This window comes from Necator americanus, chromosome I, assembly GCF_031761385.1.
Source record: "Necator americanus strain Aroian chromosome I, whole genome shotgun sequence".
In the NCBI taxonomy this organism is placed as follows: Eukaryota; Metazoa; Nematoda; class Chromadorea; order Rhabditida; family Ancylostomatidae; genus Necator; species Necator americanus.
In genome coordinates this window covers 26,375,661-26,926,400 of record NC_087371.1, presented here as the reverse complement: position 1 = coordinate 26,926,400, position 550,740 = coordinate 26,375,661, and the positions used below count along the sequence as shown (strand labels likewise).

The 550,740-nt window shown below is 41.3% G+C and overlaps 36 protein-coding genes across 60 annotated transcripts; 13 read left to right on the top strand and 23 right to left on the bottom strand.

Moving 5' to 3' along the window:
- Positions 1-14,137: 14,137 nt before the first annotated feature.
- Positions 14,138-27,721, bottom strand: RB195_006960 (uncharacterized protein; the record flags this gene model as incomplete). Of its 3 annotated transcripts, none has more annotated exons than XM_064180335.1 (15): positions 14,138-14,206; positions 17,996-18,090; positions 18,183-18,264; positions 19,356-19,508; positions 19,882-19,958; positions 20,021-20,129; positions 20,188-20,311; positions 20,366-20,444; positions 20,502-20,608; positions 20,779-20,918; positions 21,076-21,144; positions 21,609-21,703; positions 21,897-21,992; positions 26,590-26,680; positions 27,046-27,138. In XM_064180335.1, the coding sequence occupies 15 exons, from the start codon at positions 27,136-27,138 to the stop codon at positions 14,138-14,140; spliced, it is 1,479 nt and encodes a 492-aa protein (XP_064037216.1). The 3 variants fall into 3 exon arrangements, with proteins under 3 accessions (XP_064037216.1, XP_064037217.1, XP_064037215.1); XM_064180337.1 differs by lacking the exons at positions 26,590-26,680; positions 27,046-27,138 and adding exons at positions 22,465-22,525; positions 22,584-22,775; XM_064180336.1 differs by lacking the exons at positions 26,590-26,680; positions 27,046-27,138 and adding an exon at positions 27,712-27,721.
- A 231-nt stretch (positions 27,722-27,952) lies between these two features.
- Positions 27,953-29,171, top strand: RB195_006959 (uncharacterized protein; the record flags this gene model as incomplete). Its single annotated transcript, XM_064180334.1, has 2 exons — positions 27,953-28,135; positions 28,479-29,171. 2 exons carry the CDS (start codon positions 27,953-27,955, stop codon positions 29,169-29,171), a joined length of 876 nt encoding a protein of 291 aa, XP_064037214.1.
- A 218-nt stretch (positions 29,172-29,389) lies between these two features.
- RB195_006958 (uncharacterized protein) lies at positions 29,390-36,157 on the top strand (the record flags this gene model as incomplete). Of its 3 annotated transcripts, none has more annotated exons than XM_064180331.1 (5): positions 29,390-29,596; positions 29,764-30,618; positions 35,092-35,210; positions 35,483-35,630; positions 35,687-36,157. In XM_064180331.1, the coding sequence occupies 5 exons, from the start codon at positions 29,390-29,392 to the stop codon at positions 36,155-36,157; spliced, it is 1,800 nt and encodes a 599-aa protein (XP_064037211.1). The 3 variants fall into 3 exon arrangements, with proteins under 3 accessions (XP_064037211.1, XP_064037213.1, XP_064037212.1); XM_064180332.1 differs by lacking the exons at positions 29,390-29,596; positions 29,764-30,618 and adding exons at positions 33,665-33,804; positions 35,279-35,420 and having other exon boundaries at positions 35,684-36,157; XM_064180333.1 differs by lacking the exons at positions 35,092-35,210; positions 35,483-35,630; positions 35,687-36,157 and having other exon boundaries at positions 29,390-29,692; positions 29,764-30,750.
- Positions 36,158-37,087: 930 nt separating this feature from the next.
- On the bottom strand, positions 37,088-50,975 carry RB195_006957 (uncharacterized protein; the record flags this gene model as incomplete). 2 transcript variants are annotated; one of them, XM_064180329.1, is made up of 9 exons in its annotated part: positions 37,088-37,271; positions 37,329-37,505; positions 38,025-38,114; positions 39,861-39,936; positions 39,998-40,124; positions 43,325-43,510; positions 46,660-46,795; positions 46,861-46,994; positions 50,844-50,975. In XM_064180329.1, the coding sequence occupies 9 exons, from the start codon at positions 50,973-50,975 to the stop codon at positions 37,088-37,090; spliced, it is 1,242 nt and encodes a 413-aa protein (XP_064037209.1). The 2 variants fall into 2 exon arrangements, with proteins under 2 accessions (XP_064037209.1, XP_064037210.1); XM_064180330.1 differs by lacking the exon at positions 50,844-50,975.
- Positions 50,976-87,638: 36,663 nt separating this feature from the next.
- RB195_006956 (uncharacterized protein) lies at positions 87,639-89,081 on the bottom strand (the record flags this gene model as incomplete). Of its 2 annotated transcripts, none has more annotated exons than XM_064180328.1 (3): positions 87,639-87,848; positions 87,899-88,144; positions 88,398-89,081. In XM_064180328.1, 3 exons carry the CDS (start codon positions 89,079-89,081, stop codon positions 87,639-87,641), a joined length of 1,140 nt encoding a protein of 379 aa, XP_064037208.1. The 2 variants fall into 2 exon arrangements, with proteins under 2 accessions (XP_064037208.1, XP_013306135.2); XM_013450681.2 differs by having other exon boundaries at positions 88,536-89,081.
- Positions 89,082-89,111: 30 nt separating this feature from the next.
- RB195_006955 (uncharacterized protein) lies at positions 89,112-90,889 on the top strand (the record flags this gene model as incomplete). Its single annotated transcript, XM_064180327.1, has 2 exons — positions 89,112-89,344; positions 90,157-90,889. 2 exons carry the CDS (start codon positions 89,112-89,114, stop codon positions 90,887-90,889), a joined length of 966 nt encoding a protein of 321 aa, XP_064037206.1.
- On the top strand, positions 90,149-90,889 carry RB195_006954 (uncharacterized protein; the record flags this gene model as incomplete). The annotated part of the gene is made up of 1 exon (XM_064180326.1): positions 90,149-90,889. The coding sequence occupies one exon, from the start codon at positions 90,149-90,151 to the stop codon at positions 90,887-90,889; it is 741 nt and encodes a 246-aa protein (XP_064037207.1).
- Positions 90,890-91,238: 349 nt separating this feature from the next.
- Positions 91,239-91,601, bottom strand: RB195_006953 (uncharacterized protein; the record flags this gene model as incomplete). 2 transcript variants are annotated; one of them, XM_064180324.1, is made up of 1 exon in its annotated part: positions 91,239-91,601. In XM_064180324.1, the coding sequence occupies one exon, from the start codon at positions 91,599-91,601 to the stop codon at positions 91,239-91,241; it is 363 nt and encodes a 120-aa protein (XP_064037204.1). The 2 variants fall into 2 exon arrangements, with proteins under 2 accessions (XP_064037204.1, XP_064037205.1); XM_064180325.1 differs by having other exon boundaries at positions 91,239-91,529.
- A 29,027-nt stretch (positions 91,602-120,628) lies between these two features.
- On the bottom strand, positions 120,629-126,167 carry RB195_006952 (uncharacterized protein; the record flags this gene model as incomplete). The annotated part of the gene is made up of 6 exons (XM_064180323.1): positions 120,629-120,778; positions 120,849-120,941; positions 122,899-122,997; positions 123,054-123,134; positions 125,954-126,055; positions 126,117-126,167. 6 exons carry the CDS (start codon positions 126,165-126,167, stop codon positions 120,629-120,631), a joined length of 576 nt encoding a protein of 191 aa, XP_064037203.1.
- A 4,414-nt stretch (positions 126,168-130,581) lies between these two features.
- Positions 130,582-130,992, bottom strand: RB195_006951 (uncharacterized protein; the record flags this gene model as incomplete). Its single annotated transcript, XM_064180322.1, has 1 exon — positions 130,582-130,992. The coding sequence occupies one exon, from the start codon at positions 130,990-130,992 to the stop codon at positions 130,582-130,584; it is 411 nt and encodes a 136-aa protein (XP_064037202.1).
- A 181-nt stretch (positions 130,993-131,173) lies between these two features.
- RB195_006950 (uncharacterized protein) lies at positions 131,174-131,434 on the bottom strand (the record flags this gene model as incomplete). The annotated part of the gene is made up of 1 exon (XM_064180321.1): positions 131,174-131,434. The coding sequence occupies one exon, from the start codon at positions 131,432-131,434 to the stop codon at positions 131,174-131,176; it is 261 nt and encodes an 86-aa protein (XP_064037201.1).
- A 683-nt stretch (positions 131,435-132,117) lies between these two features.
- Positions 132,118-216,076, bottom strand: RB195_006949 (uncharacterized protein; the record flags this gene model as incomplete). Of its 4 annotated transcripts, XM_064180319.1 has the most annotated exons (72): positions 132,118-132,192; positions 132,247-132,312; positions 132,441-132,558; positions 134,468-134,524; positions 134,578-134,678; positions 136,307-136,460; positions 136,547-136,638; positions 136,688-136,846; positions 136,922-137,091; positions 137,219-137,329; positions 137,383-137,515; positions 137,576-137,731; positions 138,043-138,142; positions 139,573-139,700; positions 142,676-142,768; positions 157,456-157,651; positions 160,880-161,010; positions 161,068-161,187; positions 161,252-161,407; positions 161,469-161,570; positions 161,637-161,801; positions 162,161-162,247; positions 162,414-162,483; positions 162,551-162,721; positions 162,780-162,898; positions 167,019-167,207; positions 167,775-167,853; positions 171,950-172,031; positions 181,470-181,572; positions 185,360-185,446; positions 188,928-189,106; positions 189,247-189,370; positions 189,452-189,511; positions 192,761-192,853; positions 192,905-192,997; positions 198,322-198,399; positions 200,028-200,085; positions 200,139-200,218; positions 200,286-200,451; positions 203,210-203,325; positions 203,432-203,498; positions 204,293-204,381; positions 204,946-205,023; positions 205,076-205,174; positions 205,223-205,376; positions 205,637-205,735; positions 205,793-205,989; positions 206,050-206,127; positions 206,460-206,621; positions 206,685-206,825; positions 206,882-206,932; positions 207,001-207,114; positions 207,207-207,353; positions 207,452-207,567; positions 207,637-207,760; positions 208,714-208,882; positions 208,980-209,064; positions 211,254-211,376; positions 211,453-211,564; positions 212,294-212,425; positions 212,494-212,634; positions 212,689-212,802; positions 213,517-213,597; positions 214,477-214,599; positions 214,655-214,742; positions 214,796-214,899; positions 214,970-215,158; positions 215,235-215,348; positions 215,416-215,526; positions 215,595-215,688; positions 215,765-215,934; positions 216,062-216,076. In XM_064180319.1, 72 exons carry the CDS (start codon positions 216,074-216,076, stop codon positions 132,118-132,120), a joined length of 8,298 nt encoding a protein of 2,765 aa, XP_064037198.1. The 4 variants fall into 4 exon arrangements, with proteins under 4 accessions (XP_064037198.1, XP_064037200.1, XP_064037199.1 ...); XM_064180320.1 differs by lacking the exons at positions 132,118-132,192; positions 132,247-132,312; positions 132,441-132,558; ... (10 more) ...; positions 139,573-139,700; positions 142,676-142,768 and adding an exon at positions 157,299-157,304; XM_013450687.2 differs by lacking the exons at positions 132,118-132,192; positions 132,247-132,312; positions 132,441-132,558; ... (10 more) ...; positions 139,573-139,700; positions 142,676-142,768 and having other exon boundaries at positions 157,438-157,651.
- Positions 216,077-220,495: 4,419 nt separating this feature from the next.
- RB195_006948 (uncharacterized protein) lies at positions 220,496-222,863 on the top strand (the record flags this gene model as incomplete). 2 transcript variants are annotated; one of them, XM_064180316.1, is made up of 4 exons in its annotated part: positions 220,496-220,655; positions 221,091-221,215; positions 221,419-221,511; positions 222,813-222,863. In XM_064180316.1, 4 exons carry the CDS (start codon positions 220,496-220,498, stop codon positions 222,861-222,863), a joined length of 429 nt encoding a protein of 142 aa, XP_064037196.1. The 2 variants fall into 2 exon arrangements, with proteins under 2 accessions (XP_064037196.1, XP_064037197.1); XM_064180317.1 differs by lacking the exon at positions 220,496-220,655 and having other exon boundaries at positions 221,093-221,215.
- Positions 222,864-225,980: 3,117 nt separating this feature from the next.
- Positions 225,981-230,203, bottom strand: RB195_006947 (uncharacterized protein; the record flags this gene model as incomplete). The annotated part of the gene is made up of 3 exons (XM_064180315.1): positions 225,981-227,124; positions 227,351-228,941; positions 230,029-230,203. The coding sequence occupies 3 exons, from the start codon at positions 230,201-230,203 to the stop codon at positions 225,981-225,983; spliced, it is 2,910 nt and encodes a 969-aa protein (XP_064037195.1).
- A 3,177-nt stretch (positions 230,204-233,380) lies between these two features.
- On the bottom strand, positions 233,381-243,241 carry RB195_006946 (uncharacterized protein; the record flags this gene model as incomplete). The annotated part of the gene is made up of 8 exons (XM_064180314.1): positions 233,381-233,466; positions 233,825-233,921; positions 234,298-234,480; positions 239,164-239,256; positions 239,777-239,854; positions 241,349-241,441; positions 242,937-243,095; positions 243,170-243,241. 8 exons carry the CDS (start codon positions 243,239-243,241, stop codon positions 233,381-233,383), a joined length of 861 nt encoding a protein of 286 aa, XP_064037194.1.
- A 3,903-nt stretch (positions 243,242-247,144) lies between these two features.
- RB195_006945 (uncharacterized protein) lies at positions 247,145-247,438 on the bottom strand (the record flags this gene model as incomplete). The annotated part of the gene is made up of 1 exon (XM_064180313.1): positions 247,145-247,438. One exon carries the CDS (start codon positions 247,436-247,438, stop codon positions 247,145-247,147), a length of 294 nt encoding a protein of 97 aa, XP_064037193.1.
- A 4,926-nt stretch (positions 247,439-252,364) lies between these two features.
- Positions 252,365-272,923, bottom strand: RB195_006944 (uncharacterized protein; the record flags this gene model as incomplete). The annotated part of the gene is made up of 15 exons (XM_064180312.1): positions 252,365-252,495; positions 252,559-252,758; positions 253,873-253,984; positions 258,764-258,871; positions 259,102-259,207; positions 260,980-261,101; positions 261,155-261,308; positions 261,372-261,542; positions 262,918-263,094; positions 270,846-270,902; positions 271,004-271,146; positions 271,401-271,476; positions 271,552-271,694; positions 271,991-272,094; positions 272,853-272,923. 15 exons carry the CDS (start codon positions 272,921-272,923, stop codon positions 252,365-252,367), a joined length of 1,875 nt encoding a protein of 624 aa, XP_064037192.1.
- A 10,724-nt stretch (positions 272,924-283,647) lies between these two features.
- RB195_006943 (uncharacterized protein) lies at positions 283,648-308,999 on the top strand (the record flags this gene model as incomplete). 2 transcript variants are annotated; one of them, XM_064180311.1, is made up of 25 exons in its annotated part: positions 283,648-283,728; positions 289,967-290,046; positions 295,826-295,976; positions 296,035-296,148; positions 296,202-296,335; positions 297,693-297,876; positions 298,360-298,437; positions 298,740-298,916; positions 298,972-299,139; positions 299,896-300,045; positions 301,506-301,594; positions 303,127-303,241; positions 303,341-303,445; positions 303,522-303,578; positions 303,664-303,778; positions 303,829-304,016; positions 304,667-304,860; positions 304,915-304,984; positions 305,051-305,062; positions 305,129-305,240; positions 305,323-305,449; positions 305,509-305,598; positions 305,698-305,864; positions 305,916-306,064; positions 308,811-308,999. In XM_064180311.1, 25 exons carry the CDS (start codon positions 283,648-283,650, stop codon positions 308,997-308,999), a joined length of 3,096 nt encoding a protein of 1,031 aa, XP_064037190.1. The 2 variants fall into 2 exon arrangements, with proteins under 2 accessions (XP_064037190.1, XP_064037191.1); XM_064180310.1 differs by having other exon boundaries at positions 305,051-305,240.
- A 2,348-nt stretch (positions 309,000-311,347) lies between these two features.
- On the top strand, positions 311,348-317,672 carry RB195_006942 (uncharacterized protein; the record flags this gene model as incomplete). The annotated part of the gene is made up of 8 exons (XM_013450697.2): positions 311,348-311,460; positions 311,520-311,675; positions 313,245-313,332; positions 313,957-314,061; positions 314,169-314,270; positions 315,719-315,811; positions 317,273-317,393; positions 317,542-317,672. 8 exons carry the CDS (start codon positions 311,348-311,350, stop codon positions 317,670-317,672), a joined length of 909 nt encoding a protein of 302 aa, XP_013306151.2.
- Positions 317,673-324,943: 7,271 nt separating this feature from the next.
- RB195_006941 (uncharacterized protein) lies at positions 324,944-326,396 on the top strand (the record flags this gene model as incomplete). Its single annotated transcript, XM_013450698.2, has 8 exons — positions 324,944-324,996; positions 325,065-325,191; positions 325,244-325,389; positions 325,443-325,536; positions 325,597-325,717; positions 325,772-325,992; positions 326,050-326,206; positions 326,287-326,396. 8 exons carry the CDS (start codon positions 324,944-324,946, stop codon positions 326,394-326,396), a joined length of 1,029 nt encoding a protein of 342 aa, XP_013306152.1.
- Positions 326,397-326,711: 315 nt separating this feature from the next.
- Positions 326,712-334,452, bottom strand: RB195_006940 (uncharacterized protein; the record flags this gene model as incomplete). Of its 2 annotated transcripts, none has more annotated exons than XM_013450699.2 (4): positions 326,712-326,749; positions 327,019-327,118; positions 327,184-327,281; positions 334,440-334,452. In XM_013450699.2, the coding sequence occupies 4 exons, from the start codon at positions 334,450-334,452 to the stop codon at positions 326,712-326,714; spliced, it is 249 nt and encodes an 82-aa protein (XP_013306153.2). The 2 variants fall into 2 exon arrangements, with proteins under 2 accessions (XP_013306153.2, XP_064037189.1); XM_064180308.1 differs by lacking the exon at positions 334,440-334,452 and adding an exon at positions 332,722-332,785.
- Positions 334,453-337,877: 3,425 nt separating this feature from the next.
- RB195_006939 (uncharacterized protein) lies at positions 337,878-338,195 on the bottom strand (the record flags this gene model as incomplete). The annotated part of the gene is made up of 1 exon (XM_064180307.1): positions 337,878-338,195. One exon carries the CDS (start codon positions 338,193-338,195, stop codon positions 337,878-337,880), a length of 318 nt encoding a protein of 105 aa, XP_064037188.1.
- Positions 338,196-338,405: 210 nt separating this feature from the next.
- RB195_006938 (uncharacterized protein) lies at positions 338,406-340,171 on the bottom strand (the record flags this gene model as incomplete). 2 transcript variants are annotated; one of them, XM_064180306.1, is made up of 3 exons in its annotated part: positions 338,406-338,579; positions 338,682-339,461; positions 339,731-340,171. In XM_064180306.1, the coding sequence occupies 3 exons, from the start codon at positions 340,169-340,171 to the stop codon at positions 338,406-338,408; spliced, it is 1,395 nt and encodes a 464-aa protein (XP_064037186.1). The 2 variants fall into 2 exon arrangements, with proteins under 2 accessions (XP_064037186.1, XP_064037187.1); XM_064180305.1 differs by having other exon boundaries at positions 338,682-339,428.
- Positions 340,172-342,799: 2,628 nt separating this feature from the next.
- On the top strand, positions 342,800-347,236 carry RB195_006937 (uncharacterized protein; the record flags this gene model as incomplete). 2 transcript variants are annotated; one of them, XM_064180304.1, is made up of 13 exons in its annotated part: positions 342,800-342,833; positions 342,896-343,111; positions 343,167-343,258; positions 343,311-343,475; positions 344,506-344,664; positions 344,726-344,833; positions 346,429-346,540; positions 346,624-346,702; positions 346,755-346,868; positions 346,927-346,978; positions 347,037-347,120; positions 347,172-347,176; positions 347,230-347,236. In XM_064180304.1, the coding sequence occupies 13 exons, from the start codon at positions 342,800-342,802 to the stop codon at positions 347,234-347,236; spliced, it is 1,227 nt and encodes a 408-aa protein (XP_064037184.1). The 2 variants fall into 2 exon arrangements, with proteins under 2 accessions (XP_064037184.1, XP_064037185.1); XM_064180303.1 differs by lacking the exons at positions 347,172-347,176; positions 347,230-347,236 and having other exon boundaries at positions 347,037-347,141.
- A 3,161-nt stretch (positions 347,237-350,397) lies between these two features.
- RB195_006936 (uncharacterized protein) lies at positions 350,398-356,048 on the top strand (the record flags this gene model as incomplete). The annotated part of the gene is made up of 10 exons (XM_064180302.1): positions 350,398-350,519; positions 350,575-350,746; positions 351,761-351,952; positions 352,017-352,142; positions 352,206-352,390; positions 354,873-355,038; positions 355,137-355,238; positions 355,300-355,490; positions 355,547-355,646; positions 355,950-356,048. The coding sequence occupies 10 exons, from the start codon at positions 350,398-350,400 to the stop codon at positions 356,046-356,048; spliced, it is 1,455 nt and encodes a 484-aa protein (XP_064037183.1).
- Positions 356,049-356,189: 141 nt separating this feature from the next.
- On the bottom strand, positions 356,190-366,152 carry RB195_006935 (uncharacterized protein; the record flags this gene model as incomplete). Its single annotated transcript, XM_064180301.1, has 8 exons — positions 356,190-356,382; positions 359,307-359,410; positions 360,226-360,354; positions 360,571-360,757; positions 360,868-360,986; positions 361,041-361,147; positions 364,406-364,550; positions 365,997-366,152. 8 exons carry the CDS (start codon positions 366,150-366,152, stop codon positions 356,190-356,192), a joined length of 1,140 nt encoding a protein of 379 aa, XP_064037182.1.
- Positions 366,153-366,882: 730 nt separating this feature from the next.
- On the bottom strand, positions 366,883-380,245 carry RB195_006934 (uncharacterized protein; the record flags this gene model as incomplete). Of its 4 annotated transcripts, none has more annotated exons than XM_064180300.1 (8): positions 366,883-366,984; positions 367,043-367,124; positions 367,175-367,299; positions 370,912-371,055; positions 375,666-375,737; positions 375,820-375,863; positions 379,769-379,894; positions 379,961-380,087. In XM_064180300.1, the coding sequence occupies 8 exons, from the start codon at positions 380,085-380,087 to the stop codon at positions 366,883-366,885; spliced, it is 822 nt and encodes a 273-aa protein (XP_064037179.1). The 4 variants fall into 4 exon arrangements, with proteins under 4 accessions (XP_064037179.1, XP_064037180.1, XP_064037181.1 ...); XM_064180299.1 differs by having other exon boundaries at positions 367,196-367,299; XM_064180298.1 differs by lacking the exons at positions 375,820-375,863; positions 379,769-379,894; positions 379,961-380,087.
- Positions 380,246-385,313: 5,068 nt separating this feature from the next.
- On the top strand, positions 385,314-388,858 carry RB195_006933 (uncharacterized protein; the record flags this gene model as incomplete). Its single annotated transcript, XM_064180296.1, has 12 exons — positions 385,314-385,367; positions 385,423-385,483; positions 385,545-385,614; positions 386,137-386,218; positions 386,452-386,541; positions 386,974-387,036; positions 387,127-387,267; positions 387,326-387,412; positions 387,520-387,602; positions 388,315-388,390; positions 388,456-388,640; positions 388,753-388,858. The coding sequence occupies 12 exons, from the start codon at positions 385,314-385,316 to the stop codon at positions 388,856-388,858; spliced, it is 1,098 nt and encodes a 365-aa protein (XP_064037177.1).
- Positions 388,859-394,704: 5,846 nt separating this feature from the next.
- On the top strand, positions 394,705-431,473 carry RB195_006932 (uncharacterized protein; the record flags this gene model as incomplete). Its single annotated transcript, XM_064180295.1, has 47 exons — positions 394,705-394,779; positions 394,836-394,951; positions 395,010-395,085; positions 395,144-395,257; positions 395,310-395,495; positions 395,550-395,726; positions 395,914-396,003; positions 398,657-398,755; positions 398,809-398,910; positions 401,653-401,799; positions 402,930-403,047; positions 403,108-403,262; positions 404,116-404,290; positions 404,346-404,470; positions 404,536-404,662; positions 405,085-405,223; positions 405,276-405,447; positions 406,295-406,402; positions 406,457-406,594; positions 406,652-406,839; positions 407,502-407,622; positions 407,676-407,798; positions 408,371-408,484; positions 408,593-408,670; positions 410,170-410,262; positions 410,349-410,444; positions 410,504-410,644; positions 410,696-410,800; positions 411,122-411,214; positions 411,263-411,367; positions 415,033-415,140; positions 415,205-415,321; positions 415,372-415,469; positions 415,521-415,701; positions 415,800-415,875; positions 416,120-416,203; positions 416,275-416,371; positions 416,424-416,544; positions 416,597-416,728; positions 418,471-418,568; positions 418,628-418,715; positions 419,096-419,190; positions 423,017-423,119; positions 423,176-423,244; positions 423,300-423,420; positions 423,487-423,606; positions 431,337-431,473. The coding sequence occupies 47 exons, from the start codon at positions 394,705-394,707 to the stop codon at positions 431,471-431,473; spliced, it is 5,541 nt and encodes a 1,846-aa protein (XP_064037176.1).
- Positions 431,474-431,776: 303 nt separating this feature from the next.
- Positions 431,777-491,819, bottom strand: RB195_006931 (uncharacterized protein; the record flags this gene model as incomplete). Of its 4 annotated transcripts, XM_064180293.1 has the most annotated exons (52): positions 431,777-431,914; positions 432,452-432,647; positions 432,711-432,910; positions 432,984-433,118; positions 433,245-433,388; positions 433,446-433,886; positions 434,314-435,129; positions 435,214-437,019; positions 437,446-438,261; positions 438,346-440,151; positions 440,566-441,381; positions 441,466-443,271; positions 443,682-444,497; positions 444,582-446,387; positions 446,812-447,627; positions 447,712-449,517; positions 449,945-450,760; positions 450,843-452,648; positions 453,076-453,891; positions 453,976-454,575; positions 455,559-455,888; positions 455,992-456,354; positions 456,409-456,462; positions 456,577-456,963; positions 457,017-457,124; positions 457,185-457,406; positions 457,469-458,317; positions 458,376-458,510; positions 461,272-461,434; positions 461,495-461,637; positions 465,429-465,602; positions 467,107-467,550; positions 467,612-467,668; positions 467,733-467,858; positions 468,152-468,325; positions 468,602-468,709; positions 473,807-473,937; positions 473,993-474,184; positions 474,630-474,757; positions 476,745-476,920; positions 476,981-477,034; positions 477,093-477,282; positions 477,464-477,573; positions 477,657-477,830; positions 478,091-478,138; positions 480,358-480,547; positions 480,651-480,883; positions 485,064-485,158; positions 485,219-485,300; positions 491,035-491,130; positions 491,210-491,271; positions 491,786-491,819. In XM_064180293.1, the coding sequence occupies 52 exons, from the start codon at positions 491,817-491,819 to the stop codon at positions 431,777-431,779; spliced, it is 24,234 nt and encodes an 8,077-aa protein (XP_064037172.1). The 4 variants fall into 4 exon arrangements, with proteins under 4 accessions (XP_064037172.1, XP_064037174.1, XP_064037175.1 ...); XM_064180292.1 differs by lacking the exon at positions 478,091-478,138; XM_064180294.1 differs by lacking the exons at positions 478,091-478,138; positions 491,786-491,819 and adding an exon at positions 491,460-491,517.
- A 20,778-nt stretch (positions 491,820-512,597) lies between these two features.
- On the bottom strand, positions 512,598-515,218 carry RB195_006930 (uncharacterized protein; the record flags this gene model as incomplete). The annotated part of the gene is made up of 2 exons (XM_064180287.1): positions 512,598-512,906; positions 515,159-515,218. 2 exons carry the CDS (start codon positions 515,216-515,218, stop codon positions 512,598-512,600), a joined length of 369 nt encoding a protein of 122 aa, XP_064037171.1.
- Positions 515,219-526,416: 11,198 nt separating this feature from the next.
- On the bottom strand, positions 526,417-526,737 carry RB195_006929 (uncharacterized protein; the record flags this gene model as incomplete). Its single annotated transcript, XM_064180286.1, has 1 exon — positions 526,417-526,737. The coding sequence occupies one exon, from the start codon at positions 526,735-526,737 to the stop codon at positions 526,417-526,419; it is 321 nt and encodes a 106-aa protein (XP_064037170.1).
- A 34-nt stretch (positions 526,738-526,771) lies between these two features.
- Positions 526,772-527,377, bottom strand: RB195_006928 (uncharacterized protein; the record flags this gene model as incomplete). Its single annotated transcript, XM_013450711.2, has 1 exon — positions 526,772-527,377. One exon carries the CDS (start codon positions 527,375-527,377, stop codon positions 526,772-526,774), a length of 606 nt encoding a protein of 201 aa, XP_013306165.2.
- Positions 527,378-527,405: 28 nt separating this feature from the next.
- On the bottom strand, positions 527,406-528,701 carry RB195_006927 (uncharacterized protein; the record flags this gene model as incomplete). Of its 2 annotated transcripts, none has more annotated exons than XM_064180284.1 (1): positions 527,406-528,701. In XM_064180284.1, the coding sequence occupies one exon, from the start codon at positions 528,699-528,701 to the stop codon at positions 527,406-527,408; it is 1,296 nt and encodes a 431-aa protein (XP_064037168.1). The 2 variants fall into 2 exon arrangements, with proteins under 2 accessions (XP_064037168.1, XP_064037169.1); XM_064180285.1 differs by having other exon boundaries at positions 527,406-528,629.
- Positions 528,702-529,748: 1,047 nt separating this feature from the next.
- RB195_006926 (uncharacterized protein) lies at positions 529,749-530,263 on the top strand (the record flags this gene model as incomplete). Its single annotated transcript, XM_064180283.1, has 2 exons — positions 529,749-529,912; positions 529,987-530,263. The coding sequence occupies 2 exons, from the start codon at positions 529,749-529,751 to the stop codon at positions 530,261-530,263; spliced, it is 441 nt and encodes a 146-aa protein (XP_064037167.1).
- A 4,279-nt stretch (positions 530,264-534,542) lies between these two features.
- RB195_006925 (uncharacterized protein) lies at positions 534,543-549,089 on the bottom strand (the record flags this gene model as incomplete). 3 transcript variants are annotated; one of them, XM_064180282.1, is made up of 11 exons in its annotated part: positions 534,543-534,766; positions 536,457-536,517; positions 536,740-536,883; positions 536,936-537,013; positions 537,085-537,202; positions 539,393-539,517; positions 539,589-539,699; positions 539,791-539,987; positions 542,185-542,311; positions 545,176-545,273; positions 549,047-549,089. In XM_064180282.1, the coding sequence occupies 11 exons, from the start codon at positions 549,087-549,089 to the stop codon at positions 534,543-534,545; spliced, it is 1,326 nt and encodes a 441-aa protein (XP_064037164.1). The 3 variants fall into 3 exon arrangements, with proteins under 3 accessions (XP_064037164.1, XP_064037166.1, XP_064037165.1); XM_064180280.1 differs by lacking the exon at positions 534,543-534,766 and having other exon boundaries at positions 536,356-536,517; XM_064180281.1 differs by lacking the exons at positions 536,457-536,517; positions 536,740-536,883; positions 536,936-537,013; ... (5 more) ...; positions 545,176-545,273; positions 549,047-549,089 and adding an exon at positions 534,859-534,970.
- Positions 549,090-550,740: the final 1,651 nt, after the last annotated feature.

The following is a 550,740-nucleotide window of genomic DNA, read 5'->3' as shown; positions in this document are numbered from 1 at the left end:
AAAGTGTACTGTATTACTTTATTCCCAAGCATCTTTCAAATAAGTCGATTTGTGATTGGTGGAACTTTTTTCTAAATGAATGACGAAATTATGCATTTGCGGGATGTAATGCGATACGAATTTCGGAAAGGTTTGAGTGTCGGAATTGCACAAAAATAAAAAATTTCGGGCGTTTATGTAGATCGTGCTCCTGTTTCCGTACAGCTGAAAAAGTGGTTCGGCGGATTTTGAGATGGAGATTTCACTTTGAAAGATCAACCCCGCTCTTCACGATTTTCTGACATTGATGATCCATATTGTGAGTAACTCAATGGAAGAAAATACAGGGATTACAACTGAGGGGAATGCTAAGAGTGAGACAATCCTACAGAACAATGAATGAAATATTCTTGATTTAAAAAAAAAAACTAAAGTTTTTTAAAATTTCACAGAGTTTATCTTTGGGTCAAGCATGATTGGACTTGCTTGACTTAATCGAAGGGCTGATATTATCGCTTGACGAGATTGCCCGCGTCATCGCCAAGGTGTGCCTTGAACGTAGCTCTACCCAACATTCTAAATCTTCTGCGAGAGCTTGTATAGAATCCATCCATTCTTCACTTTTCAGTGTGTCATCCGCCGATATACCACATCGACTTCCGCGTAAAGATCTTCATACTGGCATACTCTGGGCCAAAAGTAGTCAAACAGCCGTCTAAGTAGCTTCCCTTCCGTGCAATCTGGTGTTGCCATGTTTCCGATACTTCTTCGTACTTCAGGATGGAATTGCGGATAGATAAACTCGCAGCTTGACTTCGTTGGTCCTGCGTGTCGATCACAGGCATTTCGTTAAGGATCTGAACGCAAAAGTGGCCTTGGCGCATTTTTGCTGAATATTTTTCTTGTAGTTGCCGTTGTACCCAAGAAACAGAACCCATCAACAGGATCGATCGATTGTCCACCCACGCTGAATCCCATTCAGGGTATCTGTGAGACCCACTTCTGCTGGCATTAATCAGGGCGTAGATGTGGTGTGTAGACTGCAGCTAGCTTCGACACAAGGTTGACAACATGTGTCGTACTGCTTTCTGCGAATATAACAACGGTGTCGAAGAGAAGGGTCCTGCCACTTCCCCTTGTCTTACTCTGGTTACCACCTCGAGCGGTGCTGTTCATCAGGGTGGTGTTCGAACTGCAGCAGTTGTTCGTTGATTCATGTCATTAAATAAACGAAGGAACTTTGCTGGTACTCCATCGGCGCCAAGCGCGTTGAGAAGACTGCCTCGATGTGAAGAGTGAACAGTGGCTCCAAAGTACAGAAAGGCCGATTTCATCGGTTTCGAATGCAGCTTCCAGACATCGATGAACACCTGGTCAATCGTAGATCGGCCAGTACGAAGCAGGCTTGCTCGCTGCTGTTTCGTTTAGTTTTGTTCGTTTTTGTGTTTCGTTTATGTTCAATGAGCCGGTCCAAGATAAAACGCCCGAAAACCTTGTACATAACACGCAGCAAAGAGATTGCTCGATAGTTCCTAGGGTCCGTAGTGAATAAGTTCTTGTGGAGGGAAATAGAGGATTCACCTATCCTCTCGTCGATCCATATTAAACGCATGATTTTCGTCATCTCTCGAATCGCAAACGTAAGGAGATATTTTAGCATCTGGATGCAGAACAAGACCTCCTCGGACTCGGTCGGCGGTTCCCCGTTAACCGCTTATGTGTTAAATGTTAAACCTATGAACGTGTTCGTGTTCAGGTGCTGATAGCGTTTGCCGGTTCAACAAGGTCTTAAAGTTATTCTTCCAAATTGAAAGGGTTGCTTCACCAACAGCCACTCCATTTGCAGTGTTGAGGACGGGGAACATCATTTCTTCTTGCCGCCATACTGTTTCAGTAATACATGGGGTGGACCAGACGGTTACCGTTATCCGACGTGCGTTCCTCTGGATAATACCATTTTCTCAGCAGATTGGAATGTTGTTCAAGTCCCATCCTCGCATTCGTGTCGACTCAGACTTTTGACCATTGATTGGGTATTTTAGACATAAACACATTGAGTTCACCACAGAAATCGTCCTCATTGTTGCCCTTTCTGGTTGTCGTAGGTGTATGGGCGCTTACGATCCAGAGTTTACGTCCTGTGCGATCCTGCAGCCCTACAAATGCGCATTTAGGCGACGTTGAGCCAAATTCCTCGAGCTGGTTGGTACAGTCGTTCCTTGTAGCTGCCGCGCAGCCACCTACATTCCCTCCATCCTACATCACCGCACTAGATAGTGTTGTCTCTGATACTATTGACCGGTGGGCAGATCTATGATGCGTGTTTCCTGCAGCGCAGCAAACGGTACAGAGAGATATCATAAAAGCCTGCACAGGGGTTTCCTGGAGTTCACTCGACACTATTTGGTAGTTCAACGCTATGGAAAGATACATAGTTATCGTCGATGATTCCATGCTGCCTTCAGGCAGTTGACTTTCCAGGTTCCTGTGGTGTGGTGGGCTTTGGTGATGTGTTGGACGACACTGCCTTTTTGCAATGTATGGGAACCTTGCGCCGTATAACAATACAGGTTATATAGCTCAAACGTTGCGTACTCTCGAATGGTGGATTGCGTTTAGTAAAAGTAGGATCGCCACGAGCGGGCAGTAAAAAGGTTGTGTGCGCGGACATGGGTCCATCAGGCACGAACTTATACATTCATCTAATTTCTAATCATCTAATTTGTGTATGTAGTTGTGTATTCTGTATATTTGGTGATAACCATGAAATAAATAATTTGATGGAGACGTAATCATCAGAGGATTCGCACAAATAAAACAAAATTGAGACTTGGCTACAAGAAACAAATGTTCGATGCCGTTATGACATGGATGTGAACGTCAGTGGTGGAAGCTTCCCTTCAGAAAAACTAGAAGAGGTAGATTTTTTAGGAATATCTATAGTATTTATGGTGCGACTGCTATGAGAATTATAGATTTATCGAACTCCATTCCTAATAGTAAGAAAGAAATAAATGCAGAAGCAGGGTCAGAAACAAATTCATTCCGGCACATAAACTATAACACTCCAAAACTACATCTAACTGTGAGAATTTTCGTGTCTTGGGAAGGGAATAGGAACAAGAAAACATTTCTTTTTCTGTCTTCCGAAAGTGGAACAAGGGAAGCATGAACCCTTTCAAAAACACACACAATGTCGGCGGCATCGAACAAGAAAGGGCGGCCGACGTGCAACGAACGCATGCATCCGGAGCTGCAAAAGAAACAGGGCAGCAAATGAGAATCATGTGGTGCATCAGCTGAATGGTATAATTAAGACACATCATCCTGGTGGTGAAACTAGGCTTTATGTTGGAAAAAGAACACTTTTTGCAAAATTGTCTTCTTTCTGCACGAATCGGTGAGGATGTCACGGGCAGATGCAGTGCATCCGTCGATGACACACATTCGAAAACCAAGAAACAGTGTGCAAATCCATGAAACGAGATGTCGTGAGAAGTTTTCAGAAGGACACATCCTCTCTATTGTATTTTTCTCACTACATACATATGTAAGAACTACAAAGAACGTCCACTTGAGAGTCTTCGGAGCACTCTTTCAGGTGCTTATTCTTTCGTAGTTATTCATTTATGCACTTAGCATTGACACAAATCGGAATCTTTCCAAATGTAGCAAGAATTCGTAAGATATAGAATATTCTCGATGAATCTGATTTATTTTGGGTGGAAATAACTTGTGAAAAGTCAAATGAGCAAATGTTTTGATGAAAAACGAGAACAACATCTTATACAAAACAAAACAACATCGAATAGAAAAATTAAACTGGGGAGTCATTGCCACATGGAAAGCTTCTGACCCCGTGAAATAAATGAATATGTTCAATTCGTTTTTTCATAGTTGAAAATCATTGAACTTCCCTAATCACCTTCCCCTTTCACGGATATTATCCGTGTGATATGCCAATAGCGTTATTGTGAAGGTGTAAATAACGAATGTTGGAGAAAATTTGCTTGTTTTCAGGCCACGTATTTCCTAAAACCAAACTTCAAAAGTATATTCAAAATCAACGCTCAGATTATTTTCAAAGTTTTCAAAATTTAATTCTGCTTATTCCTAAGGATTCCGACAGTCTGGGACGGGTTAATCTATCAGAGACAGATTTTGAGACAAAAAATAGAAGAGATGTTTCAGGTCGTGAAACGGAGTTTGAATCTAACCATAACTGAAATCAGGATCGACTAGTGAGGAAGCTGTTTCTCGTGCTCACTTCAAATTTTTCTAGTCCGTTTTTTTTCTCAAAAAAAGAAAAAAAGACACATGCGTAAGCCGTAGGTGTACTAACGGGGATCTCTATTTGTTGAGGTGAGAAAAAAGTTGTGAACAGGTTTTTTCAAGTTTGGAAATGGACACAAAAACAAAAACACTTCCAAAATATGACAAATAAAGTGTGAGAACGGCGTTTTCTCGACTTTTTTGCATTTAATTGAGACAATAAGGCCGTTGACGCTATCTGTGAACTTTTGCCTGGCATGGTATGGAGGACATCGAATAAGGCTTGAAAGACCTGCAAAAAATATTCGAAAAAAAAATAAGAAACATGAAAAAAAAACTGAAAAAAAGAACACGAGAAAACCCAATAAGATGCACCAAAATTTCGTTATCCAAGAAGTAAGTTGTTGCGAAGGATGAGAAGGAAAAATAAATGGTACACTCTTCATCAATTTTCAGTAGTTTCTTTCTCAGAAAAAAAATAGTGGTGAAAAAACTCTCAGCTCGCGACAGTTGGCCAGCCGTTGTGTAATCCATGTTTGAGGTCAAAATTCCCATTTTTTTTAGAGAGCGAACACAAGCGGGCGGCATTCGGGAGTTTCAAGGATTGCTCCTTTTCCATACACAGCGCCAATCTCAATCTCAGCCTCGACGGTTTTGTGTCGATAACACGCAGAGACGAAATGAAGTCAAAAATGTTCTATTTTGTCTATTTGACGTTCGAATACAATCGTTCGAAAAAAAATGATATTCAATAAAATTAACGAATCACTACACCACTGTAGTGCAGGAAATTCTCTATCAGAATGTTTGTAACATTCTGAAAATTGTTCTTTTTTCCATGCATATTTCTAAGTTCAAAAGAAAAAACGTAGACGACTTTTTTCTTAACCCGATATGTGCGCATAAGGCGATGAAATTCCACTGCAGCTGCTGACAAGGAGCTGCAGCTCAAATGGGCAATGAGCTGACGGGATGATTGCGTGACAGCATGGAAAATATGCAGGGAAATTGCTGTTCGATCGTCTTTTAACAGCACAGGAATCAACCACCAACGATGAGGACTAAAGAGGTCGTGTAGTGTTCCGGAAAAGCTGGAGATGTTTTGTAGCGGGTACAACGTTGTCTATGAATGGGCAGCCGCGTTATATTCTCCATCAAACGTCTTTAATATTATAAGAAGTAAATAAATATAAACATAATAAATATTATGGTTATACTCTGGAAAGGGCGAGTGTAGTGTAGCGGTTAGAGGTTCCGCTTCCTGCACGATCGATCGGAGGTTCGCATCCACTCTAGTGCTCAACAAGCCTTTCATCCTTCGAAGTCGATAAATTGGTACCAGAGTTGTCTGGGAGAATAAAATTGCTGAATTGACACATCGGCTAGCCACCGCAAGTCATTGTAAAGGCCAGTTACACGTTCGTGAACCTCAAACGATTCTGAATTGAAGTGAACGTGGGGGCGCATCCCAAGCGGATTGATTAACGCCAGCAACTTTATCCTTTTACTTTACTTTGGAATCTTTTGTTCTTCTACTTAAAAACGTTTAGAAATGCGGGAAGAGAGAAATCTCAGATAGATGTTGTGTATCTTTACATCTTCAATAAAGAATCTGCCTCCAGTCAAGAAAAGCGGTAGCACGTTAGGTGGTACCATGAAAGGCTATACGACATAGGCACATTCAAAAAAAAAATGAGACTTCAATTCAGAATCGCTTGAGATTTGCGAACGCGTGTCCAGCCTATAGAATGACTTGCGAGGGCTAGCTGATGTATCAAGTCATTGTTTTTTATCCTCCCACACAAGCTTGGTACCAATTTATCGACTCTCGATGGATGAGGGGCTTGGCCGGAACTAGGACGGTCTCGAACCATCGATCGATCGTGCGGTCACAGCGGAGCCTCTTACCGTCTGCGCCACACCCAGTCCCACAGGTATACGTATACCTGAAAACCCATATGAGAGTATGAATGCAAGTATGCCCTGCACATATTTCAGCAGAGAATGCGCGGGAATTGATTGATCGACGCGCTTGTCGATAATATCGATTTTTATTACCATTGTGTCCTTCAAAATGACAAGAAAAAACTAGATCTCTTGTACACGTTGATTAAAGACAGTATACCACGAGACTGACGATGTTCAGATTTCTGCACGAGAAAACGTTAGCGATGTAGATCACGAATATGAGCACGACCCGCCTAATTTATTTCCAATTGTCCTGGAAAAAGCATGAGAAACGGCCTTGTCGATCGAATTTTCTTACGAGGCACCCGACGGTGTACCACTGGAGCGAGACATTGCAGCCAGCTCATTGATTGTCCGCTCCTTCGCAGACGCGGCGTGTCACCAGGCACATTGTCAGAAAGTTAGATCGACAAGGCCTTTCCCACGCTGTTTTTCATGACAATCGCAAGTAATTGGGTGTTCTCGTGATCTACACCGTAATCTTATTTTTTCCCAACTTCGTCAGTTTCGTGGTATGCTGCCTTGAACAATGTGATGTCTTTTTCATTGATTTATTGAGCCATAGCAATGACTCAGGTATTGATCTTTATTAACAACTAAGATTTCAGCATTATCGCCTTGTCATAATCACTTTTTAGGCAACGCCTATCCTTATATGCACTTCGGAGCCAAAATCGATAAGAACCACTAGAACAACAGCAACTTACCAGCATTTGAAATAATTTTAAGACGTAAGCGGCCAAACCAAGCTAAGATAAGTATATTGTAATAGCAAGTACACTAAAGTGTAGGTAGTAAGTATATGCATTGACACATTGACAGTTCGGCGCACTTTACTGAACTCTTGGATAACGCAACCTTATCTGCAGGGATTTTTCTTAGTAAGTTGATTAAAGACAAGGAAGCTCCGCAACGTTTTAGTATGTACGTTAACTAAAGACAAAGAAGTTATTTTGCCCCGCAACATCTATGTAATTTATAAAGAGTAGCGTTATATGTTTATATTGCGGTGTCGAGGGAGTGTGTACCTAGTTATTTGCATGGATGCGTGTTCGCCCGTTCAAAAAAACCGCCCAGACTTGTCTCACATAATGTAAATATGCATGTATGGATAAGAATGCAGAAGAATACGTTTAGATGCATTATGGATGCAGCACTATGGATGAATAAAGCAGCCGCAACAATAAAAGTATATTTAACCACTAATGCACTTTTCGCTCCCAGTATACGGTATCGCAGTGACGTCACGAGGCCGTGCTCGCTACCTTCTGATGCCGGCACACCATTCTAATGACCTTTTAAATCGTTATAGAGAGGTGGATAACTACTGACTTGAGCCAACCTCGATGCAATAAATGTGCTTGAATAAAAAAATAAATGTTAGGTATAAATATGTCTTTCGTGACACATAGATAGACGTGCAGTCCCGTCATTAAAGGCATCATCCCACGAATCTGAGGAGGTACGGATTTCAGGTTGAGTATTCGTAAACGGCATAGTAGATCATGGGGGGAGGGGGAGAATGATTCCTAATTGCCATAAAAAACGGCCCGGAAGATACGGCTTCAGGCGTTCTTGCGCGCTATTTTGTACAGGGAGTTCGACTGGAGCGCGCCAGCCTTGTGCGGCACCGAATCTTCCAGACCGTTTTTTACGGCAATTAGGAAGAAATGGACGGAATCACCCTCTTCTCTATAATCTACTATCCCTCATAAGAATACTCCACCTGAAATCTGCGCCACCTCAGATGCCTTAAAGCAGCATGGTTACTGGGTGCAAAAGATCCCTTAGAAAATCTTTTTTTGACGCCATCGTCATCTCGTGTTCGACTTTCTGAAGAGGTTTCGTAGTTCGTTCAAGAAATGTGACCTTTTTTAAGGCTATCCTGGCAATAAGTGTTTCAAAAACTAATACATATTGCACCCTTGTAATGAAGGATAAAATGTGTGGTGGCGATCAATCCGCTTGCGAAGCGCCAACGCGCTTGTCACTTCAATTCAGAATTGTTTGAAGATTGAGTTTAAGGTAACAGGGACTTGCGGAGGCTAACTGATGTATCAAGTCAGTGCTTTTTTTTACCAGACAGCCCAAACATGTCTTGTACCAATTTGTAGGGACCCGAGGGGGATGAAAAGCTTGGTTGACTCCAGGGCGCTTCCGAACCATTGGTTGATCGTGCAGTCACAGCGGAAGCTTTCAGCGGAAGCGCTACACCTCGCCCCTTTCCCACGCCATTTTTAAGACTTTCTCTTTCCTTTCTAAAAGGAAAGAAAACAAGACGATAAACAAAAATGCCCATCAGGAACAAGTGTCTGCAAAATTTTCGTAGTCTTCATGGACTTTTCTGAGCAAAGCTATAACCGCAGAAAAGTTGTTGAAGGTAAGCAATCATTTGTGACAAATCTTGGTATATTGATTGATGGATATTGGTTTAATGGAGTCTAAGACAGGGGTGAGCGGTAGAGGTTCCGCTTCCTGCACTATCGAATCACACTAGTCTCACAAAGCCTTCCCCGGCGATGAATTGGTACCAGACTGCGGGAGGATAAAAACACCCTACACATCGGCTAGCCACCGCAAGTCATTGTACAGGCCAGATACACGTTCTTAAACCTCAAACGATTCTGAATTGAAGTGAACGTGGGGGCGCATCCCAAGCGGATTGATTAATTACATGATTACACGCCAGAAACTTTATCTTTAACTAACTTTAAGAGCGATGCACTCCTTCCAAGTTTCATATGACAGCTATGGTGATAGAAGACAGCAGAATTTGATCGTGTGTGCAACGGTTTCCCTTTGTGAATCATAGAAGGGAACGGTTGCTTTTGAGTGAGCAATATGGTAGTTTCTGTGAAAAGCGATATATGTAGCTCTCTCTCTCTCTCTCTCTCTCTCTCTCTCTCTCTCTCTCTCTCTCTCTCTCTCTCTCTCTCTCTCTCTCTCAAATGCTCTTACGTTTATGCACATTAAAAGAGCTACATAAGAAACTAAGAACTACAAAACCTCTCCTTTTTTTTGTTTTTTTTTTGTTCTTTACATATTGGGCAGAACGAGGTTCTGAAAGCATTCTAAAAAAAATTAATTCGGTTTGTTCCGAATGAATCTTAGGGTTTCCAATAAATCTGTGGGGAAGAAATTTTAGGAAGACACAAGGTAGGAGAGGTGTTTTATATACTAAAGTACAAGTTACATCACAATTATATTAGATCATCACGTAATTAATGCGGTTTTTTAAAATTGCATTAGGAGAATATTTTCTGTCGAAAGCCCCAGTGACATTTTAAAAGACAAATATTGAAAGCTGATTGAAAAAGTTCATTTTGTTTCAACACTGAAAAACGAAGTAATTACAGAATAGCGCATCTATGGAATACCTCAATACATAGTACATACATTCATTTGATTAGCGATTTGTAGCTGCGGAGCCTGCGAACGGAACTATTCCCTCATCCGCATTTCGCTGACAAGAAAGTCAAAATGAGAACGAAGAATTACTGCACATAAACAATTAGAGACTTCAGAAAGTGGTGGAAAATCCTTAAACTCGCCTTCATGAAGTTCTGAAGTCCTTTCTGAAGTCTCTAATTTAACTATCTAAAGTCCTTGTTCGTAAACAAAATGCTTCTCTGAGAGTTATGAAAACGAGAAAGAAACTCTTTAAGAATACATAGGAAAATTCCCGTTTTTCGCGTTTCTATCCTTGATTGGCAGATTTCAAGAATTCTTTTTCTCTTTACTTAAACTCTTTTATGATTGCAATTGTATTTGCAAGCAAAAACAGTGTTTACGAGACGAAGTGCAGCGTTTGTACATATTTTGCATGGTTTTTACTTGGATTTCTCTTACACGAAAAAAAATCGGAAAATTTTTTTGGAAAAATAGTGCCCTTAAAGGCATCGTATCACGATTTTGACGTCGTGGTGCGGAATCCACAGAGGGTTCGGGTAGCAGATTGCGGAACACAGCGCAGTGTTTTCGTTGTGGATTCCGAACAACATCAAAATCTTGATCTTAAAGGAACTTGTCTTGATGTTCTGGCGGTGAACCTCGATTTTACATAAGATCGCTTTCGTTTTACGTAGCTCTATGTATGTGATTTAAACACATTCTCATCTTAATATATATTATTTTAGTATATTATTTATATCATCTATTTTAATATAATAATATTTTCTGTTTCTTATCTCATGACATGTAAGCTGAAACAGATTAGCGAGTAAACCAAACAAGTAAACAATAATGAGCTTAATTCACAAAATAAATTCAATTACTGTAGTATTAGCGTGGAAAAACCAGTGTGACTTCGATGTGATGCAGAACAAATGGCGAGACGCTAATGAGCAGCCAGCCCTCCTCTGCTAAGATATGTTGGAACATCCCATAAATCGAGCTTATACTATTTTTCCTTTATTTTTCAACATTAAGACGGACAAAACGTTTTTAAATCTAAAATATACTTCCTCCTCCTAATTTCTACAATCCTCTTCTAACTTCTTTTTGATCTACAACTCCGCCCTTCCAAAATCCGCTCGTCGGAAAACAATTCTACGACGAGCGGATTGAAAAAGCCGCATTATTTTTGGAATGACCCTATATACATACATATCTCCACGAACTACAGTAATCCTCCTATTCTAGGAGATGACGATCACAAGAGCTTTGGCGCCTTCATTATGTGAACAATGACCACGCAGCAATGGATAGCAGCAAGATATGAATTTATGGAAAAAAAAGAGAAATCTGACGTCTTATGAGAAAGGCGAAATATCTCATGCAAAACCCAGTTCAACTTCTGGACTTTCCAGAGAATATGCATGTTTTTTTTTTCAAGGGATTTGCATCGATTTATTTTCTTTTGAGCAGTTTGATTTTAACGCTTGTAATCGCCACTTTTTTGGTCTTTCTGACATCGTTCACAAATGAAGAGACGACATATTTGGAAGATCTCCTATCTGTACCACATGTCTATCAACAAGCAATAAACAATTAGTCGCTGGCTGCTACGGTACAATGGGAAGAGGTTAAGAGAATGGAGCACAGATGGTGCGGCATATCCAGGGACGTGGATATCCAGAGTGGGCAAGATGTAAAGTAGGGGAACAGTTGCAATTTATTTCGAGCACTAGGTAATGGTAATGAATGGTAATTTTTAATAGTCCCTTTTTTCAATTTAAGAGTGAATCATTGAAATGTTTAAGTGTTCGGAGATACGGCTGAAGCCACAACTTCTCGAAATTTTCTTCTTCAGAGATTACTTTTCTCAATTTTATTGATCAAAACCTTTCATCTAAAGAAGCAAAAAGAGATGTTTTCCTTTTTCGAAATGAACAGATCACTCTGGCCACCGCTATTTTTCCTCATCTTTTGTCTTTTGTATATCCACTGCCTTCTTGTGGGCACTTATGCTGGTAATTACATCACTTCGCAAATGACTTATCCGAAAATAATTTGCGAATGAACAATACTCCTACTCAAATGTTTTCCCTTGTATGGGTATTCTCGCTTTCAACTGTTTTATGCCACTCGAAAAACGAATGGTACATAGGTTTCAGAATTCCAACGAGATAAAATAGCCCGAAGATGTGGATCCTCAACGCCCAACAAAACTGGCACCATCACGCAAATATAAACCACATATAGAAGGATGCTCCTATGTATGGATAGAAATTATCCGAGCACATTGCTAGGAGCTTTGTTCTATTAGAATCTCATCCTAGTCGAGACATCCAGTGGACGATTCCGTAGCTTCTTTAGAGGAGTCCAGGCAGCGCTGCAATACTGATGCAGCGTTCGCGGAGATTTTTTTTTTCATTGAATGGTTTCTCCAAGACAGTTCATAGGCTTTGGAAATAGTTTGCAAGTATTACAGCGAAAATGCGAACTACGTATGAATCCAGCAACTGGAGTCTCAAAGAACAACAGGACATCAGTATCGGAGGGTGAAGAGGGTTGAATTCCCCAGAAAAAAAAAACTCTTTTTGTCCGTACGAATGATGAGATCTGCCTTATGCGGTCTTCACTTCGTTAATGCCATGAGGACAGTGATTTCTTGGTTGGTGAGCTGATATTTCTCTTCCCTTAAAGAGTGATGGCTCCGCATGGCTCCGCTCAGTTTCTCATAATCGTCGCTAAAAACGGCGTAGGAGATGGCGTTCTTTCCTACGAGGTATGCTAGAATGCACCACACCTGCACACGCGTCGTGTTCACGAGCGATCACTCGAAAGCCAATTATACGTTATCACCACCGTATTCAAGTGAAACCAATGGATAGGCTTCTGAGGGCATCGGAGCGTGTACAAGGGTTCGCGTACAAACGTACCTCGTAAGAGCTAAAGCGGTTCCAACGCCGTTTTTCAGGATGACTAGAGGGAATTGAGCGGGGACATGCTGGATCCCATAATCTACAACCCAAATTCAACGGGTTCTCTGGAGTTACTACGTCAACTTCGTAATACGTTGCCTTTAACTGGACATCGCACAATGGATCCAACCTGGCCCTAAACCACTGTGCTCAAATGTCGATGCTAAATTTTTGTCTCCGAGCTCACCAAACCTTAACGCTTCGGAGTTTTCTATTCAAAGAAATTTCTCTATGATTCCCCTAAGGTTCAACTATGCCTAACCCTACTTACGACTCGACTGTTTAAAAAGTGTGAATAATTGTTGCGTAACTTGATTCCGCCCTGACGATGGAAAAGCGACCTGAGCTAGTTTCTAACAATTCAACAACAACAATCAACAACGACTTCACTTTTTTTTTACAGTTATATACTTCACCATTGGAAAGTGTTAGACTATCAGTCAACCAACCATCAAAAATTAAAATCATCGATGACAGTCAGCGAGGAGAAAGGCTCTTGCAAACTGCTTAGAAAATTGCTTCTAACTTTTAATTTATTTTGACCTTTTAGAACTTGTTCATGTCATTTAGATTTATTTCCAGTTTTAATTACCCATTTCCCAACCAGAAGCCGCGCTCTTCTTCCGCCACGCGTTCTATCCAGAGGAAATTTCTTACAACTGCCACTCTTACACCTATGCAAGTTGTGTACTAAGAAAGTTAGACTTTCAGGTGGATTTGATAAAACTTGAATACTCTTTCGAATATGTGAACTTTTAAACAACAAAAACGTTCGAATGTGAAACTCTTATGAATGTTTGGCGCAGTTCTGGTCCCATCAGTTGGCTCATAACTAACCGCAACTTTCAAGACTAAAACTCCTCTTTATGATACATTACAGAACTTCACGAGCATTGCTTCCATTAGAACTAAAACAAACTTCTTCTTCGTCTGAACGAATATTCAAGCAAATCTGAGAAGAAAAAAAGCACGTCCCTTATTTGGGCAGTCGCCCACATAGTCAGCGAGTGCAAAAAAGACACTAAGTGGTGCCACGTGCATGCACATATGCTGAGTGGGCTGCAATTGAAATTTTGCAGCGCGCTCCACATACATATTGGTAATTTCGACGCCGACTACTTTCTTTGTCATGAAAAAAAAGCAACGAGAAGAAAATAAATTGTGAAAACTATTCATAACATTTGTGGTGCTTGCAACATCATTTTCTGAACCTATAAGACCCTGTGTAACAAGTAGTGTCACATCCTAACCAGCAGTTAAATACAGCAAGGAAAAATGACAACTATTCTAAAACGACACTATTAACATGCACCGAGAAATTAAAGATGAAGAATTAGATCGACATTTCTAACTAATAATTTGAGTTCATGTATCTACTTTTTCTACTGAAGAAAGACAACACGAACGGTCTTGAGCAAAGATCAACAAAAACAATATGCCTAGCGAAACTACAAAGGCTGTGAGAATCTAATTGGGCTTTCAAATAATGGGAATGAAAGGAGGGTCGGAAAATATTGAGCAGCATAAGATAAGAATCTATAAGGTTACTTTTGTTATGGTCGTTTTTGCAAGTAGGAAACATCCAGAGCATGGATTTTGAAATGAGCGCACAATTGCCGGACCTGAAAAAAAAGAAGAAAAGATGGAGAGACTATCAAATTCCTTCAGGAGTTTTCATGAAATGATCGGAAACATTTTACATCAAAAATACTCCTTTCGGATGAAATGAACATATACTTCTGAAATATTTTCACCTATAGGAAGCATGCGAAGCTAACAAAAACTGATTTTATATGGACTAAACATAACATTAATCAGCTGTAATTGATGCATATAATCGTTGTCATAAACAGATGTGTGGCAAGATGGTGGAGAAAATGTATGTGAAAAATCATTGTTTCCACATAAATTCAGTAAAACTTGAACATTTTATCAAGTAGATATAGAACTTCTTGGTAGGAAAAGGAAAAATACAGAAGTTTCCTAACGGTGCACAGCCCACTCGGGTTCCCTTTGACTTATGCGCCAGGCTAATTTTAAAGTCTAATTCAGTGACCCGCATCTTCGTAGAACAGTGGCAATCCGGAACGCATCTGCGACTGTGCATGTTGGAAAGCTTCTGTTACACTCCTATCCATATCCGTTAGTGGAGAGATGGCAACATGATCATTTTCGTGGTGTGCTGCCTTTATTTATATCCAAACACATCCTTTTCGAGTTCCCACAGCGTTACGTCTCGATCAAACTGCTTATCAACGCCGAGTGTTCTCAAGTCTTCTTTCCCCACCTCTGTCCAGAACATTCTTTACGACAAAGATGCCTTCAACAGATTGAGCTTAGGAGCATAATGAAGGAAATTTGGGCAATCAATCATACGGTCTTCTTAAGACGTTAGCGAAAGGAGGAGACGGTTCTCTGTGACTACTTCAGAAACCCGGACAAGATATTGATGTTTTCACGTTTCGTCCACCGGATCACCATGTCCACTTCCGCGTAAAATCCATTATTATAGCATAATGTTACAGGTGTCTAACCAGTTTTCTCTCTATGCAGTCAAGCTTCTCCATCACCATTGACGGTGCTGCTCAAGTCTCGGATCTGTACATCATAATAAGCGGAATTATGAGTAGATAGACTTACTACTCGACATCGTTGGCGATGGGGACCGACTAGAAGCGCTTGGACAAGGAGCTGAATGCCGAATTAGCTCTATCGCACTGTAGTGAATAATTTTATCGCAGCTGTAATCGTTACTCAGCATGGAACCCAAATTACAAAACTTATCCATCTTGATGTTGATGGGAAAGTGAGGTGGACGGAACACGACCCTCAAAAATTACGTCCAACCCCCTACTCCCTCTATCCGCGAAAATACTACGAAGAAGGAGCACAGATCAGATCGATCAGATCAGACCATTAGGACTTCAAGGGTCCTATTCTCCGCTAGAACTAATCCTTACAAAAAAAAGGAAAACACGTGAAACAGCATCTTAAAAGCAGTGTATCACAAAATTGGGCAAGTGTAACGCAGCCGGTAAGAGGTTTCACTGTCTGCATGATCGATCGAAGGTTCGAATTCGCACTACTCACCAACCTTTCATCCTTCCGGAATCGAGAAATTGGTACCAGACTTGTCCGGAAGGATAAAAGCACTGACTTGACAACATCGGCTGGCCCCGCTAGTTATTGTATAGGCTAGATTTGTGTTCGTAAACCTCGAAAGATTCTAAATTGAAGTGAACATGGCGGCGCATCCCGAGCGGCTTGATTAACGCCAAACACTTCATCCTTTATATCACAAAATCGACGTAGTGTGGAAAACTGCCAAACAAAAAAAAAAACAAGGTTCTAAGTGTAGAATACCAATATCAGCGCGGCTCCGCTTAGTTTCTCTTAATGGTAAAAAAAACGGCGCGGGAACGTCGTTTGCTCCTACGAGGTACGTTAGAATGTGCCACTTTTGTACATCCTCTGATCCCCTCAGCACTCTATTAATCTGCCTCACTTTAATACGGTCCTGAGAAGAACTCGCTGGCTTTTGACCGCTCGTATGTGGATGCAGCGCGTGCACAGGAGTGACGCAATCCAAAGTGCCTCGCGGGAACAAACGTCTTTTCCCATGCCGTTTTTTAAGACGCGGGGAGGTTGAGTGGGTTCACGCTCATATTCGGAGTCTAAATACAGACATCTATGTTTTCCGTCATGTTCCCACACTACATCAATTTCGCTTCCTTTGAGGATGAACAACTCACTATTGTATAGGTTCCAACAGTTAGTATGTGAATATAATAAATTTTAACCGCCGAAAGTGTTTAAATATGAGCCGATAGGCCGATACGAACCAGAACCTCTGACTCATCCGGTGGCTCCTCGATGACCACGTGACAGTCGTTGCACATGCTCGAGTTCAGGGAGTGATGCTACTTGCTCGTTCCCCAAGGCGCTGAAATCTTCTCTCCAAATTGACAAGCTTCCCTCCCTAACAGCGATCGCATTAGAAGTGTTCCACAAAGGTGAACACCTCTTCATCTTGTCGCTAATGTCTTACTACTCACCGTCTTAGTATAGAATAGTCTTTCTTCGGTTTTTCTTCCTCTCACGCCTTTTCAAACTTTCTCGCTCCTAATTTCCATTCGTTCTCACGACCACATGTCAGATGACGACACGATTTCCTTTTTCCCTCCTTTTTCATCAAGACTTTTCTTGGTCATTCTTCCAATATTTGTCAGCAGAATTTTTCTATTATTAGGACTATTGATATTCATTTGTAGGATTTCTTTCTGCATTCCTTCAGACCTCTTCATCTTCGGTTAGGGTTGAACACTTCGACTTCTTTCCTGAGATCGTATTTTTGAGCTTAAAACTGGCCGGAGGTGGGAATGCAATGCGACATCCCAGACAACTCTAGATTTTCGAACGTCCAACAAAGCGATGCAATTTGTCAGGACGTAATCGAGATGAAAGTTTAAGAATTGCCATTTCTCGTTTGCACTGCTCTTAAAGCGTTAGAGGGGTTGACTCTTTCCCTGTAAGCTTTCCTCTTCAATGCAGAAGCAACTATGATCGTCAGCTCGCAAAGGTTTACCAGTCGACTTTCATTATCCGACTTTTGCTTCGCGGGATAACATCATTTTCTAGGTGCATAGGATTGTTTTTCGAGTCGCAGTTTTGCAATGCAGCATAAAGTAAATTGAGTTCTTCAATAAGCGCCCTTTTACAAGCCTTCAGCTGTTTTCTTAGCTGTGTGAACACTTACGATCTGGACTTTGAGCCCCCTGCGTCTTGCAGTGGTATAAGAGCGCGTTCTGAGGAAGTTGAGCCAAATTGATGTTGATGTCGTTTACCACAGCTACAATGCAGCCCCTATATTCTTCTGAGCATCACAACTGTAAGGATGCTATAGTGCTGGATCCGATGACAGGAAGATGCGACGCGATCTGCGATGCGCGTTTCCTGCAATGTAGCAGACGGTGTGTGAAGGCATCGCAGTAGTCTGGGCAAAGAAACTTGCTGAAGATCACGCGACAGCGACAGGCGGTTCAACATTAGCAAACGGATCTCTATTACCAGTTTCTATGTTCCCCTCAGGAATTTGAAACAACAGGGTATGGGGTCTATGTTTTGATGAGACAACCTTCATTCAAGGTTTGGGAAACAATGACACACACTACATAGCAGTGCAAGTTATATAGCGTATGAGTTCTCAGGCATACACTCACATGTCTCATTGCGTTTAGTTAAAGCAGGGCCTCCACATGCAGATAATGGTAATGAAACTTGTGTAACTTGTATACGCAGCCGCGTTCTGGGCAATCCAGCATTGAAACTTAATTGCGAGCTAGTAAAGCTGCTCCGTACTTCAGTGAATGTCAAGATGAGAAGAAATAAACAGAAAATATAGTTCTACTCACCACGCATACGCCGTAGTGTACGTGAGCTACTACCACAAGCAAACACATCAAACGAAGAATGATCAGTTCCATGCTTGGCATAAAAAATGAGAACCCTAAATAAGAAACATCATGTAGACCAACACAACTTAGTTCTTTTCACTTTTCCAGTAATACGATATATTAATAATGAGTCAGTTAAAATGACCTGCGGATGATGCGTACACTGCTAGAAGTAAGTTCATGACTTCACAGCGGTGGTTCGACATTTGTGCGATTATAAGACGACACTGAAAAAAACAGGATTTCAAAAAAGTTCTATTATATTAAACCACAGCATATCAAATTAATAAGAAGGTCTCGTTAAAGTTTTTTTTTTTTTGATAAGTCCAGAACTTTCTATTCTAGATCGACACCCATGACATGTGGTAGTTGTAGAACATCTCTCATCTCGAACATCTCTAGTAGTAGAACATCTCATCAACGAACAAGCTTCTCCACAAAAGGGGATTTATAGCAGTGCACCCTTTCTTAAGGGCAGCATACCACGAATCTGAGGTGGTGCGGATTTCAGATGGAGTATCCGTATACGGGGTCGTACATCATGGAGACCTGGGTGGTTCCACTCATCTCTCCCTGCATCACTGCAAACAGCCGCCTTCAGAATGCTGTTTTGTACGACGCCATCTATTGCAACGCTCCACCCCTTGCGCCGCCTCCGCCCTGCGATTCGTGGAAAATCAATTCGGACTGCCCCGATAGGCAGTAAAGGCCGCTACAGCTAAGGGTGGCGCGCTGCAATAGAAGGTATCGTGCAAGCTGCTTGCAGTGATACAGGAAAAGATGGGCGGAACCACCCCGGTCTCCATAATCTACGACCCCGTATACGAATACTCCACCTGAAATCCGTACCATCCCAGATCCGTGGTATGCCTTTGAACTCAAAAACGATGCCAATTTCACAAAAGCAGCTTTGGGCCACCATTTTCTACGAATAGCGCCGGGGCAATGTAACGAAGACAGCAGTCCCCAACACCAAGAACGCAAATCAAATCTGAGCGCTGTTTCGCACATAGTAGGTAACTGGAAAAGTAACTAGAAAAGATTGCAAAGAGAGACTATATAAAAAATCCAAATAAAACTTTGTTTCGTAGCCTTTTATTAGCGAAAACTATCTAGAGTAGTGTCGATCATCTGATGAATAGAAACTTCACTTTCCGTTGGTATGAGAGAGTATTAGTCCGACTGGTGAAAACGTTTTCGTTTGCAATCGAATAACAAAGAAACTGACGTACACCTAAGATCTTTGAAAAAAAAAATAGTTGCGGACAAAATTACGTGGGCGTAAGCGCTTCTTCTAATAGAAAATGTGAAAACATACCGCGATATTGCTAAAAACTGTCCCCATTGCGAAGAAGAATATCCGAGGATCTTTCCCGCAAACGTCTGTTGGAGAATATGCAGCCCAGGCTAAGGAAATAGCAAACAGTATGAAAGACGGGATTATAGGACGAGAGGCTTCATAAATAGATGGCTGAAATGCATTCAACTAAACAATGAAGGATTTTCGAAACCTCACGAGCTGATTCACATAAAAAGAAAAAAAGTGCAAAGACCTGACACTGATATCCCTCGTACAATAAAAATAAGAAGAAAATAGAAAGTATTTCCTAGGGTGAGAATAAAATTTTTGTTCCTTTATGTTTTGCTTTCTTTTCTATGTCGTAAACACAGTTGGAATGTTCCAAGTTAAGAACATTTGGAAAAGACCACAAACAGCGTTTAAATCTAATAAGTACAAAAAAGAATAAAGAAACGTTTGTGGTAGTACTACTCCAAGGAATCAGAACAACACTAGTCACTGAACAACAATTCTAAGCAAACAAAGCAAAAATAGTCATCAGAACCTGCTTGAAAGTGTTTTCAACTGCGTATGAGTACCACATATTGTATGCTGACATGATCAACGATCCAACGCAACAAACTGTAAAAACAGAAATTGGAAGGGTACTAATCAATACGGAAGTGAATTTAGCGGTAACTTACAATAAAAAGTGGCTTCGAAGACGACTGCTAGAGTCACTTCACCGAAGACATAGAATTTGTACCATTTGTAACCCACAAAATAAGTAAACAGATAGACAAAGACTAGCGTCTAAAAAGGATTTAATATCTGGATGATCAACTTATTTAGTTAAAACCGAGACACATACATACTGACTTGCATCATATCCCCATGAAAGGAAAAGAATCCCAGTATTGTACTTCTCCCAGTGAGTGACGATGAAAACAATTTGTACGCTTATGAGAACGCTCAGCAAATGTATAGGAGAGACACTTAAAACTGACAATTAAGCAAAACAATAAATTGTTTCGACAATAAAACAGTACCTGTACTCTCCTCTACCAAAAACTGAAAAAATCGTGATTGTAAATGGCACTGTAGACCAAGAATCAAGACCATGATCAACTGAAAGTATTAACATGAAAACAAAGCGACTTTTCAAAATTTGAAGCAAGAACACACATAATTCTCCTGTTGGCCCAGAGGCTCCGATACGTCTTGCTTGCTTGCCGTCAGTCCCATCTAAAGTGTATCCTAGCCACGTACAAATTGCAGCGAACATCCAGAACCTTAGCATAATAAGTGTAGCGGTTAACATCATCGGAGCAGACACGTTGAAAACATCCACTTCGTCGGAGGTCATTCAAAAGAATGCACCCAACAGAAACCGGCACAAAAATGTGCATTAAAAAAAGTTTGATTACTTACCAAAGAAAACACGTAATAACATAGCACTTACCAATCAGGAATAGGCTGCTCCGATCCAACGCTGTTTGCGGTAAGATCATAATCAAGCACGGACTCAACCAGGAAGCATGCCATCACGAGGGACCACCCGAGAAGAGTGAGAACGTTTGGTGCCCATGTTCGAGGATAGAACTGAACCGTATGGACAGGACTGCTGCACACTTACTTCAAAATTTACCAAGTAGCAAAACTGGAGTGCTCTTACTACGTAACCATAACTTACTCATTATCGCTGCACAGTAGTGTTGAAGACTAAAGTTATGAAGATTTCCTTGAAAAATAAACTCACAGTTACGAGCCAATTCCAGAACGGATGCGATATGTATTTAGAAATAGGACTGGTGTCAACACAGGAGTACTGCAAAGAGGAAAAGATAAAGATTATTATAAAGAAAAGAAAAAGCTATAGCGAATTCCAGTACAAGTTAAGTTTTTTTTTTCACTTTAGGGACTTTAACCTGCTGTTGCTCAGTGTTTTGCTTGTCAAGAATTGACGCGAATACATTGTGCACACAACGCAATAGAGAGCAACACACCCATCAATCAAAATGATAAGATCTACCCACGAAGAACCAATCCAGACAAATACTTAAATTTGGACCACGCAACTTATGCATGGATCCAATTCGGACTAAGATATAAAATAGATGACATAATCTAGAAGTAGCAAAAGAACCATAGCTGGAATAGCTTCTATGTTTGGAAATGTACAAGAGTATTCTTCGCGAAGCTCGAAACAAACATGTGGAATGCGCTGCATTGAAATGAAGCGCGCGCAATCAATTCTCGTTTAATATCAATTTACGCTACTGAAACTCATACCTTGTATGAATCAAATCCTTTGAGTTGAGAAGCGGATAAGTATTTCGTCTCGAATAGTCCCATAAGTATCTTCCTTCGTTTCCGTGCAACAAATCCTGAACTAAGAAACATTTGGATGGTTCCTTCCTTCATAAGGGATCTTTTTTTACGAAATAGAAATATTAGTGAGAAGCCATAAAGATCATGCGGTTGACAATTTCCGACTTCAATGTAACAACGAGACAAAAGCACGGGCAAACATATAGCGTGAAGATGATAAGAAGAGAATGTTTGCGACAATAGTTGCACCTTCGGTGACCGTCACCGCGCTGGGTGTTGCCTTCTTGATCTCTGTGCATGTGGCAACATTGGTTACGTCGCTCTTTCCCACTGGTAATTCTTCGCCTGGAAAGAAAGCGTCATTTTCTATGTGTGGCAAACGCGCTACAATGTGATTGGCAGCGCCTCGTGGTCAAAGCTTTGCTTAGGGCAACTTTTTCTATTATCCTTTACCAGCGCGAACAGCCGCATTTGCCGGCTTCTCGTGCTAATAGCACTGTTTTTCTTTAGTATAAACGGGAATGTAGGGAAGCAATATGTGCTTGCAAAACATCTAACAATCAAGTCGTAGAAAAAGTCCATAAATTGTTCGAGACACTTCGGGAGAAGATGTAGCTGGGGAGTGTGGTCCCACATTTTACATTTCACCCCAGTTCGAGAAGTCTGGAAGTTTACTGTGTAAGCACAAGTTAGGATCAGAAAAAAACTAGTTTAGTTGGTTAGAAGTTTGGTTGAAATGTTTCCATTGTCTTGATAGCAAATGAAGGTCGAAACCAATAATATCGACAATAGCTTGAGGGCTTTCTCTGCAACGTACCAATATCCCGCAATCGGCATCTCAAGAACTCCGTGGGCAAGATTTTCTCGCATGCCAGGAACTACAAGCGCTATAATTTGCAACAGGAATTCGAAAAAAAAACTGATGAAATCGACCACCCCAGGAGGACATCGTTTACGGACTACGAGTACTCGTGACCAGCGTCGCCAGCTACACCTAGTTGACAAGTTCCACACAATTTCATATGTTACAAAGACAGAAACTCGATAATCGCTTCCTTGCGGTGTTCCACATTTTCTCTGCAGTGCCAATGCCCCCTCATTGCCGCTTGGAATAGTGCCGCTGAACATTCTGTTGCGTCACCCATTTCAAATGTTGTATCGCAGGTTTAGTCGCGCTTTTTATCTCGATATTCCACCAGTTCAATGTTCCAATGTATAGAAATGCAGGCAGTAAACACGACATTTGTGTCGGAAACACAGACAGATATAGTCGGGTGAAAACGACATGCAGTTGCGTAAGCAGCTCCACTCGAAGGATGCGGTGGAGCTTAGCGGTGGTCAGCATGCGCACTGCCTCAATGTTCTACACATTAAGTACTTCCGTCTTTGGGAAGATATCAAACCTCAGGACTTATTTGATTCAGGACTTATTTGATTGCGGATGGAGTCGACACATGCATGACTCCTCATGGAGATTCTCTGAGACTTTGCTCTTACAACGTGAAAGCTGTATCCACATGTCCTTCCCAGAAGTGTAAAGTGCACCAAATTCCACGTTGATTGCCCTGCAAGAGAACAAAAGCAGGAGCGACGTGCAACGGATGAATGACAGTACACTCGTCATTCGCGCAGAATTGGTTTTGTTACTAACTGTAAAGGTGTGTGTTTTGTTGTGCACCCATCTGTCGTCTCATCAACTGGTACTCACCAACATCAGCAGGTGATGAATTCGAATTAGACGTGCCTATGAGAAGCTGGAGTAAGAGATCCGCAATGAGGAGTTCTTCTACAAATATGTTTTCGAAGACATCAACGCGAAACTAAGAGGAAGAAGAGAGGAACCCACGATCGGAAGATTTGGATTAGGGGACTAAAATGAAAATGGCAGTCGTCCCGCCGGGCTCTTGGCCTCTACACGCCTCTTTCATGCAAATTCTCTTTTCAATAAGAAATGTGGTGGACATGGGAGTTCCCAAGACATCAAAATTGCCAAACTATGAGAGTTTAATGTGGATTTCAGCAGGCCAGTGTCCCGTTACTCTGTACTTGTTTGAAATCTAGTTGCATCAATGTTGCAAGAGTAGATAGGAAGGATCACCTTGCTGAAGGGTGAGATAGCTGACGGACCCTTCTGAGACCGCGACACATGCCTGCTTGATGGGGGGGGAGGGATTTGGAGGAGAAGTTTTGAATCTCATAAAATCCAAATGAGTCCGATATCGTTGTATAGATAATTTCTTCGGGGTCAAATATGGAAATTTTCTCTGTGAGCCATGGAAACCAGTCACTTGTACAAACAGTAAGATTTTTCTCACTCTGGCCTGCTGAAATCCACATTAAACTCTCATAGTTTGGCGATTTCGATGTCGAACTGAACAACTGAAGGTGAAAAAATGGTGTTCCAGAAAAGTAAGTTTCGGAACTGAAACATTTGGCATAGATCGCTGAAAGCTAATAAAAATTTGATTAAACAATGGAATAGAGCAAGTTTGTGTTTGATCTCAAAAAAAAGAGCCGTATTTTCAGAGAAGAACCTGAGGAATCGAAATGTTCCCGGAAAGAAAAAGTCCTCGGATGAAATCCTGCACTGTCTTTTCTAGTTTGTAAAGCAAATCTTTTAATCAACTTGAAATGTGGCACTCCAACCCATTTCTAAAGACCTTAGAACTGCCTAACATACATAGGAAAGGGGTGCCAATATGTTCACCGCGAGGGAACGGTAAAGAGGGTCCCGGCGGATTCTCCGCAAATGCCTCCGAGACATTTCGTGTCCTGTGGACATGCCGGGGGATACGCGAACATATCTCGATGAGGTCATGCTCCAATCGTTGACAGAGACGCAGACAACCGTCTTAGATGTTCTTCTATGCACAGAGACGCAAAGAACTAGACAGTTATAAGGAAACATGTAAAAAAGAATGGTGTAAGTTGTCGAAATTATTGAATAAATTAAAAAGAATGTAGTTAGAAGTATTTATCATTTTGTGTGGTTTTGAAGAAAGAGGACAGGAGCTAGCCTTGTCTAGATTTTACCTTCAGAACAAATTAAAATCTTATCTTATTAACTCTTTTTCTTATAAGATGTCAGAGATACAGAAGGTCCATCTGTCAGGAAATAAATTAGGCTAAAAAAAACCTTGGGACTTACACGATAACGATTACCCTCATTCTCGTTACTTTTCAAAATTGGAGTGTTCCAATTTCAACAAAAATTTTCACATACGTAATTTGAAGCTATTGGATGCATCTTTCTTTCGTATTTCATGTGAAAATTTCTCTCGCTTCTGGTACGGTTACAAATTTGTGAACAGCTCATCTCATATCTCACATCACAAAATCCCAGTGGATGTGTCTGACCCTTCAGAACAATTTGGTAGCTCGTGAATTATAACCTAGCGGGAACTTATATGACCTAACTAAATAACCTGCATAGGTTGTAACCTGAATTATAACCTACGCAGTGATGCAGCGTTTGATGTCTATCTAGCGGTAGGTGAGCAGAGTCAGCGCTATTTAGATAGCTACGAAAATAAATCCCTTCTTCGCACCATCGCTAATTGCTCTGCTGAGGCATGATCGAAAATCCAAGGCACCTCTTTACACGCACTCGTTTGCCGCAATGGATATTTTACGAATACTTAGCCACAAACTTATGTATCTGTATCCGTATCATTTCATTCGCACCAAATGTCACATATCCTCAAGCCGCAATTATCTCATAGTCTGATTCAATATTTTGTAGCCGCTGGTAATTTAGGAAATAAGTGTTCACATAAAACTTTTTCAACGCTCAAATGAGCTCAAATAAGCCAGATAGATAGATCTCGTCATAACGAGTCGATTGATGTCAACATGTAATGATATGAAGCAAAATGAATCTAGTTATGGAGAAAAAACGAAAAAAACGTGGATCCACATTTTCTTTCGTTTTCTGGCGAAGAATTGCCGTGTCCATTGTAGTGGCGATTTCCAAACGGATTCATGAACGTCAGAGACTTTATCCTTTATACTTTGTCAGAAGACAACCACAGCATAGCATAGTGGTGACATTATGAGGAGAGTCGTCGATAGATGAGCTAAAACAACACTAAATTTCCCTTGCTTTCCGTTGCTTCCCAATGGGTGTCAAACGCACTCGAGGGAGTCCACCAACGAGATGGGAGAGGCTTAGGCGGACACAGCCCTTGTAAATAGCTTGCAAATGAGAGACAATAGGCAGATTCGGTTACCTGTCGATGTCGTGCGGATTCCAATTGCCGCTGACCACGAGGGTCTGCGTTAGTTTTAGATTTGATCCTATGGGAACCGGGTGCCGTGCAACTTTTTATTGACGTAATGTCATGTAGGACATCGATAGGAAGAATCTATGAAATGACACGCCCGTCGTTCCTCAGATAGTAGGGCAGCTCACAAAGAGATCAGAGGACAAACCTCAAGTTGTAGGTAACCTTTTCCGTTCCTCTTCTCAATTCAGCTAGTTGTTGCTCCATATCAGTTCTCATGTGCGGTTATTTTGGTCGTATAATTGCCGAAGTTTTGCGAATGTACTATCGCAGTCGTATTTTGGCCAATGCGGAATGAAAACGAATTTAAATCATTAAACTATCCGTCAACTGTCTCTCTAAGCTTTGTGAGCTCAAAAGTAAGTCCGAAGTTGCTCTCGGTTTATAAATACCCAATGTATCATTTAGGGAGGATTACTTTATTCATTACTGTACGAAGGCACACTTTACAGGTAAAGGTTTTCGTAGTTTGGAGTTGGAAGAATACACACATCTTCATGTTTGGTTCTACCGCGGTACTTTGTCAGAAGAACAGAGCTCAGAAAAACTTCGATGACCATGAAAAACCGAATACGATAAATATTCTGCTGCAAGAGTGATACTTTAAAAAAAACTCGTTCAAGGCTATATTTTTCTGCAATCTGCAGAATTTCACTAACCTTCCACGAAAGCATTGTGATTCATTTCTTTCTGTGAAATTTCTTGTGATTCTTCCACATGAATCACTTTTCTATATGTGAAATGAGCAACCTTTATTTTGTCTCGCTTTTGTCGAAAGGATATTTTAGGTCACATTCATATGCATTCCTCGGTTTATTGTGCCGTGTATATAAGCCGCATAGTGCTTGAAATAAATGCTTACGGGCCAAGAGTGAACTCTCAAGAAATATATTTACCAGCCGACCATCTGTTCGTCGAATTTCATGGATGTGCAGGATTCAGAGTGCATAAGCAGCTATCGCATTCATAGACAATGCACTGTGAAGCAAGAGTAGCAGCATACGACCTTCCTAATATTAGAACAAATGCCGAACTGCAAGTTCACGTGCCTCCATGCCGCAGGTCATCTTCGTAAAAAAAACTGGACTGTATGCTGGTAAGAGCGGTACACTTACCAGCAGATCTTCACATTTTCGCAAAGAGTTCTTCAAGAGTGAAATGACTTTCACTACCGTGAGAACGTGATCATTAGCGGCAAAACGGCACATCTTTCAAATGGTGAATGGTGGAGTAATGCATCTTAGCGTGTGACTGAATTTCTGAGCAAGTGATTCTACCGAATTACCCTTGTGTGCTTTTTTAGCAACATAGCACGTTTGTGGCAATATTCTTAAAGAGCTGTTCTGATGATTTCCTATTGCACTGGTTAATACTAGATCCTCCAAGCCCTTTTGTAGCACATTCTCCATACTCGCTTATCGGTTTGCATGTTTTGCCTCCTGATTCTATCCCTCTTTACAAAGAATCAAAGCAAGGAACCAGTGAGGTAAGCACTAACCAGTGTGTTGAGTACGCTTATTGTTTGAATGCTTCCTGTAGGGTGACGAGGTTGAGAGGATAAATCACTGATTGCTTTGATTTTTCCGGCTGCGACGAAGGCGATAACGCCGAAACATTAGCCGCTAGTAAAGATGAATAACAACCTTTGACTGCACCTCACGGAAATCGATGTATTCAACACGCCAAGATTCAAAGACAGTCGAACATAGGCAAAGGTAGTTTACAAGCAGATGAAGGAGATGAAAAGGCAGGGCCTTTGGAGCATTAATAAATGTACCTACCGGTCGACATGATGAAACCCCTCAATTAAATCTCTTCACGTTAAACCAACTTCACCTTATCGTGTGCTCTGTTTATATTTTGTGCACCAACATCGCTCGCTTACGAATAGCTGTTTTAAGCGAATGAAATTACTAAACATCGGATTTTAGGATTTCTAAAGACGATCTGATGGGTTTTGGCGCAGAGGGCGGGGAGAAGAATGACCAGACGAGGTGACAGGATCTCGTGAGAATCGACAAGATGGACGACAGATGGGTGCACAACAAAACCAACACCGCCTACATTTCGCAACGGAACCTTCTCTCCACGAATGACGAGTGTACCGTAGTTCATCTGTCGTACGTCGCTCCTTCTGCACTTGGTCTCCTGCAGAGCAATCACGTGAAATTTGATACGCTCTGCAGCTCCGAGAAGGGCATGCAGGTCAGCGTCAGTGGACACTGTTCTAGCGTTGTAGGTACACAGTCTGAGACAGTCTCCATGGCGAGTCGTGCGTGTGTCTCCTTGGTCCAGAATCAATGAAATTCCTGAGCAACCTGAGATTTGATCGCCTCTCACCGGTCGCCATACCGTCCGACGTCTGAGACGGCAGGGCCCAGTGTGCAGAGTACTGAGGCAGTGTATATGCTGGAGTGGCAAAAAGACTTTTCCCCAAACTAAGCAGCCATGCCACAGCGAGCTTAGCTTTCACCACAGGTCGTCGCCCAACCTATATGGATCAGGGAGCCACCTTGCGACATTTTGCCAAGACGGTGGTGAATCTTAGCAGTATCAACCTATTAGTATCATCAACTGCTACTCACCAACATCAGCAGCTGATGATTCCGAATTGGACGTGTTTTACGAGGAGCTGGAGGAAGTAATCCGCAAAGAGAAGTCCTTCTACAAATTCGTTGTCGGAGACTTCAACGCAAAACTAGCAAAGGCCATAGAAGAGGAATACAGGATTAGAAGATTTGGACTAGGGAACCAGAATGGAAATGGCAATCGTCTCGCTGGACTGTTGTCCGCCGCTCGCCTCTTTTATGGGAACTCTCTTTTCATGAAAAAAGATCATCGTCGGTGGACATGGGAATCGCCCAATGGCGCGACTCGTGCGGAGATCGACCACATACTCACCAACCGGAGGTGGTGTCAACTTGACGTCTCAGTAGTACCATCCTTTTGTAGTGGTCCTGGTCACCGTCTCCTTCGTGCGAAAATACGACTTAGCCACACGATGGAAAAGAAAATCTGCTATCGGCAACGAAGAAGGAAAGCAGTCGTCTGCGACGATTGCGTACTCGAGGACTCCTTGTCCCAAGGTGACTGGCACATCGAGGAGGACCCAAACGTGGACTACAAGATGCTGCTCAGAACATTAGGAACCTGTGCTGAGCATGCGTCAATGCCGCGCACGACAACTTGGATCGAATTTCGAAGACCACCAAGGAATTGTTGGAAAGAAGAAGGGCTTTGAGGCTTGATCCGAATGCATCGCACATTGAGCGATTAGTAGCAAACACTAGCTGCAGAAAAGCGTTGAGGGAGGATCTTTTGAAGTATAGGTAGAAAAAGGATCTGAAAGCAGCACAAAGAAGAACGAGTCTAAAGAAGTGCCGCAGGGATCTCCGTGAATATATTCCGCTAGCAACCTTGCTGAGCGAAGACAGGACTCGCACGTCTTCTCGTCGTGAGATGGAAATCAATACGGAGAGGTTCTACTCGAACCTTTTCCGTTCATCAACTCCTGTGTCAAGCCCGATCATCCCCACTGGTGAAGCTCCACCACGGGTTCTCCCTTCGGAAGTACGAGTCGCTATCAAGAGCATGAAACCTGGCACAGCCCCCGGACCTGATTTTATATCAGCAGACTTTCTTCGGGCTGGTGGCCATCCGCTTCATGTAATCTTACCAGCGCACATGACATCCTACCTTCAGAAAGAAAGGATCCCAGACCAGCGGAAAACCTCGCGAAGCGTTCTTATCCATAAAAAAAAGGTGGCCGAGAGAACCTTCGGAACTACCGTCCGATTTGCTTGTTGAGCGTGTTATACAAAGTACTCACCAAGATCATCACGCGCATATCTAGGACGCTGGATGAAGCCCAGCCTCAAGAACAAGCTGGATTCCGCCAGGGGTTCAGCTGCTTTGATCACATCCAGACCGTGTCGAGGGTCATAGAGGTTTGCCGGGAATACCGTCTGCCTCTTGTTCTAATCTTCGTCGACTATGAGAAAGCCTTTGACAGCGTAGAAACGAATGCAATACTGTCAGCGCTGGTCGACCAAGGTGTGGACGCGTCGTATGTGAGGACATTAGCCAATTGCTACGAACGATGCACAACTAGGATACAGCTTTTCCACCGCCCTCTCACCATACCCATTGGAAAGGGGGTACGACAAGGCGATACTATATCGCCGAAGCTGTTCACGGCTGCATTGCAATGGATAATGAAATCACTATCCTGGGAAGAAAGGGGCATACGTGTTGATGGAAGATTTCTCTCGAACCTCCGTTTCACGGACGACATCGTTCTCTTTTCGAGCAGTACCAATGAAGCAGAAACGATGCTCAACGAATTGAACGAAGCAGGGAAGAGAATAGGACTACGAATAAACAGAAAGAAGACACAGTTCATGAAGAACGCCCACTGCGAGGACGGAGGAGTACAACTTGAAGGCTCCCAAATCGTGGAAACTCCGTCATACGTATATCTCAGACGTTCTATGAACATGGAAAACGACTTGAAGGAAGAACTGAATAGAAGAATGAGAGCAGCATGGGCAGCATTCGCAGCCGTCAGTGAAGCTACGGACCAAATGACGGACCAAGATCTTCGTGTCCATCTGTTCAACTCGACAGTTCTTCCAGCGCTCTGTTACGCAGCGGAGACGTGGGCAGACACCGCTGCCACGTCTAGGAAGGTACTTACTACCCACAGAGCTCTTGAGAGATGTTTTCTGAAGTTTAACCGGCGCACACAACATCTAGCCGGTCTTCGCAGCTCCGACGTAAGAGGAATGTCCCGTCTTCGCGACCCAGCGGAATATGTATAGAAAGCAAAACATAGGTGGGCCGGTCATATCATAAGAATCGACGATAGATGGACTAAAAGAATGCTAGAGTGGATCCCAAGAGATGCTAAACGCCCTCGAGGGAGACCGCCAACGAGATGGTGTGACGTGTTCGCTACACGGATCGACCAGCTGAGAGCTCAGCACGTCCCGTGAAGACGGTTCAACCAAGTATCTAAGTATCTAACGACGATCCCGAACCACCCACTCGCTTACATGCAGCATACCTCTTCCTTCTTCCTGAATTTCGTCTTACATTGTAGAACCTTCTTAAACTGTTTGGCTGATGATTATGGTGTATGTTGTAGAGGGATAAAACTGTGCCTGTGTGATTGATGTATGAAACCATAATTTAACATCGTTGACCATCATTTGTTGTTATGGTTCATTGTTTTATTGTTCATTTATGGTCTCCTTGTTAAGATTTGTTGTCAGATGTCAGATTTATTAAACCTCATGAGAAACCTCATGTTGTAGATGAGAAACAATAAGCAAATTGAATGATATCGTTCTGGTTCTGTAAGCGTTACAATATAGAAGCAATATTAAAATAAGTATAACGTTAGCCACTAGATTCACAGAGGTATCAAAATTTCTCATTACACAATGTAATGAGAAATTTTGATACCTCTGTGAACAATAACTTTGGCATACTCTTTTACTGTACTAGACATGATGCATTTCATAGCAGTAGATAGCCACATGCAGATTTCATAATTCTGAGCCGAGGCCAAGTCGTGTTGCCTGTTAGAAGGGAGGATCGCAGCGGTCGTAATCACGGACTACTTCGGCCGAGTGCTCTTCAGCGTCACATCGGTCAATGTTAGTCAAACGCTTCTTGACGTTAATGAATTCTCCTCTTGTATGTAATTCTCCACAAACGCAATGTATGTAGCCAGCTTCACTACTAACATTCTCTTAGATTTACTTTTGGAGTTCAACTTAGTTCACTCCTCTCTTTCTTTTTTCAGTTCTTCAGGAAGTCTGAACTGCGATGCCTCGTGAAAAACCTTGGGAGGATTTTAATGAAGGTTGCAAGAGAGTTCTCCGAATGATTTTCAAACTACAATGTCGGTGCTGCAGAGCTGTCAATCTATGTGACAACGTTTCATCATGTGACATCTACAACAACTGGCGATGAGCTGAATACAGACTCACTTCAGACTTTGAAAAAAAGGCGTTTCCGAGACCACATCTCCACACTTTCCCATTTGGATTAGTCATCTGTCTCCTATGGGTGGGTAACATCGCCAAATTTGCTTAATTTCAGTCATTCACAAACTTTTTACAGAGGTAATCCTCAACAGTACTGAAAGACAGTAGATGTAAGACAGGTCTGCGAACAAGCAGGAATCAAAAATCCTTTACCACAATAGCCCACATAACACTGTTTCTCAGAAAGACGGCAGGAATACGAGAGCCGACCTTTTTCATCTTCAACAACCAACGCGTTCCTACTCGATGTATGAAGATAATTTGTGAATTATATTGCAACTTCACCACTAAAATTTACTCATTTTACAATAATGCCACAATCGAGGTGAAGAGAACGTTTCGACAGTGTGTAGGATAAGATATTCACAGTATTTTTCGCGAAATACAAACTCGCGCTGGATACGTTGTATTATTGTGTTGCCACCTTGTTGTCTTTATGTTGACATTCTCTTTTCTTATTCGTCCTCAATAAAGCTACTCGTCTTCCGCTGTACGAGAGGCGACCTCTTTCATTTTCAACAACCAACGCGATCCTACTCGATGTATGAAGATAATTTGTGAATTATATTGAATACTGAACGATAAAGGATAAAGGATAAAGTTTCTGGCGTTAATCAATCCGCTTGGGATGCCCCCCCCACGTTCACTTCAATTCAAAATCGTTTGAGGTTTACGAACGTGTATCTTGCCTATACAATGACTTGTGGTGGCTAGCCGATGTGTCAAGTCAGTGTTTTTATCCTCCGAGACAAGTCTGGTACCAATTTATCGACCCCGGAGGGATGAAAGGCTTGGTGAGCACTAGGGCGGATTCGAACCTCCAATCGATCGTGACTACACGATCGTGTACACTGAACGATATCTACAACAATTGGCGATCAGCTGAGTACAACGCGGACAGCTGAAGACCGCGGCTTCCTCTACAAGGATTTCAGCCACGGCTCCAAACCCGCTCGAACTGCTCGTCGAGTCCACAAAACAGCCCCGGCTTTTTGCCAGGCCGAACTGCTAAGTATACACCCACTAAGCCCAGGCGGTCAGCCCGGTCGATCTGCTGTTACTCCCGTAGTGGACACGCCATGCACTGAGCAGCGATTCCAAAATGGATGCTGAAACTCTGCGTACCATTTTGGAAGCCCAAACTAAAGCACATCACCGAATGCTCACCGAGCGTATGGAACGGATAGTCTCCGCTCCAAGTCTAGTCTTTCCAACGCACACGTCGCCACTGCCGGATTTGTCTCGAATTATCTATCGACACGCTTACCTGAGTTCGTATACGGTACGGACAATAGTTGTACATTCGAGGTCCGGTATAATCGCCACGAGGACGTCGTCTCAAAGGACGGTGCTACCTTGGACGATGCAGCGAAGGCTCGACTAATTGTCTTTGAACTAGTCTTCACCGTCACATAAGTCCGTTTCACGAACCACATTCTTCCTAAAAGGGCATGCGACGTTCCCTTAATGGACACCGGGATGCTCTGAAGGAATTGTTCGGGCATAATACATCAGTATTCGCGAGACGCTACGGCATTCTCAGGACACAGCAATATGAGGAAAGTCTCCGCGACTACACCGAATTAGTCAATCAGCGTCACACGTCACACCTGAGCAGGTGAAATGCCTCGTATGGATATGTGGACGTATCACCCTGCAGGATGCTCGTGCCTTTCGCAAGATGGAGGACAACCCTCAAACCACGCTAAAGGAGCTTGCCGCCGATGTTCAGCACTTTCTCAACATTCGTCAGGATGCCGCACTCCTTGAACGACTGACCAAAACTACCGCACGTCGTGGATCTTCAAACGAGTCGAAATCGTAGGCCCCCGCCACCTTGTTTTCGCTGCAGAGCCAATCACTGGTCCAGAGACTGTACATTCGTGAACAAGATATGCCACGACTGCAGACGTTCTTGACACAAGCGACGATTCTGCAAGAATTTCCCGAAGAAGAAGAAGCGGAATCCAAGTAAAAGCATAGATCTGCCAAGGGCGTCACTAGCGCTCCTACTCATCTTGAGCTCTGTAACCCGCATCTATCGTAGAGTACAGATTGATGAGAAGAAAGTACGCATAATACTGGAGTAGACGTAACATTGCTGCGCACGGTAGACTGGACCGTTACTGGTCGACAGAAGCCTCAATCACCCCGTCTGACACTGAAGTCTACCAATCAACAACCGATCAACGTTCGAGAATGCTACGAATGCGACTTCATCATTGATGGTCATCAAGGATATGGTACTCGCCACGTAGCTGTCACGTCGTCGCTGTTGGGCTTTAATTGGATCGCCCAACACGAGCCACTGTTTCGTCACCTGACGGAAGGCTCTATCTGCAACATCTCTTCAAAAAAGCTCAGCGACCTGAATTCTTCTGCGCAGCGCAGAAAAGAAGAAGTTTTCCAGCAGTCTTCGCTCCTGGATTGGGATGTTGTACCAAATCAAAGGCTAAACTCGCTCTGCAGCCTGACTCCCAGCCTACCTTTCTGAAGGGTCGCCCTGTACCCTATGCTGGTATGCCAATGATTTCAACCAAAATCGATCATCAACACACAAGGACGACGCCCCGATCCAGGAATTATCAAAGCTATCCAGAAGATGCCCGCTCAGGAGTCAACTCCGCTCTTTTCTGGGACTCATCAATTTCTACGGGAATTTCGTCAAGAATCTCCACAATCTACGTGCTTCTTTGGACACTCTTACGAAAAAAGATTGTTGTCTACACATAGACACCGGAGTGCCAGTCTTCCTTTGACAAGATTAAGGCAATCCTAAACTCGGATCTCCTGTTGACCCACTTCGACCCAAGTCTCCCGATCATAGTTTCTGCTGATGGTTCCAATTACGGGATTGGAGAGGAACCTCTCACGTCGCTTCGCAGATGGATGTGAGAAGGTTATTTATCACGAAGTCGTTGCCTGACGCGACAACAGAAGAACTACAGCCAGATTGAAAAGGAAGCACTCGCTCTAATTCTCGCCTCGCAGAAGTTTCATCGTTTTACTCATGAACGACATTTCACGCTGAGGGCTGACCACAAACCTCTTTTAGCAATCTTCGGAAGCAAAAAAGGAGTCCCGGTCTACAGTGTCAACCGTCTTCAGGGACGGGCCACGATGTTACTCAACTACACTTTCTCTGTCGAGTACATCAACACAAAGGATTTCGGGCAAGGGGACGCTCTTTTACGTCTCGTCTCGTCACAATCATCTACAGTGGAGGAGTAAGTGATCGCTGCAATAGATGCTGATGTCACTTCCGGGTTCTCAGAGAACTATCGTCGTCTTCCAGTATCCGCCGAATCCATTCGGACTGCTCGTCTTATTCAGCTTGTGATCGGCTATACGAAGTCCGAAAACTGGCTCAAAGCCAACCGCCGTTCTCCTCTGTGGTACTACTACAACCGCGCAAATACCATGACGACAGTCGAAGGGTGTCTGCTAGCTGCATCCTACCTAGTGATTCCAAAATCACTTCGACATCGGACTCTTTCAGGACTACACAAAGCTCATTCATGCCAAAGCAGGACGAAAATGCTTACAAGAAGTTTGGTCTATTGGCCTACGATGGTTTCCGACATCGAAAAACTCGCCAAGATCTGCCAAAGATGTGCATTCGTGGCAAAGGATACGGTCCGACTACAGTAATGACATTCGCCGTGGACTCGAGTTCACGCTGATTTCGCTGGACCGATAGAAGGACGATACTATCTACTTAACGTGGAGGCCTACTCCAAGTGGTCGCAGTTCACATCGTATCAGTTCACTTCATTCTGCCGTTCCCGAGGAATCTTCCACATTCGTACGCCGCCATTCCATCCACAAAGGAACGGACAAGGAGAACGCTTTGTGTAGACCTTCAAAAAAGGACTCGCCAGGTGAAGGATGCCGACTGCAAACGGAACTCGATCTAATGTTACTGTCTAGAGATCTCACAAACGGTGCACGATATGTCAAAATGGAATCTCAATCCAATCGTCGAAATGGAGCACGACGCCGCAGCTTTAAGATCAATGACGCGATTTTTGCCAAGGATTATCGAGTACGTAAACCTACTTGGACTCTGGACTTCATCACACGCCACACAACCTACACTGTTCGCGCTGGAAACGAAGTATGGACTCAGCACGCAAAACCAGTTGCGATCCAGGACCGACACAACGGCGAATAACACTTTCTTGGATGTGTTCGGCCTAGCACTACTCGACTCCGCGAGCAACGACGATAGTGCAACGCTGACTGCCGACTCTTCTCAACGAGGCGTATTTGGATGGAATTTTCACCGTTTTATTCGCGTAGTGCAAACCCACACTGTATACGTAGTATTCTTGTGCTGCCACCCTGTTGGTTTTATGTTGACATTCTCTTTTCGCCTTCGATAAATCTACTCGTCTAAATCTACTCGTAACGACATCTACAGCAGACAGATTGGCATAATCTCACCCAGAATATTCCACTCTTGAGAAAATTGGAATGGGATAACATGGGAGTGATAATTAAGGGTGAGATCTGCTCTAGTAAAGCTTTCTTTTTCCAGTTCGTTTGTTGCGCGTTTTCTCAGGGTTCTCGTCTTCTTCTCGTCAGTGATACACTCTTTGATTGCACTAAAACAACTAAACAAGTAAGTGACTGAAAAAAATACAAATACTCATCTTTCCCATTATTTTCTTAATATCTCTTGTATTTATAAAAGTGTTTTGAAGGCTAGACGAAAATGATTGAATTGCTTTCTGTCTATTTTTTCGACAAAGTTATAATTGTAAACGGAAACAAGCACTTACTCTCGATCATTATTCTAACGTAACGACAATTTTACCCCCACAAAGGTTAGTAGAGTTTTCGCGTAAATTATTCAATCAGGGTCCATTATTTCTCAACAACGTCAAAAAAATGGTGGAATGAAACGACTGAATATCACTGTATTTACTTAAAATGGAAGACACAGTTCTAGTCTCTCTAGTTCCTAGCTATTTTTCCTTTTTTATTGAGAATTTTCATCAACAAATGGTGTTTCCATATTTTACTATACGAGCAAATATTCGAGGAATGTCGTAAAAATAATCTTCTTTATATAAACATAGAATCGAATCATTTGGAATGATCATATCCTTATAGCCGTTTGTGGCGAAAGTGTAGTGGCAGAGGTGGTAATTAAGCATGGTTTCTTGGCAGTACGAAGTGAATGCCCACGACTGGACAAAACCGGCGTCACGGGTTCTTGCGAACCTGGCACCAGCTGTGTTGCACTGGCACTTCTCTTCCTTATCCGTTGGCTTGTGTTGCTCCTAAACAAACGACTCCCTGCTGAACCTGGATTGGTGCCTTAGTACAACCAAACAGACCTGACAACATTAGCAGAACATGAAAGATGCCTATCGGAAGCAGTGTTTCGAGAACAAGTGAGAAGCAACTTGAGTTCTTTCTTCACATCGAACGAGAAATAACCGTAGAGGTACGGGGAAATTGCTGAGTTGAACACAGCAAAGGCATAGATAAACTTCCTGACATCTTTCGGGATCCTGAACAGCATGGAATTACTTAGGTCAGGCATATTTTGACACATGCTTCATTATTATAATAGTGCATCAACTACAGAGAACGACTTTGTGAAGTCTAACAATTCGTGGGAAAAAAATGAAAATTCTTCATTCTCAAGCTGCCACTACACTCTGAGGTTAAAATTGCTCATCAAGCCCTTCTTTATTGTCTTCTAACATAAGTCTGGATGAGGGCAGAAGCAAATAATTGTCATTTATTCGGATGAAATGATGTACGAGAAGCATCTTAGGAAGCTCAACAACAAATAGTTAGTGCTACGGTACTGTCAGCTGCTCGATCCGTATTTAACAATGGAAAAAATGTTCTGAAAGATGCTTCATAGAATAGGCTGGAAATTTTGTTTACATTGGAACATTTGACCAAGTATGTGGATATTAAATGCTATAATGACGGCAGTTTTTATTTAGTCTTCGTTATAATTGTGAGGAAGCTACAGAAAGAAAGGATTTATGAGTCAAAGTAAGGAAATGAGAACGTACCAGTCAGTTTTAGTCAGAAAGTGTAAGAACATCATGATTGCATATGGTGTCCAGCAGCAAATGAATGCAACAACAATCACGAATGTCATCCTAAAGCAGAACATACTGAACGATACTCACTAACATCTTCACTTTTGTGAACCACGATTGTTAGTGAAAGTTGGTGAATGTGTGGTTCGATGGAACCAATTTTTCCTAAGGATTTAAGGAAGTTGTCTTGATCTTTCGGCGTAACCACGACAATAAAACAAAACAAAACGCCAACTTTATGTATTTTCTGTGGAAGACAATGATGTCCTGCATTGACAGAAGAAATGAGCATAACAATATGGAAAAATCCACTTTAATTATTCATCTATTTTGGTGTTCACGCTATGGCACATCAAATGTCGTCAACCATTTAAGTTATTTTAGAACCGTGAGCAAATTTGGAGGAAATGAAATTCGATAACATTGTTTGAGAAAATATGAAGGAGAAAAAAAGGAGTGCATAAGTAAGCGTTTTGTTTGATGCTGAAGCAACGTTTTGTTTGCCTAAAACTTCACAAGTTCCTTCGTAGGTTGACACACCTACAAAAACCATCTTCACGCCAGAATATCAAAGGTGTACGTTCACGAATCATTACGAATACGTTTAGGAGTGAATTTTGCCTAGTTTTCATTTTGGACGGCGGTGAACAACATCATAACAGCATCATAGTAAATTTATCTTCAACTCGACTGTGAAGGTGAAAAAACTGCTTTGAAGAGAGAATTTATGTCAAAAAACATATTTTCTTCTCATTGCAGATACCGTGGCATTTCGGTGCTGTCGGTAACGTCATTCCACTTGAGCTGCACTGACTTTTGTTTGTGAATGGTCGCAGTCTCCAGTGAAGAATTTTAATTTTATGCTTTGTACAAGCTTATACTTTATTCTCTGTATAAAGAAAGGTAAAGTCTCAGTCTCTATCAATCTACCTGGGAATCGCCAGCGCGTTTGACTGCAATTCGTAATAACTGAGGTTTCATGACCCCATATTGGCTTATACAATGACTTGCGGAGGCCAGTCGATGATCAATTCAGTGTTTTTGTGATCCCAGGCAAGTCTGGTACCAACTTATCGGCCACGAAGGGAAGAAAGGCCTGGTTGGCACTAGGGCAGCTTCAAACCATCAATAGATCGTGTAGTAGCTCTTACCGACACACCATCCTATTCTATATATAGACCTCTAAAATCTATTTGACCGGGGAAAGCAGCTCGTGAAAGTGCCTCTTAAAAGCATCACCCCACGAATCGGAGGTGGTATGGAATTCTGGTGGAGTATTCGTATACTTAATCGTAGATTATGGAGAGATAGGTGATTCCGTCCATTTCTCCCTAATTGTCGTAAAAAACGGCCCGGCGGCGCGTGCACAAGGCTGGCGCGCTCCAATCGAGCTCCTTGTTGAAAATAGCGCGGCAGAACGTACGGAGGTCGGATGCTTTTTCCTATAAAACTAACTAACCTATAACTATGAAAAAAACTTCTTAATTTTCCCGATAATCCAGTCTCAGTGTTCTATTCCTCTCTTTTTTGAGGGAGGTCATACCGCTACCATTAATACTTTATCAAGGAATGTCCGTCCATTTCAGTGTCCGTTGAATATGTGAATTGTTTTAGCGCCCACTTTACCTCATTTGACTTTACGTGTGAATTAGTTTTCAGGCTGGTTTTATTTTTTGCTTTGAGAAATATCTCTGGTATTTTGCGAAAAGACCTATCGAGGAAGCGATTAAACAGGTCCCATTAGATAGAACTTAATGGGTCAACATTAAATCAATTCATTATACCAAAAATACCATAGCTAACAACCTCAGTGTTCTACTCCTCGCTCTTTCGAGAGTGTTCACACCGCTTCGTCGTAACAGTGCATCCGAAGCGGCCTCAGCTAAAAAAATAATAGTGAAAATTGCAATTCTAATTTATGAAATAATGAAAATGTGACGCACTTTCTTTTTTCTTAGCAGACGACTCTTCTGAAATCTTCCACAAAATCAGAGAATAGCAGACCACGGTAACAATAAGCGGAAAGAAGTACACTTGTACAATATTAAGAATCGAGAAGTAGAAAACTACCTGAAATAGGGGGAAATAAAACCCAGCAACAAAATGGTGGAAGGTCCGCTATGACTTGATTGGCAGCAAATATCGGAAAAATTGAGTTGACCACTATTCAGATCGATTAACTAAGCCCTCAAAATCCACTTTTTCACTTATATAAGTGACAAATGTAGTATGAATGGTTCTGCGATACCCATGGCATGGGATGCACATTTTTTCCGCCGCTAAGTGATTCCTTCGTAGTAAACAATAGAATAGATTTTTTTGGAGGAGTAATTGCAACGGGTCTCTTGTGAACTGCTGTCTGTCTTCGAATCTCCAGAGTAATGCGACCAAATAACAGGTTGTGCAGGACCTCCGACTTCATGGCTGCACAGGAAACTAAGCTGGATCTGATTCCTTTGCAAAAGATTAAGAGCAGGAAGCGCAACAGCTCTTTATGCTCTTAATCGTTTGCAATAGGCGGTGCATTCGCCATTCCCAAAAAGAGGTTTTTTGAGGGAATGTTGAAGGCTTATGCTTCGTAGTGTATCCGTCTCTTGTCCATCTTATCGATTTCTACAAATTTCTATTCTCTCACGCCAAGTGGGGCTGCGTATACTAGTCTTGTTGTTACCTGGTCGCAGTCGCTCTGTTTATACTAAGTGTAAGCAGGCATTTGAATATAAGCTCGGGCACGTACGAGCTATATAACTTGGATAGCTATATGGCGAAGTTACCTAGGTGGCGAAGTTACCTAGGTGTTGCGAAAAAGTGGTGTTCTCCAGCGCACTGCCGAACCCCAACCCAAATAAGTCAAATACCCAGAGGGGGAGTGGAATGTTTGGTAACAACTTTCCGTTTTGTTGCACTAAACTGCCGGACATTGTTAACCTGAGGTTCTCGGGTCACTGAGTGTCAATAGGCAGCTCACGCGAAGCATCAAGTCTCGCAAAAAAAAACTATAGATAGATAACAATGATGAATGGATGGATCGTGTGTGAGCTCTTGCTGTAGATCGAAAAAGTTAAAGGCAGCATACCACGAATCTGGGGTGGTACGGATTTCAGGTGGAGTATTTGTAAACGGGGTCGTCGGTTATGGAGACAGGGGTGGTTCCAGTCATCTCTCCCTGCATCACTGCAAACAGCCACCTCCAGAATGCTGTTTTGTACGACGCCATCTATTGCAACGCTCCACCCCTTGCGCCGCCTCCGCCCTGCGATTCGTAGAAAATCAATTCGGACTGCTCCGATAGGCAGAAAGGGACGCTACGATGGTGGCGCGCTGCAATGGAAGACATCGTACAAAACAGTATCCTGGAGGCGGCTGCTTGCAGTGATAGTGATTGCAGTGACGCAGGGAAAGATGAGCGGAAGTACCCCGTCTCCATAATCTACGATCCCGTATACGAATACTCCAGCTGAAATCCATACCACCCCAGATTCGTGGTATGCTTTAACCGGAGCTAAATCTAGGATGACACAACTCCACAAAATGCGGGAAACTGCCTCAGGCAATAACATCAGACCACCGATTAACCTAACCTAACCACACTATTATCATTTGTGAAGAACATCTATTCCGATTAAGGAGAGAGACAATTATTTGAAAGTACTCAAATAAAGCAGTATGACTTGACTTGACGACGAAGATAGCTGCCGCTGCTCCTCGTCAGAAAAGTTATGCAGCAAGCTAACAAAAACGATTTTATTTTTCTACCTCAAGAAGATTTTCATTCACCGCCCATACCCCTATCATTCTTAGACGATTTCGTAATACTGGAAAGAACGAAAAAAAAGCGAGGCAAAGATAAGAGGGAAATAAATGTGAAAAGAAAAAAAATATCACTGCGTTGGAGGAGTCCAGCCAACATAAATTTGGATTGTGTTACGGATCAAATCGTGACGTATGAGAATTGTTCTGTGAGGACACAAATCTCTCTCAAGAAAACATTATGCAGAAAGTTGAGAAATAAAAGCTTGCGTTAGTTCCCTATCGAGAAAAATATGTGGTGGATAAAAACTCCTGCAGAAGTATTGCAAAGGCAGCAAGTCCGACGCTTGAGTAGGGGAAGAACAATTTAGTCTTTTCCAGCTTGGATTTCTCCACGTTTAAATGTCTCCGATAAACATGCATGTATCACTGTCCGCTCAACAATAAATTTCTGAATCGGATTCAAATGTCAGCTTCCCGAGATTTAAATTAATGACGGAAACTTAACACGATTTTCACGTTGCGCCACCCTTGTGGACGCACCGCGTCAAAGTGCGAGCGGTCGAAGGTCAATGATGTCGTCATATCAGCCTATTCAGGTAAAACCAATGAATAGGCCGGAGAGTGTAGAGTGCACGTTCTAACGTAGCTCGTAGGAACTAAAGCGATTCCCACGCGGTTTTTTAGGACGACTAGGAGGAATTGAGCGAGACAACGCTTGTTTCCGTAATCAACAACCTGAACTCTGCGTTTCTCCTGAAGTTTCCGTATTACGTCAATTTCATGGTACGCTGCCTTAAAATGGCATCATCGCGGAACGTTCTTTCCTTCACTTACACTGACATTTCTAATTCTAATTTACCGCGTCGGTGCTGTTTCTACTCCACATTCATAAGCACGAAAATTAAACCCACGTCAGTGGAGATTTCGTTGACGAGATTTCTTGAAACACATTGTGTGTACGTTGGGAAGCATGGATGAGTGGCAGTTTTAAAGAGGTAGAACTGAAAGAGAACGTTTTACAGTGTAGTGGAAATGATTCGACCAGCGGAGCAATTACGCGAATGATTTTGTCAGCGATGGGACTCTAGCTACCTCAAATCGGAAACAAACAGAGAAAGAGTCCCGTCGCTAGCAGAACTGCCTGCGCAAATGCACAAGATCATTTTGACCTGGTTGCCACTGGCTGCCTGCAGCAAATGGAATTCTGCCCAAAAAGGGGCTATTTTTCTCGTTCTTTGGAAAAATAGAAATGTTTTGTTACTTGTCGATTTTCAAATAGAAGAAAGAGCCAAGATTGTCGACAAACTTTAATTGTTCTTGCTTCGTTTTGACAACCGACAAATTTGCAATCTTTATTCCAAGACTCAAGGATGGTCGAACTTTTACGCTTCTGTTTTGTTACTCATTTTCAGGTGGACGCGGATCCGTATACTCTATGAACGTAAAGTGTGGGAATATCACTACCAAAATTTTTATTGTTGATCGTGAAGGTGAGTGAATGGAATTGATAAGCGTACCTGAGGAGCGCTGGTGGCGAATGAAGTGATCCAGGCGACGATCACCATTTTCTGTACGCTTTTTCGAGCGCGCATAGCGTACAGAGGGAAGAATATAGAGTAAAATCGATCGAGTGAAATACAGATGAGGATGTTCATCGAGAGTGCGATGCCGAATACGTCGAAGAACTTGCAAGTCCGACATAGCTTAAATGGATCAAGATGCAAACGTTCTTCACAATGTATGACGGGAAAGTATGAACTATGGTCAATTCAAAACGATATGAGACACGGTGCAGTCGCGTAAGCGGCTGCGCTCGAAGCGGCGCGGTGCAGAAAGCGCTTAGGATCGAGGAGTGACCGTCGCGAACTGCAGCGATCAGTGATGCTAGCAAAGGTTGACCTCGTTTCGACTAGGCTATGAATACATTAACATATGTCAGGTAATAGACTACAGTATGATGTAAAAAGGCACGAAAATCCTTTTTTAGCTTCATTCGAAAGGATAAATTGATCTTTCCATCGATTTCGGAGCAATCGCCCAGGTTTATGTATCAATGACATAGAAATGCTTCATTTTTTTTAATAACAGTGCTCTAAAACGTAATTCTCTGTCTTCCTTACACTTTTTGATCCTATTTTTCAGCCAGGTAAACTGTGTAAACTGTAAATTAATATACAAAAACTTTGATACGACACAAATGTTTCACGTCAAAACTTTTAAAAATCTCTCTGAGGAAGAGTTGATAGCATTCGATAAAGTGTGCATCACCTAAAGGGCTTTCCACCAAACCTACCTCTCTTCGATTATCTTTGTGTTGTTTTTGAATCTACAACAGTGAGGGTGAATATCGAAAACCTAATCCATATGAAGAGGGAAAGAATTCCCGAAAACGAACCAAAAGGAGGTAAGAAAGGGAAGAAAGAAGAAATTCAACGTACATAAGAAGTCTGGAAATCGTTACAGTCTTTTTAGTGTCATGCTAGGGAAAGTTTCTTCTACTGACTACTACCCTAAAACATTTTTTTATTCTCTTCAGAATGTAATTCCTTATTTTCTTTACAGTCAAAAACGTGTGAACTAGTAAACGTGTAACAAAATCTTTCTGACGCTCAAACTAGATTACTACAGCACCGTTTAAAATGGCAACTGAAGTAAGACAAGGGGCAGCGGCAAGACGCCTTCTGTTCAACCTCAGGGATCGATGATATCATGCGAAGAACAGTCGTGTCCTGCTGATATTGTTTTAGCACCATCAGGGTACCTCTTAACCGATCTCGAGTACGCCGATAATAGTGTTATATTCGCGGAAAGCAGCGCGAAACTTCAACAAGCTGTCAACCTTGTGTCGAAGCTAGGTGCAGCCTATGGACTACGTCTACGCACTGATAAATGAAAGCAGATGTGGATTACTTCGAGACCTCGAACGGGAATCACGGTGGACGGACTAACGATCGAAGTCGTTGATGAGTTCTGACACCTGGGCTGTATGCTGAAAGACAATGGCAGATATGATAAAGGTATTCAGCAAAGATGCGCTAGAGCCAATTCTGCATTTCAAGTCCTTAACAAAATGCTGTGGTCGACCCCCCATCACCAACGAAGTCAAACTGCGAGTCTACCTATCTGCAATTCCTCCATCATGGTGTACGGATCGGAGACTAGTGCAGCACCAGACTACGGTGATGGAGAGGTTTGAGTGCACGGAAAGGAGGCTGCCTGGCTACTTTTGGCCTAGGGTATGCCACAATGAGGATGTTTGCGCGGAAATCGATGTGGTGTACCGGCGGAACATGAAAGATATCAACATCTTGCATCACCATCTAAAGTGGCTACAGAAAATCGTCTTCGCTACTTTGGTCATATACTGAGAAGACCACCAGATAGTTTTACTCAACAAGTCCTGAGGAGTTCAAGCCGGAAGAGGCCACGTGGCCGAATACGGAACTTCCGGACTGGAGTAGTGAAAGAGGACTAAGGAACACTAGGATTGAATGGGCAGTTCAGGCGAGACGTAAGGTTTTACAGGATCTGAAACAGCGACAAATGGAAATGAATTTTTTTAACTGATTTGCTTGAGCTGTGGCCAAGACTGGTATTGATGTTTATTAACAGCTAACGTTTCGGCGTTTTTGCTTTTATTCTCTCAAGATTTCTCAAGATTTTTTAAATTTATTCTCTAAAGCGCCTTATCACCTACAGAAAGCATCCAAACGGTAGACACACTCAAACTCAAAGCAACACATTTTTTGGTGCTTACTTCATTAGCTAGACTTGGTAACGCAACAGATCATCATGTACCACAACTACGAGTCACAAGGGATTTTTTATAGGGACCTCACGGCCTGCCCCGTAGATCAAAACCCGCATAGGTCTTGATACGGGGATAACTCGTTTGTGATCGCAATGCACTCATCCTTCTTGTTCATTTTTGGACTTTTGGCGGTTATCCAAAAGGCCTCCAGCGTTCTGCGTGCTGTGATTTCGGACTCGTGGGATAATATACGAACTTCTACCTCTACTTCGGAGTTTGGATGACATATTCTACGGTGTGCTCCAAGTGGGGTGAAGGTTTTTGATTTTGCGAGTCCATCTAGATGCTCCTTGACCCTAATACACAATGGGCGTCCCGTTTCCCCTATATAATCGTCACCGCACAACCTGCACGTGATATGATACACTACTCCTGATACCATGCAACCACCCTCTCTGCCATACCGGCAAATCACGCAGCTGGGAGTTGTGCAGAGTCGGTCATAAGGTCACGATTACGCTTTTCCAGCTAGGGAAGACTTAGTACAAAATTTTATCAGAAAACAATTTATTTTTTGATAAAATGCAATACATAGCTATATGCAGCTACTAAATACACAGCTTTTTCGAGATTAAACACACAACTTTACTCTTTTTCATTACTTACTCGCGGATATTTGTATGTAAGTATGATTGCTCGTATAATAAACACCACGCGTTTATAAAAATCTGATGGGGTTTAGTGAATGGGTTACCGCACTAGCTTGCTCATTTTCAGCGTATATCAGGGTTAACTTGTTCAGTTTTCCTTTCCATAGAATGTGAATAGCGAGCATAATTTAAAAAGCAGAGTTGCAGCAGTAATTGAGTTTGCTACTGCTGAGAATTTTCTTAAAAGTATTACAGAAAGAAATAATACATTTAAAGAAGCGAGAAAAATCGAACAAAACATGGAACAATGAAATACGTTAAGAAAAGTTTGTGTGATGGAATGTTTCTTTGAACGTTTAATGATAACAACGGTTACCCTGATATCCTCATAATAATTAGTCAAGGCAAATGAAGATGAAGTGAATTTTTGCAAAAAAAAAGTATAACTCACCACATCGCCGCCATACCAAGCGATCGTGTAATTGTGTAGAATTTCTTTGGGCATGTAAAAAAGAGTGACCATTAGATGAGCGATATTCATCTGCAGCAACAAAGAATGCACCCGCCGCACTTTGATCCATTGATTCCTAAAAGTAGCGATAAAACGTAGCCGCTAGAAGAAAAAAAAGATCCTATTGGCAGAAGGCTGCACCTGCAGAGGATCAAGAACATCGTGAAGTTGCCGATGAAAGCTATGATGAACACTATGATGTAGCAGAGCACTATGGATAATATGGATGATGTGACTGTCAAGTCGGGTGGCGGTATCAGCGAGCAATTCAGCATCTGTAAGCGAAAGAATGAGAAGGATTAAAAACATCAGGAGACGAGGAGAATAACCACAACTAAACAATACAGTTCAATTTTGAATATCAGTTGCCAAAAAAAAAGTGGGTGGTACAATGAAATTAAAGACAGCATATTGCGAAGCTGAAGTTATAGTCTCTGTGGGTGAATGTAGAGTTTGGGGTGTAATGGTCCCGCTCAGATCCCCCTGATCGTCCTGAAAAGCGGTGCGGGAAAGGGCGTTTGTTCCGACGAGGCACGTAAGAACGCACCATCCTTGTGCGCGTTCTGTTTCCACATGCGGTCGAGAATCAATGCGATCAAATCAGCAGTATATTCAAGTAGAAGAAATGACCCGGCTGTTGGTGGAACAGGAGCGTGAACAAGATGCCACGTTCTAGCCTTTCCTCGTAGGAACTAAGACGGTTCCCACGCTGTTTTCCAGGACGATTAGGCTGGATTGAGAAGGTGAGATTAATACGAAGTTAATTTCGTCAGCGTCAACGTTGTCATACTTTCGAAAATGATGAATGAATGATGAATGAAACTGTATTGCTGAAGACAAGAAATTATTAAAGTGAGCTGAGTTCGTTAAGACTCGATAAATATTTGTGAGCTCAGGAAGAAATAGCAAAGAAATGAAAAGCCCTCAGATGCTTAAGTCAGACTCCTTGAAATCGTGTGAGTCTTGAAATCAGAGAAGAGGGCTAGAAAAACCTCTTTCATGCTCTTAAGTGACTTTAGAGTGCAGCAACTGTTCACTTCATCCCAACAATGTGCAACCGAGCACACTGAACTCAGAAGAGCTCAGAATTTAATTATGAACCCTCCTAAAAATTCACATGTCAAACCATTTGCGAGCAGTCAAAATATCGATACCGTTTTTCTTGGGTGACGGTCTTTTTACGTCAAAAAATTTCGTTTTCTTTTCTTTCTGTTCATATTCAGAAGAGAAAAAAAACGAAACTTTCTTTGAAAACAAAAGTAAATTGTCAATACATTTCTAAATTTAATAAAACCTCTAAAAGAAAACCATCTAAAAAAAAGAGTTCATCTTTGAAGTAGAAAAAGGTGAAACAAAGAAAGCGTAGGAAAATTGTTATGCTACACCAGCGATAGTGAATAAATGACAATAAAAAGGAGAGAGCACCCGGAAATCGTGCGGCGCTGAACAGGACCGAGTAAAACGAGTGACAGTTGGCACATTGCCCGTCAATAAATCTACGGAATCTCACCAACAAGCTTGGTTTGGTCCACAATCTTAAAGTGAAGTCGCGATTAAGATCCAGTGATCAGTCCCTTGTTACGAACCATCTTTCCCTTGTTACGACGAAAAACTAAGCATTAGTATGGAATTGAAGCTGCTGACTATGATACCATTAAAGCATATGTCATAAAACTAACTAGTAATGAATCCCTCGCGTCTATGAGTATCCTACCAGGTGGCCGAAGGAACGGGGTGATTTTGGACGTAGTAATGACAGCTCCGAGGATTTGGTAGACGGCTGTGGGTGGCATCCATCCTTCAGTATATAAGTACTTGCTATTCACTAATCATGCGGCAGTGGAGCGGTTCACAGCGTGCATTTGCTGTGAACTCATTTTACAAAAACGGTGATAGTGGAACTACTGCTCAACGGCTCAACCTTCTCATAACTTTTAAATCTTGACTTACAAATACTGCAAAGTATTCGGCGGACGGTTGTTCGATTTAGGTTCAATGCTGCTGCGAGATCCTTGATCACATTGATACTCTAATAGTTCCTCTTTTAGAGCTGACCCTGCCTCCTCAAAATTCTTAATCCATATATCGATGGCGTAACAAATTGGAACGCGAGCATGACGTCCCAATGTTGTTACTGTAATAAATTGAATTCCCGTTGAGCAGCAGTCGCACCATTTTTTTAAAATGACTTCACAGCAAATACACGTTGTGAACAACAGGTCCATAATTTCTAAATGACAAGTAGTTGCCTGGTGAAGGATGCCATCCACCCACACTCTCCCCTCCGTTTACTAATTCCTCATTGTTGCTACTACTACATTAAAAGGACAAAAAGGATAAAGTCACTGGCATATCAACTTGGGATGCGCCAACGCGTTTTACAGGAATTCGTAATCGTTGAGGTTTTGGAACGCGCGTTGGCCTGCACAATGACTAGCGGGCCAGCCGAGGTCAAGTCAGTGTTTTATCCTCGCAGACAAGTCTGGTACCAATTTATCGACCCCGGAGGAATGAAAGGCTTGGTGAGCACTAGGGCGGATTCGAACTCTCGACCGTGTGGCTACAACGGACCTCTAACCGACTGCGCCACACCTGCTCACTACTACATTAACGCGAGGAATTAACGCGTTTCCCTAGAGCACCCTGTGCAAAAAAAAAAGCATAAACAAATTCTCACTATTCTAGTCCAAACCGTACTTTTCGTATTACTGTTTCTAGTTCAAAAGTGCTATCTTACGTTCTCAGAATGAAACGACAGAGAACCATGAAATGCAACGGTTGCCAATAATGGCAGAAAATGTGGTCACAGATTTCATGAGGAAGTTTGGGCGAAATCGTGGTTTCAATAGCTCAATCGAAATGAAAAGCATCTAAATAAGTGCTAACAGCAAGTAATTTCTGGAATTATATCTGCGCAATAGATGAGACCAATTTATCCGTTCCGCTGCAGCTCCTCCTTCGCACTAGTCTATCTTTCCCGCTTTTTTTGCGTATGTTTTTACTGTTACTTGCGCTCTCCTTGGAAGCTGGCCTCCATCATCTCATCTTCGTCTGGATCCTCTGCTTATGCCCTCTTTTTTACGGAGAAAATTGCTTCAGTAATTGCTTTTTCTTTTGCAATTTAATTTCAATCTAGGTTTCATGAGAGCTGAGGTACCAATAAGACGGAGAACTTCATACGTGACACCGATGCGCCAGTGTATATTTCTTAGCATTTTTGTTTACCTATTGTCATGAGCGGTTTTTACGAGCTACTTGAGAAAAGACTGCTTAACTGGTACATCTTCTAGAAGTGCGAAAGTTCGATTTTCCTTGAATCTTGGCATAGAGATTGCAATTTGTTGATAGTCGAATTTGAGCAGCAACGTTAGCCGTTAATAAAGTTTGTTAACAATCTTAGCTGTTGCTCAAATTCGACTATCAACAAAGACTGCTTAACTATTTGGAGTATATTGCAATAATAGCAGAACAGAAGGGGCGGGTGTAGCGCAGTCACTTAGAGGCTCCCTGCACGATCGATCGGTGGTTCGAATCCGCCTTAGTGCTCACCAAGCCTTTCATCCCTCCGGGGTCTAAATTGGTACCAGTCTTCTCTGGGAAGATAAAACAGTGACTTGACACATCGTCGAAATCGATATCTTACCATTTATCCTTTAGCAGAGCCCGTTATTGATTCAAAAGGTAAACCACTGCAAAAACCATTGCCTCGCAATCAATCTGTGACTAGATTTCGGTTTCTGAATCAGACCTTCGTATTCGTGCTTGCTGTGCTTTTACTTTTGCAAGGCATTCTCTATCCTCAAAAAATCGATGCAAAGAGAAATCTTCATCCATTTGGAGCATATCCCCACTAAAGTAAATATTGCGCTTTTGAGTTTCTTGTGAATAAAGCAATCTTTCCTCAGGAATGTATACATAACATACGACTCTGTCATCTCCGCCGTTCTCCAGTTGGTGCTCAATTTGCTCAACTGGGCACTAGTATTACTCCTTTTTGTTCCGATCATATGAGAAAAGTTGATCAGCAGCTTCTTCGCCCCTGGGAGACGCGAAAAGGTCCCTTGCTACGAACTCGATGTAGTAATCTCCTGCTGGCTGAGTATCTTGAAAATCGGCGAACACACCTCTTCAGCGTTACCTGTAGGTGCATGAGCACTTACGATCCCGAGTTTGAATTCTCTGGGACCACACAGTCGTACAATGGCGCATCTAGGCGACATTGAGCCGAATTCCTCCACCAGGTTGTTATCGCCCATCCTAACGGTTGGCACCAGCCTCCTGCACTCTTCTGATCTTTATCATCATAGTATATGTCGTTGTTCTCGATGCTGATGACAGGACGTCAATGATTCGTGCTTCCTGCGATGCAGCAAACGGCTCAGAGAGATATCGTAGCAGTCTGAACAGAGCGGCTTGCTGGAGTTCACTCAATGGCAAGCAGCAGTTCAATGTTACAAAGCGGATGTTTGTTGCCAAAGATTTCACGTCACCTCCAGGCATTTGACCTCCTCACACTGCATGGGAAACCCACCCCACATCAGTCATTAGTGATGGTACCAAGGAAAAAAAAAATTTTTCTTAGCAGTTGAGTGAGAATAAAGAACTGACAGCATAAATAGCTTTTAATAGGACCAAAACCAACATTGTTTGAATCGCTGAATCGTCAGTTCTTGACTTTACGAAGTTCACGTCAATTTCTTCGTCCGAAAATTGCGACCGGTGTTTCATATTTTATCCTAAATCAGACAAAAACACCTAACATACTATCGCGAGCATCATTGCTTACTGACTCATGTGAAACAAATGTCTATACAAGAACTGCTACTGGACAGCACTAGTCCAGCAACCAAAATTTTTGTGAAAATTCACCTTACTTTATACCTGGAATGGTTCTTTGCAAAAACACTTCTTTCCTAGTGCCGTTACACAGTTAAAAGATAAATAATGATTTTTGTTTGTGATTGTTTGTTTGAAAAATGGCATTAAAATGAAGCAGAAACACGTGCATTGAAGATAACTAGCACTTATTGGAGCCCCAATTGTAGACTCGCACATACCAAGGTTTTGAATTTTCAGTATTTCGAGCGGAGAAGCTCTATGAATTTTTAGATAAAACATCGAAAAAAAAAGTGAAAAGTCCTACCGCTGCGCTAAACAACAACATAGTTCTGTAGGGTTTTCATGGCCGCTTCCTGCTCATCGTTTTACAGTCGTGGAATATTTCGGCCAATTTCCAAACAGTGTGAGTGTGGTCAATCAACCTTTTTTGAAACATTGCTAGTTGCTAATATGTCTGCCCCACATATAATGCTCATCTATTCTTGCTAAAAATCACTTTTTTTTTGAGAGAGAGATGGCAGACAGTAATTTGATTGAGTGATAGGAATGATGGGTGGGGAAGTCTCAACTGGGGCTTAGCAAGTGCTCTTTCCCGCCTCTCCATCCTCTGAGAAAGCTGCCGCTTTTCTCTCCTTAACGTCTTCTTTTACCACTTCTCCGCAATCCTTTGCAAGGTCAGTTCACGGTCACCTGAAACTACTTGTGGCTCCACACTGCAATATCAGTTCGAGACAAACTCCTCTCAGTTCGGCAGACAGACTTCTTTTGGTGGCTCTTAGGTATCGCTTTCCTTGGTACGGAAATGAAACTGTTCGAAGAGCCGTTTATATTTCTCGGTCATAATATCCAGTGCGTTATTTCTACAAAACCAGGTTGACAAGTAAAAATAGTTTCAGTTGATTAAATTCTCACCTAGTTAACAAGGTTTTCTATTTTCTCTCTAAAAACGGATTTCTTCCTCAAAAAAGGCAGTTATCCTATCCAGAACTTCAGGATCACAGCGACATCCCACATCCTTCTGTTGATGTCGTGAGACGGATGAGGTTCTCAGAAAGACAGTGTTTCTTCTAACGAACATTACAGAGGCCACACAATGGGATATTGTGCAAGTGGGATCTCCAAGAACCATGCAAAAGAATAGTTCGGGGTCATATTCCAGAGATAAATACTAGTCGTATATCAAGTTGTTGTTACTCGTCTTTAATAGCTGAGCATTACGCTATCGGTAGTGTTTCCTTTCGGGAATGATTTATTGCTTGCATTCGAAGAAACTTGATTGGTTTATTATAGTAACGGCAGCAGATATAACATGTATTTACTTCCTTTCGTTCCGGTGATTTATATCTTATTTCTTTCCTTCTGGACCCGCGTAAACGGGCCTGATTGCCACCTGCTCGCGGTGTCCTTGCTTATAGCAGATTTAATCAGGCATTCGAATAGGATCTGGACACGAGCGATACAATGCGCAATTACATTCCAGAAACTACTATTGCAAGAAGATACTGTCGTCCAACACACTGCCAAAGCCTAACACATAGAGAACCATACCATATTACCACCGGGATCGTGGAATCTTTGGTAACAACTCTTCGTTTCGTTACGCTGAACTGCTGGACATTATCCACCTGAGGAAGTCGGATCACTCGGTGACAGTAGGAAGTTTACGGGAGACACCATGTCTTGAAAACTATGTATGGAACAGTGACGGATGGATGGATTCTCTTGCTGTAGATCAGGAAAATTGTACGGAGCTATGTTCAAGGACGGATGAATGGATTCTGTGCGAGCCTTTGTTGTAGATCAAGAAAATAGTACACAGCTATGTTCAAGGAGGACATGCTTCGAAGAGAATGCGGGAAGAATTGTGTGAGGCATAACACCAGCATCCGATTAAGTCAAATAAGTCACTTTCTTCTTCCTAGAATCATTTTATAACATGACGTGTGAGAGCAGAAGATTTACAGCATCGCGTAAAAAACGACAGAACAACGAAAAGCGATAAAGAAGGATAGTGAAGAAAGTCATAATACATCTACAACTGGATGTTTGGATTAAAAACTTCGCCACATATCTGCCGAAAAGTGCACAGATGTATATTACGAGAGTTGCATGTATAAATTACTTGTGTGACACGTAATAGCTAAATAAATCGAGTGTTTTTTTTAAACTTTCGTGCAACGTATGTTGTCCGAGAGGACTTATTTTAATGAACTGATCCATAAACATCGCTAGTACAGTCCCAGGAGATGCTCACTTCAACTTGGTTCGTTCCCTTAGAGAGCAGAAAGTGGCATGATGCAAATACAAACATACAGTTCGAGAAAATGTGTGAAAAACAAAAGATACTATCTATAAATAGCGTCAAATGTGCTAGTTTTTCTATTCGTAGTATTTTGAACACAGACATTTAAAAACATTCTAAAATCTTAAACAAAAAAAATTCAAAGAGGACGAGAACAGTTTGCTTCCCACAGAGCATTTGGGCACAGAAAAACAAAAAAAAGAAGAAATAATGAAATGTTTGCTGCTTATAACATCATTTCGGATGAGCCAACCCAACACGTTCGAATTCAATGTAGAAACATGTAGAAAACAACACATAAATAAACACAAGTAAATAAATTAAACACATATTTGGCCTTTATAATGATTTGTGGACGCAAAGAGATGCATCAAGCAAGTATTCATTTACTATCAGACAAGTCCGGTACCACTTTATCGTCTTTTGATGCTAGAACGGGAGAAGGATTGGCTTTGAGTGGTTTTGAACCACCGACCACGCAGGAACAATGTAACGTCCTGCCGTTGCGCTAAATCCCCTTCTAACACACTATGTGAGTGAAATAAATTCATGTTACTGTTACATGAGGAATATTTTAACCTCATCTCAATTTATATCAGTTAAACCTATCAATGTAACCGAAATGGGCCATGTCGACAGCTGATCAGCGAGTACGTTGCACTGGGACGTTTCCTAACGATAAATTCTATGATTAATAAAATAACCTATAATAATTAATTTGTGACCTAAGACGGATCCTACTCGCCAACCGCCCAGACTCAGTCGATCTCCCGGACTTCTTTTTACGCGATTTCAGTCCAAACAGAGAAATGCTTGAAATGTGAGCTCGGCTTATTTTGAGTCCAGTTTGAATTTCTGACCTCATAGAGTTTGTTCAAGTGGAATGACGAAGAACTAGAAAAACGAGAGTGATCCTAAAACGTCTACTAACATGCAGCAACAATTTTCAGTTTCAGCTGGTTCAACTACTAATTTTTTTAACGGCGAAATTTTCGTCGAAGGGTAGAATGCATTTTAAAAATTGAACGTTCTGTAAAAAAAAACTGTTGGTGCCCGCTTCTTTTATATTGCAGATTTCTCATTTCTCTGATAAATGTTTTGTTTCGTAGATAATCCGTTCCTTTTGGCTATTCCTATCCTATATTTAATGCATTACAGAAAATACATGCTTGAGTGAATCCAAAGTACGTTCAAGTAGAATGACAGATCTCTTAAAGTAAGTTTGAAGTTCAGTAAAGTAAAGTAAGTTATGATTTTATGGATGGAGCAGAGAGAATAGAAAAAACGTTTTTATCACGAAAAACAGCAACGTTTCTGTTTAGATCTGTTTTTGAGCAAAGCAAGCACTTAACACAATGAGATTGCACGTTCAACATACGTACGGGAATAGTTTGAAAATGAAAAATAAAAGTTCAATGTAGAAAATGAATGCACATCCATTTGTACTCGTTGTACAATACAAATAATTCTAAGATCTGTTGGGATACGCTCACACCTGGAACTCTGCACTTTGCACTGAAATCCAGCGAAACAACGAGGAGTTGTAATTGTGTTGTATTAGAGGACTGTACGATTAAAGGCATCACCCCACGAATCTGAGGTGGTACGGATTTCAGTTGGAGTATTCGGGATAGTAGATTATGGAGAAGGGGTGATTTCGTCCATTTCTTCCTAATTGCCGTAAAAACGGTCCGGAAGATGTGGCGCCGCACAAGGCTGGCGCGCTCCAATCGAACTCGTTGTAGAAAATAGCGCGCAGGAACGCTCGAAGCCGCATCTTCGGGGCGGTTTTTTACGGCAATTAGGAAGAAATTGACAGGATCATCCCTCTCTCCATAATCTACGATCCCGTATACGAATACTCCACCTGAAATCCGTACCACCTCAGATTCGAGGGGTGATGTTTTTAACATCACTACAGTTTTGTGCATTGATATGACAGAGAGTATTTTTTTTTTCAAACAGAGATCGCGAACACTTGAGGAGCCTTCTTAGACTTTGCTCCGAGGGAAGAAGCAAAGCCTTTTCATAATCCTCGAAATATTCTCTAAACCTTCATCATCGTTAGATGCTTAGGTTTTTGCTGAATAGCTATAAACGAGCAACAACTTCTGCATGTTTACCGTTTCTGGAGGGTCATTAATCAGTACGAATGCGTATGGGATGCCCCGTTTACTCTTTTCGTTTTTCAGTTCAGTAAGAGTGAAAAGAAGGAAGAGAGTAAAATGAATCCCATAGTAAATAAAATTTTTGATAATTAAATTGCTACCGAAAGCAAATCCTAACCGGATAAGGCGTTTGATCGGATTAATCACGTTCAATTCCAACCTTTCAGGCTCTGGAGAAGACGATATTGGCGATATTGCCGAAAGGTTAGCCAGGATTAAAGGATTATAACAATCTCGTGTCCGGCTCAATTAAAGAAATCAATTATTGAAACATCAACATGCCGAGGTTCATCGAAAGTCGTACATGGAGATCGAAACAGAAAAGTTCTGAGAGTGTAAGTGACCTCAATTTGAGTTTCTGACAAAGTAGACTTAGGCCATTTGGAATAACGAGGAAGCATAGGAATGAAGGGGACCCACAAATGTTCGTAAACGAGGAGAGCTACCATTTCCAGTGAGGAAACTGAGCCAGTTTAACAAATAGTTTAAATGCCACGGGGGAGAAGTGCAAGGATGCTGTGAGATTCACGTCCTGGGTCCCATCCTTTCATGGATCATTAAAAAAGGAACTAAAAGGGTGAAAATGTTGTGCATTCAAAGATATTAGATATGGAATTTTGTAAGTTTTTCCTTATTTCAACACCATAAAAAAGGATAAAGTCACTGGCGTATCAAACCACTTTAGATCAACAAACGCGTTTTACTGTGATTCGTAACCGTTGAGTTTTTTCGGATTGTTTTTTTTTCGAACTCGTGGTGACCTATACAATGAATGACTTGTCTGGAAGTATTAGCACCATGAAGCGGGAAGAAATCCAATGACGGAGCGTTATGGAATAGAGCACCACCATAGCAATTAATAACGACGCAATCCATCGGCTACAATTCTTACACGCTTCACGAGAGAATGAATCGAAACCTAGTATCTAAGACTACAAAGACAAATCACTTTGCAGAGATTTCAATTAATGATAGTCAGTCAGTCTGTAAAACACAAAACGCAAAACGAAACCATGGATGACTACATTTTGCCGAAAGGAAACGCGCTAAACAGCGATTTTGGGCATGAAAGAGTCAAATAATGTCGTCTGGGGAACTATAATAGGGGATGAGGCGCCGATTCCCCAGAGATGTCAGGCGCCCATTGCTTATCTTCTAAGTACTTTATGATTAATATGTGCATAAGTTCTACTGCTGAGGAGAGTTGGTGAGACTTGAAAAGCGCGCCGGGAATATTAACCGTAGACGAAGAGACGTAGTGAATGATCGCCTGTCAAGCACAGCCGAACGCGCTTTGTGGATGTTCCCCTGGTACGTCCGTCTAATCTAAACCACAGGAAGAGGACAAGGTCTGCAAGGTCTGTGTGAGAAAAAGCGTTAAGACTCGAATAGCTTATACAAAACATCTAAGAACAATTAAAGTAAGACTATTGTTTTTGATGGGAATCGGTTCGGAATGCAATAATCAGAGGCCTTCGGAATAAGGAGGATATGGATTTATCTGGACGTTTCTAAGTTGGTAAAATTCCCAACTGATCCGACTCTGATCAACTTAGAAACAAAAAAACTGATATGCCCAAAGCCTTTTAGCTTACAAAAGTTTTTAAATGTCCACATTGTTTACCACTAATGCAACCCGAACAACAAAAGCAAAAAATCTCCTTCATATAGAGAACGATAAGGCCCAGATCGGAGCAGAGTCAAAGGTACATAGATGGCTGCCTATCCGTCATGGTGCGCCGTTGTTTACAGGTACAGCTGACAGCGGATGCTAGAACTCGCTACAAATGGCCGATTACTGGCTACTGTAACTGATCCTGTGACATCGTGACGGAGAGACCGATCATTGCGGGACCAATAATCCTTTGTACTTTGGCGTCCTTGATTGCGGAGGTGTGAAAGTGACTAACTAAGCTTGGTGAAACTTTGCCTGTTTTTAAGCCTCACATTCTTCAAAGCTAAAATCTGGGAGTGTATATGAAGTCAACACCTCATTCGCTTTCGTATGATATTTTCAACACCTAATTTTGCCCACTTCCAAAAATTCCAACGGTTTGTGACAGCACCGACTTCCAAAATCGGTCCGAAAAAGAAAAGAAAGATAAAATCGACGTAAAAAAAATCCATCGGAGACAGATTTTGGGGTAGAAGTTAGTGGCGGTGTTTTAGCGTTCTGTATCCTTTCGGTGATGAAATCAAAAAGTGTTGAGATCTGCAGCCGATAATATAATTTAATATACGTAATAGTGGAGGTGGTGATTGCAGACTTTGAGGACAGCACGTCGTGCAGGCAAAGAGTGCTGTAGCCATTGAAATGATATATTTCTTATGCGGTGATAGAATAACGATATGTTCTCTTGTCTTGAAACCTCGGCATATTCTGTCTATGTTTTGTGATAGTGGGCCTGCGAGGTTTCTAGATGGAACTCTTTATTTGCCTGACGTCTCGGCTTTTTCGCCGTCTTCAGAGGCCTAAATAGAGGATGAGTGGAGCAATGCTACGTTTATCCCGTCAAGTGTCACACTACCTGGGTCAGTGTTTCGATAATCGTTCAGGGTAGTGAAAACAGAAACCTATAAATTATAACTATAACAGAAACCTTGAAACTAGTCTTACGTGTTGTTCCAACGGACGTGGCTGGAGTTCCATCTAAAAACCTGGCAGGCACACTATCACAAAACATAGAATAACGATAATTTTAAACGTTATCCTACACAACAACGGGCTCAGTCCTTGTGTGTTTGTTTGTTTGTGTGTATGTTTGTTTGTGTCTCTGTGTGTCTGTGTAAAAAAAAATACTTTAGGTGGAGAAGCGGCTTCAACGCCGGCTTGGCTCTTTGTACAGAGAAGAGACCTATGCCGACAGATTAGTGCGCCAACGCAGAATGACAGTGAGATTGATTCCAGAAGGTCAGAGGACGATGAAATATATGAGACGGATCCCATGTCACCGAATTCGTGTGCTGGCACCAGAAAGCGGGAACATAGGGTGGGACAAGTGCCGCGGCTTCAGATTGGTGCACGCTAGAAAGCAGTGGGTGGGATATCACGACGTGGGATATTTACAGCAAAAAATTGGGCTCAGTGAGGGTGCACCTGTACCGCGCAGTAGTACTTCCGAATACGAATTCGTAGAGAACTAGCTGAGACATGAATGAGACATGAATCGTTCAACGGCCGTGACGTCTGCCTGGATAATGTTTCCCCAATTTTGCGCCCCCGTATGTTTATTTTTTCATGGGCTACCACCTTCATATTTGCCTAATTTTTTCCTTAGAAACTAGATACACACATGCAGACAGCTGTTTAAATAGTAGAAGTTTACTAGTAATCTGACACGGATCCCTCACCTTCATCGTAACGACAACAAAGTTCACATCATTTCACTTCCTCACATCATTTTACGTAATTTTTCAGCACATCAGCCTACGTTAACTATTTTAAAAAAGAAGACAAGAAATAGCTCTAGTAATTAATAAATTAATTTAGTAAGGTGATTAATTAATTTAATAAGGTAGTTAATTAACTTAATAAGGTAATTAATTAATTTAATAAGGTTTCTGAACTAGGATGGTGCGAATTGATATAAATGTACGTTTAAATTACGTAAATTTACGTTTCTGAACAAAAAAAAGCTAAAAGAACCGACATTGGCAAGAAAACTATTTCAATTTTGTAGCAGAAATTTGCCGAAAGTCATAGCATTTCAAATTTCTATTGATCACCGAAGAAAAATGGAGGAAGCACCGCAAGAAGTTTGAAGGCAAAGCCTTAGCCAAACGCTCAGATGGATACCTACATAGAAAATTAATTAACTGCGAATATGTGCATTATAGTAACTATGTACATGAATAATGTTTTTCTTCTGACCAATCAATAAAAATCAGTTTCCCGTATTTTGTTGACGACCAGAAGTGGAAAGTAAGTAGTTCAATTTCTGTTTTTTTAAGCCCGAAATAAAAAATTAAAAGGAGTGTGTTAAGAAATTGACGATGTAGTGAAACCGAAGGGAAAACGTAGAGTTTGCGTTGTAGATTATGGGAACGGGCGTGGCTCCACTAATCTCCTCAAATCATCGTAAAAGAACGGCGTGGAAAACAGTGTTCTTTCCTACGAAATCAGTGGCGACGCGTCACCCGTTTTTACGACGCGCCGCGTCCACGAACGAGCGATCGAAAATTCACGAGGTCTCCTCGACAGCTTATTCAAGTAAAATCAGTGAATAGGCTGGCGTTCTAACGTACCTCTTAAGAACTGAAGTGATCCCAACGCCGTTTTTTTAGGACGATTAAAAGAAGATTAGGGCCATAATTATAATTTATAACACGAACTCTACGCTTCCTTAGACTTCGATAAAGGATGAAGTGTCTGGCGTTAATCAATAAGCTTAGGATGCGCCATCGCGTCCACTTAAATTCAGATTCCTTTGGGGTTAACGAACGCGTGTCTGGTCTACACAGTGACTTGTGCGGTAAGCCGATTTGCCAAATCAGTTCTTATATCTTTCCAGACAATTCTGGCACCAGTTTGTTGAGTAAGGAAGGATGAAGGGCTTGGTTCGTGCTAGGCTAGGTTTCGAACCATCGTTCGATCGTGCAGTCACACCGAAACTTCTTACCGACGGCGCCACACCTACCTTATCCCACCATGGTGCGCGTTGATATTTTCTTCGTGGTGGTAATCCACGAAGAAACGATCAGCACGTTGAAAGAAAATACAGATGAAGAAGGTTATGCACGTAGCATTTACATACCGTAGGCCAAACTAAGGTTAAATCAATGTAATCCATAGTGCAATATCCAAAAGTAGATAAGTTTTCTCTCGCTGCATAGTATTAAATAACAAATGAGGCATAGTAACGAGCCCTTCAATAATAGGAATAAGCGGAATTCCTGTAGCTGTCAGTCACAGATGCATAGGTTGAGGTTGAGGAAAGAACGATGATGAACGTCGAAGAAGCGAAAGTAGAAAAAATCAGCTTGTTGAATTAGGGAGACGGAAATTAGAGGGTGAGAAAGTTTGGAGCAAAAAACGTGGATTGCGTCAAAAACAATAAAGGAATTCACTTGATCGTTGTTCGCTGGAATTCTGGACACATACACGTCTTCTATCACCATTCGTTACAAAACGAAACTAAGAAAAGCAAAAAACGCTCTTTTCAACACATTCAAGAAAGAGAGTTTCACGTAGAAAAAGTTTACTAAATGTGGGAGGTGTCTGCTTATAAAATCCCCTTCTCAGCTTACATACACGAATATATTGGCGAGAACAGCAAGGAACCTTCCCTCAACTGCTGCAACTGACAAACAGGAAAGCGATAGTTATCAGATTCAGACTAATATGCCTATTTGGGATTTTCAGGAAGACGTGTGCGACGAAACTGCCCGTGCTGCCCATTCTGGACGACGAAGTTTGTCAAAGGCAAGTCTGAGAGTGTGTTCTACAATCGAGAAGTGCGATAGAATTACTAAAAGAGCAATGTGACTCGGGAGGTGCAGCCACAACCACAACGTCAAAACATTCCTATTCGCTTGGTATTAAAGGAGTGGCATCAATGAGGAACAGGGTAAGCAATGGTAGCCTCCACTGATTAGCTCGTGTGCTCCATGGTTCCACGGAAACAAACAGCAAACTTGGGGTAGCCATGTTAGGAGTTGGAAACTCTGAGAATCCTGCAGGAATGCTCGACTTTTCAACTAGAGGGAACTTACTACTTATTAAAGTTATTGACTCTATTAAGTCTCACGTTAAAGTGAGTCAGCGGTACTTATCATAAGTTCAGATTTGAATTTTTCTAGAATTTTTCGAGAGCTAATTTTCCAGGTTTCTAATTTTTCGAATTATTGACTGACCGCAGGAATGTTCGAACATTCGCACTTTTTCTATGGATTATTTGTGGTGTGCGCAAAACTGGAAGTACGAAAACTCAGCGTTAGCGGAAGATCATCATTTATAAATTATTCTCGAATGATAATAATGATTATTTTTGCAATTCGAGTCTTCACTTTTTAAAATCAAGCAGAAAATAAAACTTTGTAATAAACTTTGTAATAATAAACAATAATAACAATAATAATAACTTTGTAATAATAAACTTCACCAAATCTGAAATGTACTTCCTTTCACCCCTTATAATCCTTTTCCTTTCTTTTTCGCAGATTTTCAGTGTACTTCTTCTAAAATTCCATTCCATTTGCTCATAGTGATTTATGCAAATAAAAAAGACTGAGGTAATAAGTGTTAGGTAATAATAAAATGATAAAATAAATATAAAGAGTATTAGGCAATAATAAGATCCAAATAAAAAATAGCGTTATTTGAGCGGTGTTCAGTTTGGTCCCGAATAAAGTCGTCGTAAGAGTCGCTCGAGAAGTCGCAGCAAAACAACCCTTGCCGATGATATAACGAGTAGGTTGCTTAGTTAACGATCTTCATTCTAGATTATGCGACGAGACGCGACCACTCAACACTACAAATGATTGGACGTGAACTCAGAGGAGACCAACAAATGCCACTTTTGACAGAAAAAGAAACAGCAGTAATCCGAGTGAGCGCTCTTTTCATCTATAGAAAAGACCACGTGAGCACAATTTCGTTGGGAAATTATTCTTTTTTTTCCCCTGGAAATAGCTTAGAATTTTTAAGTGACGTAGACGCGAAACGTTCAACTACAAAGCCGAAACGTCAGGCAAATAAAGGGTTCCATCTAAAATCTGACTTGCAGGCACACTATCACAAAACATAGACATTCAACTACAGTATTTTTTGCAAAGAAAAATCCCAAAAATTGTTGTAAAAGTTCAGAATATTCGACATTCGATGAATATCGGCGTAAAACGATTATACGATGTTGTTAATTAATTTTATATTGTAAAAATATAATTTTGTTGTAAATGTTGTTGTAAAGTTGTGAGCATACAGAGACAATTGTGTTGTTTATGGCATACAATTGATCAAGAATTGCATAAAACAACAAATCACCGAAAAAGAATTAAGAATTAAAAATGTTCCTAGAGAGACATTAAAAAATGCATGATTTATTTTTGTAGCTGAAAATTACGCACTTATAGTACATATATATATATATATATATATATATAATTTTTTATGTATATATATATATATATATATAATATATATATATATATGTATATATATATTTCTAGTACATGCTTATATTCTATATATTTACTACTTTAATGAGAAATCACTTAACGAACTGACTCATGGAAGTTTCCGGTGTTGAGTTCTTCCCAGTACTCAGTTGAACACGTGAATTATTAGATTGATGCAAATAAGTAATGGGGTTTTATTTTAAATTTAAACTCGTGCACAGAAAAAAAAAGAGTTTTGCAATATGTAACAGTTATTTGAAAGAGTATTTCATCCTTTACAAAAGAGTGTTCTTTGTTTTTATGCTGATTTAATTTTGTTAATTTTAAGAACAATATAATAGTTCGCAAATGTTATGACGAAGACATGAAACACCCGGATAGTTGTCTAAAAATCAAATGAACCAAACAGATTGATCAATTCACCTGACGAAACAACTTTTTACACGTATGGGATTGTGGAAACGAAGCTTCATAAAAAGGGTTTCATTACTTGCGCGAGTGCATAGAGGTGTTATAACACATGAGTTCATCGTTGGTCTACTTTGTGCGGTAAATTGCATGCGTGTAAAGAGTTGTGTCGTCGCGCAGATTTATCACTTCACTGCTAATAATTCCTCGATTTTTAATTTTCGTAAGGATTTTTCACGTTTTCGTCGCGATACTCGCCTAGTACGGGATAGGACACACCATCGGGAAAATCTTTAATATTTCTGTAAGCAACAATCTTTATTACTTTCAAAAATCGGAAAAAAATTTCAAAAATAAAAAAAATCGAAATTCAAAAAAAGTAAAACTGGTGCACGAGTGCGACACATATGAAGCTTAGATTTTCGATCGCATAGGTTGTATAAGGTGTGTTACTTTGGAAAAAAAAATAGATGAAGAACGTATTAATGTGACGAGTGCCCAATTTTTAGCCGAGTGTTTGGCTCAGCAGTTCGTTTTAAACTAAGACAGGAGTAAATTAGCGTTAAGTTTTAGTTTTTAGGATCAATTTTTTGGGAAAAGATATAATATAACAAGGAAAAGAGACTCGAATTGAGCAGTGAGTGGAAAAACCAAAAATTCTCACTGGGAGGAGTGCACGTATAGAAAAATACAAAGCAGTTTGCATTCCTAAGACAAATGGAACGGAAAAAGATAAACATTAATGGGATAAGATAAACATTTTGAATGTCTGACGCCGAATCAAAAAAAAAGAAAACCTTGAGAACTGATGCATATGAAGACCTCCCAATACATAGAGCACACAACGTCACATGAAGAAGGGCGGAAATCGCGGACGGAAATCCCATGCTTCAATCCTAATAGTCCTCCACAAGTTATGTTCGTTATGTTTGCGGAAATAGTCGGGATATCTTGCTCAGCTCGAAAATAACTTGAAAAATAAGAACAGTTGGGCGGTTATTTGTAGGCACATGAAACTGAATACGTAGTATAAAGAAAGTTCTGGAAAATAATAATCAGGTAAATTGAATAAGATCCGACTAATTGAATTTCAGTAAGCGGTGTCGGGCAGTTGCAAGATTTGATTCGATGATGTCACTCAGCACTAGCAACCGATCTCCCTGAGAAAATCGCGGAATTTCAGGCAAAGTTTGTCATGGAATCTCTCTAAGGCTCTTCAATGGGCAGCCGAAAAATGGGAGGAACTAAGAATTCCAAAAATTGAGCGCATGGCTTTGCAGCAACACCTGAAATTCCACTGTCACCGACCTTTCAGATCTAATCAACAATCTTGCATGCGTATTAGTCTCAAATAAACGGTCACATGTAAACTGAAATATTCGGTTGATGCATGAGCCCTAACATTTTTGAAATTTAAAGGCATCAAACCACGAATCTGAGGTGGTAGGGATTTCAGGTGTAGCATTCGTATAGATTATGGATTGTAGATTATGAAGAGGTGGGACATTCCGTCCATTTTTTGCTAATTGCCGTAAAAAACGGCCCGAACGATACGGCTTCGGGCGTTCTGACGCACTATTTTCTACAAGGAGTTCGCCGTGTCTTCCGGGCCGTTTTTTACGGCAATTAGGAAGAAATGGACGGAATCACCCCTCTCTCCATAACCTACTATCTCGTATACGAATACTCCACCTGAAATCCGCACCACCTCAGATTCGTGGAGCGATGCTTTTAAACTCGCGCACAGAAAAAAACGAATTTAACATTATGTAACAGTTATTTGGAAGAGCATTTCTTTCTGTAACAAACAATTGTTTTACTTGTTCACAGTGATTTAGTTTTTGTTAATTTTTAGAACAATATAATACTTGGCAAATGAGTGGATGAAGACGTGAAACTCTTCATACGGGTCCGGAAATGAAATGAATCAGGATCACCAAAATGATCACTTCATCTAACGAAACAACTCTTTACACATATGGGATTGAAAAGTGAAGCCTCACCGAGTGTGCCTCATTATTCGTACGAGCAGCATAAAGTTGCTTTAACGCGTAATCACATCTTTAGTCCACTCTATGCGGTTATTTCATTTTTTGCAATTTTTTAGATCACTTTTTTTGGATCTCATACACAGCTTTTGAAAAAAAAACTTCAGTGGTAGAGGGGCTACTCAGAAAGATAAAAATTAAGCTGCTTTAACACAAGTTTCCAGTGATGTCAATTTGCGTAGGTGATCCTTAACGGTCCGGCTAATCTAAAGAAGATGACGTTTGCAGCTGTCCATGATTTTGTTGACTTAGGCTAATTGTACTGCATCTCGGAGGAGAACAAAAATCCTGCTGATCGAAAAGCTCATACAGGGGATGTCCTGAGATCCCGGTTACTGTCTAAGCAAACTTTGAATCATCCAGATGTAGGTCTATTTCTAAAAAGCGTTGCAAAAGCAGTAATATAAGAAAACAAAAGTGTTCTCAAAAAAAAAATTCACAGTCAAGTCACAGAAGAAAAATCCGTAAATTATTGGAAGAAATTCGCATAGCTTGAAACATTGGTGGCGCTCTGAAATTGAACTTCATCGATAGTTGACCATCGAAGAGAGAAATCTACCGATATATAAATTATTTTAAAATTTCTGTTTTATGAGAAGTTAAGAGCAAGCGACGACGGCCGACGGTGCCGCTCCGTCAGTTTTTCAATGATCAAGCACAGCATTATATATTCAATACCACACGATGTCCCTAATCTTATCGTATCGAATTTGGACTCAACTTTTCCCGCCTGCTTGTTTACGACATGGGATCCGAGACTGTCTACGGGAAATATCCGATTGGAAACTTCTACAGTAGCGGCCAAAAATCAACTGACAAACGGTTTTTCGAGGTTTTCTCCTCTGAAAATCGCCGAATCGTCTCCAGAATTGTACCAGAGGTGTCATTTGATATTAGAAACCTTTTCTAAAAAATATGTTTACTTTGCTGTTGAACCGTCGAAAAGAAACATCGAAAAACCATTTGTCAATTGATTTTTGGCCGCTACCGTATATCTTTCATTGGACAAGTTTGAAGTAATTTCTCTTTAGTTGCTGGTTCCACCACACTTACAAGAAATTTCCAATTAAATTAGCTTTGAGGTATCCTGAAGTCCGCTTTTTGACTCTAGGTTAGTTGTATTCTTTATCCTTCATGTATTTATATTATGTATTTATTATATATTATTTATGTATTTATCATTTATCTTTACGACGACATAAGGAGCGATTTTAGGTGGTTCAGGTCTCTAAAATTGAAGTATGGGCTGTGTACTGTGCGAGAAAATTTACAACGAAGGAGCGGGTAAATCAATACTCTGTATTACAGTATGATGACACCTACTCTGAACTGTGAATTTTTCTATAGACGAGGTTGCGGCTCAACTCGTCCTTGCCTCGTGCGGCCAGGACGAGTTACGGTGGGGTGTGGCAGATCAAAAGGTAGAATCGAATACCTCCCAGTGACTATCAATTCCACGGAACAGCCGTTTGCGGATGGCCACCTCTGGTAAGTCTTTTTTCGCTGGAAGTCGGTAATTATCACGCATATCAGGTACACCTGGACTCCTTCTGTGAATGATTCCACATATTTTGACGTCCAGATTGTCTCGGTCGTCTTTAGCACAGAGCAAAGTGAGTTACTACTACTGAAGCTATTTTGCTCGCAGCGTCTCTTCACACGGTTTCGCTAAGAGTTTAGCTAGATGGTTGCGGATTAAATTGGTCGACTTTCCGCACTCAGTGATGCTGAAAACTTCGCAGTCACTGGTGTACGATTTAAGTTCGACTTAAGGCAGCGCGTCAGAAAATGACGTAGTGAGTACTGACGGAAAACATAGAGTTCGAGGCGTAGATTACAAATATGAGCGTGGTCCCACTCAATTTCTCTTAATCGCCCTTAAAAACGGCGTGAGAACGCCTTAGTTAGTACAAGGTACGTTGGAACGCGTCGCCCTTCTACGCGCTCCGGTTCCCACAACAGACTATTCATGGCTTTTACATGAGTAGGTTGTGTAGGAGACTTCATTGATTCTCGATCCCTTGATCGTGATTGCGAAAAAAACAACCTCGAACTTACTTAACTTCGGAACGACCGCCGTTTCCACACTGTTTTTCTTAGGAAGTTTAGGAGAATTGAGCGAGACCAGGCTCATATTCTTAATCTGCACTTTTCTTTACTTTACTTCACCTTTTTTCTTTTTTTTAACCTTTTTTTAACTTTGCTATCAAGTTTCCACACCATGTCGATTTCGTGAAACGCTGCCTTTAAGTTAAATTTGGATGATTTGTTAGGTGAAGTGAAGTGACTTCATGAGAAATTTAGCACGGCTATAGATCAAATGCCATAACGCATCCTGGCCGAGAGCTGCAGAGAAGATTCATTCAACAAAGTGTGAACGTAAAGAAGCGCAATCACGATTCACATTACTTCTAACTAATCTTTCTTTGAAATGAAGGGATTCATAAAGTTCATGTGATCACGTGCTTAAGTCGCAGACTTTTTTCTCTAACTCATTAAACCAATATTTTATACAAGGTAATGTCCAAACTGTTCAATTTAAGAGAACCTAAATTCTGATGAAATTTACTGATCGTGTAGCCCACAAGGCTTCACTCTTCGTTTACTGCTTTAGAAATCTTATCTTCTTCTAAAAAAAAGTACTATCCAGTTCAACATCGCAATTATTCCTCTATATTACTGTTGATTGTGACATGCGTAAATTTTTTTCGAAACTCATCGAGGTATCACGAAGGTACAAGATGCCGCTCTGTCTCACTTTCACCGACTTGGAGAAGGCCTTTGACTCAGTTGAGACGGAAGCAGTCATGGAAGATTTGGACAACCAGGGCGTCCCTAATAAGTATATAAAGGTACTCCGAGGGATCCACAGGGTGATGCAGTCTCACCCAAAGCAGTGTGGTATCATTGGTGAAACCATCGAAAATACACCATATAGTGAACAAATTGAAAAATGGAGTATGTGGACTATCTGAATCATACCCACTGTCTTGCAGTCATTTTGATAGAATTGTCTAAATATTCTACAGTTAGAAGATATTCATGCTTTGTTCCACATTTTGTATACCTTCGACACCGCAGCAATTTGAAAACTTACAAAGCTTTCGTTTTTCTACTAAGAAATCTACATAGAATGCAAACGTGAAATGAGTTGAACGCCATCATACATGATAAAGATTGGGGTGCTACGTCAGATCACGTAAACTGCTAACTACTATTTATGCACTCTGGTATGTAGTTGAAGACACGATCAGCTCTTAAAGGCAGCATACCATGAATCTGGAGTGGTACAGATTTTAGGTGGAGTATCCGTATACGTTGTCGTAGATTATAGAGACCGGGGTGGTTCCGCTCATCTCTCCCTGAATCACTGCAAGCAGCCGGCCCTGAATGCTGTTTTGTACGATGCCTTCTATTGCAGCGGGCCACCCTTGCCCGCGTAGCCTCCCTTACTGCCAATCGGTGCAGTCCGAATTGATTTTCGACGAATCGCAGGGTGGAGGCGGCGCAAGGGGTGGAGCGTTGCAATAGATGGTGTTCTGTACAAATCAGCATTCTGGAGGCAGCTGTTTACAATGATGCAGGGAGAGATGAGCGGAACTACCCCCATCTCCTTAATCTACGACCCTGTATACGGATACTCCACCTGAAATCCGCACCACCTCAGAATCGTGGTATGCTGCCTTTAAGTATTCATGTTCTGTATGAATAAAAGTAAGCTCTTCGCAGTACATCTTGAAGGCGAAATAAGCTCAGTCGAGCGATAGTTAGTACGGCTAACAGAGAATAGAACCGTTGTCCTTAAGGATGGAGAATTAATGAAGGTCAATCAAGCGGAAACAGTTCAAGCAAGGGTTTTGGTTAAAAGGGAAGAGTGCAGCCGTGAATTGGTTCGCGCCAACGTTCATAACAGATTCACAATTGCGCAACGAAAAAACAAGTGAATCCTGTTCAGAAATGGCGCTGTCAGCCTTGATCTTTGAATACTTATCTGAGCACCCATAAACAATTTTCTTTGGGCGAAGAAGAACTCGGCAAAAACCAATGGCACACATAATGTAACTACATATTCCGATACAGACAAGGACATTTTGGTCCTTTAAATAGAATATTCATGGTGCCTCACAAAAGAAATTAAGAAATTGATCTTCACTCCTCGTAAGCTCCACCACAGGCCTTTTTGTCAGACAAATATGGGATCCTAAAAAATTCAAGGGAAGAAAAATAGTGGCACGAAAATGTGCTGAATATGCATGTAGGATGTGATACGTTCGTAGGTTACAAGGCGGGTGAGGAGAAACAAGGGAGCACAACGTAGCTGGGCATTAGAAATGATGGAACCGCTTAAAAAACAGTCAGAAAACATGGAATGCAGCGGTGTCAATGAGGAGGGAGAACGAAGACGGGATAAGCAGTCTAATTCGCTGCTACATGTGAGAATTAATGTATCTCACCAAGGCACATCAGTTCTCGCACACGGTTTTCGGCAAAGAATTCCGAAAAAGAATCGGAGGAAGAAATAAAGCAGTGAACAGCATGAATTCCCTCAGGTTTATCGAACCTTTTGTGTTGGGGCAACGCCACGTTCAATTTTAACTCGAAATTAATTGGAGCTTATAAGAGCGAATGCGACATATAGGCAGACTTACGAAAGCCGATCGATGTATCAAATCAGTGTTTCTATCCTCCCAGCTTGTTTGTTACCAATTTATCGGTCCGAAGGCATGACAAGCTTAATTCACTTGGTGCTATTATGAACTTTCATTCTGGATCATCGACTGCGCAGCCGTAATACTTCACCCCATGCGCAACAGTCGCCCTAGTGGAAGACATGTTTCTGAAAGACTTTGCTCCAGCCCGCCACCATATTGCGTCACACCTCTATAACTATGTACTTCTGAATAGCGGAGAAGATAAAGCGAGAATAGATTCCAGACTGCACACTGTATCTGGACGGAATTCTTCCCTGAACATAAACTAATTCTGTACATAAAAATCATTTACGAGACAAGGATTCCAATATTTGTGTCATTCTCCACAATCGTCTCAGTCCACGACCACATCGACTCCACGGCTTCCTTGCAACTTCTATTATCTGCCAATTTTTTTTTTTTGATAAAACCTCGGAAGATTTGACCGTCTCAAAAACAGGGAAAGTTCTGAAGCATTGATCCTGTAGCGAAACGTTCCTTCTTCTCCTATAAACGTGAAAAGCACCGTGAAGCCATTTTCACGGATTTGATGACTAGGCAGTGTAGAAAACTATATTAGTATATTTGCATAGTTCTGTTTCTAATGGGCTTTCGGCCCTTCGCATGTGCAGAGATGAGATCCGCGTACAATTCTTTTCATGTCACCTGAAGCACCAATGATGTCATCCACCAGAAACACCTAAATAGAAAGTTGTGTCGTCAACTGAAACGTGAGAACTAATGGACTTTAAGAGTAAAGGAGTTCTGACGTGTGTAATAGAACAGGAAGCTGAGAAAAGCCTATGCTTTTCTGAGATAATATACTTCCAAAAAGGGCTGGTGTTCATATGTCCTCAACACTGCCAGTGCTAACGGTCAAACGACTCTACCAATCCTGAACGAACATCTCAACGCTTTGCTGAACCGACGAGCGTCATCGGTCCTTAAACTCGAGCATGTCCAACCACCGAAACAAATAAACAATGCGGTCAGCGCGAAGCCTCCAACCGAGCTGAAGGTTCTTGTCTGTGTCCAGACAATGAGGAATGGTGGGTCAAGAGATCAGAGAGACAATGAAATTGGCGCGGCAGTGTTCCTCCGTTACAGATTCATGGAATGGCGAAGATCATCTGTTTAATATAGATTGACGAAATTATACCGGATTAAAGGCATCACCCCACTGAGTTCACTGGAATCTGAGTTGGTATGGATTTCAGGTGGAGTATTCTTATACGGCACAGTAAAATTTGGAGAGAGGGGTGATTCCGTCCATTTCTTCCTAGTTGCCGTAAAAAAACGGCCCGGAAGATGAGGGACGCACAAGGCTGGCGCGCTCCAGTCGAACTCCTTGTGAAAAATAGTGCGCCAGAACGCCCGAAGCCGTGCCTTCCGGGCCGTTTTTTACGGCAATTAGGAAGAAATTTAACCCCCCCCCCCCTTCCTATCCATAGTCTACTATCCCTTATACTAATACTCCACCTGAAATCCGTACCACCTCCGATTCGTGGAGTGATGCCTTTAATGGAGGGACGCTGCCATAGTCCTATTCCACAAGAAGTTATTCGTCACTGGACCATAGAACTACCGAAGAATATCTTTGTTACGTGTAAAGTACAATATCTAGGAGCAGACCATCCTTGATCGACTACCAAATATCGCGAGGAAACCATCCAATGAGATCCAATAAAGAATAAGCCGGTTTCCGCTTCTGACCGATGTACCATTGATCAGGTGCTTATTGTCAGGAGAGAGATCGAAGTATGCTAGCTTTACTAGAATCCTATGGAATTAGTCTTTCTGGGCTTAAAAGCTGCTTTCCATTCTCTTTATCGAGGTCTTTTTTCGACGCACTTCGCGACGATAGCATTCCAGGAAATTTTCTTCGCCTAGTCGAGGACATAAATCGAAGAACAACTGCCGAACACTGATTCACTTAACTGTTCTATGTGGAGTAAGATAAGCGGCTGTTGCGGAATCCTTCCTACTTAATTTGCCGCCGACGATGTCAACGTTTATATATTATATTATCAGGAAATGTTGAACAGCCTCCCTTTGTGATTCTAGAACCGTTTATTCGTAACTCGGTCAACCTCGAGTACGTAGTAGTAATATTCGCTTCAAACAACGCTAAACTGCAACATTACCTTGGGTCGAATTTAAATCACGCAACACGACTCTCTAGACAGATGTTTGTTTTTCGTGAGACCCTGAGCAGGAATTAAGGTGAACAGACAACCAATTGAGCACGTGGGAGAGCTCCGTTGTCTGGGCTGCAGGGCGAAAACGACGGCAGATAGAGATATTCAGCGAAGATGTTCTGCACTCAAACCTTAAACGAAATGTCTGTAGTTGTCCACCGTCGCCAACAAAGTCAAGCAGCCATTCTATCTATTCGCTCTAGTAGTCGCTTTGTCATGATGTACGGATCGTTAACAGCGCCACTTACGGTGACGGAAAAGCTCGACCACATAGAAGGGAAGCTGTATAGACGGATGATGGAGAAGCTCGACTGCGGGTAAAGAATCTGCTTAGACGCTAGCGCTTGTTTTGAATAAGAGTGTATCACCACGAAGAACTTTACGCAAAGAAAAAGTCGAAGAAGTCAGGAGAACGCCTTGTCCAAGCCGCTTAGAGTTCCCTCCTGGACCCGAACTAAGAAAGCCGACTGGACGTAAGAAAGTTTTGGACTGAAGTGATGAAGAGAGATCTGAAGAGACTTAGCATAAAAAGGCGGTTCAGACGAGACGTACATTTCGCAGGTTATGGAACAGCGACGGATGGACAGATTATACGCGAGGTCTGGCAGAGGAACAGGCTAGGCTCAAACGTGTTCAAGGACGGCTCACTTCGGCGACGATGCTGACAAATCGCCGGACAGGAATCACCACCCGTCCATCTTCTTAATCAAGTAAGTCATCTTTTTTACCACCAAAACAAGAATTTCAAAAAATTTCCTCTATCACTACATTCTTGAAAGCGTTTTCTGAAGCTGCCGACGATTATCGAATATTGCACCATTATCTTGTTCTAATCGTGTTTCAACGCCATTTCCAAAGTCTCAATATTATTGCATTGGGTTTGTGGGATTTTTTTTTCTACTTCAGCGTGGTCTTCAGTGAAAAATATCCATTGGGTACAGATCGAGTGAGTTCAAAAATCTCTTACCTTTGTTATTCAACCCAATAATTGCAATAATTTCCTTGTCTGCTTTTATATTACGGGTACCCATAATTAATCAGTTATTATTAGTGTGGAATATTTGCTTCAGTCCAGTTCCGAGCGCGGATGCATAACGTCGTGTTTTATATGGCAATGTTATAACTCGTGACCATGACTTTTGTGACAATAAAATTTTTATTACATCGATGTAAAATGGTGGACAATCAACTAACTGAAGAACATCCACGTCATTGCATGCTGTTTCATTTTTGATTGGGAGCTAATGCGACGCCTGTGACAAAGAAAATTTGAGATGTGTATGGAGAGGTATTGAAAGTCAGGACGTGCCAACGCTAGTTGAGAAAAATTCCCAGCGATGATTTTGACTTGTCTGATAGCGATCGAAGTGGACGTGCTGTTCAGTTTGATAATGACGCGTTAAAAGTAATGACACTGGTGAAGAGTGAACCCAAATTGAGTATTCAGGAATTAGCAAAGGATCTTCAGGCTGCTTTGTCAACAATCCAAAGACATCTTGCGAAATTGAGAACATTTACAAGCAGAGTATATGGATTCCGCATCTACTGCCAGACCGCAACCAGCAAGATCACTCCAGAAAAAAATAACGCAGCTAAACTGGGAGGTTTAACAAAATTCCCATATTCTCCAGACATAGCACCATCTGATTTTCATTTATTTCTATCGATGAAACATTCCCTAAGAAATAAAAATCTCTAAAATATCTCTAAATCTCTAAAAATCTCTAAATCTCTAAAATGAAGTGCGAGCTCACCTAGAATCACATTTTTTTTAATGGAAACGAAATTTTATGAACAGGAGCATGAAACTCTAAGAGCAAGATGGCAAAAGGTCCTGGACAACGATGGAAATTACATAACCTACTAAAGATAAAAATAAATGTGAGTAAATCCGTTTTTTCGTTACCGCTGAAATAATTAATTACTTGCGGGTACTCGTAATAATAAACCCAAAGGCCTGCACACAGGTAACTTTTTAAGGAACGCTATCTTATGTGAAATGCATTAGGTAGACCAAAAAACGCAAAATTATACAAAATTGCAGTAAAAGTTTTCATATACCTATAGGATTCAAAACAGTACTCTTTAGATATCCTGTAGTTATCAAATCGATCAGTATCAAAGTATCTAAGAAAGAGCAAGAAGCAATCAAAATTAAGTCAATTAAAACAAGGAAGACTACCGCCAATACCATCAATAATGTAGTGGTGGGTGATGGAACAGCGGTCTCCGGCCATCTCCGGAAAATCTATGGATAAATGTGTTAAAAACCAGGTGAGTACCTTGATAGTTAATTGGTTTTAGAATTAGAACAATAAACATGCTATTTTGTATTGAATATTCTGTAAGGATCCTATTATAGATCCTTTTTATTTTTATAAAATGATATTATGATTTAAATGATTTAATAAAATTTGACAATTTTTTTAATGTCTCATAGAGATTCTGTAGAATCCCTGATCTTCGCAAATGTGCAAACGTGGACGCTCAGATCACAGTTGCTGAAAAACGATGGGGAGTGGAAATAACGACGAGAAAAAGTGAAGAAAGAAAATCTTAGGAAGAAACGAAAGCACACTCGCCTTGGACAAACATATTGAACATCCCAAGGGTTCTCTCAAGGGTGGTTGTTGAATAATGACATAGAAAGAACAAAAGAGGATGTGAGTGAAAAAGATGCTGCGGCAAATAAAATGACGGGAAGTGCGAAAAGAGTTTAAAAAGAGAGTAAAAAGGAAAAAAAGAGAAAAATTGGAGTAAGAAAAGAGTTTAAAAAAAGGAGCAGAAGCAATTCCGAGCTAGGTCGGATCAAACAGATTTTAATCAGAATCCATTTTCACACACACCCGGAATTCAATTTACGGACATCTTGAAAAATAAAGCTTCATCTGCGTCCAACAATAAAGAGTTGCATAATCTGTGATATTTATAAAATATTCAGAAGAGATAGAACGCCTCTCCAAATCAGTGACGAATACGGTATTACAGTATCTACGAGTGAAAGAAGTGGTAGTACGACGATAGTGGACGAAACAATAGTATGGTGGCACTATTTTAACATCCCGGAATACGGTAGTTCGTAGTCGATATCAACGGAGGTAGAAAAAGTGCAACTATGTAAGTAGTAAGGAAATTATTTGTCATCTCCGTTTTCATATAATCAATAAATCCTCCACAACCAACACTTCTGATCACGTTAAAGGCAGCATACCACGAATCTGAGGTTGTGTGGACTTCAGGCGGAGGGTGTGGTTCCATCCATTTCTTCCTAATTGCCCTAGAAAACGACCCGAAGAAGATGCGACGCCGCACAAGGCTGGCGCGCTCCAATCGAACTTCTTGTAGAAAATAGTGTGCCAGAACGACCGAAGCTGTATCTCCCGGGCCGTTTTCTACGGCAATTAAGAAGAAATGAACGGAATCACCCTCCTCCCCATAATCTACAACTCCGTATACGAATACTCCATCGGAAATCCGTATTTCCACCCCAGATTCGTGGGGTGATGCCTTTAATTTCTGAACATCCCTGCTGTTCGAGTAATTCGCCGATACGCTCGGTATCCTTGATGTTATTCTCTGAGTTTGAACATCGTCAAAGGCAAAGTCGCAATGAATTTTCAAAAACAGCCTAAGCTTAAGTGATAAGTAAGGTCCAGGACGTTAGTTTGAAAGTAAAAAAGCTAAAAAAAAAGAAAACGCGAAACCACCTATGAATCCAGGCACCATAGGTCCTGGGAGCATCATGAGAGAGTCATGACTCATGAGTTCATTCAGGATTAACTGCTTATATTTGTGGGATTGACGCAATGAAAGATGATTAATGGTGAAATTACTCGACAAAAAATCTACTACACACTTCCGAATAATCAAATACACTCCTTCACTCTATGAGTGTTAAAAATTGCCTCGTAAGGTAGACTGAGGCTTCTGATCCAAGATTTGTATTAGGTGTGGTTTCGTGTTTTCTGTCGGATACCAATCAACTCGGTCTCAAAACGTTGTCAACTACTCAAAGATAACATAGTGAAATATTTTCCTGAGCATTACCTTCACATATTTTATAGAGTGTACTTAAGGTCAGCATTCTGCAATTGTCGGCGACAATTTGCGACGCTTTGTTGAGGGGACACAAATTCGCAAGAGCCGTTGATATGGCTATTCACAAATTTGCACTTCATGGGTGAAGGGAGACAAAAATTTTGTTAAGTGCTGTTCACAATAAAATGAAAAAATTGTATAAGAAGCTTTTCTAGCGGACTAATAATTTTCTAACATTTTCTTCAATGAGTAATTCACTTGAAAACTATAAAAGTCTAGTAACCAGCACTTTCTTCACTTTCTTCACATCGAGACGGAGGAATGAGTGTTGTTCGAAGTTCGGTTCACCGCGCCATGTAGACAGGCATCAACTGCTATTTTTCAAAAAATATCTCAGTCATCTTTTTTCGTCAGGTTCGTGCCACGACTCTTCGAAAAACTCGTACGCAGGGCAAGAACCGCTCTCCTTTTGCAAGAACCTTCTAAGAAAATCTTCTTAGCTGAGCTCGCTGGCTTTGTTCGAATGAGATGGTCATCCGACTGACATCAACTATGACTTCTGCATCAGCTTCGGAACTATTCGAAATTTCATCTAATAAGCAACACTTTTTAATGGTTGTATGCATAGATGCAAATGAGGTACTGCCTTCAAATCTAACTCACTTAATTAGCCCACAATTAAAAAGAACAACTCTTTTTCCTTTTTTCATAGGTTGTTCGTTATTTCAGCACACAGCTGGCATTTCCTATAACCCTATTTTCTATCTTATTAAACTCTCTCGGAGACTATGAGTCCCATAGAGCGCTACGAGCGTTTGACATTACAGTAATATTGCAGTACTTTAGAGGGACAGTACTTTAGAGAAGAAGCTCGCTCACATAAATGGTAGAAGACCCTGATTAACGAGGCATGCTGCTCCCTTACTTATCCTCAGGGCTTTGAAGCTCCTTCTCACTCCCCATGATCCTCAAAGAACCTCTGAGTGGAACACACCGAACTATTGCACTTACAGTAATTTTCATCATTTAGACCAAGTCCATCAAAATAAATACTAGCAATGTTTGTCGTCGATGGAAGCTCTGCTTCACAGAACGTTCAGCAGCGCAGCAAAGGGCAAAAAAAAATGAGACTGGTCTGCAAAATGAGGCTGCAAAAGTGATCAAAGGCACCGCACCGAAATCACGAGATCCTTTCTATTGCAAAGCTCTTGTATTTACGAAGCAAATGCAAAAAAAAAGTTAGTTTTCCCAATTTATCTGTGCTCTATTAGGACAAAAGCAAGGTGAAGTGGATTTGCTTTGTTGTGCTGATTTATTAATGGCCATTTGCAGCATTCTATTGGCAACGAGTTTTTGTAGGAAGCAAAAATTGAATAGAGCTTTTCCACAGGAAAGAAACCATAGTTCCCTAGAATTGAGTAGCGGAAATAGGCCTCAGAATGAGTTCTATGCACATTATATTCTACTTTTAGTAGCCATCGTTGAGCTTCCAAGGAAAAAAAAACAATGGGTTAATCCCAAGCTCATCGAACATTCTGCTGGCGAAGAGTGCACAAAAAATTTATATAAGCAAAAAATAAGTGACATAGAGGTGACAGAGGCAGGAAAATCGGAAACTCTTCATTGGTATTTAATAAAGCTCACCCCGGCAAGAAAAAAGGACTTCAATGGAAATTGATGATATTTTTGTTGAGCAACTCAGTGAGAGGTTTGACTGCACTTGCACGGTTTTTTTGGTTCGAAGCAAAGCTAAAGCGAAAAAAAAAAACTTTCTGCCCTCCGAGATTGATATATTCTTGCTAGATTTGTCCGAGAGATTAAAAACACTGATTTGATACATCGGCTAGTCCCAGTGTGTTGTTGTGCAGGCTAAACACGCGTTCGTAAACCTCAAATGATTCTGAAATCTGAAATGCAAAACTCGAAAGGGGCATCTCAATAGATAGGGGATAGATCAATGCCGAGTATCCCATTTTTGACGTTTATCTATAGATCTATCTGTAGGTCCTAGCACGAATGCGGAAAAAAAGGCTCCACTAATCTGTGCAAAACAAAAATTAAGGATTTTCTCTTTTTGCGAAGATATAAAGTTTAAAGTTTGAAGTTTCTGACGTTAACCAATCCTCTTGGGATGCGCCCCACGTTCGCTTCAATTCAGAATCGTTTGAGGTTTACGAACATGCAAGTTGCCTATACAATGACCTACGGGGAGTAGCAAGATGTGTCAAGTCAGTGTTTCTATCCTCCCAGACAAGTCTGGTACCAATCGACCGACCCCGAAGGGATGAAAGGCTTGGTGAACACTAGGGCGGATTCGAACTTCCAATCGATCGTGCAGAAAGCGCGGAACCTCCAGCCGCTACATCACACCCGCCCCCTTGCGAAGATATCTAAATGCTTAATTTTTAAGCACTTTAGAGTGCTACTTTAAAGGTGTTAAAATTCCGTTTTTTTCTATGATTACAGCAATTCCTGGAAGAATAGAGTGAGATCTATGAAGACAGTGGCTATGTATTGTAACAATTGTAACGATAAATGTCATAAGTATGACATCTATGACGGATGGGCCTATCACTGTGAAACAATCCCGGAGCTTCTTTTACATAAAAACACCTAAACGCTTATATTTGCAGTTACGCCACGTGCAGCTCTATCGCTAGCAGTAGAAAAAGTGTAACATGATATAGGATAAGTACTGCATACACCAATAATATTGGATCCATAAATAATGGAGTCTTTATCGGAGGAGTCCTTTTTGCCGCGGTCAAATGAGTTTTGAATGAGGAGGACATGGCGGAAAAACTATGAGAAAGATGGAATATAATTGTAAAAAAATTAAAAGAAATGTAGGAAATAAAAAAAGAACATATTTTAAATGAAATCCTACTTATGGATAACTGACCCAATACAACTACTTGTTCACTCGCAACACAACCAACCCGAACGCAACGCGCTCATGAATAGCGAAATAGCGGAGAAAAACGAGTTTTTTTTCTAAAAGGCTAGATATTAGTGTCATTAGGTTGGGATTTCATGTGTCAGGATAATATCAATGGGAAATAAACGTCGAATGAACACAACACTATGAGAACAGCTTTCAAAAGGTGTGGTTGAGAGTGGGGGCTCCTCCGAAAAAAAAGGTTCATAGAATAACGAAATGATTAAATAAACGTTACTTGCGCAATGTATCGAATGTACATGTACGTATTTTTGTCGCAAAAAAACGCCCAAGAATAATTGGGTAACATAAAACAGGCGTGTATGTATATATTGAAAGATTTGCATCTTCAACATGGAAAATCCTTTTTCTCATGAGAAATTGAATATTAGCCATGTAAAAGTGTCCAGGAGATGTGGATTTTATCAGGGAAGAGATACACCGTCGGTATCCCAGAATGGAACAATGGATTCGAAATTCTCAACGCCGAAATTGAACACTGCTCTTTTTTTTGTGGAGGTGCAGCACCACATTCATACGCAGAAAATCCTTTGCATTCCCTCTCATTTTCTATGAGGGAAAATTTTTGGAAAACTCAAGAAATTGACGTGTTATTGAATGTACTGCATAATATTCAGCATTTTCCGGATCAAATCCAGCACCCACTTCAAAATACATAAGTGACGCAGAGGAAACATAAACATAGACTGAGGATGCGTTACGGATACGGGGGGAAGTAACGTAATACTACTAATTTTCAGTCTCTGCTTCGGAAATATTGTCTCCAATTACATGCGAGAACCTCGAGACGAATTAATGACGAGCAACACAGCAGGATGTGATGTCATGAAAGGAAGAGAGATGAAGAGATGACGGAAATATACGAGGACAGAGAATAAGTGCAACTCCGAAGAAATTTGTTTTCTTTTTTTCTTCTTCTTCTTCTTTCCAAAACCCAAGCAAAGCTGAGAAATTGCTCTTTGTAGGACGTGAATAAAAATCTTGCAAAATCTTCGTTAAAAATTTTACCAACGGGGAAAATCGAAGCGTGAGAATAAAAATAAGAGCTTTGTGCGCGTTGAATGTCCGCTCATTGGAACCACAAAATGTTTGTTCAGGGGTTTTTTCGAACGAAAACAACTACACGACTGCTTAGAGCGTTTCATACAACTGTAACGGTGCAAATTTCACTTGCAAGCATTTCCAAACATGCTCTTTTCAAGGAATCCAGCAAAAAAAAAACGCGCTCCTTACCGACAACTTTGGAAAATGCAAATAATTGGAAAAGTTTGAGAAAACAGCAATAATATATTTATATTCATTGCATTGTTTAAGGGCTACACAAGGCCATAAGAGAATTCCACCACCACCAATTACGCCCTCCCCCAACCTTTCATTAATTATAGTCCAATAATTTTCAAGCAAATGCGATGTCCTGACGAAGACTTCAAAACCAGGGAAAAAATCGCGAAATCTCATACATTCTCCATTTGAACCGTTGGAAACGAGGGCCGATTTCAATTTTTAATTTCCACCCTCGTGCGGCATTGTTTTTCCCGTTCTTCTTCGGCATGAACTAACCATAACAGGCTTATAGAATAAAATAAATAAGAATTTCCCTTTCCTAAAATAAATTGCGTTATGGCATTATTTGATTTGTGCTTTTGAAAGCCACTAAAGCGGTAGATGACGTAAAATTTCTGCTGCAACAAGAAATTCTTTGAGCGAACGACGCTAGCACCTGTTCCCGTAAAGCGCGAGGAAAAGATAAAAAGGACAGCTGACGAAATAAAGGAAACCCGCTGCCCGTAAAGAAAACATATCCGTATTCAGAGTGTAAGAGAGAAAAGAGACGTAAAAAATACGAAAAGTGAAATGTTATAGGTTCCGTTCACCAACCCCGCTGGTCTGATCAGTTTTTTTTTTCTTTGAAGGTGTTGTGTGGTGTACTTGGAACAATATCGAGGATTGGCGAGGAGAGAGGAGGAGTTTAATGGGACATGCATGGGATCAAAAACTTCGAACCATTTTCAGGCCCTTGAAAAAGGCAAGTTCCTGGAAACATCCGGCTAATAATAAAGTTTCACCTAAACCTCGTTGACGTAACAAGAAAAAAACATAAATATCATTGTAGTTCGAATAAGCAAGCAATAAGACCCCGATCAAGAAAGAAACACGCGTGAATAGCGCCTGGTACCGTAATCACAGATCTGTGCAAGTGCGAGTTTAGCTGCCTGACTGCTCCCGAACACATACTCCAGCAGAATTTTGCCACACCCATCAAAGATGCGAAGTTGCTGGAATGTGGTTCCCTTTCTCCGTTGTCTTTACGGCTTTGTCAATCATCCTACCACAAAATCCATCACTTTCAACTGCAAAACATGTCTTTCTCTTCAAGCGAGCATCAATTTTGCGTAAACAAGTGTGTTTGAAAGAAATAAATGTCTATGATAGTGTCAAATAAAATTTTTGAGTTATATTGAACATATCATCATTTAAGCACCACCTTTCTTTTTCTTTCCAGGCTATCAACTTATATGCCCGACTACTGACTGCTCCAAAAAAGTGTGACACCTTTCCCGTCGTTGAATAATCGTCGTTAGGTAATTCGCATGCACTTCCCACGGCGTTTTTCACGATGATTGAGGGAAACTTGGAGGGGCACGATCGTATTCTCGATCCGATTCTTGACTCCGGACTCTGTGATTTTCATTCCATGCTTCTTGCGATTCTCGCGATAATTTCGTTACCTCTGAGAGGCTAAAATAGATCGTTATGGAGGCGCTAATGAGATAAATTGAGTTGTCGCTCCATTCCCTTCTACTTTCTATGGTAGTTTATTGAAGTACTAATGAAAGAAAACAAAGCTGCTCACAATTTCCTTAGCCCAGCGACTGAAAAAAATTAGGAAAATTCTAAAATTAGAAATAGTTGTGATGAATACGTGAATAAACGTCAGAGAATAAAGTGTGTTGATCAATCCCTTTGGGACGCGCCAACACTTTCCACTTCAACTCAGAATCGTTGGTGATGTATGAACGTGTAATCCACCTGCTCAATGACTTGTGCGGAAGAAGTCATTGTCCTTATTCTCTTAAGTAATACTTGTTATAAATCATCGACGCCAAGGAATGGAGCTCTTTTTTAACCCTGAGCGATGTCAAATTATTGGCCATGCGGACGTAGTTGTGACCTCAAGTCACTGAAACAAACCTACGTCAACTTTTAAATGAAATGCAGCATAGCACGAATGTGATGTGGTGAGGGAACCGACGAGAAAAACCTAGAGATGGGGTAATGTACTAATGTTCATAGTAGGAATTAAAAATTGTTCCCGCGCTATTTTTTTTTAGGATGATTAGAGAGAGGTGAGCGGAACCACCCCGGATCCAGCTATCTGCAGCCCCATCTCTAGCTCTTCCCGCGGGTTCCCTTATCACGTCAGATTCGTGGTATGCTGCCTTTAAGCTCCAGTTCAGCTCTTAATGGATTTCCTCCTTATGTTAACCACTGATATTCGCCGCTGTGTGGTCAAAAGTTGGCGAGAACCAATGTTTTTAGGATTTTCAACTGTCTACACGACCCCGATTTGGTCTGGCTATGGGTATTTTCTAAAGTATCTTAAAGTTGGGACTTATCATTAACTCTAATTGGTAAAGAAGGCCCATGACAACGCTTTACTCGCTTTACTCTCAAAAATTTGCCAGCTTTGTACTAGAAGACCAAAAAATCCTCCAAACGTTGGAAAATTTCGTTATTAGTCTACTGGTGGGACAGGTGTAGCGCAGTCGGTATGAGGTTCCGCTATGTCTGCAGCATAATCGATCGGAGGTTCGAATCCACCTTAGTGCCAACCATGATTATGACCAACCATTTCGTCTCTCCGGTGTCGGTATATTGGTTCCAGACTTGTCTAGGAGCATAAGAACACTGACTTTGCACATCGGCTAATCCCGGAAGTCATTGTAAAGAAGTAAATAAATAAATGAAGATAAATTGGTACCAGACTTGTCTGGGGGGATAAAAAGCTGATCGGGGCATCGGCTAGCTCCCACATGTCACTGTGTAAAGTATACATGTGTTCCTAAACCTCAATAACCTCACACGATTCTGAATTGAAGTGAAAATGGTGGCACAGACACTTTGTCAGTTATCCTTTAAAGGCATTACCCCCGAATCTGAGATGGTAAGGATTTGAGGTGGAGTATTCGTATACGGGAGCGCAGATTATGGAGAGGGGTGTGATTCCGTCCATTTCCTCCTAATTGCCGTAAAAAACGGCCCGGAAGATGCGGCGCGTGCAAAAGGCAGACGCGCTCCAGCCGAACTCCTTGTGGAAAACAGAGCGCCCGAACGCTCGAAGCCGTACCTTCCGGGCCGTTTTCTGCGGCAATTGAGAAGGAACAAACGAAATCTCCCTTCTCTCAATAATCTACGACCGCGTACACGAATACTCCACCTGAAATCCGTACCACCCCAGATTCGTAGGGTGATGCCTTTGATTTATTGATTCACCAATTTTATAGTCCTTATTTTTGCGTTGTGAGAAGAATGTTCTAGAAGTTTCAAGAAGTGTACTTCGATCTGCATAGGTACATCCGAGATACCTTTCCTCATGAGTGAGAAATGGGAGAATTACTCAAATCTCCAGAAGAAAGCCAGATCTAGTGTTGTTTATGAGGCAGCAATAGTGAATACGCCGAATGTCGGTCGCTTTTTTTCTTCTCCCCGCTAAAAGTTTAAACGGGCAGTCAATTGCCGCTAATGGGAACCCAGACGCGATTCCACGATTAACCTAATAGGACTTCAATTTGTTAACTTGTGCACTTCTCGGTACTGTAAATAAGAGATCCTAATGATGGATAGAGGGAGTCGATTCGCAAGCGGGTAAGTAAAGACTTGCCAGGAACTCCAATGCTAACTCCGCTGTAAAAGCCCGCCGTCTTCTTCCCTCAACACTGATTGTTTTCGGCCCCTTTTATTAAAAATAAAAAGTATTGTAAACAATTGAGGATAAAGTGCACGGCGTTGGTCAGTCCCTATAGGGACGCGTTCCACTTCAATTTAGAATTGTTTTCAGGTTGGTGAACAAGTGTGCAGCCTTACACTAGACTTCCGGGCCTGGCCGATGTGTCAAATCAGTGTTTTTATCCTTCCAGACAACTGTGAGAGTAATGCATCGACCTCGACGGGATGAAATGGTTGGTTGGCTCCAGGGCGGATAGGAACTTGCAACTAAATATATTGGTTGATATGTTTGCGAATAGCACTTCGACCCATTTATGAAAATTTGGCCGAAGTATGAAGATATGTAAGCGATACATGTGTACGAAACTGTATGCACAAAATTCACGTCACCATGTTCAGAATCGATTGAAACAAGGATTTTCCATGAAAACAGCGAACTTTGTATGTAGTGATTTTGCATGCAACCAAAAAAAGGTGAGAAGCCTTCACAATAGCGTTGTTCTAAAGCAGGAAGCAAAGTAAAGAAATTGTTGGTTTGTTGTTTAAAGATGTCTTCTACGCTAATGATTCAAAAAAAGTAAATAAAAAAATAAAAATTAAAAAAAAACATTTTCCAGCGAATCAGCAAAATTGAGCAACAAAAAACTATTTCGAGCGATATAGCCACTGTGATATTCATCTTTCCGCGATATATTTGGATAGATTGTGAGACTTCACCTTCGAGTGATGAACTGAAAAATCTCTCACTTAGCTGCTTTCCTCAAGCCCATAGCCCAAGTAGGAACTGTCGTAAAATTGTAAAAGGAACAGAGTCGGTGAGAACCTTCGTTGAAGGCTTCATAGCACGAAATTGACGATGTTGGGATCTTCGCGCAAAAGAAAAATAGAGTTGAAGCTGTAGATCACGAGTATAACCGTGACCACGCCCAATTTCTCCGGAACCCCAGAAAGCGATCCCGAAACGGCTTTCGCCGCTACGAGCGAACGGGAGGAAATCAGTGAAGATCTCTCTTTTATTTTTCTTCTATTCTCTTATTTCTTTTAATAATACCAGTAAATATGCCGCTGAGGGGACCGATGCGTACATAAAGGTGGCGCGTTATAAGGTGCATCAGCGGAAAATTCGGTCGGAAAGGACGTTTCCCACACCTTTTTTCAGGATGACTAAAGAGAATTAAGCGTTGCCCGCTCATACTTCTGATCTACACCCCTTACCCTGTCTTTTTGTGAAGAGATCCCAACATTGTCAATTTTGCGGTGTGTTGCCTTTGAGTAAAATCGATGTTAGCAAAGTAGAGAAGCTTAGTTCTAATCCATGACAGCGCGTTGTACTTTCAGTTTCGTAAAAAAATGTCTTCTTCGGGCATTTCAAACGGCTGATATACGAAGAGCTTAGTTCCGAACTTTTTTTTGGAGAACGAAAAAAAATCGGAACGTGGACATAATTCAAGGAAATTCGGTGTGCTAAATTTTGTGACCTCTGCTCACTGATCAAGAAAAACCAAGACCTATACCAAAAATAGATATCTAGTTTTATAACAAAAAAAAACACATCAAAAAGCATAAATTTCTTAGTCAAGTCGAGCTTTTACGTTTAAAAAAATTCCACAATCTTTTCAAGAACAAGGGATAAATTTGTTTCTCAAACGCTATTTTTTTCTGTTCCTTATGCAAGTCCAATGATATGTATTGAAGTGATAAGCGTATGTGAACCGTGACATAACCATAAGAAGAAAATTTTCTAGGCGTTCTGATAAATATCAGTTGATTAATTTTTAGTTAATGCGCGACAATTTTAAAATATTACTGAGGAGGAATGCGCTTGAAAATTTATGGTCGTACCCTGCAGAAATTTTTCTACTTCTAATATATAATAATTGAAGGTTCTTAGAAAAAAAATGTTGTTCCTCATGCGGTGATCGTTCGAGTCTAGTTCGTGGCAGGACCTACTCAACCAAATCCAGATCAAGCTCCCTTCACAGTTCCACATTGTTTAGTTTAAGGTCTCTCTAAAAAGCGCCATGGTCTTGGTGGACCGTGAAAAACTACAGTAAGGTAGCGAAAAAAGGTGCTAGTTCATTTCGTTTCATTGTTTACCTTGTCAGAGATGCCCTTGAAAAACTGCAAATAAATCCAGGATCGATAACAACTACAAGAGGAGGTGAGGGTGTGAAGAAAAACGATGTGTGTGTGTATGTGTGTGTGTGTGTGTGCTTGGTGTGATGAATGAGCAATTAGGCGCGTAATGAGACACTTAGTCCAAGTCGACTAACGAGGAGGAGATATACAACTTCGTTTTACCGTACTCATACGTAAGTAGTAAGTAATCATCTCATTTTTCGTATACTATCGGGTATCTGCCCACATATTACGCATCAAGTTGTGTACATCACAGCAATACTACATATTTGAAATCGAAGAGAGTTCACAAAGGGAAAGGGAAACAAAAAGTTCACAATGGGAAACAAAATAAAAAAAAATGAAAGTGCACATAAGTAGTTCATCAATGAAGAAATAAGCGATAAACAATAAATAAGCTAAATAAGTAAACAAGTAGTTTCTTTTTCAAAATTTTTGTAAAGAACTTAAATTTTGGTCTAGCGGAAAACCAAGGATTTTCGCTCTGATTTCCCGCAATTCGATTCTCGTTTAAAGGCATCACCTCACGAATCTGAGGTGGTGCAGATTTCAGGTGGAGTATTCGTATACGGGATGGGAGACTATGGAGAGGGGGGTGATTCCGTCCATACCTTCCTAATTGCCGTAAAAAACGGCCCGGAAGACGCGGCGCCGCACAAGAGTGGCGCGCTCCAGTCGTACTCCTTGTGGAAAAAAGTGCGCTAGAACGCCCGAAGCCGTATCGTCCGGGCCATTTTTTACGGCAATTAGGATGAAATGGACGGAATCGCTCTCCTCCCCATAATCTACTATGCCGTATACGAATACTCCACCTGAAATCCGCACCAGCTCAGATTCGTGTAGTTATGCCTTTATGTCTTCGCTATATTTCGCTAAATTAGATTCGTCCAGAGTAAATATATTGCCACTTTTTTCTACTTATTTCAGTTTTTAAAAGAAGAATGATCAACTTTGTGTTATCTAACCAGCGAATCTTTGGCCTCCCACGGGGCCTCACTCCTGAAACGTCGAGCTTCAGTGCGGTTTTGGCCACAGAATCTTCCTCTCGCCGCAAGACGTGACCGAACTATCTCAGTCGAGCCTCCTTCATCTTCTCAGTTATCGGGACGACGCCGAAGATGGAGCGCACAGTGTCGTTGGATAGTGTTTCTCTTTTAGCGTTACACCTATTGTCCACCTTAACATCCGCATCTCCATAGCGTGTAACACTCTTTCCAAGGCTTTCGTCGTCGGCCAGCATTCGCATCCGTAAAGGGCAACAGGACGCACAACCGTGCTGTAGATCGTCGACTTCAGTCAAACAGGGACTTTCTTGTCGCACAGTACCCCTGTTGCCATTTTCCATTTCATCCATGCCGCATTAACACGTGCTCGACCTTCTTGATCAATGTCGCCTGTGGAAGTCACTTTGGATCCAAGGTACTTGAAACAGTTCACCTTGTTTAATTCGGTACCATCGACACGAATTGAACCATCCTCTATCCTTGGTCCGCACTCCATGTACTCAGTTTTTGATGTGTTGAGGCGCAATCCATATTTCTGTAGCTGATCCTTCCAAGACTGTACTTGTTTCTGAAGATCATCTCGAGACTATGACGCGAGCATGACATCGTCGGCAAAGAGTAGAGTCCACGGATGCTGCTTCTGGATTTCCTTCGTTATCGTGTCCATGCACAGCACGAACAGCAGGGGTGAGAGGGATGGACCCTGATGAACCCCTACTTGTACAGGGAATGGCCTGCTTGGATAGCATCTATAGTGCTGCACAAAACCGCACTAGTTGAGTGAAACGCTGACAAATTTTCTTCAGACGAGTCTTTTGTACCTTGGGCTTACCTAGAGTCGTCTTTCCCAGAGTGTTCTCCGCGGTCAAGCGTATAACGCTGGAAGTAGACGACCACATTTCCTCCACACTACGAGTAGGGTGGAAAACTGTAGATGGAGCCACGGACGCGAAAAATACCTCCTTTCGATTCTTCAGATTCCACCATTTGATGCGCTGTGTTTCAATTCTTGGATGTCTCTTCGTTGCACGGGAGATTTTCAAGTCCATAACGAGCAGATGGTGTTGGGCAGCGACATGGTCTGTAGGGATGACTTTTGAATCCTGCAGAAGTCGGCGATCTCGTCGACGTAACATCCAGAAATCTATTTGTGTTTCACGACCGCCGCTGGTGTACGTGATCGAATGCGATGTTCTTTTCCGATACTGCGTGTTAGCAATGATCAAGTCACTTGCAACAGCATACTCCGGGATTCGCAACCCGTTGTCGCTGCGAGCTCCATAGCCGCATCCACCATGACAACTTTCGAACCCGTCTTTCCGAGAACCGACATGTCCGTTGAAGTCTCCTTCGATTAGAAGTACTTCCTCGCCTTCCAGGGATTGGGCGTACTGCTCCAGATCTTCCCAAAAACACGCCTTCTCTTCTTTACTAGAGCCCACCTGTGGCGCATAAGCAGAGACGACTCGCAATTCCACTTCTCCTGTGTCTAATTTTACAGCCATCAGGAAATCCGATAGTCTAATCTCACGCCAATGCAACGCTCTGGCCTACGTGAGATACGCGAACTCTCAACACGTGGCGAGATAAAGGTCACAATCAGCGATGAAGGAGGAGAGTTTGTGGTCATATCACGTGAACTAGACATGGCTATCACTCGAAAACATCTGGATGACGCTACACTCTACCACTTTTCGTCACATGAAGAGTTCATAAAACAGAGTCGCCGTCTCAATAGAGTTTGGGTAGAGATTGGAAAGGCTGCGGGGTTACATAAAACAATGATCACAAAGCTGAAATACGAAATTCCTACTTGCCCAGTTTTATACCTGCTAATAAAAACACACAAACTCTCTTCCTTTGCTTTCCTTTCAGAAGACCCGGATGTGTTCAAAGTACGTCCTATCATAAGCAACGTAGGTGGCCCCACGGACAGAATATCTTGGCTTTTGAACGCTATACTTGCACCATTGCTCAGAAAAAGAATGTGTCATCGATGTCTTTCGATCTTTCGATGTCACATCGCTTTATACAAATGTTTCCAACGGCGCTGCAATGTAAGCTGTGTTCGAGCTACTCGTAGAACATCGGGACACCTTAGACTTGCACGGGTTTTCCATAAGGCAAATTATGACGCTCCTGGATGAATGCTTAAAGTGCTCCATTTTTCGTTGGGCCGGCATCTACTATAGACAGGTCAGAGGATTGGCCATGGGACAAAGACTAGCTCCCACACTAGCCATTGCATTCATGTCCAAAATAGAACAACCCATTCTGGAACGGAAACCTTTCCTGTATTGCCGTTATATTGATGACTGTTGCATTATATGCCCCACTCAAGACGAGATGGACACTTGTTTCGAGCTTCTAAACCAACAGTCCCCTTACATACGGTTCACAAGGGAGAAACCCAAAGAAAATTGGCTGTCCTTCCTCAATGTAGAAATACAGTGGTCCAATGGTGAATGGAAGACACGATGGTTCCGAAAACCTAGCAGCAAAAACATTTTAGTTCATTGTCTTTCCGCTCACCCTTGGAAAACTAACAAATCTGGTGGATGTGGTTAAAAACATGTTTAGGACAGCCGTAAGGGCGACATCAGATGTCCAGGAGCGGATCGATGCGATCAACCTAGCGCAACGCATCGCGAATTCTAACGGTTACATTGGTAATGTAGCACGTAGGCCAGATCTTGGTGCGCAGCAAGAATATGCCACACGGGTTGAGTCGAATAAGATCAATTTCTGCCTGCCCTTCATAACCGACGACCTGAGTAAAGCTATACGGGCTAGTCTGGTGAAATGCGGTCTCGAGGACCAAGTGAGAGTTGTGGAAATACCTCCAACAAATCTCAAAAAACAACTAGTTCGAAACAGAATGTACGACCGCTTCTGTCTCACTCCAGACTGTGTAATATGCCCATTCGGGAAGGAAGAGGACTTCATGGTCTCTGGTGTAGTCTATCTAATTTCGTGCAAAACATGTGGGGACCAATACATTGGCGAAACAGGGCGCCCCCTTTGTATTCGCATTAAAGAACATCTAAGGGGGATGAAACAATCGAATGCAGCAACTCCCCTCGGAGTTCACCGCAGACAATGTCATGAAAACGTTCCTTTCTGCGTAGCTGTCACAATTCTATCGTACGAACCCGAAATTATAGCTCGCAGAACTTTAGAAGCGTTTTGGATAAATGCAAAAGGTCCAAAAATGAATAGAAAGGAAGAGTGCTTAGCCGTGACCAACGAGCTGGCTCTGTATCAAGACCTTTGCGGGTTTGATCTACGGGGTCATATGCGGGTCGCATCCTAATTAGTATCAGCGGAGCGATAGCACCACACGGATATCCGCTAACATCACGGCAACGCGGCTACTAAGGCACAACGATTTGGGCTTTTTTGGTTTTTGTTTCCGGGTGTAATATCCTAGGGGATGATGACTTGTTCTGGATGAGGCATTTGAGAGGATATATTGCAAATGTTTTTACTTTCCAGGCTCTGACGAAGGCGACAACGCCGAAACGTTAGCCGTAATAAATTTTGTTAACAATCTTGGCTGTTGCTTAAATTCGACTATCAACAAGTTGCAATCTCTATGCCAAGATTCAAGGAAAGTCGAACTTTCGCAATCCGATAGTCGATCAACTGCTGTGACGCTGTTTCTAAACGACTCGTTCAATATGATACCAACGCCACTGCGATTTGATGTGCCGTGGTAGATGAGCTTGCATCCATCGCCTAAGTTTCTTGACTTGGAGCCTTTCCAGCGAGTACACGTACACGTCCTGTACACGGCATATGTCAACACGGCGTTTTCTGAGACTGTCTGCCAGTTCACGACTTCTTCCAGTAAGCGTCCCAACGTTACGTGTTGCCAAACGCACTGGTTGTTGCTGGCGATGGCGGAATAGCTTCTTTGGCCGGCTCCGTCCTCTAGCCGGTAGCCCTCGCATATTTGCCACATTGTCCGGGCGAGGACAATGCGCGTCGCTTCTGGGGGACGCCCTAGCTTCTGAAGAACACATAGTAGACATTAGCAGTATGACGCGACGGGGGGTGTTGTCCTCGGTCGGCTTGTCGCACTAGCAAGCTAGCAGCCTGGCACCGGAATCGTCGTACTACCTTCTCACTTAGCTAGCCTGTAGCCTTGGCCCAAGGACCGGGCTACTAGCCGGACACCTTTGTGGCATGGTTGAACCTGCCGAGACGAAGCCACCATAGCTGCCCGACGGCCAGCGCCATCGCCGCGCCGCTTTGAGGCGTGAGGTAGGATTTGCAGCAGTGTTCTACGAAAATTCTTTCATAATAATCATACAAAGGTCAACTACACATATGTATGCATCAGATAGATTTATGACTAATTATAAAAGGATAAAGGATAAAGTCACTGGCGTATCAATCCAATTGGGATGCGCCAACGCTTACTTTTACTGGAATTCGTCATCGATGAGGTTTTGGAACGCGTGTTGGCCCATACAATGACTTGCCGGGGCCAGCCGATGATCAAGTCTCTGTTTTTATCCTCCCAGACAAGTCTGGTACCAATTTATCGACCTTGGGGGGATGAAGGGTTTGGTGAGCACCAGGGCGGATTCGAACCCTCGACCGTGTGGCTACAACGGGCCTCTAACCGACTGCGCCACACCCGCCCCTGACTAAATATACTTCCACAAAAAATAAACCACTTTCAATTAAGGCGGTGGACATTCAGAAAATCAGCATCATTTCATTGAGTACCTGTCGATAATTTTCGACAAAATAATCGTTTGCTACTTTAGAATTTTGTTCCATGAATTCCACAGAAAAATCTACGCAGAATTCCGCATTTTTGTTGTAATTTCCAGAAGGCGTCCGAATTTTTATTGACGTGCAACTGTTTGTTGTTAGGAAACGTCTGAGATACATACTTCTTGGAAAAGTTACAAAAAAAGAAAAAAAACTACAATCTTTCCGCCTTCTTCACTAAGTAACATCTCGGATACAGAAACAGAACTTTTTAATACACTACTTGTAATTCAGAAATTGATAGATCAAAAAGGTTTTTGATCTTCAAAATCAACGAGATTTTAAAGGGACAAAATGTATTTCCTGAAAATTCCGCGGAATAATTAGCTTTCCCAAAGTGGTGAAAAATTCAAAACGAGAATCTGCTCCATTTCTTAAAAAGAATTTCTGTAATAGGACTGAATGTTGTATCGAAAATATAAAAAAAACGGAATTCCAAAAAGGTAGTGTTAATTTTGCGCGATTTGCTTGAATATAGAAAATTGAGTTGGGCATTCCCACTTTTTATGAATAGAGATTGTTTTCAGAGTTTGACCCTTTCACGTCAAGTCAATGATTGATTTTGATTCAGTATTAAGATGGAGGGCAGCGACGAGGCGAGGAGGACCGTCTCACCAACTGACTGATGGAACGTTCACGTAGAAGAAAGAAGGAACTTCGTTTAGGAATCATTCGAGAGGACTGACCGCAACGTTTGCTTTGCCAGGGGCGCCAGTAACCCTGTCAAAACCAGCTATCCAGCATCAAGTTGAATACGTAATTTTAAATGATTTCCTTGAGCTAAGATGAGGGGCGGCTGTAGCGCAGTCGGAGAGAGGTTCCGTCGTCCACACAACCGATCGGAAGTTCGAATCCGCCCTAGCGCTCACCAAGCCTTTCATCCCTCCGGGGTCGGTAAATTGGTACCAGACTTGTCTGGGAGGATAAAATTACTGATTTGAAACATCGGCTATCCATCGAAAGTAATTGTGTAGGCCAGTTACACTTTCGTAAACCTCAAACGATTCCGAATTGAAGTGAACGTGGTGGCGCATCCCAAGCGGATTGATTTACGCCAAACACTGTATCCTTTATCCTTTATAACCAAGATGTGTTGATGTTGGTGTTGATCTTTCGTTTACAGTTATTCATTATATTTATATATTTATTGTTTTATTTCATTTTATTTGTTTTTTATTAATATTTTACTATATTTGTTTATTTATAACGTTATTGACTTCGTCAGAGCCTGGAAAATTCGAAAGGTTCAAGAACAATCTAGCGCTTGCATTACCCCAATATGAACAAGCTTGGAGTAGTGCAACAATTAGATGGGACCCGAGTTTTGGTATCATAAAATTATTGTGATATAATTGGTACTGCTAGTACTGGCAGTTGGACTAAATGCAAAAATGAGGTCCGGCAGAGATCGAACACTTCATTGCTCACATATGGAGCAACTATACCCTACTGTCAATATTAGAACTCGCTTAATAAATAAAAAAAGATTGATGCACTCTGCTTCAAATATCTCCAATTGCAAACCAATACTTTTACAGGAATAAAAAGGATTGGGTGTTGCATTTCAACAGCAAAAACGTCTTTACAGCGCGTTTTTCCATTTCATGTAATAGGACCTAGTACTACGTAAGCTCTAGAACAATTTTTGTGGGTGGCGCACTTGTTAGCATTATTTTAAAAAAAAAAGCAGCAATAACTGTGCAGCTCTACAGTATTGCTCTACACCTTAAAATCCGCGTGGAATGCGCCAACACGTTCAATTTAAAGGCAGCATACCACGAATCCACGAAGTGGTGGGAAAATCCGCGGGGAAAGCGAAAGATAGGGTTGTAGACTGCAGGACCTCCCCTCCCCTTAATCTTCCTAAAAAAAAAACGGCGTGTGAATTGCTTTAGTTCCTACGAGGAAGGTTAGAACCCTACTCTATGTATACGTTCTATAGTCGGGTCAAAACGACATGAAACACGGACATTTGCGCACGCGGCTGCGCTCAAAGCGGAGCGGTGGAGCGTAGCGGGTTGGGAACGTGTGAGGATCCACGCTACCGCCACACACCTCTGCTGTTCGCCATGGTCCCACCTCGATTCCAATCGCTGTCTCCACCGCACTGCTTCCGAGCGCGGCCGCTTGCGCAACGGTCCGTGTTTCATGTCGTTTTGACCCAACTATAGTCTGCTCAGCAATCTATTCATTAATTTCATTCGTATAAGTAGTCCAGGAGAACTCACTAGCTTTCAACCGCTCCGCAGCTGGTACAAGGGTCTCGCATTGCGGCTTTAGCGTCGTGAAAAACGGGGTCCTTCACGTCGTTTTTTTTACAGAGATTCGGGAGAGGTGAGCGGAACCACCCTGATCCCACAATCTACAACCCTATCGCTAGCTTGTCCGACGGTTTCCCTCACTACGTCAGATTCGTGGTATGCTACCTCCAATACAGAACAGTTTGACGTTTACGAACGCGTGTTGGTCTAACAGTAACTTGCAGAGGTAACCGATGGCCAAGCAAGGGTTTCGTCCTGAAAGACACCAAGACATGTCTGGTACCAATGCTTCTTAGATGTATGTTTGTATATGAAAAAAAGTACGAAAATACGAAATAAAATTCGAAATTCCACAATCAGAATGTGGCGATAAACGATAAACGATGCGGTAAAATGGGGTGGGACATGTCCCATTGCGTCGGATTGGTTCGCCGCCGCCAAAAACCGTTATGATGGGGAAGGAGTTGTTCCATGGCGTCGAATTGATCCCCTGCGGTGCAGTAATGCAGTAAAAACTTCAAGTGAATTTGTCAAGGACTGAACGAAACGTTGTGAACTATTCTATGCCTAGTGTGTTGCGTTTCACCCTTGTTTACTGTCTATGTCTGCACGTCTATTCTCACCGCATACTCGCCTCATTATGTTGGTGCCATCCTCTCTTCAGGAATTGGAAACGCGAATGCAAGCGGCCGCTTAAAGGCAGCTTACCACGAATCTGGGGTGATACGGATTTCAGGTGAAGTATCCGTATACGGGGTCGTAGATTATGGAGACAGGGGTGGTTCCGCTCATTTCTCGTTGAATCACTGCGAGCAGACGGCCCCTGAATGCTGTTTTGTACGATGCCTTCTATTGCAGCGCGCCATCCTTGCACGCGTAGCGTCCCTTACTGCCTATCGGGGCAGTCCGAATTGGATTTTCGACGAATCGCAGGGCGGAGGCGGTGGAAGGGGTGGAGCGTTGCATTAGATGGCGTCGTACAAAACAGCATTCTGGAGGCGGCTGTTCACAGTGATGGAGGGAGAGATGAGCGGAACCACCCCGGTCTCCATAATCTACGATCCCGTACACGTATACTCCACCTGAAATCCGCACCACCTCGGATTCGTGGTATTCCTTTAAAGGAAAAAAAATTGTATTCATTGATATGTTTTCTTCTAGTGCTACTAATAATAAGTTAGATGCCTGTTTCGTTCATGATGATGACGTTCATGTCTTTTCACGCAAATTACTACTGTGCGCTAATTACTGACTTGTGAGAGAAGAAAGACTCAGCTTTCGAATTATATTTCCAAATTGTAACGATGCCGAGGGCAGGTGTGGCGCATTCGTTTAGAGGTCCTTTGTAGCCGCACTGTCGAGGGATCAAAAACGCCCTCGTGCAAGCCAAGCCTTTCACAACTCCGGGGTCGATAAACTGGCACCAGACGTGTCTGGAAGGATAAAAATACTGACTTGATCGTCGGCTGGCCCCCGCAAATCATTACGAAGCCTAAAACGCGTTCCAAAACCTCAACGATTTCGAATTGCACTAGAACGAGTTGACGGATCCTAAGTGGATTGATACGCCAATGACGTTATTCGTTTTTATTGTTACGACATCGAATGAATATTTATGGGGTGGAAAATTAAGGTTGAGTGCTCTAAAACTAGTAGACTACTATTTAGAGAACTATGAAATCATCATTTCATGAATTTTCCTAAATTTCTGAAAAAAGGACGGAAGAATCGTCATTAGAGAAAACTCAAATTCATTTTTATGGAAGATGTCACCACATTTAATTTCTACTGATCAGTGGAAACGGACGAAACGTCCACCACAAGAAGTCTGATGTCCAGCGTTAGCCAGACGTTCAGATTGGTATATTTATAATCCAAACAACTCCGAATTAATACGGCATAGCGTTTTCAACATCTGCGCAGTTTTTGCACTTCAAACCCAGTTTGTAACATCAGTTGAAGCGCTGGGACGGTTATAGCGCAGTAGGTAAAAGGTTCAGCTGCGACTGCACAGTCGATGGTGCTTTACTTTAACCAAAGCGTTCGTCATTCAGGATATCTGAAATTTTCGGAGAAAATTTGTAACAGACAGAACACAAACACTAAATTTATACATCGGCTAGCTCCGTAATTCGCTGAATAGGCCAGACACATGGCCAAACTCTGAATAGTTCAATAACGTTGGCGGCACATCACCAACTTGATCGATTCACATGAATCCTACAGGAAAATCGGATAACAGACACGAGAAAGGCATACATGGAGAGGAGATGACAAGGAAAGAGGTGGAAAACTTCGAGACGCGCAGAACGTACGAATGCGAAATGTGCTGAAATACGAGATTTTCCGATACTTGACACTTCGGAACATCTTTTATTACAATCGCATTTTTACTGAGCACTACAAAGAGGTGTGCTGTATTCGAGGACTACGGCAATGCACTAAACTTCCTCTCTGAAGCTTCGAAAATGTTAGAACTTACATATTTTATGCAGATTTCTTCAATAAATGCATTTATTAGATCTCTTTACCTTGAACTTGCCATAAAGCAACGCATCATATTTGTCGACACAGCTTCTAATGATCCACTGTTTTTAAGGCTTATGTAACTGATTATGGATAAGTGGTTTCCAATATTCTGAATATCCGTTCATTTTAACAATATTCAATATTTTATTTCCCTTTAATTTATTTATTTAGTTATTTGAAAACATCCAAAGGAGTGTCATAGAGCAGAAACAAGAGGGAACAAAGCTCATAAGAATCTCCTCTAGGTTTTTTTTACAGCAAAATTGGCCTTTTATAGAACATTTTATGGTTGGTGAAGAGGTCATTCTCCTGCAAGAGAAGGTGTGGAATCCTCACGCTAGATTCGTTTCCCAGACCCCAAATACTACAGTAAAACAATGGGTACCAGGGTTTGGGTGACCAACTTAAAGGCATCACCCCCACGAACCTGGGGTGGTGCGGATTCCATGTGCTTTATACCTACACGGGGTCGTAGATTGTGGAGAAGAAGGCGATCCCGCTCATCTCTCCCTGGATCGCTGTAAACAGACGACTTCGGAATGTGGTCCCTTAAGACGTCCTCTATTGTGACGATCCGCGCCACCTTTGCTCCCCGCCTCCGCCTGCGATTCGTTGAAAATCCACTGAACGCTCGGATGGACAATTCATTCCATTCGACGAATCGCAGGCGAGGGCGGGACGCAATGGTGGCGCATTACAATAGAGGACGTCGTAAGAAACAACGTTCTGGGGTCGTACGTTTACACTGATACAGGGAGAGATGAACGAATCACCCTCTTCCCCACAATCTACGTACAGGTATAGCCCACCTAAATTCCGTACCACCCCAAATTCGTGGGGTGATGATTTTATCCCATAACGGATGAGTATGTCAGCAACACTTAGGCGAACAAGTGGAAGGACCACAAGGATATGAGCTCACTACTCCAGCTATTTATGAATGGCTAAGAAACGCTAGTTAAGAATAAGGACAATTATAGGGGCAAACTTGAAAAAGAGCATATCAATGCAGAATCCCAGATAGCTAGTGTCATAAGAGAATAACAGTAAGAAAAAAGAAACTAAAACTGCGAGCTAAAAACACAGATCAAGCCAATGCTCATTGTGTTCGTTTCTAGAGAAGGAACTTGTCGGTGGTCTCTGAAACAATGAAACTTTAGGCCTCGCCCATACCCAGAATAAATAGTAAGGATGTTCAGTTTGGATAGCCCGTTTTTTTTTTTTGAATATCTTCGAGTTTGGCGTAGACATAACTTTAGAAGGAAGTAAATTCATCCAACGTGGAAGTCCGGAGAAAATGGAGTTGGGCACAGTTGACAAGAGTTCTCGAGAGTTCTCGACAGAGTTTAGAGTAATGGAAATTGGGGCTACCTCTTCTCCTGCTTGTTGGTCGAGAAATCCAGTGTTCGTTGCCTTTGGCTTAAAGGCATCACCCCACGAATATGAGGTGGTACGGATTTTAGGTGGAGTATTCGTATACAGGATTGTAGACTATGGAGAGGGAGGTGATTCCGTCCATTTCTTCCTAATTCCCGTAAAAAACGGTCCGGAAGATGCGGCGCGTACACAAGGCTGGCGTGCTCCTTGTAGAAAATAGCGCGCCGGAACGCCCGAAGCCGTATCTTCCGGGGCGCATTGGTGACAAGTAGTTGACTACTTGTCTGTACTCTTTAAATTCAAAGCTTTAAGTCGAAGCTGAAACAAAGGAAGTGTTTGATGGTAACCCAAAGAAGAAAAGGGAAATCATCTACAACAAACCAGCCTTGCAAGAAATTGTTGTACATTTTCCATTTTCCAACTTCTTGATATCCTTCTTCAACAACAGTCTCCCGCCCGGAGTGGCTTATTCAAAATGTGGCAAAACATATGTTTTGTAAAGAAGTATCAGTAGACCAAGGTCCTTTTCGTGCACATTCTTCGACATTATAAAAAGAGACGAAAGCATTTTTTGGTGCCTAAATCAAAACGAGTGGAGATATTGAACGATTTATCGGTTATTTCTATGTATATTGTATTTATTTGTATTTAGATCTTGGATTTGTCCTTGATATTGAATAGTTGTTGAATGTATAAGTCGAAACCCAGAATTACCACTCGTATCCGTTGACGTTAACTGGTCATCCACATTTTAGCCACTTGCTCCTCCTTCGAAGCTTTTTTTCCTGGGAAAAAGCATATAAACTATCGTAATCTATCGTAATGAAGCACAAAGGATCCTAGGGCCAATTACAGAAATGAACTCGAAAGCTTATCCTTTTACTCCCGATAAAAACGATTTCTTACGGGAAAGTTTCGAATTTCTCAGACTCCACACCTGAAAAAGGTGACTCTGACACAATGTCGTTACAAAAAATCTTTCCCAGACATTGAAACACTACCCAAAATAAGGAGGGCATGATCATCTAGGCTGATGGAAAGGATGATCTCGGACTCAACTCGACAGGTATTTAAAGGCATCACCCCACGGAAGATGCGGCGTGTGCACACGGCTGGCGCGCTCCAATCGAACTGGTTGTAGAAAGTTGCGCACCGGAACGCTCGAAGCCGTATCTTCCGGGCCGTTTTTTACGGCAACTAGGAAGAAATGGACGGAATCACCCTTCTTTCCATAATCTACGATCCCGTATAAGAATACTCCACCGAAATCAATACCACCTCAGATTCGTGGGGTGATGCCTTTAAAGGAAGGCAAGTGTTCCGTTTCAGGGTTTTTTTTTGTTACGACTGTGACTTCCGGAAGAAAGCATGGAGGTTTTACGATAAGACAGAAAAAAGCCATCAACAATGAATGAATAATCATTCTGCTTTTCATGAAACTTGGTGTCTAGCTGTTTACTCGGTAATCGTGGCAAAAGGTGATTAGGTGGTCAGTGTGGCAAACCTATACTCTTAATTTCAAATGTAGAACACAATTATAGGAGTGGTACAATTTAATTTTTAAATCTGAATGCATTTATTTCAAAACAAGTTTTCTAAAGGGTTCGTATTATTCTCCCACTAAAATTTGGTGACCTGATGACACCATTAAATCGCAATTCTTTCTGCAGTTCTGCACAGCTGTGTCAAGGTAGGAAACTTCGCTTTTCAAAAATGATAAATAATGCACATGGAAAACGTCAAGATTTTAATATAAGAAAGTGACAATCAACTGACTACCATGCAACAGAGGCAAAATATCAATGCACAGAGGGTTCTGTGCCTGTGTTGCCGCGGTGCCACTGTTCCAGTAGTTTCCAGTGGACTAAATTTTGGAGTTGAATGTCATTATGGGTTATGCTGTGGCTGTCCACAATTTTTTACCTGTGAAAAAAAAAACGAGATCTTGAGCATTTTCTTTCTTTATACTAAAAAACTGCAACAAAGGAACATTTTTTTTTACATGGAAATACAAACGACTTATCGATTAGATGTGACTCCTGGAAAAAACAACAAACATTTGTGTAACTCCGCACAGAGAGAGGTTTGTAATTAATCTCAACATCGCTGATGAGCTCTCAATTCTATTCTGGGACAACTGAGTGGTAACGACTAAAAGCGTGCATATCACGAGATTAATGATGTCAGGATGTGCACGAATGAATAGAGGTTAAGGAGTAATTCACGTGAGTGAGCGTGACCACGCCCAATTTCCCCCATATCCTGGAAAAAAAAGGTATGTGAAAAAATTTTTAGTGATCTGGTCTTCTCGACTAGCGCCGCCACCTTCATTCTAAAAAAAATCGGAGGAATCGGAGGATTTGGCTTTTCTGCGCCGTACCCCCTAACATCCTTCAATCTGAGGCAAATTATGAAGAAAAAGGTGGCATACTGATCAGCATTGTGCTCAGGGTCAAAGGTGTGATGGGATTTTCTCATCCGGGTCCCATAAAAGGAGTGTATCGCAGGGGAGAATGGTCGTAGGTGAGTGAACCGGTGGGAAGTAAGTGGACGCAAGGCAACATAGCATGATAATCAGGACAAAACGTTGCATAGCATTTTACAATTAAATATATTACAAAGTATTATTTTAGGTTCCCTGCACAGGTTAGCAAGATGGAAGCATCAACATTTTATTTTGACTATGCATAACACGTTGACATTGTGACAATGAAACCACGCAGGTTCGACACTCTGCTGAGTCAAATTTTTGCAAGAGAGGAAGAGAGCTGAAAGGACATCGAAAAAATGGATATTTTAATATTACGTAGTTTTTAGTAGTTTGAATGTGGACTAAATGGAATTTAATTATCAAAAAAGCTTAGATTCAATATATTGAAATGGTATTAAGAGAGAACTGCCGCAGCAACGTTTGAGGGAGGCGGAAGAGGTGGGCCGAGAGGGTAGTGTCTCATTACCATGCCTAATCCTACCCTGTACACACTCATACTAACTTGTGGATTCATTGCAATAAAGGTTAAAGGCATCACTCCACGAATCTGTCCATTTCTTCGTAATTCCCGTTAAAAAAAGGCCCGGAAGATACGGCTTCAGGCGTTCTGGCGCACTAATTTCTATAGAGAGTTCGACTGAAGCGCGCCTGCCTTGTGCGGCGCCGCATCTTCCGGGCCGTTTTTTACGGCAATTAGGAAGAAATGGACGGAATCATCCTTCTCTCCATAATCTACTATCCTGTATACGAATACTCCCCCTGAAATCCGCACCACCTCAGATTCGTGGAGTGATGCCTTTAAGTGCAACACACAGCAAATGTCACCCCGTGAAGACGGTTAAGAACTAATATTTTAAGATGGAAAGCGGGCGCACATCCTCCGATAGCGGTGTGAAGGAAGACAGGGGCTGATATTGCAGCTGACAGCCTTCCGGAATGGGCCGGTGATTTTGCACAAGGGGCAACTTTTCCTGCTACGTTTAAAATTAGAATCAGATCACATTTTGTTCGCTCACGTTGGACGACGACGAAATTAACTCAGTTTTATCGCGTCATAAGTTAATAGGAAGAATTGAGCTTCAGCACGCTCAATCCCATCAAGTAATCCATAGAAAGACATGTGCTTTGGTTGTAGAGGTTTCGAAGTGAGCGTGATTGTGAGCCGTAAGCTGCAAGATCCTCACCCCCTCCATTGTTTGGTGGAAGAGGTTACAAAATACAAAATACAGAGGGTTACAAAATTGAGCGATGAGATGAATGGCCTTCCATTTCTGTCAGAAAAACGCATAGAGTCAGCGAATTGAAGAAATCACTAGCTCATAGATATTATCATGTCCCTAAGTGTAAACAATCTTTTTAATACTTAAATTACACGTCGATCAAATTCCTGTTCTTTCCAATGTTGTACAAATGGAATAAAATGAAGCTCAGCATCTGAATTCAGTGTAAATCGTCAACGGATTTTTCTTCTTTGTTCATAGAATCGTTATTGTTCCTGCTTCTTTTAACAATATCAGAAAACTCTGAATCATGGTAGAATGCCACGCTTTAACTATTAAAAAAGATATACACTTCGGAAATATGAATAAAATGCTACCGTACATTACCTGCAATGCTAGGAAAGTAGGCTTCGCTTGCACACTATTACAAAATATAGCTAGAAAAGTATGGTTTTTACCATTTTTTAAAGTCATTTATTATCACTTTATTTTTATTTTAAGTCAATTAAGAGGAAACGGGAAGGAATCACTTTCTAATATCTTCATGAGCAGAAACACACGCAGAATACACGCAGAGATTTGAGAGGAAGACAGATGAATGAGTGTGTAGTTGTTGTATTCCGAAAAAAAGTGCTAAAACAGAATTGCGAATGAAATAGTCAGGAATAGATATCAATAGCTATTTACGGAAAATTCCAGAATGTTCTGGAAAATTCCGCAATTTTACGAATTTTTTAGTAAATGTTTTAAAGCCTGACTGTTTACAGAACACACCCGTGATCACATGGGAGTTCAGATGGAGGACAGAAAAGATTTGAGGAGAACCGACCTCCATCGACTGATTGAGAGTACAAGGTTGAGTCAAAACGACTTGAAGCTTACCGCAATTGCACTTGAAAGCGAGCAGACACGGAGGGACCATTACTTATCTCTGCACTCCAATTGGAACTAATAATGGTCTCGCACGGAGAGCAACAGCTTACGCAAACGCATCAGAGCGTTTTGCTCATTCTGTACCCGGAACTTTCTCCTACACAAGCACCTTTATTCGTACTTTTCTATTCTATTCGTCCTCCAACGAATCTATTCAGCTCTCTACATTTCTTGGAGACAGGCATCTAATTTATTATTAGTAGCACTTGAAGAAAAGATATGAATAATACATATACAATTTTTTTCTTCCTTTAATAGATAGATGTAATTAGTGGTTCAAACGGAGAATAGAACAGTCCGCTCGGGGAATAGAATGCGAAGTGATGTCAATGCCATTTTGTGGCAGAGTGAACCTGGTATGATTTACACGATATTCGTTCTAGCATTGAAATTTCCTATTTTACAAAGCATAATGTTGTTATTAGGCTTGCAACTTATTTCTTTTACACTTTGGAGATGTAGCTCTAAAAATCTGCCACTAACGCCCCTCTATCTGGCTCCTCTACCTCATGAAAGGAGTCGGAACGCTACAAGATGATGTACCCCGCTGGACCGCCACCGTAACCCCATTTAGGCGTCAAGTAAAATGCGGCTGTCTACACATGAGATTTGGCGGCAAGCTGGATAATTACTTCTGAAGACATCGATTCCAGCAGGCAAATGAATCGAATGCGATAACTTGGCACAGTTTAAGCGTGTTTTATTGGGTATTTTTACTCCAGGAGAATTGGTCGAGAGAAGTGATCGCCTCCGCGGGGCAGATCACGTTGTGTTGCTGGTAGAATGTCAAGAGAATCATTCATTGGGAGCTTCTGACACATGGTTGTACCATCAATGCTGAGAAGTACTGCGAGCAACTGAACCGAGTGGCTGCAAAGCTCGGAGGGATACGCAGGAAAGTCCTTCTTGTGCATGATAACGCGCGCCCACACGCCGCGAAGTTGACAGAGTGAAGCTGCGCAGTTTCGACTGGACCATTTCTCCCCATTCGATATAATGCAAGGTCCGGATATTGCCCGTTCGACTACCACCTGTTCCGATCTCTGGCTGATCACCTAGACGGACGCCACTTCGTTAAAATAATGAGCTCAAAACAGAACTTCAGTCATTTTGACTGCAAACCTCCTAACTTCTATGGACAGGGAGAGAATTTACGAACTGCCTAGACGTTTACAACATGTCATCGGTACCGATACGGAGCACTCAAGTGATTGAAAACTAAATGTGAAAGAATGAACAGTTTGCGAATGAAAGATTGCAAAGAGTGAGAGAAATTAGTTCCCACATGTAAGTACGTAACTAAATCGGAAGGCGAAAAAAACAAATAACTTCTCAGTATATGTTTCCCTAAGTAGAACCGCGCAAGAGATTGTTACAATCTTTATTCTCGGCTAACATTCCCGAAGGTTCGGCTCCTTCAAATCCTGAACGGGTGAAATCGAAGAAGAGTCATCATCGAATGAAATTTAAAAACATCTTCTTCGCCAAACAAGGAAAATTCTAAGCTTTCTTTTAAATCTTTAGAGGTAGCGGTATAACTTGTACTATAGAATCAGGATGGAGTTTTCTATTATAGGTAGCAATAGGTACAAAAACAGTGCAATCAGACAAGATTCCCAAAGCTTAGGAAGCGAGTTCTCGCGCAACTGACAAATATTTCCACTTGAGATTCATTTTTTGGCTTCTTGAAAAATATAACGGCGTGGGAACGGCATTTTTGCTCACGAGGTACGTCAGAATGAGTCCCCTGTGCACGCTCCGGTCCCCTCAGCAGCTTATTCAATTGTTTTTTTTTGAATACGTCAGTAAGAAGTCATCATTGACCTTCGACCGCTTGCTTGTGGACGCGATGCGTACACAAAGGTGGTGCGTCGCAACGAACTTCGTAGGGGAGGCAAAACTCCGCTTTTCGTCTTCGGTTTTTTTTTCACCAGGATTAGGGGAGCATGTGCAGAACCATCCCGGGTTCCGTAATTTATAACCCAAACTCTGCGGGTTCCTTTGGGGTTTCTGTACGTCAGCTTCATGATACGGTCCTTTTAAAGGCATCACCCCACGAATCTGAGGTGGTGCAGATTTCAGGTGGAGTATTCGTATACAGGATGGGAGACTACGGAGAGGGGGGTGATTCCGTCATTTCTTGCTAATTGCCGTAAAAAACGGCCCGGAAGATACGGCTTCATTCGTTTTGGCGCACCATTTTGTACAAGAGGTTCGATTGGAGCGCGCCAGTCTTGTGCGGCGCTGCATCTTCCGGGCCGTTTTCTACGGCAACTAGCAAGAAATGGACGGAATCGCCTCCCTCTTCGTAGTCTCCCATCCCGTATACGAATACTCCACCTGAAATCTGCATCACCTCAGATTCGTGGGGTGATGCCTTTAAGTAATGTGGAACTGTAAAAGGAGTTTGATCTGGATTTGCTCCAGCAAGTGCTTCAAGGAGACTTCAGTTATTACATATTCGCTACTGGATGCACTGGAAGTTCTCGGGTGAGAACCTTGCTGCAGGGTATAGGAATCAATTTTCAACAACATTCCTCTCCAATAATATTTTAAAATTATCGCATTAATCAAAACTCCATCAATTTTTATCACAGCGTCTACTTTTAATGGTTCTGTTACTATCCACACATGCTTATCATTTTAGTAGATATCATTCGACGTCTATAAGGAAAATAAAACATTAGCGTTTAGAACAAATTCATTCCTCGCTTTCGAAATGATAGTAGAAGTACGAATGATAAGACGTTTTTTTTTTTGAAAGTAAAAATTTGACTTCTCTGAGAAATGAACGGAACGTGGGCATAGAGGCGCATTCTAACGTAACTAGTAGGAACTAAAGTGCTTCTCATGTCGTTTTTCTACGACGATTAGGGAAAATGAGCGGAACCAGCAATCCATAAACCCATCTCCAGCTTCTTCTGCGGATTCTCTCAACACGTCAGATTCGTATTTAGTATGATGCCTTCAAGCAAAGCTTCTCTTTTTCTCGACTAACTTTGAGTTCTCAAGTGCATTCAGCTAAAATGTCTTCTAAATAGAATATCCTCAATCCGTACAATCAAAGAATAGTGCAGAACTCCTTCGTGCACTTCATTCCTATTATTATTCTATGGCTATTTTATTTGCAGTTTCCGGATAAAGAACAATCTTGAGAACTAAGAATTTTTCAATAGGTTTGAGATGAAAGTTGTTGGAAACTGCAGACAATAAAGATGGCGTCAAAGAAGAATGAAATATTAAATAAAATATTAAAATAAAATATTAAACAAGAATGAAATATTAAAATCTATTACATCTTCACAAGTATGTCTGGTTGTTTCTGATATGAAGAATATATAATGTTGAGGAGATGACCGTTCCATTCCATTCCAGGAAGACTGTGACTTTTTTCGATCCCTTTCTTCGTCCTCATCCTACTCGTGTACAGTATCTTTCGTCAGTCACTCTACTAAGAACTTTTTGAGCAAAAAAAAACTACAGTTTTCCATTTCAAAATTCATTTCAAATGTTGCTCTGTTGACATGGTAACTTACATCATCATATATCACTGGGAAACGAAAAATTCTTGTTTCGTTTTCCTTTAGCCTGTCCATTTCCATTAGATTTTTGAGGATTCCCAGTTAAATTGTTGCATTTTCTCCCAGATTCCTCCATTATATAAAAAAGTAAACGAAATTTCTTCAAATTTCAAAGCATCCCGACGAAACTAGATCTGAAGTTCAATATGTTGCAATCTGCAATTCAGCGAAATGCAACTTCAGTTTGTAGAATTTCAATCTGTTAAAAAAAGTTTCAAATTTAAAACTGCGATTCTCTTTATCGCTTATTTCTGATGTCGTGCGGCGAGGGAGCATTGATGAGTAGATTTCCATTTGGTTGATGTCATTCTTCAATTTCACCAAAGTTCTCATTGTCAGTAGCACTGTTCCCAAGGCAGTGAAAGAAGTAGTACTAAGTTGGCTGTTTATTTTTTTACACACGAGTGCCTTTTACAATTCCATAGATTCCATAAATTGATAACCATCCGTGGATGATCACCGTGAGTTTCGATAAGTGTCCTACCTTCGTGGGTCGGTAACAGTTTCATGAGACTCTGGGCTTTGGAGCCGAGACTCAGTGCACAACTCACAGCAGATTTGAGGCCAGTGAAAAAATTTAAGTTTTTTTTTTTGCTTTACGGATAACTTAACGATGCGAAACAAATGGTTCTTAATAGAGGAACTGATGAAAGCTATGGATAAGATGAGGACGAAGAAAATGATCTATAAAAACACAGTCTTTCCGGAATGGTATGGAATTGGTATCTCCTAACAGTACATTCTCTTTAAGTAAGAAAAAAGCAGACATGCTGGCAAAAATTACGATTAAAATTACGATTGAAATTTCTCTTCTTCGTTGATGTCATCTTCATTGTCAGCAATATTAACAGCTTCCATCTTAAACAATCTTAAAAATTTCTCACTCTCGAGATTGTACTTTGTCAGAGTCTGAAAACGAATCAGCCATAGAATAATAGGAATGGAATGCACGAAAAAATCTGGTATCATTCTTAGATCACGTGGAATGGAGATATTCTAGTGGTGTGTAAAACTTAAGGATGAGATAGATAAAGTAACATATTAACAACTCGGTGGAAATGAATGAAAGCGTGGGAGTATGTTGCCAGAGTTGCCAGAGATCCCCCGGCTATGCACAGAAACGTGGACGTCACATGACTATAGCGTCCTACCACACGAACTTACATATTACCAACCTTGTGGCCAGCATGGGAACATGCTGGAGAGCACGCTTCGCCGTCCGTGGTGATCAGACACCTTACTAGAATCCACGTTCCTCTCCTTGTAAAGTCCACGGGATCATCATATACCACAGTGTAATTACTGTCTCTGAATAAGAGTGATTCCGTCCACTTCTTCCTAATTGCCGTAAAAAACGGCAGGGAAGAGGCGGCTTCGAGCGCTCCAGTGCGCTATTTTCTTCCACGAGTTCGATTGGAGCGCGCCACCCTTGTGCACACGCCGCATCTTCCGCGCCGTTTTCACGCCAATTAGCAAGAAATGGACGGAATCACCCCCTCTCCATAATCTACTATCCCGTATAAGAACACTCCACCTGAAATCCGTACCACCTCAGATTCGTGGGTTGATGCCTTTAAGTTTTGCACACCAGTGTATATAGGAAACATTCCGCCCTATGAAACACCTCTGGTACGTCAATCTCCTAGTTCGTGAGCCAGTGCAAAAAGTAAAGTATAGTCGGGTCGGAACGACATGAAACACGGTGCAATTGCGTAATTGGTTGCGCTCGAGGCGGCGCGGTCGAGACTACGGTAGAAGTCGAGGTGGGACCATCGCGAACTGCAGCAATGAACGATCGTAGAAGGGTGTTCTCCCTATCCTAATCGCTACGCTCCGCCGCACCGTTTCGAGTGCAACCGCCTACGCAACTGCACCGTGTTTCATGTCGTTTTGGTTCTACTAGGTATTTCGGCAAAAAAACTGCCGCAACAACCGCATTTATTCGCACGTATCAAATTATGACGTAGACGCGTTAAGAGGGGGAGATTAATATGCCTCGTTAATCTTCCACATGACCAATGAAGTTTGTCAGGACAAGAACCAAAAGAGGAAAGCGAAAATTTTCACAGACCTACTTATAAGTTCCTTCAAGCTGTTGTAGTTGTTCATTGTAATTATCTTGAATTTATTAAAAACGTGTGAAGAAAAATAAATGAATAAAAATGAACTAAATAAATGATAGATGAAAAATAAGTGAGTAAAAATAAATAAATAAAAATAAAAGAAAATCATAATCATTATGAGTAGTTTTAGCTATTTGTTTCCGACAAAACAAAACTTTCAAAAGGAGAAGCTTGCGGTTTCTATGAGTTGGCTAGGTATGTGGATCAACTTTGCACGGGGCTCATCTGCACTTTCCAAATGCCGTCACATTCCTTCGAGAAGTCAACTTATCAGCATGCTAGTTGCGAAAGTATGGAGAAAATTATGGAAATTGAAGAGGAACAGCGTCCTTTCTGGGAGAGTTTCTACTTCGTTCATGTGTTGTTTTCGAGAAAATACGGGAGCGGAGAGCCAAACTGGGGCTTTTCCGGATTGTCGGTTTTTGAGTAATTATCGGTCAAAAATCGATCTAGCGTTTGACTGATAACAGTTGGTTGGAACTGTTATCAATCAAATGCTGAAGTTGCTTGTCTGCAGGGATCTTGTGACAAAACTGTTGAGTTTTACGATTCAGACTAACGAGGAGACGTCGAATTCCTAGGAACAATGTCAGCGTAATTATTTCGGATAACACGTCCTCTCTCAAGAATGAACACCTCCGGATATTTGAAAGGATGGGCAAGGTAAACCAATTCGAATTGTTTCATATCTCATAGAGGACAAAATTGCTCTTTTTTCTAGTTTTCAGAAATAGTTATCACCTTGTCAATCGTTTTAAAAACAGAGGATTTTAGAACTGGTTACTGTACGAGTAAAAATGGATGACTCGAATGTTCTGGATCTGCTAATCCTAACATATGTCTGTGTTTATGAACAAAGCGTACGAATATATTTGTAAATATAATATACTCAACTTGTATTGTCAATTTTTTTGCACAAATAAAAGTAAAGAAGGGTTCTCTTCGTTAAAGGCATCACCCCACGAATCTGAGGTGGTACGGATTTCAGGTGGAGTATTCGCATTTAGGGACGTAGGTTAAGGAGAGGAGCGTCATTCCATCCATTTTTTCCTAATTGCCGTAAAAAAAACGGCCCAGAAGATGCGGCTTCGAGCGTTCCGGCGCGCTATTTTCTACAACGAGTTCGATTGGTGCGCGCCAGCCGTCTGCACACGCTGCATCTTCCATGGTGTTTTTACGCCAATTAGCAAGAAATGGACGGAATCATCCCCCTCTCCATAATCTACGATCCCGTGTACGAATACTCCACCTGAAATCCGTACCTCCTCAGATTCGTGGGGTGATGCCTTTAATCTCCTACGTCTTACTATTTCTGTATCTAAGAATCATAAAGCTACAGTAGTTTATGGATTAAACTAGATTACTGTTAAACTAGAAATTAAAAAAAAAAAACCCCTTTTTTTTTAAATTATTTTTTGTTTTTTTTCCCCCCAAAAATATTTTTTTCCCGGGGAGAAAGTGTGGGAAAGGGGGGTATTCCTTCAGGAAGACCTCTAACCCACCCCCCCCCCCCCCACACCCACTAACAGATAAAAGAAACCAATTATTGTGATAACTATTTACCAACGGACAAGGGATGGAGGCTGGCTTAGGACGACTTCGAACCAAGGACTGCTAAATCATAGCGTAGCCTCTTGCCAGTACGTTATGCCCAACCTTTTATTAATATCCTTCATTTGCGACGTTAAAAATACACTTTTAGCAGTTACCCTCCTTTATGTTCATAGAAACGTTTAGTTTCTAGGAGTTACTGTATAGCGCCCTAACATGAGAAGAGAGTTTAATGATTTGTATGAAGTACTTCCCTTCCGTGCAGACTGAAGATTTCTTGACGCAAAAATAGCATGAATGTGTTACATAATATAGGTATTAATTTTTTTTCTTTAATGTTTTGCCTGGAGAAAAAATCCGGATAACCGCGCACTTTCAAAGAAGAAGCCACTTTAATATAAACAAAGGAGAAAGAAGAAGAAGAGTAGAAAATGTTAAGTAATGGAATTTCTGGGTACAACAGCAACCATATTCGTTTAAGAGTTGAGAAAGGAAAAAGCAAGATGCAGAATCATCAAAAGTGGCCTCATTGTGAGCGTCCTCAAATATGCTTTGAATTTCAATGAACTTTTTCTTGTGTTTGGCCCTTTGTCGACTGCAACCCTCCGAAATTTTCTGCTACAAGTAAGTTTACAATACAACATACTCTTAATGGATCATACTTCAATTTCATACATATTTGAAGTTAAAACAGATGGCACAAATACTTTGAGACCACTACCAGTTTGAATAGCATCATAACATTTTAAAAATTAGCATCAGCAAAAATGTTTTCGAGAAAAAACATTTAAAATAACTGTTGCATTGACAATAGTTATTTTTAATGTATTATTAGGTTATGGGAGAGCGGGTGTAGTGTAGCGGTTAGAGGTTCCGCTTCCTGCACGATCGATCAGAGGTTCGAATCCGCCCTAGTGCTCACGAAGCCTTTCATCCCTCCGGGATCGATAAGTTGGTACCAGGCTTATCTGGGAGAATAAGAGCACTGACTTGACACATCGGCTAGCCACCGCAAGTCACTGTATGGGCCAGGTACACGTTCGTAAACCTCAAGCGATTCTGAATTGAAGTGAACGTGGTGGCGCATCCCAAGAGGATTGATTAAAGCCAAAAACTTTATCCTTTCATTAGATTATGGAATTTGTTGTGTGCTTTTTTCAAAGTAAAAAATGCGAATGGAAGTTAAAAAAAGCGCATAGAAGTAAAAAAAAAACATTTTTGACATTTTAGAAAACTACATATCGAAAGTGAATTTCTCCCACCACAAGACTGCGTTATTTTGTTTAATGGTTGTTTTTTCTTCTCATTGAAGCGTCGGGCTATGAGACCGCCAACCTTGAGATTGGTTTTGTGTATGGAGAAGAATCATGCTTGAAAACAGCGCTCAGCATTTATCTTCGAGCATCAAAATTCAGAATTTTGAGCTTGAAAATAGACCATTCAACCGTTGATTCAATCGATGCGAATTTTTTTATGTTTTTCCAAAATTTGGGGAGAATTCACTTCTTTTTGTCCTTTTTTCAGGATAAAAAGAAACTGTTGCTAGTTAATCAACAAAAAAAACTGCTACAAATTAATCAACAATGTGGTCTGTTCGTTTTCAACAATTTTCTCCCATCATTTGTTAGCTTTTCGATGCGGCTTAGTTTTTTTTTAAGTTTTTTCTCCTGTGTACTCCTTTTTGATGTTTTTTCAGAATTTATTCTCCTTATTTAAATTTTTTTGAAACCATCATGCTTCGCTCAATGCTCGTCATGCACAACACAAACTGCACAATCAGCGCCAGCGGCTTTATCTATTCGATTAATTTTTTAAAAAATGTGTCAATCTGTGAAAAATGTTCCGTTTTGTTGACTTCACACTCCCCTTTCAAAAAGTATAAAAGCAGTAGAAACAGTAAAATCAAGGATCAGAATAGGAGTGGGAGAGTTCTCCGTTGAATTATATACAAAAATTTTAAAATATCTACTAATATATTATTAAGTTATAATTGCTAATTTCTATGCGCATTTTTCATCAGTAAAAAAAAAACGCTCACGACTCATTTCCTAGTCCGTTGTTTTAGTACTATTAATTGGTGGATGCCGTTGAAATCGGATGTATTAATTCTGTAGCCTTTGTTTGGAAAAAAACCCTCTTCTCTTGATTCAGAAAAATCATTAGTTAATTCGCTCCGCATAAGACCTTCGCTATCACGAGACTCGCCGTCCTAAGTGTTTGCTTTTTTTCGCATAACTGAACATACAGCGAGATTTTGGAAGCAGTACTCATCAATCTTAAAGATAAAAAATAATCTAAGAGAACCACAAAAAAATTGACAACAAAAAATGCTCTCTAATGTGAACTTAAACCTTACTACTTTGTGCTAATATGCTGTGACACAGTTGCAGTTTGAAAAAGAAATTCCCTTACCAAACAAATCTTTCTCTGGAGAACCTGTCTTTTCCGGAAGACTCGAAGATGAATTCCATTTCTGGTATGTTTTTAATGTGGAACACAAAAATCAACGCGCTTGAACAGTCTAGTGCATTTATTGTCTTTAATCCTAGTTTGTACTTTTTTCGAATAGTTTAATGCCGTTGGAGATCAATCATCGATCGACAGAGATCAAAGACTACATGCACATTTTTTTGAAACACTCAGAAGGCAGCTCAGACAATAGCAACAACAGAAATGAAGTGTATAAAGTGAACATTTTCTCAAATTCCTCTCAAAATTTCAAGGTTAGCAAAAATTTAGGTGATTATAGATGTAGGCATTCTTCTAACATGAGGGACGAATGTCTGGCAAATGTAGAAAATCAACGAAGTTTCGAAATGGGGAAAAGATTGCTTTTTTGCCGACGTCCTCGAGAGGAAACAAGGTTGTTTTTACATTCTGAAGTGCAAGTGAAGCGTATGAATGATTAGCGGAAAGCACCATAGGGACACACAGGAAATGTTAGGGACTTTATGTGTCAAGAAAATATCTCCTGAAAAGAGGTGCATCTAAATGTAACTCCGAAAGGTATTGATGATAGCCTGATTTGCGGGGACCGACACCGAGAAATAGTATTAAAACACTGCCCGATTCAACTAAACTAAACCTCGCGCTAGCGCCGGGAGTTTGGGGGGATTTTTCCATAATTTGCTGCAAATACAATTTAATTAAAATAGGAACATTATTTTCTCATTATCCTCTGGAACCCCTACATTAGGTTTTACGTTCACGAAACGTTGATTGTCATGGCATTAGGAGAAGATGAACATCTACCACATAGAATCCATGAGAGAGGTCATAGGTGCACAACTGAATTGTTCACAATTATATTTCTGTCAATTTGCTAGAATAATCTCCGGAAATCCCCACTAAATGAATAAATCACCACTTCTATAATTGAAAGCCCATTGAATAAGTTCTAGTTTTTCTTTGAAATTAACTGTAACTATGCAAAGCTGCAAAGCACAATCCTGGTATCTTCATAACTTTATGGCGGATCCGTACCTGCAAAAACTGTCTTGTTCATCTATTTCCCCCTTCTATTTCTCTTCAAACAGTCCAATCAAAAAGCCGCCTGAGAGCCGATAATAAAATGCTTTAGATCTGTGCTTCTATTGAGCGAAAAAAACTCAGAAGCAAAAAACTCAAACCAAAACATGAATAGTTATGACTAAAAAAAAGTGGAAAATAGTGGAAAAAACAATATTTCAAGAAGAATTCGAGAACAGCGGTCTGGAAACTCGACAAAAAATGACACCGCCAACTGGTGGCTATCCTAATCGTATCTTAGCTTGTTGCAAGTCTAGTCCAATAATATAAAAGAGTGTAATCTTTTTACTATTCGAAAACTAAATACAGACTTCTGTTGGTTTAAATGCACGGCGCTATGTACCTTAGAGGAAGGAACGGAGGAAAGTTAGGAGGTTTTCTATTGGGTTGGGAATTAAGTTGGTATATTATTTCTTTATTTTGGAATAATTCGCTTGGTCTTTCCTAAAGCGTTTATAATGTTTGACGGAGTTTTTCTTATACTGCAAAACTTGCGATAGTTGTTTTTTGCATGATTTAGTTTTTTAAGGGCGGGTATAGTGTAGGGGTTAGAGGTTCCGCTTCCTGGACGATCGTTCGATTGGAGGTTCGAATCTGCCCTAGCGCTCACCAAGCCTTTCATCCCTCCGAGGTCGATAAATTGGTACCAGACTTGTCTGGGAGGATAAAAACTGATTTGACCCGTCGGCTAGCCCCCGCAATTCATTGTATAGGCCAGTTACACGTTCGTAAACCTCAAACGATTCTGAATTGAAGTGAATTGGGGAGCATCCCAAGCGGATTGATTAACGCCAGAAACTTTATCCTTTAAAATTTAGTTTGTATTGTATTGTACCAAGTATTATGTGTTATTACATTGTTTTACTATGCAATAGTTCTTATTTTTTCAGACATTTGCGACATTTACAGAGAAGGTGTCATAGGTGTGCACAGAAATGCTTTGCAAAATCTAAAAACGGTGACCTTGACGACACGACTAACGCAGGAAAAGCTTCTAAATCCAGCAGAAGTTTTTTTTTTAATTTGATCTGTCGAAAATTATAATTTAAATATTGAACTAATCGAAAATGTACTCTCTGTTTTTGTTGCCCCCTCTCAACCATTTTATTTATGTCGTTTCGGGAGGCAACGTTGGTGTCGGAAGTGTTGATTTTCACCTTCTAGATATTCTATTTTTGAGACTGAAAGATATATTTATTAGAAATATAAAACAGTTGCAATAGTTTTGTAGAGCAAAGAGAGTTCTTTCAATTAATAGAAACTTTACCAAAAAAAATCATTATGAAAAAAAAAACACTTGACACAAAACTCTACTATCTCATAAACTAATCTAACAGATTATTTCACGGTGTTTCTTCTAGACGCATCTAATGGGGCTTGCTGCTGCTTTTTGTGCTGGGACGCAAAAAAAGTGAACAAGATCACGATTAGTCGACGATTTCGGGATCCCCATGTGGTAAGAAGAGTCATACACGGGAATTTGAACATTCTGGCCACAGAGGAGGAGTAGGAATAAAATAGAAAATGTTAAAGTGCAGATTTCGGAATATCTAACACTTTCAGAGAATGTTTTTCTTTTTTTCTGCTTGCCATCAGACATTTCAAATCTCTTGCCTCCTGGGAAATGAAATGATAAAAAGATTGCTAAAATCGTTTTGAAAAAAGAGTCCACATTAGCCAGAGGAAGAGGTGGTGGTGGTCCCAGATGTAACCGACGCTGTTTCGCGTGTGTTTCCCTTGCAACGCTTCTTGCACATTCGAGAAAATAATCAAGAGAATTACTATAGCCAGATGTGCATAGGGTGCGTGCATGCCTCGAAACATCAATTCCCTCTCTTGCTACATTGTCAAGATAGTTTGGCCAGATGTTTAGATAACAAACTTCTGTCTCGGCCAACTTAAAGACATAGCCCCACGAATCTGAGGTGGTGCGGATATCAGGTGGAGTATTCTTTTAAGGGCTTGTAGATTATGGAGGGGAGGGTGATTCCGTCCACTTCTTCCTAATTGCCGTAAAAAACAGGCCCGGAAGATACGGCTTCAGGCGTTCTAGCGCACTATTTTCTACAAAGAGTTCGACTGGAGCGCACCAGCATTGTGCACGTGCCGCATCTTCCGGGCCGTTTGTTACGGCAATTAAGAAAAAATGAACGGAATCACCCCCTCCCTATAATCTACGATCCCGTATACGAATAATCCACCTGAAATTCGTACCACCTCAGATTCGTGGGGCTGTGCATTTAAGCACACAAATACTAAACTTTCTAGTTGTTACAACCTCCGCCCCCTTTCCCCGTTCCCGCAACGCGTATTTTTTGCTTTTTTATTCTTAGAAAAATCTTGTCACCATCAATAAACAATCGAAACACTTCCTTTTTGCGCCTTTGTCAAATGTATTCATTACTGGTTTCTGTTACAATATCACAGCACATACTTTATCTGCTTTTTCTGCCGTCGCCTTCGTTCTCTCCGAGCTCTTCATACAGCTTCTTGAGATCCTAATGGTCACTTAGAGTATTGAAATGCCCATTGGCTCAAATTTTTCCATTGCTTTGCCATTTGCAAAACCAATTTTTAAGCGTATTCTCCGAAAAAACGAAAAAAGAAATCACATTCAACAAAATCCTTCAAGAGGTTTTTCTGGCCACAGCTACAATGGAGACGAGAGAGCTGTAGAAATGTATGACTTATCTCATGGGAAGTTCACAAGGCGAATCATCCCTGACATTTCCGTACTGCGTACACGGACATATTTCTGTTCGTTCTGCTTTTTGAGCGAATCTTATCTCATTTAGTATTCTCAGGTTCAAAATGGCGGTTCCTATCTTATGAATTAGTACGAAACTCATTATCAGTTGTTCTCGATCCTGCAACAGTGTAGTGCTCGCGCATTCTCGTGATACAGGGTTTCGAGAAAATCAAGAACACCATTTAGGATCCCCTCTCCCTTCCTTCAGGGTCAGTCTTTCTTTCTGGTTTACCTGAAGCAGGTTAAGGCAATCAAGAACACCATAAGGTTATTCTTCTAAGACTGGCAACGTTCAATTCGTCTGATTCTCTTCTTCTGAAGCAAAACGCTCACATTAAGAACTCTACATATGAACTTGTATCCACTTTACAGAAAGCATTTGCGCTGAAGAGTATAGTTTGATTAGAGCAGTGCTGAGTACTCTTCCTCCAAACACATTTTGTCTGAAACCGTGCTAACTGAGGTTTAAACGTAATTAATCGGTCGAAATCACAGATATCGATCTTACCGATCTGCCAAACTTAAGTTTAATCGTCTTTCTTTGTTGCCAAAAATATCCACCTGAGCTATTCACTGAAATGGATCGTCATGGTTCTGCAGATATGCTTGATTTGTGAGTAGCAGTACTGCAAGTCTGGAAGCATTCCTTGGTTTGTGCTTAATTTTTTTGGAATCAAATAAAAGATCTCTCCCTAGAATTATTTAAGAGGTTTGCATCTCACATCAAGAAGCTCTTGGCGTCCAAAGTCAAACGACTTGCTACGACTGGCAACTTGGAAAAAGAGAAACACGCCCACGTTTTTATTGCAAATCTGTCGTGCCCGACAGGAAGGGTCTCAGCTAGCCAAGGCCAGCAGAGACCCTTTCTCACGCGGCGCGCGAAACACATTACCATCTGCACGGTAGCGTTCCCGCGCCAACCGCAGTATGTAAAGGCTGGCTCCGAGCGCTCGAGGTCCAGTTTCCTTTTTCGTCCGTTTTGTGGCATCATTATTTATGCGCGCGTATTTCGATCGATTTTCACGTACCACTTACCGGCGAGAACCGCTACCACTGAGCTATTGACAGGCCCATCATTGGTCCGCCGTTTATGTCGTGTATTCATGTCTTGCCATGTATTGTCGATATAAGGATAAAACCGCATGTATGACCATGCCTACCGCAAGATATCCACAGGGGATGAAGGTTGGTATTGGGATCAGGGGGCAGCCTCGACGCCCCCGAAGGTGGTAGCTAGTTCAGCGCACGCTCCTGCGGATCCGGGCAGTCGGCCTCGCGTCCTACCCACCGATGTCTGCCGCTCCTCTTCGGAGCGAACTTGGGGCACGACAACATCAGTGGCGGGGGATTCCACATGAGTCTCCCAGTAGTTCCTCCTTTCGCGTGGGACACAAAGAGCATCAAAATTTTCTTTGAAGGACTTTGCAAAGAAATCTGACCATCAGGTATGCGGTTTTTCGTACTGCGCTTAATATCGCGTAGAATCCAGTCGCTTACGGCTCAGGTCCAACGGTTGCCGTTAAAATGCGCCGAATCCCTTTTGAAACCCTGCTTCCTCACTTGGTTGTCCTTAATCTGACACCTTTACAACCCTGTTAAGGAATTAAGGATCACTCTTGTAAAGAGCTTGTAGGTGACGAATAGTATACCGAGGGTCTACACATTATCCTTTCATTCAATCCTACAAGATGCGGAAAGAGCAACATGTAGATCTTTTTTCAGTCAGTGCATTGCTTTGATCTGTAATTTGTATAAATGTTACGCACTACCACTACGAGTTAGCCGGTTGTGGTTGCTGCACTTCCACATGTGTGTCTGCCAGCGTCTACTTTTTTTCGTCTCAACGATCTCAGTATTATGCACACACTTTTCGATAAACATGTTGAGACAACACCGCATGTTGAAATTGCCCAACATATTGGTTGTATATGCAGAACGAGGTTTATACGATACGTACTGGAAAGGTCGGGCGGGCTGATGATACATACTGACAAAAAATTTTCCAGTTTTATTTGTAGAATCGGGCTTAAAAATGAGGATTTTGGCGAACACAAAAGTTCATTTTGCAAACTATGACCGTTATTTTCTATTATCACCGTTCGATCAATTCATTGAGATGTGTCAATGCGTTCATTTCAATTCAGAATCGTTGAGGGTTGCGAACACGTGTCTAATCGATGCAATGACTTGCGTAGCGAGCCGATGTGCCAAGTCAGTGTTTGTACCCTTCCAGACAAATCTGATACCGAATTTTTAACGCCAGAAGGATGAAAAGCTTGGTTAGCATCACTGAGGTTTCGAACCATTGATTGATGGCGCATTCGCGGCGAGACCTCTTACCGACTCCTCCACATCCTTGCTCTGTAACGCTATACCAAAGGAAAGTGAAAGCAAGAAAGATAAGATCACAGAATATCGATAAGTATAACTGTGAGCGAACTTTTGCGACACGGTAATATGTCAAAGTCATATGCATGTAACTTATAAATCCGGCCACTACAGCCGTAAAAAAATTAAGTGTCGCATATGGTTTATGGATTTGCTTTATAAAAAAGTTCCAATATTATTTTCTATGGAGCGGTTAGTCACCCAAAACTGTGAAGAAAGGTTATGTTTATAGGTTGCAGTGACAGTGTAGAAAACGAGTATATTGAGAGCTTTATCACAGAAAACAGCGGAATAAACAGTGGAAGAAGCGTTTATTCGACTAGCACGACTGAAATGGTTTTTGCATCTCCGACGATCTCTTTCTGAAAAAAACTGAACCATACATTGACGGTGAAATAGCTCAATATGGACTACTCTTTTTAGCCAAAAAGAAAAGCGTGACCCAAGCGAGGTCATACTCTGAGAAAAAATATTAATTTTCATACCAATATAAGGTAGTTCTTCAACACTTTTGACTATATATATATATATATATATATATATATATCTAGTATATATAGTATATATATAGTCAAGAGTATATATATATATATATATATATATATATATATATACTCGCCTAAGGGAAAGACAATAAGGTCAGCAAAAAGGTACTACACTTGTAGCTGTAGGTCGCAACATAAAATTTATGTTCTGCTTCTGCCAAAAATTCTGAGGTATGTGCTCTCATTCGTGCTACAAGCAGATCACTCCATTAAAATACGTAAAATTAAAACAAGGCATTATGAGCGCTCTATCTTGGAGACTAAAAGTGCACAGAGCTATGTATATGTCCACGAAGTCGACCTCAAGTTAATTCAGGGGGTACCATTTCCCTCCGCTGCAATTTCTATGGTGGTTTTAAAATTACGAGACGTTATCTGTTATCACTAAAGATGGGAGACATTTACAATGATCCCATCCGGAGACAAAGGCCGGAATTTCAAACATCATTACCGTAGCTCTCTGCTTAAATACCAAGCAGAAGAGACGGATCATTGTAAATGAGCATCTTTCCAAAGCTATGTTTATCCAGACCATCATCGATCTCGGGCCTAACAGAGATCGTAAAAATGCCAATGAAAATAAGATGGTCTACAGTAAAAACAGGATATAGTCCCCATCTCGTCTTTTAATGAAGGGAAGTAAAAGTTCAGATGAAGCGTCAAGAGGGAAGATGAGACCAGAAAATGGGTGGAAACACTTTAGGCTATAAACAAATTAGTTTTCTGGCGACGAGATCATCGCAAGTGAGAGGAGATACTACTTTGCATAAGAAAATTAACACATCACATTTTAGTTGTACGAATAGGCGCATATAATATAGGGAAATGAGAACGACTAACGGCCTTTTGACTGTAGTTTTCAATACGATACTGTAAAAAACCAAAAAGGCACTGTAAAAATAAAAAAACACCTCATAGTGAATTTCTACTTGTAATTTTTTAGTTATCATTCGAAAAAAAACTGATTCGAGCAACAACAAACTTTTAATAGTTATTCTTTTTTCTCTTCCTTCTTTTCCTCTTTCTTTTCCTCTTTCTTTTCTTCCTTCTCTTCTTTCTTCTCTTCTTTCTTTTCTTCTTTCTTTTCTTCTTTCTTCTCTTCTTTCTTTTCTTCTTTTTTCTCTTCTTTTTCTCCAGAGCCCTTAATTCAACCAGTATCTATCATGGCCTACCATTATTTTCTGCTCTAAACATGCTTAAATACTAGACACCTTCTTCTCCTCCTTTTTCTCTGGAGCATCGGCGGATTCAAAAACTGCTATAATACGGGCAACACCCTCTGCTTTAGAGTCTGGCGTCCACACCTGTACAACTTTTTTTTTAAACTGCCCTTCCTAATTTTATACTGTACTAGTGTTTTTGTCCTAACTTTTAATTGTATACTAGTGTTTATATAGAAAAGGAAGTCAACTCAAGAGAATCAAATAGATCAAGGACAACGTCATCAGACTGATCGAGATGAGTAGACTTCATCCATCTGTCTAAGATAATGGGGAAGAATTCTTTCACTAAACATGTTACAACAGAGGAGTTGGTGTTTCTTGGAGACGGATGTGACATCAAGCACGGTTCTTTTCGGATTTTGACCATTTCCATCGCCTTCGTCCTTACATACATCAGCTACAAAGAGGAAGAAGGTTGAAACATTATATATCTTGAATAAAAAATGTTTCCAATAAGGTCACTGCTGATGATTTTCACAGTAACGTTGGCCATAGGAGAACGCCTAAACATTCATATGGCTAAACGAAGTGAGAACAACAGCAGAAATAAACTATGTGAGTCCATTGTAGCGGAAAGGAAAATCTATGGAAAGTCACGAATTCAGCAAAAAAAAATATTCTCCTGGACGTGATTGTGCTCAGATGGACCATAATGAAATACACCACATTGCACTTCCACTCAGGATCGGGCCCTTCATTGGGGTTCACTTCTTCTCTCAGCAAAAAGTGAAGAGTTATCCTGTCGTAAAGACTGTTCTGCGCAGAACTTGAAAAGAAGGGTATCTAAGAGAAGCGGATGATCCCTCAAATCCCAAATGTTCATGCCTCATGCTCAACTTCATGCTCAATAGTCATGCTGGGTCGACTGATCAACCTCATGCTCAAGACTAATACCCGAATGTTTCAAGTCTCGGCATCAGAAAATCACACTCAATAATGACAAACATCCTTACCCCAGAGGAGACCTTAAGACAGCACATTGTTCCTAAGTCGGAGCTGGGAAGACCGACTAGGTGTTGTGTGCGTCAGTTGAACTTTGGAAGACATCTCTGAAAGGCTTTGTGGGTAGCAAATAGCTTCCTGGACTTAGCAACGCACACGTCCCCGCTGCGTAACAGAGCGCTGGAGGAACTGTCGAGTCGAATAGGTGGGCACAGAGATCTTGCTCGACGGTCACTTGGTCTGCAACTTCTATGATGGGTGCTGCGGTTCCACAATGCAGCAATTGAAGATCAAGTCATCAGGACACCAAAATAGAAGAAAACAGTGGATACGTTATACCAATGGTTAGACAAGAGTAGGTTGTGTTTCATGCGATATAAAACAAGTAATTTAAAGAGAAATACTGCGATTTTCAAGAGTACGTAAACCTTCAACAGTACGTAAACAGACTTTCGCATGCAAAAGGAGAAGTAAATTTGTCATTGGTATCACCTTTACCGAATGGAAAGGCAACAAAAGGAAAGGTGACAAAGGTGATTAGTAGCTCTTACAGCTACTTAGCTCTGTGAGCCCATCGATCAGATAATCACATAAGATATAAACACCATGTCTTTAGATAGATTAGATGCATTTGTATTTTGAAAGAAACGTCCACATTATTCATTATTGTTCTAAAAAAAAAGTTCTAGACAACTATTTTAAAGGCATCACCCCACAAATTTCGGATTTTCTGAGGTGGTACGGATTTCAGGTGTAGTATTCGTATACAGGATGGGAGACTATGGGGAGGGGGGTGATTCCGTTCATTTCTTCCTAATTGCCGAAAAAAAACGGCCCGGAAGATGCGGCGCCGCACAAGGCTAGCGCACTCCAGTCGAACTCCCTGTAGAAAATAGTGCGCCAGAACACCTGAAGCCGTATCTTCTGTGCCGTTTTTTACGGCAGTTAGGAAGAAATGGACATAATCGCCCCCCTCTGCATAGTCTCCCATCCCGTATACGAATACTCCAACTGAAATCTGCACCACCTCAGATTCGTGGGCTGATGCCTTTAAATAAGTACAAGTTTACTAGCAACCTATGCTTGTAAAGCTAACCTGTCGGGCAGTTTTGCCCGTGTCATCGGTGCATTTCATATGATAAACAGCAAAGAAATGCCGGTTATTCTCTGGAGGAGTTTTTGCAGTTAGAATTATCTAAAAGGTTTAGCATAAAAGAATGTACTCAAATGATCTCTCTTGGTCAGCCTTACCTTCACAATAGCTGTTTCATCAGCCTTTACAAAAGAAAGAGGGGGACGCACTCTAAAGATGTCATTATCCGTACATTTCACCTGAAGAAGGCTGTCTGAGAAACATAGAGGCAATCTTAAATTTCTAAAAAAGTTGTAGCCGGTACTTCCTAATTGTTACTGTGTTTTTCCTTGCTTACACGAGCTATTACTCGACTATAACGTGCATTTAAAAACATGTTTGGTCTTTATGAGTCTTTATGAGTCCTTATAAGCTTAAACTTCCCCTAATCGGCTAGAAGAACTGTGTTTCTTCCCACGAGGTGCGTGAAAATGCATCATCTTGTGCACGCGCCGCATCGTCAGGAGTATGGTCGAAAATCAATTATGCATCCTTAGAAATTTATTCAGGTGAAACCAATGAATAGGCTGCTGGGGGAACCATAGTTTGTACAAGGGTTGCACGTTATAAAGTATCTCCTAGGAACTTAGGCGATTCTCATACCGTTTTTCAGAGAAGTTTACAGAGAAGCGAGTGTGCCCACGATTATTCTCGAAATATAGAACCCGAACTCCATATTATCCTGCAAATATTTCTGGTACAGGCGCACCAGTCTAACGCCGTGATACCCATCTCATCCCACTTTGCCGATTTGTGCTTTTCTCATTTTCCCGCAATAATAATCACGGAATCACGTACTTACATGAAAAGACACCAACGTCTAATGATAAAGGTGAGCTTCGACGTCACTGTTTGCTATTATCTAAGCAGCCATTTGCATGTGTGTTCCCAATTTCTGAGTAAAACATGTTACCAAAGTGAAGAAGAAATGAGCGGGGGAATAGACATGACGTGAAACGAAACACAAAAAAAATTGTCACAGCAATGAAACTAGAGTAATAGAGTAAATAGTAGAGTCAAAACGACATGAAGCACGGTGCAGTAGTGTGAGCAGTTGTGCTCGAAGCGGTGCGGTGAAGCGCAGCGGTCCGAATCGAGTGGGGCTACGAACGTTGATTGCTGCGGTTAGCGATGGTCCCGCCTCGATTGCAACCGCTGTCTCCACCGCACCGCTTCGAGCGCAACCGCTTACGCAACTGCACTGTGCTTCATGTCGTTTTGACCCCATTATATTCACTACTCCACTTTCAGTTTTTTTCCGCTTGTATGGTAGGGTCAAAACGACATAACGCACGTACGTAATTGCGTACGCGGCTTCTTCGGTGGAGCGCAGCAGCTAGTGAAACCGGTGTTGGCATCAACCATTGCTGCAGTTTGCGACGGTCCCAGCTCGGTTGCAACTGCTGCGCCCACCGCGCCGTTTCGAGTATTGCGGTACTATAGATATTCCGCTTCACTGCTGCACAAATTGTGCTGATTCAATCGATTCCGATGCCGGAGCAGCTGTCTCAGCTAGTTTTATCGCTTTCTGTCGCCGTGTACCTATCTTCCTGCCTTCGACTAAAGCGCTAATATATAAACCAGTATGAACGTCCAGCTAACGCCGGATTTCAGAATTTCCGTGTGTTGGCTTCGATCGCATTTACTGATCAATGAAAATTAGTAGTAGCGGCATTTGCTGTGAAATTAGATTGGTGCCTCTCCAAGAGAAGTTTCTTTTTTATATAGAATTAAGGGCAAGATTTCTTAGACTTCTTTCTAAATGTTCCACATTTGGAGATCATCCAACCGTCAGCTTTAAATACTCTTTCGATACCAACATAATGCAGACACGATTTCAAAATATTACTCGAAGTATGGGCTTTCTTGCTATTTCCTCAACAGTTATCACAGAATGATGTTTTAACATAAAATGACGTAAAGGACATCGTCATATTGATAAAGATAACGTTCCACGTCACATCATGCAAACTGTTGGGCACTATTTAAGCAGCGGATTTCATTCATGCTTGCACTTTCTGAAGAAGGCATGTCACCAAGTTGAGGCAAAGGTGCAAGAAAGACAGACACGCTGAGGAGTTATAGAAGTTGAAAGCAACGCGCGCTGTTGCCAGGGCTATTAAACGGTTGCAACGTCTCATTCACCCTTTGCGACATGCAGATGAAGTTATTGCGCACAAATTTGACGCCCCGGGACCCGTCCATCCCATTTTATAGCTATCTGGCGTCGATACACCAATTCAACGCCTGTGGACCCTTCGCACCCTCTTTTTGGAATTTCGTTTCACACACACGCACGCACACACATACACATACACGTGACAGATTAGGCCCGTTATAATATAGCATGATAGCATGATTTTTGTTGTCAATATTTTTTGTCTTTCAAATCAACAGGTTTCAACCCCACTCCTTCGGCAGTCGGAATGAGACTTCAAAAACATTTCACTAATTAACATTTCACTAAACATACTAATGTATATTTAGTGAAATGTTAGTTAGTGAAAAGGATTGAAGCGCTATTTTCCACAACGAGTTCGAGCGCGCCAGTGTGTGCACACGGCTGGCACGCTCCAATCGAACTCGTTGTAGAAAATACCGCACCGTAACGCTCGAAACCGAACCTTCCGGGCCGTTTTTTACGGCAATTAGGAAGAAATGGACTTAATCAGACCCTCTCCTTAATCTACGATCTCGCATGCGAATACTCCACCTGAAATCCGTAACACCTCAGATTCGTGGGGTGATGCTTTGAGGCTAAAACGTGATGGGATATTGCCGAAAACAAAGGTTTTCAAAGGGTACAAGTGTAGCTTGATAGACAGGCGGAATCTGTTTCTACAGCACAGCAAACGTGCAATAAGAGACCTTCAAAATATTTCAAAAATGGAAACACTTCTAAACGTTCATTCTCTGGTTAACGTCCTTAAATTAGCATTATATATAAGCCAGTATATTGTAATTAACCATGGTTGCCTTATCTTTATGCAATGAGTAAGTATATAGAAATCTTACTCACTTTAAATGTTTGACGATCTTTGGTGGTATTAGTGATCTTCATTTCAATAGTGCACGGTTCATTTAACTTGTACTTGAAGAATAATTTCGTATCGGGTTCAATCTGTGCTCAACAAAATGTAAAATGCGCCAACATTAGGTCTTTGTCATATTTCTCACTTCACCTTCAATTGAAATGGCGGTTCTCCGGGCTTGTTACCAAGAGGCTTTGTCATCTCTAAACAAAATATAGATGCCAGAATGACAAAATATATAAAAAAAGAGGTCGTTAACATCTACATGAGAAACGAACTTTACTCCAGAGGACCACTCAAGCGAACTGCAAATTTCAATGTCGACCATCCTCTTGAAACATCATCTGATTACTCCCTACTTTTATCACTATCAAAAAACTTTGGTTATCCTTTTCTATAGATTTCCTTTTATTGAATATGTAATATCTTTCTTTATACATCTTTTACGAGCTTTCTCCTCTTAAAATCGCGTTGATCACAATGCAATAAATTTTTCCAACAGGGATCATGGGAGGTGGGGTGGGCTGGAGGCTGGAGAAAGGGAGGATTGTAAGGGGGAGAAGAGGAGGAGAGGGATGAAGGAAGAAAAGGGAAAAGAGAGGAGAGTCACTGCTAAATGCACTTTGGTGTGGGGTAAACAAGGAGCAACACAATAAACAGAAGCAAAAACAGACGCAAAAACAGTTTATTACAGAAGTTGTCCTGTAAGCTGAAGTTAATGGTTCAGATGGTACGTTTTCAACGTATGTCGAAAGTTATTGATAACTTGAACCAATTTGAACGAGTAAATTCTGGATCCCGATGTCCGTGAATCCAAATGAAAGAATTTTTCAAGGAAGAAAACAGTGATGAAAAATGCATATTCGATACTAGTCTTTGGAAAAATTGTCCTTTGGTCTTGTAATTTTTAGTAAATGGTTGAGGAAGACATGAAACCTGTACAACAAAAATAGTTTAATTAAGATGAAGGGACACAAGCCTCAAAATGATGAAAACATCTTATTTTTTAAAATATTACTGGGAGTGAAACCATGGCGCTCCATGAACCAACCTGAAGACGAGCCAGTTACCACTTTCTTGCTACTCCAAACTACGCTTGACGACGTCAAAAAGGCAAACCATATTTAAATAAATATGATGCATCGAAAGAGGTTCTGCTGTTGCTGTTCGATCGGAGGTTGGATTACCCCCTAGCACTGACCAAGCCTTAATACATCGACTGGCCGCAAACCATCGTACAGGCTTTTCGTTAACTTCAAACGATTCTGAATTGTGGTAAACGCGGTGGCGCATCCCAAGCGCACCTATTAACGCCAGACACTTTATCCTTCATCCTTTATAAATAACGTGGCAAACATTATAACGGTAACGAAATGCAAAATAATCGTTCGAAACGCACATAACTGACCAAACGTTTTCTGATTACTTTAAAAAAAATTGCTTCCACCAAAACTATCGAATCTAACTATTACAAAATTTGTGTAGTCACTTTATGTAAGAGGAATGGAAATAACCAGAAGTGACCCCGTATTGAGTACCAGGAGACCGTAGGAGGCATAGTTCACTTCCTTCATAGCTTGCACACTACTTCGGCATTCCTCCGTTACGCACAATTCAGTATATTGAAAATGCGCTCGGTTAATAAGGTAGTGTGTACTTTGTTCAGAGGCTTATGGTGTAGATGTATGGCACGGTGGGGTGTAACTGTGATTTTACTAAAACGGTCAGGGATCAAACCCTGATAGAAGTAGGACTCTTTTATTCAGCGCAAAAGAGTAAATAAGCCTATTTCTTATATTTGCTATCCAACAATGATGACTTTTCTTACTTTCACTCAAAAAAAGGAATTTCGTCGTTGTTACTATAAGGTTGGTGCAAAAATAATGTCGTATCTTGCGACAAATTTTTCCGGTTGCATCATCTTTAATATTAGAAATCGTATACCGTTCTGTAGCGCATTTCGTTGCGGTTATTAGTGCTGAAGTGATTTGGACCAGGAATGAGTATTTAGTCAGTACCAAGACTTTGAAGATAATATATCCAGGCATGATTTTCACCGAATTTTCATCTACGAGTGCAAACTGGGCAGGTTTGCAGCAGTACAGTTCAGTTTAAAGTCAGTTCACAATATCAACGGTGTTTGAAATGAGAGAAGCGCCACCGAATTCACGGTACGGGGATGGTTCCAAAGTTTTCGTTGTGGCAATTCTGAAGTTGACGACCACCTGCCAAAGGCAATCCGTTTAAAACATCACAAGAGGTTCCCCAAGAACTAACCGTTGACCATCCAACAGTCGTCCAACATTTAGAAGAAATTAGAAAGGTGAAATGTTGGAGAAGTGCCGCATGAATTGTACGAGTCCAAAGAAACCTCCGTTTTGAGATCTGCCCAGCGCTTCTGTTATGCAACAACAACGATCCATTTCTCTTTTCCGAAAATGCACCCGAAAAAGACAATGGTGACTGTGTGGTGGTGTGGTGCCGGTGTAATCCACTACCGCATCACGAATCCTAGCGTGACCATCGCCGCGGAGAAGTTCTGCAAAAAACTGAACGAAATGCACCGAAACCTCCGACTTCTTCGCCTGGTGTTAGTGAACATAAAGGGCCCAATTTTCCTCCACGACAATGCCCGACCATGCATTTCAAGGGTGACGCAACTGAAGTTGAACGAGCTACGAGACTCTGTCTTACCAACATATTTGCCAGACCTTTCGCCAACCGACTGTCATTTTTTCAAACATCTCGACAGCTGTCCAAGAGGTAAGCTCTTCCAAAACCAAGGCGGTGCCGAAAACAACTCCCGGAAGTTCGTTCCAAAGACTCGGACTTCTAGCAAACTTGTGACTTGTTAGCAAAGGTGCGTTAACTGTAATGGTTCTTATTTCAATTGATAAACTTGATTCTGAGGAGAGTTATAGGGTTTGGAAGTGAAACTTTGAAAACGCTCATTATTTTTGCACCACCCTAATACTGCAAAGAAAATCTGGAGTTAAGGGTATCGATGATGATCCATCGGAAATATGCGGCAGATTTTTATTTCGTACTACCGAGAACGAGAAGTGAGAAAATTTGGATTTTTGGCTGCGCTTCAAAATGTGTGCGTCTTCAAAAAAAAATTCAATGCTTCGGCTCATACGTTATGAAAACTTGTTCTTTAAAAGGTGCTAATATACTAATAAAAAAGGTTTCCCCACCAGAGACTTGTTTTAGTTTTCTCGTTCTTGTTTCATTGCCTTCTAAAAATAAAAGCATAATTTTCTGCGCCTATTTGTTGAGTCAGGGATGTGAGTGCTGAGGAAATAATATACAATAACATGTGTCGGTTGCTCTTTTTTCAGTTTCAAATTTGGTATATCACAAATAACTTATTTTCCACGTGGTACTCTGACATTCAAAACTTGTTGCGAGTTTTAATGTACGATACATTTCCGGATTCCGCTGAGTTTATATCGAGTGAACACCGGCAAGTTGATAAAAGAATTTCGATTATCCAATAGAACAACTTAGCTTTCTAATAAGGCAAGTGGATTAGATAGTATTAGCAAAATTTTTATTCTTAGCAACTGTCCTAAAGGCATCAACCCACAAATCATGGGTAGTGCGGGTTTCAGGTCGGTTTATACCTATACGGGGTCGTCGATTACGGGAAGGAGGGCGATTCCGTCCATTTCCTGCTAATTGTCGTTAAAAAAACGCCCCAGAAGATGCGGCGCTCCAATCGAACTCGCCGTTGAACGTAGCGCCCGGAACGGTCGAAGCCGCTTGTTCTGGGCCGTGTTTTACGGGAATTAAGAAGAAATGGACAGAATCACCATCCGACCCATAATCTACGACCTCGTTTAGGCATAACCCACCTGAGAGCCGCAGGACACCAGATTCGTGGGATGATGCATTTAATAGAATTTTTCTGATAGATAAAAAAAAATCGATCCTAAGGTTCTTTTATTACAAGAAAATGGAAGGAACCACACAACATTGCCGCTCAAGTTTGAGCCACATGCTCATAATCCGTGAGCACGCGCTAATCCGTGAGAATATGGCGGTTCGTTTCATGTTACAGCATGCTTACAATGCTACTCGCCCAACAAATTTGCTAAGTACTTCAGTAGTAATGACCAATACTAATCAGTTAACAATTCGGCTTATAAGTTTTGGAAATAAGAGTTGTCATAAAAATCGCTGTACTTCCGCTTATCATCCTCCTCTCTCTTTTTTTCCTATTATTCTTTGAACAGCAATTTGGAATTTGTAAAATCCACTATTGTAAAAAGACGTTTCGAAACTTCCCATACTTAGAGCCAGAGATGCAATTGTTTTCGTATGATTATTGTTTAAGGTTTTTGAAGAACGTGCGCTGAAAGAACTTTCTAGAGGTATCCGTGACTGGTGTTATTAAAATCGTCACTGAAGGGATGATCAACCGCAACAACGGTAACAATTCGTGCGCAAACCAATTTATTAGGGTATTCGGAAAGTATCTGCCGAAATGCGGCAAAATTTCAGAACAACAACTTTCAACACAACTTTTTAACAACATTTTATGTTTTATTTTTTATTTTATTTTATTTGACGAAATAATCTCCAGCAACATCGACAACCTTCTGCCAACATCTCACGAGATCACGGATTTCTTTGGCGTAGACCTCGGCGACTTGGAGGCGAAAGCCCGAAGGTCATTTTCGAAGTTGTCACGACCATCGTAGCGCTTCTTTTCCAAGTAATGCTGAAGCGAACGGAAGAGGTGGTAGTCGTTTGGGGCCCGGTCCGAGCTGTACGGTGGGTGCGGTAGAACTTCCCATCCAAGCTCTAGAATTTTCTGGAAAGTCTTCTTCGCGATGTGAGGGCGCGCGTTATCGTGCAGCAGGCAAACGTTGTCGAGGTTCGGGTGCTCCTTGCGGATCTTGTCGGCCACTCTTTGCAGTTGAGCGCAATAGACCTTGGCAGTAACTGTCGTGTTGTCCGGCAGCAGTTCAAAACGGTAGATTCCATGAACTCCCCACCAGACGCTCAGCATGGATTTCATGGATTTCACCTTTCACGAAAAGACCCGGAATTCCTGAAAAGTGAGTGCAGATGTCCAGGCGTCTTTGGCAGTTGCCGTCGCTCAATGCATATGAGAACCACTGACCGAGCTTTTTCACCATTCCGAGAGATTGCAGTCCATTGCTCACGGTGGACAGCGAACAGCCAGGACTGACAGCAAATTACCGCACACCTTCACATGGATACTGCTCCGCTAGATTCTTCAGTTCGTCGAACGATATTGCAGTCGGTCGACCAGAGCGAGGCTCATCTTCGAGCTTCTTGTTTCCGGTTTTGAAGCGCTGGAACCACAGCACAGACCACTCAGAAGGGGCTTCAATGCCGAACACTTGACTTAAGTTTCGATGGGCTTCAGCAGCGGGATGGCCAGGCTCGAACTCGTAAAAGAGTACGTGTCGAATATGGGTGGAATGTTCGGCCATTATAGCATGAAATAGGTAAAGAAGAGGGAGCCAAATATGTTATTTGTATACAAGCAGTAGTGTCCTTATATAATATATTTAAAACGGGAACTTCCAGAACATCTCAAAAAATCTGCGCTACTGCCAAATTTTCGGCAGATACTTTCCGAACACCCTAATAGAAACAAGGGCTTAGCCTTTACCTTATATAGACGTCTCCCTTGTTCCAGAAGTATGGGGAATGTAACTACGTGTGTCCCCCTGCCCGGGAGTTCGCAGTATGTATTTGGGTAAAAGCAACATGAAGCACGAGCAATCGCGCAAGCGGTTGCAGCGGCGCGGTGAAGATAGCGGTTGCAATCGACGTGGGACCATCGCGAACGGCTGCGGTGCACGGATGATGCTAGCAACGGTCTCCCTCGATCCTAACCGCTACGATCAGCCGCGTCGTTCCGAGCGCAGCCGCTTGCGCATCTGCGCCGTGCTTCGTGTCGTTTTGACCTCACCATAAATCGTATCATCTTTGCTTAGAGCGGCACCCACTTTCACAAAATACATTTAACTGCGTATCCAGAATCATTTTTCCAGTTTCCTTTCGGTTTTGAAAAAAAAAAACCGCCTTAACAGTGGTGGTGAATAGACATTTATTAGTACTCTTCTCTTCATACTGTGATATAATGTATTGTGCTAATGGCAAACATTTGTTAGCTCTCGAAGCTAACACTCCTTGATCTAAATTCCCGTCTTTCATGAGGTACTCGTAGTTCTCCCGTGCAGGCCTAAAAAACTTAAAATGTGAGAAAATGTTTCCAGGATTTTGTCGAGAGACTTGCCTCAAACCATTGGTGTTGTAGACATTCTGCAGCGGAGGGGCGCCGTGCCGCCTCCAGAGCAAGGACCTGAATACTGTCTCCTGTCACATTTTCCTTTAACATTCAAAAGAATAGACATAATTTTTAGCTCTAGAGTATTTTCTACATTTCAGTTTTCCGCAAGGAATTCTAGAAATACTTTCCCGGAGATGTACCTCATTTAGGAAAGAAAGCAGTGCTTGTGATCTCCGTTCAGCATTCACTGTCAGAGTTGTGAGCATTCTGTGTGGAGCAACGCCGAAACACACCTCAAATAGGACAGCACCAAACGACCTGCAAACAATTCAGAGGGAAATGAGAAGAGTTTAATCGAAGTTGCTTTATGTTTACTTATTTATTTATTTGAATGTACACAACAGCCTCATGAGTATAGGTTCACTTAGGAAATTTACATAGAGAGGAACGAACAATGGAAAGGTTGGCAAAGATTACGCAGTTCAGGAAAATAGACTCACAATATTTGAAATAAATTTGAATCTCTTATAAATAAAGAATCGTACCGCTCAGATCAGATCAGAGCCATACTTGGAAGGGTGCCACGATCTGCTTATTCTTCATTATATGCTGTTGTTTACAGAAAGTGGTAAGATAAGCCAATTTAAAAAAAGCGACAGTTAATCGTTGCAAAACAATATGATCGTGGATGTGGTTTTGAACTTTCTATTTTTGTAGATTTGTAGATGTCACAACTCTCACGTGACCTGTCGATAGTCCAATTTAGCAACAGCCAAGATTATTAACAAACTTTATTACGGCTAACGTTTCGGCGTCGCCGCCTTCGTCAGAACCTGGAAACGTGACCACTAGTAATATTTAAGCAACATGTATTAAGTTAAAGTGGACAAAGGATAAAGTGTTTGGCGTTAATCGGGATGGGATGCGTTCCCACGTTCGCTTCAATTCAGAATCGTTTGAGGTTTGCGAAAGTGTAACTGGCCTACACAGTGACTTGCGGTGGCTAGCCGATGTGTCAAGTCGGTGTTTTTATTCTTCCAGAAAAGCCTGGTACCTATTTATCGACCCCGGAGGGATGAAGGGCTTGGTGAGCAATAGGGCGGATTCGAACCTCCCATCGATCGTGCAGGAAGCCGGACCTCTAACCGCTACACTACACCCGCCCACTATGCACTAAGATATAATGAGGAAATTTAGCAAATGATTTCTTTGAGTTCACCTATCGTCTGAATGCTTTCTGTAGGGTGATGAGGTACTTCAAAGGATAAACCACTAACTGCCTTAAATTTCTAGTCTCTGACGATGCGATAACGCCCGAAACGTTAGCTGTTAAATGCATCATCCCACGAATCTGAGGTGGTATGGATTTCAAGTGGAGTATTCGTATACGGGATAGGAGATTATGGGGAGGAGTGTGATTCCGTCCATTTCTTCCTAATTGCCGTAAAAAACGAAGATGCGGCGCGTGCGCAAGGCTGGCGCGCTCCAGTCAAAATCGCTGTAGGAAATAGCGCGCCGGAACACTCGAAGCCGTATCTTCCAGACCGTTCTCTACGGCAATCAAGAAGAAATGTATGGAATCACCCTTCTCTCAATAATTTACGATCCCATATACGAGTACTCCATCGGAAATCCGTACTACTCCAGATTCGTGGGGTGATGCCTTTAGTGAAGAAAGTCCAGTACAAAGCTTGGCTAAGCTCAAGAAAATCAATAAAGGATAAGAAAATTATTAGTCAAATCATCCATAAACAATACAACTTTCTCGTTGACCAGAGAAAAATTAAAAAAATAAGTAGAAAATAAATATAATCAAATTTCAGCCATTCAAACCTCTAATGCACTCATTATACGTTTCCTTTGATTGCGCAAATGTGTGAAGAAATTTTGGTACGAAAATTCAAACTCTTATGAACCTAGAAACGTAAAACTCCTTTTGTGCATCCTCCACTGATACTACTGATGCAGGGGAAATTCTCAGAACATATATTAAAATACAGATATAAAACATGCTCTGAATGCTGTTTTACAATTTACTTAGTAAAATTTTCTGTCTTGACATCTAATTTGTATACTATGCTCATATAGATTGCAGTACATAACATTATTTATGGTTCTTTTTTCACAGCCATAAACATCTATCAGTGGAAAATTTGTCTGTTGAGTGGCCCAGCCATAGGCTGGCTAATGCGAATAGTACGTATAAAAACGTAATTCAACTGCTCACCAAATATCTGACTTTGCCGACGGCCGCTTCATTGCTATACGTTCGGGAGCCGAATAACTGCAACATGGACGCAGTTAAACATAGCAAATTTCTTCTAGCGCCTGTAGTACCTTTTATCTCCGTCACCCCAGTCCACATCATCTGCGTCCAGAAAACGTGCGCTGCCAAAGTCTACTAAGGAAACATGATCGGAGACAAGAAGATTTGCTGGCTGAAAAGGAACTTGACATAATTAACATTTTGGAGGTTGTGAGCGCGTATGAGTAAATAAACATCATCATCAAAGTGCAACCGCAACCAGACATCAAATTATGCGACGAAACAGAACTGGGCTAGAACCTTCACACTGCTTCTACGTAGTTTTGATATTCTCTGCGCTCCGTTTTCTGCCCTATCAGCTGCCCTACATACGTGTGGTGAATTCCTTGAGGGAGTTGCTGAATATCGCATAGCTATCGTTATATACTTCCCGTAGTTAGCCGTGTGCAGTTTTTCCCGAAGTCAGCAGTGTTATACGAGCTTAGAGTGTATGTAGAGTTTCATTAGTGTAGATGAATTTAATTTACCAATGTGCACTGAAAACGATCACACGAGGCTAGAATCGCATTGTTTCACGGATCGGAAGTCGACTGGTTACGTAAACATGATGGTAAAGGTAACGGTAATGATTGAAAAGAGAAAGGAAAGTGATGACATCTCCGAAGAGTCAGCAATGTTTTTTTTTCTGGCCAGAGAAGGTGATTAGACTTTACTGGCAACCTTATTTCTTTACAGTATCCTAAAGCATAGAAGGATAAAGAGCATGATGTTGTTCAAAGCCCATAAGGATGCGTTTACGCGTTCCAATTCATCTCAGACTTCGTTTGAGGTTCTTGAACGCGCATGGAGCCTTACGATGGACTTTCGGGGACCAGCCGGTGTGTCAATTCAGTGTTTTTATCATCCCAGGCCAGTCTAGTAGCAATTTACTGACTACGAAGGGATGAAAGGTTTGGTTTGCGCTAGGATAACTTCGAACCTCTGATCATGCAACCACAGCTGAACCTCTTAGTGAGTGTGTTACACCACCCGAGCACTATCATACTTTTACCTTAAAGGCATCACTCCATGGATCTGAGGTGGTACGGATTTCAGGTGGAGTATTCGTATACGGGATCGTAGATTATGGAGGGGTGGGTGATTCCGTCCATTTCTTGCTAATTGCTGTAAAAAACAGCCCGGAAGATGTGGTGTGTGCACACGGTTGGCGCGCTCCAATCGAACTCCTTGAAGAAAATAGCGCACCGGAACGCTCGAAGCCGTATCTTCCGGGCGGTTTTTTACCGCAATTAGGAAGAAATGGACGGAATCATCCCCTCTCCTTAATTTACGATCCCGTATACAAAAATTTCCCCTGAAATACGTGCCACCTCAGATTCGTGGGGTGATGCCTTTAACTCAAAAGCAGTGCATGTTCTAGTGCATTCTCCTTAGAGTGCTGTAAACTGTATATCCAAGTGATAATAAATTGCAAAGGTTACAGAAGAAGTTCAAGTACTCCTTATCTAAAGCGATACCTAAGATACAAGATGCTTAAATTATCACCTCATTAATTCTGCGTGAATTTACTGAGACGATTTCACACCTTTCCTTGCACTGGGGCTTACTTTACACTCGCGAGCTATTTCGCTACATCTGGGATCATTAAAACCTCTAACCTCATCACCTCACACCGACCAGACCAATAAAGTTGATGTGGATGTTTTTTTTTTGGTAGAAAAAACTTTGTATAAGATCGCTTAGGTCTGTTCATACTGCAATGCAACCCCTTAAAGCCGAAAATACGAAAAAAATACGAACTTTCACATCCAGATGTGCTATACTTCTTGTATGGAGGTAAGAGAGAGCTGATAGAATATCAGTAGAAAGATGTTGCATAAGTTTTTCGAGTTGTCCGCCTTCAACACTGTGAACGAATTCGTCCACAAAAACAGAAATAGGAACACCAGCCATCCTGAAAAACAACCAAAACAACGGGTAGATTTCATGACATTTTGCTGAAAACCAGAGAGTCAGACAAGTTTTTACAGAACGACGCACTTTTTCATTGCAATACAGTACTGCCCATCCAATAAGAATACTCCTTTGAAACGGGGCATGTTTGTGTGGTGTAACATGGACAATATCGCAACCTTAAGAACCTTAACGTTGTGAGGTGAGCACTAACACAGCAGCACTCACTTCTCTTTCAATGTCCTCCTTTGCTCTTCCTTCTACTAGCACTTTCACTATCAAGCTTCGTTGAGTTTTTAGATGTTTCGCATCGTATACTACAGATGAGCGACCACGCGCACAAATTTCGCCCAGGTTGAAACAGCTCGAAAAATGAGGAGCGTTTTCCTAAACGACAACTTCATTCATCCCGGGATGTACACTACAGGAATACTAAAGTCAGTTTCTGACGGGAACACTCACCAGAAGACTAACATCGCTCCTAAAATCCACTTCTATCTCTTCGGTTGGATGACTACGAAATCTGGTGTTGTACGAAAAAATGCGAATACGGTATCTAACAGGACGGAAGTGACGCAAAGAGATTGTGGTTGATCGTAAGGCTGACGCTGCGCACCGAAACGAGGACATTTCTGCAAAACTTTCCATACTTCTGACCTGTGTCAGCTAGAAGCTGGAGTTTTTCCACAAGCCCTTTACCTGTAGGACCGATCATTTTGTTTAGATACATATTTTGTAGATGGCTGGAATGTCACCCACCTTCGCTCTTGTATTCCACACAGAACAAGAGACCGCTACGAGGTTCAGAACTCCAACTTAAAAGGAGGGCATTTCGACCAACTCGCTCACAAACGACTGATTTTGGGGGATCTCAACAACGTTCTGATAGAAATGGTACTCTTAAGTATCTGACAGTTACGCACCTGGTCGAGCAATAACTTTTACAACAGCTAGCGAAGAAGAACAACCGTATGCATTCTTAGCCACCACTGAATAGGGGCCAGAATCCAGGCGAACAACTCTGCCAATAATTAATCGTGTTCGTTTGCCGTCAGTCTACGAACAAACATTTTCTAATTCTTTTCTTTTGCGCTGGAGAAAAAACCTCACACGTACTTTTATCTCGGCTTTTCCCGATTGTACTGCAGGTCCGCGCCAAGTGACCGTGAACGGTGAAGCTGAAGTGATTTCTGGTTCAAGAACAACAGTATCTCCATCGCAGACGTTCACGTCCGTCAATGGCTCAGTAAATAGTGGACGTCTCTCCAGAGCCTAAATTAAATCACTCGTTTTATATCACTCGTTCTCACAGTGCTACTTTCACGTTATAGTAGGGACAAAAGGACATGAAGCACGGTGCAGTTGCGTAAACGGTTGCGCTCGAAGCGTGCGCAGCGGTTAGAATCTAGAGAGGACCCTCGGTGACATCAATCCTCTCCATAATCCGGGTCCCAACTCGATTCTAACCGCTATATCCACCGTCCTGCAGCGAGCGCAACCGCTTGCGCAACTGCACCGGGCTTCATGTCGTTTTGACCCCACCATAGTTGTCATTGCCCGTAATTCTGCACAGAATTTCTCACCAATACTGGCGCATTTCGATGCTTATGTCCTGTCAATGGTGAAAAGTCGGGCAACACGTTCGCCACTTCATCAACCAATGTATGCCACATCCGGCGATATCTGTAGTGGGTAACCTGCTAGGTAAAGTAACCTGGGTAACCTGTTAAAGGCATCACCCCACGAATCTGGGGCGGTGCGGGTTTCAAATGGGCAATGCCTATACGGGTCGTAGATGATGGACAGGAGGGTGTTTTCGTCCATTTCTTCCTAAGTGCCGTAAAAACGGCCCGGAAGATGCGGCGCGTGCACAAGGCTGGCGCGCTCCAATCGGACTCGTTGTAGAAAATAGCGCCCCGAAACGGTCGAAGCCGCGTCTTCCGGACCATTTTTTACGGCAATTAAGAAGAAATGGATGGAATCAGCTTTCTCTCCATAATCTAAGACCCCGTATAAGTATAACCCACCTGAAACCCACACCACACCAGATTCGTGAGATGATGCCTTTAAGAAAAGTGTTAAGTACTATGTGCACGTTCTAACGTACCACGTAGGAAATAAAGCGGCTCTCACGCCATTTTTTAAGACGACTAAGGGGATCGAGCAGGACTGCAGTTTAGGGTTTTCACCACTTGCGTGATACGATCATTACGTGATACGCTACCTTTAAGGTACTTTTCGTTCACGCGCAACAACAACTCGACTCAACTTAACAACATATGGTCGTGGTCATCCTAATCCTATCGTGGTTCACCCGATTACATTTGCCGACAGCCATCGCGCAAGCGCAATTGAATGCTCATCTTCGCTTTTAACTGCAATCGAATTCGAACGGCAGTGATTATGTATGATAGACATCACGTATAGACTGGGTACTAGACGGTTATCCAAAAACCACATCTTTTTTTTCTAGTAAAAGAGACAATCCCAGTCAAATATCATATGGATTCGCTGTCAACTCATAAGGCCCCGGAGTATGTAATGCAATTTGACGTGAACATCCGCTTACACTTTTAGAAGTATCTTCACCTAAAGGTGAATCTATTATAACGACAAAAAAGCATATCAAAAATTCCCCAAATGTATCAACATCTTCTTGATGTATCCTATGCATTCGATATGTTTTGTATATTTTCCAAATACACGAAAATATTTCGTTTACCAGAGGAAAATGTTGGATTTATGCGACGAAAAACCTTAATAGTAATATTTTCCAAATGTTTAAGTATCTGAAAACATTTCCACAAATTCACACTAGTCACCTGACGAAATTACCAGTAAATGAAGAAGAATAAAAATTATAAGAAACAGCGTTAATATCCTTATCCGGTATACGATGAACTCATTAATTACAGGGACATAAGCGAGTTGAATGGAAGAAAATCCGTTTTAAAGGGGGGAGGGGGAGAAACTGAGTCTATATGAGTGTTTATGATTCATACCGAACTTCCTTATGTTCCTTTCCTTATGTTCCCCCACAGTAGTCTAATTTATGTATTTTTAAATTTTTCTGCAGAAAACATTTCATCTATTGAAAAGAAGATGAAAACTACCTGATTTGCTCTGCAAATGTGTCGCCTGGAATATCATTCAATTCCAAGAAATAGCTTGGAACGTTCCCGTGTTTTCCGTCCTCTTTCAAAATATGAGAAAATCCACAGCTTACATCAAGTATTTGAACCTGAATCAGTGTTCATAAGTATATATCTACGGAATATGCCGGACTTTGGCATTGATTTACTTAGAAGTGTAACGGTAAGCATAGTTGGGTCAAAACGACATGAAACACGGACCGTTGCGCAAGCGGCCGCGCTCGGAAGCGGTGCGGTGGAGACAGCGGTTGGAATCGAGGTGGGACCATGGCGAACAGCAGAGGTGTGTGGCGGTAGCGTGGGTCCTTACGCGATCCCAACCGCTACGCTCAACCGCTCCGCTTTGAGCGCAGCCGCTTGCGCAAATGTCCGTGTTTCATGTCGTTTTGACCCGACTATAGTATAACTGTATCGACGGTAAAAGCGACGGTTTTACAAATCCTCGTTTAACAAATCCGCAATTGCAGCACATGGCATGAATAGCCGGGTCAAAACCACACGAAGCGCGATGCAGTCGCGTAAGGCTGCCCGCAGAGTTCAGAGCCGCTCGGGGGCGCGGTTTGGCGGCTCTGCAATTTTGGTTGTTGTTGAGCACACTGTTGTGAATAGTCAACAACCACCAAAACCGCAAAGCCGCCAAACCGCGCGCGCCGGCGCGGCTCCGAACCCTGCGCGCAGCCTAATCGGCAGCGCTTGAAGCGGTGCGGTGAAGTTAACGGTTGAAATGGAGTTGTGACCATCACGGATTGCAGCAACGAATGGTGCTAGCGAGGGTCCCATCTCGATCCTAACCGCTACGCTCCATCGCTCCGTTTCGAGCGCATCCGCCCACGCAACTGCGCTGAACTTCATTTCGTTTCGACCGTACTATAACAGATGGTTGATAACACCAAAACAATTACAAGTTTACACAGTAACATTCCGTCCTCGGTCATTCAATAATAACACTGTGAACAATAAATTTCCTCAAAAACTGTCACAAGGCTGGGGCGCTCCAATCGAACTCCTTGTAGAAAATAGTGCGCCGGAACGCTCGAAGCCGTATCTTCCGAGCGTTTTTTACGGCAATTAGCAAGAAATGAACGGAATCACCCACCTCTCCATAATCTACAACCCCATATATTACCCGCCTGAAGCCCGTACAACCCGATTCATCGGGTGATGTATTTAAAGGGTACATATCACGAAATGAAATGGTACGGAAATCCCAGGAGAAACGCAGCGTTCCGGTTATGGATCGCGGAAGTCAGCGAGGCTCTGCTGGAATTCCCCTAATTCTCCTAAAAGAAACGGAGTGGAAGACAACGTTCTTTCCTACGACACCAGTTTCAGCGCACCATCCATGTGCACGCACCGCCTCCACGAGCGAGTGCTCGAAGATCAATTATGCGTCATTACCACCTTATTGAAGCAAAATAAATGAAGAAGCTGCTGAAGGGACCGGAGTGTGTACAAGGGTAACGTACCTCGTAGGAACTAAAGCGGTTCCCATGCCGTTTTTTACGACGATTGTGAAAAGATGGGCGGAGCAGCGCTAGTTTCCATAATCTATATCCGGAACTGTGCGATTTCCCTGGAGTTTCCGTACTACGTCAATTTCGTGATGCCGTTAAGACCCAATGAATGAGACGAAGCAAACTTCTCAAAAAAAATTGAAATTCCAAATGAGGATTTTTGGTGAGCGTTTGGTACAAGTTTTGAGTACATATTTCATTTTGTCCTTCGAAACTATCCATCACAAACACAAGTGTCTTCGGAAAACGTTCATCAGGTTCACGCGGCCGTGCAGAACAAGCACTCAGAAGGTCCACGTATGGGCATGGATCCCTAGATCGAAAGGGATGACTTGATATATCGGTTAGGCTCAAGTGACGTGACGTGGAAGTGAGTGTTACCCGCGTACGCTGATTTTGAGTTAAAGTCTTTATACTACAAAGGATTTACATGTGTTGAAGCATTTCAACGGGAAAATTCAGCGCTGAGCTCTTTATCCATTCATTTTTCAAGAAACATCGTGAAGTCCGAAAGGATCGCTCAGTTCCTCTGAAACTTTTAGCGCTATTCTCAATAACGTAGTGCGAAAACTGGAGTTGAATATCACGAATGAAGTGAAACTTGATGACTGACACTCGCATCATCTCCTCGTTGTTGATGATGTCATTCATTGTGTCTCGAGACATCAAACATCAGCTAAACAGAATGTTAGTCGAGTTCTATGAAACTTATGATAAACCCTCCCCCCACATCTGAATCCCATAAAAGTAATATTCTTGAAAAATTTATGGATTTTTGACGCTCCATTCACTTTCAGCAGAAAGAATGAATCCAAATATTTCAACTATGTAAATTTTGGTCTTGGAGAAGCGAAGAGAAGCGAAGCGAACTCCCTGATACCTGAACTGATCAGGAGGAAATGAGCGGCTAGCATACGGCAGCATCGAGGATATAGTGAATGAATCCGAGAACAAGAACTCTCTGCACCCACTTCTTTAATCACATCGCTATTTACGCATTGAAAAATGCTTCAAAAACTTGGATAGTTTGCAAACAGAAGAAAAGATCCGATTCGCGTCATCGGTTGTTTCATCAAAAAAAAAAATCGTGCTAAGAATGCCGCGTTTTACACCAAGGCTCAGCTAATTCACAACATAAAATCGTCTTAAACACAAAATTTACAGAATTGACCTATCATGTAGCTCAATTTTGTGTAATATTTAAACAAAAAAGGAAGAAATTGGATGAGCGGGATCTAAACATAAATTAAATCTATGGGACTTTAACTAGGTCTTCTAAGAGATCACAAAAAATAATTCTAAAGATTACAGGAAAGGATCACTGAATAAAAAAATTTGTTAAATTCGCAGGGATTTAGAACAGAGAAGAATTTAAAATAATCTTGCACGGATAAATCTAGCCCCCGTCTTTTCTTGTTTTATCGACTAATATTTCTTTAGCATGGTGACGATCAATTGTAGTGGTGAGACAGCTGAGTTGAATTCAAAAATTGAAAAAGTTGAAATATTATTTTAACGGTAGATACTAAAGAAAATAACAAAATAATCACCTGTTCGCCAAGGTGCAAGCCTACTTCACCTTTCCTGAGGGCTTGATACGCACAACTCGCAACTCCTCGCAGAGACGTGGGAAATCGTGAAGGCTGGCAAAACAGTGAACTCAAATGACGCAGTAATGACAACAGTAACATAACAATATCGATAAAAATTTCACATGGTTTCAGAAATAGATCAAAGAGCGAGTGAATTATTAGAAATACAAATAAATAAACGAAAATAATGAAAAATTTGTGGTGAGCTGAACTCCACTCTAGGGCACATTTTTGGGGTAACGTAAATTTCCGATGTTAATGGGGTTCCGAAGGTTTTCTACTATATTTTCTATTCTGAACTTTTGCTTTTAAAGGCATCACCCCACGAATCTACGGTGGTGCAGATTTCAGGTGGAGAATTAGTATAAGAGAAGGGAGACTATGGAGAGGGAGGGTGATTCCGTCCATTTCTTCCTAATTGCCGTAAAAAACGGCCCGGAAGATGCGGCGCCGCACAAGGCCTGGCGCTCCAGTCGAAGTCCCTGTAGAAAATAGTGCGCTAGTACGCCTGAAGCCGTATTTTCCGGGCCGTTTTTTATGGCAATTAGGAAGAAATGGACGGAATCACTCCTCTCTCCATTGTCTCCCATCCCGTATACGAATACTCCACCTGAAATCCACCTCAGATTCGTGGAGTGATGCCTTTAAGCACAGCTATTTTTCTTCCGCTTCAACAGATGAACATTTATCAAACAGATAGAAACAAATAGAATATAGAAATCTAATGGTACTTTCTACATAAAAATCCCATAATCTGTCTATCAAAATATTATCCAAAGAAAGGGAAAGAAAAGTTTTTTTCAAGTTTTAAGTTTTTGAAATAATGGTATTGAAATATTTTAATTCTTATTCTATTCTACATTTATTCTAAAATCTCTGAAAAATCTTTAAATATTGATTCAAGCAGATAACACGACAAAAAAAGAGAAGAGTCAGGTGCATATGTCGAATTAGAGAAGAACGTCGAAAAAAAAGGAAAAAATCAATATTTTTTCTACAACATCGCATTGGGACGTCCCAGGTTCGACACTCCGCTGAGTCAAACTTTTGCAAAAAAAAGTCATTAACTTGAAACCATTCTTAAAAGATAAAGGATTTAATTATACGTACGTAGTTCACCAGTTTAAAAGTAGATTCAATGAAAAAAAGCTCAAATTCTGTGCGCATTGTTAGGTCTGGATGATCGCAAATAACTTTGTGATAGGAGGACCAAAAGAAATATTTTTAGAAGAAGATTTGGCTGCAAAACAGTCATATCGCTGTCTTAAGACCTTCTGATTTTTTTTTAGAATTTAAGGGAGACAAAAGCTGGAATTTTTCGACTTTTTTTGGATTTTTCCCATCTAAATTTTGAGAGAACCAGACCTTCCGGAAAGGACGACATTGTGCACCTAGATACATGAAAGGACTTTCTCAGTCCTTCTACTGGAATGTCTGAGTGATTCTTCAAGAAGACGTCTCGTTTTTTTTTTATTGAATGCGAAAACACGCCGAAATCCCTATATTTGCTCACTCACCGAAAAGTGTGTCACCTTGAAAAAAAAAAAACTCGGAGTAACTTAATGCATTTCATCTTTCAGTATGTTGTAGTCGACGAATTCCTTGATGACATGCTATATCAAACGATTTCTACGATTTCGGGATTCAGGAAATTTTTGATGGGACAACTCGAATATAGATAGGACAATTTAGATGGGATAAAGACGGGAAAAAGAGGCATATTTCCCATTTTTTTTCTATTTAAATTCCAACAAGACTATGGGATGACGAAAAACAACGACATGACTGTTTTGGATCGCAAACCTTCCCTTAAACCTACCTTAAATATTTCTCCTGCTCCTCTTATGACAAAGTTATTCGCGATTTTCTAGACCCAACAGTGTGCACAGAATCAGAGCTTTTTTTTGTTATTAAATTCCATTAAATCAGTTTCTAAACTGATGAACACTACGCAAAATCCAAATTTTCCTCTTTTAGAAGTAGTTTCCAAGTTTGTAACTCTTTTGAAAAAATTTGACGCAGCCGGGTGTCGCACTTAGGAGGTCTCATTGTTACATTGTCAACACGTTGTACATTTTCAAAACAATATGTTGGAGCTTGCACACTGTCACCTCCTCTCAATAAATATTAATATTTTGTAATTTGTGTAGCCAGTATTTATTATTTAGTGTTTATTTAGTATTATTTATTATAATATTTTATAACGTATGTAATTACCTAATACTACGTAATATTTTGGCCTGCTTATCATGCTATCATTCATTCACTTCTGCCCACTGTACATTCCCTTACGACCTCCTTCCCTTGCATCCTCCTCCCTCTACGACCCCCGACGGGGAAATCCCATCACACGCTTGAGCCTGGGTACACGCTCAATAATTCGAAACTGTTCTAAACCCTGCAAAGTTTTTCATTCTTCGGGTGTCCGCAAATTGGTTACCAGACTTGTCCGCGTGGATAAACAGATTGTTTTGATAGATCGGTTAGTGCCAACAAATCATTGTGTAGCTAGACACCCATTCGTAAACCTCAAATGATTCTGATTTGAAGTGAACGTAGTGGCGCATCCCAAGCAGTAAATTAGCGCCAGAAACCTCGTCCTATATCTTTTAACGATTCCTAAGAACAGTGATGATATTAGTAGTATTTTCCATTACTGTGAATTGGTAGTGTTTTTGCACTCCGATGCCCTGGAATCCAACGATGTGTGTTCAACGAGCTGAGTGATTCGACTAATTCCTTGCTAATATTACACATCTCTCTCTCTCTTTCTCTCTCTTTCTCTTATAAATTCTTTGTGTCATTTAGTTAATGGTTAACAACTTCATGTAAATCACTACACGTTCTTTCCTTCTTTTTACGAGCATCAGAAAAATCCTTTAGAAAACATTTTAGAATGCTTCTGTGTTAAAAATGAGGCCGCAACATTCGATCATTTCTGAGAGGGCATCGATCAGAACTAGACAAATCGTATGACAGTTACAGCGGCAGGTGAGTAATAAAAGGCCCTCAGGGGATATCCTGATATCTTAGAATAGATAGTGTGCTGCAATAGGTCAGCAAAGTTCGTGCAGAGTTACGCGAACCGTGAATAGAAACAACCGCCTTCATTGTGGTGTCAGTTCTTCCGGATTCGCAACCGTAATCATTAATTGCAAAAGCGTGACAGCAACTCGTGACAGCAAAATTTTGAAGAAGAGGGAAGGTCAAGAGGTACCCATATGATGTTTCGCCGTGTATCTGGAAGGTTAATGGGCTTCGACAAATGCGCTGGGCGGCTCATGACATCGTCGTCTTCGCCATAGCATCCTCATCGCTCCTCTAGCGCTACGTCCTGCTGACCCCCTTCCACTTTCGCCGCTGCTGCAGCTCTTACAATGCGCAATTTGAATCGAAAAAGAAATTGAATTGATATTTTGTACAAAAAAGAGTTGTTTACAAAGTGTAGAAAAGTAGAAAATCGGCCAGAAATGTAGATGAAAGTGCTAAGAAAAACTTTTATTGATCACTGTTATACTACATCTCCTTGCTTTTTCCGCTTTCTAAATGTTTCTCAATGCGCAACTAGCTAGATAAAGTGGGCATCTAACACCTGACGCAGCGCTAAGAAGTTTCGCAGCAATGCATCGTGCCTGAGGGCGTAACTCGAAGACAGAGGTGTCTTTTCGCTACCCGTACACCAAACAGGTCATATTTATTCTATGAGCAGGATAGATAGAAGTGAAGCGATAAAACGCTGTAAAAAATAGAAAGGCGCTTATAGAATTGTACAAAGTATATTTGCATATTGTTCACTAAAAAGGCAAGCACAAGCTACTATTAGAAGATATAACACCCGCCTTGTATGAACATTAATCCAAATAACGAACGAATATCCATATAAAAACTTGCCAAAGCACACATTACATGCATCACCACACGAATCTGGGGTGGTGCGGATTTCAGGTGGAGAGTTCCTATGCGGGGTCGTAGATTATGGGGAGGAGGGTCCGTCCATTTCTTCCTAATTGCCGTAAAAAACAGCCTGGAAGATGCGGCTCGTGCACGAGGCCAGCGCGCTCCAATCGAACTTGTTGTAGAAAATAGCGCGCCGGTACGCTCGAAGTATAGTAAGTATCTTCCGGGCGCTTTTTTACGGTAATTAGGAAGAAATATACGGAATCACCTTTGTCTCCATAATCTATGACTCCGTATAGGCATAACCCACCTGAATTCCACACCACCTCAGATTCGTGGGGTGATGCCTTTAAATAGTTCTTTTGGTTACAATGCAAGAGGTGTGGTCACTCCACAGGAGTTTTTTGAGAATCATTCTATTCTAGAATTTTAACACATAGCAATAGGTGTGAAGTTTCTCATACGAGGTCAATGCAGGTCATGGTAACAACGCTCGTGAAGGTGCCCTAGCAGGTGAAGCTGCAGGCATAATTACATGGAGGCACGAGACGCTACAGGCAGGTCAGCTGCCAGGCGATTCTAGCGGGTACCTATTGTCCCGCACCTCTTAACTGCTCACAATAAATTTTCTTATCACAACCGTTGTAATTATCCCCTTACGGAAAAAAATGGATGTGATTGTGTGCATGTAGAAGTACTGAGAGAACAACAGTAAGGTGTGGGAAAAGAGGTGAAAATCGCCGCTGACGTGCTTGCAACGACTCCTGCTTTCGCGTAATACAGGATGGAGATATGGAAGAGTACAAAGTACGCGATTAACAGTCGTGTACGAAGAACTCGTAAACAACAGCGCGATGGCTCATATTTGATATCTATATATCCGAGCTCAACTGGATCAGAGAGAAAAGAGATGTTCCTGGCTCAGAGATCTAGGACAAACATCGATATGTATGAGATTGATGATGATAATACTCAAAATACTTTTATACACTGAGTAGGAAGACCTTGGTTGTCCAATGCTTCATATCAATCTCAACAGGGTCAAGGGACCTCTTCAAGTTGATAAATCTAAGTAAGACACAGTGACATCTTGCACTCTTGCAATACCTCAATGAATTTTGAGACAGTGTGGATCAGAGTCAATCGGGCTGAATTCTTTTCAAAACTTTACTTGTTCGCATGGCTGTTTTTCATCTAACACTTTTTCAACACTGTTAAAGATAACTCGTGTGCAGCGTTTGTGATGAACCAAGAAGAGGATTGGACGATGATTGCCTAGGTCATGTGGATCCTCCTTCTCGCAACACGATCCTGCTGGTCTTCCATTGATTATGAACCTGACATTTCGTCAGACAACGCCTGAGTGCTGAGGGGAGTGGCGGAAGATTCTTCAAATGTTGAGATCTTATCTCCTCAGTTCCCAGATAGTGAGGAGCCAGGTGAACATGTGTGCCGAAAAGGTCAGGGTAAAAGTCACAGATGATTTCCTACATTTCCCTTCTTAATGCAATGGTTGTTCCGCTAAAGTTCCGAAGGGCAGTCATCTTTTTTTTCACCATTAGCCAAATCCCGCTGGAATAGCAAATACACTTTCTCGCCTCTGCAGCTTCAGACAGCACTGCTGCCTTTCGCTCCTTAAGCTCTTCTTTTATCGCCCTTCTGCAAAGCCTCGCAAGCTCGGACATATGTTCGTGATTGCCTGCAGTTTGTGCAGACTCGCGCTGGCATATTAGCACAGGATGGTTCTTAGACAGGCGTTTCTTATAGATTTCAGAGCTTAGCTTTCCTAGTGCAGTTCTACCTGCTAATAGTAATCCTCGTCAATGTTGCCTGCGGCGGTATCCTCTTGAAAGCCAGCTAGCTGGCGAAGCGATAGCAGTTAACGATAATCCTGGGACATCGTTTTGTGAACTTTGCGACTTTTTTCTTCCTTTGTGAAGAAAGATCTCACTGGCGGTCCGATCCCCTGCAGAACGTTGGTGCAACAGCGAAATCTGTGAGCAAAACCCCTCACTGACGATGACCTGATTTATTTCGTTACGGTGCCATCCACCTTATTCCCATGTTTTGGAAAGCCTCGCTCTGCTCGCTCACTGTTGGCCATGTCCACATGTTGTTTTTTTAAGCGTTTTTCTGGGGGTAAATTTGCCACTGAAATTACCAACAATGACCTTATAAAAGGCACGTTTTTCTCTGTAGAACTTCTCCAAATCCGTATAGGAAACACCAACTGCACCTTCTTCGTATGTTGGAGTGGGAGCGGCGAAGATAATCAAAGCTATAATTGAACCGCATCCTCAAATTTGCCCTATTTGGATCGTTAGTTGTTCGAAAGGGCCCATATTCATTACCATATTCGTGTTGAGAAGGGCGTCAATTCCACCAAATCCTTTGTTAGATGTTCCTGTGAATAGTTCTTCTCCAGTTTCATATATACCGTTCTGTGGGTGGTCTCGTCTCGTCATGTTATGTGTAGATAGTCCTTTTCCGTCTCGGAAAGTTACATACACAACTGCTACAAAACTCGTGCAAACTTCCTGGCTTCATAGCTTTGCTATGCCAGGCCTTCCTCAGTAGTCCGGAGAGTTCTTCATATTACTGTTTTTTTTTTGGGTTAATTCTAAAAGTCATAGACAGGTTGCAGCCCTTTAGTTCCACATGTTGGAAGATGTTGCTTTCTTCCGGAGTGGACAGGTGCAGCTGTTTACGAGGCGACTTTAAACCGTCTTTCTTGCAATTCTCAGTCACCTAATTGCTACCATTCGGCCGTACCGACGTGTTTGATGAAAGGATAAAGGATAAAGGATAAAGTGTCTGGCGTTAATCAAGACGCTTGGGATGCGCCCCCACGTTCACTTCAATTCAGAATCGTTTGAGGTTCACGAACGTGCAACCAGCCTATACAATGACTTGCGGTGGCTAGCCGATGTGTCAAGTCGGTGTTTTTATTCTCCCAGACAGGTCTGATACCAATTTGTCGACCCCGGAGGGATGAAAGGCTTGGTGAGCACTAGGATGGATTCAAACTTCCGATCGATCGTGCAGGAAGTGGAACCTCTCACCGCTACACTATACTCCCTACGTGTTTGATACAAGGGTATTATAAGTCGATAAAGGCCCAGCAAAAACAGGGTATCCGTCTTCTGAATCTACCTTCGTCTCAGGGTAAGCATAAGGTCGCTTTCTATTTGCAGATAGCTCTATCCGCCGTCTGGTAACGCGCCACGCGGCTTTGCGACTAACCGGCTGTGATCCATCTAGTGAAGGAAATCCGTGGAAGATTCTCTGATACTCATTAGAGCGTATGATCACAATATTTAACACCGTCGGTGGTTTCACTTTGTATGTCGCTTTTCTGCGTAATGTTTTCGGGAGGTAGTCAAAACTAGCAGTCTAATACTATTTTCTCAATAACATTACTCGGTAGATGGGACAGTCTTCAAAAAAGATGAAGGAGAGGTATCTTATATGTGTTTTCAGCAAAATAAAACAGAAAACGACACATACAAATATATCGCTGTACTCTGCATAGAGCTGTTTGCTGGGATTTACTTGACGATGTACGGTAGTTCAGCGCGACGAACCGAATTACTTTTGTCGGACATTCCATGTTCGCTTTAAGCATTTGGCATGTCAAGCTATGTTCTATAGTTCCATGGCCAGTAGTTTTTATCGAGCTGCAGTGGCACTTTCTCCTTATACTCGGGATATTTGCTCCATGTAAAAGTGCAAGTTATTTAGCTGGTATGCGTCCAAAACACATACCTAAATGTATGACTGAGCTTAGACAAAAAGAGAAAGAAACAGCACCAACATCTAATAACTAACATCGTTTACTGACAGTTTAGTTATTGCGAAGGTTAAAAGTAAAAACTAAGCAGAATTCGTTATACTTTAATGTTTAGTGTTAAAAGCTACTTTTCCTTCAAAGGAAAACTATAAAAAAACACTTCTTCACTAGGATGTTGAACATAATGAGGTGGAAAAACGGTATTTTAAGCTATAGCAGCAAAAAACGTGTACAAGGATATGCATTACAGCATGAGCCATCTATTTTTGAAGTAGCTCTAAATACTACTAGTACTATAATGTGTTTTGTAATTACTTTAACTTTAATAACTACTTTTAATTACTACTAACCACTTAATATACTTTAATAATTCGTATAGTGACGATACTATCTCCTAAAACAAAATAATTCATGTTTCTAATGAAAGTTGTTAATGATTTGTCAATAGATTTATATTTTCGGAATAGTAAAACTAGTAACACATCCGACTTGAGCAACGGATCCAGAGTTTTTGAAGCAAAAGGCTATTTTGAAGTGCTCTATAAAAAAAGAGTGCAATGGCCCGACAATGTGCTGAGAAACCGCTGAACTTACTTAGCCCAATTTTTTTTCAACTTTTGAGAACTATTGCCTTCTTCGCTCCACCATTTCTGCAAGTATAAAGCAAATCCATGTCAACTGCATAAACAAGATTTTTTCGAGTTTTTCATAAAACTTCTACATCAAACGGATTTCAGTTCTTATGACTAAGATCCCCATAAAATCACTGTTACTCTCCTTTTATGTTCAATTGAAATGGTATCGCTATGGCTCCAGAGAAAGGACAAAGGAATAGGCTAGAGGTAGACGGTAGGTATCTGGCGAAAACTGCCATATGCAAAGACGGAGACGAGGGAAGAATTTCAGAACTCGGCAAATTTGAGCTCGACGATTTCAAACACATTGTTCCTTCCACGAAAGGCTGACTTTTTCTCGGAAATGGGAAAGTTTGCGAAAATAATTGAAACTTTTTCTCAATTTGACCACTTGGAAAGCACCACCAGCTGTATCAAAAAAAGATATAGTGCTTTGTAAAGCAGAGATTGAGTTGCAAAATCCAAACATTTGTCGTAAGTGGGAAATTGAAAGAAGGTCCCGCCGTCCAGGACCCCGAGAGATTCTGTTAAGGACCGGTGGCACAAATCGCTTGCGCGAAATATGAGCGCCTTGTGCTCGGGAACCTCTTGTAGGGCCCATGAACAGGTCCTGCGAAGAAATATATGTAAAATGTTTTGGTTGTATTCAAATGTGACACTTTAGTCAATCTCTAAAGATTAAAGAAATCTCGAAATGAGTAGGGTTAACGGTCCCTACATTACAATGATATTGGAAATTTCGTTCATTTCGAAAGGAAAAAAATAAACAGATATAGGTTGTTAGAGTGTCTTTTCATTCTATGGCGGCGTATCTCCATCGTTTACCAGGAGAAATTTTACAGACACAGCGGAGAATTCACAGCTTTAGCTTTGGGTAGGGTAATCGCAGCCATCTAATAGGTCCTCAGCTCAAAATCCCAGATTTATCGGCATATTGATAGTTTTGGGCGAATTTAGTCCAGTAGCACCTTAACCGATGCCTGTTTCGCACATTTCAATTTCGAACGACACGATCATGATGCATGGAATATGTAAGCTAGTAGCGAAGGTTTTCACGATATATTAATGTTGGTAATACTATTATATCACTATTATATCAGAATATTCCATTATTGTTATTTATTTACGTTAATTATAATATTCACCTGAAAATTGTACTCCGACTGACGATAACTGGGATGAGGGGTTTTCGAGCACCGATTGGAATGTCTTCGCGATAATATCTCATTAGTAATAGTTCTCGAACATTCTCCAGTTAAAACTCGCATAAATCTCTTCTTAGTATACAATGAACATCGTACGAATTAGTTTTAACTCGATCTTTCTGGATATTTCGATTCTTGGGAAGCAGTGTTGTCCCCAATGACGGTAGTTATCTTCGAGTAAAGTCAGATGCATCGACAAGTAAACTTTAGCTTCGAAGACGTTTCAGATCCTCAAGAATGGTGACTTTATCGCATTCCCCATTGTGTTTGTAAAAGGTAGAAGGCTGTAGCTTAAATCTTTCTCTTTTTTCCCATCCTTATCCGACTATACGTGACGTACGCGCTCAACAATGAAGGGCAGATACGCTGCATTTTGAAAAAAAAGGTGCTAGAAAGGAAAAAAACTTAGAGTAGATGTCAATGAAAAAAAAAAAAAACATAATCGGTTTAGAATGGCCACGGCTATACATACACAGCAGTTCCAAGTAGGATTAGTGCATACAAAAGAAGAAGCGTGTAAGCCTTCAACTTAAAATTAGCAACAACACAATGGAATAACATTTTGACACACATACGGTAAGATAAATAGGGTGCGCTTAATAAGAATATGACTTGTGAGAGAAAATTTCAAGTGTTATTATTAGTAACGTAGGTCTCACTCGAACGAATCTATTTTCCACGACAATACAGGGGAAAAAACACAAGGTTCATGCATAGCAGCATTTCTCACCGTCACCTTAAGGAGATATGGGACCCCATTGTTAGACTGGAGTTTATGGAACAGAAACACTTCTTCCATACATCAATGTAAACAAGATACTGATAAACAACATTGTTGCATGTTTACAACCTTGATGTAATGATCACGGACGGTAGATGATGTCGAATAGATTGTTAGCGCAGAGTGTTTAGTCGATGAATAAATGTGTTTACTTGTTGTTTCTAAGTTTATATGTCAATTGTTTGTTTATATGTTTACTTGCCATTTTGTTTATTTGGTTAATCCCATTGGCTCATTTAATTCAATACCATTTTCTGTCATTTCAACCAAGTATTCAAATGTTTCAAAGATGAGATGATTTTCGCAATCGCCACAGAGAAGGGAGGTGGGACCTTTTCTCATCAAACTCACTCATTCTCTCAAATTATTGTTTTCAAATGATTTGTGACAATGACAAGCAAATGTGTTCACTCCCAAATACTACTTCGAATATACTGCTAAATTTATGCTAAGCTTTCATGAATTCAAGTGGTTCCATGAAATCTTTTAAAATTACATAGTTTTCCTTCTACGGTGATAGACTCTTCCGACTTCCGCTCCCTTTTCCTGATAGTGAGTGCACCTACCTCAGTTAGCTGCATCTCTCCTTTCCGCATACGATAGGACGATTACGGAGAGTTTGAAGATTCGTCTACAAGATAAAAAACCTCTTAACTCACCAGTACTGATGTTAGGAATGTTCAACATTCACATGAAGGGTCTTTTGATACTGAAATCGTGCAACTTTTGGTCTCTGTGAGTATATAGGTGTAACAAGTGTTATAGAAGTAGGACCACTTCTTTTTTCTTTTAACACGAGTGAGTCATTAAGTCAACATTGATCAAACTGAATGCATCCGACTATGTTTTGACGATGTTTGGGATTAATGTTGTCTTAATCTGCATTCACTTATAAGTAATCTTAAACAATCTCACATAAGTATATTTCATACACTTACTTCTAATACTTATAAAGGATTTTTGCAAAATTTCCCCATTTAGTTGCGGAGCTTTTCTTTGCTGGTTGATTTTAAAGAGGCATTCGATGTTCCGTAGCCATGTCCTTCGCAGCTTACTTTTCTTCTTTCTTTCTTCAGTGCGAGATGTACGAAGAGGAGAAAGAAAGTAAAAAAAAAACAACATACAATAATAATGTTTCGCAATTAAATCACTTCAGAATATCTCTTAAAGGCATCACCCCACGAATCTGAGGTGGTGCAGATTTCAGGTGGAGTATTCTTATAAGGGATAGTACATTATGGAGAGGAGGGTGATTCCGTCCATTTCTACCTAATTGCCGTAAAAAACGGCTCGGAAGATGCGGCGCCGCACAAGGCTGGCGCGCTCCAGTCGAACTCCTTGTAGAAAATAGTGGCCAGAACGCCTGAAGCCGTATCTTCCAGGCCGTCTTTTATGGCAATTAGGAAGAAATGGACGGAATCGCCTCCCTCTCCAAGGTCTCCCACCCCGTATACGAATACTCCACCTGAAATCCGTACCACCTCAGATTCGTGGAGTGATGCCTTTAAGAGTTAGAACCGAAAACAAATATCCGTAGCTGCTGATATTTAGTTATTGATAGGTTTGGTTGCGAAGCATTATTATTGTATATCTCCTTTTTTTGCTTCTTTCTCCTCTTCGAATATCTCGCATTGAAGAAAGAAAGAGGAAAAGAAAACTACCACTTGTTTACACCTAATGTATATGCACTTGGATTGTCCAGACTTATATTGATTTATTGGCAAATTATCCCTAATGTTCTAACTCGATTCGCTTCGTTTGCTGATGGTCTAAGAAGTACTTTCTATGTTTAGTTTTTAGAACTAAAAAATTTCTTGTAAAGTGCCTTTGTTAACGTAAGGTTATTTCAAAATTAAATTAAATTCGATTTTCGAAGCAGAACTCGATTAAGAGAAAGTCAACGTAGAATGTATAAGATCAAGATTTTTTGGCTGACTTATGATTTTTTTATTTTAATGCTTCTTGTATGAGTAACGAACTTGCTTTCAATGCAGTCATGGGGTTAGCAGCAACGCTCTGGTACATCGTTACATTGCATTCGTTACATTGTTTTCCATATTTTCTTATCTCGTCTATTCCTATGTGGTTCAAAAAAAATTGCAAATAAAAGAATGCGAAGCTGGAAGCGAAGAGATTTCGTTTCATACTTTGATTATTTGAATTGATCTTGAGGAGGAAAGCCTTCTGAAAACGATCACATACCGACGTAACCCTCCACGTTTATGGTTGAGGTTTTCAAGCAAGAAATCGATGGGAAAATAAGTAACATCTCGAGCAAGAATGAATATAGTCACAAGTGTAGAATTTTATTTCTATACGCATTGTTTATATAAATAAGTTTATATAAGTTAAAATTTAAATAAATATTAATTGAATACCTCTGGATTTTTTTTCGCCTATTAGACGTTTAAGGGCAGGAACCACTAGGACACTTGTGCCTCAGAGTTTCATATTTCGCTCTAATCCTGCAACGTAACCGACAGCTGTTTTTTTTAATCTTTCCGGAAATTGGGAAGAAACTTTAACCTTATTGTTTAACATAAAACGATATGTGTTAAGGCCTAATGAGAAATATCCGATTCCTGAATTGCTTTCCGAACAATGTGTATAAATAAAGCACATTACATTACCTTAAACTTGTAACCGTCAATGTACTTTATACTCTATATTTCTAGACTATTCATCTTTCTCTGAGATTTATGTGCTGTCAAAAACCCTCTCGCGCTTGCTCAAGTCTCCCAAAACGCAATTTGATACTTTATACAAGCTTATATGTATCTGTCTTGCCTTCTTCACTCTCAAGATGGAAAAGAAGAGAGTGCAGGAAAATTATCCTAAAAAAAGGATTTAGAAAATCATTTGCCGAAATAATGAATATGAGTAAATCAATGAAGTAGTGTAACAGAATTAAAAGAGTGATTCCAGAGCAAAACCCTCAGTAAACAACAAGTTTTTTTTTTCCGGAAAAGTACTTGTAACCACAACAGTTTGTTCCATAACGCAACCATTCATATTGAGCCCATTATCAATTTTCTCCTTTTTTTCTAATCTCAATTCCTACTTTTCTCCTATCTTTTCAATCTCACTATTCAGTTAAAAAAATCAGATTAACGGCAATAAATTTGCATGACCCATAATTACATTGAATTGGTTTGCAATAACAAAATTCCCTTCATTTTAAATGTAATCCCTTAGAATGAAACCACAAAGGGAAATATGACATGGCTAAAAATATGTTATCAAACAAAGTACCTCCGCTCAAAAATATTGAGCAGGTCTCTAAAATCGGAAAAGGTAACAACTTTTCTCAAAGATCAGTGGTGATCTATACCATCTCCTACATACTGTAGTATGCATGTATGTGTGTACGCCTTCGGAACTATGATAAACCCCTTTTAGAAGAGAAATCTGTGACAAATTCGCAGCAAATCAGTACAAAACTGATATGCAATGCAGAGCGCTGGAATATCGTTTGAAAAATGGTTTGCGTGATTTATTCTGTCATTGCTTATTTCACATTCATCATAGTTCGCTACTGTGAAGTCAAACTGTGCTGTTATGTAACTGTTGCTTTCCTCTTGTGTTCAATAGATGTATATATGTTTGTTTTCCTTCAAGGAACTCAAAAACAGTCAAGACCTCCAACACTCACAAATCTTATCCTAACACAGTGCACTATATGACAAATTAACTTCACCATGTTACCATGTACGATGTTAAACAGAAATAGTTAGAACAAAATCATCTCACCACACTAGCACAGCAGTCACCTCACACCGTCCCCACTCGGTGGTGATTCCATTTTTAACTATGTTTGTTTGTAAATAATTGATGTGGAGTCAAAAAAAATGTAGGATGCACAACCAAAGCGAGGACCTTTATTGGATTATGAACTGTCTGAGAGAGATCACAATATTTCCAAACAAAAGAAGCAAACTGATCCGAAGAAGAATAAAAAAAAGTCATACAATGCTGTTGAGTTGGGTGAGAAATGGTAGAAATCTGTGGGTGTGACAATGACATAAGGACCAATAAGAACGACTAAAACGGTTCCCTCTCCTAAATACGCATCTCTCAGGAGCAACGACGCTAACCGTAGATTAGAGACCGGGAACGGAAACTGAGACAACCACCTGGTTGGCTAGTGCATACGATTATATTTGCACGAGACGACTGCACTCAGTTTTCGTCCACGGTTGAATCGAATGGATCGGGGATACAGGCTGGCGCAAGCGATTATGTACATCAAGGCCTATCGGGGACAAGTCGGGCACTAGCACTGGAGAAATTGAACATTATTCGAACTGGGGATAAACTAGTAACACGATTGGTAGCGAAAAAATCTAGATGATGGACGAGATATGGCCAAGACTAGGAGTGATAATTTGGCTGGCAGAATAGCATTAGAACAACTACTTCAACTTGCCTACCGGTGGTGGGGAAGTGGGTGATTTAGCAGACGCTTTCTTCCCGAATCCAAACAGCTTGCCACCTTTGCTCTCCTTCTTCGGCGAGTCCGGCTTGGCCTGTGTGGTTTTGGATGAACCGGACCCAAACCGTGACGATCCTATGCCACCTGCACCTCCTCCAGCACTAGCAGATGGCGACTTCTTTCCATCGGATCCCCTGAAAAAAAAGCTGATCCAAAAAGTATGTCGTGTACAAGTAATATCTGCTGAAGTAAAAGCCGGTTTTTAACGCTTAAATTTGCAACACCGAATATTTACAATGAAAAAATCCAGATCATATTAAGCATAGTCCAGAACTAGCCGAATATTAGATTCTATTTGATTACGGTGGAGTTCTTCCAGATTAGAACATGTAAAAACTTATGAAAAATAAACTTGATTTAAGTAACTCGATTAAACGCAGCATACCACGAAGGTGACGTGGTGAGAGGAAGAAACTAGAGATGCGGTTGTAGATTGTGAGACTCGGGGTAGTTCCGCTCATCACTCCCCAACCTTTGCAAAAAGAAAAACGACACTGAAGACGATTTCACTCGCAACGCGCCATTCTTAAGCTCTTAATAGTGGCGCGTTGCGACTGAAAGGCTCTTACTCTTAAGCACGCGCTGTGCTCCGCTGAGGAGACAGAAACGTGTACATACACGCACGTACTCTAAAGTACCTCGTAGGAACTAAACCGATCCCACGCCGTTTTTGACCACGATCGGGGAGGGACGGACGGAAACACCTCGGAACCCGCAATCTACAACCCCATCTCTAGCTTTTACCGCATATTCCCTCACCACGTCAAATTCGTGGAATACTGCCTTTAAGCAATAATTCCCCTGTTGAAGTGGAAGAAAAGTTGGCAAGTGAAGCGAGGTTACGCATGGGAATATGTTTTTGTGTATTTGTTATGGGACACGCATATTCAAACAGAGTGCGGGTTTAGTATAAGTTTGGGAAGTAATTACAATAGGAAGAGAAGTGGCGTCTCATAAAATCTCTGCCTGCAACATCAAAAAAAAGTTAACAAACGACGACAAAAGCTTCGAGAGATGAAATCATGTGATGCATGATTACATTGTTTACAGTAATAACATCACTGAATGGTCTCCCAAGAGTTGACGTCTCAAAAAAAAAGTAATCAATCTTACTGAATATCTTTGTATCGCATGGCAGTGTAAAGACAGGTTGCTGAAGAAAAGAAAATTGTAATCTGACCTTAAAAGTGGCACGTAGTCTTAACCGAAGAAGAACACGGAAGTAATTGGATAACGAAAATGCAAAAACAGCCTATCTCTTCCCGAGTGAAAAATGCACGCGTAGGTCGGTGCGTGCTATTTCGAGGATTAAAAGTAGCATTTCGCGGAAATTTTCAACGTTGGGGCCTGGTCATATCTGTTGGTAGGATTCCGGGGCGTAATTCAAGTATCACAGTGAAAATCCCACCCCTTCTCCTATAGAATATAAAAAGGGATGAGATAGGAACGCCGGTGTGATAAATTTTTCCGATGAAAGAAATGTGAAGTGTACTTCGCTTTCCGTGCAATTGTTTGGGTTATTTCAACACTAATCCATTCGCAGCGGACGTTTGCGTTTTCGCAGTGTGTGATAGTTGCAAACAAGGACTTGGACCTATCTGCTACCTGAAAACCCTTTCTTAAAACTACAAGTGGTTTGTTGCATAGCTTGCATAAACGGGAGGTTCACAAAAATTCAGACTGGCTTACACGACGAGATGTACGAGATCTCAAGTATTTTTGGAAACTGCTGTTATCTGCGGTAAACTGCTGTGAATATCCGATAGCATAGTCGCAGACACAATACTCATGAAGTGTTCTTTTTCAGAAAAAAGGAACACAACCACAGGACAAGTGACATGGAAACAGTGTCATACATATCCCTAGAATTGAAAAGCTTTGAAACACAGTGAGTTTCGTAAGTGCCAAGACTAAACTCTTTACGACCTTCTTCCTCACCTCTTCGTTAATACAGAGGGTGTTATGAAAATCTATTGAAGTGGGTAGTACAGGTTTATACACCAAAATAATTTGAAAAAAAAAAGAAATTAGTCAAGTGAAGAGCGCAACAGCATGAACCTCTCAAACTTGCGTGACTAGTGTGAACTAATCTTCGAAGGAACAGAAAAAAAATTGTGAGAGAAATGGCGACATCGAACACTACGAGTTGTACTGTTAGACGTCGTCATTTCCCTAAAAACAAAATTGTTTTCTATTCAGGAGCATCGAAAAAAAAAGTAGAGAATGTTTGTGATCTGCAGCTGAAAAGTACAGGGCAAGAAATAGATTTAATGGAAGTATTGATTGTTTTGTAATAGTACCTATCCGCTAGAACCGCTGGGTGCGAAAGAAATTCTAGTACGAAGAATAAGCACCTCATCAACGCTCGAAATATATCACGATGTCAGCAAGATTATATATCCCATTCTAAAATGTAACATGATGTTAATTGCTGCATGTAAGTGTGTCTGTCCACATTACACCAACAAACAACACTGTAATTTACATAAGTTGACAGGAACCATAAGAAATGCAGAAAACAGGCACATTATATTGCGTGCACGTTACATAACGAAGAAGAATAACCTTGAGAGCTTAGGACCTTGAGAGGGAATCACATCAAAAATTGTCAAAAACATATTTTTGACCAGAGTTCATTTCACTATATTCGAAACAATGAATTGTCTACCATTCTAATTAGCCCAAAGTTCTGGTTTATAGTACAGCTCTGGTTTATAGCATGCGCATTCCAGCGATAGGCCAGCAGCAATCAATTTCGGGGGAGGCATAGGGGAGAATAACATACCGTGCAGAAACCAACAGCTGACATAGCTTCCGTATCCCACAAAAAAGTAACCTCAGTACCCGATAAAGAGATACGCTTAGAACATACATTCTGATCTGTTCTTTGCATCCGAGAGTTGTGCTTTCCATGGTTGGGCCCCTATACAGTCAAAAAACAATTCCCTAGCGGGCAAAGTTGACCTTGTTTGAATCTCAGTTGTCCAACTTATTAGGTGAATAGTACTCTAATACAGTAGAATAATAGAAAAATAGATTAGTGTATAGCTGAATATTAGTGAAATATTTTGGGGAAAAGATTGCATCTGTAGGTAAGGGAAACGAAAGAAAGAACCGCGGAGGTACAGAAAAGATCCGTTAAACCCAATTACAGTCACACAAATACCGGCTGTATAGTAACTTTTCACCACAGAGCTAGTCCGCAACTGCATAAGAACAACGGAACGGATTTCTAATTCTAGTTCTTTCACTGCAACGGTCACTCCCACCCCCTACTCCGAACCAATTTTGATGAGATAACTTCAAACTGGAATAAATATTAGCATAATGGGATTTCCAGAAGTACGTAAAGAGTAACGCACATTCCTAGGCCTGACATCGCTCCAGTCAGATCATCCGTTGCTCCGCCCATAAATCGTCGTGGATCCACTAGGGCTGCTAACATTCGTTTTTGCTGATCGAGCTGTTCACCGATATAGCGTACCCATTCATTCTGTATGAGGGAATTTTTCTTTTCCACGGTTTTCCATTGGAAAACGACGAAATGTACCTTTTCTTCCTGTGTTTGAGCGGTAGCAATAAATGATGTTGGTTGGGCAGGATCGGAACTGCGGATAATGAACTTTAAAGGATCATCTGGGACAGATGGTTCGAACAGCATTTTGTTCACCTGAAAATTGTAACATTTTCCTTAGAACGATTAGGCACACAAAAACTCAGTGTAGTTTCCTTACCATAATTTGATTTTTGAAAATGTAAATGGGATTGCCAAATTCTTTCTTCGGTGGTATGTGATCCGCTATGATGACTGACTGCTCAAATAGGAAAATTCGGCGATCCTTCGCTTTTTGAGAAGTTCCTCCTTGACTATCGGATATAGGAAGCGTTCCCTGAAGATAAGATAATACGTACCGAAAAAAAAACCAGGGAAAATTTAACTGAATTTAAGACCTGGTAAAGAAGTTTTCCCTGCGCGTTCAGACTTCCATCAAAGTTCTGTAATCTTCCAACCTGCATCATATCATCGCACGCCTTCGGCACAACATGCATAACCTTAAAATTTGATGCAATGTCGAAATGCACGCAGATGGTAAAGTATGGGTAAAACAAAAACCCTACCGCAAGCGCTTTCTTGAGCACATCTGTCTTCTCCTTCGCTCGTTCAGTGAATTTGAGGATGTCTTTTAGGAGAAGCTGATATTTCATGATGCGCTGCACCGGTTTTATGAGTAGGTCGCTCAGTGCGACTTTATGGCCTAATTTTGCTTTCGTCTCAGCAAAAAACTGAAACACATTTGAGATAAAGAAAGTCTAGAAATGAAGACAAAAAGAGTATCCAGACTTATTCCCTATTTTAATAAGCAGCCAAACATGACAACTGATTGGATCATGGCAGAGACGAAATAGCGCTACTGTTTTTTTTTTCATGTAATCAAGACGACTACATCTTTGACTTTTTTGACGTTGCGAAGAATACCAACACCGAAAATTCCACAAAAATGTAAGTTCTACCAGCATCTAGGGTGTTCGATGTAGCGTGAACCCTACATGAGATCAATTCTTGACAATTTAAAGAGCTTCACCACTTTGTCAAAGTGAATCTAATTTCCAAAACAGTACTGATCTTGAAAAGAGCAAAGTACCTGTTCAAAATCATCCTGAGACACTAGATAATCTGATTTTGGCTTATTCTGGCAATACCGAACATACATCGTCTCCAGTCTTCCCTTCTATAACAATTCAACATCAAGAAATAGAAGAATAGTGGTCAAGTAAAATATAAGAACCTAAAAATCTCCAGAAGAAAAACCACAGGGGCAATCCCCGACTTTATGGAAATATATGGGACCAACATCTTTTAGAAATAATTAATTTAGAAATGGAACATGTACTTACATATTTGACAAAGGCACTTCCGGCGACCTCGTAATTATCAAGGCACTTCTCAATTTCCTTCAAAAAAATGCTGAAACATAAATGATTATTTTTTAAATGTAAGTGAAGAAGCTTGGGTGTGAACAAAGAAAACAGACTTCTTGTGGAATTCAAGTATCTGTGCAATGTTAGCGAATATGATTTTGTCCTTTCCAACAAGGTCATCTGGTAACTCCATTCGTTCAAGATTCGCTATGTAACCATCGACGACAGAAGAAAGATCCTTCACGTAATCTTTTTCGGTTTCCACCAGCTCCATTAGAACATACCTGGAGGCATGTGTCCTTTAACGCTCTGATTTCCAAAACAACTTTTAATGGAACTAACTGTCGCTTAAGGCGAGCCATTTCTTCAGGCGTCTTTTCCTGCTTTTCTGGAGACTCGTCCTCTACACTTTCTCTCATTTCTTCCGGTGTCGTTGTAGTCTCCTGCGCTGTGTCCTCATTCTAAAGAAACAGAAATTCAAATTCTATGACGCATTTCTTCTGGAAGAGAAATGAAGAATTTCCACATTTCAATGAAGAATTATTCATGAATGCAGACAAATGCGTCCAGAAATCATAAATATGTATTTGTAGAGAGCGAAACGAAAGTTACATTTCGAAGTATTTTTTAAACCTTACAGATAACCTACATACTGTGAAAAGCCAATGTCTGCAACTGTGCATAGTTTATTCTCCTTAAGATCATACTGTCATTACGGTTTGATCCTTAATGACTAAAAAAAAAAACATCCTCAGCTTTTCACATTTAAATGATGTTACAAAATTATATTACGCTATTTAAAAAAGAATTAAACATGTTTCAAAGAAACAAGAAACATGTTCCGTGTTATCTGACTCAAACCGGAGATTAATTCCGCTCAGGCGGAGCTACTCTAAACCGAACAAATGTCTTTAAAGGCATCACCCCACGAATCTGAGGTGGTGCAGATTTCAGGTGGAGTATTCGTATACGGGATGGGAGACGGAGAGGGAGGTGATTCCGTCCATTTCTTGCTAATTGCCGTAAAAAAACGGCCCGGAAGATGCGGCGCCGCACAAGACTGGCGTGCTCCAATCGAACCTCTTGTGCAAAATGGTGCGCCGAAACGAATGAAGCCGTATCTTCCGGGCCGTTTTTTACGGCAATTAGGAAGAAATGGACGGAATCACCCTCCTCTCCGTAGTCTCCCATCCTGTATACGAATACTCCACCTGAAATCTGCACCACCTCAGATTCGTGGGGTGATGCCTTTAAATTCTACAGATTTTGAGCCAGTTAACGAAAATATTTTTTTCGGCAAAGTAATTCAAAATATTTAAGAAAAAGTTTTTTTGGTCACGCAAAAAAAAAACTGCCAGTGAAAGAGGCTGTAAAAAAGAGAAAAGATTTCTTATTTCATAAATCACTTCCATCTCCATTTCCTTCTTTTAAGTAAAGTCTCTACCCTTCGTTGAAATTAGGGACAGAAACTAGAAAAACAGAAAACATTAAATGTGTTACTTATTTTGAAAGAAGATCGTCAAGAAGCGCAACACGTTGAAAAATGCCAAAGCTCATTTTCCAAGTCAAAATCGAGAGACTTATCTGATAACAATTATTTTAAAAAAAAAGTGTGACTCTAGATAATATCACTTCACGAATAGCTGTTGAGGTCAATTAGTTAGATTAATTAGACTATCGAAAACCGAACGGATGAGCACACATCTTCCTAAGCAACTTAAGGCAATATTGAAAAAAAAAACCGATGAGTAAGGTGAACAGTGTACAAGCCTGGGTCCCTCACACACGACTCTACGACTTGGCAACTTTTTTTTTCGCCCTTAGTAAGGAAGATACATATTTCATGCTTCAAAAAAATGAGCGTCTTTCTTCAACCACATTATTTACTGCTTCTTCAGATGATCACTTATGAAGAAGTATCCATAATTCTCTGGGCGTTGGGATCTTTTTTTTTGGGGTTTTTTTTTTTTGGGTGGGGGTTGGGGTGAGGGGGGTTTTTTTTTTCCCCCCCAAAAAGAGGGGGGGTTTTTTCTTAACCCTTTTAATTGGGGGGCCCCCCCCCCCCCTTTTAAAAAGGGGGAGAGCACCGGCTCCGACTATCGCATCTATGGTTGGGATGTCCCAACAAATAGAGGTCAGAAATTGACTTTAATTCCACTTTTAAAAGGTGTTGAAAATATAGAATGATATTTCGAAATAATGAAGTCTAGGACAAAAAAAGCAAATCTATTCGATGCGTATACGACAAAAAAAGATTTCTAACAAGACTATCGATTATATCAGGAATAAACTAACGTGAAAAAATCTCTTATATTGCGATAAAAACAATCACATCATTCCTCGCAACTAATAAATTGTTGATGCCACATAAACAAAGAAAATCAATTCAAATTCATTACAATGAAACTGTTTGATTCATACATGCGTCATTTTATGCAACTCTTATCTATTAAGAAAAAATCTTCCCTAACGACAATTTGTGTAAGTGAAATACATTCAGTCGAAATAATTATGTCTTCTTCAAATGAGGAACCTTAAATTCCATAAGCTTCCTGCAACTGCTTTGCAAATGATACTACCTAGTATTGACTTCGCAAAAATGATAACGTTTCGAGGGCCAAACATCAGGGAGAAGACCGCTAATTAGAGGATTCGAACCAGTAACAGTGAAAAAGTAAACATCTAATCAACATGAGGCACCAACGAGAACCAAGTATAATTAACAGAAGTAATATGAGAAATGCACGCAAGAGCACACCTGTTTTCGCTTTTGAATGTTTTCTTTCCAGAAACCACAAAGTGCTCTTTTTATGTCAAACATGATATAATTTGTCAAAGTAAACTGAGACAGAAACAAAGAAATCTTAGTGAGAGCACGTCTTAAAACATGATTGAATACGTGTAAAGTTCGCGGAAATCTGATTTCCAAAAGACTAACCAAAGAGATGTATACATAGACAGTTTGTGTGTGTGTGTGTGTGTGTGTGTGTGTGTGTGTGTGTGTGTGTGTGTGTGTGAAGATTTACGCACACTTATAAGAGAACCGACCAATTAAATAATAATTTGGAACCTATGTACTTATTTGGTCCGTTGAATCGGCCAATTAACTTCTGAGCATAAAAAAAACGAATGATTTGAAATCACACGTAAGTATTTAATAACTATAAGTCGATAAGTAGTGTATAAGTATGAGTATTTATTTCATCCGAGAATAAAAATTAATATTTTTGTTCTGACTTCAAATTCACTTTAAAAAGACCACGTTGTAAAGTACATTTAGGAGATATATGATTATGTACTATTTAGAAACAAAAACCTTGGTTATTGCCTTAATGCCTGCATTGATTTCCTCCAAGAAAAGAAGCCACAGCACCAAGCTTGAGCCCTAGTCTGTGTGGTGTTTAAAAACTTCCACGGCAATAAAAAAACATTCTTTGTCTTTAGTCCACTAAACGACTAAAACGTGGCAATAGCGTCTTACTTATTCTTACATCAGAGTCAAAAGAAGTAAAATGAAATATTTTAGACTTGCTGCATGGTTCCATGATTCTCTGGAACCATTGCGAGTTTATGAATGTGGTTCACATAAAACATTGCTCATAAAATCTATATTTCATCAACTTTCCAAAATGATATCCACTTATAATTTTGTTACATGACTTCATTCCGAGGAATGCAAGATTGCCACGCCAAGCTAATCGTTTATGCACTTTCAAATCTTTTTCACTTTTCTCGCGACCCAAGGAAAATAAGAGTCAGAGGCGTAGAGAATAGAAAGAAAACTTCACTCGAGTCTAAGCATTGAACCGACTGCTGAATGCTGACTATAGGAGTACGAATTTGAAGAAATCTCCATTCCATTTGTATCAGAAAGTGCAGAACAAAACTCTTAGATTTACTGCTTCTTATCCTTTTCTCTTCTATGACGTTAACAAAGTGCAGACAGACTACTGTACTTACTCTTCTTTGCAAAGATGCTACTAAAAACCTGCTCACAATATACAAATCATTGCATGAAAAGAGATTCTTAGCCCCGCAGAATTGTCAGAATTAATTATACTCATAGCCCTAAAATTCGTTTTTGCCAACAAGACACGGGGAGCATGGCTTGCAACAATACCTACTCCAACATTCGCTGAACATTTCCTCAATAATGAATTATATTTGCGCAAACTCGATGTGATCTTAATTGCAATTGAAAAAGTTGCATTAAGTGAATACTTCGTACCAAACAAAATCAATACCAGAAATACCCGCAATAAAATTTGCTCATGAAATCGGCCCTCGCCGAAAGGGTTGGAAATAATGACAGAGATGTGGCGGAGAAACTATTGATATATCGCCGGGGAGATAGAGAGGAACACATCCACTTCTAACGGTTTGCACTCTTCTCCCCACATCTCCTCTACTACTGTGATAGACTTTTTACGCAGAGCAGCGAAAGAAACCGATGAAACGAGACTGGCCCAACCAAATCATATTACCGCACGCCACCCGGGAGGATAGTGAGTGATGGGACAGAACCCAATGCTCGCGGCTACGGTGTAAATGTTTGAAGATAGGAAAAGAGTTACTACCTACCATGTGAGAGTTGTTCAACGTAATTTCGTCCATAGGAGGCGGTAAGCCTTCGTCCACGGAAGCACAACAGTTAGATTCTGCTTCAGGCGAAAGTTCTCCGTCTAAAACTGTGTCCTGAACGGCACTGCCCGTACGAGTAGAATCCGCTGGTTCAACGTCACAAGAAGACAGCACAGCTCGTGGCCTTTCCTGCAAAAAGAATAGATGGAAACGAAAACACTCTGCGAAGACGAGATTAGGACAAATAGGAGAAAGAGGAGACCTGGAAACAACGATGAGACAGTACAGAGTGTTTCAACATTTTACAACATGACATTATATTTAGACGCTTGCGCAAACACAGATGTTTGCAGCGCTATCCAAGGACATAGTCTTAACTGAGCGGAGAAAATGGGCTAGACACTTATCCGATTTTTAACACATTATGACTAGTTCCGGAACCCTCTTTCCGAACAAGTGATTGTGAAACAACAAAATTTCCTCACGCCATAGTTGGCACATTAGGCAGCAGAAATTTGACTTTCTAATAAGTTATTATAAAGCAAGCTGTCAGCAACGAAGAGCACAAACAACATAAATGGAGGATCGATTGAGAGAAGTGTGAATAATTTTCAGCAGACCATCTGGTCGTAATGAATGTGTGATAGAGGTGAAGGACCGCTGGAGGAATCCAATCGCGTTCTTCTTCAGCAATCCCGGTGAAGAACGTAACAAAAATATGTTTACATTAAGTACTTGATTTTAAAAGTCCCTTACTTCGCTGAACCTTTTCCTACTTGTAGGGCTTGATGGAGAATGGTGGTCTTTCGATGGATTTGAGCCTCCGAAAATCCGTCTGAAATGAACCAGAATTTGTGGAGCACAGAAAAAGAAAAGAATTGTGCGGTAGGAGTGTATGTGAAATGGTGGTCAACCGTGTTATATACGAACATGTTCAATTTGAGGAGAGAAAGTAGTAAGGACAATCCGAAGCAAGTGATGAGTTCGAAGGCAAGGGCAGATGAAAACTGGAGCAGTGGGGTACCGCCCATATTCAAGCGCATGCCTATTAAGCATGGCCGCGAGCTGCCGCTTGTGCTCCGTCTCAGCTGCGACGCCTCCAGCAACGATCGATGGGAGGCAGTGAGGTCTGCACACCGATCTGCTCTCATACACTCACTGCTTCACGTTCTAATCATTTTCTACAAACAAACACCTCTATAAGCAAATCCATCTTCAAAAATGCGCAAGTTGCTGCTGTCCCTAACGTTCACTTTAGCAAAATATCAAAATAATCGGGATTAAAGCCACACTGTATTTACACACGCACGGCCGGCGAGGCCCTATTGAACAAGCCGTTGATGAACATCCGCCTTCGCAAGAAAAGACTGCATTAGGAGATTCTATACAGACATATAAACACAACAACCTTACATGAATTTCCATCTATCATCTATGCCATGTTGATGCGCATCGATAGCGTAATTGCCGAAGATTTGAGCAAACGTAAGGACCCTACACCTTAGTTGTACTAAAATGTGGCAACAGGAAATGAGTATGCCGTAACGCATTAATTCCAAAAAATAAAAAGTTTGCCACTATACATAAAAGATGGCATTTCCCTCTTACAGCCAAGTATGAAGGATGGTCTTGAAGATAGTGCAGATGGTGTTGAAACTTCCTAATAGCCTTAGGAAAAAAGTGTAAATCCCAATTACTGCAACGTTTTAAGTAGAGAATTGTTTAAAGGGCTACAATGACAGTGAATCGTTTCATGCAGCTGCAAAACATTAGTGAACTACTAGCTTTCATGTCACGAGACATGTCGAGGAAAAAAGTGTGTGCAAAAGTCGTTTATTGCTGAACTTTCACTTTTCTTTGGAAAAGTAATTTAATGGGGCGTTCTTACTAGTAGGTAAAAGTTGAAACTTAATTTCAATAAAGACTTGATCTTTATGGATAACGTACTCCTCGAGATTGCCAGTGACTTACAGCATAATGAAGTAAAGAAATGAAGACAGCAAAAAAAAAGACGAAACCAGCACTTTTAAAACGAAACTTTCCCTATAGATGTAATCGGTCGTGTGCATTCGCTCCACACACGATTACAAAGAGCGTTTTTTAATAAAGAGGAACGAAAGCCTCTGCAGATCGATTTGCAGAGAGCGAGGTTGGCACTCCACCATTTGGCTGCAGTGACAAGTGGCATCAACCATAAACATAGACGTGAAATCAAAACAATCAAAATCACATACAGCGTATACAAGGGCTAAACATTGTTAGTTCACTCGTCATACTGTTTCCGGAAGTCATTAATCAAGTATATCGCCAGTGGCGCTTGTGCAGCGTCAACACGCATTTCGCTGAAATTAACGTAAAAATCTGCCCCGGATTTCGTTTTCAATTCTACTATTAAGGATTTTGACCAGCAATTGACGACACTGATACAATTTATATACCGCCAATTACGCAAAATATGATACAATTACATTCAAACAAGAAAGGACCGGACCTCTCTAGCTGCTCTTGAAGTCACCACTCAAGTTCTTGCTTGGAAGGATCTCACCTTCGACGACTATAGTACAAATATTGGAGCAAACCTGTTCGCAAGTGAAAAATTCAACGTTTTCCCGATAGCGATGCTTGGACACCTAAGGAATTGATGGTGACAGTAGTCCATCTTGAAGAGAAAGAAAAAAAAACGAAGAGTGAAAGATAATGAACAAATCAGAGTAATGTGAGAAAGAATTACCGCATAGTTGCAAATCCATGGTAACATTTGACCACGAGACCGGCACAATTAGTTGAACGTGGACACAGGACAGGAACCATAAGACGATAGGTAGTTGTTTATTGAGGAGAAAGAGAACACATGTATTCACATATATTCGTAAGAGGACTGTGTGTTCATGCAAATCGATCGGGACGGAGATGCCAGCGCAGGAGGCACGCAATCAGCGCAAACTTGTTCGGCCATGCGACTACGTCACCAGCTGTTGGACTATCGGAGCTAACCATGACTTTTTTCGTTCCGATACGTTTACAGCCCACGCAATGTGGTATTCAAAACAGATGTAGCACGTTTCGTCACTCATTTTTTTAAGAGCATCGTAACTCAGACGAAGTTACGAAATGCAGAGCAGAGCAATGCTAGAGCAAATTCATACTAGTTGGAAGATAAAATTGAGCTAGCAACATATAAACGCAGCTGAAAATTTCTTTTGCTCCCAAACACCGAAATGAAAGAAAAGAAGCTTAAAATTGTTGTAACACCTTGTTTTCAACTTGTTCTACTGCGCTGACGCACAAAATGATTAAACAAGGATAAAGTGTACAGGGTTAATCAATTGCTATGGGGATTCGCCTATGCGTTCGAGTTTAATTCAAAACCTTTGAATTTGAGGTTTATGAACGCGCGTGCCGCCTTACAATGACTTGTGGGGACCAGCCGATGTGTCAAGTTGGTGTTTTTATCTCCCAGCCCTTCATCCTTCCTGGGTCGATAAATTGGTACCAGACAGCCCTGGCACCAATTCATCGATCCCGGAGGGACGAAAAGCCTGGTTGGCAACTAGTATGGTTCCGAACAAATGATCGATCATGCAGTTATAGTGGAACCTCTTACCGACTCTTCTACAGCCGCCCACCAAAAAAGTCACCAGAAAGGAAAAGGATAGAAGTAACAGTGTCACTAAACGATTTGTCTCTGTGTCAAAATCTCCGAGGGGTGGAGGATTAAGCATTGCAACCGCAAAGATTACTTTATTGCTTGTGAGTTGATCTGTTCAACAGAATCTGATGTATGATGTAAGATAAAAGAGGTAAATCAGCTGAGCATTAGGAGTTGTAGAGACTTTAAGTAAACATTCATATGGTTATGCCAAAATACAGCTCAACTTTCATAGATTATGCGAACATCAGAGTTTTGAGTGAACTCATGTAGATTTCATACTATGCAAAAGTTCAGGAAAATAACACCGGTTACAATGAAGCAAGCTAGTTTTGTCTTCCTTTCCAGTCCCTATCCAAGAAGTCTAGGTCTAGTTCACATCAAGAATAGAAGTGGTTTCAAATCAACATCGTGTAGGGTACTCGTAATTAATGGGCTGCTCTAAACCAGAATTAGAGACTGTCAGTCACCGTTCATCACACTGCAATCAGAATTCCAATCAAAATTCTCCACGAACTCATAATGGAAACCCATGGCAAAGAAAACGCAATCGATTGCATTTGCCTGGAAGTTGTGGTGGACAAAGGCAAATAAGCAGTCGCCCACCAACAAATAGTCCAACGGCTGTGTGGACGAATACATCTGAAGCGTGAACCAACCATATACGAAAAATAGAAAATTAAGGGAAATCCTGAGACAGTTATAATCTGGGGGAGCGAATTAAATAACTTTCTCAGCATTATCAATTCGATAGTTCTCCTTTCAAAAGATGCACATGATGTATTCAGGCCTAAATTTGCAAGATATTTTGGGTAATTCCTTAAGTAATGCGGTGTTTCGTTTTTTTTTTCCTACAAAATTAGGTCTAACTAAACTTTTCTTTAAATTCGAGACAAATTCTTTCATCTTATACTTTCGTTTTCCATTTTCCAGAACTTTGAAAGCCCCTTTACCAAAAATCACTTTCTCATGACGAAAATTCTCCTCCAGTGATGTTGAAAAAATCGCGTATTTATGGCGTAGACCGACAGGATCTTTAACGACAAGACGCTTCAGTAATATTCACAAATTAAAGGAGCCTCTTATAAAGTTTTCTCGTCCTCTGATACAACGCCATGGTATTAGAAAATTTCCGAGACAAGAGATATTATTGAAACCTCTGAAAACAAAAAAAAAGTGTGTTACTGTTTAGAATTTTGGACAGAGAGACAGATAATTGGATGACAATAAAACACTTTGGGACTCAATCACTGCAACAACCAATGCAATAAACCTTAATTACCTCAAAGATTTCCTCTTCATGACACCACCACCTGGACTTCCTGCGTCTGGACGATCAGTGGTAAATGAAGACGATGGTGCATCTAAATAAGATAATTCGAACAGATTCTTTTTTTGAACAACAGTTTTTTTTCTGCTTTTGAGTGGTATGGAAATTTATTTCTACGGTGATTCACTTTGGCTACAAAAGTTTCCACGGATACTCCACCAGTTCAATGAAAATTCATGCAGAATTACGAACAAATGCGATTGTTAAAGCTCTGTTCTAAACCAGAGATGTGCTGAATAAAAACACCAGATGTTGGTTCCATGCATTCCGTAAATCCGTTATCTTATCTAGTTTTCCGGAGAAACGATAAACAGCCCTGCGTGTTTCCGAACTTCTTTAGCATAATCGAACACAACTAATGCAACATAGCTTCGTAATGTCAAGAATTTTTCCAAAAGAAACTTTTCCTAATCTGCTGATGTTCTAAAGTTTGCGTTTTCTGCTGTAGCTCTTTTCCCACTGAAATCCTAGTGATAACTGACTATTTCTGATCATTTTATAATCGAAATGTTAAAGGAAGATTGGACGAAAAGGAAATCCAAGCAGTATTTTGTACTTTTTCCTCTCTAAGAAACCGTAAAAATATAATATATCAACACTGTTTACAATCATAAAGGGTGGATTTTGTTTTACTTTCCTGTGCTGCTGATTTAGATTTCAACTATCATAACTATCACTATATTTCAACCGTGCATAGTATCTCTGTACCTGTCTAAATAAGCACAAAAAGAAAGAAAAAGAAATAGAGACTGAAAGATCGCATTTGAAAGTCAACATGCATTTCGGCTGGAAGCTGCAAACAAACAAACAAACAAACGTACGACACAGTGGCAGTTCAAGATGCTTCGCAAAACTGAGAAGAACCTTGAAAATTTTTTAGGAATTTTTTTTTTACTTTTAATGTCTGAACCATCACTACGCTGTAGCACACCCGTTGGCTGTTCTTGGACCAACTGTTTCGTTAATGCTTGCGAGTTGTTTCCAGTGTCTTTCGGTCCTCTCTTAAACCTACAAGAATTTGTAAAAGAAACTCAGTAGAATTTCTTTTTGTTAGCTACTATTTCAATACTTTTAACCGACTGCAAAACAAACTGCATCAATATTAGAGTATATTTACAGTATATTTATATACTTTAGAAAAAACTTAAAGATAAAACAAATAGATGGTTAAACGTGTCGAACCAAAACACACTTTTGGTGCTACACATTTACGCATTTATTTGTTTACCTCCAAAAATACCAGTCCTAGCGTAGAAGGGAGGAGTGAAAGAATGAATTGTTCTACTTCAGTGTTGAAAAAGGAAACCGCAAGTTTCAGCCGAACAAAGACTAACTGAAGTAGTGTGACCAATTCATGATGTCCCAATGAAAATTGTTGTTTTCTTTCTGTTACTACAGAGTTTGCAGAAAAGTTACGGAGACGTCCAACCAGAAAAAAAAGACTGAAGGAATCGTACTCCAATAAGTGGGTCGTCCATATACAGGTGAAGACATAGATTCAGCCATCTATTTGTTTTTTAGTTCCGTTCAATATATATATATATATATATATATATATATATATATATATACTCTGGTATTGACACCAATATTAACAGTATTTTTCAGTGGAGTATTGGAGGGATGAGACTGAGGATTTTTTTTTTTTTTTTTTTTTTTTTTTTTTTTTTTAAAAAAAGCGTGGGGGGGGCGCCCCCCCGCCCGGCCCCCCCCCCCCCTTCTCTTTTTTTTTTTTTTTTTTTTTCAAAAAAATTTATTAATTTTTTTTTTTTTTTTTTTTTTTTTTTTTTTTAAAAAAAAGATGGGAACCCCCCCCCCCCCCTCCTTTTTTTTCCCCTTTTTTTTATAATTTTTTCCTTTTTTTTTTCCCCCCCTTAGTTTCGTGGGGTGATGCCTTTAACAGTATTTTTTCCAGTCAGTTAAATGTAATGAAATAGTAGCGGGAGAAAGGAAAATCGACTGATTCTTCTTCACAAATTCTTGTAGGTTCCGAGAAAATTGAGGTGACTTATGAAGAAAGACAAAAGAGACGTGCGTCATCGTCTCCTTCGTCATCTGCGAAAAAATTACCGATCTTATTGTAGAGTGATGGTTTCAGGGATAATTTGAAGTATGAAAGAATGAGCTCTGCTGAAGGAAGATGTAAAGAGAGCATTGGGGAATGTTTTCCTTTTTAGGCTCCTTCTAACGGCAGCTAAGATTCGAGACAAATTTTTCAAGGATGGTAATGAAGTATCAAAACACCCACTTCAAATCTGGCCGCAGCTTACCCCAGCTTAGCGTGGTAGAATGAAAACTTCTGCGGTGGATTTTTAGTGAACTTACTCGGCCAATCAAATTTTCTCCAAGCCGAACGAATCTGAAGGATGATGGAGCCCACTGTGCGCGTTTCCATTTCATTATAGGTGTAATGAGGTTCATCAACAAAAAAAAAAACCGAGGTTTTGAGGTGGCCATTAAGCCTTTGATGTGCATATCTTTGAGGTGTTTCGCGTTTTTGTTGTCATGTTTGAAAACTACATGCGTCGTGACTGCTGACTATTAACTATACTACATGAAAAGAACCCAATTTCCACAGTCTTCACAAACTTTTAGGAACACCTACATTTTTTTCAAGCGGTAATATAGTAAATTCACAGGAACTATGTATTTCCAAGATAATCGACTAAAAACAGAATACGAAATCAATATCATGGAAGTATAACAAGGAACATTCGCATCAAAAAGACATAATAAAATAAAAATAAAATGTACATTTTCAAAGAAGTGCATAATTGTCGGAAAATATAAAAACCGACATTATTTCCTAACCAAAAGCTCAAAAATCTTGCAATCGATTTGGACCAAAGTTTGAACACTGATCCTTTACGAATAAAAGAGAGAACAGATGAGCAAATAGAAGAGTCTTCTTCTTATGCGAAGGTATAATCCACCGCCCTCATTTTATCGGCTTTCAATATCCCTCTACAGATTTGATTCACGCGCAGAGAAAACTTGTTTTGGTAGCAAACAAGATAATTTTTAACAAGATCTGAATTTTTTCTGCAGGTTCCAATAAAGATTAGTTTGCAACTTTTACTTATTAACAACAATAAAAGGGATGGCAAAATCAGCACGGCAGTAATTTTTTTCTTTACTCGATTCATAAAAAAATGGCGCACCAATGTGAAAAGAGACGATTTTACCATTCACAAAAGTAATGCTCACTTAAAACACGAAATAGGAACAGTTGCATTTCTATACCGTGGAACTACATTTACAGCCTAATTATCACCACTAATAGTTCTCAATTTTTGTGGCCAATCTTTATTAAGAAAACCTGCCGCAGTGAGTGTGACTTGATCAATACACGTTTTTTGTGACTGAATCCATAGGCTCCTTTAGGCTAACTCTGATGGTCCACAGCGGCAAGAAGCCCAAAGAAAAGTTGAAAGAGTTCATAGACATCATAGCTCAACATAGACTACATTTCGTCATCCAAACACATAAAATCACTGGATGTGCAACAAAAATGTGCTGCTGCACGACTGATCACCTCTAAATCTCTTCTCGAAAAGTAGAACTTAAGTGATGTGCGGAGAGGATATTGACTGTATGAAAAATGCTATAAAATCTGGTGGATTATAGTCAACTGAATTGAAATTGAACTGAATTCAGAGCTCAATGTGTACCACCCATGTACGCGAACATGCTGAAGATGATTTGATGCAATGCACGGGCCAACACCTGGGTGGATAATATACAACTATCTTAAAAATGTAACCGGAGAAAGTAGGCTGTTGTGTTTTTCTTTTCTTCTCATGCTCTTTTTTTTTTGCTCTGCGATGATAGCAGGAAGATGAGTCATTCTAGAGTGCTAGGAAAAATGCCACAAAATGTATTAGTGTCAAGCACCTGAATGCCATGTTGAACCTAGTGTTGTCTGCCTCGGAGTAAATAGGGTTCCAGCTGCGTCGTGCGTCTCTGGAGGGGACGAGGGACTCTCAGATGGGGAACTGACATCAACCTTTGAGTCACGCGAAGAAGTTGAAAACCACCGCCGTCGAAACGCAAATGACCACCGATGTCTCCGACTTCCATCCCTTTCTTTCGATTTGTGAGACCCTTCGCAGGATGTATCAGTGTCCGCACGTGAACGGCGCATGAGCAGCAAAGTCGGCTATTGTTCGTGACGTACAGAAACTTCCTAAGAAATCATACACCGATGGGTTATGACGTTCAAAAAAGCGCATAAGCGGAACCGAAAATTACGATTGTTGCTGCTAGGACATCAAAGTGAAAGAAATTAAGTAGAGATAGTGGATTTTTGAAGTAGTGCTCCTTCTTGCTTGGTTACCACCAATCAAAAAGAAACGCTGCTATAAAAATTGTGCCAAAGCTGAAGTGTAGTCAACATAAGCGACGAAAAAAAGGGAAAACAGATGATGATTCAAAAATGACAGAATTGAATGAGAATTGAGCTAGGAAGAAAGGTTCATGTTCTTGTCAGCGGATAACAAAAATGCCGTTTAAAATTAATGGCAGAGTAAAATGAATTGCTGTTGCTCAGGAAATTGACAGCGTTTCTGCGGTCCGCACAAAGTGCGGTTGCTATTGCTGATATAAACTTCAACGATGAGTGAAAGAGTCTAATAAATTGCTGTAGTATATAGCAGGTAACGCTATGTAATGAACAATATTTTGGTGGTGGTGCTTGTGGTGGCAGCGGTTTCAATAACATCGACAACAAAGGGCACCGACACCTAGCGAAAATGTAGTCAAGTCCAGAGAACTAGGCAGCGATAACAAAAAATGCTTAGGCTTCATTTTATTTATGTATTAGCTTAAGAGGCTAACGATTTTACAGAGAATTACAAGACCAGAAGCAGACAGAGGAAGAGGCAATTTTTAAGGCCATCCCTTCCAACAACTGGAAATTTCGCACGAACAAAAAATTGCAGGGGCATTTGAAAATGATAGAAAAGGACGTTGAAACAAAATGTGAGAAGGTGAAGAGAAATATCGATCACCTGATACTTCTACACGAAGTTTAATATAAAAATCCATTCAATTGAGTAGAACGGTTTAGAATAGTTGTTTCATCAAACTAAAAATTAAAAATATCAAATAATCCCAATGTGTGTTATTAATATATAAAACCAGCAAATCTATGATGCTTCCTAAGATCTCCACAACAAATTTGTTTCCTCTTCAAAACATGTTTGATGTCGTTAGTTGCAGGTTCATCTTAATTCTCGCATATTTTCGGGATTTTACGTACCAAATTACACATTTTAATATTAAAGCGAACCAGTTATAAATGTACTTCGCAGAAATACGAATAGTTGAGAACTTTGAAATACGAAGATGTGTATCAAATCCTATGTGGAGGTGCAACTGTTTGAAATTGCACGTCATCTGGTTCTGTTAAAAGTGCGTCAGTAGAAAATCAAAAATTCGGAATATATCACAATATTTACAACAAAATTCAGAATTTTCCTCTTACGTAATAGTACGCCAAACGCAGACGGAAATTGACTCCTTCGATATCGAACACTAAGAAAAAGTTGTACAAAAAAGGACCGACTACATGACTCGCTTCGCAAAGACATACCCATTAAGTGGCAGGTTCTAGCTTCCCCTCTGCGAATGCCACATATCTACATGTCGGCAAAGCACAAAATGCAATGAGACGAGATGTGTCGATTACATAACGTAAATGACATGTCCATCTCCTAAGACAAAATTGGCCATGAACAATCCCAAATGACGATTTGTTCCTGCTATACTGTACAGTTTTTAACAGAAATTTGGAAGCATTTCGAGCAAGATGTTAGTATAAAATAGAAAAAAATTTAGCTTCTAAAAACATGGGTGAAAAGTCAATATGAGTCACACATGAGCCAAACACGATGCAGACACGGGGGAAATGATAGGCAACTAGCAATACGACCCCAAGGAGACAGTAATTATTCCAATTTTCGATTTGAAGCCATAGCCACAATATATGAACATTTTTAATTGAGTCAGAGAAGAGTGACAATACAAAAAAGGAAGAAATGGAACAGAACCACCAAACTAGCAATACGGAGAAAAAAAAACTTATGCTAAACAATGAATGGAGACAAGTGAGATCCACCAATACGTTCGACTAGTTCGAAAACTGCGATATTTGCTGAATGTCAGCGTCTGCGAGGCAAGGGAGAGAGAATACAACGTGAAAGAGAGAACCAAGCACTGCAGAACTGCTCTCTCATGCTATCGCAGAGGAGAAATAACAAAAACCTGAACAGAGGACGAATGGAACAGACATTTGCACGAGATTGAGGTGAAATTCTGTACAAAAACATTATTTCTCGAAAACAATGTCACGAAAGTCGCGCATGAACTGGTTTCAGAAAACGGATGAGCACTACCCGTCAACTCACGTCAACAATACCACAAAAGTGCAGTCACAGCAAAGAAGAGAGTCAGGGCGGAAAGAGACGTGAAATCAGTCCTCGGGTGCCGACCAGAGCAACGGATGTGTACACGAGGTAGGCGGACAGCGGGAGAGATCTTCTCAGTGATCGATCCGTCAGTAGTTGAACTAAATCCACAGCACCGCCGCAGCACTAACTCACTTCTGTTGAAATACTATCCCCGCACAAACGAAATGTCTTATAAAGAAGTGATGAGAAGATAACCGCTAGTTCTCACGAAACCCGGAGTTTTGTAGGTGAGTCATCGCAGAAGGGTGGTTATGACTGTCGCTATTCAAATACTACGTCACCGAGAAAAGTATAAATGAAATAGGGGTTTCCTGTGAAAATCAGACTAGTCAGACATTAATCCTGGGAAGTTCATTGATATAAACGAATATTCGCATGGACAAGAAAAGAAGAATTGCATTAATATCAAAAGGAAAACCGAATTATGGGTCTATAGATGCTTCTCCACCTCCGTTTAAGGAAAGTGATGTAAGAGAAATAGATTCTCAAGCTAAACAGGAACTATAGTAATAATAAGTAATAGTATAGCCGGATAGTACTTGGAGAGGCACACAGGCTTAGGTGCAGCCGGAACCGTGTGCCTGCAGAATAAGTCATTGATAGGCTAGAGAATGCAAATCCTAGTCCCGCTGTGGTCAGGCCCCGCCTATCCTATTGAAGTCGTGTTTCCAATGCAATTAGAGATATGAGAGATGAAATTTGCAACTGAGAAGGTTCAAAAAGAACAAAAAGCTAGCATTGCAGCAAATGATGAAGTGGAATTCGTGACAGTTGAATAAGAGATATTGAACTATTCATTAGAGTATTAGAAGAAGAATAAATCAAAGATTAATTATTCAGTTAAGAGAACAAACGGTGCGATGTTATCCGTTCACGTCACAAAAAGTTTCGATCACTATCTAAGTGAGAGTTTTGTCCCGGGAGAGTTATATAAGGAACAAACTTTTAAAAAAGTTTGCTCCCTATATATAAAGGTATAACGTTAAATGCTTCTCCTTATATACTTATTAGTAGTCATCATCTAATAACGTTCAATTATCTTAATGTCTTATTGCTTCCAGTATCTTCTACTTTCCTGTTTGGCGACAATCGCCTCACTTACATACTCAACGAATCGATACCCAAACACAGCCCTACAGTCAGCATAGTGATGACCATCCAGCGGACTTGTGCCCCTCAGATATCCCTGTGCAGACCATGTCCTCTAGCAACCCATTGTTTGCACTTTACTAGACGATTAGCGGCACAAAATCATCTGGACGAAAATAGATTGTAACTCATTAATTCATTAATATTAGTATGCTACAAAGTAAACTAAGAGTTCAAATGGGAAAACAAGAGGCTGAATGAGAAGATAAATATTCAAATATTTCAAACTTCAACAATATTGCTATACTTCGAAATCTACCGTTGTTCAACGCTGCTGTTCTTCCTCTTTATAAATTCGAAGATGGTAATAAATCATTACTGCAAGTTCTAAGCTTCCTTGCTAATACTACGTAAGCGAGCTGGACCGGTAAGATGCATGGCTCCTAGGATAAGAGGATCCAATGGTCTGCTGATGCAATTGACTGCAATTTTTGACCATCGTTGCCAGCCAATTCCGCTTAGCAGAAGTTGCCGCAGAAGGTGTGCACTCTAACGATGCCCCGATAATCTAAGGCATGGTAACAGAACTGTACTGATTATCAACCACAGAAAATTGACTAACAACACTGGAAACGACGAGAAACACAGAAGACGAAATAGAGTGAGAAAAATAAGAACTCGATCAACTGTGTAGTTGAAATATTAACGCCAACAACGCTGAAGCTCTGCAGAAGTTGCATACGAACATGCGGCGGAGATAATGTGATATATTAGTGAACAACTTCTCAAAGGCATCACACCACGAATCTGAGGTGGTGCAGATTTCAGGTGGAGTATTCGTATACGGGATGGGAGACTATGGAGGGGGGGTAATTCCGTCCATTTCTTTTTAACTGTCGTAAAAAACGGCCCGGAAGATGCGGCGCCGCACAAGGCTGGCGCGCTCCAGTCGAACTCCCTGTACAAAATAGTGCACCAAAACGCCTGAAGCCGTGTCTTCCGGGCCGTTTTTCACGGCAATTAGGAAGAAATGGACGGAATCACCCTCCTCTCCGTAGTCTCCCATTCCGTATACGAATACTCCACCTGAAATCCGTACCACCTCAGATTCGTGGGGTGATGCCTTTAAGATCAAACGTAATCGATAACTTCGGACAAGACACCACATCATGAAACACCAATAACAGCCGTAGTGGAACAACACCGAAAACTAGGACAAAACAAAGCTGTATCTTTGTTGCAGACGCCGTGAAAGCAGGTTTCGCGGGGAGTGCGATCAGAATGAAAACGAACGAACAGTGTTCACGTTAATGAATCCCATACACGCATACAGTTCTTTGAAGACAGCGTATCACGAAACCGACGAAGTTGGGGTCTCTGTAGCCAAATATAGAGTTTCGAGTATAGATTACCAGTATGAACATCGCTTTGCTCAATTCCCCTAAATTGTTTTGAAAAACATCGTGGAAAACGTTTGTTCCTACGAGGTACGTCAGAACGCACGTATCAGTTCCCTCAGCAGCCTATTCATTGGTTTTACTTGTATAGACTGTTGAGAACACAGACTGACTTTCGACGGTTCGTGCGGGGATGCGACCGATGCACAACTGATGTGCGTTTTCACGTACTTCGTAGGAGAAACGCCGTTTTCTAGTACGACTAAGGGGAACTGAGCGGAAGCACGCTCATAACCGTAATCTACATCCCGAACTGTATATTTGTCCACAGAAACCCAACATCATCAGTTTACTGATACGCTGCCTTTAAATTGCAATCACTAGAGTGTGTAAGATCTATAAATGATCTAATAATCCGTACAATGTGACTAAGAATAAACCTCCACTGAAATAAACCTCCAACCACTGAATAGATCGTTGGAATTATGTGGAAGCATGGAAGCAAATAGAACCAACCTGGCAACAAAATTGAGCAAGGCACTAGACCCGTTCTGGTACTGTCGTCCACAATTACCACATGCACCCAGTCAATTCCACCCGCATTTTGTTGTTCCAACATCTGAAAGGGATGAAGAAGATTCTTTGGCACTGAACAAACGTTTCGGAAGCAACTGGTTTTCCGTTTCCCATTCACGTTCATCTCACAAGTAAAATACAATGCAGCAACACGTTATTGCATTAAATGACCTTACAAATGCAAAACATCACAGGAAGCCTCAAAAAGTGAAACTTATTCGAAATTAACTGACTGAAGATACCTACTAAGAACACTAGAAATAGATTTATTCGATGAAAGCAGCCATAGAACAGACGACGCGAACAAAATCGACTCAAAAACAAGATTAATGTTGCTTTAAAAATATCATTACTTTTGAATTTATTTAAGACATGTATTTCAGTTTAGCAAATTTATAAGTATAAGCTTGAGTTTATAAGCAAATTTCACCGAACACATACGCACATTAACAAAAAACATAGAAAAATAAATTTGCAGTAAAATTGGAAGCCGAAACTGCAGATCTGGGAATTCTAGGGTAGTGGAAAAAAAATTTAAAAAAAAGATAATAATATACTCCTGCATGTTCAAACTACTGGACTTCTACAAATTGTTGCAGCCGCTGCCTTATTAATCCTATAACTGAGATTTCAACGATGTCTATGTATATATTGAACTGCTCTCTCATTGTTACTGACATAAACGTGGAAGGAAGGAACAATACCTCGCATCGACCGTTCAAAAATTGATGGTGCAAAACGCGAACGAAAATCACTTTAACAACTGTTCAGAACACCCTTCTCACTGAGCTTTCATTAAAGAATTAAAGGAAAAGACAAACTTGCATTCGGTACTTCAAGCGAACTTGCGATACTGATTCAAGAAGTTTTGAAAAACAGAAAACAGCATTGGATATTTGGTCTTAAACGCTGCTCGGAGCTACATAAATACCATAAGAACGGAATATTTGGGAAAAAAAAATTGATGGCGGTTCAGATTTTGTAGACCGCCATCAATTTCTATCCCAAATATTCCGTTTTTATGGTTTTATTATTCATTATATAGTAACATGTTTGAGATTCCGCCTAAACTTAATTTTTCACATTTTTGCCTCGTTGCTTTCACAATAAACTATAGGAGGAATATATAAGCAGATTATAGTAAGAATTGAAGGTATGGGATACCCTCCGTGAATTTTTGCCTCGCAACAAAAAAAAATATTGGCAAGATTTCATGCACAGATGAGAGATTTTGGGAACATCTTGCTGAAAATGTCGACCTCGCAAATAAAAAAAAATTTAATTTCACTTTAGATTCACATTTCCTTGAGTACGCCAAAATTCGCACCTTATTCGAGGTATTAGAGGAAGCTTTCCCTCTTTTTTCCAAACACATGCCAAAACTAAATGATGTGGACATCAAAACCATAATGCTTGAATAACTATCCACTTATTTAAGCAGCTATGTTCATGCAAGTGCATAACTCTTGAAAAAAAAAGTTCGGCTCACATATTGGGTAGGAAGAATAGGGTAGTATAGTCGGGTCAAAACGACATGAATCACGAGTGTAGTTGCGGTGCATTTGCGTAAGCGCTAGAAACGGCACGGTAGAGGCAGCAGTTGGAATAGAGTTTGTACCGTCACAAACTGCAGCGGTGGGTGGTGCCAGCAAGGGTTTCACCACGCTCCTAGCCGCTACGCTCCACCGAAGCGCCTCGAGAGATGACGTGTACGCAATTGCGTACGTGTTTCATGTCGCCTTGACCGTACTCTAGGAACACGAATGCACAAAAATTATGTTAAATTTTGACATTGAAAAAACACTTTCAAAGATGGAGACTTACACTTTGAACTATTGTCAAGAACAAATGATTTGCTAGGAAACTTCCGAGCAGGTTTTCTAGAGTTAGGCATATGCATCATTTTATTAACTTTGAATGTAGCACTTTCCTCAATTTCGGAAGACAAGGGAAATTTCGAACCCATGATGTGGTGCATCAAAATATTCTAAATAACCTCCTGATTACGCATACAATAAGCATTTCTTCCAATTTTCAGAAATTGGCGCAAATCCTATTAACATCTTTTCTATCTACGGAGTTTTGTCCTCGGGATATGCACACTGCTTTATCGCGGAGGTGTGAAAGTAATTAACAAAATTTGGAGAAGCTTTACCTGTTTTCAGGCCACACCTCTCTTAAAACTAAAATCTTTAATTAAATTTGAAATCAGCAGTTTATTTATTCTCGAAAGGTATCTTCAAATTTCATTTTGCCCACTTCTGAGAACTGCGACGGATGAATACGTCGGCGATGGATTTTGGGACAGAAGTTAGTAGCGGTATTGTATGCACTCTTTCATACGATCTGCAGTGCCCAGAGACCCTCTGGAACCGCTTTCCTCATGAGAGCCGTATGATACATTTTGCCGAAATGAAAAGATTTTGCCTCATCTAGACGTTCGAGTTGGTCAGCATCTCCTTCGCCCCTTGTACATTTATGCCCCGTCGTTTTCGAGCTCGGCGACCCGACGAAGAAATTTACTGCAGATATCTGGGAAGTGTGCATCAACAATGACTGAGTTAAACGCTGGTTGTCCACTGTGCATTAACACGAGAAGGTTATGAAGTTCAGCAAATACTTCGTTGTCAATTTGAAACGAAACCTGGAGCAAAACGCGACGCAGAAGGATACGTCGAATTTTAAAACGACAAAAAAATCTCCGAGGTCAGTTGATCGCTGATCACTGCGAAAGGTTAGCGCTAAGCGCGGTTGGAACTCGTGGTTCTTCAGAACACGAATAAGGTAAACGTAGACTCTTAGAGAATCCTAAAAACAAAAATACCCCTGCAGCACTTTTTTTCAACATGACCTCTCATATGAACACGTACAATTTTCAATGATTAACGAGGATGATATCCCGGATATATTTATTCAGTGAGTCAATTTGTAAAATATTGCATGGTAACTAAGTGTAAGAAGTTAAAGTTATTACAGGACTTCATTTCTAAATTATCGCCCAACTTTTTTCTAATTCATTCGATTCTAATGCACTTCGTCTCTAACACTTATTCTTCAACTTTCTGGCGCTAATTGACCAATCTGTGGATGTTGAATTAGCATTGTTCAATTAGCTTTTTGTTGCCCACACTTCGATCAGATGGGCATGGTTCTTCTCTTATACTTTCTTTTTCTTTCTCTTTCTCTCTCCCTTTCTTTCTTCTTCATGAACACCATTGAACAATGGTCATAGAAGCTGAGGAAGCATAACTTCGAGAATGGTCGAGAGAGCTGAACAAATGAACAGTATACTCGAAATTACTTGCACGAGCATGGTCAATGTTCCTATGCTTTGTGAAACATATACAACGTTACCAAAGAGATATCTGTAGATCAACCTGAACAGTCAACATGGAATTTAACAAAGTTGGAAGTCTAACTAAAGAGGATATATGTCAAAAAGAGAATTGTTTACAATTCATACTCCCAGTCTATTCGGCACATTACATGCATGTTCTTTTAAGACATATGCCTGCTTCCCTTGCAGACTGGCAAGAATAACTATCCACACGGCTCACATAAGATGGTGGCAACAAACAGCGAAATTATGTGTTCTATGTGCACAGTCGAGATGGCACTTCGACACTTGTCAAGTTTTTAAGCATCTCACCACTGCACCGTGAAAAATGTTTAACTGGTGATTACAAACAACTACCTAGTTCTCCTAAAGTCAGAAAATTCGTGGTAAAAAAAATTGTCCAGAACCAAAATCATCAGACTCTCCATATTTATCACAAAACGATGACCAAATATTCGTGTAATGAAAGCTCACTCAAATAGAAAAGACATACCTCAACTTTCTCGCCCTTCCAAACACTTAGATGCCCGGCAACTTTGTCATCAAAATCAGCACTAACAACCCATTGCTCTGGCGACTGCTAAAATATTAAAAACATGACGAAGTGCTTTACGAAACATGTGTATGTATCATTTGAGTCTGTTTTCATGAAGTGATACAGCACAACGAGGCTACTTCTTCCAAAAGTTCCAATTCCATTATATTTTTACAAACATAAGAATTTTTTCTGAAGTGACTAGAGTTCATATTCGGTGACAAGTCCTTCAAGATAGAGCAAAATAGAGAAAAAAAAAAGTAGAGGAAAACCTTACAAAAATCAAGGACGTTTGAGGAGGAAGCAAGAACGAATGGATGAAATAAGAAAAAGGGCACACTCAAGAACTTTTTACAAAAACCACAGAGTTCTACAGTTGCTATTTATAACATATCTTGTATTTGTCTCTTTTTTTTTTGTTTCTTGCTGGTTGTCATTACGAAGTACATTTTGAAATGTCAACTGGAAGACCTCAACAGGTAATAATACAACGAGTGAAAGTGCAACGAAAAGAGAGGTTATACAATCTCCAGTGGTTCGTGTTGTCCTAAACCGATTGGAAATTTCAATATATTAGCACTGTATGAGTAAGAGCATCCCCAGGAAGTAAATGAAAAATGCATTTGAGTATTGGTTTGATAGACGAAAAATACCAGAAAGGTATCGGATCTGCACGAATGAAAATGTTCTGGATGAAATGTTAGCTACGCCATCGCCCTAAACCACGCCTTTTTTGCCGCCAATACGCACAGTTCGATCATATGCAACTCGCCAACTAATCAAAAGTGAACTGACCTGCATTATCACACAGCCACAACATTGTTTCAACATGACAAAACCGACGTGATAAAGCAGCAAATGATTAGTATAGACACAAACGTCTAACTGTAGCTTGACACGTGTCGCACCTCACGACAGGCGCGCTTCGAAAAGATCATCTATTACACATTCGCCTCTCTCTTCGCTCTCACCTCCCTATCACTTCAACGCACTATTTCAGCTGGTACCAGTCGTGCCCACATCAAAACAAAACCAGTACATGAACATCCTACAGCTCCGGAGAATACCTAAATCGACAATTTCAATCCACTCACACGGCAATCTGATCTGCAGCGGCACCTGCTTCGACACTACCACAAATGAAGCGAACCTCACTTAAAAATTAAGTTAATTTTGCCGTTAACAGGTGATGTGTCTCATTGGCTGAGAAAATGATTGCACAAGAGTTTATGTAAAAGCTTCTGCATAGTATTCTCTGGCACGTAAGCACAAGCAACTTTATAAGGCAAGAGAAGATGCATGGGAGGTGGTAGGTATCGAATTTAACGGTCTTTTATGATTAGCATGAGAACAAATTATAGGCAATTTGGAGGTGCAGTTGGAAAGCGCTGGAAATCGCGTGTCAACAAACACGTTAACAACAGATAAAACTAGGCCACTTCTAGGAAATAGAAATTGACATAGGAAGAAAAAAATGGACACTCACATTCGAAAGTTCCCCACAGAAAAACGGTGTGCTCGGATATTTCTAAGAAACCGAGGGTTTCTGGATGAAGTTTGCAGGCTTCTGGTTCGCAGGACATGATGTCTTACAAAGTCACCATTTTCGAGAAACGGAACATTTCGAAAAAATTCCTTGCATACCGGGTATTGTATCTCCGGATGTTCTGGATTCCACAATGGCCGCCAGAAATTTCCAAAATAAAGTTCGAAAAAAGAAAATAGAAAAGTTCATTTTTTGATTCTTCTATTCTCTGCAACAGATGCAACATATCTTAACAAGGATAAATTATAGCGTCTGGAGTTACTCAATTTGGTGGGATGCGATAATGCGTTCAGTTCATTTCAAAATCGTACGAAGTTTACGAACGCGAGTCCATTATATACGACTTGCGGGGACTAGCCGATGTACAAACTGTTTTTATCCTCCCAGATAGTCTGGTACCAATTTATCGACCCTGGAGGAATAAAAGGTCTAGTTGGCACTAGGGCGGTTTCGAACCATCGATCGATCGTGCAGATACAGCGGAATCATTTACAAAGAAAAAACACCAAGATTCTTCAGAAACAAGGTTCATTTTAAATTTCAGCTAAAATTGAATGCGATTTTCTCTAGCAGCAGTAAGTAAACAGGACGCTTGTAAACTGCTCATTTTCCAACAACTTGAACTTTAGTCTAGGTCAGAACAGCTTTAGCATCCTCATCCAAAAAAAAAAATGTAATTCCGAGCTGAGTTGTTGCTCAGCACAGTCATCAGTGCACAAAATTTTGTGTTGGCTCTAGCGAAGCAAATAAGAGCGTGTCTAATCACCTGTTTCGATCGAATTTAGTACAGCTTTCCTTTTTTTGTTCTGTTTACTGTAGGAAGTAGTGTATTTGGTAACTGTTCACAAAGCGACGAATTCTTATACAGCACTGTAAACATTACTGCACAGGTGCAAAATACTAATAATTACATTTATTCTTCCTCTCATAAAGAGGAATAAGGTTCTATGAAACGAAAATTACCTGCTACCAAGAAAGCATTACTAGAGGAATAACAGAGAGCTTCATGTGTGCTCGCTCAGGGTTAGAGAAGTGATGCAGTTATTGTATAAGAAATTGAAACAAATCTTTACACCTGCATATAGCTTGGAATCGTTTGTAACACAGAATAACACGCCGACTTAAGAACAACAACAACAATGCATAAATTGTGGCTTTATCCGTAACAATATTATTGCAATGCTCTACATTGAAGTTAACTACAAGCAATTATATAACTACTACTCCTAATGTTTGCACCTTTACCCATACTAGATACTAATGGTGGAGGAATGGCGTTTCTCAGCAGAACAGCCGCCACAACCAGGGTGTTAGTCAGGTATTAACTGCGGAACTGTCACCAAGGTTACTGTATTCGCCAATTACTCTCGGTGTTGCCTCACCAGCGCCGGGCCTTTCACTTCATGGGGCGACGTGCTGTGATTAAAGGCATCACTTTACGAATCTGAGGTGGCACGGATTCCAGGTGGAGGAGGAGGGTAGGGGGTGGAGGGGATGATTCCGTCCATTTCTTCCTAATTGCCGTAAAAAACGGAAGATACGGCTTAAGGCGTTCTGGCGCACTATTTTCTACAGGGAGTTCGACTGGAGCGCGCCAGCCTTGTGCGGCGCTGCATCTTCCGGGCCGTTTTTTTACGGCAATTGGGAAGAAATGGACGGAATCACCTCCCTCTCCATAGTCTCCCATCCCGTATACGAATACTCCACCTAAAATCTGCACCACCTCAGATTCGTGGGATGATGCCTTTAATCCCTTGCAGTAGAAGGCAAAACTACATGTGCTGAAATGATGCGCTCACACTCCATTCGAAAGTTTGTCGCCTAGAACACAGCTAACTACTACTAGATGAAAGAAGATTTCTACTGCAATCTAGCAAAAAGTAAAATGATACAGAGACAAAGCATACCGTGTTGATAACACCACTAAAAGAACAACTAGAACCGAAAGGATGTTCCTCTTTCAATATGCATTAAACGCACCTGATTGCTGTCAACACTTTGCACAGAAAGTCGCTGAGAGTCCAACGATGATGTCTCGTCAGTGTCGCGAGACCCAATCTCGAAAGAATTCGCTGAAGCGTTAGAAGATCGCGCGGTAACAGATGGTACCGATGAGGAGCTACCAGATGAAGGCACGCCTTCCAACCCGACTCCAAGATCTCAAACAAAAAATTCAAATGTACAAATCTTCAGCTTGAAAAAAAATCACGAAGGAAAAAATCCTCAAGATCAAACTTTGCGGCGGCATCGCAATTGTTCTAAAAGGTTTCCACTGAACTGGTTATCTCAACGAACTCACTTAGAGGGAGCAACGCTTGTTTGAGTTCGCGAATTCGTTTCACCCACATAATTTTCACCTCCTCTTTCGGCTGCGGTGCACTTCGCAAATCTATTCGGTTCTCGTTGCTTGCCACGGTTCCAATCTGAGCAAATATATATAAAAAATAGGAAGAAAGTATGTTACGTATGAGAAGAAGTAGAGGCTGAAATAGAGTGGAACCTACTCGGAGACCAAAGCGACATGAATCTCCTTCCACGTGTTCAACAACCGAAACGTCCGCTAACTGCAAAATGAACAAAAGGTTTAGGACACAGCTTTACATTTAAAACAAATAAAATTGGGGTGACGCATACGAGTTTGATGTTCCTGCTTTCACTGAATGCGATCATGCATCTGGCCGTTTATATATGCCTCAAGGGCATATGAATCATACATCTTGCGCTATACGACGCAAATTTACCAAAGTTTGCGGTACGATGCTGAATTCCAGCACACTGCCACAGGTAGTCTCAAGGTAAGTGCTAACACTTAATCATACGAGAGCATTGAATCCTTGCCAAAAAAAAAAACATTCACTTCGTTAACATTGAACTGTCGCACACTGCCGATAAACTCCAGCTAGCCGTTCTGCCCAAACTACTACATTCACCGCTCGATGCATTGCGAGGAAATAACAACAAGGTTTGTCTCATCATTAGCATCAAGCACTAAATTATTAACAGTGGTGATGCGAATGAGAAAAGAGTAGAAGCCTGTGCCGAGATTGCAATTGCAAAGAAATAAAACTCCGGGCCGTAAAAGTTTACGCTCAGTCAACTGCGGGAATCCCTGAAGACTAACAAAATCGATTTCTATGAACGACAGAATTCCTTGTCCACAACTAAACCAGAAGGCGGGCATTGTCGAAGCTAAAGCGATTGCAAAGATGAGATCTGAGCTAATGTTTCACGCGCCTGCAAAATGATAACAAAATGACAAAATGATAACGCTTGCCTATAAACCTTGGTCAGCAGTAGTCTACAGAGAAACCTTTGTAGTCAGACGGATCTCATAATCGCTTCCACAATTGAAGGCATCACCTCACGAATCTGAGATGGTACGGATTTCAGGTGGAGTATTCGTATACAGGATCGTAGACCAAGGAGAGGGGGTGATTCCGTCCATTTCTTCCTAATTGTCGTAAGAAACGGCCCGGAAGATACGGCTTCGAGCGTTCCGGCGCGCTACTTTCTACAACGAGTTCGATTGGAGCGCGCCAGCCGTGTACACACGCCGCATCTTCCGGGCCGTTTTTTTACGCCAATTAGCAAGAAATGGACGGAATCACCCACATCTCCATAGTCTACGATTCCGTATACGAATACTCCACCTGAAATCCGTACCACCTCAGATTCGTGGGGTGATGCCTTTAAGAGGAATCATTAACGTCAGCAGCTCAATGAGGAAGGATCGACCACTCTAAAGCCTAAAGAGCAGCGCAAGTGGAAAATGACAACTCTCAAACTTTAGTTCGATCACGTTTTGAGAAAGAGCATTAATTCGTAAGTTGCTCGAAAGTCTAGACGAAGACGTTCCATTCGATACCTAACACTGCTGCTCTTCCAGCATAATGGCACGGTTCCAGAGAAATCGAAGAGATTCGGGACGGAAAATCAAAACTGGCATCAAGAAGTAGCTCTAAAACGCCGACTCCTTCACCACATCCACCAAGGGTGCAACGAAGAAAACTCTCGCGGCTCTAATACCAAAGAAAATCTTTGCCTTTGCATCTGTGGATGAAGATCCTTGTACAATTCCGTATGTGTTGGTCGCATCGCTGGCAGGTTTAGCGATGAAAAGTCGTAAGAAGGAAGTTCTCTCGTCACCTAGAACATAATCGCCAAGAACGGATAGGCTCCAAGGGAAGAGGGTTTGGAAAGACCCCAAAAAAGAAGAATCTGAAAAAAAGCCTATGTTTCAACTAGATGAGAAGAACAGCTATTCACCAGTCTTCAGCACTGTCAGTCGACTCCCTTTCGATGAGGAAACCATGCCAAACTGGAGCAGCACTCAATGCCTTGTTAAATCGACAAATGCAGTATATATATTCTAGAACTCAAGCACGTTCGACATCTGATATGAACCGTGGTCAGCAAAGGACCCACCGACCGAGTATGAGGTCCTGTTCTCTCTACTTATAAAGTGAAAATGCAAAGTCTGGTGGAAACGATGAAGTCATAGGAGTGACGCTGAAATCTCTTCTGCTGTATGTGATTCGTGAGATGACGATTCCGATTATTACGCAGTGATAAAAATATTAAAAAAAATCATGAGGACATACAGTGACAAATCCTCTCAACAAGAAGTCAAGTAATCTCCAAGTCCTCTCTTCTTGAAACCTCAGCATTTGAGAGTGTATTTATGTTTTCTTGTTATGTCAACGAGGTTTAGGTGAAACTTTTTATTGGCCTGACGTTTCGACAAACTCGTCTTTTTCAAAGGCCTGAAAATGGTTCGAGGTCTTTGATACCATGCATATCTCATCAAACTCCTCCTCTCTCCTCGCCAAGCCTCGATATTGTTCCAAGTACACCACGCAAGACCTTCAAAAGGAAAACAACTGACCAGTTTCACCGACTAGCGGTGTTGGTAAACCACCGCGTTCTTAAAGACTGTCACCAAGGCGAATGAGATCTACGCACTGTGCAGTATCCTTAAGTACTGGTGTGTGGATAACGTTAAGGAACTGCATGTGGGGCAATCTTATAGTTCACAGAGTGTTACGAACGGCAAGAAGTCATTGGTAATTGATAAGCACTCATTTTTGTTGTTCATGGACGGATTCCTGACGGAAATCCAGAATGCTTCCAATGCCTTCCTAGCAGATATTTCTTTCTCGTGGGCTAATATCGTACATTTTACTTCAAACTCATTTCCATCATGCTTATCATTTTTGTGGCGCCCTAACGGTGCCATCGAACTCCCTCGTCTTTTATCAGCCAAATGTTCCTTGATACGCACGTTCAGCATCCTTCCAGTTTCTCCAATATAAATAGCGTTGCACGTTAGGAATTCTATTTGGTAAATAACTACAATGTTCCTGCAGTCACCGGCCTTACCGAAGGGACAAACCACGCAACATTCTGACACGCATTGCCTGTCGTAGAATTTATTGCGAACTAACTGTCGCTTGATGCTGTCGTTCGGGATGTTCACCAACACAACATCATCTTGCAGCTGTGCTCGCGAAAGAGTCCGGTGTATAGCAGCAGTTAAGGAGTCAGAGACGAAGGGGATGCACAAAGGAATTCTACCTTCCCGTGGGATCCTCACTGTCTTGTTCGCAGTTCGAGATTGGGTGTTAGATTTCGATCTCGTGTAACCGTGTAGAAGTCAAGTAGTTTCGTTTTAGCAAGACAGGTGATTTGAATAAAAACCATTCAAATACCAATGTCAATAACTCTGGTACGACTCTGACCAAAATTAACAGCACTTCTAATACTATTCTGAAGCGAGCCCTAGAACAAAAGAAAAAAAAGAAAAGAAGACTTACAGGTACAGGTTTTCCTTTGATTATGTATTTTACGTTTTTTGGAGTGAACTCTACCTTTTTCGCAATAACAACTGCTTGTTCGAACAGAAACACCTAAACAAAGCAACTTTAGGGAGGATGATAAAACCAAACTAATCAATGAACCTGGCGCTCCTTTCCTTTCGCTTTGTTGAAATAATTTCGAGGTTCCCACACTGTCAGAAGATCTTGCATGACGAATGGTCCCACAACTCCGAGCTACAACCATTCAAACTTTGATTTCGAGTAATAGTGAATCACAAGTTTACATGGCGTGAGGTCGCCAATGTACCCAGCTCAGAATTGTATACATTAAAAGCGAGAACCTTCAGATTACAACAACTACAGTCAGCGACATTAGCCCAAACAAGCGTAATTGGTTGATGCTCTACTTCGGAAATATGAGCGATTTCGACCCAAACAGACTCTTCTCCAGAGAAGATGACTTCTTGAGCCAGCACAAATGTTACTGCGCCGAACCCAGAGTGTGTGAAAAGCACGGGACGACGTTGCATGCACAGTCAGCATAAAACGTGTCAAAACGCGGTGGAGCGACGCATTGCCGGCGATGGCGTGCAGTGACCTCTCTCTGCACTACGCGGAAAACTTTCCGAGCCTCTTTACGCCATCTTTTTTATGGATTTTCTTTCTTTTGGATCAGAAAAACACATGAATAGTCGTAATTACGTAGTCTGAACGAAGCTTCTTTCGATTTGTTTCATCGTTTCTTTTCTTTTTATGACGCCTCACGATCTAAATTCCTAAGGATTCAATTTCTCTCCCATTTTTTTGTGCGGTTTTTTTTTTAGCATTTCTTGTTATCGTAATTGTAGTAACATCCCAAAATCTGTTACAGAAGGAGGCTAACTATGCACAGTTACGCAAAAAAAGGTCAGAAACCAAATTTCTGCCAAATAAAATTTCTGAGATATTCAAGAATCAGAAGACTTCTGGACTGGAAAAGAAGGGTTTTCTTCGTTTCATGACTACAAGAGATCGTGTACAATTACACAAAAAAAATGGAGCAAGAATTCACTCTCTACAAAGTGAGATCTTAAAGGCGCCCTGGAAGCAAAATAAACAAAAAAAAACTAATGGAAGGGGCTTCATCGGTACTATGTAATCCCATTCATGAGATAATACACAAAAAAAAACAAAGAGAAACCAAAAAAAGTGCACAGAAATCGGGTCCGGGGAGCTCATACTGTAATCTGAGCTGCACGCTTTCACCGGGGATGGATCACAGTGTTACAACACATTTTACTCTCCCTGCAATGAAAATTTAGGGGCGAATTTCAGCTTTCTTTTACCGTTTAAATAAATTTAAATTTAAAGTTTAAATAAATTTAAATTTAAAAGTTAAATTGAGCAAAATATCATAACGAGTAGCAGATAACACAAGATGTTGGACATTGGACAACCTTCCTCAGTGGTGCTTCCACTCCTCCTCATTATTTACACTCACGTGTTCCTTGAAACGTAAAAAAACACTTTGAAATAGACTTTTCAAAAAACAAATTTTCTTTTCCAAGGACAACCGAGTACACAATTTAGAAGATAACGTAGGTTAATGGTTAATGAGAGTTACAAGACTCAAGAGCTTCGACGGGCACTAGTGTGCTACTTTTAGTTTATATCCTTAAGGCCTTTTCCTTTATCTCTTCTAATATCTGACAGAAATTACTTCAAAACTTTTGAGATGTCGGAAAAGTTTTTCCCGAATAATACTGATTAAAATGTAGGAGGGGGTCTTATGGCAGAAAGTGCATGGGTTGCAAAATTTCATTTTTTTTTTTGCATGATTTATATAGTCGGGTCAAAACGGCTTGAACGTCGATGTAGTTGCGTAAGCGGCCGCGCTCAAAGCTATGTAATGGAGCGTAGCGGTTGGAATCGAGGGGTTACCCTGGCCAGCCGAACTAATCGCCGCAGCGGTGTACGCAACTATACCAAGGTTCAGGTTCAGGTTCAGGTTTCTAGGTAAAACCCAGCTATGCTAACCAATGTAATCATGTCATCATAAATTATTTCAACTATCACAACGTTTGTTTGAATATTATTCTACTTGGAGTCGCATATATAAGTGCGATTGTTAGCTGCTCCCCGTGGCCGTGCTTTTACTAAACGCACTCAGGCACTTGAGTATACGCTTTAGGAACGCTTTTATATAACCACTACACTCCTATATGGCAGAAGATTCCCATACATTGCAAACAGGTGCTGTCGTCCAGCACCATGCCAGAGCCCACACATACCCTGAGAGGTCGAATGCCTCAAGGAAACATGTAATGTAGTGGAAACATGTAAACACCCGTCTCGTAACATTGAACTGGCGGTCGCTATCAAGTGTACTCCAACAAGTCGCGTTCTCCAGGCTTCTTGGATATCTGCATGCAATGTTTCCTGTATTGTAGGGAACATGCATCAGCGATCGCCCCATAACCAGTATCGACAATTACACTATCTACATCGGGGATACAGATGAAAGGAAAGCATTAATCTGCGCAATGAGGAACGACTACGACAAACTGGTGGAGGAGTGTGGATCAACATCGTCAAGATGCGCCTTTGCACTATTGCGGGATCGCAGAGAACTTAAAGGTATCACCCCACGAATCTAAGGTGGTACGGATTTCAGGTGGAAAGTTCCTATACGGGGTCGTAGATTATTGAGAGGATGGTGATTCCATTCATTACTTCCTAATTTCCATAAAAAAAAACGGCCCGGAAGATGCGGCGCGTGCACAAGGCTGGCGCGCTCCAATCGAACTCCTTGTAGAAAATAGCGCGCCAGAACGCCCGAAACCGTGTCTTCCGGGCCGTTTTTTACGGCAATTAGGAAGAAATGAACGGGATCACCCTTCTTCCATAATTTACGGTATACAAAGAGTCCACCTAAAATTCGTACCACCTCAGATTCGTGTATGATGCCTTTAAACATCATAGGTGCTCATGCATGGATCATAGGTGCTCATGCACCTACGGAAACCTCTGAGAACTACAATGACGATGCATTTTATGATGAGCTCAATACGTTTACATTCAAGAAACTTAAGCTAACAGGCGGTACTTGTCGGAAGTGATGCGAAAGCAGAATAGAAGCTGGACAACAATCCCATGTCCTTGAAAAGATGGTTTTACCCCACCGAGCAAACATCAGACAGGGGAAATCATCTGTTAGATCTTTGCGAGCAGATGAACCTCGACACTCCATCCACTTTTAAAAGGATTCATCGAGCTACTTGCCAAAGGACAACCCGTTTGACCAGAAGAGCAGCGATAGTGGAAAATGTCCACTTTAGGCTTCAACTCGATTACTCGTTCTGATAAAAAACATTCCATTAATCAGAAATCCAACAATCTAGAGCTGTCTTCTCGGATGTCGCATTCGAATTTGACCACTGCCCAGTTCTTCTCAGCTTTATGGTATGGTTCCAGAAAAGGAGTCGCCGAGATCAACTTCAACCGAAGTTCGACCTGGCCCGAGGTCTGAAGGAGGACGAATGCAGAAAGAAGTTCCGCCAATGAGTGTCGATCAATATTGGATTACGGATCAACAAGAGAGTGGCTGAAGGTGACTATTTCACTAAAATACAGGATGCTGCAAAGGAAACGCTCCCGGCTTTAACAAAGTTCGCCTTTGCATCTGCAAGATCACAAGATCCAGGTACAATTCTGTATGCGTAGCCGGCACTGCTGGTGAAGCGCCTGAGAAGGAGGTTGCGTGATCAGCTGAAACGTGAATGTGAGAACGAACGGATGTCAAGAGCGTCGTATGTCCAACTCGTGCACCAACATACAGCGAAGAACCACCGACGGAGTCAGCGGCTGTGGTTTCCAGAAGATCAAGAATGGAAAGTCCGCTAGAGACAACGGAAAGGCGCTGAAATGCTGAAATCTCTTCCTCTTGAAATAGTGAGATGCGATGATCATCCGTTAAATATGGATTACCGAAAGGATACCTGACTCGTGAGGCACGCTATCATAATTCCTCTCCACAAAAAAGTATTCGTCAAGTCACCCAGGAAATACCGAGGCAAATCACTGCTGCGGCAAGTGGTGCGTCACTATGTAATGTAAAATGTTTTGGAGCAGATCGTCCTGGATCGACTAATCAAACATCGTGAAGAAACAACGCGCGATGAACAGAGTAAATTTCGTCCTGGCCGATCTACGATTGACTAGATGTTTATTATGACGAGATTGATTGAAGTGTGGCAGCGGTATTCAAACCCTCTTCAGTAAGGTTTTCTCTACTTCGAAGCCATTTTCGACTCTACTCATGGAGGCCGTCTTTCCAAAGTGCTTCGCGCTGATGAGGTGCCGGAAAAATTTGTACGCTTAACTAAGAACTTAAATAGAGGAACAAGTGCTGCGATTCGTACACGGACCGGATTTGCTACACGTTCGAAGTGGAAACTTAGTGAAGACAAGGGCGGTAGTGGGACCTACTTCTGTTCAACTTCGCAGTCGATGACGTGATGCGAAGAACATTTGAGCAGTGTCTCGTCGATGTCGTTTTAGCACCGTCTGCACGTCCCTTGCTGCAATCGTAATTATCTGCAGCCTACGCACTGCGACTCCGCCCTGATAAATGTAAGCAGTTGTGAGTCTCCTCGAGACTCTCAACGGGAGTCAGGGTGGACGAACAATCTATAGAACTGGATCGATTCTGTTATTTGGGCTGTATGCTGAAGAATGATGGTAGCTACGAGAGAGATATTCAGTGAAGATGCGCTAAAGCCAATTCGGCATTCAACTCATTGACCAAATGTCTGTGGTTGGCTCCGATCGCAAAAGAATTCAAACTGTGAGACTATCCATCCGCAATTCGCCCTATCATGCTGTACGGACCGTAGACTTGGGCAGCGCCGTCAACGGTGATAGTGAAGCTCGACTGCATGGAGAGGAAATTGTTTAGATGGATGTTAGCTACTTTTCGTCAATGGTGTGCCATAACGAAGAACTTTACTGAGAAGTGCATAGGGTGTACCTGATGTCAAATGGAAAACATAAAGATCTTCTACAGCCATCTAAATTATCCACAAAGAATCGTATCTGCTTCTTTGGTCTTATTATAAGAAGATCGTCTGATCGTCTTGTAAAAGTTGTCCTGAGGATACTCCCAGACTCAAACTGGAAAAGGTCTCCTGGTCGTAAAAGAAAGTTCTGGACGGAGGTGGTAAAGGAAGGTCTGACGGCACCAGGCTTTGACAGGCAGTTCAGTCGAGACGTAACGTTCCGCCATTTATGGAATCGCGACCGGAGGAATAAATTCTATGCCAACTCTATCTGAAGATTTAACAGGATGCGCTGGGATATGTTTGAGGACGACGCAGCCCGGCGAAGCGGATAGCCCCTTCACGCCGTGAAACCCCCCTGTCGATTAAGTCATAAGTCAAGAAAGTGATCATTCTACTTGAAGGAAAAGAATCGTTTTCAAAGTAACTACTGAAAATGTAATCAGTCTCCTTTAATGAATAAAAGTAGAAATATTTGATTATCAAAACTGAACGAAGATATGGCTAAACAGTTGAACCCACCTTATCCTTTTCAAGGCCGTTGAAATGTATTATGTCGTTCACACGTCGTGGTAGGCTTTTAACTACGTCGTATGCTTCCTTAAACAGATTATGAACAAAATGAAAATTTATAGCTCCGCTACAAATGTAAAAGCGTTACTACATATGCTGCAAAGTAGGCAACGAGAAGCTGATATGAACACGATTGTGGTGGCACAACTAAGTAATCCATAGTAATAGCTTACGACAACAAATTGGCAACTGCCTCCATCCTAGACTTATGAACTAGCCGAATAAAAATCGGATATTCGTTTAAATACGTCTCCGATATTCGTTCAAATATGTCTCTTTCGTACGAAAATTCGATGGTTCGAGTAGGTAATTCACAAGTTCCGATGCAGCTCAAATTTGTATGCTAAAACCGTCATTATGTCTTATTGTAGTTACAGACATTAGCTGCATTAGCATCTTCCGCCTTCGACGGTCAATGGTCAATGCATGCTCTTTTTCCTGTGTATTCTTGCAATCCTCAAAATGCTAGGAGCAAAACAGTTATTCAAACTTTTTGTCACGACGAGGTGTTACGAACTCGTTGCTTTTCTCGAAAATCTATTAATCGACAGTTCTCAAGTATTGAACCTATGATGGAATGACTTTCCAGAGAAAAACTACCATTCAATATTGAAAGAATATTCGAAAGTTTCAAAAAAAAAAAGTTGAATGTAAGACGTTAATTGCTGCCCTTCGAATACATTGTTTCACAAAGATTCAAGTAAATTGGTCTCTTGGATAATTTAGAAGCTGATTTTTTCCCAACACTTTACTAAAACGTTGTTTTTATTATATTATACATGAGTCCTGCATCCATAGCTTTTCATGGTTCAAAACGCGCTTTTCAGTGGTGGTAAAATTCATCTGTCACCAGTCTCTATCGATCTAAATGACGAGTGGAATTCGTAAACCGATTCATTCAACTCTACCTAGTACAAAATCACTTCTCCTTCATGCGACTACTTTCGCATGGTAGAATAGCAAACCCACACAGATCTTCTTTATTTCCAAGCAACTATTTGTGGGGAAGACATTACTAGAGTCTAGATTTTTCCAGTGCGTCTATATGCTAGTACAGTATCCTTTTTAGATTGATAAACAGTTTTTCGTTGTGCTGCAGTTCATTATTATATTCGTTTAAGAGACACGAAAGACATCAGATCATTCACTTGAAACCTTTGAGAAAAAAATCAGGTTTTATATTTCGTATATTGTCAATAGCAGCGTTATGCGTCTGTTCTCGTTGCATCGCATCACGTGTCCAGCCCACCAATTTTTACTTACTTTGGGCAGTATGGCAACATCTCAACTCCTATATGACTTTGGGCAGTATGGCAACATCTCAACTCCTATATGACTGACACACACAAGTCCCACATCGTTGACTGCATTTTCATATCGTTTGCGTAACAAAGTCTTGGCCCAGTTGAAGTAGGAACAAAGGTAGCGTTAAATTGGTGCGCAAGAGGTTTAGTGTTCTTTTTCTTCCCAATGATCGTTTAAACTCGTCAAGTGATTCACTTATTCCCCTTCAGCCTCGCTTTTCGTTTGTTTGTTGATGATGAGTAGAAGTGTTTCCTCCACAGAACCGTTCTCTGTACCAGTAGTTAGAACCACTCGGTTCACGATATGAACATTACAGCACAACCCCAGCAAAAGTTCCTATAAAGACATACCCGAATTTCCTCAACATTACTGCAGTGCTTCAATAGTTGTTCCATGAGAAGCTTGTATCTGAATGCCACAAAATTCTTCGTAGATCATTTTTACTTCGAAAAAAAAAGGACCTGGTACATCGCTGAACTGGTTTGATGCGCATAGAATGGAGAGAGTTGTTTTGCTCCAAACCATGCTTCTCTCTAACAGACTGAAAGAAAGAATAGGTAAAAGAAACTAATTCACAAGACCTGAAAATATCGTAACGAAATACTGACTTCGAAGAAAGCTACTGCTTCCGGTAAAGCAACAACATGGTTGTTCTGTTCCATGTTCACACAGTAATCTGTATAGAGTTCGTTCAGATAATCCACCCAAACCGTGAAGGAACAGCCGACCTCTTCAGGATCATCTTCATATTTCGCCAACTCATGTATGAATTTCCTGAAATAAATAGTAATTCCTCCATTAGGGTGTTCGAACAGTGGAGTTTAAGCTTAGAAAAATATACATTACACAACAGCATCAGGCACGAAACCTAACAAATCGCGATAAAAGACTTAAAGGCAGCATACCACGAATGGTGGTGCGGATTTCAGGTGGAGTATCCGTATACGGGGTCGTAGATTATGGAGACGGGGGTACTTCCGCTCACCTCTCCCTGCATCACTACAAACAGCCGCCTCCAGAATGCTGTTTTGTGCAACGCCATCTATTGCAACGCTCCACCCCTTGCACCGCTTCCGCTCTGCGATTCGTCGGAAATCAATTCGGACTGTTTCGATAGGCGGTAAGGGACGCTACGCGTGCAAGGGTGGAGCGCTGCAATAGAAGGCATCGTACAAAACAGCATTCAGGGGCCGGCTGCTTGCAGTGAAGGAGAGATGAGCGGAACCACCCCGGTCTCCATAATCTACGACCCCCTATAGGGATACTCCATCTGAAATCCGTAGCACCCCAGATTCCTGCTATGCTGCCTTTAAAGAAGAGCAGACACAAAAAATGTGGTACAATGATAAAATGTCACCGTTGCGACTGCGCAATCGGATGGTTTGACACCAGCTGAGGTAAACCAAGCCTTTTATCCCCTGTAGTGGTGAATGACTGTCACCATAAAGATTACATACACGTTCATCAAAATCTACAGTTTTAACCTGAAGTCTAACCGGATGACGCCAAACACTTCATTATTTACATAGGGATATATAGTAGGTAAGGTAAAGAAAAAAGACGTAAAGCACGTTCCAGCTGCGTAAGCTGTGCTCAAAGCGGTGAGGAGTAGCGGCTAGGATCTAAGGATATGATGCGAACAACATTTGGGCAGTGTTTCGCCGATGCCATTTTAGCACCGTCCCTTGCTACAACCGAAATTAGCTGCAGCCCACGGAGAGCGACCCCGCCCTGATAAATGCAGACAAATGCGGGTCTCCTCGAGACCCTCAACAGCAATCAGGGTGGACGAACAAACTATAGAACTTGTGGATGAATTCTGTCATTTGGGTTGCATGCTGAAAAGCGACGACAGCTACGAGAGAGACATTCAGCGAAGATGCGCTAAAGCCAATTCGGCATTCAAACTATTTTTCGCCAGTGGTGTGCCATAACGAAGAACTTTACTCGTGAGTGGATATGGTGTACCGGCTGATGACAAGTAGAAAACATCAAGATCTCCAAGACCCAAACTGAAGGAGCCCACAGGATGTAGAAGAAAGATCTGCACAGAAGTGGTGAAGGAGGACTTAATGAAACTTGGCATCGACAAGCAAATCAGGCGACATGTAAAGTTTCGCAGAACATGGAACAGCGACGGATGGGTAGATTCTGTGCGAGCCCTAGCGGAAGATCAAACAGGATGGCCTCAAATATGCTCAAGAACAACTCACCTCGGCGAAGATGCGGTTAAGCAGCGTTAGGCCTTATATACTACTATTTATTGGTAGTATATATAATATATATATATAGTACATATATACATATTACATATAATATGTATATATAAATATATAAATATATATACATATATACATACATACATACATATAGCAGCTGCAGCGCAGCCGGTAAGAGGTTCGCCGTAGCCGCTGGCTCGAAACCGCCGTGGTGCCAACCAAACCCTTCATCTCCCCATGGTTGGTACGTTCAAGCTCCCAAGGGGATTTATACGCCAGTGACTTTATCCTTTATAAGGATGAAGAGATAAATCAATCCGCTTAGGATGCGCCCCCCACGTTCACTTCAATTCAGAATCGTTTGAGGTTTACGAACGTGTAACTGCCCCATACAATGACTTGCGGTGGCTAGCCGGTGTGTCAACTTAGTGTTTTTATCTTCCCAGACAATTCTGGTACCAATTTATTTATTTTCCCCGGAAGGATGAAAGGCTTGGTGAGCACTAGGGAGATTCGAACCTCCGATCGATCGTGCAGGAAATGGAACCTCTAACCGCCACACTACACCCGTCCCTTTATCCTTTATATATGTATATATACTGTTATTAGTTGGTACCAGACTTGTCTTGAAGCATAAAAACTCTGACTTGATCGTCGGCTGGCCCCTGCAAGTCATTTTGTAGGTTGAGACGTGTCCCAAAACCTCAACGATTACGAACTACAGTAAAAAAAAGCATTGACGTATCCGAAGGGGATTGATACGCCAGTTGCTTTATATATACATATATTTATTTATTTATTTGTTTATCTATATTTATATATTTATATATATATTTATATATGTATACATGTATATATGTATATATACACATATATGTATATATACGTATATATAGTGATTTTCTGGAATGATAACATCAGCTGGTCATGATAAAAAGAGAATACAATAGCTGGATGGGCCGAATATAGGTCCACTAGTTCAGAAAAGGAGAACGTAGATATTGCAGAAAGAATTCAAGACTGAAATTTGTCTCTAACGAACAACTATAAATATAAATTGTAATATAATCTCGAACATAAATAATAATGCATAAATATAAATAATAATAAAACAATCATATTGATCACCAGTAGAAAAAATATAAAAATTAAAAATTAAAAAAAAAACAAAAAAGTTCTTCATTCTCAGAAAAAGGATGACGTTCTGATTGAGTGACAGTATCTTTATAAATTTTCAAAGAATTTGAAATAAATGGACACTTCGACCTCTATCCGGTGTAGCGAATACAAACTTAGCAAAGGTTTAAACTCACTCAGCATGGAATGCATAGAGTTTCTCGTAGTTGCCGAATATTGCTTGACGGCGATCTTTCAAGACGGAAGGAAGAGTTGAATTCGTTTCCGCAGCATCATACTCGGAAATGTACACCTAAAAAGGAAAATCTCAAAAACACTAATCCAGACATAGAATAAATAAATGAGTGAATGTTCCGAATAGGAACTTCTACAACAGGTGAAATAAGCATGGAACGTACCTGGATGCACTTCTTTAGATCCTCTATATAATCCCGCTCAGATTTAATAAGTTCGTGCATCGGCTCCCTAGAATGAGAAAGCTGAACATACAGAAAGCGCAATTGGTGTACTTCCCGCGTATGATTCTTCTGACGGCGTGTTTTTACGTGTCAGAACATGTATCCTATTAGAATATCTAGTTACACTAAACAAAAAATACAAAGCACAGGCATCAACGTCTGGGTTAGTCGAGCTCCGTGTGCATTCACAAGAAAACGTGTGCTTCGGTAGCCACGTTTTGGTATGATGATTCTAACCTGCTAATTGTGTCTACCGCCTTCTTCGATCGTATTCATCTTCAGCTCATTCAATGTTCAACGATGATATGACAACTCAAGGCTAGCGCACTGCTGTTGCCAAAAACAAAATATGTACTGGCGCCTGTGCACATTTGGCCCAGAAGCAAGGAATGGCGAGTTTAACTGCTACAGAGAACAATGCGGAATAATACACATCTTTGTTTCAGTTCCTTGACAGCTCACGCCGAAGCGAAAGACATTTTGTGAACCTTCCCAAAAATATGAGCCCACGTGCAGCACTATGCTGAACATATTAGGTAGTTGTTCTTAAATCGATAACACTTAAACGGGTAATTTCTATGGGAACTTACGACTACTAAAGAAAGATTCCTTCTACCGTATCGAACAGAAGCAAGGCAAATATATTACACAGAACTACGTCAAAGAAGCAGACGAGAAGTTTCTTATCCAACTTTTGCAAACATTGCATGTTGATATTCAGTCCGGACAGAAAATATAGTAGTGTAACAGTCTTCAGACAACAGCAACAAATGCAAATGATAACCAGTTACATGAACATACTTCATTTTTCTATTCTGCTCCCGTTTCATAGCGTTTACGTTCTCTTCAACACTTGCGTCAGATAATCGATCAAGAGAGAGATCATCTTTCTGCAAACAAATGAAAGAAGTAGAATGATTGCAGCGCTTTCAAATATGGAGATATATTGTCCTCCATATTGTCATCAAAAGGCACCCAATCTTGTTTGATGCAGTTGTTGAAACGAAAAGTTTTTTCTTGTCATCTTTTTTCAAGCCAGCATACCACGAAGCTGACCTGATATGGGTTCCCCAGAAGAAAGCCATAGATGAGGTTGTAGATTACAGGATGCAGGGTAGTTCCGCTCATCTCTCCCTGATCGGCGTAAAAACCGCTTTAGTTCCTACGAGGTCCGTTATAACGCTCCCCTATGTACGCGCTCCGGTTCCTTCAGCATCTTATTCATTAGTCTTACCTATGTATGCTGGTGAGTAGACCTCATCAATCTTCGACCGCTTGCACGTGGATGCGGCGCGTGCACAAGGATTGCACGTTTTACAAGGATTACCCTGAAATCGTCGTGAAAAACGGGGTCTTGCACGCTGCTTTTTTCTTTGTGACGATTGGGGAGAGATGAGCGGAAACACCCCGGATCCTGTAATCTAGTGAGGTGTTGTATTTTCGACGGAACTCACAGTAGATGGTTTTCCACCGCGAAGAATTGTTTCACACTCAGCAACCCGACGTGAGAACTTTTCGAAACGGAGGCGCACCTGAAAAATAGAACCTCTAGAGATCACAAAATTGAAGACCTTCAAGACCAACATCGTCCATGCACTCCGCGATGTCAGCAGCATGTTGTTTTGCTTCATTTCTGATGGGACCGGCCATACAAAGAAGCGTCTGAATTTTAGCTCTCTCTTCCTGAAAAAAGTTAAATTATGAGATATACGGCAATATGGAGCGCAGTACCTTAACCGCAAGTTTGAAAGTGTGGAAGTCTTCCATTATTGTCTGGTCAGCGACACCCTTGCTCATAAACTCGGCTAGGCGACGTTCTCCTTCTCCACAGAGCCAGTCCACAATGACATGGCGAGTCGCATCCATTAGTACGAACTGCTGGCATCTGGCAACACCTCATGTATCCTTTTATGTCATGTAACAAAAATCTGAGATGATGTTTAGATGTTCGATAGTTGTGTGATAGTTAAATACTGGATAATGTGATACCCAAAGAAGCAGAAGAAAACAGCAGAGAAGCATTGAAAGTCACACTACAGAATACTATTTCACAGCTATCTGGGAGGGAAATGCTGCCTGGGAGATCGAAGAAATCAAAACAATTTGCGGAGGTAACTATTTCAGTAAGCAACATGAAGCGCTCACCGGTCTAGCTGCTTCTTCTTTTTCGTCCATAACTCCAAAATCTTCGATTGCCGTTCACGTAAATCGGACTTCATGCGAATGATCCTCTCACTGTCAACCCTAACACAGAAACATTAGCAATTTTCATGCAAACTCAACAAAATCATAACAACCAACCTATTTTGGACACCTGAACCTGTGCTTGTCCTCTCTATGTACTTCAGAAACAACTCGCTTGTCTTCTGCGCATAAATGCACCCTTTCAGAAACCTGTCCTTGTAGTCCATATGCTTGCTTAGTAATTCTGATATGACATTGACTCTTTCTTGAGGAGTTTCTCCAACCCTTACAGCGCACCAATCGCGGTCTGGATTCTGTAATATGTGAAATTATAACACATGAAAATATACACCGTACAAGAAAAATTTCCAAACCTGGCTATAGTCCTTCTCCAGTTGGTCCAAAATCGGATATACTCCAGTGAGATAAGTCTTGTAGCATACTATAGCAGCCTGAGTAAATGATCTGTTAACGATTAGATGCCTCTTTACTTTGTAATAATAGGGGCATTCACAAGAATAGAGCGAATCTCGTGAGCTTTCCCATTCTACAATATCTGCTTGTATAAATGAGCAATGCCAAACAACTTCGCACTTTTACACAGTCAACAACAGCAACATGATTATTCCGTCATATTGCGACAACGACAAGATATATGAAACAAGTGTTGCCTTCTTAGGCGTAAGAAAGATCTCAACTTTATGACATCATCGGAATCCGACAATGTGGTATCTCCTACAGTCCGATGTTCAGTCAACTCTACTCCTTCGACGCACATTCTCACCTTCAAAAGTTTGTTCCGTTCTTCGGCAAGTCCACTAAGCCTTCTCCATCGCCCAGTAACCATTTCATTCAGCTCCACTACCGCAGCTCGATCCGTGCACCCCTCTCGGATAAGGTCATTAGAAAGTTCATAAAAAACGCGCACAGAATCCATGTTGTTCAACTAAACCAATTATTTTCCGTGCTTCCAAAAAAGCAATTTTTGAATATTCCAATTTTTAGATACCTCTATCCGTTTTATAAAAAGCTCATGAGCTTCTTGTGCTCTGAGAGCTTGTTCCAAATCGACAGGTACAGCGCTCATAGCCTGAAGTGCTCTCTCCTCGCGATCGAATACAGCGACTATTTCCCGAACAACATTTCGAATCTGAATTAAACAATTCAAGCAAAGGCTAGAAGAAATTCATAACCATAATAAATTACCCGTCCTAGCTTTCGAGAGCCTTCGATGCGGTAAGACGTCTCAGCAGCATACTATAAATAATGTTAACAATTTAAGCAAAAGACTCGACAACAATAATGAAATCAATGGAAGTCTATACCTGCATAACTTGATGCTCTGCAGCTTCAAGAATCCTGAGATTTTCCTTGATTAGATCGGTAACACTTTTTCCTTGCCTTGTTCGCAGATCAGAAAATCCATTTCCATGAATCGACTAAGAGAAAGCAAACTTCTTGAACTACTAATCTCATTATACATATTTAAATAGTAAATTTTGGTAACAAAATAAGCAAAAGTCTGACTTACCTGTAAAACCTCCTGAGCACATTTGCGGATATTTTTGACTGCCATCTTCACTTGAGCTGTGTTATCCTGATGAAAAGGAAGAACTTTCTCAGCGTTACCAGCAAAAGTGGATGATTCCAACATTCCACGCATGTCTTCTTCCCAACTCTGTGAATGAATACATATAAGAGTAGAACAAAGAAAATACGTCTTTTTTCCTCCTAGAAAAAAATAGTATGAAATATCAGTAGAATATTTTAACTCACGCGGATCTGCGACAAAACCTCACAATTGTCGCGAACAAATACAGCAAATCGAAGCCCGATTTGGAGCAAAATTCGCTGTGGATTCCAAAGAGTAGAAAGTTTGCTGTTCCTACTTTCTTTAAATAAAGATAAGTAGATGGATGTTAAGACAAAACGTAGACAAATACGCAAAACGACACACTTACCTATACTTCTGATTAAACGATTAATGCATGCTATGTTGCTTGTGTAATCAATTCCATTATGTTGGGAGTGAATTTCAAGTTCATGAACCAATTGTGTTCCCTCCCCAATAGTTGTTGCGTATGCCTAAAAATAACGCAGTAGACCATTTCGGTTACCCTTTTTGGTTTCGGAACAATTTTGTTGTGGATCAATTTCTGTCAATTATTATCAGCTGCTAACACAGAAAGCCACAGACCTCCTACACAAAATAGAAAAATTAGTCGCCAATCTACGGTGCGCACCCCCAGTTGCCAGATACGGAACTGAACGCGGACCGAAAGCGACCATGTGCTTACCCTGGTACCCAGACGATTCAGTAAACAGGCTCCTTGTCTTTCTGTGCCATGATTGACTCGTGCCGGTTATGTATCTTATACAGCCGGTCTATGTAAGCTAAGTAGCCGGCAATCTGTTAAATGGGAGGTCCAGACTGTCATCGCCGAACACGGTAATAGGAAAAAGTCTCCTAACAATGCCTGGCACGACAGTGATAATCCAGAAATAATTGGGTTTTGAATCGAGTTTTGTCCAGATATTATCTTCAGTAAGCCTAGAAATCTTATCAAATGAACTCTTTTTCTTTCAAAAGTTCGGAGGTACAGAAGGTCCTTCTGTCCGCAAATAAATAAGGCTACAAAAAAGTTTGGAACTCACAGAATAACAATAATCCTCACTCCCGTTACTTTTGGAAGATGGTATGTTCCATGTTCTCAACGAAAACATAGAAAAAAATAATTTGAAGCTATTAGATGCATCTTTCTCTCACATTTCACGACATGATCTCTCTTGGTTCTAATACGATTACAAATCTGAGATCGCCTCACATCACGAAATTACAGTAGATGTGTTTGGTTATCCAAAACAATTTAGTAATTCGTGAATTATACTTTACCCCTTAGTGATGCATACAATTAGCTGTAGGTAAGCATAGTTACCTATTTAGGTAGCAACGAAGATTAACCTCTTCAGGGTTCATACCACCGCTAGCTGTTGCGGGACCCTCTTTACACGCACCCTTCGAAATCGACTCTACTAACCTGAGCGGTCCCATCGCTCTCGTACAGCCATTGTTCTTTGCTACGCTCGCAAGACTCGACATCTGAGTCAACCACCCGTTCTGCATATTTCTTCTCCATTTCGTCGTACCAAGCCATGATTTCGTGATAATGTGTGTGGAAGAGCACAGACTGGTTAAGCAAATTAAACCTACAACACAAATTTTCAAACTACTAAACAATAGACCAATCAATAAAAAATAATAATAGTGGAATGAATGATAAAAAGCCAAGAACCTAAGACTAACCTGGCTTCGACACGATGAGTAAACTGTTGAATCCTCTGATCTAAGTCTCCAATCATAGTTCTCATTTTCTCAGCATCGCAAACTCCTAAAAAAAAAAACTTGAGCGAAATCTAAGTGCAGCGCAGGGTCAAGCGTTTGATGGCATTTCCAGTCGTCATAAATGGAGGGGGTTGCAAGGAGAAGGGGGTCGGATAACATGAAAACCAGGATAAAATATTAGTAGCATTAGGTAATTACACACATTATAAAATATTACAATAAATAATATTGGATGTTTACAATTACATACAAATTACAAAATGCTATATTTAGTTTCAGACGTAGGTCAGTATGGAAACCCCAACACTTTGTTTTGAAGATATATAATGTGTTGAAAATGTGACAATTTGACCATGCAGGTTCGACAAGGAGGCAAAATTTTGCAAAAGAGATAGAAACTTGAAACATCTCCTAAAAGGCAAAGAGATAAATTATAAGTAGTTTCCATCAGTTTAAAAGTGGATTTAATGGAAAAAAAGCAAAAAGCAAGGCGGCAAAGATGTCGGTAACTTCTGCGTCCCGTGACGGATAGCTTCTTGTGGAGGGGAATCATGGTAGCAAGTTTCAACGAGTCAAGTCATATATTATCATCTACCCTTATTGAACGGTGATCTTCGTCAGTTCATGAATCTCAGATGGAGGAATACACTTCAGCATTTCCGCGCCAATTCCGTCGTCTCCAGCAGACTTTCCATTCTTGGTCTTCTGGATGCAGACCTGACTGCTGACTCTGTCGGTGGTCCTTCACTGATCGCGGTATATGTTGATCGCTGGACGTGTACGAGTTCAATGACAGACGCTTCCGATTGTGGGGATTGAATGGTTCCCTCCAAATGGGGAGGGTTGCCTCCTCGGGAGCGACTCCGTTGGCAGTATTTATTGTGGATAGGCGAACACCTCATCTTGCGGCTGTACTACCTTAGCAAAGTATAGGCTTTTCTCGGGTTCTTGTCCTCCAACTCCTTTTCAAACTCCATAACTCTTGATATCGTGGATCTTGTCTCCGCAGATGAACTGAACAAGCGAGCTTTTTCCTCAGTCCTAAAACCCGGAGCGCTTTCTTCGCAGCGTCCTGAATGCATATAGTGATAGAGTCAGTGTCATCCACGTTCCTCTTGGTCCGTACTCCAAGGGGGTCCGTGCAGCGCCTCCGGCTATCGCATGTATGCACTTAGCTGCTTCTTACATAGACACCATGCGCTGATACTCGACATGCAGTTAGTTTTAGTGCGTTGTCGCTATTTCACTAACAATAATAATTTCAGTTATTATGCTGATCAATTGAAGGGCACGTGGACAAAATTTTAAGCGAGGAAATAATTTTAAAAAAAAGAAATAGAGTGTAGAAAATAAGACAGCTGAACTTGGCATGAAAAAAAAATTGATTAAACAAAAGACGACCAATAGATCTGCACGTTTGCGTTGTTCGTGTTGGACTTCGAACTATAACATTTACGTAACTCTGCGCAGAATTTTGAAGTTACTGCTATGATAAGTTAGCGATCAACTTTACTAAGAACAAAAACTAAAGGATTTTTCAATAACCTTAGGAAAGTAGTTGACCGTAAGCTATACACCATAGGTGTGATAGGGAGAAGCCGGACCCTCCTCAGGTGAAGGGGGTTCAGTTTATGGGGTGCAGCTCAAGTGAAGGGGATCCTTTCGCCATCCGTCCAAAAGTGAAGGGGGTAATTGTGTCAACCGTTTAAAAGTGAAGGACGTCCTTTCCCTAACCGTTCAAAAGTGAAGGGGGTCAGAGAACCGGCTCCGACTATCGCATCTATGCTATACACTGTCGGGTCTAAACCACCTGAAGCCTTGTGCGATTGCGTAATAACCTGCGCCTCGACGAGACCCTCACCCATATCTGCAGTCTGACTGGAGCTAACAAGGGTTCCATCTCGACCGCTACAGCCTACACAGTTGCACCAGACTCCAGGTCGCCTTAACCTAGCTATATCTATAGCAGAAATTTGAAAAGCTCAGTGGGTGAAATTGTGTAAAATAAATCAATCAAAAGATCACTGCCAAGTAGACTGAATAAGAAAAAATGTTAATTTAAAAATTTAAAAGTAGTAAGGCATGCAGGAATTGCTTTCCTTCTTTTCTCGAGTGTAGAAGATGAGAAAAGAAAGATGAGTAAAATCTAACCAAAAACGTGAAGCGAATGACTACCAAAGAACTTCACACTGACTTTCTTCGGCATTCTAACAGTCAGAAAAAAAGCTGTACTACCTGACTCTAATATAGCCTTGCTAGCCTCGAAAAGCTTATTTGCGTTAGAGTACGTGTTCTTTGCAATTTGACGGAAGTGGCTATGATTTCTTTGCAACGTCCGAGCTTGCTCAACAGTTTCACCTGCAACAGTGATTTTATGTACCTGCGATCAAAGTCACAAAAATGATTGTCCAAAGACACCATAAAAATTCCTCACCTATGCTGATGTTCTTTATAAGATACGGATCGCCATGCTGCTCAAGCCACTCAACAACAAGCTGAGTATCAGTGCGGAAAGCAATCAACGCCAACATTGAGTGAAGTCGAACCTTTAAAAGTTTTAAATATCGGAAACAAACTCGGACCGGGGACCAAATGCGCAGATTTCCTAGACTTCCCCTTTTTTATTATCGTAACACGTTACTTATTCAGGTACTTATATATTTAGCGGTTTTAAAAGATCATGCAACCTTCAGCATTGTTCCCATTGGTTTCTCTACAGCGGATCATCATCCAAGTATTCGTCAAGCTACATAGGTGATAAGGTTCCTATTGTATCCGGCGAGCTCCCAGCTTCTTAGTTAGCCACAATAAAGTGTATTAACAATCTTGGCTCTTCCTTCAATTTGATAATCGACAAGAACACTTGACTTTTTTTCAGTGTCGGCATGAAATGAACCACGATTTCAAATAAATTATGTTACGCAAGTTCTTTAGCAGAATAATGTTTTAGGGCGTTGAGCCGAAAATCGAAGATTCGGTGAATTCACAATCACGTCGATTTGTTCGTTGCCATTTCCAAGTCGACTCTTCTCTTTTTTGAAAACAGAAGACGCTTTGTTTTCATATGAAATTTGTGCAAAACAGATGTACAGAAAAGGAAGAATGTCCAAAGAATCCGGAAATTCCTAATTAATTCATATGAAGTTGAGAGATAGGAGCCCCAGAGCACCTAACGAATTTGTGAAACAGAACAGCAGTGACCAAGTCATACCGAAAATAAGGTGGAAATTAGGAAATGAAAATTTGATAAAAATTAATCGACCACCGTTACTCACCCTCCTTTCTTTCCACATACATAACAAATGTTTATGAGCTTTCGTGAGCTTTCCAAGTTGCTCCTTGGAGAAACAATCATCGACGTCCACTGATTTCAGTAACTGGGCCAACTGTGATCCTTGCGCGAAAGCCTGAATTTTTTCTCTCTTTTTCGAATTTTAAGAATTGGGGAAGGTAGAATATAGGTAAGATAGTTCACCTCAGCATATATTTCTTCAACACCCGCCCAAAACTTCTCGTGTTCTTGGATAGCTTCTTCGAGAATTTCTGCAGTCTTTCCATTCATAATGACAGGATCTACACCTGGACTTTCTATCCATGAAGAAAACTGGTTGAAGTACTAAATTGAAATGAGATGAACGAGATCGGTTCCTTATGATCAAACTAAACCGACCACTTTAGTTTCGACGAAAAAAGCGACTGCTGCATTTAATATGAGTTTCCTTTTCAGTAACTGCTCTTGAAAACGTGACCATTCTTCTTCCAATCGCAACTTTGTTCTTTCGAGCTATACGAAAAATGACTCACATGTATACACTTTGCAAGTATGTAAAAAAGGATGTTTACAACCCTCGGGTTGTCACATTATATAGTAAGGGTAATGTGCGCCAACAAAGCACTAATAAATATGTACTGAGTACAGCTGAAATTAGCTAGCTTAGTTAATTTCAGGTGTACTCAATACAAATGCAATCTAGTAGCTGCTTCGTTTTTTCACAACAAACTCTACTTTTTGTTTCGAGGAAAAAACATGGAAAAGGCAAGAAAAGCAAAGATCAAAAATTCTGTCACACACCTGACGAAAATACCGCCGTAAAAAAGTATAGTTGGGTCAAAACGACAGGAAGCACGGACAGTTGCGTAAGCGGCTGCCCTCGAAGCGGTGCGGCGGAGACAGCGGTAGGAATCGAGGTTGGACCATGGCGAACTGGAGAGATGGGTGGCGGTAGCGGGGATCCTTACACGATCCGAAAAGCTACGCTCCACCACGCCGCTTCTTCCCGCTTGCGCAACTGTCGGTACTGCTTGTCGTTTTGACCCTACCATACCGTAAGCAAGAATTAGGGATGTGGAATATTTAAAAAAAAAACGACGAAACATAGTAAAGAGAAACACGTATTATATATTCAACTTTACACATCTGCAAAGGAGCTAATGTGAAAAGATCATAAACAAAAGACAGAACATAGATTCTAGCATTCAAATCAATACAATTGCCAACCTTGTTACGTGTGGACTGACTGCCAACGGATCGCAAGCGAACTGCTATATTTGCTACTTGCACTATGTTCACCTCAGCATTCTGTAAGAATAAACGATATCACATAGTAAAAACAAAGTAAAATGGGATACAGCGTTTAATGGTACAGTGGGCAAACAACCACTCGAAACGAAGCAGGAATCTGCTCTGATTCTTCAAGGTGTATATCATTCTCATAAATCAAATCAAACAAGCATTGCTCCTTGTGTTTAGGGTTGAAAAAATTTGTGCTAGTGTAGGAGACTGTGTCGTAACGTTTGCAACCGTTAACATAGCATAACCAATGGAATCATGGAGTAAAGCTCAGTTTAGCCGTCAGCCCCTGATCTCAAGCATGTCCAACACCAGACACACAACAATCAGCGAAGAACTACCGACCGAGTCGGAAGTTCTGCTCCATGTCCAGAAAAAAGTAGAACGTCTGCAGAGACGATGAAATATGCTGAAATCTTTTCCTTCGAGATTCGTGAAAAGACGAAGACCATCCGTTCAACACGAACCGACGAAACTGTTTGACTAGTGGAGGCACGTTAATGTAATTCCCTTCCACAAGAAGTTATATGTAACGGGAGCCGAAAACTACGGAGAAATATTTTACATAACTAAGATAAATTCCATACCACTACAATCAAGTCACCAACTGCCTTAATGTTGCAAAAGGTGGGCTGAGGTTGGCTTCCGGACGCAAAATAGTTGGTAGGAAAATTGGCAATGTAAGAATGGAACACAATTCGAAACGCCTTTTTAACTGTGAACAGGTGTGAGAATTTATGCTTATTTTCAGGATGAGATTTGAAGAAGATTCGGGCACTGAAAGCGACAGTTTAGACAACTGGAAGTTAAGAACGCACTTGTAGGGAGAGAAACAACACAAACCACAGACAAAAATCACTCAACAACTCTTCTAGGAAAAAAGCTTACAGCGGCAGTTGACGAAAATTCCTCAAACTCGCGGAGCTTTTCCGAGGCTTCCAAATCGTTCGAACCGATGTCGCCCATACGACGCGCTAGGGATTCGCAGTGCTTTCGAGTCCAATCCAGCATCTGAAGTCAGAAATTGGCAGAAGAAAAGCAGAGCGGAAAGAAAACGTGAACACACTTCATCAGCATCATGCTCGAACAATTTCATTTGATAGCACCCTTCTAGTTCGACGCGCCGATTTTCCCACTGTTTGAAAACATCGTTTCTAAAAACAATGTATTGTAAACAAATTACACGTACACTAGGAACAAATATTACTTCAAGCTTCGCAATGATGTGAGAAGGTTGACCATATGTGGGATCGAAGAAACGAGATCAGGATTCGAAATCCCACACTGCGCCCGATTTATTCGCTCGCTAATCTGTACGATATAGGCATGAGAAGGACATATTAAATGAGAAGCAAAAAAACTGCGCAACTATCGCACTTACTCTGTCCGATTCGCTTTGCAAACGTTCAATCGGGACTGCAAAGATGGTTTTCTTTATTAAAGAATGCTGAGAAAGTGCTGTTTCCGCTGTGGCAACATCTACCGGAGACTGAGCTTCGGTCATAAATCTACGCTGACATTCCAAATTCCGCATTACTTCAGAGACTTGCCAAATCCAACGCTCTAGTTCCTGAACAATAAAGTCAAGTGGGTCATGGTGCACATTTTGAAAAAAAAACAGGTAGAAAAGCGATACAAAACGGTACCAATCGAGTATCAAGCCAGTCATCATGGTCGTAAGGAAAAGATCCTCCTAGATCTCGTATGAGTTGGTTAGAATCAACGAATTTGGCTAAGGCATCAATAGATATCATGTGAACCTTAATCATCACAGGGTAGAAGATGAATTGTACAAAGGAACCTTCCGAATCAACTCTTAATCTTCACTTCGAAGGTCCATGACCCGAGCAGAATATTGGCCTTTTGTTTTTCCCAGAATTTATCCGGTTTAATGACGAGAATCATTATATTGAGTCCAGTTGTGGTTTCACAGAGGTGCTAAAACACAATGATAAGTAAAAGTCAACAAATGCTATATAAGTCGAAAAAGGCGAAAGTGTACCCACATTAATAGCCTTAAGAATCGGCCGTACATTATTATATGCATGCTTACCACGCATATCTATAATCACGGTAAATCCAAGTTCCCTAGCTTCGTCGCTATAAAAAGAGGGTGTAGCAAAGACGAAAAGAGAAGAAGCACAAATAAACAAATATAACGAAGGTAGCAACTTACGCAGTGACTGTGTGGAGATAACGCAATATATTCCTAATGTTGTCCGGATTCAATTGCTGTTCCTTAGGTGGAAAAATAATAATAGCTCGACCATTGCGATCCCGTGAACCAGGCAATAGTGCAATACAATCACGAAGAACATGAGCAATATCTTCTGCTTTTAAAACGACCTGCAAACGATAAAAAAAACGTACAACAATTGGAAGATATTAAGAAACTTCAAAAAGAAGTAAACACAAAAGAGCAATGTTATTTAAAGGATCTAGGACATTTGTCCAGGTATCTCTTTCAACCTACCTCGGAATCAACCATTTCTATCACACTTTAGCAACAATCCCAATTATTCACTATGAATAAATTTGGCATCATGAAAAGGCAGTATTGAGGTACAACGGCAGAATTTCTCTGAGTTCTCTGAAAACAGGACTTTTATGCCGAAACAAGAAAAAAATGAATACGCACGACTGGAAGTGAACACATTCATGTGCATTAAGAAACGAATGAAGAGACGCCGCGTTGGGGCGCGCTCCAAGCACAACCGCGTTGCTTGCGATCACGGCGACACTCAAGGGGCAGATGGAGTACGACAGGATGCGGAAAGACCTACTGCTTAGAAGTGGATGGTGATGATTGGGTAATTGACGTTGAGTTAGCTCTTGTTCAAAGTTACTAGCTGCTCGAAATGCTGTTCGTGTAGTTGGCTGTTCTTGGAGAATGGCGATCTCCCTCCACTATTATTGTCCTCATTTTTATGCATTTTGCTAAGTTACGTGACTTTCTTTTACAGTTTCCCCCTCTCTGCTCTAAGGAATTCAAGAGATTTTGCACGTGAATCCCTCATACACAAATAAAATTTATTTCTGATTGGCAGAAATCAGTTCATAGTCGCACTTTCTGTTCTGTACTCATGGAGTATGAAGAACGTGCTCTTCATTATCCGACATAGCAGTTCAGGACTTACAGTTACAAAAACAATTCCAGCGGAAAGGAGGAAGATTTCGCGCTCAGATATTGTAGATAAACACCTGAGATTGACGGGGGGCTTGAGTGCAGCCGATGTATGTGCCTACTGCTGGGTTATGTACTGTAGTGCTTCCGATTTTCTACGGGGTCATGTATCACCTTAAGTGTTTTCATAGGTAAAAATATGGAAGGCGGGTGAAAGAGTGAAAACGTCAGTCTCGATCGCAGTGTTAGAGAAGATCAAATTAATAGAACCAAACTAGATCAAATGCGACCTAATGGCAATCTCAGGGGTCTCAAAGTAACACTCTAACATTGCGATCGAGACTGACGTTTTCACTCTCTCACCCGCCTTCCATATTTTTACCTGCGAAAACACTTAAGGTGAGACATGACCTCATAGAAAATCGAAAACACTACAGTACATAACCCATTATCTTTCACTATTGTGATGTTTACAGCAAAGTCCGAAAAAAATATGGAGAACATTAAATTTCAGGATCTGAAGCAGTGTTCCTTCTTCGAAGATTTGAAGAAACATTCTTCATACTGGTGTGTAGAAATCCCACACCGTCTCATGAAACTTCAATTTACTTCATTTTTGAAAGTGTTCCTTACGTGCGTATTTCTAATTCACGCAGTGTATACAACCTAATTTGAAATATCTTCTGAGTTGTGTATAAGGATGTAGCAGACAGATACGAGTAAGAACTTTTTTCTCCGAGTGAGTTTCGCACTGGTTCTCTGCCCAGTGCGAACCCCTAGTGAGGTATTTTTTCTATAAAGAAGCACTGCTACAGTTTCTAGGGAAATATTCACATTGCAGCTCTCTCCATCTACATCTCCCCTTCGTCTTCGTATTCTTTCATTTTCCTTCTTCTGACTTATACATGTTTAACTTTAAAACTTTAAAAACTAACTGTTTTACGTTGAGCGCAATCGTGCTCCTGTGCAACGCAATTGTGCGCCACCGTGAACGACAGCAAACTTGGCGTGCTTTCAATACTCCTACACATTCTTTCCTTTTTAATACATTCACTTCTATCTTAGCAGATAAAATGTTTTCTTTATTTATGGGATTGTTTATTGAAAGGATGGAGTACTCACCATTGTTTCATCCTTCTGGCATGCGCCAAGGCGTTTGACTTCAATTCAGAATCGCAGTGGTTAGTGGACTCATACGCAACCTATGTCGATGACTTGGAGGATCAGCCGGTGTACCAGGTCAGTGCACCTAATCTTCCAGACTAGTTCTGGTACAATGCCGAAGATATGAAAGATCGGATTGGTTTTGCGCAATTGCGAAATATATGTAGTCCGCGTAGATGTGATGATGATCCCCCAACACTGTTATGTCTTCCGTGAATAGTTTCTCGGATCAAATTACCTGATTTGTGAAGTAATCTCGTAAGGTTCCCTGCACAGTTACAGAACTGCTGCTGACACTCCAGCCCCTTACGAAACCGAATTAGATGCTCCTTATAAGTAGTTCCAGGGAGCAATCTGCAACAAGAAACAATGTTACAAGCTTACTGTCAGAGACTAGTGCCAAACATCGAAGAATATAATAAAGGATAGGAAGATTGATGGGACCGGTCTTCAATATTTTCGCAAAGTTGTTGGCTGCCCTTGATCTCCATCACGGGTATACGAAACGTCGAGACTTGAGAATTTTTGCTTCTTTTCGAGTTATTCGAACGAACAGGTAGGTGCTGTATACAAAAAAAAACCTAGTTCACCCTCTATCAGATGATATATAATATAATGGGAAAATCCTTTTTCTTAATGGAGATGAAAAGGAGTGGGGCAATCTCACTTGTAAATTCTCTGCTAGACATTCAGAGACAATTTTGGGAGAGTACCGGGGTGGAGCAGCGAGCGTGCTCCCCCCCCCCTTTTTTTTCCTCTGAAAAAGCTACGCATTTTTACGTGCCAAGTGCGTTACCATAAAAATAAAATGGAGAATTCTGGATTGAATTAACCCTACACTCTAATGATATGTTTTGATTTAAAAAAAAGAAAAAAAAAGTATTTTCTCAGGTGCAAAAACAGCGACTTTTCATAGAAAAGAGAGAGGGCAGTTATGTATCCTTCACTATGTTGTTAGGTTTTTGAAGAACTGAGCTATTTCAGACAAAACTTGCTCTTGAAATTGCCGATAGAAACAGCGAATTTCTGTAACTTAGAAAACTTTCTAGTCGTGATGACACATCACACCAAACTTCTCCGGGAACTCCACTAGGAACTTATGTAACACACAAGTTTAATTTATAACTCATATATATATAATACATAGTGTATGGCGTATGTATTTTTTATTTTTTGCATTTTCCTTATAGTCGTTGGTCCTCAAAGTTGCTCACTCATTCTCCTAGCTGCTCCTTCGTCAACGTAGTTGTACATTCGTATTCATACTTTCTCGTTTAATACGATTCAGGAGAAAATGTATGTTATGTTGTTGCTGTTTTTGCTCCTTATTGAATAAGTGAGTGCACTTCTGCCAAAAGAAATGAGTTTTGTGTTCTTGCAATTCTTGACTAAGAAGACTAATTCCCCTTCATTCCTACTGTATTCATTCCTTTGCTGAATAACAATGTTTTAGAGCAAATATTCGAGTGATTTAATTAGTTCAATACTTTCCAAGTGTTCTTTTTTCTTATGATCACAACGAATAGCAGAGTTTCTGAGTTGTCTTTTTCTTTGACTACCTTGGTCCATACAGAGAAACTATTTTTTCTTCGAGACGAGACATCCCAACATAACATTTTTCTATAATGGTAAATGATTTCAATAAAAGTATTGATACATCCCCCCTCGGCGACCCTCCTTACTTCGTCCAAGATGGGGTAGACGCCCTTCACTTGGAAAGGGTACGCTTCCGACCTATTACACCTATGATCACTGGAATTCTTCTCGTGAACAAAGGGAACCAGCGGGTGAAGAGGCTCCCGTAAATTTTCGAGAGCGTGCCTCCGATCACGCCTTGCCTAGGCAATGAAGTGTATTCTGTGGAGATTCACTGTATTTGCTACCCAAATAGCTGACTCTGCCTATCTACCGCTGATCATACGTTGCATCACCGACTACAGCATACGTAATTCACTAGCTAATAAATTCTTTTGGAAGGTCAGACACATCTATTGGGGTTTTCTGATGGAGATTTTGTGGAGAAATATTGCGATTTATAGTGATCTCAGATTTGTAACCGTACCAGAAGCAAGGGAAATCCTCATGTGAAATAAGAGGAAAAGATTCACATAGCTTCAAATTACGTATACGGAAAAATCCGTTGAAAACAGGGAACATTCCAGTTTTTATAAGTAACGGTATGAAAATTATTGATATTGGTGCTTGCGAACAAGTGAATAAATAAGAGTGGAAGAAAGTGATGAAAAGGTAGTCGTATGCAAAGAAAATAGGTCCTTAAAACATGGCCTTCTGAATCTCTGAATTCTTGAGAGAGAAAGTCCTTTAGATAAGATTTCCAGACTTCCTGGAGGTAATATCTAGACAAAATTCGCTCGTTCTCTCTTAGTAGTAGGTAAAATATCAGGTATTTGTGGGGCAAAAATATGTATCTTAAGCTACGATGCTCCTGCATCATATTCGTAAGTTAGAATTCCAAGTAGGTTTACCTCTTATGAGAAGATGTTAATGTAGAGAGGTGATTCGTGCGTCAGCCTGATCATCTTGATTGCCTGAATTTTGTTGTTCTTCGAATTAATTACTCAAGCGGGGGTAAGTAATTCTTCTCTTTGTCCTGATCGCATGCGAGAGTCACGCAGTAGTTCCTCTCTTTGCATGAAACACAAAGAGCATCAAGTTTTCTTTAAAGACTTTGTGAAGAAGTCTGACAATCAGATCGGCGGTCTTCACATAGTGCTTTTAATATCGCTTGGAAGCCAGTCGCTGACGACTCTGATCCAAGGTTTGTCGGCGAAAACTTTGTGTGCCCGGCCCACCTTATTTTCCTGTCTTAGCAAGTGCTGCGGCGTCTCTACTTTTTATCGTTGGCATAGGACGTAACTTAGAATTTCATCCTTTACTCAAGTGAAGCCGAATACTCGTAGCGTTACTTTTTCTCTTGGGCGTTCAATGCTGCCCACCGTATCTTCTCTCTGCTTGCGAAGTGCTAGGTATCTGAAACATAAATCAAGCCCGCTGATATTAAATAAGTGAGAACAGAGTAGGTTTTCCTGGTCTTCTTCACTACATTCTCAGTGTTCTATATCAGAAATTTGTTAGTATGTTCCTTCATCTTTCATATAAGATAATGTTCACTTTTCTCGATGCTTTCGTCAACAACGTCTTTATTCATGTGCAATATCCACTCTTGTTTTTTTTTTCGTATCTTCATTTCTAGATATGCTGATCAAGGTAAAGACTCTTACGGGTAAGGAGATTGAATTGGATATTGAGCCTAACGATAAAGTGGAAAGGATCAAAGAAAAGTTAAGTTTATACTATTGTGCTTGTCCTGTAAATATAGTATGGTGAAAATCGCCTGAAGCACGGTGCTGTTGCGTAAGCAGCGTAGTGAAAAAGGTGGAATCATAGCGAACTGCAACCTAGGATGGTGCTGGCAGGAGTACCCATTCGATCTTAACCACTACGCTCCACCGCTTCGAGCACAGCCGCTTACGCGCCGTGCTTCATGTCGTTTTGACCTTACTATACTACCACATGTTTAGGTTGAAGAAAAAGAAGGAATACCACCGCCACAGCAACGGCTAATTTTTGCAGGCAAGCAGATGAATGACGACAAGACTGCCACTGACTATAAGGTGAGTTCAAATATGACAAAACTTCAGCACTTGTTTACTTCAACGGCTTTGTTAATCCGGCATTTCTTCGGCCTACGTTCTACATTGCTGATTTTGAAGACATAAATCTCCAATACGAGATCAACGCTAAGACGAATATTATCCAGAGTCCGTTTCCACGAACGGCTATTTTGCAACATTACAAGTGCAATTAAGACCAAGAAAAAGAAATGTTGGATATTGTTGTAACGTTGAAGGTCCTTGTGTTGTCTCTTGGGGCAGGGGTATCGTTGGTTCGAAAGGCTTGGTAGCTTAAGCTGCCCGAGCGACTCTGAACTCTGTGGGCAGCCTTAGACACCAGCGGCTAGCACGGACCACGCTCTTGGTCCGTCCTACTACTAATACGAATACTTGGTCCTGTGAATTCTGAGACAAACAGTGAAGCTTTGACAAGTGATTTTTTCGCTTCTGAATCTGCCATTGCTCGCCACTTACTCAAGTCTGGTAAAGTTAGCAAGATGCGCAATTTGGTCCTTATGAATGGCTCTAACGCAAACACAACGTCGGATTCATGTGATTCACCAGCAGCTGGATTATGTCGCACCGTGAAAAGTAGATCGTCGCAATTCTGAAGTGCGAAATCAGTGGTTAGACTCATACCAGTTTCCACAGCTTGAGGTGAAAGGAAGAAGGTCGGAATGAAAACTGAACTTAGTACAAACTGAGGGCACTATGACGAACTGAATGCTCTTCTCTTCTTGCGTAGTCTTCTAGCTACACTTGTTTCGATTGATGGATCAACAGAAAAATCTTTAGAGAAATATATATATATATATATATATATATATATGAATGATTAGATACGAGATCAGAGATTTGGCAGAAGAATGGATTATTAAAATGTTAGAGGAGTGCTTCAAAGCGAAATGGCACGTCTCCTGAAAAATGAAGTTGTTGTCCGTTCTTGCTTTTGTAACAATTTGTTTTGTCGCTGGAAAAGTTCTCATTCCTTTGACTCACCCTATTAAACTATTTTGGAGTAAAAGAGGTTCTTTATCTGCGCGTGCACTGCTGGTGTCTTGCGGAAAGGAAACTTAGGAAGCAAAATTTATGGGAAGTCCAAAAGCCTGGGACACAAATCTGCGCGAGTTCCGTCTTTGAAATTTTCTCCAGAGATAAAACATAGGGTGTTCCTTTTCACTACCATACCATTTAGATCAATTTCCTGTTATGTTCTGTTAAAGTTCTACTAACGGTGGTTGTGTAAGATGGTTGTGCTCTATCAACAAACTAAATCAGCATAACTTCCATGCTTCTTTCAGGTGGCTGGAGGATCCGTTCTGCATCTGGTTTTGGCTCTTCGAGGAGGATAGCGTTGTATTTTCTGATATTTGCGTTATTTCACAACCTTTATTTCTGTACTTCACCGGATTTTTCAGCAATCTCTTTTTTTGCAATCCCGGTGATAAATATTTTGTAAAACTGTCTTTACTCCATAAGACACTTCATCTGATTTATTGATCTGATATAGTCTGGTCGCAGTCGACAGGGCGTCAAGCTCGATGGTGTTGCATAGGCGGCTGCACTCGAAGCAATGGAGCGAGTAGCTGGAATCGAATTGGGACCCTCTCTAGCTCCACTCGTTGTTGTTGTCCTAGTGATGCTAGCGATGGTCCCACCTCGATCCCATTGCACCGCGCCGCTTCTGCAACTGAGTTTTACCTAGTTTTTGACCCGACTACACACGGATACCTTTTTCAGCATTTAAGGCGTTCTCGGAAACTACTTTTTCTCGCCTGAGTTTTTTTTGGGCCTGTCCGTGTTTGAGTTATATGTTTGTAAGTTGTGTCCATTCCTTATAATGTAGTATTGCTAAGGATGCGGGAACGGTCAAGAGGTACCCGTGTGATGTGCCGCCGCGTATGCAGAAAGCTAATGAACGTCGACAGTTGCACCGCACAACTAGTGACGGCATCATGGTAGACACAGTAGCTCCTCCTGTACTACGTCTCACTGACACCGTTTTCCCCAGCAATTCGGCGTGTCTGCTGCTCTTATGATGCATTATTTTCATTGCGTCCGCAACTCTAGTGATGGGCTTTCTGAAACGAATAGAAAGGGGAAGCACTCGGTGATAGGGTGTTTGGAACTTTAAATACAGTTGTTTAAGAATTTTATGTAACTGTAATGTCGTTTAGAAATGCCGGGGAAGTGTTTATGATCTTGTTCTGTACTGTTAAATGGAAACCACTTATCCATCTCTGGAAATACAAAAAACGTTTTGAAAAAATGGTCCACTGATTGATGTAGTACAATATTCCTTTAGTTTTTTCGCTTTCTAGACACTTCTTTTTGCAGATCTAGCTAAGTAAAACAGGCATCCAACTCCTGACGAGGACATGTCTTGCATATATACCTAACGTGGTCTCTCGCAGATAGAGAAATATCTGTTCGCCACTATTAAATCCTACAGGTCACATTGATTTTATGCAGAGAATAGATAGAAATGGAACGATTAAAAGGTGAAATGTAGGAAGGAGTTTAAAAAATGTATACAAAGTACCAAGAACTGATCAGTGTCCATTTAAGTCTTTAATTGAAATCATTTAAGTCTTGTGATGATGTAGACGGAGATTACCTGGTTTAGCTTTTATAACTGCAAATATTGTCTAAAATATCGTTGTGCATATAATTTTACAGTTGAAAATTGAACATTGAACTCGCTGAAAGAAGTTGTGACGAAGACACTACGATCCCAACCGCTACGCGGTAGAGAGTAGCGGTTGGGATCGTGCAAGGATCCTCGCTACTGCCACCCATCTCTGCAGTTCGCCATGGTCGCACCTCGATTCCAACCGCTGTCTCCTTCGCACCTCTTGGAGCGCGGGGCAGCTTACGCAACTGTCCGTGCTTCATGTCGTCGCGAACATCGCGAGCGGCGTTGGTTCGTGGCAGGGTCAAGCGTGTGCTGGGACGTTTCCATCGGGGATCGTAAAGGTAGGGGATTGCAAGGGAAGAGAGTAGTAAGGTAGTGTGTGGTCAACAGTAGTGAATGTAGAATAACATGATGACCAGGACAAAATATTACGCAGCGTTAGAGAATTATATACATTATAAAATATTACAATGAATAATATTGAGATATCACATAAATTACAAAACATTATATTTAGTTTCCGGCGTAGGGAAGTATGGAAGCCTCAACATTCTGTTTTGAAAATGCTTAAAGTGTTGACAATATAATAATGAGTGGTTTTTTACTGTTTAAAAGTGGATTTGGTGGAATATAATGACCAAAAAAGCTCAGACTCAGGTCTGGAAGACCACAAATAAGTTTGTGATAAGAGGACCATAAGAAATATTTTAATTAGTTTTTCGGAGAAGAAGGTTTGCCCCACAAAACGATAATATCGCTATTTTTTTGCAACTCCGAGTCTTTAGGAATTTAGATGGGAAAGGTTTCGACTTTTGGAATTTTCCAATCTAAATTTTGAGAGCACCAGACCGTCCGGAAAGGACAAATTTTGTACATAGGCCCCGATTTTTTCTCACTTCCCGTATCTATCTTTCAATATGTTGCAGTTGAGTACTCATTCAAACCATCCTTTCACCAAACCAATTTCAAACCATACAAACCTTCCTCTATAAAAAAAACCACCCAATGTATTTCTCTGGGACTTCTAATCACGAAGTTATTCGCGATCTCCCAGACTTCAACTCTTTTTTTTCCAAGAGTTGAGAGGAACAGAAGGTCCTTCTATCCGGAAATAAATTAAAGGCATCACTCCACGAATCTGAGGTGGAACGGATTTCAGGTGCAGTATTCGTATACGCGATAGTAGATTATGGGGAGGGACTGATTCCGTCCATTTCTTCCTAATTGCCGTAAAAAACAGCTCGGAAAATACGGCTTCGGGCGTTCTGGCGTACTATTTTCTACAAGGAGTTCGACTAGAGCGCGCCAACCTTGTGCGGCGCCGCATCTTCCGGGCCGTTTTTTACGGCAATTAGGAAGAAATGGATGGAATCACCCTTCTCTCCATAATCTAATCTAAAAACGTATTTTCAGGCTATTAGATGCATCTTTCTCTTATATTTCACGTGAAGATTTATCTTTATGCTGGTACGATAACAAATTAGACTTAACCTCACATCACAAAATTCCAGTGGATGTGTGTGACCCTCCAAAACAATTTAATAACTCGTGAGTAATATCCTACCCGGCGATGCTGCATATGATTAGCGGGTAAGTAAGCAGAGTCGCCTATTTAGGTAACAAAGAAGGTAAATTTCTTTGGCATACCTAGCTAATTGCTCTGCCGAGGCATGCTCGAAAATTTGCTGGGACCCTCTTTACACACACTTGTTATTTCCCTTAAAGTCATCACTCCACGAATCTAAGGTGGTACGGAATTCAAGTAGAGTATTCGCATACGGGATAGTAGATTATGGAGAGGGAGATGATTTCGTCCTTCTTCTTCTTCTTCTTCCTAGCGTTTGTGCCGCGTTGTTGCAGGGTCCGCCTTTCTGCTTCTTGTCTTCCATTTGGTTCTATCCATTGCATCAGCCGTACGTAAACGTGCATCTATCATATCCAGCTTCACACGGTCTAACCAGCGAATCTTTGGCCTCCCACGCGGCCTCACTCCTGAAACGTCGAGCTTCAGTGCGGTTTTGGCAACAGAATCTTCCTCTCGCCGCAAGACGTGACCGAACCATCTCAGTCGGGCCTCCTTCATCTTCTCAGTTATCGGGACGACGCCGAAGATGGAGCGCACAGTGTCGTTGGATACTTTCTCTTTTAGCGTTACACCTATCGTCCACCTTAACATCCGCATCTCCATAGCGTGCAAAACTCTTTCCAAGGCTTTCGTCGTCGGCCAGCACTCGCATCCGTAGAGGGCAACAGGACGCACAACCGTCCTGTAGATCTTCGACTTCAGTCGAACAGGGACTTTCTTGTCGCACAGTACGCCTGTTGCCATTTTCCATTTCATCCATGCCGCATTAACACGTGCTCGACCTTCTTGATCAATGTCGCCTGTGGAAGTCATTTTGGATCCAAGGTACTTGAAACAGTTCACCTTGTCTAATTCTGTGCCATCGACACGAATTGAACCATCCTCTATCCTTGGTCCGCACTCCATGTACTCAGTTTTTGATGTGTTGAGGCGCAATCCATATTTCTGTAGCCGATCCTTCCAAGACTGTACTTGTTTCTGAAGATCACCTCGAGCCTTCGACGCAAGCATGACATCATCGGCAAAGAGTAGAGTCCACGGATGCTGCTTCTGCATTTCCTTCGTTATCGTGTCCATGCACAGTATGAACAGCAGGGGTGAGAGGGATGAACCCTGGAGAAATCCTACATGTACAGGGAATGGCCTGCTTGTTCCAGCAGCACATCGGATAACACTGGTAGGCTTCGCATAAAGCAGCTTTGCCCACCGCACATATTCCTCTGGTACTCTATGCGACCTCATGGACATCCATAACAGCTCATGTGGGACACGGTCGAAAGCTTTCTCGAGATCGAGAAAAACAAGATGCACACTGCGGTTCTTCTCTCGATGTTTCTCCAGAAGGATACGGACAGCATGGATAGCATCTATAGTGCTGCAGTCCTTCACAAAACTGCACTGGTTGAGTGAAACGCTGACAATTTTTCTCCAGACGAGCCTCCAGGACACGCTCAAAAACCTTCATCGTATGGCACAGCAGTCGTATAGGCCTGTACGAAGTGCAGTCAGCAATGTCTCCTTTCCCTTTCCAGACAGGCACGGTCACGGAAGTTTGCCAAACGTCTGGAGTCCGTCCTTCTGCAACGATCTTGTTAAATAGAGTTGCGAGTCACACGGACCCTCGATCTCCTAGCAGCTTCCAGACATCAGCAGGTATGTCATCAGGACCGGTTGCCTTGTTCGACTTCATTTTTGCGAGGGCAGCACTGACTTCGACGGCAGTAATTGGTAGAACTGGACCCTCGACGCTGGGAACAGTTGGGATCGGAGGATGACAGAACTCTTCGTTACACAACTGGTTGTAGTACTCTCGCCACCTCTCCAGGATCTGACCAGGGCGGCGCAGAACGGCTCCATCAGCTCCCTTAACGATCCTGGTGTGTTCCATATCCAACGTTGAGCGATGTCGCGCTCTGACTAAACGATACACTGCCCGCTCTCCTTCTCTAGTATCAAGCATGTCGTACACAGCCTTTTTGCGGTCCGACTTCGCCTTGGAGACTGCCTTCTTAGCCTCCCTCTTCGCCGCTAGGTAAGCATCCCGATTTTCAGGCTGACGTGTCCTCCACCAGAGCTTATACTTGGACTTCTTCTCACGAATTGCTGCCTGAACTTCCTCGTTCCAAAACCACGCAGCCTTTTGTACTTTAGGCTTACCTAGAGTCGTCTTTCCCAGAGTGTTCTCCGCGGTCAAGCGTATAACGCTGGAAATAGACGACCACATTTCCTCCACACTACGAGTAGGGTGGGGAAGTGCAGATGGAGTCACTGACGCAAAAAATACCTCCTTTCGATTCTTCAGATTCCACCATTTGATGCGCTGTGTTTCAATTCTTGGATGTCTCTTCCTTGGACGGGAGATTTTCAAGTCCATAACGAGCAGATGGTGTTGGGCAGCGACATGGTCTGTAGGGATGACTTTTGAATCCTGCAGAAGTCGGCGATCTCGTCGACGTAACATCCAGAAATCTATTTGTGTTTCACGACCGCCGCTGGTGTACGTGATCAAATGCGATTTTCTTTTCCGATACTGCGTGTTAGCAATGATCAAGTCACTTGCAACAGCATACTCCAGGATTCGCAACCCGTCGTCGTTGCGAGCTCCAAAACCGTATCCACCATGACAACTCTCGAACCCGTCTTTCCGAGAACCGACATGTCCGTTGAAGTCTCCTCCGATTAGAAGTACTTCTTCGCCTTCCAGGGATTGGACGTACTGCTCCAGATCTTCCCAAAAGCACGCCTTCTCTTCTTCACTACAGCCCATCTGTGGCGCATAAGCAGAAACGACTCGCAATTCCACTTCTCCTGTATCTACTTTTACAGCCATCAAGCGATCCGATAGTCGATCCACCGCTGTGACGCTATTTCTAAACGACTCGTTCAATATGATACCAACGCCATTGCGATTTGATACGCCGTGGTAGATGAGCTTGTAGCCATCGCCTAATTCCCTTGACTTGGAGCCTTTCCAGCGAGTCTCCTGTACACAACATATGTCAACACGGCGTTTTCTGAGACTGTCTGCCAGTTCGCGACTTCTTCCAGTAAGTGTCCCAACGTTAAGTGTTGCCAAGCGCACTGGATGTTGCTGGCGATGGCGAACTAGCTTCTTTGGCCGGGTCCGTCCTCTAGCCGGTAGCCCTTGCATATTTGCCACATTGCCCGGGCGAGGACAATGCGCGTCGCTTCTGGGGGACGCCCTAGCTTCTGAAGAACACATAGTAGACATTAGCAGTATGACGCGATGGGGGTGTTGCCCTCGGTCGGCTTGTCGCACTAGCAAGCTAGCAGCCTGGCACCGGAATCGTCGTACTATCCCCTCACTTAGCTACCCTGTAGCTTTGGCCCAAGGACCGGGCTACTAGCCGGACACCTTTGTGGCATGGTTGAACCTGCCGGGACGAAGTCTCGCCACCATAGCTGCCCGACGGCCAGGGCCACCACTGCGCCGCTTTGAGGCGTGAGATAGGATTTGCAGCAGGGAGGTGATTTCGTCCATTTCTTCCTAATTGCCGTAAAAATGCTCCGGAAGATGCAGCCTTGTGCACAAGGCTGGCGCGCTCCAATCGAACTCGTTGTAGAAAATGGTGCCCCGGAACGCTCGAATCTTCCGGGCCGTTTTTTACGGCAATTAGGAAGAAATGGACTGAATCATCCCCCTCTCCATAATCTACTATCCCGTATACGAATACTCCACCTGAAATCTGTACCACCTCAGATTCGTGGGGTGATGCTTTTAAGGAAAAATTGTGGCAGAAGCTGTGGAAACCTAACGAATGCACCTTTTTAATTCATGGTCTATAATAGATGAACAGTTTGAATTGAATTTCCTCTTGTCTCCTCAACGGTTTATCACCTCGTATCAACATGGTGTGTATGGGCGTCGAAATGCTATGAACAGAGATGGTACTTTTCACCCCATTTTCGCAAATCAGCGGAATATATTTCGAAAGTATAGACGGACTGGTCACATTGTGAGAAGAATCGACGATGTATGGACAAAAGGACGTCGGAGTGGATCCCAGAAGATTCGACACGCCCTCAAAGGAGACCATCAACGAGGTGGACTGCTGTGTTCATAAAACGGATGTACCAGCTCAGTCGGATACAGCTCAAGCATCTTGCCACTCAAAAAACTCACGAACATCTCGGACGACGATTATGAATGAAAGGAGCGGCTGAAAATGACGCTGAACCTCGCACGGTCAGTGGAGACGGGCCATCTGCTCCTTGTCTCAGTACCCATCACGGCTTTAGCAAAGATAAGTTTATGATGCGACTTCGCGCTACCTACTCGACTGAATTGGTGGGCCGATATTATCGCCTAAATCGAAAGCCCATATCATCTTGAGTTGGGTCGTCTTTGACCGCAGCCTTGCAGCTTGCGAAAAATCAATCCATTCGTCGCTATTCTTTGCGTCTCGCCTGAACTGCCCATACACGCCGAGTGTCGTCAGGTCCTCCTTCATCACCTCCGTCTAGGCAAAGAAGCAAAGAGAGCAACAACTTTCGACGGCGGTGTCAGATATTGATACTTTAAACGGGCCGTCCGCTAATACGCCATTTTCAGTTTCGTGTTGAAATTCTTCATTGTAGCCCTAGGCCAAAAGTAACTTAACAGCTTCCTTTCCATGCAGTTGACTTTCGACTGAGGATAGCTTCGACGGCGAGGTCGACAACATGTTGAATGTTCGTGCTCTTTTCCGCGAATATTACAATGTCGTTATCGTACGTACTCGGAATCAGTCAAAGCACGTCCTGATAGTGCTAGGATGATATCGGCTAGACACTGATCTACTGTGCTTCACATAATGTCGTTGACGGCAAAATTGAACAGGAAGGGTCCTGTCACTGCCCCTTTTCGAATACTCCTGTCGAGTAACCTTACTCCAGTTACCACTTCAAACGGTTGGTGTTCGAAACGCAGCAGTTGACCATTGATTAATGTCATCAACTAAGCGAACAAACTTTCTTAATATTCCATCTTGCGACTCGTACTCGATCGACCAAGAGGAACCTTTCGTCTATACATATTGAAAAGATTATATTCGCAGTTCTTGGATGTTCAGCATTTGTACGCTGATTCCGCCATCTCCACTCAATTTCCCACTCTTCGCTTCTTTCGATAGAAACTAGAATTTTAATGCTTCTTTTTCTGTTGTTTATTATGATACTAGCTAGCTGGAATTCTGCCCTGATATGCTCCTTTTCAAATTCGCCCCTACAATTGGTCCTTATTCTCTCCTAATGGTGGAAAGCCGTTCAAGGATAGCAAAAGTTGGTGAGCCCTTCCGCTCGAGGTCCCCCACCCTTTCACTCAGGGTCCCTGACGTCCTCCGTTAAGTCGTCACCCAAACCCTAGTGTCCGTTTATCTACCGTAGCGTTCTGGGTCTGGAAAAAGGATCTCGCGTGAGGATTTCTCACCTTCTGTAGCAGGAGAATGACCTGCCAACCCATCACCCCTTATCCTTTGAAGGGCCAGTCTTGTTGTGTAAAATTCAGGCGAAATTCTAGTGAGCTCCTTTCCATCTTGTTTTTGTTTTATGGCACACCTGTAGGTGTTTTCAATAAATAAATAAATAAATTTCCGATTTTGGTTTCCGCTGACCGCGTATGTCGGTTGTTGGACGTACTCGAGTTCAGGAGCTGATGGCATTTGCCGGTTCACAAAGTGTTAAAGTGATCCCTCCAAGTTTGTATGCTCTCTCGCTGACAGTGACCTCACTAGCAACGATAAAAACTGGAGAACATCCTTTCATTTCGCCGCCATACTGTATTAGTCTAGCACAGACTTGCTTCAGGTTCTTGTCCTCTCATGCTCTTTCAAACTCCTTCGCTCTTGACGTCTATTTTCGCGATCACGTTTCAGCTGACTGCGCAATATTCTCCTCAGACGCTTTTCTTGGCTCGGATCGCCAGTAGTGCTGCGACACAGAGAATTATACACGGATCTTGTCTCCGCAGATGCAAAAGCGAACTTCTTCCACGGCGTTGAAACTAGGACTGTTTGTTTTGGTGCATTCTGAATACACTTTACGAAGGAGTCTTCATAATAAAGTTTCTTCTTGGTCCGTACCCCAACATGTGCAAATACTTGTTGGCGGAATTTCGTTCTGCATGTGTCGTCTTTCAGAACTGTCATGTAAATTTTTGGACGAAAAGGGACTCCTCTGTTTTTTTTTGTAGAACTATATCTTGGAGGAAGACAAGAGTGAAAAGCGACGTTCCAAACACCTCTCGATCTTCTAATGTTCGAGTAAAGGGATGCTCATTGTGAGAACGTAATTAAGCTGAAGTCGGCATCATCCGCTTCATCTCATCGGTAGAAGGGTTTTCCTTGCCAGGAAAACTGATGGCAACTCTTGAATGTGGACGCTGATGACGAGTCCTGTCCGTTCACATAAGTCGACTAGACATAAACCGTTATCCAACGTATGTAGGTAGTATCATTTTCCTAGCACATTGGATCGTTGCTCAGGTTCCATCTTCGTATTTGCGACGGCTGCGACAGTGACCACCCGCTTTCCAGGTGTCCTAGACATCAACGCATTGACTTCATCATAGAAGGCGTCTTTAATCTCCGCAGCTGTCTCCAGAGGTGAGTGTAAACTTGCGATCTAGTGTTTGTATCCCTTTGGTCCCGCTGTCGTACAAAGGAGCTTCTTGACGACGTTGAACTAAAATCCATCCATCAGGTCTTTGTAGCCGTTCCTCACATCTATGGCGCAGACTCCTACCTCCTTCGCATCAGCATCGCCTCAGTAAATGTTGCAACCTTTAATGTTGATGACGGGCCGGTCTCTGATGCATGTCTCTTGCAGCGGAGCAAACGGTATAAAGAGATATTCCCGAAGCTTAAAAAAGGCGGCATATTGACTTAATCGACGGTGGCAGTTCAGCGTGACGAAACGGATAGTTCCTGACAATGTTTCAATGCTCCCTCCAGGCAATAACCTTTCTGGTTGCGGTGGTTGTTGATGTGCTGGAAGTCAACACCTTCTCGTGACACATGGGAATCTTGCGCTATATAGCTGTGTAGGTTATAACTCGTACCTTCTCAAAGCATACATGCAAATGGCTGATTGCATTCACTACAAGCAGGACCATCTCGACCAGTTAGCAATCAGACTTGTAAGCTCAGACTTGGAGGTATAATATAACACATTCATCGACGCTGCAGGAATGGTTACCGTCCTGATCGTTGAATTTGTGCGCTAATTCGAAAATCTACTGTTCGAAGTTTTGATGTGACTAAATACTGCAAAGTTAAGATATGGCGAGCAACAAGTATTCTCCACAAGTGACCAAAATACCGGCTTTTCCTTCCAAATTCTGAGGAATGATCGACAGTTAGCTTTGGATATATAATTTTTCGTATTTCTTGAAGGAATTCTTTGAGGACTAATTACCAAAGTCCTCAATAATCCCTAAACCTGCCGCTAAAATCACTTTCAAATGTGGTAATACTTTGCTGTCCTAACATATGTCTGTTCATATTTATTCAGAAAAACAAAACTAGTTTATTGGTAACCAGTATTAAGCAATCGATGAGGTATAATATGACTAAGGCCACCCATGTTGTAATCGTTCGCAGACACGAATCACCAGGAGCTCGATCATCTTCGATTGAGACACCATAACATTTTCATGACTTTTTATTCATGACTGCTTTCATCTGCCGTTGTATAGCAGTTTTCTGTGCGCTACTTCCCCAGACGGAACGTACTACGTCTGAAAATACGAGAATAATGGTTCCCGAATATGTATGTCGGTCCTTTTCTATTTTCTAAGCCTCCTTTTAGAAAAATCCGTTGACCTCCGCCTGCAAAACATTAACAAAATGCAGGAAATGTGAAGACAGATTACTTCTGAGTTTTTCCAATTCATTTGATTATTTTGATGATTGCAAAGTTATACAAAACATCCATATCACAGCTTGGTGTCCATATCCCGAATAAGTAATCAGAATAGATTAAAAAAACAATTTAAAGCGATTGCCTATGTCTAGCGGATGGAACCGTTTGATATCCTCACACCTTACCAACAACACAATAAGGTCACAACTATTAAACAGGTGGAATTACTTTACCGTATTGAGCATCTTCTCCCTGAGTCAGTGCTTTAAGCATTGCTTTCTGTGCTTTGCATACATCTTCACCATTTCTCAACATACAGGACACCAATTCCTTCAAAAAGAAGCAAGATAGAAAACAGCAACAGAAAAGAGTATAGCTACTTTTCGAACGTGAATGGGGGCACAGACAAGGATTCTACAGATACCCCACCCCTACAGATCTAACTCCGGGTATCGGAAGACGTAAGCTGACAAAACCATCTCCCAACAAAGCAAAATTAAATCCGCCGTTTATGTCATGAATTCTAAAGAAAAGGTGGCCGGTCACCCAGACATATCCCTTGGAACTTTTCTACCAGTGACCATACCACTCATTTTGAAGTGCTTCGACTCACGGTTACCAGAACAGGAACAAATGAGAGTAGATACGATTGATGGTAAGATAAGATTAAGAAAGAAAATAGTGATAAAGTAAACCATAGCCTTGCCTGAAACTCTTCCTCTTCGTTGTATACCACGTCGACATAACCGATCTCTTTTGCCTCCTGTGAAGTAAGAATTGGTGCAGTAGTCATCAGGTATAGAGCGCGACTTCGGCCAACGATTGTGGGCAAGTACGTTGCGCCTCCCCAAGATGGAACAATTCCCATTCGTGATTGAAGGAATCCGATCTACAATAGAACAAGAAAAGCACTGTTTGTTATTCTGCTTATTTCACAAATTCATAGAATCAGTTATGATTGCCCTTGAATATGATTCATTTATCCTCCTATCTAGAGTTTGATTTGAGCGGGAGAAGTTTAGGAAAGTCCCAAACTAAAATTTCTGAAACGAAGTTCGCCACCAAGCGACAAATCCTTCTTGTCCAAAAAATTTCAAATATGTTGTAAAGCTAGGGAGTAGAACCCTGAAGATTGCCAAAACCCATAGCCAAGGTCAAGCGTGTAGTTAGGACATGATCCTCCCAAAAACGATCCCTTCCCTAACTCTCTTTCATTCCTCTAGTATAGTCAATCATTTAGCAATAGAAAGATCAACATGAACAAGAAGTAAGGTAGAAACAGATGAATGAAAATCAACTTGCAGCATTTATGCACATTTTCAAATTGATTTTAGTCGTGAACACTGAGCCTAATTTGGAAAAGTGCACGACTGGTGCGGGTTTTGTTAGGTTGAAATGAACGTTTTATAACGTGAGGCAGAAGAAACACAGAAAGGCATTTAAGTGCGCGTTTTATAGAGAAGAATTCGCGTCGTAAAATAATTAAACTACAGTTCTTGTAGGCATCTTTTTTTTGCAAATTAGCTGAGTAAATGTTGGGAATTTTAACAAGTATTAATTTTTTCCTCAATAACTTTCGAGAGAACGAAAAAAAAATGTAAAAAAAGGTAAAACAAGAATCCAGCAAAAGAAATCCTCCCTTCTAACATAACTCAAGTTGGGTAGGTTTTTATAAAGTATGAGCTGAGTTATTGTATTTTGTTCGAAGTCACACTTTGACGCGCAGCCAAGAATCCGAATTATTTCTTTTTCTCACTGCTTGAAAACGGTACAGCGATAGAAAAAAGTACGCTACCATCTTCTGATAAGACATCAACGAAAACATTTAGCTGCAAACAGTTAACTTTGTAGGTGTCCTGAACCCTCTAAAGCTTGTTGGAAAAAATCCAAAAATAGGAAGAAAAATTTACCATTCCTTTTAACTAGGTTCCAAACAAACTAACGAAGTTAGAAGCACCAAGCTTTGCAGAAATATAGACGTAAACTGTCTCTACAATTCTGCAGAACTGTACTCTGTAAAATTCCCAGTGAACGTTATTCTTCAGCAACCCATGCACCTTATTCTGCACTAGTTTTACCTGTATTTCCAGACGTAGGTGTCTTTTTTGTGTAGTAATGACGTCAAAATACCTTTTTTGAGTGATAGTGTGAAAAGTCGTCATTGTTGGATGAGAAATATGCTCACTTAACTCTTCTATACTGACTGCAAAAGTTTCATTTCAGTCAGCTATTAATCCTCGAAAGTTTTAGTAGAACTAGAGCTACACCACAGTCCGCCACCCATTCACACCAGGCGTCCACCACTCATCAAAGCATGCGTTAGCTATCTTAATAAATAGGCGGATATTCAGGGTGTTGAATTTGCCGTAATGTAGAGTGAAGGAGCAATGCAAAGCTATGAAGGAAATGTTTTCCTCCTACAGTCTATACTCAATGCCAAATCAACTCTCGGATCAAAACGACATGAAGTACGATGCAGCTGCGTATGCGGTTGTGTTTGAGGCGCCGCGGTGGAGATAGCGGTTAGAATCGAGCTGGAGCCATCGGGATCTACAGCAATGAACGGTGGTTGTAGGTGTTCTCTCTTGATCCTAACCATTACGCTCGATCGCACCGCTTTGAGCGCAACCGCTTACGCAAGTGCACCGTGCTTCTTGTCGTTTTGATTCTACTGTACTTCCATTTCTCTTGTACAAAAGAAAATGGAAGTATTTATAGAGCGGACCAAAATTTCTGGGAATTTATATGCGTTTTGAACGATTTATTTCCCATATCATTGTGTTCAAACTTTCTAGTATTTAGTGGAGAAGTTATTTGTAATACATCACATTTATTAGGTTATTCGGATGAAAATGCGACTTTCGCAGTGCCTCTCATCATTTTGTTGTGTTTACTCTCATCCTTTTTCTTGTTCACCTCTTAACATTCTTATTAGAAATTTTGGTTTAGAAAGTAATGAATATGAAACACATCGTGTCCTTTTGTATGTTGTACGACTTCAAACAGGGTAAGAACGCAGCCGATTCGCATTGCACGTGAAGCGGTTGGAGAGAACACCATTTCACGAACTCAGTGTTACCGTTGGCTTGAGCGATCCCGAATTGGCAAAGAAGCTTTTGAAGACGAAGAACACGGAGGAAAAATAATAGAAAAAAGCGAGTTGCTGGAATTTTTCCATTGAGTCCTATCCAGGTCGATCGATGCGTAAAATTGATTCTCGCTTTAGCTTTAGGATGTCCCGACTCAATCATCTCCGAACACCTTCACTCGCTTTGAAAGACCAATCGTTGCCGTGAATGGATACCACATCACCTGATTAACACGAACAATTCGGCCGCATTCTGCTAAAGTCTATCATGAGAAGATTAAAGAGATGGTATAAACTATTTTGCCGCATTCGTTATACAGTCGGGACCTTGCTTCTTCGGATTAGCACGTTTTCCTTTCAAAGCAGCACGTTCTGGCAGAAAAGAATTTCAACAGGTTCGATGAAGTGCGTATCTGGACGACCAGCTTCTTTAACTCGCAGTCGGCTCAGTCCTATAAGGAGGAGATTCTCTACGTGGACGTTGGTAAAGTGTTTTTGATAGTTGTGGAGAATATATCGTGGAATAAAATGTTGATACTACTTGTTTGTGAAATTTTGGCGTGAAAAGTGGCATTTCCGTCCGAACAACCTAATATTTAAGCATTCGATGGTTTGCCCTCACTGCTGAGCGTAAATAGCGGACACGGTGTTGCACGGTTCTGGCGAGCCATAGTCCGTCAAGCATAGTCCGTCAAGTGAACCATAGTCCGTCAAGCACAGTTTAGAGCAGCAAGAAAATTCCAACTCGTCCATAATCAAGATTAGTTAAAAGAGCACGCTAGTTGCATTACCAGAAGTATAAAGAGAATTGGATCTTTTAATCATTTTGTAGCTTATGTACCTTCACCATACGCTGAACTATTTTCGTTGTACAGATTTCGAGTCTTTGTCAGTCATTTATTCAAAAACTGCGCCATTTTATTACAAAAATAAGGATCGAAGATGACCTTTCACAAACTTCTCTTGCTTCCATTCCCTCTTTCGACCTCCTTCCCATTTCGGGAGAATATCGTCGCTTTGACCTACCAGACAGTGTCTCGCCTACCTTAACAACACCATCACGAAATCCTACTGTGCAGACGGTTGTGATATCCTGCTGCTATTGCCATTGTTGTACTACAGGGAACATGAACCAGAGACTGCCGCAGCGCCAGCTTCGACAACAATACCATCTACTGTAGTGATACTGACACAAATGAGATAAAAGGAGAATGAATTGTAGGAGCGACGAATAACCACAAAAGAACTAGGCGGAGACTTCGTCGAGATGCGTTTTTTAGACTGGGATCACAGAGTTCACATCCTTTGTGTCCTAGGTGCCCAAATACCTGCAGAAAACGCTAAAAATGACAATAAGGATGGCAAGGAACTAATATATGTGGATATCCAATCAGTAAGAGAACATGCTCGGAGGACCTCGGGTAAGTAAGAAGTCATCACAGAGTGACAAAGGATCTGTTTGAGTAAACAAACCTCATCCTCATCATCATATCGAAGTTTTGATCATAATACCTTTCACTGCAGAGATGAACCCCAATCAGTTCTTCAGCCAATGGATCATGAGTGCTGTCACCGTTCACAAACAGAACACTTCCATGAAGTAGTTGATGTTGCGGGACATAAGAAAAGAACCAGCTTTTTCAACCAATTTAAAGTGAAGAATGTGACCAATGGACTGGATCGATGTTCCTGTAGTGCGTTCAATATCGCATGGAACCTCGCCGCTCCTGTCCCAGCGGTCCTGTTATTGTCGCGCGTAAACCACATTATTTTGCTCTCCTTTATTTTACTTTAACTTTCGATTAGAAACATGGGACGGAACTTCGAAACCTCTCTCTCGCTTGTGTGAACGGTGATATTCCTAGTATCACTTCTTCCATTCACCCACTGAAGGTACCCACATCTTATTCCTGCTGATGAAGTGCATAGGCTTCTGAAGCATAGCTAAAAACAAGAAGTAGGGTGGTGTTAAAGAGAGCAGGAAGCCGAGTGTTCCTGGTCTTCTTCACTATGTCCTTGCTGCTCTTATTCGCTCTCCAAGCGGCTTGTTTTCGTTTGCCTACGTCGGGGGTCAGGTCATTTTTCATGTTCATTCCCTGACCCACATAAGCGTAGTTGGTGCATCCGGATATGTTCGTTCAGCTGAGAGTGAATGGGGCACTTATGTTAGCGCAGCATTTACTTACTGACATCAAATCGTACCAAAAGGACGCTACTATTGACATCTGTGCTCACATACCGATTTTCATTGAAAACATCTAAAATGCTACTCTTTTCTGAATAAAAACCCTTTGAACTAATTGCTAAGTTTTCGTTTTGTTACTGACACCATTTAGTCCCCAATATCAGTACATCTTGATCACTACGGGTTAATTGATTAAGCGACCCGTCGAATAAGCAAACAAATGTAAATTGTCTGAGCAGCAGTTACATCTGTGTAGTATCCATTGAACTTCTCTAACGGATGGTCTGTGAAAACAATACCTTGGCATCTTTATGAGCGAAGCGGAGATCACAGGAAGAGGCAATTTCCGACCCGCCTCCTAAACAGTGTCCATGGAGCCGTGCAATGCTCACCTAGAAATGTTTAGTGACACACTATTATCCGATAGTCCAAAAATACAATATTATGTACGTTGTAGCAATGACTGATGATTTGATAAATACTGATTTGCAATTTCGGAAAGTTCCAAGTCTCTAAAAATGAGAATGAAATAAGACTCTTAAATCACTTTGAAACCGTTTCCTGCAGCAAGGAGTTAGGTGAGGTGAAAAAGTTACCGAAAAAGAATCGCTGACTCGTCTGGTTGAGATCACGGGATGGCTATTGACTAACATAACTAGCTGTCTTGTCACCAATAAGAAAAGCTGCAAGCGTTGTTTGAGCTTTTAAACAGTTAGTTGTAACATCATCTCCGTTCATTGTGGGTACTTTGATAATTTTCTATTTCTATTTTCTAATTTTCTAATTTCTATTCTAAAGCATGAGAAAACCACGAAGCCTGATCTTAATCTGGACTTCTCCTTTACTGTTTAAAAATCAACGGGATAACCTCCACCCACTTCTGTTAGAGCTCCTAAAAGAATTATAACTCACTAAGGGAGAGGAGTGAATTTTGGAAAGTGTACCAGCCATATAGTGGAACATTGCACATCCTAATGAAGAGGAACTGATCTGAAACATGAGAGCTATCATTGGGTCAAAACGACCTAAAGGTCGACGTAGTCACGTAAGCGACTGCGCTAGAAGCGGTACGGTGGAGCGTAACTGCAAAGATTAAGAGTGAGAGGGTTTCACTAAAATTTTAGTTTTACTATTAAGGGGTTTTAGTACAACCACGCACCCCTACAGTTCGCAATTTTCATGCTTCGACCTCAACCGCTAGCTCCACCGCGCCGCTTCGAGCACGACCACTTACGCAACCTCACCGAGTATTTCATGTCGTTTCGTCCCGATATACAAATTCAGGAACGCTCATACACAAAACAACACTCATTCTATTATATGACATTCAAATAAACTGTATAAAATAACTTTCTGTGTATGCGCAATCAAAGGTAAAGCTCGAAAAAAATAATAAACAATGTTGGATACTTGTGTGAGACATCGTAGCTACAGAAGAAATAAACAAAAACTCTCCAAATCAACAAAAATGTAGAACAAGGTTTAAAATTACGATAATAATTATGTACCACTACAGTGCATGTTTGTCGTTGTACATCCATTGATCAGACAATTGGCGCAGCGCTGACCAGCCGTTGCAGAACATATAGTCGGGTCAAAACGACCAGAAGCACGGTTCAGTTGCACGAACGGTCTGCTTAGGAATTTGCTAAATTTTGTCAAGCGACGTCACCAGAATGGATACTAGCCGCAATTTTTTGTTTGTTTTATTCTTTTTGCTTTTTTTCTGATTTCTTCGTCTTTTATGTTTCTATTTTTGTTATGTTTGCTATATTTGCTTCTGCTATAAAAATCTTTGGGCGGGTGTAGTGTAGCGGTTGGAGGTTCCGCTTCCTGCACGATCGATCGGAGGTTCGAATCCGCACTAGTGCTCACTAAGCCTTTCATCCCCCCGGGGTCGATAAATTGGTACCAGACTTGTCTGGGAAGATAAAAACACTGACCTGACACAAAACAAAACACCGCATCTACTAGCCACCGCAAGTCATTGTGTAGGCCAGTTACACGTTCGTAAACCTCAAGCGATTCTGAATTGAAGTGAACGTGGGGACGCATCCGAAGCGGATAGATTAACGCCAGAAACTTTATCCTCTATCCTTTATAAAAATCAGTACTGTATCTGTATTGTAGTTATTTATTTCCACATTTAGTGTTCTTTTTTTTGTTTGTATGGTAGGGAGGTAAATTAACATAGAAATAAATACAATCTTGAACCAAATTTCGAAAGCAAAACACGAACAAAAGCAAAACAATGACTTAAGATAATGTCGTTTTGACCCGACTGTATGTCCACGACACGAAATGCAACTGTGCGACAGAAAGACACATATTGGTCGTACTAGCTCCTTCCTAGCATATTCTATTCGTAAAAAAGAAGGTGAAAGATCTTATATTGGTAGAGCTTGCCTCGAATGAATGAGCAAGAGGATTCATCTAGTCATCCATCTTTATCGTTTACACTGATGATTCCATTTACAAACAGACCTCATTTATGAGTCCAAGATCAGCGCCACTGCAGAATGATCGCCCAATTCCTTCTACTATAAGCACACCGCAGTCGGAAAACGTCGATAATTCCTTCAAAAAAATAGATATAAAGAACTTCAAAAAAAACCTGACCAATGAATAGAAACTTCAAATGTGGTCGTAGTTACCCAACTACAGTTGGCGTAAAACCTGTTGTAACATGACGACACGAAAGCGGTGAAAGCGTCCACTAAGATTTCTCGAAGTATGTGGAAAACTTTCCGGACATTTCTTCTTTTTGCTTTCATCAGCTTTTCATTTTCTTCGCATGGACAGAGTTATGCAATCTTATTGAGGTTTTTCCTATTAATTTTATAGTTTGTTTTGCTCCAAGGGGAAATCTAAAGTGTTAGTTTGTGGCGATTTGATTTATGTCCCTTTATTCGTGTAATTGTGCACGATTTCCATCTTTCGCTGTCATAAAACAAAGAAAACCTTTTTTGGTAATTCAAAAATTTGTCCTGACTCCGGCGCATCTCCTCAAAGATCTCAATTTGCAGTATTTGATTACTCGCCCTGCTTTTTGTGTAAATTTGTCCAGCTTGTCTCTCTTCTAGGGCAGATTTCAGAATGGATTCGGATCACAGAAAAAAACGCACAATTTTAAAAAATGGGACAATTTGAACGTCTACAAACATAGTTCTTAGGGTCCTACGAGCAAAAAAAAACCGATAAAATTAATGAAAAAAGACTTTAATATTGAGTAAGTATACTCATACATTATTACAATAAAAATTATGAAAAATCACAGGAAAGGAAAAGATTTGCACCGGCAAAGCAAAAATCTACGGGAGCCTCTTTACCCTCCGCCCTGATCAAAAAGGTAGAGGACTTCACCCCCATATCCAGCCGGGGAAAATGTAGTTAGTGGGGGAGGGGGTGTTACTTAACTGTGCTTTTCTTTCTGGAAGTGAACAGCTAAGTCAGTCGGGACCCTAAAACATCAGCATTAGTGTTAGGGGATCTTTGACATCAAGGCTAAGCTAAAGTTACTAGAAGAAAAAAAAGGAAGATAGAGCTTCCAGAAATGGAAGCATGATTGAGGACCCCTAACTACAGTTTACCCACCCAGTCTACTTCAACTGGAGTAATGAACAGATCATACAAAAATTCTTCTTCAAGAAAAGTCGGTATAAATAACTTCGGAAATCATTGGTGGGAGCAGAGACACAAACTAGTAGCTTTAGGCTGGTAAGTCATCACTGGGGTTTATTCCTTATTCTCTTTGAAAAGGTTTCAAATGCTACAGTCGGATCAGAACGACCTGCGCCTTGTCGCAGTGGCGTGATAGGCTGTGTTTGAAGCGACGCAGAGAAGCCAGCAGTTACGACAAAGATGGGACATCGCCAGCTTTACCCGGATAACGGAGATGTGGCGCCAGCTCCACACCCTCCAGCGCAGCCACTTACAGAACTTCCCCAAGCTTCGGCTCGTTTTGACCCGACTATAGGTATGCAAATCAAGCATACATGCTCTTTCACAATAGATGAGTAGAAAGCATGTCATACATGGGTATTCTTTTTCGATATAAAGAACGGGTACAAACCTCTGTTTTTTGTCTAAACTGTATCATCATTTCTCCGGAAAGGCAATTACTCTTCTCTGGACGATTCAACATTAATCTTGCAATACCGCCGGAAGATGTCAAATCAACAGCACCTCCAGTCCATCTGTGCAGGGTTTTTGCAAGCTCTGGATTGGATTTCTAAACAAATATGATTGATTTCTGAAGAAATAACATTAGATATGTAATAGCTTCGTCAAGCGCTTATAGCTTACATTGGAATTCATCGCTCTCTTCAGTAAGTAATGATGACGTCCCAACTTCAAGCGCAGTAAGCAGTTTGCCATACTCTAAATCCTTTTCTTCTAGTTGATCACACAGTATAGTACAACTTAAGGGTATAATATTGACAAAATACAAGTTGGCGAATCTCAAAGGTTTGACTAATTTCACCTATTTCTAGAGTGATTTGGTAAGGCTGTCCACAGAGTTCAGAGCACGCGGCCCTGAATTTTGCGGACAACTTGATTGTTTATTTATTGACAGCGGAATCACCAATGTATCGTAGGTGAGAAACAATGAGCAGATTGAAGCGTAACGTCCGGTCTTCGCAAACACTACCAAGTGTGCCACAAAGAAAGAGTGCTGGAGTCACAGAACACACCGCCTGTGCACTCACAAAAAAAATACAATGTGAGGAAAAAAACTTTCGAAAACATTCAAGAATGTTCGGAATAATCCGTATAGTCCTGAAATCCAATCCAGTTTCTTGCGACAAAGCAATTTTGTGGTCTTCACCACAGCGGAAGTCTTTTTCACAGCCATTTTTGAGCACGAGCTTGATAAATTCCCATTTGCTTGTAATATGATTCGGTGTTAACTAGGACTCTGGCGATAACAGCGAACGTGACAAGTAACGAAAAGTGCTATTTCTGCTTCGATCGAGATGTTTGTAGCAGAGTTTGTTCCTGAAGATTCTCATTATCCAAATTTCGATGTAAAAGCGGAATTATCAGCGTTTCCTGTCAATGCAATGTCAATCTTCGGTCGAGGAGGAACTGAAGATTGATATTGAAGATATGAAAGACGAAGAGTGAAGAAAGGAATCTCGACAACGAGTGCCTGTTCATACTGGAGTAGGGACGAGAAGGAAGCTTTGCGATGCACACTTGTTCACAAAGTGCATCCAAGACGAGGCAAAAGAACCCTACCAATTTGAAGGGATCACTTCAATACCTTGCTGAACCGGCAAACCCCATCAGCTCCTGAACTCGAGCACATCCAGCGACCGAATTAGGCGGTCACCGAGGAATCATCGACAAAAATGAAAAAGAGACCGACGGAAACTCTGGTCTGTATTTAAAAAAACGTAGAACGGGAAAATGAGTGGAGATAACGGAATTAGCGTAGAAATGCTGAAATCTCTTCCTCCATCTGGGATTCAATAACTAATGAAGATCATCTTTTCAATGTGGATAAACGGAAAAGGTGGCAGAGACGCGCTATCATAATACCGCTCCACAAGAAGTTATTCATCATAAATAAACTATCGAAGAATCTCATTCTTGCGCATTGTCTATAGGGTCTTTGAGCGAATCACCCTGGACCTGATTACCAAACATCGACAAGAAACAACGCACGATTATCCAGCCAGCTTTCGACGAGGCCAATCTGCAATTGAACGGGTGCTCATCGCCAGATGCGGTTTTTTTTAAGTTCGAGGCCGCTTTCCACTCTCCTTAATGGGCCGCCTTGTAAACGTGCTTCGCACCGATGGAACATCAGGAAAGTTCGTTCGCCTACCCGATAGTATGAATCAGAGAACAACTGCTGCAGTTCGAACAAAAGCCGGAAGTAAAACATCGTTTAAAGTGGTAACTGTAGTAGACACAGAGCAGGTGCATAACCCTTCATGTTCAGAAGCGCAAAAGTGATGATCTGATCCGTTAAGCTTGTTAATAATCTTGGCTCTTGCTTCAATGTGACAGTCCACACTCTCCTCTTCAATTTCAAAAATGAGATTATGCGAAGAACAGCAGAGCGGTGTTCTGCTGATATCATTCCGGCACCATCAAGACGTCGTCTGACCGATCCCGGGTACGCTGACGATATTTTAACATTCATCAAAAGCAGGACGAAACTTCAACATTAAGTCGATCTTACTTATTGCCTAGCCGCATCCTATTGATTATGCCTGCCCCTGATAATTTCAAGCAGATGTGGGCCTTCTAGAGAATTCTAGAAATCAGCATAGACGGGCAGCCGATCAAACTCGTAGAAACTGGTACCTAGGCTGCTTGCTGAATAAAAATGGCAGCTGTGAAACTGATATGCACATAGATGACCTAAGACCTGTTGTGCATTCAACTCCTCGACGAAAAGGCCAACTTCCAATGCTTGTCGAGACAATCTGGGAGTCTGTCTATCCTCTATACGCCCTATCATGATGTTCGGAGCGGAAATTTCGGCAGCACTGCCTACAGTAATGAAGAAAATCGACTGCACGAAAAGGAAACTGCTTAGATGGCTACTTGGCTACTTTTAGAATCTGCCACAACGCCGAGGGTATGAGGATCTTTACGCGGAAATCAATGTTGTACTGGCGGTGGACACGTGGAAGACATCAACATCTTACACAGCCGTCGAAAGTGGCTACAGAAAATCGTCTTCGCTTCATCGGCCACATTGCAAGGAAATCAGGATACCGCTTCGTTCACCGTGTTCTAAGGGTGTTCTCTCACATTCGAGTTGGGAAAGACCACCTTGCCGTAAACAAAAGTTCTGAACTGAGATGAAAAAGGGCTCAAGGGCGATACACCTCGGCGAAAATGCGGACATTCGCGTAAGGCAATAATCTGAGCCGGGGGGGGGGGGGGGGGTGGGCGGTCGTTAGGTGATATGTCTTGCGCAGTTATATTGGTACTTAATTCCAATATACTTATAACTGTTGTGTTGGTGTTAATGTGTGCTCTTGCTCTTTTTCAATTGCGCAGCGGTAATGCGAAAGAATTTCACACGATAGGCAGTTGCTCTGAGTACGACGACCAATTTGGAGAAGTGTGCGAGGTCAGTTCAAGGATCAAACTTGTTGATTACTCGAAGTATGGGCATTCCTCCTGATTTCCCCAATAGTTATCACAGAATGGTCATGATATATAATAACGAGCTTATTTATGTTTTCTTGTTATGGCAACGAGGTTTAGGCGAAACTTTTTATTGGCCTGACGTTTCGACAAACTCGTCTTTTTCAAAGGCCTGAAAATGGTTCGAGGTCTTTGATACCATGCATATCCCATCAAACTCCTCCTCTCTCCTCGCCAACCCTCGATATTGTTCCAAGTACACCACGCAAGACCTTAAAAGGAAAACAACTGATCAGTTTCACCGACTAGCGGGGTTGGTAAACCACCGCGTTCTCAAACACTGTCACCAAGGCGAATGAGATCTACGCACTGTGCAGTATCCTTAAGTACTGGTGTGTGGATAACGTTAAGGAACTGCATGTGGGGCAATCTTATAGTTCACAGAGTGTTACGAACGGCAAGAAGTCATTGGTAATTGATAAGCACTCATTTTTGTTATTCATGGACGGATTCCTGACGGAAATCCAGAATGCTTCCAATGCCTTCCCAGCAGATATTTCTTTCTTGTGCGCTAATATTGTACATTTTATTTCAAACTCAATTCCATCATGCTTATCGTTTTTGTGGCGCCCTAACGGTGCCATCGAACTCCCTCGTCTTTTATCAGCCAAATGTTCCTTGATACGCACGTTCAGCATCCTTCCAGTTTCTCCAATATCAATGGCGTTGCACGTTAGGCATTCTATTTGGTAAATAACTCCTATGTTCGCGCAATCACCGGTTTTACCGAATGGACAAACCACGCAACGTTCTGACACGCATTGCCTATCGTAGAATTTATTGTGAACTAACTATCGCTTGATGCTGTCGTTCGGGATGTTCACCAACACAACATCATCTTGCAGCTGTGCTCGCAAAAGAGTCCGGTGTATAGCAGCAGTTAAGGAGTCAGAGACGAAGGGGATGCACAAAGGAATTCTACCTTCACGTGGGATCCACACTGTGTTGTTCGTAGTTCGAGATTGGGTATTAGATTTCAATCTCGAGTAACCGTTTGAACTAGCTATGCTTGTGGCTAGCTTTAGTGATTCCTCCCGTTCTCTATCCCCTGTGCACATTGCTATTGCTGTTTTGACCATATTTCGGATAATTGCCTTTTTCATGCCATTAGGATGGGCTTTCCTTGCGATACCATTTCACACTTGCAATGCCATTGTGTACTCTTATTTGAGCATTTAAATAAGGCAGCCAACCATCTTTTGGTTGTTCTCGTGTGAGTTTTATGTACTGCGATCGTTCATTCAGAATTCTAAAGCATTCGTCCATTTCGGATTGCGTTGATGTTATAATGAAGCAATCATCGATATAACGGCAGTACATCTGTGGAAGACGTTCTATCACTGGTTGTTCTATTCTGCTCATAAAGCAAACGGCAAGAACTGGAGCAAGCCTTTGGCCCATAGCAATTCCTCTTATTTCAGAGAAATATTTCCCTGTCCATTTAAAAATATTGCACTGGAGGCATTCGTTGATCAGGATGTTCCTTGAACTTGCGTATCAAGGAACATTTGGCTGGTAAAAGACGAGGGAGTTCGATGACACGGACACAAAAATGATAAGCATGATGGAAATGAGTTTGAAATAAAATGTACAATATTAGCGCACGAGAAAGAAATATCTGCTAGGAAGGCATTGGAAGCATTCTGGATTTCCGTCAGGAATCCGTCCATGAATAACAAAAATGAGTGCTTATCAATTACCAATGACTTCTTGCCGTTCGTAACACTCTGTGAACTATAAGATTGCCCCACATGCAGTTCCTTAACGTTATCCACACACCAGTACTTAAGGATACTGCACAGTGCGTAGATCTCATTGGCCTTGGTGACAATATTAAAGAACACGGTGGTTTACCAACCCCGCTACTCGGTGAAACTGGTCAGTTGCTTTCCTTTTAAGGTCTTGCGTGGTGTATTTGGAACAATATCGAGGGTTGACGAGGAGAGAGGAGGAGTTTGATGGGATATGCATGGTATCAACGACCTCGAACCATTTTCAGGCCTTTGAAAAAGACGAGTTTGTCGAAACGTCAGGCCAATAAAAAGTTTCGCCTAAACCTCGTTGCCATAACAAGAAAACATAAACACAATATCAAATGCCGAGGTTTCAAGAAGAGAGGACTTGGAGATTGTTGGACAGCATAACGAGCTTAGTCCGTGTGTGTGTGTATGTGTGTGTATGTGTGTGTGCGTGTCACGAAATTCGAAAAAGGGGGTGCGACGGGTCCACCCGACGTCGGATTGGTGCGCCGGGGTCTGATAGCTATAGAAGGCGGTGCGACGGGTCTCGCCGCATCGAAATGGTGCACAATAACTTCGTGTGCATGTCGCAAAAGGTAAATGGGGTGTTTCATAACCGTGGCAACTGCACGCGTTGCTTTTCACCTCTATGTCTCCTCTGGGTGTCTTTTTCCTTCCACGTTTGCCTCAGGTTGATATAATACCTTCCTCAGAAAGTGGAAACACGAATGAAAAAGGCAGCTTAAATAGTAGACAACAATTTGCATGATTTGTCCAGGAACATTATCTTTATTAGTACAATGATGTTTTTATGGTAAAACATCATTCTTTGTTAACTGTTGCAGGGAAACAGGAGGAAAACCTAAATTTCGAGTAATGCTTTCAAATTGTGTCTACATTATATTGGCATCGACGGAGTGTTTGAAGCTGATGTTTAAATATTCTCCAAATGTAGAACTGACCTGCTTAGAAAGAAAACTATGGAATCTTTTGTCCTTGTTTACAGTAAAAAAAAAGATGAAAACATTGTTAGAAAACGAAATTCTGACTTTACAGAAAATGTCATTACCATTATTTTTTGATTAATTTTGATTAATTGATCAGTGAAGGCGAGCGAAGAGAACACCACAAAAAAGTCTGAGGTCCGGCTTTAGCCAGACATTCAGAATGGTGTTTTAACATAAAATGACATGAAAGACATCATCCTACTGATAAAGATAACGTCCTCACAATCGGACCGTTTCAACACACGTAGGCTCTCATATCTAGCTTAGTTGAACGATCAAAAATACTCAGTTATTGATATGGGAAAGCAAATAAACTTTCAAATTAAAAAAAAACATTAGAATACCAACCCAAGCAGAGTCTTTCTACAGATTATCTTAGGAATACATACATAACCTTAGAAAATACGCAACATTCTTGGCATATAGTCAGGTCAAAACGACATGAAGTACGGTGTAGTTGCATAAACGGTTGCGCTCGAAGTGCGGTAGAGCGTAGCGGTTGGGATCGAGTAGGAACCCCTGCTACCACCATTCAATGCTGTAGTTCGCGATAGTCTCACTCCGCACCGCTTCGAGCGCAGCCACTTACGCAACTGCACCATCCTTCATGCCGTTTTGACTCTACTACACGTAAAAAACGTAATCGGTGCATGCAAAAAAAAAAAGTTTTTACGTTTCAACTGTTCATATGGCAAAAATAATTCAACATCACTAATGTCGATAATTGCCTGAAGCCACCTTCTTCGACATACCGATGTCTGCAATCAAATATTCCTGTAGTTTTTGTCGCATTCTACAGATCCTCTGATAGCAACGAAAGCGCAAAGAAATTCACGAAATCGATCAAAATTCATGCTGGAAAATATCGTCTACGAACTATGCATATCGCTGATCAAGACCATGGTTATACCTAGAAGCCAAGTTCCGTTCAATTTTACTCGATGCAAAAGGAGAAACCTAACCATTGCTTAGGGCAATGTTCCACGCCTTAATTGCCTTGTCTCGTTTCTCATCACCACTTTCTACAGTAGTGTTGTACATGTTTCCCCGGTTCCCCCGATCAAATGTTATCTCGCACACTACAACTCGAAATTTCCCCCGTTTAATGGAACAGACCTGTGTCTGTCAGCGGCGAGATATTTTTCCATAAAATAGCTTGCTTCCGTTACCCGAGCTTCAGCTCTGAGTGATCGTAGGACTTACGTCGGACGTACAGACTGATAATTTCGCGCGTTGTGTAGTACTGGATTCTAGTTCATCCACAACTAATTCGGGAAACAGTTATGCGGATCTTATTAAAACTGAAAATCAGCCAAGGGTGCCGGTGAATCAATAGTTTCGTCGCCCTTGTTGAGTTGTTGAAAACATAACAAATCGCTTAGGAACAACTTTTTGCCTTATGTTTTTTCTCGGGCTGGTGGAGCTTCACTTCAGGTCTTTCTTTCTCTGAAGCAAGCATTCGGAATAAATTCATGAATGGCTCTACAGTCAGCCCCGACCTCGAGGACCTCAAAGGATGATCCTAGACGTGAAATGAGCAGCCGCCTGGCGTCTACATTTGCAAATAACCAGACTCACTGCTCCCTCAAAGGCAGCAGACTGCGAATCTGACGCGGTGATGGTTCGCAGGAAAGCCTAGAAAAGAGGTTGAAGACTGCAGGATCCAGGGTGGTTCTGTTCATTTCTCCCTAATCGTAAAAACGGTGTGAGAACGACGTTTGCTCCAACGAATTATGTGCAACCTTGTGCACACTCTGGTTCCCTCAGCTGCTTGTTCAACGGTTCTACTTTCCATAAATAGGCAGTCGAGAAAGCTCACTGGTTTTCGACCGGTGGCACGTAGATGAAGCACACGTGCACAAAGGTGCCGCGTTACAACTGAATTAGTCGTAAAAAACTATCTCTTTCTCGTCAATTTTAAGATCTTTCTTTCTCGCCATTTTTACGACCACGGAGAGATGGAAAAGGAACCAAACCAGAATCTGCAATCTAAAACCCTATTTCTAGCCTTCTACGCGGATTCGCTCACCATTTCATCGCATGCTGCCTTTAAGAACTGAATGCTGACACTCCACCAATTATGTCTGCTTATCTGTCAGCGCGGAACACTAGAAGTGACGAGAACGAAAACTCTTAGAAACCTGACAAGCACCTCAAGGTTTTTTATCCTTAGAATGAAGATCGTCTTCATCCCATTCTTCCTCCGTTCAATAGCAGGAACGTTCGTGCACACATCTCCTTCCACCTCTCGGGAGCCGCCTTAAGCTCTCCAAACAGGCGCCTCCAGAAACTTTTGTGAAGATTCTTTGGATATCTTTATTTAGAACTGGATCTTTGAAAGGACACCACAGAATCTACAATAAAGGATAAAGTTTCTGGCGTTAATCAATCCGCTCGGGATGCGCCCCCACGTTCACTTCAATTCAGAACCTTTTGAGGTTTACGAACGTGCAACTGGCTTATACAATGACTTGCGGTGGCTAGCCGATGTGTCAAGTCAGTGTTGTAATCCTGCTTTTTTTTATCCTGGGATGAAAGGCTTGGTGAGCACTAGGGCGGATTCGAACCTCCGATCGATCGTGCAGGAAGAGGAACCTCTGGCCGCTACACTACACCCGCCCTAGAATCTAACTATAGTAGCTTAAAGCTAAGCATGAAGAGGTGAACAAGTGGAGAGCCACCAATGCGCTTTTATCATGAGTCTCAACAGAGGCAGTGTAAAATCGCCCGGAGATTTGGCTGAATGAACGGAAGCAAACGTTCAAGAACCAAGAGAGGAATATCCACAACTCTTCTCTATACTCGCAACCACAAACAAGTCTCTCTATTTTCATTCGTCATAGAATCATACAACAGGCAAAACTGTTAGAAATTTCGAAAAAAATTCCACTAATTTACAACAACGATCTCGAGCAATCTACTCGCCACTACCAGAATACCAAACCTTTTAACTTCTCAACTGTGCTCACATTTACAGGCGCCGATAGGTAGCTTGTTCTGGCCAACAGCAACACACGCCAGAGGCCGATAATTGTTCGGCAGTGAGTTCAAAGTAAACAAGGCCGAGGAACTTATCGTGCAAGATGTGCACTATTAAATGGTAAACTCAGCAGACAAGTATACACGTGCATTGCGCTGGCTCGAACAATATATGCACCGGCACTTATATGTGCATTAGACAAATAAATATTTATGGATATATAAATAGTGCTAAGTAGAAACGTATTTACTAAATCCATTCTGAAGGGAACAGTTTGCTTCGATCAGGTTGTTTACAAAATAAAAAACATCCTTCAAATTTCACCTTCTACTATGCTAATGACGATAAGAACAGCGCTAACACAAAGTCACATTATTGCATTTTACACAAATATATTCCACAACCTTCACATTTCATACATAATGCTGGATATTTTATGCCACTAATCTGACTATAAATTATGCATTCACGTGAAGCAGTTCCACGAAGTACAAAGATTGCACGGAAAAGCAGGTTAAAATAAAGTTGGGCCCTGGACAAATAAATTCTACTTCATACTTTTCTGAGGGTAAGGTTTAGCAAAAATTGAAACATCTTCATATTAAAATCCTCCGAAGGAATCTTGTCCTTGTTGAGGGTGTGACTGAGTTGGCATTTGGCCATATCCCATTGCCGCTCCTCCATAAATGTAACCAGGTGCAGTATTTTGAGAATGCTGCGGCGCTGGGAAAACTAGAGCAAAAAAAATAGTAGGATTTCAAACATACACTCTTGTTGTTGTAAAAATCATCTCACCCTGAGGATGCTGCATCTGCCATTGGGGTATGTGGCTCCCATAAGTTTGGGGAGCGTACTGTCCATATGGGCTACTGTACTGGGGAGGACCGCCGTATGAAGGGATTTGTGGCGCAGCTACAGTAGGTACCGGCATGGACGTCGGCACCGACACCTGAGGCTGGCTCTGTTGTTGCGGACCACCCCACTGCACAGGGCGTCTGAATAGATCATATGAAACAAGCCAGTAGAGAGAAGAAACATTTAACTTTAATTATAATAATAATCATTAATAATAATATAATTAACTAGTATGATTAACTAAATTAATATTAGATGGCTGAATAAATGATAGTGTGTGACCCACGCAATAAGTGACTACACAGAGATCAACTCAAGTCACACAAAAATAAGTAAAAGACAATAGATTTCTTCCTGCCATTTTAAAGAGAAAAGGTGTAATCATGTTTTGTTGCAAATGTGCTGCATGTAGAGAAAATGAACAATTAATGATCAGCGAGCACGTTCATGAAGATCAAGTGCTACAGATGCTATCAGATGGTACGTGTTGGACTAGTCCAAAATAATTGCGTTCTCATATGCGCACACCACAATGCAAGACATATCTAGTTCATCGGATATCGAAAGCTAGCGTCGAAAATCATTTGAAACTGTATGGGTAAGTTAACATGCTTGATGTATGCGCACATCAGCTGGAAGGAATCTTACCAAAAGTGCAGACATCTGTTGTTCTTTATCAAAACGTCTAAGATGCCAGTTTCGTTTCTCAAAACTGGCAGTAAGAACTGGATCGCCTACAAAAAAAAGCGAAGGAAAAAGGCTATGGGACAAAGTCACATACACCTTGACCATGACGTCAATCTCAAAGTACATCTGAAAAGCAGATCTTCACCAAATGAAGACTATTCGATCACTGTGGTAGGATCATGCAGACCAACACGTATCGTACTAATTCTAATTCTTACAGGCATGTTTTCTAATCAATTATTGCCACCCGTTTCGTTGGCCGAGTAACATGTGAGGATTTGTCGTTTCCAGTCAACACTAAAATACTGTAACATAAACAACTGTGCACATCAGTTTGACTGCGTACAGTTGCTATACCGCTCAACCTAAATTACGACCACATCACCCTTGTCTTCTGATATAAATTTCAGGGTCATGAAAGCTATGAAGAACAACCCATTCGTTGCTACATTTGCGATAATGGACCATAAGCTCAAGAGAATCTTGAAGAAACATGAAAATTAGTGGAAGGATTTTATCCTGTTCTGCATTGGATTTTTTTTTTGATTTATTGCATTGAATTCTCACCCCTGTGCACTTCCACTGATAGAAAGATTATCGGCAAGGTTAGAAAGTGCAGAGTCAATGTCTCCACCAATTTTTGTTTGCCCTGGTTGAGTAGTGAATGGATCGAAGGTGCCTGAAGTTTTGCTTATGTAAATGCTCAAGAAACATACGAGAACGATAGTATTTAACAAGATTGGAACGACTCGACCCTGCAATACCAGCTAAGCGATGATCAATTACAAAGATACAAACAACAACGACAAAAATCAAAGAGATAAAAACACTAAACAACAGACAACATATGATTCACATATTTGTACCACACCTTGTTGCTGCGCAGAGACACCTGCAAAAAAAAGATACAAGTTCGCAATACAAGCAGTTCGCAGAAAACCACAAGCAATTGAAAAAAATCTAGAACAACACTGTTGGTTCTCTAGCAACTAGAGAAGTTCCTTCTAACTAGTCCTTGAATCATAATATGAAATTTACAAACTCGGGAGGCGCATCGCTAATCTCCAATCAATTTATAGTCAAGGCAGAGTCAGTGCAGGCAAAACTGAACGAACTTGAACGGAACGAAAAAACTGAACGAACTTGAACGAATTTGGAATGAAACAAATTTGAAATCGCGTACATTAATTACGAATTTGGAATGAAACAAATTTGAAATCGCGTACATTACTTTTCCTTCGTATATCTTCTTTACCCTCTTCAGAGGGGTCAAAAAATAAGATGCGGCTCTCCATCGCCACCAGGACAGTGAAGTTACTAACAGTGTAGTGCTTTGGGATTTTGAAAGTTAAACCAACAATTTGATGAGGATTAAGTTTAAAAGCAAAAAGTACAAGTGTTATGTTCAAAACTACAAAGATTAGCTTGGATATCATCATACTCGGATGTGCTGGTGATTGCTCTCTGTTCCTGTCTTGCCCGCCGAGCTCTACCATAGACGTCGGAAACGAGGGCTGAGCAGAGTAACTTCCATCCGTGTGAGCTTAAAATACGACAAATAAAAATTCAACTCACATATTTGAAGTGAAAGAAAAATATGTTTGAAAAAAAAACAGCTTGAGGGCAACGCGTATCACGAAACTGACTATGTCAGGTCTCGTGGCAAATGTAGAGTCCGGGGCGTACGCTACGAGGAGTAGCGACGTGCCCACCTCTCTATTCCTACTAATCATTCTGAAGAACGGCGTGAAAACCATCTCAGTTCCTGCGATGGTTTTTAGAACACGCGCCGCGTCCACAAGTAATCAACGAGGATCCCTCAGCAGCTTATTCAAGTAAAAGCAATGAAACGGCTATTGGGGGAAGCAGAGTGTGTACAAGTGTCCCGCATTCTAATGAAGCTCGAGGGAACTAAAGCGGCTCCCACACCGTTCTTCTGGACGACTAGGGAAAATTGACCGAGTCTAAGTTCATACTCTTAATGTAATCTCTTAATCCTGAACTCTACATTTGTCCACAGAGACCAAAAAACTGTCAGTTTCGTGAAACGCTGCTTTCAAGGAATGTAACAAAAGGTTTGTTGCGTTAGCTTCATCGAAATTTCTTGGATGAAGGGCTAAACTGTCTACAAAAGAAAATCTGAGAAACTTGACGAAAAGCAATGCTGAAGAAGAACCTATTTTTGAATCTAATGAAAATAAAATCTGCCACCACTTGTCCGTTTGGCTGACCTTAATTTCAGCAAAATCAAAAAATTAGAAATCTGCTTTCCACAGCGTTTAATGACATGATAGCAATAAACCGGAGACTAGACAAATATTAATGCTCTAATGTTTTTTTTAGACAGCTTTCAGAACAAGTCGCTGATATTTTACTTGCTGCTGCCATAAACCTCCAAGTTGATCTATCACTGTCATATGCCTGAGAATTGGTCGAAAAAATCCTCTATGTGGATCTCAAGCTCTCATGAATGATTTCGGCAACAACCCACATGCAGATACCACTGCAGGGAAAATGTTTCTACCTTCTACAATACACAAGACAGATAATCTAGTTCTACGATCAAACGACTGTCGTAACGCGAAATAAGCAGTGTGAACAGTAAGTTCATTCTATTAGTGTTCGGAAAGTATCTCCAGAAAATTTCGCAGAAGCGCAGATTTTTTTTAAAGATATTCTGGAAGTCCCCATTTTAAATATATTATATAAGGCCACTACCGCTTGTATACACATAACATATCTGGCTCCCTCTTCCTTGCCTATTACGTCCTATAATGGCCGAACATTCCACCCATATTCGACGCGTACTCCTTTACGAGTTCGAATCTGGCCACCCTGCTGCTGAAGCCCATCGAAACTTAAGTCAAGTATTCGGCACTGAAGCCCCTTCTGAGCGGTCTGTGTGCGCCTGGTTCCAGCGCTTCAAAGCCAAAAACAAGAAAATCGAAGATGCGTCTCGCTCTGGTCAACCGGTCAACCGACTGCAATACCGTTCAACGAACTGAAGAATCTGGCGGAGCGGCATTCATATGAAGGTGTGCGGTATTTTGCTGCTAGTCTTGGCTGTTCGCTGTCTGCCGTGAGCAACGAACTGCGATCTCTCGGAATGGTGAAAAAGCACGGTCAGTGGCTTCCACATGCACTGAGCGACGGCAACCGCCAAAGACACCTGAACATCTGCACTCAGCTGCTCTCCAGAAGCCGCAGATTGGCTGGACACCATTTGTCACTGGAGATGAAAAATGGGTCCTCTACGTCAACCACACCCACAAAATACGTGGTGCGCTGGCGATGAAATGCCGGATCCTTTCGTGGAAGCTGAAATCCATGAGAAGAAGGTCATGCTGATCGTCTGGTGGGGAGTTCATGGAATCTACCGTTTCGAACTGCTCCCGGACAACACGACAGTTACTGCCAAGGTCTACTGCGTTCAACTGCAAAGACTGGCCGACAAGATCCGCAAGGAGCACCCGAAGCTCGACAACGTTACCCTGCTGCACGATAGCGCGCGCCCTCACATCGCGAAGAAGGCTTCCCGAAAATTCTGGAGTTCGGATGGGAAGTTCTACCGTACCCACCGTACAGCCCGGACGTGGCCTCGAGCGACTACCACCTCTTCCGATCGCTTCAGCATCACCTGGAAGAGAACCGGTACGATGATCGTGACCACCTCGAAAATGACCTTCGGGCTTTCTTTGCCTCCAAGTCGTCGGAGTTCTACGGCAAAGGAATCCGTGATCTTGTGAGACGTTGGCAGAAGGTTGTTGATGTTGCTGGAGATTATTTTGTCAAATAATAAAACGTTATTATTATTATTGTTAAAAAGTTGTGTTGTTTTGAAATTTCGCCGTATTTCTGCGGATACTTTCCGAACATCCTAATATCTCTCCTGTATTTCGACGAGCGATCTGAAGATCCATAGGAACCAACAAGTTCCTTTAATGAAAATTCAATACTATTGTAGATGCTCTAATAAGCGTTCGATCCGTTGTATCTGATAGACAGAGAAGTCCAACAAAAAAAAAAGACTCCTGGTTTCTCCCTTCTTCAGAAGAGCGAAATCAGGAGATAATTTGTTAGGCAGCTGGTCACTTACAATCCTGATATCTACAAGATTAAATCTTTACTCAGAAAAATCTGTTTTTAAATCTCGAAAAAAAAACTAGACTAGTCAACGAGCGACTAATACATTCATGTTCCCACTTACAAACCTCAAATTTACTACCCACTTTTTTCTCTAAATTTTGCGCTTAAAAATCAAACTGTATGACAAAACTTCAAGGTAATATTGGTGAAACAAGTTGTACTACTTGGTTAGCATATGTATCAAATGCACCAATCCAATAGCCAATACCCAAATCACCAAACATTTGGGAACCTCTGAAGCTAAAGTCGAAGACTTCTTCTCATTTGTTGAAGTTCCTGGACCGTACTACCGAATAAAACACCCTCACAAACCCCACTCTTCAATATCCCTGAACAACTTCAATTATCCACACCTTTTTTCTTAACCATTCCATTTAAAGTTCCCAATTATATCAAACTATCCTTGCCTTTTTGGTGATGTAAAACCATGTTCAAGTACATAATGGCTTACGACGGTGATTTAACCTAGGCAAACTGATTCAATACAACTTACAGAAAGGTGTGTGTTCGTAAATTCCTTTAGGCTGAGAAGGCACTACTGGCGCACTGGTAGAAGGTACAGCACCAGGAAATGATACTTGATGCTGTTGCAGCTGGAATGCCACCGGCGAGTTAGTCGCTGGAAACATGCAATTATATGAAATCAGCAAAGACAATCAGGTGAATTCGCACATGATGAAGTCGACGACTGGAAATGCTGAGAATCTCCTTGTGGCATAGCAGCACCAACACCATGAAAAACTAAATACAATCTTGAAGTGGTGAACAATAGGCTGAGATTAGATCGTGAAACTAACCTGGTTCCTTCGGTTTCACAATCCCAAAAGGATTTCCGGGTTGTACGTTGACCGCTTCACTACCAGAAATGGTAGAACAGACTTGGGGCTCTTCCACCCGGGTAGCTTCAGAGGTTGTAGGCGGTTCGACGCCGAAACCTCCCTGCCACCTAGTCGTTCCAAAAGACTGTGTCGTACTCTCGGATACAAGAAATGGATTCGTATCAGAGCCACCATCTCAAACCAAAGGATGCTCGTCCAGTGAATAATTATTCAACGGATAAGAAGTAAAAGCAATATCACATTAATAAAAAAAAACAAGAAGCAACAGGGGAAAGTTCTGCAACAAACAACCACAATTCACAACATATACACAATCATTACAAATCAACGAGCTGAAAATGAAGACATCGCTTAGTGTAGCATTCAGGATCGTAGTCATAATTAAGAGTAATGAAAAAGTGCATAAAGTACGTAAATTCCAACTGAAATCAGAATTGAAAGACTTGACTTTTAACATTGACAAAGCAAAATACCTCCATTGGTGTCGTTGGTTTTCCTATTGGCAAAAGCACGCACGAAATCAGTCTGGAATCCATTTGCATGCCCGACCGTTTCAAGAATTGCAGATTGTTGCACCCCAACTATAATATCACAAGCACTACAAGATAGCATCACGACATGCAATGGGCATGCAATGTCAGCGTGCAGCGCAGTGACGGCTAAGTTATCGGTATGCACTGTGCAAAAAAGATGTCCCTGTTCGAAATTGACCTTGTTTTCTTTTCACAAACGTGATCACATAATACAAAACAATGTAGATATACAATGATAACACGTTTTGTATGAAAGGAAAAAAAAGAAGAACACATACCTCCACCAACAGGAGGATAAACCCCAGCTGCGACTGTGTTAGAGCCACTTGGTGCAGCGAATTGGGCGAACGGATTTGTTGCGTCGATATGGGATTGTGCAGGCTGCTAAAAATAATGAAAGTTTAGAATAGCCTTATTATACTACATACAACCAATTCTACTAAATTTGAAGCGGATAGAAAGAGAATACAGTCAAGAAGTATTCGTATGATGTCCCAGAGAAATCAAATAAAGTGTATGCTTTACTCAGACAGTATAATGATAAAAGATGTGAAAGGATATTCTCCACTCCACAACACTGCTAATGGAGTTGCTGTCGACGAGGCAACCCTACCAATTTGGAGCGATCACTTCAACACCTTGCGGAAAAGGCAAGCATCATCAGCTACTGAAATCGAGCACATCGATTCGCAAGCACAGCGATCCGACGTGCGCAGCCAGCTACCAACCACCGACAGAGTCAGAAGTTTTCGTATGCATCCAAAACAAAACATCAAAGATGGAAAGTCTGGTGGAGGCGACGAAATTAACGAGAAAATGCTGTAATCTATTATTCCACCTGGGATTTATGAACTGACGAAGATCACCTTCCATAAGGATCGACGAAAATATACTTGACTTGTGGAGACACACAATCATAATTCCGCTCCCCAAGAAGATATCCATAACAACTTCAAAAAAATATCGAAGAATCTCATTGCTGCCTGTTATGTATAAGGTTTTAGAGGGAATCATCTTGTACTCGCTTATCAAACACCGCAAAAAAAAACAACGCGCGACTAACAAGCTCGCTTTCGACCTCGCCGATCTATACTCGGGTCGAAACGGACATGAAGCACAGCCATTTGCGCAAGCGGCTGCGCTCCAAGCGGAGCGGTGGAGCGTAGCGGTTGGGATCGTGTAAGGATCTTCGCTGCCGCCAACCACCTCTGCAGTTCGCCATGGTCCCGCCTCGATTCCAACCGCTGTCTCCACCGCACCGCTTCTGAGCGCGGCCGCTTACGCAACGGTCCGTGCTTCATGTCGTTTTGACCCAACTATGCGGTTGACCAGGTGTTAATCGTCAAGAGAGTGATCGAAATGAGGCAGCAGTATTCGAAGCGAACGCAGTCATCCATTTTGGATTTCGAACCCAATTCCGACTTTCCTCATATCCTGATGTACGGAATAGGAGATTCGGGCAACACCGTCGGCGACGATTGTGAAAATCGACTTATCGCACGGATAAGAAGCTGTTCAGGCGGCTACTTCTGGGCTAGGACATGTTCTAATGAAGAAATGTCCTAATGAAGAAGTGAAAGTCGAAAGAGGCTACAGAAAATCATCTTCACTTCTTTGGTCACATACCAAAGAGTCCAGCTGACCGTAAAAGGGGACCTGAGGACACTCGGCCTGTAAAAGCAGTTCAAGCGAGACGCGAGGTTTCGCAGTATATGGAACAGCGACGAAAGAATTGATTTTGCGCAAGCTCTTGCCGAAGATCGAGAAAGTTGGACAGAACTATGCTCGAGGACGACACATCTCGAAGATGCGGTCATTCGCTCGGACGATAATATCAGACCGCCGCTTAAGTCAAGTCATTTTAGTGAGCTCCTGGGACTTTTAGCTTTGTGACATTTTTTGAGTATTTGCACCTTATTTTATTCATTCTATAAACGAGATGTTCAATTCGTGTGAAGACAGTTATTTAGACTCAGAGAACTGCAGAGGTACGCTTCCGACAATAACAGTTACGCGAAAGGTGATAACAATCGGAGGAAAAAAGTGTACTTCAACTTCTTCTAAGTTTCGTTAGGCAGTAAAATGTGAGCGTGGATACAGTAGAATGATGGCTAAAAGCCAATACCATATCGCTGCACGGAGAACTGCGAACTCACCTGAGCGGGTGGGTTAAACAAATCGAGTAAATCATCATTTGTTTTTTTAGATCCTTCGGAAGTAGAAGCAGCCTCTGCAGCAAAGGGATTGAAGTTGGAAGCTGCAACTGAAGATGAGTTTCCTGAAAATATTTTATAACGCATCAGAAAAAAAAAGAATAAATAAAACACTCACCAACACCTTGCTGGCGCTTTTGCTCTTCAAACTGACGCAATCTCTCCTTCTCCAGTTCAATATATCTCATGCGTTCAACATCACCGACATGAGGCTGAACTTGAAATCCACCAGCCATCGAAAAATTCGCAAGCTGTGACTGTGCAGATGGATACTAGAAACAACGTCATTGTGAAACGATCCAGCAGTTGTTTTTGAGAGAAGCAGAAAATAATACCTGGCCCTGAAAACCGACAGAAGGAGCGCGGCCACCCTCTAGATGAATAAGATGTGCTTCCAGCGCTTCCAATAAACTAGCAGGAGCTCTGGTCAAGTCAGGAATCTCTCCTCTATCAATTCCAACGGATTCAGCAACACGCAAAAACTCTGATACCTTGTCCAAGCGGGTCTGCAACACAGTGTTGAGAATCCTGTTACTAAGGTCCGACAAACCTGATTCCCCTCCTGAAACCCTTCTACAAATTTCAATGTTTGTTGAAGGGATCACCGAATAAGTAACTATTTAAAAGAGGTTGTTTCGATCAATATCCAAACATTTCAACACCAGGCCAAAATCAAGGTTAAGCACGGTGCACGGTGGGACACGATCATACGAAAATCTTCGACGAAGTAAGATGCATTGAAACTTTTTCACAGTTTTTCGCCAGCTGTAAATAGGGTGCGATGCACGCACTCACCGAGGATGCGTCGTATCACTACGATATAACTTATCTTACACCGAATATATGCTCTTAAAGATGGCACCGAGTAGAAAATCTGCCGGAATTCCGATTCTTGACCGAGCGTGGCAAAGTGCAAGACATCGAATGATACCTGATGACTTAGCTGACATTTCGTATAAAGTTATTCAATTACTGATATTAATGTTAACAAAAACTAGGATTTAATGGAAAAATTACTCCCCACAGCTTTTGAATACTTATTGAGTAATCTCTCCATCAAGACCCTAATTTTCACCACTTACAGATTTTTTTTTCAAAAGCTGAATGGGAAAGAAAGGAATCTTTCTATAATCTTGATTGTTTCTCATCTAGATTCCAAAAATGAAATAAACAGAACATCATCTTCTGCAAAATACCTTTTAAAGTGTTCCTAAAAGTGAACTCTGAACGAGGTTAGAAGCTTTCTACAAAAGTTGACAAAAATCACATTGCTAAGCATTCTTGGTTAGTTGCTGTTCAAGTCTAGAATTAGAATCACATGTAAATAGTTGGAAACAAGATAGTATTTCATGAATCACGTATCATATCTTCATGGTCTGAATACATTATTCTTTTTCGCTTCGCAAGATTATCTAACAAAAAAAACCTCTTCTCGTATACACACCCGTACGGTCGAGCATAAACGTCATGTGTAAATGTTCAAAAAACGGTACAGTAGTGTATTCTGTTCTGTTCTCAGTTGTATTGCATTCTGCAAGACTCGACCTCAACGAGGATCAAACTTTTCCGGGATAAGTAGAGTTGAGCGTACAATTAACACACGCGACACATGCGTCTGCAATTTAGTTCGCACGTCAACCTGCTGCCTCCTAGCTGGGTAAAGGAAGGAGGGAAAGGAGGGGACAGAGGACTCGTTTTCGAGAAGGTTGGATCCTAATACTACGTCTGACCGTGTTTGAGGTCTTCAGTAAGCGTCTTCGCAGGTCTACTACTGACGAATCCTGTGACTGCCTGTTCTAGCAGCTAATAAAAATAGATCAAAAGCAAATCGCACAAATCTAGCGAAAACAAAGTAAACAAGATTCATAATTATTAACAAACCAGGAATCCTTTATATGTGTCAAGAGCATCACGACACTGTTTCTTGTTCATGTCGAAATATTTTTCCAACAAGTTTATGATTCCGTCATTGTAGCAAGCAAACAGACGGATGAGATCCCGGAATAGAAGAATGAAGGAACAGTTAATGACGCCATTGTTTAGCTCGCTCGCAGACACCTGAAATAAAGATAAACGATATATGTAGTATCCAGAATTTACATGGATATTTCGGAACAAAGAACATCGAAGTGATCATTTCAATCCACTGCATGCACCACTTTCACAATAACACGACAAAGCATGCAACAAAAGTGAGATATAATCAGGCAATAACCAAGCATATGTTGGGATTTTCCTAACAATGGGTTGTTGAGAGAGATAGAAATAGATCGATTGAGAGGAACAAAGATGAAGGGAAAAGAGGAATGAGGAAGGAAAAGGATGAGAAAAGAATAAGAATGGAAGCCGATAGCGGCAGTGGACAGTCTCGAAGAAAAAACCAATAACAGCCTACGCTTCACAAAGGCGACAATACGACTTTGTGGGTTCAATCCCACAATATCGACATATTTGCAGAGGAGGACCTAGAATTGCACTTAAAAGGTTAATAACTCGATATTACACCAGTTTTAATCAATTTGCTGATTTTAGCAACATTCAAGTACCCAAAATGCTCATTATTTGTGACACTGTAACTTTAAAAGGTCGCCAATAACTTCACAAGAAAAGCACTTCAAGAAATACTTTTTTTGACATATTTTGTGGAAGACGGCTTGTTATACAGAATCTGTTCTGTTGCATCCGTAATTATTATGAAATTTAGGTGGGGAAAAATGGAAAATTCTACTTCTTTTTGGATTTTTCTAGATTTTTTGAGACTCAGACAACCTGGAAACGAGGAACTTTCCACCTACGGGTTTCTTTGGAACCCCTGTCCAAATATGGAAATGAGTTCTTAACATGGTACCGATATTCTGGGATGAAAAAAGGAGGAAGTGTGCAACACTATATTGTTTGAAGTAACCTAACATTATACAAAGCACAAACTTGTCAGCCCATCCGTCCGATGCGAATTGCCACGCAGAAGGGAGGACAGCAAACTTGGGCAATTTAACCTGCCCACTAGCGACTCCGCTAAGGCTGACGGCTACAGGTTTGAACCGCACAGCGCACAAGGGGAATTTCCAGTTAGAGTGTGTGACAAAAATTCTACAAGCAACATGTGAACGACAGGACCGAGCAACATGTTCACTAGTGTGAGGATAAAGTTTAAAGGATAAACTTTATCCTCACACTAGTGGATAGGATATCGGTATGCCGTAGAAAGTGCATTTAAGCATTATTGGTATCCACTTATCTTTGCTATATGGACGGCGGAAAAGAACAGCTAGGAAAAGAACATTTTTTACACACTTTTTTCTACACTAAACATACTTTTTTTACACATCCCAGGAAGCTTTCGTACTTTCTAAGGGTGGGTGTAGTGCCGTCGGTAAGAGGTTCCACTGTCTGAGCATCGATGAGAGGTTCAAATCCGCCCTAGTGGTCACCAAGCCTTTCATCCCTCTGTAGTCGATAAATTGGTACTAGACTCGTCTGGGAAGATAAAAACTGACTTGACACATCGGCTAGCCCCCATAATTCATTGTATAGGTCAGCTACACATTCGTAAACCTCAATCAATTCTGAGTTAAAATGAACGCGTGGAGCATCCCAAGCGGATTCATTAGCGCCAGACACATTATCCTTTATCCTTTAAAGTGATCTATAGACATCTGATAATATAGATAGATAATCCATAGGAACACTTTTCACTGAGTTGGTATTCAAGTGTTTGATAAGCACATTCAGATTTCTGTAGATGCGTTGGAAAACATGTTACCAGCGCGACAGGAGGGCGAAGCCGGCACCTCGCGCTGGTGCCTGACAACTTGGGTTATAACTGATGTAAAGCAATTCAGTACTCAGTGTGTTGTAAGCATAAATTTTCTGTCAGAATACAAATTCCGCCCGTGTTGTGGAATATCTAAGTGGAACAGATGGGAAAAATTAAAATTTCTCCAAGTATGCTCCATCTAAATTTCGAAAAAAATGGGATGTACCAATTATCATTTCGCACAAATTTAAAATACCTCTGAAGGTGTTCTTCTCAAAACGTTATTGACAATCTTCTGAGCCTAACAACTTTTACACGATCTGACCATTTTAGACCTTAAAGTCATTAAATTCACAAATCAACTTCTAGAAACCATGTAATGTTGATTTGTTCATCTTTTAGGTGGAGTTCCAATTTTTTCCTTTTGAAAAAAAAAATTGAATTAGTGGTGGAATGAACCTAATACTGTTGCCTCTGTCTGACCTGTGCGCCTTCATTCGTTATAACTTATTAATTTCACGAGGAAGGAGAGGAGGAGGAGAGCCTTCTCCTGAGTGCAACACTCGTTTTCTCAAGTGATAAAAGCTAGGAAAAAATGGTGAAGGGAGAAGATAGGCCAGAAAATAGGAAATGATAGGGAATATCCGCCTCTACGAAATATTCTAAACAAAACAGTCTAATGTGTACAGGCAGGTTCAAGACAATGGCAGGTGATAAGCCCGCGAAAATTGTATTTAGCCGCAACCGGAACCGCAATACGACGGTCTAAGCCAATGAGTTTTCCAAACAAATGCAATTCTTAGTCAAAAGTCATCAGTGCCAAATCGCATACCCTCATGCTGGATCAAGACCCACAATCTATATAGATTATCCTTTGTGTACACATGACTTACCAGACTCAAATGCATTTTTAGTGAGGTGTGTCGCCCTCAAAGATATCCGAGGCCATCCTGTCCGATCTTCAGCTAGAGCGGTCATAGTATCTACCCATCCGTAACTACTATATAATCTGCGAAACATTGCGTCTCGACTGAACTGCCCGCCAATGCCAACTGTCCTTCACTCCCTCAACTTTCTTTTGCGTCCGTGGATTTTTCCAGGTAAAGCTTGAGAGCATCCTCACTAAAACGAGGCCATCAGAGGATGTCCTCATAAGCGGAGTTGGCTTAGCGCGTCGTTGGTGAACTTCTCTCGTAGCTGCCACCGTTTTTCAGCATGCAATCCAAATAACAGAACTCGTCCACAAATTCGATAGGTTTTCCGCCCACCCAGATTCTCGCTGAGGGTCTCAAGTGGATGCACATCTGCTTGCATCTGTCAGGGCGGAGTCGCAGTTCGTGGTATGCAGCTAATTTCGATACAAGGCTCACAACATGGTGCAGCTTCGCGTTCGCGAATTTTATTACATCGCCGGTGTGCTTGAGATCGACTAAGGGACGTCCACACTGTGATAAAACGACATTGGCGGGACATTGTTCAACTGCTCTTTACTTGCAAAAGTTGAACAAGAAAGTTCCCTAGACAGCCATTTGTCTTACTCTAGTTTCCATTTCGAACGTGTAGCAAATTCGGTTGGTGAATGAATCGCAGCAGTTCTTCTATTTGCGTCCTTAGCTAAGTGCATGAATTTTCCTGGCACCACATCAGGGCGAAGCGCTTAGCAGAGACGGCCCCGATGAACAGAGTCGAAAATGAATTCGAAGTAGAGAAAACCTAACTGCAGACGATTCGTGTATTCGCTGTCACACTTCAGTTACTCTCCTCACAATAAACATCTGGTCAATCGTAGATGGGCCAGGACGGAATCCACTTTGTTCATCGCGCGTTTCTTCGCCACGTTTGATTAGTCGATACAGCAGTTCCAAAACATCCTACACTACACGCAGCAGCGATCTGCCTCGGTAGTTCCCGCGTTACGAATACCTTTTCGTGGAGGGGAATTATGATAAAGTGTATCCACGAGTCAGGTATCCTTTCGTTGATCCATATTGAAGGGATGATCATCGTCGTCTCACAATTTCAAGCTGAAGGGATTTCTGCATTTCTGCGCTAATTCCATCGTCTCTGCAAGATTTTCCATTCTTCATTTCTTGGATACAGAACAGAACCTCCGACACGATCGTGGTTCCTCGCTGACAGCGGTGTACAGTTGGTCGTTGGACACGAATTCAAAGACTGATGGGGCTTGTCAGTTCAACAAGATGCTGAAATGTTCCCTCTTGATGGATAGCGTTGCCTCCCCGACAGCGACTCCGGTGGCAGTGTTAAGGAGAACAATTCATTTTGCCGCTACAGTGTCTTAGTACACCATAGGCATTCCTCAGGTTCTTGTTCTCCCATGCCCTTTCGAACTCCTTCGCTCTCGACGTCCATTCATTCTCGCGATCTCGCTTCAGCAGACGACGCAACTTTCGCCGCAGACGCTCCTCCAGGCTCAGACCGCCAACAGCGCTGATACACAATTCCACGTGGATCTCCGCAGATGCAATGACTAATCTTAGGAACAAAAAGAAACTACAAACTTTACTGAAACCGGGACCCAATTTATTGCCAGAAAAGACTGACACTGTCTTTTTCTGCGGCGGATTACAAGTACCACATGTCAAAGATGTCGTTCTCCTACTCCAGAAGGTAAAGAATCCTCCTGTGACATCTACTATCCCATCCAGAGCGCTTACCATTGGTCTTGTTATCGAAACATCAGGATTCGGACAGCCGAATTAGCCCAAGGCATAAGGAGCACTTTCGAATTAAAAGCGAATCTGACGGGGGACCTTAAGGGAATGGGATCTGCGCAATGACTCCGACAAATCTCTGGTTAAGCATGTAGGTAAAGGAAATGTGGCTGAGTATAGCATGAATGGAGTAACTCTTAAAATTTGTAAATCTGTAAGAGACTTAGGGATTTTTGTGGATTATAACCTCAACTTCACAGAACATATTGATCATATTGTAAAAAAAGCATACTCCTCCCTTTTTCGACTATTCTGCATTGCTCACACCTCTAATCCAACTATTCTCACTCGTCTATACAAATCGTTCGTATTACCTCATCTTGAATATGGCTCTCAAATTTGGAGCCCTTCGAAGAAAAAACATATAGCAAAGCTCGAAAAGGTGCAAGAGACTTTTACCCGTATTTTATTCAGAAGAATGTCTGCAGACTTAGCGGTGAATAGCTACAAGGATCGTCTCACAAAATTAGGTATGAGCAGTTTGAGGAACAGACGTATACACGCCGACCTAATGTTGTGTTTTCGGGTCTTCAGAAATGAAACCAAATTAGCGCCCAGCAAGTATTAGTGCTTCAGACCTACTAGTGAAAGAACTGGTGGTTTCAATTTACATTACGCTAAAATACAGCATAGAAAATTTGACCTGATGTTCAATAACTTCTAAAATACTTCTATAGAACTGCTAGATGGTTGGAGCTCTTACCGCGTGATATTGTTAAAGCCGAACATAGTAGGATATTCAAGGCGAATTTGAAGAAAATTGACATAAGCCGGTGTTTGAATAGTGATGTCTAACCGCATGCCTCTGATTCTAGCAACTCTCTGATGTCTGATGTCTTTTGCACAGAGCATGAAACTGGATCGCAGATTCCCGTCAATGATACCTCTTAGTTGTCTCTTACATTTCTCCAGTTCTTGCACTGGTTCTCCTATAAATATTTTTTTTCAGCTTACTGCGAGGCCACTCTTTCCCTCCTTCCGACATATGAAATCTATTCCGGTCACTGAAGCTCATTCGCTAACGAGGATACTGATATCTTTTGGTTACATCTCTCTATAATTTCTGCCGTCATATTACCGCCTCTCTCAATTACTTCTGAATAACTTTCCCTTGCTAAGTTCCGCATCTTTTGGCAGGTTTGGTCTTGACTGGCGCTTGTTTAAATTGTGGGGGTCAGTCGTTTGAGGATCATAAAAGTTGGTGAACCCTCTTGCTTAAGGTCCCCCGTCAGATTCGCTTTTAGTTCAAACGTGCTCCTTATGCCTTGGGCTAATTCGGTTGTCCGAATCCTGATGTTTCGGTTGCTTGACCAATGGTAAGCGCTCTCGATGGAATAGTGGATGTCACTAAAGGATTCTTCACCTTCTGGAGTAGGAGAACGACATGTTTGACATGTGGTACTTGTAATTCGCCGCAATAAAAGACAGCGCCAGTCTTTTCTGACAATAAATTGGGTTCCGGTTTCAGTAAAGTTTGTAGTTCCTTTTTGTTCCTAAGATTCTCTGACTCAGACAAAGTGTGATCCATTTTTTATCTTTCTTTTCTGGTGCACCATTGGTGTATGTAAATAAATAAATAAATAAAATGGTTGTTCTGTGATGATCTACAGTGCCTCAGAGAGAATGAAGTGTATTTCCAATCCATTTGGTTCACAAGAAGAGAGAAGTGGGAGAGAATGACCAGCTACGTGAAGGGATGTTTTAAAAAAAGCATTGGACGTAAAAAAATTGTCATTTGAACAAATCACTACAGTAATAGAATTGAAGCGATAATTAACACTCGCCCCTTGACAAAAGTGAGTAAGACAGATCTTGGTGAAATACCCATAAGACCTATTGACTTCCTACAAATATAAAGTACTCCATGTCAGACAAGCAGCTAAAGTGCGGTAGTAGTGATACGTCCTGTGATCCAAGATGGCTTCAGACGAAAATATTAACATTTCTTGTGCTTGCGCAATGTTGATATTTTCGAGAACGTCGCTGCACTATTTCGGGAGGGACATAATAACGAATACCCCACATCTTTTAGAGACAACCAGAAAGTTACAGTTAAAAAAAACTGCGTCACTGTAACAAATACACCTCCAACAACGTTGGAGGAATTGTACTCATTGAGTAAGAGATATAGTCTAGCAAAAACGAGGTGAAGCACGGACAGTTGCGCAAGCGAGTGCGCTCGAAGCGATGCGGTGGTGACAGGGGTTGGAATCGAGGTGGGACCATGGCGATCTGCAGAGATCGGTGGCGGTAACGTAGATCCTCACACGATCCCAACGCTCCACTTCCACGCAGTAAATGTATGCATAACAAAGTGTTGGAAACAATGTCAATTGCAGATGGTGAGTGCTTGCATGATCAGGCGATCCTTTCACCAAAGAAAAAAATCATCCAAAGACCACAAGTTATACTCTTGGAAATATAGGGTCAACGGAAACTCGGGTCAATAGAAGACTCGCTTTGAGAACTCGAAAAAGGCTGCATTTATGATCATTAGATCAGCAGCCAGAACGAGAAGATTCAGGAAAATTATTACATATGATTATAGAACTCGGCGAATTAGACGATCAAAAACGCATCCCTTAAGAGATATGCAAGAGTTTGAAAGAAATCTTACGGGAACCGCTACTTCTTCAAGTGCACCACTATCCAAATATCTGCTGATAACTTATAGTAGCACTGTCAAATAACCCCAACACACGAGAACAACTATATAAGTTCCAGCATGTACGAAGGTTATGATGCTACAAGAGTATTATGGACTTCGATTTGAGTGTGAGTAAGAAGCGACTGCTCTCAATACCTCTGCAAACTGAAGTAATCTCATGATCTGCTTGCGAGGACGTGATGGCACCGTAAACATGTCAATGCCGACATGATTCACTTCAGAACTATAGCTGCCCGCAGAGTTCACAGCCGCGCGGGACTGCTTTTGATGGTTATTGAGCGCACTGTCGTGGACAGTCAATAACCGCCAAAACCGCAGAGCCGCCAAACCGCTCGGTTCTAAACTCTGCGGGCAGCCTATTGAATACGTACGGGAAACTAAACACAGCATATGAAATGGAAAGATTCTTTCTGGAGAAATTTACGACTTGCTGCAAGAACATGAGAGGTCTCCAAAAATAGCAAAGCTCTGTGAATAGTAATAATGAACCGTACCGAATACCAAACAGAAATAGTTGATCTTCAGTAAGCAATGACTTGGTGCAGTACCGTGAATAAGTACGATGACACATGCAGAAAAGTGAAACGGTTACTCAAAAGTAGAAGTTGCAAAAAAAAACAATAGTTATTAAAACAAATATTGCACAGACCTGAAACTCGAGAAGCGCATCAATTTGGTTTTGAAGAATAGGCAAAGTTTTGAGAAGCTGAAATTTGTAAACATAATATTTTGGAAAAAAAAGACCGTCAATCGAAGAACACTAATAAGATGTTTATACGAAAACCCAGAATGAAAACAACTATTTACCTTATCCGTATGCATGGTACGCAATAGTCCATCTTCCCGGCCACGTTTTACTTTGCAGAAATCAAATGCACAAACACGGTACGTCGCAATTTTTTCTCCGATATATTTGCCGTACCGGCGCACGTGCTGTGACATGTCATAACCTTGAATACGTGGTCCTTTGAATATGAATATTTACAAATTAATGATGAAACAACATAAGACTAAGATCTTGAGGAAATGAAGGAGGCGCCAGATGAATCTAGAATGAATGTTAGAAATCAGCATCACTAGAGTGGTTTGAACATTCCAAGAATTGAAATCCAAATTTTACAAGCGAAATAATAGATCATTGCAATCCGCTCAGGTCAACAGAACACAAAATCGCGAACATCATTGAGCATATTTATAAACCCACCGGAAGTGCTGTTCTTATCGAGGAAATTCCCGAGATTAAAAGTGGTGTTACATGAAGCTAGATACTGCGAAAACCTCTGAAAAGGAGACTCACAATAAAAACTGAATAACTACTAGAAAAGTGTACAGGATGGAACAAAATATACACTAGCCTCATTTCCATAGCACATGATATTATGGATAGTAATAAGGGCCTTATAAACGACAGTCCAGTTCGGATGCTGAGTTCGTTCTATTAGCAAATTTGCCATTGATGGAATCGAGACATTTGGTTCGTTCGTGCAATGCAATAAATCTAGAAATAGTGCACAGTTAAAAAGATCCACGTGTTAACGAGGCGATTAAAAATGAAATAGAGATGCATTAACATCACAACTCCGATGGTTACTTAAACAGCGCAGCATGCTTGATTGGAAAAAGTAGAAATCCCGAAAGTCTAGAAAGAAGTGCTGAAAGTTATAGATAACACTGCCGCGCAAAAACGATGTTTCGTCCTTTGAGTCCTTACAAACATTTTTGGCCCTGCATTCTTTTGCTGAACAAAATCACTATATTTTAACTTACTTTAACCTTTTCGAAGAAAGAACTCACAGTCAAGATGCTTCTTTTTCGGAGCCATCAGTTCTTCAGTCGTTGCCTTGCATATGGTTTTTCCAAGCTGGCTACCAGCCAATGAATGTTTGGCTGCTGTTAGCCTGAAACCAACTATTTGGAGGTGACTGTAAGATACCTGGCTGGACACACACGGCATCTACTATATGATAGCTAAAAATATGCTTGGCGTTCTCCTCTTTACTCAACGGATGAGTCATCATTCAAAAAGAAACTAAAAGAGGCACACATGTTTCTATATTCTTCAATTTTTTTCTTTCAATACGCAAAATACATCCAAAATCTCTGAATTCTAAAGCAGCTAGATTCAAACGAAACAAAGAACATCGGGTAAAATGTAGTTGGGGGAGGCACTTAGTGGCGCCATGATTCCGGAAGTAAATAACTATATCAATCGGGGCCCTAAGATATAAGCATTAGTCTCGGAGGATTTATGACATGCAAGCTAAAGTTAATAAGAAAAAAAAATAAGACACAACGTCCAGAAATAAGGGCGCCAGTGAGTTCCCATCCCCTCCAACTACATTTTTCTCACGACTTGTTTAAAAGATTCAAATGGATAGCAAAACACCGCAGAAACTGAACACGACCCTCGATAGCTTTGATAGCTAACAACTGTGCTTACAAATAGTGGTAGCAGTGTCTTCGTTTCATGCAAATAAGAGATAATGCACTCCAATCGGGTTCACCAAATACTGTTACTAATCTAAGACCACGAGTAAGTGAGGTGTCTTACTCTTTTGCGATCATTAAGAAAATAATAGTAAGAAATAAAGCTGAAGTCATCAATCACAATTAGAAATCTAAATCTGCAACTTTATCACCGAGCAAGGATACTTACCTGTCCGAGATGGTTTGACCACCGGTCGTAAAAGGCATCGGTTGATGGAGGGCTTTTTCGATGGTCTGCATGACTGATCAGGAAGAGCTCGTGGTCTGAAAATGTTATATGGGGAATAAGTGAATTTTGCAACAAACATTATCAAAAGGCTATGAAAGTTACCATGACAACTATGAAAAGACATGTGCACTGTAGGAAATACGAAGAAAAAAGAGGACTAACATAATGTTGCGCTATTCCTAAATTATCTAGAGAGAACAAAAGCTTCACGAAAAGAAGGAAAGAGTGAATAGAAGGAGACGGGAGTGGTGGATTTATTGACGTCCGCGAATGCAGGCAGAAACGGACGTGCATTCGCGCAAATCGATGCAGGCCGAGTGAGATGCCCACAACCGCTCCCCAAGTTACGCTAACATTGAGAAAATCGTCCATCAAATGTTGGTGAGGATTCCAGGGATGGAACTGTCAAAACTCAGCGAATGGATTCCCAACATGCCTATGCCCCATGAGTCATTTGTAAGTGTAGTTGAGGAGCAGCTGTACGCAAGGATTTTAGCGCCGCATCTGTCGCAACCACTGTGATGCAAATGGAGCAGATTCTACTGGTGTCTAATGATGGCAACAAGGGAGAACCCTTCTATCATGTAGACGAGACCTATTAACAGAAGATCGAAGAATGCAACTTTTCGATTGTCAAATTGAAGCAAGAATCAAGATTGTTAACAAACTTTACTACGGCTAACGTTTCGGCGTCATCGCCTTCGTCAGAGCCTGGAAAATCAAATCATTTGTAATATATCCTCTCAAATGCTTTAATGAAGGTCCAACTTTCGCGCTTCAGAAGATAGAAGACTCTCGAGTACGTTCTGACATCCTTGTTCTAAAGAATTCCGCTGTTTCTGTTATTGCTCACCTTAGTAGAACGAGCCAAATACCTCTTTCCTCAAAAAGAAAAAAAAATGTGGCAGGAACTGATCTGTTCTGTTACTTCAGCTATTACTGGCCCGCAACAGTTTGGAGGATTCAGGCAAAATAATCGAAAAAAAGAGAGAAAAGAAAAATCGACGAATTATAATGTTTGTGGCTTGGAACTATTTTGCGGGGATTTTGCTCATATCATTTCGTCGGGAGGGAGTGCGCAGTGGTAAAAGTAGACCGATAAGTAGTAGTAGTACAGCTACAGGCTGACGCTAATAAAAGTTTTCGTGTGGAGTCAATAAACTGAAATCAGCTTCTGGATAGACGATACTACTTTGATACTGTGCCCTCAGAAGCCATAGGATAGGTTAAGTATAGTCGGGTCAGAACGTGGACATGGAACAAGGTACAGTTGCGTAAGCGGCTGCACTCGAAGCGGCGCGGTGGAGAGATGGCGTTTGAAATCGACTTGGGACCATCGCGAATTACAGCAGTGGATGGTTGCAGCGAGGGTCCTCAAGCGACTCTAACCATTATGCTTCAACGCGCTTCGAGCGCAGCCGCTTGCGCAGCTGCACCATGCTTCATGTCGTTAAGACTCTATCATCCTCGATAGAATGGGGGTGATAGAGTATCCGGCTATGTTGTGCTTCTCAAGCAGCAACCTCGCAAGATAATTAAGGTGGCTGCTAGAGGCTCAATTCCAAGGTCACCTCAGTTTATCAGCTTTAGACGAGTAGTGTGACCGCATATTATGGTCGTTATGACCTATCTCACTTCGCGATCCAGAATATGCAGTCGGGGCAGCTCCGCAGCCGGATTGAGCTGACGAAGGTCCCATGAAGACGCAGTCAAATTGCACAGCAACTCAGGTCGTTTGTCGACATTAAAATGAATTTACCTAGAATAATTATAGTAGGGTCGAGAACGCAACCCTACTATAATTATTCTAGGTGAATTCATCTTATTGTCGACAAACGACATGAAGCACGTACGCAATTGCGTACGCGGCTTATCTCGAGGTGCTTCGGTTTAGCGGCGTGGCTACGAGTGTGGTGAAGCCCTTGCTGGCACCACCCATCGCTGCAGTCTGCGACGGTCCCAATTCGGTGCCAACTGCTGCTTCCGCCGCGACGTTTAGAGCGCGTACGTGAATGCACCGCAACTACACTCGTGATTCATGTCGTTTTGACCGTGTGAGGAAAACCACAAAATTTGACGGCCAAATCGCAGAATTATGGGAACAGTTATTATCTACTAATTATTGGAAGGGATTTTAAGAATTCGAGGATATTTTTGGTGTTCGAACGTAGAACTTTATATTGCAAGTCGGTCAAAACAACTTGATCTATGATGTTGTGCGAAACAGGCGATTGGATTGGCGCGATGGTTTACCCGCAACTATAGACTTATCGTTGCAGCGCAGACAGAGGCTGGATTTCAACCCGCAATTTCTGGTTTTGACGGGCATCCCCTCCTCTTCGGTTTTCCCCTAATCAATTGCGCACTTTACAGTGAATTTCTTCACCGGCTGCACGAAAACTCGAAAGTTTTCAAAACAATTTTGATCGGGGCGCCATCTCATTGAGAAAACCTTAGCGTTATTCACTTGCTAGTTACGTTACAAACTGGATACGGAAGAGAATGATATATGATATGCCTCAATTCTTCCATCCACAGCCGAAAATGGAAACGAAAATGGGGTTGAACCAAACGGGGCTCATAACCGTCTTTCCCTCCGCATGAGCAACATTCTTTCTTATAACGCCCAGGGCTGCATTGAACATATGCGATTTTTTTCGTATTTCGTTCATGTTGCAGTTTGCATGTATACATTCTGTTTGAGATGAGATTCGCCATATGGCTAACAGCAGCATGACGCTTAATTTTTCGAAGTTGAGGGGATTCTTGACCACAGTTACATTCTACATGTTCTTCGTTCTCTACGTCGCTTTTAGGTGTTCATTTCCACTTTTAGTAATGCATAGCGAAGAACTTGTTAGGTATTTGGGATGACAACTGTTTCTTTTAATAATTCGCAAATTATTCCAAGGCACAAACTTTAGGGTCCCTTTTGCTCTAAATCAAGCTGCACTGCCCTGAGATGGAAAATCTGTTTTTCGACTAATTGGACGAGGAGTGTAATTTGCGGCAAGCATTTCAACTGCTCATTCTCAATTCTTCGAAGCGAGCGAAGCCGAGGGAAACTTTCTTTTCTTGATCTATAAAGTTTTCGAAATGATATACAAACTAACACTTTTTAGGAATTTTCAGTGCAGAATTTCTGCTCGCGATAAATCATATGTTATTGCTGTTACTGTTACTAAAGTGTCTTTTCTACGAAGAAAAAGTGAATCGGGAATCCTCGTTCTATGGACTGCTACAATAATCCTACAGTTTAAGGGAAGTATGGAGACAAGTTTCTGATGATGGTACTTCTTTACAGGTGAAGAAGGGGTGGGAGGGGGAAGGAGGTGGGGGAGGGGCAGGGTGCCTTCAATCGGAAGCCTTGTCATTGCGCTTCATTATCCAAGAGAGTAGGCCAGTTGCTCAGGGTCGAACGTACAGTTTGGACAAAATACGCCCAAAAACGATCCCCTCCCATTGTTTCTAATATGGTGGTTCATCTAACAATTGAAAATTATAAATAAAACGCAAAAAGAATAATTGAGGAGTTAGTTAAATAAGTTGAAATAAGAATAAAATAATGTGATGGACAGTGAGTAAAATAAATACGGGAAAACAGGAGTTGGGAGGCCACCCCAAAAAGTGCTCCATTGGCTACCCAAACAGCTTTTTTGTGGTTTGATCCACGAAACACGATTGCTTGACTTAGTAATCACCTCAAATAGCATAATTACCCTAATTGACCAATCATCATTTTGTCAAAATTCGTCGTAATGGCTTTCCCAGCCTCCGTTAGCGTAACTCAACCAGTAAAAAAAAATTGTTAAGAATTCGTTCCGGCTTCCTTCCGAGAATCGCTGTATGTATTCAAGGTCAAAGCAGAAGGAATCGGCCATAACCGTTCATTTGCATAGTGGCAAAAATGGCTGCTGCTCGCTCGTTCGTTCCTTCTGATCTCACTCTGTTTACTATATGGCAGGAACATGCATCGAAGTCCAAGGAAGAATTTTATTGATCGAGCTGATCGTGGGTTGCTGAGGAAGGAGCGGCCGTGTTCGAACTGAGAAAATTCCCATAAAATCACGAAACATGGGTATGCTAACGGTGAAAATGCGCGCTGAAACTTCGAATGCTACTTGCGAGGGTGTTCTCAACCTAGCGTTAGTTACACTAATTAACGTAATAACTAATTCAGCCAAAGCTGCTTAGCGGCTCAGACCTCGGGAATCTTGCTCATGTAGCGACTAGAGCACATTTTTGTGTAAACCCCTCAACTCCCTTTTCCCCATAACTAATAAAAATAAATTTGGGGAATTAGGAGAATTTTAGACGATATGGAGATGATTCTAACGATGAACACTGACCCTGATGACGAGTGACGGCGGGGCTGGTGAGGATTTTAGTAGGTTGAAATAAACATTTATGACTTGATGCTCAAATATGCATAGAAAGGCTGGTCGATGTGCTTTTGTAGGGAATGGTCTCCGCTGTGAGACAATTGAATTGGAAAGAAATGTGAAAGAAAGAAACGGGGCAAGATTCTCATTAAAAAAAATTCCTCTCCTACAATATATTGGAGAACGAATGCGTTCTTATCAGGTATCAGTTGGGTTATCGAACTTCGTTCGAAGTCACACGCACATTTTTACGTGCAGTCAACAATCTGACAACAATTTCGCACTTTCCTTGCTTCCCGACTCGCATTCACTAAAAAAATCCCCTCCACTTGATGGAACATTAAAGGAAACCGCAATTTTTAATCTCCGTAAGCGTCCTTGTCCTTTCTAAAGCCATTTGAGAAGTATCCAAAAATACAAGGAGAAATTTACCATTCTTTCTCGACTGGGTTTCACAAAACTACGAAAGTAAGAAGCATCAAATTTTAAGTATATGTAGACAAAAACTATCTCTACAATCCTGGAAGATTGTGCTGCGTGAAATTTAATCTTTAAGAAATGTAATCTCCTGGGAACGTCATCATTCAGGAACTCATGCAACCTAACTTCTACAAACTACTCCTGTTTCCAGGTGTAGATGTCTTTTTTTCGCATGTTATTGGAGTCGAAATTCCTTCTACTTGAGTGGTAATATGAAGCGACCATTGTTGGATGTGAGATTTGCTCATCTAAGTGTTCCAAGCTGAACACTAAAATCCCTCATCTGTCTTTTATTGAAACGACCAGGAATCCCTGACATCTTCAATAATAGCGACTCTACATCGCGCTGCGCCGTCCACTAGCACTAGCAGAGTCAAGCGTGGTGACGGGATAGGACCCTCTCGAATACGATACGACATTCCCCCTCCCCCTTCTTCTTCTCAGTTTTCTTCCTTCTTTTAGCGAGAGCGGAACTAGGGAGAGTCCTACCCATAATCCAACCTCTACACCACGCGCTGTGAGCGCAAGTGTACAGAGTTTCATGACCCTACTATACAAAATATTTCTTGTCACTTGTCTTCCACCCGGTCTCTTTTCCGTAGAAAATCTGTCCCCGTATCCAGTAACAAAGTCGCAGGACGTATGTAGCGCTGTCGGCAGGAGGTTCCGCTGTCTGCATCGATCGGAGGTTCGAATCCGCCCTAGTGCTCACCAAGCTTTTCATCCCTCTGGGGTCGATAAATTGGTACCGTACTTGTCTGGGAGGATAAAAACCCTGACTTTACACATCGGCTAGCCACTGCAAGTCATTTTAAAGGTCAGTTACACGTTCGTAAACCTCAAACGATTCTATATTGAAGTGAACATGGTGGCGCATCCCAAGCGGATTGATTAACGCCAGGCATTTTATCCATTTAACCTTTTTGTCCAGTGTCATTTATCCAAGCGAGTGAATCGCCTATAAATTGGCCTACGGTAACAGTGGTATTTTTTCGCCAGTAAACGGAAGAAAAATCTTGTTTTTCTTCTGTTTTTTAGCGCATCTTGAATCATTTTGCACTAAATCATCAGACATGACACGTCATTAGTCACATCTACTGGTTCAAAGTCATAAGTCATTCTCTTCAAGCTTTTAAAAGCACCTCATTCTGATTCTTACAAGTAGCTAATTTGAGGGTGCGTCGTTACTCTTAACTTTTTTTTTAAAATATAATGTAGCAGGAAGAGAATGGAGGGATCATTTAGGTGTGGCGTAGGATGCCTGGCGGATCAATCCGAGGGCTCGATTCGTGCGCTATGGATGGGCGAAGTACGGTGAAGAAATCTCGAACTTCACATATTTAAATTAATTTGGTACCATTCGATAAATAATTTCTGCATCAGGAAAACTTTCTACTTCACTGATGGAAATGCTCCGAGGGAGCCACCGTAATCGGGTGTTTGTAAAAACAGTAGGATTTTTCCCCACTTTGACTTCTACCTCCGACTCTCATTTGTTGACTGCGATGAAGCATCCTAAAAGTAATGGAGAGTTCCAGGAAAATTCCTCATTTCAGTACTGACATGTTTGCCATAGGTCACCGTCAGCTACTCAGATATTCGAGTAATTAATGAAAATGGGCAAAGTTGTGTATTTGATCTCGATGAAGCCAAATATCTTTCGGGAGAGTGATCTAAGAGAGTGCAACATTATCGAAGATAGATGGCCTTTTGATGAAACCGCGTACTAAATTTTTTCTGGCTGGGAAAGCAAGTGTTCAAATCAAATGTGAAATGTGCCAGTTTCGCCAAGTTTTGAAAATTTCGAAACTCCCAAATACACGTATATGTGGGTTACCAAAATGTTCACGATAACATCCACCTTACGAATATTTGACTATGGCTTCCCATTTTTGCATTTTGGTTGCATCAAATGTCATATATCCTCGAGACGAAATTGCCCATGGGCTTCGACCACCAATTTGCAGCTGCTGCTAAATTAGACAATAATTGCTCTCGTAGAAGTTTTCCTCACAATAAGCTACATGGATAGATTTTGTCGTCACGAAGCGACTGATCTCCATGTCTAACAACGACATTGCGCAAAAAAAAAAGTCATAGAGAAAAAAGCGAAAACAAAATGCGGATACACTACTTTTTCGGTTCTCTGGCCAAGAATTACCGCGATTTTTACACAGTGTCCAGTAAAAAAAATGGCCGCGGACAAATGCATCATCACGCAGTGAAAGCAGCTGTCAACTTGTTCTAGCATTGGAAATGTTTACTAAGTAAACGGCTAGCTCACGCAGCGAAGTACAGTTGAGTCAAAACGACATGAAAAACGGACAATTTGCGCAAACGGCTGCACTCGGAGGGCAACGTCATGGCATCAAATATGTCTCTAAGGCGAATAATCCCACTTGTTTTTCCAACACCGCAGCTCAGAATAACTTCATCTTTTTGAGACATCGTAAAAAGAAGCTTGTCGCGAAAACGAAGCCGTTAACTTACGAAGTTCTCAGAGGACATTGCGAAAGATAATGAGAGAGGAGCTACTTAGCGCATCCATCTGCTTTCTGCAATGATTGCCGGTTTGAAGAGATGAAGTAGAGGCGAAAATCCATGAGAAAAACGCTTCTGTCGTGTTTCTCCGAGAGACTGTCGAATAGAGTTCTCACTGCGAAGCTGCGTAAGAAAAGCGAAAAATGATTCTGCTATAATAGCGAGCATGGATTAGCCTTTGGTCAATAATCCAACCATGTGAAAAGTGGCCGAAATGCTATCCATGACGTATTCACATCCTAGAAAAGGGTTAAATTGCGCGACGTGCGGGACAGAGATCAATTCCTTTTTCTATATTTTTTTTGTTCCACTCCTCATCTTTCCTTATCACTCGCTTGCCTGATTTTTTCCAAGGCTTCTCCTTATTGTTTATTCTCGTATTCGAGCTCGACCTAGCTCTAATTATCTCTGTCGGAGAGTGAGACCGTAGCGAACTGCAGCGATGCGTGCCAGCAAGGGTACCACCATGCTACTAGCCGCTACGCTCCACCGAAGCGCCTCGAGAGAAGCCGCGTACGCAGTTGCGTACGTGCTTCAAGTCGTTCTGACCCCACTATATCTCAGGGAAAGAGGTCCAATTGAGGATCATTACTATACTAAACGGAGATATATCAAGGGATTGCGGCCACATGGCACAAACAGGAGTTTATGAAAAGAACAAGACATTATGAGAATTGAACTTTAAGTCATGACTACTTACTTCCTGTATTTATACAGTTTATACAGAGCAAACTATGAAATGTGCTAAATTATTAGTGCTCCAAAATTCGCCTTTAGCATATATCCACTTTTACAGACACCATTTGAAAACGTTGAGTGAAACTTGCTCGAAATAGAAGAGCTGAATGGCTAAGCTCTCAATTTAGACGTTTATCGCACTTTTCATGAAGCGAACAACATCGCACCCTTTTGTTCTCTTATGTAAATTGTCAATCTTCTATTTATTTTCTAATGTCCTAGTAGATATTCCAATGTTTCTTCTTTTGAACACTTGTTGTGTTTTGCTAGGTTCATGCTTTCTCTAACTTTCTCAAAAGCAATTACTTCTGTTATGGGACTAGAAACACGATTTTAGGAGGATGGGAGGGGTTTGATGACTATGGATGGCCCAGTATATGTCCAGGACTACTCTATCCTGCCTACACGCTATTCTGCAAGCACAGATTCGCCTTCACCTGACTAACTGTGGGTTCCTAACGGCAATTCTCAAGAAACCATGGTCTTAGTGATTATTTTGGAAAAGTAAAAATCGAACTTCTCAAACGAATAGGAATAATGAACAACGACGAGGTGGTGAAGAAAAAGGATAAAGGATTAGATGTCCGGCGTTAATCAATCCTCCTGGGATGCGCCTCCACGTTCATTTCAATTCAGAATCGTTTGAGGTTTACGAACGGCCTGTAAAACGACTTAGGGGGCTAGCCGAAGCATCAATTCAGTGTTTTCGTCGCTTTTTTTTTTCGTCAGACAACACTGGTACCAATATATTGACCCCAAAGAGAAGCCCCACCACCGATCGAATGTACCGACACAGCAGAGCAGCACCCCCCTCCCTCCCCTCCCGATGCGAAGAAAAAAGATCCAAAATACCGGTGCCGCCGACGATTTTGTGCACATAATGAGTGAGTATCAATTGAATTTCATTTATAAAAACTCCACTAGATTTCCAACAGAAAAAGCTAAAGAGGGCCCTCCATGTTTTTCCTGCTGCCTGCTTCAGCAATTTTGCGACATCCTTCATGGCCCCATCCGTTCTCCTTATTCAGTCTTGCTAAAGCTACGAGAATGATCCAACCGATCATGATTTGAAGAGGTTCCCGAGGAAGTGTTCTTTCTTCCTTGGGAACCTTTCCGCCATGAAGGATGTCGCTAAAGAGGGCATTACACAGGGAAAGTGGGAATGGAATACAACGAGATTGCAAGAAAAGAATGAGGTGAAGTCCGGAAGAGCGTTACTTCAAGAAGTTGCATAGAAGTTAAGCAAGCATTTGGAGTTTTGGAAGAATTTTGACTGAACATTTTTCACTGCTGAAATTTTTTGGTCGGTGAAAGCAAATGTTGTCTTCCTATGCTCCGTAGATCATCATGAATAAACTTCCAACGTTCATTTCCGAAAATACTTTGGTTATTTTGCCTTACTACATCAGTAACAAATCAACTTGAATAACGCACCAGAATAACCAAAATAAAATTTCTTCTTTCTGCTGAGAGGAATGCTTTTTTTCCCTTAAATCCATCGGTTCACGCTTTTAGGTCCACTGGAATTGATCCCCTTCATTGATATAGAACTGTGTCGGGCAATAAGCAGCTTCAATCTTCAATTAAAATTCAGGGAATTTGGTGATGTTCACCAAACCATCATGACTGGGGGGTTAGGCTCCTCATTTCTGCATCACCAACCTTGCACCGTTGTTGGAATTTTACGTTGTTCCATAACGACTGCGCTTGCCGTTCTTTTAGAGTGTTTGGACGTCCGGAAAACTTTTTCAATTCAAATCCGTTAATTAGGTGCACAAAATTGTTGAACACGCCTGAGTTTCGATTCTACCTATTCGCAATTTTATTGTTGTACAGTCCAAATAGTTCGGAAGCTTTGATTTGGCCTTTTTATGATCACGAAGAGATTGGTTTCACTCCATTTTGTTAAAGAATACTCAGAGAAATTAGAAATAGTTGAGAAAGAACATAAAACCAAGGGAACAGTCAAATAAAGTCTGTCACCGACTAAGACGTAAGATTTGAAGTGAACTGATTTTTTTAACGCTTGCAAAAAGGGTCATTTTCAATTCAAAAAAAAGCTATGCTGTGACACCGAAACCTATGTGAGAAGAATGTTGAAACCTAAGTTTTCTGAGAGCTTGAATTTCCAGCTAAACGATCTAGCACCGCCCAGGTAGCGAAATCCTGTGCTGGCTGAGGTTTGATCGGGTGGGCGCGTCTTTTCGGTGCACCTACCTTGGATGAGACATACTATGCTCCGATCATAGTTGGTCGCAGCGCGCGCGAGGCGCAGCGGTGGCTCCCTCCGGCTGACTGCATGCCTGGGATTGTTTTCGGAGGACCATAACCATTTCGTTTCCCGCAGCAGAAGCTTCCTCGTTGAGCTCTATCATCCATTCTCTTCATTTAATGTGTGCTCCAACCTTCTTCTACTTTTGCTGGGGTTTGGGTCATATGTTGCACTTAATGAGGTTCTCATCACTCCCACTGGGTCCCTTACGCGTTGGATTTCCCCTTAATTCGTGTAGTTTGCTTACTTTTAAAAATGTCTGATTACAGCAGCTTCTCGCTTTCAACCCGGTGTTGGAGTGAGGTCGGTTTCCCGTTGGTGTATGCGATACAGCCGATTGGCAACCTCGCAAGAAGAGGCTGACGAAGCCAGTCGGCTACTTCCACTCATGGTTGATTCGGAGGTGGGTTTCCAGTGTTGTTAGAGTTTATGTCAGATTTGCTTATGATGCTAGACTTCCTCATTTTAATTCAACTATTAGACATACCGGGTCATCAGAGCAACAATAATGAGTTTTAAATTGATATATATATATATATATGTATATATATATATATATATAAATTCTAAGTAACACTGTTTGTTACCATGGAAATGTTGGACGTCTAGGAACGACAAGAACTAGAAAAATGGAGCTACCTCATCGGTTATATCTTAGTCTATCTTCTAAGATCGAAATTCTTAGCTATAATTCTTGCTCGTTGTTTTAATATCCTCCTGACCCTGATCCTCCTGATCCTATCCTCGTCCTCGAATTATGACGGGATTTGTAATCGAACGATTGGTACAAATTACCACTCGTTTTTAATGTTGGCTATTATTAAGACTAATGGTTTTTTTAAGGATATGCTGATTTCCTCTAGTTTTTCCTATGTTATTTTTTTTGGAGAAGATGAAATGTTTCTTATTCAGCTAAGGGGAATCTTCTGCCTAACATGTCCGGAAAGCAGCTACGTTAAAATATTTTTGCTTTTACTATATGGAGACGCAGTAGCTCTGCGCTTCGGATTTTTACTGGAGGTTTACTAGCGATTACTTTTCACATTTTGATGTTTTGAGAACTGCCGACTTTTCTTATTTCATGACCAAGTTCCATTCAAACTTCACTTGGACTGTGGCAAACCTACGACGGTTGTCACAACATACTCTAAAGGGGAAATTGTGCGTGCAGCAGTTGACGGCACCGGTAGATCACGACATTGCTGTATGCCCCGCCTATCTCGCCGCCGTAGCAGTGTGTGCATAGATGTCCCACATATTGAAGAGTAATGCCCTAATTATTGCAGAAAAGAACTCCTTGTCCTGCCTCTGTCGGCACTAACCCTTGCCAACCGAGCAACTAAGCATTTAATTTACATTATTGAAAAGTAGGTGTCAAAACCATGTAACCCAAGTTCATGAGTCCTTGTTACTCTGTTTTGCGAGCGCTTTCTCCCTTTTTCGAATCATACGAGTGCATTCGAAGCTGCGAAGGGCGATTGGTTACACTCTCTGAATGAAAAGACTGCTAATATCCAAGTTCTCAAAGGGAAAAATTGAAGCAACATCATAGCATAGGTTATTCATGCGGTTCCATTGGAACCAGGGCCATTGTAAGGTTCTCTCTAGCTTCGTTGACACGGTAGCAGGAGAACCTTACGATAGTGATATGGACGTGTAATTAGGGCAAATATAGACGATGTAACTGCTTCGGATGATCCTGCAATCGTGCATCACGCTGTCAAACATGGATGATGATCGGAGACGAGCTCTGATCCACTACACTTTTGAGGCATTGGCTAAGTGTCCTCTTCACTTGTCTCCGTTTTGTGATTATGGGGTTATAAAAACAAAACCTCACAAAACCATAATTGTAAGCCACAACTTCAAGAATGCAAACCAAGAAAACGTTGCTGAGTAAGTTATTCGTGAGTGTATACCACGATGGTGCAATCAGCGTTCTTTTTTTGCGTACAAAAAAGTTGTGAGTACCTCTGGTGAGAGAGAAATTCATCAAGAGTAAGGAATATGAGGGAATTTACCAAGACACGAACAATTAAAGGCTGTGTATTAGTCTTCACAAACCTTCCTTTTTGCTGAGAATTTGGAATTTGGGGTTCAACATGAAAATTGTCATTGCAAAGAACGTAACTTTCTTATAAGCAAGGTAAAAACGTTAGTGTAGGCAGACGCAGAAGTAAATTTTGCTCTAGATTACACCTCTAGTACAAAGCTATTCACTTCACTTTTCTGAAATGTCTGCCTGAGATGCTCTCATTTAAAAAGATCCGATTCCACCATATCGAATCTGTGCTGCTAAATAAACGATAACTAGGAGCGCTGGTTAGTGATTGTCAGCCTTCGAATATCAGTGGCAATGTTGGAATGTACGCTAATTTCGAAGTATAATACTCTGTTTGTTGAAGTCTAAGATACCAAGGCAACCATATTTGTTTTCTACGTTCTCCTTTGGAGGAACTACCGCTTATCTAGGAAGATACATTCCATCTCTACATTTCTCACGCGTTTTTGAACTTTCAGTTTTTTCCGAGCGCATGGTGTTCCAGTGTACTTATTCTTTTCGACTACTTATTCTTTTCATTTACGAAGTGCACAACTTCGTAGATACACCCAATCAATTGCATCTTGTGAATGCAATGTTGTTGCATTACTACTCGATAACCTTTTTGCTCATATTCATTCCTTCAATATGAAGACACATGAAGCGGTAGTTCGTTAAATAATTTGAATAATACCGGAGAAGCAGTTACTTGTACTAAGGCAACAAAATCAAAATAAATAGAATACTTGACATCTTCCTAAAGCACGGGATATCAGTATGTGAATACATCGTTTTAGCAGTTTTCTTGATTATGTTCTCCATTGTATTTGCTTATCTACATAAAGTGAATTAGTATCTCAACGGATACTAAAAGCTGCTCTTGCTAGATTATTGATTTTCGCAAGTTGTTGAGGTATTTGTCAAAGGACATTATAGATTTACTGCGACGTTCATATTCCATGCTAATGCAATACAAACTATACCTCATTTCCCACTTTCTGGTATTTTTTTTACTTTTACTGTCTTACTTCGATCAAAACTTTTGCTAAGGAGACAAGAGCTAAAGTTAGGTGTTGCGTTGTGGCTCCGAATTTCCATAATATAAACGTCGCATTTGCTTATTTAGTCCCGTAGCTAATCGTTTTGCTCTTAACCTTTTAACATTCTATTGTGCTCGGATGTAACATTTTTTTCTTATTTTTTTCTAGCTTTTCCCCTGGTTATCTATTAAATCGTGTGTTTTGTTTTTTATTCGATACTAAGGTGATTCCATCAGCTCACCACATTCTAAACAGGCTACGCTATTTCGGCGGACTGGGCGAAGCTTAAAAACTTCAGGTCCAATGTATGCCTGGTTTAGAAAAAAATAGACATGGTTTGGAACAGATTCACCTGCACATGATCCATATGGAATTATCATGCTCGGCTCCCACGTCCCTGGTTGAGAATGATAAATTTCCGCGATGACAAAAGCACGTGAGAAACCTCCCAAGGTTCGCTGCCTTTGCATGTCACTTCTTTTGCTCCTTCTTTCTAAATCGATGTTCAGTTCTTTTCAATCAATTCGAACACTTCTAATCAGATAATTGGTACTTGTCAACAGAACATTTAAAACTCTGGGCCAAAAGTGTTTGACTATTCGAAGAATCGGCTGTGTTTGTACGTATAGCTATGCATGCAAAGAAGAAAGGTGCTCTGGTGATCTTGATGGGAAATAATCGGAAATATTTGAAAATAAAATTAACTGATTTATGGGAATCATTGGTCATAATTGATTTCTGTAATTTTTGTCACTTTTAATATTTTCCTAGTTGACAAATGGTAGTTAAACACTTTACTTATCGTACTAACAGCAGTCAAGTATATTGAGTTCGACATAGATTCAGGGATACTGTGAAATTTTGCATCTAAAATTTACATGGATTTCTGAGAAATAGAGTTATTTGATGTTATTTGGTACTGATCCAAAAGTAATAGCTATGTCAGATCTCTCGTTAGTCTCATTATAGTGCATTCTGAACCTGTTCACCTCTGTTTTTTTTTTAATGTCGATGCCAAAATTCCCTTTGTTGTTGTGTTGGAACCTCTGTAAGGACTATGAACAAATGCTTCATGAAAAAGCCCATTTTGTTGACATTCAAGGACATCCTGAAGCAAGTTCTTTCTGGATGTGAGTTTGATTTCATTGCTGAACTAAAGCATAATTTCTTTGAAATAGTGTAGCTTTTTTTACCCCTGCCAAATTTTTGATGGGACAAAGGTGGGAACAATGTCATTTTTCCCATCTTTGTCCCACCAAAAATTTGGAAAAAAAAACTGCGAGACCTTGGAACTCGAGTGATGTCGCATTTGATATAGAAAATTCTCGGCTATAACATGCTGAGAGATGATTTGCTCGGCTAAGTTACTCTGAGTTAGTGGGTTTCATTCAAGATCACACATTTTTCGATGCGCGAGCAAAAATTGGACTTTGGCATGTTTTCTCATTCGAGAAAATGAAACGGCGTTTTAAAAAATCACCCATATGTTCGGTAGTTGTGAGACTTCGTTTCCTAAACTTCGCAGCTTTCTTCTCTCCGTGTGAAGGAAAATCTGTCTTGACAAAGACACCAACTCTTCTGCTGTCGCATGTTCCCACGAACAATTCTCCACTTTCATATACGACGTTGAGAGGGTGGCGTCGTTTCGTCTCGGTCCGTCCGATGTCGTGCTTAATCTTCCTGGCTTACATCATCAGATCTTCGATGGCCGCTTCCGATGCTAGCGTACTTCGGTTACAAGTACAGATCGCAGTCCTAATTCTTTTCCGATTTGTTAGCCTCGATGACGCTCGCACCCATGTCCTTTCTGGCGCTACCGCAGCAGGCCTTCCTCTGGGGTCAATGGACTCTTTCATATTACTGTGACATGCGCAGAAATTTTAAAACACATCGACACGTTACAAGCCTTTAGTCCAACGGGGTTTACGGGAGAACCTCCCAGAGTGGACAAATTGAGCTTACTTGTTGAAGGAGACTACACACCGCCTCCTTTGGGCCTACCAGTCACTTGATCGCAGGCTTTTGGGCGGACCGACTTACGGGAAACAAGATGTCATCAGTCAGCCCTGGCACAGCAGAAACAGGGATTCCCTTGAATCTACCCGCTTCTCATGGAAGTCACAATGTCGCTTTTGGTTCGCGATTAGCCCCCAATAAGCCACTCGTCTTCATTGTGGTTTTCGCCGGTTTTTGTTTGTAGGTGCCTAATATCTGGTTTGAGTCCTCTGCTCTAAAAAGATGCATCTTGGCTCCCAAATTCTTCCACAGAGTCGTTCTTCACAGTTATCGCGCAGATTTCTATTTTCTTCGCATCAGCATCACCACAATAAATGGTGTAGGTTTCAGTAATGAAGCAGTGTGGCTAATGGCGATGCTGCTGTATATATTTGTACCATACTGCTATAAAAAATGTATAGTTGGGTCAAAACGACATGAAGCACGGACCGTTGCGTAAGCGGCCGCGCTCGGAAGCGGTGCGGTGGAGACGGTTGGAATCGAGGTGGGACGATGGCGAACCGCAGAGGTGGGTGGCGGTAGAGAGGATTCTTACACGATCTCAACCGCTCCGCTTCGAGCGCAGCCGCTTGCGCAAATGTCCGTGCTTCATGTCGTTTTGACCCGACTATATTTGCATTTAGTGAAGACAAGTAAAAATCAGATGCGTCCTAAACCCGATTCCAAATTGCTGGAGGCTCTCACGCATGGATTATATAAATTACATTAAAACCAGTTGTCTGTTCTTGCGATTTAAACAAGACTTTGCTTTGTATATTTTTCCATATTTTTAGACAGAAGTCAGAAACATAATTTTGCACTCAATCGGTACAATGTGAATGGTTGTAAATCTTGGAAATGAAATTGCGCTCCTCGTGGAATTGCAATGAAGTTCAGTCAAAAGAGTCGTTTCTGATGGGACTTCGTGACAAGTGATGCCTTATTTACCTTATTTATTTTAAAAATCAAATTAATTAATTTAAATTGGTTATTTTAAAATATCGCATTTGAGGACATACCACACATTGATTAGCAGTACTGATCCTAAGCGTTTCATTAGAGGAAATACTACAGATTAATTTATCTATATGCTCTGTAACTTTCAAGTTTTTCTCTATCGATTACCGGTGATTTGGAGGACTTTCCTCCCTTCTTGTACCTAATGTTAGTTGAAAGTCTGAATCGTTTACCTGTTATACCTAACAGTATAGTTGGACCAAAAAAATGTTTAGAAAAATTAGTCGTTGATAACATTTCAATGTTGAAAATATCATACAACGTTGTTGCCTTGATTCACAACAGTGGAACTCGAAGAGACAACTTTTTTCCAAATCTCTCTGCTTGCTTCCTCAAGATAACCTTGGTTACTTTTATTCCTTTTATTTCTTTTCAACGATGTCTGATGTCTTTTTTTCTTGTTTGATGATGAGTTTAATTAAGAATCACCGTTCTCCAACGCTAAATAAGTCACAACCGTAGCTTCTCAAGGTTTTATTCGGATAGTTGGTTTTTGTTCTAAGGATAAATGCAAGAAGTATGAAATATAAGATTATTGTAGTGTTTAGGTTGTTGTGGACGGCTCAGACGACATTTACCTTCTTCCATCAGTGTCATCTCGCAGTTCCAGTACATTTGACATGACCAGGTAATTTGTGCCCTTTTCACTTTAATCATTAATAATCTGTGAGCGTGCTTGTCAAGCAATTTTCCATATTGGAAGATGATTTCGGGGGAGTAAAAGAGTAAATGAGGTAAATATTTCTAAAATTATGGGAAGTTGTGGCTTTTACGGTAGAACAGTGCCGAAGACATTACTTCACACAATCAATCAAAGCTGAAGCTCTTCGATTCGAGGAACAAAGTTACATTTTAAAAAGGCCATAGTCGTTTTTGTGACGGCCCTCTCGAAGATTGAGCATCAGCAAACCGATCAATCGAGCATCAGCGGTCAAAATTTTAGCTTGTGGCATTAAATCTTGCAAGATTGAAGAGCAATGCACAGATCAGTTGGGACACTTAGATTATTCAGTGAAGCCGAGGTGGTAAGCAAAAAAGTGCGATGATTTTCTTCGATCAGGCTTTAGATGAAGAAGGTATTCGTTTGAGTTTTAAAGCTTCCAGAATGCAGTAATAAATTTTTTCCGACCATTACCCACGTGAATTCAACAACAGTGTGTTGCTGTCTGCTCAGCTGTTTTTATTGACACAGTCGGTTTCGCAATCCTCTCTATTAGGTACAATTTTGCTCAAATTTCTAACACGTCCCACTCTTCTTACTCTCTGATTCCCGTGAAGGATATTCTGATGCGTAATGTTTATGTCAACAGTAATTCCCTCAATAGTTTGCTGTTAAATTCGTTTTCAAGGCATGCTCGCCATTACTCGGCTTGTGTCTTTGTTTTGCACTCGGGTTCTCCCTCCTTTGCCTTTCTCCCAAAGTTATCGTGAATTCTCAGTAGGGATAAGCGCATCACCTCCGTCATCTGGGATACGGCATTTCATTCTGATGCCCGTGTAGAGAGGGAAAGGTGGGAAGTGTAGTAGTTTTTCTACGTAACAAAAGCACTTCGTCGCCATAGTTGCGTTTTCATTCACGAGCCTTCAATAAATTTGGCCGAAGTAGCGGTGTTGAAAGGTAGTTGACAGCTTTTTTGTGGATGTCTTTATAGGTAGGCTCATACTGGATCTTTTGAAAGCTTGGGCTCTGAAATGTTCCCAAACGTTTTTTAAAAGAAATATCTGCCATCTAGATAATTTCATAAAGACTCATGGATTGAGAAATGATATAGTTTCACCCAACCCAAGCAAAATTTCAATTTTTGCACTCCTTGTGTGTTATGAATAACTTGAAGCGAATAAAAAAAACGAATGCATTCTCACTGCAAAGCCTTACTAAAAGTCTGTATTACCTCTTTCCATATCCACTCTTGTGCTGGCATAATTTCACATTTGCTGAAATTTTCTTCAGCAGTGGATAGACACTTGATGTATAATTGTTCGCTTTTTCAGTTCTCCTCAACATAGGAATGTTAGTTTCGTATGATATTGTTCTGGTATTGTAAACGCGCATTAGTTTGATTTTTCGCTCCTTCCTCATACTTTGTATAAGCAAAGTCTTTCTAATGTCTACATCTCTACTTGACAGTGGCACTTCTGGATTATTCGAAATTGCAAACGTAGGTTATTCAATTTTAAGAATGAAAGAGAAGTTCGATAAGTTGAAAGGTAACGACAACTTTTATACGAGTGAATAAAATTGAAATGTTGCTGATTTGTATTCCGCTCGGTCAATTTCCATCACCAGCTCAGCTCCCAATCAATAATGAAACGCGGCTATTGTATAAATCCATGACAACACATTCGGCGTGCATTTTCATGAATCGTGCGTGCAAACATTCGCTTTATTCTGCTTTTACGCACTACCCAATCCCTTTCATATTTCTTGACTCTAGCTTATAACGGAAAAGAAATTCATCGGAAACATGCTGCACCTGTTCTTCTTCTGGATTGCAGTTACATTCCTGTTCCATATTTGCATAAGCATGGATTCTTACTTTGTTATTATTGTGATTAATATCATTATTTATTTCTTTTATACAGGTGAAATAGAAGGGTGCGTGGGACGGTAACATATATTCAATTACAGTTGAAATAAATGTTATTTAATTTTGATTGGTTCAAACGTTCGGGTAGGATTAATTAAAAAACTTCGATATTACTGAATTTTCTCCTCGTTGAGCGCTAAGAAAACATTTGATTATAACTTAATCGACCAATTTTCAGTTAATTTATTATTTTAATGGCTAAAGAGAAGTGTAACGATAAATATTCAACAGCCGCAGAAGAACTCAGCTTTTTTTTTCTTTTGAAATTTGATATAGGTTGGATATTGATAATGTTAGATTGGTTAGTAATTTCTTTGGTTTTTTTGCAAAAAAAGCTCCTCATTGAAATAAATGGCTTCACAGGAAAAGAGAAATGTCATCATGAAACTTGTATTCTGCAGTTTAAATTTTCCATTTTGTGGCGCTTGAGAAAAAATCAGCAAAATTCAGTTCAGAATGCGCAACTTCAAGTCGAAAAACCTAACTCCTTTGACACTTGCTTCTCTCCCACTACAATGCGGGCTCCATTGTGGTCCAGGAAGCAAGAAACCTATTGTTAGACATTTCTTCATAGGCTTCGCATGCGTTTTCTTGTTCTGATAGAAAAACGGTAGTGCGGAAATGGAGCAAAAAGCTCTAATCTGCCTATCTGTTTCAATGAATCGGAAAAATTGAGAATGTTGATCCTTCCGTACGAAGTGATTACGCCCGGACATGGCCGGTGTAATCACTTCGTAAGGAAGCAGTGCATTGAAAAACAAAACAAAATTACTGCTAGAGTAACCATATAATGTTATACAGTTGTGTATGTTTTGACAACTTCAATATCTTCCCTTTTTGTTTAGTGTTTCTTTTTAATCGATCCTCTTTCTCATCGTATAGATTTCTAATCACCCTGAAAAGAATTTCGCTGAAGTTTATTTTTTAACACAAAAGTGACGGTTCTGGATCCAGTCGCCCATTTCATGCTTTAAAGTAGTATTTGCCGATACATAATAAATTAACCAATAAAGTTGATTAACAAGCTTTTGTGCAGGTAATCAAAAACCAGTGCCTAGAATTATCATGCCAATGTTTATCGGGACTCGAGCGTTCCATCCTTTCTTCGACACTGTTGCGGCTTTCGGCAATAAATTACCTTACTACTTAATCATGAAACAGTGAATTTTCTTCTTCGGTTGAATTGACTTCGCTTACTTCTATGTTACCTTTTATATTGAAGCATTTCCACGTAAGTTATGCACGTGAACTGAGTGCTTGAAATGTTTCGTAGATAAAAGTGTGTATTTACAGATGTCACTCTATCAATGACATCGGAACAAATTTGCGGCATTGGAATAGCTTTATGTGAATCAGCAGTAACTGGTGTTATGAGTGATCGCCAGTCGCATATTTGATATGATATGGGTAGTGTTGTGTATTTGGACGTGATGCAGCAGAAATTTGCCAAGCTCCACTCTACTATTTCTATGCAGTCAGTAAAGCGGGTGTGAGTCCTACATCCTTCGGTGCTGGAGATCGAGTCATAGTTGATCTTTGCCAAATTCTTGTGTGGTTTGCGGACGTTTGTGATCTACAGGAAAAGAAATGGGAGGCATCAGAGTGTGCTTGAGTTTCTTGAATATTCTTCTAATATTTTCTAATAATCGTAATAATAGTAGTCCTCTTCTGCAAGGCTTTTAAGAGCTTCAGCCGTCTAAGTGGTGAGCTCCGCCCTCCTAGAGTCCTTGTTTGCAAAATTTTTCGAAAATCGCTCTAAATACTAAACATTTGTTGCGGTTTTTACGTGGGGTAAAAAAGAGAAAACAAGGAAACTTTTATTTTATTTGTTATGCACGACTACTTCCGAAGGATTTTACAATAAGAAGAGACCGTTTGAAGTTTTTTTTCTGCCTTTTCATGGTTTTTCACTATTTCTCCTCATAGTATAATAGTTTATGCATAGGATGACATAGTCTTAGTGAAGTCCTTTTCCATTAATTTTTACCATTTGTTTTGTTGCTAAGATTTGTTGCTAATATCATGGTTTGTAATGGTTTCTTTTCTGTTCCACTTTTTAAACACGATTTTCGTAATATTGAGAGTACCCTTTGCACTACTTTAAGAGTTACTTCTAATTCTAGGAGATCTTAAAAGTTTTCGTTTTGTGGCAATTGGACTTGAGCCCTGGAATTGGATTTTTTTTTTGAAAATTAATGATTGGAAAAGAACTTCACCGGGGTTATTTATTCCCACTCATGGACTATTATATAGAAAAATTGTGAAAAACCATAAAAAGAGAGAAGTTCCGCGGTGGTGTAGAGAGCTCTGCGCGTGCCCATCACCGAGGACGTGCAGTGTCATTACGAAATCATTGGTTGTCACTTTTCCAGCTCCCATATAACAAAAATAGGTTAGTATCAGTGATGTCGATAATTGCCTGACGGCACTTTTCACGGCACACCGATATCCGCAGCCAATATGCCTGCGCAATTTCAGTCGCGTCTTTCAGACCCTAAGTAGAAGGTTTTTAGCAAGAACATCAAATTGGATGGAATGGATTACAGCTGGGAGATATTGTCTGTAGGGTAGGAATATCCGTGATCAGCATCACCGATTACCTCTAAGGGTGAAACTCCACCCAAGTCTATGTGATACAAAAAAGAAACCGTCGAGGGCAATGTTCCACCCTCTCCCCTTTTTGCTTCGCACCTCATCATCGTTCACTTTAGAATTGAAGCACTGTTGAATATGTTGCTCTGTCCCCTTGTTCAGATGCTGTCCCAGGCGGTCCAAGTCTCATAACGTGTGGACGGAAAAATCCAAAGAAACGTGAAATTTTTGATTGTCGCAACAAAATGCCATAAAACCTTAATAGCAGAGTGTGCAGTGTGCGAGTTTAATTACCTGACTTTGAGGACTTTTCGATCTCTATGTGCACGTGCAAATTCACGGCGACAGATGACCAAACGGACAATTTTGCGCCCTTCATAATAGAATGACATATTGACGCGATTTATCTCCTTTTCCATCGCTCGCTTTAAAAAAACACTGTAACTAGTAAAAAAAAAAGTAAACGACTTCACATAATCCTTGTTTCATGAAAATAATAGGCATTTGTCAAAAATGCCCTCAGATATTAACTTGATAAAGAAGAACATACATGCTCTATGTAATGTAACTGCTTTGCAGTCGACTTTTTATCAAATCAACATGCGTGGCAAACTGTCTCAGCGCGTTTAGGGACACCTGGTGTTTACTTGCTTGCTCTAGATCCTTTATAAATCACATCTCATGTCCTTGTAAAATTAGTCGTCTTTTTACAGAATTATTTCCATATGATGTAGGAGATAAAGTCACTGGCGTATCAATCCACTTGGGATGCGCCGACGCGTCTTATTCTAATTCGTGATTGTTGAGGTTTTAAAACACTCGTGTTGTCCTATGCAATGACTTGCGAGGCCAACCGATGATCAAGTCAGTGTTTGTCCTCCCAGACAAGTCTGGTACCAGTTTATCGACCCCGGAGGGATAAAGGGCTTGGTTGGCCATAGGGCGGTTTCAGACCGCCTTTTACCATCCTTTTTATATGTTATAGTCGTGCCAAAATGATCTGAAGCTCGGTGGAGTTGCGTAAGCGGCTGCGCTCGAAGTAAGGCGGTGAAGCTAGTTCCCCCTTACTCGGAACCGTTAGCGCCAATCTGAATGTAACAGGCTACCCAACTGGCCCGTTGTTATTATTTACAATTATACACAGCTGAAAAATGAAGATTACTTGAGATGATGTCTCGAAATAACTGATCTTGTTTGTTTTCTTTCTAGCATCAAATAATTTCACAGATGTTGCCGCATGTTTTTTGGTCGACGCCGTGTGCTTCACTCACGCACAGTGAGAATTGGGTATGGGCCCGTTGGAGGTGACCATGGAGCTGCTTTTGCCCCGAATAAAGTCTGCAATCAGAAGTACAATATTTTCAGTTTTGTCCCACTGGTGAGCTAATCTGATCCCAGATTCTTTTGTAAGTTAGTGTAATTTTTTGCTTTTTCAGGTTCTTTTCCAGCAGTTTAAGTTCTTCCTTAATCTGTATTTCTTGCTTATGGCATGTAGTCAGTTCATACCTGCTATCCAAATTGGTGCTCCCATAACATACTGGGGTCCTCTGGTGGGTTTATAGAGATTTTCGGTAAAGACTGTTTTTATTCATTTATTTCTCAGGGTTTTGTTTTGACAATAACTTTGATTCGTGAGTTCCTGGACGATTTTGTGCGCTTCTTACGCGACAAAGAGTTGAATGGGGAGAAGTATGAACGATTGACCAGGGACGGAACAAGAGTCGAAGTCAACAGCAGGTTGTTCATCTACTGGATATTTAATACACTCAACCATTAAAGGCAGCATACCACGAATCTGACGTGGTGAGGGAATCCGCGGGAAAAGCCAGAGATAGGGCTGTAGATTGCAGGATCCAGATTTTCTCGGTCATCTCTCCCTAATCGTCGTAAGAAACGGCGTGGAATACGTCGTTTTTTAATACAATTAAGGAGAGATGACGGAAAGATTTTGTGAGATTTTCAAGTAAAAGCAATGAAGAGGCTGCTGAGTTGACCGGAACATGTACTTAGAGGAGCGTTCTAATGTATCTAGTAGAAACTAAAGCGGCCACAACGCTGTTTTCTTTTTATGACGATTAGGGAAAGATGAGCGGAACCAGCCCAGCAATCCACAACCCCATCTCTAGTTTTTCCCGACGTTCCTTAACCACGTCAGATTCGTAGTATGCTGCCTTTAAGGTAGCCTTTGAAATACACTAATATTCAAGAAGCTTTGCTCAGGCATTTTATTTACTTCTTCTCTCGCTTAAAGGCAGCATACCACGAATCTGAGGTAGTGCGGATTTCAGGTGGAGTATCCGTATACGGGGTCGTAGATTATAGAGACGGGGGTAGTTCCGCTCATCTCTCCCTGCATCACTGCAAACAGCCGAATCCAGAATGCTGTTTTGTACGAAGCCATCTATTGCAACGCTCCACCCCTTGCGCCGCCTCCGCCCTGCGATTCGTCGAAAATCAATTCGGACTGCCCCGATAGGCAGTAAAGGACGTTATGCGTGCAAGGGTGGCACGCTGCAATAGAAGGCATTGTACAAAACAGCATTCAGGGGCCGGCCGCTTGCAGTGATTCGGGGAGAGATGAGCGGAACTACCCCCGTCTCTATAATCTACGGCCCCGTATACGGATACTCTACCTGAATACTCTACCTCACCTCAGATTCGTGGTATGCTGCCTTTAACTGCTATAATCGCAAAAACATTTCGTGGTTTACAACGGAATTCGAAGTTATTTATCCTTTAGTTTCGTCTTCTGAAGATGTTACTTTTGAAATTAGTCCTTTTGAGGCCATGTGGTGATGGGTGATGCATAACTGAAAGTAGATAAGAGACTTCTTTTTTTTTTGTTGTATCACTTCCCTAAATGTGCTCAGAAGAAGTACAATTGCAAACACATTTGCAGGATTGAATGTGTGCCCTTCTGTTTTCTTGTTTTTATAATTTGTCATCTTCTTTATCACCACATTGTCTTATTACAAGATCGTTGGATAACAATGTTGTTAGTGAAACCGCTTTGTGAGCGCTACTGTTATTCTCTATTCTTATATTCTAGGCTGTTCCAATACAATCGTACAAAAAAGTTTGAATTTTTATTTAGTGACATAGAAGTCGGCGACGTGATCATAATAGAAAAAGATAGAAGAGTTCCTGCAGATGTAGTCCTTTTACGGACAACAGAAAAATCTGGTGCCTGCTTCATTCGTACTGATCAGCTGGATGGAGAGACCGACTGGAAGCTGCGTATTGCTGTTCCGTTCACCCAACACACCAATAACGAAGCTGTATGTCTTCACCTTTTCTTTTTTGTTATCACGTGCGATTCGAAAGTTGCATTGCGGATAAATTTTTGCGGACAAATCTTACATGAACACTAACAAATTATCTTACAATTTTAACAACAGTTTGGTACCACGAATAGATCAGCACAGAATTATTTGGCCTAAGAGTTTAGTTAGAGTAGGTGGATGAAGCGTAGTTATAAATTTGAGTGATTTGCAAAATTCACCCTTCAGGAGTTCTTTGACACCTGGAATTTGGAAAACATATTGATTTAGGGTGTTCCACATATACCTCTGAAGTTTTTGTGCTTTTTGTTAGTTGAGAAGATTGAAAATGTCTTTACCATGAAACAAAAGCTGTGAAGCAATGTTTGTTACATTTAAATACAAATATTTTTTGAGGTTTTTTTTCTTAAATACCAGTGCTGTTCTCTACAAATGTATGTGGTATCTCCAGAATATAGGAGATTACTCTTGTTGTTGCAGGAAATAATGGAAATCAATTGTGAGATATATGCGGAGAAACCTCAAAAGGACATCCACGCGTTTGTCGGCACAATTAAGGTTTGCATTTTTGTCTTTTTTTTTATATGGACTATCGCATTTTAGGGTTAATAAAACGGAAGACTTTAAAAACTAACCTTGGAACTCTGAGTAGAAGCACATTTGCTTTTTACCTTTAATTTAGAGCGCGGCTCTGAGAAAAAAGTAAGGTAAACAGTATTCACTAAAATTCTTTCTTTAAAACTCATAGCCTACGGATTTACTGATCAGTGGGTTTACTTTATTTGCGCGAATTTGGATAAAGCTTTGCCAGCCCACTCGGATGAATCAAAAAAGAAGCGTACTACACTTACGACGTATAGGTGACCACAGAAGACCAAGTGCAGGACGGTTCTTTGAATGTGGAGAATGTTTTGTGGGCAAATACAGTGTTGGCTAGCGGTACAGCTGTTGGAATAGTCGTTTACACTGGAAGAGAAACACGCTCCGTAATGAACACAACTTTGCCGGAAAGCAAAGTTGGCCTGCTAGATCTTGAGGTGTCCTTTTTTGCCTTTTTTTTGTCATTCCATACTCTCGAGAGTTCATTTTAAGGTCAACAATTTGACAAAGCTGTTGTTCGTATTTGTGATGGTGCTTGCTTCTGTCATGGTCATTATGAAAGGGATAGATCCCAATTGGTATCGCTACCTTATGCGATTCGTCCTGTTATTCTCCTACATTATTCCGATTTCACTACGCGTCAATCTCGATATGGCCAAGGTAATTTACTTCGCTCATTCATTAGTTTGCTGCAGGTGATCAAGTCGAATGAGGCTGTTCTGTTCACATTATTGTCGATGTTAATTTTCTAGACAATTGTTCTTTTCTATGCCTTCACTTATCCTTGATCGGCTAGTAGTAATATGGATTTGATTTGACTACATTTTGATGATTTAGGAAGGTTTACTTTTGGAGGAAGTTGGTTGCAAACTTTTACATTCATTCAGAAGTTCTATCTTATGTAATACTTCTTCGATGTGTTTGTCGAGACTGACCAAGTTTGAACACGTTTGTGGACGGAAATTTGCAAAATCGCATAAAGTGAATTTCACTGTTCGCGTGGGTGTAATTTACACCGTGTAAAAGGGTGTAAAAAGTTGCTTTGACAAGTTTCCAGATTTGTTCATTAGAATAATTGCACTGACTTGATCTGTCGGTTCACCTCAAGTCGTATAAGCTACAAGGGTGCTCATGAACCCCAAACCATTTTGAATTAGAGTTGAGCGCGTGGATGCATCCTAAAGGGAATGCACTTAGATTTCATAGCGGAGTAGGTAGGCCACCTCGTATCCTGTTAGGAAGTTTTGGGATCTAATATAGACACAAACACATAAACTTAAGTCTCTCAAAGAGTAGCACGAGGGCATTCGAAGATATTTCTTGGTTAATGGAAAATTCTACGGGGCCTGTTTCCTTTGAGATTTACGTTAAGGTATCAAAACTAAATTTGATATTCGTCTGATGGTTTCATTTTAGCTGTTCTACGCTTGGCAAATTGGCCGCGATAAGCAGATTCCGGAAACAGTCGTTCGTTCCTCCACTATTCCAGAAGAACTTGGTCGAATTTCTTTTCTTCTTTCTGATAAGACTGGAACGTTGACGAAGAACGAGATGCACTTCAAAAAGGTTTGCAAACTTTCTGAGGTCAAGGGTGGTGTTCGGATACAATCCCTTTGCGCCGACCTCGTTGTTTGTTAAGTGTACGTTCGATCACTGCTGAGGTTGAAGTTCCTTCAGAACAAAGAAAAAGCTGAGCAATACACGGCGCTTGTGATCATCCTGTTATCCGCAAAATATCCTTTTTCTGAGTATTTGGATATAACTTTGGTTCTCCGCAGTGACAGCACACAACCTAGGGTTCGATTCCACTGAAGACGATTTTTCTTTTGACAAAGAATTTTTTCTTTTGGAAGAGTAACTGAAAACTGATTCATTCACACTCTTATCTGCTACTATTTGTGTGTTTTTCCTCTCGGGCAGTGTCAACGGACGGTTTCTGACTTTCGATTTTCTGTGTGAAAAAGCAACTGTGAAAGTATGGTTTTGTCTAATTTCGTGAACAGTTCAGTCTTGAGTGTTATTGATGAAGGGATTTAGTCTGTCAGAATCCAAACTTCTCTTTCCGCGGCACGGTTTTTTCGTTTTCTTTCAAAATCTGGATGGAAAAGGAAGAGGAATTTTCTAGAGTTACCATCTATGTCCCAGTTTACTCGTAGGAGAAGAATGGAGACCCCAAACAGTAATTTTAAATTTCTGTGAGCTAACCCTCTTTTACAAAATACAATTGAAACTAAAATAACCTTTTAATAGTTGAAAAGAAGATAGTATTGTATGGATCGGACGTTTTATACAGTTTGCAGTTGTTCCTTCTGAAGGCTTCCGAGAATCGAACTATTAATACTGTCTGAGAAGTAGTAAAGTTGCGTGCACACACAGCAAGTAAGATTTTATGAAGAAAAAAGATAATAATGCTTTCTTCTCCTTTTCTTCCATTCATTTCTTCTTAAAGGCATCAGCCCTCGAATTTGAGGTGGTGCGGGTTTCAGCTGGGTTATGTCTATACGGAGTCGTAGATTATGGTGAGAAGGGTGATTCCGTCCATTTCTTCCTAATTGTCGTAAAAAAAACGGCCCGGAAGATACGGCTTCAAGCGTTCCGGCGCGCTATTTTCTACAACGAGCTCGATTGGAGCGCTTTTGCCTTGTGCAGGCATCTTCCGCTTGAAGCCGTATCTTCCGGGCGGTTTTTTTTTACGGCAATTAGGAAGAAATGGACGGAATCACCCTCCTCTCCATAATCTACGACCCCGTATAGGAAATCTCCACCTGAAATCCGTACCACCTCAGATTCGTGGGGTGATGCCTTTAAGTGGAGATAGAACCGTGTACTCTTTGTAATTCACACATTCAAATAGTGCACATGCCCTTTGTTATTAATATGGTTACCCACGTTTATTGGACATTCTAATCTAGCCCCAAACATCCTCACCTCTAGACCCTCTCTGTCTCCTACCTCCTTCCCCTATTGTGGAGATTCTATCGTACCCTTGACAGTAGCTGTAGTTTCCATTCTTTTAATCTTTTAAGATCCACTTGGGCACAGTCGCGTTCAGTTCGGATGCATTCGAAGAAGTGGCTCATCATGTCGCCAGTGCCTACTCAGGTCGATTAGCAAGGTATCGCAATTATTAGCTATTTTTTCACTTTGATGCATCTTTACGGGTGGGTGTAGCGCAGTCTTAAAAGCTCCGCTGTGGCCCATGGTCGATGGTTCGAAACAAATTTCAACTACAAACGATTACAAATTGCAGTAAAACGCGTTGGTGCATCCCAAGTGGATCGATACGCCATAGATTTTATCCTTCACCCTCCTTTTATGTATCTCTACCCAGAGATCTTTATTATACTAGGACTTAGAACTGGGCTTCATTTAAATTTTTTGCATCTTCGGATTTAAATGTACGCTAATTTGCAAATTTTGTACGTACATCAAGAAAACCAGGGAAGCCGCCTGTTAAACTATGGACGTCTGGAGTCTCGGCCAGCCCCCCACCGGGAGCAAGAGGTAAACGGTTGGGTAATATAAATTTGCGTAGGGTGGGGGCTTCTCAAATGTCCCCTCCTTTTCCAGGGCGTGTTCTACCCCCCCCAAACCCCATTGACTATCCAATGGGTATTGGTGGTTAACCATATCCCAACCGAAGGTCAGGCATTTATCACGTGGTATAGAAAACACTTCAACCACCTCAGTTTCACACCATTGTTTTCGTAGAACGTTGCCAAACCAAAACACGTTGCTCATCAGTCATTCTCTTCATGTCTTGGTAGTCAACCTGGCGAAATGAGGACTAAGGAACAAAATAAACGAACGATCCTATCAGGTTATTTAATGGCAAATATAAGAGATAGCGAAAACGAAAAAAGGCTGCCAACCGTCGTTAGAAAAAGTGGCCGCATTTTTTTGTACCAGCTTCGTGAACATGAATATGGTTATTCCCTTATTGTCCTATTTGACTCAGTAATTTCGTTAAGTTTAAAGTATTCCTCCTTTCATTATGTACTTATTACCTTGGTTTTTCGCATCCCTACGGGCAAGGTAAGAGCAGTAGTGGTGGTTGTGAGAGTGGAGCGTTTCTTAGTTCAAACATGTTGATTGACATCTCCTCTCATTCATACCCACTGAATACATGTCTCGAAGACGTTCAGGGGAAATCCACAAGAGTTCCTTCACTGTTCCTCGATTCGTGGGTCTACAAAATTGGGGTTAATCATTTTGATAACCATACATGCGGCATTTCAGATCGTTGCAATTCTTGTGGTTTCCGTCGTTTAGAACTCACTTGTCGAAAAAAAAAACCGAAGTGAGAGGATTCGTAATGTTGATTCTTTTGTTTCGCAGGAGAATAAGAATGCTTGCTTGTAAATTCCAAGGAGTGCGAAAGGTTGCACCTAACTATTTAACATCGCAAAAAATCAGTTACGAAAGCATCCAACGTGTTTTCTCTTTCCCCGAATAGTATTTCTGAATATTCTTCTCGGAAGCTGGGGCGGACTATCAAAAATTCACTGGGTATTATTAAGTCTGACTGATATGTCAGTGATTTGCCTACCAATTTCAAGGTCTACATTTTCTCTTCACTATTTCATATCGAATTGAAAGCTACATAGGATGAGAACCGCTGTTCCCTCTCTGAAACAATTTTTGCAGACATTCGTTTTCTGCAAAGCTACAGACCGCCGTCGAAGCTATTGCTCTGTGCCACAACGTCACGCCCATTATTGAAGGTGGCACGGTTTCATATCAAGCTGCAAGTCCTGACGAAGTAAATTTCCTGGAATACTTGTTCAGTTATCTTTTTTTAAAACATATGCGGTCTTTTTCGAACACGTGGCGACGTTTTGTGTGTCGAATCTCATTTTAGGTTGCTCTAGTGAAATGGACTGAAACAGTTGGAGTACGATTAGCTCATCGTGACTTACACTCTCTACAACTCCAACTTGGTATAGGACAAACTAAAGTCTTCCAGGTCTTAACGTAATTCTGCTTATCATATTATATCTTATAGGATCCATTTTCTATGTAATTCATGCTAGTGTTTTTAGATCCTCCACATCTTTCCGTTCACCAGTGAAACAAAAAGAATGGGAATTATTGTTAAGGTGACCCTATAACTCATATTTATCCCTTTTTTTGTTTAGGTCATTTATTCCGTTCAATTTATTCGATATTTATTTCTTTCTATAGGATGAAACAACGGATGAGATTTCTTTGTTGATGAAAGGCGCAGATACTGTCATGGCTGGTATGGTCCAGTACAATGACTGGCTTGAGGAGGAATGTAGCAACATGGCTCGTGAAGGTATGATTCATGGCAAAGTTTCCTATTTATGAATTCAAGTCCATTTACAGGGCTTCGTACTCTGGTTGTGGCTAAACGATCATTATCTGCTGCTGAGCTGGAAGCTTTCGATCGCGCCTACCATACCGCTAAGATGTCCATCACTGACAGATCTCAGAACATGCAAAACTGCGTAAATCGTATGCTCGAGAAAGACCTTCATCTCCTCTGTCTCACTGGAGTTGAAGACCGATTGCAGGTAGATCCTTTTTACTGTCTCTAATTCTGGTTTTTGCCGCTTCTTGAAAATTAATGTTCATAAAAACAATTGAAAATCTCACTACGAATGTGTTCAGAAAGAGGCATGTTGTAATCATTGGGCTGTTTATAGAACCCGACCATTAATTCAATTATTTCTTATAACTACATTAGGGAGTAGAGCGCAGAGTCAGACTTGGGGAGGACAGCTACGGTCATCTATAGGAAACCTATGTGATACTGAGAATTAGACCTTTTTTGAAGTAATGTAAACTTGCAATTCATTTTGACGTATCTGAATCGGAAATACCAGAAAAATGATGGTGTTTCGTGATTTTCAGGACTTGTAGCTTTTCTTCTTAACGCTGTTAGTGTGCAACCTGTGTAAAGCCATAAAACGCTTTACGTCGTCACAATACGTCTATCTCTGCAGTTTAGATAGGGACTTCTTCGGAGATTCATATAGCTTTCTCAAAACTTTCACTTTAGTGTATGTCGCTACAGTGCAGAAGGTCTAACGTACATAAAAAGGAAAAAGAAGAATAACTTTAAGATAAAAGAAAATGAAGTAAAACTCCTTATTCACTTCAAATATAAGAAGTGTGGTATTCATCTAGTAACATTTTCTGGACAAGACTTTAAACGTTTCAGGATCAAGTGACCACTTCGTTGGAACTTTTGCGCAATGCAGGAATAAAGATTTGGATGCTAACTGGTGATAAGTTGGAAACAGCTATTTGCATCGCAAAATCTAGTGGACTATTCTCCAGGACAGATAATGTACATGTTTTTGGATCGGTTCAGAATAGAACTGAAGCTCACAATGAGCTGAACGCATTGAGAAGGTTTCATTTTCTCATATTTTTTTTGTATTTCGACATACTCACAGCTGTTTTCAGGAAAAGCGATGTTGCTCTCGTAATGCAAGGTTCAGCTCTCAATGTGTGTTTGCAGTATTATGAAGCTGAGGTATTTTGCAAAAATTTTCGAAGATTGTTAATGCGCATGAACATCTTATGCAATTGCACCTTGCAGGTCGCCGAATTGGTTTGTGCTTGTACAGCAGTTGTGTGTTGTCGCTGTTCCCCTGAACAAAAAGCACAGATTGTACAGCTTCTGCGAAAGTACCGTGCACCGCTCCGAGTTGCTGCTATTGGTGACGGAGGAAACGACGTAAGCATGATACAAGCAGCTCATGCTGGTATTGGGATCGACGCTAATGAAGGTAATTATATCACGAATCGAATATTGCTCGTTTGGTTTATGGATAACTTTTATAGATAACTTACTTATTTTTTTTCACACAGGAAAACAAGCATCTTTGGCAGCTGATTTCTCTATCACTCAATTTTCTCACGTCTGCCGTCTGCTGCTAGTTCATGGCCGCTTTTGCTATAAAAGGTCTTGCGCGCTCTCTCAGTTTGTGATGCACCGGTGAGTAAGACAGCAGTATGTGAAATAGACGACTTACAGTTATTTGCTCTTTTACCTAGAGGTCTTATTATTTCCACTATGCAAGCGATATTCTCGTGCGTGTTTTACTTCGCGTCCGTTTCGCTCTATCAGGGAGTCCTGATGGTTGCGTAAGTTCCATACACTTCATTAGCGATTTTTTCATCAATAACTACTTTTATTTGTTTGCTGGCTGTACTAGTAGCATATCTAACACTATCTTCTATCAGTTATTCAACCGCATACACAATGCTCCCTGTATTCTCGTTGGTTGTTGATCGTGATGTTACCGCTAGCAATGCCCTCACTTACCCGGAATTATACAAAGAACTCGGAAAGGGACGGTCGCTGTCGTATAAAACATTCTGCATATGGGTCATGATAAGTTTATATCAAGGTAATTTTATATCAGTGTACGTCAATGGGCTGTTTTGAGAGAGTACTTAAGGAGCCGTTATAATGTATGGAGCATTATTTGTTTTCGATGCGGACTTCATCCACGTTGTTTCTATTTCCTTCTCTGCTCTCATAGTTACTGAACTTATCATGGTAGCGATGACAATCCACACTTGGCACTGGGCAATGCTACTCGCTCAGGTTGGGCATATTTGATTTCCTGATTTTCGTTGCATTTTAAAATTCTTTATTCAAAACCTGGAAGAAGAAAATGAGCAATTGTAATACTTATTGCTGTAATACTAATCCAGCTTTTAAAACATATGATACGTCTAGAAATGATCGGGTTTCACTATGTCAAGGAGAAAAAGAGAACAGAAAAATGCTAGCGCTTTATATAGAAAATACTTCTGTGGTGGCAGAAACTGCTCTGTCAAACTCTCTATTACATACTATATTTTCCCCGTTGCGTTTCTGCTGTTAGAGCTGTACGAAGGCAAGTAGTTGACACTTTCTCTCAGGACATTTCAGATTTTCATGAGAGGTGGACCCGAAGAAGTTCTTGTTGACATCAAGGGTTGGCACATCCTTTGGAAATAAATATTGCAAATCTAGGATGGTAATTGTATATAGGCAATAGGATACCAAAGTAAATAATGCGAAGTAATAACAGCGCCCTTGCTGACATTTATATTAAAACTAAGACAAACTTTAGGTGTAATGCAGTTTTAAGCTTTATTTGCTTTTTGATGATTACTTTGGCAGAGGGACTCAAAGCTCTATAAGTTAGAAACTCTACCAGAATAATGATACTTTAAGATAGTTTTCAGGTTGGAACGCTGCATTATACATCACGTGCCCCTTTCAAAGGTTTTCATTGTAGCAGCGTTGTGTAACAGGGGATGACGGAAGTTACTGTAAACGATATCAGAGTAAACTCTAGAGAAAACTAGGAAGTTGAAGTTACAGTCTCGCACGTAATCGCATGAAGAGGAATGCAAAATCCACAGAACAAACTGAAAACAAGTGACATGAGTCAAATGTAACCACACCTGTTAATGCTCACGAGTTACGGTATCCGACTTCGGAGAGTTTGCATTTTATAATTCTCCAGTTCATTTTTCAATGCAGGCAGCTCGACGAAATGGATTTCCAGAAGTTCCATCTTTCTCCTAGACGTTTGACCTATCAGGTGCATGACGAGCTGTTTGCATTATGAGGTGGTGAATCTTAAACAAAAAGGAAATATAAAATACAAATTTGTGGAAATATAAAAGACAATAAACATGCCCACATTCTCTCAAATGTTATACATCTACTACATCTGTGATAAGGAATGAAATTAAGCGTTTTTTCTGGAGCATGTGTCGACATTTCCTGAAACAAACGACTAATCTTTCCTATTCGTGAAAATGCGCTTTTTCTGCAAAAAAAAATCTCATAGCAGGTTCAAATCTGTGCTGTGTTCATATCCCAGATCTCTGTATCTGGGATTCTCCGGGTACTGGGAACAAGTTTAAGCGTTTTTTTTCTCTTCTCGACGATCTAACACACTAAAGTGAACTTGCTCTATATTTAGATGCATTTTGACTTTCTTATTCTTGCGCTTCAGAAGTTTCCAGAAGTAGAAGACAACATCCCAACATGATTTCTCTTCCCCTAAATTGTCGTTTATAGCATTACCAATAACTTCACATCCATCGTAAAAAAAAACGGCATCGGAAAAGGAGTGCCACGTAAGCGTTCAGTGGTCATCTTTCATTGGATTTTCTACCTTTGGATGTTCCTCCAACTTGTCAGCACCCAAGATTTGCAATGTCGATAGTACCAGTGTTAAATAAGCATCAAGAGACTTCTCCAGAGGTAATATTGGCCACAATATTTCAACGTTGCCTTCTTGAAATGCATAGTTTGTCACGGTGGACGAACTCTGGGTCCACTTCCATCATCCCAAGATCAGAGATGGGTCAGATTCCAAAATCTTTGCTGCAAAGAAAGCCTATTTTGCAGACTTGGGCATAAAAGTCTACAAGAAAGGAACCGAGAACTTCAGCATCGATAGCGCAGGTGTATACCAATTTTTTAAGGAATGTGAATCTTGGATAGGAAATATGTCATAACTTGGCTCTGCCCGACCAAAATCTCAGGTATGTAGTCGGACCAAAACGATCTTAAAGGGATCACCCCACGAATCTGAGGTGGTGCAGATTTCAGGTGGAGTATTCGTATACGGAATGGGAGACTATGGAGAGGGGGTGATTCTGTCCATTTCTTCCTAATTGCCGTAAAAAACGGCCCGGAAGATGCGGCGCTGCACAACGCTGGCACGCTCCAGTCGAACTCCTTGTAGAAAATAGTGCGCCAGAACGCCTGAAGCCGTATCTTCCTGGTCGTTTTTTACGGCAATTAGGAAGAAATGGACGGAATCACCCCCTCTCCATAGTCTCCAATCCCGTATACGAATACTCCACCTGAAATCCATACCACCTCAGATTAGTGGAGTCGGCTAAGGTCGTGGTGGGACCTTTGCTAGCAATACCCATCGCTTCAGTTCGTGATGGTTCTTACCTTGTCTCCGAGGGGCGAGTCTCTGAAAATTCACTAATAATAATGATAATAATAATTAGTACTGTAATTAATACTGGTGAGACTGGTGAGTTATTATTTCGAGGGAGGGAGGTAGACTTAAGGAGTTGCGAAGTCTACCACTCGAGGAGGGGAAAGGTCTCACGATCGTACTGTCGATTACGCAGATCTTGCGCACTGCCAATTTGCTACGTAAACGAACTGAAATTCTAATGGTCGACTAGCACCCCGGTGGCGCTCTTTCTACTCGATGAATCCTTCCAAAATTTGCGAAATCAGCAGTATTTTGTACGATTTTTTTGCGTTACTTTGTTACTATTCGTTTCACCTATAAGTTTTTTTAAAGCTGTTTTGTTTTTAGGCATTATCGTTAAGTCTCTACGGCGTGTCGCTGGTCGTACTAGATCAATACTTCGATCGTCAATTTGTGCTTTCGTGGATGTTCATCATAAAAACGACACTTATTACCCTTGTGTCGTGCCTGCCTCTTTATGTGGTCAAGGCTTTACGAAGGAAGTTTTCCCCACCTTCCTACGCAAAAGTAAATTGAATTCGTTTCACGGATTTTTCGCGTAATTTAATTGTAAAAGCCCAGCTGCTGTTATCCGGTAAAAACTAGAAAAATATCTACACTCAGTTTCTGAGTTTCGTTTTTCAAGTTCGAATGATAGTCAAAGAATGTGGTGCAGCGACAGAAAACTTGGCCAAGATGGGATCAAATCATTAATCAACTAGATTAAAGACAGCATACCAAGAAATTGAGGATGTTGATATTTCTCCACGAATAGTTAGAGCTATTACGAATAGGAGTTTAATTCAGGAGTATGAGCACGATAACTTTCAACCCCTCTTAAGTAGCCAAAAAAAACCGCGAGGAAAACGTCTTTGTCGCGTCGTCATCACCTGACAGCAATGCCGTTTTTCTCTATATTTATAAGGAACTCAGCTTAGTCGCACTTAATCGTGAGTTACACCTCTAACCCTATCGTTTCTTAGAGAAATTCCATCGCCCTCAATTTCTTGCTGGCTTTAATTGCTGGTTAATTATTGAACTACTTGCGCGGTCAGTCTTCGAACTCATGTTGAGCTTTTGCTGTTTCCTTTAGTGATCCATTATCTCCTTCACATGAACATAATGTGTTTACATTATTTTGCAAGCGATAGAGTACGGAGTTCTATAAGTGAGCCTAATATTCATTTTTTAAACATTCCAGTCGGGTAATAAGTACTCGTGATTTTTTTTCACTTGGAGTAGTATTTATCTTTATGCTTATGCTTACTGGTGTTGCTTTTTTTGTGCTCATCTACAGTAGTACTTGTATATTCACGATCCCCATATCCGTGATACCCTTTGTCTCCACTTTCGTAGTTGTTTTGTTAATAGCAAATACTCGAATATGATGTTTTGACATTTTCATACTCTAAGTCATCTGTCGAATTAATGCTTTGGATGTCTGTGTGTTATTATTAACATAAAGTCATAAAAGTTTCTTATCAAAGTTTTTTTTTGTATTTATGTGATTCTGGTTATTGCCATTGTATGTCGAAGAGGTTCGTGAATAACAGGTTTAGCAGGTTAAAGGCACCACTCCACGAATCTGAGGTGGTACGGATTTCAGGTGGAGTACTCGTATACGGGATGGAAGACTACGGAGAGGGGGGTGATTCCGTCCTTTTCTTCCTAATTGCCGTAAAAAACAGCCCGGAAGATGCGGCGCCGCACAAGGCTGGCGCGCTCCAGTCGAACTCCCTGTAGAAAATAGTGCGCCAGAACGCATGAAGCCTTATCTTCCGGGCAGTTTTTTATGGCAATTATGAAGAAATGGACGGAATCACTCCCCTCTCCATAGTCTCCCATCCCGTATACGAATACTCCACCTGAAATCTGCACCACCTCAGATTCGTGAGGTGATGCCTTTAAGGGGCGTCTATATATTAGAAATAATCTCGTGTTCTCTTACTGACTTTTTGAACTTAATAGTAGGGTAGCGCGCATGACTTTCGTTTTGGTAACGTACGAACTGCATAACTAGTACAGCTGACAGGTGTAGAAAGATTCTTATAGAGTGCAAAAAGGTACTATCTGCACCGCATTATCTATTGCGGATATCCTGTTGCGAAGAAGACAGGATGTTGCGCGGTAACTGTGGGAATCGACTATAGTAACGTGAAGGGATGTTGCCTGTCAACGTTGTCTAGATGTAACTTTAGACGCCTATAAGAGAGGACGTGAACGCTGGATCATAAGTGTCCACGCACATACGAAAACCGTTGAAGACGATAATAAGAAAACTTTCTACGATGAAATCAGCATATTGACGTTCAAAACACCGAACCAGCAGACGGTCACTGTCAGAGCTGATGCAGATGCAAGAATGGATCTCAGATGGCATTGCAATTGGTTGCAAAACATCATAACTCCGCGAAATGTCAGACAGCGGTATCCAGGTTATGTGAACAGATGAATCTCTTTGTTAATCCTACGTGCAAAAAGAATTGTCGACGCTATCAGCATACGGGACAAAGGTTAACCACTTTAACACTTGAAGCTTTGTTACCAAATTCTTCACATGTCACTAGCAGCAGCAGCCGTTCGAGTTCTGCTGCAACCTAACCGCCTTATAGTCGCAATAGATTAGATAGCTTACCTTTTTCTTTGGCCCAGGTGAAATTATGGATATTTGCCTAATTTGAGAACCTAGGATTCATATTTTAAAAGTGAAGCGGGGACCTGTCCTGGAGACGATTACATATTTGATCACTTGTAATTCTCACAGTGAGCGACGTTGTTGTTGAATGAACTCGTTTTTTTTCTCGTAATGTAATGCAATCGATGTAACGTTTGTTTTGTTTTAGATTATGGACCAATACTGGAAGGGAGCTTGAGCTTCTCTAACAATGGGTGTGTTGTTAACATTAGCTTGTTATCTGATCACTTTCTCGCCGTCCGCAGCGCTGTTCTGCCGCTTTGTGGCAAAGGATCCATTGCGGATTATTCTTTTCGTTCTAGGGTGCGAATCCACGTTTTCATAATTTGTTAACAAATGCGTCTAAAAGTGCAATTTTTTAGGGCATTCTTTTGGTTGGCATCGCTTTTGCTGTCTTCCTTCATATGGTTAGCGATATCTGCGGTTTGGGATGCACTACCTCTTGCTGTTGCTTGCTCTATTGTGTTGCAAGACGGGGCTCGTGTTTTCTACTTCTGGCTTCTCAAAAAAGCGCAACGGTACTTACTCTTTGATTGCATATGATATGGTAATACTGTGATAATTTGACATATTATTATACAACGACAAAGCTGATAAAAAGACAAAGACATACACTCGCATAACCTTCGTCCAGAATTGTGCGAACTCAATTTATTTATGTATTCTGTAGATCAAAGGCACTTTCGCTGCCTCATCAAAACAAATTCGAAACAAAGAATGACAAAATCATTTGCTCTGCAGTGGATTTGAAACCTTTACTTTTTCACGTGATTAAGCAAAATGGTCAAAACCACTTGGGCATACAGTCAAAGATTGTTTATGAGTAAGAAACTCGTAAGGCGTAAAACTATGTGCACGTACCTTGCGTAAAACTTGGTAACTGCTTTCAGAGGGGCAATAAAAGATCCTTCCATACCGAAGATGTGGTCAAAATCGCTGCCACGCCAATTCGCCTCGCGGGTACTTTAAGATGAGGTAGAGCTCCGCAATGAAAATCAGACACATTACAGATGCGGTGATAGTCAGAACCATCGTAATAAATGACTGCTTAGAAAACAACGGGGGACTTTGCGTTGTATTCTTACGCACTACGATACTTTTGTTTTTTACCTTTCGTTAAAATCTTGATGAAATAGTGCATTGATTTCGCATCAGTTTGTAATTCCATGGTGGGAGGAAACTTGTGCCCACTTGTGTTCACTATCCTTGAAGTTGTAAAATTGACAAACCTATTTATTGATTGGCCAAGCGTTTCAGAAGGGCAGGATTTCTCTGCTCTCTGAAAAGATTGTCTCCAATAGTACGTCGAGGGTTGCTTGCACCGCTGAAACTCTTCAAGTGTCGTCTGTGGGCAAGTAATGGCAAACTATGTTTCTTTGCTGCTTGTGTCGCGCTCATTCGACTAAAAGTCTCTGGCATATCAGTCCATTTGGGATGCGCCAACGCTTTTTACTGCAATTCGTAATCGTTGAGATTTTGGAACGTGTGCCGGCCTATACAATGACTTGCGAGGGCCAGCCGACTTGTCATCCCAGTATTTTCATCCTCCCGAACAAGTCTGATACTAATTTATCGACCCTGGAGAGATGAAAAGCTTGGTTGGCTCCAGAGCGGTTTCGAACCATCGACAGGGCTGAAACAGCGGACGTCTAACGAACTGCGCTACAGTCACCCTGATGGGACTGATCAAGAGGATATCCGTTTTGAACATAGAATTTTAAGTCGTTTTTAAAATTTGTTTTTTTTTTTTTTGGTTTTTTTGGAAACAACCAATATCCGTTTTGAACATAGAATTTTAAGTCGTTTTTTTCTGCATTTAGTTGGTGAGAATTTCGGAACTGAGCAGTCGAAGATAGGTAGAATGTTTGGAAAAAAAAATCCAACTTTATCGGATGAATTGAAGTTCATTTCTGCTGCGATTTTCTGAGGAAAGCCAAATGCGAGAGTAAAGTAAGAAATTAGTTTTTAAAAAAAGTTCCAAAAAGTTTGAAAAGGAGCGAGCTTTGATTTTTGATTCCAAGAAAGGCATTGATAACTTATCGCTCCTTACTTCTACTTGTTCGTACTTATACTTTATCCTTTTTCAGTGGCTTAAACAGGATCACTCGTCAAGGCGCAGCTTCAATTGCACCTGGAGTTTCCGATTTACATAATGCTCGACATATGCTTGCGGTGGTAATTTGCTTTCCTTCTTTTTAAACTTATAACATAGGTTTTTTTTTATTTCTTAGTTTTGATCTAAAAAACCATACGAAGTAAATTATATCTGAGAGTGTATTCATCCCTAAAGGCAGCAGACCACGAATCTGACGTGGTGAGGGAACCTGCGGGAAAAGCTAGCGGTGGGGTTTTAGATTGCGGGATTCGGGTGTTTCCGCTCATTTTATGTATGTACATGTTTCGGTCCCCTCAGTAGCCTATTCTTTGGTTTTACTTGGGTAGAAGACCTCAGTTTTTGACCGCTCGCTCGTAGACACAGCGCGTACACAAGAGTGGCGCATTGCAGTTGAATTCATAGTGAAAAACGGCATCTTCAATGTCGTTTTTTACGACGATTAGGGAGAGATGAGCGGAACCACCCCGGATCTCGCAATATATAACCTAATCTAGCTTTTCCCGCGGGTTCCCTCACCGCGTCGGTATCGTGTTTTGCTGCCTTTAGGTAATTCTTTTGAAAGACCCTGAAGGACATGTCCTTCCATTTTTGCTAACAATCGTTGAAGCTTTTTTCCTGTCAATTCTTTAAAGATCATCCAGTTAGTGGGATATTCATTTAGTAATCCGTTAGCATTCTTCCAGGTTTGTGGCCTTGGAATGGGTGTTATGGCTGCCCTCCTTTTGACTATGAATGTTTTCGCCGAATTCGCTGGCCCTGGTACAATTGGCCTTCCTCGCTCGCTGAAGGTTCCAGTCATTTTTACGATTTCAATCACGTGCTCGAGTGGAAATGGCATCGGCATTGAGTTTCTAGTGATACTTGTTTTCCTTATAACGAAACAGTCTTGTTCAAGGAAGGCCGCCGTGATATACACTTGACTGGAACATACCTTCCTCTATACTACGCATTATCTGGGTGCTTCACCAGTGTGTTCAGTGTCACTTGGACAATCATGGTGAGAGATTGAACATAAAATTTGAGCTGGGTGCTGAAATTCATGACCTCATGTCTTTAAAAACCGAACTCTAACTTTGGTTTAATTCGGTAATCAAAATACTGCCGTTAGCCACCTATGGGGCGCGTGTAGCGCAGTCGGTAATAGGTCCCACTGTGACTGCACGATCGATTTGAGACCGCGCTAGTGAATCCCTTCGGGGTCGCTTTTTGATCCCTTCGGGGTCGGTAAATTGGTACCAGACTTGTCTAGGAGGGTAAAAACGCTGATATGATAGATCGGCTGCTTCACGGGGGTCATTCTATAGGCGGGCTTCGGACAGGGTGTATCCGCGAAAATCGGCTGACCGCTGCTGAACTGCCCCCAGCACCGTGCACCTCCGCGTAATTACGGCTGCCGCTCCAGCAGCTACCATCCACGTCTTGGATCACCTAGTCTCGAACAAACGTGCGATGTTGCGATAGGGCGGTGGAAACTGCGAATTTGGAAGGCGGGGCAATGAAAAACGAGTTTACGCGACAACTTCTGATATACGAATATGGTAAACTGGGCCCATATTATCGGAAATAAGGAGAAAAAGTAAATCCTTCCAGCTAATTAAAAGATATGTCATCAGAAGCATACCTAATCTAACGTCAATCGTCTAGGTAGAGGCAAGACGATCTACCTTTTCAATTTTCGCCTCTATCATTTTTCTTAGTGACGTTTACTTGGAAAGCGAAAAAGATGAAGAAGTATGGTAAGACACCGAACAGTGGGACATTTTTCAAAGCATCCTTTGTATTTTCAGAGATGTGTGGGTGGTTTCCATCTCACAATCCAGAACAAATAATAACAAATGATAATAAACACTTCCGCTCACATTTCTAAACGCTATTTCATCCATGTGAACTTCTCAAACAACTCTACTTAATCTATGGTTTCCAACAACTTTTATCGCAAGGACTTTCCTTTTTTGTTCGTTCCAAAAACCGCATCGTAAGAGCGGCACAAGCGGAGGAATGAGCGGGGACGACGGTGTGGACAGCGAGATGTAGCACAAGAAAAGCGACAACTACTTACCATAACGGTTGTCACGCTGTCAGGAGTCGCGCGGTGCAATTATCGACGCTCATTATCCTCCTCCATACGTGGCGGCACATCATACAGCACTCTTGGCCGTTCCCTTGTATTTCAGACACGCGCACATAAATCCTTGATGACTGCTATGAACGTAGTCAAGCTGAATGTAGTCAATCGTGTTGGCGCATTCCAAGAGGATTGACACGCCAGAAATTTTGTCGTTTAACCTTTAATCACCATATTTGTGCGGCTAATTCTATTGCATCTCATAAATCTCACCCTAAAATGTTGATGCCACTACTTTTGTTTTGTGCTCCTCGTTTCCGTAAATACTTTTTCGAGTTTGAGATTGGTTGGCATCAATTTATTTGTGTTCGTATTTACAGTTTTGGGACTCGTGTCACAAAGTGAAAAAAGGAGTGTTTTGGGCTCTACCTGCGATCGTGGCGACTTCTACTCACGCGGCTGCAAGTGCACTTGTACGATTTTTTATATTCTTTGCTTTTGCTACTTTTTCAGAATTACTGGGTTGAGGAATAAGTCTCGTTTTAATTTTTTTCAATTTTTCTTAGATCGTGGAAACCATACGAGCATGAGCGAAGCCACGCTCAGTTTCATTTAATCGTCTTGGAAAAGGGCGTGGGAAAGGTCTTAGTTCCCTCAAGATTTGATAGAAAGCGCAATCCTCGCACACACCTCGGATTCAGGATTGAACAATCGAAAGTCATTGAGGTCTTTTCAGCAGCCTATTGAAGTAAAACCAAAGAACAGTCTGCTAGGGGAACCAGAGCGTTTGCAAAGGTGGTCCGTTCTAACGTAACGTAGGATCTAACACCGCACCCCATGCTGTTTTTTTTAGGACGATTGGGAGAAATAGAGCGTGACCATGCTCACAGTGTAATCCACAATCCCAACTATATATTGTCCACGAAAGATAGGAACGTCGATAACTTCATGATATGCTGCTAATTTAAATTTGAATTGAAATCCAATCTTTTTTTTAAGAAATACTTAAGTCAGTATACTATCAACTGACTTAAGTACACAACACTCCCAATTGTTGATCTTTCTTCGTTCAAACGTCTTCCAACTATCATTCAGTGAATTTTTCGGTGCACAATATTGAGTTTACAAGCTACCTCAGCTTCTTTGACCCCACGATCGGATTCAAGAAACAGGCGTCAGAAATACTCCGTTTTGTCCAGTTGATGCTCCATTTTAATGATATGAAAAAACGTCAGTGAAACTAAGGGAAGTCAGAGTCCTTCTTTCTTGCTAAATGCTGATGCGTAAGTGCTTTGGGTCAAAACGACCTGAAGCTTAGTGCTCATGCATACATAAGTGCCTTCGTTTGAAATGGCGGTGTGCAGTTACATAGCTGCTGCAGTAAAGTTGGAACCCTCGTTAACTTCACTTATCGTTGTAGTTCGAGTGAAGTTAGCGATGACCTCACTTCAATTCCGATCCACCGCTAGCTATAAAAAGAGATATTTTCCATTAAAAAATACGTGGCACTTTGCCAATACTTTTTATTTCAGTGCACATTTTTAAGTTTGAAAGGTAAACTTACGAATTACTTCTCAACCGAATACTTTCATTACTATTCATTCAATCAGTAGAAGCGATTGACGGAAATTTTGTCGTATGTTGTATGTTTGTTTTCCCTACGAGACCAAATAACAGTGCCGAATTGTGACGCTCACCTTTTGTAGTACACTAATAAATACTATAGTGTTTATAGTTTCATATTTTCCTAACATGAAATGTCTTTCGATGACCATTTAATTAGGACTACTAAAAGTGACGTTTTGCCTTTTTGCAAGGTCCTTTTGCAGTTTTGTGCGCGTGCAAGTATGAACATTTGAACGCTTTGAACAAAAAAATTTGAAAAGTGTTAATTGTAGTTTGAAGTCTGTTTCGTTCAATTTCTTTACTTTTAGAGTTGGTATAATTCGGCTGGATATCAACCGATCGTACTTACCGCCCAATTTTGCATACTCATATGTTGTATACTGTATTCGAACAGCATAACTGGCGCATCCCCGCGCACGCTTCTCAACGGTAGGTTCTTCAATTTTTTTTTCTTTCCTGCGGCTAAGTTTCCTTTGCTAAATACTCACGAGTTACGTTGACGATTCGGCTCAGTCACCAATATGACCGCAACGCGACACCACTACTTCTTCCTGCCCGGATTTTGATATATTTTCAGGAGTCATCTCTGCGTTGGTGGACTGGCTCACATTAAAATGGCTTCGTAGTAAGCTGTTTAAGAAGAATGAAGCCCCATTTTCGGCAGTTGAGGAAATGGAGGCAGAGGAAAGAAGGGAACCATACACATAGTATTCAGTTGTCACATGCATTTTTTCTACACAGAAAAATGTAAGGCAAAAGGATAGCCTAATTATGAATGTCGTTATTATGTTCATAACATTTGACCCATTTCACTATGTTTTTGGGCAAGAGATCCTGAGGGCCTAGGCTTGTAATTTCTTCTGTTCTGTCGTTCGCCAACTTTTGTTGACTTTTTGGGAAGCTTGTTATTTTTTTCTCTTTATCTTGATCTCAAGTGCTTTCTCAGTATTCGTGGTGAAACAGGAATGTCAAAAATAATCCAGAAGTTACTTCTGGCTGTTCAACTCTCTGACCTGTCAAAAGATTGTAAGGTATTTTGTTCTGCTGTTATTATTTGTATCTTTGTTTTGCGAAAAAAAAAATGTCTCGAAAACTACATGCACTTGGCTACCGTTTTCTTTCTTTGAGGACTATAGTTGTTGAATTGGGAGATTGTATTAAATGTCTAGATGATGGAAAAATAGATTTTGAAATGTTTACACAGAAAGTGCACTTGTCCCACTTCATTTTCATCATCCTGCGGGCGTTCTTAGCTTGGGAGGGTTTTTATTGCACAGTTTTCTGGATATTTGTTTGATGACTCGAACGACGCACGATTTTGAATGGGAAGTGGGTTATTTTCGGCTTCTTCGTTTCTGTTATCAGTGAATGAGAGAAACTGTTTACGGCTACTGGCACTTCCTGAGAACATGCACCGTTAAACAGTCACGTTTGGTGTACAGAATATCCTATCGCACAGCTCCTTCCCAACACCTATTTCTCAACCTTTTTTCGTTTTGAGGGAAGTGTTTGTCGAGGATAGAAGTGTAAGATGGTAATTAAAGCCACGTAACTGAAGCGGAGATGCAAGCACAAACGTCAACATTACAGCCACAGGAGGCAAGGATACAGCTCAGCACCGACGCTGTGCACGGAATAGCATTGGGAGATAAGACCGATGCCAGTGCACAACACTTTGAAGGCATCACCCCACGAATCTCGAGTGGTACGGATTTCCGGTTTTCGTGTACGGGATCGTAGATTACTGAGAGAAGGGTGATTCCGTCCATTTCTTCCTAATTGCCGTAGAAAACGGCCCGGACGATACGGCTTCGAGCGTTCCGGCGCACTTTTCCCCACAAGGAGTTCGATGGGAGAGCGCCAGCCTTGTGCACGCACGCATCTTCCGGGCCGTTTTTTTACGGCAATTAGGAAGAAATGGACGGAATCACACCCCTCTCCACAATATACTATCCCCTGTACAAATACTCCACCTGAAATCCGCACCACCTCAGATTCGTGGTATGCTGCCTTTAAATCATTTGCAACACATCGACCCTCTGGACATGCGACAACTACTGCGACAGAAGTGAAATATGTCGCAACATTTCATGTAGTCATGTAGAAGGTGTTCTTATACAATATGAGGGATGGACAAAAAGATTCTCGCATACTGTTTGGAAGTACAATCGCAACCGAAGGTGTTATGTCGACCTGAGACTCGTTACGTTCTCGCCGGAGGCAGGCACTGGTACGCTGCTTCTCTGACCCGTCGATCAATGTGAGTATCGATATGGCGCCTTCAAGGGGATCCTCAGAGGTTTTTGTTTTTCTCTACGATCAGTCTCTTAGAGGAATGTAACGTCCCGGGCTGACACATTACGTTCGATAACGAGAACCGAAGAAAACCAATATGAGGACGCTGGTGAATTTGAAGGGATACTTAGACAGTTGCGGGATCTAGCGCAGTCGGCAAGAGGTTTCGGTATCTGCACGATCGATCGAAGGTTTGAATCTGCCTTGCTGCTCACCAAATCCTTTATCTCTTCGGAGTCAATAAATTGGTACCAGGTTTGTCTGAGAGGAAAAAAAATCACTTATTTAGCACATCGGATTTTACACGAAGAGATGGTCGAAGATACGTTACAGTACTTCCTACGCAGCTCCTTGTTTTAAAAGCAATAGGACGACCTACAACAAATTTAATAAAATAATCATGAAACGTTGCTGGTGTGTTCTAGTAACTCTTTAGAGGTCTATTAAGGGCAGAATATCACGAAATTGATGTTTGGGTCTCTCTTCGAATGGAGGAAGTAGGGAATAGTACTAGAGTGTGAGGGCGATTACACTCGATTCCGTGTACTAAACCAGAAAACTCGTAAAACACCCTTGTATGATTCCGTTTCCCAAACGATGTTGCTTGTTATTGGCAAGAATGCGAGCAACTCTCATCCAACGTCCAACTAATATAATTCAACTAAGCATCAGAGGCTGACTCATCGGCACAAACGCGAACGCGTTGCGCGCTGCCCGCGTTCTATCGCGTAACAAGTGAAATCGTTAGAGAGACTGAATCACACAAAGCTGTTTCACGCGCGTTTTTCTGGATTGCCAGAGGTGCCAGTGGTCACTCTGATACTCGTGGACTACACCCGTACCTCTATATGCTTGAAGGGTGATCCAAACATCGTCAATTCCATTTGGGGCTTAACAGCAAGCGATGGTGGGTGTGTTCAACTTGGAATGGTAGTAATCTGATTGAAACTGGCTGCTTAGCGAGGGTTCGAATTGCGGCTTGAGTGGGACGTAAACGCCTAAACTAGCCATTTGAAAAATCTATACAGATGGAAATAAAGTTTAAAACAATAATTGGCCACATCACAGAGTTTCATCCGTGACTATATAAAGGTGAAACACGTACGCATCACATCATATCATCGTATCCAGTTTTGCGTTGTAAATCATGGCGCAGTGCCTCATGCTCTGCTTCTCGTTGGAATGGTGAAGTGCTTGATCTTCGCAGGTGTACGGATCTTGTATTTGGGATTTCTAGCAGTATTTGAGGATTAGCTAACGGGTTCGAATAACAGTTATCTCGTTATTGGAAATCCGAGCGAGCCGCCGGCTCTGCTAGCCAGGAATACTAAATTTGGGGAAGAAAGAGTGCTGAAAACACAACAAATACCGAATTAAATGCCAAATCACAAAATAGCCCTTCTATAGGTAATCTTAAAATGCTATAGATTACCTTAGAAAGTGGCAAAGGTTCTTGACGCATATAAAATTATAACCAATGTATGTGAAAAAAAAACATTGGATGTTTTCACCGCCTATACAGCAAAAATAGGCCAATATCAATAACGTTCATAGTTGCGTGAAGTAATTTTTGGCGACATACCCGATATTCGTAATCAAATATCCCCGCAGTTTTTGGCACATTTGGCAAACCCTACGTACTTGGCAGATAAAGGATAAAAGGATAGAGTGTCTGGTGTTAATCAATCTGTTTAGGATGCGCCAACGCGTTCACTTCAATTCAGAATCGTTTGGTGTTTATGAGCGCGTAACAAGCATGTACAATAACTTCCATGAGCTATCCGATGTGTCAAGTCTGTGGTTTTGTCCTCTCAGACAAATGTGATACCAACCTATCGATTTCGAAGGGATGAGAGGCTTGTTTGGCATTAGTGCGGATCCGAACTTCCGATCGTTCACGATCGGAAGCCGAAGCCAACCTCTTACCGATTGCGCTACACTACACGCTTCTCTGCTCCGGATAGCAGGTATGCGCAAGAAAATGTATGATATCTAACGTTGTAGGAAGATATCGTCTATGTGATATGCACATCCGTGATCAACATAGTCGATTACCCACAAGTGTCAACTTCCCTCCAGTTCTATCCTATGGAGAATGAAAAATGATTATCGATCGATGAACGATCACTGCCTAAGGCAATGTTCGCGCGTTGTCTCAGTCGTAATCACCACTCACTACAGCAGTGTTGAAAATGTTGCTCTGTCGTTTGAATCTCTCAAATTCTCAAATTTTATCGCACACTTAAAGGCATCACCAACGAGGTGGTATGGATTTCAGGTGGAGTATTCGTATACGGGATGGGAGACTATGGAGAGGGGGTGATTCCGTCCATTTCTTCCTAATTGCCGTAAAAAACGACCGGGAAGATACGGCTTCAGGCGTTCTGGCGCGCTATTCTTAACAAGGAGTTCGATTGGAGCGCGCCAGCTTTGCGCACGCGCGCATTTTCCGGGCCGTTTTTTATGGCAATTTGGAAGAAATGGACAAAATCACCCCCCTCTCCATAATCTACTATTCCACCTGAAATCCGCACCACCTCAGATTCGTGGTATGCTGCCTTTAAAAATGTCCATACTTAGAAATCCATCCCTACACCTCATAATGGCATTTTGGAACTGAAGAGTGAGGTGACTCGGTCTCAAACACAACAGCTACGTTAATAAAAGTCCCTATGCTGAAGAAATTAGTTAAAGAATCGATGTGTTCCGATTCTCAGCTCATCTCAACCCGACCACTTCAATGCGCACTTTTTAACCTTCCCCCGAGCGGTAATTGGTTTTCTTCATTGTAATTTTGTATGCTATTTCAAAGACCGGAGCTACTACGAAATTCCTACAAAGATCAGGAACGGTCGTCCACGAATGCAAGTCTCGCAGATCCCATCGCACACTGGATCGGGGTCATTCTTACTATAGTGTAAACAGGAAGTGTAGCAAAGTTTTACTAACGTTTTGGACATTTTAGAGATATAGATCTACGAAAAAAAGGAAAATTTACCGCTATCGAAGGAGAAGAGAGGTCGCAAGTAGTTCTGAGCATGGTCGATTTGTGCAGTACGTGGAAACTTCCAGAGCGCATGATTAATGAACGGATAAACGGATAAGGAGTGCGTCCTCCTTAGAAAGTATGTAATTATTAAAGACGCTCAAAGCAAAAACCTTACAGTGTTTGCAAAATCTACATAGGAGCTAAATGGTCCTAAAAATTTGCAGTTATGAAATGGGTACGATTGGGACTACACCCTAATGTGAAGCACACTCTACATCGTTGAAACCACTTTTTTTTCTTAGGTCGGAAGGAAAGGACCGAAAAACTGACAGTAGAGATCTAAGTTGTAACCTTAGCAGTGTTTCCATCGCTGATCTCTTGGGAATTCCACAATCGCGTACGGAGATTGAAGTGGAATTCCCAGAAGTATTTAGTAAGACTCTCCTGCATTAAAGAAACACCCTTAGTAGGCAAGGTGTTTCCGTAATAAAAAGCAGGGGAGTTTTTCACCACATTTAATTTGTAGACGCTTACATTTATACTAATAACATTGTCATTCTCTTCACTCGAGGATAAGTTTGAACTAAAACAGTATGTGAAGAGCGGTAAAACACTGCCCTTGAACACTGCTTCTGATTCATTTCCTACTCATAGTTTTCGCATAAAGAAAGCGTTTCTCCTTTGTTTGCACTTCACATGCACTTTATTTATTTAATTTTATATTTATTTATTTATTTATTTGCTACTTCATATTTATATAAGTGCCATTGCCATTCATATGCGACACAAGAGAAGCGCGTCTACGATAAGCGAAATTGGAAAGAGTTGAAGAGAGTCGGGCACGTGCAGAAAAAAAAACCCCTCAAACCAAGTACATTCTCATAATTTTCTTCTTCATGTAACACTCGTATAAATATGTGTAAGCAGCCGAGACGAGCATCTTTTCCATGCTCGATCGTTTGCGTTACGGCAAAACCTCACAACGTGATGCGGACGGTAGCTGATTCAAAAACTAACCTTTCTTCAAAGCGCTTACTATCGCTATTCTGCGAGGCGCACTCCAGTGATAACCAGACTTTTCTCTTCCCATGTACAATAAATGAGCTTGGACATTCTTTGGGAATGTACACCTTCTATTGATCGACAATCGCAAGGTAGATCGCCTATCGTTTTTGTTTCCGGCTCTAATATCCTAGGGGATGATGACTTGTTCTGGATGAGGCATTTGAGAGGATATATTGCAAATGTTCTTACTTTCCAGGCTCTGACGAAGGCGACAACGCCGAAATGTTAGCCGTAATGAAGTTTGTTAACAGTCTTGGCTGTTGCTTAAATTCGACTATCAACAAGTTGCAATCTCTATGCCAAGATTCAAGGAAAGTCGAACTTTCGCACTTTTGGAAGATCGCCTATCATTTTTCCATTTTCTTTCAAGGAAAAAAAAAACGCAGTGATGCGGAAAATGTGATTTCTTACCGTCAGGGGACCAGTTGAAACAGTTTTTTTTTCCGAAGACGACAGTACAAGAATACAAGCTGTATTTTCAAAAAACACGAAACATCAAGTTAAAACAGCGCTTTTTCTATGCTCAGGAAATCCAACAAGCAATCCAGCGTTACGATAGTATCCTCGGTTAAAAAAAGTTCTCAGGCCATGATTTCATTGGTGGCACATTGACCCATTGCTTTATATATTTTGTTGAGATAAAGAATAAACAGAAGTTATGGATTTTGTGGAAATTACCGTTTGACTATCGCCTTTGAGTGTAATAAATAAATAAATAAATAAATAAATACTTAGTAGACAATTATATGTACTACATAAATTGAACTGGTAATATCCAACCACAAATAACCATTTAGTTCACTGTCCCAGTTATGAACGGATGCGAGTCGAATGTTTCATGAATTATGTGCCGGTGGGTGTTAAAAAAACAAGAAACGAGAGCGGTCACCTGCGGCTCGTGATGGGTTTAGTGGTGCGTATTAATTAGTTTTCGATTCGAACACTGTGCTGGAGAACGTCTAACTTTCATTTTACATCCCTCCTTCGCAAGTGTTCTGCAACTCCTGAGGAGCTGTTTTTTTGTGGATATGTGCTCAGAAAATAGTTTAATCTTCTTCTTCACCACTGCACTTACAGTCTTCCCGATGGAAACTGTAAAACACAGTTATGTCAGAGGACGAGAAAGCCCATAAAAGTAGAAACGAGGAAATTCTCAGCTTTGAAAAATGTGGTAATAGGGTTTTTATCACTTTGACTGCCCTGTTCTTATTTTTTCCCTGACAGTTATGTAGAATTGTCGGTTTCTAGGACTTTTTCTCAACAAATTCTGCATATAAGCGTAAAAAGATTTCCTGAGGTGGTTTCCTGGAGAACATAGGAAACACTATTCCTTTTGCTCGCTGCAGAAAGGCGTAAAAGTGAAGTAATGTGAACTCTTGAATTAGTTATTCGCCTTTCACGACTCGTCCACATGCTGTCCAGTCAGTGTAGAACCGCTGCATTCCTCATGTAGATGATTCAGGATTAAACAAAGATTCTACGCAGATATAAAACAATTAAGTAGATCTCGTTTTGGACTATTTCACTCGCTTCACACGTTGCTGATCCACAGCACCGATAGGCGAGGAAAGTAGGCGGGTCCGACAGCGAATATAAAAGTAGCAGCCGGGTGTCGTACAACATCGCAGTCATGAAGGATCATCTAGTCGATGACGCAGAAGCTGAAATGCTTCGTTTCAGGAGGTTAGTCTCGCATCTTCCTATTGCCACTTTTTTTGTGTGTTTTTGTTTTCTTGACCACAATCTTCCAGGTCCGCCTTTTCTGCGGTCACAATTTCTACGGTTACTATTCTCGGTTGCATCATCTTAATTCCTTTGGCCTACCAAAATGTGCAGAAGCTGCACAGTAGTCTTCTGAACGACGCACATTTCTGCAAGGTTGTGCAGACCTTCCCTTCTTCCATAGTGGACGTTATTTTGAATTGTTCAGAGTCGAAATCGTGATCTTTGGGGAGAAGTTGTGACTGTATCACTCGGAAAAGGTCACTCCGAAACTGCCGAACGACTAAAGAGACAGGCAGGCGAACAGCCAACTGGCCGCTGGCTGTTTGGTCACTTCATTACGACTAATTCGAAGTTAGTAAAACGGTCGTTCTACTTTTTATACAAAGAGTATCACATTGTTGTAGCCGTGAACGACGACAAGGAAAATACCAAGAAAACGGTGCTGGTGCTCCAGTACCTGAGGCTGGCAGCAGTTATCAAGCACCAACAGGAGCTGGAGTAAATAATTTTGATTTTATTCCTCCACTTTGTGTTGATTCTTCCATATTGCACATTTAGAATGCCGGAGAAGATTGCTGCGGTTGCCAAACAGGCCCACCAGGACCTCCCGGAGATGCAGGAGCGGACGGCGATGACGGCAAGGACGGCAACCCAGGAACCGATGGCGCACCAGGGCAGGGTAAGGAGTGGAACAAAAAATTTTGAGTAATCCACCAACACTAATCCGTTACAGATGCATCGGACAGCTATGCTGAAGGACAAGCTGCTCCTTGCGTTCGGGAGTGTCCAACTGGGCCCCCTGGAGCTCCAGGATCACCCGGAGAGAAAGGACCTCGTGGTTATCCAGGGGAGACCGGAGAGCCAGGAACACCAGGAAAACCTGGAGAGAAAGGACCTGCAGGAAAACCCGGCCCACCTGGACCACCTGGATATCCCGGACGACCTGGAGAGAAGGTCAGCCTTTTATTTTAGTATTATTTGTAACTAGAGGAAGCAGCAACACTTTTGAAGGGAGAGAACGGGAAAAGCATTCCTGGAGAGGCACCAGCTGGACCACCTGGAAGACCAGGAGAAACAGGTCTACCTGGACCACCTGGACCTCCTGGAGCAAAAGGAAAAACTGGAGAGCCCGGCCCACCAGGTCCACAAGGAGATCAAGGAAATCCTGGTTCGTTTGTAGGAATCACTTTTTTTTAACTGTTATGTGCTACAGCTTCACACTCGGCTTAAGTTAACTGCTTGATTCAGGATCATACGGTAAGCCCGGTGCTCCTGGACCACCTGGACCTGATGGAAACCCCGGCGAAAAAGGAAGCTGCGAACACTGTCCCCCACCTAGGACTCCTCCTGGATACTAAGCGTTTACCGCATTTGGATGATGTCACACCTGTCGCTCTCCAATTTCTCTTTCTTATTCAGTTTTATGATATCTTTCTTTGTTTCTTTCTCATTCACTGATCTTTCTATTTCGCCTTAACAACCTGTAATTGCAATGCGATAGGATGTGCTTCTGTGGTCCTCAACTTTTTTCTGGTAGAACTGAAGCATAAGGGTTTTCTGCGCTTCTTATTGTCATCGCTTGTTGCTCCATGACGGTAGTAGCATTATTTATTGATGTCATGAAAATAAAAGACTATGACAAATGATCTGTTGTAGCATTGTTAACAGTGGTCTCATGCCGAAGAAGCTTTTTCCACATATTCCTTGAACTCTGAAATAAGCACGATTTAAAAAAAACATGACAGCGATTTCGGTAATGATCTTCTAGTTGAAAGCTACTTATTTTCTAAACTGAAGAGGCTCAGTTTGTAAATTAGACGGTTACATTTCTCATCAAAGTCATAGATTTGAAAACGGGAACAAAGTATTATTAAGGAGCCTTTTAGCGCAAAAAACGTCCTTTTTTCTGCATTTTATTCCGAAAAAAACTTTTTAAATAAAAAGACGAAAGAAGCGCCACGAGATAACAATGCTTCTCACCTTCGAAGCTAATTTTCATGTCACCATCCTTATCAGCCTGTTTAATTATGTTGATCAGGAATTTCAAATGAGTCTTGAAAACCGGATCCTTCTGGTCATCCTACAAGCATAAATACAATTAGTCAGCTTGTATACACTGAATATTGTGCGGATGGACGCATAGACCTTATCGGCTCCAAGGAGCATACAAAGGACGTCGTCCTTGCTGATGAAACCAGACATATCCTTATCGTGGGTGCGGAACATCTCTCGTAGTTCTTGCTCTGTAACAGTTTTACCATAATTTCGTCTAACACCTTGGAAGTAGAGCTGCCTAATAGTTTGCTCAAACTACAGTTTCTGACAGCCTTATTTAGCTTTCGGTCAACACATAAGTTTCAGCCTCCAGAGGAACCCTTCCACTCAAACCTAAAGGAGGTGCAGTGCGCGTCTCAGATTCCTGGACTTTCTAATATCCCTATCTTTGCCAGGTCCTTTCCTTCTAGTTTCGGGATTAACAAAATTACTACCTATTATCTGTAGTTCCTCGGCCAAGTTGATGGTGCTAAAACATCAACGGGACACTGTTCAACTGTTCTTCTCATGATGTCATCTACGGCAAAGTTGAACGAAAATGACGCGCTGCACCTCCTTGTCTCATTCTAGTTTTCACTTCGAACGGTGAAGTACATCCGGCTAGTGTTCGAACCGCGACATTGCTCTCCTACTTACGCTGTTAATTAAGCGTACAAACTTTCCCGGAATTTCGTCGGCGCGAAGAGGCGGCCTCGATGTCCAGAACAGCACAGGCTTCGAATACCGCTGCCACAGTTCAACCACTCTCACGATAATAAATATCTCATAAGTCGTCGATTGGACAGAGCGAAGGGCAGCTTGTTCACTACCGGTGTTAATATGACGATGTTTGACAGGTCAATCAAGGATGGAAAAAACAAAATCTTGCACACTACACACCGCAGTGATATGATTATACACTCCCGTGAAGAAGAATCATGGTGACTTGTCTCCACCAGTCAGGTATCCTTTCGTCAATCTATATCGAACGGATGATCTTTGTCATCTCACTAATCCCAGAAGAAAAAGGAGATTTCAGCATTTGTGCGCTAATTCCATTTTCTCCATCACATTCTCCATTACTCATTTTTTTGGATGCAAACCAGCACCCCCGACTCCATCGGGAGTTCCTCGTTGACTGTGGTGTATGTCGGCCGCTGTACGTGCACAAGTTCAGGGACATATGACTCTCACCGGTTCATTAAGGTGTTGAAATGTTCCCTTTAGACTAGCAGGGGTTACCTCCACTGCGACTCACCGCGGCTCCGCTGGGAATGTTGAAGATAGACAAAAATTCTTCATCCCGTTATTATGCTGCTTTGGTAGAGAAAAGGTTTTACTGGGGTGCTTGTCCTTCCACGCCCTTTCAAACTCCTTTGCTCTTTTCCTCTTTTCGTTCCCACGAGCGCGTTTCAGTCGACGATGCAAGTTCTTTCTCAGATGCCTTTTCTAAGTGAGGTCAGCAGAAGTGCGCAACATAAAGAATTGAACGCGGATCTTGTCTCCGTAGATGTTAAGGCAAACTCCTTTCTCGGTGCCAAAACCGGCAACGTTTTTTTTACAACACCCCGAGTACAGTTAGTGTTAGGTTAGCAGATAGTGTCATCCAACCTGTTTCTAGTCTATAATTCAATATTAATGGACACCCCTTGACGGAATTTCTTTTTGTAATCAGCGACCTGTCATGCTAAGCTAAGATGAACGAGAAGTGCTTGGAATCGATAGCGATGACTCATACAGCCCTAAATTTTTGGGTGTCCGACAGAGGGATTTCTCTCGTCAGAACGAGATAAAGTCAAAGAGGTGGCATTATTCGCTTGCGTTGCCCTTCTTGCGTTAAAAGGGTTGTCCTTTAAAAAGTAAATTGAAGACGAGAATGGTTCCCCTCAATCGTAAAATCAATGATGAGATTCGCATGCTCACGAATGTCTACCAGGCGACTTCCGTTGTTCGATGTTTGCTTTACTGGATAATATCTATAATATTTCCGAGCACTTCGATTGTTCGAGTCTCTCCGCATCTGCATCATTTCCGACAGTTATCCCCTTCGTACTCGGTATCGTGGGCTACAACGTCCTGAGTCCATCGATTTTTTAATGTACTAAAGGAAGTCTTTAGTGCTTTTAGTAATTAGTAACGTCTTAGACCTCAGCAGTTTCCATAGGTGCGTGAGCAAGTACGATCCAGTGTTTGAATCCTCTACGACTTTCAATAGTACATCTTAAGGACGTTGATTCAAACCCTTCCACCAGGTTGTTCTAGTCATTCCTCACAGCTACTACGCACAGTCCTAGATTCTTTTCATCACCATCGCCAGAGTGGATTGTCCAGCATCCGACAGTGCTGAGGGTAAATCTCTGATACGTGTTTCCTGCGATGCAGCAAACGGCACACAGAGATATCACAGAAAATTCTGTTTCCTTTAGGCGTTGGAGCTGCCTGCGTATGTGATCTGAGAGTGAGCGAGACGACAGCACCTTTTTGCAATATGTGGGGAACTTTCGTCATACAACAGTGCAAATAGTAACTCGTATGTTCTCGAGGCGTATAATCAGATGCCTGATTGCCTTTAGTGAGATCAGAGCCACCACGTGCAGACAACAATCGGACTTGTATACGCAGCTCCATGAAATGTGCATGGATACAAATTATCAGAAAACAAAGAAGAGGTGTGAGCACGCCATCGTCTTATGGACAAGTAGTGAGGGTTTCTCTGCGCCGATCCCCCCACCAGAGATATAAAACTCCACGTCAACATAAGAACATAGAGCCACTGTGAGTACCGGCATCACAGACATAGTGAATTTTAATCTGATTGTGGACATTATTTCGAAATGCTATAAACCTAAATAACGGTCACGATTTGACCATCAGTGAATTTGTGCACTTATCCACGACGAAGAAAACATTTTTGCAGTAGCACTAATTTCAACGTTTCGTCCTAACCAAAATATTTCAGCCGGTAGTACCAACTGCATACGTGAAAAGATAGATCGCGGTTTTGAAGGGAGTGTTCGGAAAATCTTTCAGTTTTGGATAAATGGCGTGAAAAATTAATAATAAATAAAACGAGACGTCTTCTTTAGAGCAAAGACCGGTAGTGAACCTTCCTTAAAGTTTACATCGACTAAGTTTGACTTAAGTCTCAGCCCGCGCAGTGGAGTATTTTAGCCTTAGTGAGTCGAGTCCGAAGCAGACGGTTTTCCGAAACCAGTCGAGTAACACATTGCGCATAATTGTATTCTTACACGCCCCAGTAAGTGTCTTGATAGAGTGCCGCAGGATCTTCCAATAGAAATCATATCATTTAGAAATACGATTATGTTCAGCTTTGGCTGCAGTAAGCCTTTTATGGAGGTGAACTCATTTCATTTGCGAATGTTGTCCCGCAATGAAACTCTTTCACTGTTCCATTGAGTGCATTGATGTAGGAGATCACAGGCATTTCCAATAAAACCACCTGAAGGCAACGAAAAGAACAAGTGTCATCCATGGGCGGCAGCAGCTGGTTGCAAGTTCATGTTACTTTATGACATAAACTTTATAACATATGTTCATGAGACGCGGAAAATCCACATGAGACACATGCAGCTTCTTGTACTATTTTCTGGGGCGGGTGTAGCGCAATCGGTAAGAGGTCCGCTGTGGCCGCACGGTTGATGGTTCGAAATCCTTGCGCCAACCAAGCCCTTCACCCCTGCGCGGAAATTTGTATCTGAACTCTCGAAGCTTAGAAAGACGTACGTGATCATCAAGTAGCCGTGCAAGTCATTGCAGATGCCAACACGCGTTCCAGAACCTCAATGATTACGAACTCCAGTTAAAGGTGTTGGCGCATCACAAGCGGATTGACAACCCAGAGAATTTAGACTTTTTTATACTATCCTTCTTTTTGTGCATGATGAATGTTTTAGTGCCGCCAGGTTCTCATTTGGGCGATTGGCGGCGTTGTGGGTAGAGGACCATTTTGTGAGTTGTAACGGTGCGGTCGCTTGCATAATTGTCCGCGCCCAATGGGGATCTAAAACCGGTTTACCAAACCATTCGCCTGGAATGAACGAAAAACGAAGAGGAACGAATAAGTTGAGAACACTCCATAAGGTTGTCAACCCAACCGTGGAAACATAGTAGGGTCAAAATTACTCGAAACACGGTGCAGTTACGTAGGCGGCTGCGCTCGAAGCGGGGGGTATGATAGCGGTTGGAATCGAAATAGGACCGTGGCGAACTACTGCCAGGAATGGTGTCAGCAAGACTCCCACAAGATTCTAACTATATTAGCTATTCTAGCTACGCTCCACAGCAACGGGTTCCACGTGGTTTCGACCCTGTAAATGCCGCAATCAAATCTAAGCGAGTCAAGATAGTATATACGTATACGTACGTACAACTTGTTCTTATGAGGATGCTTTAAAACTGATCAGGAGTGTTACGCAATGGACTTCCTCTGTAGATTCCAATAGTTGCATCGAAGCCTGAGGTGCGATGATTTCGCAGAAGGTTTACTATGTTCTTTCGTGTTTTGTGAGGGAGCTAGGATATGTTAGCGTTGGCATAGGCGGATGCATCACTTTGGATTCCATCAAATAAGTTCCTAAAAAAAGAGAAAGTTTCAAAAGGAAGAAGAACAGAACGATGGTATATGAATAGTTGCCTGAAAAAAAAAATTAGACCAACTTAACATTAGAAAGTGCCAGATTTTATTCTGTTTGGGAGCTGCAAGCTAATACGGTGGTGTTCTGACTAAACATGTCACAAAATTTCCGACTACTACAGCTGTTACGCAATAACCGTTACAAAGTTCAAAGTTTTGGAACGTTGTCAGATTTATGCTTTTTGATATTGTTTTGTTTTTGGGGAAATTTTCTATGTTTTCGCTTCATTTTCAACATTTTCGTTCTTTTACATTTTCACTTCCTGCGTTGATACATTGTTACCTTTTGTTCTTTGAACCTCTTTGAAAGCAAATCTATTACGTAATTGCGATGCAAACTCAGCGCACAACCTCAATGACGAAGTGATGTTTAGTCGTGGGTTAAAGGCACCACCCCACGAATCTGAATTTGTACAGATTTCAGGTGGTGTATTTGTATACGGGATCGTAGACTATGGAGAGGTGAATGATTCCGTCCATTTCTTGCTAATTGGCGTAAAAAACGGCACGGAAGATACGGCGTAAGCACACGGCTGGCGCGCTCCGATCGAACTCGTAGAAAATAGCGCGCTGAAACGCTCGAAGCCGTATCTTCCAGGCCGTTTTTTGCTGCAATTAGGAAGAAACGGACGGAATCACCCCCCTCTCCTTAATCTACGATCCTGTGTACGAATACTCCACCTGAAATCCGTACCACCTCAGATTCGTGGAGAGATGCCTTTAAAATATGCCGGCTCTGGGCTATCGACAGCCTCTTCCTTAGGCACTCCTTCGGCTGCACATGTGGGTACTTAACAACCGCCCCCTTAGCGTATACTTACGCTATTCCATCACAACGCTATTTCAGTCACTCTGAACTAATGTTATGGTCTTAAGAGAAAGCCCACTTATCTAGATCTGTAGTAGCTAACAATGCGCTCGTCTTGTTCGAGTTCTCGAGAGATGCAATGCAAGATAAGTGTGACCGATATAATGTTCGAACGCTGCTGCTGTACCTCTATAGTACACCTTTTTTGAACGAGCTGAGCCGTGACGTGAAGTCACAATGTTCTTCCACATCCTCACGTCGAAAGAGTGAAAGACTAATCTTGGTATTTGCAAACTTATGAATCAATTTGAGCGAGACTTGAAGTGCATTGTGTCGGGCGTTGGCTCCTCTTCAATGTCAATATATGAAGAAAAGGAAGTGAAGAAGAGAACAAAGATGTGAGTGCTTTGCTCGAAATGTACTAATGCAGCAGGAAACTCTATAGTGCAAAGCATCGAAGCGGTACCAGCCACGAAAATAACGTTTTCCTTCCTTCGTGAAACAGTCTAACAAGAAAAAAACTGCTGTATTTTGTGCCTGTATTCTCTGTAGTTGACGATGAATTATTACTTTATAAACAATAATAATAATTCATAGTATGAGTAGTGTGCCTATTAAATGGAACGAGGAAACAAAACTGTTTTTTTTTCTTTCTGAAACAATGTTGAAATTTTGTGCGTAGACTTCCATTACGCTACTGATTATTCTAAACAATCGTACGGTTCTAAAAATTTTCTTAAATGTCTCCATTCTCCCGAGAGCCATTATTGAAGGATAAAATTTTAAGCAGTTATAATTCTACAAAATGGCCCTCGAGGACGGATTAGTCACTTCATCGCCAACGTTGGCGTAAACGCAATTTTCTTGAAACGTCCGGTTTCAGCGTGATTGTTCGATAAAAAAGGAGAGTTATCCGTGTTATAGCAGATATGACAAACTATTACAAATATTGTGTCGAAATCCCTAATTCACGAGAAAAAAACAGTGAATTATAATATTTCTAGCTGTTGGTCGTTTAATCATCCATGTTAGATTTAAATCCGTTCAAGTCGAACGAGCGCAAAACGTCCCAATGTGAAGATTCTCATGACCTTCTCTTAGACTATTTTGCGAGAAAGTGGTTTCATGCAAAATATATGCAGAATCCACACGTTATTCATATGTGAAGTACTCGAGTTATTTTGTCTCCAAGATAGAGGATCTCAAAAATACTTTCCCTAGCATGGCATCTCAAGCGTACACCGAAAACTGACAGCTAGGGGACATCGACGCTTAACCGCATACGTAATTATAGTCCTTAAGGCACTCTGGACTGAAGTCAAATGCTTTGCAGCATCCCTGAAGAGATTGGTCAACTCCACTTAGTCTTTCAAATTACTTACAGTTACTGTACAGGTCGTTTTTGACAAATATTCAAAAAAAAAAATTAAGTACCAACTTTAGTGGTTTTTCTACTCTAAGTGATATAAACTTGCTCAGTATTGATCGAGTAGGTTCGAAACCAATTTTTCTTCTTTATTCTTGCTCTAGCCCATGCTTGACATAAAGAGACACTCAAATCAGTGCCGTTACACTATCAAGACCCTAAACGTATCTAGAAGATTAAAAGAACAATTGAAAACCATCATCTCTTGCGTACGCGAGAAGGTTCAGTTATTCTCACACAACCTATTTGGAATTATATATGCAATCTATACCCGTACCGCCGTTATTCGTCTTCTCAGTTGAACGCATTCCAATTCCCAGCGCTACAGAAGCAATTCAAGCAATTCAAACCGTGGGAATATTGGAAGAAGTGCCTCCACTGGGCGCTCAAACGACAACAGCCCTTTTGAAAGACCAACTCGTTTTCGACTAACGATACGTTGATATTGAGGTACTCCGTTATTAGTGAAAAGTACTCACCCCAGGAAGCCATCTCAGTCGACCGCCGGAGAATAAGTGAGCACTCAAATCGTAAGGAGGAGGAGAGCGAGGGCAAATATTGTTCCTCTAAGCTAACAACACAGTCTCATTGTGCAAAGGGGCGTGCAAGGGGATAATCATAGGAATTTATTCTGTTCGTAGTTGACGTAAATACAGAAATATGAGGACTGATCAGCGAATAAATTATGGCAGAGGCAAAACTCGTTGTTCAGAAGGAAGTTAAAAGTATAGAGAAAATACAGGAATGGCCGTTGTCAGAACAAGGTGAAGCGGTAATTGGAAGGCTGAATGGCTTGGAAAACCACTTACAAATTAATCGTAACTCTTTGGGAAAGCTGTAAGAAAATAAAGAGTTTGGTGTGTTGATCATGAGTATGAGCGTGGAATCTCTCAGTTCTGGCTAATTGTTGGAAAAAGCGCCCAGGAACTGGGAACCTGAGCGTGTGCAAGATGCCACGTCCTAAAGTACCTCGTAGGAATAAAAAGCGTCTGTTCCTACGAGGTACTTTAGAACGTGGCATCTTGCACACGCTCCGGTTCCCTCAGCAGTCCGTTCTTTCGTTTTACCTGAATAGGCTGGAGAGGAGTCCTCATTGATCTTCGACCGCTCGCTCCTAGTCGCAGCGCTGGCACAACAGTATCATGTATCTCGAACGAACAAGTGCCGTTTTTCAGGACGATTAGAAGGAATTGAGCGGTCCCACGCCCATCTAAGTAGTCTATAGCTCAAATTCTTTCCTCAACTTTCCCAACCACGTCAGTTTCGAGATACGCTGCCTTTAAGGCCCACGCGCCACTGTCCACTTATCCCTTAGGTTGCAAACGCGTTCATAAGCCTTAGCGGGTTTTGAGGTGAAGTATTATAGATGGCGCAGGAAATCCAAAGAAGATCTAAAACAATTAATACCATTTTTTTCAACAACAAATAATCCCGTTTTTCGGAAAAAAAAGAAAAACAAATGAATAAGGTACCGCGCACATAATTTGTTTTAGGTCCTTTTCGGAAAACGGTATTATTTTCCCTCGACCATCTTTCATTGAACTTGTGCCATTTTCTAAAAAACGAAACGCACATTCCCATTTTTACGAACTATGCCCGCGATGACAAAACAAAAGTAACAAAAAGGTGGCAATCTAAACGAGAGCGAAGATGAAAAGTGCAATTCATCCTCGATATTTCAAAGCCAAGTAGCTCTCTTCGTGGTTCCTGTTTCGGATCTATTAACGAGTCAGGAACTCAGTAAACACCATGTATCGATGGATCATTACAATCTTGATACTGCTGATGTTGCATGCCACCTCTTGGCACTACACATACAGGCGGCATAACATGAATGCCGGGGTGAGGGAATCAGCGGGAAAGGCTAGGGATGGGGTTGCGGGATCCGGCGTGGTTCCGCTCATCTCTCCCTGCATCACTGCAAACAGCCGCCTCCAGAATGCTGTTTTGTACGACGCCATTGCAACGCTCCACCCCCTGCGCCGTTTCCGCCCTGCGACTCGTCGAAAGTCAATTCGGACTGCCCCGATAGGCAGTAAGGGACGCTACGCGTGCAAGGGTGGCGCTCTGCAATAGAAGGCATCGTGCAAAACACCATTCAGGGGCCGGCTGCTCGTAGTGATTCAGGGAGAGATGAGCGGAACCACCCCGGTCTCCATAATCCCCCCTAGATATGATATCCATAATAATAATAACCCCGTATACGGATGCTCCACCTGAAATCCGCATCACCTCAGATTCGTGGTATGCTGCCTTTAATCTTTGAACGCTAGCACGTTGGATGGGGCGTGTGCAGAGGAGTGGTGCGTCGCAACTGAAATCGTCGTGAGAAACGGTCTTTTCCACTCCGCTTTTTTTTTTACAACGATTAGGGAAGAGCGGAACCACACCGGATCCCACAATCTCCAATCTCATCTCTAGTTTTTTTTCCCACATTCCCTCATCACGTCAAATTCGTGGTATGCTACCTTTAAAGAAGCGATTAATTAGGAATCATGTTATAAGTGATTGTCCTACAGGTCGCCTTTCAGTCCGTGACTGGAGCGAATTCTAGCCTTCGAGTGAGACCAGCTGCTTCGGATACATTGCATGTGCAATGGCGCAATGCAATTCACGAAGTTTGCAGAGTGGTTAACCATCTGGTTAGTTTAGCCTAGGTTCGTCAGGCTGTTGTATCCTCTGCAAATGTCAGTGTGGAAGACTCCTTCCGGTAGCACATGCTTCTGGATAATAGCATTGAGGTTAGCAGAGTTGTGATCGTCCGTAACCTCCGCGAAAACAAGCTTCGTTCCAGCCTAAATAGCCTCAGTGCGCACGGGTTCAGTGATGGATTCAGTCCGTGGGATCGATGCAGCTTCTACGCACGATGCACGTTTCATAGACATCGACTAAAATGTTAGGTTCTCCGACTTGTTAGTTGTGAAGTAATCAATAACTGCATGTGGAAGCAACTGGGTCCACTAAACGATGCTCTTCCTATTCTTCCCATCGCCTTCCAACGTTCGCGGCACTTCCTTAAAGGCATCACCCCACGAATCTTAGGTGGTATGGATTTCAGGTGGAGTATTCGTAAACAGGATAGTAGATTATGGAGAGGGGTGTGATTCCGTCCAATTCTTCCTAATTTCCGTAAAAACCTCCCGGAAGATGAGGCGCTGCACAGGGCTTGCGCGCTCCAATCGAACTCCTTGTAGAAAATAGTGCGCCGGAACGCTCGAAGCCGTATCTTCCGGACCGTTTTCTACGGCAATTAGGAAGAAATGAACGGAATCACCCTCCTCCCCACAATCTACGACCCCGTATACGAATACTCCATCTAAAATCGGTACCACCTCAGATTCGTGGGGTGATCACCTTGATCACCTTGATCACGTTGACTCCCGTTGATCTTCGAACTGGTCGAGCGGGCGCCAGTAATTCTTCCATTTGTCCCGATCGCGTGCCAGAATAGCCCAGTGGTTCCTCCTTTCGCGTGGGACACGAAGAGCATCATTTTTTCTTTGAGGGACTTCGTGAAGAAATCTGACCATTGGGTCGGCGGTCTTCCTGTAGTGCGCTTAATATCGCGGGGAACCCAGTCGCACACGGCTCTGGTCTAACGGCTGTCATTAAAGCGCATCACGTGTCCGGCCCACCTTATTTTACTTTCCTTGGCAAACGCGGCACCGTCTCTAATCTTCGATCGCTGACGTAGGAGAGAACTTCGAATCCCGTCCCTCACTTGCGTGAAACGGGATACTCCTAGCATCACTCTCTCAATTGCGCGTTCAATGACGCTCACCGCGTTTTCTTCCTGCTTGCGAAATGTCCAGGTTTCCGGAACATACGTCAAAGCGGGAAGAACTGTGGTGTTGAAGAGGTGAGCACGGAGCCGGGTGTTCCAGGTCATCTTCACTACATCCTCGATTGTACGCTCCTCAAGCCGCTCGTCTCCTCCTGTCCAGCTCTGGGGTCAGGTCGTTCATCATGTTCAGTTCCCGACCCAGATAAATGTAGCTGGTGCATTCGGATATGTTCGTTCCGTTGAGCGTGAATGGGGCATCCAAGACCCATCCGTTCCGCATGAACATCGTCTTTTGTAGATTCAGCTGAAGACCGATGCATCCACATGTTTCGTCGAATTCGGTCAGCATTCGTTCCGCTTGACTGATGCTAGGTGTTATCAGTACGATGTTATCAACAAAGCGCAAATGGTGTAGCTGCCGACCATAACCTTCACTCCCATTTTGTCCCATTCCAACTTTCGCATTGCGTTCTCGAGGGTGACTGTGAATATTTTGGGTGAAATTGTATCACCCTGTCGGACCCCCCTCTTCACGTCAATGATGATGTTCTTGTAGAATGGCGAAATTCCGGTCGTGAAGTTACTGTACAACTCTCGAAGTACCTTTATGTACTGAGTAGGGACGCCTTGGTTGTCCAAGGCTTCCACGACCGCTTCCGTCTCAACTGAGTCGAACCTCCTTCTTCAAGTCGATGAAGGTGAGACAGAGCGGCATCTTGTACTCTCGTGATAACTCTATGAGTTTCGAAACAGTGTGAATGTGGTCAATCGTGCTGAATCCTTTCCGAAACCCTGCTTGCTCGCATGGGTGTCCTTCATCCAAGACTTTTGAATCCTATTAAGGATCACTCTTATAAAGAGCTTGTAGATGACGAACAGTAGGCAGATTGGACGATAGTTGCCGATGTCATGTGGATCTCCCTTTTTATGCAACAACCTTTATCTTGGTCTTGCTGGTCTTCCACTGTTTAAGAACCTTGCATTCCGACAGATAACGTGTAAAGAGCCTCGCCAGGGTGTTGATGAGTACTGGCGGAAGGCTCTTCAGGTGTTCTGGTCTTATTCTGTCGGGACCGGGTGCCGTACGATTTCTTACCGACATGATAGCATATCGTATTTCGGACGGGAGAACCTCTGGAATGACTTGTCCGTCTTCCCTCAAATGCTGAGGAGGCAAGTGGACATGGCTGTCGAAGAGATCAGAGTAGAAGTCGTAGATGATTTTCTCCATCCCTCTTCTCGATGCAATTCCCTTTGGGCTGTTCCCTTTGGGTTCCGGAGAGCACGTCATCCTCGTCTTGCGACTGGCGAAGTCTCGACGGGCATAGCGGATGCTTTTCCCCGCCTCTGCAGCTTCAGCCAGCACTTCTGCTCTTCTCTCTTTAAGGTCTTCCTTTATCGCCTCTCTGCAAAGCTTTGCGAGCTCGGACGTGAGTTCTTGGTTCCCTGCTACCCGTGCTGCTCCACGCTGGCGTATCAGCTCGAGAGTTTCAAGAGACAAGCGTCTCTTGGTGGTCTTAAAACTCTCAGCCTTCTTCACGCAGTCGCGAAGGTGTCCAACAGGCCGGTCATATTCCTTGTCGATGTTGTCCGGATCCGGACTGCGGAATCTTCCCAAAAGCCGGCTAGCGTAGCGAAAAGATCCCAGTTGATGTCCTGGGATTTCTTTTTCTGGAATTGGCGGCTTTCTCTGCTCTCCTTGTAAAGGAAAATCTTCCTCGGAGGAGGCGATGGTTCGATCCCGTATAGAAATTTGGTACAACAGCGACGTCCGTCAGGCAGAAACTTTTATTGACGATGATGTGGTCTATTTCGTTACGGTACCCTCCACCGGGTGACTCCCACGTTCAGCGTAGAGAGGAGGGCTTCCGGAATTGCGAGTTCCCAAGGATGGTCTTAGTCGTCATGATGAACTCGGAGAGCCTCTCCCCCTGGTCATTCCATTGTAGGCCGTGGGTCCCGATGTGAAGTTCCTCTTGGGCCAACTTTGGCGTTGAAATCGCCAATTATGACCTTGTAGAAGGCATGATCTTCTCGGTAGAACTTCTCCAGGTCCATATAGAAAGCTTCGACTTCTTCTTCTTCGTAGCTTGATGTTGGAGCGTAAGCGACGAAGATAGTCAAAGCTGGTGTTGGACCACATCTCTTCATCCGCAGACGTCCGATTCGGGTCGTAAGTTGTTCGAAAGAGTCGATGTTCTTTGCCATACTCGTGTTGACGAGGACGCCAACTCCACCAACACCTCTACTGTCGCATGTTCCTAAGAACAGTTCTTCTCCAGTTTCATATACGGCGTTGAGAGGGTGACGTCGCCTCGTCTCGGTCAGTCCGGTGACGTCGTACTTGATCTTCTTGGCTTGCATCATCAGATCTTGGATGGCCGCTTCCGATGCAAGCGTACGTGCGTTATAAGTACAGATCGCCATCCTAGTTTTCCGTTTCGGTAGAATACATGACTCCTGCAACCCCGTCCTACCTAGCGCTATCGTACCAGGCTTTCCTCCGGAATCAGGAGACTCTTTTCTATTACTGTGTTTTGCGTAAAAATTTTAAAACCCATGGGCAGGTTGCAAGCCTCTAGTCCCATGAGTTTCTGGGAGAACTTCCGTTCTCCCGGAGTGGACATGTGGAGCTTATTTGTTGGAGGCGACTCCAAACCTCTTCCCTTGCACCTCCCAGTCACTTGATTGCAGGCTTTTGGCCGGACCGATGCCGGATACAAGGATGTCATGAGTCAGTCTGGCTCAGCAGAAACAGGGAGTCCATCCCCTGAATCCACCTGCGTCTCTGGGCAAGCACAAGGTCGCTTTTGGTCCGCGATTAGCCCCCTATCCGCCACCCGGTGACGGTGACCACATACCCTCGCGACTAACCGGCTGTGATCCCTCTAGTGAGGGAGATCCGCGGGGTACCACCTCAGATTCGTGGGGTGATGCCTTTAACAATGGGGTAGATACAAGATGGTACGCGAAGAGGCAGCTAGCCTGGACGATCTCCTTGCGACCCCCGTGCGACGTTTCGGAGAAAGTTTCTTTTGGATGTCCGATCTTGCGCCGAATTTCAGGTTGACAACACTAGTGTTTATTGCAATCTATAATAACTTCCAGTGCGCATCTTCACTTCTTCTTCTAACACATAACTACATAACTTCTTCCGTAGCAATCCACGATCAGCAAGCCATTAGCCAAATTCTTCCTTGGACTTCGATGCAAACTACGGCAACATTGTAATCAGAGTGAAATGAGGAAGAGTCAGCAAGTCAGCAGCCATTAATGCAAATGACTGGCGGATTCCTGTTGATCCGGCCTTACATATGGCGACTTTCGAAAATATTTGACAGCCAATCTCTAACCAGGAAGAACCAACAACGGCTTTTAAACTATGCTTTTTAGCTGTTGGGCTCCCAGAAGCTTAGGAAGCCACTACGATGAATTTTGATTATAAGAAATTGCAATATTGGACAATGAAGGTAGCTATGCTAATTAACGTAATTACCAAATCAGCAAAACCTGTTTAGTGGTTTAGGCCTCAAAAAACCTGGTTAGGCAACCTCTGCGACTGCTTTCTTGGGGCGGCTTTGCCTTAAAGGCATTACTCCACAAATCTGAGGTGGTACGGTTTAAGGTGGAGTATTCGGAGTATACGGGATAGTAGATTATGGAGACGGGTGTGATTCCGTCCATTTCTCCCTAATTGTCGTAAAAAAACGGCCCGGAAGATGCGGCGCCGCGCAGGGCTGGCGCGCTCCAATCGAACTTATGGAAAATAGTGCGCCGGAACGCTCGAAGCCGTATCTTCCGGGCCGTTCTCTACGGCAATTAGGAAGAAATGAACGGAATCACCTCCTCCCCATAATCTACTACCCCGTATACGAACACTCCACCGGAAATCCGTATCACTCAAGATTCGTGTTGCCTTTAATGGAGACATGGGTTTGAGATAGATGTTGGGAAGAGTACAACTCCCATAACTACAACGCAGCTTGCATGATATTTACCACGAAAATACTAAACGAGTTACACGTAATTTCTTGGAAAAATAACTTGAACTCATCAAAAGTGAGGAAATCCTGACCAAGAAATGACTCGCTGCTTATGCATAGGACTATCGCCAATGCCACAGGTTCTTCTGTTGCGCTCATAAAACAGAAGCAATGTTTCATTTCAAAAATTATCTGATAATCTGGGAGCAGTAACCAAACGGAACGAATCCATCACGTACCTCCTTCCGATGGTTAGTAAAAGTATGGCAAACCCACGATTTCTACTCAGTCTTTTTCGAGTTTACAAAGTCTTTTCCCGTTAATATTATTGTAAAGTAGGCTTTCTCACAATACAGGACACGCCACTGAGATCTTTGTGAGCTCATAATTGTCCGATAGGCCGAAGTTCACGTTGCTAACAGTGTTTCCTCAGTCATATACTTTGGGGTTGTACACACACACCCCAAAGACTCCCTTTCATGAGTTGATATCCGCTAGAAAGCACGATAAGATATCTGACTTTGATAGAAGAGACTCTATAATATTTCCCCCTACCTGGATTTAGCTTCCTTGCTAATGCTCCTCAATTTGTCCGGCTACTTTATGTTTAAATTGCAAAAAAAAATAGTACGGAGGAAAATATAGTTGGGGCCCCTTATTTCTGGACATTCTAACCTTCTTTTTTCTCTTACTAGCTTTAGCTGACATGTCATAGATCCTGGAAGACTAATGGTTAGGTTTTAGGTCTCCGATTGATTTAATTATTTACTTCGAGAAATAAGAGCGCCACTGAGTGCCCCCCAACTACATTTTGCATTTTACGTGCAGCACCTCACTGGATGATATTCCCAGAGTGTATGTGAAAGCCAAGAGACGAATACGATGGTGCGGTGCAACCCCTGTTTCCGATCGATTGCAGCGGCGGTGGAACCGGCCGCTATTGACAGGCACATGGCGGGCGATGCCAGCAATTGCTGCGCTGCCCATCTCGTTTGACCTTTGGTGCCTGCATGACGGAGCGACCCTGTTCTCATTTTACGTTCCAAAGAAGTATCTCTTCTTAACCTAAACGATGTCGATCAAATTCGAGGATTATGATGACTACGGTAAGTATCTGGAAGGTGGGACTATGCGCTAGTTTCGATCATAACTTTTTCCTCCGTTCAAGGGCTCGTTCATAGCGAGGATAGTTTGTCTGCCGTTAATCATAGCGAGGCAACGGTGTTTCTGCCGAATGAGGCCAATGGCGCGTCGTCATCCCCCGTTTTTCGGATTCGAGAGGAACCAGACGTGAAGTTTCGCGGGAATGATTGCAGTTTTCCGCTTCAAGGATGTGATTATGACGTTAATCAACTACTTGATGTACACTCGGCCTCCATGAAAGGTGAGATAGATCCTTGGTTTTGGTCGTCGTTGATAAGTATTGTTGCCTTCTTTAGAACAAGCTTACGCATTGCTGCAAAATGAGGACCTTTCTCTCATCACACTAGGCGAAGTTGTTGCAAACCACGACTGTAGTTCTGAATACCAGGTATACACGAGCTTTTTAGATAATTTACTCATCGCAAATTGTGTGTTTGCAGGAGTTGTTCTCGAACAAGTTGAAAGAGGTCCGCTTGGATCTGATAGAGGCAAGAGCGCTTCAGTTAGCCTCTTCACAACTACCATCTTCCTCCGATCCGCTCGTCTCTCAATTGTCTGCTATCGTACAGAACCAGTCGAATCTCATCACCGGTTTGAGTTTTGTGGTGAGTGGACGTCAAATGAACATGTTCTTCTTACATGCGCTTTTACTCGTGTAAAAATTCCATAAGTTAAACTGTCAAACTTTTGCAAATATAACAGCTTTTAAATATCTGCAAGGTGGCATACCCTAGGCCAAAAGTAGCCAATCAGCCGTCTTAACAGCTTCCCTTCCATGCATTCAAACTTCTGAATCACCGTAGACGATGCTGCCCAATTCCTCCATCCATACATAGTGATTGGGCAAATGGTGGACAAGTAGACTTGCAGCTTGACTTCCTGGGCCACAAGCACTTAAAGAAATTAAAAGTTAAGAAATTGAATGCGAAACAGGCCTAAGCAGATTTCTAGCGTATATCACACTTGTAGTTGCCGCCGTTCTTCAGTATAAAGCTCAGGTAACCGTATTAGTTGCCCGATCGGTTACCCGTTCACACTGATTCCCGTCGGAAGTCTCGAGAAGACCTAAATCTGCCTGTACTTATCAGGGGACTAACTTATGGATCACAGATAGTTTCGGTACAAGGTTAACAACATGTTGAAGTTTCGTGCTGCTTTCTGTGAATAAAACAACATCGTCGGCGCCGAGATAGGTTAATTAATCGAATGAAACTTCATGCAATCCCATTTGCGCTGAGAATGTTGGGAAGAGAGCCTCGATGGGGGAGTCGAAGGCGGCTTCGAAGTCCAGAAAAACTAGTTGCATTGGCTTTGGATACCGCTTACAAATTTTGATCACTTTTTTCATGAACATGAACATCTGGTAGATCGGCCAGGAGGAAAGCCGGTTCGTTGCGCGTTGTTTTTTTCGCGATGTTTATACATTTATATAATACATGTGCTGATTCCTCAATTACATACCTATCTATCTTATGATTTTGGAAAAATCCTCGAAGAAGAAAGCCTTTATTTCCGGTTGGTTAGTGATTTTGCTCAATGAACTGCAAATGAAGATGAATGTTGTCTTGTGATTTTCTTTGTTGGCTTTTTTGTCGTTTTTTGTTTTCATTTCTTTCCACGACAATTCTGTTTTAGATAAATGCGCTGCTTATCAACCAACAAGAGCTGCGACAAGAATTACATCGTGCTAATAATCGCATAATAAAGCCAGCGGAGAGACTTCCGGAAAATGCTCGCCTTCACGGGAGTAATCTTACGAGACAGTGGATCGTCCCTGCTTTACCACCTTTCAAGGCGGGTTTTACCTTTGGTGATTTCCTGTGTCGCAATTTCTCAGCTTGAGTTTGTACTTTAGCGCGTCAATTTGAACGATCTTCTGGATAAATGGAAGCGGTCGCCACGCTCACGCGAAGATGACCATTTAGTGCACTGTATTGACTTCCTGCGTAATTACCTCATACGTGTAAGTGTTTCTATAGCAATTTCTTATGGAGATTTCCTCGAAATGGAGCCTGTGGCGCTTACCAGAGCGACTTAAGAAGCATTCCAACCTTCAAGTAGTAATAATTTTGTGGAATTTGTTTGTTTTTCTCCTGTTTGTTCAATTCACGACACGCTACCCTCTGAGCTCGAAAGCTGAAGTTTTCTGCCTATGGATTTTTGGAGTTGATTGCCAAGATAATAAGGGGAACTTGATATAATTATTTCGCTTACCTACAGTTTCTTCTACAAATTGAAGTGCGCCAGATTCGAAAGGATTCCACAATTTACTCCATTTTGAACTTCACTTGAAGGCAGTATGTCACGAAATTGACAATTTTGTGATCTCTCCTGGAGAAGATAGGATTAAGAGTGTGGACCACGGGTGTGGGTGCTATCACGCTCAGTCCCCCCAATTGTCCTGAAAAACGGCGTGGAAAATGGCCTTGGCCATAGAATTTTCCTAAGAAATGCGTGCCAGAAACGTCAATCATGCACAGTTACACAAAAAAGTGAGGGATTGAATTGGCAATGAATGTCAGATATAAATATATATGCATATGTATATTTGTATATATATACGTATTTTCTCTTGATTCTTTTATTCTCTATTCTCTTTATTTTCTCTTGATTTCATCTAGTACATATAATCACAAATGATGTAAAAAAGTACAGCTCCATTCACAAAAGACGAAAAAAGTAGAAAGAAAATGTGCAGTTTCAGATTCATTGGAAATAGCAATTCCGCAGTTCTTGTGTTGTTTGCGTTAATTTGCCTTCTATTGCTGCTCTTTTGTCATGTTCTATATTTTCTCGACAAACTTCCTTCTTCTATGCATTGTTAAACAGCAGAAAGTTGCTCTCAATGTGCAAGAGCTAATTATCAAAGCCGATTTTTCTCAAGTACAGAGAAGATGAAAGTTGTTGTCTGTTATAATATTTATCCAAACACTATTGCTAGAATTTGTAAACGTTTCGAGAAGTGAGAAGTTATCGTGAAGAATTCCCCTATCAAAAAAATACAACTGAAAGAACTGATATCAAGATGATTGGAGAAGATGGAAGCAACCCACTCCTAACCAATCGATAGTCTAAAAGATTTGCTATATTTTCAAAGATTTTCGTGTGCCTTTCAGGAGCGACCAATGTCGTTCATGTGTTGGCGGACTGTTTGATAGAAGACTCTGCTACCTTCACTGCTGTCTGCGATAGTCCAACCCCTTAAAAAGCCGTTGGTTTCTGTGAGGAACGGGGTTGTCTGAGCACCGTTCGCAAAAAGAAATTTGCTAAGAACGTGTAGAACATGACAAGAAAGCTATAGTAGGGTCTTTCTTCACTGCTGTTTGCGATAGTCCAACCGCTTTCTTCCAGAGCAGCCAATTACGTAACTTCATGTCGTTTTGACCCTTCTTAATAAAAGAAGGTAAACGTAACGAAACTGGAAATAGGGAAATTGTTTAACCTTTGTCGACGCTATTTCTAATAAATCTGAAATTACAAGTTTTCATTTTGCAATTTCCACCCTCTCCAAACGGGGTAGCAGTTTTTGCATCACTCTCGAGTATAGTTGAATTACAGGCGTGCGAGCCCGTTGAGCGAATCCAAACCTATGCGTGCAGACAAACAGGGAAATGCGGGAAGCACGAAAGGCTCTTGGATGTTCCTGAAGAAATAGTCGATATTCTCATAAGTACGTCTGACAGATGTGTTGCGATTGAGTTCTTAACGTTCTCCCTTCATTTCTACTTCTTTATCTTGTCTTTTTTCTTTCAGACTGTTTGCTGGACGGTTTCGGTTTGGGACATCCAGAGCTATCCATGACAGCTGATCAGCTTATCGCTCGACCCACTCGGTAATTTGTTATTTTTCGTGGGACCATAATACTTTCATTCTGGTTTGTTTAGCTATTGGAAAGAGCTAGGACCAATAGATGCGATTCGCACAGTTGCCCTTGAAGAACGAAGGAAGGCTCGAGTAGAGTGGGGACCTCAAATTCGTGCCTCTCTTGGGAAAGCTTTGTAAGGCTTCCATCTAAAGCTAAAGAGGAAATCCTTAATTTGTGATATATTTCTTTAGAGCGGACGTACGTGCTTACGTCATGAAGCAAGATCGTCTCGTACCGCCTCAGGTTGGATGTTAAATTCTTATTTGTTTTCACTCCCTACTTATTCTGTGCTTTTGTTCAGAAACGGAAGGCATTGGAACCATTGGGTGAAGCAAAATCCCAAGCACCGGTTCGGCAGCCAGAGCAACCGCAGGCCTCGCCTCCAGTTCGTGAGAACAATGCCTGAGGAGACAGTAGGCGTTGATCACTTGTCTAGATTAGGTATTGGGAGCTTTAAAATGTTACCAGTACATACTTGCATGTTTGTATTTTAGATTATAGGTGGCTGTAGTGCAATGGTAGGAAGTCCCGCTGTGAGTCGCCCGAGGCTATCAAAGCCTTTCGTCACTCCGCTACCGAAAAATTGACATCAGACTCGTCGGAGGATACGCACGCTTACTTTACGCACCGGTGATCCCCACAAGTCATTGTTTAGGTTGCATGCGCGCTCATCACCTCGACAGGATTTAGATTTGGAGCCGAACGTATTTCGCTGCTCAGGGAGATTGATTAACATCAACACTTATAATTGTTAATGTTTTCTTGTTATGCCAACGAGGTTTTGGTCAAACTTCATTATTGCCCTGACGTTTCGGCATCTTTACCAAACGTCTGAAAATTGTTCGAGGTCTTTGGTGCTATGCATGTCCCATCAAAGTCCTTTTTATCCTCTGTTTTGATTTTAACATATAGAAGTTACTCCTGGAGTAAAGTAGGAGAAACGGCATTAGTTACTAGATTACATTCTTTGTGGAGGTTGTCTTCCTCAACTTTGTCCACTTCATAGCCTCGAATTCTATGGAAAAAGTCCCTGGATAATTTATGAATGAAGATATTTGAGTGCGTTATTATGTTCGTGGTGGAAGTAAAATCCACCGCAATTGGTTTTATCTCAGAGAATTGTTGTGAAGTTTCATTTCATGGTTGCTTTGAGTTCTTATCATTATCGTATTGTCATTTTTTTCATTATAGTAGCCCTTTTTGCCACCTAAATTACGCAGTTTCTTTCGATGAAACAGGGTTCGATTGTGAAAACTTGTGTTTTTCACTGTGTTTGGCATTCATGACGCGAAATCAAACCGCTTTGCAGAGTGGGTTTCAGTATTGCGTCATTGGAAAGAATTAAAACTATATAATTATAATTATCTTGGGCGATAGATTTTTTTGAGGGAGTTATAACTTTCGTTGAGTGGTGCTTTTGTTGTAAATAGGCTTTTTATCGAATGTGACACTTTCGACTGCAGTTGAGGTGTAATTGGGTAAAGACGGCATGAAGCACGGACACATGCGTGAACGGTTGCACTCGAAGCGGTGCGGTGAAGCGTAGCGGTTGGGACCGTGTAAGGATTTTCGTTACCGCCACCCATCTCTGCAGTTTGCCATGGTCCCATCTCGATTCCAACCGCTGTCTCCACCGCACCGCTTCGAGCGCTTACGTTGGCTGTCAACACCCACTTCTTACTTGTATGGAGTTAGTTACCATTCATGCTTGCTTAAAATTGTTTTCTCTTTTTTTTTGTATAATAAATATCCTAAAACAATGTGCTGTATCATGACATCGAGTTCTCGGGGAAATGACCATCCTTTAGGTAGCAAGAAACTCTTCGATGGTAATTCCGTCTTTAAAGGCAGCATACCACGAATCTGAGCTGGTGCGAATTTCAGGTGGAGTATTCGTATACGGGATCGTAGATTAAGGAGAAGGGGGTGATTCCGTCCATTTCCTCCTAATTGCCGCAAAAAACGGATCGGAAGATGCGCGCGTGCACAATGCTGGCGCGCTCCAATCGAACTCCTTGTGGAAAAAGTGCACCGTAACGCTCGAAGCCGTATCTTTTTTCTACGGCAATTAGGAAAAAATGGTCGGAATCACCCTCCTCTCAATAATCTACGATCCCGCATACGAATACTTCACCGGAAATCCATACCAATCCAGATTCGTGGGGTGATGCCCTTAAACATAGAAACTCGAAGTGAGATCTCGCTTTCTGCAAGAGCAGCCTTCAAGCGTTGTCCGCGCGACGGCAAACTTTCCCGGCAGCTTGGATGAGCTTTTTTAGGTGTTCTATATTCATCTAACGATTGAGATCTCAGCTCTGTAGTGCTGATGAGCTACCAGTTCTGATGTCCGTAGTGAACGTTACTTTTACGACCACTGATTACCAGGAGGACGGTAAGCACGGACCCGTAGAATTTTCCGCGGATGCCTCCGAAGTATTACGTACCCTGCGGGTATCGGAGACGCGAACATGTCCCGACGAAGCTACGCTCCAGTCTTTCATGGAGATTCAGACAACTGTCTTAGATGCTCTTCCGGCCATAGAGTCGGAAAGAACAGTTAAAAGGAAATATAGGATAAGGATAAGTCACTGGCGTATCAATCCACTTGGGATGCGTCAACGCGTTTTACTGCAATTCCTAATCGTTGAGGTTTTGGAACGAGTGTTGGCCTACACAATGACTACCAGGGGCAACCTGATGATCAAGTCAGTGTTTTTGTCCTTCCAGACAAGTCCAGACAGTACCAATTTATCGACCCCGAAGGGATGAAAGGTTTGGTTTGCGCTAGTGCGGACACAAACGCGCGTTCATAAACCTCAAACGAAGTCGGACGCGTAGACGCATCCCACAGGGACTGATTAACATCGTTCACTTTATCCTTTATCCTTTTCACAAGAAGCAAGAGAAATCCTCACGTGAAATATGAGATAAAGATGCACCTAATAGTTTCAAATTACGTATATGAAGACTTCCGTTGAAAAACTCCAAAACATTTCAGTAGCTCGTGAATTATATCCTAGTCGGGGATGCGACGTATGATCAGCGTTATGCAGACAGACCTAACTATTCGGGTATAAACGACGGTGAATCTTCACAGGATAAAATCCATAGCTAAATGCTCACATAAAGAAGCATGACCAAAATTTACGGGTTCCTCCTTACACACCTGGTTACCAACACTCAGTTGCGCCTCAATTCTTCCCTGCAATGAAATCCCCTCGACTTATACTCTGTAAAGTCCTGAGATTTCCTTGGAAGTGCTCTTCTGACTTCATCTAGTTCGTTCCGGCTGTAGATATTTATCTGCAACGGCATGCATATGTGCGAGCTATGGATATCCACTTTGTACTCGCTCTGAGATCCCAAGTGGTTTCGAAGCAGCCCATTAGTCACTAACGGCGTCGGCGACTCTCCACGCAGAGGGTGCAGGGATCCACGCAGCGCATTCCATGCGCGCTTCTTTCCGAGCATGTTTGCTTGTGATATTTTGCTAGCGTTTGATCTTTTATGTTTACTGGAGATTTTCGATTAGTAGTCGGTTTTTTAAAATTTTTTAGTAGTAACAGTTACGAACAATGTAGTAGGTTACTATGTCGTGTGCATGGCTATTTTTCGCTCGTATTTCTATCTTAACATCAGCACATTCTTATTTCAGGGTTAGAATGTTGGTGTTATTCGAGACGGCAGCTGGTTATGCTATGTTTAAACTTCATAATGAGAAAAAGCTAAAGAATGTGGATAATATTTATGATGAGTTCAGCACAGCGGAAAAGGCGCAAGAGAAGTGATTATTTTGTCAACCGCTCTCTAATGAATTTGATTTACGGACCTTGTTTTAGTCTCCAACTTGTTGCCTTCAAAAAGTTCAAGAGCACCGCAGATGCTGTTGAATGTGCAAGTTCTCTTCATGATGGAAAAATGAACAAAACGCTAAAGAAACTACTTAAAGGAAAAGTCGATGAGAACGAGCAGCTTGCTGTTGGTGATGCGAAGTTAGGGAATCTGATCAAGGCGAGTTTGTATTCTGCCTTATATAAAAAATAGCTCTCTGTTTAATACTATGTTCGCTCTGTATTTTTGCCCCGTGCCTACCTATGTTTTACACCAACATAGTGGAAACTTTTTCTGCGAGAGTTTGGATTTTTCATTTGTATTAATCTGTGGAACTAGCTAACTGATTGGAATTAATCCCTTGTGATTCTGTTATGGTGTTTTTTTTTTGTCTGAAGAATCACATTGACTGCACAGAATGCAAATGAAGCATAGTAGGGTCAAAACGACTTGAAACACGGTGCAATTGTGGAAGAGGCTGCTCTCAAAGCGGCGTGGTGGAGTAAAGCGGTTAGATTCAGGGTGGACCATCGCAAAATGCAACGAAAAATGGTGCTAGCAAGGATTCCCTCTCGATCCTAGTTACTAGCGCAGCCGTTTACGCAACAATACTGTGTTTCATGTTGTTTTGACCCTACTATAGTGTTGAGGTGACACAAGTTTCCCAAAAAAAAAAGATTGACACCATTTCACCATTCTTGAAGATGATGTAAACTATTTCTTTAGACGGTTGCGAAAGTATCACATGATGTAACATGATTATAATATAGGTGCGGCTCACTTGAGGCCCAAAAATGGTGCTCATTTAAGCATGTTTGGTGAAAGATTTCCATTATTTGAATTTTTGAATTCCCAAAAAGTTCAAGTAGGGGAAATAAACATTGAGAAGATTCTGGTGAAATAACGAATTAAGAGGATTTAAATTCTTACTTTTAAAAACACCCCAGCCCATTCTTAAGGAGGGGAGTCTCAAATAATACTTAGCAGCTCATGGCTTGCATAGCAACAAGAGAGCAAATTTAATGTTGACAGGGTTTTTTAAAACACGAACTAAAAGATACGCATGCAAAGATTATTGATGATGATGGTTTCTTTTACATGTTTTTAACAAATGGTGACTCAAGACCAGATTTTAGGCAATATTTCAGAGCAGTAGTTTCCTTTAAAACTAGTCTCTATAGATATTAGTTGCAGGAGAAGCTAGAAGTGCCATGTGTGCACTCTCCAGCTGTGGCAGAGCTCATGCGCAGTATTCGATCCCACATTGATTCGTTGTTGGGCGAGCACAAGGCTGAGTTGAACGCAATGAATTTGGCTGTGGCTCACTCTCTCGGTAGGTATAAAGTGAAGTTTAATCCGGAAAAGATCGATACAATGATTGTGCAGGTTCGTTGCCTTCAGGAATTTGTTTCCGGAATTCTGATGCTTTTCTTAAGTGGGTATTATGTAGGCTGTTTCGCTATTGGACGATTTGGACAAAGAGCTAAACAATTACGTTATGAGGTGTCGGGAATGGTACGGGTGGCATTTCCCAGAACTAGGAAAAATTGTGCAAGACCACCAGGCTTTCGCTAAGGTTTTTTTTCTTTAGAGTTGTTTGCTTTTGTGGTTTGGTTCTACCTACGATGCCACTTTCCAGGTTGTTAAAGCTATAGGGATGCGGCAAAATGCGGCGACTACCGATCTCTCCGAAATTCTTCCTGAGGAACTGGAAGCAAAGGTGAAAGAAGAAGCGGACATATCGATGGGTACGGACATTTCCGATTTGGATCTCATTCATATTCGTGGATTATGCGACCAAATCATCGAGTTGTCTCAGTACAGGTACGTGGACGTGGCATGAATTATCGTATCGACCAATTCGGTGCTATAATCTTTTTTTTTTAAATCTGATATATATATATATATATCAACTTTATAATCTTTTTCCTCGAGTAACATGTGTTTTGATGACTTGCGAGGTCCCTAGGGATTTAATCGCAGATATTTTTTATTTGATTGGATCGTAGACGTGAACAGCGCTCTGGTACTATTCTATATTCAAGCAGAAGGCGCGATCCAGGTATAGGCGAGGGCCGTGGGTACCTATGACTGAATCAGGTTGAGAAATAAGCCGTCAAACAACGAAAATGATAATATTAGACTGCAAAACAACAGTTTAAATTCCGACAAGCAGTTGTAATGAACATGTTTTTTGCGTGTAGTTCGTACAGTGCGATCATACAGCAGTGCCATTGTCGGAGGTTTGATTTTTTCGTTACACCTTGTTTGCTTATTCATTTTCGTGCGGCATTTCATGTTCATAAAGAAAATGCCAGACTTTTTGCTGTAATTATTACCTTTTTTGCTATTGCAAACACTGGTCATTAGACGCTATAACATTAGATATTTGTAGATCAAAGCCAAACGTTTCTAAGATTTTATTATGCGATTTTCCCATCTTTACTATACTGAGTGTTTCATGTTTTGATTTTTGTCGCTTCACGGAAATTCTGATGAAAAAGGTTCTTAAATGTTTCAGTGCATTTCTGTTCCACTTAGTTCGCAAAAAACGAAGTTTTTTTTAAGATGATATTTTATCAACTCGTGTAAATAACAGATTATGCTGCAAAGAATTGTTGGTTCTTAAGAGGTTTCATCAGATTATGTTGCCTTCATTTTGTAAAGAGATGTTTGTTGATTTCAATTCAGTTATATATATATATATATATATATATATATATATATCTGAGCGTCCGGCTAAAAATGGACTTCAGGCTTTTTTTCAGCCTTCACCGATCAATGAGAACAGTAGCGACATTTTTTTCGTAGAATTGAATTGCTTTTTTCTATCAACGCTTTCTTCAATTTTTTTCACCCGAAAATTTGAGCATAGATGAAGGATTTTATGGTTTTTCCCTAAACGCGTCAATTCTATATTTGGAGAACAATCAAACTTGATTTTACATCTATGTTTCTCTGAAACAATTTGGAAACGTCATTCGAGTATGAGTTCTCTACTATTAGCAAAGAATGATGTGCTAACATGAAATGCCACTTTTGTAGTGATAAAAATAATGTTCATTAATAACATTCGGATCGCGTAAACTGTTGATTACCATGTATTGTATTTGAACATGTATTGTAGCGGTTGGCACGTGTGTTTCTTCTTTTTGAAGAAAGTATGTTAGCAGCATCAGGGAGACATGCTGGGAAATAGATATGCGAAACCCATTCTACCGCGTCGGGGATCCCGCGCATCAACCAGACGCAGTGGAACCCGTCTCTGAACACTATAGCTTTCTTGCACCGACGCATCATTCCGACCCCGTCCCACTCTATTTTATAGCCATTTGGATGCGGGGCACGAATTCGACGCCGTGGAACCCGTCTCAGCCAATTTTACCTCGTTAGGGCTCCAGCACACCAAACCGACATGGTATCCGTCTCCTTTTTTTTCAGAATTTCTTGTCTGAGACACGCATACACAGACGCACACACGTGACAGAATAAGCCCATTATTATATAGCATGATAGTTTGCAAATTTGGAAGTATACATTCACATAAAAGTTTATTTACTCTCATCAACATATAACAGAAACAAACTTGCCTTATCAAAGCCAACATAGATAACTACATAGCTTTGGACAATGGTGAAAAGGTAGTGTGCTTGCCTGTCAGGTGCATGGTGATAGTTCGAAACCTCACCGAGGAAGAGCTTTGCATCATTATGGAGTATTTTCGTGACACACACACACACACACACACACACACACACACACACACACACACACACACACACACACACACACACATCCTTGTATTGAATAGATAAATAACCATGGATTAAATTGTAGTTAGATTTTGGTGAAACAAAGGAAATTATTCGACTTTATTTTTAAATGACGGGGCGGGTGTGGCGCAGCGGTTAGAGGTTCCGCTTCCTGCACGATCGATCGGAGGTTCGAATCCGCCCTAGTGCTCACCAAGCTTTTCATCCCTCCGGGGTCGATAAATTGGTACCAGACTTGTCTGGGAGGATAAAATCACTGACTTGACACATCGGTTAGCCACCGCAAGTCATTGTATAGGCCAGATACACGTTCGTAAACCTCAAACGATTCTGAATTGAAGTGAACGTGGGGGCGCATCCCAAGCGGATTGATTAACGCCAGAAACTTTATCCTTTATCCTTTATTTTTAAATGATCAATTTTTTTGTTGTCCACCCAAAATGACCTATGAAAGACTTATGAAATGCTCAATTATTCTTATCACATTTACACTGATTAAAAACAGTACTCTTGCAAATTGGAGTGGTGTTCAGGGCACAACTGTTCGATTACCTGAAAAACAGAATGACTGCTCTTGCCCCAAATCTCACTTGCTTACTGGGTGAACTAGTTGGCGCTCGACTCATCTCTCATGCTGGATCTCTTGTTTCACTGGCGAAAGCCCCTGCTTCGACTGTACAAATTCTTGGTGCTGAAAAGGTTAATTTGTTAAATTTTGTTTTGTTGCTTTTTGAATGCAATTATTCAGTAGTACGATTGATGCTGATTAATTAAACAATTTGAAAACTCATATCTAGGCTTTGTTCCGTGCTCTGAAGACGAAGAAAGACACTCCTAAATACGGACTGATTTACCACGCTCAGTTGATTACGCAGGCTCCAGCAAAGCTTAAAGGAAAGGTGCAGCATATTTTTTTTTCGTACGCAGCTTTTTGCGATACTTTACATGACATTGTTTCAGATGGCGCGGAAACTTGCAGCCAAGTGTGCACTGGCAACGCGTATCGATGCTTTGGCAGATGAGTCCAAAGGTGCAGAAATAGGACTGGAGTGTAGAGCAGCTTTAGAGGCAGTTTTGCGGGGAGAGCAAGAACGGGGTCCCAAGAAGATTAGTGGCGGCTCTCATAAGCATGAAAAATATCATTTCAAAAGGTGAAAAAGTCTTTAGTTCCTTCAGCACTTTTGGAAACCTAGGTAGATTTTTGCAGTGAGACATTCGAATACGACAATGCAAACGATGTGCCAAAGAAGCCCTTGAAACGAAAGTATGAGGATGATGAAGAGAATACAGCTTCTAAGAAACCAAAGGTAATTTTTTGCGTTAGAGTTGTAGGTCACAAGTGTATCTGGGAACGAGCGGACTGCTGGCGCTGTCCGTTCCGCTCGGTGACGGAAGGGTAGCGTATGCGTGTTCTCACATGCGAGTTATTAGGTGTCTCGTAGGGTACCCGTTGCTACGAGGCACGTTTTTCTCCATGCAGTTTTATTAATTGGAGGGGGCAGGGGTTAAACGTGATCAAGCTTACAGTAGGCTCATACCCTATCTATTTGTTTGTGACATCCACACCTTTAATTTAGTGGTGTGCTGCCTTTAAGTCACAATTTTGCTAGGTTGAACCCAACGACGAGGAGACAGTCCCCAGGTCCGAAAAAAAGAAAAAGAAGGAAAAGAAGGTGAAAAGGGACGAAGCTGAAGATGAGGAAGAGTAGCAAGAATTGTTGATTTATTGTGTTGTTGTAAAGTATGTTGTTACTCACTTTGTAAATCGGCAAATTTCCGCCGTATTAACATTGCTCGTTGTTGTTGCCACGTTGTTGAGTGTTACATGTTAGATGGAGTATTCATTTATTTTACATAAACAATCCAGCCATATCGACGTCTTTAGGCGTATCGGATTTTTTATTTTTTTGTTGACAAAGACCTTTCACACATCTGGAATTGTAACAGATCTCAGTGTTCTCAAAACCGGCACAGTTCCCACCAATGCGCACTTTTGACATGCAGCGTGCATCTTCCTCTTTGGGGATGTGACAAAATAGGTACCTGAAGTTATAATATTTTAACGTAGTCGTGTGAAGAGAAGTATTAGAGTGAAACAAGAAGCAAGACCAAGTGAAGCAAGTATGAATTTAATTACTCTCACTAAACAACTAAGATTTTGAGAGAAAAAAATTATTTACTTCCGCAGAAATTGTTTCAAACATGCTCACAGTTAATGAAGAAGTGTCGACTTTTTTTCTAACTCCGTGTGTTTGCTAATTTAATAGGAGAGAATCAAAAGAACCAATAAGGAATAAGGATTGAACGGTACATCTTTGGCGAGCCGCACTTTTCGCATCATCTCACGAATTGAGGAGTTCTTGGTTAATTAATTGGTTTCTGAGAACTTTCGTAAAAATAATTTGCAGGTTCGAATGCGACGGCTTCGATCATGTGTCATAGTGTGTTGTGGAATTGAACGCTCACACAATTTTTTTTGCGGTGGTACTTTTATCGATTAGCTTAATTTTTCCGGATTCAAGCAAAATCATCCAGAAAAATTCACAATTTTTCAGTGTTTAGTTTAGTAAAAGTTGCTAGCCACGTTATCCATTTTCTGTATCGGAATTCTATCCCTAAGCTGTTTTTAAGGCCTTTTTTTATGGGTTTAGGGCCATTAATAAAATCAGGTAATCATAGTACAGAAAATCTGCCCTATATAAAAATCTCATTCATATAAATCTCTCTTTGTACAGATCTCTCTTATATGTTTTTCTTACGTGAAGTTCTCTTTCACATATTTCTCTTATATAAATTTCCTTTCTTATATGGGTAATATCTGTTTATACGAAGAATCGTAGCGCCCTGAACTGGCCGGAGGAGTGCAGGGCTGCCATGATCTGCCTATCTTTCATCGGACGGATGTCCTTTACAGACAATTTTGACAGCGAATGGGTAAAGTTACGCTGGGCCAATAACAGTAGAAAGACAGGTAGAAACAGTATGTAGCATAATCTTAAATTAAAAGAAGTAGTCGAAGCTATCGATAAGATGATCTCTGAGACCTTAAAGGCATCACCGTACGAATCCGAGGTGGTACGGATTTCAAGCGGACTATTCGTATACGGGATAGTAGATCATGGAGAGGGGTGTGATTCCGTCCATTTCTTCCTAATTTCCGTTAAAAAAAAAACGGCCTGGAAGATGAGGCGCGTGCACGAGGCTGGCGTGCTCCAATCGAACTCGTGGAAAATAGTGCGCCGGAACGCTCGAAGCCGTATCTTCCGGGCCGTTTTCTACGGCAGTTAGGAAGAAATGGACGGAATCACTTTTCTCTCAATAATCTACGATCCCGTATACGAATGCTCCACCGGAAATCCGTACCACTCCAGATTCGTGGGGTGATGCCTTTAAACGGGTACCAGGTGATTAGAGGAGCGAAGAAATAATAAAACGAATTCGGTATTGTAACATTAGTGAACCGATAGTATGAAGTTGGAACAAAAGATGGAGAAGTATTGATGCAGAGTGCAATTTTGTTAGAGTAGTGCCCATTAAGTGGAGTCGCCTGCATCCCGAAGTTCAATGTTAACATTTTAACACGGCGTTACTCAGTGGAAGCCATAGTCTACGTAAGATCGTATCACCTGCATCGATATGCTTTCGTTTTTTCTGCGAATTGCTTTAACAGGTAGCCTATCCTTTCTAGAGGGGCACCAACTCTTTTTCTTTTGAAAACTTAATGAAGAAATCTCATCACTTTATCTGCGGCCTTCCTGCGATGCGTCTAATACCGCGCGGAACGCGGTTTCTCACTCCTGTTCCAACGTTTGTCGTCGAAATGTATCACCTGTCTTACCTTATTTTACTTCCCTCGGTGAACTCGGCATCCTCTCTAACCTTCGGCCATAGTCATAGAATAGACCCTCAATCTCCTCTTTTATTTGCATTAGGTGAAGGTGTCCCTCCATCGTTTTTTTACGAAGCTCAATGATGCTTCTCATTCTCCTCCTATTCAGGAAGCGACCAGGTTTAAGGGCATCACCACACGAATCTGGGGTGGTGCGGGTTTCAGGTGGGCTACGCCTATGCGGGGTCGTAGATTATGGAGAGAAGGGTGATTCCGTCCATTTCTTGCTAATTGGCGTAAAAAACGCTCCGAAAGATACGACTTCGATTGTTCCAGCGCGCTATTTTCCACAACGAGTTCGATTGGAGCGCGCCGCATCTTCCGCATCTGCCGTTTTTTACGGCAATTACGAAGCAATGGACGGAATCATCCCTCTCTTCATAATCTACTATGCCGTATACGAATACTCCACCTGAAATCCGCACCACCTCAGATTCATGAGGATACCTTTAAGATTTTAAGATGTGCAAGTTCAAAGACAAAGAGCAGAGGTGCAGAAGAGGTGAGATGCTATTATATTATTATGCTCTCGATGCGTTTATACTGCTCGAAACGTAAGAAATGAGCCACGTAAGAGAAATAATGGTGTCAGAATTGTAAAGAAATTGGAAAATTAGATGATGGCCAGTTAATGGATGTTTGTGCTGGTCGTCAAACTCCAGCTACGGTATTGAGTTAACTTGAAGTCGAAACCTCAAGAGAAAAGGCTCATATGGTAGAAATAGGTCACTTGTTTGTGAAAGGAAGTCTGGAACTTTCTTATATAAAAAAAAAAAAAAAAAAAAAAAAAAAAATATATATAAAAAAAAAAAATAATAATAATAATAATAATAATAATAAAAAAAAAATAATAATAATAATAATAATAATAAAATAATAATAATAATAAAAATAATAATAATAATAATAATAATAATAATAATAATAATAATAAAAAAAATAATAATAATAATAATAATCTTTCAAATAATAATAATAAAATAATAAAATAATAATAATGTTAACTTAATAATAATAAAATAATAATAAAAATAATAATAATAATAATAAAAAATAATTCTATTATTGGTAGTCTTACTTTGAATGACAGTCTGGGTTAGTTCGACTACAGTTTGGTCGCGGAGCGTATTCATACATCTCATCAGTGTACCCATTGGAGAGCGCTTCACGGTTGGTCATCGGCTGAAAAACTTCCAACATCTTTTCTGCAAGTCGTAAGAAGATCTGAGAAAACATGTGTTTTCTACGTGTAACATAGGCATAATACTGTCGATTTCGTGCCAGAAAGGGAAGCAATTTGGATCGCTTGGAGGGTAATCTCTTTCTCGCTGAGTTCGACTCTGCAAACAAAAAAAAAACCTCAATAGCTTCGCTTCATCGAATGAATTTGTGACAGAAAAGAAAAGTGAACGAAAAGTTTTGCCGGGTTAAAATCACCTGCATTTTCTGTCTCCAGGCTTCATAAATGAGATCGATCATTGAGTGGAGGTACAGAAATATCACGTCGTTAGAGGAATAAGTTGAAGTTCCCATATCTCCACCTAAAGGGTTCTTGTTTTATGTTCAGGTGGTCAAATACATGATCAATTATTTAATTAATTGATTCTCTTGTTTTACCGACGTAGAAGTGAACGTAATCGTGAGAATATTCTAGCATTCTTGCGTCCAATGTTTCTATTATCGAACAAGTCTGAAAAAAAAAGTCAAAAAAATCTGAAAAAGAAGTTATCTTCATCTACATTTTCACCTATATCTATAGCTGTATCTATATCTATGTGAGTTAATAAAAGGAGTCGTTGGTTTGATTGTGTTTTCGATCTTTACCATCTTCCTGCTGAACCGAAAACTGTAGGAGGTATCTATCTGAATACCAACCTTCAACTTATGCTTAAACAACGTCAGTATGAGCCACTTTGACATCCAGACAATGAATTGTAGCATGAAAGCTCACTCAATATCTAACTTTGATAGAAAATTGAGCGTCGAAATAGTCTTACCGTAAGCGGCATGGTGATTCCAAGGACCATGTTGATGTCAGGGTTGTTCACAATCCAATCTACCCTCCCGTTGCTAAGCAGTTCCCCAGCAGGGTTCTCACCCACCCGTCGAAAAATTTGCGGTCGTCCCTGGAACGTGATGTGGTCATTTGCACCAAGAAGCACCAATGCTGACCTGTACCCGGTTCACAGCAATGCATCTTCTGGACAACGGTATTAGACTTCATTTATCGGATCTTACTCTCCTTATCTGTTACTCAAACCACAACGTTGCAGCTTGCAGTCGAAAACATGCGCCGAGCACAGCCGAAACCGAGCCGGCGAACAACGCAGCACTGTTCTTACCTCCATTGTAGTCCAGTTGACGTACGGTCCACTAACGACAAATCCATTTTCGTCGGTTTCACCAAAGAATATATTTGTGAAGATGATAGAATCGAGCGGATTTGGTAGCTCCGAGTCAAGTGTGCTGTCCCAGTAGGGAACTCCCATGTTCGGATCGACTAGATGGCGACGAATCACAAGTTCAAACCTTAAGACTCTGACAGCTTCATGAGAGGTGCCAGTAGGCCATGTATAGTCACATATTCTCATTTTACGAGCTGTAGAAAAAGAAGAAATCCAGATTCTGTTTCATGCTACCTTTTAAGGAATTCACGATGCCAAAGAGTGAAAGCTGGACCTGAGTGCACTCCAGCATACTTATGAACTCGCGCTATTCTGTTGTACAAACCAATTCTTTTCATCCAGTTCACTGTATCCTGAATGGGAGTGTTTTTTTTTCGCTCAGTTACCTCCTTAGTTCCAACACCGACCTCAAACTGCTTTCGAACAACATCGTCGAGTGTCCTTATCTCCTGTCGAATGGCCCTCTTTAACAGCTTCCCATTTTTTAAAACGCAGTCATTTTCACGTATTGTTCCTGCAAAGTCACATAATCATATGAAAACAATTCTGAACATCAAGCTAACGCCGGACTCTCAGATGTTATGATATGATTATTTTTATGGTGGTTTATTTTACAGTGGTCTTAAGTTGGGATCAAACGTTTCAAGGATGTACAGTCGGGTCAAATCGGCATTAATCACGTTGCATTTGCGTACGCGCTCAAAACGGCGCATTGGAGGCAGCAGTTGGGACCGAGGTGGGACCATCGTAAATTGTAGCGATGGGTGGTGCCAGCAGGGGTTTCAGTACGCTCCCAACCGCTACGCTCCACCGCACCGCTTCGAGAGAAGCCGTGTACGCGATTGCACCGTGCTTCATGTCATTTTGAATTCATGTCATTACTGTATACTGTCGCAACCTTTCACAAAAAAAAAGAGACTATTTGCGGACTTCTCAGCTGGATTAAACGACGTGCTCGAACAGCACCAGCATCCGCTCTCAACATCTAATGCACATCTTTCCGAGGCTGAATGAAAAGCACCGTTTCTCTCAGCTCGATCTCATCGAAACGTTTCTCCGGATGGGAATGGGTGAAGCTTCACGAGCGTTGCTGACAATCAGCAGTCGCCGAGGACTCTATCACTCGTCTATCCTTTTGAGCAAATACTGCTTTTGGCATCTTCCAGCAACAAATTTGACCTCATTGCCAGACTGGAGAGAACTGGTGCCTACATACCTTGATCGCATCGCCATCACTAACAAAGAAATTGATAAAAGCAACAGACGTCTCAAACCCGCCTACCAGAGAGTTGAAGATCAAGAGTTTCGCGTTTGTCTGGGGCAATACTCTCTAGTACACGCTCTCTACTCTCTCTAAACCAACTACCTTGGGTTTGAGATCGGCTCCCTTGAACATCGCCCCTATCCTGCGAAAATTGATGTGATGGACAAACGCTGCCGCCGAAGGACGTCAGCCAATTGCGTTCTTGTTCTCGTCAATTTCTACATTATATACATCAAGAATCTGCACAATCTTCGCTCTCCGTTAGACCGTTTACTGAAAAAAATGGTGGGTGGACGCCGGAGTGCAAGTCTTTTTTCGACCGCTGAGGCAACAGTCAAGTCGGATCTACTTATCGCGCGCTCCGATCCCAGCCCACCAATCATCGTTTCGCCGGATGCCTCCGACTATGAGATCGAAGCTGTCCTATCTCGTTGTCTCGCTAACGGATCCGAGAAATTTATTCTACCATGTAATTCGTTCCTTGACTCTTGTTTAAAAGAACTATACTCAATGGATCGATCGATGGAAGCCTCAAGATCGAGGAGGAGGCTTTTGCTTTCTTCTTCATCCCAGCTGAAAGTGAACATACTGCTGGGGAGTTGTCCCTGAGCCGAGTTATTTCGTGCCGAGGACCGATCACAACCACTCATCTCCATTTTTGGAAGTTTTGAAGCTTCTTCGCACAGTTTGGGAGTCTGCAGACACCTTTCATGTAAAATGGCACACATTTTACATCAACCTCCTGTTACGACTTCTACCGCTTACCGGCACCGGCTTACCGCACCATTTGTCATCACATTTCCCTTTTCCGGGCAGTGCTAGATCTGATCACCTTATCTGTCGACACCAACGCAGGACGCGTGACACCAAAACGGATGCGCAGCGCAGCAGCCACGAGCCCCGGCCGCTCTCAAGTAGACGACGTCGTCTACGCTAAATACTATCGTAGCCCGTGAGTACCTGGACACTCGGGATCATCGCCCCACAAATTGGAAGTTCGATGTATTCCGTGCGTTGCCTATTATGGGCTCGACAAACTAAGCAGCGAGTGACCCCTCGGAAAATATCAAAATATCAAGGCATCCGAAAATGTCCATCTAACAACTTCATCGTCGTCACCGCTCCCGTTACCGTCAACCGTTCATCTCGGACTTGATGCTCTCCTTTTCTGTTTTTTAAAGGCATCACCCCACGAATCTGAGGTGGTACGGATTTCAGGTGGAACATTCGTATACGGGGTAGTAGATTATGGAGAGAAGGGTGATTCCGTCAATTTCTTCCTACTTGCCGTAAAAAACGGCCCGGAAAATGCCGCGTGTGCACACGGCTGGCGCGCTCCAGTCGAACTCGTCGTAGAAAATAGCGCACCGGAACGCTCGGAGCCGCATCTTCCGGTCCGTTTTTCACGGCAATTAGGAAGAAATGGATCATCCTTCTTTCCATAATCTACGATTCCGTATACGAATACTCCACCTGAAATCCGTACCACCTCAGATTCGTGGGGTGATACCTTTAAGGTGGGTTTGACAAAGAAGACCTAATAAATAATAATCGATGACGGTAACCAAGAAGAGGAGATTTTCTAGAGTGATGGCAGGTACCGCCATATTAATTGCTGCACTGTAATGACAGATTCCTGTCTTAATGATCATTATAAACGTTTATATCTTCGAACCATGCATAACGGGACCTCGCGGAATGTTCCAGAAGCCCACCAGATCGTATATAAAAAGATTGTTTTTACACTCATAGTAAAAAAAAAGCTCCAACTACTCACGGCTACAACAGTACCCGTGTTTTCAAACAGATGCTTCGCAGTGGAACGTTTGTCGAAATCTCTTAGAAACAACAAAGTTGCGGCTCCTGGAGAAGACTGACTTTGGAACTATTTCCAATGTGATTCTGCTGGCAAGGGAACTAATCGTGCTTTTTGCGTGAGCAACTCTTCAGGTAAAATCAAGAACAAACCACTGTGAGTTAATCACGAGTGTCACAAAAGAAGAATCACGAGTGTGGCTGCGGTGCATTTGCGTACGCGCTCGAAACGGCGCGGTGGAGACAGCGGTTGGAACGGAGGTGGGACCGTCGCAAACTGCAGCGACGGGTGCTAGTAGGGGTTTCACCACGTTCCTAGCCGCTACGCTGCACCAAAGCGCTTCGAGAGAAGCCATGTACGCAATTGCGTATGTGCTTCATGTCGTATTTGCCCCACTATATGTGTGATCTAACCAAGCACTACTAGTATTCGGGAACGTTTGTAATAGACTCAAACTTCTCAGAAACAACAATCTCACTCTCACTATATTGGATGAATATCTATCTATTTTCAGTAGTTTTAAAAAGTTCCAGACACGATCACGCATAAGTGTCGAAGAGGTGTCGGAGTTTGTTGAAGCATGAAGGAAAACTACTGCATTCAAGTAGAAAGATACACTTCGAATTTCTTGGTCAAGATCGTTTTGGTGAAGTCTTGTTCAACGGACTTTTAAATGTTCTCTCGAACTTTACCGTTAAAATATGGACAAATGCATTTCCTATCCAGACAGGGCAGGTACTTTTCCTCATAAGGCGTCCAATCAGGTGCAATGAAAACGTCACCATCCGGTATGCTGTGTTTGCCGAACGAAGATGACTCCACATTTGCAGCGTCGACCTAGAGATGATTTTGAGAGCTCAACCTACGTAAGCTTCAGATCGTGACCAACTGAACAAGATATATATTTATTTATATATCCATGTGAAGTTGGTGAGTGAGGACACGAAAAAACCTGAAAAGTAGATTTGAATTAGTACATTCGGTCGAGTAATTTTCGTTGTAATATCAGGGTGAAATCAGGATATTCTATTGTTATTTTATTTAGACAGCAATCCTATAGAAATAAATAGCTTTTGGATGACACGGTGAAGTTTTCTCTCTCGATCGCTGGCACAGGAGGCGCATGTGCTTGCTCTCACAGACGTGGCACGTCGTTAGGTACCTCGTAATATGATTAGGTGCAGCTATTTCGTTTTTCGATTTTTCTGGATATCTATGGGAATTTGAACGTGATGGCGCTCACACTGGTGACCTACACCCCAAACACTCACCTTCCCCATTTAGTAGTATGCTTTCTTTAATAATCTTACAACCTTTTTTTTATTAGATTCCTCTCCAGGATCACGTCGGGCGAAACGAAACGAAGTTCGATGCAGTCAAGAGTTAGGATCGAGGGGGGACCTCTGCTACACCGCTCATCGCTGTTTGCGAGGATCTCAACTCGATCCCAACCACAGGATCCACCGTGCCGCTTCGTGCTTCATATCGTTTGACCTTCCAGCTTTTCATATTCATCCAAATTGCGACTGAAGTCCAACATATCCTGCCTTTAATAACGGGATGGAGGAATGCTATGTAATGGGGTGTTGCTCGAAAGGTGTGAAGATTATGAGAACTCGGGAAATTACAAATGAAACATATCTACAGTTCGTAAGGGAGGAAGGGGACTTTGGATAACATCGGATTTGTTCGATTACTTGAGACAAGCGTCGACATGAAATTCACACTTCTTATGTTTCAGTCAAGCGGTGAGGTCAAGCAGAATTTCAGGCGATTCGCTTGGGATGCGCCCTCACGTTCACTTCAATCCAGAATCGTTTGAGGTTTACGAACGTGTAACTGGCCCACAATGACTTGCGGCGGCTAGCCGATGTGTCAAGTCAGTGTTTTTATCCTCCTTGACAGGTCTGGTACCAATTTATCGACTCCGGAAAGATTAAAGGCTTGCTGAGCACCAGGGCGGATTCGAACCTCTGATCGATCGTGTAGGAAGCGGAGCCTTCAACCGCTACACTACACCCGCCCACTTCAGGCCGTTAAATGGAGTAAATAATAACAAGAAATAAATAAAGAAAATATATACATATGAATTTTATGAAGATGGAAGGTTAGTTAGTTTTCGTTCACTGTGTAAACCTTGTTCGAAACCTAAACTGTAATATTAATTCACAACTGTATTCGCTATTAGGGCAGGGGGAACTTCTTAAATGTGTAGAAAGTTGAAATGTTAACTGTTGGGTCTTAGGCTCTGAGATGACGCTACTGTTGTTAAAACTGACTCACCTTCTTGTGATCGCTATGGGGAACTCGAAACCATGGTTGCTCGAATCTTTCGACGTATTTCTTATGGCCTATCATAAATGTCGTCTCGGTTACGAAAGCACACGATGTTTGGATGCATAAGAACAAGGCAAGAACTACTGCTGGCCGTTCTGTCATTTTTGAATTTTTCTCCATAAGTGAGGAAGAACTATTAGCATTTACTATTTCGAGATGAACAGAGAGTTTGAATCAGAGCGGGATGAATAGGATGAGTAGGTGGCAGTAGAATAATGAGTCTACGCTCGAGTGCATTCTTCTTGTACTACTGTATCAGTGAGGAAAAAAGTTGTCAAATGTGGTTGCGCTTTTGTAAGCGGTCACATTCCTTTCCCTTTTTACTTCACGTCAACAATTGGGTCAACAGATCCATGAGGAAAATAATGAACTAGACCAGAATAATGATGAACCGGTCGATTGAGGCGCTCTGTCTTCTGATAGGTCAATTGAATTCGGTACTGTACCTTAAAAACTAAAGCAGCTCAGTATCTTCTTTTACTGTAAGCAGTAGACAAACATCATATGTAATTCAAGTTTCTTCAGTTGTAATTCATCATATGCAAAATAAATCCTTAAATGTACTCAAACAGAAACGATGATGTAGTGACTGTCAAAAAAGTGTAAGAAAAATTGGAACAGTGAGAACTGCAATCTCATGCAAACACTGAAGAAAATGATATCGACAGCACAGGATCCAGAACTACAAGCAAATTGCCACTTCCTCGATCTTATCCAAGGAAAAGAAGTAAGTGGTAGTGGTTCACTCGTCAACAGCGGGCAACTATGCGAGTGAGATGAGTCCCAGACAAACTGTCAAACAATTTCTCTTTATTAATAATCGACACCATTATTATGGTATTTCTATTTCCCCTTGTGTGGAATGTCTGTTCCCTCGTGTAGTGCTGACAGGATGGTCGTCGTCTAGGTCAGCGGATCTGAACTTCGCAGCCACCTGAACGATAAGACTGCACTTCACAATTCACATAACAAACGATGTGTTAAAAATGTACTTCATCCTTCGTCCACTGTTTCTTCACTTCATGATTTTGTCCTTGTTCTGGTTTCGCATTCCACCCACCTATCACTTGCTTCCTAAAATATACCGTAAGTGGGATGGTAGTGGTCCTGCTGTGCCATACAACCATATGTCTCCAAGCACCGACTGAAAGCCGCCACTTCCACCGACGTTACATCTGTTCGTGGAACAACAGCACAGGCTAATCGGGATGTTTTGGAATACGGTGGATATGCATTTATCTCGTGCAAACTGAAATAATAGAAAGTTCCAGTATTTATTTCAAATTAAGTTGAAATATCGATGGGAACGATAAAAACTTTCTAGTTCTCGTGAAAGATTCTTTGGAAATGGTACGATGGAAAACCTGAATTTGACCTGGCGATCTGATACCTCCCCGTTCTATCGAAATTTGAGTAACATATCAAATTTTCACCTGATTTGAACAAGTTTTAAGAGGTAAATGATATAAAAAAATGTTCTAAAGCCGGGGTCGCGTATACGAGTCTAACGGTTACCTGCACATGGTGGCCTTGGCTTCAATAAAAGTCAATTCGTTATTTTATATGACGCTTCCCTAAAGTTCCCTAAATATTGCAGGAAGGTGTTGCCTTCCATCACACTCCCGGAGCCCATGTCCTGATAGGTCAAATGTCTGAAGGAAACATGGAATCTTTGACAACAAACACCCATCTCGTAATGTTGAACTCCAAAAAGCACGCATAAGAGATTGCCTGATCAACAGTACCGAAAACTACACCACTTAGTGTAGCGACGGCGATTTGAAAAACGTAGGGGGCTAAGCAGCAGGTCTGAGGAACGATTACAACAACTCTGCGGGGAAGACTGTATTAAAGTCGTCAAGATACGCCTCTGTACAGCTGGTAAATCGCAAAACGCCTCAAACCTTGGATCGTGAGTGTTCGTTCATCTACGTAAATCGCAGATGACTATAACGAGGATGCCTTTTATAATGAATTCAATATGTTGATCATCGTCCAGGATATTGAGCCAACTGACGGTAATTGTTGGAATTGATGCAAATTCAAAGATAGGACTCGAACAACAATTCGATGAAGTTGGAAAATGGTATTATTCCACGAAGTAAACGTCACGCAACAGAAATCGTTGGTAGACTTTTGCGAGCATACGTGCCCCATCGTTGCTTTCACATTTAAGAAGAGTCATTGATCACCATCAGTTTACATGGGAAGGGGCTAACCATTTAACGCCGGAATATCAGCAGAAACAGAAGATTCAATTTCCTGAACTTCAGGTCGACTGTGGTCTGACAAGGCATCCCTTTGTCAAACATCCGTAAATTTAGACCCGTCTGGGACGTCTCATTCCTCTCCGACCAACGTCCAGTTCTCAACAGAAAAGGAGTCAGGAGTTCCATATCAACCAAAGCTCAACTCGGTAGGTCTGAAAGATGTGGATTACAGAAGGAGATTCCGCTCAAGGGTGTCGATTAGTATTGAATTGGGGACCAGAAGTAGACTAGACGACGCTTTGTCCTTTATTAGGTGTAGTTGGTACGCTGCAAAAAAAGCTCCCGGTTTCGACATTTGTAAAGAAACATGCGTTTGTATCTGCGGAGACAAGATCCACGTACAATTCTAGTTCTGTATGTATCGGCCGCACATCAGGTTATCTCATTCAGGGGAGGCGTCTGAGAAATTGCTTCGTTAGCTGAAGCTAGAACGCTCGCTAGAACGAATGGACGTCAAGAATGAATGAGTCTGAAAAGGCGTGAAGAACAAGTATATGTAGAAAGGAAGCGCCGGTCTCTTAGCTAGTCCGACAACTAACATACACCACGGTCAGTGAGCAACCACCTACTGAGTCGTAGATTCTGGTCTGCATTCAAAGATAGAGGATGGAAAGTCTGGCAGATATGATGCAATTAGCGCAGAAACGCTGGACCCCCTTATCTTGTCTTTGGTCTTTGATGGCGAAGATCATCCGCTCAATACGAATTGAAAATGAGATAGTAGACTGGGAAAATCGTAATTCGTAATTCCCTTCCACAAGAAGCTATTTGTTTGGAGAACCAAAAGTTATATCATTGCTTCGTGTAACGTACGAACTTATGAAGCGGATCTTCTTTAATCGGCTCGTCAAACAACAAGCCGTTTTTTTTCCTGGTCGATCAACGATTGTCACTGTCAGGAGAGTGATCGAAGTGTAGTTTGTGCAGTGCACCCTTGCAGTTTGATTTTCTAAATTTTGATACCCCTTTGGACTCTCCTTATTGAAGCCGTCATTTCTATGGCTTCGCGCGGATGAAATTCGAGAAATTCTCGTACCCTTAATTAACGACAAATGTTTTGAGTTGAGTAGAAGAGCAACTCGAACACCGGCCATTCTTCAGCGTTCAAAGTGGAAACTGGGGTGAGACAAGTGGCTGTAGCAGGATCCTTTCTTTTGAATAATGGAAAGAATTATTGAGCGGTGTCCCGTTTTTGTCGTCGTTTTAGCAGCATCAGCACGTCCCTTGGTTGGTCTCGGGTACTCCGACGGAGAAGTTATATTGGCTTCCAGCAGCGCGAAGTTGCAAGTGTGGGTCTCAAGCGGCCATTCAACGGGGTCAGTGTATACGTAAGACCTAATCAACTCGTGGATGAGCTCTGCCATTTGGGCCGTATGCTGAAGGACGATGGGAGTTACGAAACAGATGTTCAGCAAAGATGCGATGAAGCCAATTTGGCACTCAACTCCTTGACCAAGTCCCTATGGTCGTTTCCCATCAGCAAAAAGTAAAACTGCGAGTCTACCAATTCGGAATTCGCCCGATCGTGATGTACGGATTGGGCAGTTGGGCAACCTCGTGAACGGTGATGGGCTACACTACATAAAGACATACATAAAGAGAAAGATGTTTACGTGACCGTGAGGCGACTTTTGGCTAACTCTTGTGCGCCTAACAAGAAGGACTTTACGCAAAGTTGTGGATGATACATGGACTGGACAACCCTGATATATTGCCCAACTTTCTGAAGTAGTCACAGAAAAATTTCTTCGTTTCTTTGGTCACATTCTAAGGGGACTTCTGTCCAATCTGTCTTGAGAACGCTTCCAAACTTAAAGGCCTTGCGATTGTGAAAGAAATTTTTCGCCGGAGGTGGTGAAAGAAAATCTGAAGATGGCGTTGATAAAAGGTTCTGTCGAGACGTAATGTCCTACAAATCATGAAATAGCGACGAATGTGTGGATTCTACGCAAGCTCTAGCTGAATATTGAACAAGATGGGCTAGGGTATGTTCAACGACGATATATATCGGCAAAGATATGTATAGCGACGTTAGGCTGTAACACTCGCTCGCCGTATAGGTCAAGTAAGTCAGGCAGATCGAACGTTTGTGATCTCCGTTCCTATGTCCCATTGTGTTACTGATGGATTCGCAGCAGACAGCCACGAAGTGAGACATATTCCTCCACTTCGCTTTAGGTCTGAAAGCCTAACATCGCGCTACGATGAGAGCGTCTCGTGACCACCTGTAAGCGATCGGAAACAGTACTGTCTCAAATAGGACCTCTTGCGTCATTTTGCACTATAAATCAGATCGTTTTCCGGAGTGTGTTGCTGCTGTCATATCCTAAATTGTAGGATTTCCACTTTCTAATCTTTGTTCCTCTTTCATGACCTTAGGACGAATGTCCGCCGTTTAGAACGGTTCCAACATAATTTTGTTTTGTGATTTAGATAATTGTGATTTAAATTGTGATTTAGATAATTTGTAATAGACTCAGTAACCTTTACATAAAGAAATACAAACCAACAAATATTGAAAAACGAAATCTAGCAAATGTAGGACCAATAATCATAGAACAGTTCTGATACGAAAGGGTAACAATCCCCACCATGCATCGCCACAAGGAGCATCCTGCCTTTAAGACGTCGACAACATTGGCAGCATTAGCGGTCATGTTGTAGCAGTACGCGTTGCTGTTATCACATTGTATCGTTTCCGATCCAAGAGATTGTCCGGCAATAAGTTTCAGACCCTTCAAAACTTTTATTTTAGGAACAATGGGAATTATGCAAACGGACAAAGCTTCTAAAAATCTCAAATTATAGTTGGGTCAAAACGACATGAAGCACGGACCATTGCGCAAGCGGCCGCGCTCGTAAGCGGTGCGGTGGAGACAGCGGTGGGAATCCAGGTGGGACCATGGCGAACTGCAGAGGTGGGTGGCGGTAGCGAGGGTCCTTACACGATCACAACCGCTACGCTCCACCGCTCCGCTTCGAGCGCAGCCGCTTGCGCAAATGTCCGTGCTTCATGTCGTTTTGACCCGACTATATGTGTCAACGTCTTAGCGTCAAAAAGTGTTCGTTCCTAGAGATAACTAAGAAAAACCCTTGTTGTCAGTCCTATCAGAACGGACTATAAACATGTGTAGTGTGTAGGAAGCGACTCCACTCCATATCATCACCAAAACTCTCCAGCTCGAACAGGAGCGGTGGAGCGTAGCGGTTGGGATGAGGTCGTGTAAAGATCCACGGTAGCGCCACTCATCTCCACAGTTCCAGCCCGGTTCCAACCGTTGTCTCCACGGCACCGCTTCGAGCCCAACATTGAAAATTCGAAAGCAAATACGGTTTTCCTCTTTTTTTAGGGTTCATGGTGAACACTTGCCCTCTACGTCACGTGAAACGAACACATCTGAATTCAACTTTTGCGTACAAATGTTAAATTTGGAAGTGGATTGAGAACGAAACTGAGCTCTCAAAAATTAATTGTACGTATACGAGGATAGAATCCAGTAATTTTTGATCTTATCTTATGCCATTTTTTTGCAGAGTCGACAATAGATAATCAGGAAATCAATCGATCAATAATATCATGGTTAGCACATAAGAGTTTCACAATCAAAGAGGATGTAGTCGTTCGGCAGGAAAATAGTGTTATGATATAAATGTGGTTGACAGGATTCAAAGTGGTTTTCACAGAAGTAATTTCAGATCTTTTCCGTCTTTTTGCACATGACATCAAAATTACCGCCTGGACCGAGAATTAAACTAGAACTAAGCTAGAACCACGAAAAAAATATTTTCGTTCCTTTGATCAACTGCGGTGAAGCCATCCAGTGGAGTTTTCGATAAATCGGTGTGCAAGGTATCCGTTAACATTTCGCTGGCGAAGGAGGGACTTAGTTTTCAGACAGTAATGCCCTAGTTATCCTGAAAGGGAATCAATGCTACAATTTCCTACGCAGTTGCTTCGGTTGCAAGAAGTCACAGGGTTGTGTAGTGGGTGCCAGACGGCAATGGTTTTCGTGTTTTTTTTTTCTTTTTTTTTTTTTTTTGAAGAATGATGATCGTGAAGGGAGCGTGGGTCTTATTGACATTGACTAACTACGCTGATTCATTATGGATTATTTATCGATGATGCGGAGAATAAGGGTAAAATGTCGTTGTGGGGCCACTCAGTGGCGCCCTTATTTCTGGAAGTAAACAATCAAATCAATCGGAGCCCTAAGGACTAAGCATTACTCTTAGAGGATCTATGATATGTGAACCTAACTTACTAAGAGGAGAAAGTAAAAAAAAAGTAAGTTAGAGTTTGGGGAATAAGGGCGCCACTGAGTGCTGTCCCCCTCCCCCCTCCACCCTAACGGCATTTTCACGAGACCATTCCCTGCCACAATTCCTGAACAGTTATGATCGTCAGATAACCAGTAAGCACAAAAGTCGACGGCGATATCGACACCACCACGCTCCTTTCACGATCATCACAATCGATGACAAGTAGTGTGCCTCTCAAACGGAGTGTTGTTTTAACGTTTTCGTTTAAAAATTCTCTAAATAAAAATGAAATTCTCAAGGAAATTTGGAGATTTTTGTTCAACTACATAATGGAACTAATTATGCCTAAGAGTCCTAGCACGCAATCGTAGAGTCGCGTCAAAGTGAGCTGATTCGAGGTACATACAATTGCAAAAGCGATTCAGCTGGTGGTACGCTGGGACCCAGCGTTGCGGCATACCTGCGTTGAATTTAGTGAGGATCGCACAACGAGCAGTTCTGCTCCCGTAATTTCACCAAAAGTCTGGACGTTTCGACTCAACTGCATCCTGATTTAAAAACTGCGTTTTTTTCAAGGGTCCGTTTTCAACAAAAAATCTACCATTGAGTATTATCAGATCTTTTTTCCCACTTCTGAGATTTGTTGTTGTTCTTAAATTCTTGAATCTTCTTCACTAATTAAATTCTTCTTGTAGTTTGTTTGGAGGAATTTCTGGAATGGTTAGTATGTGATCATACAATCAATTCAAATCTCTAAATGAAGTAACGTCAGAAGCTGGTAAGCGATGCAAAAAACACCTAAAACGTCTCGAAGTTGCATTGCACCAAGACAATGCATGGAACCTCGGCAAAGCTGACGCGGCAACTTCTGGAAGGATTGAGCTTGACGGCCGTGCACCACCCTCCCTAGAACCCGGACCTTGCACCATCCGACTATCATCTTTTCCAGATCCTAAAGCAACATCTGCGCAAGAAAAAAATTCAAAAACTGCGATAGCCCCGAAAATCTACTCAACGACTTCTTATCGTCATTGCGCCTCTCCTTCAGGAAGTGGGACCATGAGACGCTGCCTACTAAGTGGCTAAGTGTTGCTGACAAAAGTTTGAAAAGGATAAAGTTTCTGGCGTTAATCAATCCGCTTGGGATCCGCCCCCACGTTCACTTCAATTCAGAATCGCTTGAGGTTTACGAACGTGTAACTGGCCCATACAATGACTTGCAGTGGCTAGCCGATGTGTCAAGTCAGTGTTTTGATCCCAGACAGGTCTGGCACCAATTTATCGATCCTGGAGGGATGAAAGGCTTGGTAAGCACTAGGGCGGATTCGAACCTCCGATCGATCGTGGAGGAAACGGAACCTCTAACCTCTAACCGCTACATTACACCCCCCGTGCTGCTGGTAATGATTGTAAGTACATTTTTTTACCTTTGTTTTGTACCAATAAATTTTAAAGAATTCAATTTTTTTCAAAAGTTCGGATAAAGATATGGAAAGATCCAATATTTATGTGTGCATTTCCGCTCGTCATTTCCCCTCCTCCGGTTTTGAATCATCACTACCACTGACGTAGCTGGTAAATCAATGGAGTGACAGATGATCGGTGGAGGATGACATCACTGAAATGACTCACATGGCATCCCCATACTGTTATGCCATTTCATAAATAAATAAAACGCACACAAGTAAACAGACAGAGTATAGAAGCGTTTTTTTTCTAATTGATCGAGTTGTTTACCAAGTCTTGTTACTGTGATGATTCAAAGAGGTAGAGGTGAGCATCGTTTTTGGGGATGTTCACGTTTACACAGTTGAACTCCCGAAATTACGACGAATACCAGAGACCGGTGTCACACTGTTCACGACGTCACACATCCGTTCACAATCAAATCTACGTATTCCCGGTCCCGTTGAAGAAATAGGTCTAGGAAAGCATAAATTGTTGATATTATCCGGAAATGGAAAATAATTCCATGCATTCGATAGCCGGAGCCCCCATCACTTTTGCGCCGTTGGGGAAGGATCATCCTCATCATTTGAGCTGCCACCCATGAGCTGGACCCCTTCACCTGAGGAGGGTCCGGCTCCACCCTATCGCACCTATTGAACTGATCACTTAAAAGCATCACTCCACGAATCTGAGGTGGTACGGATTTCAGGTGGAGTATTCGTATACGGGATCGTAGATTGTGGAGAGAAGGGTGATTCCGTCCATTTCTTCCTAATTGCCGTAAAAAAACGGCTCGCAAGATACGGCTTCGAGCGTTCCGGCGTGCTATTTTCTACAACGAGTTCGACTGGAGCGCGCCAGCCTTGTGCGGCGCCGCATCTTCCGGGCCGTTTTTTACGGTAATTAGGAAGAAATGGACGGAATCACCCTCCTCTCCATAATCTACTATCCCCTTATATGAATACTCCACCTGAAATCTGCACCACCTCAGATTCGTGGGGTGATGCCTTTAACATGAAATCTAAAAACCTCAGGATTTTATTGTGTTCTCTTTCATCGTGGTGCTCGACGGAGCATGTGATAGAAAGAATTACGAGAACAAAAGAGAAGGCACGAAGGATTAGGAGAACGGATCACTCAATCGATGCTTTGCTTTGCAGCGAAAGTTGTGAGGTGGAGCTATTTATTATTTGTGCATATCTCTGCGCTACACCACCTACATTTCTCTGCAATGCTTATTCTGAATTCTCTTCCTCCAAAAAAAAAAAGCAAGACGAAGATCTCGTTCATCCTCGGATGGCAAGGTGTGCTTGTACTTGATTTTTTGCGCAAAGGGATTGTGGTAGAAATATGCACAAATAAAAATTATTTCGGAAGAAATTTCAAAATATGTCGCACCATTTACAACGGAAATGAACTCCTTTCTGCGAAAATTCTGGCTGGCACATAGTAAATAATAATAGTAATCAGTAATAATAATAACAATAACAATAATAACAGATAATAATTGGGCAAATACTTAATATGTTGAATGAAAAAAACATTTCTATCCACGTCCTGGTTTGGGCTGTGGATGAAATTCAATGATAGCGACGGAAAAAAGAGAAACAAGCGAAATAAAAGCATTAAACTTTACCGTATAGCATTCGATGGCCGAACAATGTTGTACTAGAAGTAGAAGGAAGGCAGAAATAAGGTACGCTTTCATCTGAAGTAAATAGCAGAATTATCCACGTGATTACGGTAACCCATAGCTGATTTTATTGAAGTACTGTAAAAAAACCCTTGACCTTAGTGACAGGAAAAAAAGACGTCAAAATGTGCGATATGTCGACTAGATTAGAGCGATTTTATTGATTTGCTGTAAGAAGCGTGAATCGTGCAAGGTCGTGAATGCTTAGCTACACTGGCGGCGCTTGGCGAAGGACAGCGTCAGTTTACAAAGTCCTCTATGGGGCGACCATATGCGTCTACTTTCTCTATAAACTTATTCTTCAACAGTGTCAATGGGTCAACACAACGACTCTGACGAAAAAAACACAAAAAAAAAGAGGACAAGCGAGATTTCTCAGCTATTCGACACGTACTTTTCACTTTTGGTCCAATAAAAAGATAAGAGGATAACGAATCCGCTTAGGATGTGCCAACGCTTTCACTCTGATTCAGAATCGATTGAGGTTCACGAACTTGTAACTGTATAGAGATTTGCGGGAGCTAAGCGAGAGCTAAGCTTTTTTCTTCTTGCAATTAATGCTTGACTAATCTCCATTTAGGTTCTAGCACCTTATTCATTCAAGACAATGCTTCCTATTGATGTAATGATGTGTCAAGTCAGTGTTTTTATCCTCCCGGACAGGTGTGGTACCGATTTATTGACCACGGAGGGATGAAGAGCATGGTTGGCACCAGCGCGATTTCGAACCATCGATCGATCGTGCTGTTACAGCGAAACCTCTTACCGACTGCGCTACCTCCTACTGCCTTGGACCCACAAATATTCGTAATTAATCGAACCAGCTACTGCTCGTTCCATAACAAGTTTGTAGCTAGTGGACACATCAAAGTACTCGAGAAAAGTTCCTTTTTTAAATTAAAGCCAGAAATACGTAGACATCTCAAATAGGCTACGTCTGTTTGAGTATACATAAGTAGTAGGTGTGTGCAGTTTGCTAGGAATAAAAATATCAAGACCTATGCGGGTTTTGATCGCTGTGAGGTCCCTATATAAAGACCCTTGTGGCTCGTAGTTGTGGTACGTGGTGGTCTGCTGCGTTACCAAGTCTAGCTAATGAGGTAAGCACTAGCCAATGTGTTGCCGTTTGAGTTTGCCTACCGTTTGGGTGCTTTCTGTGAGGTGATGAGGCGCTTGAGGGGATAAATCACTAATGGCTTTGAACTTTCCAGGCTCTGACGAAGGCGATAACGCCGAAACGTTAGCCGTTGTTTAATAAAGGCGATCAGTACCAATCTTGGCTACAGCTCAAGAAAATCAATTAGAAAATATTAACATTCAGGGATCAGATTGATTTTAGAGTTGTTTGTTTAGGTTTTGTTCAAATTTAATCTAGCTTCAGGTAATGGTATTCTGGTTTGAACGACTATAGTCTTAAATAGCAAAGAAATTTACTCCTGAAGTCAGCAACTACTTAGTAACATTATCTAGTAACAAATTATTGTTACCATGCTGAATCTGGCCACTTGTACAAAGAGTTTCTTTTTTGTAACCAGTCCAGTCACAACCAGTCACTCACTTCTAGTAATTATTTCCAGAAAATTTCTGTGGTTCATCGATGAAACTACTTTAAGTTCAAGAAACATTCACATGACTGAAAAAAAGAACACTCAACTGAAGCTGTCGTCGGAAGGAACAAAGATGTTGGCTTGATTGATGGAACACGAGAATAACGACATCAATGAATACTTAGCAACGAATCAATCGATTGCCAATCGCATTAGAAAAGTGGTGTTGTTTGTGAGAGCGGCAAGTTAAAGGCAGGGATTTCTTCCCAATTTGGATTTTTTCCGATCCTAAGTGAAATCGAGTCAATGACACGAAATTAGAAGACAGCGCACAGTTCAAATAAGTGATAAAAGTTTCTGCTCATTGGAAGAGTGGGAAGGTTCATGAACCAGTCATAGGAACACTTTACTTGATTGATCATTGATTCACTTTGGAAACTTCCAAGAACAAAGGCATAATCTTGAATCTGGAACATGAAATTGTGAATTTTGAGAAATTCCAGAAAAAAAAATCAGGCATGTATTGTGCAGTTAAATACGTGCTTAAAATGAAAACTTATAAGTTTAGCGTTATCGTCCCTCATTCTGCGTCCGAAAGAGCTTCCATTTTCTAATCGTAATCAGCTCACTTTAGGTGGATAAAATTCCTATTTCTAGTCGAATTTTTATTTTCTTGGATCGTACTGCCTACCGTACTTTTGTTGCATGCAAAAGCGAAACCGTGCATCATTACTATATCTTTTTGCACATCGGTTATTGATGCACATTTTGCGTTCTGGATGAGCCTAACCTCGTCACCACCATTATTTTGGGCCTCAATCAGTTTAAAGGCAGCAAACCACGAATCTGATGTGGTGAGGAAAAGTAAAAGGTGAAGCTAGAGAAGGGGTTGTAGATTGCGGGATCAGGGGTAGTTCCGCTCACCTCTCCCTCATCCTCCTAAAAAAAACGGCGTGGGAACCGCTTTAGCTCCTACGAGGAACGTTAGAACGTTCCTCCATGTAGACGTTCTGGTCCGTTCAGCAAACTATTCATTGGTTTCACTTGTATAAGCAGTTCAGGGGAACTCACTGGCTTTCGACCGCTGCGCAGCTGGATGCGGCGCGTGTACAAAGGTGGCGCATTGCAACTGAAATCGTCGTGAAAACCGAAAAAAAAACGGTTTGAAAAAACAAACCGTTTTTTTACTACGACTAGGGAGATATTAGCGGAACCACCTCTGATCCTGTAATCTACGACCCCGTATACAGTTTGTCCATCGGAAATCCATACCACGTCAGATTCGTGGGGTGATGCCTTTAAATGCAGAATCACGTAAGAAACCCACAGATTATCCAAGAAAGTTCTGGAAATTTCTTGTCTCATGTAAAAATTGTTACACCTCAGATTGTATGTAATTTTAGAAACCATTAGAACTTTCACAATTATCCGAGAGTTCATTTCAAAAAAGTAGTATTAAAACCATGTCACGTTTCCATCGTACATTAAAGAAAAGTAGGTCATATGAACAATACCGATAATTGCTTTAAGGCACTTTCTACAACGGTCCGATACCCGTCATAAAATACTCCCTCCCCTTCCCGCAGTTTCTGTTCCATTCCGTCCGAAACCTTAAAAGTGGTGCATTTGTAGCAAAAGCGCAAAAAAAAATGAAATCGATCGTTACTGGAAGTTACGTTGTGGAAAGTAATTAACGTCTACAGGAAACGTGTATTCGTGATCAGCACCGCCAATTACCCTGAAGGTTCAAGTTCTGTCCAGTTCTACAACAATTAACTCTTAGTACTCCAGGCCAGTCAGGCACATGAAACACCAGCACTTTATTCGTAAAAAAATGTTCTCCTAATCCTGAGTCACATATTTTATATAGCAGGAAATACAGTTATTGCAATACCATTAATTTGTTGTAAACACCTTACTATCTAATTGTAGCTTATAAAATAGTAACAAGATGAATTATTTATATTTTGAAATTTCTCAAAGTATTGAATTTTTTGGAAGCAGATGCATTCGAGGCTTCCCAGGGCAAGTATCAAAAAATTCGGCACCTTCGCGTCGTTTTCCGTTTTCTTGTCTGTTTGAAGATACGACACAGTTTCTTTTCTTTCCTTTCCGTAATATGTGCAGTAAAAAGGTGAAAAAGTTAAAATACAGTGCATAAAAACCGCAGAAGCGAACGAATTTTATTTTGTTTATCTGGAAGTGGTGAAATAAGCTAAACAAGAGTGTCGCCGCTACGGCGACAGTAGATTTAAAGTATAATCTTTCAATGTCGCACCTGCGGCGACAACGGAGTGCAAAGGCTTGAAGTGCCGTTCACCATAAACTCTCTCCACATTCTTTCCACTGTAAACAGTGGATCCATGTGATGTTCTTCCGACGTTTGGGTCCATTTTGGTTGACGTTGACGTTACGGACAATGGTTTCCTGGGGACTGTGATTTTTCTTGTAGAACCTCTAAAAGACCATGTAAAAGCTTTGACCTTCTCTTTCTTCTACCTTTTTCATAGATTGATGTTAGGACGTGAGTGACGAAGACGATCAAAGCTGGCATTGATCCGGATCTTCCTATCCGTCCGATTCCAGCCGTCAGTTGTTCTTCTTCGAGAGAATAGGTCTGCACTCCTGTTTACGATTATACGAAGTTCACCAAGTTCTCATTTGCCCATGTTCTTCTCCTGCGTCATGAACGAGTATGAGCGGTTGGCATCGCCTCATCTCGTTCTCTTCGATGACGTTGTACTCGATCTTCTCGTCCTTCTCGTTCGGGATTATCAGATCCTCGGTGGTCCCTTCTGATACATGTACGTATGCACATATCTCCGTTATATTCCTTCTCCTCCCGGCCCCGTTGCTCCTACAATCTTGTAATTTATGACATCGCAGTGAAATCGTTTTTCGGAACTCAGGAGACTCTTCCTTGTCGATGTAAGAATCCAGAAAGATCCAGGCAACTTGATGAACTTCGACGCCCATGGATGTTGGATATTGAGTGGATACGTTTAATATTGTGTACTAAACGTATCCACCTAACATCCATTGTAATTTTAATTTCTATATTGTGTATTTAGTACTATCTTAGAGCTGTTTGTGTGGAGCTCATCGGTTTGAGACAACTCCAAGCTTCGCATCTTTCGCATCTTCCGTTCATTTGATGTAGGCCCTGGCCTGAGTGAAATACAGGATGTCTCTGGACACGAAACACACCCACAGGCGTATTTACCACTATCACAGGCGTATATACATATTTGTGAGCGTATGTGAATGAAGAGATGTGAATGTGTTCTGGGACAGGAGAAAAGGAAATTGCTCTCGCTCAGCCGATCCACGTCTCAACGCAGCTAAAAGTTCGTTATCCGCTACTTGCGAAGATTCCACACGGCTCTCGCGAAGAACCGGTTGCGATCCTCCTGGTGCGAGAGATCCGTGGGAACAAAAAGAATTAAATGGCACGTAGGGGGCAGAAGTTCTTTTTTTTCAACTTTTCGAATGCAGGGCACGTTGATAAATCTCTCTGGGATGCTTGACTTCAATTCAGAATTGTTTGAGATTTGTGGACGCAGCTGTAACCTACTGTAACTGTAACCAAAAACTCGTCGGGACCAGCTGATGTATTAAGTCGTTGTGTTTGTTCTCCCCAGAGGAGTCTAGTACCAATTTGAGGACCATGAAAGGTTGAAAGGCTTGGTTGGCACAACGGCAGTTTTGAACCATCGACCGCGTGAACACAGCCGAACCTCTTACCAGCTACGCTACACTCTCATGTACTGATAATTCAAAGTTAAATCCCAGAAATGAAGAAATCTCTTCTGCGGGATCTCGTACCGTAGGACGAACGACTCCGGACGTTTAAGATTATTTCATGTTTCGGTAAATAACATAAATAGGTGTCTGTAGCGTTGTGCGTAGCAGCGAGGTTCACATGGCTATAGTTAACAATTCAAATAAATAAAGAAAGTTCCGTAGGTAAAAGAAGACGATTTGCGATCCTATCCACCCAATTTCATGGATTACTCAGTTTGCTAACAATGGTGGGCGTTATAATTTTGTTCACAAAGACGGATTCTACGCAGATTACTACTGTAAGGCAAACTGTCATTGAACTGCCCCCAAAATGTTTACAAAAGATCAGTGAACAGGTCAGTATTTGAACTGAGGTGGAGAATTTTTTTCCAGGAATCAAAATTACCCAGAAACAGATAGGAAGAGAAAAGTTTTGGATGACGTGCGTGCTGTATGTTTTTCCAAAGAAAAACACTAGAATATATTATTATGAACTCGGTAAAAAGAAACCGAACATACAGCTAACACTTTTTCACAATTCTGAAATAAGAATTAAAATTATTCTAAAATAGTTCATATTAATATTTTTATTGTATTCTAATGGGTGGTGTAGCGCAGTCGGTAAGAGGTTCCGCTGTGGCTACAAACTATCGCAGGTTCGAATCCGCCCAGTGCAAACCAAGCCTTTCATCCCTCTGCGGCCGGTAAAAATAAAAGTAAATTGATACCAGACTTGTCTCGGAGGATGAAAACACTGACTTGGGACATCGGCTAGTCCCTGAATTCATTATAGGGCTGCACGTGCGTTCATTAACCTCAAACGAAGTCTGAGTTGAAGTCGAACGCGTAGGCGCATCCTCATAAGGATTTTTTTTTATGATATTCCAAAATATCATGGAAACAATATAGAGACTTGGGTTAAAAAGATGGATCGCATCGCGTCTACCTAGACGATCCACTTTAGATTAACCTCCTTTTAGGCCCCTCAGTAGGGAAAGGAGGCTAATACAAAATTAAAATAAGTAGTAAAATGCAATATTCAGCTAAATAGCAGCACGCAATGAAAACAATGAATAAAGGGAAAGAACAATAAGAAAACCTAAGTAATTTTCTGGAAATCATGTACGAAGCACCGCAGCTGACCCATTTTTCGAAATTTATCATCTCTCCCGAAAGGTCTGCTTCTGAAGAAAAAGGCAAGACTTCACACTGTTACTTTTTTTTGATAGCCTGATCAACGTTTGCCTGTCAAAATTTCGAAAAAAAAATAAAAAGAAGTCCTGCGTGATGGCTCTGATATGCATAATTTTGCAGCCAGAAGATCCCTTCCATTTTTCACAAAAAGGAGTTGAAGAGAAAAAAAACAGATCAGAACACTATTCGCAAGTGTGAAAACGCTAATTCAGGAAATTCGTCGGGGATTACCCGTATTCTATTCGGGAAAGTCCATAAAAAATACAACGACTACATGATTCGTTAAATTTTGCAGAAAAGAAGAAATCCAGAAGCGTGTGCACCTCCTTCCAGCAATGGCTTCGATGTGAATCCTTCTGAAGTTCGATTCATATAGTACTGGTAGTAGTTAATGGTTGCTGATTCTATTCAAACGTGTCTTGAGGTTCTAGAAAGGTCTTTGGAAAACTACACTTCATCCTGAATTAAAATTTCTGACTAATATATCGTCACAGACGCTCTAATAAGAGACGAATAATTCTCCACTTGTCCTTCTTGATTTTGTTAAATATTTTCGTTCTAATTCCGTTCTGAACGTCAAAAACCCCAAGTTTTTACTTAGTTGCTGTGAAAGTTTTCGTTTTGTCTGCTCCTGATGTAGTAAAATGTGGAGCAAGGATTTTACTCCCGCTCTAAATGTTAATTCTTCTGTTTCAACGGGTTCCGTCATTGTTCATTTTTGAACGTTTCACCGAATTCTCCGAAATTCCGGTCTTTATTTATTTATTTTTATATGTTTTCTATTTTACAGAAGGTCTGCCAGAAGGTTTTTTTCTCTCAGAAGGTCCAATATTTTCTAGATTTGGGAAAAAGGATGTTATGAAGGGTCAGACTTCTTCACGAAGTCCTTCAAGGAAAATTATGATGCTCTTCGTGTCCCACGCGAAAGGAGGAACCACTGAGCTACTCTGGCACGCGAGCGGGACAAATGGAAGAATTACTGGAGCCCGCTCGACCTGTTCGAAGATCAACGGGAGTCAAGGTGATCAAGGTGATCAAGGAAAAAGATTTTTAGAGTAAATGAGAATGTGACCTTAGGGAAAGACGATGCCTGTGGTGGTTAATTAACAGGTGAAATCTTGACCTCTGACCTACATATGTGACCTATATATGGTTCGGTATCACATGAGACACTGATGAGGATTCCCTGAGTCCACCGTACCTCCTCTCACATTCTTCTCACTCACTCATACTACAATAGAATCGGTGTTTATAAGCTCGTTTTTTTGGCAGCTAGTGACCACGTAACCGTTTCTCCAATCTTCATCCACGCATCTGCGATCACTTGTTTTCCTTCCAGTTCGATCCTTGCGACATTATGACCGCCTTGACCGACAGAGATTCTCATCCTTAATAAAAATTCTTTTTTTTTCTTTAAATATTTATGTAGACCTTTTAGACTTTTAGGTCATTACCTTACGGGTGTCTTAGTACCTCATGAGATGATCGTTTGAAAAACAGGGGTGGGGGAATCACAGCTGTAAAATCTCTGAGTTCTGAAATTTCTTGCTAGGTCTACATCTCAGAATTCACGTCCTATTTCTCTCCAAGCATAATGGTAGTGGTTCGTTACGAAATAGAAAAATAGAAATAGATATAAAATAAAATATGAGAAATGTTGGAAAAAATAAATAAATAAATGAAACATAGAAAACTTGTCACAATCAGTACAAATGTATTCCATTATGATTTTGAGAGAGTTAAGCTCTAATCTTATGAAAAAAAATGAGAATAGCTACTCTTTTAGTCGTTATCTGTTCCGCTATCTGTTCTCCGTCGGTCTTCTCCGCTGCCCAGCGGTCAAGTTCTTTACCGTTCGATAATGTCTAGCGATAACGCATGATGCAGAGATCACTTTGTTCCTAACCTAGCCCCAGCTTTTTTTTCTCCTTCACCACTAGACAGTTAACAAACAAATCCCGTGAATTTCTGGCTAATTCTGCATATTTCTCTTCCCCAAAGCATTTTCCCAACGTCTCATCCGTTCCTAGCTTTCATTTTCACCAAAAATATCTGTTATTCGAATAGAAAGTGCGGAATTTGAATTATTCATGGATGATTCCCGTCTTGGAAGTAGCGGCGCTATAGTATCTGCCATAAATCTTCAATTCCTATTTCTTTTACAGTCGACTTCAACCGTAAAACTACTCAGCGTACATTATTATTCCTTTATGTGTTTCTAGAAGGTTAACATTTGATTCTGCGAAGATTTTACTGCTTTAGGGATTCAGTCCCCAGTTATGAAGTCAATTTCCTTTGAAATTAGAAGGAAGTAGAGAAAGGCATGAGAACTTGTGACGATAGCGCGAAATTTCATACTTACTCTCTCACAATCATAAGATAAATAAAGATTAATAAATAAATAATCATAAGATCTAATGTGTCCATTGGCCGCATCACTCACGAAGCCCAACATAGCGTTTCGCAAATTTTGTTCATAAAAAATAAATAAATAAAAAAATTATTGAAAAGATAAAAACAAGTCAATAGGAGTACTGTAGATGTTTTGATAGAATGTTGTAGATAATTGCAAATGGATTCCTAAAATGGGAATCATTGCTAATTCATAGCCAAAAAAAAACTCCATGGATTCGTCAGAACAAAGAGTAGGATTGTTTTACTGTTTAAAAGTCATGAACACAGGTTTTAAAAAAAATGTTGTGTCAGGAAGATAAAAGATGTGATTCTATACACAGATTAAGCCAATTTTGTTGAGTTCAAAATATTTTTTACTCAACAAACATGGTCTTTTGTAAACACGGCCGAAAATCATGGAGTTTCCAACCAGAGATTTTAATCTGCACGATATCGGTTTCCAACCATACGTAGATCAGCGTTTAGATGGAGGTCGCTCGTTTTTCTGCACACATTCCAGGCTCGCGAAACAACAAACACATTGTCTCTCTTCAATGTTTCCAATTTTATTCTGTCCAATATTTTGTGCGTGTTTTTGATCACCGCTTTCTTCTTAGGAAATATGCGAGAAATTTCATTCGTACTCCTCCATTCAAACCCGTAATTTTTAGATATGACTAATCGAAAAATTAACTTCGGAGCTGGTCCAGCGAAAATTCCTGAAGAGGTTGTGGAAATTTCTATCAGCTGCTTATTTATTGATGATAATTGATTTATTTTAGGTGTTGCTCAAGGCACGCGATGAATTGATAAATTTCAATGGGACAGGCATCAGTATTTTGGGTAGGGTCCCTTAGAATTTTTCTTCTACCGTCAGAGTTGATAAATTTGAACGTGTTCGCAGAAATGTCGCATCGTTCGAAAGATTTCGCAGAGGTTCTCGAAGAAACGAAGGATTTGTTGAGGGAACTCATGTGAGTTTTTGCTATATGCACTACTTAGTACGTTTTGTTACCTCTATTCCCGTTTCTACTGCAATCCTTCAATTCTACCGTTGTCCTGAGTATCAATGAAGCAGAGATACTGTAGACAGAATGTTATTAGGGTGTTACCTGTTTGTTTTTTTTTGGTGGAAAAATTCATAGTGATCGATCAATAGTAATATAAATAACGAGAATAATAGTAAATAAATGAATATTAGTGAATAAATGTTGAGAAATGAAAATAATAAAAATAATAATGTAAGTAATGATAAATTATGGCTAAACCTTCAGAGAGATTTTCGAAGTAAGCCGTCCCCAAAAGAACGAAGGATGTAGTTTTCCATGAAAAACAACGAAAACTCAAATGTTTTGTAAAAATATGGGAGTCCGAGGCTTCAGAGGCATCTGAGGTTTCATTTTAGCCAACGAAATAACTTTTTACACTTATAGGATCGCCAAAATAAACGTTACTAAAAATGGATATTATCACAAATCAATTTCTTTTTTTTTCAGGAAAATTCCGGATGAATTTGAAATACTTTTTATGCAAGGAGGAGGTACTGGACAGTTCGCCGCTATTCCACTGAACATGAAGGTTTTACTTAATGATTGTTTTAATGGATGTTTTTTTTGTTGAGTGATTCAACCTCTGCGGTGACAGGACCGGAGAGATTCCTTCGCTAGTTACTGCTTAACTTGATATCTCCACGGCTTATCACGGTTGTTTTGTGATCTATTCAATAAAGGCGAATGGAACCTCTTCTTTCTTGATGCTGCACGCCTTTATCATATCCTTCACTTACAAAAAAATTATTGTTTATTTGTCAGGGTGAAAAAGAGTTTGCTGACTACATAATCACGGGTGCATGGTCGAGCAAAGCTGCCGCTGAGGGAAGCAAGTACATTCGAGTGAAGAAGGTACGCAATTAATCCAGAAGCTGCCTGAGTCTAAAGTCAAAAACCTCTTGCGTGAACAATGTCTTAGTGTTCGCCCATAGCTAGGACTACATAGAGTCTGGAACACCCTTACGCTATGAGTTTTTTTTTTCCTTAAATAGCTTTACTGCGTAATATCAAAAAATCAGACGCGTAAAATCGAAGTAACGTAGCCGAAAAAGTGCTCCATGCATGAAAAATAATTTGAAGTTGTTGTTCTTCGCTGTTTTTGTTTTTGTTCTTGGCTTGAAAATCCGTTTTGTATGATATGTTTTTCACTTGAAAATCTTGTCTTGTTTTTTATTTTATTTTTTTTTGTTAACCCCGTTGTTTGTTTATTTATTATCCATTTGCAAATCTTAAGACATCAACCTGCTTCAAAAAAACTGTTTTTTTTTCAAAAGTAATTTTCAGGTGTTCGTACCAGCTAAACCCTACGTAACAATTCCAGATCAGAGCTGTTGGGATCATGACAAAGTACGTCGGACCATTTTCTATGAATTATTTTTCTACTATTATTCTGTTCTCTACTATATTACATTACTCGTACTCTTTTTTTCTGTTTAGGATGCTGCTTATTTATACTATTGTGCAAACGAAACAGTACACGGTATTGAATTCCATTCTCCACCGTATTCGGTACATGGAGTACCACTCGTCGCCGACATATCGTCGAATTTCCTTTCAAGACCTTTCGATTTCACCAATGTGAGAATATTTCCCCTCATCCAGCATCCTGCCATTGAAAAAAGTGCCGACTTTTCAGCACGGAGTTGTGTTCGGCGGTACACAGAAAAATCTCGGTGCAGCTGGTCTTACTGTGGTTATAGTAAGGAAGGATCTTGTTGTACAGGTGAGGAATAGCGAGTGGTAGGAGTGCGAAGTGGTGGATTTTTCTATTGTAGATAGAGTAAATCCAAGATTATGCTGTTAAACGCTATCTGAAGTGTAGTTTTTCAGCCACAAGCGATCACTCCAGCGATACTCAGCTACAAGGAAATGCACGACAATAACAGTCTTTATAACACTCCGGCAGTATACGGGTAAGAATATCTGGGTACTGTAAAAATGATACTGTACATTGGATCAGACTTCTGCTGTTTATCTGTGGACTAAGCCTATACGGAGTCGTAGATTATGGAGAGAAGGGTGATTCCGTCCATTTCTTCCTGATTGGCGTAAAAAACGGCTCGGAAGATACGACTTCGAGCGTTCCGGCGCGCTATTTTCTACAATGAGTTGGATTGGAGCGCGCCAGCCTTGTGCACGCTCCTCATCTTCCAGACCGTTTTTTACGGCAATTATGAAGAAATGGACGGAATCAACCCCTCTCCATAATCTACTATCCCGTATACGAATACTCCACCTGAAATCCGTACCACCTCAGATCCGTGGGGTTTCCTTTAAGGTAGGACTGTAAAGGATAGAGTGTTAGACGACTATGACTATGACTATGACGTTAGGGATGCGGAACATGGGAATTTAGGATAATAAAGGATATGCGGCATAAGCGATGACTTGCCGGGGAAAACCTTTGCACTGAAGGCGTAATCGTAGCTGTAAGAATATCTGGAATCCTAAGAGGAACAATTTTATCCAGAATGCAATTGCAATGTCTCCGAAATTTCGTTAAACAATTTGCCTCAATTAATTTAATTATTTTAATCATTATTTATTATCATATTATTATGTTATTATTTATTATTATATTATGTTGTTTTAATTATTATTTAATTATTAATTAATTATTTTCAGGATCTACTTAACTAACTTAGTACTGAAGTGGATTCGCAACAATGGTGGAGTTGATGCGATTTTTGAAATGAATAAGGTGAACAGCTGAGGGATGCCACTTTGCCTCGGATATAATTATAGCCTTAACGTTTGTTTTTTCAGAAAAAGTCTGGTATGATATACGACCTCATTGACAATTCTAATGGTTTCTACACGTGTGCGATCGATAAGGAGTGCCGTAGCTACATGAATATTTGTTTCCGAGTCAAAGATGGCGACGAAAAATTAGAGGCTGATTTCCTTAAAGGAGCAACAGCTAGGGGAATGATCTCACTGAAAGGGCATAGGTGCGATTTTCAATTATTTTTTTAGAACTCGTTATTAATTAGTGATTAGTTGGAATGATTTTCTTTTGAAAAAAAAATTAGTGTACCCTTGGAACTAAAGAACTGATTGCAGGTCCGTAGGCGGTATACGAGCCTCCTTATACAATGCGGTAACCGTGGAAGAGACCGCACTGCTGGCTGACTGGATGCAAGAGTTTATGACCAGTCAGGCGGCTTGAATTTTCGAGTTCAGCGTATTCCCACTGAATTTTTGTTATACGTACACTTTTACTAAGCAACTGAGTGTACAGATATTTGGCCTTAATATATTGTAATATCTTAAAATATTTTGTATATTGCACCAATAAGATATATGGTAAACGGTGCTGTCAGGATAACATATTAATATATTTTTGTGTTCTTAAATGAACGAAAACACCTGGTGTAGTTGAAGCTACTTTTTATTTATTTATCTCGTCATATAAGACCTTTTCCTGTTGATTAACATAATTTTTTTAATAACATAATCTTTTGTAAAGCTTGATTGAAACCTGTGAGTCCACGTTGTTTTGTTTTTAATAATATGTGAATAAAATTGTTTAGATGTTTCTCTGTGTGGAACTCATAGATGTATCAACAATAATTTTCAAGTGTCTAAGAAATTCGGGAAAGATTCACCAGAAAATCTCAGGGAAAGAAAAATGAGCTAAAACTTGAAGCGGAAAAAGAGATTGTTCGTCGAGACATGTTTCTGTATGGGCGAGTGTAGCGCAGTTGGTAAGAGGTTCGGCTTTGTCTGCACAATCGATCGAAGGTTTGAAACCGCTGTAGTGCCAACCAAAATTTTATTCATTCGCGGTCGATAAACTGATAGCGGACTTGTCTGGGAGAAACGCTGACTTCACATTTCGGCTAGCCCCCGCTGTACTGTATAGGCTAGTTACACGTCCGTAAACCTCAGACGATTCTGAATTAAAGTGGACGTGGTGGCGCATCGCCATTGGAATTGACCATAGTGATTGCGAACGCCAGACACTTTGTCATTTCATTACTTTAGGTTTATGGATGAAGGATGCTTAAAGGCTGCATACCACGAATCTGAGGTGGTGCGGATTTCAGGTGGAGTATTCGTATAAGGGATCGTGGATTATGGAGAGGGGTGTTATTCCGTCCATTTCTTCCTAATTGCCGTAAAAAACGGCCCGGAAGATGCGCGCGTGCACAAGGCTGGCGCCCTCCAATCGAACTCCTTGCGGAAAATAGTGCGCCGGAACGTTCGAAGCCGTATTTTCCGGGCCGTTTTCTACGGCAATTAGGAAGAAATGAACGGAATCACTCTTCTTTCCATAATCTACGATCCCGTATAGGAATACTCCACCGGAAATCCGTACCACCTCAGATTCGTGGAGTGATTCCTTAAAGAACGTATGAGAAGGCGGTGGGAAAACTGCCACATTCAATTTCCTCTATTCAAGAGGAAATTTCTAGTTTTGGTGTAGAGGTTCGTATTATGGTGCACCGAATGTCAAATAGAGAACTATCAGTGTTAGCTGTAACGAGCACATCCAATTGCATCTGGTAATCGGCAGACAACGTTACATACGCACACATTATGTATCATTCTTAAGGCCCTCCATTGATTCCCTCTTCACTTTTCAGAAAACACATCGACTTCTTCAAATATTTCGTCAATAAAATCACTCCCGTAGCTTAGCTTGTTGTCTGCATCTGAAAGCTGTAAAGCTGGAGACGAGAGGAGAAGATGAGATTAAAAAAAACATGCGAGAATTCGTTCTTCCTGTATTTGTGTTTAGCGAAGGCTTCGAAGAGACCGTTCAGATGCGAGCGTGCGATGTGAAGAAGCTGTCGCTGCACATCCCAGCAAAGTTGTTATCAACTTCGTGACAGAACCCTTTTGCGAAGTTCAGCTCAGAAATGTAAGTCATAGAGATTTTTTTTTCAACAATTCTTTTCTTTAATATTTACTCCTACTCGTCTAACGTTTCTGTTTGAAAATAGAAGTTCAACTTCGGTCAAGAAGTAAACTGTCACTGTCAAAAACCGAGGGACTGTAGTTCAACAAGAATTACCTGCGTGGGAGGAGGTGAGGAAACCAACGATGATGAAGGAAAAAAAAACGAGGGATTTGGATTATATAAAATTATGCAATATTATATTACTATTGTGTAAAAAAATAATTTAACTAATAATTTAATCGAGGTAAAATTTAGTGAATAATACAGAGGCCAATGTAATTGGGTCAACACAGCCGCTCTTGTGGTGCAACTGCGCAGGCGACTGCTCTCGATGCAGCATATCCAGACTTTCGGCCAGCTCAGTTCTGCAATCAGATCGGAGCTACCATTGCCGCTCCTCTCGGATTGCAGAGTTGAGTGGATAGGGTCCGGTAGTGAGCTCAGGTGCTTACGTACATGGTTGCACCACAAGTGAAGTGAAATAGTTTTCATCCGACTGTACGGTTCTAGTTGCAACTCTTTAATGCCAGTGTTCTTTTTCAGTTGACTTACGCTTCAGAAACATTAAAGCGAACGAGGCGATTGAACAGGGTAGAAACGTATGACAGGAAGACCGTCAACTGACCATCAGATCTCTTCGCAAGGATGAAAAAAATTCAGTCAGTGAGTCATTGTCCCTTCCAACGAAAGGGTTGTCTCGAATATTCAGCCGTACAAAGGGGGAAATTCAGAGTTCCGTCCAACGTCGACGATCGGAGATGAACGACGCTTCCGAATTTGTCAAGGTAAGTAAAATGAGGTGGGCCGAACACAACACGTGATTCGCTTTGACGGCAATCGAGTACAAGAGTCGTAAGCGACCAAATTTAAAAACATCACCCCACAAATCTGAGGTGGTACGGATTTCAGGTGGACTATTCTTATAAGGGATAGTAGATTATGGAGAGGAGGGTGATTCCGTCTATTTCTTCCTAATTGCCGTAAAAAACGGTCCGGAAGATGCGGCGCGTGCACAAAGGCTGGCGCGCTCTAATCGAACTCGTCGTAGAAAACAGCGGGCCGAAACGTTCGAAGCCGTATCTTCCGGGCCGTTCTTTACGGCAATTAGGAAGAAATGGACGGAATCACCTCCCTCTCCATAATCCACGTTCCCGTATACGAATACTCCACCTGAAAATCCGTACCACCTCAGATTCGCGGGGTGATGTTTTTAAATGAGGTAGGAAACGCTGAACAAGAAGACCGTCACCCTGACTGTCAGATTTCTTCGCAAGGCCTTTCAGACACATGGTGCTTTCCATGCCGCTCGAACAAGAACAAGTCATAACCGAGGAGGTACTTTGACGACGAGACATTGACGAATGTAAGCATTAGGCGGCCGCTTGAGCAAAGAAGCAGCAATCGAAGATTTTATTGTAGAGTAGGGCAGATAATGCGGGATAACTATAAAAAACATTTTGATGACGCTGGTGCTCGAATATGTTGATGTGGAATTTTTTCTTGGAATTGGAAAGTTTTTGGATTTTTTTTTTTTTGCAAAAGACCATATCAACTGACAAAGCTATTTCTCGAATATTCTGATGACAGTTGGAAAATGGCCAGTTACAGCCGTTCTCGAACATATTCAACCGGGCTCAGACGGAAAAAAAACTACAACGTTACGCAGTTTTTCAGTAAACATGTGACATAAAACACCGCCCTATGTCCCAAACGTCATTTTGCGGTGGGCGCTTATGCTCCGATGAGCATATGAGGCGAGACTTCGCCAGCGATCGTCAGATTTATTTTTTCTGGGGGCGTAAGTCATTTTATCGGATTTGTTGGACTTCATGGAGACTGCTGTGTCCAAGTGCTGTTGACTCGGTTAATCTCGAAAATTTCCCTGTACGCTGCTCTGAGAAATGGAAGACTTGGATCGCAAGATGGCCGGATAAAAAAGAGTCCCGTTACGGATTAATGGTATTGGCCCGATTAACCACAAAAAAAGGATGAAAGAGAAGAAAAAAAAACGTAACTTTACATGGATAATCTTTTCGTAAGAATAGCACATCTCGGGCTCAAACGAGAGCAAATAGTTTTTTCATTCAAGAAGAGAAGAATATTACGAAAAGAACGCTTTTTTTCCGGAAAAAATAAATTTGGAATGAAATAAATAATAAATATGGAAAGAATGAAATAAAAGTAAAACAGCTAATAAAAAAAATGTTAAGCTACTTTCGGAGCAACATGGCCCACTAAAATGTTTCTAAATGTATGTCTTCAAAAGCAATATATCACGAAATTGACGATGTGGAGTTCTCTCCACAAAAAGATAGCGTTATGGGTGTACATCACACGTCCAAGGTCAATTCCCAAGTTGTCCTGAAAAATGGCGTAGAGAACGTCCTGGTCGATCGAATTTCCCTACGAGGCACCTAAGAACGTGTCACGTACGCGAGGCGTAGACACACCTACAGGGTCTCAAGCGAGCGGAGAATCTATGGACTGATTACGCTGCCTCTCTTACCCACTCGCAGATCAGGCACATATGGCCGCCGCTCGCAAAAGTGCTGCCGCGTTGCTGGACGCCTAGTAGGAAAATTCGATCGTTGAGGTTTTCCACTCCGTTTTTCAGGACAAGTATAGGGAAAGGGTGGCTTGATCGTGTTAATACTTTCGATATGGACCCGCAACCCTATCTTTTAGTGAAAAATACCAGCATTCGTCAGTTCTACGTTGCTTCCAATAATTTCACCTTTCTTCCAGCTGTTTTCGATATCTCTCAAAATGAAGTTCAGAAAAATAAATATAGAACGCAATATTCGGTCCATACTATTATTTATGGGGCCAATCGATGTATAAGGTAACTTTTTGTCCTCGCAAATAAAACCGGCATCAATTCATCGCATCATCTCTGGAGGCACGAAGGGCTCGACCGGCTTCCTGAGGTTTCGAAAGATCAACTGTGTAGAAGCTGCGGGGAACCTCTCACCACCGCTCTGCATACGTCCATTCCTTGACGTCGCATTGACCTTTTTTTGCGATGATTCGGCTCTCGTATGTGTTTCTGTGTGGTACTTCTATACGAAGAGAGCTGGCTAAATAGGGTATCAATCACATTTCTAAAACTTTCCGAAACTTAATTAAGTTAATTATTTTTGTAACTTCAGAACAAGAACAGTCAATATACTTTAACCAGTAACTTGGTAAAGAAGAAAAAAAAGTTGAGGACATTCCTTTCCTTGTACTTCTTTGAAAAAATATTTTAGATTTCCTTTAAACAAAATAAAACTGTTTCGGCGCAAACTTCTCTCCCGATTACATTCGCATAATCATGAACAATTTTTTCATCTGCTATAGCGTTGACGTACGATGGCAGGCGTACACTTCTTTGGATACCACAGCGCTCCTTTCCGGATGTAAAAATAGTCGTTTTTGCCATGAACGGGGTTTATATCACCTAGTTCTCAGGCGTGGACTTCTCAGGCTCGAATCCATGCGAAGTTAAAAAAATCTAATCATTTGAAGTTTTTTTTGTATGTGGTTGTTGTTGTTGTTGTTGTTACATTGTTGTTGTTCATGTCTGCACAATGTGGAACTTTAAAATAGCGTTTAAATCTTGTAAATAGTACAAATAGAAAATTAATAGTGTTTACGCTGTTGCTATGCAGTTATTTACAAACACAAAGGAGAGTTGTAGAAAAAGTCCGGTAATGTAGACGCGTTGCTTTCACAAGAAACTTTTTACAAGCAATTGGCCTTCGAAATTCTCGAAGTTTCGGGCCACAAGATTCCTGGAAAACTTCTTTCGAAATCTTGGACGAGATTTCGACGACGAAACCACTATTTGTCAAGCGGAAAGAGAGTTTCTCCTTGTTCGCTTCAATGACCGGAAGGGCGTGGGGCGTGGTCCTCAGCCGCGCCAGCTATAGCCAATCTTAACCACCTAGCCCAGCCAGCCAACATACTGCCGTATATATTACTTATTATAGTTATAGTGTAAGTGTATTTCTGCACAAAACGCTTACTACCGTATCAATGTGCACAACACTGTACAGTACACAGTACAGAACACTGTACAATACTTACAACCAATGGGAATTTTTTTTTTAAGATTCCAATCGTTAGAGATGGAAGGAGTCGAAAGACCACCAGGAATCCTTGCAAATGCTCTTTGGGAAATTAAAACTCAACAAAATGGGAAGGTAAGTGAAATGTTCCGCCAAGAGTACCGTAGCGGCAACGTATCGTATCGTCATAGGATCCTCCTCCATTATTATTTCAAAAAAGGACCCGTTCCATGGATGGAAGAAGAGGAATGTTAGCAGTAGGTTTAAAAGAAATGAAAGCAGCGTTAGAGGAGTTAAAGGCGGACAGGTTAGTCCTGGCAAGAAATCCAAGGAAAATACTTGCAGTGGATTATTTCGTTTTCCAGGGAAGAAGAAAGCACTCGAATTGGTATTTTGGGATCAGCACTGGAAGAAATGAAGGAGATTTCGTGCAGTAAACCTGTTGGTTTTCAGGAAATAATATGAAATCCGCTTTTTCAACACTTTGAATTTGTTTTAGACCATCGACATAGTAACTCGTCCAAAATCAGCAGATCAAGTGGAACCTAAAGGAATGATAGGTCTTCTGTTACAGAACAAGGACGAAGCAGAACTGGAATATCTCGGATTGAAGGTATTTGATACGGACACGATCCAGCGAAACGCTGTGTTCTTACTGTTTTAAGGCGTTAATGCTCGACAATGTGCAAAAAGCCGATGTGGAAAAACCCGAAGTGGATAGAAAAACGCCATCACAAGAAGACACCGCTTCCACCACGCGGAAAAAAATGTTCGTTCCAAAGATGAAGTCGAAAGAAAGCGTGTCGAGTAGCGATGAGACTAAAACACGAGCATCTCCACCTGAATCAAAAGTTGGTAGCTTTATATCCGAAAATGCGGTTCAGGACGTTCAAGACCTTGTTCAGACTACTTTTACGGATTCTTCTCCAAGAATAGGATCACCTATTCCACCGAAGACAACTTCTTCACCTGCGAATGATAACCTAACGAGCGACTCACAAGAGGAAAAAGTCAAGGATGGAAAAGAATCGGAGCCTTCAGAGACACAAGTAGATCTATCAATGGCGGATCCGCAAACGAAAGTATGTCTCCTTACGATTTTGACATTTTTGTCCCACCGTATTTATTGGTCCATCGGGATGTTTTCCTTCTTATTCGCTTTCTAAAGGAACTTCACTATTTTTTCTGTTCTCAATTTCGTTCCCCCACAAAATTCACCATCAGCATTTTTTCGTAGCATTTGCTCACACTCACTGCCTTCCATTATAGATCCTGTACATGGCCAAGCATGAGCAATGGCCAACGATGGAAGCTGAACTGGACACGGTGAAGAAAAATGATTTTTCGCTTGCTGATCAGGTGGGCCTTCTCGATTACAGCAATAGTCTCCTTAAAAAATATTTCTTGGACATTTTCCAATTTTCTGCATATCGATTTTGCGTGAATACTTCCTAGAATCATTATCAAATGTAGAAAATTTCCTCACTTGTCTGCATATTTCTACAGTAATTTTCTAACAAGCAATAGCTGCCGTTTTCTTTTCTCTGATTTTTTTTCACCGTTGAATCAGCTCAACCCAAATAAAAATAAGTAATGTAATACATGGAACGAAGTATATACTGAAATATATAATTAACAATATACGTAAACAATATAATATAAAATTATACTCATTCACCATTCATTCATGCCTCTTATAATTTCTCTATTCCAAACTTGAGGATTTTTCTCAGCCTGGAAAACGAGGAGTACCACAAGAACGGTCCCAATTTCTCTATTTCGCGTAGCTGACTTAAGATAAAGAAGAACATGAACCCGGATATTATCTGCTGGTTATATTTCTTGCCTTGACTCTGTAAAAAATTTTTATTAAAGAAAATCTCGATAATTCACTAAGCAAAGACTAATTACTACTTGAAACTATCACTTATTCTTAAGCACTAAGGTATTCTGTGGCTTAATATTTCAATCGTCAGATTTGATTTCCATCTTATTTTCGTAATTCATTAATTCCTGCTGAACGTTGGTATCCCTTCAAAGCATTGGAAAAATCACTGGATAAATCGAAAGTCGTTGAGGAGTCGTTTATTGCAAAAAAAAACAATCAAAAATTAAAAAAAATCAGAGCAGTTTTCCCCTAACGGCCATCTGTTTTGTGTTTTTTTTTGTTCTCGACACTTCAATTTACTTTACAATAAATGGATGGATTTTCGGAGCCCAGTAATGTCTTTCTCACCAATCATTAAATACTAAATAATTATCTCAGCACTTCCAATGGAACAAAGGTGCCATATATTGTTGACGAGAGGTGTTGCGTATAGACAAGATCCATGGAGACGCATGGAGCTTTGCGGTTCAATGCGACGCCCACAGATCCTTTCCTACTCGAAAGTGCTCCGACACACGTGAATTGCCCCCGTACTCCTTTTATTAGCAACAAAATGCGTTCGATGACCATATTTTTGTAGCCGTCCATTCCGATGCAAAAGTTATTTCCCTTCTCTGTTTAAGCTAGGAAAAAATCTAAAAAACTCCTAAACAGATGATAAACACTTTCACTGTTGTTATCTTTAAAAAGAAGTATTAAAAATGTAACCGGGAGATCTGGAGGACAAGCAAATTACATGCCTTTTCAATAATATTTCCTCCAGCTTTCCTGAGAATGTAGTTTCGTTAGAATGATAGAGAGACAAAATACTCTACAGTAGAGTTATAAGAATATGAAACTTAGTGCAATTGCGTAGGCGGCGGAGCGTAGCGTTTCGAGTCGAGGGAAATGATTGTTGCTAGCACCTCTCAGGCCGCGTAGGCGGCGGAGCGCAGCGTTTTTAATCGAAGGAAATGATTGTTGCTAGCAGTTCTCATCGTTGCAGTCCGAGAGAAGCCAGCACTGGTCCGAACTCGTTCCGAACCGCTGGCTCGACCGCACCGCTTCGAGCGCACCCGCCTACGCAACTGCACCGAGCTTCAAATGGTTTTGGCCCGAGTATAATTGAAAGAACACAAGTCTACAGCCAACGAGATTCTAGTTCTGGAATATAACCATTGTCCACAGATGAAAGATAATTGAGAATTGGAGAACGCATTTAACACGCTGAACACAATTTCTGAGGATTCCATCGGAAACTTTTCTTTTTTTTTGCCGTGCTGGACCAGTGTCCGATGATGTTAGGGGAGTAGCATTTGAACTCGATAGTGCTAATTCTTTTTTGTACATCCACCTAGTAGTAAATAGGAGTGCAATAGAATAAGGCTTCATATGGAGTTTGTTTTGTCTGAATATTTGTTCATATTTATTTTCGGTTTTTCAGTTGATTTTTTATCAAATTTTTGATTAAATTGATTATAAATGGTTGTAAAGATATGCTTTAATGTCCCCTGTTACAGCTTTGTGGCAAGAAATTCCAATGTATCAAAAAAGGACACTCACATGTTGGTTTGACTCTAAAAATGCCGATTCGGTGCTCCTCACTGTGCCACTTTAGGATACCGTTATTGCGGATTCTACAACGATATAATGAAGTGTATGGTATAGAGCACGACTAAAATGGCATTTAACACCAGTCTTTTAAGGACATCGTATCACAAAACTGGCAATGTTCGGGTCTCTTTTGGCAAATATAAGATTTGGAGTGTATATTACGAGTAGCTGAGCTTGACCCGCTCAATTCTCCCTAATCGTCCTGAAAAATAGCGTGGGAAAAGGTGTTTGTTCCTACGAGACACGTGAAGACGCACCACTTTTGCGCTCGCGCCGCATCCAGGAGCGATCGGTTGGAAATCAATGAGGTGTTCTTAGCAACCTGTCCAAGCAAATCTAATGAATACATTGTTGAGGAAACCTACGTGTGTAGAAGAGTGGCGCGTTCTAACGTATCTCGTAGCAAAAAACGCTGTTCCCCACGCCGTATTATTACGCATGCATCAGACAGCTCTTCATATTGTACAGTACTTTCACTGGCTTTTGACGTCCACATGAACATTCATTCATTAACAGATTATTGATTTTCAGAACGGGTTCACAGCACTTTTGCTTGCAGTAAAAGAAGGGAAACGATCGTTGTTCGAAAAACTTTTAGCCAAAGGAGCAGACATCAACACTGTAACGAAGGTGCGATTGACTTTATGAGTCTTTTTCTTATATTTGTAAAAGTTTCTTTACAGGACCATCGAAATGCTGCGCATATTTGTGCGATGTACGCTGACAAAGAAATGTTGGATGCGATTATCGCCAAGAATCGAGATCTACTACGACGGGCTGCGGGGGTGCGTTCAAAACTTCCGAGCACTTCCAACGACTGCCACATATTATTGACGAAAAAATTCTTCTGTTAGGGTGCAGGGCGAGGGTGGCAGCTGAAAAACAAACTTAGAAGAAAACTGCACTATGCTAGTTTAGAAAATCATGATGAAACTTATATATACTATACTATATATACTTATATGGTTACAAACGTCTAGAAAATGATGACTCATCCTAATTTCTCAATGCGGCGTTTAGATGCATAAAAACAGGAATTCGATAAGGAGTAGTCTATTAAAGACAGCATACCACAACGTGGACGTAACATGGTGAGGGAGTCCGCGGGAAAAGCCAGAGATGGGCTGTAGATTGTGGGATCTGAGGTGGTTCTGCTCATCTCTCCCTAATCGTCGTAAAAAAAAAACCTGGACCACTTTATTCTCTGCGGAGCACGCGAAAACGCTCCTCTATGTACACGTTCCGGTCCCCTCGGCAGTCAATTCCTTGATTTTCACTTTAATAGGCTGGTGAGAAGACAACACTGATCTTTGACCGCTCGCACGTGGGTGCGGTGCGTGCGCAACGGTGGCGCGTTGCAACTGAAGTCGTCGTGAGAAAGCCGCCTCTTCCGCGCCGTTTTTACGACAATTAGGGAGAGATGAGCGGAACGACTCCTGAATCTACAACCTTTACTCCAGATTTTTCCGCGAATTCCCTCACCACAGATTCGCGGTATCCTGCCTCTAATCGATAGAATCAAGCGAAGGATTGCCGCCTCGACAACTGTGGCTCCCACCAATTTTCGCCTCCTTCGAAGGGTTCGCTGAGAATTCCACACTGTTCCCCTGTTCCGGCCTCGCTCATAGTTAATGAGACAAAGAAGTTTTCGATTGAACTCGATTCTATCCATTAAGATACCTCACTACTTAAAATATTCTTACCACTTACTATAAGGTTTCATCTATATAGCATGCTATTTAACCCGATGATGGCTTCTTTTTTCTGTTCAGAAAATTGGTACGAAATGAAAGTACCGCCGTTTTTTCTGACGACGGTTTCCGGCCGTGATTTTTTTTTCATTTCCGTCATCTCTTATCTTTGCCATTTATAGGCCGATAGCGTTTATACTTTTGTTAACTGCTTATTTCACCTTGAAGAGAATGACTACTCCGAGCAACGTGTTTTAGTGTTAAAAACTTTTCGCAAAAACAGTGAAAGCTCCTCAGCAACCAATCGTGCATTGCGTGGGAAATTCGGTCGTCATGGTGCTTCAACTGAAAGTGCAACTTAAAAAATTGCATCGAATTCTGAAGGAGAAGGCTCTGTAGTAGACTCTTTTTGCGGTTTGACCTGTGTGATTTCTTTTTGGGAGGATTTGTCAACTCCAAACAATAGTGTAAACAAAAAGACGCTGTTATGTTCTAGGTGGAAAGGATAAAAGATGACGAAAATTAGGAAAAACCAGGGTTTCTTAGTCTCCGCGAGAGGACTTTATAGTTTTCAAACGCAAGGATAGTGAAAATTATAATTCCTAGAATTGAATTATTTTGAATTACTCTTTATTTTGAGTTGGATTTATTATTAGGAATTTCTAAATAAAGGAGCCTAAAGTAGAGCCTAAAGACAATAATTTTTGTAGCAGAAAGCTGACTTCATTTTTTTCCTGGGTATTTTTCTTAGCTTGTGTATTCGAACTGGAAGCTGAAGCATTTTCCTGTTAGGATGCAGGCTGAGAGCGAAAGAGTGGGAGAAAAATTGGCAGAAAGGGAAACAAAAAAGTTGGAGAAATCGGCATATCACGCAATTATGATCTGTTTGTCTGTTACTGTTATTATTTATTTATTTATTTGTCTTTCATTTACTTATATTTATTTAATTTTTGTTCTAGTTTTTGTTATTTTATTCGTACTTTAGCTTAGGTACGCAAGGTATGTAAGTCTGGAAGTAACTTCTGTTATAGGGGTTCTAAAAGGTATGCATGACGTCAATGGGATATGTAGTGGGAGTTTTTTCGAGAAAGTTCGTATCCACCATGTGCAACAGAGTGCTGTGTGACATATTTATGGAGGGATCCGTTGATCCATGGAACTCTCCAAGAAAATTAGTTTTCCATTAGATGCTCACCAGATGTGCGTGGGAATGAAAAGAAAAGAGTTTGTGTAAGTGTTCTTGCTGTGGTCAGCCGTAAATCCAGTGTTTTGCTAAAGTAATAAAATATTCGGAAACTGTAGCAAACCAAAATTTATCGACAAAGGGAAAGTGATTTGGATTTTATGGGTTTGGGTTTTTTTTTGCTTCTGCTTCCTCAAATATGTGCTTTGTCCATGCAAAAGTCTTGCAAGGCATCATTTGTTGTTCAATTTCATCTACAATTTTTCTGGCGATGTGAGCGAATGTGTGAAGAAAGGTGGACATATGGAGCAGTCACAAATCAGAAGGTTTTTGCACTGGCTGGCGCAGTTGAAATGATTTCCGGACGAGTTTTCCACTCGAATAGATTTGCACGGCAAGCTTTTCGGCACAGCTGTATAACGTGACGGAACGCCCACCCGGGAAACCACTATAATTTCAGACCGAATGAGGAGCGAGGGGGTTATTGGCTCTTTTTGAGGTGGCCAGGTGGACGAAAGGTGCTCCGAAAGTGGAAGGGGCCCAGAGGAGCCGCTCGCATATATCGACATATGTACTTACTAGCTAGCAATTAGAGAAACACCGTGTAATATGTTGACGTAGGTGGGGTACATGAATTGATTCAGTTGTTTCAGCCTCATCAACAACTCCCCATACATTTGGCATGCGAGCGAAGATCAAAGAAAACGTTCTTTATCGTTCGAAGGATCCTGGATGAATATGAACAACAACGGCTCGAACGAGATGGGAACGGATCCATGCCGATTCACCTCGCTCTTAAGGTGCTCCCTTCATTTCGTTCTTTCCATTCATTTTGTGCGAAACAGAAAAGTAGTTGTTTGGAAAGATTAGGAGAGAGAAAATAGAGCTTATTTGTCTCCACGAACCGTTGTAGGGTAAAATGTAGTTGGAAAGGTGCACTTGGTCACGTCCTTATTTTTCAAAGAAAATAACTAAATCAGTCGGAGCCCTAAGACCTAAGCATTAGAATTAGGATCGATCGAGGATCTGCGACATGTAACCTAAAGTTAGTAAGAGAAAAAAGTAGGTTAGAGCGTCCAGAAATAAGGGTGCCATTGAGGCTCCCCAACTATATTCTCCCCGATACTGCTTTTTTTGCAATTCAAACACAAAGTAGCCGGACAATTTGAGGACCATTAGCAACGAAGCTAAATCCAGGTAGGAGGGAAGAGGGGAGAGAGACAATTCAAAGCCGGAATAACTCATGCAGATCTAGGATTCCCCCTACTTGGTTATATACGTATCCTTTAAGTGCTGATCAATTTTCTTGTAAAACGATTTGACTTCCTCACAAAAGTTCACTTTTTTCAACTTTGGAGGATTTCTTTGATGGACTTGAGCAGTTGAGGAATCTTCTTGAATCCCATGTAATTAATTTTCCTCATTTTCAACAACATTCAGTTCTATAAAATCCCCCTGACATCGTATCTTCAATTTCACTTTACCTATGGTTACCTTAAACACTTCCGCTCAAGAACTAATGAAAGGAGGCACAAAACGTACAACAACAAACCTATTTATGCTGTATCTGCCCGTGATCCACCAATCTTTCGGATTAGATAAATCTTCATCTTGTACATATTACGTTCGCCTCATTTTTTGAGAACCTTCTAAGTTCTGATTTATTTTGCTCTGTTTTTGTACACATTAAAAGTACCGCACCAGTGCCAATCAAGCCTTCCATCCCTCCGGGGTCGATAAATTGGTACCAGACATGTCTGGGAGGATGAAAACACTGACTTGATCGTCGGCTAGCCCCCCGCAAGTCACTGTATAGGCCAGTTACACGTTCGCAAACCTCAAACGAATCAGAATTAAACTGAACGTGGTGGCGCCTTTCATTTCTACACACAGTCATCGTTTCTACAGCATAGTGAGTTCTGTCATTCAGGTAGGAAATGTATCTCTTGCTGAACTGCTCCTATCACATCACTCTCAGCAGCAGAGCAACGCAAGAGATGGTGCTGGTGACACCTTACTGCATTTGGCGTGCAGAGGCGGCAGCATGGGTGAGTTAGAGGTGTGATCTTCTCCGTGATCTCTTTGATTCATAATCTTTCTGTCGTCAGAAGCAATTCGAGTCGCAATTGCTGCCGGATGCGACGATGCGAACATGCAGAATGCTGTTGGGAGAACACCTTTGCACGAGGTCGCTCACCTGGGCGACGCGAATCTCCTAAAAGTCATGTTCAAACTGCATGCCAATGCCAATATTCTTGACAAGGTTTTCATCTTACGATCTTTTTCATCCTCGATTTCCACGAAACATCCACATAAAAGAGCCTTTCTTTAAGAAATGTAAGGAAATATTAGGGAAATGTTTTGAAAAGGCCCGTTCTCTCGTCCACGTTTGAGGATAAAATCGCAGTTACCGCAATGAATGTAAGAGAGGGTGTCGAATGGTCCTGTTCCTGATGTCTGTCTGCGTCACAGGATACTATGCCATCGGTTCTGGTATTTATCATCTCACACACGGCTGGGCAATGTAAGGGGGAATTGCTGGTTCACCAACGACTACTGTATGCGTTAGTATAATATCGGCTACGACATCCATTAAACGAAATTGTTCACGAGTCTTAGCTGTCAACATGACATGAAAAAATCTCCATTTTATACTGGTCCGATCTGTGCACTATAATTGTTTGTATATGAGAGATACGTGGTGTTTTAAAAGCATCACGCCACGAATCTGACGTGGTATGGATTTCCGAGGGCCAAGGACTATACGGGGGCGTAGATTGCAAAAACGGGTGGGATCTCGCTAATCTCTCCCTGCATCACTGTAAACAGACGGCTTGGGAAGGCGGTTCCTTGCGACGTCCACTACTCCAACGGGCAACCCTTGCGCCTCACCCCCGCCTGCGAATCGTGAGATGAAGTGAATTGCCCTCCGGGGCGTCCGAATGGATTTTACAGTGATGCAAGAAGAGATGAGCGAGATCCGACCCGTTTTTGCAATTTACGCTCCTGTATAGTCTTTGGCCCTCGGAAATCCACACTACGTCAGATTCGTGGGGTGATGATTTCTAAGTGTATATATAAATATCAACAAACGTTTGCTTCATGTTTTACTGCAGGATGACAAAACTCCTGTTCACGTGGCGGCAGAACGCGGCTTCACCTCGATCGTCGAACAGCTGATTGACAAATTTGGTGGCTCTATCAGAGCAAGAACAAGAGACGGCTCCACCCTCCTTCACATCGCTGCCTCATCTGGACATACGAGCACAGCGCTGGCTTTCCTAAAAAGAGGTACGCTGTCGATTTTTCTCCATGTTTCTTTAGTTAGAATTCACACATTTTGTAGGAGTTCCTCTTTTTATGCCGAACAAGAAGGGTGCCTTGGGTTTGCATTCAGCAGCAGCAGCTGGCTTCAATGAAGTTGTGAAGATGCTCATAGCCCGAGGAACGAACGTCGACATACGAACAAGGGTAAGCAAAGTCTCTATTTCCAAGGGATTTTATTTGATCCTGTGACTTCTCTATCGTTCATTTAGGACAACTACACAGCACTTCACGTAGCCGTTCAATCAGGGAAAGCATCTGTAGTAGAAACGCTGCTAGGAGCTGGAGCAGACATTCACGTGAAAGGCGGGGAGCTTGGACAAACCGCACTACACATCGGTATGCATTGCATCTCAACAGTTTCGCTTACATTGAACCAATTGCCCGTACAACAGCTGTAGAACGAGAGATACTACTGATCTGCGCTACAAGTAATTGAATTGGATCCGTGATGCACAACGTACGGGTCAAAGCAGTCTGAATTGTGTAGTGGCATGGGAAGTTGCCATCTTCGTGGGGACCTCTCCTAAGTACAGTGAGGTTGTGGAGCTGAACGGAAGGTCCAAACTGCTAACTCGAGCGCAATCGCACCGTAGGTCAGGTTGATCTGACCGCAGCTTACTGACTGTTTCTTACATTACTGAAATATGTATCTCACACATTAAAGGCATCACCCCAGATTCGTGGGGTGATGCCTTTAAGGAAATCTGGACCATAACGCAAGAAATGAGCAAGAAATGATCATGTTTGGTTCGTTTAAGCTGCTTCGCTAAGTGGTCCCGAGTCTCGCGAATGCGCTATAATGCTGCTGAAGTCAGGAGGGCAACCCGATGTAGCACAGGAAGATGGCGAGACATGTCTGCACCTTGCCGCTCGAAATGGCAATCGAGAGATCATGAGGTACATGTTCGTTTACTAAGCTAATTAGTTTCCTACTTTTATTATAATATAGGTTACTGCTAAACGAAAACGCCAACCTCCAGCTGATGTCGAAGACAGGCGAAACGCCACTGCATGTGGCCGCAAAGTCCTGCAATTTCGAGGCTGCCCAGATGATTGTGAATCACATGGCGCAGAGCCTCAGTCCGGATGAAATCCGTAGATATGTGAACCAAAGAACAAATGTGAGTGTTGAAATTTTAGCTATCTCAACAAGTTTATTACTATTCCGTTACAAATTATATAGAACAGTGAGGGGTGGGCTTAACGGGCTTGCGGGTTGAGTAGCAGCTAATTCCGCACCTCGGTTGCGTCGTCAATTATCAATTCAAAGTGCAAATTGCGAAGAAAAACAGTACATCATGTCGAGCGCGCTCGTTATATTGGATGGAGGATTAATTCGTGATTTTTTTTCAAAATTAAAAACGCATATAGAAAGAGAGTTTGACATAGAATTTCTCGACCCACATGAAGGTCTTGTCTTAGTTTTCTAATTTTATTGACTGCTGTTCATCAGAATGGAGTTTAAAGTAGAAAAAATGGAACATTTTCGAATTATTTACGTTTTGCATTTAATCGAGATGACAGGGCTAGCGAAACTGAGATGGTGCTGCTTATGAAGAAGAAGCAGTACTTAAAAACATCCTCAGCCGTTTGTGTTCGCTTTTCGAAAGTGGGAATTTCGACCTCTTCATCATATTTCCAAGTGTCCAGGTGTCTTTTTTGAAGGCACACCATGGTTTCTTTATTCCCACTATTCTTGACTTGATCACTTCGCAAGATTCGTTGATAGTCTGTTTGGAAGTTCCTATTTATAGCCTAAGAGTTGGTGCCTACCCACAGATGGGTAGGCACCAAGTTCGTAGACAAAAAAAGCCTAACGTGCCCCTGCCCTCTGTGCCTGCAGTCTTAAATGAATGCATGATTTCTCTTCGAATCGTGGATAGCCCTTTGGGTTTAGCCTTTTGGGTTCAGCCAGTAAAATGGATAGAAAATGCAATTCCATTTGTGCTGATTTATGTTGGTCATCAGGATGGCTTCACTGCAGTTCACTATGCGGCAGAGATAAGCTCAGATCAGCTACATTTTCCTGGTGAAGACGCTAAGCTCATGAACCTTCTCATTGATTACGGAGGACAAGTAAGTTTCACGCATATTTACGTCGTGTTCACACAATTAGAGTTTTGTACCTAGGTGGATTTGCAATCTCTGAACAGTAACGAAACGGCTATGCACATGGCAGCTCGCTCAGGAAATCAAGCGGTCCTCCTGGCCATGGTAAACAAAATCGGAGCAGGCACAGTGCAGATCGTGCAGAATAAACAGAGTAAAGTAAGTATTGGATGTATATTTTTTGTCGTTATGACGACTAAAGCACTTGACTTGCAGAACGGCTTGTCCCCACTTCTGGAGGCTTGTTCGCGAGGTCACACTGGAGTGGCGCAGATCCTTTTACAACATCACGCACGCATCGATGTCTTCGACGATAACGGACGAACGGCGCTGCATTTGGCAGCGCTAAACGGGCATTTACAAATTGTCCATCTTCTACTTCAACATAAGGCATTCGTAAACAGGTGCCATTTTTGATCGTTTGTTTATTGTTTCCTTTCAAATTAAGATTAGGTTAGGTTTTTCATACGAAAAAAGGATGTCAGACAGGGTCAAATGCATGATGGGATCTTCTCAACTGGCTGGTCATGAGGGAGGGGAGGAGAAGGAAAAAGAAAGAGGAAGAGAGATGGGAAAGAAGAATGAAGTCGATAGTGCCATATAACTTTGAAAAAAAAAACCGAGGCAGAACACGTTTTCCACAAAGGCGACAATAAAACCTCGAGTGTTCGATTCCCCATTTGAGAGGAGAAAAGGAGTGAGGTGGGGAAAGGTGGAGAAAAGAGGTAGGAAGAGGAAGGAAGGAAGGGAGAAGGAAAACTATGTAATTAAATTATTAACCTTGCAGTTGCAGTTCTAGGTTTTCTCCTATTTTTCAAAAATTTCCATCTAGTATTGAATCAAATCCTCAGGGTCATATTGATGTCGTTGTGGAACGTGTGCAGAAGGGGAACCTGGAACTGCACCTAAAATGTTAATAGCTTAATATCTCATAATTTTCATATTCGTCTGTATTACTTCTATACGCGCACTTTCAACTATTAGGCCAAAGAATAGAACTTCAAATATCCACAGCTATAAACATACTTCTATTGTGATATTAACGCGAACAAAAAGGTTCATCTAGCAAATCGAAAACTGGTGAAGCTCCTCTTCATTTGGCTGCTCAAAATGGGCATGTGAGAGTGGTGAACGTACTCGTACAAGACCATGGAGCCAGTTTGGAAGCAATTACGCTAGATAATCAGGTATTTCATGCTTTCCGCATCTTTACATGCAGACATTCTTAGCCTCGTTGCAGACGGCGCTTCATTTTTCTGCCAGACATGGACAGCTGGTTGTCAGCCAGACCCTTCTCGCTCTGGGTGCGAATCCGAATGCACGTGATGATAAGGGGCAAACGCCTCTTCATCTGGCAGCTGAGGTAGGAAATATCATCGCCTCGTTAAAATTATTTGTTATTGAAATTCAAGCAGACATTGTAGTTATTTTCATTTGTATCCTGTCGCGACCAATATTTGCAGATTTTTTTTGATGTGGTGCGAAAAGTCTCCCATTCTTCTTCATCTGACTTATTTCCACATTCTGAAATTACCATTCCCATTTTCTAAGTATAGCTTACCTTGCCGTTGTACTTCGGAGTTGCTGCTGTCGGAACCGATTCATTGATTGAGGAGTTGAAGCTGGATTGATTGAGAGTAACTAAATCAGGTCGATCGTAGCTTCGCATATAATACTTGCCAAAATTACAGTCGCTATCATTAGTAGAGCGGAAGCTTGATAAATGGAACTTTTCTCCTGTAGCGTACCTTTTTGGGAAGCTTTTTCTTAATCTCGTACTGTTTTTTACTACTCTTTTTTATGTCGCTAAGTTTCATCGTCATCGATATGTTTCAGTGAATATCAATGTCGATATTCATTGCAGCAGTCGACTTTCCATACTCAACATAATCACCCTCATTACCTCTCCATTACTTCTTTATGCGCTTATTTCAGAATGATTACCCGGATGTGGTGAAGTTGTTTCTAAAGATGAAACAGAACAACCGTGGTGTGCTGACCGCAATTGATCATAATGGTTTCACCTGCGCACATATTGCTGCAATGAAGGTGAAGAAAATTATCATCAGTTGTCATATTTAGAATTTTGACTAACTTATTTAAGTTTTAACTTTGTTTTAGTCGGTTGGATTCTTGTTTCTCATTCATATATTTGAGGGTTCACTGGCAGTGGTAAGGGAGTTGATGATGATTGACAAGGCTATGGTGATTCAAGCTAAGACGAAGACGTTGGAGGTAAGTGCATGTGACCTACTACTGACTTCTAGCATACATTTGGGTTAAAAGGGACTTTGTAACAGTAAGTTTATCCTAGTCTCAGTTTATAGGTTAGCCTATTACATCCTGTTATATCTGAAGGTGAATTTCATTCGCGGAAAACATTCGGATACTTCTCGGTTCCATGTTGGTGCCACTTTTTAGTGAACACATCGAGGGAACTCTTTAAATCCAGAAGAGTGATGGGATGTAAACGCATGCGTTGAGTTAGAGGTAAAGCAAACCCTTATAGTTGTGATGAAACCCACTTTACGCGTTTCCATTCCATGACTTGTACAGGCGTAAACAGTTTAGCTTCAAGGGCTACTGAGACATCTCATCCCTGGCTTTGTAGGAGTTGCTTTCGTTTCATTTTGGCTTCTACTTTTAAAACAGATGATCCGATCCTACTAATTAGTGAAATAAATCCAGTACCGAGGATTTCCGCGAACGTTGCCTTCATGTAGAGAAGAACGAGAAGTAACAGCATCAAGCACCTTAGCGACACGTCGATGAGTTCTGGAACAGCGAGTCCCTGTGATCAGTCAGGGGGCGCTGTTTAGAACATGTTTCATATTATTCTGTTACTATTTTATGTATTGCGGTACCTTCTAGAAATGTAATTAACAAAAGGTAGATAATATATTGCCTGTATATTATGATACTAAAATTTTGTGTCTTGAATTTTGAAAATTTCTGTTTTTTTTTTCACGAGAAGCGGGATCGTTCTCAAGACAGTTCGGTTCAAGGAGGATTTTGGTGCAACGACGACATCGACTAATTCATATCTCAGTTTAAAATCTGATCGCACTCATTACGGTCCAATGAGTGACTTCTACACGCGGCGTTCACAACATAGCTTGAACGATAAGATTGTAAAAATTGATCTACGTCTCCTTACCAGAACATCCGAACAAAGTCGTCAATTGTCTGAAACGGTCATCTTTCATTGCGAAAGTATTCTGCTGCCGCTCTTTCTGCATTACCGCACCATACCGCCTTCTCCACGTCCATAGGTGGCATCTGTAAGGGGTAGTTTTTGTCTAGGACAATACATTAACTTATTCAATGGAATATTTTGATGCACAGTATGTACAGGTCATCATTATACTCCTTTCAGATTTTGCCAATGTATATAAAATTTCTATCCTTAGCCGAACAAGTGGCATAGTCTGGTGGAAACGACATGAAGCATGGTGCATTTGCGTACACGCTCGAAATGGCGCGGTGGAAGCAGCGGTTTGAGCCGATGTGGGATCATCGCAAACTGCAGCGATGGGTGGCTCCAGAACGCTCTTAACCGCTACGCTCCACCGCACCGACTCCTGAGAAGCCGCGTACGCAATTGCACCGTGCTTCATGTTGTTTTGACCCTACTATATCTTAGATACTACTTGTTCGGCTAGAGTATCTAAGATACTACTTTTTCGGCTTGTCAACGTATCTACACTGGAAAAAAATTTAGAAGTCATTTTTAGGCTACTACGCTGCACATGGCTGCCGCTGGAGGACATGCGAATATCGTGAAAATCCTTCTCGAAAACGGAGCAAATGCAGAGGACGAGAATGCTGTTTGTAATAAAATTTTCGACGAGTATCATTCAAGACTCAGGGTTTTTTAAAAGTGTTTTGAGAATTCGCCTTCTAATGATTTCAGCATGGTATGACGGCTCTGCATCTGGGTGCAAAAAACGGCTTTGTTTCGATCCTCGAAGCGTTCGACAAATCCCTTTGGAGAAGGTGTTCGAGAAAGGTTGAGTTCTAAATACTAATGGCAATCGAGTTCTCTATTTATTTCGGGAACTATTCTAGACGGGCTTGAATGCGCTTCATATTGCTGCCTATTACGGGAACTCAGACTTCGTCAATGAAATGTTGAAAAGTGTTCCTGCATCAATTCGCTCGGAACCTCCAATATACAACCACCACGTCGTCAAAGAGTTTGCCACTGAGGTTTACCTACATTTTCTGATTGTTATGGGTCAGCGATAGACTTGTTTTCAGTACGGTTTCACTCCTTTACATCTTGCCGCGCAGTCTGGCCATGACTCACTTGTCCGAATGCTCCTCAATCAAGGGGTACAAGTGGATGCGACCAGCACCACCATGGTAATTTTGTTGTTCTTTCGTATCTGCTCTAATCATTCTAGTCTTCAACACTGTAACCCTTGCTTTCTTCATCACTGCATACGAATGCCAGAGGTTTGATACATTTTTTCAAATGCTGCCGAAAGTTTTCAGCATCCACTTCTTCTATTGTGATGCCATATAGGATATGATAGATTAAGGAAGAGTATCGCCGTCGTTTTTAAGCTTTCTAAATACTGTTACTTCAACACAATGCTCTCAGTTTGTAAGGCGAAAAAGGCTGATTCGCATCGTCCATCAGCTAACGACGACTCGCGTTTTAAGTTAAAAGCTTTCTTGCAGAACGTGATTCCCTTACATCTGGCAGCTCAGCAAGGGCACATCGCTGTAGTGGGGATGCTTCTATCGCGATCAACACAACAACAGCATGCTAAGGTTAGTGTCAGCCCAATTAGAGGCAGTGAATAAAACCATAAGTTGCAGGATTGGCGAGGACGAACTCCTCTCCATCTAGCAGCTATGAACGGACATTACGAAATGGTTTCATTACTAATTGCTCAAGGATCTAATATAAATGTCATGGATCAGGTGCGTGAAATGTTTTCTTGGACTTTTTTGTTGCCTCACAAACAGGGATAATAAACTAAACTAACTAACTAACTAATAAGCTCCGTAGAATCTAGGAAGAATAGTCAGCGTCTTACTGATATTATGGTTTTTGATCACTCGCGAAATTCCTTTCATGTGTTACAGTTGTTCTCGAGTAATGTTATGTCAGTGAGGTTAACTTGTCTTACTAGTAGTAAACCTTATCTTACTTATCAGTCGCGCATATAGTCGGCGTAAGAAGTCTCGTAAGGGGTACCGTTACGCGTCGCCCTCGATGTACGCGTGCGCCGTCCCCTCTCCACCCGTGTATCACCTCGATGTCTTATGTCTAGTGTATATAGAGAGAAATTGGAATTGTGAGATGTGGATGACGACATCTAACTGTTGAGAATTTGATCCTAACCCTACTCATTGCTTCCCATACTGAGCACTGAGGTGTTTAAGAAAACAGCTTTTTAAAGCTCTGGCTTCATTGTTAATTTGTTTGCTGCGTGACCGTTCTACTTTTCATATCTTCGTCGGTGTCTTCGGTTTTTCTCAGTCGTACCAATAAGTCAGATCGGCTGGTTATAAATCGGGAATGAAAACAAATGTACTGGAATAAATATTCATGAAATGAGCACAGAAGTAGAAAAACAAATCATAGCGGGATTTAAAAGCAACCTTTGGAAGTTTGCTTACAATCTCTTTGGAGTGATGAGGATTGCGGATTTACGGCGAATTTTTAATCTTTGCATGTTGTAACAATCGCCCATGTTTCGTGATAATTAAGAAAAGATCCAAAAGTGAAAATAGACAACAGTTGTTGGTTGGGAGAAGGGCAAGTTTCCAATCTGCTCTGAAGTAGCATAATTTAATTCTATTCACTTGTGTCATATTGGAGTGCAGCATTTCATCAGGATTCCCGATGTGTTCAAGAGAACTGCTCTAAGTTGTTTAAAATTCTGCGATTTTCTGAAAGTTGTTTCCAGATTGCGCAAGAGACGGATGCTATGACGATTTTTTTCTCTTGGATCAGGTGTTTGTATCCTACAGAGATCAAGATAGAATTAGTTGCAATATTAGAAAAGTCGCTGTTTCATATGAAACAATCGAAACACAGATTGCGGTGTAGTTGTACGAGGTCTGTAGGTGCTGAGGGTCTCAATAGAACCAAAATCCTCCACAACTAAAGAAACAGTTATCTACAATGTTCGCAGAATCGCCGGCGTCTGAGTCTGACGGAGGTAACTGAGGTTGCTGAAAGGGAGCAGAAATAATACGTTGGCATGATATCTTAGGGATTAGAAAATTTTCATCATGGTGGGTTGTCCGTTTGCTCACTTTGGCCCAAAAGTACCGTGAGTAATCGTATCCGAACAGTCTAACCCTCCTCGATTTCAACAAGCTGACTTTTTGCTGGATTTTTGGCCTTCGATTTTTTTCCCAAACCTCAAAAATTTCACAGCGCGATGCCGGGGCTGCCGTTCACCTAACGGTAGGGGGCCATTTCCTCATAGAGCTTAGGGTTTTGCTTTTAGCGTAAAAGAGTTAAATGAGAAATTCTTGTCAGAAATTGGTAACCTTCCATATTATTTCTCAAAAAAAAAAGAATCTCGACAGCACTACAGTACGAAACAAAGACATCTACACCTGGAGATAGGAGCAAAATTCGTGCAACGTGACTCGTGGCTGCACGAGTCTCGTGATAACAACGCGCGAAGTAAATTTCATAAAGTACAATTTTGCAGATTTCTAGAGACAGATATTACTACTATATTTCTGCAATTCTTTAAATGCTTTGATCCATACCATATGTAATCATTATCAGAGTTAGTTTGTGGCTGTCAGTGGGAAACTGTGTGTGAACGCTTCAAAAACGTGTTCCATGTCGTTCTCAGTTGTTTTTTTTTTCTTTTGCAGAGATCAACATTTCAGCTAGTTAGTGTTTTTATCCTCCGAGACAAATCTGGTACCATTTTATCGACCTCGAAAGGATGAAACGTCAGGGCAGATTCGAACCTCCAATCGATCTTGCAGCTACAGTGCAAACTCTTACCGAGTTTGCTACACCGGCCAACAACATAAATACGTAGAATTACTTAAATACAATGCTGAATATTATAAAACCACAGGGAGGTGATGGTGGCTGATTGCGTAACCTATTTATACGGTTCAGCGGACGATATTTTGTCTGTTGTAGTAGCACAGTAAAGTACACAGCATTGTCTGCGTTAAAGCGTAGTTTTGACTGTAGCATATAATGTGTCTTCCATATTGATGTAAATCCTGGATTTCCAAGATAGAAGCCACCCATTCGTCAGCAAGCGGACTAGCTGAGATCTTACTGCATTGATCTCACTACTCTAAAGGCAGCATACCACTCCATAATCTACGACCCCGTATACAATTCCACCTGAAATCCGTACTACTTCAGATTCGTGGTATACTGCCTTTAAGACTAAAAAGTCTATGGTGTATCAATCCGCTTGGGATGCGCCAGAGGTTTTGAACGCAATTCGGAACCGTTGAGGTTCTGTGAATGTGCGTTATCTTATACAATTAATTGCAGGAGCCAGCCGATGTCTCAAGTCAGTGTTTTTATCCTCAGATGAGGTTGGTACCAGTTCATTGACCCAAGGCTTGGTTGGGACTATGGTTTCGAACTGTTGATCATGCAAACGTAGCCGAAGCTCTTAGCGACTGCGCCACACTAACCCTTATCACATCTTTGTATTAAACTTACTTAATTACTTAGTCGGCGGGCTGGTATTACTGTTTGACGAACACTGTTGCTCCCACCTTCGCCGGGGTGTGTCATCCTTGAACATAGCTCTCCCAAACCTCGATCTTCAACAAGAACTCGGACAGGACCCATCCATTCTTCACTGTTTCATATACTGCGAATCGTGGGGTCTCGCTTGAACTGCCTTTCGACACCGAGTGACTCGAGTATCTCAGGTCGACAATGTCCAGTTTAGCGTAACTAAACGGAGAGTTGATTCCACGCTTCATCTGGGTATTTGACCTACTTGGGTTGGGCTTTGGACAACAGCACCTCTCAGCAATAACTGGGTTACTTTCGCCACATAACTTTGCAGGTTATATAGTTTGTACGCGCTCAGAGTTTATACTCAAATGCTTAGCATGGCTACCGCAAGCAGGCACCCCCATTATATTATGTACCAGGTTGAACGTCCAGCTAAAGCCGGAATTGAGGCCTTCTGACGCTCTTTACGCTCGCTTTCAGTCATCAATACCAATTTAAAGCTGAAGAACTTTCCGTAGATTTCTGCCATAAAATTAAAATAGCATTTTTCAAACGAAGTTTATTTGGCTTCTTTTCTAGAAAAATACAAGTGGATTTATGGTTTTCTTGTAATAATCTTGCTATTTTATCTCTGCAGATTGTCATCAAAAGAATCTGTCAGAGGAATAACCAATTCAAATAGATGGATTTTAATATATCTATTTTAATTGGTTATTCCTCTGACAGATTTGTCTTTAATTGTAAAAGATGTTGCAGAATTTTTTACAGCATGTTCACAGAGGGTACCATTCTTCTTTCAGTTCTTTTTCTTCGAGCCCGCTTCCTTTGTGTGGAACATACAACTATTACAGGAGAGTATACAAAATCATCAAGAAATTCACTTAATCAATTTTAGAACGGCTGGACTGGAATGCATTTTGCAACGAAGGCTGGTCATTTAAACGTAGTCAAATTGTTTGTTAAGAGTTCAGCCGACGAATTAGCCGAAACGAAAGAAGGCAAGGTACGATTTGCATGCATTTGTCACTTTCGAATCCCAGCTTTTCTAAGTCTGTTCTCAATTTGAGGTACCGTTGTGCTTTGCTGCCGCTCATAACCACATCGAGTGTCTGCGGTTTCTTTTAAAGCAAAAACACGACACACACCAACTTATGGAGGATCGTCGATTCATATTCGACCTGATGGTTTGTTACAAAATAGGTTTCATTTCATGAAAGTGGAAGGATATATTTAGGTGTGCGGAAAAGGAACTGACAATGAACCACTGCAGGAGTTCATACTTCAAAGTCCGGCCCCTATAGACACCGCAGTTAAATTGTCAGCTCTGTATAGGTACGCTGTTAGTACTGACACATTGATAACTTCTATATCAACGGATTGAAGAGACATGTCGGAAAAGGAGAAGGAACGCGCGAAAGACTTGTCCAATGTGGCTGTATTCTCCGAAAACATGGCTGTGGAACTGCTAGGGATTACCGCAACGGAATATAATGCTGCGATACTACTCAAAGCAAAAGACAATCGAGGACGTCCGTTGTTGGATGTTCTGATAGAGAATGAGCAGGTTGTTGTCGTAAACTATTATTAAATTTGGAGGTTAAAATGACTCTACAAACATCCGCATTTTCATTGCAGGTTGATGTTCTTTTAATATTATTTCAGAAAGAAGTGGTGTCGTATGCGTCTGTTCAACGATATCTAACGGAAATCTGGACCGCACGTGTAGACTGGTCTTTCGGTTGGTTTACATCGTAAAGTCTCGAAGATTGTTTTTCTAGCGCTAAACATTAGAATATTGGGGAGAGTACATTAGAAATGACATCTTAGTTTGATTCACGGATGCTTGCTTGCGGGTAATCTCTAAACTTTTTCAAGTGCGACTGAGGTTGACACTTCCTCTGAGCTCAGAGATGGTCCTGGAACGTGTACTTACTTGAATTTTTAGATTTGACTAAAAATTCAATTTTGTCCTTCTTTTTTAGGTAAAACTGTTGCATTCACTTTGTTTGTACTAATTTGTCCACCCGCTTGGTTCTATTTCTCGCTTCCTTTGGACAGTCGCATAGGTGAACGTTTAGACACATATTATGCTTTAAGCTTCCTTTCGTGCTCGGTACTGTAGCTTTTCTAATTTCAGGTCGAGCACCAATCATCAAATTCGTCTGTCACATTGTTTCTCACGTGTATTTTACTATTCTATTAACTGTAGTTGTACTAAATATCACTCACAAAATGTGAGAATTATTTTTCTGTTCTTCAAAAGCTTTGAAAGAAATTATCATGTAGGTACGAGGTTACATCAGTGGTGCCTAATCCTGTAGAGTGGTTACTGCTGCTATGGCTCAGTGGAAATTTGGTGTCAGAGTTGTCTAATGTAGGAGGCGGCTCTGGTTTGGGTATAGTGAAGGTAAATAATTCTTCTTCGTTCCACGCAAAATTTCTAGAATATGTGCTATCAGGTCCTCATATTGGTTCTTTCTGCTGCTGCTATCGCCGTACATGTGCTCGCTTTTCTGCTTCCTGCCGTTGTGATGACCCATCTTGACAACGACGAAAAGCTGCACTTTGCAAGAACTATGCTTTATTTGAAGGTCAGCTTTTCGAAATGTTTGGTTTTCTAATGTGATCTACAAAATGAATATCTCTTGCTCATCCTTACCACACTATGGTGCAATTTTTCCTTTTTTTCTTGCTTTATAGAATTTTGCTTTTGATCTGTGCAGTAAGCTTACTCTATGTGCATATGTATATGTGTATGTGTGCATATATGTATGTATATGTATGCATATCCGACAACCAAGACGCCCGTACACTTGACAGCTTGGAGATCACATTTTTTTTACTCAAATCTGTTTCAAAGTACTCACCCAAATAGAATACCCAATGAGACTTATTTTTGCTGTTTCCGATATTTTCCACGTAATCTGAATCTTTGCAGATTACCCTTTGTTTTTGAATTCAAGAAATTACACAGTCTGCAGCGTTGTCGGTACCGATATCGCGATAAAAATCTGATGGAACACATTTGCATATTTCCCTTCTCATAGCACTTTTTATGATGTTTCAGCAGATGTACATATGCGCCGTAGGCCAAGCAAACTCTGCCCTCTGAGGTTGAAAAATTTCTACAAGATACAAGACTTGTCTAAAGAAAAAAAACACTGATTTGATACGTCATTTAACTCATACAAGTCATTGATTAGGTCAGACATGCGTTCATAATCTTCAACTGATCCTGAATTAAAGTCAAAGAAGTAAAAATGACGTCAAGGGTCTCCATTATTTTTGTATTTTTCTACATTTCCAACCCTCTTTTTTTGCGTTTCCTTCATGTTTTCGTAATGCAAAAGTCGCAGTGACAGGACGGGATGTGACAATGTAGGAGAATAATTACCGGATGCAGACACTTTGTCACGAGATCGGCACTTCTCTCATGGTTCGCGCCTTGTGTATGGTTGTCAGGGTGAAAACGTCTGTTCCCCAAATAATTTGCACATGGGAAGAAGTATTAATAATGAGGTACAATGATTAAATGTCCGCCGTCAATTGATCCGGTTGATATGGGCTAACGCGTTCACTTCAATTTGGACTCATTTGAGACTTACGAGAGCATGTCTTCTAGCCTACATCATGACTGGCGGCGGCTGTTCATGCATCGAGACAGTCGGTCATTTTTATCCTCCAAGGCAAATCTGCTATCTAATTACCGACATCTTCAAGGACTGCAGTCGTAGAGAAATGGCAATACTAGGCAGCAAGAAGATGAAGATAGCTGGACGTAGCCTTGCTATTCCGAATCATTCTAGGCTCATTAAGCTAGTATTCAGAAAGTAAAAATCGTGAAAATTGATAACGCAAGTTATATGCTACGATTTGATCTTGAAGCACTGCAAATCGATGAACTGTCAGAGGTTCACAACGATTTCCTGCGTAGTTGATAAGCAAACGGAACAACAAGAAAATCACCGTGAGCATTTGGAGTAGCAATGGAGTACTGGTTATTGATACGAACTCAGCCGGGATTTGTAAAGAAATTCCTTGCAGAATTGTGTTGAAAACGTAGTCATTTATCTTAAAGGATAAGTAAAATCTTCACAGTGATTGTTAAATTGTCCCGATGCTGGTGACAAGATAAGAGATCATATTTTCGATCCATGATCTTAGGAGGCTATTTTTTTCCAATTCTTTACTGCTAACACATTCTTTCGGTAAAAATTAAAGTAATTAAGAGAAGATTATTTCTGTGAACTACATAGGATAAGGTGGACAAATTGGAGACTTGTTTTTTTTTTGCTTGTCATCTCTTTTTGTGCTAATTCAAATAGTGTTTCAGAACCAGCTTTTTGCATTTGCTTTACTTTTTGCTTTCGTGGAATACCTCGACTTCCTTACAGTGCATCACTTATTCGGGCCTTGGGCCATCATTATCAGGTACGTCTCTCGATGATCTTTTTCGGACTACAAAATTCATTAGTGTTTTTTCTTTGCAGGGATCTTATGTACGATCTTGCTCGTTTTCTTGTTATTTTGTTGTTATTTGTTGCGGGTTTTACTTTACATGTCACATCTATATTTCAGGTAAGTGTGTATATTAGTTCTATAAAGTTGCACTAATTGTTCGGCTATACAGTTTTGAGTTGACTAGTACCTGCGACTGCATTTATTTGTAGGAGAGTCTTTTTTTAATTACGCAAGCTTCATCAAGATCTAGGTACTCTTGGTACTCTTCTTGTTGTTATATTAGCAGTCTGTAGTAGGATCTCATGCATTTCATTTCCATTCATTACGTGATAAGTCATCCTCGTCTCAAGTTTGTCTTCTACTTTTCCTCAGGTTCTTCTAGTAAGAAAACCAACTTTTGGAAGTTGTCATTACAAAAGACCTACAACACCTGCACTTACTTTTACCTAGAAGATGCCTTTGAAGTAGGGATGCAATTTCCACAGTTTGTTTTGCAGCCAGCATACCAACCGCTTGATGAGGATAGCGCCGAGTTGATGCGCCTTGCTTCTCCTGAACAAACGCTCGAAATGCTGTTCTTCTCATTGTTCGGGTGGGTTCTCTAAAGCAAGAAGATTTGCTACCTATGCTAACAGTATCTCTTGTTCATGATATTACTCTTATGAAACAAGTACGAGCCTCCTTTTTGAAGATAGCAAAATTGCAGAGCGAAAATAATGTGACGACACATAGGTTTAATATTTAGAATTGAAGGGATGTTCTCGTTATTTTCGCAGGTATCGTGAACATTTCTTTTTGCACTACACTATGTGCGGTGAAATGAAACCGTGATTTGTATCTCACCAACACAACCGTTTCATCTTTCTCTACTGAATAGGAATTCCTTAAAAACTTCGTTGTGCTCATTCCTATCATTTGTCACGTGAGGACTAACAGAAAGTTCCATCGCCTATACTGTGAAAGTTACACATGTCCATTGACTTTTTCATCGTGAGATTCGGCAGCTTATTTCGAATCTCGATGTGTGAAGCTCATTTGAAAAATTCCAATTCTTTCCAGAATTTGAACATTCACAACAACACATGAACAGAATTTCCAGTTAAGATCATCTTCAAGAAGACAACGTATAAGTGAATGAATGAATAAATAAATGTGTGTACATACGTAACAAGACAGTTACGATTGGTATCCATGGCCATATTCACCCCCCACCAAAGTAACTCCTCGAGTTCTTGCGATAAATGGTTGAACTGGTGCGACCCAAAGAAATGCCCCATAATCATCAGTAAAAGGATTCGCCCGACAATTGTCGCTGTTGTACCAAACTTCTATGTGGGTATCGGACAATCGTCTTTCTCGAGCACGATTTTTCTTCTCAAGGAAAATGAAAAGTTTAGCCGGTTCCTGGTAAGACAGTACAATGATCGGCATAGGTGATGGATATAATAATGTCGTGGAGCATTTTGATGACTATACGAGGAAAGTTGAGAGTTTTAAAGCCATTAATATGTGCCTATTTCCGAAAGCAGTTGAACTAATACGTTAGCGTGAAACCGCACGTTACAACTGCAGTAGCGGCTAAAAATCAATTGACAAACGGTGTTTTGAGGGTTTTTCTTCTGAAAATCACGGAATCGTCGCCAAAAGTGCACCAGATCTGTCATTTGGAATTATTTTTCTAACCTTTGGTTTATTTTATGTATTTTTTTGTGTTTCTCTTAGATTTTTTTAATTTTATTGTTTTTTTTTTATTTCATTCAGATTATGGCTGGAGCATTCGGAGCACGGCACATATCAAATGAAATCCAAAAATACATTTTGAGAGGGATCGATCAAGGAATGAGACAAGTCGATTTATCAGAACTGTTTATCGTTTCCAGAGCGACTATCTCCGCTTTTCTAAAGAAAGTGTTAACATATGGAGTAATCAGAGTCGCCAAGTCCAGGGCGAAACTGAATGATTACACGAGTTACCAACAGCATTTTTGGAAGGAGTTGTGCTGACGCTAGGCTCACTGCCTCCGATATTCAAATTGAATTGGCCATCGTCCATGAGCAGACTCCATCAATTAGAACTGCTCGAAGACGCCTAGAAAGTGTCAGTCTCCATGGATGGCTTCCTGTAAAGAAACCAGCTCATTTCAAGGAAGAATCGTGTTACCGGTGTCAAGTCAGCTAAGGACTATATTGGTTGAACTTGCTAGCAGCAAAATAATGCTTTATTTCCTGATAAATCCAAGTTTTTCTTGATGGGAAGTGATGGTATTAAGTATGTCAGGCGTTCAGTTAGAAAAAGATTCGATCCCATGTATCAACTGCCCACTGTAAAGCATGGCGGAAAGAACATCATGCTTCTTCTTAACAATGCATCCATTTACTCTTCAATTTATTGGCAGAGGATTATATCTTCCAGCAGGATAATGACTCGAAGCACACATCTGGCCACATTCGTAACTTGTTCAAACGAGGTATATCGGTAACTCGTGTAATCATTCGACTTCGTCCTGGACTTGGCGTTGCTCCAATTACTCCACATGCTAACATTTTCCATCAGCAAAGCGAAGATAACCGCTCTGGAGACATTAAACAGTTTTGCTAATTCGACTCGTCTCATTTCTTGATCGGTTCTACGCAGAATGGGTTTTCGAGTTTCATCTGAGATGTGGCGTGTTCTAGCAATAATCCAAATACAATAAAAAGCAGTGAAGTGAAAAAAAACAAAAGACAGCAGTGAAGTGAGAGAAAAACACAAAAATCCAGGGATTAAAAAAGTGAAAAAAGAATATTTTCAGTTTTTTTTTTTTGGAAATAATTCTAATCCTGAGACTTATTCTGAGAAAGCAAAGTAAACATATTTTTCAGAATAATTTTATAATCCAGTGACAGATGTGGTGTAGGTTTGAGGACTAGTCAGTGATTTTTCGAAGAGAAAACCTCAAAAAGGGGTTTGTCAATTGATTTTCAGCACTGTACAAACTCACGTCCTACCTAGCGAGGCTTTGCGAAGAAGCTACAAAAGACGAGAGAAGAGCAGCAGCAGTGGCAGAAGCTGTAGTTGAAAGATAGTTTGCTACACTCATCAGAACTTAGTCGTCTTGTGGAACCCTGATAGAGCACTTGCAGCATCAAGAAAGCGAATGGAGAAAGTTATTTCACGAGATCAGATCGGATCTCTTCGACAGTCAAGTCCACTTGCTTTCTTATATCTGAAGAAGCATCGACATACCGGGAGGTGCCCCTCCCGAAGTCTGGTACCATCGGTCGGTGAAGGGATGCTCCACTCAACGGAACGAACGTATGGAATGTTGCAACTATTTATCTAGGATCGGGAAATGAAAATGGGGTACGAGCTGACCAACAAACTGGGCAGGAGGAGTGAGGCTTGGAAAGAGCCTGAGAACTTCGTAGTTATAGTGAAGAAGACAAGGAACACACGACTCCTCGCTCACCTCTTTAGCTTTGCCGCACTTTCTCCTTTCACCTATACTTCAGAAATCTGGGCACTTTGTAAGAGGGAGAAGAATGCGGCCAGCGTCACTAAACATTCAGTCGATGGTCTGGAGTGAGTAGTGTCCCGCTCTACGGTAGTAAAAGAGGGGATTTGAAGTTCCATTCTACGGTCCTGTCAGCGATCGAAAATTTGAGACGCCGCCACTTTTGCCGAGGAAAGTGAGATAAAGTGAGCGACACCGGGTTCTAAAAGACGGTATATACAGGAAAACGACCTGCTCTTCAAATCTTCACGAAAAACTTGAAACGTTGAAATACGAAATAGGTTCGAGAGTACTCAGAGCACTCTTCTCCCGGAGTTATTAACGATCTTTTAACAACGTCCACGCAACCTGAACATTCTTGCCCCTAAATTTTGCTTAATATACGTGTAAATTATTGAAAACTATGCGATGTCATCCATAATTTACGTGCATTTCTAAACTTTTTCCTCTACCGCAAAAATTTGACTCAGGTGGGATGTCAAACCTGCGAAGTCTATTACATGGGAGTTCTGCATTTTTAGTAACTTTACTACCTAATGACAATCTCTTGGATTGGACGATTCTTATCAATTTTGTGTATTTTTCAAATACCTATACTTTCGCTGTCAACTCAAAGTCAACTGTTTTAATCCACTTTGAGTGAAATTCAGTCTCCAGGGAATTAAAATAAAAATCTGCAGTCGGTGCATTTACAGTACCAGAGACGTTTTTTTACTCTTCTCTACTTTGTTCCCTCGTCTTTTTTTTCTGGCTATCCCTTCTTGCTAATCATTTTGTTGGAGTTCTCACTTTAAAATTTACTTGTTATCGCCTTTTTCTATTTTTGGAAGAACACTCGAGAACTATGTCTTACTCCATTCTTCGATGCGCCTGTTAGGAAAATGAAATTTGAGCTTGAGACAAACATGTGTCAAAATTCTTCAGGCTGGTGGAACCAGACAGTATGCCACCGCTTCACCTAGTGCCTGATTTCGCCAAAATCATCTTGAAGTTACTGTTTGGTATTTATATGATGGTCACACTTATTGTAAGTTTCTTCGTGTTTGCTTAACACATTTAACGTTATTGTCCTCGACCGCTTAGGTGCTCATAAATTTATTGATTGCTATGATGTCGGATACATATCAAAGGATTCAAGCTCAATCTGATAAGGTTGGTGTACAGGTTCGCAGACGGCTTATGTACAGCGACTGTCAGTCTAGTTTAGGAGTGGAAGTTTGGACGCGCAATCTTGATTCGACAGATGAACAAACGTAGTGCAACTCCATCTCCTATCAATATGCTAACTAAGCTCTTCGTCGTCCTCAAAGTGGCGTTTCGGAACCGCTGCAAGTTCCTTCTTCGTTTTTTTTCCGCAATCTTGTAATCCTGCGTTCAATTTTTGTGGATTGCAGTACGAGTATGTACTCAAAAAGCTCAGCAAGACTTACGGTTTGAAGAAAACATCGATGCGTTTTCGATGGGTGGAGGTCATCAAGGTAGAACAAGTCCAACCATGCGTGAGGATGGGACAGGTCTGTGCTTTATTCTGGTTTGGATATTCTTGTTTTAGTTTTTTCATCTTGGACAGAAAGTCAAGGAGAAGGGATCATGTTCGTTGAAGTTGGAAACTGTAGTAATTCTATCAATTCTTAGCCTAATTTATGGCTCTAGTGCAGAATTTATCCCATAAAAGATGCTGCTGAGAGGGAAAATAGAGAATTTGAAGTTGACGGGTATCAAAAAAGTAATATTCTTAATAGCAAATTTTAATAATTTAAAGGTGTCACGACTACATTTTCGCTTCTTCAATAGTGAGAAAATCAAAGTGCTAATCTTTACGTGGAGTTGTGCTCAAAGCTATCTCACCAACTACTGGAACTTATTTGCAGTAATTCAAACAGTTCCGTAAACTTGTGGTACTTGTGGTTGGTTGGCGTCAACTCTAACTTTTGTAAGCCTAAAAAACGGGAACCCGAAACCGGTTGCAATGTAAGGCATTGTACCTTCAGCATTAAACAATAAAGCACAATAACTGTGATCGTAATTCAGAACATATTACTGGCATATGTTAAGACTCCCCTTCCTTTAAAGGCATCACCCCACGAGTCTGGAGTGGTACGGATTTCCGGTGGAGTATTCGTATAAGGGATCCTAGATTATTGAGAGAAGGGTGATTCCGTCCATTTCTTCCTAATTGCTATAGAAAACGGCCCGGAAGATACGGCTTCGAGCGTTCCGGCGCACTGTTTTCCACAAGGAGTTCGATTGGAGCGCGCCAGCCTTGTGCACGCGCTCATATTCCGGGCCGTTTTTTTAGGCCAATTAGGAAGAAATGGACGGAATCACACCCCTCTCCCTAATCTACTATCCCTTGTACAAATACACTTGAAATCCGCACCACCTCAAATTCGTGGTATGCTGCCTTTAAATGTGCACTAGGAATGAAAATTTTCCACTACTCCGTATAGCTTCAGCCTATTTCGACATTATTCCGTATAGCTAGCACAAGAGTGACTGTACTGTTGAAATGTTCCGAGATAATCTATACAAAGTATTTGTGCAATAGATTACGCTATTACTGCAATGAAATATGGTTGAGACTGATATAGTAGGACAATAACAGATAGGAACCCTAGGAACACAGCAAAGAAATAGCAACTCTGATGACTTCCGGGACCGATGTTTCTGACTGTGAATAATAGCAGAACGAAATCGATCAGAAAAGGAATTAATATGAATTCAGTAATAATGACTTGGTTGAAACAAGCTATTATTCACTCTTAGACTAACATCGACCAAAGGCAGTGCACACGGAATTTGTGGTCGCTTAGGTTTTGCTTCTTCAGGAATGTTTGTCATTAAAGTATCTCTTGAACTTTCGTGATAAACACTAACCTCAGTCAGACAACACAAAAAGGCTTTAACTCTCCATTCTGTGTTCCACCATCGCTTAGGTTCTCTTTGTAGAAATAGGGACTTTTTTCTTGAGATTTTTACGAATGCGCAGAACTGGTCCACAAAATATTGTTAGAAAAATATTTATTCGGCGACGTTATACATAACTCAATACAGTTGGTGACATTGGGAAGCCTCTAATGAACTCATATTCGTTACATTGTAATGAATAGGAGGGTGCCGAATGGATGAATGTATTCATTTCATTAATGACTTTACTAACTTTCTAGTAGCAGAAGGGTTTTACAAGCCCCCTCAACTGGAGCAGGCATAACAACGAAAAGGACGAAAATGACATGGCATATAACTCATGTGTTTTCGCTCTCCGAGTCCATATCTTTTGCACCTTTATTCTTTTTGATGAAAAGATTCAAACCATTTCATCTAGGAGTTGAAGGAGCATTCTTCGTTGTGCTTCTGCTGTAATGTGTCGTAGCTTACCAAACTAAGAAAAAAGTTTCTGAGAGACGGTGAGAAAAACAGGATGCATAACGGTTGGTTTTTCTCAACCAAGTCTTTTCTAGGAAGTTCTTGTTGTTCGGTGGTTTCGATTTTGTTCTGGCGATACTACAGAGCCGTTAGGGGTGCGTATCGTTTGGTACCCACAGCCTCCGCGACATCCTATCCTTAGGGGAAACGACTGACAGCGGCGTTCGTTAATTGCGCTATTTCGATCACTTGCGTATAGAGATGCATCGAACGACTGCACACGAAATACCAGAAATAGGAAATGATAGTGTTTTATTTGCGTAAAACAAACAAGTCGAAACTTTCACAAACTATTGCAGTACCTCACGTGCATTAAACACTCCGTATGAATATAAATATATACCTATATCTTCTATATAGTTTTTCAATCACAAATCTACGTCCTCCAACGACAAGATTCTCGTTTTACACTTTTTAATTTTTATTCTCGAACGTTTTCAGATTCATTTATGTTTCCTCATGTTGTTTCATTCTTGTTCAAATTTTCTACGTTTTTGCTTAATTTTTAGCATTTTCATTTTCTATCTTTTTTTGCACTTTCTACGTTGCTACGTTATTGCCTTTTTGTTCTTTGAACCTTCCTAGAAGTCAACTCTATCAGGTTGTTGCAGTACAAACACGGCACATGACCTCAGTCACGTAGTAATAGATGGGAGTGGCTTAGTGATCACAACTAGTCTAAGATATGCCTGTACTCGCCTACCGACAGCCACTTCTGCGGGCACTTATTCGGCTGCAGATAATCGGATGCGGGTACCTAACGACCGTCCCCCAGCCGTTAGCTGACAATATTAGATGTTGACAAAGTGTGGCAAAATCACTGCTTACAAGTTTTGCTCCGTTAAAAAATTAAGAACATCCGCTTATGACTATCTGTTCTCAAAACGAACGCACACCTGTGACCATTGAAGATACACTGATACAAGCCAAGGAGATGAACTACCAACTACGGCGTCATTGGACTGACCAGGACGAAAGCAACTAATTTCTTCGAATGAAACTGAAAAAAAGCTGTTTCTGGGAATATGCGACGGCAGAGGAGCTGGTGGAGTTGGTATCCTTGTCAATACGAGTGTGGCAGTGAACATCGATTCTTTGGAACAATAGGCTGCCCAATCGGAAGTTGACAATTAAAGAGGACCAAAGCTATTTTAAGCTCTAACATCAAGCCACCGAGAAGAGGAAACCGAAGTTTCTCACATGGACCTAGAGGAATTTTACAGAGCAGACCACACTTTCTGCAAGGTTATTGTTGGTGAGGTCAGCGTTAAAATTGACCTCAGAAGATCCCCTGAAGAACATTACATGGATCTACGGCCAGAGCAAGAGGAGAGACCTTCCGAGTTTTTCATGAACGAGACCATCAACGGGAACGCGCAAAGCGCAAAAAAATCCCTTTTACGCTGCGCGTAGGGGGGTTCAAGTGAAGGATACCATAACGAAGTAAACATAAAAGGATTTGCCGATGTTTCTGCTGCATCAAAGTTCTGCAGGGATCGGGCCATCATCTCCTTCGTGGAGGTTTTTTCTACCACGACGAACAGCTTTGGGAAGGCACAACAATGGGCAACGCAGACTGTAAATATGATAGGGTCGTAGAGCATCTTCACGACTCAGAGTTTTAAAGCCACCATGCGAAACCCATCTCCGGGAACTCTCAAACTAATAGCGTCATCGTGGGCAGGCAACCACCATTTCGCTTCGGAGCTCGCGAGGCTTGCAGAGAAGAAATGAAAAATCTCAAAAGAGAAGAATAGCAATACTGGAATTTGTAGAGACAAGGAGAATTATTCATTACGCCTGTCGGGACTGTGCCAATCGCAGAAAAAAAGGATCAACCCCTGAACTTTAGCAGATCAATCGCAGTATTAAAAGAGGGCCTAGAAGTTCACTAACGATTTCTACTTGAATCTCCTCGACAACCACGTACAGTTGCCACCTCACCATTTGAAAATTGAAGGAAATGTCATCCCATCGATGCTTCCTTCCGAATTCCGGCATAGCATCATGTCAGGGAAGAATTGTTCTTCGTTCATCATGTTCATCCGTAACTAGAGATGAACATGATAAACGAACCGACATAAGCGGGGTGCAGGAGAAAACGAGTATTCAAGAGTATCGAGAGTGTAAGTGTGTTCACGTCTGCAACACCGTTCTTTCTGTTGTGACCTACGTTTTAGAAACCTGAGGTCATAATCAGGAGGAAGATGTGGTGAATGTCATTGAAACCTCATTTAGAGCCCCACCAGAGTTGATTTATTTAACTTGATCAGGGGCTGATATTATTGCCTGACGTGATTGGACAGGTGACAGTGGTGATTGTTTAGCGCAAAAACAGTTCTTCAGTTGCTTCATGAATGTTTTGCGCATAGCATAGATGTATCTCTACAAGCCTCTGTAAGTGCAGATACCACAAAGGTGCCGCTGACAGCACTGTGGAGTTCAGTGGCCTAACGGCTGTTACTACCTTCGTACCATGTACAAGCACGCACAAGATGAATAAAAGATTTTATTCGCGATGAAACACACCAACTTGGATGGTTTTTCATAACGAGTACGTGAAATACTTCAGGCAATACCTAGGTTGCATGGAACGAATATTTTTCCGATTTTCTCTTTTATCGTTTGTTTTGTTACTCCAGATTACGGCATTTGTGCGCTGGTGTTACTGGCGCAGTTGTTGAACTGTACTGCAATTGTTCGCATAAGGAACGGTGTTGCTTCACAGCGACAGACCGAATTCTATTCTATTCTGGTAACCTCGCAAAACCCTTGGACTGGTACGAACACAACATCACTTTTCAACAAAAAACAACAACAGCAATGACACAATATTTGCATAAGTCTTTTCTTACGATGAAGGCATTAGTAAAAATAATCTTTCGTATTAACTCAGCAAAAAGGTGATGTCTGAAGTAATACCATATACACTATATACCAAATACCACTTATGAAGTGATGTGTTATAATATGTTGAGAAAGCACTATAGCACTTTTTCTAGTCAAATTAGGTGCACGAAGTAAACTACAGAGTTCTCATCGAAAAAGCTTTGCTTGTACGTCGAAACGCAGGAGGTGGTGTAAATGCTCATTAACGAGACAAAAAATTATGGCCAAAATTCTTCATGGCTTATGAAGAGCTTCATAGCTTTGAGAGGAAGGCCGTTAACGCCGTTCATAACTTCTCTACTTCTCATATTCTGAACGTCCGGCCAGCTCTGGACATCACACTTCTTGTACACGCTTCGCTTCCTTTCACTGATCAATTGAAATCAAATAATTAAATAATAATAATTGAAGTAGTGGCACTTTCCGAGAAATTAAATTTGTTTTTTTTTTTCTAACGACGCTTCTTTCGTTTTTTCGTTTTAGAAATTTGAGCATTCAACAAGTAATCATGAATTGAAGTGGTGATTTCATTGTCTTTTTCTTAAAGGCAGCATACCACGAATCTGGGGTGGTACGGATTTCAGGTGGAGTATCCGTCTACGGGGTCGTAGATTATGGAGACCGAGGTTGTTCCGCTCATCTCTCTCTGCATCACTGCAAGCAGCCGGCCCCTAAATGCTGTTTTGTACGATGCCTTCTATTGCAGCACGCCACCCAGCGTCCCTTACTGCCTATCGGGGCAGCGCGAATTGATTTTCAACGAATCGCAAGGGGGAGGCGGCGCAAGGGGTGGAGCGTTGTAATAGATAGCGTCGTACAAAACAGCATTCTGGAGGCGGCTGTTTGCAGTGATGAAGGGAGAGATGAGCAGAACCACCCTGGTCTCCATAATCAACGACCCTGTATACGGATACTCCACCTGAAATCCACACCACCTCAGATTCGTGGTAAGCTGCCTTTAAAGTCGTTAGCACTACGTTTGGAGAGTATTCAAACTTGATTCGTGTTTCCACTTTCAAAAGAAAAGATTTTGACAATCTAATGAGACAAACGTACACAGGGGATTAGACATGCAGAACAGTACATAGAGGTGAAACGCAACAGCAGCTTTCATGAGTACAACGTCCGGTTTCGTCCTTGGCAAAAAAATTCACTTGGGGTTTCTGCACGATACAACTCACTTTCGGCGCCGTGGGACCCATCTAAACCATTTTAACGTTTTCTGGCGCTGGGACATCACATCAATTCGACACCGTGGAACCCGTTCCACCCAATTTTATCACTTTATGAAGCCGCGCACCAATTCGGCACCGTTGGACCGGTCCCAGTGCTTCCTGGAATTTCGTTGCACACACATCCCCAGACACCACATACACCACGTACACACAAGTGACAAAATAAGCCCGTTAATGTATAACATGACTATTCATCACAGCCATCTGAGTTCTTTGAGTGAAGGCTCTATTCTCTATCTATTCTTTGCGTGGACAATGGTGAGAGGAATTGGTGAAGAAATCTTTGTAAATTTGGTTTTTTCAGTTAGTTTAATAGAAGGGAAAGATCAAATTTGTATATCTTGTATAACCCTTGTATCGGGGTGGGTGTGGTGTAGCGGTTAGAGGTTCCACTTCCTGCATGATCGATCGGAGGTTCGAATCCGCCCTAGTGCTCACCAAGCCTTTCATCCCTCCGGCGTCGATAAATTGCTACCAGACTTGTCTGGGAGGATAAGAGCACTGACTTGACACATCGGCTAGCCACCGCAAGTCATTGTATAGGCCAGATACACGTTCGTAAACCTCAAATGATTCTGAATTGAAGTGAACATGGGGGTGCATCCGAAGCGGATTGATTAACGCCAAAAACTTTATCCTTTTACTTTTACCTTTGTATCAAATTACTGGACTATTTTTATGACAAGATTTGTTTTTTCTTGAAGACACCAATTTGTGTGGATTTCGCTCCGTAAATCAGGATTTTTTGACCATTTAAATCCATTATGCTTAGCCTAGATAGAACCAGAGACCCAAAGCTTCCCGCAGAGTTCGCAGCCGCCCTAGAGGCGCGTTTCGACTGCTCTCGCGTTGGTTTGCTGTGGTTATGATCCGATCACCTCTTCTGCAATGTCGACATCAGCTGATGATGGCTGCTCTGCGCCGCGCTTCTCCCCAAGTAATTTACAAACAAATTTTAAAATTTACTAAAACGAAACACCTTGATCCCCTGACTATTTCACTGGTGTTGCACGACCAACCCAGTACACAAACTACCACTCTACGTAAATATCCACTACTGCTACTCTTTCGCACCATCATTTGCTCAAGGTTAGAGATGCGGCTACGACAAAAAGATGAAAGAATACTTGCCTTCCGGCCACTTGAAACTCCAACTCACCGGCAATAACAACACTTTATCAGACAAGCCGAACGATGTTTCACTTCTAGCACTTCTACATTGCCTCAACTGCGGACTCTATTCTCTTCTCCCCTCTACAAGTATCTTTCTGTTTCTCATCATCATTTCCTGCTCCAATCACTTTTCACTGCACCAATGACGGCTGCCTTCTGCAGCCTTTCTTCCTTCTGCGAACCCTGGCAGCTTAAAGCCACAGGGTCACCCATGTGGATCATTGAGGATTTTGAAGGTGTATGCTGTGTTCAGTCTCATAAAATTCCGTTGACAAATACACTTGAGATCAATCAGCGTACGTGTCTAATTGCACAACTATTCCTTTATATGTGGTCACAAATTCTCATTATGTTCTTCGCACCTTTGCTTGAGAATTCGTTAAGGTACTGAAGTAATGTACTGTTATTCGATAAAGAAAAATTCAGTGGACGGATAAGTGTGTGTAGGCAAAATGTTTACAAAATTCTCAGAATAAGAAGAAATTTCCTGTCGGCTTTATCAATCAACAAAGCTTTTACAGACATGCGGGGTGATGGGGCTGAACTGGGCGCCAGCACCGATTGGAATATAGAAACCGTGATCGACTGGAAGAGAATCGTCTCGATGTATTACCAAATGAATGGGAAGAAGGACGAGCCAGACGAAGTTGAAGACTAACCTATGAAGTGCCTCCTACAATGTCTATTATGAACTCTAAGAATAAAAATAATTATCTTGTTTCAGGAGCAGGGTTCAATGCTCGGTATCAGTTGTAGTAGTTGTGACGAAGAGTCGTTGTCATACTGTTCGCTAGAACATTCCTTCTAATTCACTTTTTTTTTCACTAATGCGAGTCATGTAGCATTTGTAACATTATGAGAAACTAAGCACTATTGCGAAGTGATGTATAACATTATTATAACTGTTTATCAGAAAGAAATTCATGTGGAGCCTGCATTAAAATGTACATCGTCGTGCTAATCAGAAAGGCGGAGGTCCATTTATAAATTCAAGAGATGGATCAAAGCTTCTTGCGAAGTTGTTTAGCAGTTGACAGCAATACTCGTCATCGCAATGCGGAACCAGACATGCTGCTCCCAAGAGTAGAACCAGCATTGCCTGAAAATAACAGGTGTCAATTTTTTTTATCCTAGCTAGCACGTTGATTTTTGTGGGAGAGAAGTTGCAGAGCACTGAGACAAAACACTACTTGGATGAATAATGTCAATCCTACCGTTAGAATTTTTTGGATATGGATAAAACGGCTACTGTTGACAGTGATTGAAGTCAGTAAAAGTGAAGTTTCCAACTTCATACGAGTTTGAGCTAGTACGTTTTGTTTTTGTGTGCATATTTTACTAGCAAAGAAAACCGTTTACGATTTATTCCTCCACATAATCTTATCTTTATAATCCTACTCTGCAATAAGCGAGTTTTCTGCGGAAACAGCCAGTCTATTTGGTAACGCCTTAGGTGTATGTGATGTAATGAACAAATGAAGGCGGGCAAAATTATATGTTCTACTTATCACGTGAGAGGATTCACTTCCACTCGTTACTTTAGGACATAGGTTTGCTATAACGGAGGGGTCTTGCTCTGGATTAGGAATCACTTAAGAAAAGGATAAAAGAGAGATTGTTGGATAAAGAAACTTACCTGAAGAGGCAATGCTGTACGAAGAACCCGTCTCCATCGCGACCTTTGGCGACGGAAGTGTGAAGCTGCTACGATACTAGTAGCGGTATCTGGAATCGGGGAAAGCATTCCAGACGAAGAACCGTCAATGGATTCCAACTCGCTCTTTGAGTCTGTATCAGACGGAATTCCTTCGAATCCATGTTCTGCGAGCACACTGTAAGGGTGTGACTCAGGATATAAAGCTGCAAGAACTTCAGCAGCAGCATCGACGTCGTACTCTTCTCGTGCTGCTGAGTCCCTGCTTGTTTGTGGAGCACGTCTTAATGCCTCCAGAAGGTCCTGCGCACGCTGCATAAGTCGATCAAGACTGGTTGAGGTGCTGCTCTCGATATACCGTCGACTCTGTGCACTACGTTCCACAATAACCTTTTGGTTTTCTAAGTGGGCAATGATGTCAAGAAGGAGTGATTCGTGGCTCTGAAAAGTAGTCGCTCGATCAAAGTTGTAAATAAGTTTCATTCAGAATACAAATACAAATAGGAGAACATACCAGTCTATCTTTCTGCTCATCATCTTCGGAGGTGAGCTCTTCGCTGCAATGATTCAGCTCAGTGGTAAGTATCTCGAGAGTTCTGTTCAGTTGTGCTTCTGCGGTGATCTCTGTGGCGAGTCGTTCTGTTATTTCCTGCAGCAAGGAGTTTCCCAGTTGGAAAAAGAACAAGAAAAGGAAAGAAACAAAAGAATCAGCGAATATGGTCGGTAGAACTGTTGAAAATGAGGATTAAAGAAATTGTTAATATTTTTGCAATACCTCATATAGTTTCTCTGTCCTTTCTTGGTCAACAGAAAAGAAACGAACATCTTGCGAAACGTGAAGCAACGGTCGTAAAAGTAAGGAAAGCTCGTTAAGTTTCTTCTCAACATCACGAAGCCTTTCTATATCCGCATACAGGTGCTAAAAAGAAAATTATTGTTTAAAAAAAGCACAATAAGGCAGCAAAAGTGCACAAACCTTCAGGTTTTGAAGTTCTACTTCACCATAAGGTAGAGGAATGAGCTCTGTCCTTTCTTGGAATAATGAAAGCGCCAAAAGTACGGCTTCAAGGGTCTTACTGGCTTCGTCTCTTATTCGCACGAATTCATCCCACTTGTTGGCGCGTTCTTCCAGAGCTGGAACCATGTATTCGGCAGAAGAAAGTGCCGCTTCAAGTTCTTCCACAGAAGGATGAGTTGCTGGAGCACTACGTAAAACGGTTGCGGCCTTTCTGCACTCCTCAACCAGCTCATCCGCAAGTGGTCTGTACTGAGCTGCTACTCCTTCAGCGTCTACCAATAGTCGATCAGCATCGTTCACAAGTTGAACTAGTCGACTGGATACTGGACTAACTATGTTTCTAATAGATTCATCAGCTGCTTGCCTTGCCAGTTCATCCTCCAAATCGTTTCGTCGTTGCTAAAAACACTACTACTCGATAACTCGATTAGAATCGAATATTGTAAATGAATGTATGAGGAGTCCATAAAAAAAGAGAATTAAGACGTGAAACACTTGGGGATAGGATAGTTTGAGAATATCTTAACAAGAATCTCATCAAATCTTATCATCAAATCTAGCTAACAGCACACTCATACAAGCTGTCTCGTTACATTTGATAGTATATCTATCTGTATTTGAAGTCCATTCACTATACCATGATAACGATGAATGCGAGCAAGTCAACGAGAAAAAAGCCAGGAAGAAAAAGAGGGGAGAAAAAGAGTTAAAGAGAACGAATGAAATGAAAATGAAAACGAAAACAAAGGAAGAAAATTCTGCACAAAACTCTTCAAAGCAAAAACAATAATGAGTCTTAAAATTAAATAATTTACTAGAAACATACCTTGATGATATCAAGCGATTTGTTAATACGATCGAGCAGCTGAGCATGTTCATCCCTCTGTTCCTCGTCCAAACCATCACGATCAAGTTGCGAAATATTTTGCTGCAATCTAACTAGCGATTCTTCATCCTTTTTAAGTTCATCTGGTGTTTTCTCTTCAGATACAGGACCAGTGATTGCAAGCAGTTGATCTTCAGCATCTTTGCGTGCAGCGTTGAAAGCGGCCAGAGCAGCCAACTTATCGCCCACTGAATCGCCAAGCCTCTTCAAAAGGTCTTTCAGTTTCGACAAATCCCATGCGCTTTTTTGTCGCAATTCTTCCGTAGCATCACCAGTTGGTATGGTTTGCAAGAGGTTTTCGAGGCGCTGTTTCTTTGTTTCGAGATCCTCAAGCACAGCTTGTTGTTCGTTAAGATTTGATGGGATCTCTTCTGGTTGTTGTTGCAAACTTTCCGAGATCAACAGTATTTCAGGTGCGACAGCGTTTAACTGTGCTACTTGCTCAGTTTTCTTCTTCACATCATCGCACTTCTTCTGCAAATCTCGCACTTGATCGGGAAGCGTTTTGTCAAGATCGTTGTGGCTTACAACAGGAGATGAGCTGATAGCAAATTGATGACAAATGTCAGCGATGTCACCTAGCTTCTGAAGCTCAGGCTCAAGGCTTGACACCAATTGCTGAGCGTAGTCGACATTTTCTGGATCAACCTTGTTCAAACTATCACCTATAGCAGATAATCTGTTCTTAAGCTCATCCTGTTTTTCACGAGCCTTTTCTTCATCGGTAAGCGCTTTTCGCAATGTTGACAGTTGTTCCTAAAATGTGCACCAAAAATACGAATCCCACTACTAAGAAGAAGAAGAAAAAAAATCCCAAATAAAGATACTACCAAAATTTACCTTCGCTTGTTCCTTGATATTATTCGTATCGCGAGCTAGTTGATTTCTAGGCGACAATTCCTCTTGTGGAATAGCATCGATTGTAGCCAGAACTACTGCCAAATCTTCTGCGTCTTTTTGTACAATTTCGATTGGTTCGGCTGTATCTCGGGATTTCAACTTGTCACGGCACTCATCGATAACATTTTGGAGTTCGATTGTCTTCTCCTCGAACCGTTTCAGATCATTCACTTGGTCATCTAATTTCTTGTTCACGTCATCGATTCTGTGCGAGAGGTCATCTTTCTTTGGCAATAAGTCAGCGGGGACGTCACCGATCGCTGCTAGTTTAGCTACCAGTTTTGGAGTTTTACCTTGCTGGTAAGCGATTAAATCACTTGAAGATGTGGATGGTATCGGTAAACTTTGCTCTATTTCCGCAATATCTTGCTCTAGTTCATCAAGCGATTGGATAGCATTATTGCGCAGATCTTGTTCAGTTAACAACTTCTGAAGTTCTTCCTCATCACGCTTCGTCATATCATCAATTGTTTTTCGAGCATTCTCTGCTCTATCGTCAATGTCCTTCTCAGCAGTAATATCCAAATTGAGTAGACTTTCACGAATATCACGCATTCGTCCAAGTCTGTCTTCGATCGTTGGAATATCTTGACGATTTGGAAGCGCAGCTATCGCTTCTTCGATTTTTGCCAAACGTTCGATGGTATCTCGCACAGTGTGATCCTGTTGTTCTTTAGCATTTCGTAAATCCTCAATTCGCTTTTGTAGTTGTTCGACCTTCTCCTTAGGAAGATCATGAACTTGTTTCTCGATATCATTCAGTGAATCTTCGGTGATTTCACGAAGAGGAATTGCTTCAATCTGTGATAATCGTATGGTAAGCGTTACGATGAGACGCTCCTGTTCATCTTTTTCGGCGGCTTTCTTCGCGTCTTCCAACAATGCATCGAGAGATTGCATACGATCTTCTAAGACAGCGAAACGAGATGAATCTGGATCCACGTGCTTACGAGCATGATTTGCTTCATCATGTCTCTCTTTTAACATCGATAACTGTGCTCGAAGAGCAGGAATTTGGAATTGTTCGATGTTCTCAATGTTCTCCTTACTAGGATTTCCAGCTAACAAATCACAAATGTTATTCATCTCAGTGTTGAAGTGATCTACAGAGTCACATAATAGATTTTCATCCTCAATTTCTGTTGACAGCTCATTCAATACGTCGTCGTATTGCTTTTCCATCTGTTCTGCGTCAACATCGATGAATCGAACATCAGCGTAAGCACTCTCAAGAGGATCGAGAAGTTCGGAAAGCTCCTGAAGTTGACGTACTTTATCGCTAAGAATGTTCGTGTTTTTCCTCTCCTTAGAAATCACATCGAAATCTTTCTTCGCATCATTGGTAGATCTTCGTGGTTTTGACAACACTTCGTCGAGTGGTTTTCTCAATTTGTCCAATTCAATGTCCGCTTCATCTCTTATTCGAACAAATGCATCCCAATTGTTAGCGCGTTCTTCCAAAACTGGAATCATATTTTCGGCAGAAGATAGCGCCGCTTCGAGGGCTTGCACAGAAGGATGAGTCTTTGGTGCGTCGTGTAGAAGAGCGACTGCCTTCTTACATTCCTCAACCAAATCAACAGCAGATGGTCTATACTGTGCTGGTACACCTTCAGCATCTCCTAACAGTCGATCAGCATCGTTCACAAGTTGGACTAGTCGACTAGATACCGGACTAATGGCATTTCTTAGAGATTCATCAGCTGCTTGTCTTGCCAGTTCATTCTCCAAATCGTTTCGTCGTTGCTAAAAACACTACTACTCGATAACTCGTTTAGAATCGAATATTGTAAATGAATGTATGAGGAGTCCATAAAAAAAGAAATTAAGACGTGAAACACTTGGGGATAGGATAGTTTGAGAATATCTTAACAAGAATCTCATCAAATCTTATCATCAAATCTAGCTAACAGCACACTCATACAAGCTGTCTCGTTACATTTGATAGTATATCTATCTGTATTTGAAGTCCATTCACTATACCATGATAACGATGAATGCGAGCAAGTCAACGAGAAAAAAGCCAGGAAGAAAAAGAGGGGAGAAAAAGAGTTAAAGAGAACGAATGAAATGAAAATGAAAACGAAAACAAAGGAAGAAAATTCTGCACAAAACTCTTCAAAGCAAAAACAATAATGAGTCTTAAAATTAAATAATTTACTAGAAACATACCTTGATGATATCAAGCGATTTGTTAATACGATCGAGCAGCTGAGCATGTTCATCCCTCTGTTCCTCGTCCAAACCATCACGATCAAGTTGCGAAATATTTTGCTGCAATCTAACTAGCGATTCTTCATCCTTTTTAAGTTCATCTGGTGTTTTCTCTTCAGATACAGGACCAGTGATTGCAAGCAGTTGATCTTCAGCATCTTTGCGTGCAGCGTTGAAAGCGGCCAGAGCAGCCAACTTATCGCCCACTGAATCGCCAAGCCTCTTCAAAAGGTCTTTCAGTTTCGACAAATCCCATGCGCTTTTTTGTCGCAATTCTTCCGTAGCATCACCAGTTGGTATGGTTTGCAAGAGGTTTTCGAGGCGCTGTTTCTTTGTTTCGAGATCCTCAAGCACAGCTTGTTGTTCGTTAAGATTTGATGGGATCTCTTCTGGTTGTTGTTGCAAACTTTCCGAGATCAACAGTATTTCAGGTGCGACAGCGTTTAACTGTGCTACTTGCTCAGTTTTCTTCTTCACATCATCGCACTTCTTCTGCAAATCTCGCACTTGATCGGGAAGCGTTTTGTCAAGATCGTTGTGGCTTACAACAGGAGATGAGCTGATAGCAAATTGATGACAAATGTCAGCGATGTCACCTAGCTTCTGAAGCTCAGGCTCAAGGCTTGACACCAATTGCTGAGCGTAGTCGACATTTTCTGGATCAACCTTGTTCAAACTATCACCTATAGCAGATAATCTGTTCTTAAGCTCATCCTGTTTTTCACGAGCCTTTTCTTCATCGGTAAGCGCTTTTCGCAATGTTGACAGTTGTTCCTAAAATGTGCACCAAAAATACGAATCCCACTACTAAGAAGAAGAAGAAAAAAAATCCCAAATAAAGATACTACCAAAATTTACCTTCGCTTGTTCCTTGATATTATTCGTATCGCGAGCTAGTTGATTTCTAGGCGACAATTCTTCTTGTGGAATAGCATCGATTGTAGCCAGAACTACTGCCAAATCTTCTGCGTCTTTTTGTACAATTTCAATTGGTTCGGCTGTATCTCGGGATTTCAACTTGTCACGGCACTCATCGATAACATTTTGGAGTTCGATTGTCTTCTCCTCGAACCGTTTCAGATCATTCACTTGGTCATCTAATTTCTTGTTCACGTCATCGATTCTGTGCGAGAGGTCATCTTTCTTTGGCAATAAGTCAGCGGGGACGTCACCGATCGCTGCTAGTTTAGCTACCAGTTTTGGAGTTTTACCTTGCTGGTAAGCGATTAAATCACTTGAAGATGTGGATGGTATCGGTAAACTTTGCTCTATTTCCGCAATATCTTGCTCTAGTTCATCAAGCGATTGGATAGCATTATTGCGCAGATCTTGTTCAGTTAACAACTTCTGAAGTTCTTCCTCATCACGCTTCGTCATATCATCAATTGTTTTTCGAGCATTCTCTGCTCTATCGTCAATGTCCTTCTCAGCAGTAATATCCAAATTGAGTAGACTTTCGCGAATATCACGCATTCGTCCAAGTCTGTCTTCGATCGTTGGAATATCTTGACGATTTGGAAGCGCAGCTATCGCTTCTTCGATTTTTGCCAAACGTTCGATGGTATCTCGCACAGTGTGATCCTGTTGTTCTTTAGCATTTCGTAAATCCTCAATTCGCTTTTGTAGTTGTTCGACCTTCTCCTTAGGAAGATCATGAACTTGTTTCTCGATATCATTCAGTGAATCTTCGGTGATTTCACGAAGAGGAATTGCTTCAATCTGTGATAATCGTATGGTAAGCGTTACGATGAGACGCTCCTGTTCATCTTTTTCGGCGGCTTTCTTCGCGTCTTCCAACAATGCATCGAGAGATTGCATACGATCTTCTAAGACAGCGAAACGAGATGAATCTGGATCCACGTGCTTACGAGCATGATTTGCTTCATCATGTCTCTCTTTTAACATCGATAACTGTGCTCGAAGAGCAGGAATTTGGAATTGTTCGATGTTCTCAATGTTCTCCTTACTAGGATTTCCAGCTAACAAATCACAAATGTTATTCATCTCAGTGTTGAAGTGATCTACAGAGTCACATAATAGATTTTCATCCTCAATTTCTGTTGACAGCTCATTCAATACGTCGTCGTATTGCTTTTCCATCTGTTCTGCGTCAACATCGATGAATCGAACATCAGCGTAAGCACTCTCAAGAGGATCGAGAAGTTCGGAAAGCTCCTGAAGTTGACGTACTTTATCGCTAAGAATGTTCGTGTTTTTCCTCTCCTTAGAAATCACATCGAAATCTTTCTTCGCATCATTGGTAGATCTTCGTGGTTTTGACAACACTTCGTCGAGTGGTTTTCTCAATTTGTCCAATTCAATGTCCGCTTCATCTCTTATTCGAACAAATGCATCCCAATTGTTAGCGCGTTCTTCCAAAACTGGAATCATATTTTCGGCAGAAGATAGCGCCGCTTCGAGGGCTTGCACAGAAGGATGAGTCTTTGGTGCGTCGTGCAGAAGAGCGACTGCCTTCTTACATTCCTCAACCAAATCAACAGCAGATGGTCTATACTGTGCTGGTACACCTTCAGCATCTCCTAACAGTCGATCAGCATCGTTCACAAGTTGGACTAGTCGACTAGATACCGGACTAATGGCATTTCTTAGAGATTCATCAGCTGCTTGTCTTGCCAGTTCATTCTCCAAATCGTTTCGTCGTTGCTAAAAACACTACTACTCGATAACTCGATTAGAATCGAATATTGTAAATGAATGTATGAGGAGTCCATAAGAAAAAGAATTAAGACGTGAAACACTTGGGGATAGGATAGTTTGAGAATATCTTAACAAGAATCTCATCAAATCTCAAAGCTAACAGCACACTCATACAAGCTGTCTCGTTACATTTGATAGTATATCTATCTGTATTTGAAGTCCATTCACTATACCATGATAACGATGAATGCGAGCAAGTCAACGAGAAAAAAGCCAGGAAGAAAAAGAGGGGAGAAAAAGAGTTAAAGAGAACGAATGAAATGAAAATGAAAACGAAAACAAAGGAAGAAAATTCTGCACAAAACTCTTCAAAGCAAACAATAATGAGTCTTAAAATTAAATAATTTACTAGAAACATACCTTGATGATATCAAGCGATTTGTTAATACGATCGAGCAGCTGAGCATGTTCATCCCTCTGTTCCTCGTCCAAACCATCACGATCAAGTTGCGAAATATTTTGCTGCAATCTAACTAACGATTCTTCATCCTTTTTAAGTTCATCTGGTGTTTTCTCTTCAGATACAGGACCAGTGATTGCAAGCAGTTGATCTTCAGCATCTTTGCGTGCAGCGTTGAAAGCGGCCAGAGCAGCCAGCTTATCGCCCACTGAATCGCCAAGCCTCTTCAAAAGGTCTTTCAGTTTCGACAAATCCCATGCGCTTTTTTGTCGCAATTCTTCCGTAGCATCACCAGTTGGTATGGTTTGCAAGAGGTTTTCGAGGCGCTGTTTCTTTGTTTCGAGATCCTCAAGCACAGCTTGTTGTTCGTTAAGATTTGATGGGATCTCTTCTGGTTGTTGTTGCAAACTTTCCGAGATCAACAGTATTTCAGGTGCGACAGCGTTTAACTGTGCTACTTGCTCAGTTTTCTTCTTCACATCATCGCACTTCTTCTGCAAATCTCGCACTTGATCGGGAAGCGTTTTGTCAAGATCGTTGTGGCTTACAACAGGAGATGAGCTGATAGCAAATTGATGACAAATGTCAGCGATGTCACCTAGCTTCTGAAGCTCAGGCTCAAGGCTTGACACCAATTGCTGAGCGTAGTCGACATTTTCTGGATCAACCTTGTTCAAACTATCACCTATAGCAGATAATCTGTTCTTAAGCTCATCCTGTTTTTCACGAGCCTTTTCTTCATCGGTAAGCGCTTTTCGCAATGTTGACAGTTGTTCCTAAAATGTGCACCAAAAATACGAATCCCACTACTAAGAAGAAGAAGAAAAAAAATCCCAAATAAAGATACTACCAAAATTTACCTTCGCTTGTTCCTTGATATTATTCGTATCGCGAGCTAGTTGATTTCTAGGCGACAATTCTTCTTGTGGAATAGCATCGATTGTAGCCAGAACTACTGCCAAATCTTCTGCGTCTTTTTGTACAATTTCAATTGGTTCGGCTGTATCTCGGGATTTCAACTTGTCACGGCACTCATCGATAACATTTTGGAGTTCGATTGTCTTCTCCTCGAACCGTTTCAGATCATTCACTTGGTCATCTAATTTCTTGTTCACGTCATCGATTCTGTGCGAGAGGTCATCTTTCTTTGGCAATAAGTCAGCGGGGACGTCACCGATCGCTGCTAGTTTAGCTACCAGTTTTGGAGTTTTACCTTGCTGGTAAGCGATTAAATCACTTGAAGATGTGGATGGTATCGGTAAACTTTGCTCTATTTCCGCAATATCTTGCTCTAGTTCATCAAGCGATTGGATAGCATTATTGCGCAGATCTTGTTCAGTTAACAACTTCTGAAGTTCTTCCTCATCACGCTTCGTCATATCATCAATTGTTTTTCGAGCATTCTCTGCTCTATCGTCAATGTCCTTCTCAGCAGTAATATCCAAATTGAGTAGACTTTCGCGAATATCACGCATTCGTCCAAGTCTGTCTTCGATCGTTGGAATATCTTGACGATTTGGAAGCGCAGCTATCGCTTCTTCGATTTTTGCCAAACGTTCGATGGTATCTCGCACAGTGTGATCCTGTTGTTCTTTAGCATTTCGTAAATCCTCAATTCGCTTTTGTAGTTGTTCGACCTTCTCCTTAGGAAGATCATGAACTTGTTTCTCGATATCATTCAGTGAATCTTCGGTGATTTCACGAAGAGGAATTGCTTCAATCTGTGATAATCGTATGGTAAGCGTTACGATGAGACGCTCCTGTTCATCTTTTTCGGCGGCTTTCTTCGCGTCTTCCAACAATGCATCGAGAGATTGCATACGATCTTCTAAGACAGCGAAACGAGATGAATCTGGATCCACGTGCTTACGAGCATGATTTGCTTCATCATGTCTCTCTTTTAACATCGATAACTGTGCTCGAAGAGCAGGAATTTGGAATTGTTCGATGTTCTCAATGTTCTCCTTACTAGGATTTCCAGCTAACAAATCACAAATGTTATTCATCTCAGTGTTGAAGTGATCTACAGAGTCACATAATAGATTTTCATCCTCAATTTCTGTTGACAGCTCATTCAATACGTCGTCGTATTGCTTTTCCATCTGTTCTGCGTCAACATCGATGAATCGAACATCAGCGTAAGCACTCTCAAGAGGATCGAGAAGTTCGGAAAGCTCCTGAAGTTGACGTACTTTATCGCTAAGAATGTTCGTGTTTTTCCTCTCCTTAGAAATCACATCGAAATCTTTCTTCGCATCATTGGTAGATCTTCGTGGTTTTGACAACACTTCGTCGAGTGGTTTTCTCAATTTGTCCAATTCAATGTCCGCTTCATCTCTTATTCGAACAAATGCATCCCAATTGTTAGCGCGTTCTTCCAAAACTGGAATCATATTTTCGGCAGAAGATAGCGCCGCTTCGAGGGCTTGCACAGAAGGATGAGTCTTTGGTGCGTCGTGCAGAAGAGCGACTGCCTTCTTACATTCCTCAACCAAATCAACAGCAGATGGTCTATACTGTGCTGGTACACCTTCAGCATCTCCTAACAGTCGATCAGCATCGTTCACAAGTTGGACTAGTCGACTAGATACCGGACTAATGGCATTTCTTAGAGATTCATCAGCTGCTTGTCTTGCCAGTTCATTCTCCAAATCGTTTCGTCGTTGCTAAAAACACTACTACTCGATAACTCGATTAGAATCGAATATTGTAAATGAATGTATGAGGAGTCCATAAGAAAAAAATTAAGACGTGAAACACTTGGGGATAGGATAGTTTGAGAATATCTTAACAAGAATCTCATCAAATCTAGCTAACAGCACACTCATACAAGCTGTCTCGTTACATTTGATAGTATATCTATCTGTATTTGAAGTCCATTCACTATACCATGATAACGATGAATGCGAGCAAGTCAACGAGAAAAAAGCCAGGAAGAAAAAGAGGGGAGAAAAAGAGTTAAAGAGAACGAATGAAATGAAAATGAAAACGAAAACAAAGGAAGAAAATTCTGCACAAAACTCTTCAAAGCAAACAATAATGAGTCTTAAAATTAAATAATTTACTAGAAACATACCTTGATGATATCAAGCGATTTGTTAATACGATCGAGCAGCTGAGCATGTTCATCCCTCTGTTCCTCGTCCAAACCATCACGATCAAGTTGCGAAATATTTTGCTGCAATCTAACTAACGATTCTTCATCCTTTTTAAGTTCATCTGGTGTTTTCTCTTCAGATACAGGACCAGTGATTGCAAGCAGTTGATCTTCAGCATCTTTGCGTGCAGCGTTGAAAGCGGCCAGAGCAGCCAGCTTATCGCCCACTGAATCGCCAAGCCTCTTCAAAAGGTCTTTCAGTTTCGACAAATCCCATGCGCTTTTTTGTCGCAATTCTTCCGTAGCATCACCAGTTGGTATGGTTTGCAAGAGGTTTTCGAGGCGCTGTTTCTTTGTTTCGAGATCCTCAAGCACAGCTTGTTGTTCGTTAAGATTTGATGGGATCTCTTCTGGTTGTTGTTGCAAACTTTCCGAGATCAACAGTATTTCAGGTGCGACAGCGTTTAACTGTGCTACTTGCTCAGTTTTCTTCTTCACATCATCGCACTTCTTCTGCAAATCTCGCACTTGATCGGGAAGCGTTTTGTCAAGATCGTTGTGGCTTACAACAGGAGATGAGCTGATAGCAAATTGATGACAAATGTCAGCGATGTCACCTAGCTTCTGAAGCTCAGGCTCAAGGCTTGACACCAATTGCTGAGCGTAGTCGACATTTTCTGGATCAACCTTGTTCAAACTATCACCTATAGCAGATAATCTGTTCTTAAGCTCATCCTGTTTTTCACGAGCCTTTTCTTCATCGGTAAGCGCTTTTCGCAATGTTGACAGTTGTTCCTAAAATGTGCACCAAAAATACGAATCCCACTACTAAGAAGAAGAAGAAAAAAAATCCCAAATAAAGATACTACCAAAATTTACCTTCGCTTGTTCCTTGATATTATTCGTATCGCGAGCTAGTTGATTTCTAGGCGACAATTCTTCTTGTGGAATAGCATCGATTGTAGCCAGAACTACTGCCAAATCTTCTGCGTCTTTTTGTACAATTTCAATTGGTTCGGCTGTATCTCGGGATTTCAACTTGTCACGGCACTCATCGATAACATTTTGGAGTTCGATTGTCTTCTCCTCGAACCGTTTCAGATCATTCACTTGGTCATCTAATTTCTTGTTCACGTCATCGATTCTGTGCGAGAGGTCATCTTTCTTTGGCAATAAGTCAGCGGGGACGTCACCGATCGCTGCTAGTTTAGCTACCAGTTTTGGAGTTTTACCTTGCTGGTAAGCGATTAAATCACTTGAAGATGTGGATGGTATCGGTAAACTTTGCTCTATTTCCGCAATATCTTGCTCTAGTTCATCAAGCGATTGGATAGCATTATTGCGCAGATCTTGTTCAGTTAACAACTTCTGAAGTTCTTCCTCATCACGCTTCGTCATATCATCAATTGTTTTTCGAGCATTCTCTGCTCTATCGTCAATGTCCTTCTCAGCAGTAATATCCAAATTGAGTAGACTTTCGCGAATATCACGCATTCGTCCAAGTCTGTCTTCGATCGTTGGAATATCTTGACGATTTGGAAGCGCAGCTATCGCTTCTTCGATTTTTGCCAAACGTTCGATGGTATCTCGCACAGTGTGATCCTGTTGTTCTTTAGCATTTCGTAAATCCTCAATTCGCTTTTGTAGTTGTTCGACCTTCTCCTTAGGAAGATCATGAACTTGTTTCTCGATATCATTCAGTGAATCTTCGGTGATTTCACGAAGAGGAATTGCTTCAATCTGTGATAATCGTATGGTAAGCGTTACGATGAGACGCTCCTGTTCATCTTTTTCGGCGGCTTTCTTCGCGTCTTCCAACAATGCATCGAGAGATTGCATACGATCTTCTAAGACAGCGAAACGAGATGAATCTGGATCCACGTGCTTACGAGCATGATTTGCTTCATCATGTCTCTCTTTTAACATCGATAACTGTGCTCGAAGAGCAGGAATTTGGAATTGTTCGATGTTCTCAATGTTCTCCTTACTAGGATTTCCAGCTAACAAATCACAAATGTTATTCATCTCAGTGTTGAAGTGATCTACAGAGTCACATAATAGATTTTCATCCTCAATTTCTGTTGACAGCTCATTCAATACGTCGTCGTATTGCTTTTCCATCTGTTCTGCGTCAACATCGATGAATCGAACATCAGCGTAAGCACTCTCAAGAGGATCGAGAAGTTCGGAAAGCTCCTGAAGTTGACGTACTTTATCGCTAAGAATGTTCGTGTTTTTCCTCTCCTTAGAAATCACATCGAAATCTTTCTTCGCATCATTGGTAGATCTTCGTGGTTTTGACAACACTTCGTCGAGTGGTTTTCTCAATTTGTCCAATTCAATGTCCGCTTCATCTCTTATTCGAACAAATGCATCCCAATTGTTAGCGCGTTCTTCCAAAACTGGAATCATATTTTCGGCAGAAGATAGCGCCGCTTCGAGGGCTTGCACAGAAGGATGAGTCTTTGGTGCGTCGTGCAGAAGAGCGACTGCCTTCTTACATTCCTCAACCAAATCAACAGCAGATGGTCTATACTGTGCTGGTACACCTTCAGCATCTCCTAACAGTCGATCAGCATCGTTCACAAGTTGGACTAGTCGACTAGATACCGGACTAATGGCATTTCTTAGAGATTCATCAGCTGCTTGTCTTGCCAGTTCATTCTCCAAATCGTTTCGTCGTTGCTAAAAACACTACTACTCGATAACTCGTTTAGAATCGAATATTGTAAATGAATGTATGAGGAGTCCATAAAAAAAAGAATTAAGACGTGAAACACTTGGGGATAGGATAGTTTGAGAATATCTTAACAAGAATCTCATCAAATCTTATCATCAAATCTAGCTAACAGCACACTCATACAAGCTGTCTCGTTACATTTGATAGTATATCTATCTGTATTTGAAGTCCATTCACTATACCATGATAACGATGAATGCGAGCAAGTCAACGAGAAAAAAGCCAGGAAGAAAAAGAGGGGAGAAAAAGAGTTAAAGAGAACGAATGAAATGAAAATGAAAACGAAAACAAAGGAAGAAAATTCTGCACAAAACTCTTCAAAGCAAACAATAATGAGTCTTAAAATTAAATAATTTACTAGAAACATACCTTGATGATATCAAGCGATTTGTTAATACGATCGAGCAGCTGAGCATGTTCATCCCTCTGTTCCTCGTCCAAACCATCACGATCAAGTTGCGAAATATTTTGCTGCAATCTAACTAGCGATTCTTCATCCTTTTTAAGTTCATCTGGTGTTTTCTCTTCAGATACAGGACCAGTGATTGCAAGCAGTTGATCTTCAGCATCTTTGCGTGCAGCGTTGAAAGCGGCCAGAGCAGCCAACTTATCGCCCACTGAATCGCCAAGCCTCTTCAAAAGGTCTTTCAGTTTCGACAAATCCCATGCGCTTTTTTGTCGCAATTCTTCCGTAGCATCACCAGTTGGTATGGTTTGCAAGAGGTTTTCGAGGCGCTGTTTCTTTGTTTCGAGATCCTCAAGCACAGCTTGTTGTTCGTTAAGATTTGATGGGATCTCTTCTGGTTGTTGTTGCAAACTTTCCGAGATCAACAGTATTTCAGGTGCGACAGCGTTTAACTGTGCTACTTGCTCAGTTTTCTTCTTCACATCATCGCACTTCTTCTGCAAATCTCGCACTTGATCGGGAAGCGTTTTGTCAAGATCGTTGTGGCTTACAACAGGAGATGAGCTGATAGCAAATTGATGACAAATGTCAGCGATGTCACCTAGCTTCTGAAGCTCAGGCTCAAGGCTTGACACCAATTGCTGAGCGTAGTCGACATTTTCTGGATCAACCTTGTTCAAACTATCACCTATAGCAGATAATCTGTTCTTAAGCTCATCCTGTTTTTCACGAGCCTTTTCTTCATCGGTAAGCGCTTTTCGCAATGTTGACAGTTGTTCCTAAAATGTGCACCAAAAATACGAATCCCACTACTAAGAAGAAGAAGAAAAAAAATCCCAAATAAAGATACTACCAAAATTTACCTTCGCTTGTTCCTTGATATTATTCGTATCGCGAGCTAGTTGATTTCTAGGCGACAATTCCTCTTGTGGAATAGCATCGATTGTAGCCAGAACTACTGCCAAATCTTCTGCGTCTTTTTGTACAATTTCGATTGGTTCGGCTGTATCTCGGGATTTCAACTTGTCACGGCACTCATCGATAACATTTTGGAGTTCGATTGTCTTCTCCTCGAACCGTTTCAGATCATTCACTTGGTCATCTAATTTCTTGTTCACGTCATCGATTCTGTGCGAGAGGTCATCTTTCTTTGGCAATAAGTCAGCGGGGACGTCACCGATCGCTGCTAGTTTAGCTACCAGTTTTGGAGTTTTACCTTGCTGGTAAGCGATTAAATCACTTGAAGATGTGGATGGTATCGGTAAACTTTGCTCTATTTCCGCAATATCTTGCTCTAGTTCATCAAGCGATTGGATAGCATTATTGCGCAGATCTTGTTCAGTTAACAACTTCTGAAGTTCTTCCTCATCACGCTTCGTCATATCATCAATTGTTTTTCGAGCATTCTCTGCTCTATCGTCAATGTCCTTCTCAGCAGTAATATCCAAATTGAGTAGACTTTCACGAATATCACGCATTCGTCCAAGTCTGTCTTCGATCGTTGGAATATCTTGACGATTTGGAAGCGCAGCTATCGCTTCTTCGATTTTTGCCAAACGTTCGATGGTATCTCGCACAGTGTGATCCTGTTGTTCTTTAGCATTTCGTAAATCCTCAATTCGCTTTTGTAGTTGTTCGACCTTCTCCTTAGGAAGATCATGAACTTGTTTCTCGATATCATTCAGTGAATCTTCGGTGATTTCACGAAGAGGAATTGCTTCAATCTGTGATAATCGTATGGTAAGCGTTACGATGAGACGCTCCTGTTCATCTTTTTCGGCGGCTTTCTTCGCGTCTTCCAACAATGCATCGAGAGATTGCATACGATCTTCTAAGACAGCGAAACGAGATGAATCTGGATCCACGTGCTTACGAGCATGATTTGCTTCATCATGTCTCTCTTTTAACATCGATAACTGTGCTCGAAGAGCAGGAATTTGGAATTGTTCGATGTTCTCAATGTTCTCCTTACTAGGATTTCCAGCTAACAAATCACAAATGTTATTCATCTCAGTGTTGAAGTGATCTACAGAGTCACATAATAGATTTTCATCCTCAATTTCTGTTGACAGCTCATTCAATACGTCGTCGTATTGCTTTTCCATCTGTTCTGCGTCAACATCGATGAATCGAACATCAGCGTAAGCACTCTCAAGAGGATCGAGAAGTTCGGAAAGCTCCTGAAGTTGACGTACTTTATCGCTAAGAATGTTCGTGTTTTTCCTCTCCTTAGAAATCACATCGAAATCTTTCTTCGCATCATTGGTAGATCTTCGTGGTTTTGACAACACTTCGTCGAGTGGTTTTCTCAATTTGTCCAATTCAATGTCCGCTTCATCTCTTATTCGAACAAATGCATCCCAATTGTTAGCGCGTTCTTCCAAAACTGGAATCATATTTTCGGCAGAAGATAGCGCCGCTTCGAGGGCTTGCACAGAAGGATGAGTCTTTGGTGCGTCGTGTAGAAGAGCGACTGCCTTCTTACATTCCTCAACCAAATCAACAGCAGATGGTCTATACTGTGCTGGTACACCTTCAGCATCTCCTAACAGTCGATCAGCATCGTTCACAAGTTGGACTAGTCGACTAGATACCGGACTAATGGCATTTCTTAGAGATTCATCAGCTGCTTGTCTTGCCAGTTCATTCTCCAAATCGTTTCGTCGTTGCTAAAAACACTACTACTCGATAACTCGTTTAGAATCGAATATTGTAAATGAATGTATGAGGAGTCCATAAAAAAAGAGAATTAAGACGTGAAACACTTGGGGATAGGATAGTTTGAGAATATCTTCACAAGAATCTCATCAAATCTTATCATCAAATCTAGCTAACAGCACACTCATACAAGCTGTCTCGTTACATTTGATAGTATATCTATCTGTATTTGAAGTCCATTCACTATACCATGATAACGATGAATGCGAGCAAGTCAACGAGAAAAAAGCCAGGAAGAAAAAGAGGGGAGAAAAAGAGTTAAAGAGAACGAATGAAATGAAAATGAAAACGAAAACAAAGGAAGAAAATTCTGCACAAAACTCTTCAAAGCAAAAACAATAATGAGTCTTAAAATTAAATAATTTACTAGAAACATACCTTGATGATATCAAGCGATTTGTTAATACGATCGAGCAGCTGAGCATGTTCATCCCTCTGTTCCTCGTCCAAACCATCACGATCAAGTTGCGAAATATTTTGCTGCAATCTAACTAGCGATTCTTCATCCTTTTTAAGTTCATCTGGTGTTTTCTCTTCAGATACAGGACCAGTGATTGCAAGCAGTTGATCTTCAGCATCTTTGCGTGCAGCGTTGAAAGCGGCCAGAGCAGCCAACTTATCGCCCACTGAATCGCCAAGCCTCTTCAAAAGGTCTTTCAGTTTCGACAAATCCCATGCGCTTTTTTGTCGCAATTCTTCCGTAGCATCACCAGTTGGTATGGTTTGCAAGAGGTTTTCGAGGCGCTGTTTCTTTGTTTCGAGATCCTCAAGCACAGCTTGTTGTTCGTTAAGATTTGATGGGATCTCTTCTGGTTGTTGTTGCAAACTTTCCGAGATCAACAGTATTTCAGGTGCGACAGCGTTTAACTGTGCTACTTGCTCAGTTTTCTTCTTCACATCATCGCACTTCTTCTGCAAATCTCGCACTTGATCGGGAAGCGTTTTGTCAAGATCGTTGTGGCTTACAACAGGAGATGAGCTGATAGCAAATTGATGACAAATGTCAGCGATGTCACCTAGCTTCTGAAGCTCAGGCTCAAGGCTTGACACCAATTGCTGAGCGTAGTCGACATTTTCTGGATCAACCTTGTTCAAACTATCACCTATAGCAGATAATCTGTTCTTAAGCTCATCCTGTTTTTCACGAGCCTTTTCTTCATCGGTAAGCGCTTTTCGCAATGTTGACAGTTGTTCCTAAAATGTGCACCAAAAATACGAATCCCACTACTAAGAAGAAGAAAAAAAAATCCCAAATAAAGATACTACCAAAATTTACCTTCGCTTGTTCCTTGATATTATTCGTATCGCGAGCTAGTTGATTTCTAGGCGACAATTCCTCTTGTGGAATAGCATCGATTGTAGCCAGAACTACTGCCAAATCTTCTGCGTCTTTTTGTACAATTTCGATTGGTTCGGCTGTATCTCGGGATTTCAACTTGTCACGGCACTCATCGATAACATTTTGGAGTTCGATTGTCTTCTCCTCGAACCGTTTCAGATCATTCACTTGGTCATCTAATTTCTTGTTCACGTCATCGATTCTGTGCGAGAGGTCATCTTTCTTTGGCAATAAGTCAGCGGGGACGTCACCGATCGCTGCTAGTTTAGCTACCAGTTTTGGAGTTTTACCTTGCTGGTAAGCGATTAAATCACTTGAAGATGTGGATGGTATCGGTAAACTTTGCTCTATTTCCGCAATATCTTGCTCTAGTTCATCAAGCGATTGGATAGCATTATTGCGCAGATCTTGTTCAGTTAACAACTTCTGAAGTTCTTCCTCATCACGCTTCGTCATATCATCAATTGTTTTTCGAGCATTCTCTGCTCTATCGTCAATGTCCTTCTCAGCAGTAATATCCAAATTGAGTAGACTTTCACGAATATCACGCATTCGTCCAAGTCTGTCTTCGATCGTTGGAATATCTTGACGATTTGGAAGCGCAGCTATCGCTTCTTCGATTTTTGCCAAACGTTCGATGGTATCTCGCACAGTGTGATCCTGTTGTTCTTTAGCATTTCGTAAATCCTCAATTCGCTTTTGTAGTTGTTCGACCTTCTCCTTAGGAAGATCATGAACTTGTTTCTCGATATCATTCAGTGAATCTTCGGTGATTTCACGAAGAGGAATTGCTTCAATCTGTGATAATCGTATGGTAAGCGTTACGATGAGACGCTCCTGTTCATCTTTTTCGGCGGCTTTCTTCGCGTCTTCCAACAATGCATCGAGAGATTGCATACGATCTTCTAAGACAGCGAAACGAGATGAATCTGGATCCACGTGCTTACGAGCATGATTTGCTTCATCATGTCTCTCTTTTAACATCGATAACTGTGCTCGAAGAGCAGGAATTTGGAATTGTTCGATGTTCTCAATGTTCTCCTTACTAGGATTTCCAGCTAACAAATCACAAATGTTATTCATCTCAGTGTTGAAGTGATCTACAGAGTCACATAATAGATTTTCATCCTCAATTTCTGTTGACAGCTCATTCAATACGTCGTCGTATTGCTTTTCCATCTGTTCTGCGTCAACATCGATGAATCGAACATCAGCGTAAGCACTCTCAAGAGGATCGAGAAGTTCGGAAAGCTCCTGAAGTTGACGTACTTTATCGCTAAGAATGTTCGTGTTTTTCCTCTCCTTAGAAATCACATCGAAATCTTTCTTCGCATCATTGGTAGATCTTCGTGGTTTTGACAACACTTCGTCGAGTGGTTTTCTCAATTTGTCCAATTCAATGTCCGCTTCATCTCTTATTCGAACAAATGCATCCCAATTGTTAGCGCGTTCTTCCAAAACTGGAATCATATTTTCGGCAGAAGATAGCGCCGCTTCGAGGGCTTGCACAGAAGGATGAGTCTTTGGTGCGTCGTGTAGAAGAGCGACTGCCTTCTTACATTCCTCAACCAAATCAACAGCAGATGGTCTATACTGTGCTGGTACACCTTCAGCATCTCCTAACAGTCGATCAGCATCGTTCACAAGTTGGACTAGTCGACTAGATACCGGACTAATGGCATTTCTTAGAGATTCATCAGCTGCTTGTCTTGCCAGTTCATTCTCCAAATCGTTTCGTCGTTGCTAAAAACACTACTACTCGATAACTCGTTTAGAATCGAATATTGTAAATGAATGTATGAGGAGTCCATAAAAAAAGAGAATTAAGACGTGAAACACTTGGGGATAGGATAGTTTGAGAATATCTTAACAAGAATCTCATCAAATCTTATCATCAAATCTAGCTAACAGCACACTCATACAAGCTGTCTCGTTACATTTGATAGTATATCTATCTGTATTTGAAGTCCATTCACTATACCATGATAACGATGAATGCGAGCAAGTCAACGAGAAAAAAGCCAGGAAGAAAAAGAGGGGAGAAAAAGAGTTAAAGAGAACGAATGAAATGAAAATGAAAACGAAAACAAAGGAAGAAAATTCTGCACAAAACTCTTCAAAGCAAAAACAATAATGAGTCTTAAAATTAAATAATTTACTAGAAACATACCTTGATGATATCAAGCGATTTGTTAATACGATCGAGCAGCTGAGCATGTTCATCCCTCTGTTCCTCGTCCAAACCATCACGATCAAGTTGCGAAATATTTTGCTGCAATCTAACTAGCGATTCTTCATCCTTTTTAAGTTCATCTGGTGTTTTCTCTTCAGATACAGGACCAGTGATTGCAAGCAGTTGATCTTCAGCATCTTTGCGTGCAGCGTTGAAAGCGGCCAGAGCAGCCAACTTATCGCCCACTGAATCGCCAAGCCTCTTCAAAAGGTCTTTCAGTTTCGACAAATCCCATGCGCTTTTTTGTCGCAATTCTTCCGTAGCATCACCAGTTGGTATGGTTTGCAAGAGGTTTTCGAGGCGCTGTTTCTTTGTTTCGAGATCCTCAAGCACAGCTTGTTGTTCGTTAAGATTTGATGGGATCTCTTCTGGTTGTTGTTGCAAACTTTCCGAGATCAACAGTATTTCAGGTGCGACAGCGTTTAACTGTGCTACTTGCTCAGTTTTCTTCTTCACATCATCGCACTTCTTCTGCAAATCTCGCACTTGATCGGGAAGCGTTTTGTCAAGATCGTTGTGGCTTACAACAGGAGATGAGCTGATAGCAAATTGATGACAAATGTCAGCGATGTCACCTAGCTTCTGAAGCTCAGGCTCAAGGCTTGACACCAATTGCTGAGCGTAGTCGACATTTTCTGGATCAACCTTGTTCAAACTATCACCTATAGCAGATAATCTGTTCTTAAGCTCATCCTGTTTTTCACGAGCCTTTTCTTCATCGGTAAGCGCTTTTCGCAATGTTGACAGTTGTTCCTAAAATGTGCACCAAAAATACGAATCCCACTACTAAGAAGAAGAAGAAAAAAAATCCCAAATAAAGATACTACCAAAATTTACCTTCGCTTGTTCCTTGATATTATTCGTATCGCGAGCTAGTTGATTTCTAGGCGACAATTCCTCTTGTGGAATAGCATCGATTGTAGCCAGAACTACTGCCAAATCTTCTGCGTCTTTTTGTACAATTTCGATTGGTTCGGCTGTATCTCGGGATTTCAACTTGTCACGGCACTCATCGATAACATTTTGGAGTTCGATTGTCTTCTCCTCGAACCGTTTCAGATCATTCACTTGGTCATCTAATTTCTTGTTCACGTCATCGATTCTGTGCGAGAGGTCATCTTTCTTTGGCAATAAGTCAGCGGGGACGTCACCGATCGCTGCTAGTTTAGCTACCAGTTTTGGAGTTTTACCTTGCTGGTAAGCGATTAAATCACTTGAAGATGTGGATGGTATCGGTAAGCTTTGCTCTATTTCCACAATATCTTGCTCTAGTTCATCAAGCTTGCGAATTACATTCGACATATTCTTCAACTGCTCTTCAACTCCTTCACTTTCCTCTGGTCGTTGAGGTACTCTTTCTGCACTTGGAGCATCTTCGCCTTCAAGAAGCTGAGATACGAGCACTTCGGAAAGTTTTGGGTAGACATCACCGGCTTCCTGAACATTATGGTTCGAAACTAAGGAAGAAACGTTACTGTCCCTACCAAGCTAATCTTTTTTTTTGGAAGAAAATTTGTCCCTTGAGCTTCTGAACAATTACTTTTACCGGACAATATGCGAGATATATTAGATATAGATTACAATAGAAGATACAATCATATCATAACCAATATCCTTGCGTTGAATGCAAGAGATTAGACATGCGCGAAGTCATTAAATTGGGGAATTTAATGAATGTAAACTGTTACCTTCATACCCGACCCGACATATTGATGTTCTAAGTAAAATGTGGAAGAAAATATTTGCAGATACAATCCTTGTAATTTAGAAATGTCAGCTTTGTTCAATGGCCACTAAGACTGTAAGATGTTGCCTTTGAATTAAAGATTTTCAAATCTAGTGAATACTTGTAGTAACTGTACAACAAAAAATTCATCGAAATCCTTTTTCGGAAGAAAATTTGTCTCTTGAGCTCTGAGCTCAAGAGAGTGTTGAGCTTGAGTCCTGCACGCTACGCATGATAAAAATACTGACTTGGATGAATCTTGCCAGAAGTCATTGTGAAGGTCGCATACATGTTCAAAAACCTCACTGATTCTGAATTGAAGTACAACGAGAGGACGGATCCCAAATGAGTTGGTCAAGGGAACACTTCTATCGTTTTCCCCTTACACCCGTAATCTTATGCAGGAGCTTGAACATCCGTAAATGATTAAAATTCAGGTCGAAGGGTCAAAGAGTAAGATTCTATCAATACCCAAACATTAATGTGAACATCGTCTCAGTAGACTTTTTTCATAACTAAGATTCGCGATCAGCATAAGTGCACAAAGCTCACGGCAGCTGGCGTAACGACGCGTAAAGCAGAGACATGCTAGCCAAGTTTGATGACGGAATTCTAAGCCTAAAGCGCATACAGAAGCGATAAATTGGTTACATAGACAGTGAGAGAATGCAGCCTATAAAAACAGGAGACTCACCTCAAGCCCTGATTGGTCCAGTCGATCTTCGATTCCGTATTTGACTGAATTGAACTGTTCCGTAAGAGAGGAAACGCTGTCTACGTAGTTAATATCTCCTGATTTTGCTTTCTCATCGGCAATGTCTGCGAGAATCGACAATGTTGGTTCGTGGGAATCGAGAATTTGCCTCGCTTTTTCCAGCGAATTGATATCACTATTTTCTGCAAACGCAATGGTCTCAGCAGATTCTATTCCCCTGCGAACTTGTTCAACGAGCATTTCAAAATCTTCTTCGTGGTCGCCTGCTGATGTACTCTCCTCACGAGAATAGACAGTTTCAATGGGCTCCTGCAAAGAGATCTTCTGAGAAGATGATTATTGGTTTTTGAAAGAACTCACAAAGGTAAAGCAGCACCTATCCTTTTCAACAGTTAACATTAGCTGTACTTGCCTGAGTACTGAGTGTAGATAGACGGTCCGTAAGTGAAACTTTCATCGAGTTGAGCCGTTCTTGTAACAGAGAAATTGTATCGATGTATTCCACGAATCCCTCCTTCGAGAGTTCCTCGGCAATGTCACTGAGAGCATCCATAGAGGTTTGCTGTCTTTCTAACAGATTTAATGACTCCGATAATACATGCGGATCGTTACAGTTCTCCAAATTAACATCTTCTGCTAGATTCAGCGCCTGCTCTATACCAACTACAGCTGCTGCAAATGCTTCATTCTTTGGAACATCCTTGAGCATCATCTCCGCAGGTGTTCTCGTCTCCAAATATGGTGTATGAGACTGTTCTGCTGCTGATGTGTCAAGCTTAAAAACGCAGATACAGTTATGATATTATCACTGCTAAACTGAACCACTGACCGGTAATTCAGGGGGAGAAGTGCTCACTTCTTCTTCCAATTTCCTCAAATTCGTCTGCAAAACAGAATGCGAGCAAGTCACAAAAAATACGTATATGTTAGTGAACTTCTAGTGTTTCACTCAAACATGACATACACATAAAAAAATCAGACACATTGGAATGCCTACCTTCACCAGTGCAAGTTTCTCCTCAAGAACAGGATCTCGCGAGAAAGCCTCAATTGTCAGCAGATGCTCCTCGACAACTTGAATTATAGTAGTAACGGTGTTGGTGACCATTACAAGTACTTTTCGCTTATGACGGGTCTTCGCAGAAGGAGAACCCTCCCTTTCTATCAAGTCGCTTTCAACGAAACGTCGAGGTTGACTTCTTATCATTCGCAGAAGGTCCATTTGGGTTTGAAGCTGATCCAGATCATAAATTATGTTATGATCCAACACCTCACGACTCTTCACACGTTGTTCCAGTTTGGATAGTTCAAAGAGTATTTCTTTTTCCTTTTCGGATATTGAAATCTCTTCCTCAATCTCTTGTTGCATTTGGGACTTGATTTCCTGAAAGTTTCTGTTTGTGCTGGTAACAATGTACGACAATTTAGATGACTTACATTGAAATGCTCTTGTAAATGAAGAAGCGAGTTCTCTAGCGCTCCTTTCTTCGCATCGTCCACTCGCGGCAGTTCCAAGAACAAGTCATTGATATCCTCCAGGTAATTCTAAAGTAAATTTATGATCTCAGTGGCAAGAAGAAGTAGTGAACTGCTAGGAAAACTGACCAAAAGGAGATTGTAGTCACTAGTAGCAGCAGGAAGAGGCTTAGGACCATCATTATAAGACTGGATAATAACGTGAAGACGTCTTCGGATCTCTCCAATAGACTTCTCTAGTGGACCTTCGCTTTCTGCACTAGAGACGCCAACATCGACGCTTGATGAAGCCGACAACACAGATTCAGGACGGTCCACTACTTCCGATGATCCAAAAGAGCTTATTGACAGCTGAAAAAAAAACTCACACAAGATTTACTTCATCGGCTCATTTTCTTAAAGATGTTGCCCACCTGAGACTGCGTCGGGGCTGCTTGAACAAGAGTGCGAACATGTAGTGGCAGGGATCCCTCCTCAATGTCATACCGTCTAAGTCTCGAGATTAGGGCGTAATACTTCTGGCATAGCTGTTCAACGTGACTTCGATTCTGGATGTTTAGTCGTTCAAGTTTTCCAACCAGTCTTTGATGGCTCAGACAACTCGAGAGAAGCTGAGCCAAGCGTGCAGTTTGTTCATCGCCTGGGGGCATAGACTCCACCGTTGCCATGTCGTCTTCCATTGCGTTTAGCCATGCTTCAAACTGAGTCAATTTGAGAGCGAGCTTTTCCTCGTGGCGCCGATATTTTGCTGAACTAGCAATTGATCTTGCGATCTTGCTATCCAGCGAAAATGCCTTTCTCTGCAAATCTGCAAACTCTGGTCGAAATCGGAGACGCATTGAAGCATCCAAGACACTTTCGAGTTCGCCAACAGCCTCCTTCCATTGCTTCCATTCCCGGTCGTTGAACGTTTGGAGTTCTCTGAGTGCTCGGTTGTTGATCAGCTGCACAGCTTTCTCTTCATGGTGACGGAAAAGAGCATTCAAGTAGTCATGATAGGAATACATGTATGCAAGAGTGAGACGTTTACGCTGTTCCTGACGAGAATTGTACAAAGCCGTGATTCGTTCCTTCTCCGCATTTTCATGATTGGAAGATGCCAACACATTCACATCCTCAAAAGCTTTGCTTTCGCTTTCTTCTGATTTTTTCAATTGTAGAATTATTGAGAGAAATTGGAGGGGATCATCTGCAGCTGGAAGTTCATTTGCAATAAGGCTTTCAAATCTACGAACGGCATTCTCGAATGCGTCCTCATCGGCCTGAATACAACCATCGAGCTCTTTACAGGAAAAGAAAAATAAATACGCGAAAACTTACAACGCCTACTATTTGTTGCCTGAACTTTTTCAAGCGTTGAGATATTGTTAAATCCGAGATCTTCATTTCAGCTTGGTCTTGCAGTTCCCTTAGATGTCCAGCTTTTTCCTCCAAGTTTTTGCAGAGGTCTTTTGTCTGAATATGTTATGTTCAGATGTTACTCATAGAAAATTCGAGGGGTCTCATTATTTCTAGTATAGTCGCTCTTACAGCAACCAAAAATTTGTTATAATAAATAGAATTAAGAAAACAAATTGACGCTTAATAAAAAAGTTGAAATAAAATAATAAAATAAATATTAATACATAGTACTATAATAATATAAATACATAGTGCTACAAGTAAAGTAAAAATACGTAACATTTATAACGTAGACGCCACAGATAGCTCACTGCAAAGATAAGAAGTGTATCAGTACATATGTGCACATATAAGTTGAAAACATCTTCAGAAGTCTTCAGCGTGTATCCGATGAAAAAAGAATTTCTTTTGACAGTGATAAACAACGGTAGAGAGTTCAATCCCCACCGGAACAATTATTTTTGCGAAAGAACAAAAGCAACTGAGGATGATGGAAGACACGTTTTAAAACCATTTCCACACTATCTTCTATTATTTACACACTTTTTTATTCACTGAGGGTGAAAACGAATGGTAGATCCCCTCCGGGACCTTTGCATTTCTGCAGAGCGGAAAAACAACTAGCACCGATGCAAAACGTATTCAAGGAGCATTTTCTCACTATGTCCTACTTCCCACACAATTTTTTTCATTGACAGCGAACAGAGACGATGACGTACGATCCCCGCTGGAATCTTTATTTTTGCAAAACGGAAAAAAAACTACTGAAAAGAACATTTTACAAAGATTTTTTTGAAATTGTATTAAGAGCATTATTCGCGCTACTTAAGAGTGATTTATAGGTAATTTTAGCGATTAACATAGGCCCTGATTGGAAATGACTGCTGGACTGGTCGGATTTTCATAGGTTCAAGTAAACATGAATAACGGACTGCAGAAAAGACGGAACGGGATAAGCAAGGGAGAGCTATATAGAGGATGATTTGCGTCATAAGATGCTTAAAGGCAGCATATCACGAATCTAGGGTGGTACCGATTTCAGGTGGAGTATCCGTGTACGGGGTCATGGATTGTGGAGACAGAGGTGGTTCCACTCAGCTCTCGCTGAATCACTGCAAGCAGCCGGCCCCTGGATGTTGTTTGTACGATGCCTTCTATTGCAGCGCGCCACACTTGCACGCATAGCGACGCTTGCTGCCTATCGGGTCACTGCGCACTGATTTCCGACGAATCGCAGGGCGGAGGCGGCGCAAGGGGTGGAGCGTTGCGATAGATGGCGCCGTACAAAACAGCATTCTGGAAGCGGCTGTTTACAGTGATGCAGGGAGAGATGAGCGGAACTATCCCCGTCTCCATAATCTACAACCCCCTATACGGATACTCCACCTGAAATCCGTACCACCTCAGATTCGTGGTATACTGCCTTTAAATTACCTTCTTCAAAGACCCAATGGTTTCTTTTGGAAGCAAGTTGAGAAAAAGTTCAGAATTTTAGCAAATTCTGAAACCTTTTCTCAACTAGATTTTAAGAGAACGAAAACCGTTTGGGAAAAATGAAAATAAATTCTTATAGCAAAAGTCCTCCTATAATAAATTTTAAGCTGAACTGGTTTTTTTAACCACGAGCTGAAGTTATCGGAGTTTGTTCGAAGTCACACAGATTATAGCGCGCAGCCGCAAATCTGAAATTTTACACATTTTCTCGTCGATGAAAATTGCCATATTTTGATAGAACATCGAGAAAAACCTTTAACTGCAAAGTCTGATCTATGTACGTGTTCTGGTTCTCTCAAATCTAACTGAGAAAAATTCCAAGATTTGAGGAAAAACTTGGCATTCTTCTCAATCAAAAAAGGGGTGAATTAGAAACATCTAACTTTGTTCGAGCGTAGACAAAATCTGTCTCTACAATCGCACAAAACTGTATTCCAGAGAATTCACTTTGAGCGTCGTTATTCAGAAACGCGTGGAGCCTGCGTTGCACTAATTTTATCATATTTCCGGCTGTAGATGCCTTTTTTGCTTAGCAAAAGCATCGAATTTTCCTATTATCGTTCAATGAATTGCGAGCGGCAGCATCATCAGCAGAGTAGATATCAGCTAGTTAGTAAATGACCTTATATTTTATATTAAATAATAACACAAAAACTTGTAATGATCAGATTTATTGCTTTTGACAGCAAGTTGATTGTGTGAATGGATCAAAACTTTAGGTAGTTACGGGCGCTAGAAGCGTTTTGTTGTCCTTCTCATTTCTTTCGCAACTTCAATCACGTTACTTGTAATGACTGTAATTATTTTCAATAATTTCAATTACTAAACTCTTCGATGGTACTCGTATTGACAGTTGACTGAAAAAATATGTGTTTTAAACAACCAATTACGTATTGTATGATTTACATTCTTCGTGCTCATGATCTCTCGCACTTATCCTAATCTCGATGTCCTTCATGTGTTTAGTATTTTCCCAAATTAGTCTCGGAACAAAAGGTGTGGAATTATACTAGTAAAATATTAAGAAAAATACTTCCCGTCATCTATTTCCCTCACATTGTATACCCCTTAATATGTGTTTATTGAACATCGACTACCCCTTCTTCCTTTCCTCTTTGCACTCTTCATTTTTTCCTCCTCTTATGACCTCTCTTACGACCACCCTGTTCAGGAATTCTCAACGCACGCTTAACCCTGACAAGGCCTATTAGTAATGTAGTGAAATAGTGGTGAAGCCAGAAGACCACCTTATAATTCCCAGAATATTGGAATAAGGTAAAAGTTTTTTTTAATACAATCTTATAAATAATAAATCTTTCACCAAGTTTTCCACATCTGGATGCCGATCACTAGGGGTGGCCATCTGAGTGACATCGATTGAGGAGTCGGTGGATGTGATAAAATCACGCGCAGCATCCAGATATTCGAGCCGAACGCGCATAAGATCACGCAGTTTTTCTTTTTCGAAGGTTAACAAGTTTAGCCTGAAAGGAAACGATTAATAGCATCAATGATTTTGACAGCGTAAACGGCTTTAAGTGGACTTTTCGTTGATGCGGTCGAACTCGAGCTGGAAAAAACTGCCGCTGATAGCCAACAGATCCGCTCGTAGTCGTGAAGCATCGTTTTCCCATTCGGAAACACATCGTTCAACAAGAGTTTCAAGTTCAGCAGAGACTGCTGGTATCTGTAATGCGTTAAAATGAGTATCTGGCAAACAGAAATGGACAGAATGAAAATAAAATTCGAGAGCAGTTCATCGCACACGCTCGAAATCGACTTTTCGGTAGTACTTCTGAAAACGTTTTGCTCAATCACTCCATATTTTCATTACTTTCAGCAGGAAATTAAATTCAGACTCACAGCATGACCTATACCGAGAGCAGTAATTTCTACGATGACTGCTTCCATATCTCCCTAATACGAATTTTTGCGGAACTATTGGCGCAACAACAAAAAAAAAAAAACTTGTATTCTTGATAATACGGCTCAGCGCTTAGTTTAGCAAAGGTTTATCAAAAAAAGGGCATGATCCAGCAGATTACAACTTAGTATTTCAGATACAGACCCATACGAACACCAAACATTCGATGTTTCCATATTATTGTGGAATTCCACCTGTTCAAACATTTTTTGATGCAAATTTGAATTACTGAAAACCAAGGTCGTGTGCAGTGGGAACTTCAGTAATGGCACTGGTGATTTGTTAAAGGCATCACCTAACGAATATGAGATTTATTTACGAGATGGTAGGGGTTTCTGGTGGGTTATGCCTATACGGGGTCGTAGATTATGAAGAGGGGTGTGGTTCCGTCCATTTCTTCCTATTTGCCGTGAAAAACGGCCCGGAAGATGCGGCGCCGCACAAGGCTGGCGCGCTCCAGTCGAACTCCTTGTAGAAAATAGAGCGCCAGAATGCTCGGAGCCTCATCTTCCGGGCAGTTTTTACGGCGATTAGGAAGAAATGGGCGGAATCACCCTCTCCCTCACAATCTACGACCCCGTATACCCATAACCCACCTGAAACCCCTACCACCTCAGATTCATGGGGTGATGCCTCTAAAGCTATTAATAATAAGGATAACAATAATAGTAATAATAATTATAGTAATAATAATAGTAATAGTAGTAACAGTAATAATAATATAAATATTAGGAGCGGGTGTAAGGCAGTCGGAAAGAGGTTCCGCTGTTTGTACGAAAGATCGATCGGATGTTCGAATCCGCCCTAGCGCAAACCAAGGCTTTCATCCCTCCAGGGTTGATAAATTGGTACTAGACTTGTCTGGAAGGATAAAAACAATGATTTGACACATCGGCTATCCTCGAGACTTTAATACAAATAATAAAGAATTGATAATATAAAGGGATGCGTAAGAACACAAGTAAATCCAGTGCATATGTGTACATATCCAGAATTTGGATAACTTCCTGACTAGCATAAAATTTTGCAAAAATACAAATGAAGACGCTTATAAAAAGCACCAGCAAAAAGGAACTTTGGTTGTCAACAATTTTTTTTCAATCATATAAATTGTTTTCAGGTGTGTGCTGTAGTCTAGAGTCGGAAGAATCCTCGGAAGATGACAAACTTTGTGGAAAACTCGAAAAATATTCGATAAGGGGAATGTGCCAGTTGTGAATAAAGTTGTTTGGTGGAAAAATTGTAGCAAACATATCTAGCATAGCTTTTTATCTGTTACGTTATCTGATCATTTTATTACCAAAAAAAAAAAATTTGTAAGAGGTGTACTTTTTCAGGTTTATCTTTTGTTTCTTAGAAATATTAAAGTGCGACCGTTCAATGAGTGAGAGACATATATCTTGTAAAATACGTTTCTATTCTCATTCGAAAAGAAATCTCTGAAATGAAAAAAAAAAACAAGATGAAATAGTTTTCTTAACTACTACAATATACATATGATAAGTATTTTGAGGAAGTAAAACAGCTAAATTCGTCCGCAGAAAAAAAAATTCTCATAAAATCGGATGGCTGTGTAAATTAAAGTGTAGTAAGGGGAAATTCCATTGTTAGGCATTTATAACGGTTTCATTGAGGTGCCCTTTCAACTTTCATAACACGCCGTGCACATAAAAATCGTGAAAAGCCCTGTTTATTAACGCATCATAAACACGCTTCCAGCAGCGAATGAACTAAGTTTTGTTCAGTTCGAGTGTGCTTCCCGAATGATCTCAATGTAAGGAGAGAGGATGGGAGGAGAGGAGAGGATGTGCGTGAGATGGCATCACGGTCCTCTACAAAACAATTTTGAATCTATGCAGAGCTACCATATGGCAGTAGGAAAGATGAAGAGTGCACGTCATTGCTGCTTTTTTTTCAAGCGGCACAAACCGCTCAATCTCTACTATGTCATCCTGTGAGAGTAAAATTGTTTTTCCTGCTCTCAGGACTGTTTTGCAACATTTTTCCAAGTATCAAGCATGATTTGATAAGCAAAGCAACAACTAAAACATGATTGAGAGAAAAAAGTAGTAGGCAACGGATATGTAATACTGGGTTGACGAAATAATCGTAGCCGAATTTTCCGAATTTACAAAGGCATACATTTCGAAATTATCGTCAAAGTGTTATATAACATTTAAGGTAAGCCCTACAAGTTAGTGTTCAGATCTACGTATTTTAATGATTATTCTTTTTTCCCATAATTAATATGGAACTCTAAGAACACAACACGGAACATCGACGCCTTCTGCTTTGGAATTTAATCAAGATGTTGGCGCAGTCAGACCCGCTCGTAAAGTTTGTACTGCATGTTTAGGGCATCGAATAGGCAATAAAAAATTTAAAACGGGTAAAAAATATGAAAAGAAGCGGAGTGAAAAAAACAAAAAAATATGATGAAAAGCATGGATGGAAGGAGTTGACGATAGCGGAACCGCAGTGATAAGTATACAGTTGATTAAGTGTAAGTATACAGTACAGTTGATTAGTTCGCAGTATTTTTTTTTTCTGAAAGAATTTTAAAAAGTGAATTTCTTCTCAACCTATGATAATTGTTCGACCCGTGTAATTCGTCTTCAAGGTCGAAATTCCCATTTCTAAAGCGCGAACAACTTCGGGCGGTATTTTTGGATATTGCTCCTTCTTCATAAACAGCACCAATCTCACCTTCAACGGGTTTGCCAGTTCTATGAAACATAAAAAGGCAAAAAAAGGCAAATGGTGAAAAGAATGCTTCATTTTGCCTATCTAACACACCATTCTAATTATTTAAAAAAACAACCAGTAAAATCTTGAAGTATCTGAACACTAACACCGACTAAAGAAATCCTCAAAAAAAAAAGGTAGACCAACGTTTTCCTAATACTTTTTGTTTCCATTTGCACTTCTAAGCTTAGAGAAAGGGCTACAAATTATTTCGTAACGCAAAACAAGTTTCCGCAGAGCGTAAAGTGTGGATAAAAATTGAGGGAAAAGTCCCATTCAATGTCTGAATCAATTTCATTCTCATCTCGAACGTCAGAAATTGATAAGCCGTATTTCGATCAGATTTTGTCAACGAAATCCTATCAGACTTTTTTCTAGTGAACTAAAGAATTTAAATCCTCTGTACTTCAGCACACTTCGAAACAAGCTACGGAAAGCCCCGAAATTTGAATAACAGTTCGTAATACAACAAGCGCTATACTGCAACTCAGCTGGATCAGTTATCCAGCTCTGCGATCATCGCATGACACTCTTTGCAACAGCAGTCAAACAGTCAAACAAAACCGAACCATATGCCGCTTATGAGTGTAAGGAATGACGATGTCCAGATATTCTACTCTGTATTTCATATTGTTCTAGCGTAAACCCGTAAACCCTACATCGATTAGTTGCATACAACAAATTGCAACGCTCATCGCACTTGTCGGCGATGACCTTGTGAAAAGCAAAACGTCTCGGTCGCCGCTGTCTACACTAACAACATGTAGTGCGCAATCTGCTGTTAGATAGCAAGAACATGTGTGCATTACCTCGGCCACAGTGATCGTATTCCACGCAATATTTCGGTTTCGTAAGTATTTCATAGCATCGTAATAGTTCTGAAGGCGACGGAACAGTTCCATTTTGTCGCGAAGAATCCGTCTTGCCTCAGTATGTCGCTCGTCTAACTGCGGACAGAACGTCACCAACTCCTCGCCAACCTCCTAAAAATGAAAATCAATAGCACGAGTCAAGTCACGGATACAACAGAGGGCGGACCAAATGATAAGGTCAGCTGGAGACAGGGAGTTAACTTGGAGAAGCAGCTCTGACCAGTGCAATGAAACCGACACACAGCGATCGATGCGCCGAAATGAACGCCGCAAAGGTTTATTGTGCTCACCGGCACAAAAAGAGTGACAATACTGCATTGAAGTATGAATTCAGGATCAGAGGACGGACGCATGAACCTAGGAGGAAAACATCTACGGCAGGACGCCGAAACAGCGACGCTCAATACCATTTTTGACGAACGCTTACTCGTAGTAGCGAAACGCCGCTCGGAATGTTGCACTCTAACCAGTCCATCCAGTTGGCTGTGCAACAACGAATTTACAAAAAGTTATGAAGTCTACAAAAATGAATGTGTGCGTTCTTTCTTGTTTAGACAGAGTTTTCAACAAACAAGATGACGGCAAGCCTTCCACCACTGCTGTAAAACCCATTAAAACATATGCACACAATTATCTTGAGAGAGACAGAGGGACACAAAGCGCGTGCCTCGCCGATATTCAACCTTTCTACTTCGACCTGCACACCACAACACGATCAGTTGTTGATTCAGTTGGTAACACTAAAAACAGCGTGGAATGCTACTATAGAAATGTGGAGATACAGGCTATCAGATTCAGGGCGATCCGTTTCCAGAGTACAAGCATCGATTGGTCAATCCAGGATTCGTATACATTGGTGAGAGCAGCGATAACGTAGGGACACTCAGTCATGGTTCCTTTTGCGCTATAGCGAAAATGTGGAGGAAATACTTGCGGACATATTTTCAAAGAAAAGAGGCTGTAGTGAACTACGCGAATTATTCGAGCATATCTACTATGAAATATGTTCTTGATTTGAAAATCTGCTAAAAACTCTTGAGAACAAGAATGGCAAAAATCTCGAGACCACCGCAGTTGCAAGCACTCTGTAAATAAAGCGATGCACAAGTGCGCACTCAGACTGTTAGAAACGTTCGGAAAGTGAGAACTTTCAGGCAGGGCAGGTTGGAGTACAGAGGACGACCAAATTGGGAGTCATACACGGACGTTCTCCTCAATGTCTCCCAAGAAAAACAGTGCGCTAAATTCGCGAAATCGATCTTGTACAAAAGAACATAGCGAGGAAGTTTCTAGTCGAATTGCTCATCCGCATTCCAATTATGAATAATGTCTACACGAATGCTACGAGCCTTCTTCCAGTGAGTTCTACCCCCTACGGAGTTAGTGATGGTGCGCAGTCTTGTCGCTAATGGTAATGATGATCAATCACTGTGAAATCGTGAATAATGATGCATCAACACGGAGCGATAGATACACTGGCCAACAGGATGTCAGGAGTAAGCTGATTATCAGAGAAAGTCGGTAGGGTGGGGAGGCGCGCGCAAAACTGCGGCAGTGTAAAGAAAATGACGACGCACGAGAGAGCACATGAAAGAGGACGTAACAGAAAACAGACCTGAACGATCGTATGAGCGACGGCACAGTCATCCTCTCCGGACATTCTTAACAAATCCAGACGTTCCTCGAGTACAGTTTCGACCATAACGCGGAGACGGCGCAGAGAGAGTCGAAGCGAAGGCTCCAGACCAGTGAGATGCATACGGCCGCAAGTCTCCTCAATACGGCGCAGTTCTGCCAGAGTTGAACTCTCCACAGTTTTGCTAGTTTTCAAGTGATCGCCAATTTTGCGTATGCGATCCATGCTTTGCTGCCATTCTTCAAACTCCCGCTGCTTCGCCTCCCAGCGCGTTCTAAGCTCATCTAGTCGTTTGCTGCTCCAATCTCGGAGGATCACGTTGCAGTCCTCCATATCGTTCAAAGACGCTCGAACTTCATCCTCGTTTGTTTCGCGTCTTTCTAATATCAGTTCAGCTCGAGAGATTACTTCCTTCACATATTGCTGGAAAAAAGTTATCCGTAAAATTGTTGAAAGACATATAATGAAACATAAATTCACACACCTTATCCACTGGAGGCTCGAGGTTACCCTTGGTAGAACTTGTTCCCTCTCCGTGCAGCTAAAGAAATAATAAAAACTGTCAAGAAATTGAATGAATGAATATTCCCTCAGATCTGGCTTACCTTCGCAGTACACGAACGAAGGGATTCCCTGTAATATCGACAATCCACGTAAGACGCAGCTTCCCTTTCAATTATATCTATTTCCTTTTCAAGCTGATCAACTATGTCAAGAATCTTAGCTCGGTCCTGAAGAGCTTCTATTAGAATGATCGGGTGAAGATTAGCGTTCGGCTTCATACTCATAAATCACATAAGTGGTATCAATTCTACTAGTGAACAAACAGACATTTTTCTGAAAATTTTTCTGAAAGTGGATCTGAATGATTCAAAAAGTTCTTCGTAATTTCTCGTCAAGAAGAACTGGTGAGACCAACCCACAGTAGTCCTGGTACGGATAATCACTCATCACAATCTTATTTCGGAGCTCACAAGAACTAACAACTAGAAACAAGAAAAAAAAAACAAACAAGAATTCTCACATATGCATCCGATGAGCGTAACTGCTGCTGCAGTTCCTCCAAGTAGTGTTCGACTGCGCTCATCTTTGGTATAACTTTGCGCAATGCTGTTAACCTACGCTTCATATCCATTTTTTCGAAACCTTCCTTGAGTTCGCTGCCAACTTCAGTAGTTGACCGCTCACGGAGGTTTTTCTGTAAATGCATGCGTTTCCTTAATACCGCATCTTAATATCGAACATCCTTCATCCGGATCAACTAAGAAATTTGACTTTAACGACATAGAAATTTTGACTCGAAACTTTACATCCGACACTTCTCGTGAGGCTGAGAACTAGCCGTCTCACATTTATAAAAGAATGAGCCGTTATGCTGTGAAATACGCAGCGATCCGGTTCTACGTGCCGAACCGCGTTTTTTCTCGATTCCTTTGCACGGATCTGCAAACGCCGTTCGCCTTTGTATGCTTACCTCGATTTCCAGGACGGCTGTAGATGCTTCGATAACATTTGTGACAATACATATTTTTTGAGAAGTTGAAGGGACGAGATCGACTACCAGACGGCTGGTGGCGGCGAACTGAAACAAAACATTCCAAATTTTGGGGAGGATGTATAAGGCACTTTATGCGGTGAAATAACGATTGAGTTTTTAACAACGCAGGTACGCGCAAATTTTGCGAATAACACAAAAAGCATCCATTGAATCCCTCAATCTATCGCTTCTCATGCACCCATCTCTGATCACCTTTTCAATCCCCGTTTTTGGAATAGTTCAACTTCTTTCACATGCAACGCGAGTACCGAGTGTCGTAAGGAAGGACCGAAACATTTTTCCCCTGCAGAAAATGGCTAACTAACACATACGGAACATTTTGTCCATTTTCTATCGCTTCTCTTTCTCTTTCCCATACTTCCTAAGTTTCCTCGTGCCGGAACATTACAACTAACGATTTTTTCTGTTTCTGAATGACACTGAAAAAAATGAGCTCCCTTCTTCCTACTCACATTTCTATGCGATGTCGAAGGAGTGTAAAAACCTACATTTACAAAGACATTACTTGAACCGTAAATTTTGCTCCATAAAAGGGACACTAATAATGTCCAAATGTGCGATGTGATTTCTAAGGAAGTCCCTTTTTGAAATGTACTTGCTATCTTTCATATGCAATAGGGAACTATAATGACTTTACGGAGAAATACGGTGGTAAGTACACGTTAAGATAGATAGATACGCAATCGTGGGTACATTTGTCACAAAACTATAAACACCTCGTAAAATCTATATGTGCACTCCTGCACTCCAACCAAAAAGAAGATGACCCTTCGCAGGGAACTGGATTCGAAGAAACATTTTCACGTAAAAGTAATCCTAGCAACCCTAGCAATCCTGCCAGAAGGAGAGCACCACCAAGTTCATTCAAATCTGTCGAATAACCTTCATCATAAGTAAGCTTAAGAGCTTTCCTAGTGATCTCCAGGGATATGTCCAATCACAGCTACGTTCATCTGTTCAGTTCTGGAGGTTTGAAGGTTTAATATTGCAGATGCTCTAGCTGCTCTTTTTCTTCGTTGTTTAATCTAACGACTAGTTATTTGTTTTTGTTATCCGCTAACGTTGTAATCGGAAATGCACTTTTGTTGTGCAGAAAGATGTTTTTTGCACCATTTGAAGCCAACTGTCGTGTTTTTTTTTCGAAACGCAACGCATAGAATCGCTCAGTTTAATTGATTCAAAGTGGCGAAGATTCGTTTGCATTCTTTGCCTTTGTTTTGTACGTTGAACATCACATTCTTGGTTAAAACATTCTACTTCAGTGAATTCCATTCCACAATAGAACCGGCCCTAATTCCAAATGACTCAGCTATTGATTCCAATAAGGTACGATCGAGGGATCGTGCGAGGGAACGATGGGCTAACTGTCCTAACTGGAGCGTATCTGGCTGACATTTAGCTGATCGGAGTAAAATCACTAGCATACAGCTTGGCAAATTATTAATGCAGGGAAACAAAAAAAAGAATGATTTCCAAATCCAATGTATGCATGCCGCCGCACCCAGAAGTCTGATTTTGATTTGTGTGCGTCACTGACTATCGTCGGTTTAGTTATTAACTATTTTTTTCTTCTTCAATTTCCTGAACATCACGCGGTAATTCCAATCATCTCAACTCTCACAGTTACCTTCATCGTCTACTAGAGAAATTTAGCAAAAGTGATCTTCCTATTCTAAAAGAGGAGCAGAGAAAAAATCTGCACTACATTTTCAGAATGTCCTGTTCTAACGACAGTAGACAGGATGACAATGTCGTTCTTAATCGAGTCAGCAGTTATCTTCTACGTGCTGGGCGGCAAAAAGAAGAACGTCGAAAAAATGGCACTTATCAGAGCCTGGACGAGGTCGAGACAAATAGAATTGAAGTCAAGGGAAATTCCCTTTACTGTCACGAGGGGTTAACGTTAACTCTGCAAAAAAAAAGAAAATGCGTTGTCATTTGTGCAGCTGCACAATGCTCACCAAAACCTCCACTAAAAAGCTGAACAGCGTGTTTTGCTTTGCCGTAAACTTCACATTCGGTCAAGATTTTTTGATAACACTAAGTGCTGTTGGCGCAATGTTTTCGTATGCGTATCACACATGTTCGTAAATCAAGAAACAGGTCCACCGCGCCGAAGCTCCATTCTTTCGTACAGAGAACCGCTCAAATACCCCAATAAAGGGAGTGCATACTCAAGATTCACAAGATTATGGAGATCTCTAATAGAATTTCATTAAGAAATTAATCATAAGGTTTTTGAAGAAAGCTAGACACATCATTTAATGGAAAGAATATCTTTGCTAGGCATATTTTTGCTGGCAAACAAGGTACGACTGTGTAACTTAAAGTTTTAGTCTCTTTAAGAACAGCCCGACGAATGAACTTTGTGGTGACGACGTTACTCTACTCTTGTAAGTAGGAAGCGGCGAGACTTTACTTCGGCCATTTTGAGAATCTAAGGAGAACCACGTAAAGTGATTTTTGTCTCGGAAAATTCAGCAAATAGCAAGTAAAGCATAAACTAGAGGAGAAAGAACGTCGCTTCGCAGTCATGAAAAGGCTGAAGAAACATGGCCACGTGTTCGCCGTTTAAAGAAGTGTTCTTGCAGAATTCCATAAACCCAAACAGCACATGTTTAAGTGTCTTTTAATATGCAGCGCGGCCCATTGCACGTAGAGCTCGTGTTTTGCAACTGTACCAAGCAACAGTTGTTTTCGCAATTGATATCCTTGCCGGCGAAAAGCAGCAACAACGCTTAAAAAAATGTCTGATCTGCTCAGCATTGCTGTCATCGCCGCAACAAGGCTATCCGTGCGGATATCATTTTACATGCGGAGCTTCGAAATTCTTCGGGGACGGGAGATGATCGATTGAGATTTGAACGATCAGCTGCTTCGAACAAAATAGCGTCAAAAATCAATTGCACTCTCTATTTGCACGACGGGATTTCTCAGAAGAAAAAAACGGCATAAATTTGGTTCGGAACTACATTGTCAGCTTTCCGAAAGGCAAACACCTGACATAAAAACAAGAGAGGAAGGAGAACTCTATTCTGACTTTATGTCTAACTTTTCTTAAATCTTACAGTAGTTTTTACTAGAAATAAAAAGAGTGAAACTTTCGGTTAAGTTCCCATTAACCTTCACTCAATGCCAACATCTCGCTTGATAGGGTTGCTCCCATGAAAAAAAGAAATTTATGTGAATTCTCCCGTATTCCGTTGCGTCACTTCCCGTGGTTGTTTCTTGAATTTCTATTTATTATACCATTTTCACACTACCAACATTTCCATACGAAAATTCTGGCGAACCTTTCATCAAATGGTCGGAAGATCAACATAATAGGGATATTGACGAAAAATGATCGGCCATGTCTACCTGGATTCCGTTTCAACGGAACTCTCCCCCGAAGCTGCGTGTGAAGTATTCGCATTTTTAACTAAGGCCTTTTCAGACCTGATATCAATACAGTGATGGCACAATCGAATTCAAGAAGAGGTGAAGTAAGGAGGTTGATCTGGGAACCCAACTACATAGGCTAAGCACTGACTCCACGTTCTTTAGCATTGACAAATCCTAACCATTTAGTCAAGCTTAAAATTGCATCGCCATGCGTGTACTTTTTTGGCTGAGACAAAGATTTTGTCATTAAAGATATGTTAGGTAATAGCTGCTGTGAGATCAGAATAATATAGATAATCATCTTTCTTCAATAAAAACAAACACTTGCACTCAACTCAGATCTTCGTTAGACTTCCTGGAAAGAAATTTCCTTTTGTCTATTCACATACATAGAAGGGTGTAGCCTAGTCGGTAAGAGGCTTTCCTGTGTTCGCGCGATCGATGGTAGGTTCGAATTCCTACCTAGTACCAACCGAGACTTTCACTCCTCCAGGGTCGATAAATTTGTACCAGACTTGTCTGGGAGGGTGAAAACTCTGACTTGACACATCGGCTCGCCCCCGCAAATCATTGTGAGGATGCACACACATTCATAAATCTAAATTCGATTCATAAATCTCGATTCTGAATTGAAGTCGAACACGTAGGCACACATCCCAGAGATTGATCAACGCCGTGCACCTAATCCTTTATCCTTATTTACATACAGCAAAGGTGCGGCTGAAAGAGGAAAAAAAACGCTGCGCCAAAATTCAATACAAAGCAATTTCGCCTGATTCTTTTTTTGGAAACATAATTAAGTTCTAACATAAAACCTATTCCTAATGATATTACATGAGCAAAAATTAACTACCTAAGTTGCGTGAACTTATGTGAATTCTCTAAGTTTAGTGTTATTTGGTGACAAGGAGCGATCGAAACCAGTCAGATCATAACTTTGTTCTGTTGGAGCGCGCATTTCACAAAAACGCCGTGAGTATGCTGAATATGCGAAATCGTCATCCCATTAAAAGTAGGGAAAAGTGGCCGCTCCAATAAAGGTCTGCTCAAAAACACCGAAAGATGATTCAACGTCCGATCGTAAATCTTTGCCTTGCCATGCTGACAGTAACCTGGACAGTAAACTTTTTATGTTTGAGTACAGTATTATGTATATATAGTCAAGAATTTGCGATATTGCTCTCTTCAGAACTTTCGTGAAAATCCGATACCTTTCTGTTTTTATGAGACCTCACTTCTGGCGTGTATTTGACGATGACTTCAATAGTGCAAACAAATTCGCACGAACATGTGGTCAAATCATGTGGTTAGGGATAATTCCTTAAGCCTGTTCCCGTATTTTTCACGAAACAATGCACTTTAGCAGAAATGCACAGTCGTTAGTCACTTCTTCCTGTGCGGCTAACGCAGACAAATGAGGTCATCGTTTTGGCTATGATTAAGAGTGATGGGGGGAATGGCAAAGGACATTCTGTATGCATATACTGAGCGCAGTCGAAGCAGAAAAAACGTCCGATAGTTTAAAATGTCGCTCGCTGTTCGAATGTTTTTCCATCAAGTGTCCTGTCGTCGAGCAAAGAAAAGCAAGATGTGATTGGAACTGAGTGGGACAGCAACTTTGGGACAGCGGACAGTAAATTGCTTATCTTGTTAGGGCTAGTGGTGCAGATTTGTTCACGCTTGGACTGAGTAAAGGGATTGTAAACGATGATAAAAATTGCAAACGTCATGACTAACTCTGCTCAAATGCCGCACTTTCATTCGCAGTAACTCCAGCCGCTGATTGCTCGCCAAACGAGCGGATGCACTCAGTAGAGGCACAAGCTCGTCAAATTTCAATTCGACTGTTCGGATCGCCTCCGACTCATCTGTAAGAGAGAATAGAATAGATTGAGCTTTTTTTAGTGATCGTAGTCCGATTACCTTTCAAAGTGTTGGTACGATTTGCTATTCCGTATTTTGCAACCTCTTCCAACCTTAACAGTTCGCTCTCCCACTCGGTCCACATGGTACAAAGTGATTGCAGTTTAGGTTTTAGGCTGTCGAAGGCCTTCAATGTATCTTCCGAACGTCGGCTGCAGGTTTTTACCATGCCTTCGCCGTCCAATTTCGTTGCTAGAAAGTAACTTCACTAGTTTGTTGCTAAAACTGTGGAATAGCTAACTACGTAGCTTGACGCAGTGCGAACGGACTTTTTAGGAGAAACTGGACATATGCTACAGATTTTAGTGAGAAAGACTCCTTGAACTTTACTGCCTACAGAAAAAAAAAACATTTCTAAGATCTACAAACATATAAACTTGGCGAACTGCCCCGGCAATCGCACATCAACAAAAACAAAACAAAACAATAAATCATAATCGTAGTACAGTACAAACGAATGAATCATTTCGCATTTCTTTTGAAGCGTTAAGTTGTACATGATAGTACACCCCTTTTTCTATCCCCCCTTTTTCCCACCTTTTATAAAATACCCCCCAAACACCCCTCAGATTCTATCGCTTAAGCCGACAAGAGTAGAAAGTGGAGAATTTCCGAAGATGAAAGATATTATACATACTTGGTTCACTATTTAATGTCTTCTTCATGGTCTCCAAGTAATGATTGCATTTAGCACGGGGATTTTCACTCTCCAACTGTGTGTACTCAGCTATCCATCGATTTAGTAGCTGAAGGCTTTCCGCAGATCTGAAAACTGTTTGTAGCGTCTTCTCTTAAAATATTGAAAAACCATTGGACAAGAGTGATGTAAATACAGATCTTGATTGAATAGCGCAGTTTTTCAAAGGCCAATTCACAATGAGTGAATACATAGCGAAAGTTCTATGATTCTGTCCCGGTAACGAATGGTTCGAATCAAAGCTAATTGGAATCTGCACTGCACGATAATTTACTGCATGGCTTCTACCTCTAGTCATTCCTAATTTCCACCAACAAAAAAAGTGCACATAACACACTAATACGTCGAAAAATGCTGCATTACTACAATTTCTATTAGAACAAACGTATTTTATAAATAAATATTGAATATAATATAAGATACAATATATAATATAATGTATTATATAATTAATAAACATGATAATAAATAAGAAATATTCGGAGAAGAAACACTGGATTCTGCATAGGATTTTTAAAAATTAGAGTCAATATAAAATAAAATCCACTAAGCCAGAGATTTATAAATTTCATACGTAGAACAGGGTTCATTAAACACCACTACTACATCACACCTAAATCGTTTTAGTGCCACACCATTCGAACTAACCCCATCCATGAAAGAAGAAAGAGATTACTTTTTTTGCAGTGAAAATACCAAGCATAAATGAATTTGCGTATTGTAAGCTTCTTCAAATGGACAATATGTGAATTTCTGAAATATCTTCGCGTTTAGGAAATTACAGACGAATTACACAGCAGGTGGCGATTAATTTTTTAGAGTGGAGATAAGAAGTACTGAACCGAAATCCGGGCAAATTAAAACTCAATTCCGTCTAGTTTTTCTTGAAGTACTGGGGAGTACAAAGAAAATTCTCTGCGCATAAACCCCTACGGTACTAACCCCACTTTTTCAAAATTTCAGAGCAGTTCAATTTCATCATAAACAATGTGAATCCACACTAAAGGGTGGAGGTCGCCATTATCCCGTTTACTTTTCGTCTTTCTTGACCGGTATGTACGCTACAAGTAGTTAGGAAAGTGTAGTTGTGCTTGCCACGTCCCCGTAATATGGATAAAACTTCCATAAAAATCGGAACGAAACTCCATAGTAATCTGAATCGCAAAACACAGGAGGATAGGCATGGTAGCGAGAATAGCTTTTAGTTATTGGAGCCTATTGAAAGAAACAACAGAAACACGGCGTTTTCGAAGGCTTAGTTTTCTAATCCTTGCATTTTCCTGCTCGTTTGGTAATGATTTTCCTGCTCGTTTAGCAATACTGATTACAAGATTTTTCTTTGTAGCAAAACCTTCATAGGGAGAAGTCCTAGAAGATTAAACCTATTTCCCAAATTTATGATTAGCGCCTAGTGATGTGAGTGAGTGATCGACTTCACTAGCCCAACAGTGACACTTTCATTTTGAAGGTTCATACAATAAAGGTGTATTTCTTATAACGTCGATCATTTTAGCCAGATTGCTGGTGCAAGATTGCTGTTACATGCCCCTGTCGAATGCGCGTATTTCTCTCTAATTTAGACAACGCTTTGACTAAGAAGCTAACTGATACTTCTTTAACACAAAGAGTGGTCACATGCCTAACTATAAACTCAGTCTAAGTCGGCTGAGGGACCACCAATTGCACATTAGTGGTCCCTCAACAATAAATTTGATCAGTTGTATGTCTTTGTGCTTCACAACTGATCACATAAAACAGGAAGGATTTTAAATTTTACTAATCAATTAACTCTGACAAATTGAAGGAGCCATGCTAATTTCCTTTTTTTTTTTTCTTCTTTTTCAAATCACGTTCACAAATGCCAGCAAAAATCATCGAGGAGTGAAAGGCGAAGAATAGCGTACGTTTCCCCGAAATATATTTAGTAGTAGTTTCTCACTGATGTAAGAATTTGTGACCAATTTCAATTTTTCACGAAACATGAAATCCTGCTACAGAGCTACAAGCAGGAATTCTCGAGAACACATTAAAGAATAGGAAATTCAGTTCACCGACCTCCACACTTTCATTTTGGCCTCCAAATCGTGAAGGTATGCGAGAATAGTGTAGTGGGCATGCAACACCTTCAGGGTGGCCAACTTCAATGGTGCTTCCTCCGCCAAGGACGCCATTCGAACCCGCAGGGGCTCAACGTATTCAGCCGCTACCGGGCGACCACCCAACCCACCGGTCTGGAAATTTTTGAACAGTTCATCTCAAACTCACTCACATTGTCGCATAACATTTCGTACCTCAGTCGCTTGCCTTAATTCTTCTTGTTTCGCTGCCATGTCAATGAAATGTCGCTAAAAACGCCTCATTCAACACTTTCACCGTGACTATGTGTTGAAAAGATGAGCTCACGTTATGTTCGGAAATCATCTTTTGTAGTATAGTAAGACATTTATGGGGATCTTCAGATGGTAAATTTAGCGGCGTGTTGATGAGCGACTGTCCAGTGACCGTCCAGGCAGACAGCGTGGAATACGGCTTCGGTAATCGTTTCTCTGCACTTGTCGCCGCTGCTTCCAGATTACTTCGAACGGTTTCCCATCTAACATGCAAATATAACATAGTATAACAGTGAAAGTTTCCCTCATCCTTCCGCTTATACATGAAAAATGTCCATAAAATAATGAAATTAAATCATAATCACAAGTCCGAAAATTTCTACAAAGCTAGGAAGGAATTACAGATTATGCCAGCCAACCGCAGCATAATTTGTAACTTCATACCTCTCCTGTATTTCGGCCAATTCCTCCACTGTAAAGTTCATCTTCGTTGCCATTATGGTGTTAAACACACTACGGTACTCGATGAACTCCCGTCGCAATCGGAAGTACATCTGAATCAGGAACGTTAATCAGTAAAATTTCTATTTCCACATTAAAGTGGTACAAAGATAAAGGGAAAGCGGCCGAAGCATACCCCTTGTTCATTGTTTATGAGATCGAGTTTGTAAGCATTAGAAAGCCATTCCAAGAATTCGGCATACACATTGTGATCCTCAACAGGAGGAGACTCTCCAAATGCCCGAATGAACTGCGATACATATGTGATTATAGATCTTTTGTCAGGCTTCTGGCAGAGAACGTCATCAACCTAAAACAACTGAGTTCAGCCATAGGAAAATGGCGTACGAAACGAAGATATGCGTAGGTTATGCAAAAAAATCGTGTATCGTCCACTTAATAATACGATTAACTTTTCCTTGAAAACTTCACTCATTCTTTACGACCTTCGGCAAAATAAGTAGAACGTAAAGAATTGTTAAGATGCTAATGTTAAGATGTTCAGAAAATCAGAAGGAACCGAAAATCAGATGTTCAAAAAATCAGAAGGAACTTATCTGACAACCTAACCATTAGCGTGACCACGAAATTCACAAAAGAAAGCGCTTTCAAGGAATACTAAAATGAAAGTCCAAAATGGCTTGACGAAATAGACATTAGAATAGTGAAACCAGATCTCTTTATAGCACTTGGTTGAAGAACCAAACGTTATTGCTATTTTTGTTATTGTTATTGTGTTATGTAATAGTTGCTGAGCAAATTAAATGGAAACAATCACTAAAAAATGCGTGACACCGTCATGTCGAAGCTCCATGATGGAAAAGATTCGTGCAGATAATATCATTTTTGCTTTTTAGAATAAGGGAAAAGCGCTGTTTCCCCAGTTTTTATCCACGTTATACATTTCATCCAGTAATTTAATATGATTTTCTAGTAAAATGAAACGATCTTGAAACTTCGAGTTGGCAACTTCTAATGAAAAGGACTGGAACAAGCACCCTTCAAAAGAATTACAAGCACTCACAACTATTTTTACTTGAAAAAAGCATGGCAGCGAGAACATCAACACGACCTTTTTTGACTTTGTAAAGTGACAATTGGCTTCTTTTGAATTCTAGCAGCTTGAACTCTGGCTTACCAATACTTCCATCCCCCTCCCCATTTTTAGTTACGAGCCCCATTCCTAGAGAACACTCCACTTAATCAGTATGCAATGCAGATTCACTAGAGTGCACTTGTTATAATTTCTGGACGACCTAGTAGAAAAAAAAACCTGCTACGAGTTATGCTCCTACAGATTTAAAAATGTAATTAATTATGATGGCCGGGAATCGACTGGATTCACGAACCACACCTCACTAAGCAAACAAAACCAATCAAGCACCGTAATATACAAAACCATCTTAAGCGGATGAAGGGAAATGAGAACCTTATAACAGAAAAACAGTGTTCAGGTCAAAATATGGTTTTAACAATCATTTGTTTCAACGACACGTACTCACCAGAGCGGAACACGCAAATCGGTGAGAAATCTGATGATCTTTTTTCGTGGATCCCATTGCTGGACGCAATTACGAGTAATCCATGTCTACTTAGCTCTGTCGGGAAATTGACGGACCTTGCGTCAATCAACGGAATATGACAGAATGGATATCATTTTGAACATTCAGCTCAAACAAAGGACGAAGGATCAATCGTTTTGGGAGTGCGCTTACGCTTTTACGGTACGTTCGACTTCATTTCAAATGTTTACGAATGCGAATGCAGCTTTACAATAACATGCGGTGATAGCCGATGTGTCAAATCAGTGTTTTTTTTTCCTCTCAGACAAGTTTGGTACCAATCTATCAACTCTTGAGGGATGAAAGGCTCGGCTGGCACTGAGGCTGTTTTGAAGCATCGATCGATAGCGGAGTCGCACCCCAACCTCTTCTTACTGACGGTGCTACACCCGCCCGTAGGTTCAAATAAAAAAAGCCTGGAAGAAAATGTAATCCGTAGATCCAGCGCTCACTTTTCAAGTATACAAAAGTTGAGAACGTTCCACTACGTGTTGCCCTCGTAAAGGTGCGATTTGGGAATAGGCTGGTGTAAATGAAGAAAATGACAGTAGAGTCGCAAGAGAAGCGGTTCCAATTGGAAGCTGAGAAATTCGAAGAAACGGCCTCGAATTTTCTCTGCGCTGCTTTCCATTTTATAACCCACTGCTTTGCTACCACTTAATTATAAGTTTTTAACAAGGCACTAAGACCTACGGCATCACCCCACTAATCTGGGGTGGTGCGGGTTTCAGGTGGGTTATGCTTATACGGGGTCGTAGATTATGGAGAGGAGGGTGATCCCGTCCATTTCTTCCTAAATGCCGTAAAAAAGGCTCGGAAGATGCGATGCGTGCACAAAACTGGCGCGCTCCAATCGGACACGTTGTAGAAAATAGCGCGCCGGAACGCTCGAAGCCTTATCTTCCTGGCCGTTTTTTACGGCAATTAGGAAGAAATGGATGGAATCACCCTTCTCTCCATAATTTACGATTCTGTATAGGCATAACCCACCTGAAACCCGCACCACCCCAGATTCGTGGGGTGACGCCTTTAAATGAAGCAGGGACCTAATCATCCAGCTCCCACGTTGATAAGTTCCGCTCTACCCCTTAAAACCACACTTTTTGAGACGAGAAAAAGTTGTTGGATTTCATTAATTACGAGTCAATAATTACGCGAGTTATTCGAGTTGCCAAAGAACTAAGAAAACTAATGATAGAAAGAAATTGAGCATAAAACAGTCATGAAGAATTAAAAAAGCCAAACTGTAAACTGTTGGCTAAGAATATCACCCACTTCGAGCAGTTTCTTGATTCCCAAATGTTTTTGCGCCAGCTCGAAAGCATTCTCGAGGTTCTGTCTTGGCTCAGCACCACGAACGGTTTCCATGTCGATAACATCAGGTTTCCATCGATGAACCAGCGCACAGAACATGACTCCGTCCTTCCAGTCTCGATCCATGTTCTCCACACGTAGGTTCACTTTTCTGAATTCGAATATATAGGGTAATTAATGTAACAGGTAACCACGTTCACTCTTAAATCAGATATGACAGTACTTAAACGAGAACTATGGGACCGATAACCTACTGTGCGACTTCCGCGTTGATCCATCTTAGCATAACTTGCTCTACTGAGCTCTTCATCTGCTTCACCGAGATCTTGGGAGTTTCGGCAGACGTTGAAGGTCCAGATGAGAGAAGTGAAGCAAGTCGTTGTTTAATCGGAGAAGATGGAGATCGCACAGGTGTAGTTTCTCGTGAATGTTGCAAACTTGTGGAACCCCAACCCCATTCACGAAGCAGGGCCATGTTCGTCTCAATCTGAAAAGAATGATGTTGAATAAATGGAACCAGTCAGGTACTAAGCATGACAGTTGGACCGCAACACTGATGTTGGACAATTTCTGCAGCTCGCTATTTACTGATACTGTTCACCTCAACGTCCGATACACGCTAAGAATTTGAGACTAACAAAGACTGATCAACAGCAACAAATTACATGCTCTTCATAGACCCCTAGTTTTGATAACCCCAGTTAATGTGCCCCGCAAAATACAGAGTTGTGAATTTTGCCACCCGATTTGAGGATGGCGTATGCAGAACGTCTAACTCGGCGTACTTCGTTTCGTGAAATCTCCCATAAATTTACTACTAGGAAGAAGAGATCAGAAGTTCGTTATTTCTTCGTTTTTTATTGTTTCATTTCATTACAGCAACAAAGATAGGGCTGTGCACGCGTGTTCATGGATTCCGACTTAAAGTAAAACGTTACGTTACCATAAGCACGAATTGGCGACGTAGTTCTACTTTATACAGTACAGTAAACAATATATGTCTGCAGCTATACACCTATGAGGGTGATGCAACACTCAATAAAGTAGCTTGCGTTGGGTGTTTCCCTTAAAGGCATCACCCCACGAATCTGAGGTGGGACGAATTTCAGGTGGAGTCTTCGTATACGGGATCGTAGATTATGGAGAGAAGGATGATTCTGTCCATTTCTTCCTAATCGCCGCAAAAAACAGCCCAGAAGATGCGGCGTATGCACACGGCTAGCGCGCTCCAATCGAACTCGTTGTAGAAAATAGCGCGCCGGAACGCTCGAAGCCGTATCTTCCGAGCGGTTTTTTCCACCAACTAGGAAAAAATGGACGGAATCAACCTTCTCTCCGTAATCTACGATCCCGTATACGAATATTCCACCGGAAATCCGTACCACCCCAAATTCGTGGGGTGATGCCTTTAAGCGTATTCTTTAATCCGTGAAAAAAAAACGCCTGCAACGCCAAATCGCTCCAAAAATTGCTCCGTCGTTCTAGATCTAATACGGAAACATTTCAAGTGGGAGAGACTTCATACTTTCTAAAGGCGAGGAAATAATGAAGGTGGCGGACGTTCCAGGAAACGCTGCACTAGCTGACGCTCAACTGGTACAACACAAATTCCCCCTGTCTTCCACCAAAGTCTAATTTCCCCTTTCTGAAAATTACTAGGATGATAAAAAATTCCGTTCTTAATTAGACGTACTTCCTAATTCCATTTAGAAATCAGAAGAAGACTACCTCTAGGTCCTGTCGATTGTCCATAAATTTGCTAGGGTTGAATTATTGGATCCATTGTTAATTTCTGTGCACATTTTCGACGCATATAATCATTAGATTCAATTTAATTACAGAACGAGACTTCCTGCAGATTTCCCCTAAGCAAAGTGCAAATTAAGGTGAACACTTCTATCGCGATAATTCTGAAAACTGCATCCGATCCGACAAACAAAGGTGCGCAAACTATGATGTCGCGAAAAAACTAAACAATTTTCCCCGAAACACGATCTAATTAGCCGGTGATATTGCACTTTCCTGTTTGCTAGCTTATTTCATTCCCTTCCTCCTAGAACAAAGTGAGCCCCCCACAACACAAAAACTATCACTCACTGACGAAACATTCATTGCAGAACAATTCAAATATTGCGAGCACTGTGCATGGCCAGACGTACGCGAGGGAAAAAATGGGCATATACTGTTTTTTTTTTCAACAGTTGCTCTTCTGGACGCATCCACGCGTATATGGCCTACGGTCGTATAAACACTGCAATGCCCAAAAATATGTCAGGTATCTTTTTTTCTTCTGTCTTTTTTTTTGAAACACAACCTCTATATTTTCATCATCCTTCAACCTGAAGGTTTCGAGCATTTCAATATTTAAGGAATTACTCTCTCTCTCTCATTGGTTTACATTTCGAAAAATGCCTATTTCGAGGAACCAAGTTCTTTTTCGTTGATTTAACATGGACAAAATATATAAAATGTGATTTCATGACTACTCTATCGGATGTTGTTCTTAAAGGCATCACCCCTCGACTCTGGAATGGTGCGGGTTTCAGGTGGGTTATGCCTATATTTCAGATATAGACCCATATGAACACCAAACATTGGGTGTTTCCATATTATTGAGCAATTCCACCTGATCAAACATTTTTTGATCTCAACTTGAATTACTGAAACCAAGGGCGTGTGCATTGGGAACTTCAGTAATGGCACTAGTGATTTGTTAAAGGCATCGCCCTACGAATCTGAACTGGTATGGGTTTTCTGGTGGGTTATGCCTATACTGGGTCCTAGATTATGGAGAGGAGGGTGATTCCGTCCATTTATTCTTAATTGCCGTAAAAAACGGTCTGAAAGATGCGGCTTCGAGCGTTCCGGGCGCTATTTTCCACAACGAGTTCGATTGGAGCGCGCCAGCCTTGTGTACGTGCCGCATCTTCCAGACCGTTCTTCACGGCAATTAGGAAGAAATGAACGGAATCACACCAATCCCCATAATCTACGACCCCGTATAGGCATAACCCACCTGAAACCCGTACCACCCCAGATTCGTGGGGTGATGCATTTAAGATAAATCAGCTTACATTCTTTCAAACGGTAATTTTCAATCCAGGTTATGATTCGTCTTCAGAGCGCTTTATTACAATAAAACGGAAGCAATTACGAGTACTTCAGATAGGACCGATTCAGCACTAACTGCATTTTCCAATAAAGGTCTATTGTGAAAATTTGGGGGGTGCACAGAACATTTATCGAGGTTTTGAGACATGCAAAGGAAGAGGACATCCTCTAGGATAAAAATGCAGATGTACAGACCATGGAATGCTAATTTGATGACTGAAAGCGAGCTAAAGCGCATGGGTCCTGATTGGGCCACATCTCCAATGGTTCTGCTTCTACTGTACACCAATCCAAAGAGGGACTTGATCGAAAATGAGGTCGTGAAGCATGTTAGTCATTTAGTACTGACATAATGCACGGTCATGACTTTTATACAATTCATGAACCATCATAGAACCTCACTTCGATTAAAGGCATCACTCCACGAATCTGAGGTGGTACGGATATCAGGTGGAGTATTCTTATAAGGGCTAGTAGATTATGGAGAGGAGGGTGATTCCGTCCATTTCTTCCTAATTGCCGTAAAAAACAGGCCCGGAAGATACGGCTTCAGGCGTTCTAGCGCACTATTTTCTACAAGGAGTTCGACTGCAGCGCGCCAGCCTTGTGCATGCGCCGCATCTTCCGGGCCGTTTTTACGGCAATTAGGAAAAAATGGACGGAATCACCCTCTTCTCCATAATCTACAATCCCTTATAAGAATACTCCACCTGATATCCGTACCACCTCAGATTCGTGGGGTGATGCCTTTAACTGTGATTTGAACCTCTCCCAACTGTAAGTCATAACTGCGGAGAAGCGATTCAACTGTTTGTTGCTGTTGTTAGATCTTAACAAGCCTCGTGAATCGGTTATTTTACTTTTCTAAAAACTCGGTCCTCATTGAAAACGCTGAAAAACTTTGCATGCCTCAATTTCAGGCGGAGAAAGCTGTGAAATATTCACGATTATGATGCCTATGATGTGAGCGAACAGTCAGATATATGTGATGCAAAAGAGGGAAGTTTTTTCTGGACAGACGGTTCAAGCTTAATTTGGATCCCGTACTGAACAAAACTTTCATAGAAACTGTCACATTAAGTAGCGCTAACGATGACAAAAATAGTGCGTATAAGTGCGGCGAAAAAAACAAAACATTACATGGCATAACTATGTAAATTTAGGCTCTGATTGGAAAATGGTGAGCAATAACGAATGAATTTAATATGTTCGTTAAAAAGAAGGAAAAGGAAATTTCTAATGTTCGTAAAGATTGAAATGTATTTTTTTCCAGAATCGCTGATCGACTAGACTAAACGTCTCTTCCAGAGAAGCAACCCAGCGAAATCAATATTTCTATTTTTGAATCTACATAGTGCGATATGAACGAAGAACTGATGAAAAAATCCTTTTTGACCATTACTATTTTTATATCTTCACTAATAAGTCACACTCATAGAGACGAAAACAACTATTGCAGTTTCAACGGAATGATCCTCATAAACAACAACAACAACGAACACAACATAATCCACTTTATAAAAATGCAGAATAAGGACGAAAAGACGCAAGCAAACCTGAAAATGAAGGATTATTTGCCAAATGAGGCCGAGCACGATACGGGGATTGCCATCTGCGATGTCGCTCGCATTATTGTTGACCAATTCCAGGCCTAAAATATACCGAACATAAATTAAGGAACCACGAACAATAGGAGAAGCACAGAACGCACCTCTTCGTCGCAAAACCGTCAAAGCAGTTGTTAAATTTGCGATGTGATGCACCCGTTTTGAGACACGAGGGCTGCATACTTGCTGAAACTCGATGAATTCATGTAACAAAGCAACGTACGTAATGTATCTCCAAAAAAAAAGAGTTCCTCCGAATTCAACAGAAACTTTTAACAGAAATTGCAGATGTAAGAGTAGGAAATAAGAGGAGACATAGGCTACATACTTATACAAAAAATCCAAGAAGTCACTGCCGAGAAAAGACCCCGAGAAATTGCTTAGTATAACAAAACTCTAGGACTGAAACCAGTGAACACATAATTTCATAATTTGCAAAAAAAAAAAGAACAAAAACTCTCAAGACGTACAACTTAGTAAAAAAAAAGGCGTTACCGTGCGCGTTTCGGAATAGTACTCAACTTCTTATGAAGGAATATTACTTAAATATAGAAGAAGGACGGGTGCAAAGGAGAGTTGAGGTGGATCGAAGAAATAAGCTGAAGCGCATTGTTACATGTTCAACGGGAACACTTTCTTCCAACAATCCAAGGCAAAAGCGATGAACAAAAAATTCCATAAGATGGTGATCAACTTGGAAGAGGAAGCGTAGCAAAAAAATACATTGAAAACATATCTATTAAAGAAGAAGGTCAGAGTCAGGGGTTAACTATTCAACTTTTTTAGTATGCAATCCATTCTTCCACAACTAAGTAGTAAATGACAGCCACAGCCCACTGAAATAAAGTGGTATATAGTTTCAAACATTCGAAACAGTGTCAAACTTCGAAAGAGCTTGGGAACAACTTGAAATATGCTACCACTGCTGATCTATTAAATTTTCGTGTTAGATTTCACAGGAAGCTTGGATACAAGATTACAAAGGATGAGCATAAGATATTTAGATGAAAAAAAATGATAAAAAACAAGCTGAACTCAGTATTGAGCTTTTTATCTATGTTATTTCATTGTTGTTATTGTTAATGAATAATCTCTAAATGGTGTTTATGACGTAACGAAAACAAAGCGAAACAAAAAAAGAGGTCATTAGCATAGTTTCGGAATGGATTCACCTATATGTGAACAATATTGAATGACCAAGCCTATTGTGTCAATTGTATGCAGCTATTGTGTTGTATGTAACTATTTCACTGGAAATCGTTGAGATAACCAACAATAATGAGTTTCAGAGCCACAAAAAAAAATGTTTACGAAAGCAACAGGGACGATGCATTTATGAGTGATGTAAGGCTTAAAATGAAAAAGACGATTTTTTTTTGAGAACTTTCGTTGGATCAGTCCAGCAGATTGTCTACAGTGCAATAGAAGACCAAACGAGAAATTTTTTTCTTTGCATTGACTGAACTGAGCATCCCTTAAATGCATCACTCCACGAATCTGGGGTGGTGAGGGTTTCAGGTAGATTATGCCTATACGGAGTCGTAGATTATGGAGAGAAGGGTGATTCCGTCCATTTCTTCCTAACTGCCGTAAAAAACGGCCCTGTAGATACGACTTCGAGCGTTCCGGCTCGCTATTTTCTACAACGAGTTCGATTGGAGCGCGCCAGCCTTGTGCATGCGCCGCATTTTCTAGGCCGTTTTTACGGCAATTAGGAAGAAATGGTCGGAATCACCCTCCTCTCCATAATATACCACCCGAATAGCAACTCTCCACCTGAAATCCGCACCACTCCAGATTCGTGGGGTGATGCCTTTAACTCCAGCTATGAATGTTCACTTCTAAAGAAATATTTCACAGTTTTCCAAGTAATTTTATTTTTTAGTGCCAAGTTCTGGAAAGCGATAATATGTTCCATACTGCAGTGCTATTTCTTGGTTTTTGTGTATGTCATCAAATTCAACGATAGTAAGCTAAAGTTTTCAAAAAGAGCTTATTCCATTCTTGCACGAGATCTCCACTGTTGACGTAATGTGATAGTTGTTATTGACCCTAATATATATATATATATATATATATATATTATATATATATATATATATATATAATAATATATATATATATATATATATATATATATATATATATATATATATATATATATATATATATATATATATATATATATATATATATATATATATATATATATATTACGAGATGTGAAATTCACTTCGAGGTCACTCGATTCGACACGTTCACTTCGAGTTACATCACCCCAGTCGAATGTGTCAGAAAGATTGTGAGTGAAAAAGAATTCGAATTGTCAGCACCACTGTGAAGAGTACTTTGGCGTGGTTCACAGAGCTATTAAACGTCTGCCCACATTGTTCTTTTCTTTCTTCGAAAAATGGGCGAAATTCGAAGAAGGCTTCCTAGCGCAGAGCACACACCTCAAAAAAAAGTCATTTGAAGACCTTCGAAAAAAAAGTGTTAGCAAACCAATCCGAGAAAATCTCATATTTTCTAAGCGCTTGAACACTACTGCAATGATCAGTTCAATCAAACAGGCCTGACAAATTTTTGAACCTCATTCAGCTCATTGTAAAAAGTATTCAGTAAGATATTGGAGTTGCACAACTTTTTTCATTAAGAAAGAAGCTCTAAACAGGAAAAACGTGGAAATATTGAGCAAGACGTAAGTGACAAAATGAAAATCTGGCATGCTGAAGACGTTCCTTCACCAACATTAGTGGAAGCTAAGGTAAGAACTCATTTCAACAAAACTTGTGGGTAAAAGTAAGACTTGTTATAATGCTGCACATCGTCTCCGAGTTTTCTGCCAACTTGTAAGTTTCTACTGATTCCCGGCGGGTAAAAGTGAGCTAGAAATATGTATTGGCTGTCGCTAACAAAAAGACTTTGCATGCATTAATTTCTTGCGTTTTTGTGAGTCACAGTCACATCAATTGACAGGCAGAAAGTGGAGGATTTTTTAAGCGACCTTCTCTTCTGTTTTTCTATGCACAGATGTGGCGTCGGACGCAGCCAGTTCTACTTAAATACCAGCACACTCGAAACGAAAAAAACCTTCATTGATCGAAGAGAGACCATTAAGATTCGCCCGAGCCTCCTTTAATTCAAATGACCTCCCGCTCCTCTTCTGGGGAGGCACAGCAAAATTGAGGAAAAGATCTTCTTTCGTAAAGAAATGCAAGCAGCATTTCTGCACACAAGAAAAAAAGTGTTGGTTAAAGGGAGTGTACTCTACAAAAGTCTCAAGAGTGTTTGTCACCGAATGCGTTGCAAGCAGCGTGAATTTTTGTGGGAGCGGCAAACGCTGCGATCGAAGCCGCAAATTCGCACGTTTATTCTAAAAGCTGTGCGTTTCCCTGATGTGAACTGAACACCAACGGAAAAGTGCATTTTAAAATGTGAAACCAACTTTTTGTTCTCATCCAAGAGGCAATACGTACTACTGCAGGCGAGTAGGAAATGTTTGTAGCGAATTCAAATTAGTACAACATCCGTATGACAATTCTGTGAATTCTGACGAATTTTGAAACTAGTCTGAAACTTTTCTCATTTAATATCGAAAGATTTGTTTCGCAAGTAACTGAATCGAATAGTTGCTCATAGACCTCAAATCATAGCAAAAGTATACTTCTGGCGCAATTTCAGTCTTCTATTTTGGCTATGTCAACAAAAGTGAGCTACGGTGTGCTCAAATTGTGTGAAGGTGTAAATAACACCATGTTGCATGACACAACTACTCTGACAGCTCATATTGCGATGATTCCTCGCCTCTCAAAACCAGAACACCGTCATCAACTGTCTTGATCTCCTGAAGAACATATGAGCTAAGCCTCATGTTCTTGAGGTATCTTTTATTCTTAGAGAGTCGACGTGGGACGCTAACTCAGCTAATCATTTCTTGCAAGTGTTTATTTACACCACTTAATATTATTGACTGGATGTTCATGGTTACTGATTTCGACGTACCTCAAATTGTTTTTATTTCTTGCCCGTTTGTTTGTCTGCTTTGGGTTCGTTAATGTGATTACACCTTTGTCTGCCAAACGTATTTTTTTGGCTGTATAAATAAATGAAATAAAATCAGCAATTGACTACATAGACCTATACGATGCCGCTAATCGTGCTGAGATGTTAATACATTAAGCAGTTCACTGATTAAGTAACTGCACGGCGCCACCAGCTCACAGAGTGTACGGCTGATTCATGATTAGACTGGAAATTGTGGGATCCCTTTTCATGAAATCCACAGCGGGTAATGCCGCATTTCGCTTTTATTGTCTTCGTGTTGTCAAGAATGAAAGAGATCCTAACACTTGCAATTAATTTTTTAATGACTTCTAATTTCGTGCAAATATGATAAGAAGATTGAATGGTTGCATGTTGAACTCATCAATCGTATTAATGCGAGCAAGATACTGTGATATTATCCAAGTTTTGAACTACTTTTTCTTCCCGTCATGGATCCTAATCGCGGGTGTACCGCAGCCGGTAATAGGTTCCGCTGTGACTGCACGATCGATCGTTGCTTTTAAACCGCCCTAGTGCCAACCAAGCCTTTCATCTCCTCGGAGTCGATAAATTGTACCAGACTTGTCCGGGAGAATAAAAACACTGACTTGGCACATTGGCAAGCCCCGCAAATCATTATAACGGCACTCGCGAGTTCATAAACCTCAAACGGTTCCGAATCTGAACCAAACACATAGGCTCATCTTCGCTATGGACGTTCAATTAAACTACAATGGAATCTGGTCTAGAAAATTCGAAAAGCGTGCTTCTCCAAACTCAAGGCAGAAAAATTGAAAAAAAAGATGAAGAAACATTCTTAGGAAATTCTTGTCAACCTGAGTAGGAATTCCATTCTATTCCCACCGGCTTTAATGTTAACATCCCCTTTTTTGCTACCATGACATGAAATAAGCTTTGCAAAGGATTAAAAGGAGTAGGAACGGGAAAACTAGTTTTTGTAGAGCCAGGCGAGTGGTTCGAAAATATCGGCTGACTCTATGTAACCACAGCTGCCGAGTAGCGCTCGAAAAAGTGAAAGTTGAAATGTGCTCGTTATCGACGCAAATTCATAGATCAATATTCATGTCAACCAACTTAGATAACGCAAAGGCTCCTGCTCTATACGAAAATTGCGGAAAGGATGAAAAGTGCATTTCCAGTACCTACCAAAACAAATAAGGGCAGCATATTGTTCGATTCTTTTGAAGAACTCAAAACAGCCTTTTTTTACCGTTCAGCACATAGACCCTAGTAAGCTGAAGTGGCTTCGAGCAATAAAAGAATAATTGAATGAAGTAATAAAACAATGAAAAAAGAGCACACAAGAATTAGGAGAAGCTGAACACATACTTAATAGGAGCGGAACATTCAGAAGGTCATGATAACCGGATTCAGAGAGAGATTAGCAAGCTACCACTTCGGGATGCGCCTAGGAACCTGGAAGGAAAAATGCACTTGCCAATAAATCAGTTAATTTATGATTCGCCTCTCCAAGAATCTTCATAAGAGTACAAACTGAGAAACAATAGAGAAGAATAAAAGAAGTTTGGTGTTTCAATCCCTTCGAAGGGACAAATTAGAGATTAGGCTTCAAGTTCATTAAAAAATATGAAAACAGTGGAGAAAGAAGAACAAACACTGTGGACAAATGAAAAAAAAGCAAAAGCGAGCATCCAAAATGTTCTAGATTTTCTGCTCTCTACTCAAACTCTCCGCTCTATAACAACTTTGATAAACATCTGCTCGGGTCAAATAGTCAAGAGTGATCTGATGCAAACAAAGTTACGCAAGTTCGCAAAAAAAACCACAAAAGCAAAAAAATGCAGATAATATAAGATAAAGGACTGATAAGAAAACGCGAGGAATGAATACCCACCAATGCCTCTCCTGTAAGGACCTCGATCAGGTGGCACAAGAGTACCCCATCCCTGATGTCCTCGAATAAGTCATTCACACGTCCAGAGGAGCTGTGCTAAATGGCATACGTTGAATGCTAATGGCAAGAGTTAGTACTGGAAAACCCGACAAACATCGAAAGGAACGACACTCACCTCTTCCAAGTGGAGGTTGATCCACCTCGTGAATGTGTTCTTTTGGGCCCGTTCGTCCTCATCTGTAACAATGAATAAGGTTAGGTTTAGTTGCCATTGGAGCTCAGCTGCCTGTCATTTCCCCTTATCCATACAGCGCAGTTTCTTTAGCTACTGCTCCGAAAAACCGCGGCCAAACGCCCAAAAAGCAAAAAAATTTCGCGGCTCAGGCTTCAGAAGATTCAACTCCGCTTAATGCATGATACCGTACTTCTTGATAGGTTGAAGCATACACAGCAAGGACTACGAGCCGTTGGAGAACGGGACATGCCAGCGACTGCCGCTCTACGTCCCTAGCCTAACCACATAAGGTCAGGAGCAGAGAGGCAGAGCGCAGCACTTGGAATTATTGAGGGAGTGCACACAGACAGACAGACAGACATAGGAGCATGGAGGTCGCATCCGCTAAGGAGGGAGAAGACAGCGCAGGTGACGCCGGCGCGGAAACTGCAGAAATCGGGAAAAAACTACAGGAAGAATGGAGCCAGAAACTATCGTGCAGCTGTACGAAAGGGACCGCTGCGGGCGCGATCTCACCTTGAGCAGTGAAGCGAAGGCCGAATAAAGGCATTCCTTATTCGTCTTCTTGTCTCGTCGTTCGCCACGTTTAGGTCAGCTCTGAATCGGTCTAAACACCAACAATAACATTAACTCTCGAAGAGGAACAACATGGATACCAGCCGCAAATACCGTAGAAAGTGAGTAGGTCAGAGAAATAGAATAAATTAGAAAACCATAATCGAAGCATAGATTATAATGTCTTCCAACCAAAGTTCACGACTGGTAACGAAAATAAACTACATAGCATAAGGACGAGAAAATCTGACTGGTGTAGAATAAAACGTTCCTTTTCCCCTGCAAATGCATGAAAAACTCGATAAACCGCAACTTTTTTGATATGATTTTGAATTGGTAGCATTTGGAGCAAAAGGTTTTTTTTTCATCCACAAAGATTTGCCAAACAAATCTTTGTGAATGAAAAGATCCAGAACCTTTTGCTCCTAATGCTACCAAAATTACTTCCTTACGTCACAGCTACAGTGGCAAGCAGGTTCCTTCTTGCAAAAGACGGTACTGTGCTGTGACCCAGAGAAAGCTTCGAGAAGGGCGAATCAGATAACATTTCATATATGTGACGGAGAAAAGAGAAGGAGAAAATGAATTCGTAAATTCCAGCCAAAATGAGCGACAATAGATTCATCTGGGCGGAAACGTTTACATAGTTCCCAAATGCAGAAAGCTTCGTGCAGCAGGGAGATGGTACCGTTAAAATCCATCTGTATTTTGATACCTATAAAAATTCGCTCGTTCCAAAAAAAAAGCAGGAATAAACCGAACGGTGACTTTTCGTACGCCTGCCAAGTGACACAATCTTATAGGTTACGAAGTTGTTTTATTCTCGTGTTTTGGCTAGTTGCTTGATGTTGTACGACGACGCAATCGATACGCTCGCGTCTGCCATTCATCTGAAGGCAACCGCCCAATAAAACGTTAATGCATCTTATCCACGTGCGAAATGGAGTTGTTTTGATCGTTCTGATATTTTGTAAATGGACTGTTATCGTAAAACCGTGACACCACATCGACACGACACTTCCTTGAGAAGAAAAATCTTTCTTCAATTGCTTTTTGGAGGTTGCGAAATATCGGTCCAAAGTGATTTGCGTCTTATCAATAGTTCAGGATTCCACGTATTACAATAAGATGTCCATTGTGACCCGCATGCGTTAATCATTACTTTCACCCACGAAGGCGGCCGCAAACAAGTGCAATAGCGCAATTTTGCACAAACAACTTACGCGTACAGCCCGCTTCCGCTGGCGAAATCCACATAAAACTCAACTAGAGCAATAGAAAAGCCTATGAAACATTAGAACAGCTTTCTTTTAGTTTTGGAACAGTATCGAGCATCTGATTTTCCTGGAGTTTTTTGTTCTTTTTTGAAAGAGCTGTTACATAGGTATCTAGAAGTATTCAACACCACTACAACACCGCAACCGGATCTTTTAGGCACCGACCACCTGACGAAAGTGGGGAATATTTCCCAAAATAAAAGTAGAAAATCAGAGCACATACAAGACGGAAGGTTTGTTGACGTCTCTCATACCCAATTCGAACTTCGCAAAGCTTCTGTGCGTGCACAGAGCTTCAATTGTGTAATTTCTTACGAGTTTAGTACAATCTGTTCGAGTCAGTTTTTATGCCAATCCAAAGAACGAATTTCTGACAAATAAGTTTCTGATGGACGTCTCAGTGCACACATTGTAAAAACGAACGACTTTGCAGCAGTTCTCAATCTTGATTAGTCTATACTTTATGTTGAGATTTATGTGCCTTTTTCATCCGTTACGGATTGTTTACTCTAGTTTTTCCAGATCACTTCCAACGTGTCACTTTGTTATCAGCGAATGCACACACAAGCAGTAAACTTGGTTAATTACTACGCAAGACGGAACTGCACCATTCAACTGTGAAGAGTCAGCTGGGTTTTTGAACATCCAAGCATTCCAAGGAAAGAAAGCGGTGGTGGAGAGGCCCTCTTCAGCTGGGGACAGACTTTGAAATTTTCCAACATGCTGGAATTAAAGGCATCATATCACGAATCTGGTGTGGTGCGGGTTCCAGGTGGGTTATGCCCATACGGGGTCGTAGATTGTGGGGAAGAGGGTGATTCCGTTCATCTCTTCCTGATCGCCGTAAAAAAACCTCCCGGAAGATGCGGCTTCGAGTGTTTCGGGGCGCTATTTTCTACAAAGACTTCTATTGGAGCGCATCTTCTAGGCCGCTTTTTACGGCGATTAGAAAAAGCCCGGAATACCACCTCCAGATTCTAGCCCTGGGGTAATGCCTTCAGTAGAGAGTGATCCTTTCAGTCTAACCTATTGTAAATCTACACAGGCGAACCACTCACTTTCGAAGAATAAGGAGTACCGGACAATAATGTCGTTACCAGGCACGTCAACATTTGTTTTACATATACTGTCAACTGATATCACTTACCGAAGTTGTGCAGAATAATTCTGTAATTGAATCTGATATTCACTACTCTTTAATTTTGCTTAGTGATCAATTTCATTTTTATAATAACCCTTTTTGAAATGTAAAGCAATCTACTTACAGAGGCAAAACAATTTCATTTTCGAAAATGCAGATGATTCGAGGAAAACTAATGATACAACAAGGAAAGAAGAAAGAAGAGTTGTGATGTTTGCGGAGTGGTATTAGATACCAACATTGTAAAAATGGTGGCCCAAGTTCAGGTAGGATGTTATTGTCTTGATTTGATTAAGAAAATGGCAGTTCTTTCTGGTACCCCTAATGTGTACATGTGCACATGTGTACATACGTGCACAGTATCTAATGCGTATGTGTCAGAGATGGTTCTGTGATCCAGAAACGGTTCTGGAACAATTGCTGAAGGGAGTAGTAGAAGAAAACCGTTTGTGAACAAAAAATGACACCTTCTTACATCTTTGATATCATCTATGCAAATATACATATTAAATTACCGTCATTGCATCACCTTCAAAAAAGTCTATTTTTGAGGAGAACGACTCAAAAATCAATGCTTACTTAAATAATTTACACCTGTATACGAAATAAAGGGAAGTGGAAGGCACGAGACGTTGATATTTTCTGTTTACTATGAGAGGATAATTCTTTTCTATTCTCCAGAATCACGCTTTTCAACTGTTCTCATGTTCTTGAATACTGTTAATATTTAAGCATATCCAGCGCTGTTCCGTTCAACAAGAATTGAGACAAACTTTGCCTAAAGATGCAATACATAGGACGGGATCTTGATATATGTAGCTAAATTTCGCGTGGAAGTATCCTGCTATTGACTGTGTCGATTTCACCAATATCCGCCTGCTATCGCCTAAAATCTGCTGGGAACACACCAGTTGTGGTTACTATACTAGTACTACACCATACTAATTACGAATATAAAGAAACTTCTGAATAAAACTTCAATATTAGCGGGTTTTTGATTTGTATGGGTTTTCTTTTTAGATTCAATTTGTCAGGACAGTATCTACTACTGAACACAGACTGTTGTTTCCAACAGACGGAGGATGTAGAGTATATTTTGAACAAGACAAAGCATTTCTCCAGAAACTCTGTCTTGAAAAAGCAACTGCAAAATTTATAGTCTGAAAAGACACAGTCCAATCTGTCTTCTCGACGGATAGAGGAACGGGAGGATAAGGAGGCGAAGAGAGGAAAACGAAATGGAAAAAGAGGGAAGGGACCTAAACGGGGGGAGGGGTGAGAAGGTGAAGTACAGTGTACTTTTTTTGGGAAACAAGACAACTTTTGAGAGGTTTCATGACTCGTCAGCCATCTTTCAGTGTTACTATGGCCTCCCATGTAGTATAGATGAATCAAATGTGGAAAAGTTTACTGATAACGAGCATAATGTGGTGTAATTTACATGAAATGCACCATGCATCACTGCAAGCTGGCTGAGGTGTCGCGAAATGGTGCGGGAGTTGGCTGGTCACAAGTATTTTTTTTTGTAGTTCTTGTTGAAACACTACTTTTCCGAAACCTTGGATCACATTTGAAATCGAATATCCAAGTCTTCTAGTCTTCGCTTTTGACTTTTTGCGCAAAAATATCACGAAAATGAAATTAATCTGCACGGAAAGAAGTCACCTAATTGCAGAAATATTTTGAACAACTTTGGCGAATGATATCAGCTGCCCGATATTAGTGGAACCATACGGTAATGTTGTTTCCACCCATGCTAACGTTTGGTTCATACTAGTCATTATAAGGTGCCAAAACCAGAACATACCACCACTGCTTTTGTTGTTAACAACTGAAACGACTGAACAATTTTTTTTCCAGATAAAAGGCATCCTACTCTCGTCAATCATACTAGAGAATGAATACAGCATGAGAAACCAATCCATCCTGCAAAAGGTAAAAACTTTAGATAAAACCAAACAAACGGGATGAGAGGTGTTCCCTCAGCCATCGTTTTCACCCAACATCTACAAATGTATGACAATCATTTGTTCATTTCGTTGCAGCGTTTATTGTACGAAGGCAAAAAAAAATCAAAATATGAAAAATTTCAAAATTGGAGCTTTGAACTTTTTGATCTAAAAAAATCTCCTGTACCGGATCCAGAATTGAACACTTACTCATCAGACAGCGGAAGGTCAAAGACAATTAGGATGATTATACCACTGATGGCGAACAAAAACAGTTCTGAACACGAATTTAATCTAACGACACTATTTAAAAAGTTCTCTTATAACAATAGTTTTCAATTCAAAAACCCTCCTAACAAACGGTCAGAGAAATAAGTTGATTACAGTTTGCTAGAAATTAAGTTTTTGCTTGTAGTTTCATCAAACTACCTGAAATATTTTGTTCGAAGCTGTAAGCACCACGACGACCCTGTTTACGTATACTATATACAGATCCATAAACATATGTCATATGCCGTCTTCATGCTGACGTACTTTCATTAATTAATACTTTCAACTAGTTTTTTTTTCTCTTTTTCACCATTCTTTAATTAGTCGTTTCAACTTTCCAACTACATAACGACGAGAAGTTTCTCAGAAACACTGGAAATTTGCCGGAATTCTGAGAATTTTCGCTCCCGTTGCATGAAGACAGATATGATCTCAAAACATAGCATTCATGTGCTGGGTTTATTGGTTTTCTTCTATTGGTTGTGTAAACCCAAAGGTCGTGGAAGTGAAACCATCGTGCGTTTATCTTCAGAAGAATCTATTACAGAGCTCCGAACCGTACGTTGGTGTTTCTAGCTCGCACCGTAGCGAGCAGGCAAAGGGCCACAAAAAAAGTGGAACGTTATTTGATCGTATAGTGCACCGTTTGAATGGACGTACATATCATTGGACACGTATTGCTGCATAACGACGGCAGGAAAGATACGTTCTCTAGATGAAAAACATATTAGACCTTCAAGAAAGCTGAAGGATTTATATGGCAACAACAGAAGAAATGTTGAAGTAAATATTTGAAACTATACTATGGCGTCAAATTAAAAAAAAAATAAAATGTTAAACACAGAGACACCACGAAAAAAGTGTTGAACAGTGCGCAGATTTTGCTAAAATGAGGCAATTATTTGTTTATACAAGGCATTAGACCTCTTCTATGGGGATGTTACTTAAGTAAAAGGACAAATATGTGTATTTGGCTTCAAAATGATTTTTCTACATACTTGCCTTCTGTCATTTTACTAATCGCTGCTTGCTTATAATCTTGTGAAGCATAAGAAAAGAAGAACATGAGTAGAATTCTCATAAAATACTATGTATAGCATCCACTAGATTTTTTGAATAGATGACGCTCCCAGCAAAATTCCGCATCAGTATTGACTTGTATAAGGCTTATCGACAGTAAAAATGATTAGTCATTGTGAGTGCACGGTAGAACACAAAAGTTCGAAGCAACAGCGTTGGGTCACATTGAACAATGAACAGAAAAGATTGTTGAATGTAGCTGGACGCTGAGTCAGCGCGATTATGAACGCGTACGTTGTTCGGCAAAAGTCGAGCTGGCGAAAGACCTTCAAAGTCAGTCTGGAACGACTGTTTAATGAGGCGCTGGCAAAAAAGGACTGGCGATGATACAAATGAGGATAGAACGGGCGTAATAGTGCTAGTGCCACTGGATTCAATGATTCTTTGTGTACGCATCGTCCGCACAGAGCGTTTGTGCTCTGATGACAGCGACGTTATCGCAGCACGTAATCGGGCTAAAACACCTGTTAATTGCTCGGAAAGCACACTAAAGACCAAACGAGTTTGTTTTTTTCTTTTCTTATTCGGCGTTAAAATATCGAGAGTGATCTGCCTTGCAAAACATACATAGAAAAGCGCATTAGGAACACGATTAGTGAGGAGACTCCTAGAAAATAAAAGAAGATCTTTTAGAGAGTGTACGCTAAAAATGAAACCGACAAAAGATCCAGAAAGAGGGATATTTTACTTCATCTTGCTTTCTTTCCACCTTTGTCTATTCAATCATTCTATATGCTTGGCTCTCATTTCCTGCGTTCAAATTGTGATTTTCCATTACTCCATTTTTTAGCTTATTTTACGCTGAAAAAAAAGCCTAAATAATATCGTTTTGTGAATTTCCTAGGCAATGACGCCTTTCTGACATGAATATCCGACTACTGGACTATTTTTTAAGCCATAGGGATTTCATGGGAATAAGAGGATGAAGTTTGAAAAAACACATTTTTCAAAAAGAGAAAAAGCTCTCCGAACAGAAAAAGTGTCCAGAAACGCTGTTCTGAAACAAAAATAGGCAAGAATAAGAGGATCGGCAAAGAAAGTTCTCGATATTCTCCAGCGCCACATCGATGATACATTGATCGGTGAGGATATCTTTTGACCAGGAACTGTCACAGTGAGATGTGAGATCTATGTGAAATTCAGTACGAAATAACGACTTTTCAACAACTCTTAAAAGAAAAATGTACTTCTAAACGAGGAGAAAATTCCACTAGTATTCAAAGGTTGCTAACAAGCATTCTAGTATGAGCTAAATTGGTGCCCCATTTAAGAAGAACAGAAGTGAACCATATATGTCGAAATTCCTGGAATCTCTTATCATCACCTGTCCCCACACAAGAACTCTGGATCGCTCATGCGAATACATCAATGGTAAAGTTAAATTAATAATTTGAAAAAAAAATTAAATACGAAACGTCAAAGAGAAAGAACTTAATTGTAGAATCATTGCACGATTGTACAATCGTATTACTGAAGGGGATAGCAGACACTATGCTTTTTTCAAGAGCACAACACAACAAACAAATCATGATTTTTACTGCATAGCACAATCTCTGGAGAGTGTGAAATGCAAGAGAATGTCTCAAGTATCCCAGAAGGGAGTCCAGCACAAGATAACGTACAAAACACTCGAGTGCACGATTGTTTTAAGAGAGCAGTCTGGTTGTTACGCACAGAATGTCAAACGGACGGCGTGCGGAACGTCGTGGGAGGGTGAGTTCGCGCGAGCTGATGCCATTTTCGACGTGAAAAACAACTCACGCTCCCCACAGCAAAACATCGTCACTCCTCACCCACAGCATCGAACACCACACACACACACCCAACAACGGAGGCGCTGCTCCCACTAGCGCGACAACAAGCAGGTCATAGATGAGTGAGATCGAACCGTACGCCGGATTCAGCCGGATTCGCGCCCGTTCGGCTGAACCGAATCAAATCGATCGATGAGGAAACACGGCGTTATCTCTATTTCAACAACACGCTCTCAACCTGGACATGCATGCGATCCAAGCCACCGGGTAAACATCTACGAAAAAGTAAACACAACTGAAACATGGCACAAGACGACCGACACAACGTCAACCTGATTTGACAACGGAGACATCGTTTACGTTTGATCGCACGAGTATCACAATGGCATAAGCCTCATTGCAAGGGACGATTCATTCCCAAATTTCCACACTGTTTACATTTGATTCCCATCAAAACCAAATTTATTTCCATCTCCTCTACAGATAGAAGTCGAAAGACTAAAGCGATGTGGTCTATAAAAAAAAACTTGACTGAGTATTGCCCATGTTCGACTGTCTTTGAATCTCGGCATGTTGAAACGTAGTTTTAACTGATTTCCTTGAGCTGTAGCCAAGATTGGTATCGATCTTTATTAAACAGCGGCTAACGTTTCGGCGATATCGCCTTCGTCAGAGCCTGGAAAACTCAAAGCCATTAGTGACCTATCCCCTCAAGCGCCTCATCACCCTACAGAAAGCACCCAAACGGTAAGCAAACTCAAAGGGCGATATCGCCGAAACGTTACCCGCTGTTTAATAAAGATCGATACCAATCTTGGCTACAGCTCAAGGAAATCAGTTAAAACTTGACTGAGACCAACAGGTGGACCACTTGAACCTACTACTATCTGACAAAGCAGATGTAATCTCAGCAAAGTTGAAAAATGAACATCATCGCTAAGTTCGAAAGTCTAGTTCAATCTTCGCAGAAGCAGGAAAATAACTGGCACATTTTCCAGTACGATTAACCTCGTTCTCACAAAAAGAGCGAATGGACGGGCATTTTGTCGGTGATAGTGTACAGAAGTTTCATACTTCGCATCCCAAGTGTAAGTGATAGCTATATAGGTTCACAAAACTCCATTAAGCAATGCAAGAATGGGAATATTAATTTACGGGGGCAGAAGAATCCAGAAGAATCCAGTACCTACCATATAGAAGGTTGTGAGTAATACTACAAAAAAGAGCCCTTGTATTTCCTTGCGAACAGAAGCTCCGAACACTTGTTCATGTAGTGGAGCTGTAGGTTGAGTTTTTTTTTTCAAATTTATCGCCAAGGTATGCACAGGATGGGAGCTGCTTTTAAATTACATGCAAGTCTATGTAAATAGGAACACATGCGCAAAGGGGAAAAGTGTAGTTGGGAGAGAGCACTTAATCGCGCTCTTATTTCTGGAATCTCTATCTTCTTTTTCCCCCTGATTGCTTTAGCCTATATATAGATCCCCCATGACTAATGGTTAGGTTTTAGAACCCTAATTCACTTGGATAATTAGAAATAAGAGCGCGGTTGAGTGCCTCTCTCCCTAACCACACTTTACCTGCGGTATGTATATAACGGCAGAAAAACATGGGCAGATGCGCGATCGTCGATGTGAATGAACGCTTTGTGGCGATCTCCAACGTCTTGCGTTGATCTTTTTTCTTACGGTCCTGAGAACGACACTAAGACTAAATATAGTTGGGTCAAAACGGCATGAAGTGATCGAGTGATAATGGTGGGATGAAAGGTTTATGTTTGCTTAAGCTTTCGAACGATCAATTCTATTGTAGGTAGTAAATGAGGATAATCTGCGACCAGCCAACGAAAGTGATTCAGCTTCCTATAGTAGCGTCAAATCGACATGAAGCACGGTGCAGTTAGGTATGGTTGGTTCAAAACGACATGAAACACGGACAGTTGCGCGAGCGGCTGCGCGCTCGAAGCGGAGCGATGGAGCGTAGCGGTTCGGATCGTGTAAGGACATCGCTACCGCCACCCATCGCTGCAGTTCACCATGGTCCCACCTCGATTCCGACCGCTGTCTCCACCGCACCGCTTCGTGCGCGCAGCTGCTTACGTAACTGTCCGTGCTTCATGTCGTTTTGATTCAACTATAAGCTGCTGCGCTCGAAGCGGTGCCAAGCGGTTAGAATTTAGGGGAGACCCTTACTGACACCATTCCTCACTGTAGTTCTAGTGCCACCACTTATATTCCAACCGCTAACTCAACCGCGCCGCCTCGAGCGCAACCGCTTACACGACTGCACCGTGCTTCATATCGGTTTGACCCTGCTGTAGACAAGCTCACTTTGCTGTGTCCCATATTTTATAAAAGCTGCGTTTTTTATTCCTTTCCAATATCTTTGATCTTCACCCTATAATTTCTAGCGCTGGAAGTGACTACGAGTAATCAATCGCACAGTGGGATCGAGAACTCTCGATCTCCCGACTACGTTCCACTGCCAAGCATCTGTTTCAGATGTCCACTGTTAATACGGGGCGTTCAGTTTAGATTGCAACCTTACAAACGAAAACGCCACAGACAATGGTACTTACAAATTAGCAAGAAAAAATTAGGAAAAATACGTGGTTAAAAATTGGTAACGAGAAAACGAAAGATAGGTGTATGAGGAACTGCTCAAAGATAACCAGTGGAACTGTCAGATACTTTTAAGTTTCAGTTACAAGAGATCATTTCAAATTCTGAAGGAGATCAAAGATTCCGCAGCAACTTTTATTTGCTCCATCACCTATGTCATCGGCTTAGTTGCTACATAATTAGAAACAGACTAATACAGAGAATAATGATAGAATAATAAACAAAATAATTAGAAACAGACTTCAAACCACATACAAATTATATTAAAGGCACCACCCCAGGCACGAATCTGAGGTGGTGCAGATTTCAGGTGGAGTATTCGTATACGGGATGGGAGACTATGGAGAGAGGGGTGATTCCGTCCATTTCTTCCTAATTGCCGTAAAAAAACGGCCCGGAAGATGCGGTGCCGCAAAAGGCTGGCGCGCTCTAGTCGAACTCCCTGTAGAAAATAGTGCGCCAAAACGCCTGAAGCCGTATCTTCCGGAGCGTTTTTTTACGGCAATTAGGAAGAAATGGACGGAATCACCTCCTCTCCATAGTTTCCCATCCCGTATACGAATACACCACCTGAAATCCTTACCACCTCAGATTCGTGGAGTGATGCCTTTAAATGTATACATATAGGAATTTCTTTCATCTGGTATATATTCAACCTCGACAGATGTAAAACGAATGTTGTGATTGTGAACACTCTGATATAGTTGGCTCAAAACCTGGAGCTCTGTGCACTTGCGTAAGCGGTTGCGCTCGAAGCGACTCAGAGGAGCGAATGCTTGAAATCTAGGTGAGATCCTTGCTAACTCCAATCATAGCCATAGTCCGAGTTGCTTGCAACCGTCAACTCAACCGCACCGCTTCGAGCATTGCCGCTTACGCAACTGCACCTGGCTTCAGGGCGCTTTGACCCGACTACGCCTTTAACTACGTACTTTAGCGTCCCTTAGATTAATATGGGAGATCTATGTTTCTCGAGAGCATTGCGCACACTACTCGCACAATGTAGTTGTTTGGGGGAATCTGTAGAGAGAAGTAAGAGAAGAATCTGAAGAGGAAGGAGAACGAGAAGACTATATCTATGCTATGTCTGGCTAAGAGACAAAAAGAATATGTCAGAGAATGATCCAGAAAATAAAACTGTTCCTCTCTGAAATAGTCAAATCAAAACGATTTGATTTATGGTGCAACGTGACGTAAGCAACTGTCTTCGAGGCGATACGGTTCTCAACCGCTCGATCACGACTGGAAGCTTGTCACTGCAGCAGAACCAATGACGGACTATACACAGAATTCACAGAAGCGTACCGGGCCGTGTGCTCGCTACCACCAATTGGTGATTATTGACCGAGCGCTGTCATGCCGCACTCACTATACTTACTGTTAGTGACAGCATCCCACACCTCATCGCCTTATGTGGTGTGAAGTGTGGTTAGGGAGGGGGCAGTCAACTGCGGTCTTATTTCTAGAAGTGAATAAGTGAATCAAAACCCCAATGAAGCACGGTGCATTTGCGGACGCGCTCGAAACGGCCAGATGGAGGGGGCAGTTGGAACCGAGGTGGGACCATCAGAAACTGCCGCAATGGGTGATGCCAGAAAGGGTCCCAGTACGCTTCTAACCGCTACGCTTCACGCCTGCATCGCCTCAAGAAAAGCCGCGTACTCAAATTCACCGTGTTTCATGTCGTTTTGACCCGACTATAAGTCAAAAGTTAGTTTAGTTGGGGACTGAAAACCTAAGCATTAGTCTTGGGGATCTATGACATGCAGGCTAAAGCTCCAGGAATAAGAGCGTAGCTGAGTGCCTTCCACCCTCTGACAACACTTTACCCGTTTTATATACTATGCGAGAAGCACTAGACTTACAGCCTGAGGAGCGAGTTGAGCGGAGGTCTGATCGCACAGACAACTGTAGCCGACAGCACAGAGATCACGGATTTCTGATCGAAGTGTTGTTTCGATCACATCGTTATCCTCTGCCGTCAAGGGCTAAGATACTGACTACGTGTGGAAATGCGTGTGACGAGAGGAAACTCCCTTATAGTCTTTTAAAGTGTTAGTCAATGAACGATTTCTACGACACCTAAAAATACATGTTGAACATAACAGTAGTTATTTAGGACACTCAGTAGAGGGAGTTTAAGATGTAATTAGGGTGGAAGTAATGCTAAAGGCATTGAAGCGATAAAGGAGAAGATATGGCTGATTAGTCATGTGACCTGTTTGTCGAGAAGGTCACTAGCGTGAACTCCGTAAGAAGGGACATCAAAGTTGTTCTTCTTAATAATACTCCAGAAAACTCATTACTAGAAAACACTACAAGCATTCAGCACCAGACAGAAATATAATCACCATACTAAACAGTTTCAACTTCTCAGGAGAGATCGGGGAAAAACGTAATTGGGGGAGGGCACTCAGTGGGGCCCTTATTTCTCGACGCTTCAACTTAGTTTTTTCTCTTAGTAACTTTAGCTTACATGTTATGGATCCTCTAAGACTAATGCTTAGGTCTTAGGGCTCGGACTGATTTAGTTACTTCTAGAAATAAGCGCACCAGTGAATGTCCTCCTCCCGACTACATTCTATTCGAGATTTCTCAACAAGGAACATTGATTATTCCACTTTTTGGCCTTTTTGGCGTTGCTATGTCAACACCAAAGTTATTCTTTACTTCATAGATAATGGAATAAATACACAAGAAGAAAACACAACAACACCATTGAGATTATTGAGAGGGATCTTTTCGAGAAGAACGAAAAAAAAAGAAAAAAACGAAACAAAAAATGCAAAGTATTCCAACAACGTTTTCATGGGATTGAGAGTGTTATTACGATAATATCACAAGAAAATCATAATGAAAGTCCAATCACATGACTTAATAACAAACTGGAAACTACACAATCGCTCCTGTCTCAAAGTGCTAAAATTTGGCGGGAATTTTAATTGCGATCATGAAAATGCCCACTTGGTCATAAAAATGCTCAAGTGCTGGCACGTAAATAACGTGCCCTGCGGGCTCTAATTATTGCGGGATCTATTTCAGTTCATTCCTTCACAAGCGGGTCAACACCTCAGCAGTTACACTTTATGATCGAAAGTACGGGATCTCTGTTTCCCAAATAACTACGGTAGACTCTCGCAACTAACTACGGTAGACGTCTGCGCGGTGGGACTCACACTTCGAGCGGACCACGCCGTATTAAGCGAAAACTCGTGGCGTTTTTTCTTAGGTAGGTAGTTCCCAATGTGCCATTTATTTGGATCCTCTGAAATTCCAAAAATGCACTTCTCTATGGCAGTGAATTACGAAACTGACGAGCTATGGAAGCCTCAGGGAAAACGTAGAGTTCGGTTTGTGGATTACAGAAACGAACGTAGCTCCCTAATCGTCGTAAAAAAAACTGTGTGAATGACAGTGCGTCCTTTCCTACGAAATCAGTAGCAACGCACCACGCTTGCGCACTCACCACGTCTATGTACGAGCGAGCGATCAAAGATAAACAGTGCCTCCTCAGCAGTCTATTCTAGTAAAACGAATGTATAGTCTGCTAAAGGGAACGAGTGCAAGGATGCGCGTTCTAACGTACCTCGTACGAACTAAAGCGGTTCCCTCACGGCGTTTTTAAGACGACTAGGGGGAATTGAGCAGCATCACGCTCGTTTGCGTAATCTTCAGCCTGAATTCTACGTTTTCCTTGGAGTTTCCGCAATATTCCTATTTCGTGATACGTTGGCTTCAAGTGAAAAAAGTATAGCAGAGTGAAAACGACATGAACCTCGGTGCAATTGCGTAAGCGGTTGCGCTCGAAGCGATGCGATGGAGAGTAGCGGTTAGGGTCGTGTGAGGACCCCCTGCTATGCACCACCGTTCATTGCTGCAGTTCGCGATGGTCCCGCCTGGATTCCAACCGCTATCTCGAGCGCAACCGCTTACGCAATTGCACCCTGATTCACGTCGTTTTATATATTTATTTTTTATATATTTATATTTTTTTCGACTATAGTTTGATGCCACCTTCTAATTCAACCTCACTCCTATCTATCTGTGCTTTCTATTCTGCAGATTGAAAGATGTGATAATGACTTCGCATATGTAATAATCAAATGGCCCTATATTATTTTCAAGGCACGAGAACTATACACACTCGAGAAAATCATTTGAAATATTCTAGTATTTTGTAAGAAAGCGTTCCAGCTATGCGTATTTTAATAGTGAATCGCCTGAATTCCAGGGGGATAGCAGTAGTGTCACACTGTTTTCTGCTCAGTGACTCATCCTAACATGTGAGGGAACACGATGACTCTTATAAACGATCATCTAATTATGTCCACTCCCTTGAATGAATCCAAGACACAGCCCTTACTATCTGGCTAAGTTCGAGAATTCAAGGTCAAGTCTTTATCTTCTTCTCCCACTTTAAAAACCAAGACATTTTCTCACAGACACTCCAGTAATATTTGGACACACTACCTTTTTCGATGGTAATTGTAATATGGACACGTTTCTTTTTCGATTCCTTCTAGTTCCAGAAGTGTGTCGTAAATCCCAAAAGTTCTCCATAATATAGTGATAATTGGTAATTTTACAGTAGGTCTGGTCACAGAAATTTTTCTATGAAGAGATGCGCGATAGAAAAGAAGAGGAAGATGAGCGGAATGGGCAACAAAAGCTATTAGCTCAAATAACTAAACCTGAAGGGGAAAGGGAGATCAAATCGCTGTAAATTCTAAAAATGCGATCAGAGATATCGATGACATCGCCTGCGTATGTATTTAGTACCTCAAAATACGTCAGAAAAATGAGACGTTCACATGAAATGTCATTAGTCAAATAGACCTAATAACAGACATGAAAGCAATTCAAACAATATTTTCAAGAAAAAAACCTACAAAGCAGCGGACACAAACTATAACGAAATAAGGAGCAGCGAAAGTTCTGGAATCATGAAATACAACCAATTCGTTGTGGATCGCTACAACGCGAACATAAGCAAAACAGAAACAAACAACAGATACACGTAGGTCACGTGCCTCATGTGCTATGTGGCAATGAGTGATGAGGACCAGATTTCGAAATGTGTTCATTGGTTGCGCGCAAGGAAAAATAGTTCCGTGATTATTTTGTTTGTGCACGATGTTCAACAACCTCTCCTGATCGAGGACCTTATCAACCTTCGGCGGGAATTTCGCTAGTTCAAAGTAGACTACGGTGAAGTCCAAGGTCCCATCGCGTCACTTAGTGGGTCGTTCTTACCCGGCTTTCTTGCTAGGGTTTCTTAATCATGTTTTTTCTTCAGGATTATTACAAAGACTACCTGACATGGGTCTCTTTGGATTTAAAGCTATCATGGTGGAGTTCCTACAACCGTACCGTAGTCCTTTGCTCATGGATCATTTTCTTTTCAATACAGAGGCGTAATAAGGGTAAATTCTGGAAGAAAAGATGAAGACTGAAGCTCGGCAAAACAAGCTCAACCTTCGAAAAAAATGTTTTTTTCGAAATGAAAATCTTAGAGTAGGAATAGTAGCTGAAAACAAGCAAAAGCTGACCGCAGGGCAAATGACCCACACAACCGCTACTACATCTACCGTCGCACCATGGAAAGGAGACGCCCATCGTGGTGACTCAACAAAAGCGACAATATCCGTGCGAAAAAAATCAGCGACTAGTAGTTCCGTCATCACAGCTCACTGTACTAAACGTTTCTTAAAATATGACCACAAGGAACGAGTGATCCTAGGAACAGTTGTTTTTCCTCTTCGAAATAAATTAACGGTGCCCACCCTCTCTATGAAGCTATTGGATTTTCAATTTTGAGGTGAATTGAAAAGAGAATTGCAGAAGCAGAAGATTCGAACCTCAGACTTCTCGCATGGGAAACGAGCCCTCTACCCCTCAGCTATATCCTTATATAAAAGGGGACGGATGTAGCGTAGTCGGTTAGAGGTTCCGCTGTGTTTGCACACGAGCAATGGGAGGTTCGATCCTGCCCTAGTGCCAACCAAGTCTTTCATCAGTCCGAGTTCGATAAATTGGTACTAGACTTATCTGGGAGGATGAAAACACTAACCTGACATATCGATGGTCCCTGTTTAGGCCAGTTACACGTTCGTAAACCTCAAACGATACTAAATTGAAGTGAATGTGGAGGCGCATTCCATGCGGATTGATTAGCGCAGACACTTTAGTGTTATCTTAAGAAAAAAAGAAATAACTAAAATTTCAGGAAGTAACTATATGCTCCAGCATAGGACCTAGTTCAAAAACCTTCCATGGAATCTAACCACCTGCTTTTCTTTTTATTTGAAGAGGTAAATAAATTCCTTTAAATTATGTTTTCAAAAACGCCTGATCTCAATGCTGCAGCCGTCGGCACTAGGCGGATCATTTGTGGACATCTTTATTGCAGGAAGTAGCACGAAAAATCACGAGTTTTTGATAAAAGTTTATAGTTGCGTATTCGAATCTTCGAAAAAAAAAGACGGAACTCATCCTTGAGTTTTGTTTACCGAGAGAAAGAGATGGACATAGCATGAATATCTGAAGCCTCTAGGCTGAAAAGTGCATAGAATCACCGTACACCGTGACGTATTGTCATATGAAACTGTCCAGACTCTCACAATTCTGTGCAAATTTATTTCTTTCCGAAGTATGGAACGAGCCCCGGATACTTCTTTCGTAACAGCAGATGCTCTGCAGCTGCGTACACGTGAATGAATGTTAACGGAAATGACTCGTCGATGATTCAGGCTACGTAACCGGTTTCTGGATTTTGATACGTTAAGGTGGTATGAGTAAGCATCGCCTAGACTGCCGTAAGTAGATCAATTTATAAGTGAGCTGGGTATAACAGACATGCATTCAATGGGTTTTTTTTTATTATTTGTACAATACGCCGACAAAAGGTGCTCCAAGCAATACCTATGCATTGAAGTAACATGACTGATATAAATACACGGAATGTTTAAAAAAAAACGCCAAATGGAAACATAAAGGGGACAGAGGACGAGCGACTGAAATTAGCTCCGATTTTAAAGCGGAAGGGAGTGATTAGTAGCCCCCAAGGTGATGTTATGGAATGTTTGGTACCGAAATAGAAGGAAAGAGCTTTGCCTCAGTACATAAATCATATGAATTGACAAGGAATGCGCAGTTCAGCAAGAATGCTCTACCTCTGTTGCGTTTTGTGGAGTGGATGACGGACCGAAACATATAGTTGGGTGGGTCGAAACGACATGAAGCTCGGTAGAGCTGCGTAAGTAGCTGGGCGTAGCGGTTGCGATCTAGGTGGGACCATCGCGAACCGCCGCGATCACAACTGAGTGGTACTAGCAAGTGTCCCCCTCGATCTTGACTGCTACGGCCCCATCGCATCGCTTCGAGCCCAACCTCTTACAGAATTGCACAAAGCTTCATGTCACCCAACTCTTCTGTGAAGCTGGAAGCTCACGCAACACGCTCGCAGTCATCTGCAAGCCGTTGAAAGCCTTTAAGCGCAACTACTTACAACATTACAAATTAAGAGCTGTTCTCAAGCTATAAATCTGGGATGTTACCTATTACAGTACAGTTCACAGTTCTAACTCCACACATAAGGTCCTGTCCGAATGGGTCCCAAAAAAAACATTCTTCGTTTCAGGTGGGATAGGTTTCCAACAAGTTAGAAACTGCACATAGCGAAATTAGCGATGTCGCAATCTATCAGCGAAAAAATAGGGGCAGGGGTGTAAAGTAGGGCCAAAACGACACTAAACACGGTGTGGTTGCGTAAGCAGCTGCTCCCGAAGCGACGCGGTGAAGAAGGCGGGTGGAATCTAACTGGGACCACCGCGAACCACAGTGAGGAATTGTGTCAGTAAGGGTCTCCCCTAGATTCTAACCGCTAGGCAGTCGCTTCGAGCGCAGCAGCTTACGTAACTTCACCGTGCTTCATGTCGTTTTGATCCTACTGTAATTCACGACTGGAGGCTGATGACGCTCAATTCGCTGTACTATTCCGGAAAAGGGAGTATGAAGCAGCCATGTGTGATCCTGCCTTCTCAATGCAACTAATTTCGCCAAAGAAAACGCGAGCACGGTTGTCTGCCAGCATCCGCAATCCAACTAATATAACTCAAGTCGGAGAAGCTGAATCACCTTCGTAGAGTGGTCGCGGATCGTCCTCACTTTACTACCTATAATAAAATTAATCTTTCGAAACCTCAAGCAAGTATAAACCTCTCATCCCACCGGAATCGACTAGTATGTTCAGTAGTTCTGGAGAGTGGATCCCAAACTAGAAGGAATTAGTCGTCATCACGCTCGTCTCACGAACTACATCCGTACCCCTATGTGTTTTTGGAGGGTCAACGTTGACAACTTCGTCATACGCTGGCTATCAGGAACCGTTTGGGGTGAAGGATACATACATACGTTAGGGAGATGCTTACGTGCAGTACGCGACTGCCAACCCAGTCGAAATGACAGACGAGAAGTTGTGTACCGTTCAAAGTTAGGCCTCCAAGGCTATTCTTACACAACGAACAAATTTTCTTTGATAGCAGCATTATCCTGTTACCAGTTAAAGTAAAGTAAAGCGTAAAGTCATGGAAGTGGTGTTGAGTAACAAATGAATAATAAATGTGAACATGATATTCCTTCCATATGTAAAGATTTTTCCAGTTCTTCAAATCGTAACGGAATAATCAGTCCAGAATTTTCTAAGGCAGCCCAAATCAAAAGGTATATTTAGGCGATAGAAGAGAAATAGAACAAGTGATGGTACCCTTTCGTTTTTGGATCTTGATGTAAGAATGATCGAGAAGAAGGGTAAAAACAAATTCCTCGAAGGCGCAGACATTTAGTTCAGACTAAACCAAAAGTTATAGTACGTGATCAATTAAAAATTTCTAGGTAAAATATGAGCAAATCTAATCTGCTTTAGAGAAATTCCAGAGAGTTCTAATAGTTTTTTTTTAAGAAAGGGTGTTTATTATAGATAGAAGTTCAACTTGTCGTAAATACGACGTGTTTTTCGTACAATGTGTTTCAGTTAAAGCTCCTGTTGAGATCTCTGGCACAAATGAATAGAAACATTCACAGCGACTTGAGAGCAGCGTAACAAAAAACTAACAACTTGTTGGGATCTCTGTGAGCAGATATAGAGTTTTGGTTGTAAAGTACAACTTTGAGCGTTGCCACGCCTAATTTTACGTAAACGTCCTGAAAAACGGCGTGGGAACTGCTTTATTCCGTACGACGTGCGTTAGAACGGGCTGCTTTCGCCAGCGAGCGGTTGAAAATCAATGGGGTCTCCACAGTAGACTATTCAAACAAAACCAATGAATAGGCTGCTGAGGGAAGCGGGCGTGTATGAAGGTGGCTTTAATACCACCTAACATCTGTGACAGACTGAGCCAGCCTCGGTTTACGATCTTTCGGGCGTCCGAGTTCAGTGACAAAGACTGCCTTAAAAATTTCTAGCACTATCGGACGAGTTTAAGAGAATATTTACAAGGATAGAGCGATCAATTCTAGAAATCCGAAAAAGTTTCGACTCGTTCCAATCACAGTAACTCTTATCCTCACTGAAAATTTGCTAACACTGCCCATGTGATCAAATAATATCTAATAAAAACCGCTGGAATTAATTTAGAAAGTTTATCCGCAAGAAGTCTTATGTTTGTGAGCACAAGAGCAGGCCGGTCAGAGGTTTTCTCTTTGTTCATTCTCTCTCACATATTTCCAACAAAAAAAAACACCATTCATTAAAGAAGATGCTCAAGTCTTCATTGTGTGATTTCGATTCCTCCAAAAGTGAGTAACTCAGAAATTTAGAGATCTATACATATGTGTACGAAGAGGTCAGATATTTCTTATCCGAATAACTGAAAATAGTGGAAGTGTCTTCTGTAGTGGATTAGTCTTCATCTGAGGGGTTACTGTGAAAATTCATAAGGAATGGAAGTTACTTTCGACAATTTATAGGTGCTGTTTTAAAAACGTTAGAAATTCCGGCATCCTTCGCCTTAATTGGATAATTCTGAGAAGTATACACAAATATATAAATAATACAAATAATAATATATAAAATGGATAATAAAAAACATTAAAATATGTATAAATAAGTACACATGGAAATTTGCTTGTGTTTTTTAAGGTGATCACTGGAAAACAACAATCTCTGATGTGGCCTAAATATGTATGCTCAGTTTTAATTCCTTGAGAATTCTACGTTTTGCGATACCCGTGCCCACGATGGCGTGGTTCCCATGTGTCCAAAAACTGAATGAACAGAAGTCTCGCCAGAATTCAAGCATAAAAAAGGAATGGAGATGATGTACGTGCAATAAAGTCCTAAGCATGTTCATTGTAATTAGAAGAAATATCCAAAAGTCTTGTCTGGAGACATCAGCTAAATCCCAAAGGAAGTCTCTTGAAGAATGTGAGAACACAACGAGAAGCCGCTACAGTATGAAGGTTCCGACGACATTTTTCCCCTTGCAATCGTCTTCACTTTTGAATCAAAAAGTTGCTGAGGAGCGCTCACACACAGCTTATTATCATACAACGGCGGCTCCGTCATCGATGTGGGGACCCATGTTACTGTACTAAATACGATCACTCGATTACGCATACAGCACGAGACGTCTAAACAAAGAGCCCTTAGATACATGGTCATTGCAATATTACGACGACGTATTCATGAGTACGCGTGGAGAAAATCTGTCAATGGAGCAAAAAGACGAAAATAGTGTTCCTCAAAGTGCGTCAAAATATGCACATAGAGAGGGTTTCTACTGCTTGTGAGTCCTGAAATCATCATTAGGTTCAGAAAGCAGTGTTGGACGCAAAATAATAATAATAATAATAATAATAATAATAATAATAATAATAATAATAATAATAATAATAATAATAATAATAATAATAATAATAATAATAATAATAATAATAATAATAATAATAGTATCCGACGTGCTAATATGGATGAACAAGACTTCAGCAAAATCTGTAAGATGCAATCTTTGCAAGAATAAAAATTTGCCGTCTATTAGCAAATCTGGCCACCAGACGCCAAATGTGGGCAAAATGCTAAGTTACCCTTCATTCAAGCTCACCGCAAAATACAAAAGATCCCTTATTAGGGAAGATTTTTCTTGAAACAGAGAAGAGAAAAAATCATTTTCCATATGTACGTGCTCTTCGCTGCTAGCTACAGCTGATGTAGCTCCGTCACTCTTGAACTGTTTATCACCATTCCTCTATTTTAAGGTCATATGCCTATGGAAACGAAGTGAAAAGAGAGGAAAGGTCAGAGGGGCAGGAAAATAGCGAAGCCTAGCTAGAAAAGTCAACGTAACAAACACCACGCTTGGCACGCGCCCTTCGTCTAAACAAAGCAGCATTCAGCAGCATCGACGCAAAAGAAAACCGGTATCCGCGAAATTCAAAACTGATTGGGCACAAGACTTTGGGCGCGTGTAGGTTCGACCGAAAAGACCCAGATGTGAACGTAGGTGGCGCTGAGTAATAGGAGAAGGATGCGGTGTCGATGGTAATATTTGAAGAAATACAAGGGCTGAGGCGAAGAGAGCAGTTCCCGTTTCAGTTCCATGGGAACTCCACATAAAACGTTATTTATTCGTTTTTTTAGGCGGCATTTTTTCTTTGTTATTTACCTCGTTTACTCATCAAATATGGTGATTGAAGTACTGTAACAGAAGGGCAAACTATGTAATTAATAACTTGCACAATTATGTACTTTCGCGACAGTCAGCTTGTATAGGGATACAGAATACTATTGTCATTTCTACGCACGTCAATTTCAAATTCATTTCCGTCTTCACTGATTTATAGATGTCAACTTGGAAAAAAAATTGTTCATAGATAGGCAAAGCGAGTAATGAACGTGATAAAATAATTAAAAAGAACACAAATATTTCTTTTAAGAAAAAACACTCCATTTTAATCTGACGAAGAAACGACGTTAATATCAGGCTCTTCTAACACAAAGTACTCGGTCATGCCGTACACTAACACCTTCAACTTCAAATCAGAATCGTTTTCAAATCAGAATCAGAGGTTTTGAGTGTGCATGTGCAGCGGCCTCCAAAATGGCTAGCAGGGGGCAGCCGATGTATCAGGACGGTGTTCATGCACTCCCGGATGAGTACGGTACAATTCATCGATCCCAGAAGGACGAAAAATTTGTTTCTGGCTATGGCATATTCCCCTTATAACGATAGTGCTCTCATATCAAATCTTTAACGGGACATTTTATGCGTTTCTGATTATAAAAAAAGAACTATAAAATATAAAAAAAAAACAACAATGCCTTGTTAAAGTAACTCCGGACCTAACTGTTCAAATCGGTGCTATATCTAGGGAAAGATTGTTTCCTGTACATGAGAAATTGAGGTTCAGGAAGAGGTTATGTACATGAGGAGCTTTGGAGCATTTGTCTAAAAAAAACTTTCTCTTTGGATAACGACTTACCCACTTTAGTGTTGTTTTCTTTTTTGCTATACATTCCAGGGAAACAAGCGAAAATCCGGACACGTTGGTGCAGATAAAGTTAGAAATTGGAACATCAAAGAAGCAAAAACTTTGAATATTGACAAACTCTCTTTTTTGTCAATATTCAAAGTTATTCAAAGAAACAGGTCGACGTCACTTGAATAAACCACTGAACTTGTTGATTTTCCGCTCGAAAAATTCACGTGTGTTTAAATTTTCCGTTTAAAAAAGAGCGATCTCTTTGTTCTTGTTGATATTCTTGATTGTCTTTTTCTTTCCTTTTTGTCGGAATCTTTCTTGTCGGAATTCTTTCGCCGCCGACATTTTTTTCTGTGTTGATATGCAGTCCTATGAGGAATTCGAATCTGAGTCTGACCTTATGTCACAACTCGACATTTTCTTTTGGATCGTGTACGTGCTACAATGGATGTCATCCCATGTTCTTTCCTGTGACCTCTTTCACAAGGTCGAAGGTTTGCAGACCTTCAAGTGTATGCATTTGCTTTTCTGTTTCTCTAGCAGCTAGCAGAATAACAAAAATAAAGATAAACATTTTGTCGTAGTTGTTGAAGAGTCGAAAGGTCAACTAGCAGGCGAGAAAAATTCGTGCTCCAAAGTGCTTCTTTGAGTCAGTCAGTGGGTAGCGGGGGTATAAATATAACTTTGTTGACTAATATGTTGTTTTTCTTTGTTGACTAATGTGTTGTCTCAGAACAATTGGAAAAAAATAGTTCCTGTCTCAACCCTGGACAACTGGCCAATCAGTTTGGCCTCTGGCATTCGATACTTTCGAACATTGCTCATCTGATGTAGAATTAACAAAGTTTTACACTGTTAAGCACATCAAATCTTTTCTTTCATCTTTCTTTTCAACACGAGCATTCACGTTTACGAAAGCAAACTCCGAAAGCAAACTGGTCGCGCATCTGAGCAATAAATTTTCGGTTGCGACACAAGCGAGATTGCAACGTTTCGGCAGCGCTGCAACCTTCGACACATTGCCTATTCGTCGGAGAAAGGCACTTAGGCCTCATTACTAGAAGAGGAAAAAGTACGAGTGTTTTTGGAAGTATTGAAAGTAAAGGGTTTTCCAGCACGCGGCGACTCCTCGAATAATGATCTCAGATCTAATTGTATATTTTAAGGACCTTTTGGGTTTTTTTCTTTAAGTTCTTTTATGTTTACGTTTTCTCATTCACAAACACTGAATCGTATTTTGTAAATTGTCTAGTAAGAATTGGCCTCTGAAATCAGTCAAAAATGGACCAGAAAAGAGTCGATGATACTGTCTTCGTATTCCGTCTTCTTGAGTTTCTGGAGTGTGGTGCCAGAACGAAATAGGCTAGGAAACAGTGGGCTAGAAAACAGATCGATCTCGCTTGAATAAACCACTGAACTTGTTGATTTTCCGTTCGAAAAATTCACGTGTGTTTAAATTTTCCGTTTAGAAAAGGGCGATCACTTTGTTCCTGATGATATCCTTGATTGATGAGAATGAAATGGCGGCTACAAGGATGTGGAAATCAGAACTGTGTAGACATCAGCGAGCTCATCGTGTGATTTCATCTAATCATTTTAAATCATTCACCGCAGTTGTTTTTCTTTGATTTAATGTCTGCTTGATTTTATGTATGTTTTACTAAGAAACAGTGTATCAAATTCGCAAACAAAAAGTGTATTGTGTCGTGCGCAAAGAATCCCCAACCTTGTGGAGTTGGTAAAGCAGGTCAATTCTAACTGATCTGAATATTATTCAAAGAAAGTTAGTTGATTTCTGGGATTTGCCCAAACAAATTGGCGTCTTCTATTGAACCGTACACCTTCTTGTCGTTTTGTGCGCCTATCGTTTACAAATTGCGAGGACAGCAATTTTTCGGAAGAAAATCGACAAGTTCATCAGGGTTATTCCAACGTGTTTGATCTGTTCTTTAGGTCAATCAAATGTTCGCTCGAATACTTTAGAAAATCAGAACAGTACGTGACAAAAACAATTTTACCGGTTTTTTTCATTATTCGATTCTGATTGTATTCGATTGTAGAGATAAATTAAATTTAGTGAATGATTAACAAGAAGAATTATCAGAACTCGTCAAAGAAAAATTTATCCAAGAAAAGAATGTTAATATATACCATTATCCATATTTAGGGTATTTGATTGATTTGGTTGAGCTATACCCAAGATTGGTATTGATCTTTCTCATTAATAATGAGTTAGGACTTTTCTAAAAATATTGAGCCAGCACAATCCTTGAAAATATCTCCTACATTTTCATTAAAAAAATAAATCCTTATGGTGATATTTTCTTGTACTGAATGACAGAGATGAATGAGATGAAGTAGGGAAGTTCCACGGTTTCCTGACAATGAAGATATAATCCATGCCCTGCGAAAATTACTACTAATCCACTATTTTCTCATCTTAAGAAAACATCTGTTCAACAACAGTTTTTCACTTTTCACGAAAAACATTGCCTCTACGTGGTAACGTGCGTAACATAAATCACTATAAAAAAAACCCACATCGAATGCTCACGAGTTTCTAAAACTGAAGAAGCCAGCTAAATAATGGGAAATCGGGTTCCGCCGTTCAAAAAATACCGTTGTGATTATGAAATATGGAAGGCATGAGTGCATCGTTCTGCAAACAAAATCACACCCGCTAAAATATTGCAAGAGCGGATCCGCTGACTAAAACAGGTCGTCGCGTTTGTTATGCAACCACGTCTGGGTGAGATATGATAACGTTGATGCCAATCGTATCAGGATAGTTCAGTTTAGTGTAAGCACCTTCGAATAGATCACTGATATCCCTCCCTACTTCAACTCCAGCATTATTTTGCTAGTCTCCAAAAAGAAAACAGCAAAAACCTGTAGTACTGTCGTTCTTTTATAAAATCTTTCGGTTCGATTCCTTCGTAGATTAAACTGCGTTTTTGTGGGAATCTGACACCAAATGTAACAGATTGCGGAGGACGTCGAACCGCTGCGCAGCGGGCAAAAAGTTATTTGAGGGACGACCTCAGATTTCTTCCATTTATTGAGAAAAACAAGAGAAGTGAGGGAAATCACATTATAGTATAAACTAAGCAAAAATGGACGTTTTCTTAAACTTTAAAAAGAAACCGGCAATATTGGGAAAATATATATGATTTGATAAAGATTCTCTCTCAACGAGATAGTAGCGCTGGGATCTTTTTTATTCATTCTTGTTTTTTTCAGATAATTAAAGTTACAGTGTCAAGTGGAACAGTATCTCGACTCTACGTATTTCATTCAATCGAAGTGTTAGAACCGCCTGAAGTGCTTGTGAGATTTGTGCTGCATGTGCTGTTTTGAGGTCATAAAATGAGCCACGAGAAACTTGAAACAGAACAAAAAACATAGAAGGAAACAAAGGAAAAACAAGAAAAGAAAAAGGAAAAGGATGAACGATGATAGGGATTGAAACAATATAGAACGACAAATTTATTGACTAATGTGTAGTTTTTCTTTGTTTCAGAACAAATAGTTATACTTACAATATTTTGGAAAAATACCTTTTGTCTCAACCCACGACAACTGGCTAATCAGTATTTTGGCCGGTGGTTTTCGATACTTTCGAACTTAGCTCCTTCTCGAATGCACGGTAAATGCTGTATATTGCCTACCTGAAGCTATAATTTAATGATCCAAAAAAAACAGACATGAAACAATTAAAAAATAAGACTAGGCGCTACTGTCGACAAGGGTAAAAAAATTCTCCGTCAGATGCTTTTAATATTCTGATAGTTCTTTTGCATCTATGTGCAATTTTAAATTCGAGTTATTTTTCAACCTAATGTTTTAATTTTTCTTTATTACTGTTGTCTTCTTGGAACGAATACAATATTTTATTCTATAACATGCATTCACAACTTACATATAAAAGGAAAATTCCTAGAGCATATTTTATTATTTCCTAAGAGTGATTTGCCGAGAGGTATCAAGAGACCCGAGAAAATCGAGAAAATCAATTAGTGTCGGTTCTCAGATCAGTCATGTGGGAAAAGTCCTCTCCTTTTCCAAGTCGAAATCTTTTTACTTTGACGTCACGTCTCCCCCAACCTTTTCAAATATCCATACTATTCTTTATAAATTTGTACTCGCTATTGGAAGAAATCTTATCAATCGTTTGTACTAGTTACAGCAAAATTTAAGAGGTAGAGGAGTTATTATTGCGGAACCCTCGGTGCAAAACTAAACCTATTGAGCTAGTGTCGGGAATTTTTCATCCTCTACATATCCTGAGTGGATTATTGAATAAAATTCCTTTCTTGCTTTCAACTTTTTCATCTCTCAGAATTTTCATAAAAGAAATCCGACAAATCCGGCTACACAAAATATCTTGTTCATTTCAATTCCGCGCGAACACAATGAACATGCAAATCTATGCTCTAACAATTATCTGTACAATAGGCGGCTTTTACTGTCTGGTTTTTATCCTCTCGGGTGATTCGGCAGCATTTTTGATCTCCTTCCGTAAGCCGGAACTCGTCTGTTCTTCAGTCGCGTTAGAAGAATCGCTGTCAGCGTCACCCACGGTGAATCCACTGATGACTTCGACAGCGCTTTCCCGTGTCTGCGAAGAGTCCATGTACATTAGGCACGGTAATCCTTCGCCAGAAAGCGAAAAAAAAAAACGCGCATCCGCGTGCTTTTTTTGTTTTTTCTACATAACTCGCCTCAATTTGATCTCTATCATTATATCTGGGCATCAATCGACTCGTAAAGGTCTACGCCATCGATTCTATATAATCAAAATGTATGTATCCGAATCGTAGACTGAGTAAGATACAGTCAAATTAAAGAGGTTTACACGAAGCTATATGTTCTTCGTTTTCCCTAACACATTCTGAATCTTCTTTCTTGCTCCCTTCCTAATTCTTTCACATGTTTCTCCCCGTTCGTCCCACTTGGTTCATTTCCAATTTTCTCTCCACTTGCTCTTTAATTTTAATATACTAAACGAAACATGGTGTATCTACCAAACATCAACATCCAAATCGACGTTATTAAATCCTATTATTCGTATCTAGTGATCTGGAGTGGGATCGAACGTAAAGGAGGAGTCCATGTGGAATCAACCCTCTTCACGAAACTAATGATACTGAAGTTGTCAAACGTCAGATGACAAGTTTTTCCCATTCTTTATAACTCCAGAACGATCTTCGTGTATACAGCAAGAAGCGCCTAGCACTTCAAGGCTTCTACGACCGTTTGCACTTCAGATCTAAACTTTCTAGTTGGTGAAAATAAAACGCAAATGTTTAATAGTGTTTGATTTGAATCCGAACATATACAAGTACCAGCTGTGTATATCTGCGTTGGAATGTGAATACTACAAACGATCTGATCACCGAGCAGAAAATAGAAAGTCGCATGGGAAACATACTAGATGCAGTCGTGTTGCATCGAAGATGTAGTGAGGAAGACAAAGAAGCCCTTGCCAGCATCCTTAACACCGCCGTACTTCCTGTTTTGACCGATGCTTCAGAACGCAGGGTATGTTGCAAACAAGATTGAAACGCAGTTAGCGACCTTGAACGTGTCCTCGAAATAGTGATCATAGGGGTATCCCGCTTTAGCATTTAAAAAATGGGTCTTGAAAGCAGTGACGTTGATCATTGAAGTTTGAATACGTCAATGATCAAAGTCACTGCCACATTTGCGAAGGAAAGTAAAATAAAATAAAATAAATATGGTTCAACAGCAACCATTGGATCAGAGCTCGTATCAGGTCGAAAAGTGCGACTGGGTTCCACGCTATATCAAAGGTATTGCTGAAGGATACGATGCTCTTTGTGTTCCTCCCAAAAGAATAAGTCGGTGGGCAACTCTTGCACGTGGTCGAGGACTCAAACTCTAGATCGTAAGTGCTCACGCATCTATGATGACAACAAAAATGGTCATATTATGTGGTGAATTGATGTCCAAGATACCCAGCTAGTAGACGGTGATTGTCGGAATTGATTCAAATGTAAAAACAAGAAAACACGACGTTCTTATGGGCTTGAAAAAAATGGCCCACTCTTATAGCAAAACTCAGACCACCACTCAGTGGAACGACTGAAAAATGGCAATTCTTCTGTTGCTGGGAGTTATCCTCGTAAGTTCGATTACCCTTTGACAAGAAACATACCTCCCTTTGAAGTTAGAAAACATAGAACCTTTGCACTACATTCCGAAAACCATCCGTTTGGCCAAGACATCACACATTAAACAATTTTGCATGCGTTGCCCGCTTTGATAAATATGAATAAAAAATACATATATGCGATATAAAGATAAAAGATAAATCCCATCATGATAAATGTAGGCAGATGTAAGCCTCCTGAAAATCCTTAACTACAGCTGGGGTGGACTACAGCTGCTCAGCAGATTAAAATCATCTGTATATTGTATATGCATAAAAACTTCGGCTTTCAACGCCTAAGGCAGTACTCCGGTTCGGTTGTTCGGTTCCTACTTCAAGTTGTGGGCCTATTTTCCGCCGTGCTTCCTAATATGTGCGGATCAGAAGTATAGGGAGTACGGTCTACACAGACGGTGAAGCTCTATGACACTGCTTAGGTGGCCGCTTTGGGACCGACATATCCCATAACAAAGAACGAGGACGTCAGAAAACCGTGAGGTGATGTGACATGGGGTCCCAAGGCGTCGGATTGGTGCGCCTGAGCCAGAAGACAGAACCAGGGATGAGACGGGTTTTACGTCGCCAGAAAGCGGGAACAGGTGAGATAAATGCAAAGATGTCAGATCGCTGTGCTGAAAAAAGGAAGCAGGGAGTGCCGACAAAGTCGTCGTCGAAGAAAATATTGGTTTAGTATGTACTTAGTTACTATGCATATTGTATAGAGTAGCTTGTTATCATTTTATCGTATGGACTTCACATAGCACCGCTTTTGTTTTCGTTTCTTGTCTGCGTAATGAAACTCTTGCGTAAAAACTATGCTTGTAATAATCGAGGTCTTTTTGGCCAATAAAACCAGCTCACAAGTTTAGCAAGTGCAACAAAGTCCCGCGTGGCATTAAAACAAATGCAGCAGATTTGCTATATGGTCCCATCGGCCGGGGAGTTCGAGAAGTAAAAAGTTGGAAACCGCATTAACGCGAATCAAAAATTACAGATTAGAAACCCTAAGTGTTGCGTCTACGAATGAAGAACTCTCATCCACATTCACACGGGATAGCTTTCAGCGTCCAGAGAAGATGAGATGTTACTGGAGCCGCAATTTCTAAATCCAAGCCGCTGCAACTTTACGTTGTACACTAAACGAAGTTAGTGAATCCATTACACAAAGAAAAGGAAAACTACAAAGTTTATTCATCTCAGCAGGAAGAACCTCTTGCTTCTGCATTTGACTATAATCTGCTGATTCAAGCCTGTAGCCGCGCTAACTCAACTTTCATCAGTCACCTTGACTCCCGTTGTATTTCGGATAGTTGAAAGTACACCTGTAATTTTTCATTTGTCCCGATCCTATAGCAGAACTGCACAATGGTTTCCCCTTTCGGGTGGAGTATAAAATTTTTCTTTGAAGAGCTTTTTGAAGACGTCTGACTGTAGGATCGGCGCTTTTTGTACTGCGCTTAATATTGCGTGGGACCCAATCGTCCACGTACAGTCTCGACATTCCTGGAAAATAGGAAGAATAGATCAGATTTAGAAGATTTGGTACCAAATATGGAATAAGTTGCACACAATGCCATCGCATCGACGATTTCAGAGACCAGCAAACTTTCTTGTTATGAAACATGGAACTTGAAGATGACTAAAATCAAAACGACAGACAAGATGACTCAGCATCAGTGGACAAGCCAAAAACCTCGGAAATGGTCCCGCATACTCAGAACGGAGATGGAGGAGATTGTGAGCAGGCGACAAATTCAAACAGCAAACAAGTCAGTACAAATAAAAGCGATAAAAAAAAATAGACTGCAACGAATTCCTAGCTGTTTTACAGATTTTAAATGTTCCACTGATCGTTAGGCTGCCCGCAGAGTTTAGAGCCGCGCGTGCGGCGCGGTTCGGCGGCTCTGCACTTTGATGGTTATTGAGTGTTCACAATCTTGCATTCAATAACCATCGAAGCGCAGAGCCGAACCGTGCCGCCCACGCGGCTCTGAACTTTGTCGGCTTACCATTTCTTTGACAGTAGTGGTGATAGGTGAATCCGCACATACACATCCTTCGGCTGTATCGACATATGCAGCAGACTATTCCGAAATCCAGAACATCTGATGCAATAAAAAGTAGAGAACTCGCTTCAACCAATGAACTCGTTTATGACGTATTTGCTGAAGATTTTCGTAACTCATACGAAAATCCACAAGAGAGCCTACACGATCTCCTCCAAAAATTGTGGTATACGAAGTACAGTAGAAGCGCGTCGACAATGAGTCTGTGGGAACAATTTAACTTCTAACTATCTACGAACTTGCTCAGCCGCATCGTTCTGTGAATCTATAGACTGCACTGGATGTTCTGCTGTAATTTTTAATTCAGAACGATGGTCAATCAAAGCTACACTAACAATAGCCTTTCTTTCACTTCATGATCACTGGGTGCAGCGCGTTTCTATACGTACCACTTAGGGGAACGGTCAAGAGGTACCCGTATAATGTACCGTCGTACGAGGCTAACTTCTTCTTCCTAGCGTTCTTCCCGCGTTGTTGCAGGGTCCGCCTTTCTGCTTCTTGTCCTCCATTTGGTTCTATCCATTGCATCAGCCGTACACAAACGCGCATCTATCATATCGAGGTTCACACGGTCTAACCAGCGAATCTTTGGCCCAGGGTCAAGCGAATAGTTGGGAAAAATCCCTCCTAAAAACGACCCCCCCCCCCTCGCAGACCCTCCCAAAAACGACCCCCTCATCTCGTTCCTACCAGTATAGCTGCCCACACAACAATCAAAATTTGGGTATAATAAAAAATTTAAAAAACAAATAAACGCTTAATAAATAAATTAAAACAATACGATGCAATAAACAAATAATAAATTATTTTAAAAAATAGTAATGCTACAAGTAAAACAAAATACATATTGTAATGCAGCGATATTAATGGAAAAAATAATAACTAGAAATTATATGTTCATGTTAATTATATGTTCAAGATGCCGCGTGACGTGTGCCAGATGGAAGAAGATCAACAAAAATAAAAGTTTCAAACAATAAACAAAAGTTCAGTCCCCGCCGGAACCATTATTTTTGCAAAACGAAAAAACAGCTGGAAAAGAAGGAGAACACCTTTTAAAACAATTTTCGCACTTTTCCAACTATTAATAAACAATTTTACTCATCGACAATGGAAATGAACGGATGAGAGTTCGATCCCCGCCGGAATCCAGATTTTTGCAGAACCGAGAAAAATCACTGAGGAGAACATTTCACCGGCAATTTTTTGAAATTGTGTTTAGAGAACTGTTTGCCACATACAAGTGCCATATAGAGGTTATTTTAGCGATTAAAACCAGGTCTTAATTGGAAATTACTGCTGGACAGGTCGGATTTTGTTACCTTGAAATAAACATGAATAACTCACTAACGAAAAGACATGAGAAGATAAAGCTGGCTGCGTTGTGTAGAGGAAGATTGCGCTATGAAATGGTTAAAAAAATTTTGTAGTGACCCTCTGGTTTTTTTGAAACCTAGTTGAGAAAAAGTTGAAAAATTTGGCATTTTTCTCAACTTTTTCTCAACTAGCTTTTTTAAAGACGAAAACTACCTGTAAAAAAGTAAAAGCAAATTATGATAACAAAAATCTTCATCTACAAAATACTTCGAATCGAATTCGTTTTTATTAACCATGAGCAGAGTTTATGGAAATTTGTTTAAACTCACACAGATTTTGACGCATTGCCGAAAATCCGAGATTTCGCTCTTTTTCCCGTTGCGAGGATAGGGCAGCGCCTTTGAAAAATTCGACTCCATACTTGGATAGAGCATCAAGGGAAACTCTTGACTGCAAATTTTGGCCTCTGTAGATGTTCTGATTCTCTCAAAAGCTAGTTGAGAAAAACTCGAAAATTTGAGGCAAAAATTGGGATTTTTCTCAACTAGGTTTCAAAAAGACTAGGAAAGCTAGAGCCACCAAACTTTGTAGAAATACAGAAGAAATCTCTCTCTACAGATCGCAGCCAGCTTTATTGCATAAAATTCACTTTGAGCGTAGATATTCAGAAACTCGTGGAGCCTACTTTGTACTAATTTTAACCCTAATTGCGCCTGTAGATGTCTTTTTTTCGCTCAGTAGCAGCATCAGAATTGCTTTTTCGACTGAAAGTAAGAAGTTCGTCATTGTAGGATGAGAAATGTGCTCTCTAAATTCTTTTACGCTAAATGCAAAAATAGCATCTTTGCAGGGATTGATCCCTGACCGTCACAATAAAAACAGCGCGGCATCTCATTGAGCCATCCAATTTTGGTGGATCACCAACATCAGCCCTATTTCAACAGAGCGTGTAATGGCCCATTAACAGATGTCCTTATCGAAGTCTTTGTAATCGCGGCATAAATAAATCTGCTCTACACTTACCAACTTGAGCCAGCGTACTTGCTTTTCATTGCAGCTATGCTTCTACTTTTACTTAGTGCTCTTACACTTCTGCTAGCTTCTGAAGATCTCGTTTGTCATCCGTTCCTAAGCGAATTTTCGACGCTACGTTCTCATACAACTGCAGATCTTCAATATATTGAATTGGCTGTGACGAAGAGTGCCAAAGCACTGTGCAAGCTAGGAAGATTGCCTTTCATGGTACTCAATACGAAGTCACCTCTGGTTAGTTTCATTTCTTTCATATAAATTAGTAACAGGCAATTTTGTTGTGTAGACTGTAATTTTGTAATTTTGTTTTGTAGAACTGTAATTTTGTAGTGCTTAGACTTGATGGGTTTGACAAAAAGTCGATTTTTTGAGAGAAAAAAAACTTTCAGGTAGTTAATTGCATTTAAAATAATGGGTTTCCTATTTTATCACATCACAACATTATCACTTTGTTTATTATGCATCACATTTATTCAAGATTTCAATTGTTTTGGTTTGTGCCACCGAAGCGACTCCGACGTCATCAAGCATCAGTTAGAGCAGCAAAAAATGCTAAGTCTTCCATTTTCGAGACTGGCTCAAAAAGTGCAGTAGTTTCATTACCAGAATTATGAAAAATAAATTTTTTAAAAATCATTTTTTGGTTTGTTTACCCTCTTCTTATCCTAACTTTTTATGCTACAATAGTCTTCCTCAACTGCAACCGCGAGTCTTCTTCAATCGTTTATTCGAATATTAAAAAAATTTATTTATTCTATATCATTTATTTTTATATCAAACAGAACTCAAGTACTGAATATGCATCATTGACGTCTTTTCTTCTTTGAGACAACTCTTCCATTTTTTAGTCGCAGATATCGGGACCTGAAAAAAAGCCTTAGAATACGTTTCAGTTGTGAATATCTTCTGATATGCGATAAAAACATGCCATTCACTGCTGATCATCCTTCAAGTTTCAGCATTACTTAAAAGAAGCAGTTTTCACTCCTGTTTTTCTGCTGACTGTCGCATACCTAAATAACACTTCATTTTGTACACCTTAATATGTGTTTATTTGAAAACGACAACCCCGTCTTCATTTTCTCTTTGCTCCTTTCATTTTTTCTGATTTTCCGACCCCTACTTGAATTTTTTCTTAATCTTTCGACCCCCTGTTGAGAAATTCTCAACACACCCTGTTTTGGCCTCCCACGCGGCCTCACTCCTGAAACATCGAGCTTCAGAGCGGTTTTGGCAACAGAATCTTCCTCTCGTCGCAAGACGTGACCAAACCATCTCAGTCTCGCCTCCTTCATCTTCTCAGTTATCGGAACGACGCCGAAGATGGAGCGTACAGTGACGTTGGATACTTTCTCTTTTAGCGTTACACCTATCGTCCACCTCAACATCCGCATCTCCATAGCGTGCAACACTCTTTCCAAGGCTTTCGTCGTTGGCTAGCACTCGCATCCGTAAAGGGCAACAGGACGCAAAACCGTCCTGTAGATCTTCGACTTCAGTCGAACAGGGACTTTCTTGTCGCACAGTACGCCTGTTGCCATTTTCCATTTCATCCATGCCGCATTAACACGTGCTCGACCTTCTTGATCAATGTCGCCTGTGGAAGTCACTTTGGATCCAAGGTACTTGAAACAGTTCACCTTGTTTAATTCGGTGCCATCGACACGAATTGAACCATCCTCTATCCTTGGTCCGCACTCCATGTACTCAGTTTTTGATGTGTTGAGGCGCAATCCATATTGCTGCAGCTGGTCCATCCAAAACTACTTGCTTCTGAAGATCATCTCGAGACTATGACGCAAGGATGACATCGCCGGCAAAGAGTATAGTCCACAGATGCTGCTTCTGGAATTCTTTCGTTATCGTGTCCATGCACAGTATGAACAGCAGAGGTGAGAGGGATGAACCCTGATGAACCCCTACTTGTACAAGGAATTTTTTTTTCCTCAGACGAGCTTCCACGACACGCTCAAAAACCTTCATCGTATCGCACAGCAGTCGTATAGGCCTGTACGAGGTGCAGTCAGCAATGTCTCCTTTCCCCTTCCAGACAGGCACGGTCACGGAAGTTTGCCAAACGTCTGGAGTCCGTCCTTCTGCAACGATCTTGTTAAATAGAGTTGCGAGCCACATGGACCCTCGATCTCCTAGCAGCTTCCAGACATCAGCAGGTATGTCATCAGGACCGGTTGCCTTGTTCGACTTCATTTTTGCGTGGGCAGCGCTGACTTCGACGTCAGCAGTTGGTAGAACAGGACCCTCGACGCTGGGAACAGTTAGGATGGGAGGATGACAGAACTCTTCGTTACACAACTGATTGTAGTACTCTCGCCACCTCTCCAGGATCTGACTAGAGCGGCGCAGAACGGCTCCCTTAACGATCTTGGTGTGCTTCATATTCAACGTTGAGCGATACGCGCTCTGACTAAACGATACACTGCCCGCTCGCCTTCTCTGGTATCAAGCATGTCGTACACAGCCTTGTAGCGGTCCGACTTCGCCTTGGAGACTGCCTTCTTAACCTCCCTATCGCCGCTAGGTAAGCCCCCCTCCGATCTTCAGACTGACGTATCCTCCACCAGAGCTTATACTTGGACTTCTTCTCACGAATTGCCGCCTGAACTTCCTCGTTCCAAAACCACGTAGCCTTTTGTACTTTGGGCTCACCTAAAGTCGTCTTTCCCAGAGTGTTCTCCGCGGTCAAGCGTATAACGCTGGAAGTAGACGACCACATTTCCTCCACACTACGAGTAGGGTGAGGAAGTGTACATGGAGCCACGGACGCGAAAAATACCTCCTTTCGATCCTTCAGATTCCACCATTTGATGCGTTGTGTTTCAGTCCTTGGATGTCTCTTCTTTGGACGGGAGATTTTCAAGTCCATAACGAGCAGATGGGCAGCGACGTGGTCTGTAGGGATGACTTTTGAATCCTGCAGAAGTTGGCGATCTCGTCGGCGTAACACCCAGAAATCTATTTGTGTTTCACGACCGCCGCTGGTGTACGTGATCAAATGCGATTTTCTTTTCCGATACAGCGTGTTAGCGATGACCAAGTCACTTGCAACAGCATACTCAAGGATTCGCAACCCGTCGTCGTTACGAGCTCCATAACCGTATCCACCATGAAAACTCTCGAACCCGTCTTTCCAAGAACCGACATGTCCGTTGAAGTCTTCTCCGATTAGAAGTACTTCTTCGCCTTCCAGAGATTGGACATACTGCTCCAGGTCTTCCCAAAAGCACGCCTTCTCTTCTTCACTACAGCCCACCTGTGGCGCATAAGCAGAGATGACTCGCAATTCCACTTCTCCTGTGTCTACTTTCACAGCCATCAGGCGATCCGATAGTCGATCCACCGCTGTGACGCTGTTTCTAAACGACTCGTTCAATATGATACCAACGCCATTGCGATTTGATGTGCCGTGGTAGATAAACTTGTAGCCATCGCCTAATTCCCTTGACTTGGAGCCTTTCCAGCAAGTCTCATGTACACAACATATGTCAACACGTTTTCTGAGACTGTCTGCCAGTTCACGACTTCTTCCAGTAAGCGTCCCAACGTTAAGTGTTGCCAAGCGCACTAGATGTTGCTGGCGATGGACTACCTTCTTTGGCCGGCTCCGTCCTCTAGCCGGTAGCCCTCGCATATTTGGCACATTGTCCGGGCGAGGACAATGCGCGTCGCTTCTGGGGGACGCCCTAGCTTCTGAAGAACACATAGTAGACATTAGCAGTATGACACGACGGGGGTGTTGTCCTCGGTCGGCTTGTCGCACTAGCAAGCTAGCAGCCTGGCACCGGAATCGTCGTACTACCTCCTCACTTAGCTAGCCTGTAGCCTTGACCCAAGGACCGGGCTACTAGCCGGACACCTTTGTGACATGGTTGAACCTGCTGAGACGAAGTCTCGCCACCATAGCTGCCCGACGGCCAGGGCCACCGCTGCGCCGCTTTGAGGCGTGAGGTAGGATTTGCAGCAGCGTATGAGGCTAACGAGCGTGGATAATTGCATAGCTCGACTCCTGACAGCTCCTCCTCAGCTACGTCTCGCTGACGCCCCACCCACACCGCCTTTTCAGCCCATCTCTCCGCGCCTGCTGCTCTTACAATGCGCTTTTTGAAACAAAATCTGGGAAAAGTCTGATGATAGTTCTTCGAAGCTCTAGATAAAATCGAGTTGTTCAAAACATATACAGCGTTGAAATATCGTTTAGAAATGTGAGTGGAGCTGTTAATTATCTTATTCGGAAATGTTAGATTGAAACCGCCTGCCCATCTCTGCAAAAACAAGATATGTTTTAAGAAATTTTCTACTGATCAATGGCATACTATGTTTCCTTACTTTTTCCGCCCTCTAGGCATTTTTTTTTCGCACATTTAGCTACGTAAAACTGGCATTCAACGCCCCGAGACGCGAATAATGCCCTACAGAAATGCAGAGTACCTAAAGGCGTATCTCGAAGATACAGAGGTGTTCTGTTCGCTGATACTACTACTAATACTCCTAACCCGTCACATCGATTTTATGCAGAAGACAGATAGAATCATAATGAAATTGACCACATCATCGTCAGTAAAAGGTTTTACCTGACGGATTTCGCTGTTCTACCAAAGTTTTACACGGGATCGGACCATCGCCTTCTTCGAGGAAGATTTTTCTTCACAGGTAGGGAACAAAAAAAATCGAAAGTTCGGAGAGCTAAATCCCAGAGCTATCATTAATTGGACTCTCTTCGCTACGCTAGCTGTCGTTGGGGAAGACCGTCATGTACAACATCAAAGATGAATATGAGCGGATTGTAGAACATCTTCACGACTGCTCGAGGAAAGCAAAGAGTTTCAAAACCACCAAGAGACGCCTGTCTCCGGAAACTCTAGAGCTAGTACGTCAGCGTGGAGCTGCACAAGCTGCAGACAACCATGAACTCACGTCCGAGCTCTCCTTGGAACTTCGCGAATCATAAATCAAAAATTTCTGCTTTCCTTAACTCGGAACGACTATAGTTTCGAGAAGTGGAGGGGGACGGAGAAAGTCATCCAGGACTTCTACTCAGATCTCTTCGACAGCCACCTCCGCTTGGCTCCTCACTATCTGGATTCATGGACCCATGAACATTTCATTCCAAACGTCTTCCCTTCCAAAGTTCGACATGCCATCATGTCGGTGAAGAACCTCACTTTACCCGGTCCTAAGAGAATCAAGTCTGAACATCTGAAAAACGCACCGCCAGTCCTCATCAACACTGGCGAAGCTCCGGTCATGGAGGTCTTGGACAACTAAGGCGTCCCCACTCCATACGTAAAGATGCTTCATGAGTTGTGTCGCAACTTCAGTACCAAATTTCCCCACTTTACAATGATGCCATAATCGACGTAAACAGAGATGTTCGTCAGGATGACACAATTTCACCCGAAATATTAAGTGGCACTCTCGAGGACATGAAGAGAGGATTGGAATGAGATAACATACGAGTGAAAGTTGACGGTCGGCATTTACACTATCTTATTTTCGCTGATGACATCGTTCAGCTGACATCAAGCACCAATCAGAAGGAATGGATCCTGGCAGAGTTTAGTGAAACGTGTAAGAAAACCTTCAGCTGAACCTGGACAAGACGATGTCCATGAGGTACATATGAGTTTCTGATGCCCCTTTCACGCTCAACGAAGCGAATATATCCGAATGCTTCAGCTATGTATATATAGGTCGGGAAATCAACATGATGAACGTGCTGACCACTGAGCAGGAGGAAACGAGGCTTAGAGAGCATATAATAATCAAGTGAAGTGAATAATATGTAGTGAAGAGGACTGAGAACATCCGACTCAGTGCTCATCTATTGAACACCACCGCTCTTCCTGCTTTCACCTATGCTTCAGAAACGTGGACATTTCCCAAGCAGGAGGAAAATGCCATCACCGTCATAGAGCGCGAAATTGAAAGAGTGATGCTAGGAGCATGTCGCTTTACGCAAGTGAAAGAAGGGATTCGAAGTTGATCCCTACGTCACCGATCGAAGATCAGAGACGCTGCCGTATATGCCAAGAAAAGCAAAATTAGGTAGGCCGGACACGTGACGACACGACAAGCGACTGAATACCACGAGACATCAAACGCACCGCAAGAAGACGGCAGACACGATGGTGAAACGTCTTAATGAAGTCCATCAAGGAAAAAATATGACGCTCTTTGGGACAAACGGAAGTATTGCTGGTGCCCGATGGAGCAAATCGATGAACACAGGAGCACAGGTGATACAAATGAATCAGCTTCGTCATTCATCATATTAGAACTTGCTGCGTTAATTCGCTCTTCACTTCTTCACCTCCCGAATTCACAACTCCCACCGCTGCTTCGGGGCGCGAACATCATGGGCATGGTTCGACGGCAGTATTGATCGGGGTCGAGGTGATCCAGGGCGGTAAAGAAGTGAAAGGCGGCAAATGCTCTCTTGCTGGTGGAGCGGCAGTTGCAATCACGCGGATCATCATTTGTGAAGTGCTTAATTTTCTGCTTCTTCAAGTGCTTTTCGTAGCTGTCGTTTAGCCATGCCGATATGCCTGCGGATTATGCCGGACATGTTCTTGTATTACGTACTGTTGAATTCAGTTGCGGGACCCTTCTGGTTGCGAAATAGTAAAGAAGGACGAGTGAAGACAGCGAGTACGATCTGGCTACATTGCTTTGTGAGCTGCCGTAAAAAGTTGAAGGTGACTGAAGGATTCGTAGTGCGTCTCGTCGTTGCTTGGTGGTGGAAAAGAAAAGGGCTATGCCGTGGCCGTGTGGCGGTGGTCACCATGTTTCGGTTTGAGTCTCAATATTGTAGTTGCTCCTTTTGCAACATTGATGGTAGTATTTTAATTTCCCCTATGTATTTATTTTTTTAGTTCTTACCAGTCAATGTCCATCTGTGCTTCTTGTGATAATTTAACGTTTGAATTAGGTGAATGAGATTCTATTATTTTGTTTCTTCTTCTTTCTCTTTTTGTCTCTTCCTTCATATCATATGTCCATATAGTTTATCGTGGAATAGTTCGTAAATTTAAAAATTTTTTTTTTTTTTTTTTTTGTATTTTAAAATTTTTTTTTTTTAGGAGAGCTCGCCAGCGGGTGCGTGTAAAGAGGGTCCCGGCGGAATTTCTACCATGCCCCGCTCATAGCTCTTCAGAGCAAGGTATGGTAGAGTAAGGTACTCTCGTCGAGGTTTGTTCGCGTATCCGCCGGCATATCCACTGGGCACGTTATGTCTCGGAGGCATTCGCGTGGAATCCGTCGGGACCCTCTTTGCCGTACCCCGCTGCCAACTACTCTTCAGCTCTATCCTTCTCCTTTACCTCCTTATTCACTCATCAACGAAGACGTAATTACATTTCGCTCATAGGTTCCAAGGAAAGGGTCAACTGCAAGTAGGAACGAGAACTCATGGATAAAGAAATTGGAATAAAAGTAGACAGATTCGCTAAGAGTAGATAGACAGGTCTACGCTTTAGTCGCGAGGCTACATGGTGTGTCTCCATTTGTGTTATTGGTCAGAAGGACGCAACCCAAAACTCGTGGGACCAAAGGCAGGGAACCTGCCCTAAAAAAAATTAAAAGTTAAAACTATTATTTATTTGTTTATATATTACCCGTCTGAACGTCCCGCTAAAGGACTTCAGACTTTTTGTAATGTTCACTTCGCTCGCCTACACCGATCAATAAGAAATAACAGTAGTGACTTTTTTTTTGCAAAATTACAATTGTTTTCTATCAACCCTTTCTTCAATTTTTTTTTCCTCAAAAATTTAGACATAGATGAGAGATTTCATGATTTTCTTCCTAAACGTGTCAGTACTATATTTGGAAAACAATTAAACTTGATTTCACATCTATGTTTCTCTCAAACCTCCACAGTTTGGAAACATTATTCGAAGTATGAGTTTCCCCCGCTCTCAAAAATTAGCACAGGATGATGTGCTAACATGAAATGAGGTGAATATCATCATCGTAGTGATGAAGATAAAACTCTACGTCAGACCACGTGAACGTGTGTTGGCTTGTATTGTATCTAAGCAGCCGTTTGTATGTGTTTCCACTTTTTGAAGAAAGGATGTTAGCAGCATCAGGGAAATATGCTTGGAAATAGATACGCGAATGAGTCGTAGAAACCATTCTACCATTGGGGCTCCCACGCACCATTCCTATGTCATAGGACCCGTCTCACCTCACTCCGTGGTTTTCTGGTTCCGGGGTGCGAACTCGACGCCGCAGGACCTGTTTCGCCCAATTTTACCGCATTGGGGCTCCAGCGCACCAAACCGACGCCATGGTACTCGTCCCCCTCTCTTGGAATTTCGCGACTGAGACACACAGACGCACACCCTTGATAGAATAGGACTAGATTAAGCCCTTTATATTAGCATTATATAGCATGATAGTTTGCAAATTTGGAACTGCACATTCACATAAAAGTTCATTTGCCCTCACTAACATATGATAGGAACTAACTTGGCCTATCAAAGCCAACAGCCAACACATCTCTGGACAATGGTGGTAACGTAGAGTGCTCGCCTATCAGGTGCATAGCGACAGTGCGGCACCCCACCGGTGCAGAATTTTGCATGATTATGGAGCATTTTCGTGACACACACAGATGATTATTTGAAATTAAAAAAAAGCAAGACACAGCAAAAAGAAAGAGTCTCCTGACTCCAGAAGAAAGCCTGGTAGGAAAAAAAGACAAAAAGGACAGGGTCCTTTTTGTCTTTTTTTCCTACCAGGCTTTCTTCTGGAGTCAGGAGACATTCATTTAGGACAAGTCATTTAGGCTACCGAAACAGAAGAGGGTTAGGATGGTCTGTACTTATAACGTATGCACGCTTGCATCGGAAGCAGCCATTGAAGATCTGGTAATGTAAGACAGGAAGTTAAGTACGACGTCATCGGACTGACCGACACGAGACGAAACACCGTGTATGAAACCGGAGAAGAACTGCTCTTAGGAACATATGACGGAGCAAGAGTTGATGGAGTTGGTGTCCTCGTCAACACAAGTTTGGGAAACATCAACACTTTTGGACAACTTACGACCCAAATCGCACATCCGCGGATTAAAATGTGTGGTTCAACGCCAGTTTTCATTACCTTCGTCGCTTACTTCCCAACCACCGAAGAAGAATGAGTCTAAGTTTCTGTAGGACCTGGAGAAGTTTTACACAGAAAGCTGGACCTTCTACATGGTCACTGTTGGTGATCTCAACTCCAAAATTGGCCCCTAAAGAAAACCTGAGGAACTTCACATCGGGACCTTAAGAGATGACGGATGTCGCTGTTGTTCCAGCGTGCTATATGAGATCGGTCCATCTCCTCCGGAGAAGATTTTCCTTCATATGGCAAGAAGAGAAAGTCGCCAATTTCGGAAAGCCAAGTTGTAAAACTACAAATAATTGAGATCTCTTCGCCACGCTAGCTGGTTTCCGGGAAGATACCGTCATAGACAACATCAGTATAACAATATGACAATATGAACGGCTTGTAGAACATCTTCACGACTGCTCGAGGAAAGCGAAGAGTTTCAAAACTACCAAGGAACGCCTATCTCCGGAAACTCTAGAGTTAGAACGTTGGCGTTGAGCTGCACAAGCTGGAGACAACCATGAACTCCGACGTCCGAGCTCTCGAGGTGTTGCAGAGAGGCGATGAAAGAGGACTTGAAGAGAAATGTTGGCTGAAGTTGCGGAGGAGAGGAGAATTTGCTATACTCGTCGAGACATCGCAAATCGCAAAGATGACTGCTCTCGTGGACTAAAATGTAACATAGATTGCGTCGAGAAGGGAAATGGAGAAAATCATCAACGACTTCTACTCTGATCTCTTCGAGAGCCATGTCCACTTACTGAGTGAAGACGGACATGTCGTTCCAGAAGTTCTCCCGTCCGAAGGACAAGACTCTTCAATTATCGAGCTGCGTTCATGACCACTCTGCGTGATCAGGTTACAGTCGTTCATGAAGACGCAGACAACCGTCTTAGATATTCTTCTAGGCACAAAGACGCAAAGAACTGCACAGTTGCTAGGAAATACTCAAGGAAGAGTGGTGTGAGTTGTCGGAATTACCGAACAAGTCAAAGAATAATAGAGTTAGATAGAAGTACATGGGATTTTGTATGGTGTTCTAATGAAGAAAGGGAGTGAGTTTCTCTTTATATTGCCTTCAAAAAGTCTAGAAATCTTATCAAATTTGAACTCTCTTTCTTCCTGTATGTTTGAGTGGTGACTAGAGACTTAGGGATTTTATCACCCTAATTGAACACACCAAAAAGCGATGGTTCAGTGAAATGTCTTTATTATGTGAATACAGGAGCGCAGAACACTTGCCAGCAATAGGATTGGATGAAAGAATGGGCAGAGCGTTGTCTGCCGCACTCTTGGACGGTACAAGTAGTAATGTGATAGAACATAACAGAGAACGGTACTTTATACCACGCCCCCTATCTATAGAACATAACAGAGAACGGTACTTTATACCACGCCCCCTATCTATCATCGGGGTCGATGATAATCAAATTTGAACTCTCTTTCTTCCTGTAAGTTCCAAAAAGTCAGAGATACAGAAGACCCCTCTGTCCCGCAATAAATTAGGCTACAAAAAAAACCTTGGGAGATACAGGATAAGATAATTCTCATTACCGTTAACTTTGAAAGCTGGAATGTTCCCATTTAACGAAAAATTTTATATACGTAATTTGAAGCCATTAAATACATCCTTATTTCATATTTCACGTGAGGATTTCTTTTGCTTCTGGTACGATTACAAGTTCACCTCACATCACAAAATTGCAGTGGATGTGTCTGATTCTCCAAAACAATTTAGTAGATAGTAAATTATATCCTAGCCTATGATGCAGCGCACGATTAGCGGTAGGTAACCAGAGTCAGCTATTTAGGTGCCAACAAAAGTGAATCTCTTTAAGATACGCAGCATCGCTAATTGCTCTGAAGAGCTATGACCGGGGCATGGTAGAAATTCCGCCGGGACCCTCTTTACACGCACCCGTTGGCAGACGCTGCTGCCGCCAAATGCAATACTAATCAGTTCTGAAATATCCAACAAAAAAATCGAACACAAGCACATCAGTCTTTATGTTGCTGCTCACACTAAAAAATTATAATTCTATCACATTAATGAACTATTCCACGATAAACTATATGGACATATGATATGAAGGAAGAGAAAAAGAGAAAGAAGGAGAAACGAAATAACAGAATCCCATCCACCCAATTCAAACGTTAAATTATCACAGGAAGCACAGATAGACATTGACTGGTAAGAATTTAAAAAAAAATACATGGGGGAAATTAAATTACTACCATTAATGTTGCAAAAGAAGCAACTACAATATTATCTGGTTTTTATAACTACATGAAAGCTCCTTATAGGGCAGAACAACACAATTCAATACAATAGTCTCGGGAGCGATAGAAACATCTGAACCTAAGATGGTTAGCGATGGGTTGAGGCGACCATCCGACAAGAAAAGAGGTTTGTTTTCAAGCTGAAAGAAAATCATCATTAAGTATCAAATCGTCGGATCAATTGGAATCGTCAAATCCTTGAAGAAAATACAATAATAAATCGATGCAACCACTAGAAAATATTTAAAGTAGTCGTATGAATAAAAACTAGACTAATCTCAAGTACCCCACCTCCATAGACCGTCGATCAGTAATGAAGCAAATACACTAAAAATTCTACTCAAACAGCGACAAGTTTCAACCTTAGCGAAGGGAAGGTTCGGGTTCGGAGCCAGAGGAATTCCTTCAACACGGGACCATGCTCCTATTACGGAGCGCCAGCCGATAACCGAATGCAAAACGCAAGCGTGTTCATTAACAACAGCATCCGCAAGAATGATAGACTCCTGTAAAAAAGCACAATCAAAAAGGGACAAAATCAATATATGAAGAGATAACCTTGACTCTGACTCCTTTTCCTATCTTTGCATTTGGTCCTATACTGACATTCGGTCCTATTTTAGCTGACTTGTCCACCTAAACAACTAAAAGTTTGCAGACATGTTCAAAAGAAATAGCTAATGACGAGATAGATGAGGAAAAGGAACCTCAGCGCTGGGATCGATAAAAACATCGCCAACTATCTGCGCACGATCTCTACACAGACGAGCTGCATACCGTTTCTTGAACAGGCGCAAGTAATGTCGATTAGCATAAAGAACAGCTCTGGAAAAAATAGAATCACAAAATTCCATAATGATACAGAACTTGAGGAAATGTGCTTAAAGAAAACGTTTGAGATTTAACGTTGGGTTCTCTCCAGTAGTAGATAGGGAGAGGCACGTATAGTCGGGTCAAAACGACATGAAGCAATGAGCTGCTGCCTAAGCGATTGCGCTCGAAGCGGCGCGGTTGAGACAGCAGTTGGAATCGAGGTGGGACCATCGCGAATTCCAGCAATGAACTGGGGTATAAGGGGTGCTCACTCAATCCTAACCGCAACGCTCCATCGCACCGCTTCGAGCGCAATCGCATACGTAACTGCACCGTCCTTCATGTCATTTTGACCCTGCTATAGTTTGCAAGTATCACAATGAAACATCCTAAATTCAGGAATTCGAGGGTTCAAGAGTTCCATACTTCTTAGCCTTAACAACGCGTCAACCTTTCATACCTAACGAATTGACGGAACGAAACGGCATAAAGTGGATTCTATTGATTCCATCTTTACGAAAGTAAAAAGTTGATTTTTTGATAACTTATTTAACTAATTTGTCTTACCCTTTCCCATTATGCGGCTCTCATAGATGCAAAGTGATGCCTCTTTCGGTGAATTGATGCCTCTATTGCTTTTCTACGCTTCCTGGATTTGCATAAGAGTAAACTCCCTCTTATAATTTTAAGGACCAGAGATCTCAATTTATCGGACGAAGCAACTCTTTATACCCGTAGCATCAACGAAATGAAACTGTGTGGAATACTCATGTTAACCCAATAAAACTTAGAGGAACAATATAGAGAATCCAAGTGCTGATTGTCAGAACTCCAAGCAAATAACTGAGGAAGTTTCAGAAACTTGAAAGTGTATCACAGATTATGGTAGTGCAAATTATAAGAGGAAACCAAGAAAGTAGCAACTGGGAATCGCTAAGATATGAAATGTCACTGCAGAACGAATGCTTGCATTTTGATCACTGAATACTCACTTTGGCTTCACTTCGAGATGCATTGCTAAAAGAATTCTAAAGGATTTTAAATATCTACAAAGATGTCGGAGAAACGGGGCTTCGCAGTCGTGACTGTCAAGGATCTATGAATATGAAAACAGTATCAACTGCAGGAAGTAGAAACTGCAAGAAACCGGGGATTCGAATTCATATAGACTACTCAGAACGCTAAGTGGAGAGCTCTCGTCGCATAAAGCATGCTCGAGGTCGCCATCGTAGTCCCACCGAAGTTCTTTGGCGAGGAAACGGGTAAAGGAGGTCCTGGCTGATTGTCCGTAGATGCCTCCGAGACATTACGTGTCCAGTGGATATATCAGGGTGTAACATACTTCGATGCTGTCACGCTCCAGTCGTTCATAGAGACGCAGACAACTGTCATAGATGCTCTTCTGACTTACACAATTTTGAGGAAATATGTAAAAAAAAAAGAATTATGTGAATTGTCGAAACTACACAATAAGTAAAGGAACATTGTAGTTAAAAGTACATGCCATTTTGTGCGGTGTTCAAATGAGAGACAGGAGCGATTTTTTTAAAATACAAATATTACCCTCAGGAAGAAACCTTATCAAATGAACTTTTTTTCTTCCAAGAGTTCAGAGGTCTTGCTGTCCGGAAATAAATTAGGTTACAAAAAAAACTTGAAACATACAGAATAACGATAATCCCCATTCCCGTTACTTTCAAGAACTGGAATGTTCCCTGTTTTCAACGAAAATCTTTCTATATGTAATTTGAAGCTATAAGATAGATCTTTCTCTCATATTTCACGTGAGGATTTCTCTTGCTTCTGGTACGATTACAAGTTCACGTCACATCACAAAATTGCAGTGGATGTCTGATTCTCCAAAACAATTTAGTAGATAGTGAATTATATTCTAGCCTGTGATGGAGCGCACTATTAGCGGTAAGTAAGCAGGGCATGTTTGAATATCTGCCGAAACCCTCTTTACACGCCCCCTTTTGGGGAGAGAGTACTGATAAGTGTTCCACTGCGATGAGAGTAAAGACAGGAGTATGCGCAAAGCAGAGAAACTACAAGTTTTATGGCAGATCCGCTGCCATTGAGAAACCTACGTTGTTTTATGTATTATTTAGAGTAGCTGCTCTGAAGGTTGACTATTACGGCTTTGCATGCAAGGAGTATGTGTCTCAATGCACTTTATTTGATTAACAGAATAGCCCTCACGCTGCTGTTTTCGTCTGGCTCCACCAACGAGTGGTATGCAGTGCAAACAGTTTGCCATTAGACGCCATCTTCGGGAAAACGTCAGTCTCGAACCATAAATTTGTGGATGGATCTACTTTCAATCCCTAGAACAAATTCACGAAGTGCCAGGCTAACAGGAGATAACGTTGTGAATCTTTAGAACAAATGTACTCACCAGGACAACACTCGTCTTCATCAAGTAGACACCACAAGAGATATGTGTAGAAACAAACGTTGTTGGTTTGTCGACATAGTGCACAATGCGACCACTGTTGTCTATAACGACCTAAATGGCAGAAGATCATAAGAATCAACAAGAGAAGCCAGAAAAACAACAATTGAGAAGGTGGGAATGTGTATTGCATACTCAAACATACATTTCCGAAATTTCCGCTCTGCTCTCGAGTCGCTTCAGTGGTGAGCAACAAACAGCTATCTTCAGGCAAAGATGCGATACGTTTAACCATTTCATCAACAGGTAAATCACCACAAACATCGCCATTGATGACAAATAATGCTTCTGGAGCATCTCCCAAAATAAAATCCCTTTGAGCTACCAAACCACCGGCGGTACCTGAACGGAATATATATATATATATATATATATATATATATATATATATATATATATACTAGTCTGAACGTCAAACTTCTTGTGCATCTCTCTTCGCCCGCCTTCGCAGACGATTAAAGACTAAAGGTAGTGGTGATTTCTGTAAATTTTTATTACAGAGTTAAATTTTTATTTTCCCTAATGCTTTTTTCTTTCTTTTTAAAGAGAGATTCAAGTTTTGATGGAAGATAAAAGTTTTCTTTCTAAAGAGATCAGTACTTCATTTGAAGAATACTCAAACTTGATCTTACACCTATATTTCTTCTGTACCGCAACAATTCGGAAACATTACTCAAAACATCATATTTTTTCGCTCTTTTCTTCAACAATTGACATAGGATGATATGCCATAATGAAATGACGTGAACGTAATCGTCACCCCGATAAAAGATAAGTTTTCACATCAGATCACCTCCGTCCAGAACTTACTACTACTCCGACTAGGAAGCCTTTTTCAGTGAGTCTGAAAGCGTCCTCAGGACAACTCGGACAAGACGATCAGATGATCTTCTTATAGTGTGACCAAAGAAGCGAAGACGGTTTTCTGTGGCTACTTCAGAAGACCTGACAAGATGTTTCTGTTTTCCACGTGGCATTCATCGGCTCACTATATCCACTTTCTAAGTAAAGTTCTTCGTTCTGGCACACCATCGGCCAAAAGTAGTGTAGCAGTCATCTAAACAGCTTTCTCTCCATGCAGTCTAGCATTTCCATCACCGTCGACGGCGCTACCCAAGTCTTCGATCCGTACATCATGACAAAGCGAATTGCGGATAGGTAGATACGCAGCTTGACTTCCTCAGCGATGGAGATCGACCACAGGCGCTTAGTCAATGAGTTGAAGGCCGAATTGGCTTTGGCGTATCTTTGCTGACTATCTCTCTCGTAAGTGCCATCGTTTTTCAGCATACAACCTAAAAATCAGAACTCATCCAAGAGTTCAATATGTTGCCCGTTCATGCTCATTTCCGTTGAGGAGACGCAGATCTTCTTGCATTTTTCTGGGCGGAGTAGCAGTCCGTAAACAGCACTAATTTCGATACAAGATTAACAACATTTTGTAACTTCGCGCTGTTTGAAGCGAATATTATTACATCGTCGACGTATTCGAGATCCATCAAGAGACGTGCAGACGGTGCTAAAATGTCATCGGCAAGTCATTGCTCAAGTGTTCTTCGCATTATGTCATCGACGGCAATGTTTAACAGAAATTGCCCCTCTACGTCCCCTTGTCTTACTCCAGTTTCCACTTCGAACGGTGCAGTACATCCACTTGGTTTTCGAACCGCAGCAGTTGTGCTTCTATCCATGTCGTTTATTAGGCGTGCGATTTTTCCTGAAACTACATCATCGCGAAGAGCGTTGAGAAGACGGCCTCGATGAAGAGAGTCAAAAGCAGCTTCAAGATCCAAAAAAGCTAACTGTAGAGGCTTCGAATACAGCTGCAAAACTTCAATCATTCGCCTCAGAATAAAAACCTGATCAATCGTCGATAGACTTTTTTCTTCGGTTTTTGTGGTTTATCTCCGATGTCGGATTAGTCGATCCAGGATGATTCGCTCCAAAAAATTATACATTACACGCAGCAATGTTATTCCTGGGTAACTGCTGTGTTCCGTGACGAATCGCTTCTTGTGGATAGGAATTACGATAGCGTGTCTCCACGAGTCGGGTATCCTTTCGTTAATTGAACGAATGATCTTCCTCATCTCGCGAATCCCAAAAGGAGGAAAAGATTTCAGCGCTTTGTAACGCCTCACCTTAGTACATGCGCCAGTTCCCTCAACAACTTATTTATTGGTTTTACTTGAATAGGCTGCTGAGAAGACTCCACTAGTTGCAGATCGCTCGCTCGTGCAAAGCATGTACAGCGGCGGCACGTTATATCGTACCTCGCAGAAACTAAGGCCGTTTCTGACGCCGTTTTACAGGAAGGTTAGGGAATTGGACGTAGACGCGTACAAATTCGTAATCTAGAACTCGAGCTCTGTATTGTCCTAGAGAGAATTCGAAGTCATTTCTTGATATGCTGCCTTTAAAGATGATACCGCAACCGTCTACGACTTCACTAACGAGTAGAACGTCAGCTTCGAATTTCTTGCCAATACACAGCTCTTGTTTCGATAGACAAAGTTTAGGGACAGTAACTTTCACTTACCCATAGGTTGTTGTTCCTGAGCATATTTTATAGATATACGATAAGTCTGTTGACATCTGCCAATGAAATCGGTAAAAAGGCCGGACGAGTACGAACCAATGAGAACAATCTCTGACAGTCCAGGAAGCTAAAAAAAAAAGAATAGGAAAAGAAAGGAATATTTGCATTTATTAACAAAGAAAAAGTGTAGTCGACACTGATCCACATGCACAACGCCCATACTATTTCAACTGTAATTCATCAACTCAGTGTCACAATGCTTCGGGCTACACTCCGGATGGGTCAATGGCTTTTAATGCTACACTTTGGATGGATGGAGTAATGGATGCCCTCTAAATGGGGTGCAACATCTTTGAGATGCATAAATTGAGGGAGAGCGGAAAGAAGAAGCCTTAGATCACGAGCAACATGTAACAAGTCGGGTTATAACTGATGTTAACCAAATCGACCCTGAGTGTGTTGCAGGTGAGGATTTTCTTTAACAAAAACCAAATTCCTACAAAACGCAATTTCTCATCTGTGTCATATCTAAATTCCAAGGAAAAGAAACAAGTAGCTTGTAAAAGTTGTGATCTAACCTTGTTGTAGCGGAAGTCTTCTATGAAATACGCCCAGAAAAAAAAATTGACAAAGTTCTCTTCTCAGGAATTTATCAATGCTCTTAAAAAATAAACATATTCACTCAAGCATTTTGGCATTTTTGCCCATTAAATAATGTTAAATTTGCGCAAATATTGAAACAAAACAGTGCAGAGTTATTCATTTTTCAGGAGCAGTTATAAAATCCTCTCTTTTGGAAAAATTTGGACCAAGGAATCACATTTTAGCATAACTGCTAGAATCCGAAAGCGATGCGTGATTGCTAAACATTAAAATTTGAATCAACATAGCTTGAAAAGTTGGGCTTTTCAAACGTTTTTTTTAACGTAAGCTTCGCCATAAACTATCTAGTTTCTCATCTTACAATATAGATAGTAAACGTTAACTCAGTCACGCACAAGATAGGGAATTGCAGTGCTGTTCCTGTTAAAATATTGGCTCTGGGTTTATGTGCTCATTAATCGGCTACGAAAGATCTTACCGATCATACCTAATTTGTCTGTTTCACCAAGTCGATATAAACAGGAGTCGTTACAGACACTGCATCAAACTTGGCACTGACAACGCGAGAAGGGTATTATCAGACGCTGACATACATGCCCATCTCGAAAATGCAGAGCCAACCAGCTCCCGCATGATTGCTTTGGAGACCAAGGGAAGAAGAAGTGAAGTGATATGAAATGTTGAATGATGGCACTCATCATTCGCGGAGGAAAGGTTTGGTCATGGACGTTGGGGACTTTTGCTTTGTTGTGCTCCTTTACGTCTTTCATCTCCCCGATTCTCACGAGACCATATCCCGCCTGCCATTCTTCGCCTACATTCTATGAGCCAAAAATCCATAAGCATTGTCAGCTGCTACTCATCGACATCAGTAGGTGAAGAAACTGAGTTAGACGCAGTCATAAAAGATGCTGGAGGAAGTGATCCGCAACCAAAGTTCACAAGTTCTTGTCAAGTACTTTAACCAACCAAATCAGGAAGTGTAATAGAAGATAGGAAAATGGAGAGGAGAGAAACTCCTTGAAGAAGGAAGAATTTTGAGGCTTGATTCGAATGCATGAGACCAATTCTAAGTGTCACAAGGACTTTCGCGAATATGAAAAGAGGACGAGATAGGTAAAGTAACGCAACATATTAACAACCCATTGGAAATAAATGAAAGTACGGGAGTATGCCGCCAGAGTTCTCCCAGTGCTGCACAGAAAGCTGGACTTCACATGGGGTGAAGCGTCAAATAGAGTCAGCGTGACTATAACGCCAAATTTGGCTGGACCCGGAACACGAAGCAGTTGAAGGAACGGGAAAAGACAGTGTGCGTCAATCGGAGAGCAACTACGGTGCACTGTGAACATTCGGCGAGGTGTTCAATCACGATCAAGGTAGCAGATGAGCCCTACATTGTCCCACAGGCAAGAAGGAATCCTCATCAATCGGCATTTACATTTAACGACGACAACGACATTTAACAGAAAGGACGGTGTGGCGCAGTCGGTTAGAGGTCCGCTGTAGCCACAAAGTCGATGTTTCGAAACCGCCCTGATGCAAACCGAGGCTTTCATCTCTCTGCGGTCGATAAATTGGTACCAGACCTGTCTGGGAGGATAAAAATACTGACTTGATTATCGTCTGGCCCCGCAAGTCATTGGCCAACACGCTTTTCCACAACGCGCATGTCCCAAAATCTCAATCAATTGCAGTAAAACGCGCTGCCGCATTCCAAGTTGATTGATACACCAGTTACTTTATCCTTTATCCTTTCTTTACAGGACCGCAAGGCGTACAATATCATGCTCTAAGATGGCACGGCGAATTCATGGGTGTGCTCTCTTTGCCCGACGACCAGTACGTTGGATTCCGTTGACAACCGCACGTCGGCAACACCTTTTGTTTGAGCCAGTACACCCATTTGCTGAAGTGCAGGTGATGCACCTGTGACTTCTATGGAAGAAGACTTTTTGCTGGCTGATGTGATATGAAACCACTAAGATCTAAAGCTTGCTTATAATTTGAAAACTTCATAGCTCTTAGATACCTAGCTTCCCTTCCTAAGTCTTACTGAGTATTGAGTACTAAAATATCTAGGCCGCAATCATACACGAAGCTGAACCCACCTCTTTGTACTCATTTTTCTGCCTCTTCACTATGTATTTGCATGTATTTTATTTCTACTGTATTTGTTTCATGTTTGCCTTGACCACATGCTTGTTGGCACGTCGTTGAAACAAAACAAATAAACAATAAACAATAACAATAAACATAAACAAATAACAAACAAATAAATGTGTGAATTTTGCCACACGTTAAGAATCTTTTCAAAAATGGAAAGTACAGTGGTAAGCAAAAACCGGGGCTAAGTTCATAAGTAGTTGAATAAAAGCAAAAGCTCACCTGAGACAGTTGATCGATGTGATGTTCGACTAGCGGAACACCAGCAATGGGGAAAAGAGGTTTGGGCAGTTGAAGAGAAAGAGGCCGAAACCGAGTTCCTAGAAGCAAAGCAAAAATAATGAAAGAATTTGTAAAATTAAATTTTAAATGCTTCCACAAGAAGGAGCCATAGTAACTGTAGGAACGATAAAACAACTCATACCAATATTTATGCTGTGTGGACAATATAATGCGCTATTCTGTTGCTTTTTTAATGAACGAGCTACGTCATCGTTTCACTTCGGCCAGTTTGTATTGCTACATGGTACAACGGAATCAAAACAACCTGAGGTCCACTGCTGTTGCGTAAGCTCTCAGAACGGTGCGACAGAGCAAGTGGTTCCAATCAAATTGGGACCACGGTAGCTCCAATCATTTCTGCAGTCTGAATGATGCTGGCGTCCGAACTAACTCCTAATCCCCCTAACTCAATCGGAGGCGCTACCTCTACCGTGCTGTTTCAAGTGTAGCTCCCTATGCAACAATACTAAGATTCAGATCATTTTGATTTTTTCATAAAACACGCAACACTGATATTATCGGCATAAAGCGTTTTAACGTATCGACGCGTTCTCGGTGAAGGCATGCATTGAGTTCTCTCAATAGAATGCAGACGGAATACTCGCTGGACCTCTCTTCTTTTGCTTTTAAGGACTCCCATATTTTTTCCGCATAGTAATACATGTATAGTATTATCATGGTATATAATAGCTCAAGCTGTTGTAGCGTAGCGGTCAGAGGTTCCGCTTCCTGCACGATCGATCGGAGGTTCGAATACGCTCTAGTGCTCACCAAGCCTTTCATCCCTCCCTCGATAAATTGGTACCAGACTTGTCTGGGAGGATTAAAAAAAAGCACTGACTTGACACATAAGCCAACCACCGCAAGTCATTGCATAGGCCAGTTACACGTTCGTAAACACCAAACAATTCTGAATTGAAGTGAACGTGGGGGCGCATCCCAATCGGATTGAATAACTCCAGAAACTTTATTCTAACTGTATATAATCACGAAAATGCTCCATAATGATGCAAAACTCTGCACCGATGGAGTGCCGAACCGTTGCCATGCACCTGATAAGCGAGCACTCTACGTTTCCACCATTGTCCAGAGTTATGTGTATGTTGGCTTTGACAGGCCAAATTAGTTTCTGTCATTTGTTAGTGAGGGTAAATAAACTTTATGTGAATGCACACTTCCAAATTTGCAGACTATCATGCTATATAATAACGTGCTTATTCTGTCACGTATGTCCGTCTGTGTGGGTCTCAGTCACGAAATTCCAAAAAGAGAGGGAGACGAGTACAATGGGGTCGGTTTGGTGCGCGGGAGCCCCAACGCGGTAAAATACGGTGATATGAGATCACCGGCGTCGAATTCTGCTCCGGAGTCAGACAGCTATAAAATGGAGAAGTGAGGCTCCCATGGTTCCCATGGCATCGGAATAGTGCGCGGAGCCCCAATGGTAGAATGGTTTCTACGAGTCATTCGCGTATCTATTTTCAAGCATATTTCCCTGATGCTGCTAACATCCTTTCATCAAAGAGTGGAAACACACATACAAACGGCTGCTTAGATATAATACTATCCAATACACGTTCACGTGGTCTGACGTAGTTTTATCAATACAATGATGATATTCACGTCATTTCATTAGCACATCACTCTGTGTTAATGAAATGAAATGAGTTGAGAGAGGAGGAAACTCGTACTTCGAATAATGTTTCCAAATTGTGGACGTTCAAAAAAACATAGATGTAAAATCAAGTTTGATTGTTCTCCAAATATAGTACTGACAAGTTTGGGAAGAAAATCATGAAATCTCTCATGCCTGAATTTTTGAGGAAGAAAAAAATTGAAGAAAGCGTTGATGGAAGAAAAGAACAACTACAATTTTACAAAAAAAGGCACTAGTGTTATTTCTTATTGATCGGTGAAGGCGAGCGAAGTGAACGCTACAAAAAGTCTGAAGTCCGGACGTTCAGGTCTGTATATTCATAACGAAATATTCCAACACTCCCAAAAACTTCTTTCTTTTTTACTTTTATTGGGTCTTCATTATTTTCCGTGTAACAGTGCGGAGAAAAGCGTAGTTGGAAAGGGAGGAGGAGGGCTCAACTGCGCGCTTATTTCTGGAAGCTCTTTCTTCCTTTTTTCTCTCGGTAGCTTTAGCCTAAATGTCACAGATCCTCTAACCCCACTGCTTAGGGGTAAAGTGTCGTTGGGGGGGGGCACTCATTGGCGCCCTTATTTCTTGAAGTAAATAAATCAACCGGGGACCTAAGGCCTAAGCATTAGTCTTTGAGGATCTATGACATGTAAACTTAAGTTACTAAGAGAAAAAAGTAAGTTAGAGCTTCGGGAAATAAGGGCGCCACTGAGTGGCCCCCCAACGACACTTTACCCCTGCCTAGACCCTCGGACGCTGGCTGACTTACTTATTTACTTCCAGATATAAAGACGCAGTTAAGTGCCCTCTTCACTCGGCCTAACTACATTTATCTCAACACTGCGCCCATAAAGACGAGTCAAAATGGCCTAAAGCTCGATGCAGTCGTTTAAGCGGAAGCGGACCCATTCTCGCGACTTCAGAGGTCTTTTCCGATTCCGAGTCATCTCCTCGAAGGTGTCATTTTGCAGAAACTGGATTTCTACCCAATTTTTGGCGCAACTGCGCCTAATTCGAATTCTTTTAGGACGAATCCTCGGATTTTACTATGACTCCGATTACAGCAAACACCAATGACGCACAATTATTCAGAAAACTGAACAGAAATTGAATTTCTATAAACTGTAGTCTTGGAGGTGACCTAGGAGCTAAACAAAGGATGAAACTGATGGGAAATGACTTCACTATGACTACGTAATTATACTCGTGCGCTAAAATGTAGAAAATTAACGGAACCTACAAAGACAAAAAGGAAAGACCACTAGGGAGTTCACCACATACCACAAAGGAAGCTCAAGACACGCATTCACCGAGAGTGCGTCGTATCAACGCGTTACCACACGTTACACGCCCACTATTTCCGCAAAAGGCCTATTTTTAGTTCACTACTCATTTCTTTCAAGAGAACGACAATATAGTGTCAAAACTACACGAAGCGCGGTGCAGTTGCGTAAGGAGGGTCGTCGGTGGGTGCGCTCGAAGCTGTGCGGTGGAGCGCTACAGCTAAGTATCGAGTTGGGACCCTTGCAGTAGACTAGCGCCACTCTTTGCTGCAGTTTGCGATGGTCCCAACTGGATTCCAGCCCCATCTTCATCGCGACGCTTCGAGCGCAGCCGCTTGCGCAGCTGCACCGTGCTTTACGTCGTTTTGACGCGACTATACATCTACGAGGATATTACTACCGAGCAAATTGCTGAAAAGAACATATCCGGTCTTCTACTACAACAGAAGGGGACTCGCAAGTCAGGTATCTCGAGTCGGCACTCGTTTAACTTGAAAAGAAAAGAGGTTTGAAACGAAACATGAATGTCAACCACAACTTCCCTCCATTTATGGAATTTGTGTGGGACAATTAACAATATAGTTTGTCCAACGGCATCTATTTGTTAAAGTTTTTGTCCAGCCAAAAAAATAACACTCTATATCTGCTTCCTCATTATGCAAGGCAGCCATTCCTGCATTTAAATGTTGACTACAGACCATTTCCAAATGGTTACGCACCTCGCATCATACACATTTTGCTATCATAGAGAAAGTGGACAATTTTGGACAGCTACAGCCATCAGAACAACAGGAAGGACGAGGAATAGGGCGTAGAGAGAAAGAAGAGCACCAGCAGCGAGGAATACACCCATAAGGAAGTCGATTCAACAATAACGCACCTTTCTGTGGGCCGCCGACTAGCACTACTGCCTTGAAGGCCATCCTCGACGAACAGTGAAAACGAGGTCGCGCTGCGCACCGGATTCGCAACTGCCCCTATTTCAACTATTAACAAAAATGACATACTTTCTAGCGAATGTAATAAAGAATGTAATACCGAGCACAAAGTATTGTGAGAAAATCCGAGTCGAAATAAGGAGTGAGATCTATGCGGGTAAAAAAGGGTCTCACAATCAAATGATAGAATGGTTGCTACAGCCGTTACTAACTCGAATACTCTAAGATGTATCCTAACTCAAATTTGGAGTTGAGAGCTTTTCAGAAGAGATAAGAGATGATTAGCCGACACACACATATATAGAGTGCTCTAATCGCACAGATGTTCAAACCACGTTGAATAGGCGCTGGCTCTGTAGTGATTACCCTGTTCGGGCGTTTAACCCTCGATACACTGCGATCTCTCGCGGTCTTAAGTTCGTACGGAGGTGAACGTTTTTCTCTGATGCTGAGAAGTCTGATCAGAACAGGAAAAAAACGTTTGTGAGGTTGGGGTTTCATGTGTGAAAAAGGGAGTCAATACAGTAAAAATCAACTCAAATTGCCTGATATTACTGCCGCTTCCGCATCTTTTATTGGTAGCTTTTCGATCGAGGCATTCTTTTTTCTCATGTTTCTACACGTATTGTGTGTGTCTGATTTAGTTTCTCTTGTGTATATCATATCTAAATTCATTCGTATTTGATATCATATTTCCAGGATCAACTTGAGTGAAGAAGAACTTTGCAGTGAAACTTCCTGAAATAAGTGGTGGAAGTGCGACAATATTTTTATAGGTAGGTTTTCTGTTTGATGCGTATAGATCATACTTCTTCAGTACTTCTTGATGAGAACTGTTTAGTTCCTGTCTAAGTTTTCCTGCCTTTTACTTGCTAGCGAATAGTTCAAACACACGCTGTGTTATTTAGAAGGACTCTCTAGTTCAAACTAAGCCATTTGATTATTTTGCGACACATCCATCGTTTATTTGAGTTTATATATCCTGCTTCTTTTGTTTTAATTTAGAATGACCAACAGATGTTGCTACTAGGTGATTTTTTGGCGTGAAATGTCGAACAAAATTGCTGCAACTCTTGATTTCCTGATCCAGACATCCATGAATTAATAGTAGGAAGTTAGAAGTTTTGTTAGACATCATTATAGATTAGGAATATCAAATTATTTGCAGTCGCCCAAAAACCTCTTTTTTACTACTTTTGTTGTAATCTTTGAACGGGCAAATACAAGGAACTGTTGACGACACTATTTGTTGAAATACTAGATAATCACTCTGAAAGTATTTGAGAACCTACTTGTTATCCAGCTGAGATAAGGAGTTGTGGAGAACTGAGATTGGCAAAGTGACGTCTTCTTTGAACCAAACACGAATGGATGTAAAAAATTGACATAGATTCTCATCTCATGTTTTCTTGATATTAAACAAATAGATTTCTACTAAAATTGCAGAAATTTTACTTAAAAACTGCGTGTCACGAAATTGACGATGTTGCGATCCTTTGTGGACAATATAGGGCACGGGGTGTGGATTACGAATGCTCATGCTCAATTCCCTCTTATCGTCTTGAAAAACGGCTTGGGAAACTTTTACGATATCTTGTAGCGCGCAACCCTCGTACATGCGCCGCGTCCAGGAGCC